This window comes from Ips typographus, linkage group LG1, assembly GCF_016097725.1.
Source record: "Ips typographus isolate SLU linkage group LG1, UJ_Ityp_2.0, whole genome shotgun sequence".
In the NCBI taxonomy this organism is placed as follows: Eukaryota; Metazoa; Arthropoda; class Insecta; order Coleoptera; family Curculionidae; genus Ips; species Ips typographus.
The window spans coordinates 1830911-2343851 of record NC_138422.1 but is presented as its reverse complement, the minus strand read 5'-3'; the positions used below and the strand labels follow the sequence as shown (position 1 = coordinate 2343851).

At 35.1% G+C, this 512941-nt stretch overlaps 33 protein-coding genes, 7 long non-coding RNA genes and 1 other non-coding gene across 84 annotated transcripts; 23 read left to right on the top strand and 18 right to left on the bottom strand.

Annotated features, from left to right (window-relative positions):
- The first annotated feature begins 3806 nt into the window (after positions 1 to 3806).
- LOC145737987 (uncharacterized) lies at positions 3807 to 75016 on the top strand. Its single transcript, XR_014180541.1, has 4 exons — positions 3807 to 4437; positions 25753 to 25834; positions 55061 to 55121; positions 74819 to 75016. It is a non-coding gene; the product is annotated as an uncharacterized LOC145737987 (long non-coding RNA).
- On the top strand, positions 26178 to 26673 carry LOC145734967 (uncharacterized). Its single transcript, XR_014179565.1, has 2 exons — positions 26178 to 26360; positions 26395 to 26673. It is a non-coding gene; the product is annotated as an uncharacterized LOC145734967 (long non-coding RNA).
- A 3622-nt stretch (positions 75017 to 78638) lies between the features above and the next one.
- LOC145726629 (uncharacterized) lies at positions 78639 to 79164 on the bottom strand. Its single transcript, XR_014177634.1, has 2 exons — positions 79002 to 79164; positions 78639 to 78945 (listed from the first exon to the last, which is right to left on the bottom strand). It is a non-coding gene; the product is annotated as an uncharacterized LOC145726629 (long non-coding RNA).
- A 27270-nt stretch (positions 79165 to 106434) lies between these two features.
- Positions 106435 to 110392, bottom strand: LOC145737306 (poly(A)-specific ribonuclease PARN-like). The gene is made up of 12 exons (XM_081991942.1): positions 110221 to 110392; positions 109965 to 110160; positions 109585 to 109911; positions 109240 to 109522; positions 109066 to 109187; positions 108896 to 109014; positions 107345 to 107455; positions 107212 to 107287; positions 107104 to 107159; positions 106956 to 107042; positions 106653 to 106896; positions 106435 to 106593 (listed from the first exon to the last, which is right to left on the bottom strand). Exons 1-12 carry the CDS (start codon positions 110237 to 110239, stop codon positions 106470 to 106472), a joined length of 1764 nt encoding a protein of 587 aa, XP_081848068.1. The 5' UTR covers positions 110240 to 110392; the 3' UTR covers positions 106435 to 106469.
- Positions 110393 to 110493: 101 nt separating this feature from the next.
- Positions 110494 to 111550, top strand: LOC145737731 (uncharacterized). The gene is made up of 3 exons (XM_081992564.1): positions 110494 to 110809; positions 110913 to 111321; positions 111374 to 111550. Exons 1-3 carry the CDS (start codon positions 110616 to 110618, stop codon positions 111446 to 111448), a joined length of 678 nt encoding a protein of 225 aa, XP_081848690.1. The 5' UTR covers positions 110494 to 110615; the 3' UTR covers positions 111449 to 111550.
- On the bottom strand, positions 111483 to 114332 carry tzn (hydroxyacylglutathione hydrolase tenzing norgay). 3 transcript variants are annotated; one of them, XM_081992446.1, is made up of 7 exons: positions 114172 to 114302; positions 113958 to 114084; positions 113737 to 113852; positions 113560 to 113681; positions 112023 to 112246; positions 111738 to 111970; positions 111483 to 111682 (listed from the first exon to the last, which is right to left on the bottom strand). In XM_081992446.1, the coding sequence occupies exons 2-7, from the start codon at positions 114025 to 114027 to the stop codon at positions 111539 to 111541; spliced, it is 909 nt and encodes a 302-aa protein (XP_081848572.1). In that variant the 5' UTR covers positions 114028 to 114084; positions 114172 to 114302; the 3' UTR covers positions 111483 to 111538. The 3 variants fall into 3 exon arrangements, with proteins under 3 accessions (XP_081848572.1, XP_081848580.1, XP_081848563.1); XM_081992454.1 differs by lacking the exon at positions 113958 to 114084 and having other exon boundaries at positions 114172 to 114332; XM_081992437.1 differs by lacking the exon at positions 114172 to 114302 and having other exon boundaries at positions 113958 to 114106.
- A 73-nt stretch (positions 114333 to 114405) lies between these two features.
- Positions 114406 to 116380, top strand: PGS1 (Phosphatidylglycerophosphate synthase 1). The gene is made up of 3 exons (XM_081992087.1): positions 114406 to 115439; positions 115566 to 115935; positions 116073 to 116380. Exons 1-3 carry the CDS (start codon positions 114611 to 114613, stop codon positions 116314 to 116316), a joined length of 1443 nt encoding a protein of 480 aa, XP_081848213.1. The 5' UTR covers positions 114406 to 114610; the 3' UTR covers positions 116317 to 116380.
- Positions 116381 to 116623: 243 nt separating this feature from the next.
- stet (rhomboid serine protease stem cell tumor) lies at positions 116624 to 224623 on the bottom strand. Its single transcript, XM_081992101.1, has 8 exons — positions 224482 to 224623; positions 218777 to 219035; positions 217455 to 217643; positions 131370 to 131482; positions 126372 to 126489; positions 119654 to 119796; positions 118877 to 119145; positions 116624 to 118424 (listed from the first exon to the last, which is right to left on the bottom strand). Exons 2-8 carry the CDS (start codon positions 219020 to 219022, stop codon positions 118123 to 118125), a joined length of 1380 nt encoding a protein of 459 aa, XP_081848227.1. The 5' UTR covers positions 219023 to 219035; positions 224482 to 224623; the 3' UTR covers positions 116624 to 118122.
- Positions 190952 to 191724, top strand: LOC145737949 (uncharacterized). Its single transcript, XR_014180532.1, has 3 exons — positions 190952 to 191239; positions 191318 to 191500; positions 191564 to 191724. It is a non-coding gene; the product is annotated as an uncharacterized LOC145737949 (long non-coding RNA).
- Positions 224624 to 225039: 416 nt separating the features above from the next.
- On the bottom strand, positions 225040 to 232332 carry LOC145737144 (spermatogenesis-associated protein 20). Of its 2 annotated transcripts, XM_081991746.1 has the most exons (9): positions 232010 to 232150; positions 231701 to 231952; positions 231402 to 231626; positions 231035 to 231348; positions 230542 to 230853; positions 228056 to 228797; positions 225999 to 226207; positions 225748 to 225947; positions 225040 to 225697 (listed from the first exon to the last, which is right to left on the bottom strand). In XM_081991746.1, the coding sequence occupies exons 2-9, from the start codon at positions 231733 to 231735 to the stop codon at positions 225413 to 225415; spliced, it is 2322 nt and encodes a 773-aa protein (XP_081847872.1). In that variant the 5' UTR covers positions 231736 to 231952; positions 232010 to 232150; the 3' UTR covers positions 225040 to 225412. The 2 variants fall into 2 exon arrangements, with proteins under 2 accessions (XP_081847872.1, XP_081847868.1); XM_081991742.1 differs by lacking the exon at positions 231701 to 231952 and having other exon boundaries at positions 231994 to 232332.
- A 421-nt stretch (positions 232333 to 232753) lies between these two features.
- RpS9 (ribosomal protein S9) lies at positions 232754 to 235652 on the top strand. Of its 2 annotated transcripts, XM_081992600.1 has the most exons (5): positions 232755 to 232890; positions 234343 to 234582; positions 234835 to 235021; positions 235376 to 235509; positions 235570 to 235652. In XM_081992600.1, exons 2-5 carry the CDS (start codon positions 234360 to 234362, stop codon positions 235608 to 235610), a joined length of 585 nt encoding a protein of 194 aa, XP_081848726.1. In that variant the 5' UTR covers positions 232755 to 232890; positions 234343 to 234359; the 3' UTR covers positions 235611 to 235652. The 2 variants fall into 2 exon arrangements, 1 of the variants encoding a protein (XP_081848726.1); XR_014180483.1 differs by lacking the exon at positions 235570 to 235652 and having other exon boundaries at positions 232754 to 232890; positions 234835 to 235133; positions 235376 to 235439.
- A 1061-nt stretch (positions 235653 to 236713) lies between these two features.
- On the top strand, positions 236714 to 238340 carry sturkopf (lipid droplet associated hydrolase sturkopf). Its single transcript, XM_081992466.1, has 3 exons — positions 236714 to 237288; positions 237347 to 237528; positions 237588 to 238340. The coding sequence occupies exons 1-3, from the start codon at positions 237177 to 237179 to the stop codon at positions 238197 to 238199; spliced, it is 906 nt and encodes a 301-aa protein (XP_081848592.1). The 5' UTR covers positions 236714 to 237176; the 3' UTR covers positions 238200 to 238340.
- A 974-nt stretch (positions 238341 to 239314) lies between these two features.
- LOC145737640 (retinol dehydrogenase 11-like) lies at positions 239315 to 240892 on the bottom strand. The gene is made up of 5 exons (XM_081992400.1): positions 240593 to 240892; positions 240324 to 240528; positions 240001 to 240125; positions 239653 to 239951; positions 239315 to 239595 (listed from the first exon to the last, which is right to left on the bottom strand). The coding sequence occupies exons 1-5, from the start codon at positions 240744 to 240746 to the stop codon at positions 239407 to 239409; spliced, it is 972 nt and encodes a 323-aa protein (XP_081848526.1). The 5' UTR covers positions 240747 to 240892; the 3' UTR covers positions 239315 to 239406.
- Positions 240893 to 240927: 35 nt separating this feature from the next.
- Positions 240928 to 248204, bottom strand: LOC145737474 (glycoprotein-N-acetylgalactosamine 3-beta-galactosyltransferase 1-like). 4 transcript variants are annotated; one of them, XM_081992185.1, is made up of 7 exons: positions 248045 to 248204; positions 245242 to 245369; positions 244967 to 245187; positions 244770 to 244908; positions 242224 to 242383; positions 241604 to 241825; positions 240928 to 241487 (listed from the first exon to the last, which is right to left on the bottom strand). In XM_081992185.1, the coding sequence occupies exons 1-7, from the start codon at positions 248063 to 248065 to the stop codon at positions 241209 to 241211; spliced, it is 1170 nt and encodes a 389-aa protein (XP_081848311.1). In that variant the 5' UTR covers positions 248066 to 248204; the 3' UTR covers positions 240928 to 241208. The 4 variants fall into 4 exon arrangements, with proteins under 4 accessions (XP_081848311.1, XP_081848306.1, XP_081848317.1 ...); XM_081992180.1 differs by lacking the exon at positions 248045 to 248204 and adding an exon at positions 246700 to 246892; XM_081992191.1 differs by lacking the exon at positions 248045 to 248204 and adding an exon at positions 245582 to 245734.
- A 201-nt stretch (positions 248205 to 248405) lies between these two features.
- Positions 248406 to 253744, bottom strand: elg1 (enhanced level of genomic instability 1). Its single transcript, XM_081991587.1, is given in 7 exon segments — positions 248406 to 248711; positions 248765 to 249231; positions 249284 to 249813; positions 249873 to 250009; positions 251344 to 251627; positions 251629 to 251929; positions 251996 to 253744. Coding segments are annotated over 7 exon segments (3516 nt in total). The 5' UTR covers positions 253534 to 253744; the 3' UTR covers positions 248406 to 248452.
- Positions 253745 to 254032: 288 nt separating this feature from the next.
- Positions 254033 to 257068, top strand: LOC145737542 (uncharacterized). Its single transcript, XM_081992253.1, has 7 exons — positions 254033 to 254349; positions 254413 to 254550; positions 254607 to 254811; positions 254861 to 255068; positions 255476 to 255652; positions 255788 to 256105; positions 256161 to 257068. Exons 2-7 carry the CDS (start codon positions 254426 to 254428, stop codon positions 256268 to 256270), a joined length of 1143 nt encoding a protein of 380 aa, XP_081848379.1. The 5' UTR covers positions 254033 to 254349; positions 254413 to 254425; the 3' UTR covers positions 256271 to 257068.
- Positions 257069 to 259065: 1997 nt separating this feature from the next.
- Art4 (arginine methyltransferase 4) lies at positions 259066 to 268955 on the bottom strand. Of its 3 annotated transcripts, none has more exons than XM_081991925.1 (7): positions 268096 to 268955; positions 267754 to 268042; positions 265566 to 265802; positions 265301 to 265512; positions 264996 to 265244; positions 261948 to 262165; positions 259066 to 260686 (listed from the first exon to the last, which is right to left on the bottom strand). In XM_081991925.1, exons 1-6 carry the CDS (start codon positions 268724 to 268726, stop codon positions 261966 to 261968), a joined length of 1818 nt encoding a protein of 605 aa, XP_081848051.1. In that variant the 5' UTR covers positions 268727 to 268955; the 3' UTR covers positions 259066 to 260686; positions 261948 to 261965. The 3 variants fall into 3 exon arrangements, 2 of the variants coding, with proteins under 2 accessions (XP_081848051.1, XP_081848046.1); XR_014180345.1 differs by lacking the exon at positions 259066 to 260686 and adding an exon at positions 262229 to 262315 and having other exon boundaries at positions 262024 to 262165; XM_081991920.1 differs by having other exon boundaries at positions 259066 to 262165; positions 268096 to 268954.
- A 288-nt stretch (positions 268956 to 269243) lies between these two features.
- Positions 269244 to 270359, top strand: LOC145737868 (uncharacterized). The gene is made up of 2 exons (XM_081992712.1): positions 269244 to 269406; positions 269507 to 270359. The coding sequence occupies exons 1-2, from the start codon at positions 269393 to 269395 to the stop codon at positions 269838 to 269840; spliced, it is 348 nt and encodes a 115-aa protein (XP_081848838.1). The 5' UTR covers positions 269244 to 269392; the 3' UTR covers positions 269841 to 270359.
- A 597-nt stretch (positions 270360 to 270956) lies between these two features.
- On the top strand, positions 270957 to 281759 carry LOC145737321 (uncharacterized). 8 transcript variants are annotated; one of them, XM_081991967.1, is made up of 11 exons: positions 270960 to 271484; positions 274816 to 274959; positions 275023 to 275192; positions 275248 to 275382; positions 275437 to 275650; positions 275706 to 275815; positions 276017 to 276151; positions 278365 to 278499; positions 278559 to 278933; positions 278986 to 279117; positions 279661 to 281759. In XM_081991967.1, the coding sequence occupies exons 2-11, from the start codon at positions 274836 to 274838 to the stop codon at positions 279808 to 279810; spliced, it is 1680 nt and encodes a 559-aa protein (XP_081848093.1). In that variant the 5' UTR covers positions 270960 to 271484; positions 274816 to 274835; the 3' UTR covers positions 279811 to 281759. The 8 variants fall into 8 exon arrangements, with proteins under 8 accessions (XP_081848123.1, XP_081848117.1, XP_081848093.1 ...); XM_081991973.1 differs by having other exon boundaries at positions 270964 to 271484; positions 275437 to 275614; positions 278353 to 278499; XM_081991958.1 differs by having other exon boundaries at positions 270967 to 271484; positions 278353 to 278499.
- A 515-nt stretch (positions 281760 to 282274) lies between these two features.
- Positions 282275 to 284671, top strand: LOC145737648 (retinol dehydrogenase 11-like). 2 transcript variants are annotated; one of them, XM_081992413.1, is made up of 6 exons: positions 282275 to 282460; positions 282598 to 282932; positions 283094 to 283298; positions 283509 to 283633; positions 284090 to 284388; positions 284443 to 284671. In XM_081992413.1, the coding sequence occupies exons 2-6, from the start codon at positions 282791 to 282793 to the stop codon at positions 284620 to 284622; spliced, it is 951 nt and encodes a 316-aa protein (XP_081848539.1). In that variant the 5' UTR covers positions 282275 to 282460; positions 282598 to 282790; the 3' UTR covers positions 284623 to 284671. The 2 variants fall into 2 exon arrangements, with proteins under 2 accessions (XP_081848539.1, XP_081848549.1); XM_081992423.1 differs by lacking the exon at positions 282275 to 282460 and having other exon boundaries at positions 282576 to 282932.
- Positions 284672 to 284932: 261 nt separating this feature from the next.
- Positions 284933 to 293373, top strand: LOC145737046 (E3 ubiquitin-protein ligase MARCHF6). Of its 3 annotated transcripts, none has more exons than XM_081991653.1 (7): positions 284933 to 285140; positions 285207 to 285431; positions 285487 to 285713; positions 285770 to 285922; positions 287726 to 287851; positions 287931 to 289058; positions 291208 to 293373. In XM_081991653.1, exons 2-7 carry the CDS (start codon positions 285292 to 285294, stop codon positions 292110 to 292112), a joined length of 2679 nt encoding a protein of 892 aa, XP_081847779.1. In that variant the 5' UTR covers positions 284933 to 285140; positions 285207 to 285291; the 3' UTR covers positions 292113 to 293373. The 3 variants fall into 3 exon arrangements, with proteins under 3 accessions (XP_081847779.1, XP_081847769.1, XP_081847766.1); XM_081991643.1 differs by having other exon boundaries at positions 285188 to 285431; positions 287910 to 289058; XM_081991640.1 differs by having other exon boundaries at positions 284934 to 285140; positions 287910 to 289058.
- A 144-nt stretch (positions 293374 to 293517) lies between these two features.
- Positions 293518 to 295018, top strand: LOC145737462 (uncharacterized). 2 transcript variants are annotated; one of them, XM_081992175.1, is made up of 4 exons: positions 293518 to 293791; positions 293843 to 294039; positions 294097 to 294308; positions 294360 to 295018. In XM_081992175.1, the coding sequence occupies exons 1-4, from the start codon at positions 293528 to 293530 to the stop codon at positions 294902 to 294904; spliced, it is 1218 nt and encodes a 405-aa protein (XP_081848301.1). In that variant the 5' UTR covers positions 293518 to 293527; the 3' UTR covers positions 294905 to 295018. The 2 variants fall into 2 exon arrangements, with proteins under 2 accessions (XP_081848301.1, XP_081848291.1); XM_081992165.1 differs by having other exon boundaries at positions 294094 to 294308.
- Positions 295019 to 295308: 290 nt separating this feature from the next.
- LOC145737849 (uncharacterized) lies at positions 295309 to 300543 on the bottom strand. Its single transcript, XM_081992694.1, has 6 exons — positions 300391 to 300543; positions 296354 to 296448; positions 296185 to 296290; positions 296058 to 296131; positions 295843 to 296005; positions 295309 to 295621 (listed from the first exon to the last, which is right to left on the bottom strand). The coding sequence occupies exons 2-6, from the start codon at positions 296438 to 296440 to the stop codon at positions 295515 to 295517; spliced, it is 537 nt and encodes a 178-aa protein (XP_081848820.1). The 5' UTR covers positions 296441 to 296448; positions 300391 to 300543; the 3' UTR covers positions 295309 to 295514.
- Positions 300544 to 301621: 1078 nt separating this feature from the next.
- LOC145737374 (SET domain-containing protein SmydA-8-like) lies at positions 301622 to 305879 on the top strand. Of its 3 annotated transcripts, XM_081992033.1 has the most exons (8): positions 301622 to 301857; positions 301942 to 302377; positions 302528 to 302614; positions 302668 to 302852; positions 302902 to 303212; positions 304619 to 304828; positions 304885 to 305140; positions 305195 to 305879. In XM_081992033.1, the coding sequence occupies exons 3-8, from the start codon at positions 302568 to 302570 to the stop codon at positions 305833 to 305835; spliced, it is 1650 nt and encodes a 549-aa protein (XP_081848159.1). In that variant the 5' UTR covers positions 301622 to 301857; positions 301942 to 302377; positions 302528 to 302567; the 3' UTR covers positions 305836 to 305879. The 3 variants fall into 3 exon arrangements, with proteins under 3 accessions (XP_081848159.1, XP_081848178.1, XP_081848168.1); XM_081992052.1 differs by lacking the exon at positions 302528 to 302614; XM_081992042.1 differs by lacking the exons at positions 301622 to 301857; positions 301942 to 302377 and having other exon boundaries at positions 302397 to 302614.
- A 54-nt stretch (positions 305880 to 305933) lies between these two features.
- On the bottom strand, positions 305934 to 318411 carry LOC145737387 (dopaminechrome tautomerase-like). Of its 2 annotated transcripts, none has more exons than XM_081992065.1 (9): positions 317968 to 318411; positions 311544 to 311682; positions 311304 to 311442; positions 310988 to 311256; positions 308522 to 308668; positions 307938 to 308217; positions 306471 to 306763; positions 306246 to 306417; positions 305934 to 306193 (listed from the first exon to the last, which is right to left on the bottom strand). In XM_081992065.1, the coding sequence occupies exons 2-9, from the start codon at positions 311638 to 311640 to the stop codon at positions 305989 to 305991; spliced, it is 1602 nt and encodes a 533-aa protein (XP_081848191.1). In that variant the 5' UTR covers positions 311641 to 311682; positions 317968 to 318411; the 3' UTR covers positions 305934 to 305988. The 2 variants fall into 2 exon arrangements, with proteins under 2 accessions (XP_081848191.1, XP_081848199.1); XM_081992073.1 differs by lacking the exon at positions 317968 to 318411 and adding an exon at positions 314215 to 314374.
- LOC145737972 (uncharacterized) lies at positions 314928 to 315856 on the top strand. Its single transcript, XR_014180539.1, has 2 exons — positions 314928 to 315255; positions 315443 to 315856. It is a non-coding gene; the product is annotated as an uncharacterized LOC145737972 (long non-coding RNA).
- A 1085-nt stretch (positions 318412 to 319496) lies between the features above and the next one.
- LOC145735306 (uncharacterized) lies at positions 319497 to 347260 on the bottom strand. Its single transcript, XM_081989154.1, has 15 exons — positions 347103 to 347260; positions 338992 to 339136; positions 338684 to 338939; positions 338405 to 338627; positions 338164 to 338350; positions 337914 to 338108; positions 337531 to 337723; positions 327296 to 327434; positions 324876 to 325085; positions 324407 to 324594; positions 323140 to 323235; positions 322705 to 322942; positions 322466 to 322650; positions 319919 to 320104; positions 319497 to 319861 (listed from the first exon to the last, which is right to left on the bottom strand). Exons 2-15 carry the CDS (start codon positions 339126 to 339128, stop codon positions 319646 to 319648), a joined length of 2649 nt encoding a protein of 882 aa, XP_081845280.1. The 5' UTR covers positions 339129 to 339136; positions 347103 to 347260; the 3' UTR covers positions 319497 to 319645.
- On the top strand, positions 329960 to 331846 carry LOC145737877 (uncharacterized). Its single transcript, XM_081992719.1, has 2 exons — positions 329960 to 331107; positions 331170 to 331846. The coding sequence occupies exons 1-2, from the start codon at positions 330910 to 330912 to the stop codon at positions 331311 to 331313; spliced, it is 342 nt and encodes a 113-aa protein (XP_081848845.1). The 5' UTR covers positions 329960 to 330909; the 3' UTR covers positions 331314 to 331846.
- TRNAG-UCC (transfer RNA glycine (anticodon UCC)) lies at positions 339426 to 339497 on the top strand. Its single transcript has one exon. It is a non-coding gene; the product is annotated as a tRNA-Gly (tRNA).
- A 3007-nt stretch (positions 347261 to 350267) lies between the features above and the next one.
- yellow-g (L-dopachrome tautomerase yellow-g) lies at positions 350268 to 351533 on the bottom strand. The gene has a single exon (XM_081992261.1). The coding sequence runs from the start codon at positions 351531 to 351533 to the stop codon at positions 350403 to 350405; it is 1131 nt and encodes a 376-aa protein (XP_081848387.1). The 3' UTR covers positions 350268 to 350402.
- Positions 351534 to 356579: 5046 nt separating this feature from the next.
- LOC145737568 (dopaminechrome tautomerase-like) lies at positions 356580 to 358001 on the top strand. The gene has a single exon (XM_081992295.1). It carries the CDS (start codon positions 356919 to 356921, stop codon positions 357981 to 357983), a length of 1065 nt encoding a protein of 354 aa, XP_081848421.1. The 5' UTR covers positions 356580 to 356918; the 3' UTR covers positions 357984 to 358001.
- A 2117-nt stretch (positions 358002 to 360118) lies between these two features.
- Positions 360119 to 365421, top strand: yellow-k (L-dopachrome tautomerase yellow-k). Of its 2 annotated transcripts, XM_081992284.1 has the most exons (6): positions 360119 to 360250; positions 360302 to 360374; positions 364118 to 364319; positions 364453 to 364927; positions 364979 to 365103; positions 365160 to 365421. In XM_081992284.1, the coding sequence occupies exons 4-6, from the start codon at positions 364454 to 364456 to the stop codon at positions 365368 to 365370; spliced, it is 810 nt and encodes a 269-aa protein (XP_081848410.1). In that variant the 5' UTR covers positions 360119 to 360250; positions 360302 to 360374; positions 364118 to 364319; position 364453; the 3' UTR covers positions 365371 to 365421. The 2 variants fall into 2 exon arrangements, with proteins under 2 accessions (XP_081848410.1, XP_081848402.1); XM_081992276.1 differs by lacking the exons at positions 360119 to 360250; positions 360302 to 360374 and having other exon boundaries at positions 363811 to 364319.
- Positions 365362 to 369206, bottom strand: LOC145737277 (uncharacterized). The gene is made up of 3 exons (XM_081991914.1): positions 367673 to 369206; positions 367366 to 367612; positions 365362 to 365609 (listed from the first exon to the last, which is right to left on the bottom strand). Exons 1-3 carry the CDS (start codon positions 369059 to 369061, stop codon positions 365416 to 365418), a joined length of 1830 nt encoding a protein of 609 aa, XP_081848040.1. The 5' UTR covers positions 369062 to 369206; the 3' UTR covers positions 365362 to 365415.
- Positions 369207 to 369234: 28 nt separating this feature from the next.
- Positions 369235 to 370453, top strand: LOC145737741 (NADH-quinone oxidoreductase subunit B 2-like). The gene is made up of 4 exons (XM_081992572.1): positions 369235 to 369375; positions 369515 to 369861; positions 369918 to 370106; positions 370166 to 370453. The coding sequence occupies exons 2-4, from the start codon at positions 369515 to 369517 to the stop codon at positions 370302 to 370304; spliced, it is 675 nt and encodes a 224-aa protein (XP_081848698.1). The 5' UTR covers positions 369235 to 369375; the 3' UTR covers positions 370305 to 370453.
- A 766-nt stretch (positions 370454 to 371219) lies between these two features.
- On the bottom strand, positions 371220 to 491395 carry tay (tay bridge kinase). Of its 15 annotated transcripts, none has more exons than XM_081991546.1 (20): positions 490848 to 491395; positions 478230 to 478346; positions 460495 to 460629; positions 460013 to 460048; positions 447178 to 447204; positions 387366 to 387720; positions 385726 to 385979; positions 385333 to 385670; positions 385101 to 385268; positions 384559 to 384755; positions 384290 to 384498; positions 382058 to 382102; positions 381751 to 381918; positions 381459 to 381497; positions 380570 to 380864; positions 380291 to 380512; positions 380056 to 380216; positions 378738 to 379015; positions 378406 to 378690; positions 371220 to 374787 (listed from the first exon to the last, which is right to left on the bottom strand). In XM_081991546.1, the coding sequence occupies exons 1-20, from the start codon at positions 491097 to 491099 to the stop codon at positions 374673 to 374675; spliced, it is 3696 nt and encodes a 1231-aa protein (XP_081847672.1). In that variant the 5' UTR covers positions 491100 to 491395; the 3' UTR covers positions 371220 to 374672. The 15 variants fall into 15 exon arrangements, with proteins under 15 accessions (XP_081847672.1, XP_081847691.1, XP_081847681.1 ...); XM_081991565.1 differs by having other exon boundaries at positions 384290 to 384480; positions 384568 to 384755; XM_081991555.1 differs by having other exon boundaries at positions 378406 to 378678; positions 384568 to 384755; positions 490848 to 491394.
- On the bottom strand, positions 412674 to 447169 carry LOC145738041 (uncharacterized). Its single transcript, XR_014180568.1, has 2 exons — positions 434694 to 447169; positions 412674 to 421936 (listed from the first exon to the last, which is right to left on the bottom strand). It is a non-coding gene; the product is annotated as an uncharacterized LOC145738041 (long non-coding RNA).
- LOC145737991 (uncharacterized) lies at positions 471199 to 473350 on the bottom strand. The gene is made up of 3 exons (XR_014180542.1): positions 473088 to 473350; positions 471614 to 473051; positions 471199 to 471453 (listed from the first exon to the last, which is right to left on the bottom strand). It is a non-coding gene; the product is annotated as an uncharacterized LOC145737991 (long non-coding RNA).
- Positions 491396 to 492283: 888 nt separating the features above from the next.
- Positions 492284 to 493778, top strand: Vkor (Vitamin-K epoxide reductase). 2 transcript variants are annotated; one of them, XM_081992634.1, is made up of 4 exons: positions 492284 to 492655; positions 493098 to 493195; positions 493258 to 493465; positions 493530 to 493778. In XM_081992634.1, the coding sequence occupies exons 1-4, from the start codon at positions 492411 to 492413 to the stop codon at positions 493534 to 493536; spliced, it is 558 nt and encodes a 185-aa protein (XP_081848760.1). In that variant the 5' UTR covers positions 492284 to 492410; the 3' UTR covers positions 493537 to 493778. The 2 variants fall into 2 exon arrangements, with proteins under 2 accessions (XP_081848760.1, XP_081848754.1); XM_081992628.1 differs by having other exon boundaries at positions 492287 to 492655; positions 493258 to 493778.
- Positions 493779 to 493896: 118 nt separating this feature from the next.
- OSCP1 (Organic solute carrier partner 1) lies at positions 493897 to 497608 on the bottom strand. Of its 2 annotated transcripts, none has more exons than XM_081992380.1 (5): positions 497473 to 497608; positions 495656 to 495846; positions 495415 to 495600; positions 495038 to 495320; positions 493897 to 494715 (listed from the first exon to the last, which is right to left on the bottom strand). In XM_081992380.1, exons 1-5 carry the CDS (start codon positions 497582 to 497584, stop codon positions 494507 to 494509), a joined length of 981 nt encoding a protein of 326 aa, XP_081848506.1. In that variant the 5' UTR covers positions 497585 to 497608; the 3' UTR covers positions 493897 to 494506. The 2 variants fall into 2 exon arrangements, with proteins under 2 accessions (XP_081848506.1, XP_081848515.1); XM_081992389.1 differs by lacking the exon at positions 497473 to 497608 and adding an exon at positions 495967 to 496255.
- Positions 497601 to 501563, top strand: LOC145737367 (protein-lysine N-methyltransferase SMYD4-like). The gene is made up of 8 exons (XM_081992019.1): positions 497601 to 497741; positions 497948 to 498158; positions 499735 to 499900; positions 499954 to 500239; positions 500298 to 500571; positions 500622 to 500826; positions 500885 to 501063; positions 501114 to 501563. Exons 1-8 carry the CDS (start codon positions 497732 to 497734, stop codon positions 501445 to 501447), a joined length of 1665 nt encoding a protein of 554 aa, XP_081848145.1. The 5' UTR covers positions 497601 to 497731; the 3' UTR covers positions 501448 to 501563.
- Positions 501564 to 501866: 303 nt separating this feature from the next.
- Pgant5 (polypeptide N-acetylgalactosaminyltransferase 5) lies at positions 501867 to 512177 on the top strand. Of its 4 annotated transcripts, none has more exons than XM_081991906.1 (10): positions 501867 to 502445; positions 503916 to 504170; positions 504468 to 504634; positions 504863 to 504990; positions 505463 to 505653; positions 505717 to 505894; positions 507684 to 507864; positions 508594 to 508733; positions 508788 to 509021; positions 509070 to 512177. In XM_081991906.1, the coding sequence occupies exons 1-10, from the start codon at positions 502228 to 502230 to the stop codon at positions 509235 to 509237; spliced, it is 1860 nt and encodes a 619-aa protein (XP_081848032.1). In that variant the 5' UTR covers positions 501867 to 502227; the 3' UTR covers positions 509238 to 512177. The 4 variants fall into 4 exon arrangements, with proteins under 4 accessions (XP_081848032.1, XP_081848006.1, XP_081848023.1 ...); XM_081991880.1 differs by lacking the exon at positions 507684 to 507864 and adding an exon at positions 507079 to 507259; XM_081991897.1 differs by lacking the exon at positions 507684 to 507864 and adding an exon at positions 506648 to 506828.
- Positions 512178 to 512941: the final 764 nt, after the last annotated feature.

The following is a 512941-nucleotide window of genomic DNA, read 5'->3' as shown; positions in this document are numbered from 1 at the left end:
TAAGTTATATTTTTTTAAATGGAACACCCTATATATTTTAAGTTTTTTAATTAGAAAAAAAACGATTCCTTAACAAAAAAGTGCTAAATAATATGTATAAAAATACCCACAGTCGAAACAAAATTTGGCTATGTTCATATTAACATGTTACATGTCGTTTATAAACAATTTTTTCAACTTCCCCCTTAAAAATAGTAGGAAATAGAAATGGCCATTTTTCTTATTAAAGTGACGGTAGAACTGTTTGTAACTTAGATTTTTAATAAGATTTATTAAAAATATTTAATTTTCTGATGTGTTAGTTTATATGATTTCCGATTTTGTTTGGTATTCTAGATATTGGCTTTTTTTTTAGTTTAGCCAAGGTCTTTTTTTAAAATAACAGGATTAATCTCTACAAACTTATATGTTGTAATACACCGTTGAAAAGGTAAAAATCAACAGAAAAAAGTGACGTAAAATATATAGGATGTTCCATTTAAAAAAATGTAACTTACTGTCATATGTCAGAAACTAATCGGAATAGAAAAAAACTGACTACGCCATTGGATTCTACATGAAAACTACTACCGGGAACCGTTCTTCCATTTTTGATAACTTTAAGAGCAACTGAAATACATTTTGATAGGCTATCGATTGGTGTATTATTGACATTTAAAACTGGACCACCCTGTATATTTATTTACGTCATTTAGTTCTGTTTATTTTTCCCTTTTCAACGGTGTATTACAACATATAAGTTTGTAGAGGTTAATCCTGTTATTTTAAAAAAAGGACCTTTGCTAAGCTAAAAAAAGGCCAATATCTAAAATACCACATAAAATTGGAAATCATATAAACTAACACATCAGAAAATTAAATATTTTTAATAAATCTAAGTTACAAGCAGTTTTACCGTCGCTTTAATAAGAAAAGTGGCCATTTCTATTTTCTACTATTTTTAAGGTAGAAGTTAAAAAAACTGTTTATAAATGACATGTAACATGTTAATATGAACATAGCCAAGTTTTGTTTCGACTGGGTATTTTTATACATATTATTAAGCACTTTTTTGTTAAGGAAACGCTTTTTTTCTAATTACCAAGATTAACGTTTACAAACTTATATGTTTTAATACACCGTTGAAAAAGTAAAAATCAACAGAATTAAATGAATTAAAAATTTAAAGGGTGTTCTATTTAAAAAAATATAACTTACTGTCATATGTCAGAAACTAAACGTAATAGAAAAAAATTGACTACGCCATTGGATTCTACGTCAAAACTTCTACCAGAAATCGTTTTTCCTTTTTTCATAACTTTAATAGCAAATGAAATACAGAGGAGGTTCCAAAATGACCAATTTTCAAAAGCCCCCCGTATCTTTGAAACAAAAGAAGTTTGCGCAGCCCACTCTTCGCCAGTCATCTCAGCTCAGAAAAAGTGATCAGAACACGTATGCTACTTTTTTTCTATCTATTACCGTTTTCTCTGTACTCCGTAAAACCATCGAAAATGCAGCACCCTGTACATTGACATATACCATCGATTTTATGATTTTCCAATCTACAAGATGTTTAAATAATTTCTTTCTTCTTTGCTAGTTCTGGTTATTGTTAAAATCGCTTTATGCGATGGTTTACCTGGGTGTGGTTCCTTTCTGAAAAAAGCTGTCAAAATCACTGTTGACCACCGCATTGAAATATTCGTATCTAAAAGAAAATTGTTTGGAACTGAATATCTCAAAATTTATCCATCATTTGAAACAAGTATACTTCTTGTAATGTATCAAATGTATTACAAAAACTTACGGTAACCCGAGGATTAAACGATTACTAATATTTTGAGATATTTTGGCATTTGGATCAATTTCAAAATTCAAATCAATTCAATCCTGTAAGCGCTGATTGACTTCCTTACAATCAAATATGGGTTATAGTTGGATTTTAGCAAAAAAGGCACGTTGTTACTTATGTCATCCTGTCAAATTAAAAACGTTGACATTTACTGTCACTTTGATATAAACAAATATCAAAGATATAAAAATGCTGCGCTACAATGAGCAAGCCCAAATGCTAATTCGAAATGTGCTGCTTTTTTTTGGAGTACGAAAAGAAACAGTTTCCAGATGTCATCCCAATTGATTATTCCAATGTGTATGATAGAGCATCACAGGCTTTAAAAGTGAGTACTGCTACCCTATGCCGAATGAAAAAGGCTGGAATTCCAGCTGACGACTCCTATTTTACCAACATTTCTAAGAAAATGTCGGTCAGTAAAACCAAAATAACCGCTTTTATGAAACCCAAAGAAGTTGGTTTGCCAAATTAATATTTTCGCTTTATTGTGCACAGCACACTAACACAACACAAAATCAATGAACCTTAATAATATATTATGTTATTAGGAATAGAAGAGATCTTTCAGTGAGTGCAAGCACACCTATTCACTGAATGAATGATGATTAAACTGAAACTCTCATGATCATGTGATTTTCAAGGCACTTGATCATCAGTACACTTCTGAACACACTAATTTTTCAAAGCATTTGTAGGTTAAAACTTGTGATCTAATTCCAGACATGCCTGTTTTTTCACCTGCATGACGTCATTCTCAAAGGGTAAAAATTTGACTATATCAACTATTGCTAGTTTTCACTGCTGGACAACTTCATACTTCAACTGTTATTTTAATGAGGTTATTGTACCATTAACTGACAGTAACAACATTTAGGTGAGCTTTTAACTTGCTAACTGGCATAAGAGCGCGCTAGTCCCGATACAAACAAGACATCCGACTATTACCTAATGAGAAACTGCCTCCGACCGAAAACCTATTACAGTAGGAGGTCGCTACACCCAAAATCGGTATCGGCAGCATCAAGATCGAGTCCTTTATGAAAAACTTACTTTAAATACATCTTGGTCGACGCACTTTCGGCAAGTCACCGCAGCCAATTATAAAAGTACCACCGAAAAGATAGGAAACGGAGCTTTTGTGTGGTTTTTGCACCGTTATTGGTGTTGGCGCTGCCAACACACTCTATGTTCCCCCTAATCTCTCCAAAGTTATTTCCAACACGCCCCTATCCCGAAGCGCAACAGGCAACTTCGAAAGCGATTCAGCCTTGCGATATCTCTTGTCTATGGTCTCGTCGAAATCAAAAAAATTCCCGGTACTATTGTTCGCCTGCCAATGCCTGGAAGCCCGTCTATCTATCTATTGTTGTTGCCGGTTCTTGCACATGCAAAACAGGTGATCTCGAGAGAAGAAGGAAAAAAATAAGCACACGGCCGACTCGCCATCATAAATTATCGACTTAACTCGGCAGCCCAAATAGTTAATGGCTTCGATGACAATAAAATTAATATCCCATAAAAAGACCATTAAAACGGATTCCGAATCTGACTGGATGACGTCTATCGCCTTCGGCTCAATATCATTAATCAATTTCTTTAGAGCTGGTACTATTTGAAGAATTTAGTACTTCTCAGCTCAGAAAATGAGATCGGAACACGTATGCTACTTTTTTTCTATCTATTACCGTTTTCTCTGTACCCCGTAAAACCATCGAAAATGCAGCACCCTGTACAATACCTCGTATTTTCTTGCAGAGCACTTTAACACAAATAAAAGTTGTTGTGTCCCATAAAAGTTTTGCATTTTTTTTTGACAAATACCATTTGTTTATTTGATGGTCTTTTTTAACTTATTTTATCAATGTAGACTATTTATCACATAGTGTGTCCCAAAAATCTAGTTGTCAAGCTCTTTCCATCCAACTTCAGAAACCTTGACTGATGGACAAATTTAAAAGCCAAAATCAAACTATAAAGCTAGAAGCTAATTTGATAACATCAATAATTTGAATGCTAATGAAATTATAGAAATTTAGTGGGAAACTACAGTGCTGTCGGGTTGCCATACTTCTTTCAACCAATAATGAAACTAGTTTGGTTGTCTAACTTGGTTATCGTTTTTTAGCACCAAGAGTGAACAATCAACATCCCTCATCGTGTAACGGACAAGAACTCGGTGTTCGCCACTCCTTTCCTACCCTACCCTATTCTTGACCATCATTAGAATAATAATTATCCATATCTAGAGTGAGACGGACGGTGGCGGGAGAGGCCGCGGACCAGCTGAGAGAGATCCGATACACACAGGGCGTTCGGTTTCTTCACTCGCGACGTTTCTTCACCTAGCGCAAGATCGGGCCGTTCTGCGGCCCGCCGGGATCTTCTCGCGTCCGAGATCAACATTTTCGAAAAAAATCCAAAACAATTTTATCTTCGGATCCGGGCAATTCTCCAGTCTAAATTTGGCGCGTTTTGCGACTCGTGTAGTAGGCGGTGTCGAAGCGTGGCGCGCAGTTACCGTTTCGATTGGTTCGATGTTTGGTTCGAAATTATTGATGGTGTCCAGGGTGTTCAGTGGCCCCCAGGAAGCAACCGATGAGGTAAGACCATCAAACGAATTTACGGAGCGTGCAATTTTAATTAATGACAGGAAAAAATTCAGTGATGTTTCGGCTACCTGCGGCAATTCTAATGCAATCATTATGTTGATGGAACAACGTAGAAACTTCAAGCAACAGCAATTTTAAAAACCGATGCTTGTTGTTAAACTTGGCGATTTGCGTAACTAATTTTGTATTAATTGCCAGCGTCTTAAGATCATTAGTCAAGCCCATACGGTAGCTTGACTACTTGAGTTATTAGTACGGAAATTGAGTGGTTATCCAACTAATTTTCACACGGAGTTATTGACATTATTCATTCAAACTGTAAACCTAAATATTTGCTTAAAATTCAGATGACATTATTACCTTAAGAAAAATTATAAAAAATTTAAGTTTGATGGTAAATTGAGATGTTAAGGTATACTTCCTTAGTACATATTAAATATTTGCCATAATTAAAAACAAATTACGAAGTATTAGTATTAAAACATATTTTCAATTATGATTGTGTGCAAAAAATTGATACGTGTATCTTAAATTCTACAAGTGTAATGATATTGGCTGCTATACAAGAAGAATTAAACTGAGGAGTCCAGGTTAAATAGAGAATATTAAAAAGAATTTTATGACAAACTTAGATCCGGTTTCTAAATTCATTAAAAAATCTTTTCCCGTTTTGAAAAAAATCGAGAGTCTAATCATCAGTTTAACATCACGGATTTAATTGAAAGTTTATGAAAAATTATTTAATTTTCTATTTTAGCTCTATGTGTAATTTGAACTACCATTTTCTCCTTACTTCTTTTGAACATTTTTTTTTGGGGTAATTAAAATTGAAAATGTGCATATGAATGCAATATCTGATTTTTCGTAAGTAAACCAACAGGTGTGCAAAACAAAATGTATGTATTAAGAGTAAAAAGTTTTTGCCCTCAACAGACAGCATTTACACAAATACGACAAAAGTCGTACTTTTCACACTTACTATACATAAATACCTAGTTTTTAGCACAAAACCAGAAAGTCTTAGTTTGTGCGAAAAAGTTGTAAGATTTTTGCCTCCTCAAAGTCGAGAATTTAGGATAGATGATATCACAGAATAGCCTCGAGAATACCTTCAAATAACTTTGTCAAAGTTCAGCCAAAATCCTGATTATCTTCCTGTGTTTGCATCAAGTTGAAAAAAGAAAAAAGTTATGTATTAAAACATATGTAGATTTTTTAACATCAATTTGTGACAAGTCATAAAAATTTAGTTAAATTTGAAAAACGTGACTAAAGTAACAATATTTTAAATCACAATAATTATATTATGTAAAAAAACTACGCGGAAATTGCTCAAATACCACTGAAAATTCTTGTAATTCCGGAGAGTTCAACAGTCGATTAAGCTAGAAACCTTTTGTGTAAATAAAAATTCGCTTTTACTTAGGCAGAGTGTAAAATAAGTACACATAACTTATTAATGCAGTAAATTTGTAATTTTCAAATGTTTTGACATGAAAACAGAGCAGTTCATGACTCTCTGACTGTTTTCAAAAGTTTTCATAGATTTTGTAAGTATATCTGATCGTGGCTACATGTAAAACTAACTTGAGACACATTGTACTCGTATGTACAACTTTGCCTATACGCTATGATGTTTTTTTCCTCATCAATCATTATTGAAATCGAAAAAATTGGTTGAACCATCAATTTTGTTGAAAACTTTTAAAAAATTAACTTTTTCTCGTAAATTGTTACAAGTAGAATTTCGCCCATCAAACAAGACAAAAAAAATATAAATCTCTCCCCAATTTGGCCTTAATTAAATTTGGAGTGGTTTCTTAAGAGAAGTTATGGGCGATTTCCGAAATTTATCGGCCGTAAAAGCCAAGGGACCCAATCAATAAGCACACCCAGCAATGAAAATTTCCTTTTGACACAAACGGTCATTAATAAGTCTGAATTTGCGGCAGTAACTGTGAATTTCGATGTCCGCCCACGTGGATAAGTTTAAAGCGCTTTTTCAGGAACGCGTGTACTGATACTCATAAACGTAAAATCTCGGTCCGCATAAAACTTAATGTCCTCCATGTTTTCAGATGGCGATTCTTGTTCTTACAAATCCATCGATAAATAGCGGAGAGATTCTGGGACGTTGGGAGGGAGAAAAGGGGGAACCAAAATGAGACCGTTGACCAAAAGGCGCCATCCTGTTAGCTAATAATAATCGATCAGGCCCTTTTTAATATCGTCGACCTTTGGCGCGCGGGTTTGATGACTCTGTGTGTATATAAACGGCATCTCGGATGACCGATGCAAGAAACTGGTTCGAGGATGAGATATTTCTGAATAACCGGAGCGGATCGGTTCCTCCTTCGGGACTGAATTACGCAAGACGACGAGACGGATTGATTTCGTCGTCTTCGGGGTTATTTTACGCTTTCGAGGAGCCGTGCGACCGGACCTTTTGGATCGGGTTCCGACATTAACTCGATCGGACATTGCCGGTCACGCTTCGATAACCTCAAACACTCCAAAGTCTACATTCGACTCGTTTGACTAGTTGCTAGGTGAATCTCACCTTGATTCACCACAATATAAATCTATAATGATTTTTGTAAAAATGCCTTGGCAAAACTGCCCAGAATGAAAAACGAGTGTATTTTAAAGAAGAACAGATCATTTTACAGTTTAAAAAATTATTGTAGTTTACTGCACTTGTTTTTTTTAATAAAAACCTACTTTCAATCTTCCAAAATCAGCAAAATCATGCAGAAATGGCTTAATACAAAACATATCGAACGTAGCTTGTCGTTATTCCTGAGATTTCGACAGTCGAGTAAGCTAGAAACCTTTTTCACAAATCGAAGCTTTCTAGTAAAATAGATCGTTCCGTTAGAGCTGAACTATTTCATGTCCAAAATCGGTGACTTATAAGAAAGAAAAATCTGCATTTAATTTAAGGTAATTTGGATAAAAATTTCAACAATAGTTAACAGAAAATGTGTGCAAATCTGATAAACAATGTGTTTCTGTTAAAAAAAATCATCCGGAATAATTGAGAATGTTTTTATTTTATGTCTTTTTACCTTTTCAACATTTAGAATAATGATTTTCAAATGTCGCTTTTATAATTAAACTTTTAATTTAGTCAATTTAAAATGACAATTTTCTAGTTTCTGTTATTTGAATTTAACATTTCAGTGACATGTGATGACAAGCTGTAACTTGAAAATTCAATTTTTAAGCCGATTGCAATGTTGAAATCGTTTTTCTTGTATTACTGACATCAAAATGTCCACCAAATTTTTCTCAAACTATCACTGAGTCTTGACCGTTGCCAATTTGGAAGCTGCAGCCAATACTGAAAGTCAAAACTCAATCATTAACGGAAAAGTTAAAATAAGAAAATATCTGAGGCTTTTTCAAAATTAAATCTGACGAAAAGTGGAGAATCTTAAAAAGCAGAAGAAAGAAATGCCCCTTGAAAAATAAGTTGGCGTGTACCACAATTTGTATACAAACATGACAGTAATCATATTCCGTTTTAACTAGAACACGCTGTATACTACTGACTTTAGAAACTAAAGCTGTTTTCAAGAATCATGACTGACGTTACTATCATTTAAACCGCAATGAAACAATATTTGCAAATAAAGGTATGCAGAAACAGCCAAATAATTATACCAAGTCACTTGTAATCCCAAAGAGTTCAACAGTCGACTAAGCTAGAAACTTTTTAAATTTCACATAACTTATTAGTGTAAATTCAATGATAAAATACAGGATACTGCACATGTGGATTTACTATTTGCTTACTGCAATTTCTTGTAAACTTTGAGGTGAAGAGAAATTTATATTTAGCGTATAAGTGAAGTTGAAACACCTTGTAGAAAATCTAATGGAGATATTTAAATTATGCGAGCTTTGCATGTTGGCAACGCTGATCAGTATGCAAAACCGCGGACACTTAAAAAAATTCTAAACTTCTTATAAATCACTCTCGGAGGGCATAAATAAGCCGCTTGTCCATATATTCGATCTGAATCGGAGCTCCCGGGATTCTCACGAACCGAGCCCGTAAAGGGGGGCTCGAGGGGAAAATAAGCTCTCGGACGCGTCTCATTTAAATTTGTTATTTCACCTCACCATTTCCGAGATGTCGCAAAAAAAAACGGATACGAGGTTGACACTCTCGTTGAATGAACAGCAAACTCATTTGCCCCGGCGCGGATTTATGCGGCGAACTCTGCGGTTATCTGCCGATTTGCATTTTGGTGGGTGGACGAGCGACGCCATTTTTGTTTTTGGAAATTCAGGAAGTGCGCGTTTTGTACTAGTTTGGAGTCGTCTTACGACTTTTACGAGACGATTTTGTGGGATTTAAACTGCATTCGATTCCTCCTTATTTGTTCTAGGTGGCGCCAGCGGCAACAATATTAAGCCTAGAATATTTTATCATTCATTGTGTATGTTCGGTCATTTGCCGCAAATAGACTAAACCCTTGATATATTAAAGGTCAAAGACTCATAACTGAAATATGTTATACAGGGTGGTCCAGTTTTAAATGTCAATAATTCACCAATCCATAGCCAATTAAAAAATAAGTTGACATTCATTATGTCATTTTCCTGAAAAGTGCTTCCTAAGGAAAATACAGTCCTTCAAATTTCTGTTTAAAAAATCATTTTTTTTTTCAGAAGTCATAACTGTCAGACCGTTGGAGCAATATTGATCAAATTTGGAACAAGCACTTTATTACACGTTATTACAGTCAAAGACCCAAAACTAACCCAACCCAACTTAAAAATTGTCTTGAAAACGGAAAATTCACTTAAGAAGTTTAAAAAATATTATTGTAGCCAGTTTTCATAGTTTCCAGACAAACTAAAAGACTTTAGTTTTGAAAATTGAATTAGAAAAGATAAAAATTTCAGAAGCTTAATAATTGTGTATGTAACCAGTTTTCATGCAAATCGAGAGACTTAAAATTGACTTGTAGACATAAAAACTACTTTTTCAAGAATTTGTTACTACAAATTCATATATTTAAACCTTAAAGATTGACTTGAACCCCAGAATGTGACTGAACTAATGAAAAGTGACATCAGAAGCTCAAAATTTGCATTTGAAGTAAGTTTTCATAATTTGAAGACAAATTTCAATATTTTAGTCTTGAAAATAGTCTTAGATTCAGGACATTGACATTAGATTCATGAAAATTGTCTTGAAAACTAACTTTTCGAGCTTTATACTTTGCTTTTCATTTTATTCGAATTCTGGACTATTTTTAGTGCTTCAAAACTGCTTTCAGTTGGGAAAATCGATTTCACCAAGTTATTGAAATAGCAAACTTAATAAACAATTTTAGTCTTGAATGTTCAGTTTTAAACTATAAAACGATTTTTTAAATTGAAATTTGGAGGACTGTATCTTCCTTAGGAAACGTTTTTCAGAAAAATGACATAATGCAACTTATTTTTTGATTAGCTATCAAATGGTGAATTATTGACACTTAAAACTGGACCACCCTGTATAAAATTTTTGACACATGTTTTGATTACTTTAAATGGAATACCCACCCTGTTTTGTATTTGTTCAATCAAGAGATCTTTTTTTCTGATTTTTAGTTTTCTAATTCTATTTTTATTAAGGTTATTTTGGTTACTTTTGGAAAAACTAGAATTTTTAATACAAATCGGTCAGTGTAGTCAGTTTTAATGGCTAAAATATTGAAAATCAGTCAAGAATCATTTAAATTGGCTGAACCAACCGTTTTCAGTCTTCCTAGTCAAATAGTCAAGATATTTTCAAAGTCAAAATTTCAAAACTTGTCATATGTCATAAGAATTGACGTACCAGACTATTTGCAATCATTTTAGTAAATTTTAAGGTCAGAACGTTAAAAAATAACATCCTGAAAATTGATGACTTACCGTTTTCAGCTGTGCGAGTCAATTTGCATGGTCAAAATGCTAGAAAGGAGGAAATACAGGGTGTCCCTAAAATGTGCGGATAAACCTTTTTTAGGTAAGATACGTTAAATACAGAGTGTCAGTTTAAACATATGTGTAAGATACCTCAGGTGGTGCCCTTCTTCGTAATTATAAAAAAAATTATTAATGAATAATTAAAACTAAAATGTATTTTTGACTCTCAAAAACAAACAGTTGAAATCAGAAAAAAGAGATTTTCCGATTGAGCAAATAAAATACAGGGTGTTCTACGTAAAAAAAATCCTAATGTGTGTCAAAAATTTGACAAGTGATCTGGCGCTTTTTGCAAACAACTTTCACACCTTGTTTCTCGAAAACCACACAGCTCCAATGACATTAAAGAACATTTTCTTGTATGGCAAATATAGAGACGTGATGGCGGTCCTTTTACCATTCTTTAAATGGTGTATTAGTCGTGGTACGGCACCAGATATGTCACTTAACGCCAATCGTTTACAAGATACCCCGAGACCTGTAATAACAAAACATGACACGGAGCGGCTATCGTTATCTCGCTCCGGCACCTAGTCAGCGTCACCGTTTATCGGACAAGGAGAAGACGAGCCGTAAATGAAGTCGTGCCGGGACATTACAGTGATTTAGAGAACAATAAGTGTCTTTTCTACACAACGACCAGATTCCTGCGTCTTGTCCGATGTGGGTTAGGCCCCATTTTTTTTTCTCGCTCTTACTCTGTTTACCGAGCATACGGTTTTCCGTTTTAGCTGTCGTCCAGTATCCGATTCAATTATTTGGTTTCCTGGGGCGACCGGCCAACCAAACGCACCTGTAGCAAAAAGGCCCATATTATAACCGATATATCACTTTTATGTTGCCCGAGAAAAAGACAAGTACTCGTTAACCCGCGATATTTTGCCCATGGTACGAGGCGTTCCGATAACGAGATGAAATTGCGCATATTTCCGTGCACTGCCTCGTTTTCTACATCTTTTGTCTATTTGCTCAAACGTCCTTTTCTTTTTCACTTTGTTGCAGTATACAACTACTTACCAACTTACACATCTGCACGTATTGTTAATTAAATTTTTTTTTCATGTTGAAAACAAACACCCGTAACTTTAACTGGATGTCACCATTTTCACAAAACTGCATCATAATGCATAATTTATTATTCTAAAAGCACCCTAACCAACCGTTCTTGGAAAATTGACCTATAAAGGGAGCAGAAGCCAACCTCCCCCCTGTTAGTTGGGTCGTTCACGAAGGAAGGAAGAACGAAGAAACCAACTTAACCTAACCTAACCTAATTGACAGTTGACAGACTAACTGACAGTGACATTTGACACTGTTGCCAAGACATAACAATTATAAATAGTAATAAAATTTTTTTACCGACAAAAATGAACTAACCCGACTAAGCGCCATTTGCACCGTGGAACTTCAAGCCCAGCTTAAGTTTTAAGCGTTGGCCAGACTGTGACTTTTTTTTCAGCTGTATTCTACACAGTCTGGACCACACTTAATTTAAGCTTGACCTATTGCATTTCTTTCATGTTTTTCAGTCAAATATTTTGTATTATTACAAAACCGACATTGCCGAACGACTACGCAATATTTCCTTTAAAATAAGGTGCAAGTCAATATTTTGACAGAAAATTTAAAATGGTGGCCTGCAACGCCATTTTGTCTGTAATTTCTAGAAACTATGTCAAATTTTCTTTAAAATGAGATGCAAGTCAATATTTTGACAGAAAATTCAAAATGGCGGCCTGCGACGCCATTTTGTCTGTCATTTCTTGAAACTACGTAAAATTTCCTTTAAAATGAGGTGCAAGTCAATATTTTGACAGAAAATTCAAAATGGAGACCTGGAACGCCATTTTGTCTCTCATTTCTTAAAACTACGTGAAATTTCCTTTAAAATGAGGTGCAAGTCAATATTTTGACAGAAAATTCAAAATGGCGGCCTGGGACGCCATTTTGTCTGTCATTTCTTGAAACTACGTGAAATTTCCTTTACAATGAGGTGCAAGTCAATATTTTGACAGAAAATTCAAAATGGCGGCCTGCGACGCCATTTTGTCTGTCATTTCTTGAAACTACGTAAAATTTCCTTTAAAATGAGGTGCAAGTCAATATTTTGACAGAAAATTCAAAATGGCGGCTTGGAACGCCATTTTGTCTGTCATTTCTTCAAACCACGTGATATTTCCTTTACAATGAGGTGCAAGTCAATATTTTGACAGGAAATTCATAATGGAGGCCTAGAACGCCATTTTGTCTCTCATTTCTTGAAACTACGTGAAATTTCCTTCAGAATGAGGTGCAAGTCAATATTTTGACAGAAAATTCAAAATGGCGGCCTGGAACTGTCAAAAAATACAACTTTTTTATTTGTCAAGTTACAGTTGACGTCTCGGTGTCATTTTATGTTAAAACTTCTCGGAAAAGACGATGGTGCAGTCGGTTTTTTGATATCTCAAAAACTAACAGAGTTAGACCTAAAATTAAACATTTTAACCATTTCTTTGCCAGGAACTCGGCCGGATTAAGAGATACATGAAATCTGACTAAAAAATATTTACAATATATGTTATATTATGGTAAAGGAAATTTGACGCCCTGTAGCGGCCAAACGGTGTTATCAATCAACTCATGTGGGGATATTTTTGGAAACCTTGAAATCCGATCTATCTTTTGTTTTCTAAGGCATTTTGACGTAACTTGTCAAATAAAGTAGTAATTTAGGGTCAAAGCAACGAGTGTCACAAAATATTTGATTTTATGGTGAAAGAATTGTAACGTCCTCTAGCGTCCAAACGGAGTTATCAATCAACCCATGTGGGGATATTTTTAGAAAGCTTAATATCCGCTCTATCTTTTGTTTTCTATGACATTTTGACGAGCTTGTCAAGTAAGGGAGTAATTTAGGGTCAAAGCAACGAGTGTCAAAAAATAGGCTATTTTTGCAAAAAGTGCAATTTTGGCAATTTTTTATTTTGCACCAGGAGGGTTCCAATGCACAGTAAAGGGTATATTTATACCAAAGGACCTTAAATTAGGTGAAATAAGTACAAAAAAAGCACTTTATAGTTAAATTATTATTTATAATATAAAATTGTAAATTAATTTTGCAATGCGATAAAGTGTACAAAGCCAAAAAGAGTTTTGAAACTAAGACATTATTAGGACGCTTTTTTACGTAGAACACGATGACGTAACTAGAAAAAACGATCGTCATTGGTTTCCGAGATATGGATGATAACTTTGTAAATTTTTATGGCCGCCATCTTAAATTTTTGCATTTTTGGAAGGCGCTTAAAGAATCCTTTTCAATGATGTATGTACTTGATGATGGTATTATTTAGTTTCTAAAGAACAAAAAACGTTTTTTGAAATTTTTGTCGTAGGTGGTGTTGGAAAATGTCGGCGCCATTGACTCTCAGTGTGTTAAACTTTTGGTTATATCTCCAAATTTTTTGATATATACACACAAAACCGGAAAAAAATGTTCTATTTATTAATTTCATCACCTGATTTTTGCGTATAGAATAATCTAAAATTTGGCTGACATTATAAAAAAATTATTAAACACAAATATTATTAAAAAAGAACAAACAAAGTTTACATCAGTCTACAAAAATCAAGTAATGGTCCATATCTAGGAAATCAATGACGATAGATTTTCTCTAATTACGTCATCGTGTTCTATGTTCAAAATTATGGTTCACTATGTTAAGGAGCTACAAGCAATTGTTTAAAATGCAGCCTTTCCCAATTTTCCAAGTATAATTTCATTTGGAAACCGGGAATAAGTTTCTCATAAGATTCTCTAAAACTTTCCCCATTTAACCGACTCTGTAGCTCTTACAGTTACCGAGATCCCTATACATGTAAAACTTATTTGGGACATACTGTATAGCTTTATTTTGACTAGGTATTTAAGTTTGTTGATAAGGTCTATTGGTAATATCTAAAAAATTTTAGTCATGATTCATCAGTTTCGAGACTGGTCGTACATTGTAGATTTGCCACTCTGAACCGGTCGACCAAATTAAATTTCAAATGATGTGAACTAGTTGACTATGCATAGAACGTTCGCGGTCTTTGGAATGAAGAGGAAAAAATTGAAGCAATGTTGCTGCACCGGCTTCGATTATACCCGGTTAATTAATCAACGCGCCTTTTGTAATTAAGGATGGAACGTCGAGATTGCATGCCAGATTCCGTAAAACCTGCAAACAGTTTCTTCTATACGTATAAAATGTGATATTCGTCGTTTTTTTCCACACACCTCGATAGAGCGAGAGGGAACTATTTCAATTAGCTCTTATCGAAATATGGCGAGCTTAATTAATTAAAAATGCTGAGATCCGTCTTCTACGTAGGGTTTTTTCCTTTTGGATCGTCAATGTGTAAATAAGGAACGGTGAAGGTTTTTTTGGTTGGGTGTCGAATAAAACCCCGTATAATCGGCTTTATTAAGTCGCAATTCAGATTGGGAGGGGAGATAAGTCGAATGTGAAGAGATATCCACGTTCGACTGCCCAGTCAAATACGACCCAACCCAACCAGATCTTCGGGCAATTTTCTAAAACCAAAACGAACGCGAGTCGTGACTGACATCATATATTATCTTTTAGAACCGTTCTAACATTTCGAAACAAGATTTATGAACGTGAAAATAATAAAACTTTTGCCACGTGCTTCGACAGAGTCGGAGCGTTGTTGCAGGAACCTGCTGCTATCTTAAGCTAAAGAAGAAAGCGAAAAAAGTTAAAGAAATAGACAGACACTCATATTATTTGTATAGTAGCAATACAAATAAGGAAGGAATCATTGCAGTTCTTTGACAAAACAAATTGAATGTTTTTCTTGACTTGCTTATTTTTTTTATGTAAAGGTACACGATTTTGCCATTTAATGTAAAAATATTTTGGATGGATATTTACTAGTTGAAGAAGTTTCTAAATTTTGATTCTATAAGTATTTGCTCTAAAAGAATTTTAAATTATAAAGAAGGACTTCGTTGAAAATAAACTTGAAAAATGCACTGTTTCAGTTTTTTTTTTTGAGGATTGCACCACAGTAGGGACAATTTTCGATGTTTCTATAGAAGATATCAAAAATTATAAGATTTTTGAGATAAGTTTAGTGTCATATTTAATGATAATAAGTCTAAAAAACCGATATTTGCCTATTTTAAAAACCTTTTTAATTTTGTTACTTTTGATTGTAGCTAAATATAACTTCTACATTGTTAAGACACTTTTTTTTCGTAGATTCCAATGGTGTAGATCCTATTAAAAGCTACGACAAGAATCGTTCCTATCAAAAGCATGACTTTATTATATAATTTTTTGTACACCAAAATGCCTTTTTACATACATAATACATTTGAAATGCCTTTAAAATACCTCAGAATGCTTTTATTATTGCTCCAAATGCCTTAAAACTACCTAAAATGCCTCAAATTCCATTGTTAAGACATTTTTGTGGCATTCTTAAATTTGATTATAAGGTATTGGGATAATGAGAAACCCTGACTTCCTCAGGTTATGTGATTGCTTTTACAAATTTTTAATACCCAAAAGCTTAAATTTATTTTTTTTTAAATCACGTGACAGTTCTTAGGTTAGGACAACGTAGTTTTTATAAACTTTTGACACTTGATTTGACCTTGTGCGGAAAAATTAAAATTGATTTTCTAACGTCAGGCAACTGGTTTTCCAAATTCTGACAAACAAAAAATATTATTTTCACGGTTGTCTGAAATTACGGGTTATATTTTGACGTTTAAACGAATCTTCTAACTGTCATAGTAACCAAGTTAGCACGTGTCAAATAAAGACACCCATCATTTAAAAGAAATAGTTGAAAATTTGGTATTTTAAATTTAGACAGTGGTAAAATTGTAATAACTACTTTACGTGACGTTGATAATTCAATTTTAGAGTACGCAACACTGTAAAGACCAACTGACATTGTCAAAAACAGTCACGTGACCTTCAAAGTGCAGTTTAAACTTGAGAAAATGGATAAACTCAATTTAGACAGTTGTAAAGACTTAAATTGCAAAATGCACGTCACGTGACTTTGATAATTCAGTTTTTGAGCATGCAACACTGTAAAGGCCAATTGACACTGCCAAAAACAATCACGTGATCTTCAGAACGCAGTTTCAACATTGAAAAACTGATAAATTCAATTTAGACAGTTGTAAAAACTTAAATTGCAACATGCAGGTCACAAGACTTTGATAATTCAGTTTTGGAGCATTCAACACTGTAAAGGCCAGTTGACATCTGTCAAAAACAGTCACGTGACCTTCAAAGTGCAATTTAAACTTGAGAAAATGGATAAATTCAATTTAGACAGTTGTAAAGACTGATATTGCAAAATACACGTCACGTGACTTTGATAATTCAGTTTTGGAGCATTCAACACTGTAAAGGCCAATTGACATTGTCAAAAACAGTCACGTGACCTTCAGAACACAGTTTAAACTTAAACGTAAAGGCCAGTTGACATCTGTCAAAATAAATCACATGACGTTTAAAATGTAGTTTAAATGTTGATCATTTGGTATATTAAATTTAGACAGTTGTAAAAGCTGAAATTGTAAGAGACACATCACGTAACTTAAATTATGTAATTTTAGAGCCTGCAACCCTGTAAAGTCCAGCTGACACCTGTCAAAAACAGTCACGTGACCTTCAAAATGTAGTTTAAACTTTGAAAAACTGATAAGTTCAATTTAGACAGTTGTAAAAACTGAAATTGCAAAATACGCGTCACGTGACTTTGATAATTCAGTTTTGGAGCATTCAACACTGTAAAGGACAATTGACATTGTCAAAAACAGTCACGTGACCTTCAGAACAAAGTTTAAACTTTGAAAAATTGGTAAAATATTGTAATAATTTGTAATGAATATTGTTTCAACTCAATATAATGTAACAAAGATTTTACCATAATAATTACATGTGCTTATGCTGTTCTGTTCAATTTTCAGTCAATTTAGTTATTTTGATACACTGTATTGTCTACTGCAAAGCATTTCTTAAAATATCGCAAAATTTACTTTATTTAGGCTTTATTTCGCTCAAAATATCACAAAACATTTTGAAATATGCTAACAATGTCTCAAAATACTAATATTAATAGGTAATTGAGAGTATTACCTTAAAAGTACCTCAAAATGCCTCGTAATAGTGGCAAAGTACCTCATAATACCTCGGGTGTGTACACCAAAATACAGTCAAAAGTCACTCAAACATTTTTATCATATACGTCAAACGTTTGAGGACTTTGAAGTAAAAACTATGAGAAGAACCATTTGGTCTGTAGAACAATTTATTTTATTTTTGTTTCCTACATACTCTAAAATGGTGAAGAACGTACACACCTACAGTTTTTCTAAATATTGTAAAGAAGGTTTTATTCGTTGATTATTAGAGCCATCCTAATAATGACTAATGAATACAAACTCAACCCGTATTAAACACAATTTTGCATAAACCTGTGAGATTTTATTTCCTTTTCGTTCGCTGTTTTTTATTTAAAAATTACAAACATCTTCGTTTCCCACTACGCAATAAGTACGTAAAACTGGCATCGTAATTTTTTGTCTCGGTCTGCGCATAAATCTCACATTTTATTGCATATTAGAGCAAAATTTGCATGCTACTTTTGCGATATAACGAGCCTGTCTGAACATCGTACAGGCTCGGTTGATTGAGCAACTTTGTGGGTAAATAAAAATGTATTCAAATCGGTCTCAGGAAGTCGGGGATTAGCCGAGCCGACCGCAAAAGGGCAATGAGATCGGACAGTTATTCGATTAAACTCTTTCGTTTTAACCACCTTTTTGATTTTTTTTTTCGAAACAGTAATCGGTTCTAACTGTTTCGGAAAAACTTGATAGATTAACTACCCACAAGCGTCAAGATAAATTAGATTGTAAAATTAATAATGATTGTTAGAGTAATAATTTGTAATATAAATTAAAATAACATTTTTTTAGTGCTCAAGATTACTAAAAAGTAAAAATTTAAGCTGAATTAGTTAAAAAGTCGATGCAGCAAATTTGTTGTTTTTCAGACTCTTAAATTTCCATTTACTTTCGTGGCCCAGCCGTTCTCAAACTACCATCAAGAGTCTTTTTTAAAAAAAAATATTTTAACTATAATTTTAATGGTCCCCTTTTTTTTAAACAATAAAATAGAAATATTAAAATTACATTGGAGTCATCTTTAACTAACTTAAATTTTAGTGAAGTTGTTTCGGATATCGTCTATGTTCCTGAAAAGTTTTTAGTTTTCTTTTTTGTAACTAAAAGTTGCTTTAAAAGTTAGCTTTGCTCAGTCTTTAAACTTGATTCAGATTGGTTATTGGCCAGGCAAACTGTTTTTAGTAAGTACACACATAAAAGTGCTTAAAATTCTAAAAATTCTCATTTACAATTACACTCACAATTTGATTATGTAGGTATTTATTATATTGTCTGAGTATTAATAATTTTTTAGTAAAAACTTTTTTTGCCCAAGTTTTCCGAAAAATCTACCACTGTGCTTAGTTTGTAGGGATAGTCAGGGACAAAATCGTCTGTAAAATTCACTTAGATTTATAAAATTACTGTTTTAAGCACATTTTTAGAATCCTCATTAAACTTCCTATTGTATAGCTTGAAAAAACACTTCAAAACATGGTACAGTCAGGGAGAAAAGGGTTATTAAAATTTGAACTGCCAAAAACAAAGTTTGTAGGGACAGTCAGTGACAAAATCGCCTGTAAAACCCACTTGGAGTAAGAAAATGACTGTTTTAAGCACATTTTTGGAATCCTCATTAAATTTCCTAATCAATAACCTGAAAAAACACTACAGAACATGGTACAGTCAGGGAGAAAAGTGTTATTAAAATTTGAACTGCCAAAAACACAGTTTGTAGGGACAAAATCGTCTGTAAAACCCACTTGGAGTAAGAAAATGACTGTTTTAAGCACATTTTTGGAATCCTCATTAAATTTCCTAATCAATAACCTGAAAAAACACTACAAAACTTACTACAGTCAGGGAGAAAAGTGTTATTAAAATTTGAACTGCCAAAAACACAGTTTGTAGGGACAGTCAGTGATAAAATCGCCTGTAAAACCCACTTGGAGTAAGAAAATGACTGTTTAAAGCACATTTTTGGAATCCTCATTAAATTTCCTAATCAATAACCTGAAAAAACACTACAAAACGTACTACAGTCAGGGAGAAAAGTGTTATTAAAATTTGAACTACCAAAAGACAGTTTGTAGGGACAGTCAGTGATAAAATCGCCTGTAAAACCCACTTGAATTTAGAAAATGACTGTTTTAAGCACATTTTTAGAATCCTCATTACATTTTCTATTTGCCAGCTTATAAAACACTACAAAATTTGGTACAGTCAGGGAGAAAACCGGTGTCAAAGTCTGAACTGCCAAAAACACAGTTTGTAGGGACAGTCAGGGATAAAATCGCCTGTAAAATCCACTTGGATTTAGAAAATGACTGTTTTAAGCACATTTTTGGAATCCTCATTAAATTTCCTAATCAATAACCTGAAAAAACACTACAAAACGTACTACAGTCAGGGAGAAAAGTGTTATTAAAATTTGAACTACCAAAAGACAGTTTGTAGGGACAGTCAGTGATAAAATCGCCTGTAAAACCCACTTGGAGTAAGAAAATGACTGTTTTAAGCACATTTTTGGAATCCTCATTAAATTTCCTAATCAATAACCTGAAAAAACACTACAAAACGTACTACAGTCAGGGAGAAAAGTGTTATTAAAATTTGAACTGCCAAAAACACAGTTTGTAGAGACAGTCAGTGATAAAATCGTCTGTAAAACCCACTTGGAGTAAGAAAATGACTGTTTTAAGCACATTTTTGGAATCCTCATTAAATTTCCTAATCAATAACCTGAAAAAAACACTACAGAACATGGTACAGTCAGGGAGAAAAGGGTTATTAAAATTTGAACTGCCAAAAACACAGTTTGTAGGGACAAAATCGTCTGTAAAACCCACTTGGAGTAAGAAAATGACTGTTTTAAGCACATTTTTGGAATCCTCATTAAATTTCCTAATCAATAACCTGAAAAAACACTACAAAACGTACTACAGTCAGGGAGAAAAGTGTTATTAAAATTTGAACTGCCAAAAACACAGTTTGTAGGGACAGTCAGTGATAAAATCGCCTGTAAAATCCACTTGGATTTAGAAAATGACTGTTTTAAGCACATTTTTGGAATCCTCATTAAATTTCCTAATCAATGACCTGAAAAACACTACAAAACGTACTACAGTCAGGGAGAAAAGTGTTATTAAAATTTGAACTGCCAAAAACACAGTTTGTACGGACAGTCAGTGATAAAATCGCCTGTAAAACCCACTTGGAGTAAGAAAATGACTGTTTAAAGCACATTTTTGGAATCCTCATTAAATTTCCTAATCAATAACCTGAAAAAACACTACAGAACATGGTACAGTCAGGGAGAAAAGGGTTATTAAAATTTGAACTGCCAAAAACACAGTTTGTAGGGACAAAATCGTCTGTAAAACCCACTTGGAGTAAGAAAATGACTGTTTTAAGCACATTTTTGGAATCCTCATTAAATTTCCTAATCAATAACCTGAAAAAACACTACAAAACGTACTACAGTCAGGGAGAAAAGTGTTATTAAAATTTGAACTACCAAAAGACAGTTTGTAGGGACAGTCAGTGATAAAATCGCCTGTAAAACCCACTTGAATTTAGAAAATGACTGTTTTAAGCACATTTTTAGAATCCTCATTACATTTTCTATTTGCCAGCTTATAAAACACTACAAAATTTGGTACAGTCAGGGAGAAAACCGGTGTCAAAGTCTGAACTGCCAAAAACACAGTTTGTAGGGACAGTCAGGGATAAAATCGCCTGTAAAATCCACTTGGATTTAGAAAATGACTGTTTTAAGCACATTTTTGGAATCCTCATTAAATTTCCTAATCAATGACCTGAAAAACACTACAAAACATGGTACAGTCAGGGAGAAAAGAGTTCTTAAAATTTGAACTCCCAAAAACACATTTTGTAGGGACAGTCAGGGATAAAATCGCCTGTAAAACCCACTTGGAGTAAGAAAATTACTGTTTTAAGCACGTTTTCGGAATCCTTATTAAATTCCCTAATAAATAACCTGAAAAACACTTTGTGTGCTGTGCTGTTACAGTCACTTAGAAAAAATCTGTTTCTGTCTAGTTATATCCAGTAATACTAAGATGCGATTTAATCAGCTGATGCAACACCAAACAAATGCATTTTTACAGTCAGGCTGGCAGAACATTTTTTTTTTCAAAAATTCCCCTAGAAAAGTTACTGACAGTCGTTTAATCAAAATTTCCATAAATATACCATACGGGAGCATCTATTTATATTAACAATCAAATACAATAATTACCCAACAACTTAAGAGTTGGCAAACTAACAGCTATAATTGAAGTACCTACCGCAATTTTCCCACATCAGTTTAAACACAGCTGTCAATCACTTTAGTCGGATTACAGTTAGTTGTTTACTGCACAAAAGATTCACTGCAGGTAATCGAGTAATGAAGGAAGCATTTAATAAGCCGGGCAATTAAAATTTCGATGTTGAAAAAGGTGTGCCGACCGAAAAAAGGCTGGAGATCTCGTTATAAGGGGAAAAGTGTGTAATTTGAAAGCGCGAAATTAGTCTTGTACACTTCCTCTCGTATCGTACGGATACAATAATAAATACTCGGAACGGTCCCAAGGATTTAATCAGCAAGACTTTTAACTAGCTGCATCAATATCTCCGCAACAAATTGGTTTGGTAAATACGAGGCGGTCTTTGAAAAGATTTTTTTTTAGAAAGATTCAGGTGCGGACTTGAAGCAGCTTTACTGCTGAGGCCATCAAATTGAAAATATCTAGACACGGTCCTGTTTCACTCGAATTACCTAGCATTTTCTCGATGGGATTGACACGTCTGACTTTAAAATCAATCTAATTAGAATGTAGATGGATGCGGTGTGATTACATTGAGCAGTAGTAAAATCAAACTAATTATTAGTTCGCTTTTTAGATCTACCGTTAAAAAAGTTTTGTTTTGCGTGGGAATTAGCTTGTTAGTTTGGATTGATACACCAACTGAAATACTTAAAAAAACTCATAACCACTTTTTCAGGTTCTTTTCAACTAATTCTGATGCACCAAGTCGACAGTTGATACCTAATTAATTATTCCAATTCCAATGTGAACTATATGATTAAATTTTTCAAATTTAAAAATGGTCATTATACGTTTCTTCCATTATAAATTTTTACAGCTTTATGAAGTATACAGTGGTACAAAGAATGTTCATCTCATTTTGAACCTAATTTTGTATTTTTAAACATCATCTGACATTAAATTTAAGACTTTAATTATCGACTATCGTATTTGTATGAAGTGAATTTAATCACAACGACGACATCTTCCTGGTCGATCGATTTAGACTTTTTCCTGTCAGATTAATTGGCATTTTCGCAGTTCGTTAACCAGACAGCAGTAAATATCAATGGCGACCGGCACACGATCATTAAAATCAATTTCCACTTTAGTCCATCCTGCCTTATCAACTGATAATTGATGATTCGAGCTCGTGCTATCCGGTCTCAATCTCAATCTAGGCCTACGGCATCTCAATCATGATAATGATTATTGTACGATTTATTTAATTAGTACGTAGCGACTCTATTTACACGTTTTTGTGATTAAAGAAAGATCAAGAAAATAACAGCACTACTTTAATAATTTTATCTTATTCACTGTCTATTATTTTAAAAAAATGTATGCTTTTTCAAAATAATCACAAAAAGGAATGATTCTGAATATAGGAAAACCCTGTCCACTTATGGTTTTAACGGAAACAGTATACAGGGTGGTCCAGTTTTAAATGTCAATAATTCGTCAATCGATAGCCCGTCAAAAAACAAGTTGACATGCATTATGTCATTTTCCTGAAGAACAAAAGAGAAGGATATTATTCAAAATTGACAAAAATGTCTACTTGGGTTATTGTATTTTTTACTTTAAAATGGTTCAAAAGGATTCAAATCTGGTCATCTGTGAGGTTAACGAGTCAATTTTTGACACTGAAAATAGTCAAAAAACAGGATTTTTGGACTAATGTTTACTGGCGTTCAATTTTTTGGACTACAAGTAGTGTAAAACTGATCATTCAATCAATTTGTTTTTATTCATTTAAACGCTGGTAGCAGTCCGAATTTTGGAACTATTTTAATTCTAAAAATTAGTGTTCAAGACTAATATCGTAGCATTTAATGCCAAAATTGTTTACTTTCATCAATGAAACTTAACTTTTACTATAAAAAATAATTTAAAATTCGATTTTTCAGTCTTAAAGTACAGTGAAGCGTCTAGCAGTCAATTTAATACTGACAAAGCGTGAAATGGCATGTTTAAGCCTATGGAAAATATAAAAACAGTTTTTTAAGTCTGCTATGTCAAAAACTTGGTGAAGATAACCCTAAAACTTGATTTTCTAAGCTGAAAGCAGTTTTTAAGCCCTAAAAATAGTTCGGAGTTATAAAAAATTTAAAAGCAAAGTAAGTCTTCAAGTCAATTTTCATAAATCTAATGTCAATATCCTGTATTTAAGACTATTTTCAAGACTAAAATATTGAAATGTATTTTCAAATTATGAAAACTTACTTCAAATCCAAATTTTAAGCTTTTGATGTCACTTTTCATTGGTTCAGAGTCACTTTTTGGTGTCCAAGAATTTTCAAGGTTGAAATGTGTGAATTTGTAGTAAAAAATTCTCGATAAAGTAGTTTTTCATGGCTACAAGTCAATTTTCACTACTAAAGTTTTTCAACTAATCTGAAAACTATAACAACCGACTGAAAGAGAGTTTTTAAGCCTCTCAAGTCAATTTTCATAGTTTCCAAGTCAATTGTCAAGGCTAAAGTCTTTCAATTTGTCTGAAAACTGGTTACAAATACAATTTTTAAGCCTCTCAAGTCAATTTTCACCGTTTCAAAGTAAATTTACTGGTTTCTAAGTCAATTTTCAAAACTAAAGTCTTTCAATTTGTCTGGAAACTATGAAAACTGGCTACAAAGACATTTTTTAAGCTTCTTAAGTCAATTTTCACCGTTTTCAAGACAATTTTTAAGTTGGGTTGAGTTGGTTTTGGGCCTTTGAACGTAATAACTCAATTATCTCGTAAACGAAGTTTCAAATCAGAATTTTATAAGAGATCCTTCAATTGTCAAATTGAACAAGTAAAGTAAAAAAAAAACTGAAATTTTTGCAAAATATCCAGTGACGTAGAGAATAAGGCAGAAAAATGAAAACCATTATTGCTCCAGCGGTCTGACAGTTATGACAAGAAACCGATTTTCCTTGGGAAGCATTTTTCAGGAAAATGACATAGTGTATGTTAACTTATTTTTTTGATGGGCTATCGAATGGTAAATTATTGACATTTAAAACTGGACCACCCTGTATTATCATTATCATAACTTTCGTTTGTAGGTTAGTTTTTTTACTTATATAGAAATATTTGTTATTTCCTCAACAAATTTAATAATGGAAAGTTGGACAATTGCAGGTAATTAAACTGAAATAGTGGCAATATGACATGAACTGTATGTAAAATCTACTATTTAACTTTTCATAGCTTTTTTTGAACTGTTCTTATTTTTTGACATTTTTGTTAATATAACGATTAAACACAATGTTAATGTAGACATAATGATTAGTGACTTTTTGACAGTTGTGGACAGTGTCCCGTCTTTCAGTATCTCTGAAACGATTGACGGACAAGAAATGGAACACCTGACACGAAGCTAAATATAACCGGTAGATATCTCAAAAAGGTGTTCCCAGGCGTTGACCCGATCGACTTTATCGAATAACTCTACATAAATTTGAATAGTTAATGTCCTTTCCGGCGGCCGGCCATTCGCCGTGCTCCTGTTTTCCGTTCAATATTTTCGTCCTGCTTTAAGCGCTTTTTCTAAGCGGTTTCGGTCGCGCTTGATTTATCCCTCGGTTGCTACCAGCGAAGAGTTAATTTTGCATTCGATGCGCCGGTCACTGCCGTATAACAGTCATTTTTATTTGAATTTATTAGTAACACTCCGCGGATCATCCGATTATTTCTAGTTGCTTCTTTATATTCAATGTTCGATTATTTTTGCATCATCGTATATCAAGGCTAGAAGGTCAACGAAAAATCGCCTTTACAATATCTTTGTCATGGTGTTTATTAATTTTTTTTTTTTTGAGTTTTGGTATTGACAAATTGTTTATTTATTACAGAATCTTGTTTGGAACTGAGAGTTTTCACTTCCTGAGGCAGTCAAGCTGTCTGTCAAGTATTCAGTCTTCTCTGTTCTATAAGGTAAGATGGAGTGACAAAGTTAGCGAAAGCTGCTTTCAAAGTCTTCTTAGCGCATCTGGGGGTATATATCCACTAATATTGCTTCTGTCTTCAAAATAAGGATTTTTTTGTCAAGAAAATAAAGAAAATTTATTTATTTAATTTATAGAAAAGGTACATTTTTGTAGGGATGTCAAGTGTTTACCATTATAGTTAGTTTTAGTAGGATTGTATGTAGTTATTAAGAAAATTAACAGTATTACTTGATGAACTTCAAAGGAGGTGAAAAAGGTGGTACGTGGAGGTAGAAGGTGGGAAAAAAGGTTTTTTTGTTTTTGGTTGTTGATTGTCAAGAGAGACTTTTAATGAGAACTGGAAAGTCAGTTTTCTAAAAAATTCGAGCAAAAATCAGACTATTGAAGATCAGGGGATCTTAGAAAGCTGTTTCCTTCCAGAACGGAAGTTTCTGAGTGTAATACCGAGTGCTACCAGCAATTGTACCGTCTAGTCCACGTTATGACATGGAGCAGATTGTGATAGAGGACCTGTTCCAGAAGTGGTTAAATCGATAAGCGAGGAAGCCTCCCGGCTGTTACCGAGATACAGCCTTTGCAGGTAAAAATCCACCTCAACGGAAGATTGGTCAACTGACGGTTTATTTTGGACAATTTGGACTCTTTGACGAAGAGTTAGTTGTAAGCAGTTTGTAAATTTTTGTATTAAAGACATTTGTAGTTTCAATGATATATTTAGAAGCAGGATTTTTAGGTAGAAAGTAAGTTAGATAGGTTTAATTATTTACGTTAAAAATAACTTGACATCCCTATTATAGAATTTTTATTCAAGCTTATGTATTTAAATTTTCTTTATTTACTAGATTATTAGAATGAATGGTCAGGATGAATCTGATGCCAGTTATGATGATATTATCATGCAACTAGGAGGTGAGGGAGATTTGAGTAAATCTCATCTTCAGGATGGTAATAATCATGACACTACCAACAATTCAATAGCTAAGTTAAGATGTACTACATTGGCATCAATGCAGATTGTCTGCCATAGAAAATAAAGATTAAATCAGGGAGATGTCTTCTCTGTCCAAAAAAAGATATTTCTACAGATCTAATTTTGGAGGAATTACATATAAGAAATGTAATTTTTGGACTTACAAATAGGTAGTTATGACTTGAAATTTACGAACTTACAAGTAGGTGTTATAACTAAGAAAAGCAAGCTTTGGTCACAATAATCATTAAGAACTATATTTTGAAAGGTGATTAAAGATTATATCGTAATTTCCATCATAAACGAAGGCATAGTTGCTTCTTCTGTTAATGACGTACAGTGATTGACAAAAACTAAAGCAAACCAGAACAGGTTAAGTGAATCTCAAGTTTTTCTGGAGGTTTAGAAAATATTAACAAGTATTTCAAAAAAGTTGGATAGGGACATGCCTGTTTTTACTCTACCTTCAACCGTTTGCCTGCTATTAATTCCTGTCAGCCTTCCACAAGCTTCCAAAAGCCTTTCAACAGTCTAAAAGCTTCCGTATACTTACCTACCTTCTAAATGTTCCCGAAGGAGTTTAGGAGCTTTCAAAAGATTTTAGAACAGTCTTAGAGCTTCCGTATGCTTCTATAGCAGTTTAAACGCAATATTGAGAAGCAACTAATGGTTTCCAAATGCCTCTCAAAGTCTACTGTGCTGAAACCATTCAAATTCTCCTGGAATAGTCTAAGAACACTAAGAACAGATTTCAAAACAGTGTAAATGCTTTCTTTTTATACATATTAATGGAACTTCCTGTAATCTTGTTTTTAAGTAATACCTCCTCCTCCTCCTCTTTGCATTATCCTCCAAAGGATGTAATAACACCATTTACTCGTATATTTGATTCAGCATTTGATTCCATGCTTGCCTATCCTGTGCATATACAGTCTCATGTTTATTAAGGGTTTTGTTTTTGGTCTACCCATCTAGTTGGAGATCTGCCGCTTTTGCCTTCTACTTTCCCTTCTATGATTAGTCGTTCCATTGTTCCTGATCCTCTAGCTATCGTCTATAAACCCACATTTTTTCAAAGCCTCTATTTTGTCCATGTTTCCGCTGAGTACGTTGCAATTGGAAAGACAAGAGCATCAACTAGACGGAGTTTCGTTTTTCTGGTGATAGATATGTCTTTCCATACTTTATTTAGCTTGGTAGTCGCTGAATTTGCCATAGTCAGGCGACAACGTATTTCGCTTTCACATTTCCCTGTGTTGGTAATCAAGGAACCAAGATAATTGTTTACCACTTCATAGCCTGCAATTTCTGATATTTGTGGAGAATTGTTATAACTGACAGTCTGCTCATAATTTCCGTTATTTCTGTTATTGTTGACGCTATGATCGGTGTGTCGTCGGCGTAACGGAGGTTGTTAATCCGCCTTCCACCAACTGGTATTCCGCCTTGCCACTCATCTAGAACCTCTTACGTGTTTCTTCGTGTCATTTTAAAGCTCTCCGAGTAAATCCTGTCGATTCTGACTTTCGCGCGGTTTTTCTGGTAGAGGATGCGCACCAGTTGAACCAGGTGTTTTGGCGTTCCCATTTCCTCCATTATGGTCCAAAAGTAGCTCCAGTTTACTTTATCAAATGCTTTTTGATAGTCTACAAAGCAGAGATACATTGGGATATCAAATTTTCTAGCTTTTTCAATAAGTTGCCTGGCATTTAATTTGTTCCCTAGTTTCTTTTAAGTAATACCATCAAGTAATACCTACTCATGTTTTAATGAAACAACCACGTCCATCCGTCTTCCGCAAGTGATTAGTTATAATTTGTGCTCTAATGTTCTAAAGAATGTTCAAATTAAAATCCATTAATAACTAATTTGAAAACCAGAAAGAAAATTCCAACATTATGGCCACTTAGATTACCACATAAGGCCACTGTGCGGCGCTTATGACTTAAGTTCCAAAGTAACTGACATTTTATTCTTATTATGTGGTATTAGAGGCAATCAGGATATCAAACCATGATTTCCGAGCCGATTTGTTTGTTTTAAGAAAAAAAAGTGCTCTCAGGTTGAATTTATCTAGATATTTGAACTTCGTGTCAAAAGAACACCAAAACAGACGTACTTTACAATTTTCGAAAAAAAAAACAAAAACTGCTAAGATAATATTCAATTGAAAGCAAAGAACATTGCTGGGTGAGGATCGTCGATTTTCAAAACGTAAATATGATCGAGGCACACGCTCGTACATGTCCGAACATAAATCCAGCAACGTCTCGGCCCGATTGGTTCGTCTGCAATCATACATGCGCCGGTTTGATGTCGCCGTTTATCTTTCTCCTTTGGCGGTCGACTAACAACTCCCATAAACTGTGACCCGGGGAATTTCCCCCGTCGTTTTCTGCGGAAAAAATCGTACCCGAGAGTCCAAGAAACGTCCCTTTAATCATCGTTTTCCACATTTTTTTTAATAAGACCACGAACACCACTCCTGTTTTTTTTTATTTGCATTTTACATCTCAGAGTATCATTTTACATAGCTTAACCTAATTTTTTCTTTACTTAAGATAATTTAAAAGATTATTCACCAAATTCACCGCCCTAAGATTGTACCTCTTCTCTTGAAATGCTTAATAAAGTTATTCAGTTTTTTTATCCACTCATGTCATAATGGTTGAATAAATTTAATTTAAAATCTAAAACAATTTGTTCTACTGTTAAAATAAACATTATTGAATGATATTCTTGCAGTCAATCAATTTGAATTAATGGTTTATAGTGCAATTACCCAATGAGCGTGTTCCCCAGTTGCCATTTCCCCTGACACTCAGCCGTTGCTTAACATTCTAATGTCTATAATTGAAATGTGAAAATAACTTTATTCATTTAAATAAAATAGAGCGCGAAAAGTATCCGAGGTTGTACCTAAGCGGAATCTGGGCAGAGCTCCTGAAATTAGTTCCTTTCAGTCTGATAACAGCATTAAATCACCTCGATAATTATTTCAGTGGCCCCCGGGGGGCCGGTGTTCATAAATCGTCCGTTTCCTGCTATTTTGCTCGGTACCGGCGAGCCTAGGCGAGATGCTGAGAAAGAATGGTCATGACAAATATGCGCCTGGTAATCTCCGGCTTAAATGGGTTGCGTGCACTTGAAAGTTTCATAAACATTCCTCGGATTTACGGGAAATTGTCTCGCCAATCCGCCCTGATGCTACAAACTAGAATATATGGTTGAAACGTGCACATTCTGTGTACTGAAATTGTTTTAGCAGTCTAATGTGTGTGACCTAACCTAATGTACAAATAATAGATCATTTTGATCTATTCTATTCTGATCTGTTGAATACTTAGACAAGCTTTTCTATTTTTTAAACTTTATTTTCCTCTAAAAAACCACCAAAACTCTAGTCGGCAATATCTCGGCTGATTTTTGAGGTACAGAAATGGTAAACCACTCAAAAAATCACTCTTTTCATCCTTTTTCCAGTGGTGTCCTCAAAAATTACCTACGTGGTTTCTGTTCTACAGGGTGAGCTAAAAAGTGAAAGTTGTTAGGCTTTGGTCACTCTGTATGCAGTTCCAGTGGAAATTGATTGGTTCACAGTCCACATTCAGATTCTTTGACCTTTCTTACGCATTTTTCTCCCTTGGCACTTTTTCCGCATCTCTACTAATTTTGGAGATATTCCATAAAATTCGTTTTGGGGACTACATTCAAAAAAACTTCTATAAGGAAATATTTTATGTAAATTTAGTAATTTACTAACCTAACCTAACCTAATGCATAAATAATAGATCATTTTGATCTATTTGCTTTCTTGATCTATTCTATTCTTCTCTGACAAGCTTTTCTATTTTTTAAACTTTATTTTCTCTAAAAAACCACCAAAACTCTAGCCGGCAATATCTCGGCTGATTTTTGAGGTACAGAAATGGTAAACTACTCAAAAAATCACTCTTTTCTTCCTTTTTCCAGTGGTGTCCTCAAAAATTACCTACGTGGTTTCTGTTCTACAGGGTGAGCTAAAAAGTGAAAGTTGTTAGACTTTGGTCACTCTGTATGCAGTTCCAGTGGAAATTGGTTGGTTTACAGTCCGGATTCAGATTCTTTGACCTTTCTTACGCATTTTTCTCCCTTGGCACTTTTTCCGCATCTCTACTAATTTTGGAGATATTCCATAAAATTCGTTTTGAGGACTCCATTCAAAAAAACTTCTATAAGGAAATATTTTATGTAAATTTAGTAATTTACTAACCTAACCTAATGCATAAATAATAGATCATTTTGATCTATTAGCTTTCTTCATCTATTCTATTCTTCTCTGACAAGCTTTTCTATTTTTTAAACTTTATTTTCCGCTAAAAAAACACCAAAACTCTAGCCGGCAATATCTCGGCTGATTTTTGAGGTACAGAAATGGTAAACTACTCAAAAAGTCACTCTTTTCTTCCTTTTTCCAGTGGTGTTCTCCAAAATTACCTTCGTGGTTTCTGTTATACAGGATGAGCTAAAAAGTGAAAGTTGCTAGGCTTTGGTCACTCTGTATGCAGTTCTAGTGGAAATTGATTGGTTCACAGTCCGGATTCAGATTCTTTGACCTTTCTTACGCATTTTTCTCCCTTGGCACTTTTTCCGCATCTCTACTAATTTTGGAGATATTCCATAAAATTCGTTTTGAGGACTCCATTCAAAAAAACTTCTATAAGGAAATATTTTATGTAAATTTAGTAATTTACTAACCTAACCTAATGCATAAATAATAGATCATTTTGATCTATTAGCTTTCTTCATCTATTCTATTCTTCTCTGACAAGCTTTTCTATTTTTTAAACTTTATTTTCCTCTAAAAAAACACCAAAACTCTAGCCGGCAATATCTCGGCTGATTTTTGAGGTACAGAAATGGTAAACTACTCAAAAAATCACTCTTTTCTTCCTTTTTCCAGTGGTGTTCTCCAAAATTACCTTCGTGGTTTCTGTTATACAGGATGAGCTAAAAAGTGAAAGTTGCTAGGCTTTGGTCACTCTGTATGCAGTTCTAGTGGAAATTGATTGGTTCACAGTCCGGATTCAGATTCTTTGACCTTTCTTACGCATTTTTCTCCCTTGGCACTTTTTCCGCATCTCTACTAATTTTGGAGATATTCCATAAAATTCGTTTTGAGGACTCCATTCAAAAAAACTTCTATAAGGAAATATTTTATGTAAATTTAGTAATTTACTAACCTAACCTAACCTAACCTAATGCATACATAAAAGATCATTTTGATCTATTTGCTTTCTTGATCTATTCTATTCTTCTCTTCTCTGACAAGCTTTTCTATTTTCCAAACTTTATTTTCCTCTAAAAAACCACCAAAACTCTAGTCGGCAATATCTCGGCTGATTTTTGAGGTATAGAAATGGTAAACCACTCAAAAAATCACTCTTTTCTTCCTTTTTCCAGTGGTGTCCTCAAAAATTACCTACGTGGTTTCTGTTCTACAGGGTGAGCTAAAAAGTGAAAGTTGTTAGACTTTGGTCACTCTGTATGCAGTTCCAGTGGAAATTGGTTGGTTTACAGTCCGGATTCAGATTCTTTGACCTTTCTTACCCATTTTTCTCCCTTGGCACTTTTTCCGCATCTCTACTAATTTTTGAGATATGGCATAAAATTCGTTTTGGGGACTCCATTCAAAAAAACTTCTATAAGGAAATATTTTATGTAAATTTAGTAATTTACTAACCTAACCTAACCTAACCTAATGCATAAATAATAGATCATTTTGATCTATTTGCTTTCTTGATCTATTCTATTCTTCTCTGACAAGCTTTTCTATTTTTTAAACTTTATTTTCTCTAAAAAACCACCAAAACTCTAGCCGGCAATATCTCAGCTGATTTTTGAGGTACAGAAATGGTAAACCACTCAAAAAATCACTCTTTTCTTCCTTTTTCCAGTGGTGTTCTCCAAAGTTACCTTCGTGGTTTCTGTTATACAGGGTGAGCTAAAAAGTGAAAGTTGTTAGACTTTGGTCACTCTGTATGCAGTTCCAGTGGAAATTGATTGGTTCAAACTCCGGATTTAGTTTATTTGATCTTTCCTACGCAATTTTCTTTCTTGGTACTTTTTCCGCATTTTTACTAATTTTCGAGATATTGCATAAAATTCGTTTTGGGGACTCTTCTTTAAGGAAATATTTTATGTAAATTTAGTAATTTACTAAAAAGTAAAATTGTCTAAGCAAAAAGCGATAAAATTAAACTGAGCCTGACTGATTGATAATTTTCTAGTCAATTGCGGTCGTAAAACCTCCAAAGCAACTTTGTACGTTAATCGGTAAATTATCAATATTCACAGCGTTAGTTACGCTTAATGAAAAGCGAAAATACAAATTATTAATATCGGGCCGGGTGGGGTCAATTTGCGGACGCAGCAGGACAAAATGGCGTCAATAAAATTCCGGTTTTTACGACCGCAACAACAATTTTATGGTGATTTCATAAAATCCAGGAATTAAGTGCGAACTTGACGCCCTCTAGTGGTTGCAACCAGTTTACGCGAAAAACAATAATTAAGCCAGTGGAACGGTAATTAATAGTAATTACAATTTCCTATCTATTTTTGCACCTGTACCTGCACGGCCATTTATCAATGGGGCATTTTCTAATTGACTGCTACAATCCGAGAAACTGATCCTGGGACCAAGTATACATATAAGAAGGCAGATAATTGTAAAACAAATAAATCTCGCGTATCTGCGGAGACGAGGCTGGGAGGTAAACGTACCGCTTTATAATTAAAATAAGGAAAACGTTTATTTAGATTTAGATTAACTAGATTCGGTTTGCGGTTCGGCAGTAATTAGTTTCGAGCAGTCTGCGGGCGCCATTTTGATAAACATCTGGATACTACAACGTAAAATACCCTTAAAAACACGGTCACAGATACATATCTGGTGCTTGTTAAAAGGTACTTTTCGCAAGATTAGTTTTAGACAAACTCTGAAGGATCACAAATCACCAAAACAAAATGGCAAAATGCCACATTGTTTTAAAATCTTCCTACAAGTCCGTTTTCTCCTCTTTTGTTTAATCAATATGATGGTATTTTTGATACTTTGGAATGTGCCCACAGAGAAAACCCATATCTACTTGAGCCATTAGTAAATGGTCTTTAGAGTGGGTGTCCATATAGGTAGGCTAATGCCTGTTTTGTCCTATTATGCCTCTTCGAACATTGATATCCAGCGTTTTGGAGGTCTTTCTTGTGTTCGTTTGTCTTCCATTCTGTTTTCGTGTTTATTCCAGTATTTTCTTCTCTGTCTTACCCACCTTCCTATGTCCTGTATCTCGCTCTGTTGTCTAAAGTCTTCGCTTCTGATTCTGTCGTGTATTTCCGTGTATACTTCTTATTATTTTCATTTCAACCATTCGCATCAATGCTTTCGATATGTCTGGTCTTGTTTCGGCTGCATACGTTATGACAGGTCTGATTGTCGATTTATATACTTTTATTTTACTGTTTATGTTGAGGAATTTGTTTTTCTACACAATTTCTCTTAGGCATCCTGATATTCAAGATGCCTTCATAGTATTGTTCTCTGACTTCATTCTGTAGATTTCCATAACTTGTTATATCAGCTCCTAAGTATTTGAACTGATTTACTTGTTCTACAATTTTCTGGTCCATCTCCAGTTTGCATCTTGTGGGCTCTTTTTGTTTGTGTTTTGCTGATGGATTAAAGGAGTGAAGTAATCTCTGAAGGTCGTCTTTAGAATCTGCACTTGAGCGTATAGTAAACCATTAGTAAATGGTCTTTAGATTATAGTAACTTCATCGAATGTATTAAATAATGTGAGGAATTAAGTTGTTTTTACATTATTCTAGTTCAAACTCCCCAAAAACTACAGTAAACCTCATAAAAAATTCCAATTTTAAATGTATTCCCTTTATCTCCGTATAGTAATAGCTGATAGATCATCTGCGCAGGCAGTTACATGGACACTAGAAGAAACCACATCCTCTTGGCGTTTTCGAGATATTGCAAAGCAAAAAGTAATTCAAAAACGCTTTACGCCCTTTTCCACTCTCTTTTATTTTTAAAACAACTTGCTATTTATGGTACAGAATTTTCAACCCAATTTTGTAAGACACTAATGTTCAGAATGACCTTCTTTGGCCACGTAGAACCGGGTAAACGCAGTCACAACTGGCAGTGTTAGTTTCAAACTTAAACGTTTTTTGAACATCCTGTATATGTCCAAAACTGTAGCGGTTAGCAGCAAGTGAAAGAGCAGTTCAAGGCGAACATTTTCAGCTTCTTAGAGTGGCTGAAACCCCAAAAATGGCAGAAATACCGAATTTTCAAAATTTTTATGGAATTTCGAAAAAAAGTGAAATAAGTTGAATATCTCGCAAACGGTTAGAATTAGAATGTTCCGTATTTTTATTTTTTCTTATTTTGAGTAAAGTCACAATTTTTACAAGATTCAAGAACATGACAAAAAAATGATTTTAACTTTTTGGCGTTTTTCCGATCGCGCCAGCTTTCACCAAAGGCAAATCAGGACCAATTACTCAATTGGGCCATTTAAAAGCTCGATATTAATTAAAAAACAACAAACTGCGGCCATCGGAATGATAAAATCGAGTGAAAATTACCTTGTATGGCAGTCGCGCATCCGGTCGAGGACTTATTACAGATGCAAAAGACCATGTAAAACGTAATTAGTCGATGGTATCAAAGAGGCCCGTGTTGTAAAATTCACATGAATATTATCTCCGGTTGACTGTATGTCTTATCAATGACCGTCTTGTATCTTGATGAGAATTACGATCATTAATAATTATTATCGTCGATGTTGGTATAAAAAAGCCAAAACTAGCCGTTCTCTAGTTATTAGAGAAATTCTCATTTTTCTTGTAAGTGTGAGTGTCACTGCTTTAATTGATACTAACCAAATGCTACAGTGATTATAAAAGTCCGAAAATCTTAACAGAAAAAACATCTTTTGTGAGGATTTTAAATATGTGTTTTTTTGACAGTTTGACATAAGCGCAATTTGGGTCTGACAAATGTCAATTGAAAGGGCTTTAATTTAGTCCAAACTGGACTAGAGTAACTGTCAAAATAACAGAGTTACATACTGTCAAAATGGGCTTAACAGCACTACAATTTTTACTACTGTAACATTGTTTTAATTGTCAAATTGTGACGTTTTTTGACAGTTTGACATAAGCGCAATTTGGATCTGTCAAATGTCAATTGAAAGGGCTTTAATTTGATCCAAATTGGACCTCAGTAACTGTCAAAATGACAGAGATACAAACTGTCAAAATGGGCTTAACAGCACTACAATTTTTACTACTGTAACATTGTTTTAATTGTCAAATTGTGACGTTTTTTGACAGTTTGACATAAGCGCAATTTGGATCTGTCAAATGTCAATTGAAAGGGATTTAATTTGATCCAAATTGGACCTCAGTAACTGTCAAAATGACAGAGATACAAACTGTCAAAATGGGCTTAACAGCACTACAATTTTTACTACTGTAACATTGTTTTAATTGTAAAATTGTGACGTTTTTTGACAGTTTGACATAAGCGCAATTTGGATCTGTCAAATGTCAATTGAAAGGGCTTTAATTTGGTCCAAATTGGACGTCACTGCCTGTCAAAATGACAGTGTTACAAACTGTCAAATTGGGCTTAACAGCACTACACTACACACAATCAAAGTCATCATCAGTAATGCTTTGCAAAAACTTTTTTGTCATTGATCGTTTTTAATTAAAAATTTGAGTTTCTTGCCTAGTTTCGACACTATTTTGTCGTTTACATTTTTTTCGTATGACTCATCGTTTCCGTGTAAAAATGATTTTAAAATTATACCACGAACCTAAATTTCTGTACTAAAAGTCAAAATTTTTCAATTTCTTTCCACCCGGGTGGAAAGTACTCACTTTCCACCCGGGTGAATGTCAATATGCGTTTTATCATATCTGAACTTACTTTTTATAGTTAAGAGTCGTCGTTTATTATGGTCGAAGTCATAACTACTCGTACACCTATACTACCTTATTGTTAGAGACTATTAGCAATCGATATTTCAACTGAATGATTTATTAAAAGTTCAATGAGATTTTGATAAATGGTTGAAAATAAAATAGTAAACAAACCACGGTAGAAAGTTTAATTTCAAAAACACTTTCCACCTGAGTATGTAATATACTATTTTCCAATTTGCGGAAAACGTCCCAAACAAAAGTTGTACTTACATAATAAGAAAAAGGTCTGTTCGCAAAGGCAATCTCTGACTGGTTTCCAATTCAGAAACAGTGTTGTATGTCAAGTGTGATTGGTTGAATGCTCACGTGATTATGACGTTTTCTGACTTGTGACCTATTTCTCTGATTACTAGTTACTAAAATAAGCACGATTTTTTTGCAATTTAGTCAAACGACTAGTTTTCGAGTTATGTAGGTACATTTTTCCTACAACTAGGAAAAAACCTACAAATAATGATTCAGAAACTTTCTTTCAGTTTTCCGATATTTTAAGAAAAGTAAAAACATATGTTTTAACAAATATTGTTGTAAATTAAGTCGGTTGTTGTTAATTGGTTAAAATCGGTTTTCTCCATTTTGACAGTTAATTTAAAGTTAAGCCACAAAGTGTTAATAACAGTATGTATTAGATTTTTTAATTATTATGAAACAATTTTTGAAATTATAACTATTAGACCCAAATTCGTAACAAGACGGAAGTAAACTTGCTGTTTTTTTAAAAAAATAGGCTTCCAACGTAGTTTTTACCGAACCCATTGGAAAATGGTTCGCATAAAACACAATACCTTAATTGAATTAGTAACAAAGGGTTCATCCGAGTATTACAATACAATAGATTGGGCATTAACTTGAAATTACCATACCTCCGATTGGAGGAGATACCACCTTAACGGCATTAGCTATTAATGGGTGTTGATCTGGTTGTGAAAAAGAAGGAGATAATTTATCGACAGTGCAATTTGTAAAATGGCTACTTGCACTCGAAGAAACACAAAGTGTACACAATAAAATATATCAACTAGTAACAAGGTATCCTACACACGAACCAATAAAGTGCCATTGAAATTGTAAAGTTATGCCGATCGACGCTATCTCAAATCAAAATCACGATCCGTCCAACTCGGTGCTCTTATTCAATTCGCAAGAAAGAAGTACGTATCAAAGAAAGTATGCCGCCGAAATTGTTAAAAAGTGCAAAACGAATGCGAGAGAATCGGACGAAAAAACGATCCGAGACAGGAAATTCATGCATCACGATAAAAACGTACTTCGTACCATATTTTTTGATTGTAGGTACTGTCTGATTGGTAAGTATCCAGTAGAGGATGGTACAATAAACAGTCAACAGTAAACCCAGATGCAAAGATCACATCATCTTCTACTAGTTTTTGTTTAAATTTAGTTAAGTGTTTTTCTCTATTTATTTGTCTTTTTTTACAATTTTCCATTTATTTTTTATGATCTTATTAGCAAGCGCATTTTTCTCTAAATTTGTCTTAAAATGTATCTAAAAACTTAAAGAAGAATTGTTAAGCAGGTTTTACACCGCGCTTTGATGTCAAAGAAATTCATGAATTTATTCATGAAGCTGCTTCAAAGACAAATTTTACCAGTGTAAAACAAAATTTTATGTCAAATTTACCTTCAAATAATTTTACTTCAAATTTTTCACCACATAGGACAGGTTCTATTTTCATCCAACTTATTTGATCAAACTTGCCGTTTTGCGTAATGCCAACTGCCAACAGATAAAAACGAAAAGTAAAGAGAGGTTAAAATCAGAGACTGACTATTAGTATTCAGTTGAAGCTGCAGGATTCAATACATAAATACAGTATTCAAGGCGATTATGAGATTTCAAAATATTCAAAAAACCAGAAAAATAAGAAAACAAAGTAGGAATAATCTTCTTGGTTGGCCAAACTGTTTTCATTGACAGCTTTGACATAAAAGTTTGATAGGTGTAAAACGAAATCACATTATGCTTCAAGAAATTCATGAATTTATTTGAAGCATAAAATTTGATCAAATAAATGTGTCCAATTTCTTTGAAGTAAAACTTTTAGTGTAAAACCTGCTTTATAGAATTCCTCTGATGGGAAATAATCTCTTATGTTAGTACTACACAAAACTGACGGAGAATCGTACTTTGTATGATGCGGTACCAGAGACACTGTTGGGCGCGCTCTTCTTCTTTTTTCTTCTGTAGCTCTTCTTCTTAACGCACGTAGTGGCGATTAGTTCCGGTCGGGCGCGTCCTCTCTATAACATTACCATGACAAACACCGATGCCAACGTATCTTCGCCTTTTTTTCCGGGTGTCTTGCCGAGCTAGATGGGCAGCCTCCATTCTCCATTAATCGGTAATGGAATTCGAGATTTACAAAGATGACTCGACTGTTATACGGTCCAGCTGAGATTTGATCGGCCAGGTCAATAGAATGTCACTTGATCGATTTATCAGATCAGTAAACGGACAATTTTATTACCAAACGAATTTGGCGCAGCTTATTCAACATTTTTCCTTCTTTAGAATTGTTCAAATAACATTTTGTACAGCAAGTAAAAAGTCAAACACTTGTAATAAATTCAAATAGAAAACCGATTAAATCGTATTTCGATTCAAACTCTGTTGTCAATCAGCGGGGTGGATCTCGTGTTTCGTTCAGTTTTTTCGTCACGTCATTGTGCGACAATAACCGTATGAATAACATCCATAAACATGTACTTGTTGTGTCAACGAGGTATGATGCTAATGAGGCGGCTGAACTATGCGAGAACGCCAGAATTTTTTTCAAATATCCCACGAACCTTTCTCTAAGTTCAAAACCGAAAAAAAAACAACATCAAAAGAAACGAGAACCGTTCGAAATTAATCTAGTGATTGCTCGTTAAAATCTAGCTGAGCGTAATTAAACGGAGGCCCGCAGAGTCCAAGATACTACTTCTTATAGGCCGGAACCCTCATAAGGTTCCGTCGAGATGGCGGACGTCGATAACAATGTGATGGTACCATAGAAGAGAGGTGAGGTTTTAAATTATTGGATGTTCGGTCAATCTAAACGCCCCTCAAGTGCATCTAAAAACTGTGAATTTGATCAATACAAATGATGTTTTCATTTGACGCTGAAGTTTGTCAAGTATTGGGATATTTGGATGGAAGTTATTAGCTAACAAATGTATTGAGTTTTATGCAGCCCTTAAAATCCAAAAAATAACCGAAATGCAGCATTTAAAAAGTTTTGGATATAACTGACAGAATGCGTAACCTTTTTTGTGTTTGGAACACCCTGTGTATGTTCAATCGTGTTGCGGTTAGCACGAGGTGATAGAATAATTGAGATTGGTACAGTCGCTGAAACCCCAAAATTGACGAAAATTCGGATTTTTAAAAATGTTGCAAAAAAAAAGTACAGAAATTAAATATCTCGGAAAGAATTAGATTAAAAATGTTCAGAATGATTTGCTGCACCTAGTGGAATAGGTTTACACCCACTTAGTACCGGAGAAACGTGATCCCAACTGGCAACACGTTAGTTTGATTTTCAAATACAGGGTGGTCCAGTTTTAAATGTCAATAATTCACCAATCCATAACCAATTAAAAAATAAGTTGACATTCATTATGTCATTTTCCTGAAAAGTGCTTCCTAAGAAAAATACAGTCCTTCAAATTTCTGTTTAAAAAATCGTTTTTTTTTTTTGTCATAACTGTCAGACCGTTGGAGCAATATTGATCAAATTTGGAACAAGCACTTTATTACACGTTATTACGGTCAAAAACCCAAAACTAACCCAACCCAACTTAAAAATTGTCTTAGAAACGGAAAATTCACTTAAGAATATTATTAAATAATTATTAAAAATATTATTGTAGCCAGTTTTCATAGTTTCCAGGCAAACTAAAAGACTTAGTAGTTTTGAAAATTGAATTAGAAAAGATAAAAATTTCAGAAGCTTAAAAATTGTGTTTGTAACCAGTTTTCATGCAAATCGAGAGACTTTAATACTAAAAATTGACTTGTAGACATAAAAACTACTTTTTCAAGAATTTGTTACTACAAATTCATACATTTAAACCTTAAAAATTGACTTGAACCCCAAAATGTGACTGAACTAATGAAAAGTGACATCAGAAGCTTAAAATTTGCATTTGAAGTAAGTTTTCATAATTTTAAGACAAATTTCAATATTTTAGTCTTGAAAATAGTCTTAGATGCAGGACATTGACATTAGATTCATGAAAATTGTCTTGAAAACTAACTTTTCGTACTTTTTACTTTGCTTTTCATTTTCTTCGAATTCTGGACTATTTTTAGTGCTTCAAAACTGCTTTCAGCTTGGAAAATCGAGTTTCAAGACTATCTTCACCAAGTTATTGACATAGCAAACTTAAAAAAACAATTTTTACATTCTTCATAGACTTAAAATGGCATTCCAAGCTTTGTCACTATTAAATCGACTTCTAGACACCTCAGTGCTAAAAATTCGGGTATTTCTTAATAAACTAGACTGTTTTTAGTGTTTTAAGACTGTTTTCAGTGCCTCAAATCGAGTTTCAAGACTATCTTTACAAAGTTTTTGACTTATCAGGCCTAAAAGCCAGTGTGTCCACTGACCATAGTCTTGAAAATGTTATTTCAAGCTTCTTCACTATTAAATTGACTTCTACACTCATAGGTGCAATAAATTGTAGCACCTCTAAGAAATTCAGACTGTTTTTAGTGCTTTTTAAGACTGAAAAATCGAGTTTAAGACTATTTCCAAAAGTCAAGTTTCTTCAGTAATAAAAGTAAAAAATTTTGGTACCAAATGCTGCAATAATAGTCTTGAGAACTAATTTTTAGAAATAAAATAGTCCGAAAATTTAATTTACTTCTAGACTTGTTGTCCAGTCCAGAAAATTGAGTTGTACACCAATTAAAGTCTTGAAAATATACTTTTGAGCTCTCTTTAGTCCTAGTAAAGTCAGTTCTAGCATTAAAAGTCAACTTTTATATTATTTTTAGTAGTAAAAAATGAGTTTCATGCACAATACAATCTTTGTCTTGATTTCCGGACTTTTTTTAGTTCTTGAATGCCAGTTTCAGACACTCAACCAGGATGGCAGTCTGAGAAAGCGAATCATAAGACCATTCCTAGTAGTAAACAAGTTTTTAGACTATTCAGTACAAATTTGGACTTTTACAAGTCTTGGATGTTCAGTTTCAACTTATTTTTTGATTAACTATCAAATGGTGAATTATTGACACTTAAAACTGGACCACCCTGTATATTGTTTTAGACTAGAATCTAGTATAAAACTAGTGTTTTTGGGACAATTAGAGCCTCATATTAACAAACTTGTTAAAAATCAACAGGTTTTTTACTTTTAAATGCAACTTTTGCTCTAATTTTAGTGTACATTTTTTAAAGTACATTTTGTGGACAGCTGTAACGTTCTTATCCAAAATATAAGTTGAACTTGGACTATTACAATACACCATCAAATGAAGGTATCTAATGATTTCCTAGTTTTTTTTCTATTACTATACTGGTCAATGTAATTTTGTACTTTTATTTCAACTTTTAACAAGAGCACTTAATGAGCCTGTGCTGACTTAAGACTGTACATACATACACATACCAATAACAATGCAGAAAAACTTTGATGCATTATTTATTATATATTAATAAGCTAGATAAGTGGTTGATGGCGGTTCGCTTTACCGAACCATTTGTCATTGTGTATACGTTTCTTCTCTCATTTTGCCCGGTTATTCCATAAATCATTGCAAAACCGTACCGTTCGCAGATTATTTACAGTCACAATAAAATAAATGTATCTTTCCGCGTACAGGCCGTAATATCACATGGAGCTGAGAGCAATCGCCAGTCAACCATGGGTGATACACTACCGCGATTACCAGAATACAACAAGCTTAAGCTATTTGAGGCCACAATTAAGCTTTCCTCAACATAAATTCAAGCGTCGAGGAAAACGCTTTATGTATTGTTGCTATACAGATCGAGATTGTTTCGATTTGTTTTAAGTTGGCGCACATGTGTTTTATTAATAGTTCCTTGTTGAAAGCCTGTCTACTGCTCCCTGAAATCTCAGTAGCACTGATTGTAATAATAATTGCAAAATATGATTGTATAATATCAAAAAATTAGAGACCTTCTTGCTTTGGTAGGTAATTGTGTCAGATTGTACGGCATGTAGGTAATAACCAACTATCTACTTAGACTTCTTTGGGCATAAATCTTCCCCAGTCTGCAGCCTTGCTCATCCATTTAGTTCCAGTATTTTTCCTCACGTCATCCCTCTATCTCATTTGGAGTCTTTATCTATCAGTTTTACATGGAACATTTGTCTTTCCATTGATCTTTGTGCTTTTGTTACTTTATCCATGTTGGTGGTCCATAGGTGAGGACACATTGGTTATACAGGGTGTCTAAAAAGTCTGGAACATTGCAAATATCTCGAAAACCACTAATTTTATTTTGCTCAAAGTTTTCATATTGTTCGTCTCAGATATCTGTATTCATCAACGTTCTATTTTCTCTTGCTCTATTCTGATTGGGATATCTGAATCGGTGTTCGTCATAGTTTTCAGTGAGGAGTCTTGTAGCTAAAACTGGTAGTAATTTGATATCTGCCTTAAATCTAATAATTTTGACACTCAAACTTTCAAACTTATCGTGTTTGTTAGGGTGGTTTAGGAAATTGAAACTTCATCGATGACGTGCAGTAGTTCTGTAGCGAATCCTATAGAAACAACGAATGATCATCCATCATATGATATGATCAATCATGAATTGTTTCCAACTCATCATGTCTTATTCCTTATATTTAACCATTCAAGAGCACGGAGACGAGTTCGGTCCATGTCTTCTGCAGCTTCAGTTCGCACCTTCTGCTAAGTTACGGAATGCATGTAATGGAGGTTCCTGTAACACCGTAAACGTCCTGCCAGTTACATTTCCGGCAAATTCAGTCCGTCGCAGAAGGCGGCGGCAACATTGATTTAGTGACGGACGAGCGCACCAGTTGGGTTCCTGAACTCGTTAAGCCGCTTCTCCAACAGCGGCGGGTCGTGACCCTGCAGCACGCCAATTAATTGGCCCCTAATGTTACCGCACGCGGTCTTCGGCTTTTTGCTTGTGCCGCCACACGTCCCGTTCGCTTCGAGAATGCCCTTTTGGCTACGGATGACGCCAAACGAGGTCTTTGTGCCTCTCCGATCGCTTTTTTCTGACAACTTCCAAATACCAAAAATGTAAACACACCACAAACTAAATTATTTTTACAAAAAATAGTATATTATACCTAGTAGTATTATACCTAGGGACTAAAGTGTCTTTTAATCCCTTAGCGAATTGTAGCCCAACACCAAACCTTTCGCCGCGGGATTAAAAGAACCACTTTAGTGCCTAGGTTTATATACTATTTTATGCACTTTAGAATGCGAGAAACTAAAAATAAAAAAAATTACAAAACTAACAGTGGTTACAACGGTACTCTCGTATTACTGATAGTTGTTATTGATTGTTGTTGGCATGGTGGATTCACTTAAAATTTATTGTGCCCTGGAAGTGTTGCTATGGCACAAAACAAATGTCAATCAGTTGTTATCAAACGGTGAGTCCAGAAAAATCGTATTTTTTGAAAATGAACATTGAAGAGGCCGCCCAAGAGGCCATCGCTAGCCTTCTTCCAGAAAAATCTCGCGAGGCTTACAAAAAACAGTTTCTTGTTTACCAAAAATGGTGCGTTGAACAGAATGCAGAGAATTTTACGGATGAAAAGGTGCTCCTGGCTTACTTCCTGCAGAAGTCTAAGATGCTCAAGGCATCTTCTCTATGGAGCCAATATTCCATGATCAAAGCCACGATAATATCTGAAGCAAACGTCGACATCAGCAAATACAGTAAACTCCAGGCATTTCTAAAGAGACAGAATTACCATTAGAAGCCGAAGAAGTCCAAGACATTGGATTTCGACCATATAAGAGATGCGGGATTAATTTAATCCCTAAAGTGCATAAAATATTATAATAACATTTAGGCAAAAATGGATGGTAAGGAAGGACAACCACCAGGTAGTAGATTTAGGCTTTGTTATCAGATATACAAGAGCAAGCATTATACACATGCAGGTGTGGTAAATCTTAGAACCACCGTGAAAGGAAAGAGAAACATAGATAATTGCATGCGGGAGTGGACAGAAAACCACCAAGAAGTCCAAGTAAGCCTCAATTTTGCAACCTAACATGTAGAGGTCACATCAGAACCACATTGAGAGTTGAAGTTACACTGAATTGAATTGAAAACCAAAAGTAATATCTTGTTAAAGGCAAACAACACCAAAACAAAATCAACCCATAAAGGACTTTGTTGATTATAATAAGGTTGGTATGGTCCATTTATTTTCCCGTGGCGGTTACGTCATCATTTGCCTTTCTTGTCTATTACATACGTTCCGAGCGAAAGTAAACAGAGAGACATTTTTTATTTTTGATGTAAATTTTACAATATTTTAAGGAGTATTTTGATTTAACTTGTTTTTAATTGCGATACTACGTGTGAGACTAGATAATGTGTGTGTGTTTCGGTAGTCAGTTTTGAAAATGCCACCTTCTTAGTACACTTTACAACTATCAAGGGGCCCAGTGAAACATTCTGAAGGAACTAGAGTTTGTGGAACAGAAAAGGATGCCTTTTCTAATAGAAAACACTGTCACAATGGAACAGCCCATATATTTACTTACTCCCAAGAAGAGTTTTTACAAGAACACTACAAAAACCAAGTTTATTCAAGCCAGTGGTTCTCGAAGAAACATGGATATAGAGTATTAGGTGTATTTAGCAGAAGCTGACAAGGTGATTTACCTAATACTATAAAAAGGACTCTGGTAGAGGTATTAATGAGCTGCTAATACTAAATAGCTTATGTTTCAGGTACCTTTATTTGTCTAATCTGGAGTTTGCTTATTATGCTTTGAAAGGGTCCAAATTTAAAAAGTCTCATTATCAATTGCTCTAAAAGACTCTAAACAAAAGGTGTTTGAAGCTATGGTTATAATGGTGTTGTCAAAATCCATATGCAGAGTGTTGAAAAAACAAATTTCTAATAAGTTTCAGTTAATATTAGAAAGATACAAGTTACTTAATACATAAATTTGATCAAATGCCATTATTTTGCAGAATTAGCCCTTATACATTTTGCCATATCTTCTCTGACTATAAGGCTAGAAACAGATGGTGCTACTGTTAATTTTCCATCAGATAGTAGGTTAAATTACTATTTTAATTGTATTATTTACACATTATGAAATATACAAATAAAATCTTTAAAAAGTACACTCAAGTTTCTTTTTTATCTAAGAAGTCTAGTTTTTTTCATAAACAATCATAAAATTATATAATTTCTTTAATTGAGGTACCTACCTGCTCTTACAATAAATTGAACTGAAATTGAAAAAAACATGTTAAATAAATCACAAAACAAAACCAAATTGATATGTATTTAATGCTGGGTAAATTTACAAAAGGATATAAATAAGCAATCTATATCACAAAACCAAGAAGCAAGTTCTTAAAACACCAACAATGCTGTTATAAGTTAAAACACTGCTTTAGGATTTAATAGTCCCCAGGATACACACATTGCCTTTCCTTTCTTGCAAATTTTATGGAATAATTCTTGAAACGTTGGTATTGGGCTGTTAATGACTCGTTTGAATGCACCTATCTGTGATGTTCGTTCCAGATAATTTAAATTGAATGTGGTTGTTGTTCCCAAGCCAAAGTTTGATTGGAACTTTCCGCCTTTGTTTACCACCAAATGTTGCAAGTTTTCCAGTTTGGTGAAGAAAAATCTTAAATTCTACGAAGGTCTCGCAATAACAACACTAATTAATAAACTTAAACAACCCTAAATTAAGTTTTTATTTCTTCTGTTTGTAGTTTTTGGTGTTTTTCAACTTTTTAAAATTCCTAATCTCAAAATGTTTAGCCGACTGTCAGTTGGGACTATGTTGCCACATCTTCCACGAGCAAATGTGAACCTGGTGTATTGTTGGTTGCAGTAATAAACGGACCGATGAATTATACAGATTTCGAAAAAAAAAAGCATTTATTGCATGCAAAACATGTGAGATTCTTAAAATGTTTTTTTTTTTCAAAACAATATAGTTTTCTCATTTTCATTGGTATTGTTGGTAACTGGACTAAATAACAGTTACGATGTTGTCAATCAAACTAAATACAACTCGCTCATCGAATAGAGATTATCCAATTAATGGCCGGTACTTTCACCGAATAAAATTATTCTTAGGATAATTTCTATAGAAATCACGACCAATAGCAGCGTCTGATTTCACGGTTTCCATAGATGTAATATCCTTAGAATAAAGTTATTCCGAACTGAAAGTACTGGGCCTAAATAAAAATAAATTAGGAACAATCCAACAACGAAATTATTTTTGACTGACAACAGCGCACTGAAGTTTTTGCCAAATTGACATTTTTTTTCGATATTATTGGAACGATGCAAATACTTGGGTTTGTCCCTTATCAAACAATTCCAAATGGTTGGAATTCCTTAACAAAACCAAGAGGCAAAAGTGTGATAAATAAATCTATAGTAGTTTATAAATTTTATACAGAATTAGTTGAACTGATGTACGCGTGTGTTTTCCGTTCAATTTAGTCATTTTTTTTCTAATATTGACAATGTAAGAATGTATAATTAGCGAGTAAGTGACATGACAGAAAACAGTAGCTGTAAGTATCTTTTTGTTTATTTTAAAAAATTTAGGATATAAAGAATTACTTTCGTCAAAGTGCAACTCATATAGTAGCACATGTCCCACAAATATTTACACAAAACTACATCAACCGTCTCTGATTTGTACCATTAGAACAATACCATCCAAACCATTCTAAAATAAAAAAAACTGGCACAAAATAGATCAGATAATGCGCATTGAAATAATTGAGAGACTATTACTCCGGATACTAATCATTAAACTGCATCTAGAAGATTGGAATAATAAAATAATATCGTTCAACTTTTTCCTTTCTCTCTTTCCATCTAAATCACTATGAAAAGCCATTCTCTGAAATAGCCTTATTATTGAATAGCCATTTTCCACTGTTTCATGTAGCCGGATCATTTAATGCAATGACTTTGTCAGCATAGTTATATTCAAAAAAATCGATTTCTTGTCTTTAATGCGGCTCCTTTGAAAACGTCATCGATGACTGGCCGATTTCGCATTTTTTCAACAGACTTCATTTTTAATTTAAATTACTTTGTATGGAATTTTTGAGTCAGTCGGCTGTCGGCTAAGTGCCAACTAAGGTAAAATAATTTGTGCTTAGAGAGTAATTATTGTTTTTTTTGCACCGCAAATCTATTAACATAATATAATTATTAAATTAGTGCGGTTACACTATCGAGTTTATTAATACTTAATTGTTTTCGACAAAAAAACCCTACAGAGCAGATTGTTGTTGTTGTGGTGTTTTAAGTAGATCCTAGCAGAATTATGGCCCTTAAAAAACCCAAAGAAGTGGAACCGGTTACGCATTCTAAAGGCGCGTTCTCATGAGTCAGGTTTAGTTGACCGATTATAGTTGATCAACAAAAATTGAATATAAGTTGAATCAGTTTTTGTTCACACATTTCAACAGAACATGTTTCAATTTTATTTTCAACTCAGTTGAAAAGCCGCGGTCGACACGATATCACTGTCGAGCTCGATATCCCTATATCAATACAGTTGAAAACGGCGTCGAAAGCAGTTGTATGTGAAATTGTAAATACAATAAGTATTTTAGTAAAAGAAGAATTAAAAACGATTTTATTAATTAAGTAATAGTAAGACCATCAGTTTCCATTTCTTTGATAATTGAACCCAAAGCACTTTCTCTTGCATCTCTATTTTTATATTTATCTAGTCGATGGTTCCATAGACAATCATGCTTATGATAAAGTTCTAAGAATTTTAACATCACGCTTTCAGACCACTTGAGGCTCATTTTTAAGATTAAAAATATTTAATACGTTCAAAATAAAAAAAAACACAACTGACAAAATAAGCCCAAAATGCACGTGTGACTGCCGGTTGAAAACAAACTGAAGGTTCAACTTGAATCAACTGTAGTGATAGGTTGTTCCTACGTGTCAAGACGGGTTTCAACTTGAAAGGAATTGGAAAACAACTCATTACTTGAACGATAAAGTTTGACTGGGTCAAACTTTTTTTGATCAACTAATTAGTTGTTCAATTTTATTGAAACAAAAGTTCTCACTACATATTTTATTCAATTTTTGTTGATCAACTATAATCGGTCAACTAAACTTGACTCATGAGAACGCGCCTTAAGAAAAATATAACAGAGTATGACAATGCAGTTTTATTAAACGAACTGACACTAACTTTTAGTCTTGTCATCATTTTGTTTTAACAGAAATAACAAATTTATTGTTATTATACAGTTGGGTCACTCACAAGTCACGGAAACTCTCAACAAATTGTCACCGAACCCGTTCTGGTCTTGTATTAATTGTTATTTAATGTTTTTTTTATGAGACTATTTTGTTTTTTTGCTGATTTATTTAAGTTGCATGAGTGCAAGTTTGTCAAAAAATATATTCAATTTTGTGGCACGAATCGTTAAAAGGACAACGCCTGTGGAAGATTTGTGTATCAGTTTGCAGGATTGGGACAACAATATGTTAATGAATGGCTCTCAATACAAAGGGTGGTCAAAACTATATGGAATGTTACTGTTAAACTAGATCAATTCAAAATCTGGTTAAAATGTTACAAGTTAACGATGCAAATCATATTCTAATTTGATGATCTGATCAAAGTGGGAATTTTAAACTCACGAAAGCTTCTACAGTGACTAGCTTGGCTAAGGCTGGAGAAACTGAAAATGCGTATAAATACCATCAAACTCTGATCAGTAAGTTGAAAACATGAAAAAGAAGATTTTCCGGTGGAATCATTATCAACCAGCCTCCACAAGATGATGGAGCTGCTGAACCATTAGTTCACTATAATAACTGTATTTTTCATTGCGCAAACTTTTATAATAATCATTAGTACCTAAGTGCAAGTAGTTTTCTTTAATACAGAATAAGCATACTGTTAATACAGGGTGGTCCAGTTTTAAACATCAATAATTTACCACTTGATAGCCCAGCAAAAGATAAGATGACATGCATTATGTAATTTTCCTGAAAAGCGCCCACTAAAGAAGATACAGCCATCCAAATTTCATTTTGAGTTGTCTGAAACTGCATTTCAAGCACTAAAAACAGTCCGGAAATCAAAACAAAGATATCCAGTTTGGTGAAGAAAAATCTTAAATTCTACGAAGGTCTCGCAATAACAACACTAATTAATAAACTTAAACAACCCTAAATTAAGTTTTTATTTCTTCTGTTTGTAGTTTTTGGTGTTTTTCAACTTTTTAAAATTGCTAATATCAAAATGTTTAGCCGACTGTCAGTTGGGAGTATGCTCTATGTTGCCACATCTTCCACGAGCAGATGTAAACCTGGTGTATTGTTGGTTGCAGTAATAAACGGACCGATGAATTATACAGATTTCGAAAAAAAAAGCATTGATTGCATGCAAAATATGTGAGATTCTTAGAAAGTTTTTTTCCAAAACAATATAGTTTTCTCATTTTCATTTATAATTGCTTAATGAAAGATACATATTGTGAGGTTTAAATGAGAATTTGTCAATACGGCAACGTCCAAACAGGTGATTAAAAAGATGGATAGCCTAGCTTGTAATAAACGACGTGCGTAAATTACAATATGGCGGAGCACTTGATGACGTAACCGCCACAGGAAAAAAAATGAACCATATGTGTATTACTTCGTAGGACTATATATCATGTGACCATCTTCTGACAACATTCTCTTTAAATTTTCACTGTGTCCTGAGGACCGTAACCTTAAATTGAATTAACTTCGTGTAAAACAGCACCAGGAGTTTCCGATTATTCAACTTCCCGTGTACCGTCATCAGTCTCTGCCTCCGCCTGCACGTTCGGTGCTCCATTCGGCTTCCATTTGTTGAATCATAACCCGAGCACTCCGGTGCTAAGGCACCGATTATTCACTGCCGGTTAATTTATGACGGTCATGGCACCGTGGCCACCCATTACCGCCATTGTGGATTAATAGATATTGATTTTTCTTTAGGCCTTTGAAAGGTAATTTCTACTATCCAAGCAACGGGGTGCTACTATGAATTGACATTTTGCCTTGTAGGTAAAGTATTAGGTTAGGTTAGAAATGCAGTGAAAATATCTCGAAATGTTTTGAAGTCACACTGTTGCCAGGCTATGATCATAGGTTAAGTTGACATTTTTCAGTTTAATGAAACAACTTAAATGACACTTTACTTCAGTAGTTCGCCTTCTGTTGTCACTTTTTTTTTCTACAACGTGGCACTATCAATGTTTCGATTTTTTGAAACCATAATCAGCTCTTTTGTGTTTTTCTTCTGGACACCAAATTATTAGATTTCACTTCAGGACACTACACAGTCTTTAAGCTTTTTTTCTAAAAAATGTTATGGTTTAAGCGACCTGTTTTATACTGGATACAATATTTCACAAAATTTAAGCCTATTCCACAATCCACTTCATAAAAACAATATTTTGTATCATCTAAAAAATGTCTTCTATTCGAATATTTTATCCATTTTTACTTAAAAAAATAACAGCAGAACACCTTGTATATTCTATGAGCAAACAAGCGAGCCAGTAAATCGAAAATTCTATCGATACAATTACGAGTGGATGCAAATACCGGACAGTAAATAACGGTGAAAGAATGCGATAAGCTGGGCGATCACTCCTGAGCCAGAACCAGATTAGTGAAGTTGCGGTCGCGTCATAAGGGGACATAAATACAGGGCGTTCGGTAGCTTAAAGTGTTTAAGATTAACACCTTGAGTTACGGCTACCATAGTAGCCACTTAGCTTATCTTTAAAGCGAGCAGAGCAACAGTCTATAGCTAGCAACGGTAAAAGGATCTTAAATTTTCATTAGGCGCTCCGTTAAGCCATTGTTAACTAAAAGGGGCTCCGTTTATTAACAACTACATGGTTTACGCCGGCTGATTTCGCCCCTCACATCTCGACCGCAAAAAAATGCCATAAATTATTAGGTTCGATGCGGGAATTAATCATCCCGGGGGATTAAGACGTTCCTACTTAAGCAGCGGGGGCCAATATAAGCCTCGTATTGAGGACGTCAGCATCGATCTGTCTAATTAAACCGGCCACAAAGTTGCCGATGTGAAACGCCCATCAATCAATCGCGATTTCAAAGATAAGAGAGATGCGGTCACTCCTGAGTATTGAAATCATTACTCTCGTAACAATAGAGTACCATTATAAGTACCCGCAAGAAATGAAATCACACTGGGAAGCACTGACCTTGCACGAGGTCTTGCAAGTGCATTCATCAATGGAACATCATTGAAGTATAAAATTCATTTTTAGTTTTAGAAAAGGCCAAATCTATCAAATTTGATGTTTCAACAATGAAAACTGGGGTTTCATTATTATTTTAGTATTTCAAAATTTTGAAACCATTCGATTGCCATTCTTAGAAAAGCAGCAAGAAACAGCATCTAATAAAGAAGCATACAATATTTTAACACACATGGTATATGGAACAATATTATACAGGGTGGTCCAGTTTTAAATGTCAATAATTTACCACTTGATAGCTCATCAAAAAATAAGCAGACATGCACGATGTAATTTTCAAAAATCTGTTCATTTTTCCGCCTTATTTTCTACGTCACTAGATATTTTTCAAATTTACCGTTTTCTTTTAATTTCCTTGTTCAAGTTGAAAAAGAAAGTATCTCCGAAATTTATATATTAAGTAACTTGTATCTTTCTAATATTACCTGAAACTTATTAGAAATTTGTTTTTTCAACACTCTGCATATGGATTTTGAAACCACCATTATAACCATAGCTTCAAACACCTTTTGTTTAGAGTCTTTTAGAGCAATTGATAATGGGACTTTTTACATTTGGACCCTTTGAAAGCATGATAAGCAAACTCCAGATTAGGCAAATAAAGGTACCTGAAACATAAGCTATTTAGTATTAGCAGCTCATTAATACCTCTACCAGAGTCCTTTTTATAGTATTAGGTAAATCACCTTGTCAGTTTCTGCTAAATACACCTTTACTTTATATCCATGTTTCTTTGAGAACCACTGGCTTGAATAAACTTGGTTTTTGTAGTGTTCTTGTAAAAACTCTTCTTGGGAGTAAGTAAATATATGGGCTGTTTCATTGTGACAGTGTTTCTATTAGAAAAGGCATCCTTTTCTGTTGCACAAACTCTAGTTCCTTCAGAATGTTTCACTGGGCCCCTTGATAGTTGTAAAGTGTATTAAGAAGGTGGCATTTTCAAAACTGACTACCGAATCACACACTCATTATCTAGTCTCACACGTAGTATCGCAGTTAATTGTCGTCCTGATTCATTGCCGACGTGACTAGATGACGTCAAAATTCTATCGCGCTCGGAACGCATGTAATAGACAAGAAAGGCAAATGATGTGCGTAACCGCCACGGGAAAATAAATGGAGCATACGTATTTCTGAGATTGATCGATATTTGACAATATGGCTACTGACGTTTGACGTTAGTTATGAAAAGGGAATCTCTGAGCTCACCACTTTCTTTGGTCACGTGATGATCAACTTCAAGAATCAGATAGTTGTAACGTTTCTATTTAAATAGATTATTAAATATAATTATAAATATATACAGGGTGTCCGGAAAATACGTGTACAACGTTTGACGACAGACTCCTGACGTCAAAATATGTCGATCTAAGCCGACTTAGTTATATCCAAAATTGTCTCGTTTAGCCGGTAGAGGGCGTCAAAAATTTGTAAAAATATTGGTTTTTTACTAAATTACGTGAAAACCTGCTAATGGATTTTAATGAATTTTAGTATGTAGACTAATACTATAAAATGACGTTTTCTAGTAGTATAGTCACCGGCTGTAAATAAGTGGACGTGTTATAAAGGTGATATAATACGTCAACATTTCTCCTAATTTTTTATATGAACGGCGTTATGACAACCCAGATATTTTTGTCGAGTGACCGGAAGTATTTTACATACTAAAATTCATTAAAATCCATTAGCAGGTTTTCACGTAATTTAGTAAAAAACCAATATTTTTACAAATTTTTGACGCCCTCTACCGGCTAAACGAGACAATTTTGGATATAACTAAGTCGGCTTAGATCGACATATTTTGACGTCAGGAGTCTGTCGTCAAACGTTGTACACGTATTTTCCGGACACCCTGTATATAAATGTATTGGCTAGGTGTTATTTTAAAAAACAGATAACACACCACTGAAACTACAATTACTTATCCTATAGTCCTTTACAAGATCACAGCAACTTACGTAATTGTCCACGTACCAACGGGTACTACGTATATAACTTAAAACCTTAGACGTGCACTTAACTTAAATTAGTGGGTTTCTAGGGCTTCTTAATCAACAGCCAATCTATCGATATTACTCCTTCCTTATATCCTCACGACTAATGATGTAGGTCTTCAGAGGGATTAGATAATGGCTGCCTCAGTACGGGTGGTGGATTTGTCAATCCGGCGTACCTCTTAGTAATGGCGATCGATATCAGGTCCTCTTAAGAATTTAGCCTTAACACCGGCTGGCTGAAACAGCGACAATGTCCTTTCGTTCAGCCTTCTAATATTCTGCGTAGAAATCACACTTTAAATTACACCCATTGTCGTTCAAACTTCTAGCTTAAAAGATCGAATTCACACGTTTTCCGACAAGGCATTTCGTGTTTACTTTATTTTTTGCTTAACTCGTACCGCATACCAAAACGTTAGGATTGCAATAAAATAAAATAAAAAAAAGGTTGGTTGGCACCGAGAATCGAACCAGGGCATCATCATCGTTATCAAACGGCAATTATAGCCGTTGCATAGTAGTTGACCAACTACCAAATTCCATTCGACACAAAACTTTTACCTTTTTTTTCTAGAGTATTAATTTCCACTAGTTTTCTCTTCTGATTGTAGTTGCTACTTGATGTATTACTAAACTAATTCATGTTGCTATGATATTAATCATGTTAATTGTTTCAGAATCTCTCCAATCTGGAGTACATGGAGACTTGCTGAACATAAGAATATCGACTACAGACAAGTAAGTTTCTTGTAATCATATTGCTTGTAATTTTTGCAACACTCACTAAGTAATTTATCGAGTTACCCATTATAGCAAAAAAAAGATCCGTTCTAATCGTTTTTTCCAACCTTTTCCAAACAAACACAACAATACGTCATTAAATTAATCGCCAATGGTCAAAGTCACTTATCCAGCCACCATTAAACCTTATTTCCTCGCGGGCTCAAAGGGAAAAAAACTTTAACGATTTGTTTTCTAATTAAACGATGAGGGCAGAAAAAACAAAATTGCGTAACGAGCTAATTGTTCGCAGTTAATCCGACTTTTAATTGTAACCGCTCCATAATCTGTCGTTGTCCTGGCACCGTTACATGACGACGGTGACGAGACGATAATCTCGTTTTTTTCTCACCCGATCGTTTAAAATTCTCGTGGCGCGTACCCGATGCCACCATGTGTCCGATTCTGCCATTTTCAATTACCACTTTTACGACAAGCTGGTGTTCATTGACGAGATTTTATTGTATCGTTCTTTAGTTGGTTAACGCCACGGGACACCTTATTTAATTGACAAGACCGGCTTGGATAAGCCGTTTTATAAATAATGATCGGTCCGGTGCTCTCGTGGCTTCGGGACACTGTCTATCTGGTCGGATGCGGATTGTGTGCAAAAACCAATATTTGCTTCCTGTTTGAATACATTACGGCCTGTTCAGCGTTAAAACGGTCTTACTTAAGTTGTCAGACTGGCCGTTGTGCTGATCGCTTCGATAAATCATCCAGACTTTTTTCCACTTTGAAATATCTACCGTGCGATCAAATAAGATCGATAACCATTGGCTCGGTAATGTGTGTAAGCAGATTGAGGAAGTGGTTGGAAGTTATTTTCAAGATTGTATGTTCAGTGAAATATCAATGTAAAGTAAGATTTCACGTCTTGTTTGCTATCCCAATTTATCGATGAATATTGCCGGAGCTTGGTCAATTCAATGAGGAGCCCAATGTGTTAACTCTTAGATTTAAGCTATTGACAAAGTAGTAATGTTTTTAAATTAAAATAAGACATGAAGGACAACAGCTTTCGGTTCTACCTGCAACATCGAACAGGATCATCTATCCTTGTTCTTTATTTAGCAGAGATAACCTTTGAGTTTTTACTCATAAAACGCACGCAGTCAAAGTTTATGTCATATAAACTTTGATGGTGTCAGACTTGACGTCTCCATCTTGGATACCGTCATTTTGGAACCCTTTCTGTATTTCTATGTTATAAGATCCACGTATCTTGTAGGCGACCTTACTCTCGATCTTTTGCCAGAGACTGTCTTCTTTCTTCTTCTTCTGAGTTGGTCCAAGATGGATTGGTTGGTTTTTTCTCAATTTAGCATTCTGCGACAGCAAAACCTTTCGCCTTTTTCGGCTTGTCAGTCTTTTTTAAAGTCCAGCATTCTGCTTCATATCGAAAGATTGAAAACACCAATTTCCTAACCAATCTCACTTTGGTGTTAAGGGATATGTGATGGCTGTGATGATATACAGTCTGTTCCAAATTCGATGCTCCCCATTAGGATCTCAGTTATTATCGAAGGTACAAAAATGTTTAAATTAAAAAAGTTTTAAAGAATTACAAGGCTAATTCAAATCTCTTTTGAAAAATAACCCAGCATTTTTGTTTTCGCGATATTTGAATAAAACTGAAAAATGATGATTTTTTCTTTGGCCATTATTGTGCAAATCGTTTAGTGGACAGCTATTAGATGATAATAAAATTAGATATGGCTTCCATAAGTAAAACAAAAGTGTCCTAACCTCAAAAATAAATAACGATAGAGCATTTTTGGGACAACCAAATTTTACTTCATAACAAAGTGTCGAAGTTTACGGGCTCTCCAATAAACAGTTTGCAAAATAATGGCCAGGTAAGAAATCATCACTGTTCAGTTTTATTGAAATATCTTGAAAACAAAAAAATATAGAATATAAAAAAAAAAGATTTGAATTAACCATATAATTCTTTAAAATTTTTCTAATTTAAACATTTTTGTTACTTCAATAATAACTGAAATCCCAATGGTGAGCATCGAATTTGGGACAAACTGTATGAAAGCGTCAAATGTATCGAAGTTGTTTATACTGTTTACTTCAGGTCTGTTATTATTTTGGTGTTCTTTCTGCAAACCTATTTTGTTGCTTATTTCGTTTCGTATAAGACTGATCAGTTCTTCTTCCGTGCAGCGATTAGGGTCGTATTTGGTGTAGCGCAATATGTTGCTACTGCTGGATCAATAAGCAAAAACTTGTATATTCGGTAAATACGCTTTTGCCATGTCATTGTAGGAATGCATTAAAATATTCACACATTAAAAACACCACGTGTACAAATTCAATTAGACTAATCATGGTATGGTTCATTTTTTTTTTCCATGGCGGTTACGTCATCAAGTGCTCCGCCATATTGAAATTTACGCACGTCGTTTATTACAAGCTAGGATATCCATCTTTTTAAATCACCTGTTTGGACGTTGCCGTATTGACTAATTCCTTCTTTAAACCTCACAATATGTATCTTTCATTAAGCAATTATAAATTAAAATGAGAAAACTATATTGTTTTGAAAAAAAACATTCTAAGAATCTCACATGTTTTGCATGCAATAAATGCTTTTTTTTCGAAATCTGTATAATTCATCGGTCCGTTTATTACTGCAACCAACAATACACCAGGTTCACATCTGCTCGTGGAAGATGTGGCAACATAGAGCATAGTCCCAACTGCCAGTCGGCTAAACATTTTGAGGTTAGGAATATAGGAATTTTAAAAAGTTGAAAAACACCAAAAACTACAAACAGAAGAAATAAAAACTTAATTTAGGGTTGTTTAAGTTTATTAATTAGTGTTGTTATTGCGAGACCTTCGTAGAATTTAAGATTTCCCTTCACCAAACTGGAAAACTTGCAACATTTGGTGGTAAACAAAGGCGGAAAGTTCCAATCAAACTTTGGCTTGGGAACAACAACCACATTCAATTTAAATTATCTGGAAAGAACATCACAGATAGGTGCATTCAAACGAGTCATTAACAGCCCAATACCAACGTTTCAAGAATTATTCCATAAAATTTGCAAGAAAGGAAAGGCAGTGTTTTAACTTATAACAGAATTGTTGGTGTTTTAACAACTTGCTTCTTGGTTTTGTGATATAGATTGCTTATTTATTTCCTTTTGTAAATTTACCCAGCATTAAATACATATCAATTTGGTTTTGTTGTGTGATTTATTTAACATGTTTTTTCAATTTCAGTTCAATTTATTGTAAGAGCAGGTAGGTACCTCAGTTAAAGAAATTATCTAACTTTATGATTGTTTATGAAGAAAACGAGACTTCTTAGATAAAAATTAAACTTGAGTGTACTTTTTAAAGATTTTATTTGTATATTTCATATTGTGTAAATAATACAATTAAAATAGTAATTTAACCTACTATCTGATGGAAAAGTATTTAACAGTAGCACCATCTGTTTCTAGCCTTTATAGTCAAAGAAGATACGGCAAAATTTATAAGGGCTAATTCTGCAAAATAATGGCATTTTGGCAAGTTAAATCAAAATACTTTTTAAAATATTGTAAAATTTACAGCAAAAATAAAAAATGTCTCTTTGCTTGAACGCATGTAATAGACAAGAAAAGCAAATGATGACGTAACCGCCACGGGGAAATAAATATTCGTTATTTTCCTTGTTTTCTGATTGAGATCAAGGGCTGGAAGATTACTTGATTATAATGAGTTCTCATAAGAAAAGCGAGATTTTTTGTCGGTTTTCCAAATAAAAGAAAAAATATTTGCCACCTCCTTATTCAAACTTCCCAAACATTTAATATTTGATTCACGCGAAAGAAACTGTAAGAGAAAGAAATATTGCAATAAAGTAGGTACTACCAAAGGTGGGGTTATGCACTTCATAAGCTGACTTAAACATGTTAACAAATTGATTTCTAAAATTGTTTTACTTGAGTTGTATGACTTTTACAAGAAAATGAGTTTAATCTAGTATACGCTTTACTGGTTTAAGAATTTAAACGAAATTGTAATTGTGGGACAAAAGATGGTTAAACAAAGAATTTCTGTAATAGGAGATTTACGGTAAAATAACCCAGTTATTTGACAGCTTTGCTAAAAACAACAAAAGCATTTTCAAAAGGACTTTTTGGTTATAATTTTGTGAAAAATCTATGTGACTCCTGTCGAAATAACATGTAACAACAACAGGGCTACCGATAAGTAATTCGGTGAAGCATAAAGTCCTTCTTTCGGCCTGATAAATGAAGAAAATGGTAAAACCTTCGTTTTCGTCATTTGTTCGTAAAAAATCATATTTGTACGTAAGACTGTGTATGTATTTGAGATTCAGGAGTCATTAGGTCGTTGTGGACACACTTAACGACATACCTGAACCAACAAGCATTGCATAATCAATATGGCGGCACCATAAAGTACAAATTATCCATTCCTGGTGCAACAAACGTAACGACGTCATTCCGGCTTATTTATTACGGCTTAAGGCCGGGTTTACGTGAAATTTAATTTTGCTCGCTTAAATCACCACACGCATATATATTCGTATGCAAATCGGCCTCATGTTACTGTACGAAACGCATCTCGGCACAATATCGTAATGCCTTATAAGAGCGCGGCTCCGAGCTGAATTAAAAAGCTGTTCAACATGGCCGTTACACAACTTTGAGCAGTTTTACACGAGCGGCACGTCGTTTATCAGCGGCTCTATGGATTTGGTTCGTGTCAATTCGTTTTAAGGGTTATTGTTACGAGGACGGAATGCGAGCAGTCGAGAAAAAATCACGAAGAAAGAAGGACGAGGACTGCGAGATCGCCCACGACACAATGCGATACGCGGGACGGGCCAATATGGGTTCATATGCGGACCAGTTTACATAGATATAAATTCTAATGGGTCACTTAAAATAGTAATAAGCGTAAATGTCCCCGTAGTTTGAAATATTAGCGGGGGTTTGTTATGGATTGCTACACTTAAAGTCAATCACTGTACGAATTTAAATTGTTAGCGGACGGAGGTCTCTAGGATTGGGGAGAGTCTATGTTTTTAGTTGAATTTACGATACTTTTTTATATTCTGGCCAAACCCTTTAATGTCGGGAAATTTTTTTCTAATTATTATGTTTTTAAAATAAAATTACATATTAAGTTGTCTTAAAAAATCTTGAAAAAACGCTTACCATCGGTAAAAATTGGCCTAAAATGGACTAATTTAAGTCGGTTATGGGTTAAGCAACCCAAGATTTTAGATTTACTATAGTGTTTTGGAAGCTTCTGAAATTTTTTTAGACTACTTTAGGAGCATTTAGGAGGTTTTAGGACAATGTAAAGAGCATATTAAAGGTTCTGGACTACTTTAAAGGCATTCGGAAATTATTCGAAGCTTTTAAACTGTTCTAGAATCGCTTTTAGACAGTTTTGAAATCTGTTGAATACTTCTAGACAAGTTGAGGAGCATTTGGAAGCTTTTGAAGTTTCTATAGTATTTTGGGAGCTTCTGAAATCTTCTTAGAATACTTCAGGAGTTTCGTGAAGGTTTTAGGACAGTTGGAAAGAGCGTACTGAAGCCTATTCTGAAATGCTTTAGATGATTATTTAGAATCGTTTTGAAATCTGTTGAAAGCTTCTAGACTGGTTGAAGAGTATTTGGAAGCTGTTAGACTGTTTCAGAAGCTTTTGGAAGCTTCCAGACACTATTTTGAAAGGAAGTTTCTATAGTATTTGAAAGCTTCTGAAATCTTGAAAATGTGCAAAAAATACAATGCTGCCAGATCATGCAACAAAATCACTCAATAGCTTGATAAGTTTATTACATCTTATCTTGGTGACTTCCTGGAAATCCTGTTTTTTTTTCAAAAATGTAATATTAAGTTGTAAATGCAAACTATAAAGCAAACAAAAAATTTTCTAAATCTTAATAACAAACATGCATGCAAAAATTTCCTCAACAGTGTATAATAAAGCAATATTTAAATAACTATTTACTACAAAAACTACACTACACATAATTATTCTTAATGCACGACTCGTTTCTTTGTAGTACTTAGTTATGGTATTAGGATCATTTCTATCAACACATTTCGTGAAATTCAACGTTTCTCAGATATTAACGACCGAGATTAATGAGAATTGCTTTAATTAACTGTTTCGTTAGAAAACATTTAAATAATGTCAGTTCTAAAATTTTTAGTAGATTGAATGATGTAGATTAAGTAATTATAGGTTAAGTTGATCAAAAACACGGTTCAATTAGAAGACCCTTCCATGATATATTTGAGAAATCTGGCAACTTTGCCATGTAATTGCTTTTGTAAAGACGTTATACTTTAAATATGACATTAGACAACTACTATACTTTGACGTTACAAGAACCTCCTAGCTTTCATAGAAACCAAGATAGGAGCTGTCAAATTGTGACATATCTCCATATCATCATTACCTTCTTTAATAATTTTTTTTATCTTCAATAACTTTAGGTGCTAAAGAAGATTTTTCAGACCCCCAGATTAGTGGTTCTTTTGCATAGTAAAGAGCGTTATTTTTAGTTTTTTCTTGACTAAGAAGATACTTATCAAAGTCGCTTCTTAACTCACAATTACCAACAAATAACCAGTTCTTCCTCAACCAGTAATAAGTAACAATTACATGACGTCCATAAAATGCAATATGAAATAATCTAAATTACACCTTCCTGAGTATTAGATTAACTACACGTGAATTCCCGCCACGTTTCGATTGGTTCTCTGTCATTTAAGTCTTTTACAACTTACTCACATTTTACGACAATGATTTATGTCTTGCGAGCGTCATCCCCAAAATATTAAAACGTTCTGGGTGCGCCCAAACCTTCATTTTATCAAATCTAAGTACGGAAAAGCTCTGACGCAATTTCAATGTTTATAAATATCGACCTAGACATTAATAAGCTGAATTGCGAATCTCATCATAACTCAACCAAACCAGATATCGCCATAAAGTCATTAGGGACGCTTTTGAAAGATTCCGATGTATTATAGGTATCGTAAATGTTTATTATTAGGGTGCTATTAATATTGTTATTATTCAAAACAGAAACTAGTTTAACAGTTGTCTGCGTGCAGGAAAAATGGAATAGAAACACAAGGTTTTCATATTATACAGGGCGTTTCTAAATTAGTGTCACAAATTATAAGAAAAGGATAGTACATGTCAAAATATGAGAAAAAGTGTTTATGGACATACCCTCTTAAATGTCCCTTCTTTGAGATATAAAAGTTGAAAGTTGAAAAAAAGTTTTGTAACTTTAACAGAAATAGTGTCCTCCGTGTTTGTCTACCGCCCACCTAAAAGTGGTTGACCAATATGGCAACTTACTTATTTTAGCTTAATGCAACTTTGACACTCTGTATCTTAAAGGAGGGACATTTAAGAGGTTTTTAGAAACTTTTTTTCATATTTTTGAATTTCACCTTGAAGTTTTTGACACCATTTCTGGAACATTCTGTGTACCTCAAGTATAAGGTTAGTCTGTTATAAACTAATAACGGAATGTATAAACTATAATCCGGCTGACCTTAGTGGAAATCTCAAAACCAAAACACCGAAAATTTCTTCTCCTCGCTAATTTTGGCAACTACTTTACAACAAGCAACACTTTTAGTCGATGGGACCAAACATGACCCAAATTTTGTTGCGTAGTGTAAATCTTTCTTAATTGAAACAATTAAAATATTCCAAAAAATTTCAATTTTTGAAATTTCATTGGCTTTTTATTAAAATTTCCTAAAATTCAGATATTTCCGAAATTTAGAGGGGATCGCGGAAAGATTCAAAAATTTCGTAAAACTTCTGTATGTTTCAATTTGAAATTTCCAAACTAACAACTGAATAACTGATTTTAGTATGATTTTTGTGTAATGCTCTAATTGCAAACATAAAAACAAGAAGCAACATTATCCTGCAGAAAAGTACGAATAGACAGACGAACGTGATCTGCGTGTCACAAACGACAGGCCGGGCACGAAATTTGATTGCCGCAAACTAGTATATCAATTAACTCTAGGAAAAACGTTCGACTGAAAACGACCGAGATAGTGGTGGCGTAAGTGGCCGTTTTCCATGTTAAGAGGCCGTAAAGAGGCCGGGAACGTATTAGAGGCATCTGGTTCTTTTAATTTCCGCACTTTACATTTCTATGGGGCCATTAGGGGGCCGGTATCTGGCGTTCGGGAATCGCGAGTTACGCGTCCGCCAGACTTAAAAAATGATTCCCGCGAGAGAACGGGAGGTCCGCGTGGAGGATTTTTGCCTCACAGTCAGGAATCCGAAACAGGCCAATTAACGCCGGATAGCCCGCGAATTTGTTCGATCCGAGGTCGAGATTAGATCAGCCACCTGCAGTTTACGATCTGACGCCGGACCTTTCGACGAAGGCGGTTGCGACAGCTGGACAACTCACTCAAGAGTCTTTTAACATGATAATGATGTTCCACCTCTTCAAATTTCAAATTGAATCAGACGGTCAAAATTGATTTTAGAAAAAGATTTGAATATTGCCCAGAAAAGAGTGGAATGCTTTTAACCTAACCTAACCTCATATAAGATTGGTAACATGTCATATTACCCATATATTTGCAAAGAAAAAAAAATTGACGAGTTTAATATTAATATGTATATATTTTTCTACAATTTTTTTCAATTATGCATATTTTACTTTGAAATTTCTTGGTTTTGGTGCACTAAACCACAGAAACTAAAGTAAACAATCGATCAAGTTTTGTCTTTCCCCCAGGTTCTGTTACTTCGATTGATTTTCACCAATAGTCATCTTAAAGTCAGTTTGGCCCACACATTACGAAGCAAATCGGTAAAATTTGTCACTTCGGAATCATTTTGAGTCAAAATGGTAAAATCTCTCAGTTTGGCAACATTGTTAACACATATCAACCAAGCTGGTAGAATTTGCCAGTTTGATCAAATTTCGAAAAATGCCTTTTTTAATAAACGAAATTTCTGATTCCGACTATGTGCCACATGTTTTAATTGAAATTTGAGATTTAGTGAAAATATCGAAAATTTTATTTTAATAACGGCCTGTGTCTTGAAAAGTGAAATAAAGTAGTTAGTTACAGCTACAAACTGCATTATTATTCTATTATTCAAGCAGCTGCTTTCTGAAAAAAATAGTTAAGCTACAAAGTAACTGAAGCTATTAGTTGGTTGACTCTAGTTATGATACTTATTACAAATTATAATATAATACAGGGTGACCCAGAGGCCAGAGGTGCGTAATTGGTCCATAACTCTTTTGCTACTCATTCTATCGGATTTCGCCAACCACTGGGTCACCCTGTATGTATAACCAAATTTCTAATCAACTTAATAGTTGTGAGAATTATATCTTTTAAAATCTCTTATTTATCTTATTTTGTTAAAGTATACTAGTTAAATATGAAAAAAACTTAAATAATCTATGTAGCTCAAGCTACTTAAATATTTAAGCTACTTTTCTGTATTCAGGCTACTTCAGTAACTTAACTTATTTCAAATGTAGCTTTATGAATACCAATGCCAAAATGCAGAAAGCTACAGCTACTTATTTGAAAAAGTAACTAGAATACAACTACAAACTACCCAAATTGTCGCTAAGTTAGTAACTTAACTACTTAGTAGCTAGCTAGAACTTGACACTCATTGCCATTTAGTCTCCTGACTCTGCTTTTTGATTGACTTGATGACTTAACTGAAAATGAAAAACATTTTACCCCCTAAAATGTACAGATACATGTTTTGTGTTGGCAACACTACCGACAGATGTCAATGTCCCTTTTCCATATTTATCCATTTCCTCCTGTCTAGTGTTCATAGCAGCTCTCGTCCAGTTTTTTCCAGATTAATCTTCCGGATGTTTTCATGCCATTTCTTTTGAGGTCTGTTAACACTTCTTTTGCACTCTCTTGGCCGCCAAACTGTCTAATTTGTGTCTTGCAATATGGCCAGCACATCTGTTAATTCCGCTCTCGGAATTTTTAAGTTACTCTAAATTGCGCAGTGTTGTCCAAATTTAGGTCACTTGGTTTGAAATGTTGCCAGACTGACCATTCTACCAATTTGGTTCAAAATGTTGGCACGTTCTACCAACATGTTTTGGAACCTCAGAAATTCTACTGCCTGCTAGATCTAGAATTTTCATTTAGACTAATTGTAAGTCTGCAAACTTACATGCTTTAGGTACCACAGTGACACGTCTGTATAAGGACTGGTTTGACACGTGGATATATTGAAGGCAATTATTTACTCGTTATTCAATAAGAAATGAATGGTTTGTTCAGAAATTGCTTAAAAATTAGTTTTTTTTTAAGTTACAGACTAAAAACGACCACAAACATCCAACTACAATAATGTAGTTAGTAACTAGCGGGCAAAGTGTACCGGTATACACCACCTCGAACCCGGGACAGAATAATGACTCTTTAGACTTATCCGGAGCCGCATCTCCTTAGATGAGTATCGCGCCCACAACGGGCGGAACCTTATTCTATTGTCCGGCTGACCACCATTCTTGTAGCGACTACCTGGTCGGTAACGGCCATTTACGGCCCGAGGGCCTTTTGCAATCAAAAGCGCGCAGGAAATGATTTGCATCCGATGCCGGTGCTATATGCAGATACGCAAAGCGAGAAAAAGTGCTATCTTCCTCGAGAGTAGCACCCACCTAGAGCAAGTGATCGGGGGCGTAGTCTCCTTTTCGTATGTGTGTGTGACTTATTGAAATGGAACACGACGGAGACGATTAATGTATCGAATGCTCCGGGCTCGGATTCCGATTGTGCAACCAATTCCTAGGATCCGTATCAATAGCCTATATCTTAGCGCGATTGGGTGTTAACGGATGACGCTGGGTGTCACACACGACTTTGATTAATGTTCGATTTACCGTACTGTATAGAAATTGGGCGTGGTACTACTGTAATCAAATCTCTCCATGTGGAAATCTGTCTACTGGACTGTATCTAATCATAGACAAAAGGTGCCCTAATTTAGATTTATCACCTAAGGTACATACCAACCGTGAATTTAAAAACAAAATTAATGTGTTTTCCTAATTTTTTTCCCATATCAGTTTTTCGGCCTTAATATACCTATTTAATACTTAACCTGGGTTAACCCTTTGGATAGAGACTGAAGGTGGGTGTGTATACCGTACAGCACATCGTACAGCAAAAGGCATATTTATACCAAAGAACCTTAAATTAGGTGAAATAAGTGCAAAAAAAGCACCTTAAAAATTTAAGATTAGTGTCTTTTTTAACTACTTTTTGTGATACAGTATCTCGGTAAAATGAAGAGCTAGAGAGGCGACTTTTAGCTCATTTTGTATCATTTTTCGAATGGCAATTTAGCAAAATTAATTGGAGTTTAAATAAGAAAATTACAACCTTTCAAAAATTTAAAAAATGGCATTTTTGGTCAAAAGTGCAATTTTGGCAAAATTTTGCTCCATAACTGTTCCAATGCACAACAAAAGGTATATTTATACCAAAGAACCTTAAATTAGGTGAAATACGCGCAAAAAAAGGATCTTAAAATTTTTAATTTTTCAAAAAAATTTAAGAATTGGGGGGGTATCAGGGTCTTTTTTAACTACTTTTTGAGATATTGTATCTCGGTCACATGAAGAGATAGAGAGGCGAATTTTGACTCGATTTGTAGTATTTCTTATCCTTTTTCTAATGACAATTTAGCGAAATTGATTGGAGTTCAAATAAGAAAGTTACAACCTTTCAAAAATTTTAAAAATGGCATTTTTGGTCAAAAGTGCAATTTTGGCAAAATTTTGCTCCATGAGGGTTCCAATGCACAACAAAAGGTATATTTATACCAAAGAACCTTAAATTAGGAGAAATAAGCGCAAAAAAAGCTTCTTAAAATTTTTAATTTTTCAAAAAAATTTAAGAATTGGGGGGTATCAGGGGTCATTTTTAACTACTTTTTGAGATACTGTATCTCGGTCACATGAAGAGATAGAGAGGCGAATTTTGACTCGATTTGTAGTATTTTTTATCCCTTTTCTAATGACAATTTAGCGAAATCGATTGGAGTTCAAATAAGAAAGTTACAACCTTTCAAAAATTTTAAAAATGGCATTTTTGGTCAAAAGTGCAATTTTGGCAAAATTTTGCTCCATAAGGGTTCCAATGCACAACAAAAGGTATATTTATACCAAAGAACCTTAAATTAGGTGAAATAAGCGCAAAAAAAGCATCTTAAAATTTTTAATTTTTCAAAAAAATTGAAGAATTGGGGAGGTATCAGGGTCTTTTTTAACTACTTTTTGAGATACTGTATCTCGGTCACATGAAGAGATAGAGAGGCGAATTTTGACTCAATTTGTAGTATTTTTTATCCTTTTTCTAATGACAATTTAGCGAAATTGATTGGTTCAAATAAGAAAGTTACAACCTTTCAAAAATTTTAAAAATGGCATTTTTGGTCAAAAGTGCAATTTTGGCAAAATTTTGCTGCATAAGGGTTCCAATGCACAACAAAAGGTATATTTATACCAAAGAACCTTAAATTAGGAGAAATAAGCGCAAAAAAAGCTTCTTAAAATTTTTAATTTTTCAATAAAATTTAAGAATTGGGGGGTATCAGGGGTCATTTTTAACTACTTTTTGAGATACTGTATCTCGGTCACATGAAGAGATAGAGAGGCGAATTTTGACTCGATTTGTAGTATTTTTTATCCTTTTTCTAATGACAATTTAGCGAAATTGATTGGAGTTCAAATAAGAAAGTTACAACCTTTCAAAAATTTTAAAAATGGCATTTTTGGTCAAAAGTGCAATTTTGGCAAAATTTTGCTCCATAAGGGTTCCAATGCACAACAAAAGGTATATTTATACCAAAGAACCTTAAATTAGGTGAAATAAGCGCAAAAAAAGCATCTTAAAATTTTTAATTTTTTCAAAAAAATTTAAGAATTGGGGGGTATCAGGGTCTTTTTTAACTACTTTTTGAGATACTGTATCTCGGTCACATAAAGAGATAGAGAGGCGAATTTTGACTCGATTTGTAGTATTTTTTATCCTTTTTCTAATGACAATTTAGCGAAATTGATTGGAGTTCAAATAAGAAAGTTACAACCTTTCAAAAATTTTAAAAATGGCATTTTTGGTCAAAAGTGCAATTTTGGCAAAATTTTGCTCCATAAGGGTTCCAATGCACAACAAAAGGTATATTTATACCAAAGAACCTTAAATTAGGTGAAATAAGCGCAAAAAAAGCATCTTAAAATTTTTAATTTTTCAAAAAAATTCAAGAATTGGGGAGGTATCAGGGTCTTTTTTAACTACTTTTTGAGATACTGTATCTCGGTCACATAAAGAGATAGAGAGGCGAATTTTGACTCGATTTGTAGTATTTTTTATCCTTTTTCTAATGACAATTTAGCGAAATTGATTGGAGTTCAAATAAGAAAGTTACAACCTTTCAAAAATTTTAAAAATGGCATTTTTGGTCAAAAGTGCAATTTTGGCAAAATTTTGCTCCATAAGGGTTCCAATGCACAACAAAAGGTATATTTATACCAAATAACCTTAAATTAGGTGAAATAAGCGCAAAAAAAGCATCTTAAAATTTTTCATTTTTCAAAAAAATTCAAGAATTGGGGAGGTATCAGGGTCTTTTTTAACTACTTTTTGAGATACTGTATCTCGGTCACATGAAGAGATAGAGAGGCGAATTTTGACTCGATTTGTAGTATTTTTTATCCTTTTTCTAATGACAATTTAGCGAAATTGATTGGAGTTCAAATAAGAAAGTTACAACCTTTCAAAAATTTTAAAAATGGCATTTTTGGTCAAAAGTGCAATTTTGGCAAAATTTTGCTCCATAAGGGTTCCAATGCACAACAAAAGGTATATTTATACCAAAGAACCTTAAATTAGGTGAAATAAGCGCAAAAAAAGCATCTTAAAATTTTTAATTTTTCAAAAAAATTCAAGAATTGGGGAGGTATCAGGGTCTTTTTTAACTACTTTTTGAGATCCAGTATCTCGGTCACATGAAGAGATAGAGAGGCAAATTTTGACTCAATTTGTAGTATTTTTTATCCTTTTTCTAATGACAATTTAGCGAAATTGATTGGAGTTCAAATAAGAAAGTTACAACCTTTCAAAAATTTTAAAAATGGCATTTTTGGTCAAAAGTGCAATTTTGGCAAAATTTTGCTGCATAAGGGTTCCAATGCACAACAAAAGGTATATTTATACCAAAGAACCTTAAATTAGGAGAAATAAGCGCAAAAAAAGCTTCTTAAAATTTTTCATTTTTCAAAAAAATCCAAGAATTGGGGGGTATCAGGGGTCATTTTTAACTACTTTTTGAGATACTGTATCTCTGTCACATGAAGAGATAGAGAGGCGAATTTTGACTCGATTTGTAGTATTTTTTATCCTTTTTCTAATGACAATTTAGCGAAATTGATTGGAGTTCAAATAAAAAATTTACAACATTTCAAAATGTTAAAAAAAGTGCAATTTTGACAAATTTTTATTTTGCTTCATAAGGTTTCCAATGCACAGCAAAAGGTATATTTATACCAAAGGACCTTAAATTAGGTGAAATAACCACTTTGAATCTTGAAAATTGGGAAAATGCCATTTTTTTACAAAAATTTCAATTATTTTTTGGTCCAAAAACAACCTATCGTGGAGGTGCATATAAAAGGGCCGGAAACAAAATTAGTTTTTAAGAATTTATAAAGTCCATTTTGAATGGCCTTATCTGCGGCAATTCGCAACTGTTTGACTGATAAACGTTTTCCGCACGATGTCGTAAATACCTAAAGGTCAGTTCGGTATTTGCACGAATATTTCCAGCATTCCGGTGCGGTGGCGTAATAATTCTTTGGCTTAAGTACTGGAAGATAAATCGTCGGTTTACTTATACCGAGGGTTTCCGGTGAAAAATGCCCATTTCCAATTAGATGAACGTAAATAATCCTCCCGGTAGCCGTTTAATTAAAACGGCATCGAATTGCGTGTTAGAAAGAAACGGAACGACCATAATGACATTATTATCCAGCTAAAACGTGTCGAGTTAACGCTGAATTCCACTAAATCCCTTGTTGAGCTCGCTCGGAATCCGCGTAATTTTTGAATGGCCAAACAAAAAAAAAAAAGGAAGAAGAATGGAGATTCCTGCTGGATTGTAACTTATTTGGATCACGGAACCAGTGGCGGGTCGTAAAAGCACCACCAAAATGATTAATAGTCTGATAAATGGTCGCCTGACAACAGGTAATAAATTAGCAAAATATGGCGGCAGTATAGTCAAATGATTAATTATGATTTTATAGCTCAATCCTCGCCTCATTAATTAATTTGTTCGATTCGCATTCAGTTTATTTTATCGCCCTTTTACTCTCGAAAGTGCATTTTAAATTAACAGCGAACCGTTTCAGAAAAAATTGGTTTTGATTGATGGTGCACGTCCATATCAACAACGCAACCGCATATTTTTGTCGCGTCATGATTGTTGTCGTAATTACAACAACTGATCCTATCAGTGATACGCATTTTGTTTTATTTTGACCGTAAAGGACCACGCCCTCAGCTTCTCCAGGTACCCGCTGACAGAAGTACCACGGGTACCAGTTTTACGTCACTGGAAGCATTGTATTTCACGGCCAGTAACGGCGGGTTCTGTCGTTGCCGGCCTTTTGTTTGCCGCTCAATTGTTCGCTGGTCTTGTTACGGTGTCAGCTCGTGCCCAAGGAAGAAGAAGAAGATCGACCCGAAACCCGACGAAGAATTATGGTTAGGGTCCCGCGACCAATAAATAAGAAAGAGACCGCTATTGTTTCTTCGCGGTCTTTCGGATCGTTATAATCGGCTAGTTAGTGTCTTGAAAAGGGAACAAACCGACCAACTGGGCTAGGCTCAAGGCGTAGAATAACCTATTGTTAAGCACATTTGTATTGATTTAGGGGCACTTTTATGTACAAGCACACATAAACCAATGAAAAAATTGTTTTGTTTGGTTTTGTCCTGGAGATGAAATAGAAACAACTGTATAGAACCCAAAATTTATGTGTGTGATGTGACATGAATATCCTTACAATTTGACAACAGTGTTTCTCATCAATTTGTGAGTGTAACAAAGACAATAAATTTACAGGTAAACACCGACAGTTTTGTTGACATTCAGAATCTAATATCTTCTTTCTTGAAACGGTATTATAAAGTATCAACGTTGCCAAATGATGAACATCATGTGACGTCATAGCATTTTTAAATCCCTGTTTCTACCGAATGACAACATCATCAGAAACTCTGATTGGTTCGTCATCGTGTGATCAACCGTCACATCCGCTTTGAAACACAAAGATTCCTTCCATCTTTGTCAAGCCCATTGTCTAAAACAGTCATTTTCTCACTCTCAGTGGGTTTTACTAACGGTTTTGTCCTTGACTGTTCTTTCAAACTGAATTTCCTGCTGTTCAAATTTGGACACCGCTTTTTTCCCTAACTGTACCAAATTTTGTAGTGTTTTTTCAGGTTATTGGATAGGACATTGAATGAGGATTCCAAAAATGTGCTAAAACAGTGAATGTCTAAATCCAAGTGGGTTTTACAAGCGATTTTGTTCCTGATTGTCCTTTCAAACTGTGTTTCTAACAGTTCAAACTTTGACACCGCTTTTCTCGCTGGCTGTACTAAATTTTTTTCGGGTTTTTGAAGCTAAAGAATAGGAAATTTTATGAAAATTTCAAAAATATACTTAAAACAGTCATTTTCTTACTCCAAGTGGGTTTTTCAGGTGATTTTGTTCTTGACTGTTCTTTCAAACTGTGTTTTTAGAAGTTCAAATTTTGATACCACTTCTCTCTCTGACTGTACCAAATTTTGTAGTGTTTTTTCAGGTTATTGGATAAGAAATTTAATGAGGATTCTAAAAATGTACTTAAAACAGTCATTTTCTTACTCCAAGTAGGTATTTCAGGCGATTTTGTCCCTGACTGTCCTTTCAAACTGTGTTTCTGGCAGTTCAAACTTTGATACCGCTTTTCTACCTGACTGTACTACATTTTGTTCGGGTTTTTAAAGCTAAAAATAGGAAATTTAATGACAATTTCAAAAATGTACTTAAAACAGTCATTTTCTTACTCCAAGTGGGTTTTTCAGGTGATTTTGTTCTTGACGGTTCTTTCAAGCTGTGTTTTTAGAAGTTCAAACTTTGATACCACTTCTCTCTCTGACTGTACCAAATTTTGTAGTGTTTTTTCAGGTTATTGGATAAGAAATTTAATGAGGATTCTAAAAATGTACTTAAAACAGTCATTTTGTCAGGTGATTTTGTTCTTGACTGTTCTTTCAAGCTGTGTTTTTAGAAGTTCAAACTTTGATACCACTTCTCTCTCTGACTGTACCAAATTTTCTAGTGTTTTTTCAAGTTATTGGATAGGAAATTTAATGAGGATTCTAAAAATGTGGTTAAAACAGTCAATTTCTAACTCAAGTGGGTTTTACCAGCTATTTTCTCCTTGACTGTCCTTTCAAACTGTGTTTCTGGCAGTTCAAACTTTGACACCGCTTTTCTCCCTGACTGTACTAAATTTTGTTCGGGTTTTTGAAGCTAAATAATAGGAAATTTAACGAAGATTTTAAAAATGTGCTTAAAACAGTCTATTTCTATATCCAAGAAGAGATTTCAGACAATTTTGTTCCTGACTGTTCTTTCAAACTGTGTTTCTCTGGCAGTTCAAACTTTGACACCACTTTTCACGCTGATTGTACCAAATTTTCTAGTATTTTTTCAGGTTATTGAATAGGAAATTTAATGAAAATTCCAAAAATGTACTTAAAACAGTCATTTTCTTAATCCAAGTGGGTTTTTCAGGCAATTTTGTTCTTGACTGTTCTTTCAGTGTTTGTGTCAGTTCAAACTTTCTGATTGTACCAAATTTTTTAGTGTTTTTTCAGGTTATTGGGTAGGAAATTTAATGAGGATTCTAAAAATGTACTTAAAACAGTCATTTTCTTATTGTAAGTTGGTTTTACAGAAAATTTCGTCCTTGAAGATGGTTTATATAGCAAACTAGCATTAATTTTTGATCTACTGCTACTACTTTCTTATCTACCGTTTTTTCTGCGATTATTCTAGCGCCACTAAATATGTTTACTTGGCAACACTGCTTCGAATGGTTCTCTTCTTACCACTAGGCCTTTTCACCTAGTGCAGCTTCAAAAATCGCAATTCCTCTCCAGGTCAAAACCCAGAAAAAATTGATTAAACTCAACCTTTTCGTAATCGAAAATAGCCTTGTCGTGTTGTGTACTTTTTTTGTATTATTGCGTAACGGCACCGAGTGGTTACATTTCACCGGGTGGATGCGGCTGACGATGACTGAGTGACGGAGCGTGATCAAGCAGTTCCACTTTGACAGTTCAATTTAGAAGAACACAGTTCCCTGATTACGGCTTTAATTCGAACCCGGTGATTTTTAATCGAAGCGGTAAGGTAGAGGGGGCGTGTTCTGTATTAAGTAAATAATGCGCGAAATTTAATTGACGCATACCGCTAGAGGGAGCCTGTGTGCGCACCTAAATGGAGCGAAATAGTTTTCCCATGATTTTTCAATACAAATATTAATCTTATATAAATAAAAGCTCCGTAACGGTCAAACCAGACAACCTCGACTTAGATTTCGCAATTCTGGAATGACCATATAAAACGATTCGAGACTCGGTGCGACATTTTCAAGTGGTATGATTTATCTGAGATTGATGTAAAAAGCCAATTAGTTACTAATTAAGAGCAAATAGTTTAGTTTCGAATTTGACTTTTTCCAAAACTCTACTCCGCAAAGCGAATATTTGTCCATAATTTGTAAGTATAATGTCGAATTTATTCTAGATTTATGTAATACGGTTTTAATAAATGCGCATAAATTGTTAATCGTGTGCGAGTGTGCTATATTATTACTTATATTTTATTTTCTTACTTAATTAGAATGTTAGTTATGGTGCGGCAACCTTTATTAACAGTATCAAACTTACCAAAGTAATACCGGGAGCTCCATGACAACCGGACAAGTAATTATTACTACCAGTCCATGCAATTATTGGCAGATATGCTAATAATTACTCTTCGGTAGATTGCTTATCTAGCCTAATGCTAACACCCTTTTTATGGCTTCTCTAACTGATTTATACTAGCCATGCAAATTTACGACTCTCCAGGAAATCTTTGACCACTTGGCAAACGCGTGTTAAAGAAACTTTCCTTGATCGAGTTGGAGGTGACGTAAACAAAAACAAATAACAAAACAATGCGTTGTTTTATGAATGATCAACTTATAAAGTGCACTAATTGGCTGAAATATGATTGGCAATATTTTATGATCGTGTTTATTTGCAACGCTCGTAATCTTGCTGCGTACATTATAAACTGCGTAGTTAATCTTAATGCACTGCTGAAAAAGCACTTTAAAATAGCCTTAATGTACACTAAATTGTTTTGTTCAGTGATTTGTATGGTTGACTTGGCAACGTTGAATTTAACACCAACTGAAGTCACAATCAGGATCAGGAATGTCACAAAATACTTGTCAATTGTACTAAAGTTGATTGTATTAATAAAGATCAATTTTGTTGCAGGAAATGTCTGCGACGAACAATCTGACAACGTCGCGATGAAAAATACTAAACGGTAAGGCATTATTTTAAAACATAACCTAATTATACGGTAAAAGATGGATATACGTATTAAAGAACTGAGAATTTTAATTATTTATAATGTCTCATCTAGAATACAGTTCCACTGGAATTTTGAACTAACATAAATAGATTCTAGATTTGACTTTTTTTAATTCACTCAACTTTCCCATTTTTTAAGTTGCTATTTACTTATTATAGGACATTCTAAACACGTGACTTTGACAAATATGTTGTTCATATTTACTGTGGGGCAAATAAATAATTATAATTTGACTCTTAAGCGTAGTCAAAAATAACATTTGTAAAAAGGTCTTTTTTCAAGCTTTATAGCAATACCAAAAAATACTTACATACTTAATTTTTAAAATGGCAAATTCCCTCAGAAGGAACAAAATAATTTCCATAATAGCACGTTTTCCACAATTTCAAAGTCCTTTAGGACGAAGCAAATTTGTAAAGATTTTGTCGATATAAGCTCGATAAACGAAGATAAGCTTCTTCTCTAGCTTTGAGCTTATGAAAAGTAGTAAATGAGATGAGAAAGCCTAATGAATTGTTAGTATGTTATTCCGCATTCAATTATCTACGATTAACAGCAAAAATAGCATTTGTAGCTTTACTAGTAACTGAGATATCTTAGTTTCAGTAAAATTTTGATTTTTCAACTGAATGTTAGACAATAGTTGTTTTTAAGCTTATTTAAACTAGTGAAAGTCTAAAAGCAGTTCATTTGTAGAACATTCAATTCTCTACAAATTACAATGGTTACTGAAATATCCCAATTTGAGTGTTGTCAAATTTGACTAAGAAAACTAATGAAGGACTTTTTAGTATGTTATTCTAAATTCAATTCTTTGCGAACAAAGCAAAAATCACTCATGTAGCGCTACTGAGATATTTTAATTTATATGAAAATGTGATTTTTTTTGAAATCTAGACAATAACTTAGCTTATGAAAATTAGCAAAATTTGCAGCAGTTAAGCACTCAATTCTCTACAATTCACAGCAAAAATACTCTCGGTAGCTCTGGCTGCTGAGATATCGGAAATTGAGTTCATTCCCCATAAACTTTTTTAAAAAGTAAAAAACGGTTTTGAATTTGTCTTCTCAAACTGCAATTCTCTCCCCATTTAACGGACTGTTAGTGTCCGAGATCCCTTTACTAAATATCCAAAAAAATTCACTCTGTATAGGCAACAACAGCTTAACCTGTAAAATCAAGTTTTGGTAATATCATAGTCTGTAATAGTATATTACGTAACTAGTGCTGTAAGAAGCATTTTACGCACGATATGGAAAAAGTTACTCCATGAGTGCGTAAAATGCCTTAAAGCACGTGTGACGTGTACTATACTTTACCTACAACCAAATGGAAAGTCCTGTTTTGGCAATTCATATAATTCAGAGTAACTTTTCATTAAAAAAGTATATTTTCAACGTATCGACATCATATTTGTACAAATCACGGGTATTATGCCACTAAAGAAAAAATAATAAAAAAAATCACAAATCATGATACTTAAATGATTATTAGTGTTGTTCTTAAAATAATTATTTAGGGTGACATTACAGTTATTAAGAAGAAATGGAAAACTTTCAGTAAATATTACTTGATGTGTTTGCTATTGGAGATAATATTCTAGACGAAGTAGTAGTTACTTAAAACTGTATGAATGCATTACGCGATGATCTTCATCTAATATACTCTGGTAAAGGAAGATATGCAAACAAAATCAATTTTTTTCAGCATTAGAGCGATAATTTGTGGCCGATCTTAAAACTGTGCGATTTTTTTACAGCTGTGCGTTTTTTTTACAACTGTGCGTAAAGAGGTTCATTTCGTAACGGAAAACTATGCGTAAATCGCTATTTACACTGAGGTCGTAGGTAAAGATATAAATCTAAAAATATTTATGGAAAAATTGAAAGTAACACAAGATAGAAAATTACACGCTTTTGTCTATACAGGGTGGTTTAAATTGATTGAAGGATAATTCAAAGGTACAGGGTGTCCCAATATTTTTTTTTCTCTAAAACTATAGGTACATAGTATGGCTACAAAAAAAATTTGTTTATTAGTAAAGGTGACCAAGGCAATTGCTGGAAATAATTTTCAGCTTTCTAAATCCACCGCTAGGGGCGTTTTGATACCACTAAAATGAAAAATGTCCAAAAACTCTGAAAATGTAAATGGAAAGGTATAGTAAAAATCTCATAATAGTAATCCACTATTCTCTACGAAGATTTTTCCTGCTTAACTTCTTTTTCTATCTCTTCAAATAAAGTGGTGGGAGTAGTCCAAATTTTGCTTTGAAAGAAATGAAATATCTCGAAAACGGCTAATCGTGGAAACTTCGTTTTTGCAACATTTTAAAGAGCATTTTCTGTCCTGTAGTGTCCATTTAGTTTTCGGTCTTTTCGATAGAGGGCGTTTATAAAAAAATTGCACTTTCATCTTAGATATCTCGAAAAAATCAAATGCAATGGTATAGCTTCCTATTACTTATTCCATAAGCAATCAGATTGCAGATTGCTAAACGGAAAAGTTACTGAAATGAAATTAGGCATGCATGTTCACCATTTTGAAGTGGTCATTTAAGATTTTTTCAAATAATCTGGACAAATACTTTGACAGCTTTAATTTCTTTAAGCTGTAATTTTAGAGCGTTCTGATGGGGTACATGTGATACTTATTCATAAGAAAAGAGTGTCTGGACATTTCTTTTCATATTGCATAATTTTTCAGATACCGTCATTAGTAATTGTCCAGATTATTTTAAAAAAGACGCTAAATTATTACTTCAAAATGATGAATAAACATGAGTATTATTTCAGTTTATCAATTAGCATTAAAAAACTTTTGTACTTAGCTCCAAAAGGAGACACTTATGGCACTTTAGAGTTTTTTTTTTGTACTTTCCACCCTTTAGATATCCTACAATCAATTTGGACCATCCCAAATTTTTTTTTTCCATGATTTTTATGGTGCGCCAATGATTTGGACAATAGGATAGCTCGTGCCGCATTCCGTAGTCGTGTGGGTGATCACGTGCTGCCCGGTGTCATTCGGAACGGCCTCCAGAGCCATTGTTCGAAATTCCTGGCCCTAATTATCCGGGGGAACGCGCTGAGATCCGTATCGTGAAAACGCCGAGCAAAATGCTTCCTTAAACGTGATGATAACGAATGAAAAACTGTTATGTTTGCCTTGGTATCGCCTTGTTCAGATCTAGGGAAACATCTTTACAATACAATTTAGACACTACTTACTTCTTTTGTGATCGAGTACGACCTGTAAACTCTGCACGCCCGCCCACAACATTCTGTGTTTATTGTTGCTGGAACGAGGGCACAACTATTCACCGGCATTCTTGACCACTTTTTTTTTTTTCGAAATTTATTGGTTACGATCGATTTAATCTATGAATGTTCCTACTTGGAGTTATAAGTATTATAACTAGAGGCAGTACAAGGTGTACTGTAATGGGTAAAAATATTTCCATTTTGAACCTGTCGCCAAAAAAACAGTTTAAATGCAGAATACGTCAAGTTATGGTTTGTTTCCACCTGTAAAATCACCTTGATGCACACGAATCACGTTGTAATTAACTTAGAATACTGGTAAGAGAATATTTTCGAAACTTTTTTGTGTGAAACACTTGGTATATAATACATACATACTGCCTGGGAGATAATTATTACGTGGCGTGTATATTTTCTCTTTAAAAGGACGATAGCGAATAAATAACGCAAAACGGGTCTTTTGATTGGCTTTTAACTCAACTTCCAGATAATTGCGAACAAACTGTTAATCAGTTTCCGTGAGCAAACAAAATTTAAATAATTGGCAGTTTTAAGATTCCTCCTTAATCGCGTCCCGTAACTCCAGTTTGTTGGTCAGTTCCGTTTTCTCGCTGGACACTATCAAGGTATCTTTCGCTTGGACAACGGCGCAAGTGGGTACAACTTTCTTCTCGTTCTGGTTCATGTCCACAGCTTTCAGAATGTTCTCCACTTCTTGTTTCAACTGGGCCAAACGTACTAAAATGTCCTCCCTTTGGCGTTTCTTCAAAATATCACCACACCTTGTAAAGTTAGTTGAGAGCGTGATGAAACACTTACCAGTTCACAATCGCTTTCTTCGTCGCTCTGCATGTTCTTAACTAAAATTTGGCGATGGATAGAATTGAGTTGGAAAATCTGTCAACTGCTGCTAAAAATGACAAACTAACCTGCCAAAGGTGCAAGTTTGGAGAAATAAAGCAGTTTTCAGATAATATTATGTAGTAAAGCCTAATTGTCTACAAACGAAGTAGAACATAAATGCTACCGGATGTCCCATGTACTCTTATTTCTCTATCTGGATCTTCTTCTCTCATTGCTTGTTGCGCTTCTAAACAGGTCACCAGATGACAATCCAAACCACTGCATAGGTTGTGCAACCAAGAATGTCGTCTCCTCCCTGGTCCTATCTTGCTGTCCACCTTGCCCTGGACAACCAACTGTAGAAGGGGGAATTTTTCTTAGATGTGGCCAAACTGATGTGGTAACTGACTTAGTATGTGGCCAAAGACGAGTTCCTTCTCTTTCCCTAATCTCTGCATGACTTCCATGTTGGTGATGTGTTCCGTCCAGGATATTTTCAAAATACGCCGATATGTCCACATTTCGAAGGATTCCAGTGTTTTCAAAGTGGTCCAAGCCTCTACACCATACAACAAAACAGAAATATGTATCTATCTGGATATATATGAATATTCAGATACGGGGAGACCCATCACCCCATGAGCTGTGCCTAGACTAAACTAAGCAAAAGTTGATCAGGAATCAATTGGTTCGGGTACTGAAGCAACTCTTCCTTTTCCAAACAAAATTGATGAAAATTTGCCATTTTGATGAGGAATTTGATGTCATAGAGGATTAACTAGGACTTTTTTAAAAAACCGTGATTTATGTTTTAAATAAAGTCTTACTGTAGTTCACGTGACTATTTTGGTTTGTTTCAGACAATGCTAATTTTAGAGACTAGAGTTTTAACATTTAAGAGTTAACAAACATTTACTATTTAAATTGACCCTTAAACAGATATAATATTGACTTATTTTAGTGTAACCTTGCCTCCCATAATCATCTACTTATTGAAGATACCTATACAAGCAAAAACAAACAAACCGTTCCAAAACGTGTTATTGTGGTTTGGAGTAGTTCGAAAAGTGACCACTTGGCATTCAACGCCATCCTAACGTAATTTGCCGTTCCAATTTGTTGTATTTGTTGTTTTTTTTTTTTTGGATAACGGTCACTACGGTCATCGAGAGGGCAGCACAATCGATCAGCGAGGCAGCAAGAAAAAAGTGAAGCGGCAACGCAAAAATCGAAAAATCTCATTACGGCGGCCGTGCACTTCGTGCCGCCGGCCCTCGGCCGTTTATAAAATCGTTTTCGTGCCCGCTTAAAAAAATTAATTGCAACAGATAGAACCGACAATAGCTACGCGAATTATAATTATTATTATTGTGATCGAGCAGGTATCTAGGTCTAGGAGAGTTTTGTTACGAATCTGCACCTCATTTTGAAAGTTCGATTGGTGGGATTTTGTAATTACGCCAGTACAAAAGATGGTCCACAAAAAAATTCTTTTCACCAGTCTATTACTAGTTTTGTATTAATTTTCTAAGGCAACTTTTGTATTTTTCCGGTGATTACAACGGGATCTAGAAATAGAAGAGTTTACCAACAAATACTATTGGTTTCCAGAAGACTTTTCAAAGGCAATTTCTTGAATTCGGTTCGAAGATAACTAAACTGAACGTAGATTCGGGCAGTGTATTTATTTAACACTAAAGTGTCATTCTAGATTAAATTGAACGTGAACTGATTTTGGAATGACAACGCAATGACTCCAGTTAAGAAAGGTGATGGGGAAGGTGACGAGTAAGAAAAGAAATTTAAAGAAAAAATCAAGAAGGAGGAAGAAAGAAAACGAAAAATGGGGGCAGGAGGAATACTGATTATAAAAAGTTCATCTTATCGAATGTAAAAGTAACAATTCGTGTCCTTTTTTAGCCCGGATGATGACGCGTCAAAACGTCGGCTTTTGTTGTAAATTAATTGATTTTTTATACTAAACGTCATTTGACGTCACGATGACGTATTTTAACAACCCAATATATTGACCGAGTGTCAAACTACGTCATCGTGACGTTTGGTCCCTTACTGGCAACTGTGATTTTGAAAAACAACAAAATGACAATCTTTAAACTCCATTAATTCGAAAACGGCTAAACCAAATATCAACTTATACTAATGTATACAGGGTAGCCCAAAAATAAGTTACGATCATCAACTTCAGATTTTCAAATGCACGCACCTATTTTTTATTACATTTTGGAATTCTGTTTCCACTTTAAGGTAGATTTTATGTATCACGTCCTATATCCACAATGGTTATCGAGATATTTACCATTAAACATCATGTAAAATCACTGAAATATATACATATTATTTTATCTCTTTTTAGAATCAGTTACGTTTATTTTTAGGCTACCCTGTATACATGAATTTATTCTTAGGAGGAGCATAGTAAAAAATAACAATTGACAAGTCTATGGGTTTTTAGAACAAGTACTAAACTTAAACTAAACTCCATACATTTGTACCATACTGTATACAGGGTGTCCCACCTGGAACGACCGCGGTCAATATTTCAAAAACTGTAAAAGATAATTTTTTGAAAATTTGAGTACTAAACGTATTTGCGTTGGGGCCTCCACATACAAAATATTTTCACGCTTGCGGTACCAGAAGTTTTGGTACCAACTCTACTATTTTAAATGAAACATCCTGTATACTATTATATTTTTTTCAAGTATGTTCTATGTATGATAACTTGATCTATTTTCAACGGTTTTCGAGATATTGTGGTTTGAAAAATGACGTATTCACACTTTGAACCGTCATAGCTCTTAATCAGATAGAGATAGAGCCAAACGGTTTTTATGTTCGTATCTCAACTTTTTGAGATCTATCACCCTGTAGCATTTTTAAATTTGACAGGTGTCACAATATTATAAAAGTGGAAAAATTGACACCTTGGCACAAGGTCAAAAATTTGGGAAAACCTTTACGTTGTCACCTAACCTAACCTAAAAACTGTCACGTGACTTAAAAAAATTAAATTTTAGGTTTTTGGATCTTTAAAATTTGGAAAAACAGTCACGTAACCTGAGGAAATCATTTTTATTGAATCATTAGTCTTTATGACAATTAAACTGACCTAAAATCCCTCACGTGACCAAAAAAAAATTTCTAAGGGTGTATTTCATCAAGCTTCATCGTTATTTCAATACCAGGAGCCTTATAACTAAATTGTCACAAATGTGTAAACATTTTAAGGCATTATGAGGCAATTTAAATAATTTAAAGGCATTTTGAGGTGTTTCAAGGCAATTTGAGGCATTTTAGGCAGTTTTGGCATTTTGGTGTACAAAAAATTATTGGCGGTCTACCCCTCGGGAACCATGTTTAACGCAGTTTAAGTTTTTAAAAAAATGTAGTAGTTTTAGGTGTAACCGTGCTAATTCCCTACTTGTTCCGGAGAGGATCGAAAAAAGTTGTTGAATTTGAAACAAGAAAAATAAACCACAATTTAATTTAATTCGCAATAAATTTTGTAAACGGTCCTTAATCGCCTTCCAAAATGAGAAAATGTAATTTTTCATATGTCAATATCTCGAAAACCGTTGCAGATAGATATAGATTATCACACATGAAACATACTTGAAATCGTTAGCAGAATCTAAAAACATAATAAAATACAGGGTGTTCCATTTAAAATAAGCAACTGATTACTTATTTTCGGTATAACCGAAACCGCCTCCATTCTGAAAATATTTTAGATGAACTGTCCCCGTTGACTTTGGTAACTATGCTCCATAATGAATCGCGGCGGTTTCTGGTGGACCACCCTGTATACTGTTATCTATTCTTGGAACCAGAAGAATAATATCTAACAACTAATCATAAAATATACAGGATGTTCCTTTAAAAATCTAAATTTTTATTTTGCTTTAGAAAGGTTCCAATGCACAGCAAAAAGTATATTTATACTAAAGGACCCTAAGTAGTTAAAATAACCACTTTGAACCTTTCGAAAATTGGAAAAAAGGCATTTTTTGGCAAAATTTTCAATTTTTTTTGTTCCAAAAGGGTTCTAATGCACAGCAAAGGGCATATTTAACCAAAGAACCATAAATTAGGCGAAATAAACGCACTTTTTCATGTAGAATGGGGCGGTATTAGATTACTAATTTTTGAGATGCAGTATCTCGGTAACGTGAAGATCTATAAAAGCGAGTTTTCGCTCATTTTGTAGTGTTTTTTATCCTTTGTTTAATGGCAATTTAGCGAAATTCATTGGTGTAGAAGTAAAAATTTTACACAACCTTCCAAAAATTGAAAAATTTACACTACTATTTTGCTAACTTTTGCATTAACTGTACATTCATGTTGATCGTAAATGAAGTTCTAAAAAAAAAATGAAAAGAGAAATATAAACTTCCAGTGCTATTGTTAACGGCATATAAACCAAACCGCGGTCACATTTCCGGCTGCAACGAATATAAATAACCGGCGAGATGAAATCCTGCGGTCCATTACGATGGGGTCACACCCAGATCAGCAGGAAGAAAGCGACCAGTTCTGCTGCCAGCATACACCTGCACCTGCCTCGTTCTTTTTTCTTACCGATTATTCCTCATTCTTTTCCTTTGGCCTGGTGTCGAGAGAGGCTCGCATATTCGCCTTGTAAATAATTGGCTCATAATCAGGGAATCTGAAGAAGTACTAGATAGCCACGGCTTAACTACTTTACAGGTGATAATGTTTGTGATTTACCGCACGCGGGAGACGAGGTTAACAATAAATCTAACCGTAATTATTATTATTGTAGTTGTTTGTTGAACGTAAAATAAGTTTGCTCCACTTTATTTTACTCTATTAACCTTTTCGAGTGTGCTTGTATGTGATTGCGTCACGTCCTGCCAACTGGCCTGCAAAAGGAGAAGGGGGAATAATCGATAGGAAAGCGATCGAGTAAAAATTAAACCAATTAACGACAACCTTTAATAAAATGTTCAAACTCATAGTGGCAATTAAATTGTCTAGACCAATAACGAACGCTTAAACGGCCACGATAGCTACTTTATACAAATTGACTGTCGTGTATGTGTCAGACTGAGCCGACAAGACGTGTCGGTCTCTTTTCAACCAATACCGAAAGGCTTTTATCAATAGATGCACCGGAAAATATATAATCGTTTTTTCCTTTCGTAATTTGCATGAAAATAACCAGGCAATCGGTGGATTGTAGCTAATAGTAGGTAATTATCGGTTGTGCGTTTAATTAAGTCTTACATGGTACAGGTAGCTGATTGACTTTTATATTACCACTACGTGACACCATTTTGTATATCTTTTTTTCTTCCCGAGATCCGGTTAATAAACCTCGACTCGATGGAAAAAAATTATCTACAATTTACATCAAATTCCACTGAAGTAAAGAATATTTTTTTGTTATAAACAAGGTTTTACTCTTAATGTTGCTTGAATTATTGTTTGTTATAACATAATGTTATATCCAGGAAATCATACACTAGTTGCGGAAATAGAGTTTGTGCTTTACTGGACTGTTGATATCACAGAGAATACGATAGCGATTAGAAAAAATATAATATTTTGTACAAAGGTGGATAATTGGGATTACTTACCATAACTCATAACCAATCATTAGATGCTTTTATTTATTAATTGAACAGTAATGGAAATTTAAAGTTTCTTTGCCCCAAAAGGTCCCTTCTCTCAACTATTTAGTTTCTCAGGAAATAACCAATAATACCGTAAGAGCAGATTTTTTTTAAATTTCATTTGAGCTTTAAAAGAATATCAAATTGAAAAGAACATAGAGTCATCCATATAATTTTGTTTCGTGTGAAAGACACACCACAATGATAAATTTCAAAATGACATTTAAAATTCACAACAAAATAATATTAATAAACGTGTATTTTGAAAACTGTGAGGGACGTACGACATACATCATTCTAATAAATGACTTACTAATAATTATAATAGTAGGTTTTTTGGAGAAGTCTTTGTTTTCAATTTAGTATTCATACTTCCACTGCAATACAATGGACAGCTAGTTTGCTTTCAAAAAATGTCTTAATTTACATTAATTGCAAAATAAAAATAAACAATTTTTAATAATTCGTCACTGATACTTTGTAGCATTTCTTAATTTAATCATTTCATTTACAACCGTGCGGTAAATTTACTTTATCTACGACTAGCATGGTAATGATCCATTACATAGCTTCTTTTGAGTTTGGTAATGATTGATTTTCAATTTTAAAGTACCGTAAGCGTACAATAACACAATTATTATAGCACTAGTGGCTGTAAAATCTCTCATTATGTAACTCAAAGTTACAGTAAAAAATTACCAAATTCTAAGTTAATCGTAGAAAAAACTCGTGTGCTCACCACCACTCGGTCTTCGACCTCGTCGTTCCAATACTTCCCACTCGTGAGTATAAAAATGCTTATACCGCACTAGTAATGTAAAAAACTATTATCTACGCCTAGCATAGTAATGATTTATTATATTTGTATCGTTTTGAGTTACGTAATTACCACACTAGTCCAAATTGTTGATTTGTCAAAAAACGGATTATTGGCAATATTTTTAACCAGGGATGTAAAATTTCCGGAAAATTAAATTTATGGAAATTTTTCGGTAATTTTCCGAAAAAACTGGAAAATTCTGGATTCTAAAATAATTCTTTTTTGACATTTTTGTACTATTAACTTGAAGGTATTTAGGCAGTTGAGGTTAATTTTGAAAATAAAAATTTTTACTTGAAATTTCTTGACAATTCTAGTTTTTAATTTTTTAAAGTCAAACGGTGCGTGGTACCAAAAAAGTGTATAGAAGGTAAAAGTTGTATCCCATCAAGGTGCATTTGTGGTAAAATTCAAATCTCTAACCTGAAACGTTCCTGAGATATAAAAACTGCAAAAAACGAGAGTCAACTTTTGTTTACACGGTGTGTAACAAAATCTTATCGTACTAAATCCTTCATTGTTACACGGTGTGTAACAAAAAGTAGACGATTTTTCGAAAAAATGAACCAAAATTTCGTTCAAATTGGGAATTTCTGCTTTCGAAGAGGGTGATCAAAGTAAGACTGCTAGAGCAAAAACAATTGAATCATTTTATATCAAGTAGGCCTAGAATTTTACGTAGATTCCAAAAATCGAATAAAAAATTATAAGTTTGGTTAGTTGCTCAAATTTGGGACACCCTGTGTACTGATGGATTATCTATTCATATTTTATATTTTTTATAAACTGAAAATTAAACAACTTACAAGGATGTTATAAATTCATTGAATCACCTTGTAAACTACTCCATTGTATTGTCAATAACTCGGTTATTTTGACAATTATAGGGTGGTTCAATATACCAATCTGTAGCCTTTGAAATTCTCTTTTGACCACCCTGTACAGCGTTTTTACCTAAATCGTCGAATAAGTGAGTTATTTACTGTTAAAACTTTCCAAAAATGGAAATTTTCCTACTCGAAAATGACTGCTTTTACATCTCTGTTTTTAACTGCAGCAACTTAATATATTGCCTGTAAATGTTATATTATTAGAGGTTTTGTTGGGCAATTTTTTTAATTTTTTATTTCTTATTTCTCTTTGTGTTGATGTAAACTAATAGATGAAAAAAATAGGCAACTTGTTATATCAAAATTCTATGTTTTTCGCTAAATTTACGATAGTTTTTGATATTTTAGCCAAGCCTATTAGTGTCGGGCAATTCTTTTCTATTTAATATGGATCTTCCTTCGTCTTTTTATCCAAGCCCAATAAAAAAATATAATTTTAAGATATCTTAAAAAAAATTCGAAAAAATCCTTCAAATGGGTAAAAATTGGCCTAATTTAAGTAAATTATGGGTTAGATAATCCAACCAAAATCGCGGGTTGGCTTCTTTTAAGGTCCCTGGACCATCCTAGAATCTCTTATTAACAAAAATACAGTAAATTTCTGGTCACTGTTAAAATATAGGACAAATTTTGACAAAAACTCAAAAAGTGCGACTTTCCTGAGCTTATGCCAATTTTCCGAAAGCTCTCAATAGCTGTTTCCCACTATTTAAGACCCAAGAAACCCAAAAAAAACACGTTTGAACGAATTTCGGGTCAAACATGACCCAAATTTGGTTACGTAGTGAATAATTGATTTTGTCTCACTAGTATTATAAAGCACCGTGTGGAATTTGTATGGCAAATTAATATGGACTCGTGTGATTAACAATACTTTCCAGTCCCACTCGTCACTTGTGACTAAAACTGTTCATACCTTACTAGTAACGTAAATAGTTATTTCATCATAGTTTACTTTGAGTTATTGAGCGATTTTATTTACAACTAACCTCATTGAAAGTCAGAAAGTGTCACATTACACACCTCTACTTTCCGCCTTCGCTTCCCGTCCTCGCTTTTCACCCTCATTTTATGCCCTCTAAAATTTTATGAACGTTAATATTCGATCGTACAGTTAATTTTCTAACATCTTTACCTGTGCGTTAAATGCTTCAATTTATAAAATCAGATATATTACTAACTGAAGATTTTGGTATGCTGTATATATACAGGGTGTCCGGAAAATACGTGTACAACGTTTGACGACAGACTCCTGACGTCAAAATATGTCGATCTAAGCCGACTTAGTTATATCCAAAATTGTCTCGTTTAGCCGGTAGAGGGCGTCAAAAATTTGTAAAAATATTGGTTTTTTACTAAATTACGTGAAAACCTGCTAATGGATTTTAATGAATTTTAGTATGTAGACTAATACTATAAAATGACGTTTTCTAGTAGTATAGTCACCGGCTGTAAATAAGTGGAAGTGTTATAAAAGTGATATAATACGTCAACATTTCTCCTCATTTTTTATATGAACGGCGTTATGACAACCCAGATATTTTTGTCGAGTGACCGGAAGTATTTTGAAGCTATTTTACCTCTTTAATATTACCCGGTGGATGAGCTGTTTCGCCAGAAAAAAAAAATTTACAATTACCTGCATACATCAAAGTAGGTATAATAAAGTTGAACGTATTTATTGTAAGAAACTAAGTAAACCAAAAACATTACTTAAGCAAATGTGTAAAATGACCGCCATCTTGCTGAATACACTTATCAATACTCTTTAAGAAATGAAATTGTACCCAATATTTTTACAAATTTTTGACGCCCTCTACCGGCTAAACGAGACAATTTTGGATATAACTAAGTCGGCTTAGATCGACATATTTTGACGTCAGGAGGCTGTCGTCAAACGTTGTACACGTATTTTCCGGACACCCTGTATATAAACCATCTTTATTTCCGAGGAAAAAGGCTATCGACCTACCGGTCTTTCTGCCAATGTTACAGAAACAAAACTTATGTACTAAATATTTGTTAAAAAAAAAAAAAAAAAAAAAAAAATATAATGTTTTACAAAGAAAAGGTTAAAAATTAATAGTTCGTTTTTTTAGGTAAAATGTTCCAACAGAGTATATTGAGGAAAGGCGTAGCGAGATTGTCTATTTGGTCTTGTGAGGGAGATGGGGTTTATAATTGTCCAGTTGTGGGGGTTGCCTTTCCATTTTGCCTCTAGTTTCGTTAATCGTTCTGTTATTTTTGTCATTTGTGTCCGTTCGTAGAGTAATTCGTTGGTTGGGTTATGTAGCGGGTTTTGAGGATGTCTAATCTTGGTTACTAGTCTAAGTGCAATTTGTTCTGTAGTTTGTATGTGTTTTTTTGTTTTGCTGGTCGCATTAACTCTTAGTATGTGTTCGTAGTCGAGTAGAGGTCTGCAAATAGATTTGTATATTTTAGTTGCAGTTTTTGTGCTTATACCTCTGTTCTTGTACGTCAGGGCTTTGAAATGTTTAGTTCGTTTAATAATTTCAGTTCTCACATTTTGTGCATGTTTTGTAAATTTGAGTTTTTGGTCAAGTGTTATCCCTAAGTATTTTATTTCTGGGCTTGGTGTAGTTACATTACCGTCTGTTGTTATTGTAGGAGAGTTGTCTTTTATTTTGTGATTTGGTAAGAGTAGTTGGTTTTTCGTGGGGTTTGGTGTTAATCTCCATTTGTAGAACCATGCCGTCGTGTGGTTTGTTAATGTCTGAAGCTCCTCCACAGCTTTTGCCGTAGTTTTGGCATGAACTATGAGTGCTGTATCGTCAGCATATTGTAGAATGTAGTCATGTTTGCTTATGTAGTTTTTGTCAAGTAGATTGTGGTTGTATATGTCATGACAGTAGATATTGTAGAGGAAGGGTGATAAAGGCGATCCTTGTGGTAGTCCTTGTTCAGGAATAAAAGGAAAGGAAAGGGTGTTGTCTATACGTATTTCTAATTGTCTGTTGGTATGCTGTATTAAAATCAAATAATTATATTTACACACTTATTTACTCTAAAAATTTGTTTGTTTTCTAAAAATTGATGCTTAGTATGGTGATATGGAACACACTTATCGTACTAAATCTTCCATACGTGGTAGTAGTTATAAATAAGCAGAAAAATGTGTATTTCTAATTTGTGTTTCTCTGTATTAAATAGTAAATGATATAAACCTATGAGCGTCAATCTTAAACAGAGCCAATTATCGGGAAAATAATGTCGAAATCGATCGCGCCAACATCGGCGGCACAATAAGTTAAAACAAGCTAATCCGCGAAGGCATAAACATAAAGTCGAAGCCACTAAGACAACACACTCGGATATAAACCTATTCAATAAAGATGTCCCTTGAGGCGAACCGTGCGGTCCAACATAATGGGTCTTTTATAGAGGTCTCTATCGTTCAGAGTCAGAGTTGAGATAGGCACTTTGACAATGACCCATTGTGGGTTATAAATCCGCGTGAGCCGGTTAAAACGTATGGGCTCCGGTTGTTAGTAAATTTGATTGTTTCACTCTTTTACAGGCAGTTTGCGTCAGCGGTTGTTTTTTCTTGTGGCAACCCTTGCCAGGCAATATTTCGTAATCAGCTTGCCCTCTAGTCTAGAATCGTCATAAATCGAGGACTGGTCAAGTAACGTAGATTACGTATGGGCGATTCTTTGGCGCCCACACAACGATACATTCCCCCCCTGGTCTAGGCCTAACGAAGCTAAAATATTTCAAGCCTCGACGGGGAATCTATTGTGCGAGAAACCGCCTTTATTAGCGACCGCGACTTATTTATCGGCTAAATTGGGATTTACTGTTTTAGGGTCATTTTCAAAGTGTGCGGTTCAAGACAAGGTTTTGTGCCCTTTCTCGGAAAAATCCCCAACAGAGCTCGACATTCGCCGTAACATCAATTTATGGGCCGGCGCGGTGCATAATCGAGCTCTGAACTCCCATAAATCCACTCGGTCGCCATAAATAAGCCTCAAAAGACACAAATCGGAAAACGAACTAAAGAAAAGCGTCTTTTATGGGACCGATTTCAATATTAAGTCGTTTAAAATAATATAGGGAGCACGCATATAAGGATTAGAATGCGATCGCTGTTTTCAATGTATGCACATCTTAAATTAGAGATCGTTTTCTTTGACGCACCTGACTGTTCCCAATTTACGGTGACTCAACTTCTTTCAATTTTCATATAAAATGAAATGTTGTCTGTTACTTATTTTGATTAACTTTCACAGATCAAGACAACTAGATAGATCATCTTAATCTTAGTGTTCCTTTTGTACTTAATTAATTTTATCACCTTACTTTTCCTACCTTCATTATCTCTTAACTGTTTTTGAATTTTGATTCCGTCTAGTTTATTACCACGAATTTGACTTTGCAGTATGTTGGAAATGTGGAGAACAGTTTCGTTTTTGATTTTGTTTTCAAGTATGTATTAATACATCTGAAAGGATACTTCATACAAGTTTAGTATAATTTGGTTCAGCAAGCTGGTAGAAGACACAAGACCTCAGAAAACAGTACAATAATAAATAACAACACATACATACTAACTAATGGCCATATTTTAGAGTTTCTTTGAGTTTCTTCAAACCTTCCACCTTTAATAATTTTTGTAGATACAGGGTGGTCCAGTTTTAAATGTCAATAATTCACCAATCCATAGCCAATTAAAAAATAAGTTGACATTCATTATGTCATTTTCTTGAAAGGTGCTTCCTAAGGAAAATACAGTCCTTTAAATTTCTGTTTAAAAAATCGTTTTTTTTGTCATAACTGTCAGACCGTTGGAGCAATATTGATCAAATTTGGAACAAGCACTTTATTACACGTTATTACGGTCAAAGACCCAAAACTAACCTAACCCAACCTAAAAATTGTCTTGGAAACGGAAAATTCACTTAAGAAGTTTAAAAAATATTATTGTAGCCAGTTTTCATAGTTTCCAGACAAACTAAAAGACTTTAGTTTTGAAAATTGAATTAGAAAAGATACAAATTTCAGAAGCTTAAAAATTGTGTTTGTAACCAGTTTTCATGCAAATCGAGACATAAAAACTACTTTTTCATGAATTTGTTACTACAAATTCATACATTTAAACCTTAAAAATTGACTTGAACACCAAAATGTGACTTAACTAATGAAAAGTGTCATCAGAAGCTTAAAATTTGCATTTGAAGTAAGTTTTCAAAATTTGAAGACAAATTTCAATATTTTCGTATTGACAATAGTCTTAGATGCAGGACATTAATATTAGATTCATGAAAATTGTCTTGAAAACGAAATTTTCGTGCTTTTTACTTTGCTTTTCATTTTCTTCGAATTCTGGACTATTTTTAGGGCTTCAAAACTGCTTTCAGCTTGGAAATTCCAGTTTCAAGACTATCGTCACCAAGTTATTGACATAGCAAACTTAAAAAACAATTTTTACATTCTTCATAGACTTAAAATAGCATTCCAAGCTTTGTCACTATTAAATCGACTTCTAGACACCTCAGTGCTAAAAATTCGGGTATTTCTTAATAAACTAGACTGTTTTTAGTGTTTTAAGGCTGTTTTCAGTGCCTCAAATCGAGTTTCAAGACTATCTTTACAAAGTTTTTGACTTATCAGGCCTAAAAGCCAGTTTGTCCACTGACCATAGTCTTGAAAATGTTATTTCAAGCTTCTTCACTATTAAATTGACTTCTACACTCATAGGTGCAATAAATTGTAGCACCTCTAAGAAATTCAGACTGTTTTTAGTGCTTTTTAAGACTGAAAAATCGAGTTTAAGATTATTTCCAAAAGTCAAGTTTCTTCAGTAATAAAAGTAAAAAATGTTGGTACCAAATGCTACAATAATAGTCTTGAAAACTAATTTGTAGAAATAAAATTTAATTTACTTCTAGACTTGTTGTCCAGTCCAGAAAATTGAGTTGTACACTTGTTGTTGTGTCTTGATTTCCGGACTTTTTTTAGTTCTTGAATGCCAGTTTCAGACACTCAACCAGGATGGCAGTCTGAGAAAGCGAATCATAAGACCATTCTTAATAGTAAAAAGCAAGTTTTTAGACTATTCAGTACAAATTTGGACTTTCACAAGTTTTGGATGTTCAGTTTTAAACTATAAAACGATTTTTCGACTGTACTTCCTTAGGAAACCTTTTTCAGAAAAATGACATAATGCAAGTCAACTTATTTTTTGATTAGCTATCAAATGGTGAATTATTGACACTTAAAACTGGACCACCTTGTATATATTTCACAAAAATTATCTTACACAGAGATGGGTTCCTCCCACCGATTCGAGGTCAGCATCGGGTACGTCCCACTTGTCATGCAAATAAATGTCTATTAAAGGGACGTCCGTAGAGAAACTAATTATCGCCCGTTTAACATTCAGTAAAAATTTAATCGGGGTTAAACATGCAAGATGCAAACAATAGAACGAGAGATTATAGGTTTTAGAGTCGATCGAAACTCAAGGACGAATCGACAGTTGTCGTGATGTTTTGAATACGAATTAATCGTTTATTTGGGTTGACGCCGATTTAAAGACGATATACTGTTAGTACTAGACGTTTATAGATCGTATTCTGAACACACTTCAGAAACCTAACTGGAATAAGTTTAATTTTAACTAAAAAGTACGTAGGTGAAGAAGAATTTCTTGAACAAAACCTGCTTCAACAAAATTCTTTTAAAATGTCTGTTTTGATGTCTGTGTTGCTTCACGACCCAGAGACTTATAGACTGGAAGAAAGTTGGGAGAATCTTCAAATTCACACAAATGAAAGCCGGGATTGAAAATTGACTTGAACTCTCAATCTGCTTAAGAGAGCAACACTGTCAATTTTGACATTCCATTTGCCTGGGAAACTGTCAATATTTTGGCGTTTTTTTCACGTTTTAGTCAAAGTTATCAATTTTGCTGTTGTCTTTTCTATGGTAAATTTGAGCAAAGTTATTAATTTTACTGTTCTTTTTAGGTGGTGTTTCTATGAAAATACCGCAAAACTTTACATTTTTAAAGCGCTTTCACTCTGTTTTAGTAGGTAATTTTTTTATTTGTATTTTCACGTTTCATGGTAAAATATGAAATTTTTAAAGAGCTTTCGCTCTGTTTACGTAAGTAACATTGTCAAATTTGACATTTTTACTAAGTTTTCCTGAAAAACTGTCATTATTTTGATATATTCTCAAGTTTCTTGTAGAGTGCTTTTCCTGCTTATTTCAGTGGTTGTTCCATTGTAAATTTGTAAAACTTGAAATATTTCATATTTTTGAAATGCTTTCATTTTGTTTAAGAGAGTAACAATATTAAAATTGCTATTTTTACTAAATTTTTCTGTCAAATTGTCATTATTTTCACGATTTTTTTATAGCAAAATTATCAATTTTACTGTTTTTTTAAGTGAGTTTTCTTTCCATGGCAAAACTGCAAAATTTTACTTTTTTAAAGTGCTTTCATTCCGTTTAAGTAAGTAACATTGTCAAATTTGAAATTTTTACTAAATTTTCCTGTAAAACTGTTATTATTTTGATATATTCTCAAGTTTCTTGTAGAGTGCTTTTACTGTTCTTTTCAGTGGTTCCATTGTAAAATTGCAAAACTTGAAATATTCCATATTTTGTTTAAAAGAGTACCAATGCCAAATTTGACATTATTACTAAATTTTCCTGTCAACTTATCATTATTTTGGTATATCTTCATGATTTTTGTACAGCAAAGTTATCAATTTTACTGTTCTTTTAGGTGGATTTTTGACATTTTTTAACGATTTTGACTGTTTAAGAGAATAAAACTATCAAAATTGAAATATTTACTTTCCAAGTTACATCCGTATATGTTTCACCATGTGTAAGTCAGTTGATTTTTGAACCTCCTTTCATACAGATGGAGTTACATGCCTGATGAAGCCAAAAAGCAGAAACACGTATCGCCGGGTTATCATCCTTGTTCCTTTCTGCTTCACTCTTTTTTTGCAATTTACCCAAAAAAACACTTTCCTGTCATTCATTACATCCGCGTTAAACTCTTCCATAGAGAAAAGTTTTTTTTTGGTTTTTCCTTCATTAAATTGCTAAAATTTTGGTCTTGATTAGTCAATTTGCCTGTATGTTAATATTTTGGCGTTTTTTCACGTTTTTTTTTTTAGAGCAAATCTATCAATTTTGCTGGTCTTTAAACCCACATTTCCACCGTTGTTTTTTGAACCGTGTTTAAGCGAAGAGTTTTGAATGTGACAGAACGAGTGGAAAAGGTCACAATCAGACCTACGCTTCAAGCTTGGCTTACATAAATCGGAGCAATAACATCTAAAGAGCTTTTACATGGTAAAATTGCAAAATTTAACATTTTTTAAGACACTGACAAATTTGACAGTTTTACTCGGCCTGTCAAACTATCAATATTTTTGGTCGTTGTTATCGTCGTTATTCTTCCAAATTGACGTATTTCATTTTTCATAAAAGCAGATTTAAGTTTTATTGATTAATTGTTAAGTTGTAAAATTGGAGAGTATAATAATTTATATACAGATTCATTTAATAAGTTTTTAATTTAAAAAAAAATATGTTTACTTTAAACGGTCAAAAAGCCACTTTTATATATTTATTTTAAATTGTCTGACAAAATGTCTTATATACTTACCAACCAACCAATAAGAATGGAGTGACATTACTTTGTGAGATAAAAGATTTTCTCATTTAAAAGCCAGTTTCTGTAAAAATAATCTTTGGATTGAAAAGTTTGATCAACCAGTATAGACCATTAACGACTACTTTATCGCCCGTTGTCAATGACAACTTATGATCGAAAGTTCTAGGGCGTAAAATCATTCTTTCCGCCATGCAAACATAGACATAAACTAACATTACAGATTTGTGCGTAAACAATTATATGGTAATTGAAAAGCATAGAATATATGAATTTAAATTACTATTACAAATGAATTTTGTATCCCTCCTTGTATCGGTTTCTAGTGATTCTGTAATGGTTTAGATGAAAAAAATAGTTTTTTCTAACCAATACCCCACCGCTTGACCGACTCCCTGCTCGCTGGAATTTACGCTGATTTTAATTGGTAAATTTACCATTAAAGTAGAATATTTACGTCGGTATGGGGGACCAGTAGAAACGCAATTGGCGGCAGTGGCGACTTAAACGTATGCAAATTTTCTTGTTGTTTTAGTACCCGGCCACGCACCGGTAAACACCCATTCGAATAGCATAATGATCGTTGGTTGGTACTGATTGATCTTGTTAACGGATTAATTTTCGGAGATGTCATAAATCGGGCTCGTTAAAAAGAACGGTGTCGTAGAGCTCGATTAAGAGGAAAAAAAACTGGACAGAAATTCTATCTATGGGAATCCGTGCGTGGGCCGCCTTTCGATGGACATTTTATCGTGTCCATTCTATTTTATTCGCACATAACAATATCTCGGGAAGAGTTACGTGCGACTCGAGACTGTTATGTGACGTACCGGTACCAGGCCCGCGATGTTTTATGTATGTACGGTGCGGCGTTTTTCTTGAATTATGTAACAGTATCGGGGCAATCTTTTTTTTCCGCGTTTACCTCTATTAAGATTCGTTCATTGATCGCGGATCGCCACGGGCACTTTTTTGAAGCGCAAAGTCGCCTTTCCGTGGATTTATAACGGGAATTAAAAACTAATCGACCGCGGTACACGGTCAGGATGAATGAACCGGCGGTTTGACCGCGGCATTGTAGTTGCTAGTCGAGAATCAAACAAAAACATCGAACAATTAACAACTTAAAGGACGTTCGATTGCTGATCATAACCCATTAATTCACAAATTCTTTTGCTAAATCTACTTTGTGACTCATTACTTCAACCAACTTTCAACAACCAATTCAATTTTGTTAAATTGAATGCTTAAACTGTACAGTACGTGCTAAAATGTCTCAAAGCTAAAAGTTCCTTGCTTAACCTACTGTTGATATCTCTTAGATAGCGTTTAGACTTTACGTTATTCGCACCTAAAAAAATTATTTCATAAACTTTATTTTAACGTGCATTTATTTGGAAACAAATTTTCTTTTATTAACTACCACAATTGCTGAGTTTAACTATACTTTGGAAAAAGTTAGTAGTCCCTAAAACTAATACAGGGTTAGCCACCCAAACCGTTTGTTAATACTTTATTAGGATCAAATATTTATAGAAATTTCAAGTTTTAGAAGTAACATAAATTGCGTTTTTTTTAGGTTATTGGATAGGAAATTTAATAGGGATTCTAAAAATGTGCTTAAATTTGTTATTTTCTCACTCCAAGTGGGTTTCTCAAGCAATGTTGTCCCTGGCTGCCCTTTTAAACTGGGTTTCTGGTAGTTCAAACTTTGACACCGCTTTTCTTTCCGACTGTGCCAAATTTTGTACTATTTTTTTAGGTTATCAGATAGAAAATTTAATGATGATACCAAAAATGTTCTTAAACTGTCATTTTTTCACTCCAAGTGGGTTTGGCAAGCAATTTTGTCCCTGACTGTCTTTACAATTTGTCTTCTGGCAGTTCGAACTTTGATACCGCTTTTCTCCCTAACTGTACTAAATTTTGTAGTGTGGATAAAATTATAGTACAGTTAAGGAGAAAAGCGGTATCAAAGTTCGAACTGCCAGAAGACAAATTGAAAAGACAGTCAGGGACAAAATAAAAAAAAACACAAAACACTCTTCATACATATACCAAATTGCGTATTTAGTAAGCTCTCGAAACTAGTTGGTTAATAACACCTGAACGCCATTTAGAACTTTTTGGCGTAAAATCAAAAGAAACGAGAAAAACTGGGTTGCTTTCCACTTTCTGCAATAGTTATTTGCGCAACAAGGAAGAAAAGTGCAACTTTTGCAAACAATTTGAGGCCCGAAGTTCTGCACACTCAATAAGCTGCAAAAGCTTTTTATACAAACCAGATTTTTACTCTGGTTCCTGTAACTTGTGATAATGTTTTATTTTCTACAGTCCGACTCTGGAAAGTTAACCTTACGCGACAAAGGCAAGTCCTACAAATTAAAACACATACGTATTTCTGAAACTGATCGTTAGTACGAAACAGTACTCGTACTATTTGCCAACATGACAACTGACATTTGACATTTTTGGACAAGGAGTCAGAACAATCATGGAGAGAATGGCACCGGCAGCGCTGTATGGGAGTCAGATCTGGGGAGTTAAAGCGAATGATAGCAAAGAGATAAGGCATTTAGGGGCGGCGGAGAGGAAGTTCCTGTTGGCCTCTGTTGGCCTCCATCCGATGTTACAGGAATTATGATGATTGATTGATTTTGATGAAAGGGGAATTTTGTGGTACACACGGACTGTCTGGCTGTCGTGGAGATACTGGGGAAACCCAGTGTTAACCGGTTGGTAGAAGGGGTGAGGAGTGACGTAGCGAAGCTCACTTGCAAAGGCAGATGATCTGGCCAGAAATGCCAGATGGCGGGGAGAAGTAGGGAGGTGGGAACAGATCCAATTATGGGAGAGAAAGAGAATCAAGCGGGAGATGAACGAATGGGTGATGAATGAGTGGCAAAAGAGTTGGGACACTACCCCGAAAGGGAGGGAGGTATACTAGCTCTGTAAGGAAGTGGTGGTCGACAGATTGCCGTTGTCATTCGGGGGCAGTCAGCTCCTGACGGGCCTTTACAATCTGGCCGCCTACCTCAAGCGAATGGGGCTCAAACAGGACAGGTGGTGCAAATGTAAAAGAGGAGTGTGACAGGGGGGAGAGAAAGGCGGTTAGAGAGAGCATGAGTTGTCATTGAGGGTAAACGGGAAATTGAATAGAAGCAGTGGGGATCGTAAATGAGTGGGGGAAAATGGCAATAGAGGAAGACAACAGACCGTAAGGGCGCTGTCTGGACGTTGAACGTAAATTAGGTAAAATTTGTAAAAATGTATGTATGACATTTGACATTAGAGAGAATGGGTAATCTCAAAAGTTTCTTTGGTCTCGTGATAGTGAACTTTCGAGAATCAGACATATGGAAATGAATTTATGATGGCAACTATCAGTTTTTAAACATGATAGTGGGTGTGAACGAATGGTTGGCTGGCGATTTCCGTAGAGAGGATGGTCGAAAACGATTAAGGCTGACCCCACGGCAGAAAAACGGTCAACGTTTATACGTTTCCACATTGGAAACCGGGCAGATAAGTCTTAATAGGAACAAGGGCTACCGTGGGGCCACTAGCGGCACCGCATTTATCAACCACGATACGGCCGAATGATTTATTCTTCGCCAGTTATCTGCCATCGACTGGCAGTCCTCGCCACTTGACATAATAATAAATTACGTTCGTCAATTTTTCAGTTATGACTTCGTCCTGTTATTCTAGATCGTACCTTGGAACAATGAGTCGCCCGTTTTGGCCTATCTAATAATGGCCGGCTGCTGCGCCATATCTCTAATATGTATCGTAATGACTACAATGTTTCTCGTCTTGTTTCTAGGATTTTATCTCTATTTATTCGACTCAGCAAGCAAAACTTGCGTATTTCTAAATGTTAAGTCAACGAAAAGATATTATAGAAGGAAATGTTTGGAATACAATTTTTGAGATCGTAACTTTGGACTAGTTAGAGGGGAGAAGGTTTAAAAAGTCAAAATTCCTAGAAATTTACTTGACAAACATGAAATTTGATTTTGTAGTAAAATTTTATTAAAAATTGACCTAAAACTGCAAATTTGTAAAAAAAACTACTCAAAAGTTAAATTTTTGTCATGCAAATCAATTTATAATTTTCAAAATTGACTTGACAAACATGAATTTGGCTGTCTAGTCAATATTTTTAAAAAATTGACCTAAAACTGCAAATTTGTGAAAAATCTACCTAAAAGTTAAATTTTCGTTCATGCAAGAAAATTTTTCAATTTGGAAGTCATGAAAATTGACTTGACAAACATGAAATTTGATTTTGTAGTAAAATTTTATTAAAAATAGACACAAAACTGCTAATTTGTAGAAAAATTAGTCAAAAGTCAAATTTTCATCATCCAAATCAATTTTTAAATTTGTAAGTCAATTTACAAATGAAGACAAAAGTCCATGAAAATTGACTTGACAAACATGAACTTGACTGTCTAGTCAATTTTCTTAAAAAATTGACCTAAAACTGTAAATTTGTGAAAAATCTACCTAAAAGTTAAATTTTCGTTCATGCAAGAAAATTTTTCAATATGGAAGTCATGAAAATTGTCTTGACAAACATGAAATTTGATTTTGTAGTAAAATTTTATTAAAAATAGACACAAAACTGCAAATTTGTGGAAAAATTAGTCAAAAGTCAAATTTTCATCATCCAAAGCAATTTTTAAATTTGTAAGTCAATTTGCAAATGAAGACAAAAGTCCATAAAAACATGAACTTGACTGTTTAGTCAGTTTTCTTAAAAAAATTGACCTAAAACTGTAAATTTGTGAAAAATCTACCTAAAAGTTAAATTTTCGTTCATGCATGTAAATTTTTCAATTTGGAAGTCAATTTACAAATAAAACGAGAAGTTAAAATTCACAAAAATTGACTTGTCAAACATGAAATTTGATTTTGTAGTGAAATTTTATTAAAAATTTACCTAAAACTGCAAATTTGTACAAAAATTACTCAAAAGTCAAATTTTCGTCATGTAAATCATTTTTTGAATTCGTAAAAATCTGGTTGCTCTAGAAGCTTTTGCAGTTTATTGAGTGTGCAGAACTTCGGGCCTCAAATTGTTCGCAAAAGTTGCACTTTTCTTTCTTGTTGCGCAAATAACTAATGCAGGAAGTGGAAAGTAACCCAGTTTTTCTCGTTTTTTTTTGATTTTACGCCAAAAAGTTCTAAATGGCGTTCAGGTGTTATTAACCAACTAGTTTCGAGAGCTAAATAAATACGCAATTTGGTATAATGTATAAAGAGTGTTTTTTTCATCAAAGTATCGATCGAACAAAAACGTAGTACGACACGGTTATGCAGGAGCAATCAATAGATGCCAATACGGCACAAAACGTGAAATGCCGCTCGTAAAACCGGCATATATGGCCAAGTTCGCATCTTCAATCATAACCGAATGGCTCTGTTATGTTACCGGCTCCCGTGGGAAACTTACGTTGATAAATCAAAAAGAAGCGCGGCTCCGAGATCAATTTATCGATCCGTTTCCTGCTCCGAACTGGTAAATCATTTTCGAGAGATATTAAAATCGAAGATAAACGGCTAATAAATCGGCATGTCAATCGTCCGTTTATAGAGTGATTTTCGTTGTGGTAAACGCCCGGTCATTTCTGGTTTTCACTGTACGACAACGTCCGCATAAATGGACTAGAGCCGTAAATTGCCGCCAAGTTAGAATCTGTTAAATCTGAAATTCCGTAACTCTATCTCTTCAAGAGATAAGTCGATTATCTCGGACGTCTAATCTCCACAGGGGACTGCGCCTATTAACTGAGTTAAAACGCTTTTAAAGTCCGCGTGAATGCGGTTTTCGAGTGTTGTTAGATCGTTAGGAAGTGCGTGGCGAATTTTCTTCCAACATTCGTCAGTTTTACGTTTATCTCTCAGAAATTAAAACGAGCGGACAAGAAATTGTCTGTCACTAATTTACAGTTAAGTTAGCTTTGTAGCAATGAGTTTTATGGCCACCAAACCAAGAAAAACCTTTTTTTTAGGGTGTCTATCGTCTATTCATTTTTTTTTTAATCTACCCTTTAGCATGCAATTCTACCTTAAGTAGAAATCTAATTAAAAGAAGAATATTTGTAAAATTGACATTTAAGTTAAAAACCCAAACTTGTATAGTAAAAAATCTGTATCCAAATTTAATGAAACATTACTTTAAGCAGCATTGTAGTAAATTAAATCAATTTACTGTCAATTTGTGAGTCATCTAGGCATGAACAACACGAACATAAATGTAGTAGTAATTCAACTTAAGGATAGCTTTACTAGCCTAAAAGAAGAACCATTAACTTTGCTATTTATTAAAATGACTGTAATAGAAATTCCACATTCAGGGCATTCTGATTGTTCAATTAACAGGCATAAATTGAAGAGTTTTTTCTATCACAGTTTGAGTGGCATAAGTTTCGGATCCAAACGCGTTATGATCTAAAAATCACATGACACCATAATTTTAAAATTCCAGGGTGGTCACGTGACTTTTGAATTTTCACGCTTTTGGATTCGATTTTAAATAGACTTCATACAAAAAGAAGAATAATTGAGAGTAACAAGAAAAGAAGGAGAAAATCGTTGGATAAAAGATTTGCCCCAAATATTAGTATTCAACCAGATTAAAGAAGGGTGGTAGAAGAAACAAATTTTACAAAAGCTACTTTACTTATTGGTTGTTCTAATATAAAAATATCCCAAAAAAATACTTTCAATGTATTAAACATAGGTCAGCATTGTCCTGCGGACAAGACAAATGTGCTGAGTAGTAAACGTTAACTTTACAACCGATGAACTCATTACATAGAAATCAACTGATTAACGCAAAACAAACCGGACGAACGTAAACTCAAATGATTTATAGTTAATTAGTGTAGAATACCTTCGGCATTTTTTTCCCTCAAAGGTGCAAAAATCGCAAGTAAATATTTGCTTTCGCTTTATAACAGTTTCGGCAGTAAAAACGTTTATGGTGTGGGTTAATGCCTGTGTGGTGCTGTTCACTGTTTCAACGCATTTATAGTTGTGGTTGCCAACCTCTAGGCGAGATTTAACTCAAAAAAATTAATTAAATCTGTTTAAAACGAGATTGCCATTAATTGAATAAAATTACTGGGTTTCCTTCTTTTAATTGCGTGTCGTTATTATGGTGAGTGAAATAGTTTTTGTCGTGTTTAATGATATTAACTGGTAATTTTTTTTTGGGTTCACTGAGTATACATCAGGGTTAACCAACCAAACTGTTCATTAAAAGTTTATCAGGATCAAATAGAAATTTGAAATTTTAGAAATAAGATAAATTCGATGCGTGCTATATTTAACCGGTCAACTTGCTTATTTTAAATTGAATACCCTGTATATAATTGTGTTTTTGAATAGTCCTATTGGTGTTTCAAGATAAGTGATACTCCCTCTGGTGATCAGTTTTGAATGTCATTTCTCGGTTTGTTTACATTGATTTTGGTTAGGAATTTAGCAATTGTTTCTATCTCTCTCTCTGTCTCAATCAAATTATGAGATATGACACTACAAAAACTAGAACCGTAATTTTTCCAACGTCAATATTTCGAAAACCGTTCATCAAAAATCCAAACACTATAATGTACAGGGTATTCCATTTAAAATAAGCAAGTTGACATCTACTTCCTGGCCGCATTCGTTTTTAGGCTCCATGGAGCGAGCAGAGCATTTTTGACGACACGATGACGTAATTTGGCAAAACCATAACTTGACCAATTGTCAAACTACGTCATTGTGACGTCTAAAAAGCTCTGCCCGCTCCATGGAGCCTGAAAACGAATGCGGCCTTTATCTCATTCTGGATAGGAGTTGTGACACTTAAAAACCTGAAAGTGTCATTTCTCAAACGTCAATATCTCGAAAACTGTTAGATGATACCTACATGAAAAATATTTTAAATCAATAGGACTATTCAAAAATACAATTAAAATAAGCAAGTTGACATCTACTTCCGGTTAAACCGGAAGTGACAAAAACATAGCACTTCTCAAATTTCTTTTAATTCCAAAATTCTAATAACATTGGATCCTAATATACTTTTAATCAACGGTTTAGGTGGCTAACCCTGTATAGCAGACCAATTTTCTTTTTGCTTAAATCCTCTGAATTAGGCTTTGTAATTTTTTGAACTGATAAAAAAATGTAATTAAATGACGTAACCATCAACTACAATGACTTGGTCTATATATAACCTCTACATAGCTGTTAGTTTGGTGTTATTAAGCTGTAACTTCCATGCTGGATAGCTAATTACTTGAAAGGTATTATTTACCTGACGTTAGCCATATAAATTCCATTTATAAAATTTATCATGTAAATTATATACGGCAATTTTTGTTTTTTTGGTCGTTTTATAGTCGTATCATGCTAGGTGATTTCTAGAAGAGCCTATATAAACGAATTAAATCTATAAACCGGATTGACGCGCTTGAATCCGAGTCACTAATCAAAAGAAATTGCATTTCGCATTTAAATAATGAAGAAAGCCAATTATGAAGCGACTTCCTTATTTATGAAAACTGGACAAAAAAACCACGGTGCAGGTCGATTTCCTGTCTACAGAAAAAGACAGGTGGCGAAATCCCGTAAAAGGATCGCAGCACTACGTAAAATGGCATTTTTAACGCGCCCATCCATTATTTATGAAAATACCTAACTGTTTCGTTTCCATCGACCTAATAAATCAAATCTATTTTGAATAATGTCCGGAGCGTGTACGAAAACAAAGTAATGCATTCCTAAAGGCTTTTTTTCACTTCTCTCCAGCTCTCTAGTCGATTGGTTACCACTTAACGATTATATATTAATGACTCGGGCAATTCGATGTGAAACACAGAAACTAGATATGGAGAAGTTGATTTAGTAGTGCGTAAGGAAATTTAATCAGATCCTTGAACTTAAGGCCGCTTATATGTACATACACGAGGCGAATTCTAATTGAGGCGTTCTCGCATTCTGCAAATAATGTAAACCGCTCGGCCAGGAAATTAATCCCTTGTATATTGCCCATTAATAATCTCTCTATTTTATTTTAAAGTTGAGGTATTTATTTAATTAGTTTGTTTGTTTCAGGTTCCTACTACACCAAGCTGAGCAGAGTCGAGGATCAGAAGTGTGTACGTGTAACTCTTGGGCCTTATAGGTTCAGTTGACGGTTTTTTGAAATGCTACTGGCCTGTTAAGTCCCAAGGGTTGCGGCACAGTTTCAACCCCGTGATATTGCTGTATTATGGATAGTTGACGTTTCGAAAAGAGTTGAGACAAATTTGGGGTTTCTTAGCGGCATTTGCCAGTATTGAACGATTGCAATGCCCTTGGAAATCCCAAAAATGCTCAATATGTCTTCCGAATGACTATTATTGAACTTATTTTTGAAAATACAGACATAAATAAAAAACTATATAATTTGTTTCCATTCCTATATGTAGTTATTTTTACGTTTCACTTAGGTTATAGTCATCCTTATAATTTTCTCCCGATCAAACTATCTAGAATACAAGATACAACAACATGATATAAATAACATAATACAACAAGAATTTAAACTTTTTTCTTGAATTAAGCAATGAAAACCAGTTGATGGTCATAAATGTAAATTTTCCATTTGAAAAACCGCGCGTTTCATCTTTTTTTAGAACTTTTTATCTTCACTTGCTTGAAATCACTAATAGGCAGCACAAAAAGCAAAATTTTCAAAATAAGTTCTGAAACGGTAAATGGAAAAACTGTACTGATGGAAGAAAAAGCTTCTTCTTTGCCAAGTTTACCAAACATAATAATTAGGCACTAGAGCGAACGTACAGGGTGGTCCAAATTAAACGGTTCAAATTTCCTTAACAATCATTTTTTATGCGCTCAAACTAGAGACCCTCTAGTGCTAAAGTGTTACAACCTTAGCAGGGTCAGATTTACCTTATAGCAAGAGTTCCTTCAAAGTGAAGGATTGGATTGGTTTGTGAGAAAGGGTAAAATATAGATAGGTTGCAAATAGCAAAAATACCTATCAAAGTGAAGGATTTGGGGTTTGTTTGGTTGACTGTCTTATTGGGACAGCGTTACTTGTTAGGTTTGAGAGAGAGTTTGTTTCAAATCGCAGTTTGATTTTAGTCCAAAATTCGGTTTCCCACACCAGATGGTCCAAATGGGCCATCTGGGATAAGCTTAAACAGAGAAGACTGTGTGAAAAATAACTGTGTTCTTTAAAGAAGTTAGAATTTGCTACGCTTAGAAAAGAAATATGGCTGAACCCTACAAAATGGTTCTTAGTAATCTACGTTTGATGGGTTGTAAATGAAATTGCTCTTGTGACACATCTGGCATTAGGTTAATAAATTGTTGGACTTTGACAACACTAATTCTAAACATACCTTCTTTCATAGAGATTGACAATTAAACTGCAGAAACTGTCTGGCAAATATAAATTGTTTCCCTAAATTTGACTTTTCTACAAAACTAAATTAGTTTGTCTGTGGTATGGCTTAACAAAAACAAAACTTTTTAAATCACCGGGAATCTGTAGGGGTACTATGTAACTTGATAGAGATGGAAACAGAGATTTAAACAAGGCAAACTTGTAGTAGGACATGCAAGTCAAAGTGAGATAAAGAAAGAAATGTCTATTCTATTTCCTTACATAGTTCCACTGCTGGAACGCTCAAGCTGGGAACCGTGAAATATCAATGAAAACCTTTGGAACTAATCTAAGACATGAGTGAATTCTGACGTCACCATTTACTGCGTCACTGCCACTTCGGCTGGGATGGAAAGTAGTCTATTCACGATTTTTTTGGATTCAGATCACAAGTAAACTGAAACCGTCAAGTCAGACATTTTTTAGTTAAATGTTCATCCTGATCATTCTTAACATTAGTTGTGTTCGGTTATTCCTCGCAGGACCAAGCAGACTTAAATTTGACAGTTGTCAAATGACAATCAATTCTGTACGATTAGCGCAGTGACATGATGACTGTCTGATTGGTGAAAAGAGAGACGTAATTTTGCTAACTAGGGACTTTATAGTAGAGTGATAGTTCAATAAAGAATTTCATCATAAGTTGACTGTCCAAATACTCCAAATTATAACGTTAACAATGAACGAATATTGTAATTTTCAGTTATACCACATTGAACTTGTAAAAGAATAGATAATAAATGTCTTTCTTAATTTCTCACTTTGACTTTCATTTTTTCTGCAAGGAAATCTGACCTGTTAGAGCCACTTTATCAAAAAAATGTGTATAAATCGCAGCACTGTTTATAGTTGTTTTTATATAACCAACTCAAAAGTGTACTGAAATAAGTAAACTGCTTAATATTGGAAATAAAATAAAACGCCCTGGAATGAAAATTGAATTTCATAATTAGTAAACAAACAAATCAGTCCCAAGCTTCACATTCAGCAAACGTTTTAGACTTGGACGAAGTTGAATCGGTGCCCTCCTCTTCCTCTTCAACCTGTTCTTCAATTGGATCGATTGATCGTTTCGATCTGGAGAAACTTCTGACAAACCATGTTAACTTCAATATTCGAGTTTAATTTAGTCAAGTAACTTATTTTACCCTTCAAAACTATCAGTTTTGCGACGTTTGGTCTGAGGAGGCCCGTCGCCTGAAGACATACGACGTTTCACCGGACTGGGCAAAATAGCTTTCAGGCCTGCCTGCATCGCTTGGCGTTTCGCAAACGTCATTATACTGTAAGTGTCGCTTTGGGACAAAGTTCTTAAGGCCACTGCCGCCTGATCCCGTTTGGACAAACCTACGTAAGCTGAAGTATCGCTGATCCATGCCACGTACACGTTACCTGATTACACGTAAAGGATCAGTGTTAAATATTGTCTTAAAAGACAACAAGAAACTAACCAAAAGGGCTGAACAGCTGTACGATGTTATTAGTTGACCATTCCTTAGGGAAGGTTAAGTAAAATACGTGTTCTCTGGACGGAGTAACTAGCAAATTACAAGAATTATCAAAAAACATGTAAGCAAATAGCATTTAGGTTTAACTTACGGTCAGGTCCCATCAAGTTTAGGTACTGATTATCGGTCAAAACCATCAAAAACACTCTACAAACAAAACGGAATTTAAAATGAACAATCAATTTGATGCTACTCTTACCGGTTTAAGTAAGGATTAAGTAACTTTTGTCCTGTTTGGTCAAAAATATCACTGTTCGGTAAGTCCATTTGTGAACCTTAAAGGTTAAATAAATGCTTCAAAACTGAATAAACCCAGTTATTGACACCCTTACCCAAGTACTTCCACATGGCAATCAAACAATAACCGGTAATAAATGAGTCGTAACCAGCTTCGTGTTCTTTACTGTCTTTGATATCATAACCCAAACCGCCTTCCTCTACTTCTGTAATGAGTAGTAGAGTAGTGAGTGAAGATACAAAAGTTGTGTTTAAATATTTTCTGTGTAATTTTCTAGAAAAACATTAACTGGGACAAGACAAGAAAAATAGAAAAAAGACTGTTAATTGCATAAAAGACGTTGATTTCAGGGTCGATGGTTTGGCAGTAATGAGCGCTGTTGCCAGGTTTATATACTTGAAATTTTATTTTGTTGCTTTTCAAGTTTTTGGAAACCTCTCTCTCTTGGAAGTGACTCTAGACGCATCTGGTAGATTTACATTTTAAAATAACAGATAGTGCCTTCTCAGTTTGCAAGTCAGTTTTAATTTAATTTAACTTAAGTTAAGTTTGAATGTAAGAGATTAAGTGCAAAATATTACAGTCTAAACTAAACTTCAATCAGTCTCAATCGTCTTTAAACCCATGTAATGAGTAAGTAAAGAAACTGAAGTAATTCTCAACATATTGTGTATATATGTTGAGAATTACTTCAGGGTAAAATCGGGAAAAAAAAGTGCTTAAAAAGCAAAATCATTTTTCTCAAAAAAAAAACAGAAAAATCTGTAAAAAAGCTTTAAAAAACTCTAACTCTTACAAGGTTCTAGGAATTTTTGGAAGCTTCTAGACTGTTTTGATATCTTCTGAGAGCTTCTAGACTAGTTGAGGAGTTTCTGTAGTGTTTTGAAATCGTTTTAGACTACTTTAGGAGCATTGAAGTTTTTGGACTGCTTTTAAGACATTTTACTTTAAACTTTTGGAAGCTTTTAAACTGCTCTAGAAGCATACGGAAGATTTTAGGCAGCCTTAAAATTTTTTGAGAGCTTCTAGACTAGTTGAAGATTATTTGGAAAACCCTATACTGCTTGAGAAGCATTTTGCAGTTTCTCCAGTGTTTTAAAACAGTTTTAGATTAATTTAGGAGCATTTAGAAGGTGTTTGAACAGAGTTTAAAGCGCCTTGAAGGTTCTGGACTGCTTTTAACTCATTTGAAACCTTGTAGATGGTTTTAGAAACTTTTGGAAGCTGTTAAACTGCTCTAGAAGCATACGGAAGCTTTTAGATAAATTGAAAAGCATTTGGAGGCTTTTAGAGTGTTCTAAAAGTAAATTGCAATAGGGCAAATGACGTAATGACATCTGCCAACTACAGTGGCTTGATCTACACTATAGATTCTGTACATTATTTTAAAAAATCAACCCAAAGTATAAAATACAACATTCTAAGTAAGTTAACAAAACAAACAACAAAAAATTAAGAAATTAGAAATTCCAAACACAGTTGAGTTCTTTAAAAAATATGAAAGAGGATTTTAGACATTCAGTCTAACAATATCTTCAAAACAAGGTTCAAAAAATATACTTTGAAAATTTAAAAATCCAGCAAGTAGGATAATATACCTTAATATATTGTGAAATTATAAAAATCTAAAATTAAATAAACTTACCAAACTGAGGAATATCAATAGATTTTTTCAACAAACTCTCCAATAACTGACTCAAAACAGTAGAGTTTACAAACTCCTTAAAAGGCTCCCAACTTGACATATATTTAGTATCTAAAATTCTGACAAAATTGCTATTAACTGAATGTCTTGCCAACAAAAACTATATTTACTTAGGTAATAAGGAAGCTGCACAATCCTTAAAGTCCAAATAGTCATTAGGTAGTGGAGTTAAAAACTTATCAATAGTGTGCAATAAGTCCAACAATAAATTGTGCCCCACAACTAATTTACCCTAAAAACATTCTAATTTCAAATTCAGGATGCTAAACTTAAGCAAAACTTACAGAATCAACAATCATTCGAATGACTTTACTGAAACCAATGTAATCTTCCATTTGAGCAATCAGATTTGCATACTTCTTCTCCTCTGTATCACGCCTTTCTTGAGGAGTTTTCAACCTACTAGCAATTAGAATTCTGTCTTTATCCACGTTTCGAGTTTCCAGCTCTATTTTATCCCAAAATTTTTCAGTATTAGTCTGGTAAATTAATCGCCTGAGGAATGCATTACATTTAGGGAGTTTCAGCTCCTGTTCCTCAGAAGCTATAAAATCCTCCAAAGATTTTCTGTACACAAACAGCACAACATAATTATAAAGTAAAGCAGAAATACAACTTGCAACACCCACATGATATTGTCAATAAATTCCTGATTCTCCTTAGGTATTGGTATTATATTATCATGATTATTGGAATTTGACCTGAAATTGGCAAACTCCAACTGTTTTTTATGTTCTTCTGTCAATTTAGTTCTACACTTTTCCTCTTCTACATTGTTCATGTAGGAAATTCCCTCCTTGAATAATTTATTAAAGTCAAACTCCTGTCCAATTAGGAAATCTATACTGGAAGTTTGACAAAGGAACCTCTGATCTGCTATAAACTTGTTCACTGGCCGTCGAAATATGTAGAAATTGTAGCTTTTGTGTTTGAACTTGTCACTTGTGGGGTCAAATCTGAAATGATTTAATTGAAGGAATTTTTTCTATTGGTGGGAGTCTAATCTTACCTGAACAGCGTAATTCCATACTGAATTACAAGAAACTCCCTACAGTCTTTAATAACCTTTTCATAATACTGCTTAGGGGTGTCAAAGGCATTAATGTAGTTTAGTGCAGTTTTTAGTCCTGTAAATTCACAGTCTATACTCACAAAGGTACAGTTGCTAATTGCTTGCTGGATCTCAGGCAAAGTGGAGTTTAGATCTATAAAGTTAGTTATTTTAGCAGCTATAATAATGAATGTATTAAAGAAAACTGTCTTACTTGATTGAGTGACCTCCATTTTATTGTCACAAGGTTTTAGAACAACACTAATTAATAGGACAGTAAGAAATACATACTTTCTATAACCCGAATAGTAAAATATCAACTATTTCTTTGAATCACAGAATAAATTCACAATTTACAAACAAAACAAAACTTTTTTCTAGTTTCTAACCTCAAAACAAAACAAATGAATGACAAATGTCATGGTAGCAAACGCCTGAAACTTAGGTTAAGACGACTTGTTTACTATATTTTTTAACTAACCTCAAAAAAAATATAATTATAAAATAATAAGTAAACAAACAATGGCCAGGAAATATTATCACAGTTTGGTGTTATTTTATCATTTATAAACGAAATTTTATCACTAACTGAAATTTAGTACAACAAAAATGATGTCAGATGAGTCTGAAAATGATGTAGCATTTGAGGAACCTCCCCAAGAAAATGATCTCTACTACAACAAATACAAAATGTTGTTGGAAGAGTGCGCCCGGTTCCAAAGAGCCAATGAAATACTGGTGTTTCGGATACAGGAGATCAACAAAATCACCAAACGTAGACATAAAGAAGTGCAATTTTTTAGGTAAGTCTGTATGAACCGTATAGAAGTAAGTTCACCATAAACCCCTTCAAACTTAACTTGAATACTTACATAATGCAAGAACCATTGTTTATTATAAAATTAGACAGAGACTTTCAAACATCCATGGAGAGGACTGGTCAGTAATCCCTCCTGATGAGTTGTCTGAGGAGGAAGAGGACATTAAACCCAATGTCGCCCTCCTGATTCCCAAGAAGGAAATTAAACAAGAAAAAGTTGAGGAGCCAGTCAAAGAAAAACCTGAAAAAGTTAAGCCTGAGAAACCTAAAGGGGCCAAACGACCCCCAAGAAAGAAAGTACCCAAGAGTGAAAAAGACCCCAATGCTCCCAAAAGACCATCAAACCCTTTCTTTCAATTTTGTCAGGAACAAAGACAGATCCTTATGGAAAGGATTAACTCAGATTTAAAACCTGGAGAAGTGGAACCTTCCAAACAGGAACTAACCAGACAGCTGGCGTTGAAATGGAATTCATTGTCCACACATGACAAAAAGGTAATTTTTAACTTTTTCTAAAATCAGTATAAGTGTGTAATCCAAATTTAAGGTGTACGTTGATCGATACGAACGATCAAAAGAAAAGTATAATGCAGAAATGGAGGATTACAAAAGAACTAAATGATGATGAGGTTGGTTAGTTTGCTAAGTTAAGTTAATAGTTTTTAAGTTTTATTTCAACACCACAGCTTTATAATAAAAACAACAAAAACAATCAAGCTTTAAATGAGTCCTTCTCTTTACGGATAGCTTGCATTGTAGATACGGCTGTATCGCAACTTGCATGTCTTTGTACTGAGCCCATCATCACTCTCATAAATGGATTGATTTTCTTTTCTTGAGAAATTGTAGAAGGCACCTAGAAATTATACATACAGAATGCCTAAGCAGGAAATAATCATCAGTGGAAATACCGTTGGAATTCCTTTACTCCTTTTCTCCTCCGCTTCTGATATCGCTTTCAAAATATCCCGGTTTTCGCCTTCCACGTGTCGCGCAAATTTCAAATTCTGTTGCGTGTATTCATGTCCGCAAAATACCAAAGTGTCATCAGGCAAATTGGACAATTTCTCCACAAGCGCCGAGTACATTTGTTGAGCTGTTCCCTCAAAAAATCGTCCGCAACCGGCCACAAAAAGTGTGTCACCTGTTTGATAAACAATAGGGTTACTGGACAGTTTAAATTCTACTGAACTAACCGGTAAACACTGCCGATTGTCCTTTCTGATCTGTCAAATAATAACAGATGTGACCAGTAGTGTGGCATGGAGTAAAAAGACACTCCACATTAATGTCTCCAATTCGAAACTTGTCCCCGTCTTTTACTTGATTGGTTAGGGCACCGATTCGTTTGTCTCCGCCGTATACTTGGAGTGGTGCTGGCGCTTTTTTCACCAGCTCCTCATTGCCACCAGCATGGTCCCTTCAAGAATGATTAAATAACTAAATTGTTTTGAGAAAACAGTTTTACAAACTAGTGGCAGATTTAAGAAAGAAAATATGCAAAAAGTTATACATATTTTCTTTTTTTTCACTAAAAATTGTATAATTAAGTAACCAGTTCCATAAATTCAAATATAAACTTAAGTTATCTTTTAAACAGGCTTGAGGGTGCCAGGAAAGTATTTACAATTTACATTATTTACAAACATAGAAAACAATTATAAATCTCTAGATCTCCATCTTCAATAGGAGGCCATGAAGAAACAAAATTTGACATTTGGTCAAAAGCTACTTCGTTAGAATCCGCCGCCGGAAGGAACCACTTAATTTTTTTCTAAAAATCAGGTGACCTCATGATTACAAAATTATACGCACGTCACGTGACCTTTGGATCATATCGCGTTTAGATCCGAAAGAAAACGACTAATTTCCTAGTTGTCATTGTTGTTGTCACTATGACATCTATTTTGAATTTAAAATTTGAATTACTTTCACTAAAGTGCTAAAAGGTATTAAAAGTAAAGTTAAAGTTGCATATTTGTGTTGTTTGTGAGTTTTGTGAGTGATATGAGAGTGTCAGATTATCAATATGAATTACTTTTTTGATGATAAATAACATTACCTATACAGTATGAGCACCACAAATAGTATGTTGTGGTGTTATCTATAGTATTATTGAATTTGCGATGGTAAAAGTTACTACTTATTTACTATAGTACACACTTTTTTTTTATCAAAACCTAATATTAACAAATAGAAAAACAATAAAACATTTCACATTTTATAGTGAAAGAACTTTGACGCCCTCTAGTGGCCAAACGGTGTAATCAATCAATTCATGTGGGGATATTTTTGGAAAGCTTGAAATCTGCCCTATCCTTTGTTTCCTATGACATTTTAACGTAAATTATCAAATAAGGGAGTACACTATTCTAGAGTTTTTACTGTTTTATGTAAACCAAATTTAATTGGCTTAGCAAAACATATCTAGTGGCCATGCAAAATGCCCTCTCGCGGAGAAATTATCATAATAGCTATGTCCAATCTGTCAAAATGTGACTTCAAACAGTTCCATTGACATGTAAATCTAGATTGAAGAGATTTATAATGTTTTCTATGTTTACAAATTGACAGTTGTCAAAATAAAATCACAATTTTCACTTTTATAATAATCAATTTTAAAATAAATGAAAATACTTGCTATTTTCATTACTACCTTTAGATAGATCAAATAAGATATTTTTTTTGTCTTAAACTAACTTAAAAAGACTGTAAACCGAGCTGTAAACCTACCAGTGGTGATGTGTTGTTAACACTTTAGTTAAATTAACTCCAGCATTTTGTACAGCTTCCAGTACAGTGTCAGGTGCAACTGGATCTACAATTGCAGCTTCCTTAGTTGCTTCATCAGTGATCTAAATTAACAATTTCAATACACTTTTCCACAATTTCTTAACTACCAAATCATACCAAGTACATGTAATTGTCAGACAATGCAGGAAGAACAGTGACTTTCATTTTTGGCAGTTCAATTTGTATGTGAGAACTGTGGGAACCTCTATAGCCAACGTTTTTCAAGGCTGAAACTAAAAAAATCACCACTTTTACTTCACTTATCTTACTAGATTTGTTTAGTGAGGACTTTGGACTAAACATTGAGGAGCTGATCTGTATGTAAATATTTCACTTACTTTTACAATAAGCGGCAGTAAGACCTTGCACTACCCGATTAGGCAGCAAATAGGACAGCAAACTAAACATTGTACAGACCTCAACATTTACGCCAATTTTGTAAGTTCAAATTTTTAGGAACAATCACTGCCAATGTCAGAATTTTGAAAAAAAAATTGATAAAAATAATTGGTACCATAACCTTGAAAAGTGTTTACAAACTGGTGTTTTTACCTGAGATATAAGCACTGAAAAATTGTTTCAATCCAATTTTTGATTGCAAATAGAAATGTTTAGAAAAACACTGAAAAAGCTTTTTATTTGAGTTTTGATTGTTTATAGGTAAGTTAAATAATAATAGAAGAAAACATGTCTGTCATCTGTCAACGCATTTATTGCAGTGACAAATTAGTATCACGTGATCATCTCATGCTCTGCTTCGATGTTGTAAAAGCCAGAAAGGTCACCGATAAGAAGAAAAAATTTATTTAAATGTCAATTGAGGTTATATCTGTTTATTTTTTTTTGCAGAAAATTAAACTTATTTAAATGTTGCCAATATACTTAAAACGTTGGGAAAGTGGTATGCGTAAATAATTACTATATTTAGTCACTGGCACGATGAAGTGATTATTCTAAACATTTCAAAAATTTACACAACAACAAACTGATTATGTTCAGAAGACTATTTAATGGTGTCTTGGAAAGCGCTTTAACAAACCCAGGTGAAGTGCTCCAGTGCCCTCATCCGTTTAATACGAGCGAAACAGCCCATTTTGGTTGGCTCACCAATGTCTCACCATGTTTTCCTGTGTCATCCAGCAACATCAAAATCATTACTGAACCAAGTCAGTTTTATAGTACAATATTGCAGTATTGCCAAGAAGCTTCTTACAGAGTCACTCTAGTCAGTTTATACCTGGGAACAGGTGATTTAGAAACTAAGATAGTCAATGCTTTACTCACCAACAAACAGTTCCAGAATAGAAAGTTGCTTATAAACATTTTGTTTGACTATACTAGAGGCAGTCGAAACCAGCAAAATTCTAGAACTATACTACAACCACTACTGCAACAAAATGATGCTAACTGCACCCTATCATTGTATCATACACCTTTATTAAGGGGTTTACTAAAGCACTACATGCCAAACAGGTATAATGAGCTAATTGGGTTGCAACATATGAAATTGTATGTGTTTGATGACACTTTGATTATTAGTGGGGCTAACCTGTCCAATGATTACTTTACTAACCGACAGGATCGGTATTTTGTGATCAAGAACAAAAAACTTAGTGATTTTTATTGTGGATTAGTAGACAGAGTACAAAAGTTTAGTCTGAAAGTTAGTAAAAATGATGAGGTCAGTTTTGATAGCAGTTGGAACTGTTCACCATATGAAGGCAGTAAAGAGGAGTTTATTCAAAAAGCTGGTGATTTAGTGGAGAATTATTTAAATGAATCAGTTGCTGAACAGAACAATCATATGGTACAGGGATTTGGTGAGTTTTGTTACTTTTACTCTCTCTCACTGCAAAACTTATTGGAATACATATTTATATAATTTTTATAGATACTTGAAAGCATCCATCATATTATGTAAATTAACATTTTTATTTTTGGGGTAGATACATTCATATTTCCCACATTCCAAATGGGACAGCTGGGAATCCAGCAAGACTCCATGGTGACAGAAAAAATTTTGGCAGAATCGCCACCAAATAGCAAACTAAGAATAGCCACTGGATATTTCAATTTGACCAGCCAATACATGGATACATTGATTCATGACTGTGAGGCCAATTGTGAAATTTTAATGGCGCATCCTCAAGCTAACGGATTTTTGGGAGCTAAAGGATTAGCTGGAGGAATTCCTTTTGCTTACTCTCTGATAGCAGAAAAGTTTCGACAGCAGTGTGAAGCGCATAATCAGTTGAACAGGATAAAACTACTGGAATATTTACGGGACGGGTGGACTTATCATGGGAAAGGATTATGGTAAGAAAATAATTACTTTTAATTTGAAAGGTCTCTAGTAAAAACTAGTCAAATGTTAGTTTAATCTACAAGTTTTTTAACACTTTAGTCTGAATCTATTAAGAGTGGACATTATCAGTGTTATTTTTGTTTTACAGGTATTATCCGCCTGGTAGTGAGCTTCCTTGTATGACTATGGTTGGTTCGCCAAACTTTGGTGACCGGTCGGTGTCTAAAGATTTAGAAACGCAGCTTGTGATAGTGACCGAAAATCCGGAATTCCGCAAACAGTTGCACGAAGAGTGCCAACAGTTGTACAATTGGGGACTAGTAGCTGACACGAAAAGACAAGTACCTTTATGGGTCAGCTCCTTTGTGTGGCTTTTTAGAGCTTATTTTTAACCTTGTCTTGTTGATTTTTGAAATAATTATTAAAAAATAAGCGTTGACTATGTTTTGTTGAAAATTTCTTTAAATCTGTTCATGGGTAGTTTGAGGTTTTCCTTAAACTTTAACTTTCATTTGTGTTTTTGTACATTTTTAACTGCTACATGAAAGAAAAAGGATATGTTGTTATCATTGTTAAGAAGAAAGTGTCACAGACATCGCATTGAGTTCAATTTCACTGGTGTCACTTTTCCTCACTAGGGAGTAGATGTAACATTTTCATTCCTCAGACGAGAAAAGTTTCATTTACAGAAAAAACACATTTTATTAATCGGCATAGAAAATTATTTATTGATTTTTCGCCAAATGCGTAAACACAACTTTACATTATAAAAACTTGACAAGAAGCGAATACAAAAATCTCAAATACTCTAATTTAATGGGCAAAATTATCCTGTGGAAATTCTAAATGAAGTGTGCCTAAAAGCAGTTTCTTTATGAAATTAAAAATTCAGTTCGTTTTTCCATGTTTGTGGATTTTTGATTATCCTGTTAGAATTTCAATTTAGTACACGCTGTCATTCATTTTACTTGATAGAAAAAATCTAGATTCTTCCTATCAAATAAAATACATGAGTTCAAGGGTTCTGAATGGACAATTGCAGTTACTGACACCTTGTCAAAAGACAAATTGTCAGAAACTGCTTTGTGTTTTGCTTCAAAAGTCTAATGACACTAGGAGACTAAAGGCTAAAAAACGTTTTCCTAGAATTTCTAGACATCAAAAGTCCAGAGTGGTAAATCCACTGAAATCGAACTGAAGAATGAATTCCAAATGACGTGAATAGACAACCCAAAGACATTTTTAGGACTTCAATTGTCCACAGGTGTTGTGTACCACAGGTTACATTATAATTTACTAGAAAAATCTAACGCACGAAGCCATTTTCTTCTACCTGAGCGTAAGTAAAAAAATACATTTTCTTTGTGATATAAATATTACATTATCGCGTGAACACTGAGCCTTGTACGAGCCTGGAGGCGGCAAGACGGGCGACCGATCAGCCTCATAACGAAAATCTTATGAAAATGCCAGTTTTATAAATTTGATGAGGTTTTTGGGGTGTCCCGGTCTTGCCGCGCCGATCGGTCCCTATTGTCTACCGGTTTAAAGGCAGCATATACTTTGTATCGGTGTGTTTTTTGTTTAGTATAATAATAATAATTTAACTAGTTCAATCTTTGGTAGGCTTTACATTTACTTAAAAATCTAAAGTGGCATGACTAGTCCGTTAATATCACTCAGGACGTTCCTTCGCATATCATTCTGTTATATGTATATAAATAAAAACAGTTTTGGAAACTTAAAGGTAAGTTAACAGCAACCGCAAAGACTTCTGGAAGGTTCGACGAGTTCGAAAGGAAAATCCTCTAATAGTCCGAAAAGGACAAGATAAGCCTTAACCAGTTAAAATTAAACAACATTCTCTTTCATCAGTCTTTGGTACAATACTAAACTAGAAAATAAATTAAAAACCACATACATGATTTCTATGTACACAGAGAACGATTTACAAGCTGAGTTAACTAATGTAAACATTTGGATGTAAGAGAATTTCAACACTCAGCTTGTACACGTAGAAAATTTATACAAAACGGTGACAAAACAACTGGACACTGAGACCAGTTACTCCGAACACAAAACAACTAGTTGTGGCGACTTAAGTTTAAGTCTCGTGGAAAATCAGTACAAAAACTTATGTACAGTAAAAAAACATTGATAACCTATCAAAACGGAACAAAAAAAAAACAAGAGCGATCTCAAACTCCGAAACGACTGTAGACGTACTGGCTGTTGACGCCGTCTCCCAGGTTCTCGATCTGTTCCACGGTAGGGTTCATCACGTTGAACAAAATGGCGAAGATGGTACAAGCCGCGTATACTCCGAGCGCGATCCACCACAACAATTGCTCGTGCAGCTTTTGCTCGAAGTTTTTGAGCACCAAGAGGCCGATTGTGAGGCCGGCTAGGGCGCCAGTCAGATGGGCCACGTAGGACACTGGAGGTCCCATCGCTTCTTCAGCGTAACGGGAGTAGATTGCGTAACCTACGTCGCAAGAAGCTGAAATAAATATTTTTACATTAAGGGCTGATTATAAGTTTTGAGTGATGTGAATAAACAACTGTGTTACCATACACGTATAGTACCTAATGTTATGCTATGTTTTGAATGCTTATAATGAGCAGAGGGATGACAGTAGGTGAAATTAGAGCCCTTAGGGCTATATGTACCGTTTGTTTGATTAAGCGAGATCAGTTAAACGAGATTAGTTGGCCTGCATGTATTTGCTATGCATCGTGTGCGAGGATTAGTTGATCTTCAAGAAAGACTTGGCAAACGTTGTAAAATCTGTAAGTGTACGTCACTTTTATCAATATATGCAACTTTACAATTTGGTGAATAATTAAAAGATTATATTTTCTTCTTAATGAAGTTTTTTTCGCATATAAAGCGGTATCTAGCAAACTAAAGGCTTATTTTTGGACATAGAACATCATCAAAATGCAACTTACCGATGGCAAATATTCCAAACAGTCTCAAAATGCCGCATTGCATATTGTTGTAATTGAGCAGAACGTTGGCTAAATGCGCTGCCAATAGAGCGTAAACGCCGCCACTGGCTCCCACCAGGTAAACGTCAGTGTCAAAGACAGACGTGCCCAGCGACCCAGCTACCACCCCCGCCACATAAATGAGTGCCACCCTGCCGGAACCGTGCACCATCTCCAACGGTAGACCAACCAAAAGTTGAACCACCAGATTGAAACCCAAGTGCAACCATCTGTACAAAAAAAACAAAATTAATAATGTTTCTTCTTAGTGTGTGTGTGTCTTTTGGCTATTTTTTTTTTCAGTTAATTTTTTTCCATAAGTAACCAAACAAGACCCTGATACTAGACCTTACCGCCGAGTAAACAACGGCGTTTAGTATTATTAAAACGCTCTAAATAACTAGCCAGTTTAAACAAACAAGAGCAGAGGAAAGTTCCTATATAAGTTAGCGACCGGTTAGCTTCAAAAACCATCCCGAATTTATTATACGGTTAAAACTAGCCGACTTTACAATTTAGAACAACAATTGCTTTTTTATGGAGAGCGTGTTCTCTTGATCAATATTTAAGTTCAAAATATTTGCATTTTACGGCTGGGCAACACATAAATGTTTACATTTTTGGATAAAATCATTAAACCATTTACAACGTTCAAGACGATATGGGAGAGACAACGTTTTAACACTGTGCTTTAACTGATAATTTGTTTTTATATTATTTTTCTTTATTTAAACTTACCCTGCATGCAGCAGCATGTAAAACAGAAACCGCCATATTTCCAACCTCTTGTCGGGACGATAAATGAAGATGGATTCGGTCGGAACAGGTCCCGCAGGATTCAGCTCTCCCGTACTAACCGAGTAGTAGATAAAAAATCCTAACTGTAACAGAACAAAAAAAAATTATATTAATCACACATGGCAACTTAATTATTGTGTTTGCTTTATACAGGGTGGTCCAGTTTTAAATGTCAATAATTCACCATTCGATAGCCAATCAAAAAATAAGTTGACTTGCATTATGTCATTTTTCTGAAAAACGTTTCCTAAGGAAGATACAGTCCAAATTTCAATTTAAAAAATCGTTTTATAGTGTAATACTGAACATTCAAGACTTGTGAGAGTCCAAATTTGCACTGAATAGTCTAAAAACTTGCTATTTACTACTAGGAATAGTCTTATAATTTGTTTTCTCAGTCTGCCATCCTGGTGAGCCATCTGAGTGTCTGAAACTGGATTTCAAGAACTAAAACTGGAAAAGTCTATTTTCAGGACTTTAATTGGTGTACAATTCAATTTTCTGGACTGGAACAAGTCTAGAAGTAAATTACATTTTCGGACTATTTCATTTCTAAAAATTAGTTCTCAAGACTAATATCGTAGCATTTGGTACCAAATTTTTTTATTTTTATTACTGAAGAAACTTGACTTTTGGAAATAGTCTTAAAGTCGATTTTTCAGTCTTAAAAAGCACTAAAAACAGTCTGAATTTCTTAGAGATGCTACAATTTATTGCACCTATGAGTGTAAAAGTCAATTTACTGGTGAAGAAGCTTGAAATAACATTTTCAAGACTATGGACAATGTACAAACTGGCTTTTAGGCCTGATAAGTCAAAAACTTTGTAAAGATAGTCTTGAAACTCGATTTGAGACACTGAAAACAGCCTTAAAGCACTAAAACCAGTCTAGATTTTTAAGAAATATTCGAATTTTTAGCACTGAGGTGTCTAGAAGTCGATTTAATAGTGACAAAGTTTGAAATGCCATTTTAAGTCTATGAAGAATGTAAAAATTGTTTTTTAAGTTTGCTATTTCAATAACTTGCTGAAGATGTCTTGAAACTCCAAGCTGAAAGCAGTTTTGAAGCACTAAAAATAGTCCAGAATTCTAAGAAAATGAAAAGCAAAGTAAAAAGCACAAATAGTTAGTTTTTAAGACAATTTTCATGAATCTAATGTCAAAATATAGAAATTTGTCTTCAAATTTCAAAAACTTACTTCGAATGCAAATTTTAAGCTTATGATGTCACATTTCATTAGTTCAGAGTCACCTTTTGGTGTTCAAGTAAATTTTTAAGGTTTAAAGGTATAGATTTGTAGTAAAAAATTCTAGAAAAAGTAGTTTTTTATGTCTAAAAGTCAATTTTTTAATATTAAAGTCTCCCGATTTGCATGAAAACTGGTTACAAACGCAATTTTTAAGCTTCTAAAATCGATTTTTATCTTTTCTAAGTCAATTTTCAAAACTAAAGTCTTTCAGTTTGTCTGGAAACTATGAAAACTGGCTACAACGAAATTTTTTAAGCTTCTTAAGTCTATTTCCCATTTCCAAGACAATTTTTAAGTTGGGTTGGGTTAGTTTTGGGTCTTTGAACGTAATAATTGAATTATCTCATAAACGAAGTTTCAAATCAGAATTTTACTATAAGAGATAATTTCTTTTTCATCGTGAACAATGAAATTAAAATAAACTGTAATTTTTGAAAAATCTTCCAAAACCAGAAATTTGAAGGACTGTATTTTCCTTTTTTCAGGGACGCATTTTTCAGGAAAATGACATAATGCATGTCAACTTATTTTTTAATTGGCTATGAAATGGTGAATTATTGACATTTGAAACTGGATCACCCTGTAGAGTAAAAAACCGCAATTTCATTACTCCTTCTTATTAACCGAGCCCACTCGCGCGCTGAGAAAGTCGCCAACTAGGAATTGTGCATGCATTTCCCACAGAATTGTAATTACTTTTCTTCTGTTCGAGATAATACGAGTTGAATGAGAACGATGAAGAGAGTTCACATCATTTAAAACCAGACTGCTGCGTGCATAATAATGTGGGTGTGTCTCGTATACATATTGTCCGCATTATTTATACTCGGTAATTAATAATTATTAGTTATTATAGAATGGGTCATATTTGCTGGGTTTTTACGTTTTGATACCGTTTGAGTGTTTCAGACTTAAGCATTTATCAGTCAACAACACAATTCTTGTGTCTAACCAAAGTGGTTTAGGACATTCTGTTGTTCATTTTGATTGGTTAGACCTAAAACGAATTTCGTGCTTAAACAACAAATGACATTCCCAGATAAATAAACCATTTACAATTTCATAAAAAAGCTCATAACGTCATTTGACAGTTGGTGCTTCTTCCTGATGAAGTGATCATCATCATCAAAAACAACTTTACCCTTTCCCTGTGAATAAGTAAAGAGCAACGTTTGCTCGAAATGGGTAATCTACTAAACGTTTCCTGTTTTCCGGGAAAATGTAATTTTCGTGTCAGTGCACTGTCTGCCAACCCCCCCAGGTCGAATTTTCCTTTGTTGCCGCTACACGACAAGATCGACAAGAGGAGGGAGTCAAGGTGTAACGATACCCGTGCAAATGGCACGAAACAAATTAGACTTAATCGAGGCAGCTTCCAGAAGGCCCAAAAACAAAACGATCCCCATGACGGAGCGATATCGGGGCGAAACAAAGGCCGGACCGGCGTGCAAACAGCAGCTGGGGCCCCCTTGTGCGCCCTGTTGCCGTTTTACGCACATTCCAGAGTGGCTCTAGGAAAAATCCTCGTTACTGCTCAGGTTAATCTTTCTTATGTCTGATAAGCGGATCCGTAGAGGTCGGAACGAGAGAGAGTTTCTTGGCAAAAATTGTAGACGGCAACGCCGCCCCAAATTTGACGGTGTTATCCACGATCCTCCCCTATTTCGCCACCGAATTAGGGTCCTAACGTGTCCGAAAAGATGCACTTTCATGTATTTTGTCCGTCTGGTGTTAACGACCTTTCTCTTTATAAAGGGGCTTCCGCCAAAACGATTGATTTTACTCTGGCACCAGTCTAAAAAACATAAAATGAAAACCACCATTTTAGTTGTTTCTTGTTTAGGGGTGTTTTGGGGTCGCTTCCAATTATCGACGCTCGTTCTCCGTTGATTGCCAATTACAACGGTGATAATTGCCGTTTGCTCGAGTTATTAAACTGGGATTTTATAATATATTTTTAGAACAGCCAAGTAAGTATAGTAGTCGCCTGACGACTTAATGGGCGATTTTGTCTTGGCGGTTCTTACATATTCTTGTTAATTTGTTTACCATTTTTTCTTTCGTAATACGTCGGCCACTTTTCACCTTCAAAAACCGCATTATTAGGATACGTTTGTAGTACACCTGCTGAATGTCCAATTTCCCACGTTTAACGTCAATATGAACGACCATTTTAGAAACAATTCCGGTAAGTTCATGAGAAAATAAACTGGTTCCTCTCGCGCTTATTAAATGTGTTAATTATGTTATGTTTTGTTAGGTCAATGGGCTTGGTGCGGAAGTAACCAACTCGATGGAAATTATTGATAAGGAACTTAAAAAGATTAGAATTTAAAAATTTCAAAAATAGTACAACTCTATTTAAAGCGAGAAGTAGACAAGTCACGTGACAGTTTTTAGGTTAGGTTAGGTGACAACGTAAAGGTTTTTCCAAATTTTGACACTTAATTGGATCTTGTGCCGAAAGCTTAAAATTGATTTTCTAAGGTCACGTGACTGTTTTTTCAAATTTTAAGAAACTAAAATATTTTTTGTACGATTGTCTGAAATTACGGGTTATATTTTGACGTTTAAGCGAACCTTCTAACTGTCATAGTAACCAAGTTAGCACGTGTCAAATAAAGACACCTAGCATTTAAAAGAAACATTTGAAAGTAGTATTTTAAATTTAGACAGTGGTAAAATTGTAATAACTACGTCACGTGACTTTGATTGACAGTAAATGTCAAGTTTCATTGGTTGAATTCTCACGTGACTATGACGTTTTCTGACTTGTGGCCAATGGATGTAACTATTTCTCTGATTACTAGTTGGAGATTTTCTCTGCAAACAGGCCTATAGTATTTTAAATTTATACAGTGGTAAAATTGTAAGAACTACGTCACGTGACTTTGATAATTCAATTTTTGAGCTTGCAACACTGTAAAGACCAGTTGAAATTGTCAAAAACAGTCACGTGACCTTCAAAACGCAGTTTAAACTTTGGAAAATTGATAAATTCAATTTAGACAGTTGTAAAAACTGAAATTGCAAAATACACGTCACGTGACTTGGATAGTTCAATTTTTAAGCTCGCAACACTGTAAAGACCAGTTGAAATTGTCAAAAACAGTCACGTGACCTTCAAAACGCAGTTTAAACTTTGGAAAATTGATAAATGAAATCTAGACAGTTGTAAAAACTTAAATTGCAAAATACACGTCACGTGACTTGGATAATTCAATTTTTAAGCTTGCAACACTGTAAAGACCAGTTGACATTGTCAAAAACAGTCACGTGACATTCAAAACGCAGTATAAACTTTGGAAAATTGATAAATGAAATCTAGACAGTTGTAAAAACTTAAATTGCAAAATACACGTCACGTGACTTGGATAATTCAATTTTTAAGCTTGCAACACTGTAAAGACCAGTTGACATTGTCAAAAACAGTCACGTGACATTCAAAACGCAGTTTAAACTTTGGAAAACTGATAAATAAAATTTGGACAGTTGTAAAGACTTAAATTGCAAAGTACACATCACTTGACGTTGATAATGCAATTCTGAGCTTGCACCACCGTAAAGGCCAGTTGATATCTGTCAAAATTAATCACGTGACCGTTAAAATGTGGTTTAAATTTTAAAAACTTGATAAATTAAATTTAGACTATTTTAGACAGTTGTAAAAGCTGAAATTGTAACAGACCCATCACGTGACTTTAATTATGCAATTTTAGAGCTTGTAACACTGGTCCAGACAAAGTCCAGTTGACACCTGTCAAAAACAGTCACGTGACCTTAAAAATGTAGTTTAAATGTTGCAAAAATTGGTAAATTATTATAATAATTTGAAATATACAGTCAATGTCTCAAAATTCTATGAAATGCCTTATAAATGCCTCGTAATACCTCAAAATGCTGGTAATACTAACAAAGTGCTTTGATAGTTGCACTGCATGTGACAGCTGCCAAATAACAGCGTAAATATGTAGCAATCTCACAACTGTTATGGCGGATTGCACCGACGTAATTAAGGACACCCTAAGATTCACCTAGATTAAGTTGTCATTTGACTGTGACAGATCATGTGCAAAATCTCATAATAGTAGTCTCATAAAGTCAAATTAAAACCTAGTCCTAGGTGTAAACGGTCCTTAAACCTTCAACCATGAAACTATAAAATACAATTTTTGCGGTTGTTTTACCTAAATTGTAGTCAAACAACTAACTCAGCCATTGCAGGCAATCTTGACAGTTGCACTGCCCGTGACAGCTGTGACAGACTGACATGACACTTGAAAACAGACTTTGTACACCCCGATCAAATTGTAAATACCTATACAACATTTTGAGAATCTCAGTTTGTTTACATTTGGACCGGTTCTTCATTAGTTGTTGTAAGGACGTGCTTAACTAGTTTATTTTGCAATTAATCGCTTTATAAATGCTACTATATGTTTGGTATGCAGCATTCTTGAATGCATTGTTACTCCAGCAATTTTATATGTACAGCTGTTTGAAGACACAAGTTCTTAAAGCTTTTCTGCACATAGTAATTTTGCCCTGTTAAAATGACAATATAGAATACACGCAGAGTAACTTTTTTTTCAACAAGACCACCTAGTATACGAGTAATTACACCATTAATGTGAATGGTCGTTTTTTTTTTTCAACTGTTTATTACCGACTAGGGATTCATGGGACTTTCTTCAAATTAAATTTCACAGGTGTCGTAACCAATTTGAAGAGGCACTGAACCCAAGTTTGCTAACGCAAATTGTGGTATAATAGCGGCGATTTTTTTACTAATTAATGGAATTTTAAACCGCAGACAACTCCGAGACTATTATTAAATTGGCGTTTCCAATATAAAAGTTGAATGTTCCTTTGCATGTTTCGAACCCGGAGGGAATAATTCATGGCTCTCGAGTATCGATTTATGTTTTGGGTAGAGCCTCCGAGCATTTTTCCTTTTAGATGTTGTTTCAGTGGAAACTTTCCCCGACTTAATGCAACACCCTACACCAACTGGTTTTTGGTTAATTAAGTTTCGACCATATGCTACCAAGTCGATTAAGAGCAAAAAGAATCCAAATTTGGGGTAAATGTTTACCGACAGACGTCGTCAAGGTGGAAACATTGAGCACGTGCTCAGGTTTAAAAGAGTTTCCGCATAACTCCGAATAAGTTTCGACTATACGAACACCCAACAAACGAATGGTATTCCTAAAACTTTAAGCACAGCATCTGGATTTCCGTAAATCTAAAAATTCCAAATGCGGCACGGGAGCTACGATTGATTACTTCCTATACTTTAGTTACCTTAAGAACCCCCAACTAACACCCAGCTGTTCTCTAAATACACACATTTCAGGTTATTTTTACGTTTTTCCTGGTTGATTTCATCAACTGTTTATGCACTTACTTCGACTAGGGTGATGATGATGATAAATAACGGCGGGGGGCAGCATGTATACCGGTCTGCGTAATACTTTCTGTCTCTATCGTCCGTGAGGAACTCGTCCGCAACTATGGTGACCATCCTGAAAAAGAGAAACACTGAACGTTAAAACGGGAAAATCATCGGCCCTTGTCGCCATCAGCATTAGTGTATAAAGCGCCTCATTTAAGTTCCTGCAGCTCCTCAAAGGAAGCTACTAAATTAACCGAAACAACAACAAACAAAAAGCCATCGGACACGGTCGAATCCAAAACAACGAGCTCAACGTGCTCAGATCGTCTCATTCACACCACTTTTTTTTCGTTTCAATCCCGAAAATAAACTCGCCCGTTTTATGTAGACGATTCTGTTTAAGCTTGATTTAAGTATGTTTCTCTTTATCAAAAACTGAATATCCAGAACTAAAAAAGAATGTATCAGATACTAAAAATTTATGAATTATTTGTGATTTTCGAATTTCTTGCGTTGTTTCCAACAAATTAGTGTCTTAACTAGTTTTTCTGGTTTACTGATCTCGATTCTATCAGAAAACTATCCATTTGGTTAGTTGACAAAATTGATGTCCATCGGTTTTGTCACCCTTTTAGTATTGTCTAGCGTTAGACGGTTTTCTTACCAATTTAGTATTGATTTTATTGCTTTTTTTCCATCATTGAGCAAAGTGGTGCAATATTATTTGAACTAAAAGCCATTCACCAAGTGTCAAGAACACTTGTCCGAAAGACTGAGCACCACTGATTGATACTATAGTAGTATTAATTAATGAGGGGTAAAACACCCTGTAACTCAGTTATTTTTGGGAGTTTAGGAAAGTTGAACCACACAAATTAACCGTCTTGAGCTCCTCTTTCCAGTGGTGTAAAGTAAAAAATTCTATCTGAAAAATTGCGTACAGAGTGACCGAAAACTGTCAATCCATATAATCTTCATGCACATCCTGGATACTGGAGGCAAGATCGGTCCTGCAAACTTACGTTGCTGAGTTAAGGAGTTGATTAGGAACATTTTTGGTCCCTAGCAAATTTTTCGTATCGTTTACTGTTTTCACGTTATTTAGGAAAAACTGGTTTGGTGCAACAAATTTTCAAATCAGTTGAAATTGTGATTTTAAATTTAAACACCCTGTAACTCAGTTATTTTGGGGAGTTCACGGAGGTTGAACACCTTAAATTAACCGTCTTGAGCTCCTCGTTCCAGTGGAGTAGAGTAAAAAATTATATCTTAAAAATTGCATACAGTGTGACCGAAAACAGTCAATCCCTATAATCTTCATGCACATCCTGGATACTGGAGGCAAGATCGGTCCTGCAAACTTACGTTGCTGAGTTAAAGAGTTGATTAGGAACATTTTTGGTCTCTTGCAAATTTTTTGTAACTCGGCTATTTTTGGGAGTTTAGGGAAGTTGAACCACTCAAATTAACCGTCTTGAGATCCTCTTTCCAGTGGTGTAGAGTAAAAAATTCTATCTAAAAAATTGCGTACAGGGTGACCGATAACAGTCAATCCATATAATCTTCATGCACATCCTGGATACTGTAAGCACGATCGGTCCTGCAAACTTACGGTGCTGAGTTAAGGAGTTGAATAGGAACATTTTCGGTTTCTTGCAAATTTTTTTTAACTTTCACCGTTTTCGAGTTATTTAGGAAAAACTGGTTTGGTGCAACAAATTTTCAAATCAGTTGAAATTGTAGTTTCAAATTTAAACACCCTGTAACTCAGTTATTTTGGGGAGTTCAGGGAAGTTGAACCACTCAAATTAACCGTCTTGAGCTCCTCTTTCCAGTAAGGTAGAGTAAAAAATTCTATCTTAAAAATGTTGTACAGGGTGACAAAAATAGTGAACCACCATAATTTTCTAGCACACCCTGTATACTGGAGGCAAGATCGGTCCTGCAAACTTACGGTGCTGAGTTAAGGAGTTGATTAGAAACATTTTTGGTCTCTTGCAAATTTTTTGTAACTTTCACCGTTTTCGAGTTATTTAGGAAAAACTGGTTTGTTTCAACAAATTTTCAAATCAGTTGAAATTGTAGTTTCAAATTCGAACACCCTGTAACTCAGTTATTTTTGGGAGTTTAGGGAAGTTGAACCACTCAAATTAACCGTCTTGAGCTCCTCTTTCCAGTAAGGTAGAGTAAAAAATTCTATCTTAAAAATGTTGTACAGGGTGACAAAAATAGTGAACCACCATAATTTTCTAGCACACCCTGTATACTGGAGGCAACATCGGTCCTGCAAACTTACGGTGCTGAGTTAAGGAGTTGATTAGAAACATTTTTGGTCTCTTGCAAATTTTTTGTAACTTTCACCATTTTCGAGTTATTTAGGAAAAACTGGTTTGGTGCAACAAATTTTCAAATCAGTTGAAATTGTAGTTTCAAATTTAAACACCCTGTAACTCAGTTATTTTGGGGAGTTCAGGGAAGTTGAACCACTCAAATTAACCGTCTTGAGCTCCTCTTTCCAGTAAGGTAGAGTAAAAAATTCTATCTTAAAAATGTTGTACAGGGTGACAAAAATAGTGAACCACCATAATTTTCTAGCACACCCTGTATACTGGAGGCAAGATCGGTCCTGCAAACTTACGGTGCTGAGTTAAGGAGTTGATTAGAAACATTTTTGGTCTCTTGCAAATTTTTTGTAACTTTCACCATTTTCGAGTTATTTAGGAAAAACTGGTTTGTTTCAACAAATTTTCAAATCAGTTGAAATTGTAGTTTCAAATTTAAACACCCTGTAACTCAGTTATTTTTGGGAGTTTAGGGAAGTTGAACCACTCAAATTAACCGTCTTGAGCGCCTCTTTCCAGTAAGGTAGAGTAAAAAATTCTATCTTAAAAATGTTGTACAGGGTGACAAAAATAGTGAACCACCATAATTTTCTAGCACACCCTGTATACTGGAGGCAACATCGGTCCTGCAAACTTACGGTGTTGAGTTAAGGAGTTGATTAGGAACATTTTTTGTCTCTTGCAAATTTTTTGTAACTTTCACCGTTTTCGAGTTATTTAGGAAAAACTGGTTTGGTTCAACAAATTTTCAAATCAGTTGAAATTGTAGTTTCAAATTCGAACACCCTGTAACTCAGTTATTTTTGGGAGTTTAGGGAAGTTGAACCACTCAAATTAACCGTCTGGAGCTCCTCTTTCCAGTAAGGTAGAGTAAAAAATCTTAAAAATTTCGTACAGGGTGACAAAAATAGTGAACCACCATAATTTTCTTGCACATCCTGTATACTGGAAGCAAAAACGGTCCTGCAAACTTACGGTGCTGAGTTAAAGAGTTGATTAGAAACATTTTTGGTCTCTTGCACATTTTTTGTAACTTTTACCAGTTATTTGGGAAAAACTGGATCAACGAATATTTAAATCAGTTGAAGTTGTGGTCTGAAATTTACGGTTTAAAGGACAATCAGGGACAAAATCACTTGTAAAACCCTTTTGTAATAAGAAGTGTATTGTTTTAATCAAATTTTTTGGATCCTCGTTAAAATCTTATCCCATAACCTGGAAAAACAATACAAAATTTGATACAGTTAGAGAGAAAAAGGGTATCAAGTTTTGAACTGCCAAAAACACAGTATTTGTAATTTACCGGTCAAATTTTCCTGGTAAAGTAAAATAATTACTTTACCGGTAATTTACCCATCACTAGTATTAATATTAAGTAGAACTCACTCGATTTTTCGCTGGTTTCTGATTGGTCGATCAGTTTGTTAAGAACAGCAATAAGATAAAAATAAAATCACAAAATAAATGAACAAAAGAATTCACAAAATGTTTTAAGTGGACAAGATACATTTTCCTGCTCACTAATGATAAGTCCACCATGTTCAGCATTTGCGTAAAATGTCAACACAGTGACTTCGTGATTTACGCAAATACTGCACAGAGAGCAGATGAGTATGAATGCAGACGACCCTGCGTTCTTGGGGCAAATAGTCATAATTAAGTACTTACGTGGAAGGTTCAGAAAATTGATGATAGAAAATCCACTCGAATAACGTGTGCCTTTGTCGGCCAAAATTTTCGAATGATATAACTATCGTAACAGGGATAGAGGGTAAAATAGAGGTTGAAGGATAATAATTTGACATTGTGGACCGGTTGCTCTACCGCACTGAAAAACTTCAAGAATGACACTGAAGGACAAACATAACCCTCATCAATTGGTTATGTTACGTCTGTTCGCAGAACGACTAATAATCAGAGGAATTTGTCCAGCTATTGGCCATTAAAATGTCAATGTCACGTGAGCATTCAATCAAGAAAAACCAACAATTTCCGATTTTCAGTTGGAAACCAGTTTGAAATTGCCTGTACGAACAGACCTGTCAATAACCGTGGCCGATTTTCAAGCTAAAAATGATTTTTCTCTGGAATGGTATATTTCCACATCTGGCTCCATTCAAAAGTAGTATATTTTCTTTCACAAAAATTGGTGTAAAGGAATTTGGATCGACCTTGTGCAGCCCCCCGCACCTATTTTTAGCCAATAAATTAGGCCGTTTTTCATTAAAAACGTGTAAATTGTATACGTTGCGGTGATGTTTTTATCGACTCATTAATCACGTTTTCGCACCGTTTGTCGAAAGACACGCGTTTGGTTTTGGCGTCTCAATTCCGTGAGTTTATTGCCGGCGTATTGAACTTAGAAAAAATTTAAAAAGATTTGCAAGCGAAAAAATTTGTCGAATTCTTCAACTGTAACACACAAATTTAGAATGCATCACGAACGCGTCGTCTGCTCTATTTTCAGACCGTCGATCTTTTCCCTTGTCGCCGCGGTCGTTTTTTGATTGTTTCCGTTCGTCGAATTTCCTGTCCGATGTTGTTCTGCTTTTTTTTCCAGATATTTTTGTATAAATTTGTCGTATGTTAAGTGGTGTACCAGTGGCGCCATCGCAAACAATTTAATTTCAAAGAAGGAGTTTTAATTCTGTTCCCAGGAACAACTTACCTACGAAACAATGGAGGTTCTACCAACAACAAATGAAAGTCGTTCTCGGACGAAACCTCGCGGTCTCTGTGGTGGACGGCACATTTAAAGCTCCTCGATCGTTTTCCAGTCATCTGAAACAATGTTATGAATCGTAATATAATATAAATAATAATAAATATAATCATCTACAGGTGTGGTAAAAGATAAACCGTGTAAATGATATTGATAATTGTATGCGCGAAACAAAGACAGAAAACCTAATACTAATGTTGCCAGAAGCTTATCTGAACTCATCCATTTAGTTGAGTATCAAATGAACTTGGCAACATTATGTCATACATAAATAAATACATTATATTTTCTGTGTTAAAGGTGTTTTGTGTCTGGTTTGATATGGGGGGAGAACCTAGAAATTCATTATTAAAAAACTAAAAGAAAAATCAATCGAATTTAATACACCAGCATATGTCTGCTTCATCGATTTGACCAAGGCATTTGATAGGGTTCTCCTCTCCAACATCCTAAATATATTGATAGCGAAAGAAACGCCACACACTAGGAATACCTAGTAGTAGTAAACGCCTTACTACTAGGAATGGTCTTAGGATTCGCTTTCTCAGACTGCCATCCTGGTTGAGTGTCTGAAACTGGCATTCAAGAACTAAAAAAAGTCCGGAAATCAAGACAAAGATTGTATTGTGCATGAAACTCATTTTTTACTACTAAAAATTATCTAAAAGTTGACTTTTAATGCTAAAACTGACTTTACTAGGACTAAAGAGAGTCCAAAAGTATATTTTCAAGACTTTAATTGGTGTACAACTCAATTTTCTGCACTGGACAATAAGTCTAGAAGTAAATTAAATTTTCGGACTATTTTATTTCTAAAAATTAGTTCTCAAGACTATTATTGTAGTATTTGGTACCAAAATTTTTTACTTTTATTACTGAAGAAACTTGACTTTTGGAAATAGTCTTAAACTCGATTTTTCAGTCTTAAAAAGCAATAAAAACAGTCTGAATTTCTTAGAGATGCTACAATTTATTGCACCTATGAGTGTAGAAGTCAATTTAATAGTGAAGAAGCTTGAAATAACATTTTCAAGATTATGGTCAGTGGACAAACTGGCTTTTAGGCCTGATAAGTCAAAAACTTTGTAAAGATAGTCTTGAAACTCGATTTGAGGCACTGAAAACAGCCTAGTTTATTAAGAAATACCCGAATTTTTAGTACTGAGGTGTCTAGAAGTCGATTTAATAGTGACAAAGCTTGGAATGCTATTTTAAGTCTATGAAGAATGTAAAAATTGTTTTTTAAGTTTGCTATTTCAATAACTTGGTGAAGATAGTCTTGAAACTCGATTTTCCAAGCTGAAAGCAGTTTTGAAGCACTAAAAATAGTCCAGAATTCGAAGAAAATGAAAAGCAAAGTAAAAAGCCCGAAAAGTTCGTTTTCAAGACAATTTTCATGAATCTAATGTCAATGTCCTGCATCTAAGACTATTTTCAAGACTAAATAAAATATTGAAATTTGTCTTCAAATTATGAAAACTTACTTCAAATGCAAATTTTAAGCTTCTGATGTCACTTTTCATTTTCATTTCAGTTACATTTTGGGGTTCAAGTCAATTTTTAAGGTTTAAATGTATGAATTTGTAGTAACAAATTCTTGAAAAAGTAGTTTTTATGTCTACAAGTCAATTTTTAGTATTAAAGTCTCTCGATTTGCATGAAAACTGGTTACAAACACAACTTTTAAGCTTCTGAAATTTTTATCTTTTCTAAGTCAATTTTCAAAACTAAAGTCTTTCAGTTTGTCTGGAAACTATGAAAATTGGCTACAATAATATTTTTTAAACTTCTTAAGTGAATTTTCCGTTTCCAAGACGATTTTTAAGTTGGGTTGGGTTAGTTTTGGGTCTTTGACTGTAATAACGTGTAATAAAGTGCTTGTTCCAAATTTGATCAATATTGCTCCAACGGTCTGACAGTTATGACAAAAAAAACGATTTTTTTTAAACAGAAATTTGAAGGACTGTATTTTCTTTAGGAAGCACTTTTCAGGAAAATGACATAATGAATGTCAACTTATTTCTTAATTGGCTATGGATTGGTGAATTATTGACATTTAAAACTGGAAGCAACGAAAAGCATAACCTTCGCTAAAGATCCCGTAAGATGTAAGCTGGTAGTTCAGGACAAAATCATCGAGCAAGTCTCACAATTAAAAAATCTGGGTATGGATCTGTCGAGTTATCACGACCCAGTGAAGGACCTAAGAAGCCAGATCAACAAAGCGACTGCCATGTTAGGCTGCTTAAGGCAGATAATATTGTCAAACGAATACATGCGAAAGGATAGCAAGATCAGGATCTATAAGACTTGTATCAGGCCAATCATGACATACGGAATAGAAAATAGAGAAGAAACCAACAAAACGAAAAGAATGCTTCGAGTGGCCGAAATGATAACGCTCAGTACTATAATGGGAAAAACAAGAATAGACCGAATTAGGAACACTGACATTAGGGAACAATGTGGGGTGCAGGACATCCTAAGATGAGGGAAAAAAGACAAGTGAGAAGAATGAAAGAGGGAAGACTAAGAGATGGCAGCTGGCAGTCCACCTCCCAAGAATTGATCCAGAGGAACCTGCAAAACTCAACAGATCGTGAGATCTTAAATATGAATAAGAAGAAGAAGAAGTTCAGGAAGCGCTAAGTGACGGTTACTGTGCGGTGGAACCAAAATTAGCTTGTTAAGGGATACTTAAGCCAAAACCTTACTTAAACCCAACTCAGCGTAGGGGAAACGGGCATTAATGAGTTACATAATTTTGCAAGCAATCTAGTCGACGAAATCAGAGAGAGACGTTTGCAAAATTTTCAGACTATTTTTAGGTTAGGTTAGTCTACCAGTCACGTGGTTTCCCTATTTACCACACTTAAATAAAAAAATAATATTTGCATTGCTTTTCTCCTATTTTGAAGAATTACTGAATAAGTTGAATATCTCAAAAACGAGACGAGGTCTTCGCCGAGCAAAAATTGGAGAAACTGACGCAGCTCGCGGATTGTCGGACCAGTTAATTAATTTGGAGCGTTCATTTACATGGTTTAATTTAGTTAAGCGGTAGGGCGTGTATGTGGTACGATCTGTTTCGCATTCCGATCTAATCGAGATGAGTTATACGTAGACCGGCCCTTAAATGAATTGCCCGGCCGGCGAGAGTCTATACCGGGCGCAATTAAAAAGTCTCTCATCTTTTAAATAAATCGAGTGAGAACCGGGATATCGATGGCGAAGATAAGCGCGCGGATCGTAATTGTTAATTAACCAGGAGGGCAAATTTAAAGTGAGCATTTTTGTGCCTTCTGCTAATTGTCCGCGGTGCTTCGTCGAAGCCAGATAAGACCGGCGATCGAGGGGCGCGTCCCAATTTTCCCTCCACAATCACCTCCAAGAACCTCGTTTCACTCTTTCTCTTGCGGGCAATTTAACCCGGTAAGTAATGACACGGAGGCAACTCGGCGGTCCGCATGCTCACCATTATTATTCATGGTTTTTAGTGATAGACCGCCTCGGAACCGCCGCCAAGGTGATTTATTTTCATAAATCGGGCCCCGTTCATTTTTCCTTTTTCGAAACGCAAATAACCTACCGGACCCCCGACAAAACCATTAACAAATGCGCGCATTCTTTTGCCACCCCCTGTTGCCAAATTACTCACTTTTTCCGCAACCTCCAATATACTTTGACGAGAAAATGTTCCTAAAATTGTCTACTGAACTCGTATAGTCTACAGAACAACTCAAGTGAGTAGTGAAAGTGAACCTAAAAGGAACATAAAAATGCTTAAAAATAACACAAAAACTTAAATTTTTTTGTTAGATCCGGCAACAAGGCCGCATAATCTTCGCCGGAGTTCTGAGCCGAGCGGGAGTTAAAAAATGAAGATGGTCGATTAATAACGAAGTAACAAATGAATGTTTAAACGAAGGTTGATTGAGATGCCTCACGGGACGATCCGGCGAGATAAAGAGCTCACGGACAAATTGATTTTGACTACGATTCATTGTCGCGTTAAACGGCTTAATTAGAGGTTAGGCCCTTTCGGTTATTTGTCTTTCTCGTTTCGTCCTACCACGGACAGCGTGCAATCCAGCAAAACTTAGCTATTAACAGGAAACAACAGAAAAATGGAACAAACCTGTTAAATTCCAATAGTTTCAATGGAAGAGTCAGTAGGGTTTTATTACTATTGATTGACCTGGAACTTCCTTATTGTTAACGAAAGAGATCTTTTATAATCAAGAGTGGTTATTAGGACACTTTGCTCTATTAGAGGTTAAAATAAGCTCTATGAGCTCTGCTGAGCAGTATTCAATCAGAGAAAGCGGAAAACCACAATTTCAGAAACATTCAATCAAAATTTAAGATATTTTTGTTAAGGATGTGATCCACCTAAATTTAAAAAGAAGAAGAGGTCAGAAGAATATGATCACCCTAAGTTTGTGCAGTTGAGGAAAGTTACCGAGAATCTAAACAAAAGTGGGTCTAAACTCAAAAGATGTATTTTGTCTTCAGTGAATTTTGGCCTTATTTTGTTTAGTAGAACCTAGCAGGTTCCAACTTGCTGGAGGAGGTACTTGTAGCGCAGGACGAAACGCCGGTGTTGCCTGGATCACCAGGTGCCGGCCACGACTTGGTGGAGACGTGGTAGAACGTAGTGATTTGAATATTGTCGCAGGCCGGCAGCAAAACCTCGGATAATTTGAAGAAACAGACCTCGCAGGCGGAAGAAATTTAAGAGTTCCCCAGCGAATTTGAGTGCAGTTTTTATAACACAGAGATCTTCAATATTGTCCGAAAATTGCTGTGAATGGTCTGATTATTAAAATTTCAGGACTATAAAGAATTTGTGGATGCTGAAAACCTAATGTCACTCGCTACGAGTGACTTTAGGCAATCAGTATGTATGGAAATGAGAGGAAATTGAGGCGATGAAGGAAAAGGCAGCCAATTTGTTCTTCGAGTCCTACGTGGAGAAAAAAGCCGTGGTTCCAGCCAGAAAGGAGGTGATCTGGACAGCTCGGACACTTTTGCCACTTGTACCACATTTCCGTCAAACTCCTAGGTTCCCAGCCCGATCCATCTAACAGTCCCAATTATAAAACTCCTTGTACAGGCTGACCTAACCGCCGAAATCCTGGACCTCGGGACGGCCACCCCACAGCTAATCAGTTCTCAATCTTGAACGAATTCTCAAGTTGAAAAGGGGCCAAAGCAAATCTTGCTTTGAAAACTGAACCGACCTTTATTCAACTTTAGTAACGCTGGGTGGTGTCAAACATTCCAGATTTGGTGGGTTCTCAGCTAGAACAGCTCTCTTCTGAGCATTTGAGTTCGTATAGAGCAAAGTGTGAATTCTGTGTGATGTTAGGATGTAAGTGAACTAGTGGAACTCGGATTAGCGATTAACTTAAAGAAACGCGAAATCAAACTTGCTCTTTTCCAGAAGAAAAGTTAATAGAGCTTGAATTGGACAATGACCATAAAACTAAAAATTTTTATCGTTATAACTTTCAACAAATTGACAGAGTTTCTTCCCTCTAGTCGTCATCATCCTGTATTTTCAATTTTACAAAGCTTTAACGAGCTCGAAGTGTGTGCGACGTCATGCTGTTTCTTTCACTCTAAAACTAGATGCCACTTAGTTGCGAAACGTTATCGATTCCATAATTCAACCCAGTCTTCATCGAGGTTTCCTGTTATTAAATTTCATATTTTGCGATTTCTCAGTCCGTCGTTAACCTTATTTACTGGCCAATTAGATTTTTACCCATTGGTTCTAATTGACGTGTTTGCACAGCTAACATTTTACCCAGCTTTGTTGCCACATTTATTCGATTAATTTTTTTTTCTACAAACATTCAATAATGATGCATTTTTCGCTTCCAAATCTCAACGAAAAGTTACCCTTTACTTAGGAGTTTACATTATCGCGCGTTGCCTAGGGTAGCGATAATAGTATATTTCATTACCAGTACAGAAATGAGGATTTTTCCGTGCGCGCGTGACAAATTCTCGTGTGAGGCGCAGCCGAACACGGGAAGTCATGCAAGAACGGAAAATCCATTTCTGGACGAGTAATGAACGATATTTTTTATTATACTTAGGTACCTGAAATCAACATAAACAAAAAATATCGCAAAAAATTATTAAGAAAATCGGGAATATTTATTTTTATTTTTAAAACAGTAAAAATGTAAGTACATACAACTCAAATTAACAAAAAAAATACAAGTAGGTAATTCTAAGAAAATTAATTTTGGACAGAACCGTTATTATTAATAGTAATATTTATTGTACAATTCGTATTATTGTTGAAGCTTAATCCCTTTTGCATTATTTTTTGTTGAACTAAAGACTCTGCTAAAGATGTTGAAGCGGAGTGTTCGTGTGTGCTTTGGTTCTCTTGATTGACTGTTACAGATGTTGTAGTTTCCAAGTTACAAGGGCTAAACAACTTCCGTGATAGTTCAATTTTTCTTTGTATGGACTCTTCTATATATCCTTCTGCTACATTGGAAGAAAGCCATCCTCCGTGTCTTTTCAAAGTGAGCAAATCACCGCCGTTTTCCACCTACATGGTTGCCGAAGAGCGCCTTAGCCCATGTCCGGTATATTCTTCGGGATTTTTTAGTTTTAGGTATTTTGCAACAAGTTTTGGAATACCACTGATAGTATGGCACCCAACATGTTGAGCGTAACATCTTTGGTTTCGGTATGCAACAAATAATCTTCTACTCTCCATATGTTTAGGGCGGAGATCTGCGTATTTACGGTAAATTGTACAGGGATCGAATTTGCAATTTTCATTGGTAATGGTAAAACTTCTTGACCTGTGAGTTTTTCCATCTCGTAAGAACACGACAAGGAAACGCCCATTATCTTCCACATCATCTAAACTCAAACGTATTAAATCATCTCTGCGGCATGCACCGAAGATGCCAAACACTAAAATTACTTTTGCTAGTAGATATTCTCCATCTGAAGCTTCACATAAAAATTTGGTTACTTGTTCTGCTGTAAGAATCTTGGATTTCTTTGGTATATATCCTACAGCTTGTCGTTTCAAAAAAGCAATCGTTTTTGGATATTGATGGTGAGTATTTTCTTTTATTGCCAAACAACTCTTTAACATAGAGAATCGACTCCATAAAGTGGAGGATTTCATAGTGTTGGCTTTTTCAGAAAAATATACTAAAAGAATATCGTCACTCACAATTTTGATTCGTTTCTGAGTCCGCCATTCGGTAAAACTGTTATATTCTTGTTCATATCTCAACCTGGATTTCACTGGTAATAAATCTGCACTCACTTCTGCCGCTCGTTGTAAGATATTTTTGGGAATATCCCGATTTTCTTCACAATCTGAATTCATTTTTGCAAAATGTAATAAATACATAAAAACTTAATTTTCACTGACAGAAAATAAAATTTGTCATTAATAAATAAATCGTTGCTATAGACACATTACTCGTTTCTTTTTTTTCTTCGGGTTGCCATAGGATATCTAGTATCATGGATATCTATGTTTATTATTAAGCGCACGGAAAGAGGGATCGTGAAAAAATTTCCGTGCGCTGTTCCGAAAATGTCATATTTACTGTATTTTATAAACAGTTGAAAATTTAGTATTTTCTGTTAAGTATAATAAAACATTTTTTTCGCTTGCTGTGCAGAGCAACGGCCACAATGCATGCGATTATTGGAAATGTCAGTGTCACCAATTTCATGTCAGTATTCAATTGTGTATAGTTTTGATCCCGTTTTTGAGTACCTACGCAGTAAGTTTAGTTGTATTAGATATTTAGCGATGTTTGTAGAAAAAATATTGTATGTATTACGCGCACAATGTGACTTTTATGCTCTCGAATGATTGCTTGCAGCAAACGTCATTCTCAGAGCATAAAAGTCATACTTTTTGCGCTTAATACGTAAATAACTATTTTAGAAATTGATACAGTATAATAATTAGTTTGTATGGGCGAAAAATGTTCCGTTGCTGGTGACTATTGTACGTGTGTGTGTGTGTGTGTTGGCGGTTGGGTCAATGTTTGGCGCCTGGTCAGTGGCGTGACTTGCAATCGATAATTTGATTATTGCGCTATGGACGACATTCCTGATTAATAAATGCAGTTTTATTACCCCAGGCAGGTGAATAATATAAGAGAAATGCGATATTTGCTCGATGAGTGTATGGTTTCCTATGTTTAAGCGCAAATAGGCTACGCCACTGACAATCCACACCTTAAATCTACTCGAAGCTATGTAGTCACTCCACGGGAGTCGAATCACGCCAAATATTTATAACCGCAAAAATTTGAGTTATGTCTTTGATATCGGCGACCGGAGGAAAGATTAGAGAGTTATCGGCTCCCATTAACAACTCGCCAGATATATAGTCCGTTTACGATCTATTTGCTGTTTCCAGCAGGGTCTACTGTCTTGTAAATTTTCAGAGCACGAAACGCAATTACGATAAATGGGCAGACGTGCAATTTCACAAACTGAGACCGTTCGTGTTTATTTTCGCGTCTAAATTAGTCTATGTTACCGTATTTTTTTTGTACACAGAGCGCGTGCTATGCTGCTCCCGCCTTTGGTTTTTTTTGGGTCATCCGCAACTCCTTCAGACGAAACGGTTAAGTTTAATCACGAAGAAAAGTGGCAGGTGCCTACTATATATGCCCTAAAACTCGCTCCGAATACTTAACGCGGCATTATAAAATTGTTAACTGCTACAGGAAGGATTCAGGGCCGTATTCAGCAGTTAACAAAGTGGTTAAATCACATCAGGGTCAGTACTTTCACTTCAGAACAATTTTTGTTCCAAAGATAATTTTGAACAAAAAATTTCCAAAGAAATTATCCAAACATGTGAAAGTACCGGCTTTAAGTGATGTCATTATAAATTCAAGGTGATTCACGCTGATATTAGAAGTATCTAGAGAACGACTCTATTTTCGTTGAAATTTGGATGGTAGCCTAGGATGGGTCCAAACTCTCTATCTAAAATATTTTGAACTTTGCGGTGTTTCCAGATCAGCCGAAAGGAACACCAAGTTTTGATTTTCAAATGGAACACCCTGTTTCTAATCTCATTTTTTGTTCCTATTTAGACAATACCACATGGTTGAAAAGTTCAAAGAGTGAAAAATGAAAAAACCTACAGGGTGGTCAATATTTTCGGAGAGATAGAAACACAGTTTGTTTTTTACATGACTTTCTTATATATTGTATTATATATTTTAAGGAATACATTTTAGAAGACCAAGCAGTAGATAATAATACAGTGCATCAATATAACAAAATTCACCGTACATGTAATTATTATGGTAAAATCTTTGTTACATGATATTAAGTTGAAACAATATTCATTACAAATTATTATAATAATTTACCAATTTTTTAACATTTAAACTAAATTTTTAAGGTCACGTGACTGTTTTTGACAGGTGTCAACTGGACTTTACAGTGTTGCAAGCTCTAAAATTGCATAATCAAAGTCACGTAATGTGTCTCTTACAATTTCAGCTTTTACAACTGTCTAAAATAGTCTAAATTTAATTTACCAAGTTTTTAAATTACTTTTTAACGGTCACGTGATTAATTTTGACAGATATCAACTGGCCTTTACAATGGTGCAAGATCTAAATTGCATTATCAACGTCACGTGACGTGTACTTTGCAATTTAAGTTTTTACAACTGTCCAAATTTTATTTATCAATTTTCCAAAGTTTAAACTGCGTTTTCACGGTCACGTGACTGTTTTTGACAATGTCAACTAGTCTTTACAGTGTTGCAAACTTAAAAATTGAATCATCCAAGTCACGTGACGTGTATTTTGCAATTTAAGTTTTTACAACTGTCCAAATTTTATTTATCAATTTTCCAAAGTTTAAACTGCGTTTTGACGGTCACGTGACTGTTTTTGACAATGTCAACTAGTCTTTACAGTGTTGCAAGCTCAAAAATTTAATTATCAAAGTCACGTGACGTAGTTATTACAATTTTACCACTGTCTAAATTTAAAATACTACTTTCAACTGTTTCTTTTAAATGATAGGTGTCTTTATTTGACACGTGCTAACTTGATTACTACGACAGTTAGAAGATTCGTTTAAACGTCAAAATATAGCCCGTAATTTCAGACAACCGTACATAAAACATTTTTGTTTGTTAGAATTTGAAAAAACAGTCACCTGACCTTAGAAAATCAATTTTAAGCTTTCGGCACAAGGTCAAATCAAGTGTCAAAAATTTAGAAAAACCTTTACGTTGTCACCTAACCTAACAACTGTCACGTGACTTCTAAAAAAAATAAATTTTAAGCTTTTGGGTCTTCAAAATTTGGAAAAGCAATCAGGTAACCTGGGGAAGTCATTTTATTTGAATCATTAATCCTTATGACATTTTGACAAGAGTCAAAATTGTCAGTCTCATTCTGAGGCAGTTTAAATAATTTAAAGGCATTTCGAGGTATTTCAGGGTAATATGAGGCATTTTAGGCAGTTTTAAGGCATTATTACTATGAGGCATTTTGTGCCATAATGCATTGTGAGGTATTTTAGGCATTTCAAAGTATTTTGTATGCAAAAAGGCATTTTGGTGTTCAAAAAATTATCGGTGGTCTACCCCTCGTCTGACAATGACAACCTCCATTTTAATACCAATTCATCACCAAATAACAATTCGACAAGCAAATTTACAATTAAATAGGGATGCTACTTATTTGACATGTAATTTTTGGAAAACACTTTAGTGGCCAAATAGCTATTAGCTACTATACGTATCTAAATTTGTTGACATTTGTCATAAACTATTTGAAATGTATAATAGTATTATTTGTTAAAGACAATTAACTCTGTTGTCATTAAGTATTAATTTTGAACCACTTGGTATAGATAAAATGTTGTTAAAGACAATTAATTCTTAACTTGCAACTGAGCTATGCCATGTTATCACTTGCAAATCAAATAATTGATCTCAATGCTATTCCAAGTGAATCATAAATATCCACATTGACAATTTAGCCCAAAATTTTGTAAGAATTTATAACCCTTTGTTACAAACTAATTTGTACCTTTAAATTTAACACAGAAATGCTTTAATTTCATTCATATGTTGACCGTAAAGTAAGTCTGTTAACAATTGAACGTCTGTCTAGCATAAAGCAAAAGAAATCGCGACACAAGACAAACACGTCTGACTCAGAGGTCTCGTTATATTTAGCTAGACAAGACCTGGCAACAGCCAAATCAGCTGATTTTCTCCCGATCTCAATGTCTTTCGGAATTCCGTATTAAAAGCAGCCAATTAATCAGTGCACAAAAGGTATCCAGGCATAAACTTCCTCCGTAAACTAATTACATATGCGAGTTGCATGTAAAAATACGCCAACGTACTACGTGTGTGTAGTAAGTTGGGTTTTTAGTGAGCGACATTCATTATTGCACCGTGTGTGTGTGTTTTATGGGCGCTCAAACAAAAGAACCAACAATGAATGGAATCGTTTAAACTAGTTGTTGAGTAACTGCCATATCCTGTTGTTGAAAATACACCTACATGGAAAAGCGAGCACACAGGGAGGGATGCTGACACTTACGTTATTTATTTTTTTTTAAACAACACCAGACCAAACCTATAATTTCTGGGTACGTTATTCCCGTCGTCCGATTATTTTGTTCAAACATTACGTGGATTCCCATGGTTGTAACTGTTGTTAAGGCCGCACACACCTTTGTATCGACAAGTTCATTTGTTAACCAAATACAGAGAGCAAACATATCAATTTATAAAACAATCCACTTTTTAGAACCCATAAATATCCGAAGAATTCGCTTTATCGGTGTATGTATGTGTACCTTTCAGATTATACTGAAGAATTTCACTTTCCCACACAATTTTTTTTTTTTGCTTTCTTTATTAGAACGAACGACAACACCGCCTTTAGGCTTTAATTACATGGTTAGTAATTGCATTTAAAATGGCATATAAACGTCATTAGTATAAAATTACATCTACGAGTGAATTTTTCGATGTTAAGGTGAGATCAAGTTGCTTATCGGACAGGATCAGGTGAAACGGATGAGGGAAAGTGTCGGGCTGGATTGCGGCTTTGAATCAAATTTGCATATTTCCAGCTAGTCCCGAAACCGAAAAACGGGGGGGCTTAAAAAATAATCCCATTAACTTTTGGACGGTTCGTTCCGTGCTTTATTTTTGCTGGCGCGGCGACTTAGCGCCCTATAATAAAACAGATCAGCCGTGAGATGAGTTCTGCAGGACCGGATTCTGTAAATTTAATATCACTTACAAAAATAGGGTCCAAATAAGAGTTCTGTTTTTTTAAAAAAAAGTACTATAGTCTATCCGGCGAACCTACGGAGTAATAAAAGCGAAAATTAGAAGGGGTTGACCCGCCCCCGTCCATTAGTATTGGTCTATATCCGGTCCGTTTTACAATATAATGTCTTCTTCTCTCTCTAATATAAGGACTTCTCGGGTCTCATGTCTCGATTCACTTTTACGTACCTGTTTTACAGTGTAATGCGGGTCGACCAAAGTTGCCGCCCATCGAATTTTATTACTCCGTAGGTTCGCCGGATAGACTATAGTACCTCGTACAACGCAGAATTTTGAAACTTATAAACCTACGTATAAACCTTTAGCAAAAATAGTGCAATTAAGCGAGTTTTTGAGAAAGCACTAAAAAAACTAGTCAAATTTGACGCCCTCTAGCGGCCAAACTGTCTACCCTACCAACCCAAATAGGGATATTTTTAGAAAGCTCAATTCATTGGCTGTCTATTGACGAATAAAAATCTACCAAAGATAGTGCAATTACGATACTCCAAAAAAATTTGTGGGCGATATGCCTTGCAACTACTGTCTCTCACAAATATGCAACCAGCAATACACTCCTAATTCTCCAATATCACGCCATCATTCCAAGACAGTTCTTATCTATTGTCTACTGTGTGTATAAGGCAAGGGCTGTTACTGACGAGTCCAAAGGCAGCTCCTCGGACGAAACACACATTACTACGTCATTTCCCTCTTCTCGGTTGATAACCTCTAAAAATTGGTCTACGTTGACGACCTCTAGCGGGCAAACGGCTAACCAATCGATTTTTATACGTCAATGGGAAGCTTATTTCATTGGCTGTCCATCGACATATAAAAATATACTCAAAGTGCTACAAATCCACGTGTGTTATTTACGGTTTAGTGACATTACATTTTTTGACTGGTTAAAGGCTAATTTGACCATAGAAAATTAGAAAAAAAACACGGTCACGTGACTTCCAAGATCTAACACAACGTAATGCTTGGAAATTTTTTGAAAAACACTTTGACAATTTTTCGTAAGGGTCAAATTTGCCTGAAACACCGCCACTATCCTAATAGATTTTGCGTTATGTTGGCCAGTTAGTGCAAGCGAAAATCGATCTTAATGATTGTATTTTTACAGTTTTGTTACTACCTTAGATTTGGCAATCATTGTGCTAGGTTTGTGCCCAATCAGGGCCGTACATGCCCGATTAAAAAAAAAAAATACTTTAAAAATATTAGAGCCGTAACAGTCAAGGAAAACATTAGCTTTAGAGCCCTCTGGCGGCCAAACGAGGCAACCTATCAATACAGGCAACCATATTTTTTTGAAAGCCCATTTTATTTTCTATCCATTGACATATAAAAGTTTATACAAAGTGTTGTGTGTGACAATAAAGACAGTTTTGACTAAATTTGACAACTACTACTTTAACCTTCATTAATTCCGTTATTTTGACAGTTACAGGGTGGTTGAATGCATCAATTTAAAAAAAGATTTTTGTTAAATAAGTGGCCTAATACAAACTTCTTCAATTTTGAACGGAGAATCAGACAGAATTATAAGAATGTTTGAAAAACTAGACTTTCTGTCCTTTTTTAGAACTGATTTTGTGACCACGCTGTATTATATATTTTGACGTCTTTCTGCACCCATTCCTAGAACAAACCTTGTCTAACTGACAAAAAAAAAAAGATTCCTGATAAGTATAAATTAAAAACGTCTTGGATACCGAAAATATCAAATTTTACATAAAATGGTAAATATCTCAGAAACGGACACAGAAAAGTGTATGACATTAATACACGAAATATGTCTAGAATTTGACGTAGAATACAAAAATGAAAAAATATACAGGGTATTCTATTCCGGTTATAATTCGTTGCACGCATATTTTCTTATTTTTACTTTTTTTAATTAAAAAAGGTTTTTTTAGATTTTTCAGTTGTGATAATTCAGGAAGTTAGTGGGTATTGTTAGGCTAGGTTAGGTTAGGTTAATTATTAGGAATTACTGGGCATTACAAGAAATATTAGGAATTAGTGTACAAAATTTTACTCAGCGGTTTACTCCTCATACTCAACAGATATGTTAAAGACAATGTTCAGATTTTAGTTTAGTTAAGATACAGATGGACAATAATAGAAAATTATAAATAAATCGTATTTCAGAAAGGATCAGTTGGATTTTTGATACGGTCGTTTGTAATTTGGAAAATTAAAGTTGTATATCAGAAATCTTCATATTAAGATTTGTAGTGAAAGGTGCTTGGTTACAAAGTTATTAAAAGTTTTAGCAAATGAAGATATGCCAGCTGGGATGTACATTTTTTTATTCCTTAACGGCTTGCTCACAAAGTTGTTCTTGTTGAGGCTTTGGGACTCGTAATTGTTATTACAGAACAATTCGCTCTGTATAGTTTATATAAATTAATACTCCGGTCTGGCGGGTTTTTTTTGCTGTATGTAATGATATTCAAAAAATGGACTAATAACCACACAGAAACAAAAAAATTCTGAAATTGAAATAACTATTCAACAGACCTTTTCTGAAATATAAGTGGCTAATCTGAAATACAACTAACGCTTTCTAAAATCAAATTTACGATACTGAAATACAAGTTTTAAATTCTGAGATCCAACTTATACTTTCTAAAATACAAGTGTAAATTGTGTAATTTCCAGTATTTAACCAGATAAAAAGTGATGGTCTAAGAAAAAAAAAATTATCAAAAGAAAAGGTAAAACAGAAAGGAGCATCGTTGCTCTGTTGATTGTTTGAAATTGTGGTTTTCGACATGTGACCTGTTAGTGGGTCTAAAATTTCGATTTTCCTCTTTCTCGATTTGTGGTTATAGCGACAAGATTCTCCTGGAGATATTTAGTTTCACTTTCGCGGTGTATGTATTTCTAAGATACTGATTGTAATATGTATATTCCAACTCTGGTAAACGAAACCTCAACAAAGTTATACCGTTTAGTTAGATGGAAACATTGAGATGAAACGAAATTAAGCAATTCTAACAGTACTAAATTTCACACACGTAACAAAATAAACGTTGATAATTTATCGTGTAAACAATCGATCGGCCGTTACCTACGCAAGATCCGACTGCGTGTTTTGAAAATAAACTGTTGTATACGGACTGGATTTAATAATTGGCCGTCGGCTAATTGGTTTATTAGACTCGTTTAATCGTCAGACGGGTTTGTCCCGGTTAAATTTAACTTTCCCGATTACGCGACGGTGCGATGATTCAGGAGCGCGGATTCCTGCGAAGCAAGATGGGGCACCGTTCCATCGATTATGCATTTCGATTCGGGACGCTCAACTGTGCAGTACCGTGGACTGGAACGCCGTTTTAACAATAGACGGCGTGGTGTTTTCTTTTTTGTCTTCGGTTGTGTACCGAAGTGTTTGCGTTTCGTCAATTGGCGACCGTGACCGTTTTTGCATTGGTTGTCAACGGAGCCGCCGCCATCGGCTGTTAAACGGTGTTTGGTCGGTGCGATTCTCACAGATACGGTCGGATTGAAACACTCTCGTAATTTCCCATTCTTCATGGTGCTAGTGCGCCCGCGAAATACGATATCTCTGTTATTAAAACCGTGTAATATTTCGGTGTATTAAAAAGGGCCGTTAATTGCCTAGGTGATAGCTTTTTCCCATGGTTTTGTTCCGAGACGCCCTTGAATGCCTGATTACAGAAAACCTGAGCCCGGGTTCTATAGAACTGCCTGTGCAGATTGTTTATTAACATCGCGGCGGTTGGCCCTCTTTTAAAAGTCGGAGAAACAAAAAAAAAGCACCCAGACATTGGAAACCCAGAACAAAAAGCCCACAATGGGTGCCGCCGACCCGCCTAACAAACTATTCCTCCGCGGTTCCTATATACATATATTTTTTCCAATTAGCGACCCATTTTTCACTCGGGTCGCGTTTTTACGATTTGACAGGCGTAACGCCGCCGCTGAGCCCCATATATAGCCGCCCAAAAATGCCGGCGCCTCTCGATAAAACGGTGCGCCGCGCCGCCCGTAATGACATTAACCTCTACCGGGGCGCAAATAAAGCGGAGACAACGATTTGACGCTCTGTTGCCAGTTCTGCGTCTCCAACAATTTTCATACAGCACCCGAGCGACTGGAGAACCACTTTACTCGCAGAGGAAAAAAGAGTGAGTGTGGCAACGCCGACGACGAAATCGTGGGAACCTGGCCGACGTCGTCACCGCGCGTGGGTTTGGAGTGCGAGTCCCACGCGCGGCACCCACCTCGGCAATGGTACCACAAAAATCCAGAAGTACGCGACGAAGAACGGTTCGCGAGGAATGCCTTTTGTTGGTCTGAAAACTCGGTGACTCATGCACGATAACACCGCCAAATAAATGTCAATCGCTTCCGACACCTTGTTAATAACGAGCCTTTTTAATGTCTAAACAAAGTTTTTTAGGAAGCCTAAATATCGTTTTCTCAAACTCAATAACTTAAATAGGTACTGATATGACTGGTACCTGATCTGTCTGTCTACTCTTGAAAGCAGAGAACGGAATTCTCAAGAAAAGTGTTGATAGAATGTGACAGAAGAAGCCTGACACTGGCTGGTTTTTGTCACATTCTACAGACCTTTCTCTTGATGACTCCCTTCCCTCGTTTCAATAATATGCACCCTGGAGCTTAATTCTTGAAAGCAGGTAACGGAATTCTGAAGAGAAGTGTTGATAGAATGTGACAGAAGAAGTTGACAATGGCGAGTTCCTGTCACATTCTACAGACCTTTCTCTTGATTACTCTCCCTTCCCTCGTTTCAATAATTCTTGAAAGCAGGTAACGGAATTCTCAAGAAAAGTGTTGATAGAATGTGACAGAAGAAGCCTGACACTGGCTGGTTCCTGTCACATTCTACAGACCTTTCTCTTGAAAACTCCCTCGTTTCAAGAATACGCATCCAGATCAATGACCTTATCGATAAATTTCTAACAAATCAAAAGGCGGTAGCACTATTGGTAGTTTGTGATTGGTCAAGTTGCTTTTTTTAACCAATCACTATCCACACTGTTCAGATTTACGTAATTGCTGCAAGTTACTGGAAACCAAATCTCAGAAATCTGCCATAAAAACGGAAATTGAGTGAACCAACTTACAGTGGGTTTTATTTGAATTAAAAAAAAAAAAATTATATATATCAGTCCTTATGACGTCATTTCTGACAAATTCTTGATGAAAACCGTATCTGTGACGTTGTTTGACTACTTAAAGACCCCAGAAATGCCTAAAAAGTCAATTTTGACAACTCAAACACAGAAAAACAGTAATTGACTGTATTTGACACTTTTCGGACAATTTTCAGTCCTCATGACGTCATTTCAGACAAATTCTTGATGATAACAGTCTCTGTGACGTTGTTTGACTATTTAAAGACCCCAGAAATGCCTAAAAAGTCAATTTTGACAACTCAAACACAGAAAAACAGTAATTGACTGTATTTGACACTTTTCGGACAATTTTCAGTCCTCATGACGTCATTTCTGACAAATTCTTGATAAAAACAGTCTCTGTGACGTTGTTTGACTACTTAAAGACCCCAGAAATGCCTAAAAAGTCAATTTTGACAACTCAAACACAGAAAAACAGTAATTGACTGTATTTGACACTTTTCGGACAATTTTCAGTCCTCATGACGTCATTTCAGACAAATTCTTGATGATAACAGTCTCTGTGACGTTGTTTGACTACTTAAAGACCCCAGAAATGCCTAAAAAGTCAATTTTGACAACTCAAACACAGAAAAACAGTAATTGACTGTATTTGACACTTTTCGGACAATTTTCAGTCCTCATGACGTCATTTCTGACAAATTCTTGATTAAAACAGTCTCTGTGACGTCGTTTGACTACTTAAAGACCCCAGAAATGCCTAAAAAGTCAATTTTGACAACTCAAACACAGAAAAACAGTAATTGACTGTATTTGACACTTTTCGGACAATTTTCAGTCCTCATGACGTCATTTCTGACAAATTCTTGATTAAAACAGTCTCTGTGACGTCGTTTGACTACTTAAAGACCCCAGAAATGCCTAAAAAGTCAATTTTGACAACTCAAACACAGAAAAACAGTAATTGACTGTATTTGACACTTTTCGGACAATTTTCAGTCCTCATGACGTCATTTCTGACAAATTCTTGATAAAAACAGTCTCTGTGACGTTGTTTGACTACTTAAAGACCCCAGAAATGCCTAAAAAGTCAATTTTGACAACTCAAACACAGAAAAACAGTAATTGACTGTATTTGACACTTTTCGGACAATTTTCAGTCCTCATGACGTCATTTCTGACAAATTCTTGATAAAAACAGTCTCTGTGACGTTGTTTGACTACTTAAAGACCCCAGAAATGCCTAAAAAGTCAATTTTGACAACTCAAACACAGAAAAACAGTAATTGACTGTATTTGACGATTTTCGGACAATTTCCAGTCCTCATGACGTCATTTCTGACAAATTCTTGATAAAAACAGTCTCTGTGACGTTGTTTGACTACTTAAAGACCCCAGAAATGCCTAAAAAGTCAATTTTGACAACTCAAACACAGAAAAACAGTAATTGACTGTATTTGACGATTTTCGGACATTTTTCAGTCCTCATGACGTCATTTCTGACAAATTCTTAATAAAAACAGTCTCTGTGACGTCGTTTGACTACTTAAAGACCCCAGAAATGCTTAAAAAGTCAATTTTGACAACTCAAACACAGAAAAACAGTAATTGACTGTATTTGACACTTTTCAGACAATTTTCAGTCCTCATGACGTCATTTCTGACAAATTCTTGATAAAAACAGTCTCTGTGACGTTGTTTGACTACTTAAAGACCCCAGAAATGCCTAAAAAGTCAATTTTGACAACTCAAACACAGAAAAACAGTAATTGACTGTATTTGACACTTTTCGGACAATTTTCAGTCCTCATGACGTCATTTCTGACAAATTCTTGATGATAACAGTCTCTGTGACGTCGTTTGACTATTTAAAGACCCCAGAAATGCCTAAAAAGTCAATTTTGACAACTCAAACACAGAAAAACAGTAATTGACTGTATTTGACGATTTTCGGACAATTTTCAGTCCTTATGACGTCATTTCTGACAAAGTCTTGATGAAAACAGTCTCTGTGACGTCGTTTGACTACTTAAAGACAGCAGAAATATAATATTTAAAAAATTAATATTATTAAAAAATTTAAAAAATTTAAGAGAATGATAAAGAACAGGCTAATAAGTGCAAAAGTATAGTATACTTTTTATTTTATTTTTTAGATCCACATGAACCTCGACATGACCAACATATAATATTCAAGGTTTATAATTAATTCTAATTATAAAATCATTTATTTTTTCTAGTTATGGCAAGGCTGCTAATTATGACCTATAACCTGTCCTGCAAGGTCTACTGACCTAAATCTATTTGCATTTTAAAATATAAATAAATATTTAATATTGCTATTATCAAAGGGATTATCAATGTCTCATAGAAAGCAAGATTTCCTTCGTTTTCAATAGTTTTTTGAATATTTCCTTAATAAGAATGTAGGTATTCCACAAATATGCAATTTTAAGTATACTTTGTAACAGTTTCAAACATTTTCTCTGACTTGAAATGTTATGGTACCAGTGTAGTAAAAGCAAATTCAAAACCAACAAACAAAAGAAGCTTAATTTATTGTTGGTAAATTACTGAAGACTTTTTTAGAGAATATTTTAAAATTTTCAATACTAATTAATCGTTTCGAGAGTTTTATCTTTTGAATAAAATTATCTTAAAAACCACCTCTAGTAGCTAATCTGTTTAATTTCAAGTTTTTGCTATATTTAGAAGATAAAGGAATCGAAAGTGTGTGTGCGAAAGTGAATGTTTTGTGATTATTTTAATTTTTTTTATAAATTTTTTATTAATACCTACAAAATTTCAAAAAAAAAGGGTTTTTCTTGAATAGACCTTATGCTTGACATTCAAAAATAATTTTTTGAAATCCTTTCTGGAAAAATAATATTTCTACCCTGTATTTTCACTGAAATTTTAGCATAAATTTAGCATTTTTCTTCCACAAAAAAAAAACATGAAACAAGACTACAGTAAAGCAACAGTTGAACTTGCGGTTACAGTAAAGGGTAATACCGCAAAAAATGTTGACCTTATTGTCATAGAATGAATAGCATTACGATGCAATTTCTTCGACATTAGCCAGAAGGTTTGGTGACCTCGTTGGTAAACTGAAGATACGTAATCTGAAAGAAATGTTTGTACAGATTTGTTCACATTACCTTAATAATTCACACAAAGTCTCTGCTGAAATTAGAAAAATTGACAACATGACATAACGAAAAAGAAGAAAAAAATGGACGTTTATATTACCCCATAAAAAGTTAATCTTCAGATCTTCAGAAAGTATTGCTTGAAAGTTGACGTCACGGTGTTTAAAGTGCCAAAAGTCAAATATTTCTCTTGAGACACGCTGTATATTTTTAGATCAGTAACTCAAAAACTACCAGTTTCCGAGATACTTAGGACAAAATTGACATTGGCTCTGTGAAGACAGTTTTGCTTTTAGTTTTAGTTACTTTCTATGGTCAGTATTTGTGACCATTCGAGTTTGCCACATAATTTAAAAAAAAGTAAATGCACAAAAATGTTGACTTTTAAATAACTTACTAAGTTTTTGTGTTGTACAGTGTGGCCACTTTTCGTTGGTTCCACGGGGTACAGAGCAAACGATATTAGTCGGATTTTTTAACTTAACACCCTGTATCCCAAAGAAGAGTAGTTAAGAGCGTACTATGTTTATAGGAAGTTTTTCTCATATTTCTGGATGTAGAAGAGAAACATAGTACCTACATCCAGTGTGCGTATTCTTGAAACGAGGGAAGGAAATTATCGGGGGTAATTGCACAAGTGCATAAAAATTACCGATAATTTTGCATGAAAACTTGTTATCTCTTAACTGCATGAGTTTATTTTCATATTTTTTTGGCGAAAGAGATTTTTTAGAAAAAAATATGAAAATGACCGAATGCAGTTTGCAAAGATAACAAGTTTGAACGCAGAATTATCAGGTCATTTTTAAGGCACGAATGTAATTTTGGGGAATATTTCCCGAAAAAAGAAAATGTTTTGGTTTTGCTGCAACTATAGATTGCTCAATGGAGCTCAGGGAGCAAGTTCCAAACCGTTCATTCATTTTTGTTGACATCGCGTTTGACATTGTTTGGTTATAAAAAGTCAAAAAACTGCGCAAGGACAACAATTAGTGTACTAGCAATAGGCTCTACAACAATGCAGTCGTTATAGATACGTACAGTGCAATTATCGAAATGCAATTATCACTTTAGAATGCAATTATCGCTGTCATTCTGGTGAAAATGCACTGCTCATATGGGACATTTAACACATGAGGGAAATATTCAAGAGAAAGACGTGTAGAATGTGACAGGAACCCATTATTGGCAGCTTTTTCTGTCACATTCTATCAACACTTTTTCTGAAAATTCCGTTTCCTGCTTTCAAGAATTAGGTCCTTGAAGTAAGACGAATTGAAACTTGAATATTCTTTACATTATCGAAATTAATTAGAATACCTGGTGAGCGTTGTGCATCACTAAATCGAAAGAACTGTTAAAAATCCATAAATATCCGAAAAATTGGTTTTGGTTTGGTGTGTGCTTAGATCGGAGGAATCTCATATTTTCCCACACTTTTTCTTTTTTGCCGGTGCGGTACAAGTGTAACTATTCGCTTATTGATCTAAACAAGAGAAAAAGAAAAGAACCGCATTGATGGCAAACCGAAAGAGGAGAAATAGGTTAGTGAACAATCAATTTTTTCGGCTCGTTGCGGTTTGAAAATTTCATTCCGTAATAGAGCCTTTTACAAACTTTTATTCAGCGGATTCGTCCCGCTTAATTGGTCTTTGAAGAACGTTTGGGAGGAAAAACTGTCCCGAACCGGAAACGTCCGGCCATTTCAATTATCCCGGCAATTTTCATGTAAATTTAACAGCCTAGTAAAATCACAGTTAACCTTACCCATTACCAGCTTCTCGAGTTAATCGAATCGCAGAAATTGGCCGATCAATTATGGGCAAAGTTACGGCCTTTATGCCGAACCGAAATGCCTCAAATGCGACCGTTTACGCTGGATCTAGCCATAGAAAGTACGCGTATTATGTTAATAAATATCTCATAAAGCGGACTCGAGACCCGCGGCGTGATTTCTTTATGTTTGCTTCACCGCTTGCTAAAATAGTAACTAGTTGCAACTATTCAATTATTATGGATCTAGGAGGCCCTCATAACATTGAACTACATACATGTGGGAATTTTTCCAGCAAGATGGGTCTAATTTTCAGTAAAATTGACTACGGTCTTTCTCTACGAATTTTATTACGATTCAATTGTTCGCTATGGTCGCCTTGACCCGGTAAATATGTACATATTATTGCTTGCACCATTCTTTATTGCGGTGGAATAGCCGTAGTGCTGTTTCTTTGCAACATTCGATATAAAATCGTTACGTGGGAACTGGGTTCGAGAACTCAGCACACAACGGAGACAAATGCGGTGCTAAAGTGATTTGCCGTTTATTTAAATTCTATAACATAATACCGTAATTCTCCTTTTTTGTTTGTTTCGACGACGACGACGTGGCGTTTTGTGTTTTGCGGCCTTTACGTCCGATCTGCGTGAATGTGTTCATTGGCGGTTGTTAATGCTGTCCATTTAGCTGTTTGATTTCCTCAAAGGGGATGAATCTTATTTTCGGTTTTTTAGTAAGCAAATTATTTGCACGGAAGTATCATTAATTTATAAAACTCAAAAAAGTAAATGTAAGAAAAAGATATGCTAGTTGTTACTATACAGGTAGTCAAATCAAAATGTCGTTTGTACAGGGTGGTCCAGTTTTAAATGTCAATAATTCACCAATCCATAGCCAATTAAAAAATAAGTTGACATTCATTTATGTCATTTTCCTGAAAAGTGCTTCTTAAGGAAAATACAGTCCTTCAAATTTCTGTTTAAAAAATCGTTTTTTTTGTCATAACTGTCAGACCGTTGGAGCAATATTGATCAAATTTGGAACAAGCACTTTATTACACGTTATTACGGTCAAAGACCCAAAACTAACCTAACCCAACTTAAAAATTGTCTTGGAAACGGAAAATTCACTTAAGAAGTTTAAAAAATATTATTGTAGCCACTTTTCATAGTTTCCAGACAAACTAAAGGACTTTAATTTTGAAAATTGACTTAGAAAAGATAAAAATTTTAGAAGCTTAAAAATTGTGTTTGTAACCAGTTTTCATGCAAATCGAGAGGCTTTAATATTGAAAATTGACTTGTAGATATAAAAACTACTTTTTCAAGAATTTGTTACAACAAATTCATACATTTAAACCTTAAAAATTGACTTGAACCCCAAAATGTGACTGAACTAATGAAAAGTGACATCAGAAGCTTAAAATTTGCATTTGAAGTAAGTTTTCATAATTTGAAGACAAATTTCAATATTTTAGTCTTGAAAATAGTCTTAGATGCAGGACATTAACATTAGATTCATGAAAATTGTCTTGAAAACGAACTTTTCGTGCTTTTTACTTTGCTTTTAATTTTTTTCGAATTCTGGACTATTTTTAGTGCTTCAAAACTGCTTTCAGCTTGGAAAATCGAGTTTCAAGACTATCTTCACCAAGTTATTGACATAGCAAACTTAAAAACAACTTTTACATTCTTCATAGACTTAAAATAGCATTCCAAGCTTTGGCACTATTAAATCGACTTCTAGACACCTGAGTGCTAAAAATTCTGGTATTTCTTAATAAACTCGACTGTTTTTAGTGTTTTAAGGCTGTTTTCAGTGCCTCAAATCGAGTTTCAAAACTATCTTTACAAAGTTTTTGACTTATCAGGCCTAAAAGCCAGTGTGTCCACTGACCATAGTCTTGAAAATGTTATTTCAAGCTTCTTCACTATTAAATTGACTTCTACACTCATAGGTGCAATAAATTGTAGCACCTCTAAGAAATTCAGACTGTTTTTAGTGCTTTTTAAGACTGAAAAATCGAGTTTAAGACTATTTCAAAAAGTCAAGTTTCTTCAGTAATAAAAGTAAAAAATTTTGGTACCAAATGCTACAATAATAGTCTTGAGAACTAATTTTTAGAAATAAAATAGTCCGAAAATTTAATTTACTTCTAGACTTGTTGTCCAGTCCAGAAAATTGAGTTGTACACCAATTAAAGTCTTGAAAATATACTTTTGGACTCTCTTTAGTACTAGTAAAGTCAGTTCTAGCATTAAAAGTCAACTTTTATATTATTTTTAGTAGTAAAAAATGAGTTTCATGCACAATACAATCTTTGTCTTGATTTGCGGACTTTTTTTAGTTCTTGAATGCCAGTTTCAGACACTCAACCAGGATGGCAGTCTGAGAAAGCGAATCATAAGACCATTCCTAATAGTAAAAAGCAAGTTTTTAGACTATTCAGTAGAAATTTGGACTTTATATCTTGTATCTTCCTTAGGAAACATTTTTCAGAAAAATGACATAATGCAAGTCAACTTATTTTTTTATTGACTATCAAATGGTGAATTATATTATGAACAATTTTTTTCTTATGAATTACGCCTTTTTGCACGCCAATATAATTTCGTAAAGGTGATTTAAATTTTTGCGTAACTATTTACATAGTTGAAATCGAGAATTTTAAGTGAATTATGCTCATCCTCGTATAACAATCTGCCATCAGGAAACAAACGTAAAATAGCGGCCTTAATTACGACACAACGACGTGAAAAAACCCACGTTCTGGAACAATGCTTGGATTTAATTAAATACGTTGTGAAAGTAGTGTAAATTATGTAAAATTGCTCGAAGAACCGCGGAGGGCGAAGAAGAAGAACAACACATTTTTTGTAACGCTCCGCTGATCGGAACCAATGTGCGTGTGTAAACGCGGCCAGTTGCAGCGGATTGACTTTTTTGAACTAAACTGTCAAAAAATGTCTGTCTGTTAACTAAATTTACAGCGTCATGTCTAAATCCGCGTTCTGGCGTTAAATTACACAACGTCGTCCCGGAAATTAAAAATGAACAGGACCGAATTGTTTTCAAGGAAGTCAATTGACCCGATGACGAATCTCTGAATGATTTGAATTTTGTGAACGAGCTGGTGTCATTTACCACTTGTTAACCGGATGCGTTTCGTTAAACGCTAGCGCCACCTAGACTGTTAACTTAATTGACATTCGACGTTGCCATTATTATTATCATTACGCTATTAGCGTTATTAATATATAATGCGATTCCTGGCGAATTTTTGCGTCACTCGTCCCTTTTGATTTATCGGGGCCTTAATGCCGGACTTCTGTTACCCAGTTGTAAGCTGGTGGTAATTTATCATCGCGGACGCAATTCTATTTCTTTTTTCCAAGTGGAGATAAATCAATAGTACGGGCATTAGTTGGAGGTCGACAATGTAGGTTTTATACAGAGTGGCTCAGAATACAGGACCCGTGTTGACCGAGGGGTTTTTGTACACCAAAATGCATACAAAATACTTTGAAATGCCTTTAAAATACCTCTAACTGCTTCTATTATTGCTCAAAATGCCTCATAGTTATAATGCCTTAAAACGGCCTAAAATGCCTCAAACTGCCTTGAAATACATCAAAATGCCTTTAAATTATTTAAACTGCCTCAGGATACCTTCAAATGTTTAAAATTGATTTTTTAAAGGTCCCGTGAGAGTTGAATTGATTTTCTAAAGTCAGGTGACTGTTTTTCCAACGGTTGCCTAAAATTACGGGTTATATTTTGACGTTTGCACGAACTGTCGTAAGTTAAGTTAACACGTGTCAAATAAAGACACTTTAAGATCATTTAAAAGAAACAGTTGAATTATTGGTAATTTAAATTTAGACAGTAAAATTGTAAGAACTAGGTCACGTGACTTGATAATTCAATTTTTGAGCTTGCAACACTGTAAAGACCAGTTGACATTGTCAAAAACAGTCACGTGAACTTCAATTCGCAGTTTAAGTTTTAAAAAATAGTAAATTAAATTTAGACAGTTATTAAAACTTAAATTGCAAAATACACGTCACGTAACTTGGATAATTACATTTTTGAGCTTGCATCACTGTAAAAGTCAGTTGACACCTGTCAAAAAACAGTCACGTGATCTTAAAAACTCAGTTTAAACTTTGAAAAATGGTAAATTAAATTTAGACAGTCGTAAAAACTTAAATTGCAAAATACACGTTACGTGACGTTGAAAATGCAATTCTGCAAGTTCTTGCAACACTGTAAAGGCCAGCTGACATCTGTCAAAATTAGTCACGTGACCTATAAAATGTGGTTTAAAATTTGAAAATTTGGTAAATTACATTTAGACAGTTGTAAAAGCTGAAATTACAGGAGATACATCACGTGACTTTGATTATGTCATTTTAGAGCTTGCAACCCTGTCAAAAACAGTCACGTGACTTTAAAATGTAATTTAAATGTTGATCAGTTAGTAAATTAAATTTAGACAGTTGTAAAAACTTAAATTGTAAAATACACGTCACGTAACTTGGATAATTCAATTTTTGAGCTTGCATCACTGTAAAGGCCAGTTGACATCTGTCAAAATTAGTCACGTGACCTTTAAAATGTGGTTCAAAATAAAACAAATTGGTAAATTACATTTAGACAGTTGTAAAAGCTGAAATTTCAGGAGACACATCACGTGACTTTGATTATGCTATTTTGGAGCTTGCAACGCTGTCAAATCCAACTGACACCTGTCAAAAACAGTCACGTGGTTTTAAAATATAATTTAAATGTTGTTCAGTTCGTAAATTAAATTTAGACAGTTATAAAAACTTAAATTGCAAAATACACGTCACGTAACTTGGATAATTCAATTTTTGAGCTTGCATCACTGTAAAGGCCAGTTGACATCTGTCAAAATTAGTCACGTGGCGTTTAAAATGTGGTTCAAAATAAAAAAAATTGGTAAATTACATTTAGACTATTTTAGACAGTTGTAAAAGCTGAAATTGCAGGAGACACATCACGTGACTTTGATTATGCTATTTTGGAGCTTGCAACACTGTCAAAAACGTGACTTTAAAAGTTAAAGTATCAGTTCGTAAATTAAATTAAGACAGTTGTAAGAACTTACCATCAATAATGCCTTTTCTATAAATATTTAATTTATTATTTTTTGATAACAAAGAGTTGAAACTTACCTACATCATGTAGGTAATATCTCTCTTTACAGTTTGTTACACTAATTCATAAACACCCTGTAAAGGTAGCTGCTCGGGTATCTGGTGTCAAAGTAAATTGAATTTTTTTGTATAAAAATTTAGGAAAACTGTTACAGTGAATTGAAAATTCACTTTCAACATTATGCTAAAATTAATTTATCATTAAAATACAAATCTAATCATTTATTGATGTAAGTAAATGATGGGTTAAATCCCACTTTTTTCGAACTTGCGGTAACATTCCATAATTTTTGAAGACACTCTGTATATTGCTTTTTGCCATCCTTCCAAAAAACAAATAATTGTTTTTACAGTTGGTTAAGGAAATTACTGCTTATTCTGATGGAAGTGATAAATCGTATACAGGGTGAGTGTCGCGATACAATATCACTGAACATATTCATTAATCCGGACAAAGCCAACAGCACACACTCTAAATAATATAGCATCTGTCATGTAAAGTTCACAATTCACAAATTTAAAATTTACAGGCTTCTGGACGATAAACTAATGCCCAACACCTTGTATAGTGTAGGTCTACCTTCAACAGCAGAAATGTATAATACCTAATGTTACCCAGCTTTCGAGCAGACATTTTTTTAAAAAAATTGCGAAAAATCTGCTACAAGGACTTCGACTCATATGATGACTAAAGACCTGTCGAGGTCGTCTGAGTCGCTTACAGGTTCCAGCAAGTCTGACACCGATTCTAAGAAAGCCACCGACCGCCGGGATTTCCCGATTCGTATCCTATTGATTTCCTATTCTACTACATCCAATTGTGTGCCGTCACCGACAAGTTAGGACCTTTGCACATTCGGCCTGATTGTATTTGTGTCACAACTCCGCCAGATCGATAAGGCCGTCTCGACACAAACAAACCCAATTTTATGCTTTTTACTAGCAAAAAACAAACCAAATAAAAAAATCTAAGGCAGTTTCAGGGTGAAACAATAACAACAACAACAAGCAAAGAAGGAGTTGTAACTCCGGTACTCACCCATTGTTAAAATCCACAATTTTCACACAAGGTCTTTGCAAACAGAACCTCACTAAAAAAATTGAAAAATGTCCTCAACAATTTTTGTTGCGGAAAACAACACACCAGCCTCACTTAAATTATAATCGCGCGAATCAACCTCTCACACAAACGTTCAGCCGCAGACTAGTAAAAATTTTACTCGGCTTAATTCCTGAGTACTCCTCGAAGTCCTCGGGCACATCCCCCCCCTCCAAAATGTGGCGGTTCGTGAGTTTTACGAAGCGGCTAGCTCGACAACAGTGATATCGAAGCGAGTCAGTGTGGAAAAGTGGCACTGTGCCGCTCTGTAGTAAAACTGCGGTGCGAAACGGGCCAATCAGAGTTGCGGGTAGGGATACACGAGGCGTGGTCACGTCGTGATTTGTTCGTTGAAGCATGAGGTAATTTTCAGGGTTACAATGCACGTGAGTTCCAACTTAAGTTATTTTATATTGCACCTGTTATGGATTTTCTAGTTAAAGTCGAGTTTAGGTTTATTTTTTAATGAGATTTTATAAAAGTATTGCAACGATAGTGAATCAATCTTAGTCTACTATACAGTGTGTCCCATATTGCTTCTACTTGTATTGGGATCTCGAAAACTGTAAGGGTAACGAGTCGGTTAAATGGGGAAAGTTTTAGAGAGTTTTATGTGAAACTTATTTCCGGTTTCCAAATTAAATTATCTTTCTCCGTTTTCCGAAAAATTGGGAAAAAGTCAGTAGTTGTAGTTTTTTTTATCCTCTTTCTAACGCCATTTTAGTGAAATCTATGAGAGTTCAAATAAAAAAGTTACAATAATTCAAAAATTTAAAAAATGCTATTTTTGCAAAAGGTGCAATTTTGGCAATTTTTTATTTTGCTCCAGGAGGGTTCCAATGTATAGCAAAGGACATTTTTATACCAAAGAACCTAAAATTCGGTGAAATAAGTACAAAAAAACCATTTTCAATTTTTTTTTTCAAAACAATTGAAAGAATGGGGGGGTATTAGGAGTCATTTTTTACTACTTTTTGAATGTAAGTATCTCGGTAATATGAAGAGCTGGAGGGGCCAGTTTCAGCTCATTTTGTAGTATTTTTTATCCTCTTTCTAATGCCATTTTAGTGAAATCTATTAGAGTTCAAATAAAAAAGTTACAATAATTCAAAAATTGAAAAAATGCTATTTTTGCAAAAAGTCCAATTTTGGCAATTTTTTATTTTGCTCCAGGAAGGTTCCAATGCACAGCAAAGGACATATTTATACCAAAGAACCTAAAATTAGGTGAAATAAGTACAAAAAAAACACTTTCGACTTTTTTTTTTTCAAAAAAATTGAAAGAACGGGGGGGTATTAGGAGTCATTTTGTACTACTTTTTGAATGTAAGTATCTCGGTGACATGAAGAGCTAGAAGGGCCAGTTTTGGCTCATTTTGTAGTATTTTTTATCCTCTTTCTAATGGCATTTTAGTGAAATCTATAAGAATGCAAATAAAAATGTTACAATCATTCAAAAATTGAAAAAATGCTATTTTTGCAAAAAGTGCAATTTTGGCAATTTTTTATTTTGCTCCAGGAGGGTTCCAATGCACAGCAAAGGACATATTTATACCAAAGAACCTTAAATTAGGTAAAGTTAATAAAAAAAAGCACTTTAAAATTTTTGATTTTTCAAAAAATTTGAAAGAATGGTGAGGTATTAGTGGTCTTTTTTAGTACTTTTTGAAATTGAATATCTCGGTAACATGACGAGCTAGAGAGACCAGTTTTGGCTCATTTTGTAGTTTTTCTTATCCAGTTTTTAATGACGTTTTAGTGAAATCTATAAGAGTTCAAATAAAAAAGTTACAATCATTCAAACATTTTTGTAAAAAATGCAATTTTGGCAAATTTTTATTTTACTCCAGTAGGCTTCCAATGCACAGCAAAAGGGCATATTTATCCCCAAGGACCTTAAATTAGGTAAAATAAGTACAAAAAAAGAACTTGAAAATTTGAAAGAATGGTTAGGTATTAGTGGTCTTTTTTACTACTTTTTAAAACTGAATATTTCCTTAACATGAAGAACTAGAGAGACCAGTTTTGGCTCATTTTGTAGTTTTTTTATCCTTTTTCTAATATATACTTACTACTAAACTTTCTACAATTCCGCACTGTCAAATGTATACCGCAAAACGTGTAAAATGCAAAATCCATGGTTAAAACACACAGGCAAAACCTACAGGTACCATTAATGTAGTAGATCGAAATTTAGAAACTGATAGTACCTAAACAAATTAAGAAGGTATAAGGGAGATATAAACTATCAAAAGCTTGACCAGAACTCTGTTGTTAAAAAAAGTATACACCACAGCGCGGTTTGGGTATTTTATTAAAATCACATTGATGATTTTACAACATATCAATAAGCTTTATGAAAGTACGAAGAAAAATTACATAACATCAGAATTCTGGCAACTTGTTCTGGACAGAAGCCAATGAAACACAAACAAACAACATCAGAATTATAAACAAAAGTGATAATATAAATTGATAAATTAACAAATGATATACGTGGGTGGTCAAAAAGTTTCCAACATTTATGTGCATACTTGGGATATGTTGCAGGTTTTTTGATGAGTATCACTGTATCATCAACTTACTCAGTCAATGCAAATTTAAATGAAAACGTTCAGAGTTCTTGTGTCAGCTTTGCGATTGAAAAATTCGCAAATCCAGAAATTCCTAAAGTTCGGACAGTCCGCGTCCGTTAACCATTACGCTAATGAAATCGCCACTTAGCGGAACAGATATCCACTCCGAAGCCCATCAAAACTAATTGGACACCTCAGCAAAATAAATACATTCATTAGGTAGGAAAATGGACGTCTAAAATTTAATCGGGGCCGATTACTCTCTCTCTCGTTCTTTCTCTCGGGACGAAATAGCGGACTTGTTGATGAACGTACCGACAGCCCCGGGAACGAGTTAAGACATTAATTTCAAATTTCGTGAGAGATACTTAATTTAGATTTAGTTTTCAGTAACGGCAGTGTAGGTGGTCCGCCTTTTAGGCATGTGTCCGTCACCAACAACATCGATAATGCCAAGAACCAATCTAGCTGAATTCAAAATGTCAACTCTTAATGATGTCCATATCATATCATTCCTTCACAATATAGCTAACGAATAATTGTCTACACTACTTTTGCTTAGAAAGAAATAAAGTATCGATACTTAAATCATTCCTACAGCAGCGTCCCGAAATCGATATCGGCGGTGGAATCGGTAGTCGTCCGTAACTCGTTTGCGTTTGTACGAAATAAAGACGTATTATTTGTCCGACTTGATGGGACTTTCATGATTTGTAGAATACGTCTTTGTGATGATCACAATGGGCCGGCGAGGCATTTTGATTTCTAATAAATCTCTACGATTCCTTTAATCCGGCAAAAGAATTTCTTTGCCGACACCGTCGCTCTCTCTATACTGCCGCGAATAATACCATCATCGAGCATAATCGGAATCAGTTAGGTTAGAACTATTAACAGTAAGATTACGGATGATACGGAGAGCTACAAAAGACGAAAACAGCTGTAAAGACCTCGTAAAAACCGATACAAAGTGTTTGCGTCTATAAAACTTTCCGATGATTTACTGTTTCGTCTGGGAATTCCCAGTCATTTAGAGAGGGTGGTTTAAAGGGATCTTTTGATGGGCAATGTTTTCGTAATTATCACTTTTACAGGTATACGCAGTTATTAACAGGTGATTTGCTCATGACGCCATAATAAGACAACAAAAGAGCTGCTTTCTTATAGTCGACTGGAAATCTTGGAGATATCAACAGGCGGTTAAGGTAGAAACATTTTAATAATGTTTTACTTTTTTATGTGTACTGGGAAACAATGTGAAAGACCAAAAAGAACTACATATTTTAGTGCAAAATGGTACTTTAATCAGTATAGTAACTACCTCAAAATAATGAAGAACTGTTGAAGAACATGTGATTGAAGTCAGTTGAGGTTGTTTTTATGACAAATCAGTTAATCCAATAATATAGGTATGGTATATCCAATTCGTAAAAACGTATTAGCATAATAATGAAAATGGTTTATTTCTAATTTTTTTGTGTTTAACAGAGTTATGTTTTTATTTACGTTTCAAACTGTGAATGAGAGCATTACAATTCCATGTTCTCTGTCTCTCTGTATGTTTTACAGATCGCTTTATACACTAGAAGCAGTAGGTTTGTTATTTTGTCAAAAAAAATGTCAGAGACCACATCAACCATTATCGTCAAAGTGTCATCACAAACTGGTGACACTTTGACTCCTTGGGAAGAATAGTATATTATTCAACGAGCTTTTTATGATAGCCATTAATCTCCCGTGGGATTAATGGCCATAAAAAACGAGGATAATACTATACTTTGTCCACGACCACTGTCCATTACCACTAATGCCAAGTGCAGGCAAATTAGAAGTTGATACTCTTTTATGTAGATACTGTTTCTTTCTCATGCTAGTTGATTTAACATAACAAAATAAATTTTTTTGTTGATACAAATATTTTTTATTAACAACAGTGGAACAGCAAAGTCACTAAATCATATTCATTATGTAATTTTGACCCAATAAATATGATTTAGTGTACTAATCTAAATTAAGTCATACTAATATACAGGGTGTCTAAAAAGTCTGGAATATTGCAAATATCTCGAAAACTGCTGATTTTATTTTTCTCAAAATTTGCGTCTTGTTAAAGTAAATAACAGCGCATGACGTGAGGATGAAATGAGGTTCGCAAGTATACAGGGTCAGTCACAAAGTATACCAACTTTCTTAATTCAAACCTAACACACTGTATATTACTTCAGATTTTAAGAGTACTCATAAAGGCCAATTCAACGATATACGATTTTTTTTTTTTATTTTTTTTTTTTGTACCTACCTATAACAATGATAGGTGTAACAATGACAGCTAACGTCAATATAATGTTAAATTAATTGGCAAATTTTCCTATTACTTAAAATGGTGTTTTTGAGTGAGAAGGATACTTAAGATGTCAGTCTTTTCCTTCTCAATATTCCAGACTTTTTAGACACCCTGTATAATTAACAATTTCTAACTAGTACCTACATTAAGGACATACTAAAAAAGGTTTGTCGGGATACATTTTAATTTATAAATAGAAAATTACTTAGAATTATTGATTGTTACATTAACATTGGAGCAATTATTGAAGTTTATAGTAGGTATCGGGTTAATATCGAAATTATGTGTAGAAACAGTAGAAATATTTTGAATATTTTCAACTAACTTTTGGGTGCCTTGTATAGAGTTACTGAGTTTTTCAGCAGTGGTAACCTTATTAGTCATTGATTCGTCTATGTAGGATTCGGTCACAGTGGAGCTTTTCCATCCGCCATGTCTCTTCAGGGCAGTTATATCCCCCCCTGCGTCAACAAGCATTGTAGCAGAGGAACGGCGAAACGAAGGTAATTGTAAAAAGGATGCGATATTCCTACCCATGGCCGTAAATTTGTTTTTTCCAATTTTCTGTGCAGCACACTTTCCGTTTCGATACGACAGAAATAAACTATCTAACTTGGTAACTCTTCCGCGTAAATCAATATATTTTTTGCAAATTTCATAAAATTTGCCGGTTATTATAAATTTTCTCGATACGCCTGTTTTCGTTTGTGGTATGGTAACCAGCAAAGATGAACCAAGATCGTTTACATCTGCAAGTTTCATAGAATAAAGTTCATGTCTTCTGCAAGCACCCATTATGCCCACTTTAAGGGCAACCTAAATCAAGACACTTCAGGATAAACAATAATGAGATGTTTTTTATACTTTTTTTTACCTTTATTGCAAGATACTTTGTGTCTTCAGCATTATGTAAAAATCTATTGACTTCTTCTTGAGTAAAAATAGCAGTTTTTTTCGCTTGAAATCCGTGATTTTTCCTTTTCAGTAAGGCTCGTAGTTTAGCATAAGTTTCAATATTTATGGAGTGGTTGATGTCTAGCGTACTCCTTAGCATAGAATAGGTGGTCCACAATGTAGATGGTTTGTATTTCGTGGACAGTTCATTGAAATAAACCAATAAAACTCTCTCAGCAAACGAATTAATCTGCTTAGTACTTCTCCAATCCATGAAACTTTTGTAAGTTGACAAGTACAATGATTTCGATTTTTCTGGTAGCAAATTTGTACTTGTCGTTTTGGCAGCCTGTATAATTTCTGGTTGAGTGCAACCTGGTTCCGTATCACTATCCGAACTCATTTTTAACAAGAATTACTGCGAAAAAAGCAAATATTTCTTATAAAATTACCAAATTAAAATTGAAATCCGCCATAACAACTGAAATGTCAAACTCGATACGATTAGGATCGCGTTTGGAATGGCCGTCGGTGTACAAGTCGTGACAGAATTTGAGAAAAAATGGATCACGTGAACAATTTATTTACATAACTATATGGTGACATGTGACAAAGGCCACGGTGCGCACACCAGCCCTATTTCTGAACGCACCCCCAGCGTTGCCGCCTACGACCATAAAAAACCACAGAACTAAGGACGGTCATACACCAAAAATATTTCAAATATAAATTATGGAATTTACCTAATGATTTGGCAAACTCCTGTACTGTGTTATTGCGGTGTATTTGTTAAGAAAATGGTATTCTGAATTAGCAGTAATTGCAAAGACATAAGTGGATGTCTACATGCAAGAAATACCGCATATCCCATGTTTTATGCTTGGTGTGCAACCACCTTTAGGTCGAGAGGGAATAATGATCATTATTCCTCTTCATTAATCACTCTGACGCTATATGACCTTCATTTAGATTCTGTCAACACGCTGAATATTAGTACATTATTGGTTGGTCGTGGACAAACATACTTACACACCAGTAATATCTTAAGGAGAGCAAATTTTTCAAAATATCTCGAAAAAATCAGGTTCTTATTTTAACCATTCTACAAACAATTTAGTGTTATTATTGTGCTGTAAAATTGCGAATACTTATCCCTGTAGTAACTTGAAATCTCCTGACAAACTGTAAATTTTAATCTTTCGACCAAATAAGTCTAATGACAGTTTACCCAATTCTTAGCATATTCTGTAAAACAAAATTTACGTTATACGTTACGTAACTCCCTGTCTATCGATTTTGTAGTACTTTTCGTTCACTTGGGTGTTTCTATCCTATATGGAGAATTGCGGTAGGTATAGAACCCTAAGGGGTGGCTTTGTAATATACATATTTAAATAAACAAAAAAAAAATAAATATGTTAAAACTCCGAACCGACGTTGAAAAATGGGGCTCGGGATTAATTTCAGATAAACTTTGGATGTATGCCGGACTCTGGTGGCGTTGCGATCGAGATTTTGAGATTAGACCCCCAATAATAATAAGTCAAGTGGGATGGGTCCAGTGGGAATTTTTTCTTCGCGTGCGGTGGTAAATAATGCGTGTTTCGAGACGATATTTATAGGGTCAGGACCTATAAAGTGCGTTTTCATCCCCTATACCACTAATGGAGAGAACAGAAGAAAAATGAGAACATTGTTGATACACTCCAAAATTTCGTTTGAAATTCTGTTTGTTATAGTTTGTATAGTTGCAATTTTCAAGTCAATCGCTGAAAAATAAAAAAGACGCTGCCAAAAAGATCGAAGTTAACCAAAAACCCACCCAACTTCTATCAGATATGGTCGGTGGGCCCGGGCTGGTCCGTAATTAGATTAAAGATGTCACAGTTTAAGAAATAATTGACTGTCCGGGTCCAGTTTTAGTGGTCGCGAGAGGTCCGATATCCCCGATAAGGTCTGATGTTGTTTTATATGCAGTGTCGCTGAATTAAGACGTTTAGGAGAAACTTTGATATGCCTCGGAATGCTCGGAACTCCGACGACGTGAATTGAACGATCCTACAGTGGCGCACTCAATCGACAATGTAAAACACCTTTAAATAACAAAAAACAAAGCTATACAGGGTAAACCAAGATGAACTTTGGGAAGGACAAAATTTGGCATCGATATGGACAGCTCATCTAAAATATTTTCAAAGAGTTCTTGTAGAAGTAGATACCAACTTGCTTATTCGAAATGGAACATCCTGTATAATAGTGTGTCTAGGATCAGGAAAACCACTACAGGAATGTTAAAAATGGTTAGAAATACAGATTTGGTTAAATGAGAGAAAAGTTGCGTAATCGCGGAATTAATAAAATAACATCTAGAAAACGTCGACATTTTTTGGTTTTTGGGATATTTTGAAAAAAGTGAGAATTTTATTAGTTGCGACGTTAATATTGGACCTAGACCACAACTAATGACACTTCCGATGTTTTGTCTTGGCGGAACCAGGGTGCGTATTCTTGAAACAAGGGAAGGGAATAATCAAGAGAAAGACCTGTAGAATGTGACAGGAACCCGCCTTTGTCAGCTTGTTCTGTCACATTCTATCGACAATTCTCTTGAGAATTCCGTTCCCTGCTTTCAAGAATTAGGCCCCCGGTTGATTGGACACCAAAGTTGATTTAGGTGTAATTTGTGCTTAAAGGAATGGCAAAGACAAATATTTAAGTTTTTTTTTTTTTGGAATAATCAATAAACTGCTTTAATATTGTTTATTATTAAGCTCGGAAAACACAGATAATCGCTTAAAAAAATCTAATCAGTGATTACTTTTGTGACATGCCACTGATAAAGCCAAAATTTTAAACCGTTGTTATTTAGGCAGCTACACATTTTTAACTCCTTCTCATCAGCTTTCCCATATGAACATCAAAACTCAAGTTCTTACTTACTTAAACACCATTATTAGAAGATAATTTGTTTTCCGCAGGTAACTGGTAAATGATGACCTTTTGATCAAGCTGCCGTAAAATGACAAATGTTTGCCGACAATCACTTTATAATAAAATAACCAACAGGGCCGTAATCTCATCAGATTCACTGTGTTGATTGTAAAGGTTAAGGAGGAGTTATTTGAGATTTTCAAGCATAGAAAGTAGTAGTGGTATAGGTTTGCAATTAAATCTTCTTATTGAAAAAGTAATTAGCTGAGGAAAAAGTTTGCGGATAACAGGGGGCGCCTCTGGTCACAAGTGTCCGACACAACAAGCTGCGTATCTTATCGGGGTACGACCGATTCCGTACCTGCAGCTTCGCAGGAGCGTAATTATTTTAGTCTCGGTAATCACTTATCCGTGAAGTTTACGAGTTGACCGGTACGCATCGTTGACACTTATTTGTTTTCCGACCATTTATTCCGGTTGACGTTGACTAATTTTCGATAAAGGCCGCACACGCACGCTGCGCATTGTTTCCTGTCACTTTGGCCGCAGTTGACATAGGTTTGCGATAAAGACGAAATCCTCCCGTACTCATTTCTGTAATGATAACGAGGAGCGGTGACAACATCTTGTTTCGATCATTAATTATCGATAATTGCTCCATTGGGCTACCCTTGGTGATTTTTGCACTGATGGTAAACTTCAAACCATTAAGGGTATATGAACGGCAACCATGCATTTTAGAGATGATTATGGATCGGTTTGGGTACCTCGAAAATTGGCTTAAAACACTACAACAATGCAAAACGTAAACAAAAACTGTCATGCCATTAGTAGTAATTTTCTAATTCGACAGGTTGTTAACTAACCAGAATTTTCAATTCAGATTTATTATTTATAACGTTGACCTTTTTAAAAAATATTTTTTTAAATAGAATACAAAGATTATTGTGAACTAACTAAGAGTGAATTTTAAAACATATGGAATTAGTTCTGTTAAAAGTTTGGTTGAAGAAATGTCCAAAAGAGATGAAATGAGCAAAATTGGGTTTTCCATAGTGATGCATTTATTGCTCTTAATATTAACTAAAAAAACTTAAAAAATTATCTTTTTTTTAATCTGGCAAATGATTTGCAACATCGAACCGTATACATACAGCAACATGTGCAACATTACTCTCACTTTCCAAAGTAGCAAAACTAAATAAACTTTATCTTTTGGTAGGGCATACAAAAGTTCACTCTCTGGATTCGCCACATTGAATTGGTGGGTGGTGAATTTTTGTTTTACTGATTTTTCCTCCTCCACCAAACAAAGGCGGAACCTGACTGATACACAAAAGATTAAAAGCAGATAGTCACATTAATATGTGTGCGAACGTTCTGTTTGCACAAAGAACTCAATTTATCCTCAGTTTGTTGTCGGCTTTATAATTGCCGGGTACCCCAGCCGCCCCTCTTATTGGTTTTTGGGTGGTCACCACCAGAAGAATGGGCTCATCTTTTTCTTCGTTTTTTGCCGCGTGAAATCGAACATTAATTACATTAACGGAATCCAATTCGTATGTTCGATTTCATATTGAAAGAAAATAATTAAGACATTTGGTCTCTGGGTATACTAAAAGGGTTGAAGGAGTTATTGATACTCTTTTGGGGTCCATTAACGCCCCTACACCTAACAATTGTCCATATCAATTTCGTCAACGATAAGGATCTCGTCGCCATTTAAAATCTAATTAATCTCACGGACACCGGAGTTCTATCTTCGGATGGAGATAACCAAGACAAATCACCGAAACCGTTTTAGTCACACAGCCCCGAGTCTCTGACCATCGGTACGGGTGTTTGATCAGGCCCGATGATAGATCGTTAGGATCGGATCATGGGCGCTTGGACACGATTAAAGGCGCCGATGGGCTTGCTTGATGATGCCCAAAGATAGTGAGAAAATGTGTGGCACTATATGCACCAAAATTTAACGAGAACTTATTAGCACCAAAATAGTCTGACACTTTTCCATCATACAACGAAGGTCAAATTCGACCCAATATATTTTTGCCTTGCAGATCGATTCAAGTTCAAGGCAGGTGGTAGTTTAACGAACGCCACTGTTAATAACCCAGAGCACGAGTTCGGCTTAGGGGCAATTTGGTCGAAGAACAAAACAGGCCGGAAAAAAGACCAAAAGTGAAACAATCTGCTTTTTAAGTTATCGTGTCTTGCGCTCGATTTACATAAGGGGCAGCAGCTGCCGATATACGTTTTTACGCAGGGTACTGTTTGGCCGGGGCATAAATTTCGCATTCTGATGAATTCCCAACAAGTTCGATAACCTTTCCCAGAACATGTTTTAATAAGTGTTAGTTTGTTAATTTTGTTCAATTCTATGTCTTGGTAATAGTGTTTTAATATTGATAGTGATTGGTACAACACCACAAACTGATGCAGCTCCTCAATAGGCTTGATATAGACCATATAGACATTAGATGCATTGAAAACCTATATTGGAACCAAACAGCGCAAATCAAACTAGGCGCCATATGTCCAACGCCATACAGATTAGAAGGGGGGTACGACAGGGATGTGTGCTCCACTCCTATTTAACTTATATTCGGAAGCAATATTCCAAGAGGCCCTGGAAGACGTGGAAATGGGAATCAAAGTCAATGGAGTGTGGATCAACAACATCCGCTATGCCGACGACACGGCCTTAATTGCTGATAACATACACGACCTACAACTACTGGTCAACAAGGTAGGAGAACAGAGCAAATCAATGGGCTTAAATATCAACACCAAAAAAACAAAGTTTATGATTATTTCTAGAAACCTAAATATGTTTGGAAACTCATAACATTTAACGCAAGGCCCATAGAAAGAGTAGATAAATTTAAATACTTGGGCATCTGGCTTTTCGCAGACTGGATATCAGACAAGGAAATAAAATGTCGCATTGAACAAGCTCGACAGGCATTCCTAAGTCTTCGAAGATTGCTTACCTGTTCCGATTTTGACCTTAACCTAAGGCTCAGATTCACTAAATGCTACGTTTGGTCGGTGCTTCTCTACGGTATGGAAGGTTGGACATTGAAGGCGGCTGCAATCAACAAATTGGAGGCTTTCGAGATGTGGCTGTATCGCAGAATCCTGAAGATACCCTGGACGGCTAGACTAACAAACGAAGAAGTTCTAAGACGAGTCAACAGACAACGTGAACTGTTTGAATCGATTAAGAAAAGAAAAACGGCATACCTGGGGCATATAATGCGAAACATGAATATCAATTCTTACATCTATTGATGCACAAAATCGCGAAATATCAGACAGTGGGCAGGGCTGAACGATGTACAGTCGCTGATACACACCGCAAGAAATAAGGAAGAAATGGAAAGTGTTATCGCAAACATCCATTAGTGGATACGCATTGGAAGAAGAAGATTGATAATTCATTATACTCGTAGGTCTGCCGCAGAGATAATCTCCAACTACTAATCAGAGAAACAGCTACATCCATTGGCCGCAAGCCTGAAAATGTCATAATCACATGAGCATGCAACCAATAAAACCTAACAATCAGTGTTTGTTAGTTGGAAAGCCAATCTCCACAAAATCTTTATTATTATTTTACTAAAGATTTTGTGGAGATCGACTTCTTTCACTGTGTGAACATGGACTACTTCTTTTCATTTTCTTGGGTGTTTGAAAAATTATCCTAACCAGTTGTTCCAGTTGTTGACTAGCTGGCAAAATCCATAAGTGGATAACATTCATTTTTTTAGTAAAAAAACTGTTTTTGGAGCTTTACCTAAAATTGGTCAAATATTGATTGCCAGTTGGGACTCTACTCCTAAAACCCTTCTGTATGAAATTTTTTCAAACATTTACACTCCAACAACATTTTTAACACTTGCACCGTTTCATATTAGCATCAAACAACACATTTACAATTTTTTCCTCTTTATGGTCCCATTCTTCCAGCATATCAAAGACGAAGCGTTTTCTTCTGTTGTACTCCTCCATAGCTTCATGGTCCAGGTCCTTGCAATGTTCCAATTTGTGTTCCAGATCATCCAAGTATCTATCGGAATGTTTTAGACCGTTAGCACTCCTTTGAGAATCTTCTCTATCATTTTGGGAACCGCTTCGCTGGTTGTCGTCGCCTCCATCCTGAAAGTTTACGTACACCTCCAGCGTGGCTTTATTTTGTAGGGTGGCATAGAGGGTAAGGTCGCTATTGCTGGTAAAACACAGAATTTTGTTGTAATTGTCTAGACTTTTTAATCGCCCCGGAAGGGTAACATCGAGGGTGAAATCTGACTGAAGTTTAGAGAAAGGTGAAATTCCCATGAACGTGACGTTTCGCGTGACTTGACAAAGTGAAAAAAGTCACGATTATGTCGTATACGAGATTTTTTTTATTTTTTGACAAAGTACCGAGAAATTTCAGCCAGTAATCTTCTGTTGGTATTCAAGACGCACACCTCGTTCGTTCCGTATCCTAGACCAGAATAGTCTGGGCGGTAAATCAAACGGCGAATGAGGATGTTTTCTTTAAATTTGGCACGTTTCGGGTGCGTTAAAGGATGCCGACGCGGTCGCAAGGCGACTTTTGTCAAGTTCCTGAATCGAATTTCAGTCGGTACTTAATACGAGTTTGGAATGTGAATTACCGGCGAAATGCACTTACTTGGGCAGTGGCTCATATAATAACTGGAAACAAAACCTTATGTCATTTATTAATCGAGGCTCTTTTACCGAGTCAATTAGCGCCCTCGAGTTGGACAAACTCTGGTGAGAACCGTCGGTTAGCGCGGTGCTACTAATGAAAAGCTAAATAAGCTGCACAATGTTGTAATGCAATGTACACAGATCGTGGGCCGCGGGCATGAGAACGAGCTGTCTGTTTGCGGTTACACACGGGTGCTTGGAAAAGGGTAGCGACAATACGATCATCTTCCATCGAGTGCCACTTTGCTGGGCTTTTGGACGACGATGAACTTGTGGGAATCAATCGACGGCAACATGGTGCTCCTTCACTTCCCATCCAAATTGAGTTGATCGCTGAATTGTTCGAGAAGCATTACGTATCCCAAATGGCATCTGATTCACTCAAATCGTATGTCTTGATAAGTAAACATGTTTTTCTAACTCATAGAGTTGAGTACAGATGTCACCAGATGTTGCACAACAACTATCATTTCTGGCATTTAATCCAAATCATATTCTGATAAGTTTTGATGTTGTTTATTCACGAACGTCCCAGTTGATAAAACTCTTTCAATTGTTAGATCTAAATTGCAAAATGATTCGAGTCTTGGGGAACGTACAAGCTTAAGCGTAAACACTATTTTAGAACTTTTAACAATTTGTGTTAAAACAACATTCTTTCAATACGGAGATGATTATTACCAACAAAATTCTGGAATGGCAATGGGTTCTCCATTGTCTCCAATATTAAGTAATATTTTTATGGAACATTTCGAAGAAAATAACATTAATAATTTTAATTACAAACCAACAATCTGGTGGAGATATATTGATGATGTTTTCTCAATATATCAAAACAATTTCTAACTCACATAAACTCAATAGAACCCACAATCAAATTTACAATAAAAGTATACAGAAAACCAACCCACACAAATAGATATTTAAACTACAAATCCAATCATCCAATAATGGTAAAAAAATTGTAAAAAGTTTATTTGATAGAGCCAAAATTATTTGCAATAATGAACAATTTAATAAAGAAAAATTATTCATTAAAAATGTTCTAAAAGAAAATGATTATCCTGAAACATTTATTAATAAATGTTTTAGGGATTTAGAACATCCAAAACAATCTGGAAATCAAAATCAAATTTTACCTTTTACTAACCTTTTTATTCCTTACATTCCAGGTATTTCTGACAAAATCAAACGAATAGCTAAAAAATATAACATCAGAACAATATTTAGAACTCAAAACACATTAAGATCACACTTAACTAAAACAAAACCTCACAATAAAAATGAATCTACAAGAAACGTGATATACAGGGTAATTCAAATTCGACCCTCACCATTGGGATCTCAGAAACCATAAGAGATACGAGAAAGTTTAAATTGGGGCAAAGTTGCGCAATTTAAAGCTCAACCAAATGCTGTTTTAAAAATTTCGATTTTCCTAGTTCTTCCGAAGATATCCGAAAAAAACTGAAAATTTGACTTTTTGTTTTTATTTATTTCTAACCTTATTTGAAGAGATATCCCAAAACTAAAAGCATCTTTTCATTGCCACTTTTTCCTAGCTATTCCATGATGGATTCAAATTTGCCACACGACGTTTCGTTTTTGGTCAGTCATCATCAACTTTCTTTTTTCTTATGGGTGCCATATTGGATTTTTAGCCCACCAAATAGTCCGTTTTATTCTGATTTTAGTGATGTATAATAACTTATGATTTGATTGATAAATGACAAAATAATTCAATAAAAACTATTTTTACTTTAGTTATTGGCTTTGGGTTAATGGGCCGTTTTCTAAAATGTCATTAATTGACAGTACTTGTCAAACACGATAATTCGGACGAACATTAGAGCAAGTCAATCATAGTTAAAGATGTATCTAGATAAGAAACCCCCACACAAAATTTTATTATTATTCAAGTATTGCTGAACTATTTAGGTTAATCGGAAGAAGAGATTTGTTCGCATTATCTCTAACTTAAACAGTTTATTTATGTTTCCAAGAGAAAGATCATCATTTTAGAAACTTTATTTTTTGCCAAATTTCAATGTTTTATAATGTTAAATGCAAGTTTATTTATTTATACAGTAAGTGACTTAAACCATTTTTTATTCATTCATATTTATTCGAGTGAATAAACCAGTTTAAGTCACGTGTTTTATACAGTGTTTTATTAAATTTCGACTTCTTATATTACAAAAAAACTAAAATGACAGTTCTATTAAATTTGCACTGCGCCCCGTAGATGTGACATTGATGTTTGTTTGTTTACATCTGTAAATAGGCGAATGTCATTCAGAGTGATTTAATAGTCATTTATACAGCAAGTGACTTAAACCATTTTTTATTCACGAAAAGAACAACTAGGTCCAGAGCCTAGCGAGTGGCCTAAGCTCTTCGAGTGAATAAACCGGTTTAAGTCACGTGTACACCTTTGTGACTAAGTATGTTCAGGCCAATTGCATGTGACAAGTACTACCAAGTAATCTTCATAAAACGTCTCATTAACTCAACTCTAAAATTAGTTTTTATTGAATTATTTTGTCATTTATGAAGCAAATCATAAGTTGTTATACATCACTAAAATCAGAATAAAACGTACTATTTGATGGGCTAAAAATCCAATATGGCGCCCATAAGAAAAAAGAAAGTTGACGATGGCTGCCAAAAAACGAAACGTCGTGTGGCAAATTTGAATCTATCATCAAATAGCTGGGAAAAAGTGGCAATGAAAATATGCTTTTAGTTTTGGGATATCTTTTCAAATAAGGTTAGAAATAAATAAAAACAAAAAATCAATTTTTCAGTTTTTTCCGGATGTCTTCGGAAGTACTCGGAAAATCGAAATTTTTAAAACGGCATTTGGTTGACCTTTACCTTGCGCAACTTTGCCCCAATTTAAACTTTCTCGTATCTCTTATAGTTTCCGAGATCCCAATGGTGAGGGTCGAATTTGAATTACCCTGTATAAAATTCCTTGCGAATGCAATCAATTTTATATTGGTTAAACCTCCAGACCTTTAAAAAAACGTGTTAAAGAACACCAAAATTATTTAAGAACTGGAGACTTTCACAAATCTAATATATGCCAACACGCGTTTGATAATGATCATAGAGTCAAATGGAATGAATGTAGTATCATAGACAATGAAACTTTTTCAAAAAGACGTAAAATAAAAGAAAGTGCATATATTAGATTAAACCATGACTCCTGTGTTGCTACATCCTCTACATTGACCAAACTTGGTTAAATATTCTAGAGGAGGAGATAACACTTGGTCATATCAAACAAAACTGAAATTTCTTGTAATTTTGGTTTTCATTATAAAACCCACCTTTCAATACAACAATAGATAACCTTTCCTATTGGAATGACAAAAATCAAAATTTATGTCAATTTTTATTGACAAAACCCTTCTTAGAGTTCCAAATTGAACATTATCAGGTTTAATATTCATTAAGTTGTTGTTTTCTGCCGTTGTGTTCTTTCTTTTTTAGATTCTCTGAAGACGGTGGTAGATTTTCCACCGAAACGTCAGCGTTTTTAGGTAACAAGACCGAGCCTAAGTCAGTGGACTTGAGTTGGGACGACGTTAGGTTAATGTTATTTTCAACTTAGTTGAAAATAGTGCGAAATTCCATTTTCCCAACAAACCTTTTTTGTGTGAGACAGAAGACCCAATAAACAAAGAAAAAATGTTTTACGTAAAACGAAATACAGGGGCTAGGAAGAAAATCTCCAACAAGAATTTTTAGACAACAAAACAGCTTTTCAGGGAGTTTTTAAGCCAGTTTCCAAATAAAAATTAAATAACACTTAATCTTTTTGGTGAAGTGTATGAGTTTTCCTTCTGACTTTATAATTTGCATTTGTGCAGAAGAATCTCAGATGTTTATCGGTTTGACAAGTTAAACAAGCACCAAGAGAGTCAGGAAAGAAACAATAAACAAATTTTTCCAGCAAATATTTACCCATTAAAAGGTAACCCACCCAAAAGACAAATTATCGAAAAGCAAGGAGCCATTTAAAATATACTTTACAATCTCACGCTGACAATTGTCAATAAATAAGCCGGGACCGACCTTTTTGTAATTTTTGTTTGCTTTGGCCGATGATGCGTCCTTAACCGAGCGGCTCCATTTTGTGACGCGGTCCTTTTTTATCGGATTTGTGTCAGGTAGGCATATTGGTTTGTCAATTAATTTTCTTAATCCTCTGAAACGACTGCGGAGCACGAGCTTGGGAATTTACCGTGAGAAACAACCACCTTTTTTCGCCCACCGTCCGATGGTGTTCCCTTCCCTCTCACCCTCGTTTTTATATAATGGGATACCATCGATTTTTGTACACTTTTTTCGACAATGACGATCACTTTGTTACGTCAATAACTAGATTGTAATTTGTCATCTCGCATTACTGTTCGTAGTTTGTGCATCAACACTTATAGCAGTGACGTTATTAGTGAAAAAAGATCATTTCATCACTCTCTGAGTCGTGGTGCCCATATCCAGCTATCGTGTGTACAAGAGTTACTTTGCCTACTTAATAGGAAATATACTATTTTTAACAGTATAAAACTGCCTAGAATCGTATAGCATTCACCCAAATCTCCTTAACAATTGATTCTTTCTGTGAAAACTCTCAAACCAAATCGGCAAATCCCCCTTGATCCCTGTGTGACGGTCATTGTATATTGGCAAACTGAAAATCCAACCTAAATATTTATTTTCAATTAGTTCTATACAGAGGGATAAGATTCAATGCGGTTTTGAATTTGGTTTGTTGCTGTGTAGTCGGGTACTTGAACAGCTGACATTGTCAGAAAAGAAAAATGGATGAATACATGTTCCGGAATCTTAATGAAAAAATGTTATTATATAATTATTGAATCTTCTGGTTTCAAAACTCGACACATCCACTTTAGGAAAAAAAATATTGTATTAATATTGTTTTGCTAATGGATTCACTCTCTACTCCTCTACAATATCATACAAAAATAAGGAATCAAAACCTCTTAAATCTAACTTAAATTTGCCTTTAAAAAGTTGGTTTCAAAAGTAGACAAATCCGGACGGCAAATCCTGTCAAGGATTTTGACGTTTGTCCTGTCAATAATGGAGTGTATAATTATTGTTTTTAAGTGAAAGCAAAAATCTCCACAAATATATATTAATAAGTTGTTATCTGCCTGAACATGTTTCGGGTGTATTCAGACACCCATCTTCAGAGGCTTATCTATTTCACTAGTCTGCTGGCTGTCATTCTACAAGGGGGGACAGCTGAACCCAAATGTACTAAGGTGTTTTTTTTAAATTCTACACAGGGGAAAAAAATCTTGATCTAAAAACCCTTTTTGATTTGAAGTTTTTTCCCCTTCAAGAATAAAAAACCAAGCAACTGACTTCTTCTCTTTGACATCAACACTGGGTTTTGAATAAGTTTTTTTCCCCTTTGAGAATAAGAAACCAAGCAACCTGTCACCTCAGAACCAGAACTGGGTTTTTTTATCAAGGTTTTTGTGTAGAATTAAAAAAACCACCTTAGTACATCTGGGTTCAGCTGTCCCCCCTTGTAGAATGACAGCCAGCAGACTAGTGATCTAGTTAAGCCTCTGAAGATGGGTGTCTGAATACACCCGAAACATGTTAGGCAGATAACAACTTATTAATATATATTTGTGGAGATCGACTCTAAGTTTTGCTTTCACTTACACTCACTACTCCACTGTGTGCATATGGACTACTACTTTTCGAATTATTGTTTTGTTATAATTAGGCGGGGAAAAAATAAGGCAGTATCGATTCGAGGAGGGCAATCTTAAAAATCTGATTTAGGGAAATACAAGTGTTTAAAAAAGGGAAATCAGTGAATAATATAATAAAACCTGTTCTCTTGTGTAGTGTTTCATCAAAAAGCTGAAAAATTGAAAATGTGAACGCGTTAATGGTAAAACATTGGAGTGAAAACTGCTCAAAAATTTCAAACTTGAAGTATTACGAAGAAGTATTAAAGAAATACGATGCTAGTTCAGAAAACATTTTTTTAATGTAATATTTTTTTCAAAACTTTTAATTGTATTATGATTTTCTTAAAATGTGATTTTATTTAAATATATTCAAAAATCTAGAGATTTCCTATTCAATACAAATCAAAGCCCAATAAAAAGAAATAAATTATAATAACATCAACTTTCAAAACAAATATCAAAGCGCGACCATTCCAACTTATTTAATAAAATGTTTACTATATTACAGTACTTTTAGAGGAATCAAGTTGTATTTTGCTAAGTGGAATTGTCGAGATTTGAAACCAGAGGATTGAATTAAGTCTTAGATAGAAATTAGGATGAGACATCTGGTGAGAGTTTCGTTGAAGTCTATAATCGATATTGCGATACCTGGACCATGCACACATACCTTAGGGACGCGGTGTACGATTATGCACAGTTCCAATTAGCTGTAATTATCCCCAAATAATAACGAGCATCTCGCTGACGTCGGTCGGGAACCGTCAAAGTATACTGTTTAGTGCCAATAACTGGGCACCAGCGGCCGAATCTGATTTTAAGATCGGTACGATAATAACGGGTATGGAGTACGCACGCATATAATATGTACGTGGTGCTGTGCCCCCGGGGCCTCATCCCCGCAGCGGATGCAAATTTCGATCTGTTGATTTTAAGGCGAAGAATCCGCTCTGATAGGCGTCGGCCGACCGCAGTAGTCGGCGAAACCACCGACGCCCGTGGTTGTTTGAACGATCGAAGTGATAAGTCCGTGTGCATAATCGCCAAAACTTATCAAAAGTGGTTGCATGAGAAAATCCACAAGAATGTGGATTTGTATAATTACCGTCTATATTAGGGCATCATTTCGAAGATCGCATCTTTGCGAAAAGAAGATCTTGTGTGTGTGTGACCCCCGATGTTTATCAGTTCGAGCAGGTATTCCCGACATGTTTTCGGAGTCGTAAAAATATCTTGAAGCGCGTTTACATTTTAGGTACTTACATGATCTAAATATGCATTAAGGCGACGGCCTTGTCATCGAGTTTTCTGTTGTTGAGTGTGTCATTTCGTGCAGCAACAACGACACAGATTCAGAATAAAAAAAATAAACGTTTCTGTCGGGGAGAGGCAAAAACTATAGAAATATATTATACACCTTGAAAAACAATCATTACCATAAAAGTAAATGGAATTTAAGGATACTTTTTATATAAAAATATCTTGAGTTTTTTATTTCTCTAGAAACTTAACAAGTTACACATAATACTCAAATGAGTACAAGAAATAGCCCCAAATGCAGAAAATAATGTAGAACTGAATTTAATCTCAAGAACACAGTTTTTATCACTCCACGGAAGATTTGCGTCCCTCCCCTGCGGCTCGTGACGTAAACATCCCCCTTAGGGATAAATGGCTATCATAAAAAGCTCGTTGAATAATATACTATTATCATACAAGTGGGATATGATTCAGTCGTTTTGATTTTTTCTACTAAACTTTGGTTTGACTGCATTTCAAAAAGACGTCATACTACTCCTCAAACTGTATTTAAAATTTGACAAATATGAGAGATATTTACGTTACTTTTACTCTTATTTAAATGTACCCTTTTAAACTCATTTTGACCTGTCACTGTAAAATTTAAAAAAAATACATTACAGGTATAGGAAAAACGGGCTTTTAGGGCAGGCACAAGGAAAAGCAATTTGGCTTCAACAACTAAAGAAAGTATACCTATATGGGTATTAACTCAAAATTATTACTTAATAAACTTGTTTTGAATGTTTTGATTACAGAATGACTGACAACAGCGATTTGTCATGATTTTGAAAGGTTGGTAGCACGGCCGGATATAAACTTTACGATTACTTAACGACCGCTTGGCGCGAGATTTAAAATTTCCGAATTTTAGATCCGTTTTTCGTCTTAATGGTCAAATCTACGGTATTGAAAAAATTACAAGTTGATAGCCGAAAATGTGCTCTACAACTTTTATCTAAAGCATTTTTCCATTAAATGAACCGTACAGGCGCAAAAAAATCAATACCATTTTCCCATGTTAATCTCCTATGTCCAGGTTGCTCTTGGACACCTGGTATAAAAATATGTAGAGACTGCTGTACATACATAATATGATCTTATGAGTCCGACATTTTGACCAATCTATGTATACCTAATATTGTATTAACTTTTTAGCAAAGTTAAACTAAAATTTATGATAAACTTCATAAATTTAACCATTTCACCAGTTTGACATATTTTTAGTTAAGTACTTTTGGCTTCAACGCAAGTTTCTAGTAACTTTCTTATTTCTCTAGAAACTTAACAAGTTACCCCCTACCTCACATAATACTCAAACGAGTACAAGAAATATCCCCAAATGCAGAATCTCAAGAACACAGCTTTGGAAATACAAATTTAAGTTGTTTTTTTAAATGGGTGAAAATTCGCTGAATGGTTCCACTCCTCTATATCGCATAAAAAAGAAAAAACTGTTAGGAAGCATATTCTGGTTAAAGGATAAAAAATAGTTTTTTTTTCTACGACTCCTATAGAAAATAAAACTTTTCTCCCTCATTTGAGGGTTGAAAATATCAATTTTACTCCTCAGGTCAAGAAGTAAAAATATTTTTCTTCCCAAGGAGTCAAAGTGTCAATTTTCATTATTATGCTAATACGTTTTTACGAATCTTTTTTTACGAATCAATATTTTGACAAAAAATTTTAAATGGCGGCCTGGAACGCCATTTTGTCTGTCATTTCTTGAAACTACGTGAAATTTCCTTTAAAATGAGGTGCAAGTCAATATTTTGACAGAAAATTCAAAATGGCGGCTTGGAATTGTCAAAAAATACAACTTTTTTATTTGTCAAGTTACAGTTGACGTCTCGGTGTCATTTTATGTTAAAATTTCCCGGAAAAGACGCTGGTGCAGTCGGTTTTTTGATATGTCAAAAACTAACAGAGTAGAATCCTAAAATTTAGTAGACCTAAAATTTTACATTTTAACCATTTCTTTGCCAGGAACTCGGCCGGAATAAGAGATACATCTGACTAAAAAATATTTACAATATAATAAGCGATATTATGGTAAAGGAAGTTTGAAGCCCTCTAGCGGCCAAACGGGGTCATCAATCAACACATGTTGGAATATTTTTGGAAAGCTTGAAATCTTCTCTTTCTTTTGTTTTCAATGATATTTTGACGTATCTTGTCAAGTAAGGGAGTAATTTAGGGTCAAAGCAAGGTGTGTCTCAAAATATGTGATTTTATGGTCAAAGAACTTTGACGGATTCTAGCGGCCAAACGGTGTACTCAATCAACCCATGGGGGTTCCAATGAACAGCAAAGGGCATATTAATACCAAAGAACCTTAAATTAGGTAAAATAAACACATAAAAGCACACACACACAAAAAAATTGAAAGAATAGGGGGGTATTAGAGGTGTGGTATTAGAGTTAACTTTAAGTTAACCTCTTCCCGTCGATAATGCTGCAATTAATTCTTTGAGAGGTTACTCGCGTTGCCTTCAAGAATACACAGAGAGAGTCGAATGGATATGAACAGTCAATTAGGCTAGCAACCAAATAAAAACAATCAAGAAGTTGGCAGACTGGCAACGCCAAACAAGAATAAGCATGATCTCAAAACATCCATATACCCCACCTGGGCTAATAACCTCAACTCAGACACCACCTCGTGAACCCGGATCGAAGACAAAATAATGCCACACAAAACGTTGAGAAAACTGTCGTAGGTACTGCCGAGGTACGCCTTAAAAAACATGTCTTTTTAGTTAATGGTTTTATTTATCCCAATAAAACTGTCCCACTGATCTCAGGTATTTGTTTGATCAGCACAAAATATCATCGGCGGGGGCCCCCGGGGCCGCGGCGGCGTCTTTCTCGCCACTCCGCGGTGTCTCCGTTCTCACGGCTCACTCCGCATGACTCAGATGGGAGTTTTCGCGCCCTTTCAGTCAATAAAGTGTCAATACCTTGATGGTTTTTGTACTTGTTCCAAAATCAGTGTATTAACTGAAACTTAAGTGTTTCACATGTAACTTTGATATTGACATTGATGCTTGGGTGAGTACACTTTAGTACATTTTTTGTTATTTTATTCCTTCAACCTCAAACTAAAACCACCGCCGTGGGGGTGTTTTTAAGGGTGCCGCATTAAAAAACTAAATAGGCGCTGCCCAAGCATGGTGCCAGTGACAGGCAAACACATGCTGCTAAAACTATTTATTTAATATACATATAACGATTGGGTGTCGTGGGCGGCCAGTGTGTGTGTTCTAGAGGTCCGGGCCCCGAGGACCAAGCCCAAAAGCAAAAAACCATAACAGCGACCCGCCGAAGACAACCAACGACGACAAAAACGATCTTATGCGGTTGGGGAGACGCATTCCTCGAGACTGGCGCATTTTCTATGCCCGGACCGTTACTTGAAATTCAATTTTTTCTAACCCCAAAGGGGGGATTAAGATCTCTGAATCGGAGATATTATGACGGGAACCCTCTTTTTTTTCTGATCGGCTGAAGCGAGGCGCAAAGCGCCGAGCACATTTGAAATTCCGATTGAAAAGAAAAACAGTAGAGGTTATGGCGGTTTAGATTGACAGACATAAAATGGATAAAAAAGTATAATATGGTAGAAAAAAGGAATAAGTTAATCTTGAATGTAAATAGAAAAGTGAAAACTTGACTTCCAGATTACTCCCAGCAGTTTTTTTACAATTTCATAAAAGTAATGATTCTGCTAATGAAGCTATTCTCAACTTTCTTTATATTCAGTAGGACAGTAACTTTACTTGCACGTCAACGTGCAAAAATTAGACAGGTGGACTCACTCAGTCCCTTCATATTTAATGTGATAATGGATGAAATAATAGAAAATTATGTTATTGGCAGATTCCGAAGATAATCTCCAAAGACTACTCCATTCTTTTAACACCAAAGCAAAATAACTAAACATGCTCATCAACACGGAAAAGACTAAATCTCTAGTAATATCAAAAGATCCGATATGCTGAAAACTAAAGATCGTCGAACAGGTAATTGTTTGAAAGAACAAATACTTAAATACAGAAAGCAAAGTAGTATGGCAGTAAGACCTATAATAACATCCGCAGCAGAAAGAAGAGCAGATACACACAGAACTCTACAAATAATGAGAACGGTTGAAATGAAGACCTTAAGAAGCATGCAATGATACAGAACAGGGGAAGATGGGTGAGACAAAGAAGAAGATTCTGGAACAAAGATAGAGCAAATAGGAAAGAGACCAGAGGGAAGACCACCAAAGCGCTGAAGAGAATGCTGGACTTCATCCTCCGAGGAAGGAATGTTCACAATGAACAGGCAGTAACCTACTAATATGTATTCATCATCAAGAAATCAAGTGATTCTATTGCCAACCAAACTTATCAGACCAATGATATCGTTATAGAGCTTGTTAAAAACCTTCTTAAAGATGTTATTTTCGACTGTGCTTTCCATTAAAAAAAAGTATGTTTAAGCCATATGTCAAAAATGACAAGTGAGAGAAATAATCTGATTAGATCGTCTTGTTCAGCCCACAAATAATATCTACAGGGTGGTCCAGTTTTAAGTGTCGATAATTCACCATTCGATAGTCCAGAAAAAAATAAGTTGACATGCATTATGTCATTTTCCTGAAAACCGTTTCCTAAGGAAGACAGAACTCCAGTTTAAAAAAAAATTTTTTTTTTCGCTATAACTGTCAGAACTGAAATTTTTTTAGACTATAAGTAGTGTAAAACTTATTGTCGAGTGTCTGAAACTGGATTTCAAACACGAAAAACAGTCATTTTTTACTACTAAAAGTAGTCTAAAAGTTAATTTTAAAGGTAGAAATGACTTTACTATGATTAAAGATAGTCCAAAAGTCTATTTTCAGGACTTTATTTGGTGTACAACTCCATTTTCTGGATTAAAATAAGTCTAGAATTCACTGGTAACAGTTCAAATTAAATTTTCGGACTATTTCAATTCTAAAAAATAGTGTTGAAGACTAATATCGTAGCATTTAGCGTACTGAAGTGTCTGAAACTTAAATTTCACTATATTCACTAATATAAATAGTTTTAAACTCGATTTTTCAGTGTTACAACACTAAAAACAGTCCGAATTACTTAGAAATGCTCCAATTTGTTGCACCGATGAGTGTAGAAGTTAATTTAATAGTGAAGGGGTTTGAAATGACGTTTTCAAGACTAATGGACACTGTACAAACTGGCCTGATAAGTCAAAACCTTGTGAAGATCGAGAAGAGCTTTAAAACTCTATTTTTCAGGCTAAAATCAGCCTTAAAGCACTAAAAAAGTCTAGATTTGTAAGAAATGGCCTAATTTTTAACACTGAAGTGTCTAAAAGTCTATTTAATAGTGACAAAGCTTGAAATGGCTTTGAAAAAGCATTTAAAATTGTTTTTTAAGTCTGCTATGTCAAAAACTGGTCTTAGATAAGATATTCTTGATTTTCCAAGCTGAAAGCTGTTTAAAAAACCCTAAAAATAGTCCAAAGTTCTCTAAGTAAAGAAGCTTAAGTTAGTCTTCAAGTTAATTTTCATGAATCTAATGTCTTTGAATATGATGTGATATTCTAATGAATATTCTGTATTTAAAACCATTTTCAATACTAACGTATTGAAATGTGTTTTAAAATTATGAAAACTTACTTCAAATGCAAATTTTCTGATGTCACTTTTCGTTGGTTCAGAGTCACAAGTTTTTTGTGTCTAATAAGTCAAATTTCAAAGTTTAAATGTGTGAGTTTGTAGTCAAAAATTCTAGAGAAAGTAATTTTTCATGTCTACAAGTCAATTTTGAATACTAAAGTTCTTCAACTTACCTGAAAACTATGGCCACTGGCTACAAAGACAGTTTTTAAGCCTCTCAAGTCGATTTTCACAGTTTTCAAGTCAGTTTTCAAGACTAAAGTCTTTCAATTTGTCTGAAAACTATGAAAACTGATTACAAAGACAATTTTTAAACCTCTCAAGTCAATTTTGACTGTTTCCAAGACGGAGTTGGGTTGGGTTGGTTTTGGGTCTTTGAACGTAATAACTTAATTATCTCATAAACGAAGTTTCAAATTAGAATTTTATAAGAAGTAGACTAACCTACTTATTTTTTCAAACTGAACAAGAAAAGTAAAAAAAGTGTAATTTTTGAAAAATATCTAGTGATGTAGGAAATAAGGCCGAAAATGAAAACAATCTTTCTGTATCTATGCCACTGGACAGTTTTGATAAACGTCATTAGCAGTATTAATTTCATAAGTACTTGTTCCAAATTTGATCAAAATTGCTCCAACTGACAGTTATGACAAGAACTGACTTTTTTAACTGAATTTTAAACGACAGTATTTTCCTTAGGAAGCATTTTTCAGGAAAATGACATAATGCATGTCAACTTATTTTTTGATGGGCTATCAAATGGTAAATTATTGGCATTTACAACTGAACCACCCTGTATAACTTTTGTTAGAACATCTACAACATCTTCGATCGAACAAAATCTGGTTTTTGCTAAATATCTAGTACCTAATCCATGAACTTTTTCAAAAAAACAAAAAACGCTTTTGACACCCTGTATATTGTCTGTAGGAAAATATGATATTAGTGGTTCTGTGAACACACTCCAAAAACATTCTTTGGTTTGATTAATCAAGAAAATTGAATCCGCTTGTCTGGTCAATTAAACTAGCACAAAATCACCGATATAAATACGGAATGATAATTTGAACTGACTAGTCTGATGAGACACAACAAATATCGCCTTCAGCAGCTTATCCTTCAAGGCAAAGTAGACAGTAGAAGAAGAAACTCTTGGAGCAAAATCTAAGAAAGTGATCTATTCAATTGTCTAGACAAGCTGCTTCAAGTTCGAATCGCCATATTAATAGTCAACGTCCAAAAGGGATAAGAGAGTTGAAGAAGAAGAAAAGTCGATCCTAAAAAATAACATCTTTTCAGAAAAACTAGAGAAGACTTTGCTTATAATTATACTTGCTATTCCATGCATGTTTTATCCCTTACTTATCAACCAATCCGAAAACATAACCTTTCTTTTCATACGCAAATCATCAACAAACTTAACATTCGTCTCCAAGTAGTGTAAACGTCACAATCGCAAACTTATTGACTCGTTAAAGCGGGTCCCCAAGACGATGCTATCGGTCCAATCCGTCAACCGTCGGCCGTGTAAATTTGTCCAGGGGGTTCAAAAATAGCAAAATATTTTCAGTTTGCACCCTCATAGAGTTAACAAACCGCCCATCGTAATGACATTTTTCAAATTCCTGATGCCCGAAATTCGGTGACAGCCAATAAATATCCGTACCAGTTCGGTAGTGCTTTGGGCCCTTTGTGTGCCAGTTAGAGACCTCCAGCGTCCACAGTGTGACACTTTTTACAGTCTAGTCCAAACAGGTAATTCGGACGGTAGCTGTCTAAAATGCTACAATCACCGACAAGGTACGGTAAAGACATCAAAAAACCACTCCGTGTGTGGCTGGGGTGCCGAGGGTATAAGTGCACCTTTTGGGGTTGTACCCGATGACGATGTCGGCATCGCAGAAACGATCCGAATAAAAGTCTTTGTGTTTTGGATTCGACCTAGCAAAACACAAATGACAATACCAGCCAGGTGACTATAAAATACGACCATGTGTGTGTATTATGCCCTTTTGATATTGCCGTTTATTTGGTTTGAAGTAATTTCGAATTATAAGAGGATGAATAATCTATAGTAGTATAGAACAAAAGCATCTTATACAATAGTTTCACCCAATATTTGTAATGTTTCTTCTAAATTATTATACTTATCTCACTCTCAGAGTTTTCTTTAAAACTAACTCAATTTAGGATTCTTAAAAAACTCGAGAAAAATAGTTTATGACTCGTTGGGAAGTAGTTATTTTTTCTACTCTTACAATATTAGTTAATTCCTAACAGTTTACTGAACGGATAAATAGGCAAGACTATTCGCAACTGTGAGATATGAAATAGACAATTACAGCTAATCTTGAACGTAAACAAAACTTTGCATTTTGGCTTATGTTTTGGAGCAATAAGTGTTCTTCTATGAAATTTGGTAAGTAATTCTAATGAGTCTTGGAAAAATAAACTGTAAAACCTGGGTAAATTGTTCATATCACTTTCCTCCCTTAGACGGTGTGCTCAAACTTTGGTGCGATAAGGACATCTTATTCACCCTTGTTATAAACAGATTTTTAGATTTTAGCTTAGCCTAGTATGATGAAGTGTTGTTCTACCGTAATTTGTGTGTCTGAGTGACATTTTATGTTACCTTTTTACAAGTAAGGCAAAGAAAACAATGACGCAAAGCCGTAAAAATGCAATTTAAGCAAAAAAATCACGTATATCGACCGAACGATCTGTTTATCAAATTTAATGCTCCCGGTCCCTGTCTCAAAGGATCGAATCAGATAAAAAATCCTCTCTCCTCTTCGACGGTAATTCCAGGTATCTCCGCGGAATGGTAATTGATGGTAAATTAAGTAGTAGAACTGATAATATAAGAGAAATGTCATTTTCGAACCGCATTCTGTACGTTCTCGGGAGATTGGCCCGTGATAAACGCGAACAAATTAATTAATGCCCCGGTTTCGGGGCTTTATTTACTGGTAGTTTTTTCGAGGCCCATAAAATCGATAATTGGAGGTGCCATCGATGGATCTGAGGCACCAGATAATGGAGACTTCTGTGTTGTTGATTCGAATTCCTGCAACAGTTCTGGATCCGTGAGGACAACAGTTTTTTCAACTCGAACTGGGTCGACTGAGATCTCAATCTTTTTCAAGGTGTCTTACTTCGAAATGAACGCGAGACGTTCTCGTGCCAGCAGGTTGTTTGGCTAAAAACTGGGGGCAATATTATTAGGTCCAAGGTCGTACAAAGAAAAAGGTTTATTATAGTAGACAGTGGTCTATTACTCACGATGTTGGTATTTTAAATCGCACCGAGTCCAATTAGTCCCGGAGTGTAACAACCGGTCGAATTTTTTGGTAATTTTTCAGGAATTTGCCATGAATAATCGTTGTCATGCAATCCTCTACTACATCCGCAACCACTTACTGTAAATTGTAATATAGTTTTCTGAACAATTATTTAATATTTTGGGGTTCTAATAGTTCTAATAATAGTCTAATAATTTGTTTTACAAAAACGAGCACTTTGCAGCAGCAACAGATACAGGGAGAGCTGCAGGGGGGTTTTCAAAGCTAATGGCATTCTGACGGTGTGGGGACTATATATTTATGAATGTATAGTTTTCTTTTTCAAAAACAAAAGTATGTTTGATCTGGAGGTACATCATAGTTATAACACTCGAAGCGTAAATGTAAATTATCCGATACACAGATTAACTGTAACCGAAAAAAATCCATATTATGCCTGTTTGAAGCTTTTTAATACATTACAAAATGATTTAAAATTAGAAAGAAATGAGAAACTTTTTAAAAGAAAGGTAAAACAGATGTTAATTAATTTAGAGCCATATTGTATCAGGGATTATGTGAGAGACTATTAGGTGTACGCTCATCTTAAAATGACGCTGTTTCTTTTTGTGTTTTCATGTATGTTTTTTGTAGTTACAGGAAATGTATTGTGACCATAATTAGAAATAAAGAAGACTAACTAACTAACTATCACTATTAAGTTGGGTAGCTTAGATAGCTTGTTCAACATCATCATCATCTAAATACTTATAAATTGGTAACAATAATAGATCCCAGGAAAGTCCCACATGTGACATTGAATATGCCTTCGGGTGCTTCCCACAGATGATTAAAATCAAGTAGCGATTTTCATTCATAACTCATCAGCAAATCGCGGTTATAAGTGGCAGCGCCGCCCTGAAATTGTAATGAGCGTGCATTGTTTCGAATCCGAAAAAAATCCATTTTCACACCGCATAAAATCACATTCTGTGACTTATTAGGTCGTATAAATATCATGGTACACGTGAATAGCATAAAAATTAGATCGGTTTCATAAAACAATTTTGATGTCAAATTTTAGTTGGGGTTTTAAAAGTTTGCCCTCACGGATTTTCAGTTTTTTTTGTAGTAAATCGTTGGATAAATTTAAATTTTTGTTACTCGAATATCTGTTAGGTGCCTGTAGTATACAAGGTGTCCAAGATAAGGAAGGCTACTATAGGGATCTTGAAAACAGTTCAGATTTGGTTTGGACAAGAAGTAAACAAAGAGACATTTTTTATTTTTGATATGAATTTTACAATATTTTAAGGAGTATTTTGATTTAACTTGTTTTTAACTGCGATACTACGTGTGAGACTAGATAATGTGTGTGTGTTTCGGTAGTCACTTTTGAAAATGCCACCTTCTTAATACACTTTACAACTATCAAGGAGCCCAGTGAAACATTCTGAAGGAACTAGAGATTGTGGAACAGAAAAGGATGCCTTTTCTAATAGAAAACACTGTCACAATGAAACAGCCCATATATTTACTTACTCCCAAGAAGAGTTTTTACAAGAACACTACAAAAACCAAGTTTATTCAAGCCAGTGGTTCTCGAAGAAACATGGATATAGAGTAAAGGTGTATTTAGCAGAAGCTGACAAGGTGATTTACCTAATACTATAAAAAGGACTCTGGTAAAGGTATTAATGAGCTGCTAATACTAAATAGCTTATGTTTCAGGTACCTTTATTTGCCTAATCTGGAGTTTGCTTATCATGCTTTGAAAGGGTCCAAATTTAAAAAGTCCCATTATCAATTGCTCTAAAAGACTCTAAACAAAAGGTGTTTGAAGCTATGGTTATAATGGTGTTGTCAAAATCCATATGCAGAGTGTTGAAAAAACAAATTTCTAATAAGTTTCAGGTAATATTAGAAAGATACAAGTTACTTAATACATAAATTTGATCAAATGCCATTATTTTGCAGAATTAGCCCTTATAAATTTTGCCGTATCTTCTCTGAGTATAAGGCTAGAAACAGATGGTGCTACTGTTAAATACTTTTACATCAGATAGTAGGTTAAATTACTATTTTAATTGTATTATTTACACATTATGAAATATACAAATAAAATCTTTAAAAAGTACACTCAAGTTTCTTTTTTATCTAAGAAGTCTTCATAAACAATCATAAAATTAGATAATTTCTTTAACTGAGGTACCTACCTGCTCTTACAATAAATTGAACTGAAATTGAAAAAAACATGTTAAATAAATCACACAACAAAACCAAATTGATATGTATTTAATGCTGGGTAAATTTACAAAAGGAAATAAATAAGCAATCTATATCACAAAACCAAGAAGCAAGTTCTTAAAACACCAACAATTCTGTTATAAGTTAAAACACAGCTTTAGGATTTAATAGTCCCCAGGATACACACATTGCCTTTCCTTTCTTGCAAATTTTATGAAATAATTCTTGAAACGTTGGTATTGGGCTGTTAATGACTCGTTTGAATGCACCTATCTGGGATGTTCTTTCCAGATAATTTAAATTAAATGTGGTTGTTGTTCCCAAGCCAAAGTTTGATTGGAACTTTCCGCCTTTGTTTACCACCAAATGTTGCAAGTTTTGCAGTTTGGTGAAGAAAAATCTTAAATTCTACGAAGGTCTCGCAATAACAACACTAATTAATAAACTTAAACAACCCTAAATTAAGTTTTTATTTCTTCTGTTTGTAGTTTTTGGTATTTTTCAACTTTTTAAAATTCCTAACCTCAAAATGTTGTTTAGAATGTTGTCAGTTGGGACTGTGCCCTATGTTGTCACATCTTCCACGAGCAGATGGGAACCTGGTGTATTGTTTGTTGCAGTAATAAACGGACTGATGAATTATACAGATTTCGATTTATTGCATGCAAAACATGTGAGATTCTTAGAATGTTTTTTTCAAAACAATATAATTTTCTCATTTTCATTTATAATTAATTGCTTAATGAAAGATACATATTGTGAGGTTTAAAGGAGGAATTTGTCAATACCGCAACGTCCAAACGGGTGATTAAAAAGATGGATAGCCTAGCTTGTAATAAACGACGTGCGTAAATTTCAATATGGCGGAGCACTTGATGACGTAACCGCCACGGGAAAAAAAATGAACCATAAGTATGCGGTAAGAGCATTTTTCATGCTCTACAATATAATTTTTTCAAAAATATGCAATATATTTTATTTATCTTAAACGGTTATTGATTTATGAAGCGTAGAATGACAGTTATTGTAATACGGAATTGTTACATTTCTAAAATAAGACAGACGTTTTGAATGTGACGTTTGCCTACTTTATTTGCCTCATTCATAGTAATTTACGTTACCAGTCCGGGAATTGGGTTATTAAAGTACAAGTCTAGATGTTTACTAAGAATTTCTAGATGAGTACTTTAAATGCATTTCACGTAATAAAAAAAAATAAATAAATAAAAACAGAAATTAAGTAAATTTTAGATTACTAGCTGTTGCCACTTGTTGCTTCTTTAGAAGGGGTAAAAAACAAGTATCGTCGGGTTATCATTATTTTTATCTTTCTGCTACCCACTTTATATCCTTTAATTATTAATTCTTCTTCTTGAAGTGCCTTCTCCATTCAATGAAGATCGGCAACAATTCTGGCAAAAAAAGCTTATTAGGGAGTTTCAATCTAAGCCTGTCCAATCCTTTATGATTTTCAGCTAAGAGCACTGTTTAGTCAGGAACCATGTTTTCCTTCAATTAATTAGAAATTCATTTAGTTAATAGTACGTGAAACAACTAGCTATAACATTACATTTTAATGTATGTTTATTCAATTTTCTTTTTGTTTTATTGCATAATTCACGATTCTTAATAAGAATTTTCCATTTCCTATTTATTTAATAACTGGTGGTTGTTTCCCAGGTCAATTTATTTTGCACTTTCCAGCCACTTACTTAGCAATTTCCTGTTTCGATATTCTTTGTTGACTTTAACAAGATCCGTCACAGAAATGTATCGACAAGAAAACTCCACTTTCGATCCAATAAACGAGCATTATTCAACGAAAAATTACTTAATCTACCTGAGCCGGTAGGCGTAAATCCAACATAGGCGGACGAACATCAATAGAATTTTCACGGTGGCGTTCTCACTCTTTAAACAAATCGGTCACGGTTCTATAGTGAGAGAAAGAGAGAGAGAGACCGGGGTGATATAACCGACACCTAATGTTTTTTCTGCTTCAACCTATATGATTGAGGTCCGACAAACATTTTGGGGGAGGATTAATGAGGGGACCACCGGGATGCGAGGACAGCGGCCCCCGGTGCCCCAATAACAGGGCGTCGATGTCGTTTAGCGCCGGCAAAAGTACTAATTTCAGGCCGGATTTTGTAGACTTTGTGTTTTTTAAGTCAACATCGTCCAGGTAGAGACGCTCTCTAGGTTATAATTATTTCTGGGTTATTAAGTCCCGACTATGTGTAGAACAATACTGCGGAGCTGAAGCGAGTTAGTCAAGCTTAGTTAGGCACGCCAAGTGGAGATTTAATGGACTTTTTGGCTTTTCTACTGGTTTTTTCTCTATGGAGTAATTGGGCCTGTTAGTTGGATATCCGGAAAGGGTGCTAAATATTCATAAAGGAAGGGCCGATTAAGAATTTGAAGAACGACGGCCACTTGGCTCGACAGGCCGGTTTCTTTCAACGGATAAAAAGCGAAATCATAGAACGTGCTCGTTACGTGTTCAATGTCTCGGACCTTTTTGCCATCATCATCAACCCGATCGGTGTTTGCACAATTCAGAATTATAAGGTCGATATAATATGTTGTTATGTATGTTGGCTTCAACGTGGTCGAATATACGTGGAGGAGTATTTAGTATCGAAGGCCACACCCAAAGACTTATAAGTCACCGTACGGAGCGCCGACTAAAAAATGGGAGAAGTAATAATGTAATAAATATGCACAGACAACAAACGAGAATTTGTCTTCTTTTTTTACGGGTAAACAAGGACTCGGCGAGGCTTTTGTCTTTATACGTGGACGCGCTCGTATAGAAGACAACTTAACTGAGCCCCACAACACCATCAAGTGACAAATCTCAAAAAGTTCTCACACTTTTTTTTGCTTTAATAGTCAAAATTTTTACTGCACCAGTTTTTTTTATATTACGAACTATGACACATCAAAATCTAAAAATGTCATTTTTCAAACAAAATCAATATCTCAAAAAACCGTTGCAGATCGATAGGAGTATTCATATTTTACATTTTTACAATTTGTATGGACGGTTTAGGTGGCTAACTCTGTATACATACAACTTTGCAGTGTTGCCAAGTCAAAATATTTAATGGCGGTAGAATAATCATTCAAAAAACGGTTCATATTCATTTTACATTATTATACAGTGTCTTTTAATAGTTGTCAAAAATTTTAATGATTGATTCTTGCTATAAAAACCGTACTTCAAAAATACAGATTTTTTCATTAATAATTGTTTTTTTTAAGTTTTGACATTAGTGGCAGATATCACGTGGTTTCAAATAATTTAATAATTAGCTAGACAGTCACGTGACCAATGTCAAAAATCATAAATCTCAAAAACACCTTATATATCGAATACTCTAAGAAAACGTTTCTAAATCCTGTTTTTTGCAACTTTAGAGCATGGTTTGACAATTTTGAGGTTAGTGACAGTTGTCACGTGATTGTAGAACACTATTTAGTTAGACGGTCACGTGATAATTGTCAAAATAACTATCATAGTTCTCAGAAACACGTGTTATATCAAATACTGCAAGAAACGTTTCTAAACCCTGATTTTTGCCACTTTAAAGCATAGTTTGACAGTTTTGACGTTAGTGACAGTTGTCACGTGATTTTCGAACACTATTTAGTAAGATTAGTTAGACGGTCACGTGACAATTGGCAAAATAACTGTCAAAAATCTCAGAAACACGTTTTATACCAAATACAGAAAGAAAACGTTTTTAAATCCTGCTTTTTGCAACTTTTGAGCATGGTTTGACAGTCTTGACGTTAGTGGCAATTATCGCGTGATTGTAGAACACTATTTACTTAGACGGTCACGTGACAATTGGCAAAATAACTGTCAAAAATTTTAGAAACACGGTTTATATTCAATACTACAAGAAAACGTTTCTAAATCCTGATTTTTGCAACTTTAGAGCCTAGTTTAACAGTTTTGACGTTAGTGAAAGTTGTCACGTGATTGTAGAACACTATTTAGTTAGACGGTCACGTGACAATTGGCAAAATAACTGTCAAAAATCTTAGAAATACGTTTTATATCAAATATTGCAAGAAAGTTCTAAATTTTGATGTTTGCACCTTTTGAGCATGGTTTCAGTTTTGACGTAGTGACAGTTGTCACGTGATTGTCGAACACTATTTACTTAGACGGTCACGTGACAACTGGCAAAATAACTGTCAAAAATCTCAGTAACACGTTTTATACCAAATACTGAAAGAAAACGTTTTTAAATCCTGATTTTTGCAACTTTAGAGCCTAGTTTAACAGTTTTGACGTTAGTGAAAGTTGTCACGTGATTGTAGAACACTATTTAGTTAGACAGTCACGTGACAATTGGCAAAATAACTGTCAAAAATCTTAGAAATACGTTTTATATCAAATATTGCAAGAAAGTTCTAAATTTTGATGTTTGCACCTTTTGAGCATGGTTTCAGTTTTGACGTAGTGACAGTTGTCACGTGATTGTCGAACACTATTTACTTAGACGGTCACGTGACAACTGGCAAAATAACTGTCAAAAATCTCAGTAACACGTTTTATACCAAATACTGAAAGAAAACGTTTTTAAATCCTGATTTTTGCAACTTTAGAGCTTAGTTTAACAGTTTTGACGTTAGTGACAATTGTCACGTGATTGTAGAATACTATTTAGTTAGACGGTCACGTGACAACTGGCAAAATAACTGTCATAAATCTCAGAAACACGTTTTATAACCAATACTACAAGAAAACGTTTCTAAACCCTGATTGAAACTTTTAAGCATGGTTTGACAGTTTTGATAGTTGTCACGTGATCTCAGAAGACTATTTAGCTAGACTATGAAGTGACAATTGTCAAAATAACTGTTAAATCTCAGAAAATCGTATTGTTTCGAAAACTGTGTTAAAATGTAATTCTTGCAAATTCTAGTCCAATTTTGACATTAGTGACAGATCACGTGGTTTTAGAGAATAATTTGGAGTAAGAAAATGACTGTTTTAAGCGCATTATAGAATTTTCACTAAATTTCCAATTCAATAAAATGAAAAAAAATATATAAAAAGTTTAAAAACCAACATAATGGCAATAACGTACTCGTAATTAAAAACAGTAGATTATATACAAAAAACAGGAGAACGGTAGAAGACCGTTCTAACAGTAGACCTGGCAACATTGCAACTTTGATATAATGGCTTATTATGGAGCACCCTGTATAATTTCAATGAAATTAAGACAAAAATTTGGATTTGAAAAACTTTTTTATTGAAAGCGTATAGTTTTCGAAATATTGGGACCTTTTGCACTGTATAGACTTAACATTCGGAAATATTCATGAAAGTAGCATTCTCTCTCATCTTTCAAACCATGACATAAGTCCCTCTCTCTCACAAAATAACTAATCACCACTAACTAATAAATAAAATAATTTGATAAAATATTGTTGCAGAGAAATTATTTGGGTCTGAACCCCGAAACAAGCGCACCGATCGTTATCTGGCATTCGCGGAATGTTAAACGGGATCGTATACAGGGTGGACTTTATTCACAATTCTGTTTTGCTGTCTATTATTTTAGTCATAAACCGTACAATCCTTCTGAAAAAACTCACTAAAACTGACTTTAAATTTAGACTGTTGTACAACTGGTAATTACTGATTAACTAAAGTTGTAATGTTATTGGATCGAAGGCTAATAATCTCGACTCACCAAGTAACAGCCCCCATCAATCTTGGGCAAAATGAATTTTGGCAAAAAATTCGTAGAGTCGATTAAAATAATTACGATTTTCGCGGGCCCCCGGGTTTATTAAAAACCATTACGGAACTCACTTTATATGCGTTATTAACTTATTAAATGTTTATTATTGAAGGTCCGATAGGCGGATCAGAATTTAAATTGCGCCCGGTCAAAAATGTAGCGTGAACAATACCCGAAATTTGGAATTTTGGTACCCGTGAGGAATAGGTCATTCGATCTCACAAGAAATCACCCGGGGGGCAAATTTTCGTTGTCCAATTAGCGACTTACTGTTTGGATTCGGAACGAAATTGCGCACCTCGTGCCCCTCTTCGAGAGTGAGAGAAGTACCACCAGTAACGAGCCGGCGCTATTATTTAATGACGGGTACCCGGGGATATTTCCGAAGGAGCCCCGGACCCTCTGTAATCAACTGGTGTGCCGATTCGTGATTATTTATCTTTTCGAATCGTTAAACGAGACCCTCACGTCCACTTCTCTACCAACTATGTTTGTCGTGGATCGGTAAACATCAACAAGTCTCGATGCTTTAGCGGCGTTCTCCTTCTTTGTTGCCCTCCATATTTTGATAATTAGGAGTTGTATCCACTTGACCATTTTAACAGACAGTTTCAAGTGGACGGCACCAATCACGCACACATTCTGGGATAATTTGCTTCATTTGATTGCTTGAATTGTCAAAAGTTGAAATTTCTGACCACAAGTGCTGTTTTATCAATTTACTTTGGAATGCAACAACGTTATTTCTCATATTACAGTAATTATCTATACAGGGTGGTCCAGTTTTAAATGTCAATAATTCACCATTCGATAGCCCATCAAAAAATAAGTTAACATACATTATGTAATTTTTCTGAAAAAGGGTTCCTAAGGAAAATACAGTTCTTCAAAATTCAGTTTAAAAAATAGTTTTTTTTTGTCATAACTGTCAGACCGTTGAATCAAATTTGGAACAAGCACTCTAGAAATTAATACTCATTATGAATGACGTTTGCCAAAATTCTCCAGAAGCGTAGATACAGGAAGATGGTTTTCATGTTTTTGCCTTATTTTCTACGTCTTTTGATATTTTTCAAAAATTACAGTTTCTTTTAAATTTATTGTTAACGATGAAAAATTAATTATCTCTTATACAATTCTAATTTAATACTTCTTTTACGAGATAATTCACTTATTACGTTCAAAGACCCAAAACTAACCCAACCCAACTTACAAATTTTCTTGGAAACGAAAAATTGACTTAAGAAGCTTAAAAAATTTTATTGTAGCCAGTTTTCATAGTTTCCAAATAAACTGAAATTCTTTAGTTGTGAAAATTGATTTAGAAAAGATAAAAATTTATTTCAGAAGCTTAAAAATAGTTTGTAACCAGTTTTAATACAAATCGAGAGACTTTAGTATTAAAAATTGATTTTTCTAGTATTTTTCAACAAATTCATACATTTAAGCCTTAAAAATTGACTTGAACACCAAAAAGTGACTCTGAACTAATGAAAAGTGACATCAGAAGCTTAAAATTTGCATTTGAACTAAGTTTTCATAATTTTAACACAAATTTCAATATTTTAGTCTTGAAAATAGTCTTAGAAACAGTACATTGACATTAGATTCATAAAAATTGTCTTGGAAACTAACTTTTCGTACTTTTTACTTTGCTTTTCATTTTCTTAGAATTCTGGACTATTTTTAGTGTTTCAAAACTGCTTTCAGCTTGGAAAAGCGAAGTTATTGACATAGCAAACTTAAAAAAACAATTTTTACATTCTCCATAGACTTAAAATATCATTCTAAGCTTTTTTACTATTAAATCGACTTCTAGACACCTCAGTGCTAAAAATTCAAGTATTTCTTAAAAATCTAGACTGTTTTTAGTGTTTCAATACTATCTTTTGACTTATCAGGCCTAAAAGCCAGTTTGGACACTGTCCATAGTCTTGAAAATGTAACTTCAAACTTAGCTTCTTTACTATTAAATTTCTACAGTCATAGGTGCAATAAATTGTAGTATCTCTAAGAAATTCAGACTTGCTTTTTAAGACTGAAAAATCGAGTTTAAGACTATTTCCAAAAGTCAAGTTTCTTCAGTAGGTTAGCTTTGGTTAGGTTAGGTTAGGTTAGGTTAGGTTAGTCTTAGGATTTAAATTAGTCTTGAGAAATAAAATAGTCCGAAAATCTTGTTTCAGAAAATTGAGTTGTAAACCAATTAAAGTCTTGAAAATAGACTTTTGGATTCGCTTTAGTCCTAGTAAAGTCAGTTCTAGCCTTTTGATCAACTTTTAGATTATTTTTAGTAGCAAAAAATGAGTTTCATGTACAATACAATCTTTGTCTTGATTTCCGGACTGTTTTTAGTTTTTACCAGGAAGGCAGTCTGAGAAAACGAATTATAAGACTATTCCTAGTAGTTAATAGCAAGTTTTTAGACTATTCAGTACAAATTTGGACTCTCACAAGTCTTGAATGTTCAGTTTTACACTATAAAACGATTTTTTAAATTGAAATTTGGAGAACAGTATCTTCCTTAGAAAACGTTTTACAGAAAAAATGACATAATGCAAGTCAACTTATTGTTTGATTGGCTATCGAATGGTGAATTATTGACACTTAAAACTGGACCACCCTGTATACTCTCTTTCCCAGGGAAAGTGGCAGTAATGACACCAATTGTGACGTCATATTGAATTTTACTCATATCTTCTTTGATATTCCGTGGTGTGGAAATTGCATCACAACTTTGAAAAGAATTCCTTATCTCCACCATTTTTTGAGGTTTCAGCGAGTGTAAAAAGCTCAAAATGTTCCGTCTTAAACTGCTTTTTTATCTCCTGCTAACCGCAACACGATTAAATACATAAAAAACACTGCAAGTTTAAACAAAATGATCACATTCAGGCAATCCATTGAATAGAGGAAGACTTCTAACGTTATGCCCCCTTGTTCCTCACTTTTGTATTCGTGCCAACTTGACAATCTGTGACCTTCATGCTTGAGATTCTAAGCAGGTGATAACTTGTGGGTTTATATCGGCGAGCGTTTCCTGTTGATTTTTACAATGAAAATCGGCTTTATTCATTGAATCACACACAATACAGCAGGGCCCTCGTACGGGTGCATCCGGACTTTTATGAATTCCAACAGGCTCGCGCTGCAGTACATCCTTAATAGTGGCGTGTGCTGAAACCCAATCGCCAGCTTCCTGCCCGAAGGGCTGCCATCCGGCCCTTTTAGGAAATGTTGCCACTTTTCCTCATTTCCACTATATCGAGAAAGTCGCTCAAGTTTTATTTTTTTCCATTATCGTTTGCAGTAATGATGTAGTTATCATAATTATCTAGATAAAAACTGGCAACATTGTAAGAGAGGTTTAAATCAAATCGTTTTATTTGTCTTCAACCACCTGCCTGTTAACAGGATGGTTCTTGTTTCTTAACCGGGAAGGGCACGCGCCCTTAATTTAAGAATCCCCTGTTTGTTTTTACGGCTTTGGTAAACAGCTTCAGGGTTGTTTTCCTTATCGTACAATAACAGCGGCACCAAAACGAGTAGGCAGTTTATGCTGTATTAACGTAACAATGCCTATAGGGAAATGAACCATTAAATCATTAGTTGAGTTATTGCATTAAATTGCATAATCGGGGCATATGTACGTCTTATATTTCTTGCAAGTGTTGTTGACCAAGGCGAAGCTCCACCAGGTGTTTACACAGGCAGAAGTTACTCGACCCGGTGATCATCCCGTCTGACATCTGCTCGGGAACGCGTGCTCCATTTTTACACCCCCTACACATATGCCGCCCTCTTTAATACGATATCGAATTGCTTTGAGAGGGATGTTTTTCGACGAGGCACAAGGTGGTGTTATTGTTTTCCTTCCTAAGGTAACAGACTGTGTTGGGGTGAGTTTGCACCGGCTTTTTACTTATCGTTCCGTGACTTGAACAACTTCTGATTACCGAAAGAAAAAAGTCAATTTAACAACAACGACAGGTGCTGGACGGCAAATTTGGAGGCACGAGCCGCGACCGAACACCTGCTACGTTCTTTTACCATGAAAAACACAAACTTAGACGAAGATACAGGGTGTCCAAATTAGAGTTTATTTCAAATCATGAAAACTGAAGCTAGTTCCAAGTTGAATTACAGCACGGTCTGATTGGTCAAGAAAAAGCATCAACAAGCTGGACAGCAAGCAACGCAAATGCTGAAATGATATTCTCCTATCAAGGCTTGGACAATTTAAGCACTTTGTTCTATCTACTTTTTTTATAAACAGGAGACTATTCTACTTTCTATTCTCTTCCATTTCTTTATTACCTTCTCTTGTTTCCATATAAGTAGGATGAAGGTTATTCCCAATAAACAAAGGATTAAAACAGGACGACGGACTCGCACCGACACTGTTTAAGCTGGCTCTGGAATATGTCATACGACAAACAAATCGGTACCTGGCCGCCTACGCAGATGATATGAATATTATGATGATATCAATATTATGACCCGCAGAGCGGAAGAGGCGGCAGAAATATACACACAACTGAAGAAAGAGGCCAGAAACATCGGACTCGAAATAAATTCACAAAAGACAAAAACACTAACCCAGACAAGAACAAGAGGAAACAAAAACTACCCCAGAGAAGAGGATAACGTGGATGCTGTCCAGAGCTTTACATATCTAGGTGTTGAACTCAACACGAGAGGATCAGAGAAATCGGAGAAACAAAGCCTACTTCGCTCTGTCCCATATATTCCGCTCCAAAATCATACACAGAAAATCAAAAATCAGCATATATAAAACCATCATCAAGTCGATACTATGCTATAGATGCGAGACATGGGTCATGACAAAGAACTCACAGAATAAACTGGAGGTGTTTGAAAGAAGAATACTAAGACGGATCTTTGGGCGACTAAATGAAAATGAGATATGGAGAAGAAGATATAATCATGAAATCTACCAACTTTTCAAGGAGGCACCTATCTCAGAATTCGTCAGACTACAGAGGCTACGATGAGCAGGCCACGTAGTAAAAATGCCGGATAACACACTACCAAAAAGGGCCCTCAATAGTAGGATGCAGGGCAGAAGACCAAAAGGGAGACCATGGAAAAGATGGGAGGATGGAGTGACAGAAGACGCGCAGAACTTGATAGGTGTCAGAACCTGGAGGAGAGCGGCGTTGGATCGACAGTGTTGGAGGCGGAGGATAGAGGAGGTCAAGGCTCAATTTGGGCTGTAGCGCCATTGGAGAGAAAGGATGAAGGTTGTTCTACTGTCAACTCTTGCGGTTTGATAAGTATTCTCTGCAGGACTTCCTTCATGATCTATTTTTTCCATGCTTTAGGCACAGTTCAATCTTGTTAATTAGGTTAGGTTAGGTTAGGTTTAGTTCATTTTCTTTCTTCAATATGCTTCAGCATGGGTCTGAAGGTCTTTCTGATCAGTTGCCATTGTCTCTGAAAACATTTCAGTGTTTGATTGAAGCGGATTCCTCTCTAACATATCATAGTTTTAATGCTCTGCATCTCATTTTTGATAATCGACGAAGCTTGCTGAAGGGTATTTGGAAAAAAGTGGGAACAAGAAAGTTTTCATTGATGTCATAGTGGATTCTTCTTTGGAACTTCTTCTTCGTCTGACCAGGATTGCTCCTGTTTGTTTGCATCTCATTCTGTGTCTGATGTTGTTGATCTTCTTCCATTTTTCTCTTTTCTTTCTTCTTCTTATTATTTTTGCAGATGGAAGCTAATCTCTCAGATGCCATTCTATCATCCCAGTCTCTTCTCCTTGCTTTTACCCATTTGTTGATGCTTTCGATGTTACATTTCCCCCATATGCTCTTATTGGTTTATCTGTCTCTAAGTGTTACCACAGGTGTTACACACTTTATTGTTCTCTGTCGCTATTATCTAGAAACTGAAATATACACTTTACTATTTAAATCACTATTTGAACAAATTTGCAACGACAACAAACTTCCAACGAAAAACCAAGTAGAAATCTAATTTAATCTTAATTGGTCGTCATTTTCGAGCTGGAGCATTTGAGATAAAACGCTCTTTACAGGATAACGGAAAAGAGACCACCTTGCTAGTTGAACCGAAGCCCGAATTTACGAGACAGCATTTGATATCGAGGGAAGTTAGAGTAATTTATAGGCCCATTGAAAATATAAATTAAAACCTTTGGGACGTGGAATTGTACAATTCCGCTTACGTAATGAATGCACCATTCAAGTGTCATCGTTAATGTCGTTTTATTATTAAATATTTCCACCACGTATAGTTAATGAGATCGAAACTATATTATTATATCGAAAAGGAGTTGTACGAACCGGTGCCAGGATAAACGAGAGTTTTCTGTTATGTGAGTGAATGTGCATTCCGTCGGGGTGTCGTGACACGAATCGTTGATGATATTTGGTAAAGATTTCCGATGAAATTGATACGGCCAATTCTCGATAAGCCGGAAAAGTCCACGGGTACGTTAAAATATTTGAAGCCCGTCCCCAGTCTCGCAGGAATACGAATTACACCAGAACACAAATAAAAGAAAAATTATTGGTTACACAACAAAGGGTAATTTAATGTAATGTTTCCCTTTAATGATCAATGAATATACATACGTCTTCATTTATCCGGCTTGTTCAATTAGAATTTCAATTACCCGAGAGGGGGGTTATTGATTTAATTATTGCCCCGGTATACGTGTGCATATTATTAAAATGTGAACGCCGGATAGATAGCTCATTTAAAATGAACATGACGGACCACATTTTATTACGAGACATTCCAAGCCATCGGGATAATTAGTACAAGATCCCTGCGTAGCACAGTTGGTACCTGCGTAAACGTAAAACAAAACAATTATTGTTAAAATTATCTACGGGGTGATCACATGTGAACTTCTGATGCTTTGCACATGTCCACGTCCGATTTTTCAATAATTTAATACAAATTGTAAAATGCTGGAGAAGAAAATTATATTGCATATTTTTACATTTTGATTCAGAAGAGGGAATGGAGAGCAGCAGTGGACAGTATAGGCTGATAATGATGATGATGATAAGTAATGCAATCAATGATCAACATCTTGATGAAAAGGTTTCCTTTGTCAGTAGTACCTTTGAACCTATTACACTATTTTTTTTAAGGTTAGAATTGCTTCTGTCATTTGTCACAAAAATTTAATAGAACCCCTTCCTCCCTATAAAATACTACCAGTAAAACGATTCTAGGGACCACGTTCTACTGACCTTTCAAGACAAGAGTACTGTCTAATCTCCGTATTAGCAACAGGAAGTGTGTCTTATTTGCCGATGACAGAGCAGTTTTGTAGCAACACCACAATAGCTCACTTGGAGAGTAAAGTTGGAGAGAGAGTTTAGAGATGATGTGATGCTAAGTTTCTTTGTTTGGACTTCAATGCACATTTAAATGTATGTAGCATATAAATGTGGGTTCATTGGTGTCGGTATATTTTTTCATTCTCTACTAAGTTTAATATCTTGGTTGTATGTTGAAGAAGACTAGAAACATCCACCGAACTAGTAAGATCGAATACAGCTTTTTCCACCATTTGCAAAATATAGGGAAACAGCTGTTTGTTCTTTCAACCTGTATTGATGAAACATTCAAGTTATGAAATGTTAATTTGGCTTCGTACTATTTTCTCACATATCTTTGAATGCTTTAACCAACTGCATGTATTGGTATGTTAGACGTTTCTTAGTCTTGTAATGCTCTAATTGCCATCGGAAGATAAGATTTCGCCGGGTATCGCAAACAAAGTTTACATTACTATTTACAGCAACTAACGGTGTTCGAGAGGCAACAGCGCGTGTAGTGATTTTCTATTGTTTTTTTTTTAAACCTCACACACGTACAACAGCTGGACAGGCTATATTATTGTAAGCGAAAGGAAAAATGCTATATAAAAACCCTTTCGCTTTATCTATTCCTATATATTGAGCCAGAATACGAATTCAGTACGACACGGCAATAGTGAACTAGCCAATTCGTGAATGGAGGCGCGTAGGCGCGGCAAACAATGAATAACAATAAACGAAAAAACAAAAGAGGTGCAGGGACCGGATGCTGGTTAGTATGCGCTCAATGGACGACTTCCGTTTCGCTTTTGCGTTAATGAAAAAATATCGCGAATGACTTATTTCATTCAGTCCCGCTGAAGGTTTGGTGTAATTTACACTTGCACCTACACATTTTCTGTGACCAGTTGGAGTACAATAGTCATTAGAGTTACAAGGGAGGAAAGTTCAACTTTTGCGCCCGCGAACAGTTTGAGGAATAGGGGGGTTTCAAAATTTCAGGGTGCAAAATGCAGTTTACCCCAGAGTTGCGCATCTAACTTTTTTTACGAACGAAATGTTGGATACCTGTATAAAAAAGTGTTGTTAGGAAGGATATGTTTAACAATATGTCAAGAAAGTGTCAGGGACACTTCATAGATTTTACTTTTACTGGTTTTCATCCCTCAAATGAGGAAGAAAAGTTTTATTTTTATAGGGGTCGTTCTTTGGGGTGTCGGAGATCGGATTTTGAGACTCTTCAGGAGTTTTTTTAAGTAATCTTTTCGGCTACTAAACAGCCTGTGTTAAAAACTTAATTTTACAGTCCTGGTTTGAATGCTCCAAACAGCGTTACTTTAACTGTCTTTCACCGGGCGTCAAAAAATAAGTTATGTATACTTTAAATAAGTTTTGATGTTTTTGGAACACATGTGTATAAAAAATTATATCAAATTAGGAATTTGGCTTAATTTCTATATGTTAGCCAAAAAACATTGGCTCAATTCATTGTGCGACGGTGCAATAGGACTAACAAAAAAAAACATTACAAAAGTGTTCTTTAGAGAAACAGAAACTAAACACATAACCACGTGCAATGTTGCCAGGTCTACCGTTAAAACGGTATATCTACCGTTTTTGAGGTTCTTCTATCGTTCTTCTGTTTATATTTTTGTATAATATAATCTACCGTTCTTAATAACATTGTCATTATGTGGGTTGTGAAACATTTTATATGCTTCGAATTGCCAAATACACATGTTTTATTTGGGTAATGTTTTTTCAGGTTATTGAATCGGAAATTTAATGAGGATTTCAAAAATATGATTAAAACAGTTATTTTCTTATTTTAAGTGTGTTTTCCAGACGATTTTACCCTTGACTGTCTTTTCAAAGTTTTTGGCAGTTAAAAGTTTGACACCGCTTTTCTACCGGACTGTACGAAATTTTGTGATACTTTTTAATGCTATTGGAGAGGAAATTTAATGAGGATTCTAAAAATGTGCTTAAAACAATAATTTTCTTACCCCCAGTGGATTATAGGCGATTTTGTCCCTGACTTTATTTTCAAACTGTTTTTCTGGCAGTTCAAACTTTAACACGTCTCCTTTTTCCGTGACTGTACCAAATTTTGTATTTTTTTTAGGTTATTGGATAGAAAATTTAATGGGAATTCCAAAAATGTGCTTAAAATAGTCATTTTCTTATTTCGAGTGGGTTTTACAGGCGATTTTACCCTTGACTGTATTTTCAAATAGTGTTTCTGGCAGTTAAAACTTTGACACCGCTTTTCTACATGACTGTAGCAAACTTTGTAGTGTTTTTTCAGATTCTTAGATAGGAAGTTTAATGAGGATTCCAAAAATGTGCTTAAAACAGTCATTTTCTTACCCCAAGTGGGTTTTACAGGCGATTTTGTCCTTGATTGTCTTTTCAAACTGTGTTTCTGACAGTTCAAACTTTGACACCGCTTTTCTATCTGACTGTACCAAATTTTGTAGTGTTTTTTCAGGTTCTTAGATAGGAAGTTTAATGAGGATTCCAAAAATGTGCTTAAAACAGTCATTTTCTTACCCCAAGTGGGTTTTACAGGCGATTTTGTCCCTGACTGTACTTTCAAACTGTGTTTCTGGCAGTTCAAACTTTGACACGTCTCTTTTTTCCGTGACTGTACCAAATTTTGTATTTTTTTTAGGTTATTGGATAGAAAATTTAATGGGAATTCCAAAAATGTGCTTAAAATAGTCATTTTCTTATTTCGAGTGGGTTTTACAGGCGATTTTACCCTTGACTGTATTTTCAAATAGTGTTTCTGGCAGTTAAAACTTTGACACCGCTTTTCTACATGACTGTAGCAAACTTTGTAGTGTTTTTTCAGGTTCTTAGATAGGAAGTTTAATGAGGATTCCAAAAATGTGCTTAAAACAGCCATTTTCTTACCCCAAGTGGGTTTTACAGGCGATTTTGTCCTTGATTGTCCTTTCAAACTGGGTTTCTGGCAGTTCAAACTTTGACACCGCTTTTCTACATGACTGTAGCAAACTTTGTAGTGTTTTTTTCAGATTCTTAGATAGGAAGTTTAATGAGGATTCCAAAAATGTGCTTAAAACAGTCATTTTCTTACCCCAAGTGGGTTTTACAGGCGATTTTGTCCCTGACTGTACTTTCAAACTGTGTTTCTGGCAGTTCAAACTTTGACACGTCTCCTTTTTCCGTGACTGTACCAAATTTTGTATTTTTTTTAGGTTATTGGATAGAAAATTTAATGGGAATTCCAAAAATGTGCTTAAAATAGTCATTTTCTTATTTCGAGTGGGTTTTACAGGCGATTTTACCCTTGACTGTATTTTCAAATAGTGTTTCTGGCAGTTAAAACTTTGACACCGCTTTTCTACATGACTGTAGCAAACTTTGTAGTGTTTTTTCAGGTTCTTAGATAGGAAGTTTAATGAGGATTCCAAAAATGTGCTTAAAACAGTCATTTTCTTACCCCAAGTGGGTTTTACAGGCGATTTTGTCCTTGATTGTCTTTTCAAACTGTGTTTCTGACAGTTCAAACTTTGACACCGCTTTTCTATCTGACTGTACCAAATTTTGTAGTGTTTTTTCAGGTTCTTAGATAGGAAGTTTAATGAGGATTCCAAAACTGTGCTTAAAACTGTCATTTTCTTACCCCCAGTGGATTATAGGCGACTTTGTCCCTGACTGTATTTTCAAACTGTGTTTCTGGCAGTTCAAACTTTGACACGTCTCTTTTTTCCGTGACTGTACCAAATTTTGTGTTTTTTACGTTATTGGCTAGAAAATTTAATGAGAATTCCAAAAATGTGCTTAAAATAGTCATTTACTTATTTCGAGTGGGTTTTACAGACGATTTTACCCTTGACTGTATTTTTAAATAGTGTTTCTGGCAGTTCAAACCTTGACACCTGACTGTAGCAAACTTTAGTGTTTTTTCAGGTTCTTAGATAGGAAGTTTAATGAGGATTCCAAAAATGTTCATCAAATGTTCAAATTCCAAAAAACTGTCATTTTCTTACCCTAAGTGGGTTTAACAGGCGATTTTGTCCCTAATTGTCTATTCAAACTGTGTTTCTGACAGTTCAAACTTTGACACCGCTTTTCTATCTGACTGTAACAAGTTTTGTAGTGTTTTTTCGGGTTATTGAATCGGAAATTTAATGAGGATTTCAAAAATATGCTTAAAACAGTTATTTTCTTATTTCAAGTGGGTTTTACAGGTGATTTTATCCTTGACTGTCTTTTCAAATAGTGTTTCTGGTAGTTAATATTTTGACACCGCTTTTCTACTTGACTGTACTAAACTTTGTAGTTAATGAGGATTCCAAAAAAGTGCTTAACTAAGTGACTCTCAAAAACCAAATTTGTCTAGAATACGCAAGAATTTAAGTTTTCGAAACGAGACGTGTTTCTGAGATTTATTACAGTTATTTTAACAATTATCACGTGACCGTTTAGCTAAATATTGTTTTGAAATCACGTGACAACTGTCACTAACGTCAAAAATGTCAAACTGTGCTCAAAAGTTGCAAAAATCAGTGTTCAGAAAAGTTGTCTTGTATAGTATTTGATATAAAACGTGTTTCTGATAATTATGACAGTTGTCACGTGACTGTCTAGCTAAATTATCTTATATAACCACGTGATGTCTGTCACAAATATTAACACTTATCATAAAGAAATGAAAATCCGTATTTTTGAAGTATAGTTTATATAGCACATTGGCATTATTTTTCAATGTAGAATTGATGATTAAAATTTGAAAATGTCAAATAAATTTGTTTCTTTATGTAAATTGTTTATTATTTGGTATACCGTTATCTACCATTTTTTGGCCGATTATTCTACCATTAAGAATTCTGACTTGCCAACACTGACCACGTGTTGAGTGAACATCCTGATTAATGACTGTCAAATGAATCGAACACGTCCGGTCATCTATATAACTACATACTATACACGCGGGTCGCATATTTATTTATAATGTTTTTTTTTTTCGTCGCGTCTGTACAGGTGTTGGCACCTCTCAGCCCGTCAAATATCTCACAAAAAAGGGGTTGAACCGTGAAGGAGCACAAAAAAGTAGACGCGTCGCATAATTAATCACCACGTCGGCATTGCATAACAAAACGCGACCATCTAATTGTTATTCCGTTTTACTCACGTCGTCGTCGTCTGCGAGACCTGCTGGTGGACGTGGTGACATCCCCGAGAGGGTCGAGACCTTTGACGGGTAGACTTGTCGAGTCACCGTGGTTTCATTGTTTCTCGTGTAAATCGGCTCTTTCTGAGGCTAAATAGCCGCACCTACCATGTAATCCGCCGTTCGAACAGGTTGTAGTTTCACTCGAGACTTTCATTAATATTGAATTTTTAAACCGTCAGGTTTGTATTAAATTTATAATTATTGGTAGTCTGACACGGTAGGTACTGAAATTAGCTATGAAAAACGTGTATTTGTATTCATAACATAAAAGCGTTGGGCGCGGCGCATTTGTCACCTGTTATCTGGACATCGGCGCCCCCGAAGGGGTACACCGTCCCATCATGATGATCCGATCACAGGAGTGTACTTTTCAGCATTACAAATTTAGATTTTGTTAATACTACCTTCTAAAGTTTTTATTTTTTGATGTGGCAACTAATCAAGTTGGTTTTCATAAATAGCTTGATAAGTCTCATTTTACTTACTACATCGTAATTCAATACTTTGTGTAGTGCATCTAGTCCGAACCTGTAGCAGGGTTGACACAACTCCCGTCGTAAAATTCATCAGCAAACCCCCCCAAAGATCGTTTAGATCTCAAAACGGCGATAAAAACCTCCCAAAAGCAGTTTCTTAATCCATTTGCAATAAACTCCCTGAAACTGATAAGAGCGTTTTAACAAATTGCTATCGGGTTGATATTTACGGCCTTAACTCGGAGATTTATGTCCAGGTGCCGTCCAGTGACAAACACATCCGATTTTATATAGTTGTATTATTCAAATTGAAGCGAAGAACGTAATGAAGTGAGTATAGTCAAGGTTCGTGGCGAAAATGCTCAGAAGAAGCCATCGTCGTCTGACTGAACGGCAGCTGGTGTTCGCTTAGGCCCTTTGTGCGCGAATTAATTAAAAATCGACTTGCAAAGAATTATTCCTTTTTGTTTACGCCGTATTAAGACTCAATAATTCATTATTAGACACCATTGTTCAAGCGGGTACGGGTGGGCAAAATTTTTTTTCTGGCTGGTTTTTGTTTGGAGTAAACCAACCGGTAATATCCTGAACAAAGATCAATTCCGACACCTAGACAATACGTTGTTTTGGCCGATACAAATTACTTAAGTTTATACCGCAACACTTTTTAATGGACATTCCGAAAGTTGTAATAATGTTTAAATAAAAGTTGCAGGAATTCTGGATACCAAAATTTGATAATTTTGGAACATTTTAAATATCATTAGAAAACAAACTATCGTTGGAGGTGGAGCTCTTCCAACAATATTAAGAACTAAAAATGATAATGTTGATGTGTTCAATATTAAAAAAGAAAGCATATTGCTGCCTTTTGCAATTTGAGGATTGTCTAAGAAACCTCAATTTGCCAGTCGAGTGATGTTATTATCCTTTCAATTTTAAGTCATTATTTAAACGATTTAAAAGCATTTTTTGCATTAGTCTAAATTCCTTACCTTAACTGAATACTAAACCCTTTCAGAATACATTAACACCCAATTAAGGCACATGAAAAAAATTTTACCCATTTCAGTTACTGAGCTTAACTTATTGTCATCCTTCCTGTAACAAAAATGTATTGACTGATTGTACTGAACGAAATGTGAAGTATGGACAACATCAAACGCTATTCTGATTTGAAACAGAATAGCTATTTATGCACCAAGAGCTTTAGAGAGAACATAATGTCCTGAAGTCCCAGAATGTCCTGACGTCCTGATGGACATTATACTTCTGATTTGAAACAAAATAGCTATTTATGCACCAAGAGCGTTAGAGAGAACATAATGTCCTGAAGTCCCAGAATGTCCTGACGTCCTGATGGACATTATACTCTCCCTAACGCCTGTGGTGCATACAATGTTTTATGTTTCACCTAATTCAGCAATTATTTACTGTTTCTGGCATTGAAAAGTAAGGTATACCTTTACCGGTATGTTGTTTAGTGTTTATTTTACCTGAGTGATGCGACTTTGATATTCCTGTCAATCAACAATCGCAAAAAATGGACGAAATTCCAGAAAACATAAGAAAATGCAGCGAATGAAAGCTTATTACCAATAAAGTCAAGAGCTTCCTATGATGGGGAATACCTAATTGTTATTGCCTGGAAGGAATGAAACTGTTTAAATGGCTTATATCCAGGAGGTGGTAAGTTGAAAATATTATCATAATTTCAATACAGAAATTTAATTATTCTTTCTTTTTATTTCAGTCAGAAAAATATACTCCAAACTTACTATGGACCAAGTACTCAATTCTTAGACCTTCTTTAGAGATTTCAACGTCTGATATCATTTTTGAAGGTAAAGTCAAAAGAATATGTTCTGAAAAAATCCAAAGTTTTAGAAACAGAACAAGTTTCAAAATTTCTAAAAAGTGCTCCTGATAAGGTAATACTGGTAATGGATTTATTTGGTGGATTAAGACGAAATGAGTTAGGTAAAACAACTATTGACTATTAAAAGACACCCTGTATAATAATGTAAATTAATGAATTTGTTTTGATCTAGCGGTTTTTGATCTATAGGTAATATAATAATTACATATACTATCAATTTTTGAATCTACCCCGAAAATTAAAATACGTTTGGCAACACTGACCGGAATCAATTTGCCACGATAGTACTAGATGGAGAGGAGACCACTGAACCTATAAAAAGAGGAGTAAGACAGAGAAATATATTTAAAAATGGCAAAACAATCTGGCGAAGGAATAAATATTGAAAGCGAAATCATTAGTAACATTCGATACGCAGATGACACCGTGCTCCTAGCCCAATCATGACAAAAAATACAATGTATGTTAGATAAGAGAAACAGAGGAAGTCATCAATGCCAAAAAACTAAATTTATGGTTGTTAGCAAAATGGATATTGGTCCGAAATAAATAACACTTGATGGCGAAAGTATAGAAAGAGTAGAACACTTTAAATATCTTAAAGCTGGGTAAGTCGATGGATGTAGACGAAGAAATCAAGGCTAGAAAATAAATAGCTAAAAGATCGTTTCTGAAACTCAAGTCGCTGCTCTGTTCCAAGCAAATTAACATTCATCTGCAGGCAGGATTTACCAGGTATGAAGAAAAAAATGGATAGACTGCAAAAAGCTATCCTGGCTTCAAAATCTCCGACATGGCAAACTGCTGAGGAACTTGTCCACGTAGCTCAAGATAGAGACAAAGAAGTTGTCACAACTGAAGTTGAAGCAAAACACTCTAAGAAGAAGAAGACAAAAGGTTTTCATAAGTACTTCTGTCGTAGAACGACTTCATTTCGTCACTAGTACAAAAATGAACTTCAGTATAGATAATGGAAGATTGCATAGAGTACAGTAGGGTCACTATATTTTGGTTGGTAGAAGCACAAGTGAGAAAGTTTACGGAAAATGTCGGATGTGTTGTGAAAAGGGGTGGTTGTATTTGTAAAAGTGCCAGAAACTAAAACATTTACTTCAAAAAGTTTTACTACTGTCGACGAGGAAAACATAGGTGTTCTAAGTATGATAAGAAGATATGCAGCACCAAGACCTAAAGAAATACAAGAGCGATTCTTTCTTACATATCCCAAAGGTCGCTGTACAGTACAGCCAGTGGGTAAGCAAAGGTAAGCAAAAGGTATAGCAAAGTACTTGAAATTGAATCATCCACTAGCCACTATCTGCGGCGCATATCGTCTACTCTTCTTGTTGGAGCAGGGGCTACATTTGAGACTCTAAAACGACATTGAAAGTGGACAAGTTTGACGATTGCAGAGGGATATAAGTATTTCTTAAAAAAATAAGGTTGCTCAAATGATAGCTAGTCGGTGTGCACCAAAATCCAAAAGGAAATTCTTCGATAAAATTATATCAATATGAGAAAACATTGGAAGAATCGATTTCATACATCTCGGACCATTCTGTTGTTAGTTCTGCGTTATTTCTTTTGAAAGTGTATTTTTTTGTGTTTAATGTAAACATAAAATTGGTGCTGGACAAACTGGACCACAAAAAGGACTTTTTAACTGCCTACGAATATCAGTACAGCTAAGTAGGCCCGAACAAAACCTCTAGCAAACCCGATTATCCGAAAGTCTGACAACAAAAAAAAAACCTCCGAAATCTTGCAATGTGCGTGCTTAACAAAGCGTTCAAACTTGAGACATAATCCCCCGCATATAAGAGACATACAAACAAGGGGGATGGGAAGGGGGTCGTTACACTTGTTGGCAAATTGTTTTGTGACCGTCACGTCCGTTTAACGAATCCGGATAAACGTCCGATTGTTACGCACGAAGAAACTAGAAAAACGCCCGTTTTTCAAACCGCATCATCCATGAATGCAGATTTCGGGTCCTCGATGCTGCTTCTGCTCTTGTTTGGTCATGCATAAAATTTTAATGGCATTAGCTCTGATGGGACCTTTTTGGAATTGTTGTAAAAGTGAGTAAACCAGTCCAATTTTTGATGTCGACAAACCCTGAAATTGTGTATGAAACAGAGAAAGATAAATCCGAGGGGTAAACAGCTGAGTTAAAGTTTGTACACTAATTCCTAATATGCCAGTAATGCCCAATAATTTCTTGTAATGCCCAGTAATTCCTAATAATTAACCTAACCTAACCTAGCCTAACAATACCCACTAACTTCCTGAATTATCACAACTGGAAAGTTGTGGAAAAAAACTTTTTTAATTAAAAAAAGTAAAAATAACAAAATATGCGTGCAACGAATTAATCAGAATGGGATACCCTGTATATTTTTTCATTTTTGACACATATCAGGAAAGGTTTTTATGTTTTGTAATGTTAGACAAGGTTTGTTGTAGGAATGGGTGCAGAACGACATCAAAATATATAATACAGTGTGGTCACAAAATCAGTTCTAAAAAAGGACAGAAAGTTAGTTTTTCAAACGGAACACATTCTTATAATTCTGTCTGATTCTCTGTTCAAAATTAAAGAAGTTTGTATTAGGCCACTTATTTAAAAAAATCACTTTTTATATTAATACATTGAACCATCCTGTAACTGTCAAAATAACTGACTTAATGAAGGTTAAAGTAGTAGTGGTCAAATTTAGTCAATACTGTCTTTATTGTCACACACAACACTTTGTATAGACTTTTATATGTCAATGGATAGAAAATAAAATGGGCTTACAAAAAATATGACCGCTTGTGTTGATAGGTTGCTTCGTTTGGCCGCCAGAGGGCTCCAAAGCTAATGTTTTCCTTGACTGTTACCGCTCTAATATTTTTAGAGGATTTTTTATTAAATCGGGCAGATACGGCCCTGATATTTGGCACAATGATTGCCAAATCTAGGGCAGTAACAAAACTGTAGAAATACATTAAGGTCGATTTTCGCTTGCACTAACTGGCCAACATAACGCAAAACCCATTAGGATAGTGGCGGTGTTTCAAGCAAATTTGACCCTTACAAAAATTGTCATTTCAACAGTTTTTCAAAAAATTTCCGAGCATTATGTCGTGTTAAATCTAGTAAGTCACGTGACCGTGTTTTCCTAATTTTTTATAGTCAAATTAGCCTTTAACCAGACAATGAAATGAGCTTCCCATTGACGTATAAAAATCGATTGGTTAGCTGTTTGCCCGCTAGAGGGCTTTGACCAATTTTTTTCGGGTAGATATCTTTTTGTTTAATTCTCAAAAACTAAATTGCACTATCTTTGGTAGATTTTTATACGTCAATGGATAGCCAATGAAATGAGCGTTCTAAAAATATCTCTATTTGGCTTGACAGGTTTTTTATCACTTTTTTGGTGCATCCTCTTGTTTAATCCTCAAAAACTCGCTTAATTACACTGTTTTTGGTAAAGTTTTATACATCAATGGATAGCCAATGAAAAGAGCTTTCTAAAAATACTCCTAAATACTAGGGTTAATAGGTTGGACGGTTTGGCCACTAGAGGGCGTCAAAGTTGACTCATTTTTTCATGCAATTTTTTGGTGCATCCTTTTGTTTAATCGTCAATAACTAGCTTATTTGCTACACTTTGTATAAGCTTTTATATGTCAATGGATAGATAATGAAATGAGCTTTTTATTGACGTATAAAAGTTGATTGATTAGTTGTACGGTTTCGCCGCTAAAGACCGTCAAAATTTTTGAAAGTAAAATTACAAAATTCATAATTTTTCCTTGTTTTCCAACGGATTTCATTAAAGTTACCACAATTTATTTATGTTTATTATTCAATGGTAGACGTATAGAAAAAAATATTGTATTTTTATGAAGTATTTACCTACAAATCTTTGGTATTTTACATTACGCAATTTGATTACATAACATTATTATAATTACATTTATATGGAGTGGTTGTGGTAAATCTGCATTTTTGTTTGGATTGTTTCTGGTTATTGTTTGCTCCCTTCCGACCCATATTCGGAACCATAACAGGTGTCAATACACTCGGTTTGTGCGAGTGTAGAATACTCATTAAACTCGAGTTCCTCAATGATTTGATTAAGTCACGCATTTATTCATAATAATAAAAATTAGAGAGTTACAGTGCGATATTTAGGCGCAAGACACCCAATTGACATAACATAAATGGATTAGAAATTTAAATTTTAAATTAGTATTAAATACATGCATACAAACATACAAAATTCAAAAATCAAGTAATTGAGGCACCTCATTTAAAATTTCAAAAATTAAAAAACATGGCAATAAACCTTAAAAAAGATCAAGGAAAGACCGAAATGAAGACAGATCATGTCAGATGTCAGAATTTGACACACAATTGACAGTGAAATATTGTTCGCATTCATAAGAACAAATCGATTAGCAATCAAAAGGAATCTCATGAATGTGTCCATTGAAAAATATTTCCAACACTAATGTTTGTGATTTACTCGCTCTACTGAGCGACTAGCATAGTGTAGAAACGAACAGGGTCGTTATGTCACTTGTCAATGTCAACATTGCAATCAATGACAGTTGTAATACGTGCAGGTTAAACTGGGTAAACACCCGTTAAAATTACTGTAGTTGGATAAGTAAAAGCTGTCGTACAACGTGTCCCTAATAAAATAACGCGTCTGTCTTGTAATTATATAATAATTTAATCGTCGGCGAGTATGCCGGCGAGTTTCCGACGGAAGTCAGGTGTAGCACGCGGAGCACACGGACTCATTATTTCGCTTTCATGAAGAAAAACCGCTAATCTCCGGACTGCATTCCTCGAAACGCAACCCGTAGATCAATTTCCGGACGATTAGTGCATTAAGCGTTTTCTTATTCACTCAGTATCAAGAAATACCCCGCAAAAATTACATAGTTGATTAATTAAAAACACTTACCACATTGACGAAGTCCTGGAAAGTTATTGCTGGCGTGGCGGCTGTCCGGGCCTTGTCCAGGAAAATTTGCTGTTTACCTGTGTTAACCCGCTCCCGAAATTCCGGATAATCCATTACGTTCAGAAAATCCGGCCACGGAATTTCCCCGAATCCTTCCGGATCAAACTTGTCAAAAAACTGTCTCCATTGCTGCAAAAAAATCTAATCTAATAGCGTTTTTGATTGGCATGTTTAGTGCAAAACCAGTGATTTGCCATACTGTTTCAATGACATCTAATAAAGCAGGATAGAGCTACATTAGTATTGCACTGAACTTGCCAATCGAAAACGCCATAAAGCTCATTTAGGCACCCGAAAATAAATTATAGGTGGCGCCCTCTACTAAACGAGTCATAAAGCGACAGAAAGGCTTTAAAGAGAGTGATGGAACTCGAACTGGTGTAGCCATCTATCGGATGCCAGGTTAACACTAGATTTGCAAATGCGGATTCTGTTTTCTTGAAATCTGGCATATGTGAGCTTTTAACTGCATATACAGGGTGATACAGCACAAACCGCCGCGATCAAACACGAAAAAAAAAGTTTTCTGATATCCGCAAATTTTAATTCAGTCTTCTCAGAAAATTACATTATAAGGTCGGTTCGCAGAAGCAATCCCTGACTGGTTTCCAACTCAGAAACCGTAAATGTCAAGTTTCATTGGTTGCATGCTCACGTGACTATGACGTTTTCTGACTTGTGGCCAATGGATGTATCTATTTCTCTGATTACTAGTTGGAGATTCTCTCTGCGAACAGACCTATTAATGAAACAGGTCTAGATTTTGCCGTAGAATCTAACAAACATATACAAGCAGGTGTTTCATTTAAAGTAAGCGAGTTGATATCCACTTCCTGCATAACCGAAAGCGCCACCATTTTGAAAAAGTTTTAGGTAAACTGACTTCGGTATACTACGAAGTTTTCAGAATTTTGGTTGTTACTGTTTTTCCATAATCGATCAATGTAGTTCCCGGAGGACCACTTTGTATATGCCACCTTAAGTCGGTCGTACGGTTTCGGAGAACAACCCATGCATTCTTATCTTGAACATCCTGTATAAGAGCATATTTTCTTCTGGATTATTATTGTTTTTTTGTTCTATACAGGGTTTTTTTTTTGCAATTTTTTTTCAAATAGCAACATTCCTACAATAAATACGATTTTTCAATTTTCAAATGGTCTAGCATACTCAAAAGTGATGTAAATCAGCCGTTTTATTTTCCCACGTTTTCGAGATATTGCTATGGAAGAAGCACTCTTGTACCCAAAACTAACACTTACGTCTCTTAAAAGACCTCGTCTCACTTCGTTCTCATCGGCATCGCTGCCCAAATCGGTGTGATCGGTGTCGTACTGTTCGAGAACTTCCTGTCCAAAGGACACGTACGACCCGGTGATGGTGGCTATCTGTCCAGGCTCAATTCCGGATTCTTCCGATTGCGCATGTGCTAGGGTGGTCGTCGTTCGTGTCAGGATGGCTGTAGTAGAGGGCGAGAGGCGATGCGGCCAGGCTCGATGCGAGAGCATGGCATGCGGACGGCTAAACTCAAAAACGTTAAAATGTTATGGATTTCAGTAGAATCAATACAATATAAAAGTCGTAGGAGGTTAATGAAAGCCCCATTAACAGTATATCTGGTATGCAGACGACACCATACTTAGGGAAAACTGTCAATAAAGGTAATGAGTACACTGAAAAAAGTAGATTTGGGCAAGTCAGAAGCATATTTCATAAAATGAGAAATGTGTATGCTGCAAAAATGAGTATGTGTAATAAGGATGCTGCAATATCTCTGGGCCACATGATGAGGGGAGAGAGTAAATTTGTTTTGTTGCAGAATATAATGCAGGGCAAGATAATATAAAGAAAAAACAGAGGAAGAAGACGAGACAGATTCAAATAACCTGAGAAAAAGTACAACTGAAGTTCAATCAATCAAAAGTGCCAACAGCCATGTGAGAGCAGATGACACTTGAAGAAGATATGGAGTATCCAGCCACGATGACAGAAAACACACAGACGGTGAAGTGTGTGACTTTTGGCAGTTGGCGGACAGTAACACGTTTTTCAATGATGAGCAGTTATGAACATTCTGCATTTTTCTGAGTGCAAATCAATATGTGTAGCCTGTACAAATCATAATTTTTATTTTCCAAGTGGAATTTGTTGTGTTATCAATAAACTGTTGTGAAGGAATTAATATCCCTGTGTATCCTTAATCAGAAACAACTCAGCTGGCGATCAAGTTCGTTGAACCCTAGGTACACAACACGTGACAATTAGCACAGAAATCGAACCCTAGTTCAGCAAGACGCCACAATTGGTGCCGAAACCTAAGCTCTCCCAAGTCCTAAATATCATAAGAGACCAGAGACACACAAAATGATGATTAACGAGGATAATTCCGACAACACAAGCATGGTTGAGCCGCCAAATCGTATAATGCAACAACCACTGGACGTCAACAGAGTTTCCCTAAAACTCACCGCCTTTTGGACCTCCAAGCCAGCAGCATGGTTTGGTAGGGCTGAAGCGCAATTCCGTGCAGCCAACATCACCCGATCTATTACAAAATTTGACGCGGTTGTCAGCGTATTAGCAGAGGACCAATGCGACATTGTTTTAGACTTACTTACCAACACCCCTCAGGAAAACGACGATCCTTATCAACAGTTAAAGGAGAGGTTGCTCAAAGAAAACAGCCTAAGCGATACCAAACGTTTTAAGACACTGCTGAATGAAATGTCATTGGGTGACAGGAAACCCTCCACCTTACTTCGGGAAATGAGACTCCTAGCACCTGAAATGGATGAAACCTTCCTAAAAAATGTATGGATGGAGAGACTGCCTAGCCACATGAGGGGCATACTAAGTGCCACCAAAGGCAACTTAATGGAACTTGGGGTAACTGCCGACGCTATTGCTGAACACACCAGTTCGTCCTACCTTAATGAGGCCACTTTACGTCCGCCAGTCAAAGAACAAGGCCCCCAGGTAATTACAATGGAGGATTTCGATAAGCTGGTAAAAAGAATTGAGAAACTGGAGTCCACATCTAGGCGTAGACAGCATTCTCAAACTAGAGAGGAAAAGAAGTATCCCATGTGCAGATTCCATTACAAGTATGGTGAAAAAGCCCGTAAGTGCGAAGAACCTTGTAACTTTACCCCTGGGGTGAGTACCAATCAAAAAAACTAAATACGTTGTCAGATGTCACCTCGGATGCCAGAAACAAATCGGCATCTGACAACCAAACTATTAATAGGCTGTATATACATGATAAACGCAACAACTTGTCATTTCTTATTGATACAGGCGCAGACGTTTCTGTTATTCCAAAAACTTTTGTGTTTAACTACCAAAACTTAAAGCCTACTAATTTCACACTGTACACAGCAACCGGCACACCCATCCACACCTATGGAAAAAAGCCATTGTTTTTAAATTTAGGATTAAGGCGAGAATTTAAGTGGGATTTTTACATTTGCGACGTGACAAAGCCACTCCTGGGTGCAGATTTCCTCAGACATTATCAGTTGTTAGTTGATGTGGCCAACAATGAGCTAATTGACAACACAACTCACATCAGGTCCAGGATTAATCAGATCACAATAAATAAAGATGACCACTCTATTTCTTTATCATGTTTTGTAACTTCACAGGTCAGCACTACTTGGCAAGCAATTCTGCAGCGTTATCAAGAGAAAACCAACACCCCAGAAGCTAACATGCCAACTGTGACCGCAGAACATTTAATCGAGACGTTTCCTGCCATTGTACCAATCACAAGTCGCCCTAGACGATTACCTCCTGAAAAATACTTGTCAGCCAAAAAGGAATTTGAACAGATGGTCGCTGAAGGCATCTGTCAACCGTCCAAATCACCTTGGGCATCACCTTTACATCTTGCCCCTAAAAAGAATGGACAATGGAGGCCATGTGGTGACTACCGGAAACTTAATGCTGTAACTGTGCCAGACAGGTATCCTGTTCCAAACATGTTAGATTGTGTGTACATTCTTAATAAAGCTAATTTTTTTACTACATTGGACATCGTGCGAGCTTATAATCAGATTCCAGTTGCCAGTGAATCCATTCCAAAAACAGCAGTAACAACTCCATTTGGGCTATACGAATTTTTAAAGATGCCATTTGGGTTACGAAATGCCGGACAGACGTTCCAGAGATTCATCGACCAAGTGTTAAGGGGACTGGACTTCATTTTTGTGTACATCGATGACATTCTGATTGCTTCAGAGACCTTCGAACAACATCAGGAACATGTTTCACTCGTATTAGACAAACTAGCTGTTCATCACATAAACATTAACATTCAAAAGTGCCACTTTGGTAAAAAGGAAGTTGATTTTTTGGGTTTCAGAATCACAAATACCGGAATTTCACCACTTCCAGAGAAAACCATTGCCTTACGAGAATACAAGAAACCTACTAACATTCAAGAACTTCGACGTTTCTTAGGACTCATAAACTTTTATAGGCGACACATTCCTAATGCAGCTGAGCTACAAGCTCCTCTTCATGACGTTCTCCACAACAAGACAAAAAAGAACGATAAAACTCCGATAGATTGGACTAATAGTATGGAAAATGCTTTTCAAAGTTGCAAAGAAAGTCTGACTTCAACCGCAAGTTTAGCTTACCCAGACAATTCAGAATTAGCGTTAATTTGCGACGCATCAGAAACCAGTATTGGAGCTGTCTTACAGCAGAGTGATAAGCGACCCTTAGGATTTTTCTCAAAGAAACTCAGCGTTTCAGAAGTCAAATACAGCACATACGACCGCGAACTTCTCGCTATATATGCTGCTGTGATACACTTTAGAATCTACTTAGAGGGCAGAGAAGTAACTATCTATACTGATCATAAACCATTGATTTATGCTTTTCAGACAAAACATAGCAGTAACTCCAGAGAAACAACACGGCGTGCTAGACAGTTAGAGTTCATCAGTCAATTTACTACAACCATTAAGTACTTAAAAGGGGAAGAGAACGAAGCAGCAGACGCACTGTCTCGAGTCCAAGAAATTTCATATACAGCTTCTTTAAACTATGAAGAGATCGCAAAGGCACAGCTTGACGACGTAGAACTTAAACAATACCAACAGCAGCTTGACATGAAATTTGAAAACCTAAAATTTCCAGCGCTAAAACTTAGCCTAACTTGCGAAACATCCACTGGAAAATTTCGACCTTACGTACCGAAAGGATTTCGGAAACAAGTATTCGACTCAATCCATGGGTTGGCACATGCAGGCATCCGGGAAACACGCAGGTTAGTGACAGAAAAGTTTTTTTGGCCATCAATGAACAAGGACGTACATTTGTGGGCTAAAACATGTATATCTTGCCAAAGGTCAAAAGTACATAAACACACAAAAACTGAATTGTTAACAATACCCACACCTAAAGCTAGATTTTCATGTGTACACCTTGACATTGTTGGACCCTTACCAGTATGTGAAAGCTTTAGATACTGCATAACCTTAATTGACCGTTATTCACATTGGCCAGAAGTTATTCCTGTAGCAGACATTCGAACTGAGACAGTTGTTCGATCAATTTTTATGCATTGGATTTCCAGATTTGGTTCACCAGAGATTATCATAACTGACCGTGGAACTCAGTTCGAGAGTGCTTTATTTACCAGTTTTTATACTTTGTTGGGCATCAGAAGAGTTAGGACTACAGCTTACCACCCACAAAGCAATGGAAAAATAGAACGTTTCCATAGAACGTTAAAAACTGCCATCACAGCTCACAACAAACCGGATTGGTTATCAGCACTCCCTGCAGTACTCCTTGGATTAAGGACAGCTTTAAGGGATGACGCCAAATATTCCTCAGCCGAAATTTTGTATGGAGAAGGACTACGATTACCATCTGAGATGTTTTCACCGAATCAAAATTCACCACCTTTAAGCCTATTCATGCAAAACTTGAAGGAGAATTTGAGTTTTATGCAACCAGCTCCTACAAAATGGAACTCAAAACAAAAACCGTTTGTTAGCCCTGACCTAAAGACTGCGACCCACATTTTTCTGCGTGAAGATATGGTGCGTAGACCTCTATCAGCACCTTATACCGGACCACACGAAGTTATTGCACGGAATGACAAAACCATAGACATTCGCGTGAATGGACATGTGACCAAGGTTAGCCTAGACCGAGTCAAGCCAGCATACATCTTGCAAGAAGACCAAGCAGCGGCAGTTCGTCATGACCATGACTATACCTTCCACAATCAGAACATCTTGTCTAGCAAGAAAACCGTCCGTTTCCAGGACAACAGTGACGACGTCACTGGAGGGGGGGTATATGGAGTATCCAGCCACGATGACAGAAAACACACAGACGGTGAAGTGTGTGACTTTTGGCAGTTGGCGGACAGTAACACGTTTTTCAATGATGAGCAGTTATGAACATTCTGCATTTTTCTGAGTGCAAATCAATATGTGTAGCCTGTACAAATCATAATTTTTATTTTCCAAGTGGAATTTGTTGTGTTATCAATAAACTGTTGTGAAGGAATTAATATCCCTGTGTATCCTTAATCAGAAACAACTCAGCTGGCGATCAAGTTCGTTGAACCCTAGGTACACAACACGTGACAATTAGCACAGAAATCGAACCCTAGTTCAGCAAGACGCCACAAAGAAGTCCCCGTACTCCCCGTCTGCCCTGCCATAGCAAATATGACGTAACTGACGTTTTTGTGGCCATGTGACCAACTTTGTTTTTTTTTCGCCTCCTTAGAGTCATTTAAAATTTTACTGTTCCTCTCCAAATTTTAAAACAAATTAGTGTAATAAATAGATTGTATAGCATAATCAGTAGGGCAAATCCAAGTTTTAGGTTTTTCAAATAAAATAAAAAATTAGTTCAAATATGTATACGTTTGGGTTGGCATTTATACAATTCGAATAAATTGCAAAAAAACAACCATAAAAACCAATAAACTCACCGATTTTGTTTGTACTGCTCGGTCTTAACAACGTAAACAATGTATCCCTTACAAATCCAGGAAAGTAATGCGCGTTATACGTTTCTTAATGCAAAAGTTAGTTCACCACGCGAAAAACAATAATCAAACAGCAAAAAACCTTTTAGAAACTGAAAATGTAATGGAAAAACACAACAAAAACACGTTTCCAGTCAATCACACGGCGCAGACTGATTTTTCCCGTTTTCGCTTACTACACGCTTTCCTAACCCCAAAGCGGAACACAGATGATATTGCACGAAAATGCCCGAAAAGCTCGCGAACCGGTTTTCTCGTAATGGAATTTTCGACCGAGGGAAATTTTATTGCAGTCGATGAGAGGGCTTTTATCGATTTTCCCGTACAGTGGAGCAAATCGAATAATCGAGTCAACGTCCGTTTAGATGGTGAATTGTACGGGAATACTTTTGAATAATCCAAGCTCCAGTTACCTACAAGTATATCCAGACTAATATTTTTTTGAATATTATTTTTAACTAGGTATTTTTTGGATTGGTTGGACAGAATAAAACAGCAATATTTTATTTTGTAGTTTATTTGTAAAATCAAAAAAACATTTAAAACAATGCCTCCATTTACATAAACACGAACCCGAACGAGATGTGCCAATTTTGAAAATAACCACAAAATTCAGATTCAATACAGTAGTTCAATATATTAGTAAAGATTTTTAGGAAAAACTTTTGAGAATTGCTGGCAAAACCGTTCTCCTTATCACTTGAGTATGGCAGTCACCCTACATTTCATTAAATGACCGTTATAATATTTAATAAGAGTGGACAACTTGGTCTATCACATTCTTCACTGCTTTAAGTATTCAATGAAAGCATAATATCGAAAGCGCATTCGATTCAAACTTAAGACTATATCATTGTAAAACAATTCCACGGGCTTACTTTTCATCAGCAGTACTGGTCGAATTGGCATCGAGCGACGTTGCCAATTCGTCCGGCTCAGTGACAGGTAAGCTGCAGGCAAAATTTCGGCATACGTAAGCGGCCGCTCTGCCATCTACCGGTTTTAGACGATGTAAGGTTTCTATGCGCCGGTACAGCAAACCGGCACGGCCCCCTGGTCCGTCAGCCACTGCCAATATCCTACCAGGCATGAAACGCGATCTGACTACGTCGAGCAAGGCTTGCGTCGAATTGTCTTCGGTAGGACCCGCTATAAATACCTAAAAGTTATACAGTAAAATTTGTTTCACAATAATTTAGTAATGTTTACCTGAGTGGGAAAGTTGTGGTAAAGCATGAGAGCTGACGTCATTTCAGGTAAAGCAATCGGTATGGACTTTAAACGTTCCGAAAATGCTGCCAAAGTTCGGCCGGCTTTTTCACGCAAATCGCCTCGGTGCAAATAATTGGCCAGACGAATCAAATTGTTAACCGAAACTGAGTTGCCGCACGGTTCGGCTCCGTCTTGATCTGAAATTCAAGTGTAAATCGCACTATAAGTACAAATATCAAACGTATTACCTTCTTTGCCTCGGAGCAATATGGTTTTGTCAACAGCAGAACTGCTAAAATATCCACCGTCTTTTTCGTCCCAAAACAGCTTGTCCTGCGTTTCTTGCAACGTCTCCGCCCACTGCAACCAATCAGCGTCCAAAGATGCTTCGTACAAGTCCAGAAGACCTCGTATTAGAAAGACGTAGTCATCCAGAAAACCTTGAATCGGTATCGATCTATAAAGAAGATCATAATAATTTAGCTTAAGGCAAACACATCTTATATGAATCCAAAATTTTCAATTTTTGATGCAAAAAATGTTTAAATAGACAGTCAACCACAACAACCATTTTAAACTAACACATTAAAAGTGAAATTTTCAACAAAAATTGTACCAGTACCGAAGATAAACCTCTAATTGTCACTATAATAATAATAATAATAATAATAATCTTTATTTTCAAGTAGTTTTACAAACATGAAATGAAAATGACGTCATAAATAAACTGTACACGACACAAATTTACAACTGGTTACATAGTTCTTCTAAGCTATATGGCTCCAATTCTACCAGGTACTGTTTTAACCGTTTTTTAAACACTTTAAAAACCTTAATTTTTTTTAACTATGATGGTAGTACATTAAATAATTTTAAGCACATATACTGTGGACACTTTTCTGTAAGCTTGAGTCTGTGAGCCGGATAGAGGACTTCTAATCGTCTGGTTTCATACTTATTTTGGAATTGTATGTCAAAACGATCCTTATGCTTAATGTAAAATAGGAGACATTCATAAACATAAATTGCATGTACTGTCATTATACCCAGACTCCTAAACTCACCCCTACAGCTTTCCAGGAACTTTTTTTTCTTAATTATTCTTACAGCACGTTTTTGTGCTACAAAATGTACGTATACCTTATTCTATTTTTTTTGTGGCCTAAAAAAAGTCACCGATAAGTAAGGCTTACTTACTGTTCTTAATACTTAATATACCATAGTAATTAGAGTCTGGATTTCTAGAAATTTTGCTTTTTGTACATAATAAAAGCAACCAACCTTTGACATCTAATGCAAAAACGCGTCATTAGACAGACTTTGTTGATGCTTTTTTTGCTTTTTTCTTCGTTTTGTGCTTATTTACTGCTGTTTTTGTATGGTTTAACTAGTTTTTCACAAAACAAGCTTTTAGAACAATCTGAAAGCTTCCAAATGCTTTTCAATTTATCTAGAAACTCTCAAAAGCTTCCGTATGCTTCTAAACCAGTTTAACAGCTTCCAAAAGTTTCTAAAACCGTCTACAAGGTTTCAAATGTTCTTAAAAGCAGTCCAGAACCTTCAAGGCTCTTTAAACTGCCCAAACACCTTCCAAATGCTCCTAAAGTAGTCTAAAAAGATTTCAAAACACTACAGAAACTCCAAAATGCTTGTCAAGCAGTCTAAAGCCTTTCAAACTAGTCTAGAAGCTTCCAAAAGCTTTTAGAACACTCCAAAGGCTTCCAAAGAATCTTTAGCTAATCTAGAAACTCATAAAAAATTTCAAGGCACTCTAAAAGCTTCCGTATGCTTCTAGAGCAGTTTAAAAGCTTCCAAAAGTTTAAATTCACATGTCTTAAAAGTCCAGAACCTTCAATGCTCCTAAAGTAGTCCAAAAAGATTTCAAAACACTACAGAAACTCCAAAATGCTTCTAAAGCAGTCGGAAGTCTTTCAAAACTGTCTAGAAGCTTTCAAAATTATTTAGAACCGTCTAAAAGATTCTAAACGCTTTTTAACTAGTCTAGAAGCTCCCAGAAGTTATTAAAGCAGTTTAGAAGCTTCCAAAAAATTTTGTGAACCGTGTAAGAGATTCCAAATGCCTTTAAAGCATTCCAGAACCTTCAATATGCTGTTTACACAGTCCAAAAACCTTCCAAATGCTCTCAAGTAGTTCAAAAAACTTTTGAAAGTCTTCAAATTTCTAGAAGTTGAACTAAAAAAAAATTGCATCTCTGAAACAGTTTTGTGCTTTTTTGCTCTTTTTCACGATTTTAGTGCTTTTTAATCCGGACTATAATAATTATTCTACGATTTTAGTAACTTACGTTTGCACAATTTGGCCTTCGTCTCCTCGATAGCAGCATCTCAACAGCGTCTTAGCCTCTTCGGTATAGAGAAACTTCTTGATAAAATTAGCCGCTAAAATAGCCCGGTTAATGTAAGACTGATCCTTGAGAACAAACCCGGCCTTAGCAAAACCGGAAATCATCAGTCCATTCCAGGACGTTACAATTTTCGTGTCCGTATCCGGTTTGGGCCTCTTTTGACGCTCTTCGTACAGCACCTGATGCGCCTTCTCCAAGATTTCTTTAACCCGATCCACTGTAATGCTAAACTTGTCCGCGGTCAACTCGTACGATCCGAAACACACTAAGACGTTTTTGTTTTTCAATTCCTTGTGTGGATCTTGGGCGGGACTCACGTTCCCTTTCTCCTTCACATTGTAATGGTAGATTATGACGTCGCTGTGCTTGACGCCCTCCGTTTCCTGATCCAACAGATTCACGACTTCGTCGTACTCCCACACGCAAAAAGCGCCCTCCATTTTGTGGGGAGCGCCGTGGTAGGGGTAAGAATCCGCATCTTGGGCACCGTAAAAACCGCCCAACTCGTGACTCAGATCACGCGTCACGTAGGCGAGAATATCGCGAGCTACGTCCGCGTAAAAAGTGTCTTTGGTCACCACGTAGGCGTCGCAGTAGGAGACTGCTAATTGGGCTTGGTCGTATAACATTTTTTCGAAATGGGGCACGTGCCATTTTTCGTCTACAGAATATCGAGCAAATCCTGGAAAAAATAATGGGAGTTGTCACTCTATTCTTTTCAAAGAATGAGTAGTTCAAATGCACAGTTCTTAACGTTGAAGTGTCTACTGTTCTCGCGGACTGAGTTTACCCCTGCGTTATCCCCTTGTGATTTAGAAGTAGACATGCATTATTGACTTCATCCTTGTCTATTGTTCACTTTCAGAAAGGGTAAATATCTAAGTGAATGTCTTCCAAAAAAAACATTTAATGATTAGCGCTTCTATTTCAGTCATTGTCAGTTTGACAACCATCGAAATTTATTTGATTTGTTTACTATTAATTCTTTTCCGTTTCTTTGTGTTGTTAATCATTTATAAAGTTTTCTATTTACCACACCACCTCAGTTCTTTTAAGAGCTATTGTTTCTACGCTTTTAATATTCTGTAAGTACTTTCATAATATTATTATTAATATTTTTATTTTTTTTATGTCGGCTGTCACGATCTAACCAAAATTGGCGCAATTACTAACCTGTTTTGAAAAAAAAGTGGTAGTGTCTATTATGGTTTTTATTTAGCCATTTGGTTTTTCGTAAATTCGGAATTACTTACTATTACAGTATTTTTTTAGAAAATGCCTGGAAGAATTCTCCACAGACAAGCCCAGCAGTTAATTCTTAACCTTTGTGAATATTTTAAATTGGAAAAAACCAATGGAGGACCTTTAGAAGCTTTATCAACTGTTCAGGAAGAAAATAAGAAATTTTAAGACCTTACATATTCTTACTGATGTATTTTTTTTTGATACTAGAAGGTTGTAGCTGCTTTGAAAATTTCCCGCAAAACTGTTTATTCGATTCGGAAAAAACAATCAAGTAATCTTATGATTTTCTCACCTAGAAAACGTAAATCGAGATGATATCGACGGGCCAAGACTATCTGAAAGCATTAAAATTGATGTTCGAAATACATTATATGATATATGTATCTGATCTGATAAATATATCTACTTTTGTAAGAAACATCTATTAACATTTCATTGTTTCCAAAGACTGAGATTTTTGGGTTGCATTATAGATTTTTCATAAAAATGTCTTGAAACATATTAATAATAAAGTCATAGAAAAATAAAATAAGCGTCTAAAATGTTTTCCAGCGAGTTTAAAATAAAATAAGTGGATTGCAACCTGAAAATGAGATATGAGATACTACAGCATCACTCAGCTTGTCTTATTGAATTTTTAATTTGTTGTATTTATTTTAGAGAAACATGTAACCATCCAGAACCTAAATCAAGAGCTTAAAGTTAAGGAAATACTACATATTGGTGATACATCTCTGCAAATTTTGGTAAATAAATTAGACTTCAAATTTAGACTGAATTCTATATGATCCAAACAGAGACTTCTCATAAATAAAAAATGTTATTTCGGTCAAGATATTTTTGATTTGCTTTGGTATAAGGTTGTTTTAGTGCAAATTTGCAGCCAAAGATCTCTACTTTTAGACTGACAATACACGCAACATTTTAAACGTGACGAAGCTTTAGACACGCCCTTTTCTATAATATGAACACAACAGGTTTGTTGACAAAAACTTATTTGATTCATATGATTATAAATGACGTAGCCTTCGTGACGCACGGGTAAACTCACTCCGCAAAAACAGTATATTATTCCTTTAGATTAGAAATGTGTTCACCCAAAACTAAGACCTTTTAGGATGCAGTTCTGCTCAAATGGCACCTCCTTTCAAATTGTAGTTAGAACCTAATTAATATCATACCTTTATTGACATGATCATGTATGCCTCCATAAGCCATTTTTTTCAATGTGTGCAAAGACATTTCAAGGCACTGAAGCCCCCTTTCTGTGTTTTTCTCCTTAGCGTACATATGAAAAAGAAAGTTAAAATTCGAGGGTTGTGGAAATTTAGGCGCCATGGAAAAACCACCATAATCAGCTTCATAAGATCGGGACAGCTGCAAGGCGCATTTTTGCCATGAGTCCTCCCCTGCCACTTGGTTTTGGTCGCTTGCGGAAGCACCGCCCAACTTTTTTTCTTTGAGATCTTGCAGGGCTTTAAGGCTGAATTTGCCTGTAAAAATTGCAAACCTCATTTTACATATCTATTACTGCAGTTAAGTTTAAAAAATCATTGACTGATAATAAGGTTTTGCATCAAGGCTGTGGTTGACATTTTTTGCACTTTATTTGACCCACTTTAATCACAAGGTGAATAAACTAATAAAATCTGAATAAACAACAACAAAACCTACCAGATGAAGTGAGGGTTTTGCTGTTTTTTTTCCATTCTTCAGCTATATTGAGTAGCAGTTGTGGAAAACTGGGCATTCCCAAACCACGGCTTTGCAATGGAAAATAAGTCCCACCAGCTAAAGGTTCCAATGTGGGAGTTAAAAAAACTGACATGGGCCAACCCCCTCCACCTGTAGTAGCTTGTATAAAAGACATATACATGCGATCCACGTCGGGCCGTTCTTCTCTGTCCACTTTAATATTCACAAAATGCTCATTCATGATTTTAGCCACATCATCATTTTCAAAAGATTCTTTTTCCATTACATGACACCTATTTACAACAATTCATTTTAAAGGAGGACTACATACTAAATGTTTATTTACCAATGACAGGTGGAGTAACCCACTGACAAAAAAATTGGCTTATTTTCAGCACGCGCTTTGGAGAAGGCCTCCTCACCCCAAGGATACCAATCCACTGGATTGGTGGCATGCTGCAAGAGGTATGGACTCTTCTCCAGAGCTAGTCGATTCAGGTTTTTACTTGAAGTACTTGACATACTTCTGGTAGCATTTGTGGAGTTGATAGAGCGCAAGAAAGATAACTGCCTGCAATCAAAAATTGTATGAATCAATTTGCGATATTTTACCATGATTTAGACAAAATTGTGGTTGGAACTTACTGCAGTAAATTTTTAGGTTGATGATTTAAAGACATTTTTGTTGGAATGTGGTGTTGACTTGAAATTGTAATTTCTCCAATATATTATTCAGGCATACAATAAGTTATAGCAAATAACTTGTTTGTAAACATGTTGTTAAGCAAAAAATTGGAGAGTTTTGTCCTTGTTTTTTAAAAAAATTAATTCAAGGTTAGGTAAGACGTGACGTTTGGAATGTAAACATGAGGCTGGCAGCTGCTCCTAGACTATCAACTAAAATCGTTTGATAATCGTAAATTTTATTTAGGAAATACCTGTTTATTGGTTTACCCGGAACAGTTCCTGGTTCCAGAATACTGGAACGCACGGAAACTCTGGGCTGACACTTGCCAAAGCTTCCAAAACGACGGAAAATACAGAAGCACTGATTAAACTGTTGGGAGATTCTTGGTAGAATCATTTCGGTTTATTAATGTGAAAATCATCAACATATCAATTTAATTATATAACAGTAGCAGACTGGTATCGCATCCAACTAAAAAACTGCACTAAAAAACACTCCAAGCTGAAAATTAACACCTCTTTTCTTCTAATTCTAGAATACACCCTACTCATTTGTTTTTGTTTTGCAATTTTTTAATCTTTCAACCAATGAGAGAGAAAGGAGCGCAACGTGATGTAACCGAGAAGCGTTTAGTTTTTAGTTGAGCAGGTTGTGCTCTTTTATTTGAATAGACTAAAGCGTACTGAACAAAGATAGAATACGTTCTGCATACACAACAAAAACGTTCACGTGATTGCACCACTTAGGGGGAATTTATTGTCACGTGAGCTAATGAATCTACCAGTAGGAAAGAGGCCGTGTTGCCGATGATTTGAATATAATAAAACAACAAAGACAGTTGTACTTTTTTAACGCTTCTATTGACATTGACTACTTGTAAGATTGTTGCAATTCAATATAAAGAGCGTTTTAGTAATTTAATGATTCTTAATAAAACCAATTTGGTTTGGAGCATTATCTTCTATTGTCTCAACCTCAACATGGGGATGGGACAGAAGATTGAAAAATGGTTCATTTTGACAAACGCGCAATTCCGGAGAATGACAGATGTCACTGTGATGTCGGATATCAATTTTGAAGTTTACTTCGTCGAGCATTTATTTTTGTAGGTCTCTTTCAATTCGTCTTTCAAAGCGGTGAGGTGTGGGTGAGTACAATTTTTAAATGTATACTAAGTTCAAAGGGTTTTTTTGTAAAACTATTTTCTGTGAAATATCTACTATAGCTTCCTGTTATTACCTAATCATCCAATTTACTTACATTTCTCAAGATTTCCGTAATATTTATTGATTAAGTGCATGCTTTTTCCTAACCAAAACAAAATGGTATTGTGCACATTATAGGTGTCCACGAATTTTGAGTTCTTTTTTTAACATGCTCTATGCAGGTTCTTACAATATTAAGCCTCTAACAAAACTTTGTTGTTTTGTTTAGAGAGGCTTCTGCTTCTGGCAGTTTTAAAATGACTTTCAGAGGCCTCTGGCAGATAAAAATTACTAGAGTTTCTTTTCTTCAGAATATCAAAAAAAACCTAACCTAACCTTGAATTGAAAACTGTGGCTTCTAAAAGCCCGAATAATGTATTCAAAATGTAATTTATAATAATGGAGAATGCTACTATAATCAAACTTTATTAAAAGTTTAGTTTTATCTTAAAGCTAATGAAGAAACCTCTCTAAACAGATAAAAACTTGGTGTTTAATTAATAAACGTCACGTGCAGTTTTTTACTTTTGGCAACGTCGCTTTTAATCAGTTTGTGAGTGCAAGAGAGGCAATACATTAAACAGACAAAGATCGACATGGATTTATTGATATTGACGTACAGCAAAAAAGCAAATTATTTAATATAACATAAAACAACCACAGTTTAACCTCAATAATATTGATTATTGTTTTTATTTTGTCAACTTTTTCTTTCAATCTTTCCAAGTGTTTAAATGTACATTCTACTTCTCTTCACAACAGTACAAAGCAGTTTTTGCAAGTTTACGTCTTGCCCAAAGTGTACCATGTTTTCCGAATTTGCAGATTTCTGGGCACAGGTAGAAATATTAATTTGGATGGCGAAACTAGAGAAGTATTATTGCAACACCATACAAAGCATTTTTTTAAATTCATACTTACAACTATAAGCATTTGATGTCTGCAGCAATAAAAAATAAACAAATTCAAAGCTAAAACCATAAACAATAAAATAGGGTTAGGGTGACGTGATCTTCTTTCTTGACGCGGTATTAAATAAGTATCAACGTTGCCAAATAGTGAAAAACTGCATGTGACGTCATAGTTTTTTTAATGCTCAATTTCTTAGTTATTATAGATTTAAATGAAAATCGTAAAATACACGTGTGTAATAATTCACCTAAAGCTGTTGAAAATGTTTTTCCCCATTTTGCCTTGTACTCTGGGCAAGGCGCTTTGTTAATTCATAACATAGGCTCCTAATCGTTCAAGGCAACATAAAAACCATGTTTAATCCCAGAAAACCACTTTCTATGGTTTTACTGATTCATGGCAAGGTAACATTTTGTTTCCCATCTCTGCCAAAATACATCCCTAATTTTGATAGGTATCTTGAACTGAATATTTTTTTGCAGTTACCTAACTCGCCGCGATGGTGAACGGTAGGATCCCCAATGTATGTTCCAAAACGTACGTTACCCCCAGGCGTCCCTATGAAAAGGCTCGTCTCGATCAAGAATTGAAAATTATCGGTGCTTTCGGTCTCCGTAACAAGCGTGAAGTATGGAGAGTGAAATACACTTTGGCCAAGATCCGTAAGGCTGCTCGTGAGCTGCTTACCTTGGAGGAGAAAGACCCAAAGAGGTTGTTTGAAGGTGAGTTTTTTTGAGAGTGTTTGTATGTTTTACTCGTTCAACGCCCCGACGCCACGCTCCAATAGTGTCATAATACCTATTAGGAGTGCCAGAAAATTCGAAGGGGCATATAAAGCCCCGCTAGGAAACAGACAACAGCCTTTGCTATGGTTTTGTCTGTGCCGAAAGTTGAGGACACATTTTTATATTACACTTTCTTAATCATTTATTTCCAGTTGAGTTTTCTCTGTTAAAGTTAAAGTTTCTTTCCAGGTAATGCTCTCTTGCGTCGTTTGGTTCGTATTGGAGTACTGGATGAGAACAGAATGAAGCTCGATTACGTGTTGGGTTTGAAAATTGAAGATTTCTTGGAAAGGAGACTGCAAACTCAGGTGTTCAAGCTTGGTTTGGCTAAATCAATCCATCACGCTCGCGTACTGATCAGACAGAGACACATTCGGTAATAACTTGTGTAATTCTTGGCTAGACACTAATTTCATAAAGGCCACTTAGTTGAACTAACTAACGCCTCGAAAAAATACGCTCTGACTTTGTCCAGAGCTTGATGACAGGTAACACTTAGTGATTTTGTAGTTTTTTGTTAAGTCCGAGTCTTAGAGTCACTAGTTAAGAGTTTACCGTGCTTAGGCTAGTGCTAAAGAAACTCGAAGAGGAATGATACCAGCTTATGCCCCAAACTTGTCTCTCGTGACTTGTTTGGGTACCTTGCGAGGCGACAAGTTTTTGTTTTTCTTAAATCTTATTTGAAATGTGATTTGTGTACTTGTAATAACATTGATTGTTTTTTACACAGAGTTCGTAAACAAGTGGTAAATATTCCATCCTTTGTGGTCCGTTTGGACTCCCAAAAGCACATTGACTTCTCATTGAAGTCGCCCTTCGGTGGCGGCCGTCCTGGACGTGTCAAGAGGAAGAACTTGCGTAAAGGTTTGTGTTTTTCAGCTTATTCAAAGTGGATTTGGTTTTTTATTTTACTTGTTTTTGCAGGAGCCGGAGGTGGTGCTGCTGCCGAAGAAGAAGAAGATTAGGTTTAATTTATGTATTTTTGTAAATACATATTCTATGACTAATATATTGTTTTTTTTATATTTTAAATTTGATAATTCTTGGTTTTGTGGCAATGGAACTGAAAATTAGGTAGCAAATACCCCGCTTGTACATTAAGCGACCGAGACGGAAGTCGCCATCTTTGTCCCCCACCTTCGCCTACTGCGCAATTGAATAAAACTTCCGAAGTTAGTCGTAAAACAGTTTTGTTTATGTTTGGTGGTGTGAAGTTAGCTAAAAACCGGAAAAATTTGAGGTTTTGGTTTGTTTTGCTTTTCGGTCCGTTAAAGATTTTCGAAGAATTTTTGCAAACTTAAATTAATTGAATTATTATTACGAGTGGATTTGTGAATAGTGGGCAACAGCAGATTGATTAACGTCACTGATTTTCTGACAGTTTACGGCCGCCATACTGAACGATTTTTGTCCCCCTCTATGATTGCTTTTTTATTCATTGGTTGGAAAATATCAGTTTTAATGCGGCGTTGTCTAGTTGACATCGCACTTTTTGTTTTGTTTCTGGGCAAAAAATAACAGATTTTGTGTGTTTTCTTTAATTATTGTGTTTCACTTCGTTGTATGTTTAGTTTAGTTATTTGTTATTAGTTTATTTTTAATATTTATCAAGGGTTATTTTATACTTAATTCATGTGACGTTAAAAATTACATTTTAATCTTACAAATATATACGATATCAGTTTAAAACTAAAAAAACGGTCACGTGACCTTCAAGATTCTGTTTTGACGTTAAAATAGAGTCCTGTGACTTTTAAAATTAATAAAATCTTTATTATCGATACCTCAAACCAGAAATTCTTATCTTGTTTAGTTTTCAAAATACCAGTAATTTAACTCAAATTTATTTGAAAAAATCAGTTCAGATGGGATAGCAAAAGAAAGCGGATTATAGGAAATACAGCCTATGCCTGCAATGACGAGCTGTATTAGTGCCATCTCTTAGAGTTTACCTACAACTGAAGCGGCCGTAATACATTAGGACATTAGGAAGCCCTTGAATTATGAAGCGTAAACGGCTTCCTTTTTGGGTGCCACTTTAATTACATTGCGCTGGTTGTCTCTACTTAACAGCTAGAAGGTTCGTTCAAACGTCAAAATGTAGCCCCCAAACTTCTGCTTGTCCTTCCAACAAACGTGGATTACCGATCAGCTGATTTTGACATTTCGATGAAGTGACGAATCACGACGACACCTTAGACAGCTGAGTTTAAACGAATCTTATTGGTTGTTAATCTGCTGCAACACCTGACACAAAACAAATGAAAGGTCAAGGTTGCTTAAGTATATCTCTCTAGGCAAACCATAAAACTTAAAAAAACACATCAAAAGTTTGTGTAATTGTAATTGCTTTTTTGTTAAGTTGCGATAGACACATTTGTTCAAAGTTCAGCAAACTATAGTTCAAATGGTATGATAATTGAAAAAATAAATACTACCCAAACCAGACCAGAAACCAGGGTACTTACAAGTAGGTATTCCTACTTAGCTTGTATCTGATATTATTTAACAGTTGAAATTTTACTGCTAATATGAACGAAGCATTTGTCGAACTCAACAAAGTGAGAAGTAAAATAGTGACTTATGGTAGGTGGATCGAGGAGTCTTCAGGTACTACCAATAAAGTCATCATACTAATACCAGGTACCTAAAACACTTCCAAACACAAAAAAAGTACCAGCTAATAAGGTAAACTTTCCAGGTAATCCTGGTATGGTTGGTTTCTATAAGGACTTTGCCAAATTGCTGTATGAAAAGACTGAAATTCCTGTATGGTGTCTGAGTCATGCAGGTCACAATTTTGCTGATAAGTCCACTGTTACAATGCCAAGTTTTCAGGAGAACCAACATCTTTATGGCCTTGAAGGCCAAGTTAAGCATAAAGTAAAAAAAGCACTTTTTATCGACTTTTACTATTTAAAAAGGAAATACTACAATTTTAGATAGACTTTTTCAAGAAATATGTGCCTGCAGATGCCAAAGTCTATTTGATAGGACACTCAATAGGTGCCTACATGGCCCTGGAAGCTTTGGAGGATGAAAGTATCAAAAATAAAATTGAAGAAACTTTCCTGCTGTTCCCTACCATCGAGTACATGGCTAAAACTCGAAACGGGTGGTTTCTCAACACCCTAGTTCGTCCTATAGTGCCTTTAGTTCTGTTTTTATGCTGGATTTTTACCATTTTACCGTCTTTTTTCGCTTCCCTGCTTCTGTACTCCTACATGTATATTGCTAATATGCCTCGGCAAACTCAGGCAAATAACATCAAAGATTTGTTAAAACCAGGCTTGTTGAGGCGTGTATTTTTCTTGGCTTTTGAGGAGATGGATCAGGTGAAAGAGCGTAATACACGGATTATACAACAAAATGTGGATAAAATTCGTTTTCTGTATGGTCGCACTGATGGGTGGACACCTGAAAAGTATTATGATGGCCTGAAACGCGATGTGCCTTTAGTTAAAGCGGAATTGACTGATTGTAATCATGCTTTTATTTTTCATCACACCAATCAAGTGGCTGATCGAGTGATTGATTGGATAAAATCAAGTTAATTGATGAATAATGCATTTTTAGTTAAGATAGAATATTTTTTTAGAGCTTTATATGTTTGGCAAAGGTATTCTAGAATTTTTTTACTTTTTTATAGTTTAAGTGTTATTATGGTATATTCGAAATAAATATTTACATCACTTTGTCTAGAGGTTTATTTGTTTAATATCACAGACAATGAACTAAAAATAGTTGCATTGGTAAAAGTTTTAAAAGTATAATTTCAGTAAACAAGTTTTCTACTAAAAATTTGACTCAAAAACACGAATTTCAGTGATCTACTGATATTACAAATGCCATTTTATTACCATATTCACCAATATGGTATCAAGTTGATAACTCCAGTTCGTTTGTTGCTCTGAAATCACATGTAAAATATCATTGAGCTTAACAGATTGTTAAACTTATCAGTTTGATAACAATTTGGTGAATATGGCCATTAGTAGCCTAAATTTACTAGAATAACCTTCCTGAGAAGTAAGAATATTCCAAATTAAATGTTTGTAGAACATTTTAAAATATCCGTTGAAGGTTAACCTCTTAATTTACCAAAAATTGAGCTTTTTAATTGACATTTGCAAAATCGGTAAATTATTGAAATCGTCTTTAAAAGCCAAATTTCAAGTGAAAAGCTTCTGGACTGGCAAGGACGGTTATATTTTAATAAACTTAGGCAACTAAATTGACATTTTGGTGAAATCCGTAAATTACTACTATTAAAATTAGCCTTTTTAGGCCAAATTTCTATTAGAGTTTAAGTTCAAACACTGATGGGTACCTAATGATATTGTAATTACCCAGTGGGAGAATGGAGGTAGCTACCAGCAACCGGGACGTGACGGGCCCATACAGGAGGCCTGTACGTTTCTGGGGCGCTGCCCCCCCGGTTTGCCAAACAAACAATGATATTTACCATTTATTCTTTATATTATATACTATTATTTCTATCTTTTACCGTTTTTGAGATCCCCATACTTACACACGAATTTGTGGCACCACATCATCACTAAATTGTAAGAAAAGACGAAGATTTAGAGAAAACTTCTTCTTTGGGAACGGAGGTGTAATATTACCATTGAGGTATAAAAAGTAGAAAGTTGACATGAAACAAACACTCTTTCTTTTAAAAAGTGAACATTCTACTGTATAATTAAGAGTATTAAACATAAAATACAAAATTCCGCAACTATATAAAGCTCTAAATAACCTTCACTCCTTTTTAGATTTCAACTGAACTAACTCCTCCGACGCATCCCACAATTGTTTGGCCAGCTCCCACTTATCCAGGTTCGAGTATCTCAAAATTACACGGCAATCCTGGAAATGTTTTCCAGACTGGTTTTCAATTCCCTTGGCAACGCTGCAGTATATGGTGGTTTGAGCTCCGGCTCTGCAATCCTACATCATTTTCGCGATTTACTTATTTCTATTTTACGTCTCCTTGGTCGCACTAACCTTGAAGAACCACTGGAGAAATACTTGCTGCAGTAAGCGATTTCTCCATGACAGCTTCCGGGCCAACTCGGTAGTCACCATTCCTGGATGTAGTGAATAAGCTGTAACGCCGCTTTCCCGGAACCTTCTCGACAGTTCCATGGTGAAGAGGACGTTGCATGCTTTACTCCGGATGTACTGACATATCGGACTACTTCCATTTGCTTCGTTAATGGTGGCAGGATGCAAGTTCCAAGCGAAGTAAGCCATTATGGAGGACACATTGACGATTCGAGTTTTGCCAGTTTTTTTCAACAAATCTGCTTTAACCATATTAATAAAGCGTAAAAGATAGCGGAATAAACAAACCTAACAAAAGGTTGGTGAGTAGGAAAGGGCCCAAGTAATTCGCTGCCATCAAAGGTAAAAGTCCATCTTCAGTTTTGATACTGTCAGCGTTAATGATTCCAGCATTATTAACTAAAATATCTAGGCTGCAAGAAATCAATAATTTAATTATTAATTTAGTAGAACAGGAATAGATTGTTAGTTATTTCTTTCACATTCTATCAACACTTTCTCTTTAGAGAGAACTCTGTTTACAAGAATTAAATACTCTGATAGGAATTAAAGCTGTCATTTAGTAATCTGAAATTCTAAATATTTGAACGCTAACTAAATCAAATAAGTACCGAGGTTCTGTAGAGTTTATTTCGTTCGCAAATTCACGGACCGACCTCAAAGAGGCCAAGTTGAGTTTCTTGAAGATGACTTCTTGGTTGTCTGTGGCCTCCCGGATTTTGCGTTGGGCCTCCAAGCCTTTCTCCTCGTTCCTACATGCCAAAATCACTCGAGCCCCGCGTTTGGCAAAGTCTACAGCAGTCTCGTAACCGATTCCTTTTAAATTGTCATACATTTTTTTTTGTTAATTGGTCATTTTAGGTAAACCACAAAAACTTACCGGAATTCGCACCAGTTACTATAGCAGTCTTGCCAACTAGACAAACGTTACTGGTACACCATCCGCAGATGAGTTTTAAGTAAATTTTGAAGCTTAAAAGGAAAATGAATACTGAAACCACAATACAGAAAAAACACGATAAACAAATAAACATTTTGATGTAAACGATTGGTGTTTTAAATATCTAAAAAAGTGAGAGTAGTCAATATTTTGTTACACACTTGACTGTTCGAATATTTGCAACATCAAAAACCGACACTTTACAGGTAAACTTGAAGGGGACAAAATAATTGTGTGCGTTGTTATCTGTAAAATATGAAGACAGGGTCAAGGAATTCCATTTAAAAATCGTTCACTTTATTATCAACAAGATACAAGAAATTCCACATTTTTTCTTATAATAACATATTTAAAAATATGGTTGAAGCTATATGCGTCAAATACATTTTTGAGCAGTAAAAAAAAAAACAAAAAAAAAGTCAAAAAACACAGTCATTGCTTCAATCTACAGTTTATATCACAGCTTATATTACAATGACATAATTACTGCTTTGGTGACGTATTTGTATAATTATAATAGATTTGGTAACTTCCAGCTGATATTATACTTTGACTATCATTCATAATCGTCCCAACTTGGTTCCTTATTGTTTTTACGCCGATTCTCAGCTTTACTTTTTCCGGTTGCTGTTATTTTAATTGTTTTGACTGTAGTGGCTGTATGCAAATCAGATGGCTCGGTTTTATTTTGAATTCCAAACATTACAGCGTTAAAATCCGGGTTGTAGGACAGACCAAACGGTTTGACATGGTACACCAGGTACTCGAGCAGGTACATGTTTTGTGGATCCACGTAGTGGATCGAGATCAAGTTATCGGAACAGCATTCTAAACCCTAAAAAAATGTCTACTATACTTATATCTAAGTCATGAATCCTGTTCGTTTTAAAGCTTCAACGCGACCAGTTATTCTGGCAGAAATTATAAATACAAACTTTTAAGTACTGGTACCTCATTAAAAGGGTAATAAATGTAACTCCAGAACCAAAAATCCTTGGTCAGAGTACCCGGAATCAGAAAACTGTTGATGTACAAAGGGAGAAAAGTGCTGCGGCCCTGTTTGTCTCTGGAATCGCCTGGTTCTACACCAACGGATAGCAGGCACTTGCCTAGTTCAGCGTCTTCAGCACCGGTGTTGTCTTGTTTACACTTTTCAGGATCCGGTAGAGATTCCTGGTAATATTTTTAATCTTCATCAGCAAACAAATTTAAAAATTTGAATTATATCCATAAAAAATCAACGGCAAGAACACACAATCGCAAAACAGTATCCAGAGTCGGTCAAAGAGGATTTGATAGTCGAAGAAATGATCATGTGACAAATTGTTATATGACGTCACATTTGCTCAAGCAAACTGATATGTTATATGTATCTTTGTTCAGATAATTGATTCGTATGGATAATTTTGAATTTTCATATTTGTTTGATATATCTATATGGTACCATTGCTCTCGACAAAGATTCATGAGTGACATATGTGTCATTCTGCCATAGCCAATGTTACTAAATTTGACAGTTGGTCACGAGTTTTATTTACTACCTCACGTGTAGTGTATCAAACTATACTTACAGTGACTAATCGTCTAACGGCTTCTTTACTCAACACGTAACCAGCACCACCGCTCATGTAGCCTTTCTTGGCAAGGGGTTTAAAACGGAACCCTAAGTACACAGGATCGGACTTATTGCGATAGTGTAACATGTAGCGCATGTTTTCCACTATTGTGTACCTGAAATTGTAGTACTGTGCCAGTTATGACGTAATTGATTCCGTTCGATGGTTTTTAAGTCTGAATGTTAGCTTTTCTTTTTTCATTATCTTGTGTTAGAAGGAGATGCTTACTGTCCTGGGGCATTCAAGTTGACGCTCCATCAGTGTTGCCAAGTCAAAATATTTAGAATAATCATTCAAAAAACGGTAGCTCAAAACAAATTCATTCATTTTACATTATTATACAGGGCAGGGCGTCTTTGATTTATTGTTTCTTTGTATAAAAACCGTACTTCAAAAATACAGATTTTTCATTTTTTCATTAATAATAGTTTTGACATTAGTGACAGAAATCACGTGGTTTTAAAGGATAATTTAGCTAGGCAGTCACGTGACTATTCAGTCAAAAATCATAAATCTCAAAAACACTCTTTATATCGAATACTGTAGGAAAGCGTTTCTATAAACCCTGATTTTTGCAACTTTAGAGCATGGTTTGACAGTTTTGACGTTAGTGACAGTTGTCACGTGATTTCAGAATACTACTTAGCTAGACTATGTAGTGACAATTGTCGAAATAACTGTCATAAATCTCAGAAATACGTTTTATATCAAATACTGTAAGAAAACGTGTTTAAATCCTGATTTTTGCAACTTTTGAGCAGAGTTTGGCAGTTTTGACGTTAGTGACAGTTATCACGTGATTTCAGAATACTATTTAGCTAGACTATGAATTGACAATTGTCAAAATAACTGTCATAAATCTCAGAAATACGTTTTATATCAAATACTGCAAGAAAACGTTTTTAAATCCTGATTGTTCCAACTTTTGAACACAGTTGGGCAGTTTTGACGTTAGTGACAGTTATCACGTGATTTCAGAATACTACTTAGCTAGACTAAGAAGTGACAATTGTCAAAATAACTGTCATAAACCTCAGAAATACGTTTTATATCAAATACTGTAAGAAAACGTGTTTAAATCCTTATTTTTACAACTTTAGAGCACGGTTTGACAGTTTTGACGTTATTGACAGTTGTGATGGGATTTCAGAAGACTATTTAGCTAGACTATGAAGTGACAATTGTCAAAATAACTGTCATAAATCTCAGAAATACGTTTTATATCAAATACGGCAAGAAAACGTTTTTAATTCCTGATTTTTGCAACTTTTGAACACAGTTTGACGTTAATGAAAGTTGTCACGTGATTTCAGAATACTACTTAGCTAGACTATGAAGTGACAGCTGTCAAAATAACTGTCATTAATCTCAAAAATACGTTTAATATCAAAGACTGCAACAAAACGTGTTTAAATCCTGATTTTTGCAACTTTTGAACACACTTTGACAGTTTTGACGTTATTGACAGTTGTCACGTGATTTAATAATACTAATTAGCTAGACTATGAAGTGACAATTGTCAAAATAACTGTCATAAATCTCAGAAATACGTTTTATATCAAATACTGCAAGAAAACGTTTTTAAATCCTGATTTTTGTAACTTTTGAACACAGTTTGACAGTTTTGACGTTAGTGACAGTTGTCACGTGATTTCAGAATACTACTTAGCTAGACTATGAAGTGACAATTGTCAAAATAACTGTCATAAATCTCAGAAATACGTTTTTTATCAAATACTACAAGAAAACGTTTTTAAATCCTGATTGTTCCAACTTTTGAACACAGTTTGGCAGTTGTGACGTGATTTCAGAAGACTCTTTAGCTAGACTATGATGTGACAATTGTCAAAATAACTGTTAAATCTCAGAAAATCGTCTTGTTTCGAAAACTGTGTTAAAATGTATTTCTTGCAAATTCTAGTTCTAGTCAAATTTTGAGAATTCTGACAATAGTGACAGAAAACACGTGGTTTTAGAGAATAATTTGGAGTAAGAAAATGACTGTTTTAAGCGCATTTTTAGAATCCTTATTAAATTTTCTATTCGATAAACTGAAAAAGTATATGAAAAGTTTCACAACCAACATAATGGCAATGACGTAATTAAAAACGGTAGATTATTCAAAAAAACAGGAGAACGGTAGAAGAACTACAAAAACGGTAGATAGAAACCGTTTTGACGGTAGACCTGGCAACATTGGGCTCCATTAAACAAGCGGAGCAAACGTGACATAATCTGAGATTTGTCCAAAAAAAACAAAATTGGACAATATGGTGAAAATTATATTTTCAAGGGTTTGACATGTTTTCCGCGGCGTTGTCACATTGTCAGTAACGTCCCAGAATATATTCTGGGCCAGTGTTTCTAAACTCGTCGAAAGTTTTGCCTACTAGACTTTTTATTGAGGTTTCTATCATATTTTAGTAAAACGTTTTGAAAATCGTTCTTCCTCCAAAAAACCACCGAACGACTAACAAATTCAAAAATCAACGTGTACTTACGTATCATCGTCCGCTTTATAAAACCAATCAGCTTTATCGTAATAATGCCTGTAAACATATTTAAAGGCCTCTTTTGTTTTCCCCCATAAATTATCACGGTTCTCAATTACTGGAAGAGCCACAGAGGGTAATGTAGGATCTGGAAAGCGTCATATAAATAAACTGACAGTAGAGGGTAAAAGTGCAGAAAAAACAACCTTCTTCAGTACTCATAAAAATCAAATAGTTGCATCGTTTGCCCCACGTGGCTTTGACGTGTCTGGCCTTCGATTGGTGGTTTTTGGGTCCTGTCATGATCCAGCAAAGCAGTTTGACCTCATCGTGCAGCTGTTGGGCTATGGTGCCATTTATAGCGACGTCATGGTCGGCTTCGTTATGCACGCCCAAATCTACCACAAAATTTGTGTTTTTCTGGGAACTTGTTTCCAGTTGTGATTAAAATTGCCGAATATGTTTTTCTTTAATATAGTACCTGGTCCAAAACCAGTTTCCCGAAATTTGTTTAAATTGTAGCACCAAAACTCCTCCGAGTAGTCCACCTAGTAATAATCCTGCCAGAAAATATTCTGCTTTAGGTATAGTCCTGAACAAACGATTTCTCTGAAAGTAAAGTATTTTTTTAAGAGAATACAGAGAATGTCAAAATTTTTTTAGATCTTTAGAGGTCACTGTTAATCTGAAAGCTCAAAACAATCAATCTTCTTTGATTTTCCAAAGTTTTTAAACATAAAATTAAAATTGTTCAATTAAAAAGTTTGAATATTCGACTGAATGTGAGAAAGTTTAGTTAAACTTTTAAAGCTTCAGCTTACCCACATTATTTCACACCAGAGACTCGAATGAATGAAAACCGAGTATATTTATCAAAAAAAAATTAACACTAAGTAAAAATCGTTAACTGATATAATAAAGGGAATTGTCAACATTACTGCACTTTAGTTAAGTTGTTATTTTAGATGCAATTGAGATATTAGTTTTTAAAAAAGTTGTACTATCTATAACGATCTTCGTATAAAACTAAAATGATTCCTTATCAAAAAGGAAAACACATCAAAATCGTTTTAAGGTATGATATTAGGTGCTGCTAATTTATTATTAGGAAACACGGTTTAGCTTATCATTTATGTTCTTTAAGATTGTTTTTTCTATATGATAATTGTATCACTTTCATTGAACCTGATGTAGGCCAAAAGTTGAGCTCTTGTACCACAAATTTACCAAAAAAAGGGACTTTCAGCTTGCTGCTTTTTCTTGACCAATCAGAAACTACGAATGCTGTAATTGTCGCTGTAATTTACTCAAATACTGCACATGAGGACTTAGCATAAAATCAAAAATGGTAACTAGGCCATCTTGTTTTATTAGAATGAGTTAAAATGAGATAGACATTGACCACATTCGTTTTCAAGCTCTGTGGAGCGTGCAGAGCGTTTTTGACGTCACGATGACGTAATTTAGCAAAACCATAGTTTGACCAACTGTCAAATTACGTCATTCTGACGTCAAAAAATCTCTGCTCGCTCCATGGAGCGTGAAAACGAATGCGGCCATTGTCTACGTACCCAATGTAAACACTACAAATCAATTAGTTTAGACATGGACTGTATGGAACATTGTCAAGTATGAAAATGTATTGTTTTAATGTATCACCCTGTGTATTGTTATATCTCTGAAAATATAATTTTTTCTAATTTCAAAAATATACGATATGTCATATAGGTATTTACCTTGAATCCTAATTATAAAATAACACAATTACTGTCAAGGTGACTGTAATAATTATGAAATGGTTAACACTGCCAAAATAAGCCATAAAATGTTACAATGCTTTTGTCTTTGATAATTGATTGTGATGTTTTATAAATTAGTTATTATTATTACAGTTACAAGTTACAGTTACAAGTAAATACTAAAAGCTGTACTTACTTACAAGTTTGCGGCGAAAAAGTCGTTTCATTTTACCATAAGACGTTGGGGGAAAGAAAACGACCATACAAGCGCTTTTTACACGGTTTTTTCATGTAATTAAAATCAGTTGAACGGGGACGATAGAATGAATAAACGCCTAAAACTACCCGCGATGCCAAAATTGTTAATAAGCTAAAACCCGCGCACACATGAATTAAAAAGTAAAAAAAACCTTGATTTTTGAATAATCCACATGTCAGTAAGTGTCAATTAATACAAATGCATATACAGCTCTGTTTACTCTTCTCACTCTACATTGAATAGAAAAGGTAAAAAGATATTGTGGTGACGTTCGTGCTGATCACGAGTGTCTTCCATTCGAGAAACATAGCAGTTGCCACGTGACGGCATAGAGCGCGTCCAGAGTTAGCGTAAATGTATTCATTTCATTCGCTGTCAAACGATCTGACGTTTTTTTCTCAAACAGACAGATTTCTATTTTGAAATAGTTTCCGCGTTTTTCAACTTTTAGTAAGTATCCCAAAAACAAACGGGTTTCGAGTTTTTTACAATTAAAATATTGACCTCAATGCATATTGCAGTAATTTCTCACTTGTAATGAGAAAGGATCTAAAAGGTTCCATCCTCCAAGAAAATTACAAATTGCAATCATGTTTGGCACCGAATACTTTAATGGCAAATATCTCGTAAACTGTTGATCTTAAGGATGCCAACTAAGTATACCTTTTTTGTTAAAAAAATATTGAAAAATGGATACTCAGATTTCAGTTGTCACTCTGCCTTACCAGAAAAAAGTTAAAGTGATTTTAAAGCAAATCACTGGTTTTAAATGGGGACCTCTATAAGCTAGCTTGAAAACTGAGTAGATAATAAAATTTGGCACCCTGGAATACCTAATTTTAGCAAGAAACTTCAAGGAGAGGGCTGTTAAGTGAAAAATGCATTTTAAAAAAATAACTTTGACCCCTTGTATTTCTGTTTTCGTCTGCGGTAAGTTGTGCTAAATCGAATTATTTTGACCCCATAAATACGTCATTAAATTATTTACCATTACTTATGGGACACTCTGTATAATATTATTAAATTATTTGGTAAATACATTTATCATAGATTTATTTTACTGATGCGCAACTTTATTATTATTAATGTCTAAACTTTTATTAGCTGCAATCTGATAAAAATCGATTTTTATTCCCTAATTCATAATAATAATAAATAATACCCGTTTCATAATATTTATCATGTTATAGGATTAAAGTTTCTACAATCTTGTAAAATTACTTTTTAACTCAAAATAATGTGATTGATCGGTCCGTCACTTTTAATTAAAGCGCTATCTGACTTACCTTGAATTGCTTAAGTGTCATGATGCCGCTCAAATAATTGAAAATTGCACGGGTTTATTATATTTCCAAACAAAAGTGTTTTATCAAATGAACAATGGGAAATACACGTTTTAAGGCAAGCAATAAAACGTTTTTAACTTGCTTTAAAATAAAACCATTTCTTTTTGTGTAATGCTAATAATACAAAACTGTTTATTACAGATTGTTTAACTTTTTGCCTTATCAGTGCAAATTTTGAGTAGTTTATGTAAATAAGATGCATTTCTAAGTATACAGGGTGTCCCATGACGTGTTTCTATTTAGTATTCATAATCTTGTGACCTTCACCCAAAATTATATTTTAAAACAAAAACAAAATCTATTTATTTCCACATTTTTAGTTTAAAATCAAACCCATATACATAACTACTAGATGCGGTTGTCAATATTTAAAATATCACACGCCTTTTTGCATATGGTTGGCTTGAAATCCAAGTTGAATTCCCTAAAGTAGTGCCGAAACCGATTTCCTCGTTTCGTATTGGAAGCCGCGCGTCTTTCTTCCGATCGCAGAAAATCCCGCAAAGCGGGGAAATAGTCCATCGCCACTGAACTTCTCTCCAAAGCACTTGACGTTGACACCACTCGTCTGAGGTAGTTGTCGCACAGATGCTGATTGGCCCGCCATCTACATTAAATATTAAAACTAGTAAAAGTTTAAAAGTGTGACATTTAACGTACTTTCTTTGCGTAGAGTCGGGCAACGCTAAGTTCACTCGGCAGTTGTCAGTGTAGTGTTCTATATGTCCATTGAGGAGCGCGTGTGCCATCTCAGCTGTCAAATCAACATCGGACCAATGACGGTCCACTTTTCTTTCTGTGAGTTCAATAGAGTCGAGCAAATTAGTAGTCCAGCTTTTCACCACTGGCTCCGAGGTTGCGCTAGTTGTGTTGTGCACCAAATAATCACCCACGCTCAACGAGTCGTACAATTTAGACAGGGCGAGCAGTTTAGTGGAGTTTTTTTGATCCGGAGTAGTGACAACACTGTTCACTACACTAGGCATGTTCCACCATAATAAACCCAAGTCAGTTCGTTCAGGAATGGAATAATTTCGATTGACGCGGAATACTTCAAAACTGCCCACAAGGTTCTTGTGGACTGTTTGAGGTAGGGCGCTCGTTTCGTCTTCACTTAATCCGCCCAACTGCAAAAAAACTCTTCCAAAAACTATCCCAAGTAATTTAAACACTTTCTACCTGTAAATCTTCATCAGTACATTGCAAAACATCGGACTCATCTACAAGCACCGGAAGTTCTCTCTTAGGTTCGATTTGCCCACCACTTTGGCACCAAAACTGCACTTGAAGCAATGTTCTCCTAATGTCTCCTTTGTTGTACTCTAGAAGATTGCCCAAATGGTCCTTGTCCACCAATAAACCCTCAACTAAACACACAATTTGCAACCAAACGGCCAAACAGTGCATTGAAAGCGGTTGGAAAATGGTGCACTCGTATTGGCTGATAAACTTTTGAACGTGTGAGGGCGTTTTATCGGTCGTCGTCAAAATGATGGGTCTTTTACTGGTCACAATCAACTGGGACAAAGACGATAAAAACCCTTCGTCCTGATCGAAAATCAAATCGATATCTTCCAGCAGTAGAATACACATTTTTTTATTTTTATTCTTGGGTTCGGACGAAGTTTGTGTGAACTTGGACATGGTGTCGCTTTTGCGCACCTGGTGTGACTGCGTTGCTTCCTGTAGTTCTTGAAGAAGCTTCTTCCCTAAGAAAAAAAAACCTAAAATTCTGTTCTGAAAAAAGATTGAAAATCAATCAAAGCACCTGTTCGTTTAGTTGATGCATTCAATTCCAAAACGTTGAACTTTAACTCTTTAGCTATGGCGTAGACAGCGCTAGTTTTTCCAGTTCCGGTAGGACCGTACAGTACCATTGTATTACCCGGCAACCATGTGCTGTCCCTTTTTGACAAGAGACCAAAAATTACTTGATTTTCTGCACCCATTAGATCAGGTCTACACCCACTTAGAACCGGGTAAACGCGGTCACAACGTCCGCGTTATGTAGAGAATTATTTAAGTAAACAATATTTTGAGTTAGCCAACTGAAGGATGGTTAAAACCTTTAAAGGGTCAAACTTTGACATTTATAAAATTTTGCCGAAAATCTAGTAGTTTTATGACAAAACCGAAAAAGGTGGTTGGAAAGTTGAAAAATCCAGAACTAAATTAGGACCAAAACTACAATATTTTAATCAAGTTTTCCCTTATTTTCTAGAAAGATAGACAGTTTGACAGCACCGCACTAAATAGTGACGCCCTTATTTTGGCTCTTTCAGAATTAAGTAATCCAAATTGCACAAATTTACTGTTCAAAGTTAACGTTTTTTGTATTGGAAAGTTTTATTAACAATTTTGTGACACTTTCTACTTTAAACTCGATTATTTGAAAACTTTCGTTTGTTCAATAGTAACTGAAATTGATAGATAGTCCAGACTCTGCGCTATCCAAAAATGTCTCTATTGAGGTTGTAGCCTACATCGCAGGACTCTAAATTCGCGAATGATTCTTGACAGTTTGTCCTGAAATTTCAACTGAAAGTGCTGATATCTTGTTAAATTTAGGTTTATTGTATGAATAAATTAAGGAATAAAGAAACTTTGGTTGGTGGATTAAAATCATTGTCTAAAGTGCTTCACAAAATTGGGTTTAAGTGGTTAAGAGATTGCCCCCAAAGAGGATTAATGGAACCTCCTGATATAGCTTTTAAAAGAATTCAATCCTATGTAGAAATAAGAAATAATTCCTGGCAGGATGAAAGCAAACTTGTTACTGGAACATTTACATTTATTATTCTTCATGCGGGTAATGAAAATGGATTTATTCCGGATGCTCAGCTCATATTTGCTTCGAAAGAGCCAGTGGGGATTATCATGGTGAGATGAACCAGGAAAATGTTCTAAAATGGTTTCAAGAACAATTGATGCCAAGTTTAACCCAGCCTTCCGCTATTGTTTTGGATAATGCACCACACCACAATTAATTAATCACAAAAATTCCAAACAGCAGTTGGAATAAAGCAAGTATTCTGGAATGGTTAAGAAGTGACAAGGTCAACTTTAACTCAGATGCCTTTAAAAATGAATTATTAGGACTGGTGAAGCGGTGAGATGTTGATAACCATTCATTCACCTGTTCAGTTGCTTAAATTGAGTATTTATACAAACAAACCTCAGAAGCTATACCTTATTGACCAGATAGCAGATTCTTCGTCCTAAATGTCCATAAAACTCACCTGCTGTCGCAATCTGTACACTCAAACTCCGATTCACTGTTCCATCCTTTTCGGGATTTCGCTTTAGCGTTAATCTCCTGACTGTACTTTTTCCAAGTTTCCAACCACGTCCTCAACTCTTGAACTCCCTGGTGGTTCCCGAAAATTTCTTGCGAAGAACGCGGTTTATATTTTTCGCACCAAGTTTCCTGGTCTTTTGACGCCATTTCCTCGGCGTTTTTTACGCTCTCCCTGTCGTTTTTAGACCCGCGTTTTTTTTCCTTTGCCAGGGCTTTTCGAGCAACTTTTGCCACTTTTTTCGTATACATGTCGAAACACTTTATAAACCGGATAGTCGGGATTTTGATTTTTTATAGTGTGCAATAGGGTTTTGAGATGTTTTATTTTTTCCACTTTTGTGGTTAAATTCACTTCATACGGGGTGGTTTTGACGATTAAATTTTCACAATTGGGAGTTGAGAATTGATAAGACTGGGAAAGAGATGCAAATGGTAAAACTGGTTTGGAAAGGTCCCAGAACGTACTAGCGCATTTTTGTTGAATATGACTGATTGTTGGGAAAATTTCCACATCTTTTTCTTCAATTCTGAAATATTAAAACAAAATGATAAATAGTAGTACAGCAAACAAAAAACATCATTTACACACTTACTTTTTTTGTTTCTCCACTGTTTTCTTTAAAGAATCCGGAATGCCGCTCATCAAAAACTTCTGCCTTGCTTCCACAACTTCCGCAGACTCTTTAGGTTTTGGAGTGGCCTTCAAAAACACTGGTGCCACCTTTTTAGTCACTTTACTGCTGGATTTGGATTCCTCACTGTCATCAGAGGATAATAAATCAATCTTTTCTATTGGTTCATCTTTTTTTTTCTTGGTGGTAGGTTTTTTCATCTTTCCTTTCTCTTGCTTCGATTTTGTTTTGGGACTTTTTGGGGTTTCAGTGTATTTAAAAATCTGCCTATAATCAACAGCATTGCGTTTTCTTAAACTTCTACCTTCTGTGATTATACAAGTTTCTTCATTCTGTACTTTGTTTTTTTCAGTTTCATTAAGTTTCTTATTTGATTTGTTCTCAGTTGCAGATTTTTTGGTGCTACTCAAAGGACAGAAATCTTCAAAGGAATTATTAAGGGAGTTTTCAGTTTCATTTTCCAATTTCTTCCTTTTAGTGTGTTTGTGCTTTGGTTTACTGTCATTTTTCTCTAGACTAGGTAATCTTTCACTAATTCTTGACACTCTCTTGGACTGGCCTTTAGGAGTAAACATTTTGATTTTAATAATTTCTTTAGTTTGTGTGTCTGGTTCATCATATACCTCAATGACTTGTTCTTTTTCAATTTGGTTGACCACCCCTAGAAAGTTTAACAAATTATTTTCTTTCAGTTTCTTCTTTGGGGTTAAGCTTCCAGTTATTACTACATCTTGGGTGTTTTCTTCAATAACTACTAAAGGTTCTAAACTTTCCTCCTTACTGCTTGTTAAATCAATGAAATCATTACTGGCTTCAGATTCTGATGAACTAATTTTCCTAGGTTTCTTAGTTTTTGTGTGCAAATTGCTATCTTGACTGTCCTCAACATGAAGCAGTTTTTTCAGTCTTTTGGCTCGCTTTTTCAGTTTTACACTTATTACTTTATCAATTTCTTCCTCTTCCTCCCTTTTACGCTTAGTGCTACCTTTGTCCTGTGCCCAATTTTCAAGTAATTTCTTTCTTGCCTTTAATTTGGATTTGTCTTCTGTTGGGGTGCAGTCTGCCTCCTCTAGTTGTTTACCTTCAGAATTTGACCCAATTACATTATTCCTACTATTCATAAGGAAATCAAATGCATTAACCTTTGGGGTTTGTTTAACTGCCTCAGCATTGCTATTGCCTTCAGACTTTTGGCTATTTGGTTCACTTCCACACTCACTAGTGTTGGGAGAGACAATATTCAAGCTAGTAGAAAACAGCTCAGCTACATTTCGTACTTCTGGGTCAGTGGGTTTGCGCTTTTTTTTAGTTTTCTTATTCTTTTTATTTGGCTTGGACTTGTCTGTGGTTGGTGGGGCCTCATGCTTCTCACTAGCATTTTCCGTGCTCCTAGGTTCAACGACTTTAGGGCTGGTTTGGGTATTTAAAGGACTTTTTGTGGGGCTTTGGAAATAAGTTGTTATATCCTTCATAATGCTTGCCCCCACTGGGGTGGTCATGCAACCGAAAATTTCACATTGTCCTCCAGTTAAATAAAAACAAGACGTATGAAAATGAGTTTTACTCTTAATTGGAATCGAAAATTAGCCCACAGGATATAAAAAGTTTGTGTATTTTCTATGCAAGTTAAATAAAGTTAATAAGCGCCAAAATTGTTGACAAAATTTTTAAAAGTGAGGTTAATGCCTATGACTTCTACTCTAAATAAATATCGTAATTTGTTTCCCTAGAGCTGTCAAAATTAGCTATGGTTGTCAGTTGCTTTATAGGATAACATAAATTAAATATGCCGTTTATTTGCTTATTTTGAGGAGTTTTTGTCTATTTTATTAAAATATTAGTTATTCCGTGTAATTTAACTGGGACATTAATTAGCAAAGCTTTTTTCTGTCATAGTTGAGTGTTTTAGTCACAAAAAACAATACAATGGCGGTTTGTCCTACGTAAACATCAAGTTTTTTGACATTAAACAAAAATATTTTGAGGTTATGTTCCATAAATGTATTTGTTTACAAATTATAAAAATACAAATAATAGTGTTTTTAAACGACTTTAAACTGATCCGAAAGTATGTATTATCACACTCAAAAATGTTATAACGTGCCCCTGATGGCACTGGATTCATTCCTATTCGATCAAATGCCATCAAGCCGCCAAAGTCAAAAGATTATGGATTTTTTCCAACCCCTTTTCAACCCCTTCCTGCGTCTGACTGCGCAGTAAAAAGGGTTCGTAATGCGCGTCGGATGCCTGCTCCGCGATGAACGTGATTTCCTGAGAGAGAAGCCGCACGCTAAAATGTAGTAGAAAATCTGGTAAATAGCCCCTTAAAGCCCCCTAATTTTATGTAATTAAACTGGTGCTTAATTCTTTCCCAGGCAGCGTGTCATCATGAACTTCTCTCCATTTGGAAGTCACTTTACCCCATCACTCCCCAACATTCATCAGTTTGCTGCTAAACTCTCCCAGGATTTTTCAACAACAGCCACAACATTGGATGACATCACTTTAAACAGGTAAAACGCTTTTGCTCCTACCTAAGAACAAGTTTAAACAGTATTTATATGCACAGATATACAGCCAATGGAATTCCTTCATTTACCCAACACCATCATGCCACTGCCCAACAGCAACTTTTGGCAAACAAAACCAATGGTAACTACCTCAATTCACAGACTGTATATGGTCAAGGTTGTTCCAGTAAGCATCAAAACTTAGAGCCCTACTGTTTGAGGAGTGATAGAGGTCTGCTTGGGGGAGAGAGTTCCAATCATAAGGTAAGTGTGTTTGATTTTCTACCAGATTCTTAAGTGTCAAAAATAATAGAGGAGAGACCAGGAGGTGTCCAAACCAGCCGGACAGTCTCAACACTTGTCAAGTTCCTGGCAAAATTTAACTGCATCTGTTGATTACTTGTCTCAACTGTCTGCCAGTAGTCTTCCTATAAGTTTGCACGATTTTCTCAAGTATTCAGCAGAGAATTTGAAAAAGGACAACAACACAGAAGTTGGAGAGCACAATTTGACAAGTTCAAGTAATTATCCCTTAATTTATATTTTAGTGATACTGTTTTCTTTTTTTCTACAACTATAAATTGACTACTACTACTACCTAAATTTATTAGGTCCAAATTTATGCAAAAGTGTGGAAATTGAATTAAAAACTAACAGTTTGATAATAGTGCAGATCTGATATCAATTTTGAAACAACTTCATAATTTGTAAATGAGAATTGAACATATCAGAAGCAAAACAATTTAAAAACCTAATTGAAATAAATAGCAAATATGGTCCTGTCAAAAAAGCTGCCTTTTTGACCAATCAGAAACTACCTACCATGTATTTGTAATGTTACTGTTCCTTTTTCGTTTTTAGCAAAATAAGAAACTCAGTATCAGTCAATCACAAATTGGTTGACAAAAGTTTAGCATGTAATTTTTAGGTACAATCAATGTTCACCCAGAAAGCAATACTAACGGAAATTTAAGTACAAATTGCAATAACACGCTAACTAGCTTAAACCCAGTGAATCCAGCTCAATTACAGGCGAGCGCGTCGAATGCGAAGAAAAAGAAGAAAAAACGTTCGGACAAGGAGAAAAAGCCCAAACCAAGGCCAGGTACTGTTACATTTAACTTTCTAGTGTTCTGAAGATGATAATTAGAAAGAAGGTTCAAAGTAATATTCTCCATGAAGACCTTTCTTAAAAGAATGTTTTATACAGTATTTCAGTTAAAAAAAGTGTTTTTTCCAGGTGAAATCCGAGTATCTACAGCGTTGGACGGCTCCACGCTCTATTGTTGTCCGGAATGTCACACCGCGCTACCAGAACGTGACCTGCTCGAGCAACACCTGCTCGGTCACAACATGGAACGTCGTTTCGTGTGCGATATTTGCGGCGCGGCGCTGAAACGCAAAGACCACTTGACCAGACACAAACAAAGCCACAATCCGGAACGTCCCTTTATTTGTTCCGTGTGCTTGAAAGCGTTCAAGCGCAAAGAACAGCTCACTCTACATTTCGTCATTCATTCGGGAGAGAAGCGGCACGTGTGCAACGAGTGCGGTAAAGGTAAGTTTACCCAGTTCACTGAGACGGTAGAGTCGAAAATTTAGAGGGGTTGCAGGTTTTTATCGTAAAGACCATTTGAGGAAGCACACCAGGTCGCATATCGCCCGGAGGGTGAAAGCCGAACTATCCCAGCAGGGGATCAGTTCACATGGTATCACTTCTTAAAATGGGTTTATTTTTTGTTTTTATAATTCTCAAATAACCAGAAGATTTTAAGTAGGTGTAGCTGAAATTCTACTGTTTAATAGCTCCAAAATTCCTATATTATTGGAGACGACTGCAGAGGTTGATTGTGGGAAAAAAAGCAACATTTTCGGGCTGTGATATTCAAAAAAAAAAAGACAAATAGTTATCGGACGTGTTTGTATATAATCCAAAAAAAACTTTTAGGCTTAACTAAATTTTGACTATAAGCGCAAATTTTCGGTGATATTAGTGTATTAGACAGTGGAATTTATTTGAAACTTTTCCCAAAAAACTCGGTACTTTACCCATATATTACAGTCAAGTGACAGCTTGATCATAGTATACAACAATATAGTATGTAATAATTGTATTTTCGTAAAGGCTGTAGAGCGGGCGGCATGCAACAGAGTACAAGGTTTTTTAAACAACTATACGACTACCTCAACTTTTATATTGTAAAGTTAGATATATTGTGATAAAAAAATATTAGGCGGCAAGTACTCTGTGAATTGCTTCGTATTTTCAGTTCAAAACCAAAAACGAACCGTATTTTTTTTAAATATGTTCCAAGTACAAGACAGACGGATAATAGTGTATAAGCCCTCCGTCTATAAAAAAAAACTGTTTTTTGTTTGCGTTGTTGCCGTTGTGATCGTATTATAGTGTGCGTTTTGTAATGATCTATATTGATTTTTCCTCTCGTTGTTTGTTTACGTTTTATTTTAGCTGCTTACTGTAATTAAAACCTAAAATAAAGATGAAAAATACTCCAGAATATATGTGCATTATTTTTTGTGCCGACCCAGTTAACAAGCAATGACGTCAAAATCCGACTAAGAAGAAGTTACTTAAGTCTCAATCGATATTCTTGTCACTTTATAAAGTCACCTATGACTATATAAGAACTTTAGTACAAATTACATTAAGAAGGAATGTCTGTTTTGAAAGCTTCTAGAGTCATCATGATCATCATCATACAGCCAATCTTGTCCACTGCAGGACGTAGGCCTCCCTTAACATTTTCCACCTAGTGCGGTCTTGTGCTGCGCTTAACCATCAGTTACTCTCTACTAAGAGATCATCTGTCCAACGAGTTGGAAGTCTTCCTGGACTTCTTAACGCGTCATGTCGGGAACGCCACTCAATCACTCGTCCACTTGTCCATCTCTCGTCTCTTGTTCTTGCTAAATAACTTGCCCAAGCCCACTTCATAGTAGCTATTCTTTCGACTACGTCTACGACTTTGGTTCTTTGTCGTATTATTTCATTTGGTATTCTGTCTCTTAGGCTTACTCCCAGCATGGAACGCTCCATAGCTCTTTGGGCAACTCGGAGTTTTTCTATAGTAGTTGAAGAATATTTGGATGCTCTTAGACTGTTCTAAAGGCTCGTGGAAGCTTCTAAGCTGTTCAGCAGCATGTAGAGGCTTCTAAAATTTTCAGGAGCATCTCAGAAGTTTTTGGATAGTTTAAAAAGCATATTTAAGGTTCTGGACTGCTTTATAGAGCCAAATGGATATTTTAGGTATTGTATTACTCTATTGGTCGCCAAGAACAGGAAGAGCCCAGGGGAAGATGGAATCACCTGTGAAATGCTGGAAATAGGTGGAAGCACTGTGGAGGAAACACCACGGGTACTTCCCAACAAATACCTCAATGAGGGAAGAATAACAGACGCGTGGCATAACGCAGAAGTAGTTCTACCTGACAACAGTAAAATAGAGATTATCTCCGAAACTGTTCACCTTGGCGTTAGAGAACATATTCAAAACACTGTCTTGGGAGGCTAAAGGTATCAACGTGAACGGAACACCTCTAAACCACCTACGATTTGCCGATGATATCGTCCTCATAAGTATAGCGACATCCACAAGTCAAAGATATGTTAAGCCAACTGAATGAAGCGTCGAGAAAAGTAGGCCTAAGAATGAACCTTTCTAAAACCAAGATAATAAACGATACGAAAGGTACTGTAACAATCGACGGCACGACTTTAGAAAACGTCTACTTGGGGCATACTATCAAAATTGGCAAAGAGAACCAAACTGCCGAAATAAAACGTAGGAAAAAACTAGCATGGGCAGTTTTTGGCAAAAAACAGAGAGATCCCAATAAACTTAAAGTGGAAAGTCTTCGATACATGTATACTACCGGTAGCAACTTACAGTTTAGAAACAACAGTGACAATAACGAAAAGAAGTGCTGAACAGTTGAGAGCAATACAAAGAGCAATCATGCTTGGAATCAGTCTAAGAGACAAAATCAGGAATGAGGAAATCCGACGAAGAACTAAAGTCGTGGACATCATGAAGCGTATCTCGGAAAGCAAATGGCAATGTGGCTAGAAGATATCACACCGATTGCGGGGAAAAGATGGTCTCAAACAGCACAAGACAGAAAATGCATGGAAGCGGATGAAAGAGGTTCAGGAGTGGACAAAGGAGGACTGAAGAAGAAGAATGGTCGCCAACCTCAAACGAGACAGCACTTAGGAGGAGGAGGATATCTTCAGAGCTTTTTAAACTGCTCTAGAAGAATACGGAAGCTTTTAGACTATTTTGAAATCCTTTGAAAGCTTCCAGACCAGTTGAAGAGCAATTGGAAGCTTTTAAATTGCTCTAAAAGCTTTTGGAAGCTTCTAAACGCTGACAATTTTTTTTTAGCCAAATTCCAATCTTGCATCACTAGTTGACAAACTTTGTGGTCCACATTTACAGATTTTTTGACAATAACTACTATCGTGTACTGCAAAATTGGGTTAATAAACAAACAGAGAAGTTCTATCAACTTTATTAGCGGATAATCACAAAATTACACACAATTGGACACTCAGCGAACCTATAAATAAAATAAAAAATATACACAACGTTCATTCACACCGTACCAAAAAATATTGAACCTTCGGCAAAGCGACACCAGTGGTGTTGGAGTAAAACCGAAATTAAATACATTTACAATCTCAAGACCGTATTTGGAAACTAGGATGGCGATCCGCTCTGGCTAGGAAAAACAGTTGATTCCAAACCAGACAAGAAAAAATCGCTGAAAGACTGGAATAAATAAAAGCAAAAATCACAATATTTTCTGACCCTTCCGACTTATAATGCCGCTGAAGCAGTTGATTGCCATTTGGATTTTACAACGAGAAAGAGTATATCATTCGCGGAATAATCGCTTCGAGGTACAACTTAAAAACCTACATAACCGCTGTAAAAAATCAGTCTTAGGGCCAAACAATCATTCCTCTCTGTATTTAGGCGTTCTCTAAACGGTTTAAACCTTATCGACGATTGCCTACAGTTACACACATCCACGTCCTTATTACTTATAACATAAAGTACGAGGGACGCCTCGTGAATTTTCTGAATAAAACCAGCGGCGTCCACAAACAAGCGCGCACCTATACGCCTAAACTTATTTTGTAAAATCACACGATAAAACGGAACAAGTATCCGGACCGCGATACATGCGTTCCAGAAAAGATGCACCTTAAATAAACCTAAACCGTTATACAGGGTGTCCATTAAACGGTGACTGAAAAGTGATGTGGTGTATACTGGAATTAAAGTGTGACGTCAGGGCTTGATACAGGGTGTCCACCAATGTAAAGAAGTATACCAATAAGTGTGCAGCATTTGCTTAAGTCTCAGCACAAGGGGTAGATTGTGATTGGTCAACAAAAAGGTGCCAGCTAAAAGAAATGTTTTGGTATTATTTGTCTGAACAAAAATAGCAAAGGAAGTTTGGTTATACAGGTGTGGTAAATCCAAAAGCGACCATAGGAAAACCGTGTAACGGACAGAGAAACGTAGGTAATTGCATGCGCGGGAGAAAGATAGAAAACGAAAAAAATATCAAGTAGGCCATATGTTTGGCGCGCTGTTGCCAAACGCCGTAAGTATTCAATACCCTCGACAAACTTACTTACGGCGTTTGGCAACAGCGCGCTAAAAATATGGCCTACTTGATATTTTTTTCGTTTTCTGTCTTTCTCCCGCGCAAGCAATTACCTACGTTTCTCTGTCCGTTACACGGTTTTCCTATGGTCGCTTTTGGATTTACCACACCTGTATGTTTTGTGTGTGTGTATAGCGAGGCACGAGAAGATTGGTATAAAAAGAAGTGTTTATGTGAAGAAAACATATTTTTTAGTAGAACGTCGGTAATTAAAACATAAATAAGCCACTAGGCCAGTATGTAAAACATAAGCTAGTCTGCAAAATCTCTGACCGAAACGTCTCTATTTGAAGGAATGTAAGTAAAATAGTCAATTTACTATTATACAAGTTTAAATATGATTTGTCTTCAGCTGCCTTATTAATTACTCGTCAAGTGTGGTTTAGACTGCGAGTTTTTCACCTGCATTGTCACAGTCACAGTAAACTTAGTTTGATGGCTAAAAGAAGAAAAAATGGTCATGGATGAAGGTTAAGAACGCCAGCGTTCTAAGAATTTAGACTAATAATAAATTACAGTTTTCTTTAGAACAATAGTTCAAGGAGACACCCATCGAGGAGCTTTTGCCTCACTCAAATGCTCTCAAAGAACATGCTCAAGGTTTGTGAAGCACTGGCTTAATTTAATATAAAGTTCGACTTTTCGAAAAAATATTGGGTTTCAACGTTGTTTTATAATTTTTTCTGTCTATATTCCTGACTTAATTTTTATTGTTTTTTATATGAAAGAAGATCTATATAAGTTTTTGCCTCAAAATATATAAGTAAATTTTGAATAAAAATAAATGCAAATTTAGTTAATTAAGTACTTTCTTATGATTTTAAAGTAGTTTTCAAAGTTCTGCTATAAAACTGTGACTTTCCAAGTCAATTTCAACCTTAAAACAGTTTGAAAAACATCAGAATACTTTAAAATAAACTTATTAGTCACACTTCTAGGATTTTAAGACTATTTCTAAAAGTTCTACAGTAAAACTGTGACTTTTTAAGACTAAAAGTGTTTGAGCCCAATTTTAAGGCAATTTTCAACATTTTGCTGTTAAACTCTGCTTTTCCTAGTCAATTTTAGGAATAAGTTTTTAAACCTAAGGAAAAAACCAGGAAACTAACTTAATAATTGAATTTCTGAACTTTTAAGACAATTTTCAAAGTTTCTAATTCAGTTTTGTGTCTTTCAAGGTGTATAGTATTAAAATTGGCTTTATAGTCAAGATTATGGTCTTTCTTGACGGTTTTTAAAGATTACAAGTAAATTAGTCAGTTTCCAAGTCCATTTTGTGCTATTACAGTTTGGAAACTTGTTGAAATTGTTTGTAGACAGCATTGAAATTGCCTTAATAGTCATATTTATGGACTTTAAAGTACTTGCTGACTTTACAAGTAAATTTTAAGTCTTTTGGGGTTTGGAAAAGTGAAAATAACATTAAAAGTGACTTAATAGTAAAATTTCTAGACTTTCAAGACAGTTTGCAAGGTTTTGAAGTTAATCAGTACATTTCCAAGTGACAAATAAAGATAAATATTAGGTTATTTATAGTAGCAGTTTGCGCACTTTGGACACCCGGTATACTAAGCCCTGGCACACCCGTCAGATCTATAACGATCGAGATTTTGTTGTAAAAACTCGAGCCGCCGATTGAGCATTGAGGCTGCCTTATTGAATAAAATAAAATATACTACCCTGACGTGCTACTATCCTACCTTAAAAAATAACGAAAACTACTGGCGAAAGACGGCTGAGACGATAGCGTTGCCCGGTTTCACGTAGTCGCCGATCATTAAATTTTGCGCCACCGGGTAGTTGGCCATAACCAGGGGCTGTTGAGGCGTACCCGCCTGCGACGTAAATAACGACGGCGAGATGGCGCCACCGATCAGCTGGGCGGTGTGCGTCGACGTGGGACTGGCCGCTACACGACCTGCAAAAAAACCAACGCCCTCTGGCTCGTCAAGTAACCGACCAAATGTCTTGAAGTCATTACATAGCACAATCAAATCGGCAACGTTTCGACGTTCCCGGTATCGTCATCAGGGCTACAGGCCAATTGACATCATTGACGGGTCGATTGCTTATAAAACAAAGTACAAAATAAATAACGTCAATGGCGAGAAACAGTTGGCTGAATAATGAAGTGTGCAGTGTGACAGTACTGAAAAAACGTGGTTATGCCCTGATGGTAATTGGGAGAACAAGTCGAAACATCAGCTCTAATGATTTACTTAAATACAGGGTGTTTTTGAGAAATGATGACTTAAAACGTCAAAAATTACAGTGCAACATGTTCACTGCTTAATTGTCATATTATACTCCAGCATTATTATTGATTAAGACATTATTCTAAAATGATTGATGTCTTTTTTCTGGCCCTAGATTCTTGAATCGAGGGAAGGGAGTTATCAAGAGAAAGGAACACATAATTTGATAAAAACCTGTTTTTGTCAACCAGTCATGTCACATCGGTAATTCTACTTCCTGCGTTCAAGAATTAGGGCCCTGGTGTGTTAAAATTAGGTAATATAACAAAAACAGGGAAGAAACACTATCAACGTTTTGCTAAGTGTAAAACTTCTTCAGGACTGTTTATATAGAAAGGATTGATACTTTATGCTCTTTTCAACATCCATTTTGCTGATACTTTGTATCATACAGTGAACTGGCATACTTAAATAATGATGATGTTAAAGACTAAAACAAGCTATATTAAAGAGTTTTTAAGCCCCTTATTTGACGGCTTCGTTATGGTTAGAGTCCGGATTTCTAGAAATTTTGCTTTTTTTAAATAATAAAAGCAACCAACCTTTGACATCTAATGTGAACGACTTACAAAAGTTTGCTTTAGTTTTTTGTTTATATTTACTGCTATTTTTGTATGGTTTAACTAGTTTTTTACAAAACAAGCCTTTCGTTTTTAAAAATAAACTAAACTAATAACTGCTTTGACAAAAAATTGCTATATTGAGATATTGAAGGCTTCTGAATGACAAAAACAAGTTGCAAAATGTATAAGTATCAATTTACAAATTTAAACTGACCAAAAAATTTCCAAATACTCTTGAAGTAGTCTAAAAAAATGTAAAAACATTCCAAAGCACTATAAAACATCTAAAATGCTTTGCAAAGCTTACAAAGCAGCCTAGAAAAGTGTAAAAGCTTCCAAATGATTTTCAATTTATCTATAAACTCTCAAAAGCTTCTAAAGCACTTTAACAGCTTCCAAAAGTTTTTCTAAAACCGTCAACAAGGTTTCAAATGTCTTAAAGTCGGTCCAGAACCTTCACGGCTCTTTAAACTGCCCAAACACCTTCCAAATGCTTCTAAAGTAGTCTAAAAAGGTTTAAAAACACTACAGAAACTCCAAAATATGTCTAAAAGCTTCCAAAAGCTTTTAAAACACGCTAAAGGCTTTCAAATAATCTTCAACTAGTCTAGAAGCTCTCAAAACATTTCAAGGCAGTCTAAAAGCTTCCGTATGCTTCGAGAGCAGTTTAAAAAGTTCAAATTCACATGTCTTAAAAGCAGTACAGAACCTTAAATGCTCCTAAAAAGATTTCAAAACCCTACAGAAACTCCAAAATGCTTCTAAAGCAGTCGTAAGTCTTTCAAAACAGTCTAGAAGCTTTCAAAATAATTTAAAACAGTCTAAAAGATTCCCAACGCTTTTCAACTAGTCTAGAAGCTCCTAGAAGATATTAAAGCAGTTTAGAAGCTTCCAAAAAATTTTGTGAACCGTGTAAGAGATTCCAAATGCCTCTAAAGCATTCCAGAACCTTCAATATGCTGTTTAAACAGTCCAAAAACCTTCCAAATGCTCTCAAGTAGGTCTAAACAGTCTAAAATCCTCCGTATGCTTCTAAAGCAATTTGAAATCTTCAAAAAATGTCTAGAAGTTGAACTCAAAAAAAATTTGCATTTCTGAAAGAGTTTTGTGCTTTTTTACAGATTTTTTGGAGAAAATAATTTTGCTTTTTAAGCGTTTTTTTTCACGATTTTAATGCCTTTTAATCCGGACTCTAGTTATGTTTATTATGAGCAAGCGCAAATGGTTATCTCTTAACTTTATTAAGAATAACGGTTTCCGTTATTTACGGAGGAATAAGGACCGCTTCCCTTATAGTTATCCTTATTTGCCTCGTCGCGGCGTTGCCATCAGTTTTTCCTGTCAGTTTGGGATTCAATTTTCTTTTTGACGACTACTTTTCCACGTAAAAAATATACTAAGCAGTACATTGCACAGAAATCTTTTAACGTAAAGTATTATTTGTGTGTTGGGTTTTGCTACCGGAGAGATAACGTGCTAAAACAGCACGTTATTTCTCCGGTAGGTTGGGAACGTTTGCAGCATTGGCAACGTTAAAACAGCAGGCAGATATATAACCTAAAACCTTCCTTCCTTCCTGAATCCCCTATCTAACTAGGGGAATATGGCTTCTGCTCTTCAGCTTCATCAAGAATGTAAATAAACATTTAGATTATGTCATTGTTTATGTTGTGTGTACACTGTGTACCCTATAAGGAATAACGAGCTGTCAACTGTCACTCTATATTTGGTGTTATAATAACTGTTATTAGAATTAACCATAACTTCATTTAAAATTGCCGTTATTGTTGCTGGCTTAAAATCTCTCTATTGCTAGTTAAAAGTTATTATCAAAAAATGGAACAAATTATCAGCAGGTTACTAAGAACCAAAATTATGACAGTTACATGAGTCCCTTAATGAATTTTTGGAATTAAAACAGAAAACTCACCTCTGCCTGTACTTGGAATGCATCCGGGATGAATATTAGGAGCGGCCGGTTCGGCCATATGAGACGGATCGACTAGAGCTATCAGATTATTTGCCATCAAATTGTTGTTGATCAAAGTTTGAGTGGTGTCCATGGCCACCTCCCCCAAACCGTTAACGGACATTCCATTGACCATGTTGACGGCGTTGCGTACTCCTTGCGCGTCCAGCTGACTCCAATAAGTCTCGCTAGGCGACATGTTGGAAACACCTTTTCAAAGGGAAAACGTTAAAACTGCCATCGAACGCACAATCATAACTACAAACCTGGTGGAGGCTGTACAGGGGCCCCCGTATACCTAAAGTAAGGATTCTTCAGGTCCAGAGTGTTTCTTGAGGTTTGCGTAGTTCCTTCCACGGTCAACTCAATAGTGACGTCGTAGCTTTGCCTTTTATTCGCCACGAGCATAACAGAACCCGTTAACACTTGGCCTTGTTTTAGTAGAAGAGGCTGCTCCAGCAGGCATCTCACTTGATACCTAATAGCAAAAATGTTCGAAAACTTGCATAACTAATCCCACAAAACGCATACCAATGAGTTAAGGGTTCCGTAGGAGCGGTACTAAGCCAAATCGTTTGTTGGGAACCGATAAAAGCCACGTCAAACCAAAAGGCCAGTCCGTGGCACGTGCCCGACTCTAATATGTGAAATTCTAAGGGGATGTTTATTGTGTGTAGATCGGTCTCGTCGACTTCCAGAAAGTTTACCACGTGCCTGACGCTTTTACTCATACAAATCCGTATGTCAAACGTGTCAACTATAGGCTGTCTAAAAAACCAAAAAAAAAAAGTTTCAGAGTTAAGCTAAAAACTAGTTATTTAAGCAAGCAGTAAGGAAAAGTTCCATAAGTAATGGTGCCAAGAAGATGATAAAATAGAAGTTTCCAAACGAATTTTGATTTTGACAAAATGTGTAAGATTAGTAAAATGGTAAGATAAGATTTTATTGATCCGGTATCGGCCTTTTAGGCCAGGTGGACCGGCCTTGATCTGACGAATTTGTGTGCTGATAATGACCTACACAAAGGGTCAATAAAATTTACTGAACCACCCTGAGATAAAATAAGTACAGAATTAGACATTACAACTTGTTTCTAAATGAATCATTCATGGTAACAAAACGTTAATGGATTGTTGATCTCTGGTTGGATTTGGCCACTGTAAAACTGTTATCTGTCAAAACTAGATACAATTACTTCATAACTACTTGAGGGGTAGATCGCCGAGGTGATTTGTTGTACACACTGCAGGTAATTCGGGGTATTATGAGGCACTTTCCCATTATTATGAAGCATGAGGTATTAGGAGGCATTTTGAGATAGTTATAAGGCATTTAAGAGTATTTTGAGGCATTGTCTGTACTAATAAAACAAAATTTACTGAAAATTGAACAGAAGAAATTTTTAAGGTAACATGACTGTTTTTGACAGGTGTCAACTGGATTTTAAAGTGTTGCAAGTTCAAAATTGTTTTATTAACGTCACATAATGTGTATTTTACCATTTCAACTTTTACAACTGTTTAAATTTAATTTACCAAATGATCAACATTTAAATTACATTTTAAAGTCACGTGACTGTTTTGACCGATGTCAGTGGGCTTTGACAGTGTTGCAAGCTCTGGTGGTCAAATCAGAGTCACGTGATGTGTCTCTTGCAATTTCAGCTTCTACAACAACTGTCTAAAATAGTCTTAATTTACCAAATTTGACACGTGCTAACTTGGTTAAAATGACAGTTAGAAAATTCGTGCAAACGTCAAAAAATATTTTTTGTTTGTCAGAATTTGGAAAAACAGTCACCTGGCCTTAGAAAATCAATTTGAAGCTTTGGACACAAGGTCAAATCAAGGGTCAAAAATTTGGTAAAACCTTTACGTTGTCACCTAACCTAACCTAAAAACTGTGACGGGACCTTTAAAAAAATTAATTTTAAGCTTTAGGGTCTTTAAAATATGTAACCTGAGGAAGTCATTTTTATTGAATCATTAATCCTTATCGACATTTTGACAATAGTCAAAAGTCATGTTCAAATTGTAAAAGCAGACATGCTACTTAATCCAACCTAAAAACTGTCAGGTGACCCTAAAAAAATGAATTTCAAGGGTGTATTTCATCAAGATTTTTCATTATCTCAATACCAGGGGCCTTATAACTAAATTTAAGAATGCCACAAATGTGTAAACATTTGAATCCTGAGCACTGCCTAGTTTAAATAATTTAAAGAAATTTTGATGTATTTCAAGGCAGTTTGAGGCATTTTAGGCAGAACTACTACATCAACAACCTTTGATATATAAGAAAAAACAAAACCTAATTTCTACAAGGTGGTTTAGGCAAAACCAGTACAGAAATTAATATACAGTGAGGTTCTTCCATCTCTGAACATAATTATAATCAAATGTAATATTAATTTCCTTATGTTCATATTTCAAAATGCACTCCTCAATACACTGTTCAAGTAAGTAAGCAACTGTAACTGTAAGCAACTTTGATATAAAACTACAGATAGGAAAAGTATCAGTCTCAGATTTGACCCATAAACCATAATAATTATACTAAGCCTACATATGCAGCATTTGCCAAAATCACAGCACTATCTGTAGTTTATGACCAATCGCAAACTAGAAACTGTGTTCTGACTGAAATGTAAACTTGTCATTAATCTGAATAGTTAACCACACACTGGATAATAAAATGAATATAAAAAAATACATCTAACCTGAAATACTCTTTGACTGCATGGTTTTGAATAGCTGATAAATTCACTCCATGAAAACATGTTTGGAACCAGAAATTAGCTTTACTATACTGCTCCATATAGAGTGCATCATCTGTAAATGGAACTACATGCAAATCACCCCTTGTTGGGTACATTTTGCCACCAGGAACCAGCCACCGTTTAGCATTGAGGTAGGATTCGAGCATTCGCTCATTGTACAACATGTATCCCATAGGTTCAGAGATTATAATATCCACTTTTTCTGGCAGTTCCACTTCCTCAATTTTTCCTAAAGTGTTTCTTTATAATGTTAAACCATAAAAATAGTCAAAGTGAACTTACCAGGTAAAACCCTAATAACATTAGAGTAGTTGTTGGTGTCTACAAGTTTCTGAGCATAATGGGCCATGGTGGAAGCTTCAACAGCATAAATACGCTTGGCGCCAGCTTGTGCAGCAAAAAAAGATAAAATACCAGAACCGGCACCTACATCTAATACTACTTTGTCTTTAAAATCATCTAAATTACTAAGTATTGCTCTCTGATACGTGTAAGTCCTCACAAAGTCTTGCAACATGTTTTGTTGTTGTGACAAGTAACCATAGAATTGAAAATACTGAGTGGCCGAAGAGTCTTCTGTTCTCACTGAAAAAACTGAAGCGTCCCGACCGGACTTAACTTTCGTTATTGTTAATGCAAAATCTCTGGCTTCCTCCTTGTGATTGAACTTAACTAATAATGTTTCATTGTCAACTGTAAACAAATAAGATTTCAGTCCAACTTTGCAGCATTCAGTGCTCGCGTCCACAGGGAATTCGATTAGTTCCGTGGCCTCGTCCATCTCCAGGATTGCCACGCTGATACCCTGGGGATCATAGTCCGCCCTCAGTTTCACTTTTCTATTGTATTTCGGGCACGAAAAATTCTCCTCATTCACTGAATACACTAAAACTTCCCAGATTTTCGGTGCCATGGTGGTTCAATTGTTGTCGGTTGTTTTTTGCGCCTAAACGCCGGGGAACGTGTCTCGCCGCTGGAATTTCGTAATTTGTATTGTTATTTCATGCTAAAACGCACGTTTTTTTTTGCAAAAATCACTGTCAAAAAATTGCACGCATCGCTTGACAAAAGGGCTTTTTCGTTGTCTTTCAAGAAAACCGGTATGGAAAAAATGTTCGTTTGTCGTTTGTTTCCGTCACTTATGTCATTTGGTAATTACTGTCTTACGTCAATTGCCATTTCCCATAAAGTAGAGCTTGACAGTAGCGTATCAAGTCAATATTTTTTCTTTCATATTAAGAATTTTTTACATACATAAATAACTGAAGAATGAGGAAAATGTATTTGATATGTATAACTTGTCAAGCTTTAGAGGATGTATACTAAAAAAAGATTACACTAAATGAATAGTAGTAGATCAATTGACGTATTCGTAGTGTACTGTCTATGGTCTGTCAAAACAAATTCAAGGCCAAACACAATGACATACAAATACAAACTGTCAATTTCGTACTTTTTGACATTTCTTTATTTGTAGATTATCATGTTTTCTTCAGAAAAATCAATTTAACAGTTTCTCTACAAAAAAAAAGAGGCAATACCCGACCTAGCAGTTAACTGAAACTCAGGCTACGTAACAATGACACAAAATCGGTAAGTGCCATTTAAAGTAAACTGAAAATCATCCCTTATTTTATTGACATCAACCTATAGTATTCTCATTTCACACCCCCCTTTTGGGATTTTTATCTAGCAAACGCACCCGCAGTGTCCATGACGAGACCGACTTTATGCCTCTGTCGAAACGAATCAACAATCTGCACATCAACAACATGTTGGCCGAACAACACTCTGCCCAATTGGCCAATCCTGCCTGGTGCCAGAACAACTCTCAATTGACCGCCCAGAATGCAAGACTACCCGAATCGCCCAGTGAATCTGAACAAAGTGTAGATTGGAACAACGCTTCCTCACCCCAATACTGTCCTGATTTGAATGAATCACAAAATCCTCACTATTTCAACATTAACAAGTTGCTGTACGAAATGTATGTGCAACGTATGAGTCGGGGTTGTCATCAGATATGAATTTGCACTACTGTATATTATTTGTGTGTCAGGTGGAAAATATTCTTACATTCTTCTTATTACTGCCATTTATATCTATTTCATTGTGTTTTAAGTATTTTTATTATGTTAGTGATAGGCTAACTTTAGATTTATTGAAAATGGTACTACACTTTATATTCCTGTGTTTTTGATTGGTGTGATAGTGTGAATGATGTGGCTGAGTGTATAGTAGAGTTCATGTAGTTATTTATGCATTTGTGGTATGCCTGAATTTATTATGCTCAGTAGAATATAAATTATTGTAGACATTAAAAGATACATTTTTTGCCATCTCAATAGTTATCACCTAACAAGAGCTATGTAGTTGTGTAGTTCAACAACAATTTGAATATTTATTAAATTATTTTTGGTGACAACAAACTCGAATTTGAGAGCATCAAATAATAATGTTAAGCTTTGCTAGTCTGTTTAAATATATTCCATTTTCTTGTAAAAATAATTGGGATAAATCCAATAAAAAACAAAATAGTAACTGTATGTTGCCTGTTTTTACAAAGCTGTGAAAATACACAAGATTCACAAAAAAGGTGCTAAATGGAATCCTACTTCAAATGAACGTTTATGTACAATTACTCTTTTTAATAAAACAAGAAATTTTAATTTGAGGAAAAAATGAGGACAGAAAAAAAGCACCCTGTAAATCATAATTACGTCAGTTAACTTGGCAAACTCTAATAGTTTCAGTTCAATATCTCAAAAACTGCAGGAGGATAGGATAGGAAAAAATAAATGAAATTTTTAACACCGTTTATGGTTTGTACCGCGGTATGCATCATCAGTCACTTAGTTTAAGTTTAGACTGTGACTGTCCAATAGAATGCACTACAGCCTATACTTGAAATTTAAAATAACCACCCCTAGTGCTGTTAAAAACCTGTATAGGGGAGGATAAAATCTTCGAAAACGCCTATCGTCATCTGTCATGCGTCAAACGATACGGACTGCGTGTCATTTTTCCTAACTGACAGCCTGCTTACTTGAGTCAGTTGAGTACTTTTGTATTGAAAATTAGGGAGCAGTTTCCAGATTTGATAATATTTAGGAGTTTATACTATTCAATTTAGATATCCAGTTTCACTAAACGTGAAACAGAATCGGTCTATAAGATTTAAAAAAAGTTTGGCGGGGAAAATTTAAACCAATTCCGCTAGTGGGCATGCCCTCTATGATGACATTTCTAAACAACGTTAAAATTCTTGGCGAAGCCAACTAGACGGGAAACGAAACGGTGAATCCGACATGATGGTTTCAGTTTGCTGGTCCCGTTTATTATAGTCGTTGCGGTGTTGGGTGGCCGATTTTTTCGGTTAAGTGTGGACGATATCAGTAGCCCCCCCGATCCACCTGATAAACGGAGATGATAACAAACACGTAAGATTTCGCGGCTCGCGTGTGTCCAAGGGTAGGGAGCTTCGTCGCTGTGATACGTAGAAATTTGTGGAAGGGGTGCCCTGTGTGTATTCATCCCCACAATCTTTACGGAAAGTGGTGGTGGATTTCCTCCACCACGTGCCGGGAGTCGGCAGGGCGGGGGCATCGTCACAGGCCCGTCTGCGTTTTAGGGGACACTGGATTTTCCTCCTGCCTCTCCAGCGAACAACGGTAAATTATCAGAATTTTCGGGACAGCCATTTTAATTTTTCTGAACGTTGGTTAGTAATGATGATTTCATGTACAAAAAACGCGTAAATATTGTTGTGTAACTATTTTCCTCAGTTCAATTCTATGAAAAACAAGGAGAAAAAGTGTTTATACAATCATTTTTGAAACCTTGCAACCTGAATCAATGGGTGCTCTTTGTTGTAGTCTAGTGATAGTGGTTCTCTTGGGCCTAATAGGAAAAACCCTGAGGTGAATGACCTTAACGCGGAAGTACTACAGGCCATTACCTCTACTGCTGGAATCCAGCAGGTTTTTGTTCAGTTAATCACTTTTTGCTATTCCACCTGTTTGGCTTTAGGATTCACTATGAATATCCACTCCAATGATTTGCAAAGGCTTATGGCCCAATCTTTCTGGCTTACATTCAATAAGCAAACTGGAGGCTGTCCAATAATTTATTAGGTTATAATGGAGAGTTATTCAATCCCATTAACAGAGTATTTCCCTAAACTTAAGACACCAACTTTCATGTTCAATTCAAAAGTTTGAAATGGCTTTCTGCTAGGTATATCAAACAACATACATTTTTATAGTAATAATGAACAGGCAATCTTCATTTCTTTTAGGAATTATGCTCTGTTTAGATTAGATACTAACTAAAATTTAGAGGTCAAATGACAAATTTGGACATTCTCCCAATACTCCCAATTATCTTTTGAAGCATTTAACCACAGAGTCATCAGCACTATAAGCAGTGGTTGAAACCTAGATATTTGGTTTGGTCACAAGAAACATGAAACATCTGCCTTTTATTGTCTAACTCCAACAGGGTTGCCACATCTGTCAACTCAATTTCCCCAGTCAAAATAAAAAAATCCCCAAGCTGTCACTTGTCTTTCTCTCTGTTTTTTTTTTGTAAAATGGTAGATATTCTTAATTGACATGTGCTAACTTGGTTACTATACTATCACAGTATCACAGCTAGAAGGTTCCTTCAAACGTGGAAATGTAGCTCATAATTTTGGAATTTTTTTACCTGAATATTTTTTTGTTTAAAAATTACAAATAACCGATATTTGACCTGAAATTCAACAGTGTCAACATTTTGTCAGGACAGAGTTTTTTGGGAGAAAATCCTAATAATTGAGAAAACAGGGCTAGGAGTAGGACCCTGTTGGGCAAGCTAAAATTACGATTATAAGACTTTAGTATACTCTCTTCTACAGATTTTGAAGGTATACTGCATTTCCCTTAAACTCAAACTATCCCAAAAGGGGTGGTTTCCCCTGTTAATCCCTTGGTAAATATTTTTCTCTCCGGAAAAATACCCCAAAGAAGAAAATACCCCAAGAAATATCTTCCCATGGATAATTTTGAAGTTTTTATTCCTGTATAGTATATCTCAGGCTGCAGATGAAGTATTAAAGATTAACAAAACTGTTTCTGCAGTCACTCTGTAGATTTAACCTTTTGTAGTTTTTTTTTCTTTGGGTCACCTTGTATAGTATGTGCTGCGCAATTTGATAGTTGCGATTTTTCCATTCCCTTGCGTCGCTTCCCACCGTCAATGCCATTAAGAAGAAGTAAAAGTGTGTTCTAGTAGCGAAACCTTGTTGCTATTGCAGCAAAATAGCAAACCAACCTTGAATGAACGCACAATGATGGGAAAAAATCTGATCATACATTGAAAACCCTCACTTTAACCATTCTTCCTGTTTCGGATTATTCCCTAATTGCTTTGCAATTGCAGGGATAGTCAAGACTAAAATGGGAAAGTGATGCCACTTGGTGGGAATTTCGTAGAGCACGTCAATTCTGAACCTATTAGCATAAAGTCTTAAAAAGGTGAAAGTACCATTGTATGTAGGTAACTAGGCCTCGGCGCGATTTCTCTTGCATCGAACCTAACCAGCTAGTGGTTCTCTCTTTGTCTAAACGGCCGCGATAAACAAAGACGGCCGAAAACGGTGCCGAGGCCACGTGACCCGTTAGAAACCGCGGTACCGTACAGTGGCCCCTTCTTCGTCAAAGTCGACGACTTGGGCAGTACGTGCATGTTTTGCGTGGTGGTGTCGTTCTTGTAGTGTGTCGCTTCATCCCCTCTGTTATCCGGTGGTGGGTGCGAGAGTGGACACGATAAGGGCAGGGGGTTCCTCCAAGGACGCCAACAGTTTCGGTACTACCTGGGGGGCCTGCCCGGTACTACGTACGGGGGATTCCGACGGTCGCTCTGTTACAGTTCCGCATCGATTCGATGACAGTAGGACTTTAGTTTTTGGGAGTTTTTAACTTTTAGGTACTCATTTTTTACCTTTGATTTATTTTTGATTGGAATAATAATAATAATAATAATAATCTATGATAAACCAGATATACCTGAAATACGCAAGAAAAATTCTCTGTTTAAAAGAAAATAACAAAACATTTTAAAGGTTAATCGACAAAAAACTTTGTATCACCCTGTATAAAATGGCTGACAACTCTATAAGTGACATGTGTTTGTGACGTCATTTAACAATTGGTCACGAGAAGTCAATCAGGCTTTCTACACTGTCACATGACATGACGTCACGCATACTGTCACTTTGATGAAGTTTGGTCCCGATTTTGTCTAGAGAAATGGTTTGTAATTGTTGCAAACCAATTCTCTAGACATTGTTGACTATTTTGCTTGTAAATGGCACAACAAGTGTCACGAGACCCGCTGTCAAATGACATCACAAAATGCGCTTTAAGAGTCTCTTCGAACGCCTTTATAGTTAATTGGTGAATAAAGGAACTTAGTTCATAATTTTAGTATTTTCGTCCTACAGTCAAAAGCTGGAATTTTGCGCATTACATTAATGACATTTAGGAGAGAAAATAGGAGAAATGTCAAATCAGGTGACTGAGATTGCCTAACTTCTGCCCAATGGCATTACATTTTTCTCTCACTATAGAGAGGCAGTGCATATTCCTGGGTCACGTGTTTTCATAACGTAATAACTCGTATTAAGGGCTTCAAAAATTTGGAATTGCCTGTCAAAAATCAAATCCAACGTTCTGCTGTAAAAACCTCTTGAGGTGTAAAGACAAAATTCATCCTGCTGATTATTATATTTGCTCGACTAATTCTGTTGTATGTAATTTAGTTGCGCTTTATTTGAAATCTAAGCAGTAGCACATTTAAACCGCGTGTAGAACCGCGAAAGTTGGTGAAAGTACCATTTAACTTAACCGATTAGACCATTTTGCAACAACTTAGATTTTTTGCCGTTAATAGCAAAAAGTATCACTTTCCGTAAAATAGAAGAAAAACAAATTGACACTAAATAGTAAACATTTGTTCTAGTTTGAAGTTCGGACGGAACCATGAATTTTGCGCCGTTTGGGGTACCATTAACGGCTGCTTTGCCGGTGGCCACACAATTTTCCGCCGGAAAAATCACTCAGAGCGTCACGACGCCCAATGGTCAAGTGGTTGGCGTCCTTCAAGGTTTGTACATTATAGTTATATCAATAATAGTTATGAAAATGTGGAGTTTTTAATCGACTTTAGGTGGTGAAAATGGTATTCATTACATTCGGCCTTTGGATGCTAGCGCATTTGCGCAGGCTCAAGCCCCGAGCAGCCCTACAGGGGGTCAACAAGGTCAAACAGTGATCACGCTGCCCATTACCATGCCCGGCTCGAAACCAGGCGATCCACAACAAACAGTTCAAATCCAGGTAATATACTCATTTCAATGTCTTTTCAACCATACGAGAAATGTTCTCTTAATAGGTGGTGAACCCAGCTCAAGCAAGTGGAGGTAATAGCCCCAAGTACCAACTGTCACAAATTCCCATTCAAACTTTTGGTCAAGGCGCCACTGTCTTGACAGTGGCGTACAACGGCAATCAAGAAGGTTTACAAATTGTAAGTCGATTTGCTTTAATTTTGGTTTTGCCTTGTTAATTGGTTTGAGTATAGCTTGACGGTCAAAGTGGCCTTGAAGGTATGACAGTGGTGGCAGCTCTACAGCCTCAAGACATTCAAATGCTACAAGCGCAACTAGAGCAGCAACATCAGCAGCAGCAACAACAACAACAACAGCAGCAGCAGCAGCAGCAACAAGCCCAGGAAGAGAAGGAGGAGGGCGAAAAGGGAGGTGAGAATCCCATTCCAGTGGCCTTAATTAAAACAGGTCAGTTCAATTAAATGTTAACCCTAGAGTTATTAGAGTTGGTGTTTTTATTTAGAAATGGGAAAAGATGGGGAAATCACCAGTCAACAAACCGAACCCGAAGCTATCCACGTACCTGCGCAATACCTACAAAACGTCAGCAGTTTGCAAGAATACCTCCAAAAGGTATGTTTTTTACGTTTGTTTTGAGTAGTTTCCCACGTAGATTGCTTAGTACACTGCTTTGCTTTAGAGAAGTTTCAATTTCGACTATTATGATCATTGTTGTTTTGTGTATTTGGATTGGCGCGTCCGCGTTACATTATGGGGGGTGTGGTGGAGGTTGTTATTCAACTTTATGCCTATAAAATTGAGTAACGATTGCAGGTGCAGGCCGCCCAGGCGTTGCCCCTCACGTCTTTGCACCAATTTCTCAAATTTAACGGAACGCCCGAAATTAAACGGGAGTTTAACGAGGAGGGCATGATCGAAACAGTGAGCATCGCCAATCCAGATGATCATGTAGGTAGAGTATTTTTGAGTTTTCACCTCGCCCATTTTTGTGTTTCATTAGTATTGTGCTGCTTTAGTTTTTATTTTATTGTGCGTGTCCCAAAATTAGTGTGCAAAAATTCAATGAGTCTTTCTGGTTTCCATACACGTATTTCATGGGTTGTGTGTGACGTTTACTGTCACATTTAAACTTAAAAATGCCTTATACATAAAGAAATTGACTTTAATAGTATATTATTCAACGAGCTTTTTATGATAGCCATTAATCCCTAAGGGGGATGTTTACGTCACGAGCCGTAGGCGAGGGACGCAAATCTCCCGTGGGATTAATGGCCATAAAAAACGAGGATAATACTATACTTTGTCCACGACCACTGTCCATTACCACTAATGCCAAGTGCAGGCAAATTAGAAGTTGATACTCTTTTATGTAGATAATAAATAATATAGGTAATCTCTCAAATCCGCCATAACAACTGAAATGTCAAACTCGATACGATTAGGATCGCGTTTAGAATGGCCGTCGGTGTACAAGTCGTGACAGAATTTGGGAAAAAATGGATCACGTGAACAATTTATTTACATAGCTATATGGTGGCATGTGACAAAGGCCACGGTGCGCACACCAGCCCTATTTCTGAACGCACCCCCAGCGTTGCCGCCTACCAAGGATATTAAACAGTCAAGGATTGCTCGATCGGCCGATTTTGTTTCCCGGCGGCGAATGAATTCTGACGTCACAGTGGGCCTTCGGGTGCACAATACGCTAAATATTCGCCCGAGATGCTATGTACGAGATCATATTCGTGAATGATCGACTGCAATCGCGCATCGCGCAAAACAATCGCGCGAACGCGAGAGACCCATGGTGACGTAAAAATCGTCACCGGCCCGAGCCGATACCGGCAAGATTGCGCTTATGGGATTAAGCACTCCTTTACTGTTTACCGTCCTTGGCCGCCTACGACCACAAGGGCACTGACGTTGTCAATGTCAACTTAAAAAACCACAGAACTAAGGACGGTCATACACCAAAAATTTTTCAAATATAAATTATGGAACTTACCTAATGATTTGGCAAACTCCTGTACTGTGTTATTGCGGTGTATTTGTTAAGAAAATGGTATTCTGAATTAGCAGTAATTGCAAAGACATAAGTGGATGTCTACATGCAAGAAATACCGCATATCCCATGTTTTATGCTTGGTGTGCAACCACCTTTAGGTCGAGAGGGAATAATGATCATTATTCCTCTTCATTAATCCCTCTGACGCTATATGACCTTCATTTAGCTTCTGTCAACACGCTGAATATTGGTACATTATTGGTTGGTCGTGGACAAAAAGTTTTAAAATCTACTTTTCAAGTAGCTTTCCTAATTTTCTGCAGCAAAAAATGGTTTTCCAACTTAATTTTGACTGTCCAACAACAGAAATTTGATTTTAAGCTCAAATTTCAGTTTGAAAATGCTAAATTGGTTTTAGAAAACAAGTTTTTCGAGCTTGAAACTGTAAAAGTCAACCATCAATTTTTATTGCCACATCTTCAAAAATGGACTTTTCATTTCAAATTTTAGTTAAACATATGAAAGTCTTACAGTTTTCTTCCTTAAGTCCTTTTTCTTCATTCTGAACAGCAAGGAAGCTTCAATTTGACTGTCCAACCTATACTTCCATAACGTATTTCAAAAATATACATGCTAAAGGACATCCAAACAAACGTTTTTCGCCAACTATACGACTCTAAGGACATTTTACTCAAAATTCAAAAAACAGGTGGCCTTACCATAAAAGTTTTTGTTATTATTATACAAAATCAGAATTTAAATTCAATTTTACTGATTTTAGCGCCATTTTGAATAGTTCGGCAAAGTGCTCTTGTCTGCAAGAGATAAAACTGTTTATGTTTTACCAGTTTAGTATTTTTAAAAGTAAACTCTCTTTAACATAATTTGGTTCGAAGGAATTCCGTCATCAGACCCAAAAACTTATTCTTCAAATGTAATTTTTTCTCGATAACAATTAAAAAATGACTAAATCCTAACCTTACTACCTTTCACGGGACACCTTGTATTAAATAAGTACGCTTAAACTCAGTCAGTGTAATAGCATGGATAATTGTTCTCATTGCATACGTTTAGTTGTATTCTATCTAGTTATTGTTTATGTGACCGTTAATTTTGTGCTTTTTTGGAACCCTCCAAAAAACAGTTTAACTTACAGGAGCATCTAATAATGAACAATATCTCCGACATGCCTCAAGAGGAAGTCGTCGTGGACGATCCAAATGACAAGGGTAAAAAAAAGAAGAAATACAAGAAGAAACCACCTAAACCGAAAAAACCCAAGCCCGGACAGGTATGGGACTAATTCAACACTTAATGAACTAGTTAGTTAAATCAACTCGTGGATTGTAGGTGCATATCGCGACCGCCCTTGATGGTACCACCTTATTTTGTTGCCCCGAATGTCACATGGCCTATCCAGAAAAGGAGCTACTGGAGCAACATCTGGTCGGTCACAAAATCGAACGGAGATTCATTTGCGACATTTGCGGAGCAGGCTTAAAACGTAAAGAGCACTTAGAACGACATAAACTGGGCCACAATCCGGAACGACCTTTTGTCTGTTCTGTGTGTATGAAGGGCTTCAAACGCAAGGAACATCTAAACTTGCATTTTGTCATACACTCGGGTGAAAAAACGGAAATCTGCCTCGAATGCGGGAAAGGTTTCTATCGGAAAGATCATTTGCGGAAGCATACTCGAAGTCATGTTACCCGAAGAGCAAAAGTGAGTTTTTAAAAGTCTAGTTAGAGGTTGTGCTAAGTTTGATTTATTGTAGGAGCAAGCCGAACGGGCTCAAGCCATTCTGAAGGCGGGTGGTACTCCTGAGGACGTCCAGGCTGAGTTGGGTGCTGCATTACCCAATGGGACGACACACGCCCAGGTTACCATCCAAGTCGGTACTGGAACTGTAAGTTGGTTTTTGTTTAATTTTCTAGTTAAATTAATGACAACTTGATAACATCTCATTCTGTTAAAAATTAGATAAACTCCATCTCTGTTGAGAGCATTGAGTTACAGTGCTTCTCTCTTCTTTTTACTGTGACTTATCAATAATACGTTTTATTGAAATTGCGTCCCTATTAGTTACAATTGGAAAGGTGATTGGCGCAGAGGGACAATAAGTTAAGTTGTTGTTTAAATTGTTAAGTAAAAAACAAATTAAAAATTAAAATAAAAAAACAAATTACCTCAAATTTTACACAAAAAAGCAAAAACCATTGCAGAACAATGCTGTCAAGGTACACCTGGTAAAACCATTCAACTTCCAAGTTATTATTTGTGATTCATTGTCGGTTTTTGACCACAACTTTCTTCCCTGGTCCTGAAGAAGTTTATGCAGAATTTAGATTAGCAACTTATTGTTTCTCTCCGCCAATCACCTTTCCAATCTTATCAATAATTTTGAGTTTTTTATGCCTGCATATGATAATCATTATTTTGAATTTTTTAGGGTCCAAACAGTCAAATCCAAATCCCCGTTCAGATCCAAGTGCCGCAACACACAATACAGCTAAGCAGCGGTGACAACGACAATAATCAACAGGCCAGCACAGTCGTGTTGCCGGCCGCTTCCGAAAGCATTAACCTTATGCCTAATTGAGTTTCGGAAAAGCCTTTTTTTAGTAAGTTAGCATCCACAATTCTTGTCCGGAGTTTTAAAGTTAATTTTTTTAAACGAAACTTACGTTTTTTCTTTTTGGTGTAGCCAGATCTGAGTACGAAGTTGTAGGTTCAGGGATTTCCAAAAAAGCTCCAAAAACTTTGTTATTTTCTGAATGACTTAAGCAAAATAGTGAGTAGTTTGGTCAAATTGGTCAAAAAAAAAACAGCTTACAGCTTGGTGCTTTTTATTGACCAATCACAAGACAAAACAGTTGCGATTTACACAAACATATGTGACAAGCAGATGAGTTTGTCGACCAGTTAATTCAAAGACAAATAAAACTTTGATTTATACATCTAGAGCAGAGGTTCCCAAAGTGGTCTAGGTGGACTCCCAACGGTCCACAGGAGATTTAAGGGGGTCTACGTTGACGTAACAAAAAAATGGGGGTTTGCAATACTGCATATAATATAATATAATAACCATAATAATTCACAGTATACTAATTACATATTTGAATAAATACAACAAAAGAAAATATACATACTATTTTCCTTTTTATTTTTACCACTTCGAATGGGGAGTTTTCTAATGTTATTTATAAGTGAGATTCTATTGGTTTCTTGTGCTGTGAGTAGAAGCCAAAAAAGTAAAGTTGGATGGAATCACTTTTTTGATTGGCCTACTTCACTTTTTTGACATCCATTCACAGCACATCAATTAGTGAATTAACCATTAACCAATCAATTCTCACTTTTTTTCTGAAAAATGTTAATTTCTGGTTGGAACTCAGCCGCAACACAAAATTCCATAATTAGATCTAATCTTCACATTTTTTGTTGAGTTTTGGAAATATAGTAGGTAGCTTCAGGGGGTCCACCAGCAAAATTTATAAAGTGGTCTATGAAAAAAAAAAGTTTGGGAATCTCTGATCTAGAGTATATTATTTGACAGCTTTTTTCGAAATATCACCGCAACGTTTGAATGGTTTTTTTATGTATATATTTGCACACAATTTATTTTTATTTATTGTTTTTTTTACACACAGTTTTATAAATATTAAATTAGTTACAATATTTAGTTATTATTATAATTATTACTGTAGGGAAAACAGTTTTGTAGAGGTCCTTTAAGGTTTAACAAGCAAAAACAATCGATCGGTACATTGTATACGTTTTTCTTTTACATATTATACAATTTTTTGTAAAGCTCCGCCACGGACGCAGTATTAGCGCAAAGTTCGATCTGTACATAGACGTATTTATAAAGATAATTCAAAGGGAACAAGGGATTTTGCTATGTAAATGTGTACATAGATAAAATAGACCACACATCATTGACTAATAGGTATATAATAAAGAATCCTCATTTTTTGAAATTCAACAGTACTTTTCAACCTAAATACTTGCCATAGTAATTTGTGCATATTTCTAATTTTTTAACTAATGTGAATTACCGTTATATAAGAGATTCTTTATGTATATGTTACGTATATGAAGAATTATTGTGATATTGTATTATCCCGTTAAAAAAAAGAGTAAACTAAAATAATGTTGATGCAGGCAGTTGTTTATTTTCTATTTTAAAATTATATCGATTTTTGACGATTATGGTTATACTACATGTTATTTACCTACTATATCATTATACAAGTAAGGGAATGGAAAGAGAAAAAATGGCGATTACATAATCATTTCATTGAAAAGTCTGAAAGAATGACACGACATAGAGGTCACTAACGAGGTTTTTATCGTACATTTCGCGTGGATAATCTGGCCATTTTCATACTTGTGGATTAATAATTTTATTGTAACACGCGCAATTGCGGTCAAGATCGAATTACTTAAAAAACTACCTGTAGCTTTATTTATTTGTAATTACTTTAAGTCTAATAATTTTTAATACAGATTGGTTGAATTTCATTCAATAAAAACTACTATTTTTTAGGCGAGTATTTTTTCCTCGGTAGTTTTTACTTTAAATAATAAAGAAACTTACAAATTGCCTTTCTCACTGCTGACAGAGGAACACCAAATTCTTGACACGCAATGTCTAATATTACTTGTGATCTCGCATAACTGCGTAAGTTATATTTTTTACTTATTCAGCAAAAGAAGAAACAAATCTGAACATGACCTAATTCAGTTTGCAGTTGTAATTATAATTTTTTAAGCTCAAATGTAGTTTTGTGGAATGTTTTTCGATTTAATATAGTAAATAAACTCTTCATTTTTATTTCGGTTTGGTGATAATGGCAGATGCCAAGTTGAGCTTCGAACAAAAATGTTTCTTATTAGATAAGGAAAAACGCGCAAGGTTAGCAATAATTAAAGTGTATCTCCAAAATATGTACTCTAATGTATTATAGGTCGCTCATCACCGTAATTATCAAAGTACATTATTTGTTTTAAAACGCAATTACCACAAATAATTATACCACTAGTGGTGATTAAATGTATAGTTTTGATAGGTGATAGATCATTTTGTTTTGGTGCAAATTTGTATGGAAATTTACAAGTCAAAAATGGATGGATCAAAACTGTCAAATAAGCAACCATATTTGCTATTTCTTTGGTCTATTGGTAATATGTATGCGGAAAATTTGATCTCCTCAAAATGGTTGATAAATTATTTTCTACCCCTTCTTGTAAGTATACTTATAGAGGTTTTAAATAATGCACTTACATTTTTTTTGTGATGTAACACATTAATTCTCTCTACTATTTACAGTAATTATACGTATCTGTAAAATTACTAATTTATCAGGTAAACATGATTTTCTAGTTTTGCTAAACATTTTAAAAGTTGTCGAGGTCAGATCAATCACACAAAGGTGACGAGTGAGTATTACACGCGGAGGCATACAATTACTACGATCAACAATCGTGAGAAACAGTTGTTGTAGAGACAGATACAAGTTCGGATCTGAACTGTGAGTGAGGGGTTTTGACTTATTAATATTGGATACACACTGGACATGGTTTGCGTAACCTGCATTTTAGTATGGATTGCGGTAATTTTGATTGTTCTCAAACTGTATCTGAAATTAACAACGGGCTGGTGTCGCAGCAATGTTTGTCTTGTTGGTAAAACTGTCATAGTGACCGGACCCAACTCAGGTAAGTACTCAACTTGCAACTTAAGCCCCGGACTATACCTGTGCTACTGCAATTTTTGCCAACTCTTTTTAATGTGGTTCCAATGTAAGAGATGAAACATTGGTTTTTGTAGTCCGGGAGCTTGTACAATCTGAATGAATAATTGTTTAGTTTCAACGTAGGTATCGGTTATGAGGCTGCTGAAGACTTTGCTAAAAGAGGAGCCAAAGTGATTCTGGCTTGTCGGAACGAAACTCGCGGTAAAGAGGCCGAAGACCGAATACGCAAAGCAACAGACAACAATAATGTTCATTTCAAATGGTTGGATTTATCTTCGTTGAAGTCTGTTAGACAGTTTGCCAAGGAGATAAACCAAAGTGAAGAGAGGTATTTAAAGGGTGTGTGATTGGTCAACAAAGCAGCTTTCAGCTTGCTGCTATTTTTGACCAATCACAAACTACCAACAATGTTCTGATTTACTGCACGTGTATACTTATAGAGCAGGATACAAATACCCTACTTTTGCACTAAACTTGCCATCTACAAACTTAGACAAATGCTTCAAAAAAATAGTTACAAGGAATTTTTTTTTTACAGATTGGACGTTTTATTGAACAATGGCGGAGCCATTCATGAAGGTCCAGAAAAGACCGAGGATGGATTTCTTATCGCAGTAGCCACCAACTACTTAGGGCCATTTCTGCTTACTAACTTACTTTTAGGTAAGCAAATTTTCCATAAAATTCACAAATTCAGATAATTGAATGAGTCCTATTACACATCACTATAATGTGACTGTCAGTTATATGACAGATTAGGAATGTGGTAGACTGGTGGTACTAGACTTACTAGAGCCTTACCATCATATCCACCAATATGTTATCAAGTTTATCAGTTCCGTTCTTGCTAAAATAACTGTAACAGATTATCAAACATCAGTTTATAGCCTTTATATAGTGGGTCTTTAATTTCTATGTTTATTGATGGGAATTTCTTGAATAATATGAGCGTGTCTCTGATAATATTACTATGCATGGCTTCAATCACCTTTTCATCACCTGAACTGAATGAACTGTTTTTCTGAGTTTTCTTCTTTTTTCTTTTTAACTTGCGCTGCTCAATTTCTGCAATTTTTTCTTTATCTGGACTACTCTGTAAATTCCTTTTTATATTTATAGATCTTCTTAAGAAGACTCCAAACTCTCGCGTGGTTAACGTATCTTCCATAGCTGGTAGACGCAATATCAGGATCAATCAACTGAACGACTATCCGGAAGGCAGTTTAGGACACTGGAAAATCTACAGTCAAACTAAAACCTGCAACATTCTGTTTACTATAGAATTAGCGGTTAGATTGAAGAACACTAGTGTCACCACATACTCTTTGCATCCTGGGGTGATAAAGACCCAGTTTTTCTACAACTTGTCACCCATTATGGAAGCGATTTGGAACCGCGTTATCGGTTTGTTCATGAAGGTTGGTTGCATAATATCTCTGATAATATATCAAGTGTTAATACTATTATTATAGAATTGCATTGAAGGGGCGCAGACCAGTATTTATTGTAGTGTTCAAAAGGGGATTGAGTCGTTTTCTGGTGGGCATTTTCAGGACTGTCACTTTGTGCCCCCTTACAAATCCGTTCAAGATCCTGATTTGCCTAGAAAACTGTGGGAAGTAACGGAAAAATTACTCGGATTAGATAAATAATCATAAAATGTGAAATATTTAGTCTTAAGTAAATAAATTATTAAAACAATTTTTTTTGCGCTGAGAGTATACTGATATCATTAGTAAGTAATAAGCTTGCGTTTACTAGATACCAGTTTTAAACTTTTGAGAACTTAATTTTAATAAACAATATAATCTACTAGAGTAATTTAAATGTAACTATTAACTAAATAAATTAATAAAAATATAGAAAAACAGTAAAATAAAAATATATAGTGTGATGTGTGTTGCCTAAAACTACCAAACGTTCGAGCATCTTTTGTCATCTGTTAAAACTTTTTGACGTTGTGACTTATTCACTGACAGGAAAATGGGGTTATCGTTTTCAGTGTTTTCTGGCAAATTGAAAACGTTTATTTAAGGCCGATTTTTCCATTTGTGGCTCGTTTTATCGGTAAACGTTCTAGCAGATACTGATCTTAAACGTATTCAGCTTTATCCTGCTCTATCCAACAGCGTCGTACTCGTATAAATCGGTGGAAAAAGTCCTGTAACAGGTGAGCCTCAACCTGTCAATCAAATCAATTTAAAAGACACGCAATAGGTTTTAAATTTCCTTTTAGTTGCTGTTTACTGCTGAACCAGTCCTAATTTCAGTAGAAATCGCTCTTTTTATTTAATAATGGTTACAGTCTAAACCACTTCACCATGTCTGAGGAACTGTCCAATGGTGATATATGCAGGGTATGTCGATCGGAAGGGGGCGCCGACCGGCCCCTATTTCATCCCTGTATATGCACCGGCAGTATTAAATGGATTCACCAGGAATGTCTTGTACAATGGATGAGGTTTTTACCACCCTACCCTACTTTTACAAGGTATGACAAAGGCAAATTGTTTCAGATATTCACGCAAGGAATATTGTGAATTATGTGGTCACAAATTCTCATTCACCCCAATTTATTCACCGGATATGCCCAGGCGACTGCCGGTTAAAGATTTAGTGTCAGGTTTGCTGTCTTCAGTAGGAACCGCAGTGAAATATTGGTTACACTACACTTTGGTTGCATTGGCTTGGTTGGGGGTGGTTCCCTTGACTGCTTGTCGAATATACAGAGCACTTTTTGCAGGTTTGTGCTAGTAGTTGCATTTAAAAAACTTAAATTTCTAGTGTAACTTTTCTTAGGCACTGTAGATGCAATACTGACTCTACCATTTGAAATGTTATCCAGGGAGAATATTACCAGTGATATTTTTCAAGGATGTTTGGTTGTGTGTTGTACCTTGTTGGCTTTTGCTGGGCTAGTTTGGCTTCGAGAACAAATATTACATGGAGGGGGTGAGTTTTTCATAAAATAAAGTTTATTATTTATTATAAGTATTTGGGGTGTTTTTCTTTTGGAACTGTGTCAATACAGAGAAATATATCTATATCTAAATTCTATAGGTGAGACTCATTGCCAAGTGTAATTAATGACACAAAATGTATATAAATAGAAATGTATTGAAGTGAGATTAGGTTTATGGCCAGGTTTATGGTAAACAAGTTGCCATTATACACAAGTCATAAAGACTAAAAATTCTAAAATTTTATTTTAGCTTTGTCAATGAAATTAAATTATCAATTAAGATATAATACATTAATTGCTGATCTGGGAGAAATACTGATTTCTGGTAACCTGGAGGTGTCATTTACTAAAAAAATATTTTAGTTTGATTTTGATTTGTTCAAGATTCACATATTTTTGAAAATTGGTTTGGTTTTGGTTTACCAGTTATCACTAATTATTGGTAGATTGCAGAACTCTTATTTTCAAGCAACTGGGAAACTTTCACATGTGATGATAAGATGTGACAAAATGGAAAAATAACACATTAAAGTATTTTATTTTAATGTAACTAGAGTAAATACATCTGGCTATATTAAAATTTTGCTATATATCTGATTTATTTCTTGTAAATTTGTGAATTTTTTAGAAGACACACTTTTAGTTTACTGTTTTGAAATACATAGAAGGTAAAGGCCGAAATTTTGTAGTTATTCATTGTTCTTGAACAGAAAATACTGAAACACTTACAGTCTTAAACATTTGTGTCTCATTAACCTCATTAATCAATTTAGGGTTGACCACCAAAAAGACAAAAATGACTCTAAAAACCTCTGGCACTCCAAAATGGTTCTAGAGGCATATGACAATTTAAACCAAATCTTGGAAGGTTTAAGACACTTGTATAAGCCTCTAGCACTTTTTAGAAGATTGTCAGTAGCACTTAGAAGTCTCTGGCAGATTCAAATTGGTCCTACAGGCCTCTGACAATTTAAAACAACTCGGGGAAAGTTTAAGACAATTGTAGAGGGTTCTGGAGCTTTTGAGAAAGTTCTCAGTAACATTTAGGAACTTTAGCACATTCAAAACGGTCTTAGAGGCCTCTGACAATTTAAAACAACTCTGTGAAGGTTTAAGACACTTGTAGAGCCCTTTGTCACTTTTTAGAAGATTCTCAGTGGCACTTAGAGGTCTCTGGCACCTTCAAACCGCCTCTGACAATTTGAAAGAAATCTGGGAAGGTTTAAGACATTTGTAAAAGCTTCTGGCACATTTTATAAGCTTGTCAGTGGCATTTAGAGGTCACTGGCACTTTCAAAATGGCCCTAGAGGTTTCCGGTAATTCAAATCAATTCTTGGAAGGTGTAAGTTTAAACTCTGCAGAAGCTATAGTATATGACCAACCAATAACTGCATTTAATTCTGGAACGTCATCAATATCACTCTGAGTTGCTTTTTCAAACCACTGAGTTGGCTTTTCTTTAAAATTAGATCCTCACAAACTGACAGAACCGCAAAATTAACATTTTTTACTAGGGTCAAGATTTGCTACGCTTGTCTTGGTTTGGTATGCTAGTTAAGGGTTTAAAGGGGTTAAGGGTTAAATAGAGTTTAAAAAAAACCATGAAATTACTAAAAAAATTATGTTAATTCATTCAAATTAATAAGTATATTGAACTGGTTGACATACAATTTAATTTGTCTAATTCGATTTGCTAGTAATATTGAAATGACATTTAAAGTGCATTTGAAGCCAATCAACCTCTCTCAATCTTAAACCCACAAAATTGGGAAACTTTAATAACTCTTTCCAGGGCCTGATTGGTTACAAAGAGACGACATAATCCCCGAAGCGGACAATCCACCTCCCATGCTCCAAAACATACCGGAAGACCTGCAAGAGAACGAGGAAGCAAACGACGTTCCCGCCATTGAAGAAGGTGCGTATCAGTTCAAAGCGCTTTTACCGGTTATTCCACGTTTTTGTGCAACCTTCAGGACTAGACTACAATTTTCCAGGCGAACAAGTTCAAGAAAACCAAGATCAGCAGGAACAAGACGGCAACGTTGGCGAAGACAACAACTGGATCCCGATGGAGTGGGACCGGGCCGTGGAGGAGATTACATGGGAACGACTCTTGGGATTGGATGGCTCTTTGATGTTTCTCGAGCACGTTTTTTGGGTCATCAGCCTCAATACGCTTTTTATCATCATTTTTGCTTACGCGCCTTATCACATGGGCGTGATCACGTTGAACGTGTTCAAACTGCAAGAATACGCGGCTGAAAGTCATTTTGAGGGGTTGCTCACCACTTTGGTGGGTTACAATACTGTCGGGTTGCTGTTTTTGATATTACACCGAGTGTCCGGCTGGTTGTCGTTGTTTACCGCAAAGCGAATTCTAGGATTGTGCTACGTGGTGGTGAAAGTGTCGATGTTGTCGGTGATTGAAATCGGTGTAATACCATTAGTTTGCGGTTGGTGGTTGGACATTTGTACTTTGAACATGTTTGAAGCGACTATTAAAGACAGAGAAGCCAGTTTTAGAGCAGCTCCGGGCACTTCGATTTTCTTGCATTGGCTCGTCGGAATGGTGTATGTGTACTATTTCGCCTCCTTCATTCTACTTTTGAGGGAAATTGTGCGACCGGGAGTGTTGTGGTTCTTAAGAAATTTCAACGACCCCGACTTCAGTCCGATACAGGAGATGATCCATTTGCCGATACTCGAGCATATTAGGAAGCTAATTATTTCAGCGGTGATCTTCGGGAGTGCCGTGCTGGTGATGTTGTGGCTACCAATCAGGATAATTAAGTTGCTTATGCCCTCGTTTTTGCCGTACACCGTGTCCTTAAATAACGAATCTCAAGTGAACGAGCTCAGTTTGGAATTGTTGCTGCTCCAAGTGATTTTGCCCGCATTACTCGAACAGTCGCACACTAGAGTGTGGTTAAAAGCTTTCGTGAGATGGTGGTGCAAGATTATCGCCTGGATTTTGAATTTGCACTCGTATTTATTGGGAGATCAGCCAGACGGGGACGACTGGAGGGAGAATAATGGAGAACGGCAGGATAATGTAGCGGGACAAGATGGGGGCAATTTAGGGGCTGTTCACCAAGCTTTATTTATGATGGAACCACCTACAGGTATGTTTATTTCATGGGAATGAAAAATTGTCATTTAGTAGAATTAGTTTTTAAAATGTGACAAGCTGTGGTAGCTTCATTTTTGGGTTTAGAACAAATTTACTTATACAGGGTGGTCCAGTTTTAAGTGTCAATAATTCACCATTTGATAGCTAATCAAAAAATAAGTTGACTTGCATTATTTCATTTTTCTGAAAAACGTTTCCTAAGGAAGATACAGTCCTCCAAATTTCAATTTAAAAAATCGTTTTATATTTTAAGACTGAACATAGAGAGGTTTTTTAGGTACTTTTTGAAATTCAATATCTCGGGAACATGAGGAGCTAGAGAGGCCATTTTTAACTCATTTTGTAGTATTTTTTATGCTTTTTCGAATGGCGTAGGAACGAATTTCCTGCGAATCTAAATAAAAGAGCTACGATTTTTCAAAAAGTCAAAAAATTAAAATTTTGGCAAATTTTTATTTTGCTCCATAAGGGTTCTAATGCACAGCAACGGATATATTTATACCAAAGGACCTCAAATTAAGGGAAATAACCACTTTGAACCTTTAAAAAATTCGAAAAATGCCATTTTTTGTCAAAATTTTCAATTTTTTTTTTTGCTCCATAAGGGTTCCAATGCACAGCAAAGGGCATATTTATACAAAAAACCCTTAAATTAACTAAAATAAACACAAAAAATAGATTTTAAAATTTTTCACTTTTCAAAAAAATTGAAAGAACGGGGGGGTACTTGGAGGTTTTTTAGGTACTTTTTGAAATTCAATATCTCGGGAACATGAGGAGCTAGAGAGGCCATTTTTAACTCATTTTGTAGTATTTTTTATGCTTTTTTGAATGGCGTAGGAACGAATTTCCTGCGAATCTAAATAAAAGAGCTACGATTTTTCAAAAAGTCAAAAAATTCAATTTTTGTCAAAAGTGCAATTTTGGCAAATTTTTATTTTGCTCCATAAGGGTTCTAATGCACAGCAACGGATATATTTATACCAAAGGACCTCAAATTAAGGGAAATAACCATTTTGAACCTTTCAAAAATTCGAAAAATGCCATTTTTTGTCAAAATTTTCAATTTTTTTTTTGCTCCATAAGGGTTCCAATGCACAGCAAAGGGCATATTTATACAAAAAACCCTTAAATTAAGTGAAATAAGCACAAAAAAAGCACTTTAAAATTTTTCACTTTTCAAAAAAATTGAAAGAATGGGGGGGTACTAGAGAGGTTTTTTAGGTACTTTTTGAAATTTAATATCTCGGGAACATGAGGAGCTAGAGAGGCCATTTTTAACTCATTTTGTAGTATTTTTTATGCTTTTTCGAATGGCGTAGGAACGAATTTCCTGCGAATCTAAATAAAAGCTACGATTTTTCAAAAAGTCAAAAAATTCAATTTTTGTCAAAAGTGCAATTTTGGCAAATTTTTATTTTGCTCCATAAGGGTTCTAATGCACAGCAACGGATATATTTATACCAAAGGACCTCAAATTAAGGGAAATAACCACTTTGAACCTTTTAAAAATTCGAAAAATTCCAATTTTTGTCAAAATTTTCAATTGTTTTTTTGCTTCATAAGGGTTCCAATGCACAGTAAAGGGCATATTTATATAAAAAAACCTTAAATTAAGTGAAATAAGCACAAAAAAAACACTTTAAAATTTTTCACTTAACCACTGTTGCTTTCTGATTCAACACCGTAGGAATTTTAAAGAAACTAAGCTTGTCCCTATTTCCCCGGCTTCCACAATTCATAACACAACAAAATGCCGGCATTTTATGAAATTTCAACTGAAAGTCTTTGAAAAAACTAAATTTAAGCTAAAACTCTATCAGTATTCATAAGAAAGTGTGTGTTTTAAATTCAACTAGGGATGGAGTAAATGGGCAGTACTTCACACATATTTGAAGCGATAACAATCTTTTGAGACACTCTATTCAACGTGATGATATTTTCAGAATCTCTTTGATTTTCCGGAATCTCTTTAAATTTCTCTGAATCTCTTCAGATCACAAAAGATCAGTTAACTATCGAGTTATATATTTGGATTTAAAAATTGTATTTTTTACCTCCGGATAAATTTATTTTTAAGATAACTTTTACAAATAAATGACGAATGTTAACTAATTAAGTTTTATCTTTTTTTTTTCTAGGATATCAGCCTTACCAAAGACCAAAATTCTTCCACGCTCGTCTATTCCTGCTGCTAGTTCTGGTGTGCTGGTCGCTCGTCCTGTTCTCGGTGGTAGCTTTAACCGTTCCGGTGTGGCTCGGTCGGCGCGTTATGGCCTTGTGGTTGGTGGGAGCGCCGCCTCCGGGTCCTCAAATCTCCGCTTCAGCCGCCAAGACCGAAGTCAAAGTGCACGAGCTGTACACCGCCGCCTGCGGTCTGTATTTGTGTTGGCTCGCGGCTAGAGCCGTCACTCTGGTGCTCAGTTGGCTGCCACAAGGCAGAGCCGCCATGATCGGACGTCTCAAACACTGGTGCTATCTAGCAGTAAAAACGATTGCCGCCAGCGCCCTCTTGCTTGGAATCATACCGCTACTGTTCGGGTTATTGTTGGAACTTGTCGTGATTATACCGTTAAGGGTCCCAATCCATCAAACACCGATATTGTTTATATGGCAGGATTGGGCTTTGGGGGTTTTGTACACAAAAATTGCGTGCGCCGTCACCATGATGGGTCCCGATTGGTTCTTGCGCGCTGCCATTGAACGCGTCTACCGCGACGGTATCCGCGACATGAACCTTCAGTACGTTTTTAAGGAGTTGGCAATGCCAGTCATAGTTTGTTTAGGATTTGCGTTGGCGGTACCTTACGTAGTGGCCTACTCGATCGTACCATTATTCGTCACCAATCTACAGCTAAGAAACCTCATAGCGCGACGATTGTATCCGTTCTTGTTGCTACTGGGTTCCGCCAATATTGCCATTGTGCTTCAAATCAGGCATTTCAAGAACTTGTACGAGCACATCAAGAATGACAAATATCTAGTCGGGCAACGATTGGTTAATTACGATCACAGGAAACCGAAAACCCAAACTGCAGCCTCTTAAACTTTTTTTGAATTGTCCTAGTGGTGGCGCTGGTTTCTGTGGCGTCATCACTTTAATAAAAAAATGCAATTAATTGGGTAAGAAAGCTTGTATCAAGTTATTTATTTAGTTTTTTTTTGTTGGAAGATTGAATCACCACACTTGCTATATTTTTGTTATTATTGGTTTTTTATAGTATTTTAAAAGTGTTTCAAATTTGATGTTGACCACAGAAATTTTGTAAACTGGTGTATTTGCTTAGGTAGTATGAAAATATGTTTGATTTTTCATGGGAGATTTTTTTTTCATCTCGCCACACTCCAAAAAGATGGGGGTTTTTAGAAACATTTGCGTAACTGAGCTAAAGAGTGTAATTTTTTTCTAAAATTAGCAGTTTTTGAAATTCCAATGGTCCGACACCATGTATAGCCGTTTTATGAGTGAAAACATGAGACCTATTTGTCGAAACAATAAAGTTGAAGCATTAAGGTAAAAGACAAAAACATAAATTTCTTTAGTAGATATAATCTGACTTAAAAAGTGTTTTCACTAATAAAACGCCCCGACAATACATACAATATGTCCTAGATTTATTTAGTCTATATTGGAATGTTAAGAAAAAATTGCAATGAAGGCTTAAAGCTATAATGCTAAGTTTACATGTGCTGCATTTGCACTATTGATACATTATGTTGGGGATTGACCAATCAGTGTAAAATCAAGGATATGTTGTATAAGTGGGTGGCCTAGTTGTAACGAACCAAAATTTATCGCGTATTTTTCTACAATTTCAACTAAAACACCCTCTGTAAATATTTGCAATTAACCACACATTCACGTCTAAATTCAGGGCTGGTTCTAAAGAAGCGTCGCAAAGACTGATCGAAGACAATGCAAATACAGTTAGATTTTGCACCCCAAAACTTGTTTAACTCAAATAATTATTCCTGTGATAAAACGCTCCGCTTTTCAGTTGCTTCTAACTTTTAAGGGATCCGTTAAAGAAAAAAAAATTGACAAAACTTTCCAGCTAAACCAGAAACCATTTCTGGTATATTGTTACGAAATTGATTATACAATATTAATAGTTATTTAAAAATTGCTTGCCTGGCAAAAAGATGTAAGTTTAGTCTACACTATAAACTATACACATTTCCATTACTGTTACATAGTAGAACATAATCGTGTACGAAGTTTTGTAAATAGATCTTGAATGTATTATATATTTTGGTCTTGCAACGTATTGCGTAAAAGGTAGGTTTATTAAAAGTTTGAAAAATTACTGCGTTTTTGTATTGTAACTTTTTTTTGCTCGCATATATGGCATTTACTTTGACATTTGATTGCTGATTTAATTGACTCAACCTCTAAAAAACCTCATCAAGGTCAGTGACATTCAACATAAAATCACTCAGTAATATAATACTATCCGCTCTATGTGGGCATCCCGGGTTTTAGGTCTACCGAATCAGTGCGAAATCCTAATCATAAACATAATAGGAATCATTTCCCAAACAGATGAGTTATTAACACTACAACTGCAGTCAGACCTGGATAAAGTATGGAACATCAAATTGAATTACTTGGGAAACTTGGAAAGCACCGTACAGTACTTGGTAGCTGGAGTGGTACTGGCCAGAACCTTTACTTTGCACGCTTTTCTAGGCTTCTACCTTATCATGCTATGGCCTAGTATATTTGTAAGAGCAACTTTTGCTTTTCATTACTCTTGTAAAAAGTTCATTTTCTAGAAAGAAAAATTTATTCTGATGGTTCCTTGGTTGGTTCTGGGATTGGTTCGGTGTTTACTACTAAACCTATTCACTCTCCTACTTGGAGAGTATATTTGTTTTAACGAAGTTGGAGTTAGTCTGTTATGCCTGGACTATGTTATAGCGCAGACATTGGATCATGGCCTTTCTGTGTACGCCTGGGTTTCAGTTCTGTGGTAATAAAGTATAAATTTACCAACCGTATAGAGGTAAAACTGTTTTAAAATAAGTAGTTACTATAAAACTATGGTAGAGCCGATTACCAAAAGCATGAAAGCAGACAGTCAATCTGATGATTCCTTAAGCAAAACCAAATCGTATTCACTGACAGACCTGAACATGGACTATCTCTACAGCAACCGGATGAAAAACCTTCCAGGCGATACTCCAATTGAATTGTTCATTAAAGAATTGAGTATTCTGCATAAGAAGAGAATTCTGCAAGGTAAACCAAACAAATCAACAAAAATCACGTTTTTTGACTATAATGTTATAGACAGCTCCAAGTCCTTTGATTCCTTACTAAATCAAGTAAAACCTAAAATTCCTGATGACGCTAAAAACTCCTTAGCAGAACGCACTATGAAAACTTTAGGAATCACCCCAGATGACCTATCCAAAGCCAAAGAGCACAAAAACAGCTATCTGGAAGTGCTAAAAGATTTGTCCATTTCCGACGTCATGGAGTTTCCACCGCCGACTAAATTCCGCCAGTGCCAATCGCAACTCGAAGACAGTAAAATCTACGCAGCATGTTTGTGCTACGTCAAAAGTCAGCTACAAAGAGAGCAAAGCAATCAGACTCTATGCGAGAGCGAGATAGCCAATGTGACTCTTAACGAGATAGAGGGCGACAGAATGGCCGGAGGGCAGTGCGTGGTGTTTAATCCGAATTTGTTTCTTCAAAAGTTTGCCCTGAAGAAGAATACTTCCAAGAATTTCGGTTGTCAAGTCACGATGCTAAAGAGGGGATTTTTGCAACAGTCGCGCGATCAATTGACTAAGAAACTAATGTTTTTTCGAACATTAGGACTGGCTTGATGACACTCAATTGGAATTTGGGGAAAATGGCAGAATTTAGGCCATTTTGGTGGAAACCTAAAATTGTATTTTCTTAAAGAATTGATAAAAATTGGCCCTTTTTTTGGTCTAAAATTTTGACTTTTTGACAGGAAACTTATGTTTGAAATCTTCCTATCTAAATTAAGCGACTTATGCCTGTTTCACCTACACTTCCAAGTCGATTTTAAATACAACTTGAGTTTAAGGTTTGAATGTGACAGATCGCAGATGTAAAATAAGAGTCTAAACTAGACTTATCTAAGCTGTCCTTACAGCACAGACTGTTATACCACGAGACAAATGTTTTGTCAGTACATTTCCTAATAAGGAATCTCAGCTGAAGTTTTGGTAAATAGTGGTAATTTAAATTAGAATGAAACAGATTATTTAGTAAAATATAATTTTAATAGTTAATAATTTAATAAAATACTACTCACAACATAAAACACATCAACTTTGCGTTCACACAAAATGAACCATTGTAACATCTAAAAAGAGAGTTTGAATAGGCGAAGATGAAAATATCAAAGATATATGTTAAAAATATGGCAAATACATGGCAAATGGAGGTTCTTTGCATAGAATATGATCAGTACCGTCTTCTGAAAGGATCTTTGGTGTAGGCTCCTCGTTTCGCTTCTTTCCACACCTGATAGAAGAAACTGAACGACACCAGCCACATGTAGGTGTAAATAGCTGTAATATACCAAAATGTGTCAGTAATAACCAATAACCGATACAATCAAATCAATCAGTTTTGTGTATAACCAAACCACAAATCCAAAAATCAGTTCTTATCATTTGAAATAGAAAGTATTTTTTTGGTTGTCAGCTATAATAGGGTATTTGTGAACCTGACTGAGTGATATTGTACCGATTACTCCTTACACCTACTACCACAACTTTGTATTTATTACCGAAAGCAATCAGTCCTAAAACTAGCCACAAAGTGCCATTAAAAGTGCCATTCTCTGACCCGTCTGTATAAAAGTTAACAGCTGTAACAATGACGGAAACTAGAAGACCAATGATCAACATCCCTCCTAGAACCACCCAGGGCATCATCAGGTAGAAGTTTCTCTGAAATTTCATCCCTTACTATATAATTTTAGAATGGACGTGTCACACTTACCTTTATCGTACCCACTATAAGAAGGATGGATAGTATTATGGTAACGCAGAGATTCACTATCAGGATGATCTGGACTGAAAATACCACCAAACTAGGTTATCACCATTAAAAAAAATGTGCAACTTACTGGCTAATTCGGGCAGAAAAGAGTCCAAAACGATCATTCTGATTTGCACATTGATCAGGCCGCACATCGTCAAGGCAATGATGATGATTGTGAGTATTGCCAGAATCTTGCATATGCAAAAAAAAAACACTTTAGTATTAAAAAAACATTTACGATATTTGACACCTACTATAGCTCCTGCACCCGCTATCAGGGTACCAGTCCTTAAGGAGCCGCAACAGCAGCACCTCTTCAGGAGGCATGATTCGCAACTCATTTTCCACTCTAAAACAAAAAAAAATGTCTCAATTGCACTACATTCCCCTATTAAAACGCATAAAATCCCAATCACTTAAGAAGTAGCAGTTTGCTAATTCAATTACAATCGTTTCGCCCTTGAATTGACCAGATATATGAAATATAGCGGTTCTCTTTGATCCGCTTTGTGGTACCTACTCGAGCTTATCTGGTTAGTAGCAGAATGTTTACTAATATTCAAAACAGATGTTGTTTTAGCAGTTTTTTTTTATAAAGGCCATGTTATTGTTTGTTCATAAATGGAATGCAAAAACATATTATTGAGAAAGAACACAAATGAGGGTATTATGGTGGCTGAGATGAGTAGTTCAGGAAGTACATTTCAACCAAAAATTACGACAAAACCCATATTGTTTTTTTTCCACTGTAAAATAGACTAAACTAACTTTGATTTATTTTAAGATGTCGGTCAAAAACGGCATTTTGTTTTTGAAACCCAAATACATTTAAATGGTTTTTTTTCAAAAGATGGATTTTTGGAATATGTATGTAATCGTTTGGGACACACTGTACACAAGGGCAATGAAAAGACAACTTTACAGTCTAACGGCATTGAAACTCGCCGTATCCACAAACAAACGGACGAAAAAGGTGAAATGCAACTTGCAACGAACCCATCTGGGTATGAGTCAAACGTGGTAACAGCCCATATTTAGTCTAGGACGACATTGCACGTTTCACTTTTTTTTTTTGTAAAGGAAAAAGTTAGCTTCATAAAACGCAAGAAAATTTCCGCGGAAAGTCGCAGATTGCCCTTTTAACAAAATATCAGAGTCAGGATCCACGAACTTGACCCAAATCGCGATCGAAGCTTAAAATAGCAGCGATTTGATGGGATCGCAGGAAATTGCCTTAAGGTGCCCCACCTTGTTTTTCGTCACGCTTAAGGCCACACTAATTCAGAGTGATTTAAATTGGGATCAGTATGGAAAAAAATGCCAGCCAAATTAATACCAAAAAAAAAAAAACAAGCTAGAAGAATTCAAATGTTTAAAATGTAAAAGGATGATTGATCAGTTGATCACTCAGGAATGTATCATATACTTACAAGGTGCTAAAGCTAGATTGATTAATTTGTTAGTCCGAGTTGCTGTTGGTTTTAAAGGAAATTCAATAATTGGAGATTTCGAAAAAATTAACTACTTTTTGAAATTAGTTTAAGCTATTCTGTAGTAGATATGCACTTATTCTCTTTCCACTTATACAGAACTCTTCAAAGATTTCCAAAAAAAAGCAAAATGGTGTTTTCGGCCACCATTTTGGTATTATTCAATTTTTGAAGCAATCTAGTCAAGAAAGCTGTAATTTTCAATGTTCAAGATTTGAAGAATAAGTTTTTTTCCAATTTGTAAGGTGATCTAGGATCAATTTACAATTATGAAGCGATTATCTTCAGTTTATTTATGACTTTTAAAATTTTTTTATCAATTTACAAATATTTGTTTTTTAGATAAAAAAAAATTTTTTGATTCTTATTTAATTTAAAAGCTGTCATTTTCATCTTACTTTTGAGTTTTTATATTGCTTGGGTTTTTTGTAGAAATAACTTTTATGACTTTTGAAGTCATTTAAGATCAATTTGCAAGTTTAATGTTGTTGTTTATCTTCAACATTTGACCAGAAGTAATACAAAAACAAAACATTTTTTTACTTCTGTGCGAGAAACTATCAATTTATTACTTTTTGTACTGCTGTCCTTTATAGTGAACAAAAATGAATCTTTTCCTCGAATAAATTCCATCAAAACCCATTTGTTTCAATTAGGTCTAATTCCTAAATTACCGTTAATAGCGGTATTAACAACTTGAGTCAGCTCGATTCGCTTTGAAATTGTGTGGTTTTTCGACGAAAACGACCTAAAAATACTGAATCGTTTATTGGTATTGAAGAAGTTAACTACACATCTCTAGTGTATATTTTTTCTAGAAAACTAACAAGGAATCTGCTGTTTCTTTACCGCCAACAAAGGAGCGTCACCGCTAACATGAATGGATTGCCCCAGGCTAAACACGTAAACTTTCTCGGAATTAATAATAAAGATGTTTGGTTTAGATCTATTCTTACGTGGAATACAAAAACACCCACAATTCACGTTACTGGTAAGGTCTAAATCGCAATAGAAAGCAAGCAAGAGAAGCTAGCCGCAACAGAGGTAGTTGGCGCCAAAATTGAAAAAAATTACAATATTAATTTATTTTTAACACAACGATGATCTAATATGTTTTGTTAACCTTTCGTAAATTTGAGAGAGCCAAGTAATGTGTATATTCAAAACTACACCAGAGTTTAGAGTTTGTTTAGACAGCTAATACACATAATTAATCACGTATTAAGGAAAATTTACTACAGTTTTCGTGTGTTAAACTTTAATACCTTGTGGGTGTCAAGGTTGTCAACAAAAACAAGACAAAGAATTGGTCTGCGATACGTCACGCCTATATGTAGCGTTACGTCATGTCAGAACCAGCTTAGAGTTTAGCAAAAACAAAAAGTGCAAATTAAATTTTATGCATATACCCACCCTGTATGGTGATTGTTTATGTTATGTCGTCATCAGGTTTCATTCTATTTAAAGGAACGTTTTATTAAAAAAAAACACCCTGACTTTTAATGAAAACTGGTTTCTTAAGTAGTCATTAAAAACGATTTACAATTTAAATTCTCACTGTTTTTCAATTTTCACAACAAATTTTTAAAATTCAATTCCAATTAAACTTTCTGCAGTTTGAAAACGAAAATCACATTTCCAACAGCTGGGAAAGCTAACATTGTAAAAGCACGTCACGTGTATGATTATGACAATATAAATTCGCAGCTGGCAACACTGTAAAGATAAATTGACATCTGTCAGCATTTGACAATTGACAACAGTCATGTGACTAGGAAAATGTCATGTTTAACTTTGATCAGTGTGTAAATTATACATTTAAACGGTTTATCAACTTTGTCTTTTTTTATTTTTGTCATTTTTTTCAATACAATTTTTTTGTAATTTAGGAGAAACCTTAGAGTTTTTCCTTATCTGCAAAAAATAAAGTCCATAAGCTGTCTAAGCCAAAATACGTCACACATATTTGATTGAAATGGCGGCCAATGTTCAAAACAGTTGATAGAGTTGTTAAACTGAAACTTGATTAAGATAAAGTATCAAAATGACAGCTTTAAAATTGTAAACTAATCTGATGGCTTTCAAAATGTTTCAAAAATCAGTTTCTGCCAAAAAGCAAATTTTTGAATTTCGGAAACTCAAAAACAGACTAAAAATAATAACTTTGATATTGTAGATTATTCTTATACGACTTTAATTCTAAAAAATTTGTTTTTATCAAAAAAACAAACATTCTGCAATTTGAAAAAAATTTCATTCAACAAAAAAACATGGTGAAAACTGAAAATTACAATTTTCTTGATACAAATTGAGTAAATTTGCCAATAAAGTAGGACTCTTTGTTACTTTTTCGGAAATAGTCATTTTTTTTTAGTAAAAACCAGTGTTGCACTTTCTGGTTTTTCCACTAATAAATCTAAATCAGACTAAAAATTTATCATTATCATTAAATAGCCATTAATTTGGAGCTTACAATGCTGTTAATTAAGACAGACAAATAATGCGTAATCGTGGTCTAATTACACTTATCTGCTTTCATGAAAAATTAACTAAATGCAAAAGTTTTGCAAACCAGCAATTGGTGATTGGTAAACAACTTCTAATTTACTGTGTTACTCATATTTTTCATTTTGTTATTCTCTCCCTCTCGTTGACTTTATAATAACCCAAACGCACTCTTTTAATGTTACTAGTTTGACAACTTTTCTTAAAACACCTTCAAATCTCTTTAATAATTAATGCGCAGTTACATCATCAAAGTGCGCTAAAAATACACCAATTTTTGCGAAAAAAACACAAACCTCGCTCCTTGTATCAGCGCTCCAACTGGATGCCGTTGATTCGCGAGAAAATCGGGGAAAAAATCTAAAACGCACTTTTCCACTGACCGATCACTTTTCACCTCGCTTCGTCCAGTTTCCACCGCACAAATAAATGAAATTTCCGCGCAAATCCGAGCGTCCACGTCGCGAAAATCGCAAATAAAATGAAATCGTGGCGCAACGACGTTTCGAATTCCGGCGCCATCGTCATTCGCCCACGGTCGGCTGTTTGCGCGCGGTTGACCATCGACGCTGACCGTGACGTCAGACGTACATGGTAAAGTGACCATGGTCGGTACCACACCGATGGTCGACCAGATTGTACCGCCACCGCATAAATCACCAGGGGAAAATTGACTAATATGGATTCTGTTTGTAATTTATAAATTTTTACAGTTAATATAGAACTTGCGAGAATTTATTTATTTATGATTAGCAAACAAAAACCATATTACTCAACTTTCCCCTACGAAAGAAGAGATATCATTATCATTCCCTTGCGAAAGAAGTATTAAGCTTAGTTGTGATTTGACTGTGACAAGTCAGATGTAAAATGTCACAGTCACACCAATACATAGGCTTCATTCGTTATTAAGCTCCATGGAGCGAGCAGCGCGTTTTTGACGTCACGATGACGTAATTTAGCAAAAGCATTATTTAACCAACTGTCAAATTACGTCATTGTGACGTCAAAAACGCTCTGCTTTCTCCATGGAGCTGGAAAACGAATGCGGCCTTAGATACTCAGTGCTTATTTGGACACTGGACAATAATTGTTGTTTTTGCTTTAAAACGACAAAAGTTTGAGCAATTTTCAAAGGGATTCAGTTCAGGGAACTTCAGTCTAAGAAATAACACAATTGTGCGTTTTAATGATAAAGAAGTACATCTGGCAACGCGGCGCGCTTTACGTCAATAACGTGCAACGCGAGATTCATATAAAGTACACATTCAATAATCTTTCTCTAATCCACTTTAGTGTGTTTAGTTCCTTTTTTGGTGTAGATTGTATTTAACTGCAAAAACAACGTTAAACCACACTTATTTGGTACACCATATAGAAAAGTTTCTTGTGACGTACAAAAGACCAGTTCTCTTTTCTGTTTATAGCCCCGTCTCTCTTCTGCTTATAGCCAATTGAGCGAAACAAAATGTGTATGGCGTATGTCATTTATGAATTTTTACCCAAATGTCAAACCAAGGTCTGTCATTACGTATTAGGTTATGTATATTGTTTATTTGTGTTGATTGTGATTATAGTGAATATTTGGTGTTAAAAGCAATTTTTTGATTGAAAAAATGCCATTTAAGCGTTGCGTTGTTCATTCCTGTTCAAACAACAATAAAAACTGTCCTGACAAAATATTTGTATGTTTGCCAAAGAAGGAGAAACGCCGTCTCCGGTGGTACGAAGCTTTAAAGACTGTGTGTGAAGATCATTTCAATGTAAGTACACGTTTCATAATATTATTTTATTCAAACTATATTAATACCGTCTTTCTCTGAAATGTTATGTTTGTCTGGTTGCAGCTACCTGAAGACAGTCTAAATTGGATGTACTTTAAAACTATGGGGAAAAAAATACGGCTTAAGGATGATGTAGTACCACACAAGAACATGTGTCCAGTAGATGAAGTGCCAGACAAAGAACCTAATGAACTTACTGAATCTAGCAGAAAACAAAATCTACACAGAGCAGAAGTGTCTAGCATCAAAAAAGCAAAGATAATGTTATTTGAAGATGTGGAACAGACAGCTATAGCCAGTACAAGCTACAAGTCATCACCATCTGGTTTATTTAATGTTGAATTACTACCAAATCATGTAGGAATCCAAGTCAGAAGTCAATCTACCTCCACTCAAGATCTAGTTCAGCTCAAATCAGTCGGTACCCTAACAAAAGAAACTGCTATCCAAGATTAATAAACATCTTCAGTTGGTTCCAAATGAGTTCAGAATGATCAATGTAAGTAGATATACATAATAATGGATGTGAAAAACAGATGGCGTTATCGTAACATTCCACTACTTACAGTTCTTATTTCAAATCTAATTATAAACTGAAAACTTCATTAAAAATAGTACACTCTTCCTGATCTAAATTTAACATTATTAGAGCCAGTATAGCGTTTCTAGCGAAACTAGGCTACAGTAAAATGGCCGGCAAAACATATAAAGTTTTAACCAATGAAACTCTAGGGCGGTAAGACTAGCGATATTTTCAAATAAAATCATGCAAAGCCCGTTTTATTACAGTTACATGGTGGCCAATAAACTTTTGAAGGCGGGTGAGTTGATAATGAAAGAAAGTCCGGCCCTGGTAGGACCCCAACTCAACGGACCAGCTCGGTGCTTCAAGTGCTTCAAGCCCATCAATTTGTTGATGTGTTCGTTTTGCGACCAGTGTAACACCGCTTTGATGTGTATTGATAATTGCAAAGGTAGTTATTTTATTTAAAACACATGTACTTCTAACACTTTAAAACGTAGGGAAATACCACAGTGAGGAGGAATGTCTCACTCTAAAAACTCAAAAATTGAAGGGTCAAATTTTGGCTGAAAATCCCTCCGTTATTTTCCCGCTCAGGTGTTTGTTGTTGAGTATCTACAACCCTGAAGCTTTCGAAGAGATTGTCAAGTTGGAGGCACATTTGGAACAGAGGAGGGACACGGCGATTTGGAGACGGCACAGGATTTCGGTGGAGGATGTGTTGAAGGAGACCAATCTTATCACGCAAAAGGATGTAGAGGAGGAGTTGGTGCAGAAAATTTGCGGCATTTTAGATGTTAATTCGTTTGAGGTGAGTTTTGTTTTTGTTTTACAATGGTTTCTGAAACCGGGGGATTTCTCATGTGGAAAACATTTTTAACTGGAAAAATGTTTGTGAAAAATACACTAAACTTTCAAAATCTGTGGAAGAGAGTATACTAAAGTTTTGTTTTTAACTTTGGCGTCCATAACAGTGTTTTAGGCCAGTGGTTTTTCCATAAAAACTTTGTCTTGTAATTAGTCAAGAATAGCTGCTTTACTTGACCAATCACACTGTGCTGAGATTTACGCAAATGCTGCATACGAGAACTCACCCATACAGTTTGTATGTACAAATTTTTAATTTTTACAATTTAAAAGTTTTTTTTATTTCTTGTTTATCAATTACTGGTATACATCATCCTAACATACTAAATTCAGTATTTTTCATTTTTATCGTAGTCAACCGTTAATGAGTTTCCTGTTAAGTCTAAATGAAAAATAAACATCTAAACAGACTTATGTATAGAGTGTGTCCAGTATAAAATGATGTTACCCACAGGGTGTCTCATTATAGATTATAATTAGAGTCCGGATTAAAAAGCACTAAAATCGTGATGACTATTTTCCTCAAAATAGCATAAAAATCTGTAAAAAAGCTTTAAAAAATCACAAAACTCTTTAAAAGATGCAAATATTTTAACTTTTTTTGAGTTCTAGACGTTTTTTAAAGCTTTTAAACTGCTTTAGAAGCATACGAAAGATTTCAGACATATTTAAGGAGCATATTGAAGGTTCCGGAATGCTTTAGAGGCATTTGGAAATTCTTAGACGGTTCTAGAATTTTTTTGAAGCTTTTAGACTGTTTTGATATCTTTTGGGAGCATCTGGACTAGTTGAAGAGCATTTGGAATCTTTTAGACTATTCTAAAAGCTTTTGGAAGCTTTTAGATTGTTTTGAAAGGCTTCCCACTGTTTTAGAAGCATTTTGATGTTTCTGCAGTGTTTTGAAATCTTTTTAGACTACTTTAGGAATATTGAAGGTCCTGGACTGCTTTTAATGCATTTGAAACCTTGTAGACGGTTCTAGAATTTGTTTAAAAGCCTCTAGACTAGTTGAAGATCATTTGGAAGCCTTTAAAGCATTCTAAAAGCTTTTGGAAACTTCTAGACTATTTTGTAAGCTTTTGCAAGGCATTTTGAAGCTTCTATAGTGTTTTGGAATGTTTTTACACTTTTTAGACTACTTCAGAGCATTTGGAAATTATTTGGTCTGTTTAAATTTGTAAATTGACACTTACCCATTTTGAAACAGATAATTGGTATGTTTTTGTCTCTCAGAAGCCTTTACTATCTCAATATAGCTATTGCAATTGTAAATTAGCCTATTCAACTATAAAAAAGTTCTACAGTATTAAATCTCATTCTCTAATACCTTTTACATAAATCTTTTAACAGGTTAGGCCTCCCAATTCTGAAGCTTTGGCCATCACCAACCCAGAAAAACAGTGTCTCAGAGCCTTATACCCAAAAGTGGCCATGATGGCTCACAGCTGCGTGTCCAACACCCACATCTCTGTAGACGACAATTTTGTTATGAGCGTCCACGCCAGAATAGACATCCAAGAAGACGAACCTGTATTAACTAACTATACCGACGTTTTGCTGGTTTGTAATCCGTTTTGCGACTCCTTGAAACGGATAATCAAGTTTACAATCCCCAGGGCAACAAGGCGCGTCAAGAGCATCTCCTGGAAGGTAAATACTTTAGGTGCAAGTGCACCAGGTGCACTGATCCTACGGAACTTGGAACGGAAATCAGTTCTTTGGTGTGTCACAAGTGTCGTAAAGGATTTTTGAGGCACGTGGAGATTGAGAAAGGGTTCAAAATGTGGCAGTGTGGGGAATGTAAGTTATGTTTTAAAGATTTCCTCATTGATTTGGCAGTGGAGGAGGCTAGAAGAAGAATCGATGAGTTAGGTAGATAACTTATGGTTGAAATTACTCTTCAGAGGATACATTTTAGCGTTCTAGATCCCACAGATATTCAGGCTATGGAACTTTTGTACAAAAAACTACTACTAACCTTCCATCCAAACCACTATCTTTTGCTGGAACTCAAACAGAACATGGTGTCCCTATATTCAAAACTACCACCAACTAAAAGCAATTTAAACAGAAAAATCGATTTGTGCGGACGCTTAATGTCAGTAATTTCCAAACTGGAACCAGGAATATCCCGAGTTGGAGCTCTAACCATGTACGAACTCCAATCGGCCATTGTGGACATTTCGCACAAACAATACAGAGATCAGGAGCTGGACGAAGAAGGTTTGGTCGTCGAGCTTCAAACTGCGGAAAAAATCCTGAAAGATTCGGTAAAATATTTGCTATACGAACCGCCAAAAAGTCCCGAAGGCCGCATGGCCCAGATGGCGCTGCACGAACTGAAAATGCTACGCGGCTCCATTAAAAATATCGAAAAAGATTTTTTGGGGGGTAAGGAAGAGAAGTCGGACAAAAAGACGGAAATGGCAAAAAGGTTAAAGGACAAGCTGGAGAAGAGCAAAGCGAAGAAGATGGAGGAGGAAGAGAAAGAGAATATGAAGGATGATGTGAGTGCGGATGAAAAGACGATTAGCAGGAAAAAGAATAAGAAAAAAGTGAAAAAGTAATTAATTAAGTAGTTTTTTTGTTAATAAAGCATTGTTGATTTAAACCAACACTCTTTACTATTAAATCATGTAAGACCGTCAAGAAAAATACCCAAAAACAACGTAAAAAATTTGTATTTATTTTTTATTATTGCAAAGAATTAATTAAAACAGCTACAGGCAGTCCACTCCATCTTTATACTCAGTAAAAGCGCTTCTAGGTCTGATATTTGGATCGCAAATCGAGCCCTTAATCGCGTCATCGGTGTAGGCGGACATAACTCTAAAATTGTACCTGCTGGTGTCCAGTCCTTCGATCAAATAATAGGGTAACCTATTGGTGATGATCCACATACTTTGTTTCTTTTCATGATCCAATCTAATTAGGTAGGTTTTGTTGTACTGATCAAGCTGATGCTAAGTAAACTTACCTGATATCATTAGGAAACACCAAAGTGTACCTGTTTTGGGCGACGATTCCCAAGTTATCCCTTTTGTACGGTTTTCTGGAATCCCAGCAACCGATGGCGTCCAGAGTGACTAGATTATGGAACATAATTCCGTTATCGTCCATCACGGACGACGACACGTGTCCCTGATCCCCTGTATGTTGCTCATTTTCAAGATTTTATCTAGACATTTCAATAGTAACGTACCGCGGCTTTGCCCTAAGACTTCAAAAGCGGACTCGCCCTCCTCAATTCCCTCCTTTCGGAGAAATGAGGTTTTAACATAAAACTCTCGGTAACCGGACATGGAATGGAAGTAGAGTAAACGGTCTCCATACGGTTGTCCTTCGGGACTTAACGCCATCCCGAAAATACCGTCCATCCAGTAAAAACTAAGGTGGTGGAGGCGATAGTGGGAGGCCAAAGGGTCAGGATAAAATAAATGGTTGCTGATACGCCACGCTTGGTTGTCGAAAAGTCGGAATACCACAATTCCGAATCTAATAAAGAAACTTTTCAGTTCTTAATTTAAAAAATAGCTATTTATGTAACCAGTTACGAAAAATCGATTTTGTGTAACGAATGAATGTTTGTAGGGCGAGCGCAGCGAGGTCCTACAATTTGAATGAGTTACACAATAAGACATTTTCGAAACGTGTTGCATACATAATTTTTTCTAATTCTGACCAAAAAGCGGTAAAAACCATCTTTTAAAGTGATTTAACACAAATATTCACTTTCATAGCACCTTGTATAAACAGTGACAACGACATGTTATGTGGATGTCGCCCATATGTTTCTACGGAAATGCATAAAAACAGGGAGTGATGGAATGAACTTTTTATAACTAGTTACATAAAGTGATACTTTATGTAACTAGTTACATAAAGTAAAACGTTTTGTCACTCTAATCAGTTTTGAAAAGTGTCACTTTATATGCCAAAATTAGAAAAAAATAGATTGCTTGTTAAGTCAAAATAAAATTTAATAATAATTTTTAATGAAATTTTGCATGTATGCATGTCAACTGTGACAAAATGTATCTAAAACTGGTTCAAATGGTTTGAGAAAAGGTTTTACTGTTGTACTTTTACACTATGGAAGTATTTTAACTGTTTTTAAGTTTAAACTGTTTCCATAGACCTGTAAAACACAATGAGCGTGTATTTGAAACACGTCCATGGAAGTATATAAACAGTGGTGCATTTCAACTGTCAAATCCCTACCCATAAAGGTAAACAACAAAAATATCTAAAACTGGGTCAAATGGTTTTAAAGATCGTTTTATAGTTTTACACCTCTATAGAGCAATCAGTTTTGACAGTTTTTACTTTAATGACAGACCAAACTACGTCCAAAATAGAGAATTGTGCACATGAACTGTCAAAACCTTTACTATAGAGGTGTAAAACACAATGAATGTTATTTGGTTATAGTACCATTTTATACTAAACAGTCTGAGAAACGTTGGTATGTGGCTTCTAAAATCGTAGTCTTTCGTATATCAATTTACATGTAAGAGACATATGATGAGATGACGTAACTGCCATTTACGTTGGTTTGGACTTTATTAAAAGCCACTTTTGACAAACTTTAAAGTCAATTTCTATGTATATTACATAATATGAGAATACTTATAGACCGAATTAGACCTTCTTCCAGTGTGTTTCATACCTCCAAACATCCGACATGTAAGCATAAGCATCATCGCATTGATTATCCCGAATATCCACGATAATATTCGAATACAATCCATCCTGCAGGATAAACTTCTTCTCGAAGACGTATTTGGTAATCAATTGGTCGGTTTCCAAGTCGAATATCAGCAATTTGGGGGGACAATGCTGCTTAGCCTCCTCGGTCGTAATGGAGATTTTCCCAGAGTCCAAAACCCACAAACGACCGCAACTGTCCACTTGCATCCGAAAAACCGAAGTCATCAAATCGCAATTTTCTGCAGAAAATATTTCAATTTTTATATAAATAGAAGCGGAAAATATGCGGTTAAAAAGGTGCAACCTAAATTAATTTGCATCCGTAATATAACTCTTTTCATCTATTTTATTATTATAAAGCGCCCGTAAATCAAACTAGTTTTGCTTGCAATTGACCAAATCAAAGTCATTTTCCTGGTCGCTTTTGTGCATTTAATAGAGAAAGTTTGATAATGATCCTAATTAGATCGGTGGAATGTAAGTAACCAGCTATAATTAATAATTAATCATATTATAGGAACAAATGTATGGTTTTGCACTTACTTTCAGAATGCCACGCCCAATTTGGATAGGGTATTAGTTCGGGGGAATCTTCTTTGGGTACCCGGGGTAATTGGGCTAAAGTCACGGGGACGCCTTTCTTCCATTTTGGCATCGACAAGAAAATTCGATTTTTGTAGACTTCGATTCCTTAAAAATATAACGTATTGTTTAACAAAAAGCACTATTTGATAAATAATAGAATTTACAATTAGAAGTGTTGAAGTGAATTTTTCCGCTTTGTTGTCAAATTTTGATCAAAAACATTAAATTACAGCAACAAAATTTTGCCATCCGCACTGTAACATCAATAATTAATGACCCGAATTAGTATTGCGTTCTAAATTATTTCAGTAGATCGTTTTGTAAGTTTGCACGTGCCATTAATATTTGATTTCCTCATATTTTTTTATATTGATTAATTAAATTTAAAAAAAGTCTGAGGAATCGTAATAACTGAGGCTTTAGTCAGTGATGTAATTGAATTTTGATGTAAATTTTGTTTTTCTGAGTAAAAAAATTAATAGTAAATCTGTTTGTATCTTCTGTCTTCGATAGTAATTTTCAACTTTTAATTAAATACTTAATAAGTTATACTTTTTTGTGTAGAGAATTCCAAAATGGCTCGTTATGAATGTCAAATAAATAACACACTTGATTTCTTTTTTCAATAAAAAAAAACATGTTTTCAACAGTTTTATAGTTGCATGTAAGGAAATAAAATAATTTACATTTTTATTGAATTATTATACATTCTGTGCAATCATAACCTTCTTTTTAAGCATTGTGAATGAATATGCATACTCGAATATACTCAATAGAAATTAATACAAATTAATCAGACGTAATTCGTTTGGAAAGTGAATTATTGATTAACCTGTACACGCGAACCTACACCTCGTTAAACAGGCTTATTCATGCGTTTTCTTAAAAAAAAAACAGAGAAATTTTACAGAAATTAATTAGGGTTATATTGTGCTTTTTGGCCAGTCACCAAATATTTAAGTTCAATCAACATTTTTGGTGTCTTATTAGCGAATAGTTGTACTCAAATGTATTTTTCAGTAGAATTAATTTGGGTCAATTAACTGATTATGAAAGTGAAAAACTTGGAAAATATGCGGTTTGATTATACATACTTGTGATGTTGGTTAGGTTAGGTACAACTTATCAGTTTATGTACAAGTTTTTTCTATTTTTTCTATTTCTATTACAAAATGCCTTGGAAAAGCTTACAAAATACTCAAAATAGTCTGGAAGCTTCCAAAAGCTTTTAGAACGGTCGAAAAGCTTCCAAATCTTATCCATAGAAGCTCTTAAAAGATTTCTGATACAGTCTAAAAGCTTTCGTATGCTTCTAGAGCAGTTTAAAAGCTTCCTAAAGTTTCTAAACCGGTTTACAAGGTTTTAAATGCCTTAAGAACAGTCACACACACTGTCTAAATGCTCCTAAAGTAGTCTAAAAAGGCACAACACGAATCTGGTACCCGTTTTGCTGTAACTGCCGCCATTTAGTAACTGACTTTGAAATTGGGACATTTTTAACAGTTTTCAAGACATGGCCCCCTTAAAAATTATATTTTGACAAATGACACTTTACGTCACATTTCTACCATTATCCTAAACTAACTAAGGCAGTTAAAGACAATTTTCAAAATTCAAAAATTTTACAAAAAGTTTATAGGTAACCCCCTTTAAAGATGTCAAAAATCTAGTTAAAGGTCGACCGGTGCGTTGTATGGTAAAATGTTATATTTAATGAAAGATATTGTTATATAGGGGCTTTGAGGAAAATACGTGGTCAAAATTTCACACTGCTAACTAAAAACCGTTTTCGAGATATTTAGAAAAATGTCCGAAGAAAAAATAATCAAGTCTGACGCCCTCTAGCGGCCAAACGGGGCAAGTCAGCGGTGCCCGCTCAACGTCACGTGATAGCTCTAATCATTAGCCACTTGCGATCATTTAATGTGTCTACACGATACGTTTCAAATAATCAAGTTATTCGCCATTTTTTGGAAAAATGCCCCAAAATTTTGTCAAAATAAAGGTTTTTCCTGGTTTTTACTATACTGACCGCCGCCTGAATTAAAGTGGTTTTTAGTAAATATTTCGAAAACGGTTAGATTTACATAAAAACTACAAGAGTGCAAAATTGTTCCTAATGAACCACTAAACCAAACTACGTAACGTTTGAACTTCAATACAGTTGCCTGTATACAGGGTGTGCACAAAATTGATAGTGGATCATTACTTTTGCTCACTCTGTACACAATTTTTTTAGATACAATTTCTTGCTCTACACCACTGAAAAGAGCAGTTTAAGACAATTTGTTTGAGTGGTTGAACCACCCTGAACTCCCAAAAATAACCAAGCTACAGGGTGTTAAAGTATTGAACTAATTTTCGGTAAAAAGTGCATCAAAGTAGTTTTTGGAAAATATCTCGAAAACGGTTTTTTAAACTTACCTAGTGGTAAATTATTTTCTGGTATCAAGTCATCATTGGTCATCGCCTGCGCTTTTGCGTGTGGATCTGGATAAGCAAAATCCAGAGTCTTCCAACGGTACCACGTTTTAAACGGTCCGGTGATCTCTACCGGTTTCATGTTGTGCTCTTCCTCGTAGGTTTGGTTGGAACCTGGTGCTTCCTCAAACGGATCAGGAAACCCCAAAGAGTGAGTGTAGGGGTACTTGTAGTACTCTGCATCCCTAGTTGACTGGAACTCTCCTGGAATCCTGTACCAGAAGTAGTAAAATTGTCCTGAAGTACCAAGGAAGCTTACTTGAAATCTTTTTCTTCCTTTGAGGTGTCATAGCTTTTTGAAGGAGGGAAGTCTGGAAGTGGGTTTTCCGGTTTTGTTTTTAGTACGTTGAAAGCGACAAAAATGGGTAGAAGACCTGTGGCGTTTGTCGGTTGTTTTCCTGTATATTTATTGTTTATTTCAAAAAAAGAGACTAAGTGAACACATAAACTTTAACTCGGATAGTGGACTAGATGGATCAAATAACGGACAAATACTTACGGACATTTTCTTCGTGTATGACGTTTTTGGTTGGCTGGAAATATGTGTCGTGTAAAAATGGCGGATGCCAGTTCTGGAACCAGTTATCCATAGCCATGATTCTTCGGCATTTTTCTCAGCTTTTCCGATGTGGGATTTTCTAAGGTTTGAAACAGTGAATCGTATCAAGAAGCTTTCGCACTTTAACGCAGTTTTCCGTTAGGAAATGCTACTGAACATAAACAATGCCAATTCTAATTAAACCGATAAAACCTATTGAATTACCACCTAGACCTATATAAAAGTGGGGTTTAATTAGTATTTTCTATGTTGGCTTAATAAGGTCTATTGTAATAAGCGGATATATTGAATCTAATATTTTTTCTTGAATGAACAGCTTGAAACCGTAATTAACAGAAAAAAACTTAATTTATTAAGGTAACATTTTAGCGACTTTCACATTGCCAAATCTGGTTTGAAATTATTTTTTTGCATCCAAATCAAATAGTCTACAAAGAAGCCTGGAACTGTGATTTGAATTTAAAAATGCATTTACTCAACTAAACCACATCATTACCTTACTTACAGCTTAAAAAATTGTTGAATTGAAAAATTTGTAAAATCGAACGGATTAATTTACAATTTTGCATTCTGCTATCTAAGAATGGATTACCTCAACCGATTGACGAAGAGGAAAGTTTGCAATTTCAGATCGTTGTGGTGATGGCTAATTCAAGGGCAACCTCAACGTAAACCTCACAAAAAAGCCGTTTTTCTGTTTAATAACTTTTTTTTTAATAATCTACGGTCTCAATCGAGGTTTCGCTTGCCCAACTTGATTAGGAATTTCATAGTTAAAAATTTAAAGATCTGTGTCGATAGTTGTTATGCTAACCTTATTCAATCAGCCTCGAGGAAAGGACCAGAGTCCGTTTAAGGTTTGTATGGTACATTCACATTTGACACGAAATTCTCCATGTGTGCAACTTGAATGATCCCATATCGTAAGTTTTTCTGCATAACTACTCATTAATTACAAAAGCTTGACATTGATTTGTACTTGTAATGTATTTTTTGAAGATTTAATTTTGATCTGGTTACACTTAAGTAAGAAGCTTTTGAAGTGCATTCTTCACAACTTCCATAGTATAATGATAATTATTGTTTGCTTCTGATGCGATTTAACGATCATCTTCCCGATTTGGTAAAAGATAAAATATGATTGTTAATGGAATACTCTCACATGAAGCAAAAATCGTTTCAGAATATTTGAATATTAAGTTTGGCAATAAGTGAATTAATTGGCGACTAAGGGTGCCGCCAGGTGGCTTGTACGATCACCTGATTTAACGCCTCTCGATTACTTTCTCTAAAATTGCTTACAAAACAAAAGGTGTGTGTAGACTTACTTTTAGTTTTATTTAAACATTTACTGCCCAAGGCACCCTGGACAATAACTTCTTTAATAAATTGTTGTGTGCATCTTTGGCTTTGCAATAAATAATTAACAATCTTTTATCTTCTTGTCTTTATGAAACATTTTCTTACATAATTTTTTCTTTAGCAAACTTTACACTATTTTAAGAAAATAAAATGCAATTTGACACATAATACTTTTTGAACTGTTTTCATAAACAACTTATACTGACCAGCATCAATTACTTGCGGTGGTATCGTATTGGAAGAATTGAACAAAAAAAAACGTTGTGATTGTTAGTTTTGCAATTCAACGAGCGCTTTTTGTTCCGCCATTGTTATTTGTTAGAATGTAATTATTTGAATCTCGTTAAAGTGGAAATTTTACGCAGATTAACCAAAAATTCGTAAAATGGTCGTAATTACCGATTAGCCGCCAAAAGAGTTTTTTTTTTTAAGTTTTTGACTGTTGTTTACTCAGTCATTGCAACGGTAGTAGTTTTTCGCAAAAAGTCTGTGATTACGTATTTATCATGTTAATTTGTAAACAAAATTTAATGTAGGAGTATTGTATTAATGTAACCCGGGTAAATATTGTTTTCCTTTCAACCAATTATCGTTTGGTCTTCCGTAATAATCAATTTATTAGAATAACATTTTCTCTAATTCAAAAGCTTAGGTAATTTGCGTTCTAATGGCCAGTTGTAACATTTAATTCCTGATCGTTTTTTGTTTGCCGAACATTTTGCTGGTTATTTGATCCAACAAACAGAGAAATTCAATCAATTTTTTATACTTTCCTCATTTATTTCCATGTAATTACGACGTTAGTCGTGTTCTGATTACTCATTTTAACTTGTAAACTGGACTACGTTCGAGTTTTAACGCTTTCGTAAAGTGTTTATTATCACCAGCTTGTTTTCTGACAATTTAAGAAGATTTTTCAACTTTTGCTCAGCTTTCAGTCCATCAATACTTTTTTTACGAGAGTATTCGGCAACATGGCATCAGTGTGTTTTTAAGGTTAGCAAAGGACAGCAACATATTGATTGACACTTGACATTGACAGTGCTTCAGTAGTTTAGCGTTTTGACAAGACTCACAAGAGTGAGGTTAAGCTGGTTAAAAAGCAAAATATAAAAACCTTCGGAAAAATTAAATCTGTGTCGTTATTGTTTTACTTGAATTGTGCGGGCTGGTGTTGGTAGTGATTCTGGACTGTGTGTGTTATTTTTCTTGATGGTAAACCTGCAAAGTAAGGTAAGCAACAACCAACCTTCTGTATGTCACATGAAACATTTATCAGCCGCTGTTCGCCCTCACTGTATTGTTTAGACATTTTCGGTTACCGAAAATATCAAAATATGAAAAACACAAATACAACTCACACAAAATAATAACCTAATCGACAAATTTAAGTTGCAACGGGATAAGTTTGAAGAAACTGTCATTTTAAATGGCGTTGCCGGCAGCGCCAACGCCGAATTTTCCCGAATTTTAACGATTAGTTAAAGAACCACCGCCTACTATACTAAAAATCCTAGAAGGTGCTTGTCAAAAATTCCAACATGGCGAAAATAGTGATGACAGTTTGCGTTTGTTTGTATTGTGGAAATTGAGTTTTTTTGAGGATTAGATGATTTTTTACGGTTTAAAATCAAGACTTGAGGTTAATTGCGTAAGTTATTTTTGTTTGCTGCCGTTCAGAAGTTTTTCAAGCCACATTGTAACAGAAATTCAGGAAAAAGCTCAACCGTGTCAGTTTTTTACTTTACAAAAAACCGGATTTAACTCAACAGTGGTTGAACACTTTGAAGTGGGATGATTTTACTCCAACACTATACTCAATGGTAAGTACAAGTGCTTTCTAGTACAGTAAACTTATTAGGTACTTGTTAGATGCACAGGTATGTGAGTTTCATTTTAAAGCATCCTTCATTGTGAGAGCAACAAAAATAGTTTTGAATGAATGTTCTTGGTAATAACATAAGGACCATTTACTGTTCTCGCGGTCTGAGTTTACCCGTGCGTCATCCCCCTGTGATTTAGAAGTAGACATGCATTATTGACTTCATCCTTGTCTATTGTTCACTTTCAGAAAGGGTAAATATCTAAGTGAATGTCTTCCAAAAAAACATTTACTGATTAGCGCTTCTATTTCAGTCATTGTCAGTTTGACAACCATCGAAATTTATTTGATTTGTTTACTATTAATTCTTTTCCGTTTCTTTGTGTTGTTAATCATTTATAAAGTTTTCTATTTACCACACCACCACAGTTCTTTTAAGAGCTATTGTTTCTACGCTTTTAACATACTGTAAGTACTTTCATAATATTATTATTAATATTTTTATTTTTTTTATGTCGGCTGTCACGATCTAACCAAAATTGGCACAATTACTAACCTGTTTTGAAAAAAAAGTGGGAGTGTCTATTATGATTTTTATTTAGCCATTTGGTTTTTCGTAAATTCGGAATTACTTACTATTACAGTATTTTTTTAGAAAAGCCTGGAAAAATTCTCTACAGACAAGCCCAGCAGTTCTTAATTCTTAACCTTTGTGAATATTTTGAATTGGAAAAAACTAATGGAGGACCTTTAGAAGCTTTATCATCTGTTCAGGAAGAAAATAAGAAATTTTAAGACCTTACATATTCTTACTGATGTATTTTTTGATACTAGAAGGTTGCAGCTGCTTTGAAAATTTTCCGCAAAACTGTTTATTCGATTCGAGAAAAGCAAGCAAGTAATCTTGTGATTTCCTCACCTAGAAAACCTAAATCGAGGCGTTATCGATGGGTCAAGACCACTGATTTATCTGAAAGCATTAAAATGGATGTTCGAAATACATTATATGATATGTACAACGATAGTATGTTAATAATAGTAAAATATATCTACTTTTGTAAGAAACATCTATTAACCTTTCATTGTTTCCAGATACTGAGATTTTTGGGTTGCATTATAGATTTTTCATAAAAATTTCTTCAAACATATTAATAATAAACTCATAGAAAAAATAAAATAATCGTCTAAAATGTTTTCCAGCGGGTTTAAAATAAAATTAGTGGATTGCAACCTGAAAATGAGATATGAGATACTACAGCATCACTCAGAATGTCTTATTAAATTTTTAATTTGTTGTATTTATTTTAGAGAAACATGTAACCATCCAGAACCTAAATCAAGAGCTTAAAGTTAAAGAAATACTACATATTGGTGATACATCTCTGCGAATTTTGGTAAATAAATTAGGTTTCAAATTTAGACGGAATTCTATGATCCAAACGGTGACTTCTCATAAATAAAAAATGTTATTTCGGTCAAGATATTTTTGATTTGCTTTGGTATAAGGTTGTTTTAGTGCAAATTTGCAGCCAAAGATCTCTACTTTCTGACTGACAATACACGCAAAATTTTAAACGTGACGAAGCTTTAGACACGCCCTTTTCTATAATATGAACACAACAGGTTTGTTGACGAAAACTTGATTTGATTCATATGATTATAAATGACGTAGCCTTTGTGACGCACGGGTAAACTCACTCCGCGAGAACAGTACCAGTTTTGTTTCTGACATTTAGGCTTTCTAGTATAGACTATAGAGGGCGGTTGTCGGCAGCGAAAACGCCGAATTTTCCCGAATTTTAACGATTAGTTAAAGAACATACGTTAATGACGGCAAAATTCCGTCTTGCTCAGTTCACAACTAATAGACAAAGAACGACCATTATTACGTCCTTTGCTAATTACTTGAATTTTGAGAACTGTCACAAATATGTCATTGTCAATCTGACACGAGTGGTAGACGGTTGATAATTTTTTGTACATCAAATTTTTGCATACAAAATACCTTGAAATGACTTTAAAATACCTCACAATGATTGTCTGATTGCTTTTGCAAATTTCAAATTCAAGACTCAAAACCTTAAAATTCATTTTTTAAAAACTCACGTGACAGTTTTTAGGTTAGGTTAGGTGTCAAAAACACTCACGTGACCTTCAAAACGCAGTTTAAACTTTGGAAAATTGATAAATAAAATTTGGACAGTTGTAAAAACTTAAATTGCAAAATACACGTCACGTGACTTGGATAATTCAATTTTTAAGCTTGCAACACTGTAAAGACCAGTTGAAATTGTCAAAAACAGTCACGTGACCTTCAAAACGCAGTTTAAACTTTGGAAAATTGATAAATAAAATTTGGACAGTTGTAAAAAGTTAAATTGCAAAGTACACGTGACTTGACGTTGATAATGCAATTCTGAGCTTGCATCACTATAAAGGCCAGTTGATATTTGTCAAAATTAATCACGTCACCGTTAAAATGTGGTTTAAACTTTCAAAACTTGGTAAATTAAATTTAGACTATTTTAGACAGTTGTAAAAGCTGAAATTGTAAGAGACACATCACGTGACTTTGATTATGCAATTTTAGAGCTTGCAACATTGTCAAAAACAGTCACGTGACCTTAAAAATGTAGTTTAATTGTTGAAAAATTGGTAAGTTATTATAATAATTTGTAATGAATATTGTTTCAACTTAAATATTAGTATTCCTTAAAATATCGCAAAATATCCTTTATTTAGGCTTTATTTCGCTCAAAAATTCCAATGAAAATATCGCAAAACATTTTGAAATATATAGTCAATGCCTCAAAATTCTATGAAATGCCTTATAATTACCTTAAAAATACCAAAAAAATAAGTAATCAATTTCCAAAAAAAAAAAAAAAAAGTAAAGAAAGTTCAATATTTCAACAACGGTTAGAGTTATGGAGAACATAAAAATGTTCAGAATGCAGCTGCTAAATTTGAGAATTTAAAGAAACTGTCTAAATTTTGTTTTACTAATTTACAAAAAAAAGCATGTTTTTTCGTACAAAAATGTTAGTAAAGTTTTTGGACCTAAGTTGGTTGAACCATCCTGATAATCTTTGTAAACTTTTTGGCTTTTTGTTCAGAACAAATTTTGTTGTTTTTTTTTCTGGTAATTACAAAAAACTAAACCAACTAATGCTAACTTACCTTCATTTATAAAAAATCCACCCAAAAAACTGTCAAAAAAAAAAATCAACCACCAACCCCGTCACTGTTCCAAACTAAACTGAACCGTAAACCAGCGGCGTAACCGAACGGACAACCAAACCTAAACTAACGCACAATAACCATTTTGCGTGACCAGGTTACGATGCGAAAAAACGCCTCAAACGCAACCAAAAATTCGTACCAAATCGCGGGTGCGGTTTCGCGGTTAACGCGAAAAAACCCGTTCAATTGTTGATTTTTCAAGCGACAGTGTAATCAGTGCGCGCGTTTTTGCGACGGTCCGGACCTGGTGGAGGCGCGAATACTGGGGCCCCCTTGGTGAAATGGCCCCAAAAGTGAACGGACACAATGTATAATAATTATTTGATACGAAATTTGGAACGGGGTTGTCGAAGGGGGGCGAATTTATCAAACATTCCAATTTTCCGGTTAATTAATTTGATTTGAACTTTCACGCCGGTGTATATGCCTGATATGCTGATTGATTGCTTATGCTGCTATTACACTTGTGGCCCATTCTTTTCCTTGAAGGTTACTAATTATAAAATTATTTCTTTGTTTAATGGAAAAAAGGCACTTTTTAAATATCATAATTGAAGTGTGTGTCACAATTTAGAAGAAGTGGAAGAATAATTAAATAGGGAAAGTTGTAATACATTTTTTACGACTGTCTAATAATACGCTTTTTATTCATTAGTTTTGAATAAATAATAACACCCATTACCTACTCGTGAGTAATAATCTGACTAGGATCGCTCCTGTTTATCTGCCTCTCATTCTGTTTCTGTTGTTGTTATTGTTGTCGGTGGTTTATTATTACTTTGTTACCAAAAAGAAAATTAAAATATTCAGACTAAGCTTCTGCACTTTACATAACTTGAAACAGTTTTTTTGGACACTTTGTATATGTTCAGCCCTAAAAATAGCCGATATACAAAGTTCTCAAAATTTTGAGCCAATTTTCAAAATTAGAGTTACGGTTAGAGTTACAGAAATTTTGTTAAAGACCAAAAAAGTTTATAATACAGCTGCTTCAAAAATTAAAAAAAAACTGTCTACATTTTGTAGTCAGAAGATCCAACTGTATTACTTCAGTCTACCACATGAATAGTTGTTGTTTTATGCAATATTTCAAACTGTAGCACTGGACATTCATCATTGTTTTACAATAAATTTGGAGGCAAAATGGAAAACTTTAATTTTCTCTTATTTTTGATTTAAGTTAGCAGCACTGGGACTCAGTGCAATGTAAATAGAGTAGAATTCTATTAGTTTACTATACTCTTGGTTCAAAGCGATAGGAAGCCACAACATCACGTGAATTTGGCACCTCTTAAAGGTCTCTCTCCATGTTTTGGCTTTCTAGTTCTTTGTGTTGGGAGATCCAGTACAGAATCCCGTTTTACAGTTCAATTTGGTGTTTTCTTGACAAGCACCTTTTTTGGACATTAATTGTTATTCCCCTTGGCTCTGACGAACTAACAGGGCATAGTATAAACTATGAAAACTTTATTAATAATTATTGTATTCTACAATTAATTTACAACAAATGTATTAAATACTCATCGTACAACTAAATGCATAAAAACAAAAACAACAAAGAACACATCCGTACAAAAAAATGGCACACAGCTAAATTACCCTAAATGAAAAACATTCACCCGCTATGACCAAAAAGACCATACCCCCCACCTTCCACTTGGTTGAAATAGGACGACTTGGACCGGCATCTGGTTCCGTAGAGGAGATCGTCCAATTTTCCGGCCTGGATACGAAAATTTGGTTCTTTGGGATTCAGCGAACCGTTGGCTAACTTTTGAAACCTGGACGTCAAAATCCAGAGCTCTTCTTCTCCTTTGACGTTTCGAACGATCTGAATTAGAGGTTCGGTTAGTATAGAGATCAAGTTCAAAGAGAGAGATAAACAAACCTTGACACCACTGGCAAATTGTAAGGTTACGTTATCGCTGGCCACCACATCGAAATGTTTGTTCTGGTAGTCGGTCCTGGTGTTCCAACATACTATTTGATTGTCTTTCAAAAGTCCGAACAACATAACTCCGTCTTTATTGATGGCTTCTGCTGCTGTTTGCGAAGTCCTTTGCTTTGGGTAGGTCTGTAGAAAATTCGGTGTTTTTAGTTTAGTTCAGTTGAAAAGAAGCTGAAATTGTAATATTTTTTTTAAGTACCTGAAAATATTTTAGTTAGTGTGGTCAAGTTGTGTTGTGGGACCATTTTTTAAAATTAAAAAGCACACCTCTTTACTTAAGAAGAGAAAATGGTAAACTTGTACTTGGAATTTGAAAACTCGTCTTGTCGTAGAGAAAAATAGCAACTTTAATTTAAAAATCCTGTGCGTGACCAAAATAATAAAAAATAATCTGAAATGACAGTGTAATTGTGGTAATTTGAAAAATTGTCACGTGACTTGAAAAGTACGAAATTTCAAATTACCAATTGCAATTTCAGAAACTGCCACGTCACTTAAAAATGCCTGTCACGTCATTTGAAAGTGACGAGAATGGCAGTTGTAAATTGACAATTTCCAAAACGGTATTGGTATTTTAGCAACTGTCACGTGACGTAAAAATGCCCAAAATAACAGTCAAAACTTCAAAAAATGTCATATTCGGTATAACTAATATTATTTATAGGTTCTAATTAATGAATTGGATATTCCTAGAGCTGTAATTTTTTCGGATAGTTTGTCAGCACTTTAGAGAATTTTGTCGTTGGATGCTAGGAGGGATGATCAATTGATCATATTACCCTTCTAGTGAAACGCAATCTGGTGACAATGAATGCAGTCCATCCAAGAGTTATCTTAGCTTGGACATCGAGTCATACAAATATTTATATTTATATATTTATATTTTAAGGATAGATCATCTACCAGAGTCATGAAGGTTAAGCTGGGGTACAGGGAATTTTTCCTGTAATCAGATACATGACATGGACGATATGGAAGACACAAATTTGAAGAGATAAGGGAAGATTGTATGGAGATACTCAGGAGATTCCGTTTCAATCGCCCTAGTTCAGAGAGCTGAGGGACCTTTCCAGAAATCACAACCATGATCAGAATCCGAACCGGACATTGCTCATCACCACAACACTTACACAGGATAGGAGTGAAATCAGATGATCTCTGCGACTGTGGAGAGGCAGGATTCCTCATTCTTTGAATGCCCACACGTTGCCCAACATTCACATGCCCTGTATCGGGACATCCAAAAGCATCTTAACCATAAACGCTCCAAGTGTCAGTTCAAACTTTGACACCGCTTTTCTCCCTAACTGTACCAAATTTTGTACTGTTTTTTATGTTATTGGACAGAAAATTTAAGGAGAATTCCTCAAATGTGTCTAAAACAGTCATTTTCTCATTCCAAGTCGGTTTTACAGGCGATTTTGTCCCTGGTTGTTCTTTCAAACTGCGTTTCTGTCAGTTCAAACTTTGACACCGCTTTTCTCCCTAATTGTACCAAATTTTGTAGAGTTTTTTATGTTATTGGACAGAAAATTTAATGAGAATTCCTAAAATGTGCTTAAAACAGTCATTTTCTCACTCCAAGTGGGTTTGACAAGCCATTTTGTCTTTGACTACCAAACTGTGCATAAAAGTTGCAAAAATCAGGGTTTAGAAAAGTTTTCTTGCAGTATTCGATACAAAACGTGTTTCTGATATTTATGACATTTATTTTGACAGTGGTCACGTGACTGTCTAGCTAAATTACCCTCCAAAAACTACCTGATAATTGTCACTAATGTGTTAACTATCAAAATTTGTTTTCAATTTTCAAGTTTAACACAGTTTTCGAAACAAGACGTATTTTTGAGATTTATGACAGTTGTTTGTGACCAAAATAATAAAAAATAATCTGAAATGACAGTTTGTTGTAATTTGAAAAATTGTCACGTGACTTGAAAAGTACGAAATTTCAAATTACCAATTGCAATTTCAGAAACTGCCACGTCACTTAAAAATGCCTGTCACGTCATTTGAAAGTGACGAGAATGGCAGTTGTAAGTTGACAATTTCCAAAACGGTATTGATATTTTAGCAACTGTCACGTGACGTAAAATGCCCAAAATAACAGTCAAAACTTAAAAAGAGACATATTCAAAAAATGTCATATTCGGTATAGGTGTTTAGGTGTCATTTTTCCAATCATTAAGTTATTAAATAAATAAGAAAAATGGCGGATCAACACTGTTTTTTTGGCGTAACTTTTTCTTCTTCTTAGGTTAAGTTAGTGTTTTTTGGCGTCATTTTGACAAACCGTTAAACTGACAATAGCTGGTAGTACCTATGAGTATGATGAAACTCACTGGAGTTGGTTGGTGATCATAAATAAGTAATTTGGTCAAAAAAAGGTTTTAAATCCTGAGAAAATGCCACAAATATAAGATGAAAGTCACTACTTTTCCAACTAAATCAGTATTAGTAGCACTTATCACAAAATAAGACACTTACTGTAAAAATATAGGGAGCAGCAGCTGGATCTTGCTCAAATATAGTGCGGTTTCTCAAATAAGCTGTAGACACATAGTTTTCAGTGGGACTGGACATGGCGTGATAGTACAACGTCCTATCCTGTCCAGGAACGTAAGGAGACAAAGCCAGCCCCAAAATCCCGTCCATAAGCTCAAAACTCTCCCCTGTAAATTAAGCCTTGAAATCACCCTAATTTTAAAAATTAGTTCCTGCCAAACCTGCTATGGTGTAGGTACCATAAGTGGGATAAGGATAAAAAGTCTTGTCCTGGATTCTCCAAGAGCGCTTGTTGGCAACATCGTAGACCAGAAGAGCAAACCCCAAAACGTCAGCCACATAAACAAAAGTGTTCCTGCAACCTGATTTGGGATCACGCACGTCCACGGCAGGGGTCACCAGGAGATGCTGCAACGTCACCACGTCCTGAGGAAACTCGTATCTATGCGCCAGCTCATTCTAGAAGATATACTACTTAATGCGGTACTCGATGTAATAACAATAATAATTATGCATTGTCATTGTTTGGTGTGATGAGAATGGGCGTCCCAAAGACATTCACCGTGACTGTTAACAAACGGAAAACCGTGAAATCAAAGGCCACTGTCAAGGCCGGGATTGTCTTTTTGTTTTTACGCCTGGTGTAATCCACTTACGGTGTTCAGGTTGAATGCTAACAGTTGCGGTTGACAGATGATGTCCGAACCGATTTTTCCTGTGTCCAGCACCCATAATCGTCCACATTCGTCAATCTGTGGAAATTGATTAATGTTAGTAGGGTGTTCAGTAAGCACAATCATCATCAAAACGGTACCGAGACATTCTTTAGTCTGATTCCACAGCTATTGATGGTCAAAGTTGTTGAAAAAAAAATTATTTTCGGAAATTGTTTTGAAATCTAGAAGTTTCATTCAAGTTCATAGACACGTTTCCACTTATCCATTTTCAAGAACTTTGACCATCAATAGTAGTGGAACCATGCAATTTTTCAAAAATACAAAAAATATGTAGAAGATTAAGTCAGAATTTGTTAATGATTACTCACTAAATTTCCAATCACATTATTTACACTAAATTATCTTGTGCATTCATTCATTATTTATTTGAAACTGAAATTATTTACTAATTGATAGATTAGCTTCTCCTATCATTTACAAATAACTGATAATTGTTGGCTAATGTTTTCATTTTTTTTGTCAAAACAAATTGGTGGCGCCTAAGTTTTTACTTTAGATTTGATTTTTAATTTAATTAATTTTTTTTTTGAAAATTGCATACCTAAAATTTTTGGAGTTTGAGCTACTGTAAAATGCTCAAAATATTGGTCTTGAACTGCTCTTTCACCTCGTGCTAACAGCTTTAACATACAGGTGTGGTAAATCCAAAACCGACCATAGGAAAACCGTGTAACGGACGGAGAAACGTACATTATTGCATGCGCGCGACTAAGACAGAAAACGAAAAAAATATCAAGTAGGCCATATTTTCAGCGCGCTGTTGCCAAACGCCAAGTATTCAATACCGTCGATAAAATTAATTTTGTCGACGGTATTGGAGTGATACTTTGGCAACAGCGCGCTGAAAATATAGCCTACTTGATATTTTTTTCGTTTTCTGTCTTAGTCCCGCGCATGCAATAATGTACGTTTCTCTGTCCGTTACACGGTTTTCCTATGGTCGGTTTTGGATTTACCACACCTGTATACAGGGTGTTCAAACAAGAAAAACAGTTAAATTTGAAACTAACGCTCTGCCAGTTGTGACCGCGTTTTAATGACTTGCGGGTCGATAATGGATGTTTTATCCATTCAAAACTAGTGAGTAATAAGCATATTATTAAACAGTCATAAAAAAATAGTATTTTATGATCTTGCTTATATTAAAACCTTTTAAATCAAAAATTAAATCCCACTGTATACCTACTTGTGTCCTGAAAACTGATACTATCCTGTCAGGACGACACTGAGCTGATGATCGATGCCAACGCCAACTAGGAAAAGGCTTAATTTTTGGTTTGCCATCGCTCGTCTTTATTACTGTACCCAAGGTAGCCGGTACACCCTGGGTAAACCTGGGGATCGTCACAAAGACTCGGTTTTCGTTGTGAGTACCTAAAATTAGCAACCTGCTTTATTGGTGTTCAGTTTTGCTTTTGACATGTCAAGTTAAGCAATTTAGTATGGTTGTTTATTGAAAAATTGAAGATTACCAAAACAAAATTACCAAAAGTGGAAAACAGAGAAACATCTTTGACAGAGGATGTTTTTTCGGTTTTTGTTGTTGTTTGTACTCATTAAAACGTGGATTTTTGTTTATTTTTTTTCGAATGGCTTTAATAAAATTTTTATTTATTATAGATTTTAATCACTCATTTAATCAATTTTATTCTTACGCGAGTAAAAGACGTCCATGTCAATCGGTCCTATCGCGTGTTCATTGAAAACTCCATCATTAATATCGCGTTGTCGTTCTCCGGCAGTTGCATAGTCAAAATCTAATACATTCCATTGGTAGATCAGTTTGAGGTTAGGAACATCCCCGGCGACTGGTTCCACATTTGCAGGAACGCATATGCCCAAGACCATACACAACCAATGAGTACCTGTTTAAAACAATAATTTTTTGTTAATTAAATTAAAAAATTGTTCAAATAAGTATTAAAAAAGTGAGCAAATTAATCTAGGATCACGCCCATTTTTATTCAGGGATATTAAAAACTAGATTAATTAGAAAAAAATCTCTAAATGCTTTGAGATGACAATCAATTCATTTGAATTGATATAAAAAAATGGAATCCAAAGCAAACTCATAATTGTTATCCCAATTACAATCAAAGTTTTATTCTTTTTATTGAACCAGGAAGCTGTCATAAGTTCAACGTTTTCAAACTGGTGTGACATCGAGAGTATTGAACTTGGAACAAAATGACTTGCAGATACTTATCATAATTTATTATAAGCTTTTTTTGTAGACAACTTTGTTTTTGTACATTATAAAAACTTTAATACAACAATCATACATAATTTCAACAATTATTTAGATTGGGCAACATTTTTGTATGAAATGAGAGAATTATGTGGTGGTAGGTAAATTACCGGTAGTAAATATTTTACTTTACCAGGAAAATTTGACTGGTAAATTATCAGTAAATTACAAATACTCTGTTTACTGAGTGGTACTGACTGTACCAAAATCTTCTAGTGGTTTTTTAGGTTATCTGTTAGGAAAATTAATGAGGATTCCGAAAATGTGCTTCAAACAGTAATTTTCTCACTCCAAGTCGGTTTTACAGGCGATTTTGTCCCTGGTTGTTCTTTCAAACTGCGTTTCTGTCAGTTCAAACTTTGACACCGCTTTTCTCCCTGACTGTACCAACTTTTGTAGTGTTTTTTATGTTATTGGACAGAAAATTTAATGAGAATTCCGAAAATGTGCTTAAAACAGTCATTTTCTCACTCCTAGTGGGTTTGACAGGCGATTTTGTCCCTGGCTGGTCTTTCAAACTGTGTTTTTGTCAGTTCAAACTTTGACACTGCTTTTGTCCCTAACTGTACTAAATTTGTAATGTTCTTTTATGTTATTGGACAGAAAATTTAATGAGAATTCCGAAAATGTGCTTAAAACAGTCATTTTCCCACTCCAAGTCGGTTTTACAGGCGATTTTGTCCCTGGCTGTTCTTTCAAACTGCGTTTATGTCAGTTCAAATTTTGACACTGCTTTTCTACCTGACTGTACCAAATTTTATAGTGTTTTTTTATGTTATTGGACAGAAAATTTAATGAGAATTCCTAAAATGTGCCTAAAACAGCCATTTTCTCACTCCAAGTAGGTTTTACAGTCGATTTTATCTCTGGCTGGTCTTTCAAGCTGTGTTTTTGTCAGTTCAAACTTTGACACCGCTTTTCTCCCTAACTGTACCAAATTTTGAACTGTTTTTTATGTTATTGGACAGAAAATTTAATGAGAATTCCGAAAATGTGTCTAAAACAGTCATTTTCTCACTCCAAGTGGGTTTGACAAGCCATTTTGTCTTTGACTACCAAACTGTGCTTAAAAGTTGCAAAAATCAGGGTTTAGAAAAGTTTTCTTTCAGTATTCAGTAGACAGTTATTTTGACAGTGGTCACGTGACTGTCTAGCTAAATTACCCTCCAAAAACTACCTGATAATTGTCACTAATGTGTTAACTGTCATAATTTGCTTTCAATTTTCAAGTTTAACACAGTTTTCGAAACAAGACGTATTCTTGAGATTTATGACAGTTATTTTGACAGTTGTCAGTTTGTAAATGTAAATTACAAATTGTTTAGATAATAATAACTCTGTTCGCAGAGAGAATCTCTAACTAGTAATCAGAGTCAGAAAACGTCATAGTCACGTGAGCATTCAACCAATAAAACTTGACATTTACTGTTTGTAAGTTGGAAACTAATATCTTCAGATTTGCATCATTTTTCTCATCTTAAAAACACATTATTTGTCATAATTTAAAAATGAAATAATAAAGAAAAGTGACAAAAAGCTGAAAATACTACTTGTTTATCAAAATTGAAACAGCTTTTAATTTAGTCTTTATTTTTTAGGATTTTATTTTAACAGTATTGACCAAAGGTGACTTTAATGAAATTAATGACAGTCTTGACAGGAAAATGATATCTTTAAAGCAAATTTTAATTAGACCCGTACATTTTCTGGTAAAATTGGTAAATTTTCTTGTCATACACTGAATTTTACTTTACCTCACCGATAAATAATTCTATTTTTTCCACTTAAATTAATTTCTGCGATTATCTACATGCAGTTTTAACTTACGGGTTGGACCACCACGTTGGTACCTTGGAGGGTCGAACGTACTCTCCTTCTGATAGAAATAATAGTCGACATCGGCACTTTGGCACACGGCAAAAACACAACATAAACCGAAAAGTACTAAAACTAGATTCATGGTGTTCTAGATATGCACTTCCTAGAGAAGATACTAAACAATGATCGATTCTTCTCTATAGGAATATTAATTATTGTAACTGTAATGCGTAAAAGAGCGTAAACGGACCGTTCAGATTTATTACCATGAGCCTATTGTTGGGTTTGTTTTTTTTCTAGTTGAACAGTTCAGATTCACACGAGAAAACCATTCTATTGGTGATGCTATTAATATTCTGAAGTCTCTTCTAGATTACCACTTAATTTGTTTTTAATATTTTGTTAAACTAGGGTTATTATCAATTTTACTGGTCATTGTTCTCTCTAACATACCATACGTGAATTTTCCAATCAATCAAGTCTTGGAATTACTCAGCTCTGGTCGGTTTAATTACTAATCAGGCAGCAAATGGGCTTTTTTGGGTATTTTTTCCGCATTTCACAAACATTAGCAGTTTACCATGTATTGACACGTCGGGTCTTTACGTTGACAAACACGTTTTGGTCCCTGACTTGACGAGGTATAAATTAAGTTTTGCGGTAGACCAAAACCGTATAATTCGCAAATTTTATTGTAGAAACAGGAAATCCGAACAATATTCGTCTTTGTGGGAGGAGATTTATGGTTCGAGGAGCAATTTAGGGTTTTGCGTAATCCCACAAGTTTTTGTTCGCGATTATCGAGGCCAATATGTTTTGATCGTTTGTGGGGCTTTCCCATTATCTGGCCTAGTTTTCCTGAATTGCACAAAGGATGCGGGTTTTTGAGATAATTTCCTGTGTCACTTTCTCACGTATGTTTCTAGGTAAAATCCGCTTTGTGATTGAATATGTATTTGTGTGACGTCAGATGATTGAACGTGTGCGTCATTGTTTATTGGGTGACAAATGTTGATTGCAACAGCATTTATAATAACAATCGGACTGAGAAATAGAGATTTTGAATCTTGTTGGTTAATAACTTATTAACTGGTTAATTTTTTTAAATTTTTTGGTGAGACTGAAAGAGTCAATTTACTGCTAACCTATCTGCAAAATTGTTGAAATTAATGAAAAACTAGAAAAGCAGTTAAATAAGTTTTAAAAAAAAAATGGAATTTAGAGTAATTCTAAAATGCTTTTTTAAAATGTTACAAAAATATCCGATGTTAGTGTCTTCAAGGAGTCAGAAGAAATGCCAATGACACTACCAAGTTTCATAAAAAACATTGTTTTTCTACAAACGGACAAAGAACTACTGAACTATTAAAAATAGCATTTTAAGGCACTAGTGCTTTAAAAAAGCGTTTTAAAGCACTGTTAAAAGTAAACAAATAATTATATGCTATTTCGTACTATTTTCGGGACTTCTTTGGTAGTAGGCCCTACGTGGCTTTCTTCGAGCCTCATCAATCTGTTTCATGGCACTTTCTTCATTCATTTATGCGACGAAGTTAATAATAACACAAAATGTTTTTAAAATGGATGACAAACTTTCACATGCGTGCCTTAAAAACGCACTTTTAACACTCATACCATAAATAGCTATTTAATCATTTAAAAGTTACTTTTTAAAGAGTTTTTTTTTCAAGCGGTCTAAAATAAGCCTATTGTGTATCTGTACTGCCGGCGTAGAAAGGCTATTTCATATCCAAGGAGGTAAAAAAATAATGTCCAGAACTTGATCCCGACTAAAAGCCTTGCATTTAGAAAAAAGCAGATGAAATTAATGCAACACTTACTTTGCTTTGATTGGCTAGTCAGGCTTGGCTCTGCAATACAATCCTTTCATGTTCTAATTCTGAAATACAGTTTTCCTGAAGGTGTCAGGGCTAAATTTGTGATCAAATTCAAAATCAACAAACGGACTGACACAAAAAGACAAAAACTGATTGACACAACACGGCTAATACGATAACAACCACCGCCTTCTTTACAAGAAAGCCTAGAATCTCACTTTTAATGGCGGCGTTATCGGATTTTTTTTTGTACACAAACCTATGGAGATGCATTAGAAAATATGTTTTTTTTTTATTTTTTCGTGTAGTTGATTAGAAGTTGTGAGTGAAAAATCAAAGAACGCTTCATTCCTGATCCAGATATGTATAGATATGGCTTTTTATATCCAATAAAGTCCAGCCAAAGCAAGTTTGGTTAGAACCCTTTGTCTTGGAAAGTACAACAAACTAATGTAAAAACTGCTCAATCAAAGAAAATTTGGAAATCCTTGAATTTAGGTAAGCAAAACTGGTAAATGGGTTTTATATTATTACCAAGACCTTTCCTTTAAAATGTAAATGTGCCAATAGAACTTCTAAAAGCTGTCCTGTTTCTTCAGAGTAAACCTTTGTTGTTCTCAAAATGCAGGCGGCCTCAAAATGTAACTCACATAAGTCACATACCAATGTATGTAAGAGGCAATAAGTTTACTGAATGAGAAAGCATATTGTACTTACCACTGAGTATTGTGTTGGAGTAAAATCATTCCACTTCAAAGCTTTCAACCACTGTTGGGTTCGAGCAGGGTCTTTTAGAAAGTAAAAGACTGACACTTTTGGGCCTTTCACCAAATTGCTTTTAGAAATTTGGCAAACAACCAGTGGACGGCATATTGTAGAGGCAATAGAATTTAAGTTAAAAAACCAACCACAAATTATAGAACAATGAAGGAACAATAACAATAGTGATAACACAATAAAATGAACACAAACTAGGTACACTTTCACTAGAACAATAAACATATAAACAACAATATATAATAGCAAACAAAAATTACTTTGGCAAGTAATCCCAAGTCTTGACTTTAAACCTTAAAAATTAATTTAATCATCCAAAAACTCAATTTCCACAATACAAACAAATGCAAACTGTCAATCCCATATTTCGGCCATATTGGAATTTTTGGCATGCACCTTCTTGGCTTTCTTGTACAGAGGGCGGTGTAACAACACGAAGCTATTTCCAAAGTTGTCTAACAGAGGGCGTATCATGGCTGTCTAGCGTCATCTGTCGATTATGGTTACGAGTTCCGAATTTACACGGAACGCGCTTGAAAATAGGCTTTCAAAAATGTTATGGGCCATTTGCTCTTGATATTTTTTCAGTAACCGTTATATATGTATATTTACCAGTCTGAATTAATCTGTTCACCTGGCTAGGAAACGATACACATCCTATGTTTACCTTATTACGCTTTTACTGTGTCATCTGTCAAAAATCGTGATGTTCATGGCACACTAATTCAAAATTCAAACACCTTGTACTAATTGCGTTGTTGTATTGTCAAATAAAGTTTCAGTGAAGCCGTAAAGCGACCTAAATCGCCGAAATGAGTGATAGTGATAAAATAAGTTGTACACCACCTGCTTTAGCAGCAATAGCGTCAAATACGCTAAATAATTTGATTCCTGGCAGGTACAATAAATTCACCACTTGGGCCAGAGAACACCAAGCGGTCAATTTTACCGAAAATGTTGTATTGGCCTATTTTGCCCATTTAAGTAAGGTAAGTGAAGAGTTCCACAATGTGGGCGCAATATTCCATGCTTAAAGCTGAGCTGCATATTAAAGACAGTATAAATATTCTATCGTATAAAAGGGTGCAAGCATTTTTAAAGCGAAAAAGTGAAAACTATGCAGCTAAAAAGTCTAAAACTTTCACCAAGAACCAAGTAGACACTTTTTTAACAGAAGCACCTGACAAAAAGTATTTAGCCATGAAGGTAAGATTCGAAACAAAAATGAATTTATGATTTTTTTTAATACCCATATTCAACATTTTTAGGTTGTTTTAATATACGGCATATCAGGGGCATGTCGATGTAATGAACTGGTAAACTTGAGAATTCAAGATATTGAATACATGGAAAAATTAATTCTGGCCCAGAACATTTACAATTGTTGGAGAATTTTACATAAATATTTGTAAAAAACACTTGTCTCTTCGTCCAGATGTTATTGATACAGATCGTTTTTTCATTAAATATCAAAATGGAGTTTGCCACAGAGTTGTAATGGGTATTCACAAAATCTCAAGTATTCCCAAGGAAATAGCGTTGTTTTTGAAATTGGCTGATGTCAAAGAATATACTGGTCACTGCCTTCGCCGAACCTCTGCAACTCTTCTTGTAGATAATGGTGAAGACATTTGCTCATTGAAAATACACGGTGGTTGGAAGTCTACAACTGTAGCAGAAGGCTACATTGACGATTCTTTAAGAAATAAAAATGACACAGCAATGAAAATTCTGGATGTAAATGATTGTAGTTTAATACCAATGGAGAACAATACAACAGATGATATCAGAGAACCAGTAATTTCAACAAACCCACAACAACAACCTACTTTAAATGTAGACCATGAAGTACAGAGGCAGGAATTTCATTTATGGCAGAAGTCTTTTGATAAATTCGATTGATAACAGCATATTTATAATAGATATACAGTGTGGAACAGCCAAATGGAATAAATTCGATAACGAATAAATGAGAGTGTGTTGGGAAAAACGCTTGGACACGTCGATTTGTATTTTTAGATGCGCATTTAAAAAAAATAAATAAAATTATATAGGGTGTGTCATGTGACAGTGGCCGATACCAACTTTCTTATTTTAAACAACCCCCTGTATATTATTAGTTTTTTGGATTCTTCAGAAAATTCTAGACATAATTCATGTACAATGTCCCATACCTATCTTCAACTGTTTCGGAAATATTAAATGTTTTCAGATGTATTACAAAAATTAACATTAAAAAAGAAAATTATTTTATTTCACAAATAATGTAAAAAAAACAAAAAAACATTAATTTCAATGTAAGAGATGTTCAAAATGTTTGCGAAAATAAGTATTGAGTGTAATGTAGCAAATTTGTGAAATAAAATAATTTTCTTTTTTTATTGTTAATTTTTGTAATACATCTGAAAACATTTAATATTTCCGAAACAGTTGAAGATAGGTATGGGACATTGTACATGAATTATGTCTAGAATTTTCTGAAGAATCCAAAAAACTAATAATATACAGGGGGTTGTATTTAAAATAAGAAAGTTGGTATCGGCCACTGTCACATGACACACCCTATATAATTTTATTTTTTTTTTAAATGCGCATCTAAAAATACAAATCGACGTGTCCAAGCGTTTTTCCCAACACGCTCTCATTTATTCGTTATCGAATTTATTCCACTTGGCTGTTCCACACTGTATAATGTATATTATGGCGTGACCAGATTATGTACTTAAAGTCAAACATAAGGTTTCAGTGACGTCAATTTTTAATTTGTTTTCTTTTAATGAGAATTTATAAAAATTAAAATGAAATATTTTTTAGTTTTCCCGGCACTTTTAAAGCACTTACTCATCAAAGAACATTCATCAGCTAAATAGAATAAAATTATTATCAATTACCCTAGTATACACTAGCTTAAGAAATATTTTGGAAAGTGGCAAACCGAAATAGCTTCTCGATGAATGACTCTAAATTTTTTCTTGTTTTGTTTTCAATATATTTTAACTATAAAATTTAATGCAGTCAAACTAAAAATTTTCATTTCATCACACACTTTGCAACCAGAAAACACAAACCCAACAAAAAACTAATTTACGATTTGAAAAAGAGCACCAAACTGATAAACTTGTAAGTGTTCACTACCACAGCCACGATCGTACGTTATATTTAAACTGGACTACATTTTTTGGAACACCTCACCGGTTCTTAATAAAAGAAAAGGAAACGATATTATTCTGTCATTAAAAATTTTTTGAAAGCTCAAATTAACCCAGAAGAACCAGATCTCCTACCACCCAAAAACCAGTAGGTTGCGGTTTCAACTTACGCATAGTCAGGTCACCGGATCGCTTTTGTATTGTAGCCGCGGGTACTTTACCCGAATCTTTTGTAAGCACCACAACCACAATAAAATGAATTAGTTATACATGTAATCAACTTACGCATTTGCAAGAAAAGCCCGGCAAAACACTGCGCGCTTTAACAACAAAATGACTACCGCCAGCCACTTAAACCTTTTTGCACAATCAAAAGATAACACTAATCGATGGTAGTTACCTTTGGTAGTGGAGGCAACTGTCGGCCAAGACCAGCTTGATAAAACTGGCCGGACTAGCCAATGTTATACAGAGTGAATCTTCCTTGTTTACATGTAAATTCAACTTCGGTCGTCGAGGGTCAGATTTGTTATTTTTATCTTACATCAATATGTATCCCACAAACAAGAGTAATTGGAATTCTCGTAGTGTATGATTATGGGGTTTTTCTTGACCTAACCCACAAAGTCATGGTAAACTATAATCTTATTAATTAAACAGAAAATTCTCAATATGTTAGTTACACTAATAATTCTTCCATATAAATAGTCAAATTAACGATGATGGTTACCAGATTAACCAGTTTTTGGGTTTATAAAATATCCGTAGAACGCAAATTAAAGTTTTGAACTAAACATGTTTAGAAACACTGATAAGGTTGATTGAAAGGATGTTGGTATTCCCATTACTACTAGTCGACAAAAAAATACAAATTTTTGCTACACAAAACTGAATAGTAAAATGGACCCATATGAATTGGAAAGTACCAACAAAAACTTGTAGCACGTAAGTTTTCCTGTTACATTAAACAAACCAGAAGCGAAAAATGGTATTATAATACATACAGGGTGGTCCAGTTTTATGTGTCAATAATTCACCATTCGATAGCCCATCCAAAAATAAGTTGACATGCATTATGTCATTATCCTGAAAAACGCTTCCTAAGGAAGATACAGTGGTCCAAATTTCAGTTTAAAAAATCGACATTATGTACAAATTTAGTTTTTTAATGTTTTAAGTTTCTTTTAAAAATTTTGACAGTTTCACGGTTAGGACAAAGAGTAAATTGCAGCAATTTCAATTGAATTTTTATACAACATAAAAGTGAAACTTCAACTTGCAGGATAATAATTACACCCTGTATATCTATTTAATTAGTTTATTACCAGTCTGGGGCTGCCTGGGTTAAAGTATCTTTGACTTTAAAATGGTTCAAAAGGATTCAAATCTGGTCAACTGGGAGGTTTACAAGTTAATTTTTGACACTGAAAATAGTTAAAAAAATAGGATTTTTAGACTAATTTTTACTGACATTCAAGTTTTTAGACTAGAGGTCGTGTAAAACTGAACGTATTACTTGTGACAGTTCAAATTTGCACTGAATAGTCTAAACTTTTATTACTTATAGGTATAGTCGTAAAAATTCATTTTTGAGTGTCTGAAATTGGATTTCAATCACTAAAAACAGTCCGGAAATCAAGACAAAGATTCTTTTTGTTGTAACTCATTTTTTGCTACTAAAAATAGTCTAAAAGTTGACTTAGAGAATCCAAAAGTGTATTTTCACTTTAATTGGTGTACAGCTCAATTTCTTGGACTAAAACAAGTGTAGAATTTAATTAAACACTCAGTCCAAATTTTGGAATTCTTTATTATTAAGAATTAGTTTTCAAGACTTATATTGTAGCATTTAATGCCAAAATTTTGACTTTCATTACTGAAGAGTCTGAAACTTGACTTTTACTATTATAGAAGATCTTAAACTCGATGTTTCTGTCTTAAAGCACTAAAACCAGTCCGATGTGTGTAGAAGTCAATTTAATAGTGAAAAAGCTTGAAATTACATTTTCAAGACTATGATAAGTCAAAAACTTAGTCTTGAAACTGGATTTTTCAGGCTGAAAACAGCCTTAAAACACTAAAAGCAGTCTAGATTTTTAAGAAATTCTGGAATTTTTAACATTGAAGTGTCTAAAAGTCAATTTAATAGTGACAAAGATTGAAGGGACATTTTTGAGTCTATGAAGAATGTGAAAGTTGTAAGTCTGTTATGTCACAAACTTGGTGACGTAAACCTTGAAACTCTATTTTCCCAGCTGAAAGTAGTTTAAAGCACTAAAAATAGTCCAGAGTTCCATGATAATAAAATCAGTCTTCAAGTGAATATTCATTAACCTAATGAATATCTAACCTAACCTAAAACTTTCCGGAACATCTAGAAACGTCTAAAAGCTTCCAGATACTGTCCAGCACATTTCAAAAGAATCTAAAAGCTTCCAAAACTTCTATGAGCTCTCAAAACCTTCTAGCTGTTTCTAAAACTTTCCAAAATATCTAGAAGCTTTTAAAATCTTCCAAACCCTTCTAGAAACTCCTCAGCATGTTCTGAAAGGTCCTAAAAGCTTCCAGAACTTCTATGAGCTCTGAAAAGCATTCAGAACTTTCCAAATAGCTTACAGATGTTTCAAAAACTTTCCGGAACATCTAGAAACGTCAAAAAGCTTCCAGATACTGTCCAACACCTTTTAAAAGTTTCTAAAAGCTTCCAAAACTTCTATGAGCTCTCAAAACCTTCTAGCTGTTTCTAAAACTTTCCAAAATATCTAGAAGCTTTTAAAATCTTCCAAACCCTTCTAGAAACTCCTCAGCATGTTCTGAAAGGTCCTAAAAGCTTCCAGATACTGTCCAACACATTTTAAAAGAATCTAAAAGCTTCCAAAACTTCTATGAGCTCTCAAAACCTTCTAGCTGTTTCTAAAACTTTCCAAAATATCTAGAAGCTTTTAAAATCTTCCAAACCCTTCTAGAAACTCCTCAGCATGTTCTGAAAGGTCCTAAAAGCTTCCAGAACTTCTATGAGCTCTGAAAAGCATTCAGAACTTTCCAAATAGCTTACAGATGTTTCAAAAACTTTCCGGAACATCTAGAAACGTCTAAAAGCTTCCAGATACTCTCCAACACATTTCAAAAGATTCTAAAAGCTTCCAAACCTTCTATGAGCTCTCAAAACCTTCTAGCTGTTTGTAAAATTTTCCAAAATATCTAGAAGCTTTTAAAATCTTCCAAACCCTTCTAGAAAGTCCTCAGCATGTTCTGAAAGGTCCTAAAAGCTTCCAGAACTTCTATGAGCTCTGAAAAGCATTCAGAACTTTCCAAATACCTTGCAGATGTTTCTAAAACTTTCCAGAATATCTAGAAACGCCTAAAAGCTTCCAGATACTGTCCAGCACATTTCAAAAGAATCTAAAAGCTTCCAAAACTTCTATGAGCTCTCAAAGCATTCTAGCTGTTTCTAAAATTTTCCAAAATATCTAGAAGCTTTTCAAATCTTCCAAACCCTTCTAGAAACTCCTCAGCATGTTCTGAAAGGTCCTAAAAGCTTCCAGAACTTCCATGAGCTCTGAAAAGCATTCAAAACTTTCCAAATACCTTACAGATGTTTCTAAAACTTTCCAGAATATCTAGAAACGTCTAAAAGCTTCCAGAAACTCATCAATACCGCTCAACTAATTTTAAAAAAATACCGTCAAACCTTTTAAATGTAAAACTTGCCAAGGGCTTCAAAGTGGATATGAAATTAGCAGGATATTTTGTGAACGGTATACAAGAAAGTGGAATATCTATGAAAATTTTTCTCTCAAAATTATTACAAATTACAACAAAGTTTTCAGGTTTTCAGGTAAACTTAAGGTGACGTTTCCTGGTTCAGCAAGATAGCCAGATGTGACACCATTCGACTTCTTCCTTTGGGGTATACATTAAAAATCAGTTTACATTCACCATTTAGACCAACTTTTGAGGGCAGTTACCAAAATATCTAATTTCCAAACTCCAGATCTAGTATCCAGGATTGCAAATTCAATTAGGTTTATTTTATTTAAATTACAATTTTTATATAACTTTTCCTTAAGTTGAAAATTAAGTTGTTTACTGCGAGAAACTTTTTTCGTGATTAAATAATGTTGTATAAATAACTGTTATCAACTCGTACGTTTACCATAAAGCAATTAAAAATGCTTATTTTCATGTATTTGGACGTGTTTTATTTATATAAAAAAATAAATAGGTACAAAAAATAGAGTGGTTTATACTTATATGCATTAATATTTTCTAAGTTATAATTTTCCGATGAAATTACAGATAACATGTAATATTTAAAGTAGATTACACGTTAACGGTTCTAAGCTTATACTTTCGCCTGAAGGTTAAGTAATATTATATTAGACCAGAGGTAGATATTTTTTTAATAGCATACAATTATTTACTAAGCGTTTACTGTTTAATCTTTTCGCATTGACCTATTTTCGGGTAATTTTTAAAAATACAAATTATTGCTCAAACTGCCAAATTGACCGATTCTCGGCGTCACTCTGATGATTCTCAAGTTGATTTCGTTGGGGGTGACGGTTCGCTTGAAATACTTTTGGAACCTGGTGGACAGGAACCATAACTCGTTTTCGATCCATCGGAGTTCTGACGCAAATTGGATTAACGTGGCATCATACGCTACCAAACTAAAACAATTTAATAATAATTATAAGATTATCATCATTTCTTCTGCCGTGAATTGTAGTGCTCATTTTACCAACACAGCCAAAACAAAATACGACGCTTATTATATAATTGGTGAAGAAACTTATACAGAAAACTAGCATTATTTTAAAATAATTAGTTATACTCAAAACATAAATCAAATAAACAAACCTCTGTTCATTGGTCACTGGGTTCCACGAAGCTATGGACGTTTCAGTGAGTGGACTGAAATACAACGTGTCATCATTAGGATTCAAAGCCAGCCCTAACCCTTGCGAAGACTTTCTTCCTGCCAAAACGACGGGGATATCTTCGAATTCAGCTGGGGGACCTTTTGTCAAGGTTGTTGTCGGTATACTGAAGATTCTGGAATTTTCTCCATTTACCGATGCTGTTTTACAAAGTTTTTTGATTAATGTACCTGTCAGTGGCCAAAGGTTGGTAAAAGAGAGTGGCCAGCTTGGGGGAGTGCGCCAGCCCTACTACACCATCGGGCAGGGTGAAAGATTCATCGGTAACGGTGTAAGTGGAAAAGTTCGGATCGGGAAACATACTGGGGTGAGCTACCCTCCAGGTGCGGTCTCTTAGGGCATCGTACACCACCAGACCTACAATTCCACAAAAATGTTTGTTTTCTCTCATTTTTGCTTACCTTGACCTACCTGGTGCGGCGGTATCGGCTAAATATAAAAAGGCAGAGTCGCACGTGCCTTGAATACTCTCATCGATGATCAAATTAGCCAATAAAGTTTGAGGCCTCAAAACCTCTCTAGGAAACTCCACCCTTCTGATTGGTTGGTCAGTCTTCAGATCAAACACCACCAGCTTTGGATTGCAAATCCTCTGGAAGTCGTCGATCGAGGTCATTATTCCTGAATCCAAGACCTGCAGTTCATAATTTCTTATCTGGCTGTTGAAAACTCAACCAAGGAAAACCATACCCATAGTCGGCCGCATGAATCCAACCTGGTTCGGTAAACTGACACTAGACCTGCGCAGACTGTGGCGTTATCCAAGCCCAATCCAGCACCGTGATAAGACCAATCAGGGTAGGGCTGCGGTTTGGGGCTGGAACCCGAAGGGGTGTGCCTAGGGATGGTGGCCAGCGTAGCTGGTATACCAGCCCTGAGTCGTGGCATCGAAATAAATATTCGGTCGGCTGTCATTTCCAAACCGGTGAAAACGGTGTTTCCTGGTCTAGAAATTTCACAAATTTTGGTAATATTCCAATGTTTGGTGTAAGTAATACCTGAAATCCACTCTACCAATACCTGGTGGAGGATCGAATTGCAGCAAGTTCCACTGGTTTACCACTTCGAGCTGTAGGGCGTTGGTGGAGGCCAGAAACAGCCCCAAAGTCAGCCACAGAAGAGATGTTTGTGACATTGTTAATTCTGAAAATAGGATGTTTTTTTATTATTATTATTTTAAAGAAAACGTCGTTTTTGCTTTGTTTAGTAGAAGAAATTAGTATTTAGGAAATCATATTTGTTAAGAATTTTTTTAATTGTTCAGTCCTTGAAAGTGTACGAATTCTAGTTATTCTGTTTCATTCACATTTTGGGATTCACTCTTATATTGCTTCAATTGCATTCTAACTGATATGCAACCCAACATACACTGTGTTAATAGTAAATAGTGTCATGGAGAAAGCGATCGACGTTAAGTGCACAGTCATCATGTGCGATGGTGGTGTAATGGTCAGCATAGTTGCCTTCCAAGCAGTTGATCCGGGTTCGATTCCCGGCCATCGCATCTACTTTTTTATTTTTTTTTTAATATCGTTTAAATTCATTTTACACTCAGATTCTTATAAAAAGTAGTAACAATTTTATTGTCAATATTACCCAGGCATTTTTGAGGTTATTAAAATTAAATTTTAAAAAGTCTTGTTCATTCTTTATGAAATTAGTTAGTTAAAGCCATCATATCTCCTGGCAACACATGGTCGTTTTACATAATTTTTGAATTTTCATAGTTGTACTTGTTGAAAACTGTCAAATTTTGGGATTTGCCTTTCATTTCTCTGACTCAGTAAATTACTCAAATTAAGAAACTAGATCACTTTTCAAGTATCTTAAGTAATTAAGAGGCTTAAAAATTCACGCAATCAAAACGTGACAATATTACCGTGTTTGTGCTATTAAACATGAAATCGCAAGTGTAATTAATTAAAACGATAGGAAAAGTTAATCTCCCGAAACAAGACTATCTGAAAGACAATTGCGGTTAATTGCATATTTGCCAAGATACCCTCATTAAAACAATAATTCATAACGGGCTCTTTGGAGGACTTTTAATAAATGTGTGATTGTTGCGTCACTCGTCGAGTGAAAAACGTAATAAGAATTTCCATCAAACCGATTTTCGCTTAAGTTCACTATTTTTATGCAAGAAAAATGTGGGTTAAGGCGGAATTAAAACGATTCCAATTAAATTAACGGTCTTTGCTTGTTGATTGACTAATTAATAGGGCAATAAAAATAAGTACACATTACTCAAATTTCACTTCAATTTTATACCATAATCAATTCGTTTGCTTGGTGCTTGATTATCCGGAAATTTAAAAATTAAACGGATAATAAACTTGATATTTCAATGTCGTCAGAAAAGAACGCGAGAGGGGGCCCAATCATGCATGTCACGTAACTTACGGAAAAAATTGTGTGGTAACCGCATTTTTTTTGGTTGGGTCGCGGAACCAGTTTAAATCTAATACGGCGACCAGTAGGAAATTATTTTAGCTTACGATTAATAAGCAATCACACATATTTTCAAAATTACATTACAAATGACTTACTTTAAGCTGGGAATGGGATTCGAAGTAATTTCCTAGTCAAATCATAGTGACAGAAAGATGATAGTGGTCACTATGATTGATAGTAGATGAAAGTGGCTATTCTCTATCTTAACTAGAATAAAGTGGAAACTTTTCAAGATTGGACATTTTCTAGGGAAGAACTTTGGAATTCTGATTTCTGTCATTTGTTAAGTGTCAATTGAAACTATTGTTTGTCATTTCAGTCAGCAATGGCGTTTTCCTCTGACAAGTTTGTTCATTAGGTCAAGTTTTGCAAGAATATTAAATTCACCAAATCCAGTTTCCGAGATAATTATTTCTACTTCACATTCAAACATTATTACAAATATTATAAAGCAAAATGCCTAGTAAATAAATTATTATTGTATTTGACAAGTATAAATAAAGAAATAAAGTTACTAAACTTCCAGATTAGTTTTATACTCATTCAACTAAATATTCAATTTTATGAAAATTTTCGGAAAGTTTACATGAAGGTTTCCAATTTTAAATCACCTGAATGGGTTAAGTTAGGTTGGATTTTGTTAGTATGTTGTTAATTTGACAGGACTGCAGAATTAAATTGTCAGTTTGGTAACTTTGCAGACTTAAAAACAAAAACTATATGACAATTTGGTTGGTTTGGTTATTTTTATTTTTAACGTTACTCTTTAAAGTCTGTTACTGTCCGTAAAAAGGTAATCAAATTTGACGCCCTCTAGTGGTCAACCGGGGTAGCTTAACAACGTCACGTGATAGCTCCATTCATTAGCTACCTACGATCATATGATACGTCTACGAAATGTTTCAAAAAATCAATTCATTTTTAAAAAATTGCACCGACATTTTCTTCAAATGAAGGGTTTCTTGGCCTACTATACTGACCGCCGCCATATTGGATTTAGACGTTCAAGGGGCTATTTTAACTAATTTTGGCATGGAGAACATGAATCTGGTGTCCGTTTTGCTTTAACTGCAGCCATTTTGTCATTGATTTTAAAATTAGGGCATTTTTGACGATATTCAAAGACAGCTGAGGCAAAATTAATTTTTGTTAAATTAATTTGTTATTTATAAAACAAATCATAAGTTGTTGTCATACACCACTGAATTCAAAATAAAATGCTGTATTTGGTTGTGTAAAAATCCAATATGGCGTCCATAACAAAAAAGAAAATTGATGATGACTACTAATTGATGATGAATACGAAACCGTCATCGTATAGCTGAAAAAAGTGGCAATAAAAATGTTTTTCCGGTTTTGGGATATCTCTGCAAATAAGGTTAGAAATAAATAAAAACAAAAAATCAAAAATTCCAGTTTTTTGGGATATTTTTGGAAGTACTTGAAAAATCGTAATTTTTAAAACTGCATTTGGTTCAGTTTTAAAATGTGCAACGTTGCCCCAATTTAAACTTTTTCGTATCTCTTATAGTTTCCGAGATCCCAATGGTGAGAATCGAATTTGAATTACCCTGTATAACGTGATTTTTGTAATTTGTAGTTGGTCACGTGACTGGTTTTCACATTCTTCTTTTACGGTTTGGATTTTTTTCTTGCTCTTTTCAAACATTTCGGTCACGTGACCGTTCATTAATACACATACCTATACTCTACTTTAAATGACTTTTTTCTCGCCAAGTTAAAAAATTAGGAGCGTTTGACAACGTTGCAATATGATAATTCACCACCATTTTTTTTGTCAGTTTTGCAAAATAAATGTACTTATTAAATTGGCGTCAATTTGGCAACTTTGCCTGCCTAACTGAAGGAGTATTAGGAAAATGGACAATTTGTCAAATTTTATTATTAATATGACTGTTTTGGTAATTTTGTCACGTGACTGAATAAACTTAAGTCCCACGTTCCTGGTTTAGGTTAGGTTAAGTCAAAACATGTAAAAACTGTCAGTCCTGTTGTCAGTCCAGTTTGAATATGTCACAGCTGTGATATGTGACAACCTGGTGACAATAACAAATCACAACTCATGCCTAATTTTAGCTATCACTGAGCTTGATAGGAACTTGCCGCCAATTAACAATTCAATTAAAAACATACCGGAATGATGTAATTGTGCGTAAAGTCGACCTTATCCACGCATTTAAAAACTCGCTGAACCGCAAAATTCTCTCAATCAGTTAATTAATGAAAACAACCGTAAAAACACTTTTGTCGAATATCGAAAAATGACGTCACCAATCAGTTATAGAAGTGCGCATTTAATCTAATTAGTAAACAAATCTTTTAAAATGAAATTGCAACTCAATAATTAACACATTTTTTAACTTTATTATAATAGTTGGCAATGTTGCCAACACTTAGATAAATCCGGCAAAAATCAAGACACGCCTAACATTTTCGTGAGTAAAGCTACAATAGACTGTCAATGTCAACGTGACGTGTGTAAACTACAATTAAAATAGGTGTGGTAACCCCACGAAGTCGCAGACTAGACGTCTCTGATACCCTGAGGGTTTTGGCAGTTTTTTTGGTTCACGATCTAGATTGATCTTATCCGTATACAACAACCTAAAATTATTTAACAACCTTCAAAAGAAAAAGTGGTCGTGAATATATTAGGTCTAGGGAAAATTGTGCAAGTTGTCATGGTACAAAAACAATGGTTAGCTGTGATTAATACAATACATGCAAAGGAAATGATAATTTATAGGAACGAATAAATTACTGATTTGATTAAAAAAAAAGTGTTTTTTGTCTTAGGTGTTGGAAAAATTACTCAAGGTCGCGTTTTCTGGCTTTATCTTTGTACCACTACGTTCCCATAATTATTATACACGTCCAGTCAATAATCACTGCGGTTTGCAGATTATAGGTAATTTGACGTTGTAACTTGAAAGTTCAAACACTACGATTCGTAAAATTAATTAACTAGTCGGTAAAAAAAAAAACTATACGATTTGCTACGGTGTTCGGCTTCGATCCGACCAACCGGAACCATCTACTTTGTATACAAATCCAGTTAAGATCAGGTACCGGGAACCACCCGTATTTACCACAACTGCAGTATAGCATTTGTTTATAAGTGACGTATTTAAAGGTGCATACTTTGACTTTATGGGCAAAGGAGGGGCAAACAAATTTATAGGTCAAAATGCATTTGCTACTGTCAATGCATTACTGACAGTTCAAAGACACGCACCCACATATTTTAATTAATGGACATTAATCTATATGTTACTTAAAAATTTGCGTAAATAAAAAAGCTAATATTAAAATAGAAACAGTCACGTGACCGTAAGTGTGTTAATTGAAAACAATCACGTGACATTTTTAAGTGCTCATTTTTATCGTAAAAAAATGGTAACATGACTTTCAGGATGTCATTTTGACATTGAGAAAAGTTGCGTAACCTTCAGAAATTCCTTTCAATCGTTTAACCTTCAGAACAACATTTTTAACCTTAGGTAAGGTCACGTGACATTTTTAAGTGCTCATTTTTTTCGTAAAAAAATACGACCTTCAGGATGCCATTTTGACATTGAGAAAAACCACGTGACCGTCAGAAATTCCTTTCAATCCTGTAAATGATCACTACCTAAAGTATGGTCACGTGATTCCATGGATACTATTTTAACTTTGGCCACATTCGTTTTCACGCTCCATGGAGCGAGCAGAGCTTTTTCGACGTCACAATGACGTAATTTGACAGTTGCTCAAATTATAGTTTTGCTAAATTACGTCATCGTGACGTCAAAAACGCTCCATGAAGCTTGAAAACGAATTCGGCCCTTAGGTAGAGTCACGTGACTTGCAAGATTCCATTTGACGCTTAAAAATAATCACGTGAGCTTTGTAGGCGAATTTGATAGTTAAAAACAGTCACTTGACTTTAAGGATGTCATTTCTGATGCCATGCCACTCAGTCAAGATTTGAAAACAGTCACGTGACTGCAAGGTTGCTATTTTATACTTAAGAAGAGTTACGCGATATTTAGCAAACAAAATTAGTCGTAAAAGTGGACACGTGACCTTCCCAAACCACATTATGATTTTTCAGTTTTAAAAAATGTACTTTTCCGTACTAGTGCGAGAAAATAATATTTTCTAATGTGTTATTTGAAAGAGACAATTTATCAGATCTTTTGTATGTTTGGTTTCTTTCATTTTTGGATATTAATTTTTTAAATATAGATTTTTGTTTCATTTTGGTGAACTGTAGTTAGCGTTAAAATTATTTCGTGCCAACTGTCTATTTAAAAATCAAAATACCAATTTTTCCCCAGATTATTTTTCTTTTATTGAGATTTTTCCTCTGTATCTTGTTGCTTTTCAACTACTTCAGAAATGTCATCTGGAGCATTCATTAATGAATGGGTGCAACAAATTAATATCAATTTTATAGGCTATACATAACACTAGATAATAACAACAAAACTGCCATCATGATACATAGTTTTAATTTATTTAGTCGCATTAACCCAAAACAAGACAAGATCGATTAATTTACTATAAATTTATGGTAAGTCATTCAAACCAGTTTCATTCGATTTTAAATGCTAAATAGCGATTGATATCGCTCATTCTGCAGCAATTTAAATTCCACGACATTATTCAGTTTAGCTGACATGGGGTCAAAGAAAGTATTTTTTTTTCTGCAACATTTGGTTGATAAAAAATAGAAATCGCCGTAAAACAATGTCCAGTTTTGTGTACGCGACTATTACACATATGAATTCATTGCCAAAGCACGAGAAAGTGCCTTTTCCTCATTTTATCACTGGGTGGCTGCTACAGTTACGACACAGAAGGAGAGTTAAAAAAATGTTGGTTTCAAGACGTGATAATAATAAATTTAAACAAATTGGTACGTTTACTACGGGTTTTAATTTAGGTTACCTGCCCCAAGCTTTATGTCTGGTTTTAGATCCAAGATTGGCAATATTACCATGTTGAGTATCAAGTTTTCTTCCTAAATAGAAAAATTTCTGAAAGAAAATCTCTAAAATTATTTTCAAATTGATGCACTGTGTCCCAAAAGTTGCACCCACAAGAACTAAATTTCTTGAATAACATTTGTAGAGGATTATCAAATCAATTTATTGGAATGATTGATACTTACTTTGTTGTAGATGTTGAAGAATGAAATTGAAAAGGTTTTGAAATCAAAAGCATTCAAATTAGCTTGATAGTCGAATTTATGGGCTTTCAAGGCAATTTTCAAAGTTTTCAGGTAAATCAAGTCCTGAAAATTCAATCAATGTGTACAAAGCATTCAAATTGACTTCCTAGTCAAATGTATGTACTTTCCACACAATTTTTAAAGTTTCCAAGTAAATCAGTTAATTTCTAAGTCAATTTTGAGTTTTTCAGGGTGTGGAAACGTGTTCAAAGCATTCAAATTGACTTCGTAGTTAAATGTATGTACTTTCCACACAATTTTCCAAGTTTCCAAGTAAATCAGTTAATTCCTAAATCAATTTTGCGTCTTTCAGGGTGTCGAAACATGTACAAAGCGTTCAAACTGACTTCATAATCAAATTTATGTACTTTCCACACAATTTTCAAAGTTTCCAAGTAAATCAGTTAATTTCTAAGTCAATTTTGAGTGTTCCATGGTGTGGAAACGTGTACAAAGCAATCAAATTGACTTCATAGTCAAATGTATGTACTTTCCACACAATTTTCGAAGTTTACAGGTAAATCAGTTAATTTTTAAGTCAATTTTGAGTCTTTCAGGGTGTGGAAACGTGTACAAAGCATTCAAATTGTCTTCTCAAGGTTTTCCGTTTCAAGAGCACCTTAAGAAGCTTTTTTGATGTTAATAATAGTTTCTTAAACAATAACTCATGTAATAGTTATAATTAAGTACAGTTTATACAGGGTGTCCCACCAGGATATACTGCGGTCAATATTTTGTAAACTAAAAATCATCAACTTTCAGAGTATTTGCGTTGGGGCCTCCCATTTTTTATATCTTCGCATTTGAGGTATCATCTTAACTACCCGAAGTTAGTACCAATTTTGAAAGGACCATCCTGTATATTGTTATATTTTTCGGTTCTCCTAACGATTTCAAGTATGTTTCATGTATTCAACTGTTTTCGACATATTGACGTTTGAAAGATGACATTTGAACAAATTGAACTAGGTTTTAATTAGACTATGACATTTTACCGGGTACCTTTAATTACGTCGCAATCCGCCATTAGTCAATTAGATGAAGATAGAGCATGTTACTACTTTAACTTTTTGAGATCTGTCACTCGGCAACATTTTTAATTTTGACACATGTCAAAAATTGATCAAGGGTGAAAAAATTGCATCTGTCAAACTTAGAAACTATGACACTCCAAAATTCCATCCTCAATATCTCAAAAAGACAGTTGAATATACATAAATCGTTTAGAGAGTCTAAGAAGTTCCATTTAAAATAGTAAAGTTGGTAGCAACCAGGTATTTATGGTGGTACGAAAGTATTTTAGTTGTGGAGGCCTTAACGCATTAATTACTAAATCATGAAATTTTTAAAATATTCAAAAGTTCCTAGTGGGACACCCTGTATAGTAGTAAAAAAATATACATAGATAGGTTGTCTTACCAAAAAAGCTTTTTGTATAAACCCTCTACCAAATGCACCAAAAAAATCACCAAACACAGATACACGACACTTTTGTACAATTGACGGGAGCACCCGGGGTACTTCGACGACACCAACTTAAGAACCACCCGTATGGTTCCTGCAGAGGTGCCGGCACACTTTCGCTCCTCAGCCCTTCCATCGCGACCTCGGCGAGCCTCCGGTACTGCCACGCCCCCGCCCCATTGGGTACCACCGACAACCTTGGGCGAAATTTACGTGTGCGTACTACCGTCATTCATCACAATCATCATCAAGACCGAATAATTATGGTAATTCGCTCCGGTTCACTATACGGGACAATTAGTCGAAAATGTGCTGCTCGTGACAAAGAAGAGTCGATTACACGCCTGGAGCTTTTCAAAATTAGATTAATCACAGTTTTGTTGAACAGAAGGTGAAATTGACGTGGGAATAAATTTAAAGGTTTTCCGGATAATCTGCGAGAATTTTCGCTAATTCGATTAAAACATTCTCGCTATGCGTAAACCTTGGTATGTTTGCTGGACGGAAACAGATTACTTTCAAATCGATTCGTGTAATAATTACGATATGGTAAACAAATCAATTTTTGTCGGTCATGCTGACCACCCTTCTCACCAATTTTTTTCTCTTCCTCCGAACTGTTGCCGCAACTCTTGAAAGATAATCAAGTACGAATTTTAATATCAGTCTGTCTGCGGCTTTGACATTTACGTCCACCATTTTGCAATTTGTTGCGGTATAGTGGTTCAAACTTTGAACCTGGTTCAATGTCATTTTGACAGCAATGCATATCTTATGGGAAAGTTCAACTACCAGTTGCAGTTCAACTGAACCAGTATTTGAACTGCGATTGTACAATCGGGCCTAAATAAACTAAGTCACACATACAGGGTGGTCCAGTTTTAAATGTCAATAATTCACCAATCCATAGCCAATTAAAAAATAAGTTGACATTCATGCATTATGTCATTTTCCTAAAAAATGCTTTCTAAGTAAAATACATTCCTTCAAATTTCTGTTTAAAAAAACGTTTTTTTGTCATAACTGTCAAACCGTTGGAGCAATTTTGATCAAATTTGGAACAAGCACTTATGAAATTAGTACTCATTATGAATGACGTTTGCCAAAATTCTCCAGTACCGTAGATACAGGAAGATGGTTTTAATGTTTTTGCCTTATCTTCTACGTCTCCCATTTTTCAAAAATTACAGTTTTTAAAAATTTCACTGTTCACGATGAAAAAGAAATTACCTCTTTTAAAATTCTGATTTAAAACTTCGTTTACGAGATAATTCAGTTATTACGTTCAAAGACCGAAAACGGAAAATTCACTTAAGTAGCTTAAAAAAATTCATTTTAGCCAGTTTTCATAGTTTCCAGACAAACTGAAAGACTTGAAGAAGAAAATTGACTTGATTTCAGAAACATTGATTTCAGAAGCTTAAAAATTGTGTTTGTAACCAGTTTTCATGCAAATCGAGACACTTTAATATTGAAAATTAATTTGTAGACATAAAAAAACTACTTTTTCTAGAATCTTTGACTACAAATTCATACATTTAAACCTTAAAAATTGACTTAAACAACAAAAACTGACTATGAACTAATGAAAAGTAACATCAGAATCTTAAAATTTGCATTTGAAGTAAATTTTCATAATTTTGAGACAAATTTCAATATTTTAGTCTTGAAAATAGTCTTAGATAGAGGACATTGATATTAGATTCATGAAAATTATCTTGAAAACTAACTTTTCTTGCTTTTTACTTTGCTTTTCATTTTCTCAGAATTCTGGACTATTATTAGTGCTTCAAAATTGCTTTCAGCTTGGAAAATCGACTTTCAAGACTATCTTTACCAAGTTATTAACACAGCAAACTTAAAAAACAATTTTCACACTCTTTATAGACTTAAAATGGCATTCCAAGCTTTGTCACTATAAAATCGACTTCTAGACACCTCAGTGCTCAGATAAAAATTATTTCTTAAAAATCTAGATTGTTTTACGACCTATCTTTACAAAGTTTTTGACTTATCAGGCCTAAAAGCCAGTGTGTCCACTGACCATAGTCTTGAAAATGTTATTTCAAGCTTCTTCACTATTAAATTGACTTCTAAACTCATAGGTGCAATAAATTGTAGCATCTTTAAGAAATTCACACTGTTTTTAATGCTTTTTAAGACTGAAAAATCGAGTTTAAGACTATTTCCAAAAGTCAAGTTTCTTCAAGTCAAAAAGTAAATAAAAGTAAAAAATTTTGGTACCAAATGCTACGATATTAGTCTTAAAAACTAATTTTTAGAAATGAAATAGTCCAAAATTGTATTTACTTCTAGACTTGTTCCGGTCCAGAACATTGAGTTGTACACCAATTAAAGTCCTGAAAATAGACTTTTGGACCCTTTTTAGTCCTAGTAAAGTCACTTCTAGCTTAAATCAACTTTTAGATTATCTTTAGAAGTAAAAAGTGGGTTTCATGCACAATACAATCTTTGTCTTGATTTCCGGACTGTTTTTACTTCTTGAAATCCAGTTTCAGACACTCGACCAGGATGGCAGTCTGAGAAAACGAATTATATGACCATTCCTAGTAGTAAATAGCAAGTTTTTAGACTATTCAGTACAAATTTGGACTCTCACAAGTCTTGAATGTTCAGTTTTACACTATAAAACGATTTTTGAAATTTAAATTTGGAGGACTGTATGTTCCTTAGGAAACGTTTTTAAAATGACAAGTCAACTTATTTTTTGATTGGCTACCCAATGATGAATTATTGACACTTAAAACTGGACCACCCTGTATATCAAAGATAACAAATTGTAGAAATCATCTTATTAAACAAATATCTACAATAATGAATGTTCGATTATCAAAAAGTATTTTCATTCATTTGAAATAATGTCATACCAACACCTAGGCTCGCTCTACCTATTTATTAAAATAATTAAAAATCTAGAAAGGAGTAAATGGACAGGATTAAAAGAATGCACGACTTGAAAAGGTTAAGGTTATCATAGCAAAGTTCAACATCCTGCAAGTCCCAATTAAACAGTCACTGAAAAGGTCTTAAAAATATGATTTCCTGTCTGTCCTGTCCAATTTTGAGATTTTACAGTGCGTGTAAAATGTTATTACATAAACTTTTGAAATTGTCAAATTTTGCGAGACACTAATTATTTCCGTCTTTTGTAATAATTTTCTTATATTTAACGCTCAATTTAACCCAATTTTCCCTAATATACAACAAAATTTATTTACACTTTACAGAGAAAAATCACTTTCTGGTTTTGACTAAAGGATAAACAGCCATGCTAGCTCCCAAACATCCTGTTGAATTAGTAATAAAGTCGTGAAAATTGCTTTCGATCGCCCACATTACATTCCGCCATCCGGGTACTACTTGAGTAGCCAATCTGCAATCACCGCCTTCCTGCACTAAAACAAAATTCTCCCCATTGAAAATGTCCTCCGAGTTCCACATGTAAATATCCGATTCTCCTTTGTACCTAAAAAATATCACTCCTCCATTGTCGGTGCCCAACAGTACCATCTGAGTACCACCCGGTTTTCCTCCCACATCCACTACAGCTTCAGCCCCTTGTCCACTTTGCAAGTATCCGGATTTAATCGAAAATAGTCTCGGTGAAGACAAATAGCTGAAGTACAACACGTTCCCTGAGGCTTTCCTAGCCAACTGAAGGTATAGTATGTCTTTGGAACCACAATGGACAGCGACTATACCAGGAAAGACCACTCGATATCCAGTGCCCACCAAAAGGTTCAGTACCACAATAGCGCCAGTACCAGCGTCTGAAATGTAGGCAAACGGAATCCCTTCAGGGGAGTAATCTACCACAAGATACTGCAAACGGCTTTCCTGGGACACCAAGTTCTCCAAGTTGATAGTCTTTAAAATCTCTCCACTCTCTGCATCCAAACCCCAAATTTTGGCAGCACATCTCTTCACCGGTTGCTCTAAGGTATTGCAAATTCCAATATCCAACACCCACAACCGATCCAAAGGATCCAGAAACAAGTCAATGGCGTTTTGGATAGCCTGACAGTTGCCTTCTTCTTGGTGTATCCAGCTTGGAAATGGTTCAAGCAACGCATTTCTATTAGCACTGGTTAGATGGAACTTGGCTACTGTAAATGGTACTCCTGGCCGGTATCTGGGCAAAGCTACAAAGGCAACAGCTTGATAGATCTGCAGCCTGGTGGCGATAATATTTTTTGGAGTGTAACGTCCAGAGGAGGCATAAATGCTTCCGGTGGCCGGACACGGAAAATTCAAGTTGTTTCCGGATAGTCGGAAGTGGAAATCTGGCACCAAGTTTTTGTCACTGCAAGCTGCCTGTGTGGTCACTAAGAGGGCGCCACTTAGTATGATGGCAATAAAGCTCATCTTTCGAAGTTGCACTCTGCGATGGTGAGCATAATGTTTTTGGTTTTATAGACCCAGAGAATGACCGAAATATTTTTGTTTTGATATTTTTGGACGACCGTGAATGCAATAATTTATAATTACGAGGTTTGATGACACTAATTTAGATCCATCCTATAAAATATTTGTTTTAATGTGAGCCAGTAATTTACTCAGTTAACAATCTTAGTTTTTACACACAAGCAAATAACGGATATCAAAAATTATTAAAAAACTGTCTAATTATTAATTTCTGTTTTAAGATTGAAGCAGTAAAGAAAAAGTTATAATAAACAAATGCTAATACGTGTGTATTTTATATTGAATATGTTTTGTTTCATTATACAAGGTCAACCTGTTTCATCGACTGAAATATTAGGTGTTTTAAATGACAACATACTAATACAGGACCAGTACTTTCACTTTAAACTAATTTTATTCCATAAGTAATTTCTATATAGAAACCGTGAACTTAGATTTGCTATTGGTCAATTTTGTTATTTGTATAAAAATTATTCTAATAAATTTAAATCCGAATAAATCTAAATAGATGCATTTGACAAATTCTTAAAATTGAATCCATAATCTTCTAATATTAAGAAGACAGGATGTGATAGTTATATATTAACTATATGTGAAACTGACTTTTAAAAACACTTTTAAATTACATTATAAATCCGTTTATTAACTTTCAATGTATTTAAAATGTTAGTACAGCTTAGTTTAGCTTATTACCACTGTTGGTTATAGTGGTAAATCTCATTAGCTTTACTTTATACATTTTTCCTTATCAACAATATTTATAAATATATTTTTAGACATAGAAAGCTGTTTAACCGAGTTAGGGTCGCTTGTACAGGCTATAGTTAAACATCAAAATATACAGGTGTGGTAAAACCAAAACCGACCATAGGACAACCGTGTAACGGACAGAGACACATATAAATGATGGCATGTGCGTGACAAAGACAAACCACTTCCAAAAATTTTAAGTAGGCCATAATTTTCCCTTAGTGTTGTCAAACTGACTAAATTATAATTATTTAGATAACTTTGTTATTAGAACATTCCTAAACAATTCTATTTACTTTTATAACATAATTAGTTCGGTTTCTGTGTAATTTGTTTTAAAACTTAAGAATAATAATAATTGTTTTTCGTTTCCTGATCGAACTCACGAACTGCTATTGCATTGCACATATTGTGGCATACTTCAACTGTCAAATAAGATTACAATCATATTTGTTTAGTCCTACTAAACGTTAAAAAAAACAATAACAGAGCAGTAACAGTGATAATCATAATAATAAGCAAGTATTATACCTTAATATTGTAAGATTTTAGCAAAACAACAAAAAGAATTGACCCTTTTTACGCCATAATAATGCCAAACCTAACGTGTAGAGAGCTCACATCACATCCACATTGAGAGATGCTGAGATGTAGTTAAACTCATAGAAAACATTATACATCTAGATTTACATGTCAATAGAACTGTTTGAAATCTCGTTTTGACAGATTGGACATAGCTATTACGATCATTTCTCCGCGAGAGGGCGTTTTGCATGGCACACTACATATGTTTTTTTTCTATTTGCTAATATCAGGTTTCGATAAAAAGGTGTTTACTATAGTAAATAATAATTAGTAAGTCGGACTATAATGGTAAACCTGCTTTTACAAAAGTCATGCCATGCTATTTGTGATGCTATTTTATACTGTATACCCAGCTAATAAGTTATTTATCAACAAAAAAGTAATTCAACAATACTCACTTGATAAATATTTCCATGGAGAGAGTTTAAAAACTAGATAATTTCTAACAAGGTTTTCATAAGTTTTAAACTGACACTCTTATATCACTCACAAAACTCACCAACAACACAAATATGCAACTTTACTATACTTCTTAGTACTTTAGTGAACGATATTCAAATTTTAAATTCAAAATAGATGTCATAGTGACAACAACAATGACAACTAGTAATAATTAGTCGTTTTCTTTCGGATCTAAACGCGATATGATCTAAAAATCACGTGGCCTGCGTATAACTTTGTAATCATGAGGTCATGTGATTTTTAGAAAAAAATAAAGTGGCTCCCTCCGGCGGGGGATTCTACGAAATAGCTTTTAATCAAATGTCAAATTTTGTGTCTTCATGGCCTCCTATTTAAAATGGAGATCTAGATTTATAATGTTTTCTATCGGATAATCCAAGAACAAAATTAATTTTGTCGACGGTATTGGATTTTGGCAACAGCGTACTGAAAATATGGCCTACTTGATATTTTTTTCGTTTTCTGTCTTTGTCCCACGCATGCAATTATCTACGTTTCTCTGTCAGTTACACGGTTTTCCTATGGTCGGTTTTGGATTTACCACACCTGTATAAGATGCCAACGTTTGGACTCCACAGTGAACTGATCCTTAGTTATAAGAGTTAACTAGAAGTTTGACTGTGTAAATTGCCACTTTGACAGAGTAATGGTCTTTAAGACACCTACAATTTAAAGGCATTTCAATAAGGTGTAGTTTAGCTTCTCATCACTGTTGCTTTCAATGGTAAATATCGTTAAGACCCGTTGATGCCTTTTAACGGAAATTCATCCTTATTGACATGATCTTACGTTAACTAACTTTTAGAACTCCTCAGTTAAGTGCCACTTTTTTAACTTTCAATTAAACTGCAGTTTTAGAGTTTAAGGTTTAAGTGAACAATGAGCAAACACTTAATTAAGCCTTAACAGAAATTTCGAACAATTAATTATAAATTAGGGTTTGACTGTGTAAATTGGCCTTTAGAAAGAATATTAACTCTTTTTAGTTTTAACAAATAAATGTTAATAAAGTTTATTTTACTTTCTCACTATTATTTGTTACTACAACAGTAAACCTGGTTCAAAAGTGTTAAGTAACCATCCTTATTGACATAATTTTTGTAAAATTGAACAGTCAACTTTTTAATACTTTTTTAAGACTAGAACTCTCAGTTTTTAATTTTAAATTAATTTCATGTTAATCAGACTCAATTTGTTGAGACTCCTCAAGTTTGTATGATAAAAACAAAAGAAAAATCGAACAATGAGGGTGTAATACACATTGTATTACAACAACCATGTTCGGGATGTTTACGTCACCAAGAAAGTCATCAACAACAATCGCCGGCCATGAAAGAGATTTATTTCCCGTAGTAAATTATATTGCGCCAACCTGTATAATATCGTACTATAGAGCAATCCGGGCTATTGTTCTACATAATTATAATAATTATTGCAAATCGCTAATAATCTCTGTTTTTACGCCTGGTATCGAGATAGGTAATTAAATTACAACGGGCAAAAAAGTACTTCTTGTGCCAATATGGAATTTTTATTATCTCGTTTCTGGGTGCTGTTATAGCCTGGGTGTGGTTTTCGTTTTCTTACAAACGAATTTTTTCTTAGGTTAGTACTTTGGTTAGTACACTACCAGTGTTGCCAATCCTTAAATGATAAAATTTTCCCAAAAGAATTTTTAAAAAGGTGCCAGATTTCACTAAAATTCTTCAGATTCTTTTTAGGTTTTTGGCATTAATTCTATTTTCTTAAACGCTGCAGATCTTTTATGATATTTTTCCTGCTGATCTCAAAATGAACAGAATTTTGTCCTTGGTTATTAAAACATTTTTAGAGTCACAAACATTCGACTGCTCATGGAGCTCTAAAGAATATTTAACGCGAATTTTAATAAGAATGTTTTATCCTTCTATAGCTTCATGGAGAAAATTGTGACAGTCTCCAAGTTTATGACACGTTGAAATATAATATAAATTAATAAAATATAAACTATAATAACAAGCGTATAATTTGATTTACAACTATATTAGTTATAACAGTGCTTTTAAGCACGTTTTACAATTTGCTAGTTTTATGGAGTTGAATTTGACAGTTACCACCACAGTGAAGCTGCATAGAAGCTTCCAAAAACCTTTGGAACAGCCTAACAGTTTGCAAATGCTCTTCTACTAGTCTAGAAACTTTAAAAATATTTAAAAACTGTTTATAAGCTTCCCTATGCTTGATTCTATTGAATTCCCAAATGTCTCTTATGCAGTCCAGAACCTTCAATATGCTCTTTAAATCTGTCCAAAACCCTTCCAAATGCTCCTGAACTACAGACTAAAGAGATTTCAAAAGTTTTCAAAACATTACAGAAGCTCCAAAAGCTTTAAAAATAGTGTCCAGAAGCTTCCAAATGCTCCTGAAGTTGCATGGAAGCTTCCAAAAGCCTTTGGAACAGTCTAACAGCTTCCAAATGCTCTTCAACTAGTATAGATCCTTGAAAAGATTTAAAAACAGTTTATAAGCTTCCCTATGCTTCTAGAATACTTTAAAAAGCTTCTAAATTTCTAAAGCTTTCTAAGAGTTCCCAGATGTTTCTAAAGCAGTCCAGAACCTTCAATATACTATTTAAACTGTCCAAAACCCTTCCAAATGCTCCTGAACTAGACTAAAGAGATTTCAAAACATTACAGAAGCTCCAAAAGTTTTAAAAACAGTGTCCAGAAGTTTCCAAATGCTCCTGAAGTTGCACAGAAGCTTCCAAAAGCCTTTGGAACAGTCTAACAGCTTCCAAATGCTCTTCTACTAGTCTAGAAACTTTCAAAAGATTTAAAAACAGTTTATAAGTTTTCCTATGCTTCTAGAATAGATTAAAATCTTCCAAAAATTTATAGAGCGTTCTAAGAGTACCCAAATGTCTCTAAAGCAGTCCAAAACCTTCAATGTACTCTTTAAACGGTCCAAAACCCTTCCAAATGCTTCTGAAGTTGCACAGAAGCTTCTAAAAGCCTTTGGAACAGTCTAACAGCTTCCAAATGCTCTTCAAATAGTCTACAAACTTCAAAAGATTTAACAACAGTTTATAAGCTTCAATATGCTCCTGAACTAGACTAAAGAGATTTCAAAAGCTTCCAAAACAGTGTCTAGAAGCTTCCAAATGCTTCTAAAGCCGCATAGACAAAAATAATAAGTCATGAAGCAGTAAATTTATAATTACAAATATTAATATGATTTATAATACTACTTTTTGCAAGTTTTTCCAATTTCCAAGTGCATTCCAATTTATTTTTCTAACCTGGCAAATTTTCCCCAGATCTGACAACACTGGTACTGACCCACTTGGATTGGTTAGAGTAAAAAAAAAAACATAAAAATCAATGACTTCAATTAACATCACCTTTTAGGTAAATAACCTAATTAGTGCAAATCAAATGTGATTTAAATCGAAACAACACAGTGTAGTGTATACACAAACATGTCTACTCGATTTACGATATATTCCAATCACAGGCACTAAACTTTAATTAATGTTTCTCAAGCAGCCAAATGTGTATCAAAATCGTATTAATAGTGGTTATTTTGTTTGGATATGTACGAGGTTTGAGTGATTTCCTGGAATGGGTTGGAGGTCCCTTTGATTTTCCTTGTAGAGTCATTGAAAAGCACTACAAAAGTCAAGGCCGCTACGTGTCTAAAAATGCCATTGCTACAAGAATTCAAGTGTTTGATGACGATGTTTACGTGTGCTTCCCCAGGTTCAAACCAGGAATTCCAGTCACTTTGGCCAAGCTGAACCAAAACTTCTCCAAAGTACTCTGGACACCTTATCCCGACTGGGTCAGTCAAGATGAAGAACTTTACTCTGTCATTGATATTGTTGTGGATCCTTACGGAGTGTTGTGGGTTCTGGACTCTGGAGTGGTCGACACTTTGGACAACCCCACGAGGAAATCACCACCCAAAGTTTTGGCTTTCCACTTACAGACCGGCAGGAAAGTGGCCAACCTGGATTTGAGCGAATTGGTGGTGCAGACCTCCAGGTTGCAGTACCTGCAGGTAGATTACAGCATTGACGTGAAACCTTTCGTCTACATCACGGACGCTGCCACCAGATCTATTCTAGTTTTAGACGTTATCAGTAATAACGGTTACCGCCTAGTGCTTCCCAAAGAAGTAGCAGGATGTCGACGAGACGTTTTGTATGCAATTTTGCTGCGGAATCAATGTTCAGGTGATAGTTTGCTTTTCACTTACTTATCAGGAAACCGGGTGTTTTCAATTAAGACTGATTGCGTACGTGCTGGGGCTGAACAGGCTCAAATCCAGGACTTGGGGGAGAAAGACGGAAAAATCGTCATACTCGGTAGTGACGGTGATTCTGTAGTTTTCTACAGATACGAAGGAAGAGCAGAAATTTACCGGTGGGACTGCAGTAATGCCACAAGTTTCAGTCCAGGCAATCCAGTGTATACTTCCCCCAGCTGTTACTTGGCCACAGAGGTTGTTCCCGATTTCAAGAAACAAAGAATGAGGGTTCTGGAGAGTAACTTTCCCGATTACATTCAAGGATGCGTTGGATGTGGAGCTTCGCAGGTTGTTACGTTATTGTAATAAATTAACAATAAATTTTGTTTATGCTGTAACTTTCTTGAAGCAGGGTTATCTTCGGTTACATCTAATATTACATGTTGTAGGGGTTAGATCACACAAAAGTTGCATTATTTCCGATAAATGCCGATCTGGTTTCATGTTTAACGGCCGATACCCATATGCACGCGATTTATCAATTTCCTTCAAACGTATTGAAACTGAATTAAAATTCAATAAATTTTTCTTTGACGTTTTTCTTTTTTTCCGATTCCATGAAATGCGATTTCACTTTGTTCTCAATTGGATGGTCCGTCAAGTATATCGATCGCCAAACTTGATCAATATAACAAAAGTTTTAAAATTGTTATTTTGATTTAATGAATTTTTGAGAAAATCTTCTTGAATAATGTGGCCAAACTTAAGATTTTCCAGGCAAAAAACAATATTAGCTTATTTTGGCGATTTTTAGGAAAAGTATGAATCAATTTTTTACAATAAAAGAAGGGCCAAAATCAGTCAAGGCAAAACAGTGCGACGTTGTCAAACTTTGGAAAACAGAGAAGCAAAATAAAATTGACTTATCTGAAAACTTAATCATTGTAAATATACAGGTGTGGTAAATCCAAAACCGACCATAGGAAAACCGTGTAACTGACAGAGAAACGTAGATAATTGCATGCGTGGGACAAAGACAGAAAACGAAAAAAATACCAAGTAGGCCATATTTTCAGTACGCTGTTGCCAAAATCCAATACCGCACCGCCCTCTGTACAAGAAAGCCAAGAAGGTGCATGCCAAAAATTCCAATATGGCCGAAATACTCGTTTGACAGTTTGCATTTATTTGTATTGTGGAAATTGAGTTTTTCGATGATTAAATTAATTTTTAAGGTTTAAAGTCAAGACTTGGGATTACTTGCCAAAGTAAATTTTGTTTGCTATTATATATTGTTGTTTATATGTATATTGTTCTAGTGAAAGTGTAGTTTGTGTTCATTTTATTGTGTTATCACTATTGTTATTGTTCCTTCATTGTTCTATAATTTGTGGTTGGTTTTTTAACTTAAATTCTATTGCCTCTACAATAAGCCGTCCACTGGTTGTTTGCCAAATTTCTAAAAGCAATTTGGTGAAAGGCCCAAAAGTGTCAGTCTTTTACTTTCCAAAAGACCCTGCTCGAACCCAACAGTGGTTGAAAGCTTTGAACTGGAATGATTTTACTCCAACACAATACTCAGTGGTAAGTACAATATGCTTTCTCATTCAGTAAACTTATTGCCTCTTACATACATTGGTATGTGACTTATGTGAGTTACATTTTGAGGCCGCCTGCATTTTGAGAACAACTCTGAAGAAACAGGACAGCTTTTAGAAGTTCCATTGGCACATTTACATTTTAAAAGAAAGGTCTGCTTGGTAATAATATAAAACCCATTTACCAGTTTTGCTTACCTAGATTCAAGGATTTCCAAATTTTCTTTGGTTTAGCAGTTTTTACATTAGTTTGTTGTACTTTCCAAGACAAAGGGTTCTAACCAAACTTGCTTTGGCTGGACTTTATTGGATATAAAAAGCCATATCTATACATATCTGGATCAGGAATGAAGCGTTCTTTGATTTTTCACTCACAACTTCTAATCAACTACACGAAAAAATAAAAAAAAAACATATTTTCTACTGCATCTCCATAGGTTTGTGTACAAAAAAAAATCCGATAACGCCGCCATTAAAAGTGACATTCTAGGCTTTCTTGTACAGAGGGCGGTGGTACAAGGTGTTTGAATTAGTGTGCCATGGACATCACGATTTTTGACAGATGACACAATGAAAGCGTAATAGGTAAACATAGGATGTGTATCGTTTCCTAGCCATGTTAACCGATTAATTCGGACTGGTAAATATACATATATAACGGTTACTGAAAAAATATCATTCTCATAGAACAACGGAGATTTGAAGCCAGAAAACCAGAGCAAATAGCCGATAACATTTTTGTAAGCCTATTTTCAAGAACCGCGTTCCGTGTAAATTCGGAGCGCGTAACCGTAATCGACAGATGACGCTAGACAGCCATGATACGCCCTCTGTTAGACAATTTTGGAAATAGCTTCGTGTTGTTATCGTATTAGCCGTGTTGTGTCAATCACTTTTTGTCTTTTTGTGTCAGTCCGTTTGTTGATTTTGAATTTGATCACAAATTTAGCCCTGACACAGGAAAACTGTATTTCAGAATAAGAACATGAAAGGATTGTATTGCAGAGCCAAGCCCGACAAGCCAATCAAAGCAAAGTAAGTGTTGCATTAATTTCATCTGCTTTTTTCTAAATGCAACGCTTTTAGTCTGGATCAAGTTCTGGACATTATTTTTTTACATCCTAGGATATGAAATAGCCTTTCTACGCCGGCAGTACAGGTACACAATAGGCTTATTTTAGACCGCTTGAAAAAAAAAATTGTTTTGCAATCAAAATGTCGGGATGTAAATGGATTTTTAAATAATTTGCGATTAAGTAGCCAAACGGTATGTTATGTATGATGATAATTATGACGTTGCCAAACTTTCAGTTTTTCCCAGCAAACAACAATATTAGCTTGTTTTGGCGATTTCTAGGAAAAGTATGAATCAATTTTTTACAATAAAAGTAGGGCCAAAATCAGTTAAGGCACAACAGTGCGACGTTGTCAAACTTTGGAAAACAGAGAAGCAAAGTAAAATTGCCTTATCTGAAAACTTGAAAACTGATTAGATTGTTTACATTTAAGCATTCAGTCTAGCATTTAATTCAATGATTTGCAGACTATTTTCTTAAAAAAATATTATTTTGAAGTTTAAATATTGAAATGACTGACTTGTGGCTTTATTACTTGTGCATGAGATAAAATCTCTGAATACCCAAAGAAATATTAGAACATGTTAGCAATAAAGTATGGTTAGACTGTAATTTCCTTCTCAGCAATGTAAACCATACGTTATCTTCTCTTACATCTGATATTACATTTAATATTGTTCTGCTTTGTTTGCCAACTAGTAATAAAATTTCTTTTTATACAAAACTCTCTATTTTAATTTATCGTTCCGTGGGTTTCAAATTTTGACCAGTTGCTTAAGTGATACAGATATCAAATTAAAGATCTAGTGTCACTGAAAGTGACTGTAGAATTCGACCCACCTTGGTTACACATACACTCAAAGGTTGTATTCTGTTCCTGGTAGGTTTTGTTTCATGTTTTACGGCCAATACCCTGACGCACGCGATTTATCAATTTCCTCTTCAAATTGTTGAAACTCAAATCAAATAAATCACCCTTTGAAGTTTTTGCAAAAATTTCCGTTTTACGTGCGCGGGTAGATGATTTCACTTCCTAACTAGTGCAACCACTAATCAGCTTATTTGATTGGCATAGAAAGCGACAAAAAAATTACGTAAAAACAAACCAGTGTCAACAAATCAAGACGTTTTAGATTGTTGTGTGTGTCTGATTTTCATTGCTTTTTTGTCTAAATCCACGTTTGGTAAACGCAAAATTGTACGCAGATAAGCCTGACGAAATGTATCGGATTAATGTAGGTCACTAAAGTCATTTTACTGTTGTTTGTACGCAAAAATAATTGCTCCACTTTAAAGTGTTTGTGTGCATTCAATCCAACATACTTTGTGGCATTTGTACAGTTAAAATGCGGACGCATTACAATTTTGTCACAAAAAGATTGTTTAAAAAAAATCTTAAGAAACTTTTCAGTTACACTGTTCCATACATGTAAATCTTAAAAGTGAAATTTAACTCGATTATACAGGGTGGTCCAGTTTTAAATGTCAATAATTTACCACTAGCCCATCAAAAGATAAGCAGACATGTACGATGTCATTTTCAAAAATCTGTTCATTTTTCCGCCTTATTTTCTACGTCACTAGATATTTTTCAAAGTACAAAAAAGTGTCTCGTATAAAATTCTGATTTGAAATTCTGAGTGACGTTCAAAGACCCAAACCCAATCCAACTCAACTTAAAAATTGTCTTGAAAACTGTGAAAATTGACTTAAGAAGCTTAAAAAATCTTGTTGTAGCTAGTTTTCATAGTTTCCGCACAAACTGGAAAACTTTAGTGCTGAAAATGAACAGAAACCAATAAATTGTCTTTGAAACAATGAAAATTGACTTGAGAGGCTTAAAAATTGTCTTTGTAACCAGTTTCATAGTTTCCGGACAAATTGAAAGACTTTAGTATTGACAGTTGACTTGTAGACATGAAAAACTACTTTTTCTAGATTTTTTTTACTACAAATTTACACATTAAAACTTTGAAAATTGACTTGGACACTAAAAAGTGACATCAGAAGCTTAAAATTTACATTTGAAATAAGTTCTCATAGTTTGAAGACTAACTTCAATATTTTAGTCTTGAAGTTCATACAAGTTGACTTCAAGACTATCTTTTCAAGTATTTTTCTTACTTTGTTTTTCATTTCCTTAAAACTCTGGACTATTTTTTAGTGCTTCAAAACTTCTTCAGCTTGGAAAATCGAGTTTCAAGACCATCTTCACCAAATTAATAACATTGCAGACTAAAAAAACAATTTTCTACAAACTTCAGTGCTAAAAATTCGAGCATTTCTAGTTTTTAGTGTGCCTAGGCGGTTTTCAGTCTAAAAAATCGAGTTTCAACACTATTTTCACAAAGTTTTTTACTTATCAGGACTGAAAGCAAGTTTGTACCCTGTCCATAGTCTTGAAAATGTCATTTCAAACCTCTTCACTGTTGAATTGACTTTTACACTCATCAGTGCAATAAATTGGAACGTTTCTAAGAAATTCGGACCGTTTTTAGTGCTTTTAAGACTGAAAAATTGCGTTTAAACTCTTAAAAGGTAATTTTTAGAAATGAATTAGTCCCAAAAATTGAATTTGGACTGTTTCGAGTGTTTCATTGATTTCTACACTTAATTCAGTCAGGAAAACTGAGTTGTACACCAACTAAAGTCCTGAAAATACAGTTCTAGGCTTTCTTTACTCTTAGTAAAGTAATATCTAGTCTTAAAAATACTTTTAGTAGTAAAAAATGAGTGATAATCTTTGTTTTGATTTCCGGACTGTTTTTAGTGCTTGAAATGCAGTTTCAGACAACTCAAAATGAAATTTGGATGGCTGTATCTTCTTTAGTGGGCACTTTTCAGGAAAATTACATAATGCATGTCATCTTATCTTTTGATGGGCTATCAAGTGGTAAATTATTCATTTAAAACTGGACCACCCTATATACATAACATCGAAAGCCTCTCATTTTAATAACGTGTGTTAGATACATTTTTGAAGGTTGATAATTTTGTCGAACGTTTTACTAATTGTCCGTTACTGATCCGGTCCATGTTTTTTTTAGCGATAAATGAACGTCTAGTTTGTAACAAAAAAACAACAAAAACATGTGGCCTTGGCGAAATTCTAGATTTATAGAGGTATAAATCAAAATTAAGCATACTCATGGTCATAAGAATGGAGGAGAGAAAGTCATGCTCCAGATAAAGAGGGAGAATATTATAGAGTTATGTTACATAAAAAATTATTAGAATTTTGTAGAAAACCAAATAAAATAAAAAAAAGAAGTATTTACAAAAGTTGGCTTTGATTTGATATCATAACTTTTTTTTGGGTCACCGTGTATAAATAAAAATTGTTTTCCAAAATGCGCAACTAAAAAGAAAAATTGACCAAGCAATTTTTTTAGAAAAATGACTCTTTAAAAATTATATGCAATACATTTGCCGCTCACTCTGTATGTACGGTTTTGCATTCTCCTTTTAATACAGTGTCTGTCACAAAAAAAACATAATTTAAACGGCCTCCATTTAATTTCTCTGAGATATTAGCAAAATTATTAAATTAACACTGCTAACTGCTAGGAATCATTTTATCTTCTCGCTTCTTAGTGTAAATTATAACAGCACAACAAAATTGTTACTTTAGCAATGTCCAGGCAGAATGTAATGTAAGAATTGCGCAACAAAATCGATTTAACCGGAAAACGCTTTGTATGCACAACAAATAAGTCGTTTATGCAATTATTGCCACTTTACGTGCTCGCACTGTCACTTGAAGATTTAATTAACTCGCAGCGTGTAAACATGACCTGCAATTTTCTTAATTTCTTGTCAATCACAGCATTTTTGCAAGGAATTGCGGCTTTGGATTTGGAGAATTTGCGCTCGTTGGGCGTCGGTGATGATTTCTACGTCAACGACATTGCTGTGTATTTTAACAGGGCTTTTTTGGCCCTACCAAGGACCGTTTGCCTTAATAACGTGACGCATCCCACTTTAGTCGAAGTGCCTTGGAAGGAAGTGAATGTGATTTTAAAGAGTAGGTATGTTACACAAGTTTGCCTAAAAATTTAAAAAGAAAAGTAAGATTGTTTGTCCTAATTTCAACCGTTCAACAAAATACTACAACTACTCTGAAAGCAACTGAATTAAAGATCCTTTCCAATAAAATTGTAGAATGAACAAACCTATAGAAGACCAAGTTTGGGCCAATTGTGATCACCTACAAAACGCCGTTGCTCTAGCTAAAGAAAGCTCCAAATCTAAGTTGTGGGTGCTGGATAAGGGGAACGAGTTTTGTTCCCCTAAATTAATCCCCTACAGTTTGTTGCACAACACTTTTTTGACCGAAGACACTATCCAATTGGGGGAACAAGTGCCTCAGGTGGGTTTAAACACTTTCGTCATAGAGGACGGCATCAAGTTGGGGGATCATCGAGGATTTGCAGCTAGTATAGGAGACAACAAACTTTTAGTCTGTTATTTGACAAATCAAACATGCAGTCAAGTGAAAATTTCTCAACCAAACAACCATTTGGGAGTTATTAACGTGGATTTTTTGAGCATATCAAAAGTATCGTCCAAGTTGTATATGACAGGCTCTAGAAATCTTGGAGTGTTTTATTTAGATCTAGAACAGCCCCACAAAGCTGTAAGTTTATTAGTATTATTAGTTTAAAATATAAAAAGTGCAAAATTACAGTCAGAAATTGCGGTGGAATTTTGCGGAGAGAAACTTGGACTATCCAGTGGTTTGGAAAGTGACCCTAAAGAGGGTTTAATTTACTATTTGGTGCGGGATTATGCTGTGGTGAGGTGGATCACTGGGTATGCTTAAGAAACTTACTGCAAGCAGTTAGCTGTAATTTTTTTTGGGTAAACAGGACCAACATGACTGCAGAAAACCACGAAGTGCTCGCCCAATCTTATACGGAAATGCCTTTTGTTTCAAGGATATTCAGCGGGCCTCAAGGTAATATTTACGTATTAGTAAATCCTTCCAACCCAACCACTTGCGTTTCTGAAGTAAAAATTGAGGAAAGAGCGGTAAAGGTTGCAAAGTACAATAACTGGTTACTGGAAAAGTTGTTGTAAATGGATATATTTTTATTAAATATTCTCTAGAAAATAAATATGTAACTAAAACTTAACTACTTTATTTAACCGTCTGGGAGCTCCACTTTTAGCTTGACGATTTACACCAACAAAGTCATCGGGGTTGCCGTTATCCAAAACTCCAATACTTAAACTGTTTTGAAGTTGCGCTTGTTGAGCTTGGTACTTAGGACAATCTTTTTTCAGATGGGTTACATCCCCGCATACCTTACAAGCACCTAAAAATGATACAAAATACATCTCAATTTATTTGTTTATGAAAGTGTTCATGTTAAGTTATTTTACGCACAAATAGAACTGTAATGTTTGGTTACGTCTAGGTTTCCATATAAGATAAAGACTTCATTTTGTTAGTACAAAAATAACAGTTATTTTATACAGGGTTATTTAAATGTCAATAATTCACAAGTCGATAGCTCATCAAAAAATAAGTTCTGTTTCAGTTTTAAAAATCGCTTTTTTGCTACAACTGTCAGACTGTTGGACCAATTTTGATCAAATTTGGAACAAGTACACCGAAAATAGTCAAAAAACAGGATTTTTTGACTTATGTTTACTGGCGTTCAATTTTTTAAATTATAGGTAGTGTAAAACTGATAATTCAATTCAAACTTTATTTGTTTTTATTCAGTTAAACACTGGTAACCGTCCGAATTTTCGGACTAATTTAATAACCCTAAAAATTAGTGTTGAAAACTAATATCCTAGCATTTAATGCTAAAATTGTTTACTTTCATCAATGGAGAGTCTGAAACATAACTTTTACTATAAAAAGTAGTTTAAAATTCGATTTTTCAGTCTTAAAGCACAGGGGAGCGTCTAGAAGTCCATTTAATACTGACAAGGTGTGAAATGGCATGTTCTACTATGTCAAAAAGTTGGTGTGTAAGTCTATTATGTCAAAAAATTGGTGAATATAACCCTAAAACTCGATTTTCCAAATTGAAAGCAGTTTTAAAGACCTAAAAATAGTGCAGAGTTCTAAAAAAGTAAAAAAACCTGAAAAGTTACTCTTTTTCATGAAAATAATGTCAATATCCTGTATTTAAGACTATTTTCAAGACTAAAATATTGAAATGTATTTTCAAATACTGATAACTTACTTCAAATGCAAAATTTAAACTTTTGATGTCACTTTTTATTGGTTCAGAGTCACTTTTTGGTGTCCAAGTAAATTTTCAAAGTTGAAATGTGTGAATTTGTGGTCAAAAATTCTAGATAAAATAGTTATTCATGGCTTCAAGTCAATTTTTACTACTAAAGTTTTTCAACTTATCTGAAAACTATAACGACTGACTACAAAAACAGTTTTTAAGCCTCTCAAGTCAATTTTCACCGTTTCAAAGTAAATTTAATGGTTTCTAAGTCAATTTTCAAAACTAAAGTCTTTAAATTTGTCTGGAAATTATGAAAACTGGCTACAACGAAATTTTTATAAACTTCTTAAGTCAATTTTCACCGTTTTCAAGACAATTTTTGGTTTCATGTTGGGTTGGGTTGGTTTTGGGTCTTTGAACGTAATAACTCAATTATTTCGTAAACGAAGTTTCAAATCAGAATTTTATAAGATACTTATTTTGTCAAATTGAACAAGTAAAGTAAAAAAAACTGAAATTTTTGAAAAATATCCAGTGACGTAGAAAATAAGGCAGAAAAATGAAAACCATCTTTCTGTAATCATACCACTGGACAGTTTCAACAAACGTCATTAACATCACATAATGAGTATTAATTTCATATGTATGCTCCAGTGGTCTGACAGTTATTACAAGAAACCTATTTTTTAAACTAAACAATTATGGACTGTATTTTACTTGGGAAGCATTTTTCAGGAAAATGACATAATGTATGTTAACTTATTTTTTGATGGGCTTTCGAATGGTGAATTATTGACATTTAAAACTGGACCACCCTGTATAATAAGTGACTTAAAGCATTTTTTATGTCCATTATAAAAAATTAAAAACTGCTTACCTCCTTTTGGATATAATCCTCTTTGATTATCAGGACACTGTTTGGCAATGTGTCCCTGCTCCTTGCATATAAAACAAGTGGCAAAGTTATAGTCCATTCCTCTGACCACTTTGCATTCAAAGTGAGTGTGTTCAGTGGATCCACATTTGAAACATATTCCAGTTCCTGAAGTGTCCATCACCTGGTCCTTGTCTAATTCTGGGCACTCTGAGAGATTGTGTCCAGACTTTCTGCATTTAAAACATACCTAGAACAAGTCACAAAGTGTTGAAAATTATGTATTACAGTATACAGTGTGCAAACATACTTTCTTCTTTTCTCTAGCAAAAGCTTTTTCAGCCCTACGTCTTTCTAACTTCAAGGATACATCAATTTCACTTCTTGGCAGTCCTTTACTGATCATCTCTTTTCTCAATTTCTTCAATCTGTCTGCATCTTCTTTTTTAATTGGGAAGCCATCAATATAGTCCACATCAACTGTTTTGCCATTGATAATCATCCTTTCAGGTTTGTTTTTTCGCCTTGAATGCTCATTATTGTCTCTCAGCTTTGCTTTCTTTTGTGGTTTTACTTCTCCATTCTCTATTTTGTTGTTTACTGGTTTTTTAGCATTTTGTGGTGGTTTAGTAACAGGTTTAGGGATGGGCAGGACCTCTTTACTGGGTTGGTCTTTGTTGGAATGTTCTGCTTTTAGTTGCTTCCTTTTTTCAACTTGTCTGGCTAGTTTAGCTTTCTTTTTTTCTATTCTCTTCAGGTCTTGCTCACTCAGACTTTCTGGATCTTTTTGGGCAGCATTTTGTCGTTTCAACTGACGCTTTTCTTTCTGTCTTTTGCGCCTTTCCAACTTTTTTTCTAGTTTCTGTTTGTCTATGTCTGAGACAATAGGGGCATCAGTATTTTCCTTTGTTTCAACAACTGTTTCAGTTGGGTTTTCAGGTTTTTGTGGTTTCATTTCCATATCAGTGTTGCTGTTACTAGATTTTTGTTCTTTTAGACTTTTATTCAGTCTTTTAAGTTTCTTTTTCTCTGCTTGTTTCCGATTTCTCTCATATTTCTTTTCAATTAGTCTCTTTTCTTTGTCACTCAATTCTTTTACTGGTTTCAGTGGTTTCATTGCAGTCACTTTCTTCTTGACACTCTTACCATTGCTTTGTGTGTCTGGTTTAGTTTTATCTGCAAGGATTTTTAACATTTGCTTAGGTTTTTTCACTTTTTTTACCACAATTTCAGGAGGTTTTGTTTTTACACTAACTTCTTCAGGGGGTGCATCACTGTCACTAGCATCCTCTATTGTTGCAGATTCATTTTGTTGGTTGGCATTTTTAATCAGTGCCTGATCGATTTGTGCTTTTAAAGCGGAAAAAGTTTCATCATCAGACTCCTCATTCCAGTCATTTGCCTGTTTGATACTACTAAATCCATTTTTAAAACCATTCAAGGGCTTAGTACCATTCTGTTTGTTTGTTTGTGGAAAGTCAGCCCACTGTACCTTTTTCTCCTCCTCCTCTTCTTTCTCTTGAAGAAAAGCCCTGTACGATGCATCCCTTTTCCTCATGGCAGCTTCACGTTCCTTCTTTTCAGCCAACTCTTGGTTTTTGTTCAGCAATTCTTGCTTCATTTCATTCCAGGAGGTGGCTGTCTCAGGCAGTTTTTCATTTGACGCTTTTGAGCCCTTTGCTCTAGCAAACCGTGTCATTTTGTTCTATTTTAATTTAATTAATCACAGTTAAAAGATTAGTTGAAATTTGAAATAAAACAACCATACCACACCATACCACCATTCATAAAAGTAAGGTTAGGTTAGGTTATTTTTTTTAATTTAAAAGTCCACGTGAGTGTATTGTGGGTTGCATAAGAGGTGAAGAAAATTTGTTTGCTTCATTTCCATCATTGTAGTGACAACTGACATTTAATTTTTGTCAGTCGACGGGCGCCGCCATCTTTAAATTTTTATGTTTATTACGTAAATTTTAACTAAAGAAAAATATTGTATAAACAAACACTAACAAGGTAAGTACCTTTGCTTGCCAAAAAATATCGTTTCCAAATTAAGTCGCAATAATTTCTACACGATTCTTGCCAACTGTTACCCCCGATAGTTTTCATAACCTAAAAAACTAATTTTCACTTTTTGTGCTTCATTTTTAAGATGTTGCGGAGCGCCCTCGTCCCAGCTAAGGAGGCTTTAAGCAGCCCCAATGTGCTCAGAGTGTTTGCGGGTAGTTTCAGCAATGTACAGCATCAGAAACGAGAACAATCCACCACACCTGCTTTGGAGCAGTCGAGCCAGCCTGCCACAGCTAGTACAGATGTAGCCAAACCGAAACCCTACTCTCCGTTTCAGAAAACTAGTAATATGGCCGAGTTTGCTTTGGCCAGGCTCGACGACTTGTTGAATTGGGGTAGAAAAGGTTCAGTGTGGCCATTAACTTTTGGTCTTGCTTGCTGTGCTGTGGAGATGATGCACATAGCTGCTCCCCGATACGATATGGATAGGTAACTGTGTTTGAGGTTCTTGCTAGGTTAAGTGTAGTTCAGTGGAGTATTTGTAGATTTGGGGTGGTCTTTCGAGCATCACCACGTCAGGCTGACTGTATTATTGTAGCTGGGACTTTGACAAATAAAATGGCCCCCGCTTTTCGGAAAGTTTACGATCAAATGCCAGAGCCTCGATGGGTAATTTCAATGGGCAGCTGTGCAAATGGTGGTGGCTATTACCATTACTCCTATTCTGTTGTAAGGTGGGTTTCTCCTGGTCAAAATCAAACTGTTTTGAGGAATTGAAAGTTTGTGATTGTAGAGGCTGTGATCGGATTGTTCCAGTGGATATTTATGTTCCTGGTTGTCCACCAACTGCAGAGGCGCTTTTGTATGGTATTCTACAGCTCCAGAAGAAAATTAAGAGATACAACACACTGCAAATGTGGTATAGGAAGTAATTTAATTGTGGCAGTAGCAAATTAAGAAGAAATTATGTAAATACACTGAAACATCTTTCATCTAAGAAGTATTGGTGACTGAACACCTTTTTTCATTTTGAATTTTTTTTTTGATGTAAATAAAAAAGTTGGGACTGCTTTTATTGAAATTATGTGATTTTTTCTCTGGGTTATTTATATTCCTGTTATTCACTAAAATGTCAAAAAAGTAAAAAACAGATCTGTATGGCGCACTAATGGAGCGATACACGTCATCAGTGAGTTTGACGTTTTGAAAATGCATTCCTGTTGCTTAGCGGATTAGTTGCGACCTGTAGCGCTCTCTTTCTCACACGCGCTTATTAACTGAACGCAACTGTGATACAAACATGACATTGTTGCCAGATTGAGCAGCATTTTTGTTATATTTTTAAATAACGGAGTTATTCTCTCATTTTTTCATTTTTTGAAAAAGTTTTGAGGAAATATCTCCCTTAAATGACCTTTTAGGGCAAAAGTACCCTAAGCAGCAGAGACTTGACTAAAAACTGCTTACTTAGAGACAAAAAAAACCTTATTATTGACTAATATTGGTATTGGCAAAATTCTCTGTTAAAAAACTGTCAACTTCTATATAAGAAGTAAATAAAAACAAAATTTATGTAAAATTCGGGTTTTAATGAAAAAACTAAACATCTGGCAACGTGGCGCGTTAAACGTCAATGACGTGCATGGGCCGATTTATTGCCGTCTACTGTTTTTTGCCATAGAATCCTGTGGTGTAGTTAGTTTTTAATGGGACACACTTATTTTATTACTATATACCGGATGATTCAAGAGACATCAATCTCCTTGAAGCAAATGTATTATAAAACAATTTCCTTTATTATAATAACAACTAAATTCAGTGGTTTTGAATGGAATAAAACACACACAATGACTAAATGTTTCTATTATTTATAGAAACAATATTATTTATATTACATCACCACGATTCATACACGAATCGTACACATAAAAAATTGTATTTTTCTAACAAACACTTAAGGAGCACAGTATAATTTAATCTATATAATTTTTTTTATTTAAAAGGCGGGAGTATTTACACGCGTTTACATCTTCTGTATAACGGAAAAATGGTTGTCCCTGACAAAAGAAACTTGAAACAGTTTGGTCTATTCTACAACATTGTAAATGGTTTCAAGTTTCTTCGTTAGGACGCCCAATTTCAAAGACCAAGACCGAGATTGTTAGTGGCTCGCGCTGTACAAAATTCACTGCTGCTCTGGTGATTTGACTAGATGAATGTTTTTTTTTTTTTCGTATAAAAAAATGCGAGCCACTGACACAATAACTTTGAGAAAAATGACGAATTAAAATCATGTATTTACGAATGGCACCGTTAATTTGTTACAACAAAGTAAAATTGGGGGAAAGGCCTTGGAGTGTCGCGGTGAAAAAAAAATATAACAAAACGTTTGCAAGTAGAAAAATACGTCACAAGTTTTTTTGAGTATTTTTTAACGGTCCACGTGTGCTTTTTATACGCCGTCCGAGGCCTTGTGTTTAGTTCATTGGTCCACGAATTTGATGATAAAACGGTTTTTGGATTTTTGATTTTCTTTGAAAAATTACGAGTTTCTGACGTTTGGTCCTATACAAAATTAATAGTTAAATATACACAATATACACTACATTAACAACCACTTTTTTCATTCGAACGGCGCATGAAAAGACTACACTGCTTGTTGGCGCAAGTAGAACGCCAATTTGATGATGACGCAGCTTTCTATTGACAATAGTAAAAATCTACGATATACAGGTGCTACAAATTTGGGAGTTAAAAATGGAAATATTTAAGATCTTAAGAAATAACCTATTCTAAAAAAAAAAAAACAATAAAATTTCCATATTTAACCTCAAATTTCTAGTACTCTGTATACACACAAAGCGTCTCACAAGAAATAAAACACCTTAAGTTGAAAGTTCAAAAAGTTTTTTTTTTTTTAATCCCTAACTTTAAGGTTGGATTCTATTACTTACAGGACACCCTGCACATAAAAACGATGATCAATCATCAGTCTTAATAAATAAATTACCTATGTAAAACGAATATATACAAATAAATAAAAAAAACTCGGATCAAGCGCCTACAGGCTCTAATTTACACATCTTACGTCGATTTTTTTCACAAAAGCTGCTCGCGCTCACGTTTTATTATTTTTTGAAAATTACACTATTTACAATGTAAATTTATAATAATTTTTTATAGGCAATAGGTTGTAGTAGACGCTACGTGAAAGACAACGTGTTTTATTTTTAGGGCGATTTCTGTTCTGTATTAAGACTCAGGTAGAGGGTGTTTCTTGTAAAAGAGAGTAAAAGCGTTAATTTTTAAACCGGAAATTTAGTTTAAATGAAAATTTTTGTTGATAGGGAGAATAACTGTCAAACTTGTCATTATCATTGTAAAATTTCTTATTGCTATTATCAGACTTACATATTGTCAAAAACAACATAATTTTTATTTTGTGAAATAGTTCAAAGAAACTATTGCTTGTATTATACAGAGTGTCCCATAACTCTATGACAATCTCTCGGGAGCATACAGGGAAGGTCAAAATAATACGATTTCTTCATATAAAATTGTTTCCTAAAGTCACTCCTTAATGGAGATATCGAGCTCCAAAAAACTGTCTTCCAATTAACGTTTTTGGCCGTAACTTTTGAACCACTTTGTATATTGTAATGATTTTTGGGTTTAATGTTTTATAAAGACCAGAACTAACTGGTACCTAAATTTGCTTAAACTTTGACAGCTGTCATTATTTTCAGCTGTAAACGCCATTAGTGGACATTTTTATCGAAAAATTGGACTCTTCTTTTATTTCGATAAAATGAACGGTTTTTGAGGTAAATCACACAATGTTATTAAAAATATTCGTTAAATTAGTTTTTTTATGTAAATTAGTATTCAAAGTTTGTTATGATTTTGATGTCAAATAGAAGGTCTCTTTCGATAAAACATTAAGCCCAAAAATCATTACAATATACAAAGTGGTTCAAAAGTTACGGCCAAAAACGTTAATTGGAAGGCAGTTCTTTGGGGCTCGATATCTCCCTTAGGAGTGACTTTAGGAAAAAATTTTATACGAACAAATCAGATTATTTTGACCTCCCCTGTATGCTCTCGAGAGATTGTCGTATAGTTATGGGACACCCTGTATTTCGGAATCCAATAAAAACAGTCCTTGTGTAAAAGATGTAGAGAAATATGAAATCTGTTTTAAAATGTATTAGATTGCATTTTTTTAGAGTTGTGTTGATTCTTATTTAATTTCTTGAAATACTGTAATGTGACACCACTTTTCAATTACATGTTTTCTGACTAAACTAAGCAGTTTAAACAGAAGTGTTGTATTGTGTTCTATTTTTCAGTGAATTTAAGATTTCGTTCATTAAATTAAAAAAGTTTTATTTTGCAAATTAATTATCAATATAAGTTCAAATTTAAGACCATACATTTTTTACTTAACAAAAAATTAATCAAATCAACTGAATGTAGTGAGTGTTGTTTCACTTTTAACTTTTAAATCAAGGGCAGGTTTTAACTAGGTCACTAATTGAAACTCTTGAGAAAATCTAACGTTGTCAAAACTTCCTAAAATAAGAAACACCCTGTTGTCCAAATCGCCCTAGTGCCAGGCGCACTACACAGAATTACGAGACGTTTTTATCACTATCTCAACTGTTAATCAAACGCCTCCAATGTTACAATATTTACATGAGAAAAGGCAGCTAAAAACGACACGATCACTACTTACAAATATCGTTTATCTATAATGTAATGAACACAAAGGATGCTGTCGCGTATGCACCGTCTGTTTCGAATGAATATGAGCGGTTCCGGTATTCAGCGACTACCAAAAACCGATATTCGGACCGAACCAGAGACCAGTTAACTGTTTTAATTTGCTTTTTCTTAATTAAACTGGGGGCGTCCTAAAATTTGTACTCTCTTTGTTTTCGCGTTCTACCTTTCGGTAAATATAGTTCCCGGTCCGGTCCGGTTGAGGATGATGATGATGACGCTCCATGATCTATCTAATATATTGCGTTGCTTTTAAAGATATTAAATGTAAAAATATTCTTTGAGGAACTCGTTCTGTGTAAAAACCGAAACGTTCCTTTTGATTTCCATTGAGATCATTCACGTCGGACCGTATGGTCCGCGTCAAAAATGACAGTAACGGGTTTTCCGCGCTCTCTCCACTAATAAAGCTATCTAGCGCGTGGCTCATTGTCCACTAAGTTCTTTCCAAAACTAAGATTCTATACACACTCTAATATTTACGCAGCAGCATTAGTAGTCGACTAGGTGTCCATTCGCTATCGCGGCTCTTCCTTTTTGTGCAGTTCCGTGGGCGGAGTCGCGCTTATTTTATGAACGGGCGGCGGCGGTCCTGGACCACCTCTCAAATGTAACAACGACGGATCTTTCGGTCTGAAATTCAATAAAAAATTTTAAAATGCAATTTAGAAAGTTTAAAGTCAGTAACGTAGTTTAGAGGTATCCTTTGCAATGTCGTCTTTTTGATGACACGGGACGTTAATTAGAACATTTTCAGAAACGTCCCGAGATACTGTTCTCGCCGAATGAGTTTACCCGTGCGTCATCCCCCTGTGATTTAGAAGTAGACATGCATTATTGACTTCATCCTTGTCTATTGTTCACTTTCAGAAAGGGTAAATATCTAAGTGAATGTCTTCCAAAAAAAAAAACATTTACTGATTAGTGCTTCTATTTCTGTCAATTGTCAGTTTGAAAACCATCGAAATTTATTTGATTTGTTTACTATTAATTCTTTTCCGTTTCTTTGTGTTGTTAATCATAAGTTATATCCCGAGACGTTCAAGTTTTATCGGGTAAACTGTGCATAGGTTATTTTTTGCAAAATTTTGCTTGGAAAATGATTGAGACTAAATAATTCGACGATAAAATCCTGAGACCGCAGGTCGAAGGATTTTTTCCAAAAAATTATTTAGTCGAAACCATTTGCCTAAAAGAAAAATTTTGCAAAAAACCTACCAATGCACATTTTACGTGATAAAACGTGAACGCCGAGGGGTATATGTCAAGATTATTTCCTGAAAACTCACAATTTAGTTTATTAACAAGAAAACACCTTAGTTAGAACACAAATACTAAACTAAACGTGATGAAATTAATGATAATATTGAACTCACCCCAGCAGACGACAGATTTTCGTTCAGTCATGTATATTTTTGTTTACATTTCAAATTGACAATCATACGTCAAAATATTTTAATTTTTGTAATTTTTTAATGGAAACTACGTTATAGTGATTTATTAATTGTTAATATTGAAGAAAATAGCTTAAATTTTATATGTGTCTAAATCCCGTTTCGTTTAATATCAAATGTTCTTCAAAAAAACATATTCGAAAAAGGTAGGAGGTGTTTATTCGGGGGCAATACCACAAGAGCTCAGATTTAGCCGGATAATTTTTGTGCTTGTCTTAGAACACTTTCTTTTTGGTGTAACTGCACGAGACCTGTTGTAACTAAATCACGAGAGCGTAGCTCGAGTGATTTTGCCAAACAGGTCGAGTTTTGTACCATAAAGAAAGTATGAGAAGACAAGCGGAAAAATTATCCTGTTCAAAATCTGAGCTCGAATGGTATTTGATAAGACAATTCCATGAATATAATTAATAATATAATAAGACTGCGACTGCCTTGTGCAGAAATAAATTTTTCTGGTTCATTTGATTTTATGCAGTAGAATTCTATCTGAAGCGAGCCATAACCAAAACAAAACGAACAAACATCAAAATTGACAGTGCCAGCAAAAATCTCAAGGTGAGACATTGCAACAATAGAAGTGTAGTGAAAATCCGTGGAAACGACGAAATCAACAGCAAAATTTATCCGATTTTTTTATCCGCTAGCAAACTCTCTTCCTTCCTTATTAGCCGATAGCAAACCGTGTTTTGATGACGTATATGGCATTTTTTGTACATGAGTGGAATTGTCGGGGGTAATTGCACAAGTGCATAAAAATTACCGATAATTTTGCGTGAAAACTTGTTATCTCTTAACTGCATGAGTTTATTTTCATATTTTTTTGGCGAAAGAGCCCGACACCGAAGGTGGAGGGCTTTTTTAGAAAAAAATATGAAAATGACCGAATGCAGTTTGCAAAGATAACAAGTTTGAACGCAGAATTATCAGGTCATTTTTAAGGCACGAATGTAATTTTGGGGAATATTTCCCGAATAAAGAAAATGTTTTGGTTTTGCTGCAACTATAGATTGCTCAATGGAGCTCAATGAACAAGTTCCAAACCGTTCATTAATTTATTGTTGACATCGCGTTTGACATTGTTTGGTTATAAAAAGTCAAAAAAATGCGCATGGACAACAATTAGTGTACTAGCAATAGGCTCTACAACAATGCAGTCGTTATAGATACGTACAGTGCAATTATCGAAATGCAATTATCACTTTAGAATGCAATTATCGCTGTCATTCTGGTGAAAATGCACTGCTCATATGGGACATTTAACACATGAGGGAAATATTCAGTGTAAAATTTTAGCAACTAGGGTTTTATTCAGTATATAACGGCTCTGATTGGTCGAACTAGAAAGGTTCATTGAATTTTATTGGCTGCTAGTACAATGAGGGAAATAATCATTTATAAGGTTTTTTATTTACTACACCACCACAGTTCTTTTAAGAGCTATTGTTTCTACGCTTTTAACATTCTGTAAGTACTTTCATAATATTATTATTAATATTTTTATTTTTTTTATGTCGGCTGTCACGATCTAACCAAAATTGGCACAATTACTAACCTGTTTTGAAAAAAAACTGGGAGTGTCTATTATGGTTTTTATTTAGCCATTTGGTTTTTCGTAAATTCGGAATTACTTACTATTACAGTATTTTTTTAGAAAATGCCTGGAAAAATTCTCCACAGACAAGCCTAGCAGTTAATTCTTAACCTTTGTGAATATTTTGAATTGGAAAAATCCAATGGAGAACCTTTATCATCTGTTCAGGAAGAAAATTCACATTCTTACTGATGTATTTTTTTGGATACTAGAAGGTTGTAGCTGCTTTGAAAATTTCCCGCAAAACTGTTTATTCGATTCGGGAAAAGCAAGCAAGTAATCTTATGATATCCTCACCTAGAAAACGTAAATCGAGACGTTATCGACGGGCCAAGACCACTGATTTATCTGAAAGCATTAAAATGGATGTTCGAAATACATTATATGATATGTACAACGATAGTATGTTAATAATAGTAACATATATCTACTTTTGTAAGAAACATCTATTAACATTTCATTGTTTCCAGAGACTGAGATTTTTAGGTTGCATTATAGATTTTTCATAAAAATTTCTTCAAACATATTATTAATAAAGTCATAGAAAAAATAAAATAAGCGTCTAAAATGTTTTCCAGCGGGTTTAAAATAAAATAAGTGGATTGCAACCTGAAAATGAGTTATGAGATACTACAGCATCACTCAGAATGTCTTATTGAATTTTTAATTTGTTGTATTTATTTTAGAGAAACATGTAACCATCCAGAACCTAAATCAAGAGCTTAAAGTTAAAAAAATACTACATATTGGTGATACATCTCTGCGAATTTTGGTAAATAAATTAAATTTCAAATTTAGAAGGAATTCTATGATCTAAACGGAGACTTCTCATAAATAAAAAATGTTATTTCGGTCAAGATATTTTTGATTGGCTTTGGTATAAGGTTGTTTTAGTGCAAATTTGCAGCCAAAGATCTCTACTTTCTGACTGACAATACACGCAAAATTTTAAACGAGACGAAGCTTTAGACATGCCCTATTCTATAATATGAACACAACAGGTTTGTTGACGAAAACTTGATTTGATTCATATGATTATAAATGACGTAGCCTTCGTGACGCACGGGTAAACTCACGCGGTTTGAAATGACATTCCAAACCGCATCAACATTCGTTGATTTGTTTCGAAATGTCGGGGTATTAAAAATGATAAAGATTTTACTTAAATCTACTAACAAAATACAGCAAAAGAAACTTACTTACCTAAGTTGTGACGGATGGGCGGTCGGAGGTCCGTATCCGTAATAAGCGGCAGCGGCGGCCGCTCGCTCGTCCAACTGTCTCATTGGTTCCATCAACGGATTATAAGCATAACCGTAGCGGTACGGGTCCGATGCTATCGTAGTCGGAACGGGCCAATGAGAACCCGGCGGTGGGTAATGCGGCGGTAAAGAATGCGCCAGCATTCGCGACCTGTCCAAAGCCGAAGGTGGTGGTGGTTGTAACGAACCTGGATGCCTTAAGTACGGATGGTACCTGAAATATCTACTTTATAAAACGTGTTTAGTCTACTTTACTGTAAATAAAATACTAACCTTGAATCCGTCCTACTCAAAAGGTCTTCTTCTTTCACTACCGACCTCGGTTCCTCCTTGACACGAATGTCCGACAATTCGGGTTGTCCGTTTCGAAGAGGCGATCGCTCCCGGATTACGGGGGCAGAAACCGTTTTGGCAGATTCGGCCGCGGCCGCCGCCATTCTTTGCTGGTGTAGTAACATTTCTCTTTCTCGTTCTCGGCGCTCGTTTTCTCGCCTCTCCATTTCTCGACGTTCTTTTTCCCGTCGATCGCGTTCCCGTTGTTCTTGCTGTTGCTGCAAAAACACGATTATATAGTACACACGTTATACATTATGTCACAAGGTAAATATGTCCAGATCTGACCAATTAAATAGGTAGGAATTATAAGTTTTGTGTATCGATTTGTAACAAATTATCTTTCAATTAATTTAGTTCGATTTCGTGTGTTATTGCTCGAATTGAAAATTAAATTAAACACGTCGAAGTCCTGGCAGAGATTAACACAAATATATAAACATATCTAACCCGTTAAATAAACCGTTGGCAGATTGTTTTGGACTCATTGTGCTTTTTCTTGGTGGGCTTGAAATTTAGCAATCAACAACAATAATTGAATAATTCGTACAATTATACCAAATTTCTGACAGTCACAATAACAAGTAGAGTAAAAACCTTAAATGTTGTAAAAAAGTTCAATGCTCTGATATTATATGCAGAAACCAGTATCTTTTTAACCTGATCGGAGTGATCCGAGTTTACTGTCTTTTTCTGTGACACACACAATATCGTATCCTGATTATATCATGTTTTCCTTTGTTATCACGAGGGAAGGTGTCACTGAGATGGCACCACTTGCAACGTCAACCTGGTCAGCGGTATTGCCAAATGGCGTTTATTTGCGCTATCTATTACTGAAAGCTATATTTCTGTCTCACTCACATACATTGTAAAAGTGTAAAGAAATTACATTCTTTTTTCGACTTGGCAATATGGAGGAATAACTTAACCTGAATTTTGTGTTTTTGCAAAAGTTGTGTTTCCAGTTTTGTTTCTGTATTAGTTTTAAATTTAGTTATTAAACATAATTTTTCTTCACAATGCCGCCACGACGTGCATTATTTGTGGATTAGCCGAAAGTGAGGTCAACAAATTACATGCCATTCCCTCCAATTTGGAAAAGTAAGTAAATTACAAAAATACACTCTAAATCAAATATGTTACAAATTTATTTAAAGGGTTTTTAACATTCCTGCGAGATAAAAAGCAGTTGTTGACTGTTCAAACAGGAAGTAGTAAACAATTTTTGAAATTAAATCAATTTCTGCAATCTCACCTGCTCTAATCGTCGCTGTTTCTCCTCCCTTTCCCGTCGTTCACGTTCTTCCCGTTCCCTTCGCAATCTTTCACGTTCCTCTCGTTCGCGTGCCTCTCTCTCCCGTTGTTCTAACACCGGATCCGGTTTTAAAGCCCACGGATTCGGACCTGGTGGCAGACCTACGTAATGAAACAATAACGATTAAATTTGTAAATCAAACGAAATTATTCGAACTGTATAAAACAAAACTTACCGGGTAAAGTGGGCGGTAGAGGATTTACCGAAGGAGGAAACCCCGGAATAGTACGTTGCATAGCGCGCCAAGGGTCGTGGTGCAATGACCCCAGTCCCAATGCTTCCCGTGAGGGCCCGAAGGGCCCCATTGAAAACGGAGATCCCGCCCCGGCACCCAAAGGAGCGCCCGCGTATCGCGTAAACGGTGACATTGACGAGGCAGTAGTGAAGGGCGATTTTCCTGCGTAATCAAACTCGGTTAGCCTGCTGAAGCTTCTTGGGAAGGTTTTCCTGGTACCTAGGTGGCCGGGAGGAGCGGCAAACAAGCTGCCCGGGTGATGAGGCGGTTGGTCGAATCCGACAGGACGATGACCGCCCAACGCTGACGGGGGGTAAGGGGAAAGTTCCGACGGTCTTGGGTGAAGCCCGGGAGAGAATAAATGCGAAGGCGCCCGCAGCAGGTCGGCGGTGTTTGGTACTCCCGGTTTGGGAGTGATACCGGCTAAGCTTCCTTTCGCGTCTCCCGATTTTTGCTGGTGATGGTAGATTTCCCAAGCGACTCGCACGTGCATTGCATTCCATTTGCCGGTTTTCTGTAAAAGCGTATCATTCAGTTACCGCTAGTACAGAATAAAAAAGTGCATGGTGGTTTTGTTCTCTTTTTGTAAATCGTCCTTTCAATAACAGAAAGGTAACTGACCCCGTAATAGACTCTTTTAAGAATATCAAAGGTTAGCAAAGTTTCAAAGATAAAAGTTAAGATTTTAATTAATTTGGAGAAAAATGCAATTGAATCTTCTTTCTTTAAAAATCTTATGAACTTTCTGTGTTTGATTACAAGCTGGAAATGCTTTGCTAGATGGCATCTGAGTTTCTTTTCCAACTAACACATTTTGACATTATTTTTAAATTTTTTTTACAATATTTGACTCTCTCTATCGCCCTTATTATCAACTTATTGACTAAGGTAAATTTGGCTATATCTACTTGTGCTAGATTATTATCCAGACCTTTTATAGACACCCTGTATACAAAAAAGTATAATTTGATAAACTGGAAGTTTTTAGGAAATTACTTTCCTTAAAAAAAGTAAAAGTTAACAGACGCTTTATTGTATTGTCTGTGTAGTAATTATTTATTAATTAATACGTGAAAAAAACCCAAAAACATAGAAAAAAGTTACATACCATTAGTTTGGGCTTTGTGGGATCTTGGGATGTCAGCGACTGCAAAAACACAAAAAAAGCATTAAAGAGGACAGTCGGTCGGCGACAACGAACATTTACATGGTAAACGTGCAATAAATAATATTAGCTTTTTTCAGTGCATGGTTATAATGTTCTGATAAGAACATTACCGCAAATCAAAACAAAATCATCTGTTAATAATCGAACTTATTAAGACATTCGGTCAAATGTTTACAGCTGTTGGCAATTTCACAATCAGCAAAAGTCAAAGTAAAACAGCAGAAACACTCACCTTTGGTTGGAAAGTAGGCAGATGGTTGGGCGGCACAAAAGGCGTGGGACCTGTCGTGAGACCCGGGTGACCCATCAGTCCCGGACTGTAACCCGGATAGCCGGGTACTCCTAAACCTTGCCGATAGAACGGTGAATCCACTCCGCCCAACTTGGGGATGTCTTTGAACTGAAATTGCACCATACATATTATATTAGCACCAAAAACGAGAGCAAATAGCAGAGGAAGAGTTTCAAGATCGAACACTGGCAAAATTGGTAGCAACAATGCAGTGCGTCTCTCTCTCAAACCCGGAAAGTATACTCACACTGCTCTGTGCCCTTCCGGCCAGCCTGCCCATCGGTGATAGAGGCTGAATTTAAAAGAAAATCGTGTTAAGTACAACCGCGAATTTGCCCAGCAATTTTACAACAAAATTGCTGAAGCAGCGTTGCCAGATTAAATTACCACCGCTTCAAACTTAAATGAATAGTCCATAACTTTCAGAAAGACTTAAGTTTTTCACTTTTTATGACGTGACATGATTAGATTTTCATATATTTTTATTCAGTGTACCGCGTATCTTTGAATGTTTGTGTTTAACAATTTCAAACTTTTTTTATAACTTCTTAAGGGTCTTAAGAAGTGAAAAATACGTGCAATACAAGGAACGTGATAAAAAGCACAGTAAAAAGTTGCATAAGAGAGATGATATTCATTTTGTTTATTAATAATGCTGCTTTAGCTATTTATGTACATACACAAAAAGATTAATGAACTCGCCGGCACCAATAAACAAAAGCAACTCAATATATTATACAACAACAACGGAAAAATAGTCACAGATACAGTACAAAAACTAGAAATATGGAAAGACTACATTACACAACTATTCGAAGATGAAAGACGACAAACCAATCTTGATAATATAGAAGGGGATTTAGGCCCGGACATAATTAAGGATGAAGTGACATATGCACTGGAGATGCTGAAGAACGGAAAAGCTGCAGGTCCGGACCAACTGCCAGTGGAGATTCTTAAGCTGATAGAGGAAGACCGGATTCATATTTTGGTAGACTTAATCAATACCATATATAGAACAGGATATCAGATCAACTTTTATAACTCTTCCAAAAAAGAAAAATGCCAAGCAGTGCTCTGACTACCGTACCATTAGCTTGATGGCTCACATATTGAAAGTCCTGCTGATGGTAGTCCATGGTAGAGTATTCAGGAAAATAGACATAGACATCGGCGATACACAATTTGGATTCCGTAAAGGCCTAGGAACAAGGGAAGCGCTAGTTTCACTCAATGTCCTGTCACAAAGATGCCTAGATATAAATCAAGACATATATACATGCTTTATAGACTACAATAAAGCTTTCGATAAAGTGAGGCATGACTTGCTCATAGAAACATTAATAAAGAGAAGAATAGACCTCAGAGACATAAGAATAATATCAAACTTATACTATGGTCAAAAAACAGTAGTACGAATAGAAGACATGACATCAGAAGAAATAGAAATACAGAGAGGTGTTCGTCAAGGGTGTATACTATCACCAATCCTTTTTAATCTGTACTCGGAGGACATAAATAGGGCACTTGATGATCAGAACATAGGCATTAAGATCAACGGCATGACAATAAATAATCTGAGGTATGCTGACGATACAGTTATTCTGGCTGGAACATGCGAAGATCTGCAGACGCTAATTAATATAATGGTCACGGTAAGCGAAGAATATGGACTATCACTGAACATAAACAAAACAAAATATATGTTGATGACAAAAACAACTCAGGACATTCGTAGGATATACGTAAACAATCAACCTATTGAGAGAATAAGAGAATACAAATACCTAAACACGACCATGAATAAAAACAACGACAGCTCACAAGAAATACGAATCAGAATCGAACAGGCCAGAAGCACATTTATAAAAATGAAAAGGCTTTTCTGCTGTCGGGATCTAAACCTGGAACTGAAAATACGACTAATGAGATGCTATGTGCTGTCCGTACTGTATAATGGGATGGAAGCCTGGACGCTGAAGGTAACCGAAATGAGGAGAGTAGAAGCGTTTGAGATGTGGGTATACCGAAGAATACTGAGGATTTCATGGGTAGACAGAATAACCAACGTGGAAGTTATGGGACGTATGAATAAGGAGAGAGAAGTTATTACGACAATTAAGGCCAGAAAATTGCAATATATGGGACATGTCATGAGGGGGGAAAAGTATCGAATATTGCAACTTATTATGCAAGGAAAAATCGAAGGAAAGAGATCTGTGGGGAGAAGACGTAGACGTTTGGTTGCAATAACAACGAACTATTTAGAGCTGCGGTCTCAAAAATAAGAATCGCCCTGATGATTGCCAACGGAGACGGCACCTGAAGAAGAAGCTATTTATGTACGCACCAATACCTCCTCAACGGTGATGAGCAAGCATATCATAACATTTGCGGAAATTACCTGTTATGAACAAATATTTCGAAAAACTAGTAATAGATTGGCAACACCGCATGTGTAATAAAAAAAAACCCTTACCATCTGACTGGAATACAATGCCGACGCACTCGGTGGTGGTAAAAGCGACGTCGTATGCTGATGCACGTGCGTGTGATGGTGTTGGTGCTGGTGCATCTCGGTGCGCAGGTACGGTGGTGGTGCCACGCCCATGCCGCGGTCTTGCGAAGCCAGGAAACGGTTGTCCAGCTCTCTGCGTAACACGTCGGGATCTGGATACGAGTGTTTCTCTTTAAAAATATTTCGACCGAAGTTAGACAGGCCTGGCAGGGCAGCGCCGCAAAACTCACTCGACTTACTAGTTTGGAACAAGCTCTCGGCCGAGAACGGGTTCGGATTGGCGGTAGTGGGTGCCGCCGACGATAAAGGACTGGCCGTCGAGACTGGCGGCGGTGCGAGAGGGGGCGGCGCGAACAGCGGCTGAGACCCTGGCGTTGGGTATGTGGTACTGCTGTGGTGATTGGTAGCGGGTCGAGGTGGAGCAGGGCTGTTAAAAAAGAAAGATTTTTATGAATGCTGTTTTTGTTTGCATAAATGTTTTATCTTTTGATTGTCAGGTTAGATCACCAAACCAATACAGCGGTCATAATGATTCTTCAGTTACTATAAGATATGTCACACAGCTCTGACTGCACGTCATCGATGACACGTAATGTAATGAGACTGGCTTGATTACGTTTCTAACGCGTTTTTTAGCAGAATGTTGAGAGGTCATACGTGAAGGCGGAGTTAAAATGGAGGATACTGCATAACTCTATCCTCACTACGATACTTCGTTCAGTTTCTGAACAATTAGACTTTTTATCGTAGAAATGAAACATTTTTGACTTACCTTAACCTAGAACCTAAGGCGGCAGTAGGCACAGGCGCCACCGTGGTCGGCCAAGGCTTAGCCAAAGTGGGCTGCGCCACCGTGACGGCCAGACTAGATGAGACAGCAGTGCTGGTCTGTATGGGTGTGGTAGTACGAACGCTGCTTCTACTCAGCGACGTGACGCTGCTGTTAAGTGTTAAATAAGTAATCTGTCGCAAGAGGAGTCACACTACAGTGACTTCGTTCGTACCTATAGCTTTCCCTTGTCACCGCCGGCGCCTCGGCGCTCCTAGGACTAGGCGCGACCCTTGGAGTAGGGGGTCGTTTAGAAGAAGGCGATTGGTCCATGGGTTGATGATGTGCTGGAGGAGGAGCCACAGAAAGCGGTTGCCCCACGGGTGTCACTGGAGGTAGCACCGTCGCCGAGTGGTTTGTTGGGATGATAGGCTGAGGTTGAGTTAAGATGGGAGGAGTCGACTGGGTGGACAGAGAACTGGCTACTGTTGTTGATGATGGTGGCGGAGTGGGGTAAGGGACGGAAGCGGGATAGCTGGGCGTTGTAGTGTACGCATATGGTGTGTACAGAGGCTGCAATAAAATACGTGTAAGAAAGGTTTTCTAAAAATAAAGTCAGTTTAATTACCTGGTAAGAATGGTGGTACTGTCCAGGACTAGGAGCAACGGCCGCATTAGCAGAAGTGGCAACGGCCGGACTGTCCATACGTCCATGAGCGTGCGCTACTGGATCCAATGCTGCTGCCGGGTGGTGATGGGTAGCTGGAGCAGCTACAGGCGGTGGCACCGGTGCCGTTGTGGGCGGCATTGAACTCAGCTGCGATGGATGGGAAGCCACTGGAGTAGGCGGGGCGCACGTCATCGGTGCAGGAGGAGATACATCTTAAAAGCACAATTAATGATTGTTTAAAAGTTTTAACTAGCTATAATATGTGGAAAATTTACTGCACGAGTCTTAGAGACAGTAGAAATTCCTAATTACTATCGACAGCAAATTACAGTTACTACCATCAGAATTACAATATTTAATTACTCGTTTTTGTCCTATGTTTGAATACTATTAAAGTGGCAACTATTTATTTAACAATCATAAACCGAGAATCTTGATGGTTACATTACGACAATGATATTGCCTGTGTAAATGGAGAAGGAAGATCAGAAGATATAAAGACAACGAGGCCGATTAATGATATGCCTGTTTAACAAACAAAAAGTTACAGCGTTACGGCTATACCGCACGAACACACAATAACGTTTTATTGACCCGATAAATCAATGTAAACGGCCACTGCGCCCATATTCAAAAACTTATTACTAATCCGAGTGTGGGCAACGTCGATATAAACAAGCGAAATGAGATGCCTTCGTGCCACGCTGCTTTATATTCCCATTGTTACGCGGTCGACCCAATTTACAAGTTTAGCGAACGCCACGACTTGTTAACTCAAGTCTTGAGACAAATTGAAATGCCAACCAACAAAACTTTTTCCATCAACCAGACTTTTAGAGAAAGGAAATTGATATTCATCACTTTTAGAAATGCTTTGGGGTTTTTCTGGATAATAAATTGGAATTTGCCACAAGTACTTGATTAAATGCTTCGAAATACGTGTGACACACTGATCAAGTTGCAACTAGATGGATTAGTACTGCAAGGGTCTGATTCTATAGTGCGTGAGACCATGTCAAATGGTCCAATGTTGAAAGGAGTGACAACAAAACAAATGATGTTAAAAGACCAAGAAATAAGAAGTATAATTATAAGAAGCTGACAATTTCTGCCAAGTTCTGCATACTGTTCTCTTGGTAACTGCCTTCTCATGGTTTAAGAAGAATATATACCCTCTAAGAGCAATAGAGGGTGGAGTGAAGGTGGCGTTTGAGATGCAAACTACACACAATGGTTGAGAGAGCGAGAGGTAAATAGAGTTGGTGAAGGTATTAATTGTATGGAAAGAAAAAACGAAGAAATCAGGAAAGTGAAGGTGTCCAAATAATCAGAATGTTGGTAAAGAACAGGGTCGCCTCCTCCAGCTGGGTTGAAAAAAGCTGGGTGATTGTTCCGGCAAGAACGGGGAGAGAGCGGTAAAGAAGAATTGCACTCATTCTCACTGCTCAAGTAAATAAAATAAGTTGTTCAGGTACTCTCGTTAATAGTTCTGTAATAATATGTTACAACGTCACAACTGCTATTACTTGGCTGGTCAAATTAAATATCAAATTTTACTTTTTTGTTGTTACGAGTTTAACTGTTCAAATGTAACTCACCTTGGCCAGAAACAGGTGGAACTTTGGCACCCATCTGAGCAACTTCTGGCTTCACGGAGGGCGCTTGCGGCTGGGCGGCTCCGACCATCGGCTGAGCCGCTCCGCCCAGAGAGGCGCTTTCGCCGACAACCGGAGCAACAGCCGCGCATGGTATCGCCTGCGGTAAGTGGTGCGGCGGCTGTTGGGCGGGCGCGGGCGACGGCGCCGGCAAGTTGGGCGGCGTCGGCGCCGGCACCGGACTACTGCCCGGCCCGTGCGGCAATCCTTGCGGCAGGCTGGGCGGCAGCGTACCGGGGAATTCGTGTTTGCGCGCCGATGGCGCCGAAGGGAAGATTATGGAGCTGGCATCGGAGCCCTGAAACATATCAGTAAAATAGGTGATTTGGCATTAAAACTTTCAATAAACTACATTAGTTGGGTTCATTATTATTCCTCCCCTGATCAGACATTCCAGTATGTACGATACAGTCACGTGATAACTGTCTATAACTAATTGGTGAACAGAGGAATAACCAAACTTAGTTTTTATATGGCAGGTATAATTTTCTAATTTGCAATGTCATTTGTTAAAGTATTGTTGGAGAGTTTGGAATGAGCAAACAAAACTAACAAATCGAACCCAGCCGGCTTAAATAGACTGACTTTTCCAGACAAGCAGTAGGTCAGTTGTGGAAATTAACTACCGAACTTTTAATTGGTTTTCCTGGGGAGAAAATTAGTTTTCCTCCGTCCCAACAAAAGCGCAGTTTATCTATTGCGCACTTAATCGAGCGTCGGCTTCGTCGGAAAGCCGCGTGTACGTACCATAAATAATATTTTTTGCTCCGATTCATCAATAAAACATAAGACAGTCGAACAATCCATTCTCGGCCGTGTATCGGCGTTCGCAGCATCCCAACAATTCGAAACTGGAATGGAAAAAAAGCGAATCAATCGCCCATTATCCCAGTACGAGCATGGGACACTCTTCCGACAACTTATTCGCGGCAATCATTATCGGAGTGCCTGGCGTTCCTTGGTCAGCGATTCTAAGGCGACGCTCTTTTAGACGCAAGCCCTAGGTGGCCCCATTAAGGAGCCACCCGGTGCATTTACGCTTTTTGCTCGCCACAATTAACAATTAACCATAACTGGCGTTCTCGCAGAAGCATTCCGCCATCCCATCGTATGCCCGTTTATTATGCAATTATCATACTGAAACCCGGCAAAAACATAAACGGAGCATAATTAAATATGTAATTCGGAATCCGGCAAATTTATTTTCGCGGAAATATTGCAAAACAAATTTTAAAACGCGCGAAGCTTTGCGAGCCCGCATTCATATTAATTAGTTTCGATCCGGAAAGTTTTCGACCCGCCCGGGAACACAACGAGACTGGGGAGAAAACAGAAAACCCGGAGATTAAACTTGTCTTAATAAAAGAGGGCTTAAATAATTCAAAGTTCTATCTCCGGATGTCGGGACGCTTTTGATTCTCGGGGTCTCCCCCAAAACTTTCCGCAAAACTTACTAGAATCAAATTAAAACCGCCGCTCTTCTATTTAATTTTCCGTCGGCGGTAAAGTTTACGTCAATCGAAACAAACTAGACATCTTCTTATTATCTTAAGAAAATGTGTTGCTGCCATTTAAATATTTCAAGTCAAAGATTTAAATTTTTTATGGTTTATTAAGCTGGATGGGCAGAAATTAAAAATTGATGGTATTCGTTTACAATTGGAGTTGTGCCCAATCATCAACAACTTAAGCTCGGTTTCCATGTATCCGGAATTATAACGGAGCGCGGGATGCGGAACGTATATTTTTTTAGGCTATTGGATAGGAAATTTAATAAGGATTCCAAAAATGTGCTTAAAACTGTCATTTTCTCTCTCCAAGTGGATTTTACAGGCGATTTTGTCCTTGACTGTCCTTTCAAACTGTGTTTCTATTCAAATTTTGACACTGTTTTTCTAACTGACTATACTAGATTTTTTTGTGTTTTTTTAGACTATTGGATAGGAAATTTAATAAGGATTCCAAAAATGTGCTTAAAACTGTCATTTTCTCTCTCCAAGTGGGTTTTACAGGCGATTTTATCCTTGACTGTCCTTTCAAACTGTGTTTCTGTTAGTTCAAACTTTGACACTGTTTTTCTCTCTGACTGTACTCAATTTGGTAGTGTTTTTTTAGGTTAGTGGATTGGAAATTTAATAAGGATTCCAAAAATGAGCTTAAAACTGTCATTTTCACACCACAAATGGGTTTTACAGGCGATTTGTCCTTGACTGTCCTTTCAAACTGTGTTTCTGTTAGTTCAAACTTTGACACTGTTTTTCTCTCTGAGTGTACTCAATTTGGTAGTGTTTCTTTAGGTTAGTGGATAGGAAATTTAATGAGGATTCCAAAAATGTGCTTAAAACTGTCATTTTATCACTCCAAGTGAGTTTAACAGACGATTTTGTCGCTGACTGTGTTTTCAAACTTTGGCAGCACTTTTCTCCCTGACTGTACCGAATTTAGTGATAATTTTTTAGGCTATTGGATAGGAAATTTAATAAGGATTCCAAAAATGTGCTTAAAACTGTCATTTTCACACTACAAGTGGGTTTTACAGGCGATTTTCTCCTTGACTGTCCTTTCAAACTGTGTTTCTGTTAGTTCAAACTTTGACACTGTTTTTCTCTCTGACTGTACTCAATTTGGTAGTGTTTTTTTAGGTTAGTGGATAGGAAATTTAATGAGGATTCCAAAAATGTGCTTAAAACTGTCATTTTCTCATTCCAAGTGGGTTTTACAGGCGATTTTGTTCTTGACTGTCCTTTCAAATTGTGTTTCTAACAATTCAAACTTTGACACCATTTTTCATCATGACTGTACCGATATGTTTTTTGTTTTTTTCGGCTATTGAATAGGAAATTTAATGAGGATTCCAAAAATGTGCTTAAAACTGTCATTTTCTCATTCCAAGTGGGTTTTACAGGCGATTTTGTTCTTGACTGTCCTTTCAAATTGTGTTTCTAACAATTCAAACTTTGACACCATTTTTCATCATGACTGTACCGATATGTTTTTTGTTTTTTTTCGGCTATTGAATAGGAAATTTAATGAGGATTCCAAAAATGTACTTAAATCAAACATTTTCTCACTAGAAGTGGGTTTTACCAGCAATTTTGTCCCTGACTGTCCTTCCAAACTGTGTTTCTTTTAGTTCAAAATTTGATACTTTTTTTGTCCCAGACTGTACCACATTTTATACGGTTTTTCCAAGTATCTGAATAGGAAATTTAACGAGGATTCCAAAAATGTGCTTAAAACTGTCATTTTCTCATTCCAAGTGGGTTTTACAGGCGATTTTGTCTCTGACTGTCCTTTCAAACTGAGTTTTTGGCAGTTCAAACTTTGACACTGTTTTTCTAACTGACTATACTCGATTTTTTAGTGTTTTTTTAGGTTAGTAGATAGGAAACTTAATGAGGATTCCAAAAATGTGCTTAAAACTGTTATTTTCTCACTCCAAGTGAGTTTAACAGACGATTTTGTCGCTGACTGTCTTTTCAAACTGTGTTTCTGGCAGTTCAAACTTTGACAGCGCTTTTCTCTCTGACTGTACCGAATACCTATAATTGTTTTCATTCGATTGGCAATCTCAAGCCAAGCCTTCCTCAAGGCATTATTATCCTTGTGTTGAGGGTGCTTAGAATCTCATAAAATGGGGTAACTTTGGACAAAATCAATTAGCGTAGTGTTAAAATCGTTTTCATTCATCTTCACGGACATATTTGCTTTGCTGTTTCTGTTTTGTTTTCTGTCCCTGTCATGAATGTCATGATTACGACGTTTCGTTTACGCGCGGAAAATATCAAAATATGCAATCCGGTCCGGATAGACGGACAGAACGCTGATTGGCTGAACGATTTTCCGCTGTCCGCATTCCGCGAATGTTCCGGATTCATGTGAACCAAGCTTTATGGTGGTTAATGGTACGTGAGACGTTTCTGAAAATTTGGTAACCAAAATTATTTCTGATGTGTCGACACATACGAAGATTTTGAAACACCCTGTACCTTTAATAAAAAAAAAATGATGTGTTCATTTGTGTTAATGGTGAAACATGAAAATTAGGATAAAATGTTCATCCCGTATTCTTAAAATAATTTCGCTCGTTCGTAAAATCGAAATGAGTTTTGGTCTCCTTTCCATGTAATTCGCTGTGGCCCCCAGAGGCTCGACGCAGAAAGCGGAGGATTCCTAATGGCTTTTTTATTAAATCCTTAAAAAGAGGGAGAGGAAACGGGAACGGGGGCCCCTTATTAAATTGCTTCTAATTGGGGAAAAAAAGTGGAAAACTTTTCAGCCGGTAATGAAGTTTACTTTATGGAGTCGCCGCGGCGCGAGCAGCGCGTCACTTCCATTCGGAAAAAGTTGTCACCCCCGCGGGCGTAAACAAAGCGCGCGCCCCCCGAACCGGTTTTTTCTTTGCTTTTGACGGAATCATCGACGTTTATCAAAATGAAAAAGAAATAATTACTTGGTGAACTTTCTCCCGAAATGGCAGTTAGGATAATCGCATTACCTCCCTATTCGAACGGAAAGAAGTTGTCGGGAGTTGTTGCCCCGAACTTGGCAGAAGTTAAATTGGATTTTCTCCGAGTTTCCGTCAAAATTCTACCATTTTTAATCGGATTACGCTTTAAAATCTCGGAAAAGACAAGCAGATTGGTCGTCGGAATATGAAGTTTATTTCGCTAGGGAGACAATTTATTAGGTTTCTTAATGATACTTTTACAACTTAACTGGGACACTTTGTTAATTAAAATGACAAAGAAAAGAAAAAACTGGTATTTGTAATCCCACAGAAAATATACAACTAGAAGGCGGGTTAATTTGTAAAAAAAAACGTCTCCGGGTCCCAAAAGTAATCGTGTCCACTTAATCACCTCTAATGAATCATTAAGGTGCGGACGGCTCAGTATTAATACTCCTACTCGACGGCGGTGCAGGTTTAGGAACTCACAAACTGAGGGGGTAATTAGTCCCTTGGGGAATGCGGCACTTTCCCTACCTCCAGACATATTAAAACGTCTGCCCTAGGAGGATAAATGAATTATCCTCTTTACTTAGAAAGACTACTGTTTACCAGTAAATCGATTCTAACTCAACTAATTTAAACCGATCCTACCAATACAGCAGCACATCTCTATTTAACTTATAGAGCTGTCACAAAAGGTAATATTAGTGACTGGTAAACACGCAAACTTAAATATCAATGTTCAGTGCGCTTTCAAGATTTACAACACTACTTGTGATGGTTGATTAATTTATTAGTCTGTTAGTGTGTTATTTCAGTGAGAATAAACGATTTTAGAAAACTCAGTCATCGTCAGATGGTTGCTGGTTTATAGAGAGACGTAGAACCAAATTAGTTCATAGATGTTAGGTAAGGCTAACATCAATGATAAATGAGCTGAATCACTGTTCTATGTTTTCTATTTAACAACCTTATCATCACTAAGATAGGGACAGGACAAAAACAGTACACTTAAACCATTTGAAAACATATCTTATCTAGTTAAGAGTTAGATGTTGAGTTTAATGGCCAATGATGAGAATATACAGGGTAATTCAAATTCGACCCTCACCATTGGGATCTCAGAAACCATAAGAGATGATGAGAAAGTTTAAATTGGGGAAGAGGTGCGAAATTTAAAGCTCAACCAAATGATGTTTTAAAAATTTCGATTTTCCGAGTACTTCCCAAATTATCCGAAAAAAACTGAAAATTTCATTTTTTGTTTTTATTTATTTCTAACCTTATTTGAAGAGATATCCCAAAACTAAAATCATCTTTTCATTGCCACTTTTTCCTAGCTATTCGATGATGGATTGAAATTTGCCACCCAACGTTCCGTTTTTTGGCAGCCTTCATTAACTTTCTTTTTTCTTATGGGCGCCATATTGGATTTTTAGCCCACCAAATAGTACGTTTTAATCTGATTTTAGTGATGTATAATATATTATGATTTGCTTCAAAAATAACAAAATAATTCAATAAAAATTAATTTTACCTTAGTTAGCTTTGAGTTAATGAGAGTTTTATGAAGATTACTTGGTAGTACTTGTCACACGCAATTGACCTGAACATACTTAGTCACAAAGGTGTACACGTGACTTAAATCGGTTTATTCACTCGAATAAATAAGAATGAATAAAAAATGGTTTAAGTCACTTGCTGTATAAATAACTATTAAATCACTCTGAATGACATTCGCCTATTTACAGATGTAAACAAACAAACATCAATGTTACATCTACGGGGCGCGGTGCAAATTTAATAGAACTGTAATTTTAGTTTTTTTTTAATATAAGAAGTCAAAATTTAATAAAATACTGTATAAAACACGTGACTTAAACCGGTTTATTCACTCGAATAAATAAGAATGAATAAAAAATGGTTTAAGTCACTTGCTGTATAAATAACTATAAACTTGCACTTAACATTATAAAAAATTGAAATTTGGCAAAAAATGAAGTTCCTAAAATGATGGTCTTTCTCTTGAAAACATAAATGAGCCTTTTAAGTTAGAGATAATGCTAACAAATCTCTTTTTCTGATTAACCTAAATACTTCAGCAATGCTTGTATAATAATAACATTTTCTGCGGGGGTTTCTTTTCTAGATACATTTTTAACTATGATTGACGCTCTAATGATCGTCTGAATTATCGTGTTTGACAAGTACTGTCAAATAATGACATTTTATAAAACGGCCCATTAATTCAAAGCCAATAACTAAAGTAAAAATAGTTTTTATGGAATTATTTTGTTATTTATGAAGCAAATCATAAGTTATTATACATTACTAAAATCAGAATAAAACGTACTATTTGGTGGGCTAAAAATCCAATATGGCGCCCATAAGAAAAATGAAAGTTGATGATGACTGACAAAAAACGAAACGTCGTGTGGCAAATTTGAATCCATCATCGAATAACTAGGAAAAAGTGGCAATGAAAAGATGCTTTTAGTTTTGGGATATCTCTTCAAATAAGGTTAGAAATAAATAAAAACAAAAAATGAAATTTTCAGTTTTTTTCGGATATCTTCGGAAGTACTCGGAAAATCGAAATTTTTAAAACAGCATTTGGTTGAGCTTTAAATTGCGCAACTTTGCCCCGATTTAAACTTTCTCGTATCTCTTATGGTTTCTGAGATCCCAATGGTGAGGGTCGAATTTGAATTACCCTGTATACTAGTGATTTGGAGACTAAGATTTGAGCAAGAAAAACGAGCTTTTTAATCAAAACTTTTAAGAACTCTAAGAGAAAAATTCATGAGACAGAAGTCCGTAAGTGTTTCGAAGATATTTGCAAAAAAAAAATTTTTTTGTCAATTTCAACACCCGGTTGTCTAAAATGCACCACTTCAGGGGGTATTAATGATAACTTTTTTTCATACCTTTGGATAAGATACCATATCTAGAAGTATATATTATGAAACACCCTGTAAAATAAGTGAGCAAAATAAGTCAAACAGAAAAAGAATTAAAATTACCAATGTGTGAGATGTCATACTAGATTTCGTGTCAAATCATCCTGAAATGGTATCTGTAAAACTCATTGGTGCAGAGGGAAAGCAAAAATAGAACTTACTATGGGCAAAATTGTCAAAAAAACTAACACACACAAGTAAATAACAGAAGATATTAAACGATCCAAAGTATATAAGAATATACACACACAAAGCAAAATGTTTCAAATTCAAAAAAATCTAGTGCAAAATTGTGCAAACCAAATTACCTTTGTAACCTAATTTTGACAGTGAAATGAAAATAGATAAAGTTAGTACGCTAAGGGGAAATTGTCAAATGGGAATTAACTTACAATTTTTATCAATATAGTATTTTGCATTTCGACCGTTTTGCGTGCAGATCCAAATTTATTTCGATATCAAAAAAATGCTATCCGCATTTCAAGAATTCAACCCAACTGGGAAACAATGAAAACAGTACAGTTTATATACCTACAATAATTGTTAAAAATTAAGAAAACATTTCAAATTTCCATTCACACTGTACAAGTGTGAAATGACAACAAAAAAAAAACCTAAATGCCTTAACATTTTAACACCTTTTATAGTACACGATCCTCGACGACCGTTTTCCCGTATACTAAGCCAAATTGAGTAAACAAAAGATATTGTTGGTGTTGCAATTTAACCCTTGCAAAACACGGGACACGGGGCCCTATTGTTTGGGGCGCACGTGAGGTGCCTTTTCATAAGGCCGGCACATCGTCAACACGAGTATAATTAGTGGAAGGTCCTGTGTTGACAAGGCGGTCCGAAACTGTGAAACCGCCCGCACCAACAATGTTTTTTCCAAACCCTTACGGGGGGGGGTTTTCAATTTCAATTTGCCTGTGCCCTTATATTGACTAAGCTGGGGTTGATTTGGCTCTGTTGAATGCGAGCCGGGAAATTATAAATTATTTCGCGCTGGAGAAGCAGCGATTTGCCCCTCGGGTGGAATCGAAACTTCAAAGAGATGTATGTGTGTAAACGGGGGAGCGTTCGCTCTGAAATTAATAGGCCATTTCTGGAATAACGTTAGCTGAGATATTAATTAATCACTTACGCAGCTACAAAAACACAAACAGGTGTTGCAGATTACCTACAGTGTACGGTAATAAATTTGCTTCCTGTCAAATCTTCTCGAGCCTTGACGTGGAGACGAGCCAAAGATCAAAGGAACGCAAACAGACAACATTCCGACGCCCCCAAAGTGAAAATTAATGCGTTTCCCGCAATTAATACAAGCTTCTTTAGACGTTTAAATAAATCCCTGCTACTGTTTAGCGACTTAGTACAGCTGTCGAGGCGGATTTAAACACGAATTTCTGTTTGTTAAGTGTCTTGAACCTGAATTTTAAAAAACTTACGTTATTAAAGCAGACCACCACTTTGGCTTTGTACACTTCTTTCTTCATGTCACAAGAACTACACTGATTCTGTCGACTAATTCCACTTTACTAATTACCTTAGGTGACTTTTGGGGAATTTTCTAATCATTTAAAACCCATTAAAACCCAATTCTAACCGGTAAAGACGTTTGTTGACACAACGAGTTTCTAGTGGACGTGTTAATTATTACGCATTCGCCATCGCTAATACTAATTTACCTTCGAGTTTAGCAAGTCAATTAACGCGGTCCTTCACAACCATTCCGGAGACTACCGTCATGTTTAAAAAGAAATAACAAAGTTAGGCGCCCTAGAGTAACGGCAAGCACCCTTAAAACCAGATAACAAGCATCCATAATAAAACTGCACACGCATCTCCAAGGGACAATAGACGATCAAACAGTCCGCTTTCATAAGGGTTAATATCGCCCTTGACGGCGCTCGAGAACCACTCGAAAAATGCGCGATTTTTCCCTTCCCCCAGGAAAACGCACGGGAATACCGTTATTGCCTTCGTAATATTGTTGTCGACGATTTCGAGAGACTACATTATAACTAAAAATGGAAAGAATAAATCCAGAACAAATTGGTGGAATATTTTGTAATCAAAGTATTCGTCAGAGGAAAACATTTTTAAAAATTGCCATGCAACGAACCGTTTGTAGCCGTTTTGACAACCCTGTTTACAAGTGGTAGTAAAAATTACAAATAATTAAATTGTTTAATAATGAAGATATTTAGATTGAACTATAATAAACTCGACAGATTCCATTTTAACAGTCCGTAGCCAAAGTAATTTTAAAGTTACAGTGTGAGCCAATATATCACTTTCTACAATTCAAGTTTGCATTTTCTTATTTACTATTGTTTTTAAGTTATGTTTGATTATGAGTTCCATTTAAAATAAGAAAGTTGAAGGCAGAATTGAATATTAACCGAGGGGTAAACCACTGGGGCATTATAGTGTACAAACTGGAGGAATTAGTGGGTATTACTTACGAAGAATAAGTAGGCATTACTGGGCATTAAATTAGTATTATTAATAAAATTAAAAAGATCTAAATTATATAATAAAAAAAATTATCATACAATATTATTTTTTTACATCTACCATTGAAATATAAACATAAATAAAACAAATAAAATTTGGTAATTTCAATGAAATCCGTTGGAAAACAAGGAAAAATTATGAATTTTGTAATTTTACTTTCAAAAATTTTGACTGTCTCTAGCGGCGAAACCGTACATCTAATCAGTCAACTTTATACGTCAATAAAAAGCTCATTTCATTAGCTATCCATTGACATATAAAAGCTTATACAAAGTGTAGCAAATAAGCTAGTTATTAACGATTGAACAAAAAAGTCATGAAAAAAATGTGTCAACTTTGACGCCCTCTAGTGGCCAAACCGTCTAACCTGTCAACCCAAATAGGGATATTTTTAGAAAGCTCATTTCATTGGCTATCTACTGACGTATAAAACTCTACTAAAAGTAGTGCAATTAAGCGAGTTTTTAAGGATTAAACAAAAAGATACCCCAAAAAAATTGGTCAACGTTGACGCCTTCTAGCGGGCAAACGGCTAACCAATCGATTTTTATACGTCAATGGAAAGTTCATTTCATTGGCTGTCCATCGACATATAAAAGTATATACAAAGTGCTACAAATACACATGTGTTATTTACGGTTTAGTGACAGGATGCACCACAAACATTTTTTGACTGGTTAAAGGCTAATTTTACTATAGAGAGGCAATTTTCGTAAAGGTCAAATTTGCCTGAAACACCGCCACTATCCTAATGGGTTTTGCGCGTTAGGATGGATAGTTAGTGCAGCGAAAATCGAGCTTAATGATTGTATTTCTACAGTTTTGCTACTACTCTAGATTTGGTAATCATTGTGATAGGTTTGTGCCAAATATCAAGGCCGTATCTGCCCGATTTAAAAAAAATCCTTTAAAGATATTAGAGCGGTAACAGTCAAGGAAAACATTCAGTTAGCTTTGGAGCCCTCTGGCGGCCAAACGAAGCAACCTATCAACACAAGCGGCCATATTTTTTTGAAAGCCCATTTTATTTTCTATCCATTGACATATAAAAGTCTAGATAAAGTGTTGTGTGTGACAATAAAGACAGTTTTGACTAAATTTGACAACTACTACTTTAACCTTCATTAATTCGGTTATTTTGACAGTTACAGGGTGGTTCAATGTATCAATTTAAAAAGTGATTTTTTTAAATAAGTGGCGTAATACAAACTTTTTTAATTTTGAACAAAGAATCAGACAGAATTATAAGAATGTGTTCCGTTTGAAAAACTAGACTTGCTATCTTTTTTTAGAACTGATTTTTGACCACACTGTATTATATATTTTGACGTCTTTCTGCACCCATTCTTAGAACAAACCTTGTCTAACATGACAAAACACAAAAACCAAGAAAAAAACCTTTCCTGATATGTACACCAAATATGTCTAGAATTTGACGTAGATTACAAAAATGAAAAAATATACAGTGTAGGTATCCCATTCCGGTTAATTCGTTAGAAGCATATTTTCTTATTTCTTCTTTTTTTAATTAAAATGGTTTTTTTAGACTTTCCAGTTGTGGTAATACTGGTAATTCAGGAAGTTAGTGGGTATTGTTAGGCTAGGTTAGGTTAAATATTAGGAATTACTGGGCATTACAAGAAATTTACTGGGCATTACTGGCATATTAGGAATTAGTGTACAAAATTTTACTCAGCGGTTTACCCCCCGATATTAACTAACAGAAATGATCATCATAAAGGAGTAGAAAGAGGACTCATATCAAACGTGCAATTTAGAGTCCGGAAAGCACTTTCAACTGAACAACAAAACCCTGATCACAACAACCAAACTTCATAAAACATAATTTTTCCGCACGTGATTGGACAGTTAACGGTAAAGTTGTCCTGACTTCTGAATACATTATCGCGACAGGACACCCGGCAATTCTCTATAATCTGTTTCGAGTGTTTCTGTCCGGTTCGCAAACGGCTTTGAATTCTATAACCATTTCTCATGTAAGTTTTGCGGTCGCAATTTCCCTGACAACATTTATATTCCTCGTGTCGTGTCCGCGTAACATAAATAAAACATCACCCTGTACGGCGATAAATCCACATTAGTTTCGTCGAAACAGAAAAACCCGATAGCAGACGTGAGAATTGTCGCTGATATCTATAAATCCCGTTTCAGATTTAGATGTTTTACGACTTCCTTATACAGAAAACTGGTTTTCCAGATGCCCTACTTGATTTATTTTCCCTTCTAGTAGTCAAGGGAATTGTGCAGTGGCTAAAGCACCTCTGCGGTTTGAGAATCTATTATGCAACCACTTCATTAAGCGACTTTATGCGAGACACAACCTTGGGGATTGCCATTTATCGGGAGAGTAACTTCGCTCTCCCTTAATAGTTCCCATTGAAGTCGATTTCTTTGACATCGACGTTAGCTAATGGAGACATTCTCGTTTGTGCCAGGCATAATGACGTCCCTCGAGGGCCATACGGGATCCGGGAATAAGCTACAAATATTGAAAAGAACTCTTTAAGAAAGTTTCACGGGGGAAGTCGAAAACTCCAAAAACGACCCTCTTTGAACGAGGGCTTAACGGCCTTAGTCGGGATTTATTGAGGGCTTTATTGCCTGTTTTTCTGTCTCGGAGTTGGACTTGTTCCGCTTTTCTGTTTGTCTTTACGTTTAAAAATCAACGGTCCAAATATATATTCTCCTTTTGCGCGGTCGGATTTCCGCACGTCGACGAAATGGGCGGTTTTGCCAGCCCTCACTTCCTTACGGGGGCCCGTAAAAGTCCGCTCGAATGGAATATTTTAGCAGTCGAGCAGGTAATCTTCCGGAAAATATCTGCCAGCTAAAAAGGAGATTTCATTTTCATACATATTCGACGTCAAAAAGAAAACTCTCATCGCCAGCAATCCAAAAGGAAAATCTCAGGCGAACACGGAAAACCGTGCCAGTTTTTCTTCGACTTTAACTTTGATAAGCTTGTTTGGCTTGTGCCAGGTTGATGGGCCTGTAAAAAGGTTCCTTTTTCGTGCAAAGCAACAAAAATTGATGGCATCGGAAAAACTCGTTCCGTCTTCGAATAGACCGTTCAAGCCCAGTGGGGCGTAAAGGAAAATGTCTTTAAACCAATAACAACCGAATAAGCATTTCTAGACCGGAAGCTTTTACCAGTGGCGTTCCTCACTCAGAACGGTATTTCAGAATAGACATAAAAAGATTTATGTGGAATTGACCTTATCCAAAGATAGGTTCGACCAAAAGGTGTTTTTCACCAGAATTATGGCAAATATTTCCCGACAAATTTGTTAAAAATTATAAATCTACTACCAGAAAATCCATTGTTAGAACGATGAGATGATTGAGTCCAGTGGTGTCCAGTGGTTCAAAATTTAATTCAAAATGTTACCTCTAGTAAATTAATGAAATTACTACGAAAGTGTGAAAGACAATTAAAACTTATAACAAACCACATAATCTTGAATGTTTGACACATCTGGTTAAGTTCACTAGAAATATGGAACAATTTTTTTATTCTAATTTGAAGCAATGTTTATAAAGATATCATTGACATTATCTTCTACGTAAACTCCCGGTTAAACATTTGACACTAGACAAGACAAAAACGTATTTGGAAAGTAGGAAAAACTGACTTTTTCGAATTTTTTCGACAATGGAGTGTTACGTCAGTGGCGAGAAGCGGACCGAACATAATAATGGAAGACAAAATAACCCCGGACAGAAAAGTCTTTTCTATTCCCGGGGCCCAAAAAGGTGGAAAGGGCGGGAAAAAAAAAGTCCTCTTTTTATCGTTTATGTTATGGCCGATAGGATTCCGGTTCCTTGTGTCGTTCGAGGGTATTTTCCGCCCGATTAAAGCCGGAAACTGGCGACGAAACGGTCGGCTTTCCACTTTTATGGCTTTCTGGAATGGGATTCCAGTGTGTGTGTATGATGGATTTTTCCAGCAGGAAATATGTTCAGATTTTTTCCGCGTATTAATTTCAAAATGGGATTGATGCGACCCTTGAAACCTGGATGGAATTGAAAGTATTGAAGAGATGAAAGAATACGAAAACAATTCTGTAAAAGCTTTTAATATCGACCACTTGAAATGTTGCTTCAAGAAAAAGTTAGTATTTCCAAGGTGGAACTCCATTAATTTTCTTTTGACAGCGTTGTTTAAATTAGCAAAGCTGAATCAAAGAATCTGATCTCAAAAATGACATAAGTCAATTGACACATGTATGGATTAGTTGAAATGGAACAACTTATACAGTAGAGTAGTACTGATTTGTGAATCACCCTGTATAAAACAATCCAATAATAAGCAAACATATTTTTGTAGAAATTTTGAGTGACAAAGTGATAGTAAGGTTCATTCCTACATGATTTCAGAAAATATGATTTTCACAGTAATTGAAATGAAAAATTAGCAGGTTTGGGACAGTAATGACAAGGTTGCTTTTTAATTAATGATTCTCGTCAATACTGTTTCAAACTTGCTACCTTATTTATTGTAATTTGATTTTCATAAGAAAATTAAATTCTAAAGATTATTAATATTCTATTAGAAGAAAATCCGAAAATGTCGTATCTGGTAAACGTGGGGGTTATCTTTTCTCAGATTGGGTTAAAAATAGAACAACGAATGCATTGAATATTTTTAAAAGCTCCTACGATTCCTATCATAACAACGCAGACGTTACCATTTGTCAAAGTGTAACTGGAACCACGTGATGCGCAATAAAAATGCGCCGTAATAAATTTGGTACTTCATTAAACAATTGAAATGTCCGCCTTGTTGCTTGATTAAATCACGTTGAATTGATACATCTTAAGTTTGTTCACCAATATGACCGATCAAGCGTGTATCGATGCCCAATACGAGGTGTACATTACACTAATTTGACAACTGCCTAGTTTCCGGTTCAATGATGCGTTCGAGCGCCCCAAAGATCCCCGACTGATTTCCACTCGGATTCAGGGAGTGAAAACGGATTATCGAGTCTGTCGACTGACATCAGATAACTCGTAACTGGCAAAGGGGATTAAGGAAGGATCCTCTCGTATCTGTTCTCTGGGTAACCCGGCAAATAGATTGTTACCTACACCGGGTCCGCCAAATAAAAGCAACCCCTTGATTGGAGATTGCTCTAGGTGACGGAGCTCGTGCGGGGCAGGTGCGCGTGCCCCTTTCACCTGACGCCTCGGGGGTGTCGGAAAAGGGGTTATTAATATGCCGTCTGGGATCGGTATAATTAATGACTTCACCAAGGGAATTCGAATTGAATTAGACACCTAGACGTCTGCATCGCATTGCGGTGTGTGACTGTCAAGGCCCATTGTTGTTGGTAATTCCGTCACGAGGTAGCAACACTTCCGAACAGAGATTAACCACGTCACATGACCACCCCCGACTATTCCGCTTTTCCGCATATTAACCGGCAGGAGGTGGTTTCGAGGGTGGTAACAGTTTAATTCATTAAACAACAGAGAAGTGACACGTCGCAGGCCCTTTTTAATCAACTCCCAACCCTCGTCAGAGCTTGCCTCCCCTTACCATCGCCAGTTTCTTTGTATTCCCCAGGGGTGACGTTTAATTCGTGGATTACTGATTGTATGCAATTTAATCTTTTGTGGGTATTAGCTGTAAATTTGATTAAGTTTTCAGAAAATGACAGTTTTAAGCATATTTTTGGAATCCTCACAAAATTTCCTATTCAATAACCAGGAAAAACACTAAAAAATTTGGTACAGTCAGGGAGAAAGGCGGTGTCAAAGCTTGAACTCCCAGAAACACAGTTTGAAAGGACAGTCAGAGACAAAATCACTGGTAAAACCCACTTGGAGTAACAAAATGACAGTTTTAAGCATATTTTTGGAATCCTCACTAAATTTCCTATCCAATAACCTCAAAAAACACTACAAAATTAAGTACAGTCAGGTAGAAAAGTGGGGTCAAACTTTAAACTCCCAGAAACACAGTTTGAAAGGACAGTCAGAGACAAAATCACTGGTAAAACCCACTTGGAGTAACAAAATGACAATTTTAAGCATATTTTTGGAATCCTCACTAAATTTCCTATCCAATAACCTCAAAAAACACTACAAAATTAAGTACAGTCAGGTAGAAAAGTGGGGTCAAAGTTTAAACTCCCAGAAACACAGTTTGAAAGGACAGTCAACGCCAAAATCACTTGTAAAACCCACGTGGAGTAACAAAATGACAGTTTTAAGCACATTTTTGGAATCGTCACTAAATTTCCTATCCAATAACCTCAAAAAACACTACAAAATTTGGTACAGTCAGGTAGAAAAGTGGTGTCAAAGTTTAAACTCCCAGAAACACTGTTTGAAAGACAGTCAGGGACAAAATCACTGGTAAAACCCACTTGGAGTAACAAAATGACAGTTTTAAGCATATTTTTGGAATCTCCATTAAATTTCCTATCCAATAACCTCAAAAAACACTACAAAATTGGGTACAGTCAGGGAGAAAAGCGGTGTCAAAGTTTGAACTCCCAGAAACACAGTTTGAAAGGACAGTCAGAGACAAAATCACGGGTAAAACCCACTTGGAGGAACAAAATGACAGTTTTAAGCATATTTTGGAATCCTCACTACATTTCCTATCCAATAACCTCAAAAAACACTACAAAATTGGGTATAGTCAGGGAGAAAAGCGGTGTCAAAGTTTGAACTCCCAGAAACACAGTTTGAAAGGACAGTCAATGCCAAAATCAGTTGTAAAACCCACTTGGAGTGAGAAATTAGGGTTGGCAAGTTTTGGACAGCCTGGTTTAAACCATTGGTTTTAACCCGGTTAAAACTGCCCTGGTCAAATTTGTTTGGGACACTTTAGTGGTCAAAATGGGTCAAAACCAAAAGGTTCAAAATTTAAAAAGTATATATCAAATTGTTTTAATCATTTTTTAAGAAATGTTTTACCTCAAAATACGAGTATACAAACATTTGTATTCAAAATAAAAAAAATATAATTTTAAACAAAAAGAAACATTTAAACAACAAAAAGCCAACAAATTATAAACCTGTCTACTATACCTATACTTTTTAATTTTTTATTCTACGAATACATTTTTTATTTTGGTTTTAACCAGTTTCAACCATTTTTCTGCAAAACCTTGTATAGTCCTGATTTTACAATGTGTTTACATTAGCCTTACACATGCTTTCAATATTTCATTTCAATCAAATAACAAATAAACCTGCAAGCTTCTGAAGAAGTTCAAATACAGAACCCTGTAGAATTTTTTACTTTATCTTGAATCATGTTTTTTTTACCCATATCCTCTTCTTCAATAAGGGGATATTAAAATAAATAGTTATCATTCAAAATCAATCAAAAATCATCCAGAAAAATTCGTGGCTTACCGCTTTCGATATAAATTAAAAAGGTTTTTATAATTTAGCTGGATTTGAACCAGCGATCTTTTTAGGCAACACTCAATCAACTGGTTCATTTTCAAAATGTTCTCACTAAATTGCTGATTTTCTGATATTAGCATATCAAGGTGGATAGAGAAGGAAGGAAAATTTCATTCACCACTAGTAAGTCTCGAGAGTAATGTTTTCTAAAAGAAACAGAAGCTGGTTCAAATCCAGCTAAATGCAGAAAAATTTTATACCAAATTTTTAATTTATGTCCGCTTCGTCACAAGCATCTCCTTGTAAAGGAAGAAAATTGTCCTCAAAACCACTTTTCACCTCCCAAAACTTGAATTTGTAATTTACAATATTGGTCGAACTAGTAAAACTTCTTTGTAACTCCCACTCGTAAAACTGATACATTGTTGTGATTGATATCGAAATGACATTAAAATCCCCCCCGAATAGAGAAGAACATTATCGGTGACCGCTAAAGTCGTTTGACTGTTGCGAACGTAAAAATGTTATTTTTACCAGCGACTCGCGCCATTCGTCCGTTTTATGTGTCAGTTGTAAAGTCGCGGGTTTACGATCGTTGCCCTCGTAAAATTAACGTCCCAAGTGTCGGACCGATTTTACGAGCCCCTAAAACTATAACCGAGTATGTTTTAATAACCGTCCTAAACGTAACCCCCGTTAAACTCGATAACGTTATTTACTAGTTAACTATCGGCCGTAATTCTGCTTTAGTATTATACTTCTGCTCATTCATGTTTAATAGATTTTTTTTTAACCTGTCCTTTGGTTTTATTGTCACACCACGAGATGAGAAAAAATGGCTACCTTTCCTACAGCAAAGATAAACACGGTAGCACTAAATCGCGCACATAAAAAGAACGTCCGACGGCTGCAAAGGTCGGCCGTTCCCTGAGGGAGTTTTTTCCATCGCCGAAACAAAGAGACATGAATATCCGATGAAGCTCCGGATCCAATTTTGGTAAAACGTCAACTGGGAAATGCGAACGTAGACCGACCACACCAATCCGATCACGGCAGCGTAAACTGCTGCATGGGGGAGCAAAATTGGTGCGGATTGCCTACGTCCGGCACCAACACAAACATCTCTTTCCTCTTCCTTTTTTTCTCTTTGCGAATCGTGACCATATTTCCTCAGGACAATGGGATCGGTTTATTTAGTACTTTGCGCTCGTGTTCCCGACGAATATACGGCACTATCCATTTTGTCGATATATAAATTCTCATGAATAAAAGAGCAGACGTGTGTATAAAATCACCTTTTCTCTCTCTCTCTTTCTCCTTTCCATCTCCTCCTCGTTTCGAGCCGGGAGTTATGTAATTTAAGACGTCTTTAAATTACTCGCTCCTTGTTTTCTCCCAGTTTGTCAATCTTGAAGGATTTTTGCCGCATGCACGCTATATAGATTGGATTAGGCGATACGTCATGAAAACCCCTCGTTAAACTATTAACTGACGCGGTGTCGGGTAATCGTTACCCTTAAATCCACCGAAATAAGCGATTACTCGAGCGAAACTGTTATTAGGGGCGTTCGTGTGCCGTAATCCCCGAGTAAATAACCATTATTGTAGTTTGAGCCATTTTATTAGAGTTGTTTAACAGGCAGGAAAATGTTTCTTGGGAATGACCTCAGCAGGTGGCAAAACAACTGCGTATACGGTGGTCAAAGATGGTTCTGTTGACAAAATTGCCAACATATACACAGTGTATGTAAATTGAACAGTTTTAAAGTGTATTTTTGTGCTTATTTTATCTATACAGGGTGGTCCAGTTTTAAGTGTCAATAATTCACCATTTGATAGCTAATCAAAAAATAAGTTGACTTGCATTATGTCATTTTTCTGAAAAAGGTTTCCTAAGGAAGATACAGTCCTCCAAATTTCAATTTAAAAAATCCATCCATATTTATAGTTTAAAACTGAACATTCAAGACTTGTGAAAGTCCAAATTTGTACTGAATAGTCTAAAAACTTGCTTTTTACTATTAAGAATGGTCTCATGATTCGCTTTCTCAGACTGCCATTCTGGTTGAGTGTCTAAAACTGGCATTCAAGAACTAAAAAAAGTCCGGAAATCAAGACAAAGATTGTATTGTGCATGAAACGCATTTTTTACTACTAAAAATAATATAAAAGTTGACTTTTAATGCTAGAACTGACTTTACTAGGACTAAAGAGAGTCCAAAAGTATATTTTCAAGACTTTAATTGGTGTACAACTGAATTTTCTGGACTGGACAACAAGTCTAGAAGTAAATTAAATTTTCGGACTATTTTTTTTCTAAAAATTAGTTCTCAAGACTATTATTGTAGCATTTGGTACCAAAATTTTTTACTTTTATTACTGAAGAAACTTGACTTTTGGAAATAGTCTTAAACTCGATTTTTCAGTCTTAAAAAGCACTAAAAACAGTCTGAATTTCTTAGAGATGCTACAATTTATTGCACTATGAGTGTAGAAGTCAATTTAATAGTGAAGAAGCTTGAAATAACATTTTCAAGATTATGGTCAGTGGACAAAGTGGCTTTTAGGCCTAATAAGTCAAAAACTTTGTAAAGATAGTCTTGAAACTCGATTTTAACAGCCTTAAAACACTAAAAACAGTCTAGTTTATTAAGAAATACCCGAATTTTTAGCACTGAGGTGTCTAGAAGTCGATTTAATAGTGACAAAGCTTGGAATGCCATTTTAAGTCTATGAAGAATGTAAAAATTGTTTTTTAAGTTTGCTATGTCACTAACTTGGTGAAGATAGTCTTGAAACTCGATTTTCCAAGCTGAGAGCAGTTTTGAAGCACTAAAAATAGTCCAGAATTCGAAAAAAATGAAAAGCAAAGTAAAAAGCACGAAAAGTTAGTTTTCAAGACAATTTTCATGAATCTAATGTCAATGTCCTGCATCTAAGACTATTTTCAAGACTAAAATATTGAAATTTGTCTTCAAATTATGAAAACTTACTTCAAATGCAAATTTTAAGCTTCTGTCACTTTTCATTAGTTCAGTTACATTTTGGGGTTCAAGTCAATTTTTAAGGTTTAAATGTATGAATTTGTAGTAACAAATTCTTGAAAAAGTAGTTTTTATGTCTACAAGTCAATTTTTAGTATTAAAGTCTCTCGATTTGCATGAAAACTGGTTACAAACACAATTTTTAAGCTTCTGAAATGTTTATCTTTTCTAATTCAATTTTCAAAACTAAAGTCTTTTAGTTTGTCTGGAAACTATGAAAACTGGCTACAATAATATTTTTTCTTAAGTGAATTTTCCGTTTCCAAGACAATTTTTAAGTTGGGTTGGGTTAGTTTTGGATATTTGACCGTAATAACGTGTAATAAAGTGCTTGTTCCAAATTTGATCAATATTGCTCCAACGGTCTGACAGTTATGACAAAAAAAAAACGATTTTTTAAACAGAAATTTGAAGGACTGTATTTTCCTTAGGAAGCACTTTTCAGGAAAATGACATAATGAATGTCAACTTATTTTTTAATTGGCTATGGATTGGTGAATTATTGACATTTAAAACTGGGAACCCTGTATAGTTTAAGTTTCTTCTATTTTGTCTGAGGATAACTCCGTTATATGAGAAACTACAGAAAAGTGTTAATAATGAAAGTTGTATTGAATTTCTATTGAATGTATGATAATGTACTTTTGTCCTCAGAGGCCTCCTTAAAGAGTTACAAGGCAAAAAATGACAGAAAGCAACAAACTACTTTTCTACTTTTTTTGAACTCGACTAACCGTAGTTCCGTTATTTGAGGAGGTACGGAAAAAGGTAAATAATGAAAGTTGTAGGAATTTTCATGTTATTGCTCTCAGGGGAGACCTCCTTAATGAGTTCAGGATGGCCCCTCTTAATCATTACATTAACTCCACTTGCCTCAACCGTACCTCTTTGACCAAAACGTCAAAAATCATTACCTGAACATTGTTATTAACAGAGTCGACCAGTGGTAGATCGTCAGTGGGGGAGGTCAAGGGGGTGTTTACCGTTTCCTGGTGTCCCTCTTTTTCCTTGTTTTCCTTCTCCTGACCGACATTCTGCCCCCTGTTCTCACTATCTTGCACTCGCACTATGATCGCTATTTTGACGCCGGTTTACTAACAACTGTCACTAACACTGTTTAAGACCTTTTTGTTCCAACTGACGACATTTACTTCACACACACATACATGACCTGTAGATGTTTTTTTTCAGATTACCGTTTGAAGTTGACAACTTGTGCAAGATTTTCCTTTAAAAGACAGAATAGGTATTTAGGTGTAGAGGGTCGAAAGAAGAAGTTTGAGGCATTTTTACTTTACCAAAGGCGTAAATTAATTTTTTCTACCTTAATAGCTGAAAGGTACACTTTCAGTTCGTTTGTGCGTAAAAAAATGTTGCAGAAACACACACATTCGTCTGCCAGTTAAACCGAATGGCAATAAAGTCGAGTTTTATGAACTGGCAGGACAAATTTATTAACGCGATTATGTCAAAATAAAATCGAAGGAGCTCGGTTTTATGGGGAACCGGAGCATTATTTTTACGATCCCGTCGGAATAATGAGGCGTTTTTTCGCGTCCGTAATCGCATTACGACGCCGAACGACATAAAGATGAAGACGCTAATAATAAAAGCGGTCGCGTGATCGAAAACCGTTCGCCGTCTTCCATGAAAACGGCTGCTTTTCTTCGGTTTTACTCGCTTTTTAACCGTACCCGGAGCTTTAATAGACTCAGTTTACCCGCAGTTTACGACCGTGTCGTAATAATCAATCGGCATTGTCAGTTTAGAGTGGGTGAATTGATCAGGAACAGTCTGACAACGTAACAAACTTCCCCATTAAAAAAAATCAAAGAATTTTTCAAAAGACAGACAAATTAAGGGTCTAGTCAACATTAGAGCTCCACGAATTTTGGGTTGCTTTTTTTCACATTTGCAAAAAAGTTACAAAAAATCGTTCAAATTTGCTATAATTTGGTGGAAGAAACATTAAATAAACCAATAATAACATTTTTTCTATAGTAGATATTTAAAGCAAAGATATCAGTGCAAGGCTAATGCCAACATTGCCCACAGCGAATGATGATGATTGCCCGCATTAAGTGGAAAATTGGTAGCTGGAAATTGGCATCTGTAATCACCGTAATTAGCAACAATGTTAGGCATTACAACAACATCTCGTCGGTATGCGTCGAGCGCCAATTAAAACCCTCGATTAGGGTAACCGTCACGACAAATTAATCGCAACGAATCAAATCGGGACTTAAAACCCGTTTTTAGCAGTCATTTGCGGACGTTTGCAATTTTCCAAAAAAGCAAAAAAACTCCTCCTACCTGCAATATTACCGAAGGGGGGAACGTTAATTATCGATAATTACATTATTCAATAACGTAGCAGTCCGAGACCGAAGCAAGGCTGCCAATTTGTAAAGCGAAACGCAAAAATTGCTTATATTATTATAGGAAGGAACGTTTTCCATAATTCTGGTGTGTTATTACCCTTGCATGTTTATGGCACCGTGTAATTTTCTAGTTCTGCGGGTACCCAACCCGAAAGGTCGCCGATATAAAACTTACAATCGCTCCGGTTTGTGTGTTTTAATTCCGGGAGGCCGGCCATCAACGTCACGCGACTTTTTAGCTTTTATTGAATTTACATTCACTAAAATTTAACATAAAATTTGCGGAATAGGTCAAAATTTGATCATTTTACCAGTTAAATACATGTTTTAAACTCCACATCATCCATTACCAACTTTTGTTAAGTTTCCTCCTTAGCTGCTTTAGTAGATTTTTGGTTTTTGTTTCTGACCGTTCCTTTTACAAAAGTGACCACAAACCCAAATTCCTTTAAAAAAAGAACTACGTAAAACTACTCAGTTTGTTCTACTCTTATTTACATGTTTCGATAAACAAATGCAACACAAGTTTTGCGAATTACAAAATCATGGCAGAAATTTACTAAAATGTTAGACTGAGAAAAATAACAATGAGTTCCTTAAAATTGAATTTTCCAAATGAAGGAAGTCGAAATTCCCATAGTCCAACTGATATTTCTTGTGGTAATGGAACACCCTGTAGAAGTTGTAAAAAATGTTCCATGCTAATAATGAATAGAAAATGGACAAGAACTTGCAAAATATGGCGAGACAAAATTGACCAGTTTTTTCTATTTTCTAGTGGTTCAGTCTGGAAGATCCAAAAAGCTTCGATAATTATACAGGATGTCACAAATTCATAGAGATTTCTAATGAGTGTTGGTGAAACTGAAGATAAGTATGTCCTCTTAAATTTTAAAAAATCATACAGAAAAATACTAATTAAACTATCAAACACAAAGAAAAAAAAAACAGCAGTCACAGCACCGTAAAGACAATATAAAAAATTGAAGAGTGACTTGTTTCCTATCAAAATAATAGAATTTTTTTTATAATTATATTTTTCCATTGTTATTTTGCAGTAATTCAGTTATTATATTCCTTAATTTTGACTTCTTTCCTTTTTTTCTTTAAACCTGATGGAATACATTTTTTGGCGCAAACATTAAAATGTCTAATCTTTAGAGTATTTTCTTCTTCTTTTATTTGCTTGGTAATTTCAATGAAATCCGTTGGAAAACAAGGAAAAATTATGAATTTTGTAATTTTACTTTCAAAAATTTTGACTGTCTCTAGCGGCGAAACCGTACATCTAATCAATCAACTTTAAACGTCAATAAAAAGCTCATTTCATTAGCTATCCATTGACATATAAAAGCTTATACAAAGTGTAACAAATAAGCTAGTTATTAACGATTGAACAAAAAATGCATCAAAAAAGTCATGAAAAAAATGTGTCAACTTTGACGCCCTCTAGTGGCCAAACCGTCTAACCTGTCAACCCAAATAGGGATATTTTTAGAAAGCTCATTTCATTGGCTATCTACTGACGTATAAAACTCTACTCAAAGTAGTGGAATTAAGCGAGTTTTTAAGGATTAAACAAAAAGATACCCCAAAAAAATTGGTCAACGTTGACGCCTTCTAGCGGGCAAACGGCTAACCAATCGATTTTTATACGTCAATGGAAAGTTTATTTCATTGGCTGTCCATCGACATATAAAAGTATATACAAAGTGCTACAAATACACATGTGTTATTTACGGTTTAGTGACAGGATGCACCACAAACATTTTTTGACTGGTTAAAGGCTAATTTGACTATAGTAAATTAGGAAAACACGGTCACGTGACTTACTAGATATACCACGACGTAATGCTTGGAAGTTTGTTGAAAAACTGTTTTTTTGCAAATGGCAATTTTCGTAAAGGTCAAATTTGCCTGAAACACCGCCACTATCCTAATGGGTTTTGCGCGTTAGGATGGTTAGTTAGTGCAAGCGAAAATCGACCTTAATGATTGTATTTCTACAGTTTTGCTACTACTCTAGATTTGGTAATCATTGTGCTAGGTTTGTGCCAAATAAGGCCGTATCTGCCCGATTTAAAAAAAATCCTTTAAAGATATTAGAGCGGTAACAGTCAAGGAAAACATTTAGTTAGCTTTGGAACCCTCTGGCGGCCAAACGAAGCAACCTATCAACACAAGCAGCCATATTTTTTTGAAAGCACATTTTATTTTCTATCCATTGACATATAAAAGTCTATATAAAGTCTTGTGTGTGACAATAAAGACAGTTTTGACTAAATTTGACAACTACTACTTTAACCTTCATTAATTCGGTTATTTTGACAGTTACAGGGTGGTTCAAGGTATCAATTTAAAAAGTGATTTTTTTTAAATAAGTGGCGTAATACAAACGTTTTTAATTTTGAACCAAGAATTAGACAGAATTATAAGAATGTGTTCCGTTTGAAAAACTAGACTTGCTGTCTTTTTTTAGAACTGATTTTTGACCACACTGGATTATACAGTGTGACCCATTTAGAATGGAAACACCCCTATAAAATTTTAGGTTATTAACCGATTTCAATGATTTTTTTTTTGAAATAATTAGGAATGAAATGTCTATTATGGGAGAAAATTTTAAATATTTATTTCAGTTTTCAGGTCATATTACGAGACTTTTTCTTGATAGAAAATGGAGAATTTTTATTAGCGATTTTTTTATTGAAAAAATTACTACGCCACTGGATCTATAGTGCTTTCAAATAGCTGTGACCAAATTTTTTTTTTATTTTTTTTTTTGATTTTTTTTTTTTGATTTTTTTTTAATTTTTTTTTTTTGATTTTTTTTTGTTTTGATTTTTTTTTTTAGAAATTAATTTATTAATAAGTAATAATAAACAAGTAAATAGTAACACCATTTCTATGGCAACAGTTGATGCAGGGTGTTCTTTTGTGACCGTTAGCTTAGAGGATTTTTGAATTTTAATTTGTCATAACTTTGTTATTAATGAATGGATTTTCATGAAATTTTGGTCACAGCTATTTGAAAGCACTATAGATCCAGTGGCGTAGTAATTTTTTCAATAAAAAAATCGCTAATAAAAATTCTCCATTTTCTATCAAGAAAAAGTATCGTAATATGACCTGAAAACTGAAATAAATATTTAAAATTTTCTCCCGTAATAGACATTTCATTCCTAATTATTTCAAAAAAAAATCATTGAAATCGGTTAATAACCTAAAATTTTATAGGGGTGTTTCCATTCTAAATGGGTCACACTGTATATTTTGACGTCTTTCTGCACCCATTCTTAGAACAAACCTTATCTAACATGACAAAACACAAAAACCAAGAAAAAAACCTTTTCTGATATGTACACCAAATATGTCTAGAATTCGACGTAAATTACAAAAATGAAAAAATATACAGGGTAGGTATCCCATTCTGGTTAATTCGTTGGAAGCATATTTTCTTATTTCTTCTTTTTTTAATTAAAATGGTTTTTTTAGACTTTCTAGTTGTGGTAATTCAGTAAGTTAGTGGGTAGCGTAAGATAAAAATATAAAATAAGCAACGCAGTTGCCAATATTTGCATGTAAATCATTTTTAAACTGGACACCTTGCGCTTATTATTTGATCATCAATATGATTGCTTCATACTATTAAGATGCTTAATTTAATATCGTCACACCCTTTTAATACTCGGACAAAAAGTATGCGCATTCATTTTTTTTCGAATCAGGTGATATTGCATCAGTGTATTTCAGCATGAGAAAAAAAAAACAATGAATTTCCATTAAGAGCTATTAAATTCTAATTGAGGCGTAATTTAAACGACAAGTTGTCTTTGAAGGTAAATAACATAAAAAAAAAATAAAAAAACCGGATAAGGGTATTGTAAATGTCGAGGTTTGTTATTAGGCAATCAATCTGCTACATTAAGTAGTAAATTTGTTTGCAGGAACAACCAACGTGTAAATTTACCTTTTAGGGTCCGAGATATAATCAATCGGTGCGTGGCTGTAGCAAATTAAGATAAAAACACGCCTTTGCGGCACGACTAATGTGCGAAGCCCTTTAGCCACGACCGATTAACTCTGAAACAGTAGTTCAGATTAATCAATATTGCGTAAATTCTTCAGTCATTAAATAAAAAGATTAACTACAGACTTGTCAAGTTAATAAAGAACGACACGTAAAAAAATGGTTATTACATGCTCAGTCACCGTAACTCTCTAAACACCTAAATCACGTTTCGAGTAGTTGTTTAATTACTAATTTGCCTGTGTCAAGCCTTAATACTAACGACTTAGGCCGGTTAATTAAACGACGTAAAGCCGATATCTCGAGATTCAATCTCTTTTAGAGATTGTAATCGCTCATTCTATCCTTATTAACACGAGAAGATTGAAATAGCGCTTCGTTTTTTTGTCTCTCCCTCGAATTAAGAGTTAATAAAGAAGAACAATCATTTTACTATACGTAAAACGTGTCTCCAATTCCAAATAAAACCGACAGGAAACCATTGAAAATGGAAATCGACATTCGCGACACGGACCCGTTTTATTAGCTCTGCCAAAGCCGACAATGGTGGCGATTGAAATTTTTGTTCGCGGACATCGCAACGGGATAGGACAATTTCAGTCATGAATAATGCATAAAATAGCCATCCGTAACGTGCAAAAAAGCGAGAATTGGCTAAGAACCGATTCAGTCTAGTTAACGAAGCGATACGATCCCATAATACAACTTAGAAGTTTCATATAGACACCCGAAACAATTATTTGGGTTAAAAATAAGAAATATTTGACCTGATGTCTGTTTAGCAAAAATAGCCAATTTTGACCTGTCTAACTACCTCATAAGTCTGTTGTAATTAAGGGAAAAATGAGGTAATATTCAACTAGGTCCATAACTTGTAAGTTTTACTTGTTTTGAATTTTCAAAGGTTACTAAGTTTTAACTCCCTTCAACATTTTTTTACTGACTGGTAGATTTTCACCAACAAATTTTTCTTTCTGCTTGGTTATTATAACCTAAAACGTTTGTGGGGTAGTGTGTGCTAAAGGTTGTAATGAGGTATTTCCAACTTTGCTACCAAAAAAATTGTCAAATTTTAGAGTTTGATATACTTTAAGGGGATTTCAGTCAAAAACAAACTGGGTAGAAATCAGAAGCTTGAAGCACCGATTTGATACTCAAATTCACTGAAGACAATTTTGACACTGAAATATACTACAAAAACCTTAATTTCAAGTAGAATTGTAAAAGAAAACTTTCAATGAGAAATAGATTTAGGACACATACATATTTAGTTTTCATGCTTTTTTCACAAGCAAAATAATTATTCTAGTACACTACTACTTAAGTACTTATAAATTGCGATATACTGAAAAGGTTGTGATACTTTTTCGTGACAAACTTAATCCATGGTTTATTAACAATTAAATAAAAAATTAAAGCAAACATTTTCTTATTAAAATGTTTTGAAGCTATTTCAGTTTTTAGTATTTACCGAGGGGGTAGATCGCCGAAGTATTTTGGTGTACACACTCGAGGTAATTCGAGGTATTATGAGGCTCTTTGCCAGTATTACCAGCATTTTGAGGTATTACAAGGTATTACGAGGCGTTTTGAGGTATTTTTAAGGTTCTTATATAGAATTTTGAGGCATTGACTTTATATTTCAAAATGTTTTGGGATATTTTCATTTGAATGAGCGATATTTTAAGGAATACATTGTAGTAGACAATACAGTGCATCAATATAACAAAATTGACCATACATGTAATTATTATAGTAAAATCTTTGTTACATGATATTAAGTTGAAACAATATTCATTACAAATTATAATAATAATTTACCAATTTTTCAACAACTAAACTACATTTTTAAGGTCACGTGACTGTTTTTGACAGTGTTGCAAGCTCTAAAATTGCATGATCAAAATCACGAAATCTGTCTCTTACAATTTCAGCTTTTACAACGGTCTAAAGTAGTTTAAATTTAATTTTACAAGTTTTTCAAGTTTAAACCACATTTTAACGGTCACGTGATTAATTTTGACAGATATTAACTGGCCTTTACAGTGGTGCAAGCGCAGAATTACATTATCAACGTCACGTGACGTGTACTTTGCAATTAAATTTTTTTTTAACTGTGCAAATTTTATTTATCAATTTTCCAAAGTTTAAGCTACGTGTTGAAAGTCACGTGACTTTACAGTGTTGCAAGCTCAAAAGCTGAATTATCCAAATTACGTGTATTTTGTAATTTAAGTTTTTATAACTGTCTAAATTTTATTTATCAATTTTCCAAAATTTAAACCGCTTTTTGACGGTCACGTCACTGTTTTTGACAATGTCAACTAGTCTTTACAGTGTTGCAAGCTCAAAAATGGTTACAATTTTACCACTGTCTAAATTTAAAATACACCTTTCAACTATTTCTATTAAATGATAGGTGTCTTTATTTGACAGTGCTAACTTGGTTACTATAACAGTTAGAAGATTCGTTTAAACGTCAAAATATAACCCGTAATTTCAGACAATCGTACAAAAAATACTTTTGTTTGTTAGAATTTGAAAAAACAGTCACCTGACCTTAGAAAATCAATTTTAAGCTTTCGACATAAGGTCAAATCAAGTGTCAAAAATTCGGGAAAACCTTCACGTTGTCACCTAACCTAACCTAAAAACTGTCACGTGACTTTAAAAAAATGAATTTTAAGCTTTTGGGTCTACAAAATTTGGAAAAGCAATCAGGTAACCTGAGGAAGTCATTTTTTTTTAATCATTAATTCTTATGACATTTTGACAACTACAAATTGTAAAAGCAGACATGCTATACACAATATACTTAATTAATCTGACCTAAAAACTGCCACGTGACCAAAAAGAAATTTCAAGGGTGTCATCAAGGTTTAAGAATGCCACAAATGTCTAGGTAAACATTTGAAGGCATTCTGAGGCAGTTTAAATAATTTAAAGGCATTTCGAGGTATTTCAAGGTAATATGGGACATTTTAGGCAGTTTTAAGGCATTATTACTATGAAGCATTGTGAGGTATTTTACAGGCATTTCAAGGTGTTTTGTATGCAAAAAGGCATTTTGGTATACAAAAAATTATAGGTGGTCTACCTCTCAGTATAAACAGTGGTAAACATAATTTTTTTCAAAAAACCAAAATAACTGAGCTGAAAAAGTAACGTTCTTAACCATAATTTCGAAGGAATAAAAAATGAATTATTACTGGATATTAATATTATGCAAAATTAGAAAAATGTAACTGTTTTGAGAGAGAATCCAAATTCAAATATACAGGGTGCGTTTTATCTAAAATAAGAAAGTTGATAACCTACTTCCGGTATATAGAACATCTTTCAAATCGACTTTGGTAAACTGCCAAATTTCCATTATCGTAGTAGTTCACAAGTCCTTTTCCCCACATAAGGTAATTTGTTCCGATCTAAGATTTTGATATTGACTTTTACTTTACGTATATTTATTTTTTGGACATACTGTATAAAAACAAAAACGCACAATAATTCCGAGAAATCAAAAGTTTGGTTCAGACGTTTAACTGAATAGTGCTGTCATACTTGAACTTTCCATTTTTTTAATACTTACTAGTGTTTATTAGTAGATATAACATGTGACTACATTTTCAATTTTGTAACAATTTAGTATGAAAATTTCGTTGAACCGAACAGTTGCCTTCATAAACAACAAAGCTTGTTTCCGACTCCCTCCGGTGTTTTCATTGTGAAACTGAATACAGATTAATGCGACCGATAAAATATTCAGAGAGTGAGAGAGAGCCAAACGAAATTACGCTATTACGGTTAATTAAACGCCACATTATATTATTTAATTATCCATTTAATACTTTTACAACCGGTGCTGTAATTAAAACCTCGTGAATACGACCACGCACTGCATAATAATTATGATTTCGAACACAATTTCGATTCGACTAATTGGGTCGAATCAAAGCCGTGTGTAATTACTTATTTACGGGGGCCCACAGGTTGGGTTGGGCCCGGATTAATTCCGTACGTTTGATTATAAATTACTGATTTGTAATCCAGATTTATCCACGCTGATTGGCATCGATTTAACTCACCTGTTTTTTTTTTGAAGTCACCCTGTATATTAGCCCTGACTTTTTCTTCGTCAATCTTCACCTGGGCACAACAAAACAAACGTTATAAACGTTGTGTTTATCCTTTTCTACGTGTCTATACGGGCTTATAATAAAATATTTAACGACGCCACATTCATGAATATGTAAATATTGAAATAACAATTTCGCGAGAGCACTCTAACCGTTTACTTAACCTCCATAAATATGAAGTTTTTATATAAACAAGCAATAAAACGGTTTTCGAGACTGTATTTATTTTCTTTACACAAACGTAAACTCGCATTAATAATTATATTGTAATTCGTACTTGACTGCTTTTTCCGCCCGGCCAAATTCGCGTAAATATGCAATATACACACACACACACCAACGAATGGAAAATTAGTTTCCAATCAATTGAAGATTTACTGGAATGTTTTAATACTCCAGTGCAATCATTATTTGTAATTTGTTTTATGTCGAAAACAGTTTCGTTATTTTAATTTAACGTCTCTCTGATTTTACGAGGTAGTTGTAGAATTTTATCACCGTGTTGAAATGTGGAAATTTTATCGCTTTTATCTTTAGCTCTCTCTAAATAATGCTCAAAGCATCCTAAATAAATAACTAAACACAATATCTAGTAATTTTAGTGCGTAACCTCTAAAAAGTGTAAAGTAAATGCAGAACAAAGCATACAAAAATCAACTTGAGACTAATTAGTAAATTGAGCATGTTATCAAACAGAAAGTTGATCAAGAATATTACATACAGTGTGGTTATTTTTGTGTTCTTTCATCAATTTACCAGATTATTTCCTTCCTATCAATTTTGACCAATCGCTATGAAGAATTAGTATAACAAATGTAAATTTTAAGTGGAAAAATCACTTGTCAACAACTGTCAACTTAGCTGTCAGCAGTTTTTCCGGAAAAAAAATCGAAAAAATTGCACACTCCTCACAACAACATAAAGAATAGTGTTACCCTTTCTAGCTTGAAAGTTATTGTTCTTATTAATTATTGTTCTTATTGTTTTTGCATCTAATTTTTCGTGTGGAAAAATTGTAATACTCGTTTCTAAGTAATTTGTTTTAACAAATAGCATATTTGCATATTTGTTAAAACAAATTACTCGTCTTCGACTCAGATGATTTTTAAAACCACTCTCGCTCATGCTATTTGTTAAAACAAATTACTTAGAAACTCGTTTTTCCGAATTTTTCCGGAAAAATTAAATGCACTAGGGATATTACCCCCGAAAAATTAGAGAAGACTAGTTTAAATACGTTTTTCCAAGCAGATTACAATTTGAGCATTTATTGGATTATGTGCTAGACCTGAGCTTGTAAAAAAATTAAATGAACCAAAAGTAGTTATTTACAGTACTAGTGTGGTATGAGCATTTTTTTAGTTACGAGCGAAAAAATCTTAGTTTTACTGTAGTCTTGCCCTGTTTTACTTTTACCACACTAGTGCAGTAAAACCAGAAGTGTGATAAAGTTGCTCATTACGCAATTCAAAGTTTATAAACTCTTATGAATAATAAACTGAATAAAAAAAAAATCATTTTTTTTTTAGCAAAACTTCCCAACGTTTATTCCTTTTATGCTGTCATCATTTTCAGTATCATTTAAGTGTTCTCGAGCTATTTATAAGTGGAAACTTGTCCATTAACCACGCTAAGTGGCAACAATTCAGCAAGGCCGCCGCGAATTCCGGCGATTATCTTTAATAGTGGCCGAGAATAGTTTTCCTTTTATGCAAAATTAAATTATGCGCGCAAAAAAAACCAAAAAAACGAGGAGGCAAAAACACTCAATTATACATCGACCGAGCCGTAAAAATCGCGCCTGGAAAAAAACCGCGAATCATGACGAGGGAACATTTAAATGGTTTTATAATTACGGCAGTTACTCAGAAAGAGCCCATTAAGGCGATCCTTCTCTCTCCTGCGACTCTGTAATTTTTCCTAATTGACTTGTTTATTACCGCCATGTTTAATTCAATTTTTTTTGCGCTCATCATCTCCAGTAAACCTGCACTTTTTGCGAGATTCCTTCCTCAAAAAATAAAGCTTGCTTTCGCCTGTGGGACAATGGAAAACGGCTTAAGGCAAACCAACTGTTACTCCTTAATCCTGTAATTCTTTGATCCGCTTTTCTCGAGCCGGCGCGTTTTGTTCGTTGATCCTATTAAATGTCGGTTACTCTCGAACCGCTTAAAACACTGCCGCAGCAGAGGAAAAAGGAGTGTTTGAGCAAGGAAACGCTAACATTAAGATTTATCATCCATCTCCCTTTTTGGGTGTTTTTATAATAAAAAAAAACCTGATGTGTGTTTATCTTGGTCAAGAATAAAATAGCTATTTATGTAACCAGTTACAAAAAGTTCGATTTTCGGTCCTACAATTTGAATGAGTTACACAATAAGACATTTTCGAAACGTGTTGCATACATAATTTTTTCTAATTTTGACCAAAAAGCTGTGAAAACCATCTTTTAAAGTGATTTAACACAAATATTACTTTCATAGCACCTTGTATAAACTGTGACAACGACATGTTAAGATGGATGTCGCCCATAAGTTTCTACGGAAATGCATAAAAACAGGGAGTGATGAAATGAACTTTTCATAACTAGTTACATAAAGTAAAACGTTTTGTCACTCTAATCAGTTTTGAAAAGTGTCACTTTATATGCCAAAATTAGAAAAAATGTTTTTTTGCAATTGAAGCAATGTAAGCGGACGACACGTCTATATTTAACCGGTTGGACAACTGCACAGTTTCAAGTGGGATCCAATCACAAATCACTTTCGCGGCTCCGTTGTTATGAATAGCATCATGTGACAGATCGGTGATTAAACGTCATCAAGTTGGAAGTTATTAACACGACAATCGCACTAAAAAGCCCTGACAAATCGCGCTGACATTTCGGAAAAATTCCAATTGTGCCCGTTATTTTTGGGCCGCCGCTGGCTCTCGGCCAGATTGCCGACAACAACAATCGATTATGTTTACGATTTCCTAATTGCCGTTAATTGTCATTAATTTTTCTTAACGATGTGTGTCCGGAGTCGGTGTCGAAACAAAATTGTTTATTGCTTCAAGCGCAAAACAAACCAAATCACAGTTCCAAAGTCAATTATTGTTGAAATTAGACATGCAGTTATTAAATGATGTAATGGGAAAGAACACAACAACAATGATGTGGTTAACAGTCAGGTAGGTAAAATTAACGAAGTGTCTAAACATTATTTTCGTGTGTATCATGGAAAATATGTCAATTTATCCGAAGATAGCGATTTTAAAGTAAAAACTTGTCACATGACTATTATACAGGATTGCTCAAGATTTCAAGATTTTTGTAGTAAACTGAGATGTTAAAAACATAGCTAGCTAAAAAGGAGAGAATTTATAATTATTGCTTTAGTAGAAAATGAAAAGTATTATTAGTAGAATAAACCTCTTCCTCTTTTGTGTTAATAATGTTAATTTACTATTCTCGATTTATCATTTCTCTCTTAACTACAGGGTGGTCCAGTTTTAAGTGTCAATAATTCACCAATCCATAGCCAATTAAAAAATAAGTTGACATTCATTATGTCATTTTCCTGAAAAGTGCTTCCTAAGGAAAATACAGTCCTTCAAATTTCTGTTTAAAAAAATCGTTTTTTTTTGTCATTACTGTCAGACCGTTGGAGCAATATTGATCAAATTTGGAACAAGCACTTTATTACACGTTATTACGGTCAAAGACCCAAAACTAACCCAACCCAACTTAAAAATTGTCTTGGAAACGGAAAATTCACTTAAGAAGTTTAAAAAATATTATTTTAGCCAGTTTTCATAGTTTCCAGACAAACTAAAAGACTTTTAAAACTACTTTAGAGTTACTACTTAATTGAATTAGAAAAGATAAAAATTTCAGAAGCTTAAAAGTTGTGTTTGTAACCAGTTTTCATGCAAATCGAGAGACTTTAATACTAAAAATTGACTTGCAGACATAAAAACTACTTTTTCAAGAATTTGTTACTACAAATTCATACATTTAAACCTTAAACATTGACTTGAACCCCAAAATGTGACTGAACTAATGAAAAGTGACATCAGAAGCTTAAAATTTGCATTTGAAGTAAGTTTTCATAATTTGAAGACAAATTTCAATATTTTAGTCTTGAAAATAGTCTTAGATGCAGGACATTGACATTAGATTCATGAAAATTGTCTTGAAAACGAACTTTTCGTGCTTTTTACTTTGCTTTTCATTTTCTTCGAATTCTGGACTATTTTTAGTGCTTCAAAACTGCTTTCAGCTTGGAAAATCGAGTTTCAAGACTATCTTCACCAAGTTATTGACATAGCAAACTTAAAAAACAATTTTTACATTCTTCATAGACTTAAAATAGCATTCCTTTGTCACTATTAAATCGACTTCTAGACACCTCAGTGCTAAAAATTCGGGTATTTCTTAATAAACTAGACTGTTTTTAGTGTTTTAAGGCTGTTTTCAGTGCCTCAAATCGAGTTTCAAGACTATCTTTACAAAGTTTTTGACTTATCAGGCCTAAAAGCCAGTGTGTCCACTGACCAGAGTCTTGAAAATGTTATTTCAAGCTTCTTCACTCTTAAATTGACTTCTACACTCATAGGTGCAATAAATTGTAGCATCTCTAAGAAATTCAGACTGTTTTTAGTGCTTTTTAAGACTGAAAAATCGAGTTTAAGACTATTTCTAAAAGTCAAGTTTCTTCAGTAATAAAAGTAAAAAATTTTGGTACCAAATGCTACAATAATAGTCTTGAGAACTAATTTTTAGAAATAAAATAGTCCGAAAATTTAATATTTACTTCTAGACTTGTTGTCCAGTCCAGAAAATTCAGTTGTACACCAATTAAAGTCTTGAAAATATACTTTTGAACTCTCTTTAGTCCTAGTAAAGTCAGTTCTAGCATTAAAAGTCAACTTTTATATTATTTTTAGTAGTAAAAAATGAGTTTCATGCACAATACAATCTTTGTCTTGATTTCCGGACTTTTTTTAGTTCTTGAATGCCTGTTTCAGACACTCAACCAGGATGGCAGTCTGAGAAAGCGAATCATAAGACCATTCCTAGTAGTAAAAAAGTTTTTAGACTATTCAGTACAAATTTGGACTTTCACAAGTCTTGGATGTTCAGTTTTAAACTATAAAACGATTTTTTAAATTGAAATTTGGAGGACTGTATCTTCCTTAGGAAACCTTTTTCAGAAAAATTACATAATGCAAGTCAACTTATTTTTTGATTAGCTATCAAATGGTGAATTATTGACGCTTAAAACTGGACCACCCTGTATAGTGAAAATCAAACAAAAATTGACAAGGTTGACAAAGTAGAGTAAAAAGTGTTACATTGACAGAAGCTTCAACAAGTGTCCTGAACTTCCCAATTTGGTTTAAAATGTCTAAACTTTCCAAAAAGTTTTTGGAGTCTACAGTCATTTTAAAAATTCCAAAGACCTCTAAATACCACTGAAAACCTGCCTAGAATTGTGAGACTTCTAAAAATGTCCTAAATCTATCAAGAACGTTTAGAAATATGCCAGAGATGTTTGACAATATTTTAAAAACACCAGAAGCTTCTGAATACTATTAAAAACCTTTCAGAAACTGAAAAAAAAAGTTAATAATTATTCCAGCTACCATATGCAATAGATTGAATTGCAACAAATATTGTATGTTGATCAAATTTCTGGAGATACAGAGCGTTTACCTACTTAAATCTCAATTACTTCCCTAAACAGTTTATTATTTAAGTTAGGTTTAAGGTAAAAGCTGAAATTACTTAACATATTATGCGTTGATGTCGAAAAAACCTTATTCGACTGGGGCAAATTGGAACTTGATTACGTCTAATTAACGCAAAAATTTGCATCCCATGAGTTAATTACAATTAGCACAAGCGCATAATCAATTAATAACTCATTTAGTCTGGCAAGTTTCAGTCAAGTTCCGGGTATTTTCTCGCCCGACCGCAAACTGTGTTCATTAATTAAGTCGGACCGTTGCCGATTATCATTAAAACAACATATTTCATAGCGGATCGGTTATCTAACGAGAAACTGACACCGAAACCCGAAAAATATTGGCGTGAATTTGTTTTTACAATAACGCGAACGGGATTTTTACGCGGACCGAGTTATAAATATTATCGCGGGACGTCAAACAAATCGCTCCCTCGAATTTATTTTTTCTTTCCACTGGGGAATTTATATCCACATCGGCTGAGTTAGTTTTGAATCGTAAAAATGATGTTAATCGTATGGTTACGGTTTGTTCACTTTAAAAAGAAAATCTTGCACCTCACACAAACCAATATAAGAAAAAGCACCTTAATTCACCACTGACAACCAGAAGAGAAAAACCGGCTCAATCCAGGCACTACAGCAGGAAAACAAAACTACGCGGCGAAAATTCCGCAAAACGGGGCCGCGCGTTGCACAAAATCGATGAAAAATTATCCCCGCTTTTTAAAAAGCCGCCCCCGGGGGCAGTTTTAAGAAGCCGTCGCACGACCGATTTCCTCACTATTTTCTACTGGCAACAACCACCACAATACGTCACGGTAGTAGCAACGAGGTGGCAGACCGCACGGTTTTTTTTTTTGTTTTGGGGCCACAAGGGTAAAATGCATAAAAAATGGGGGTGGCAAAACAAAATCGCGGCGATATCGCGGCCAATCAAAAGAGACCGCCAAATCGACTACGTTCCACTAGCTCGGTCTCGAACCGACTGAATCGCGGCTGCTTGCCTGGCCTGGGACGATTGCTGCAGGGACGGGCCAGGGGATCGAAATTGCCCGTGTGGTGGAGTGGATGAAACTCGTTTGTTTTGCCAGTGCAATTTCCCCCCATAAATAAATCACCATATAATGTTTGTCAAACTAAACTGGAAATCCTCCTCATTACGGTCCTGCATAAACACACTGAATCTGACAAATAATCCGGAAATTCGGGATATGCATGTATGGGTACATCAAAACTAAATTGCCAATTCGTAAATAGCTTTATCAAAACAATCAAAATGTAATATCCTATACAATCAGGGTGTTTTGTAATTGCAACCTCGATAACTTGCAGTATTGAATTTTATCGAATCGTTTCATTTAAAAATTTGATTTGTAATTCGATAACTTAACAAGCTGATTTTGAAACTATAATGAATCTAAACCAATTTAATTAGACTAATAAAGTCTGTCCAACATTTCAATTACGGAAATTATTTTGACTGATGGTATGTGGAGTAACCTAACCTAATCTAAACCAACCACTCGTAAATTGTACGAGCAACTGAAAATAGAGTTGTAAATATGGGACATATTGCTCTAGTTATACTTAACTGTGAGAAATACGTTAGGGAAAACCACACTTTAGGTACACCATATACAGTGTGGTCCAAATTGGTGATGCATGTATGGGGATATCCGTTATCGTAAGAGATACAGGATACAGGATCGGTTAAATGGGAAAAGTTTTAGGAAATTCAATGCCAAATTCATACCCGGTTTTGAAATTAGATTATCGTTTGCCGTTTTCCGGGAAATAAATTAGAAAATGCATTTTTAACTTTGCCTTATAGGTCCTTAACGAAGATAAAAATGTTACCTTATTAGGGCACTTTTTGACGTAGAATACGATGGTGTAATTAGAAATTTTTTATCGGCACTTATTTCGAAGTTATGCATGACTACTTTGGAAAAGATGGCGCCCATAAGATTTTCCAAATAGTCATGCAAAACTTCGAAACACGTGCCGATAAAAAATGTCTAATTACACCATCATATTCTACGTCAAAAAGTGCCCTAATAAGGTAACATTTTCAAAAACATTTTTATCTTCGTTAAGAACCTATAAGGCAAAGTTAAAAATGCAGTGTTTCACGTTTTCCCAATTTCCCGGAAAACGGCAAATGATAACCTAATTTCAAAACCGGGTATGAATTTGGCATTGAATTAACTAAAACTTTTCCCATTTAACCGATCCTGTTTCTCTTACAATAACGAATATTCCCACACATGCATCACCAATTTGGACCACACTGTATACGAAAAAGTCCCATGTGACGTAGAAAAGGCGAGTTGCCACGTCTCCCTTCTGCTTATTGACTGAGCGAAACAAAACATGTATGGACGTATGTCTTATAATTTTTTACCATAATATGTCAATGTTGCAACTTTCAAAGTGTTAACTCTCATTCACTGAATCACATTCTAATTTGCAGGTGGCAGGTCACCATATTCACTTTAAAATACAGAATGTTTGTTTACAGAAGAAAATGACAGACATATTTGTGTTCTACAGGATGTCCCTGAATTGGTGTCACAATAGAGATAGTATATTTCACGGTTTTCCTATGGTCCCTTTTGGATTTACCACACCTGTATACAAAAATATGAGAAAAAGTTCCTATAAACCCCACTTACTTGCCCCTTTCCTCGAAATACAGGGCGTCAAAGTTGAATAATATTGTTTTTTGTAAATATCTCCGAAACCGTTTGTCGCACTGAGAGCAAATTTGCAAGAAAAGTTTCCTAAAAAAACGCGTTTTTTTAGTGTAAATCGATTGATTTTGCATATACAGCACAATGTTTTTTTGCCCTGAACTTCGACGTCACTGGAAAAATAAGTGCTTCAAAAAAGTATACAGGGTGTCTAAAAAGTCTGGAATATTGCAAATATCTCGAAAACTGCTGATTTTATTTTTCTCAAAATTTGCGTCTTGTTATAGTAAATAACAGCGCATGACGTGAGGGTGAAATGAGGTTCGCAAGTATACAGGGTCAGTCACAAAGTATACCAACTTTCTTAATTCAAACCTAACACACTGTATATTACTTCAGATTTTAACAGTACTTATAAAGGCCAATTCAACGATATACGATTTTTATTTTTTTTTTGATTTTTTTTTTGTACCTGCCTATAACAATGATAGGTGTAACAATGACAGCTAACGTCAATATAATGTTAAATTAATTGGCAAATTTTCCTATTACTTAAAATGGTGTTTTTGAGTGAGAAGGAAAAGACTGACATCTTAAGTATCCTTCTCACTCAAAATCACCATTTTAAGTAATAGGAAAATTTGCCAATTAATTTAACATTATATTGACGTTAGCTGTCATTGTTACACCTATCATTGTTATAGGCAGGTACAAAAAAAAAATCAAAAAAAAAAAAATCAAAAAAAAAAAAATCAAAAAAAAAAAAAATCAAAAAAAAATAAAAATCGTATATCGTTGAATTGGCCTTTATAAGTACTCTTAAAATCTGAAGTAATATACAGTGTGTTAGGTTTGAATTAAGAAAGTTGGTATACTTTGTGACTGACCCTGTATACTTGCGAACCTCATTTCACCCTCACGTCATGCGCTGTTATTTACTATAACAAGACGCAAATTTTGAGAAAAATAAAATCAGCAGTTTTCGAGATATTTGCAATATTCCAGACTTTTTAGACACCCTGTATATTGTACAACAAGGGTGAAAAAGATGTCCCTATCGCACGAGGACGAAAACGTTTACGTTCAAGATTAGCTGTAATTGGTCTATTTCTTTACGCACGCTGAAGATTGTCTAGGATTCTGTATTCATCCGTTTTCATTATCAACCGTTGGCAGTTGCCTACTTATCCGTTCTCTAAACTGTTAAGGAATGAACCAATATTCATGTAGGAGTAGAAAATCTAAACCCTTTGAGCCAAGAAAGCCAAGGAAAATTTGGGAAGTTAAATTTAGACAGTTGCAAAAGTTGAAATTGCTTACTACAATAAACAGTTTTTAACAGTTTAAAAGTAATTTAAACATAAACAATGTTGAAAATTATAAAATCTAACTTTTCTTATGGTGTAAATGTTTCCGATACATTATATTGTTTCCCCTTCCAGGTATTTTGGTCATAAAATTTCTATTTCTTTTTGAAAAACGGTTGGTTTTTTTAAAAAACACCAAGAATAATTTTTTGCTCTAAGTTTTTACTTCACTTTTAAGGACAAAAAACAATGCCACCCTTTCTTTCCTAAGAGACTTTTAAATCTATATTTATAGAAATTCTCGTATTAATACAAAAACTGAAAATTAAATTTTACGGTTTTTTTCATTTCTAACAATATTTGAAGAAATATTATAAAACTAAAAGCACATTATCACTGGATAGTTTGTGATTGGTCAAAAAAAAGCATCAACCTAGAAGCTACTTTTTTTGGCCAATCACAAACAATCAAATCAAGTCTGTGACAGAAGTCTGGCTTCCTGATTTTGATGAATTAAAAATTAGGTTAAGCTGAGCTATGTTCACATTTCCATCAGCATTGTTCATTTGATTTTTGTTTGTTAATTGTTAATAAACAGCGCATGTAAATAAAGTGTCTGATAAGCCAGATTGACAAGTATAGCTTGCTTGACATTTTTCCTTCATTGTGCAATGTAACTCAGTGTATTTTTTAACTTTATAAACGCATTATATCTTAAACTTGTCGCCTCTCCAGGAATTTCGCACAGCCAAACTGGAATTTGGCAAGTAAACTCAGCCAAAGACACCAACAATCGAAGGGCCAATCCCAAAGCGACGGCAATAATCGGAGATTGCAGAAAATCAAACAACGAAAAAAACAGGCTCCGACTTCCTTAAGCGAGCCACAGATGGCGCGACCGGTCCGCAGCTTTTATGGATTTCGTTTTTTTTTCTCTCTTTTTTTGTAAGAATCCGAAAATACAGTCAACATTGCTGTAAGGCCCCGGTGAATAATTGCCGACGGAAAACTATTTGCATTAACATTTTTATCGCCGCTAAAGCAACGTCGTAAAAGTTGAAACGGACAATTAAGAAACCCGCTGGATCGTACTGAAATTGCAGATAGGCAAACACTAGATTTTTTTTCATACTGGGTGAGTTTTACGAGCTTGTCGACGTTATATGCTTGAAACCATATCCACCATCAAAAACTCACAAATTTAAGGCAGTTTATAGCAGAGCAATCATAGGGTCAATTAATTTCGAGGGTGGTCGTAACAAAAAATCCACTAGACCGCAAAAAAGGTTTCGTTTTTGTATAGGGTTGACTGAATATTGTTTTCCGATATTTCGGGATCGTGGAGATTGCGGATGATAAATCTTTATGATCGAATAAGCCCTAAATCGCGCCATAAATAAGCGGAATTATGACTTTTCATTGAGGCCATAAAAGTGACGACAACCCCGGATTACCGCGTTGATTTATTTATACCTTTACAGGAAAATGGAAAACGCAAACAATCGCCCTACTCCAAAAGGTTTCGACGTTCATTTAAAACAAACAAAAAAACCAAACAAATAACGCTAACAAACTCGTAAATGACTGACAAACAGCGCCGCCTAATTGTTTACTCTACTCATTAAGGTCTTCTCTCTCTCTGTCAGTGCTAATCAACTGAGATTTTCTTTGTTTGTCTGTCACAGCTCGGTGGAATAGACTATAATTATTCAGGCTTAAGTGTCGTAAAATGCCGATTTACAGCCACTTTACAGTCACGATCTCAACAAATTCCCTATACATATCTTCAATATTAAATGTCAAGCTTACCACAACGTGTCATCATCAATTTAAGCGAATTTAAATATTTACTTAATTTTACACCGAATCAGTGGAAGCGCCATTAAATTAAATATATTGACATTTACCTTATCCATCTGCTAATTTATGGCAGTTTTATGTAACAGCTTGAAAATCACTGTTTTGCAACCGAAATCTGTATAAACAAAAATTAAGTAGTGATTATGTTAATTTTTGCACGGAGTGACATCTTACGGTACTATAGCGAAAAAAAATATATACGTCAAAGAGGCACGTGACTTAATTTAGTTACAGCATTTATAATAATTATACATAATTATAACTAAATTAATGTAATTATTAAAATGTTGTAGATAAAAATTTAAATATGTGTTATTTACAAGGTTGTATTTTTTTATTAATTGAGTAAAAAAGTAGTTAATACATCCATAAAATTTTCCAACTACTGTCATTTATTATGTCATCAAAGTCATTTCAGTACTTGTGATTGATCAACTTTGGTTGAAAAAAGGCAGATTTTGGAGTTGTTACAGTGACTAACCTGTACCAAATTTTGAGTTGTTTGAAGTAGAAGTCCATTGTCTCGCAGTGGAGGTGTAAGAATACAGGGTGCGGAATAACACACAGTTTTCTCCACTATAAATTTATTAACCCACCAGTTAATGGGGCGCTCGACTAGTTTCGGGCATAGACATGCCCATCATCAGGAGCTAAAAGAATTAAAACGCTCTAACAAAGGTGAACTCAAAAATGTGGACAATGGCGAAGGACATACCTTAAAAGCTGCTTAACACGTTGGACGCTGTCTTTCTAAACAGGGATAGACAGCGAGACCCATTAGTAACAAAGAATTATCTTAAGCATTAATGGAAGGCAACTAAACTGTAAAATGGTTGAAAAAGAATTTGGAATATAAAGATAAAGTATAAAAGAGTTTCGTTACCTTATCATGGAGAAACATGATAATTTTTTCCATGATAAGGTATTTCAAAATGAGGATTCCAAAATAATGCTTAAAACTTATTTCCTCACTCCAAGTGGGTTTGACAAGCAATTTTGTCTCTGACTGTCAAACTGTGCTCAAAAGTTGTAAAAATCAGCTTTATGGCATATACAATCCAAAACGTGTTTCTGAAATTTACGACAGTTATTTTGACAATTGTCAGGAAATTACTAGTAAACTACAAATTGTTTAAACAATAATATTTTCAAATTCATTTTTCTCATCTCAAAAACATATTATTTTCATTCCACTACTTTGCTTGACTGGTTGTATTAATATTAATATTTTCTGTTCAAGTTTCATGCAATGTTTTGATTGAACCTTAATAACTTTCTTATTTCACTGACATGGTAAGGACTTTAATATGTCGATGGATAGCGAATAAAATGGGCTTAGTAAAAATATGACAACATTGGTTTGGCCTACAGGGCGTTAAAGTTGAAACTTTTTTGGTGCAGTATTTCACTGAATCGTAAATATCTATACTAGCTTATTTTTTGGTCCACACTATAGATAGAGATTAGGTTATTATTTCCTGCTACTTATATTAATAATTTAGACGTAAAACATTAATAAACACAGACTACACAACAAATACAAACTTTTCGGAAAGAATGTTAAAGAATTTCTCCTTTACTATCTAAATTAATTAATACCTACGGATGTGATTATAATTACCTAAGATGGTTAATTAAACAAACTGACTGTCTCTCCCTCTTATTTGACACACGCACCCTCAAAGATTTAAGGGTGCGTTCACAATAGCCTTTGTGTGAGGAAAAGGGTTGATTGCGGTCCCCCTAGAATCCTAATGATCTTTCGGGGGGGTTTGTGTTTAATTTTAAATCGACTAATTTCGTGGTGGCTTGTTCCAAAATTAATCAGGTGAAGCCTCAAGGCGGGCAAAATTGAATTCCGCAATATTAGGGTGGAAAATTGTTACAATTTAGTTTGATGGTACAATCGATGCAAATTAGTAGGTCGAATAAAAGGAAATCGTTAAATCACGGTGTAAACGGAAATTTAGATGCCGGTAACGTTCTCAAATCAAAGCCAAGTCCCCAAGGGGACGGCCATTTCAATGGAACGCTGCAGTAGCTGGAAAACGTCTCCTTTGCGCCCTTTTAAATTTTATTAAAAGCAGAAACCTCTCGCGCTTATCGACTCGTAATTCCCTGGAGAAATCGTCCGCTTTCCACACACGTCCAATTGGTGCTACTCGTAACAACTCTTCAGGGTATTTCGACATTCGTCGAGCTTTTGTTGAAGCAAAAAAGGAACACGATTGCGATAAACGTACGATAAAGTGACCGTTTATCCACTGGTACCTTTGGGGTACCTAAAAACTAAATTTCAAAAGATACTCCTAAAGGAGAGAAAATCGAGATGGGTAAACGTTTTCCAGGCCCTATACCCACGTAATTCCCATAAATTTTATTGCCGGGATACGTGCCATTCGAAATTCGGTCGAAATACGCGACCGCACTGTCGATAAGGCCCTCGGTGGGGAGGCGGTAGCAAAATGCTGAAAGCCACGAAAAAATAAATGAAAAAATAGGCACGCCACTGGAATATTGTTGTTCGGCCCTCTTGGGGCCCGTTAAAAATCTTTATTGAGGGACCGATCGGGGCGAGTGGCAAGAATAAGGAAATACGAGAGTTTGTCAAGTTTTTGCCGGTTGACAGTTTTTTTTTTCTAATGGCGGCCATTGTGATGTGTGAAGTCACGGGCGCGAGAAAAAAGGTGGCATTCCGGGCACATTTAAAACGTAACACGAAAACAGCATCGGCGGCAAATTGGACGAGATAAGTCCTCGTGTTTTTAAAGGGTCATTGTGTCCGACTTTAGAGAGTGTACGTGTTCGAAACTGTAATCAAAGTTTGGGGGAGTAGATAGACAAAGTTGCCGCAACTCTGAGACTAATTATTTAAGATCAAATTTCCTTGTTCAAGGACGTCTTTGTGGTATACATTCAGTTTGATTTTGCATTAGTAGCAATCAGAAAGTGGAGTAGATTAACTGCAAATCTACAGTTTCATTCCAGAAATTGATTGATTTAAAAATTGCGTTTTCACCTAAACGTACAAGGTAGTCTAGCAATCTACTGTGTCATTTTGTCAATTTAAGTTTTTATTTAAAACCACGGTGGAAACAATTAACGTGTACCATAATGTCCACTGATTTTAGGAAGATGTAAGTAACAAGTAAAAACTATAAAAGCAAGAAAAACGAATATAAACACCAAACTTTGGCAACGTCAATTTGGTACCATAGAATACTGTCTTTCCATTTTCCAGCATTTGCAAAGCCTATCTGTAAATAAATAATAATTTAAACCACTAGCTAGCTACCAAATACCACTAGAATAGACTGCTGATTTGTTAACTCCATTGTTCTATCCTTAAATATGGTAAAATTGTTGAAAAAATGTAAAAAATCTAAAACAATGAAAGCACAACATGAAAATAGAAACATCACCAATTCGTACCACAGGTCTAAAGAAAGTGACACGTCAAAGAAACTTTGATGGGATTTGCATGCAAATACATTTTATAATATAAAATTGTCAACCTTGACACGATTATTCTAAATGCTGACTTATGCTGCGAGTTTTTTCGCCAAATTGAAAAATAACGCGTTCCTAAGCAGAATGGAACGAGTTCGAGAGGGGTCGTAATTTCCCCGCTGACGTTTGAATGGACTCGTAAACTGGCGCGGAAAATCGACGAAACGATAAAAATGCGGGTAATAATTTCGTCCCCGACTCTAAAGACGTACAGCGGATCGTATTACACGCCCTAATGGACGCGAGAGATCGATATTTATGCGGACGACAGTTGTTTGTGCGCTCGGCCACAACTCGCGATCCGTTCAACGTTTATAAACTGGCAAACAGACCGAAAAAAAAAAAAAGACTGGACGGCTTATCTAGACAGATCAGGCGTTAATTAAATAAATCAATCCTGTTGCAAAATTCATAATCCTGCTAACGACATTCGAAATAAACATATGTTTGCCGGGTCGGGATTGTGCATTCGAACAATAACTTGTATACGCGGCACGAAAACATTACATTAAGCGTTTAATTACCGGGTCTTTTGTATACGTAATGCGTTCCCATTCCGACTCCCCCTTTGAACGGAACAATTTGCACAATATTCCTGCATTAAATACTAAACACACTACGGGAGCGGCACCGTGCAGTTAAATTCACTTTATATGTAAGCTATGAAGTATATCACCAGTTTGATTTGTAAAGACCTGCAGGTAATGCAAGTTCAGATTTAATGTACTGCAAGAGTGGTACCACGTGAGCTAACTCACTTTTCTATAATTTTTGATACAAAAATGTGCTAGTTCAACTACTTGTGTGCCCCTGACATCAACAATACAGATTGCTCGTTACGATACGTGTCGTAAGACGCATTTTACGCACGAATGGGACAGTTACTACTATGTAGTGGTAATGTAACTGCTTTGCAGCACAAAGTATATACATGCCCATCAAAAAATAAGTTAACATACATATTATGTCATTTTCCTGAAAAATGCTTTCCAAGAAAAATACAGTCCATAAATGTTCAGTTTAAAAAATCAATTTCTTGTCATAACTGTCAGACCGCTGTAGCAATTTTAATCAAATTTAGAACAAATACATATAAAATTAATACTTATTATGTGATTTTAATGACGTTTGTCGAAACTGTCCAGTGGTGTAAATACAGAAAGATGGTTTTCATTTTTCTGCCTTATTCTCTACGTCACTGGATATTTTTCAAAAATTTCAGTTTTTTTTTACTTACTAAAATAAGTATCTCTTACAAAATTCTGATTTGAAACTTTGTTTACGAAATAATTGAGTTATTACATTTAAAGACCCAAAATCAACCCAACCCAACTTAAAAATTGTCTTGAAAATGGTGAAAATTGACTTAAGAAACTTAAAAAATGTCTTTGTAGCCAGTTTTCATAGTTTCCAGACAAATTGAAAAACTTTAGTTTTGAAAATTGACTTAGAAACCAGTAAATTTACTTTGAAACTGTGAAAATTTACTTGAGAGGCTTAGGAAACTGTCTTTGTAGTCTGTCGTTATAGTTTTCAGATAAGTTGAAAAACTTTAGTAGTGAAAATTGTTTTGTAGCCATGAAAAACTGCTTTATCTATAATTTTTAACAACAAATTCACACATTTCAACCCTGAAAATTGACTTGGACACCAAAAAGTGACTCTGAACTAATGAAAAGTGACATCAAAAGCTTAAATTTTGCATTTGAAGTAAGTTTTCATAATTTGAGAAAATACATTTCAATATTTTAGTGTTGAAAATAGGATATTGATATTAGATTCATGAAAATTGACTTGAAGACTAACTTTTCAGGTTTTTTTACTTTGCTTTTCATTTTCTTAGAACTCTGAACTATTTTTAGGGCTTTAAAACTGCTTTCAGCTTGGCAAATCGAGTTTTACGGTTATCTTCACCAAGTTTTTGACACAGCAGACTTAAAAAACTATTTTTACATTTTTCGTAGGCTTAAATATGCCATTTCATGCTTTGTCAGTATTAAATTAACTTCTAGACGCTTCACTGTGTTTTAAGACTGAAAAATTGAATTTGAAACTATTTTTTATAGTAAAAGTTAAGTTTCAGACTCTTCATTGATGAAAGCAAATAATTTTGGCATTAAATGCTACGATATTAGTTTAAAACTTTAATTTTTAGAATAAAATTAGTCTGACAGTTGTAGCAAAAAAACGATTTTCAAAACTGAATTTAAAAAAAATAAATAAATTTTAAAGGTCTGTCTCCTTAGGAAGCGTTCTCAGAAAAATGGCATAATGCGTGTCAACTTATTTTTTGATGGGCTATCGATTGGTGAATTATTGACATTTAAAACTGGACCACCCTGTAGGTACCGGGTGGCCATCTAAGAATGCAAAGTACTGTATTTGGAAAACTACCCATCGGCAAAACAAATTATAACCAAAAGGGCCAAGAGAACCAAATCTAAAATAGTCTAGTAATTCCAGTGTCAACAACGGAAATTGTCTTACCGGACTATTTGCAGTCATTCTAGTTAACTTTCAAGGCTAAAACGTTGAAAAAGAATTAAATAAAAAATTTACAAAATCTGTCATTTCGTCTGCAAACACTAAAACTGTCAAACGTTGTCAGAATTACAGTAAAAGAAAATGGTTGTGAGGAAAATATTTACAATGAGAGTATATGGATTATTGAAGCAGAAATAGATGTGTTATGATGAGTGGAATAAGAAAAATACTAAATAACGTCAGAACGTGTCAAACTTTGGACTAGAAGCTAAACTGGCGATTTTAACATTGAAACTGTCAGTTTCAACATTTTGTTAAACACATTTAGTTAAATTTACTACTTTTGAATAGAAGAGTTTTGTAATAAATGCAATTTATAACTTTTGAGGATTGTCTGTAATATTCTGAATGTTTGTTTGTTGTTTGACTTATTTATTTTTGACAGTTTTGATCAGTGACATATTAGAATACCCTTAACACTTACATAAGTGTACTTGTCCCAACGTTAAAATAAAACTACAATTGACCACGTTTTTCAACATAAAAGTTGACTTTTCTCGAAAACGATTGACTTTACAGCTTCGGACCAGGAGTATTCTTTTTGTGTAGAAAACATTGGCGAACAAAATGAGCGACTCAAAACAACAAAGTTGGGGAGAAAAAACACTCCCTACCCCTTGTAATACCAATTCAAAACTTTTACTTAAAAAAAAAACACACAAAAGATTTATGAGAAGAAAAGTCTTTTTTCAAAAAAAAACGTTTCGGAAATATTTAAAAAAACGGTAAAAGATTTTCTTCCTTATACCTTATAGACCGTGCAATCTTTTCAGTGTTTTTATTATTATTAGCACCTCAAGCTACCGTTCGAATGACTAGAAGGGTGCAACCCTATTTTGCTGCCCTGGCATTTTATTCCATTACCTTCCGGTAGGTTGAACAACAGATTCAATCCCTTTTGAAAGACAAAGGGGCTTTCTAAACTGCAATTAAATTACCGGAACGAATACGTCGTGCTTGGGGAAAATAAAAGGAAAGATGGAAAAAGAAAACGCATAATAACCGGCGCTCTCTCCTCAAACAACCGACGGGTGTTACGAGTTGTGTATATTCGCGATCTGAATAATTTCGTTTTATTCGTTTGCCCCTTTTGTTTGTGCACACAGCTTCATGATATTATATTGTGTTTCAAACTGTTTTCGCCGCTTGTTTGCTTCGCGTTATTTTCGAGTTTCGGCGTTTTATTAATGTCGAAAATTGCCGGGGCGCAAAATTCGCTTTTCACTCGTTTTGCGTCTACACACACACACACACAAGTTAAATATTTAATAATTCCCCGAGTTTATCGTTCCTAGAAAAAATAAACTTTATATCCCGCATACACACACGGAATTACGACTAGAAGGACGGCTGGAGCTTTATTTTCCGACACACAGTTTACCGAAGGGTTTTCCGGATAACGAACAATGATAACCCTAAGCCGGGTCAATAAAACGTATCAAGTTTCGTTTTCGTTAGGATTCACTGACAAACATTTTACAGGTGTGAATGTGTGCGTAATATTAAAATTTTTGGATATTAAAGGATGACGGGGATCATGTTTGTTTAATCACACGTTTAAAAAATAATATTGCGCTGTAGCTTTACGTCATTAGTCTGCAGTTTTCGGACGGTTGAAATTTTAGAAAAAAACGCGAAAATTTTGAAAAAATTCTGTTTACACAAGATTATTCACTTGTAACCACACCGTAACAAAGAAAAAAACAGCTGGAAACTCACTAGAGATTAAAAGTTCCTTACCATAGACTTATTAATGTTTGAATTATCCATTATTGACATGAGAACATATTATTTACGATTTAATTCGATTATGCTTTGATGATTATATATTATTTTCTCGATTCAAAAAATAATGGCAACACTGGCAATTTTTGAATAATTCATTTTCCGCAGTTATTGTGCTAAAGAGAAAACTATCTTAGATAAAAATAATGTTTCTTTATTACTTAGTTATTTCAAGTTTCCTTTGTTTAGGTACTTTCTGAGTGTGTCATCCGCTTATTGACAGTTTTATATTAGCCGTTTAAAAAACGTGTTATCCACACTAACTCAAGTTAACCTAAACTATCCTAATTTAAGTTATCATTTTTTTCGGTTTCATCCAGTTTTTTTTAGTTTAAGTTTAGTCAGAAACGTCACTTAAGCAATGCTTTTTAGATGAAAGAGTCTAACCGCCAGTCAAAGCAAAATAAATGTAGTTTCAAACGTTTCAGTAAAGTTTTTTGATTAAATTTTCATTTTAGTGACTTACTCAAAAATAATTTGAAAAGATTTCGCTTATTACGTTATTTTACTCGGTTTTCAAGTGATCTGGGCACTGGCCATGTTATAAAATTGTTTTAAAAATACTAAAAATCAAGTTTCAATTTTAGAAATCTGTCAAAGTTCAAGTGTGGAACTCTTAAATCTTCTTTTAGTTTGAAGTCGTTTTGATCGAGTCACGTGACCAACCAAACTTTTAGAACAAAGCAATAATTGAACTTAATCAAGTCAATGTGAAAAAATAAAACGTGAATTTAAATTTTAGAGACTTGGTAGACCAGGTCACGTGACCTGATTTACCTTGAATTTCCACTTTAAAACAAATCAATTTATGTCAGTTTGAATTCTTAAGATCCGGTGACTTCTTCAACAACATTTTTGAACATTTTGATTTTCAAATTTTGTGCTGCTTCTGAAGGTCATGTGACCGTAGAATTCGTAAATTTGAAATTTCGTATTCAGAAACTGGTAGACATTGTTTGGTATCAGATGACCACTATTAATATTTTTGAAAGTCTCGAATTTCAAAAATTCAAAAATCTAAATTTTAACAAAGTCACGTGATCAATTACCAAGTTACGTGTAAAATTATGACACCTTCAATATTTCTAGTACAGTTACACTGGTGTATGTGAAATATTTCGGTTATTTGTGATTTTTGAAAGAACATTTGTATTCAGATAATAAAAAACCAAAATCACGTGTTACATTTTGACGTTTGAACGAACCTCCTAACTGTCACAAATGTCAAATTATTTTCAAAAAACGCACTATACTTTAAAAATCTGTGGAAGAGAGTATACAACAGTTTTGTATTTAAATTTGGCGTGCACAACAGTGTTCTAGTCCAATTTTCTCAGTTATTAAATTTTTTTTTATAAAAGCTGTGTCTTGACAAAAGAAAGCATACGATTTGGGTTACATTTTGATGTTTGAACGAACCTCCTCGCTGTCATAAGGACCCAGTTAGGAACTATCAAATTATGACATCTTCAATAAAGCTTGTTTACTTGCACTTATAAGTATAAGCTAAAATTACGAACTGACGTCTGAACAAACCTGCTAGCTGTCATAGGGACCCAGTTAGGAGATGTCAAACTGTGCCACTTTCACTGTTTCTAGTACAGTTACACTGTTGTATTTCATGGGAAATATATCGATTATTTGTAATATTTGAAAGAATGTGAATGAATATTTGATACATTTTAACGTTTGGACCATTTGATCCGTTTGTCCAACAACGACGTTGTGGATGTAAAACATCTCTGTTTGACTTGTAGTTTCTAGCTGAATTCTTATGGTCAGGTTAGGTTAGGTTAATTAAGAAAATAGAGGGAAATAAACATTAATTTTAAATTGTGTGTTTCAACCAACTTCACAGTGCAAGAACTGTATTCATTTACCATTTCAAAGAAACCAATAAAATGTCTGGTTTATTTTAAATTTCGGACGTTAAATAACCAATCTTTGGATTAAATTGATGTTTACTTTTTCACTTATCCAATTTAAACGTTTAAAATGTTATCTAACACCATCGCTGTGAACATTTAATTAGCGCTAATGTCCTAACATCCTGTTTAATTCGATGTAAACCATCAGATGACATAGTGGATAGTGCTATCAGCTACTCCCACTTAATTAAGAACGATGACTACTCATTTATCGAATTTTCACGTGGAATGGATGCTTATAATGATGGTTTATCCTATTTGCGTTGCCTTGGTGAGGTCAGTTAACGTTGTTTCGCTACTGATCGATCACAATGAAGATTTAGTTTTAATCTTGCACGCTCAATAACTAACGACGACCGCATCAAAGAGGCAAAAATGGAAGAGTTATATTTCAATAATCCAGCATTCGTGATGGTTTTTGAATTATTCATAGTCCATTAAAATTCCTTAATAGTGCAGTTTTGAATACCACACTATTGTCCGTTAGAAGATGTAGTCCTTTCCCCACTCACTCGCCTCCCTGCCGCATATGTTCCTTAAAGAATATTTCCCTTCGGGATGGATCTGTTGCTGTAATAAAAACCAGTTACAAAGCCGCCCATTTGCGACTACATATTTCCCGTAGGAATAAACATGGAGACGTTGAACGCGGTTTGACAAAGCGGAAAACCGGGCGGCATTTGCATCCTTTTTACGACTCGTCGGGGGGTTTTTGAAAAATGACTCCGGGTTAAAATAGATGACAACGACCGTAAGGCAACAGTCACATTACTCGGTAAATTTTCCTTTCCAGATCTGGCTGACGGTTTTCCCGGCTCTATATCTCGTTTCCGGTGCGGCAGTAAAGAAATCCGGGTAAGCGTTTATCTTCTGCTCTTTTGTGTTCTGCAGCTTTGTTTCCTTTTCCGAAAGGTGGGTTGTTTATCGTCTCGACACGAGTTGAGGTTTACTCAAGAAACTACATTTGTTTTTCAATGTTGCCAGTTCAGTTTATTTTCTTCTGTGATTCATTTTTCTATTTTGATGAAGACTGAGACATTTTCTGGGCAATGCCAGAGAAAAGTTCTCCTGACGCATGTCTGGAATTAGATCACAAGTTTTAACCTACAAATGCTGTGAAAAATTAGTGCGTTCGGAAGTGCGTTTCAGTTTAATCATCATTCATTCAGTGAATAGGTGTGCTTGCACTCACTTAAAGATCTCTTCTACTCCTAATAACATAATATATTATTAATGTTCATTGATTTTGTGGTGTGTTGTTGTGCTGTGCACAATACAGCGAAAATAGTAATTTGGCATACCAACATTACCAACTTCTTTGTTTTTCATAAAAGCGGTTATTTTGGTTTTACTGACCGACATTTTCTTAGAAATGTTAGTAAAATAGGAGTCGTCAGCTGGAATTCCAGCCTTTTTCATTTGGCATAGGGTAGCAGTACTCACTTTTAAAGCATGTGATGCTCTATCATACACATTGGAATAATCAATTGGGATGACATCTGGAAACTGTTTCCTTTCGTACTCCAAAAAAAGCAGCACATTCAGAATTAGCATTTGGGCTTGCTCATTGTAGCGCAGCTTTTTTATACCTTTGATATTTGTTTATACAGTGTGACCCATTTAGAATGGAAACACCCCTATACAATTTTAGGTTATTAACCGATTTCAATGATTTTTTTTTTGAAATAATTAGGAATGAAATGTCTATTACGGGAGAAAATTTTAAATATTTATTTCAGTTTTCAGGTCATATTACGATACTTTTTCTTGATAGAAAATGGAGAATTTTTATTAGCGATTTTTTTATTGAAAAAATTACTACGCCACTGGATCTATACTGCTTTCAAATAGCTGTGACCAAATTTTTTTTTTATTTATTTATTTTTTTTTTTTTTGATTTTTTTTTTTTTTAGAAATTAATCAATTAATAATTAATAATAAACAAGTAAATAGTAACACCATTTCTATGGCAACAGTTGATGCAGGGTGTTCTTTTGTGACCGTTAGCTTAGAGGATTTTTGAATTTTAATTTGTCATAACTTTGATATTAATGAATGGATTTTCGTGAAATTTTGGTGTATAAAATTTTTTATTTCACATGTTTGATATGCGAGAAACAAAGATGTAAAAAGATGACGTCATTCTCAAAAGGTAAAAATCCGACTATACTTTAAAATTATGCTGCCCTTCAATAGAAAAAGTGATAAAAAAATACACGCTAGGCAATGACATTGATAAGACAATTCAATAACAAACTAATTTTTTTGCGTTGGTATTGTTACAAAATGCTTCAAACCGTCTGTCTGAAAGTTATTAACTTTTGACACAACAAAGTCGACAAAAACCGCACCTTAATAAAGCGGGGATAGCCGGTCACACTTATCAGTCAGAAAAAAAACTGGAATTGCGTGGGTTCTTCGAAGAACATTACAATACAATTTGTATGTAAACCGAAAGTGACAAGCTAAATATGTCCATTAGCATACAATGGTGGTTTTTTGTAGGTGCACGTGACTCGGAGGCCCCCATCGACCGACATATGTCGACCGGTAGTAATGCAGCTCCTTATCGGGGTCCGATCCAGCACGGTTTAAATCAGTTTCTTTTTTAGTCGGAATCAGTTTTTTTTCGTGATCCAGCGGCACCAAATCGGGTTGCGGTGCCGGTCGCGACGCCTTTTTTAATAGTGACGGAAAAAAATCTACTGCAGTGGATACGATTTTTCCGGGAGCCATTAGGGCACTCGAGCTACGCATTTACTCTCTGCACTCGTCAAGTGTCGAGTGCCACCAACTCGAAGGCAACGAAACTACTTAGTGCCTCGGATATTAACCACTCGTCTTTCTTTCTGTTTTTCGCACTCGGTAACCTCATTTGTTTGACAGCGCTTGTCGAGGGGGGCCCTTTCGAGCACCCTCCAACAGATTTTTCCTATACGAGGCAAAACGGGATTTTTCGTCGATGGGAAAGCTTCTCGAGTTTTCTTGTCGACGATGTCCTTGTTCTTAATTACGTTTTTAAGTTTTGTTTTTGGAAAAAGTATAACATTTTTTCTTATTTGTACAGCAATCGTTGCAGTTTTTGTGACGAAGCTATTGAAATTTCAAAAGTGTCCGAGGTAGTACAAAGATGTGGATAGTGAATTCTATTAACTTACAGCTTTAGACAAAGACTAGAACTTATTTTGTTGAGTAACCTACAACTGACGCACATAAGAGCTAAAAAGGTTTTATGGAGATTCAAACCTCTGAGTTGATTAGAGAATTCATTCATTCATTCATTATTTACTACCATAATGGAAAAATCAAACATCACACAGAATTGATCGCAAAATGTTTAGTTATTTGGGTGTCCCATTAATTTGGTCAAAGGTTTAGGCGGAAAATAGAAATATGTATTAACATTTGGTCTATATGAAACTGTTAATAATTTAGACTGAAAATGAGCTTGACACAACAGAATTGTCATGGAAATACGATCAGGGTCACTTGATCCTTTAAGATTTTCCAAAAAACAAACTTTTCACTGTAACTTGGATAATGCCAAGTTTTCATGTGCGACCTTTGCGTAAATCTCAGCACAGTGGGTAGTTTGTGATTGGTAAAAAAAACCAAGACAAATACAGGGTGGTCCAGTTTTCAATGTCAATAATTCACCAATCCATAGCCAATTAAAAAATAAGTTGACATGCATTATGTCATTTTGCTGAAAAATGCTTTCTAAGTAAAATACATTCCTTCAAATTTCTGTTTAAAAAATCGTTTTTTTGTCATAACTGTCAAACCATTTTCAAACCAAATTTGGAACAAGCATGAAATTAATACTCATTATGAATGACGTTTTGCCAAAATTCTCCAGTACCGTAGATACAGGAAGATGGTTTTAATGTTTTTGCCTTTTCTTCTCTCATTTTTCAAAAATTACAGTTTTTTTAAACTTCACTGTTCACGATGAAAAAGAAATTACCTCTTATAAAATTCTGATTTAAAACTTCGTTTACGAGATAATTCAATTATTACGTTCAAAGGCCGAAAACGGAAAATTCACTTAAGTAGCTTAAAAAATTTCATTGTAGCCAGTTTTCATAGTTTCCAGACAAACTGAAAGACTTTAGTTTTGAAAATTGACAGAAAAAATAAAAATTGATTTCAGAAGCTTAAAAATTGTGATTGTAACCAGTTTTCATGCAAATCGAGAGACTTTAATATTGAAAACTGATTTGTAGACATAAAAAACTACTTTTTCTAGAATTTTTGACTACAAATTCATACATTTAAACCTTCAAAATTGACTTAAACACCAAAAAGTGGCTATGATCTAATGAAAAGTAACATCAGAAGCTTAAAATTTGCATTTGAAGTGAATTTTCATAATTTTGAGACAAATTTCAAATATATTTTCAGTCTTTAAAATAGTCTTAGATAGAGGAAATTGATATTAGATTCATGAAAATTATCTTGAAAACTAACTTTTCTTGCTTTTTACTTTGCTTTTCATTTTCTCAGAATTCTGGACTATTATTAATTAGTGCTTCAAATTGCTTTCAGCTTGGAAAATCGAGTTTCAAGACTATCTTTACCAAGTTATTAACACAGCAAACTTAAAAAACAATTTTCACATTTTTCATAGACTTAAAATGGCATTCCAAGCTTTATCACTATTAAATCGACTTCTAGACACCTCAGTGCTAAAAATTCGGGTATTTCTTAATAAACTAGACTGTTTTTAGTGTTTTAAGGCTGTTTTCAGTGCCTCAAATCGAGTTTCAAGACTATCTTTACAAAGTTTTTGACTTATCAGGCCTAAAAGCCAGTTTGTCCACTGTCCATAATCTTGAAAATGTTATTTCAAGCTTCTTCACTATTAAATTGACTTTCTAAACTTATAGGTGCAATAAATTGTAGCATCTTTAAGAAACTCAGACTTAGTTTTTAGTGCTTTTTAAGACTGAAAAATCGAGTTTAACACTATTTCTAAAAGTCAAGTTTCTTCAAGCCAAAAAGTAAAGTAATAAAAGAAAAAAATTTTGGTACCAAATGCTACGATATTAGTCTTGAGAACTAATTTTTAGAAATGAAATAGTCCGAAAATTTAATTTACTTCTAGACTTGTTCCGGTCCAGAAAATTGAGTTGTACACCAATTAAAGTCCTGAAAATAGACTTTTGGACTCTCTTTAGTCTTAGTAAAGTCAGTTCTAGCTTAAGTCAACTTTTAGATTATCTTTAGAAGTAAAAAATGGGTTTCATGCACAATACAATCTTTGTCTGGATTTCCGGACTGTTTTTAGTTCTTGAAATCCAGTTTCAGACACTCGACCAGGATGGCAATCTGAGAAAACGAATTATAAGACCATTCCTAGTAGTAAATAGCAAGTTTTTAGACTATTCAGTACAAATTTGGACTCTCAGTCAAGTCTTGAATGTTCAGTTTTACACTATAAAACGATTTTTTAAATTGAAATTTGGAGGACTCTGTATCTTCTTTAGGAAACGTTTTTTTAGAAAAATGACATAATGCAAGTCAACTTATTTTTTGATAGGCTATCGAATGATGAATTATTGACACTTAAAACTGGACCACCCTGTATATCTACAATACTTTTGTCCAATTCCAGCGTTGTCACATCTACATGAAATCAGTGGCAACAACAGATTTTTGTTCGACACCCTTAATAACTGATACCATTTTTCGATTTTGCGACAATTTTGGTTTTGAAAAGTTTGTATCTAAATTTTGTTGTTTTCGACACAATTACTAGTACACTGAATACCATAACATTGAAATTTTCTATATTTGGAAAGTTGTAACAGACAAACGGTTCGTGTTAGGGTGTTTCTATCCTGCTTTTCTCTAGTACAATACAGTACTAATAATTGAAGTTAATTTTATGTTCATCAATAGATCATGCAGGCTTATTACAATACCGCTTCTATGAATTGTCCTTTTATATGATGGCTTAACTGTAGTAATGTTAAATGATCCAATGAATGGGTCACGTGACCAAATTTTGTACATATTCTTGTGGGCTTTTAAATAAAACTGCCGCGTCATCTGTCACACGACCGGTTGCATAAATAATGCAATTTAAAAAGGGGGTGGCACACAAGATTAAAGCTCGACGATTCCATACTATGTTCCGACAAACGGGAGCACGCGAGATCCCTTTTAGGGTTGCATAAATTAGTCCGCGTCTAAATGCAAATCGTCGTCGTCCGGATTTGCATGTCGATGGTCGTACAAGTTGGCCTGGGGAGCGTAAAAACGTGTGACAGGCAGCAGCTTTTTTTCCAAACGAGAGAACGTCGTCGTGAGTAATTCTTAGCGAGTTTTTCATTGCTGACGATGGCTCTTTTTATGCTGGCAGCGATTTCGTTCTTTTATATTGTCTGTCGAGGGAATTGGACAAGCTCGAACGAGCCAACCAAATACCTCGATGATCCGGATTAATTGGCGTGGACGTGTATGTGTGAGAAAACACGGTTTTCTAATCTGTTCGTTTCTGATTTTACAGTTAAATCTTTCACAAAATTGACAGTTACTTAGGTGTTGTTTGTTTGATTTACGAGTGTTTTAATTGATAATTAGACAGTTTAGTTGGGAAATGCAATTAGTGACACTATTGCATAAGGTGGCCTAAATTCGAAGACCATCCAAAGAATCACATTACTTCCTTTTTTATATAACCTTTTAAGTATGATATCTCTCTTTCAACTTTGAACCCCAAATTCACCTATCTAGTTAAGGAATATCTTGGAAAATTATACAGGATAATTCAAATTTTACCCTCATCTTTGGGAAACTTATATTTAAATGGTATTTAATTAGGAAGTACTTTTGCCCGGTAATCAAAACAATATACAAGACATTAAACCAGTTATCCTCTTCAGATATATCAAATTTCAACGCTAGTATGCAACATAAAAAACCACGTCCCACGTGATTGCAAATGGCCTGCTCTTAAGCGAATGGTTATGTATTGCTGTATTACATACATTAGACGGCCTCCACGATCTCCAGACTTGGCGCTGTGGGAGCTTGCGCGTCAACCTTTAATTTACGTCACACCGACGGTTCGCTTATAAAATATGGAAAGGAACGGAGGACCGTATAAAACATGGTGTCTCGCCTGTCGCGAATTTATAACCTCAAAAGCCGAACGGGGGCGCACTAAATGTCGACGCGACACGTACGTGCCCGGCCAGTTGTCTACGTCGCTAAATTATTTAGTGGAGAGCCCCCCCGGGCGACCGGTATGCGTATAACGGTGTATATCTTTGTCGCCCGGTAGCCTCTCGACATATTAAATCGATTAACACCCGTAGAAACGTAATGGGCTTAAGGAGGCATTAAAATCCACTTGTAAATACTCGGCAACGACACCCGATCTCGAGTGCGCCACTTGTCAGCAATTTGAACAACGCAAAACAATCCACTTGAACCAGTAGTAGTGGTAGACTAGTAAAGTCCCGGTGTTGCTTACCTTATCGTCTTCTCCTTCGCTATCACACTGCAACAAAAAAGAGAAAAACAACGGTTATTGTGTGCCCAAGCTCGGAATAACAACAAGCGCGGAAATGATAAATCACGATAATTAGAAACACCAAGGAAAGCCTTTAGTCCGCTTGTAGGAGTTTGATGGTACACATCCAGTTATATGTGTATATGATGCGTGTCTTCTGTCTGAATCTTTGACAAGACATTTGTGACAATTGACATTTGAAAGTGCGAACGCGTAACCTCAAAATAATGACTCTGATATATATATATAATAATAACCACATGGCACGTTTTGTGTAGCCGAATTATTCTAATTAATTTAAACAAAGTTCTTATTAAAAAATACAAAAACTAAGTGGGGAGTGTTTTAACAGTATCCCAAAAAACGCAGGATAACTCATTTATCCAAAAATAAAGCAAACTCAAACATATGGTCCTTCGACAAGCGGATATAAGAATTACCAGCCATCCAGCATCAAGAAAGCAATTGGAAATACCCAGGATATCAAGCTGTTTATGTGTGCAGTAAGGGCATTGGGCAACTGAAGAAAACAAATCCTTCTTTCTGTATCCTTTCGTACCTGCTTGGGTCTCAAATCATAATAGCTTCATTAGGACAAACAGTACCAAATAATAAATCAAGCCGAGTGTTTTACTGTTTATATGTCATTTGGGGCATTTTCACTCATTTACTCACAAATCAATTACAGGGAATAGTTGAAAATGACTTCTCCAGAACAACTGAAAGCTTTAACAACTAAGCGTGGACAGATTAGACGTAAAATTACTCAATTTATCACCTACTTAAACAAATTTGAGCTGTCTGGAAATGCTGATTATTTTGAGTTGGATGAGAGATTAAATAAAGCTGAGCAAACTTGGGAATTGTTCGATGAGGTTCAGTCACAGATTGAGCTTATTGATGATACTCAGGTAAGTGAAAGGGACACATTTGAAGATCAATATTATTCTGTAATAAGTAGAGCAAAAGCACTGTGCTCTCAAGATCCTAGAAGAAATGTATCAAATGTAAATATTCAAGCAAAATCAAGTTCCCAGTCTGGTGATAGTCAGAACACAGTGGCAAATAGCTCTACAAAGTCACAAGTGCATTTACCCTCGTTAGATCTCCCTACATTTAGTGGTGCCTATGAGCAATGGTTTGGTTTTGTGGACACTTTTAGTGCCTTAGTAGACAGTAACCAAGACTTAGCGAAAGTACAAAAATTCTATTATTTACAGTGTTCTTTGAAAGGTGAAGCTGCTCAAGCTATTAAAGCAATTGATGTCACTGAAATAAATTATGATTTAGCTTGGGACATACTTAGGGAACGATTTGAGAACAAGAGGCTAATTGTTGATAAACATATACAATCCATAATTAATTTAACTCCTATAAAACACGAATCAGCATCATTAATGCGCATATTTTTTGACACTCTTCAAAAAAGTGTAAGAAGCTTAAATTCTTTGGGTCAATTAGTGGACACTTGGGACACTTTATTAATTTTTATTTGTGTGCAAAAGCTGGATTTGCATTCCAGAAAGGAATGGGAAATTATGAATCCTGATAGAAATCAATTTCCCACATTTGACAGGTTTTTAGGGTTTTTATCTAAAAGATGCCAATTATTGGAGAAAATTGATTCTGATTTTACTAAGCAACACAAGGTTAAAGATGAAAAATATACTACAAAAAATTATTTAGGGCTGCAAGGTTCTGTTATTTGCAGTTTTTGCCGTAACAATCACTTTAACAATCAATGTGAAACTTTTTTAAGTTGGCCTGTAGATAGGCGCTTTAAAGAAGTTAAGAGGCTTGGGTTATGCACTAATTGCATTAGGCCAGGTCATACAAACAAACAATGCAAATCGACTTACTCATGTAAAACTTGCAAGAAGCGACATAGTTCATTTTTGCACTTAAATGAAAACAAATCTACAGAACACACAGAGCATATTAATAATAATGTAGACAATTCAAATATAAACACACAAACACCACCACATACATATTTAATAACGGAAAACAATGCCAATTCTAACACAAATTTACATTTACATGAATTTTCAAATGGTAAACAGAATCTTGAAACAAAAATATTTAACAATCATGCTAATATTAACACAAATAACTCAAAGATCATACAAACTGTATTACCTACTGCAATAATAAATATACTAGATAATTTTGGCAAAATTCATGAATGTAGAGCCCTTTTGGACTCTGGTTCACAATCATCCTTTATTACTGAGGAACTAGTTTCAAAACTAAAGCTAAAAAATTACAAATTATCATTGCCAATAACAGGCATTAATCAAACTTGTAAACTTATTAAAAATCAATGTAAAGCTACCATACAGTCACAATTTAATGCTTATTCAAAATTTATGTCACTCCTTGTTATTGATAAGATTGCTGGTGAAATTCCTCAAACTTCATTTAACCTAAGTTGTATTGACATTCCAAATGTCAAACTTGCTGATCCTGAATTTTATAAACCAGGAAGAATTGATGTCTTACTAGGTGTTGAAGTATTTTATGAACTTCTTTGTATAGGTCAAGTAAAAGCTCACCCTAATGGTCCCATATTTCAAAAAACTAAATTTGGCTGGATTGCAGCAGGCCAAATGCCATCTCATTCTTTGATGTCCAACTCAGTTTGCAAATTATCAATAATAAAGCAAGATTCTAATCAAATGCTTAGGGATCAAATTGAGTTGTTCTGGAAAACAGAAGAACTTGCATTTCCTAGAAAACTGTCCAGTGAACAACAATCATGTGAGCAGCACTTTATAAATAATTATACAAGAAATTTAGATGGTAGATTTTCTGTGGGTTTACCTGTACGCAATAATATTAATCAAATAGGAAACACCAAAGACATAGCCATAAGGCGCTTTCAAAATTTAGAGCGAAAATTAAGTCATAATTCTGTACTGAAGTCACATTATGTTAAATTCATGCAAGAATATTTAGATATGGGTCACATGACAGAAATTAAGGATACGGATATTGACGATGAGCAAGCACTTAGGGTTTATCTTCCACATCACGCAGTAATAAGAGAAAGTAGTGAAACCACCAAGCTACGTTGTGTTTTTGACGCAAGTTGCAAAAGTGACAATGGTATATCCCTAAATGACTGCTTGATGACAGGTCCTGTGGTCCAAGATGAATTGTTTGATATCATTTTAAGATTTCGTACATTCAATTACGTTTTTGTTGCTGATTTGTGCAAAATGTACAGGCAAATTGAAGTGCACAAAGACCAGAGAAACTTACAAACTATTGTGTGGCGTGATGACTCCTCAGAATCTATTAAACATTTTGAATTAAATACATTGACCTATGGTACTGCTTCGGCTAGTTTTTTGGCAACAAGAACTCTGGTTGAAATTGCAAACTTAAATCAATCTAAATATCCTGAGGCTTGTGAAATGATCAAATCTAGCTTTTATGTTGACGATTTAATGGGAGGTGCTCAAACATTACAGGATGCAAAACGAATAAAAGGCGAATTAACTAGTATCATGGCTTCAGCTCAGTTTGAATTACGAAAATGGAATTCAAATGACAAACGTATTTTGTTGGATTCTAACTTAGTTGATATGCCTGAGCATTACATTGCTGAAAATGAAGATAGCAAAGTATTAGGACTATTATGGAACTCAAATTTAGATACTCTTCAATACAAATATCAACCAAGTGAGTCAAGGAATTCAAGAAAAATATCTAAAAGATACATTTTGTCAAGTATTTCAAAAATCTTTGACCCACTGGGTTTGATTGGACCTTCCACAATCCGAGCTAAAATAATAATGCAAAAATTATGGGAATCAGGTAGTGGATGGGATGAGTCTGTGTCGCAAGATGTTTTTAATGCTTGGAACGACTTCGAAGCAAAATTACATTGTTTAAGCCATATTAGAGTTTCTAGACAGGTAACTATATCTACTTATATTGACATCCAACTACATGGATTTTGCGACGCGTCTACTAAGGCGTATGGCGCTGTAGTTTACATTCGTGCTGTTGATTCAAATGGCAGTTGCTTTATCAAAATATTATGTGCTAAGTCGCGCGTTGCTCCATTAAAGACTATATCATTACCTAGGTTGGAGTTATCCAGTGCTGTTCTTTTGGCTAGATTAGCTAAAAGAATTAACGATACGCTAAATATTACCTTTTCAAGCATAATCTTGTGGTCTGATTCCACAATAGCTTTAGCCTGGATAGCCTCGGAGCCTAATTTGTACAAGACTTTTGTCGCTAATCGAATCACTGAAATTCAAGAACTTACTCCAAATTGCTCATGGAGGCATGTAGATTCTAATTCGAATCCTGCAGATGTGATTAGTAGAGGCATAAGTCCTGATTTGTTAGAAGAGTGTAACTTATGGTGGCATGGGCCTGATTGGTTGAGTAGCAACCTTGATCTTTGGCCTCGTAAATTTAATGAAAGTGAAGTGACTAATATAAACATACTTGAGAAAAGACCCCTAAAACAATTTACATTTGTGTCTGTTATGAAATTTGATATATTCAAAAACTATTCTTCAATAACTAAACTTAATCGTGTGTTTGCATATTGTATGCGTTTTATAAACAATGTAAGATGTCGTAAAGAAGCAAGAATGCATGGTAATTTGAATGTAACAGAATTGGAAACTTCTTTGAAGATTCTAATAAAAATTGTACAGCTCGAGGAGTTCGAAAAGGAAATTCATTGTTTGGAAAATAAGGTTTCAATTTCTCGAAAAAGCAAGTTGTTACCTTTAAGTCCCTTTCTGGATAATGAGAAAATTTTGCGTGTTGGTGGACGCATTAATAATTCTTCTTTCGACTTCGAACAAAGGCATCCAATATTGTTGCCTGCTAAGCACATCTTTTCTGAATTGTTAGTTAAATATCAACATTCAAAAGTACTGCATGCTGGTGTTCAAACAGTTCTTTTTACATTGCGTAATAAGTACTGGATTATTCACGGTAAGAACTTAGTTAAAAAGGTTGTGAGACAATGCGTAACGTGCTTCAAGGTAAATCCTAAAAGTGTACTTCAGCCAATGGGTAATTTACCTGAGGTAAGATTGAAACCAATTCGTCCATTTTTAAATTGTGGAACGGACTTTGCGGGTCCCTTTATGATAAAGGATGGCACTTTAAGGTCCAGAAAATCAGTCAAGGTGTACGTTTGCGTATTTATTTGTTTTGCAAGCAAGGCTGTCCACTTAGAACTGGCGGGAGATCTAACCAGTGAAACATTTCTTAATGTCCTAAAAAGATTTATTGCGAGAAGGGGAATTTGTAAAAATATTTATTCAGACAACGGCTTAAATTTTGTTGGTGCTGATAAAATTCTTAAAAAACAATTTACTACTGTATTTGACTTTAGTTCGGATGATAATTGCATTCGCGATTACTTGAGTGAGAATGCCATAACATGGCATAGAATTCCTGCTAAATCACCGTCAATGGGGGGACTTTGGGAAGCTGCAGTAAAACAGTTTAAACATATTTTTAAGCGTATTATTGGCAAATCATTGTTGCATTTTGAGCAAATGTATACACTTTTAACCCAAATTGAAGCTGTTATAAACTCAAGGCCCATTACTCCCATATCCAACGATCCTAATGACTTTCAAGCGTTATCCCCAAGCCATTTTCTAATTGGAGACATCCTCACAAGCCCGCCTGAAGAAGACCTGTCCAATTTAGCTCTAAATAGACTGACAAGTTACCGATTGCTAACACAAATGAGACAGCATTTTTGGAGGCGGTGGTCCGTGGACTATATCAATTGCTTACAAGCCCGAACCAAATGGTTGTTTCAAGAGGCCTGTAACATACCAGTAAATACTCTCGTAATTCTGAAGGAAGACAATCTTCCTCCGCTATTATGGAAGATGGGACGTATTACCGAGGTGCATCCTGGTGCTGATGGGATTGTGCGCGTGGTGTCCGTAACAACTACTAGTGGCGTTCTGAAGCGGTCGGTGAGAAGCATTTGTATCCTACCGATTTACCAGGAGGAGCAGGTACCTGATGTTGACATTTCAGTTGAGTCTGTCAAGGCCGGCGGTATGTAGGAGTTTGATGGTACACATCCAGTTATATGTGTATATGATGCGTGTCTTCTGTCTGAATCTTTGACAAGACATTTGTGACAATTGACATTTGAAAGTGCGAACGCGTAACCTCAAAATAATGACTCTGATATATATATATAATAATAACCACATGGCACGTTTTGTGTAGCCGAATTATTCTAATTAATTTAAACAAAGTTCTTATTAAAAAATACAAAAACTAAGTGGGGAGTGTTTTAACAGTATCCCAAAAAACGCAGGATAACTCATTTATCCAAAAATAAAGCAAACTCAAACACCGCTCTATTTCACTGATTAACTGAAAGCCCTTATTCGGAGGGGCTTTTAATAAAGCGCAACATTAAAAGTGAGAAAAACGGCTGAAGGAAATTTATCAGGTTGATTTACCTAAAAACTCCTATTTTTTCCTCTTTTTCTCGTCGGGGGGGAAAAATTAAATTTTCCGGCTCTTCCGCTAACTTTGCATTAAACCGTATTAACCATAATTCACAAAAAAAAAGCGCCAAGTTTTTTCGCCCGGGACTTGGAGGAGTGGGCAGGGGACCTGAAAGGTTTTGCCCCCGGTGGAAGAGCGACGGACTCGGGGATGCTCTCCGGCTTAATGAGGTTCGCCTTTTATCCGCTTTACATCGTGTGCGTAAATGCATTAAGTCTTGGATGGTTTACCGCCCAAAGTTTTTTTTAGAAAATCTCTCTCTTTAGTACTTACTAAAGATGATTTGATTTTACAACTGTAACAGTGATTTTCAAGAAATTGTTGGCAATCATTGGTTGGAGGCTCACGTGACTTGTGACCAATGGTTGTTATCTATTTCTCTGATTACCAGTGAAGCCCGCAGGAAGGAAAGAATGGATAACTGGCGAAATCCTTGATCTCATGGATAAGAGGAGAAGCTATAAAGGAAAAAATGAACGATATAAAGAAACACAACGAATACTCCGCTCAAAAATCAGGAAAGCAAAAGAAGACTACTATAAACAAAAATGCGAAGAAATTGAGAAATTACAAGCCAAACATGATAGTTTCAACATACACAAAAAGATCAAGGAACTCGCCGGCACCAATAAACAAAAGCAACTCAATATATTATACAACAACAACGGAAAAATAGTCACAGAAACAGTACAAAAACTAGAAATATGGAAAGACTACATTACACAACTATTCGAAGATGAAAGACGACAAACCAATCTTGATAATATAGAAGGGGATTTAGGCCCGGACATAATTAAGGATGAAGTGACATATGCACTGGAGATGCTGAAGAACGGAAAAGCTGCAGGTCCGGACCAACTGCCAGTGGAGATTCTTAAGCTGATAGAGGAAGACCGGATTCATATTTTGGTAGAATTAATCAATACCATATATAGAACAGGATATCAGATCAACTTTTATAACTCTTCCAAAAAAGAAAAATGCCAAGCAGTGCTCTGACTACCGTACCATTAGCTTGATGGCTCACATATTGAAAGTCCTGCTGAAGGTAGTCCATGGTAGAGTATTCAGGAAAATAGACATCGGCGATACACAATTTGGATTCCGTAAAGGTCTAGGAACAAGGGAAGCGCTAGTTTCACTCAATGTCCTGTCACAAAGATGCCTAGATATAAATCAAGACATATATACATGCTTTATGGACTACAATAAAGCTTTCGATAAAGTGAGGCATGACTTGCTCATAGAAACATTAATAAAGAGATGAATAGACCTCAGAGACATAAGAATAATATCAAACTTATACTATGGTCAAAAAGCAGTAGTACGAATAGAAGACATGACATCAGAAGAAATAGAAATACAGGGAGGTGTTCGTCAAGGGTGTATACTATCACCAATCCTTTTTAATCTGTACTCGGAGAACATAATAAATAGGACACTTGATGATCAGAACATAGGCATTAAGATCAACGGCATGACAATAAATAATCTGAGGTATGCTGACGATACAGTTATTCTGGCTGGAACATACGAAGATCTGCAGACGCTAATTAATAGAATGGTCACGGTAAGCGAAGAATATGGACTATCACTGAACATAAACAAAACAAAATATATGTTGATGACAAAAACAACTCAGGACATTCGTAGGATATACGTAAACAATCAACCTATTGAGAGAGTAAGAGAATACAAATACCTAGGCACGACCATTAATGAGAAAACAACGACAGCTCACAAGAAATACGAATCAGAATCGAACAGACCAGAAGCACATTTATAAAAATGAAAAGGCTTTTCTGCTGTAGGGATCTAAACCTGGAACTGAAAATACGACTAATGAGATGCTATGTGCTGTCCGTACTGTATTATGGGATGGAAGCCTGGACGCTGAAGGTAACCGAAATGAGGAGACTGGAAGCGTTTGAGATGTGGGTATACCGAAGAATACTGAGGATTTGATGGGTAGACAGAATAACCAACGTGGAAGTGATGAGACGTATGAATAAGGAGAGAGAAGTTATTACGACAATTAAGGCCAGAAAATTGCAATATATGTGACATGTCATGAGGGGGGAAAAATATCGAATATTGCAACTTATTATGCAAGGAAAAATCGAAGGAAAGACATCTGTGGGGAGAAGACGTAATTCATGGCTGAAGAACCTTAGAGAATGGTTTGGTTACAATAACAACGAACTATTTAGAGCTGCGGTCTCAAAAATAAGAATCGCCCTGATGATTGCCAACCTTCGAAACGGAGACGGCACCTGAAGAAGAAGACCAGTTAAGCTCTATACCAATAAAAGGCTAATATGTGATTTGCTTACTAAATGGAAAGGGAACAAAATGGAATACATTTGAATATATTAAAGCAAAGTTATCGGTACTTACTTTACCTAATTGTTTATTGTCTGAGACTACTTAGTAGAGTCCTTTCAACCTTTTCTCATATTTAAATGCGTACATTTCTTATCCTATCCGTAAATTTAAGACGTTATCTTATTTTATGTTATTTTTCTGTATAGTCGATAATATCTTTTACGCTCGGTTTCTGAACGAATTCACATAAGAATATCGATTCGATATATTGTTTCTGAACAAACCTTTCGCTTTCATAAGTTATTTAAACCGATATGACAGGCGGTCATGGACCTTCACTTAACTTTTAAGGTTCTAGTAATTTGTTGTTTTCTGTGTTGTTAATTCGTTATCAAATGGATGTTTCAGAGTTTCCTCTTCTTCTGGTGAAGAAGTCATGGAAATTGTCCATGCTATTGAGCGACCAAATCGTTTTTGGTATACTAACAACAAAAATATCTGTCCGATTCTTATCAGTTCCACAATTGTATAGGTCAGGGGCAAAGAACCTATTGAAGTAAGGCACAATAATTAGGAAACGCTGTTGTTTTCAGAAAACTCATGTCTAGACTACAAATAATACAGAATCCGAAATGCACGATGTAAGATCAAAAAAACCACTTGACAGCTACTAGAAATGAACACATCGTGACATGAAACTAAGTTTTAAAAAAAAACGTCCAAAATACACCAAAAAATAAATAAAACTTTATTCAAGGGTCAGCCTCTTATCCCGGTTTAGGTTTTCAAACGTCGCACAAAGACAACTACCTGAACAATTTATTGGACCGTTTGACTCCTTCAATTTTTCAGGAAGCGCGTCGAAGCAACATGATCCATAAAGCCGTGTTTCCATTATAGGAAACGTTTTCCCCGTCAATATTTACGTAACAAGGCCGAACAGAATGAAATCATCCCCGTCGCCTGTGTAGAGCCCTAAATCCAATAAAAAAGAAATTCCCTCCCCCGGAGAGGATTCAGGAGTGTTATGCTTTTCTCGGAAGCCTTTTATAAATTGAGATATAACGTCCATAAATTGTCAAAGCGGTAACGCGACGCAAAAAAAATTAGAATTTCTTTCTGTTTTGGATGGCGCCGCACTGATTAACCCTCCATACATTCCTGCGAGGGTGGTGGTTTTTTTTTTTTTGTTCTAATGCGGACGAAAATACACTTCCGGTCGTTTGCGGGTTCTCGTCCTCCGGCAAAAACTGAAAATAATCAAGAGAAAGCGCTGCCGAGAGGTTTTTGTCGTCTCCGGAAAAACCGACGGAAAACACGAGAAAATTGCCGAGAAAAGGCGAGCGGATAAATCATTGTTTCCGGTCCTGGTGTCGAAAGTAATTGTTTTTATCTTAGGAAAAGGGTTGAAACTGTCTTACGGTCGAGTAGAGGGTTTCACTTTGATTGCTGTATAATATACGAGGATACTGCCAACAATTTAAGACAAATTTTCTGCAAACCTTTCAGTATAAAAGTGAGATTTTAGGTATTGAGCACATGGATGGAAGTTATTTAAATTGGCTATTGAAAGTGGTGAAGGCACTAAACTGATGACACGTGCACTTTGGCGAGATATATCTGTAACTTTTAGAAGCGCTGATTTGACCCCCATGTAACCTAAAAAATTTCCGAAATAGAGCATTTATAGATCAGCCACAAAGTGGCAAAAAAATTGTCGTTGTTCACTAACTTTTCAACATTAAAACACACCTGAATGTACCAGATACAACAATATTTTATCGTAAAACCTACAACAATTTATTTGATCTCTCTAAATTGAGAATAAAAGTGCAATTTTGGCAATTTTTTATTTTGCTCCAGGAGGGTTCCAATGCACAGCAAAGGGCATATTTATACCAAACGACCTTAAATTAGGTGAAATAAGTACAAAAAAAGCACTTTAAAATTTTTCATTTTTCAAAAAAATTTAATGAATGGGGGGGTATTAGGGGTCTTTTTTTACTACTTTTTGAAATTCAATATCTCGGTAACCTAAAAAGCTAGAGAGTCCAGTTTTGGCTCAATTTGTAGTATTTTTTATCCTCTTTCTAATGGCGTTCTAGCGAAATCTATAAGAGTTCAAATAAAAAAGTTACAATCATTCAAAAATTGAAAAAAATTAATTTTTGCAAAAAGTGCAATTTTGGCAATTTTTTATTTTGCTCCAGGAGGGTTCCAATGCACAGCAAAGGGCATATTTATGCCAAACGACCTTAAATTAGGTGAAATAAGTACAAAAAAAGCACTTTAAAATTTTGAATTTTTCAAAAAAATTGAAAGAATGGGGGGTATTAGAGGTGTTTTTTAAGTACTTTTTGAAATTCAATATCTCGGTAACATGATGAGCTATAGAGGCCATTCTTAACTCATTTTGTAGTATTTTTTATGCTTTTTCGAATGCCGTTGGAACGAATTTTCTGCGAATATAAATAAAAGAGCTACGATTTTTCGAAAAGTGTAAAAATTGAATTTTTGTCAAAAGTGCAATTTTAGCAAATTTTTATTTTGCTCCATAAGGTTTCCAATGCACAGCAATGGGCATATTTAGACCAAAGAACCTTAAATTAGGTGAAATAAGTACAAAAAAAGCACTTTAATTTTTCACTTTTCAAAAAATTCGAAAGAATGGGGGGGTACCAGAGGTGTTTTTTAAGTACTTTTTGAAATTCAATATCTCGGTAACATGATGAGCTATAGAGGCCATTTTTAACTCATTGTGTAGTCTTTTTTATGAAAAGGCGAGCGGATAAATCATTGTTACCGGTCCTGGTGTCGAGAGTAATTGTTTTTATCTTAGGAAAAGGGTTGAAACTGTCTTACGGTCGAGTAGAGGGTTTCACTTTGATTGCTGTATAATATACGAGGATACTGCCAACAATTTAAGACAAATTTTCTGCAAACCTTTCAGTATAAAAGTGAGATTTTATCTATTGAGCACATGGATGGAAGTTATTTAAATTGACTATTGAAATTGGTGAAGGCACTAAACTGATGACACATGCACTTTGGCGAGATATATCTGTAACTTTTAGAAGCGCTGATTTGACCCTCATGTAACCTAAAAACTTTCCGAAATAGAGCATTTATGGATCGGCCACAAAGTGGCAAAAAAATTGTCGTTGTTCACTAACTTTTCAACATTAAAACACACCTGAATGTACCAGATACAACAATATTTTATCGTAAAACCTACAACAATTTATTTGATCTTTCTAAATTGAGCGCACTACTTTAATAAAGTTTCCCTCTTTCATTTTTTTTTTTTGGCTAAAATGTAAATCACGACTTTCCCTAAAAAGCGACGATTACAATGGCAAAAACAGGGAAAATGTTAATTTTTAACGAGCCCTGATTACCTCCACCTCGGCGAGTTTTTAATTTTGAGCGCATTATACGGTGTAATTTTTAAGAGCTTTCCGAGAGCTTTGAGGGCGCTGTTTTTGCATCAATTAAATTTACCGAATGCAAGAGAGAGGACGAGTGACGTCGAGTTTTCCTCGTTTTATTATTATTATCCAACGTCGAGTGGATAAAACGTAAAGCAAATGGATAAAAGCGCGCGTAATTAAGTTTTGCGTTTTCGGAGGCGTCAGTTACCGGCCCTAGGGATGTACCGGAGGGAAAGTTACAAACAGTTTAGGTTTAGAGAGACGTTAATTTTCAGTTTTGCTTTTAGAGTTCTACAGTATGAGGGGTATGGAAACTTCAATATCATTCATAGAAAAACCAATGATAAAAAGTGGAAATCATTATAAATCAATCGTTTTGGCAGACTGACACATGTGTGGGTTTGCTTCATCATTGTCTAGCCTGTTACCTTGGTGAAGTGTAAGTATTATTACACTTTGTTTTGTAAAAAAAATCTTACTAAAGTTTATAAAATACGTAATTTGCGAATACTTACGATATATCCTTTGCCAGAGCTGCATCTGCTGCTGGCCTGAAAATTAAAATTAACGATTTAATAAAGCGAAATCTGAGTGTTTTAATTTAGTTTGCCTGGCAAGCTCAACCGAATCAAAAGCATAACCGAGCAATAAAAATCACGAAAGCGAGAAAAAAAGTGATAAATCCTCGGAAAAATACGTCCATCCTCGAGTTTCCAGACAAACTCCGACACAAAGTCGCTATCAATATTTTAAAAGTTCCGAGACTCCGGCTTCCGTCCGGATAGTTTAGTTATGAAAAATAAATTTCAGACTCGCTTTAATGGCGGATTTTAATTCGAGTTTTCCCCCCCCCCCGGGGGAATTGAGTAAAACAGACCGGGAAAGAAGTTTCTTTGATAAATCGGTAATTTATGACTATTTAAAGTTTTTTTTTTTCGGTAGTAATGGGAGGGTTGACTTTACCGAAGGCATTTAAAGTGCTTGGGGGATTACTTACGTCACTCAGGCGATCCCTGGAACTGTCAGCGTCCCGTTCACGAGGCGCCACCGACACCACCGAAGAACCGGTGAGTCTTTCGGAAGCTCGACCGCTGTCATCACTTGTTGCTGGATCATGAGTGGATGTCAAACCCTAGAAAAACGTGTTAATTCAAGAATTGTTTTAGGTTTCCTAACAAATAACGGTTCATTTTGACAGTCCAAGTGTTAAGCCAAAATAGTTATTTCAGTTCGATTTATTGTATGCCAACAGTGGAAAATTATGTATTGTGTTCAGGTCATATAAAAGTGAGATTTAGATTCAGAGTGAATTATGGACAACAAATTGTCAACGCACCAATATCACATCATCTCATAAACGAATATTAGGACGAAAAGAATGAAAATTTGGTAAAAGTGACGAAAGTCTATCTAACCACAAAAAACGATAATTGGCACCACTTGAAAGTATGAGGGTCTGACAGAATATTATTGTTCTTTGTTTTTGTTTTAATTTTATTTTATTTATACAGGGTGTCCCACGACGAAAAACATCGATTGATATTGGAAAAAGTATAAATAGGAGAGTTTTGAAAATTTGGCAGGATACTAATGTGGGCATGCCCAATCTAACTAAAATATTTTCAAGATGGTTGCACTTCCGTTTATACCGGAAGTCGATCACAACTTTCTTATTTTAAATAGAACACCCTATATATTATTACATATTTGGATTCCTCACAAAATTCTGACCAACTTTTATGTACAATACCCTATGCCTATCTCTAGCCGTTTTCGGAATATTTGATGTTTTTCCAAAAAATGACAGTTGCAATTCTCAACATATTTTTGTACTCTGTCAAAACCGTATTTCATTTTGCAATGAAACTTTGGGTTATTGTATATAAAGGATCGTTTTATTAAACTGAGGGTGCGTAATGACTCATTTGTATACAGGGTCGCCAAAAAAAAATCAGAAACCTGCCACTAAAAAAAATGAAAAATGTCAAGTTTTTTAAATAGAAACCCACATTTTTTATGACGAAATCATTTTGAGCATTAAAAATTACTATACATTTCAATTTACTTGCCTATACCTAAATCCAACCCATTTCGTTTTATTTGAGAATAAACATTTTTTATTATTAAAACTCCAGATTTCTTCAAAATTTCTCTCTCAAATTAAGTGGGAATTATGTCTATTGAACATTTGGCATCGTCGCTCTAAATAATATTATTCAAAAACAATTCTTCTCCATAGTGACTAGTCAGCAAAAACTCACTAAAAACCACTCTCTTCGGAAAGTCAACCTCTTTTAAGTGTTGCACTAATTTAAATGAAAAAGGGTGAAATTTATGTTTCCTCAGGATCCTTTGAATTGAGCTTTTGGATATACGTGATTCTACGGAAACTTCTCTTATTGACGAAGTTGGATTTGCAACAAAATAGCCCAAAATTGCAATTTCTACATTTGTATTATTAAGGATTGGTTTTGTTTTAATAGCTTTTCTCTTCACAGATCCGGTATTCTTAAAATTTTCAATTATTTGCTTGACAGCTTTTGGTGATGGCTTTCGTTTTTCTGGATAACGAGCGGCAAATACTTCACACGTTCTACTCACAACTTTATCACATTCTCCGTAAATAATAAACAGATTTAAGTAATCTTGGTTTGAATAACGTAATCGCAGCATATTTTCAGTTGTCAAAACACTCAATACTAGTGTTATTAACATGCTCTGCAGGTCTCCAATATCACCGTGTGTCAAAAGCATAACCAACTAGAATACCAGATAATCCCAACCGTGCAGCATAATAAAAAAATGTTTATTCTCAAATAAAACGAAATGGGTTGGATTTAGGTATAGGCAAGTAAATTGAAACTTATAGTAATTTTTAATGCTCAAAATGATTTCGTCATAAAAAATGTGGGTTTCTATTTAAAAAACTTGAGATTTTTCATTTTTTTTAGTGGCAAGTTTATGATTTTTTTTGACGACCCTGTATACAAATGAGTCATTACGCACCCTCAGTTTAATAAAACGATCCTTTATTTACAATAACCCAAAGTTTCATTGCAAAATGAAATACGGTTTTGACAGAGTACAAAAATATGTTGAGCGTTGCAACTGTCATTTTTTTGGAAAAACATCAAGTATTTCGAAAACGGCTAGAGATAGGCATAGGGCATTTTGTACACAAAAGTTGGTCCGAATTTTGTCAGGAATCCAAATATGTAATAATATATAGGGTGTTCTATTGAAAACAAGAAAGTTGTAATCGACTTCCGGTATAAACGGAAGTGCAACCATCTTGAAAATATTTTAGTTAGATTGGGCATGCCGACATCAGTATCCTGCCAAATTTTCAAAACTCTCCTATTTATACTTTTTCCAATATCAATCGATGTCTTTCGTCGTGGGACACCCTGTATTGCAAATAGTAATAATTATAATTTTGGTCACTTCGTAGAAAGTTGAAATAAATCCAACGATTTCCGGTGAAATTTCACGAATATTCCCACCTACTCAAATAATACCTTTTTACTTTAAGAAACTTAAACTCATCACTCCATAATTTACACAAAAGCAATAGTGGTCTAAATACCATTTAGAGTTTCTTTTTTAAGTTAATAAATCCCTTAACAAGATTTTAACGGTAGTAAATTAGGAAAAAAAAACAAATCAAAGCATCAATCTCAGACTAAAAAAAAAAGAATAAAACAAAGCGTTCCCAGGCCCCATTTTGGGATTCCCGTCGTTCGTGTGGCAACATATCTCGAAACGATGATCCCGTTCGTGTGTCGAGGCCCTTTGTTATTACCCCTAATCCCACGGGATGAGTGTCGGGACACGCAATGTGTGTTTGGGGTTTTGAATCATTAAATCTTGGGGGGATTACGGGACCGGTTTGATGCCGGCAGGCGCGTCAATAGCGATAATCCAATAAAACATTTATTATTCGACGGCTTTAAAATGCCCCGAAATGGAGCGCGAAACTTTACCGCCATTACCGCGATTCTAATTAATGCCGCCCCCGGATTTTCCATTGTCCAACACCGGCGTTCTTTCTCGAAATTTACTGATTAGGGCGGTTTGAGGAGAGGTCCGCAGATAAAACCTCAAGATTGCCTCGACAATCCTCGTCGGATCCTTCTCGAGATAATTTGGGAAAGTTTTAGTGTCCAGGCTCTGATAAGGACTAACAGATACGTTGGGTTAAAGAGAATTTATCTCTCTGTAAGTCAAATACAAACTTAATAATCATAAAATAGTTAAATTACGGTTTATAGCAAACTAAGGTTATTTTTTTGGGAAGTTTTTCTTAGTTACTTATAACCAGTATCACTAGAACTAGTATCATTTGTAAGTGTATTAAATGGTAAGTTTATCCACCTAAATAAGTATTGAAGACAAAGCTGAAAACCGAAATAATCAAATAATTGATATTTTGACAAATCAAGATTTTTGAAGACTAAATAATCATATAATCCGTATTATACAATTATAGAAATTTTAAATTTAACCATAAAAAATCAACGAAAAGACGAAAAGTGACAAGAGTCAAATTCTACGGTTGGTCACATGACCACTTTATAAGAAAGTTTTATCAATACCTTGTGACCAATCATCAAATTACGTCACATCCATTCAGGCAGACTGGCATGTGTCTTAAAGTTTTTTTCCATGTTTGTCTAGCTCATTGATTTGTAATGATACACTCTGCTCTCTTACGCATTTCCTAGTTTGAGCTCGCACTTAGTCGAGAAGTTTTTTGAATAAATAATGAACAAATTTATTAAATGTAATGATTTTGCACGCAAATGCCTTTGTAATGTTTGGTTATGACCGATTAGACGTCAGTTTCCAGTAAATTTTCATACACTCATAGTTCTATTACAGCCCACTTTAAATGACACCGGGTTTTTTTGTATTTTTACCCCACTTTAGGACTATCAATGAAAAGTTGATTGTTGTTTCAGCGCGATTTAAGATAGTTCATAACAGTTTATGAATCTGTTGGATGTCTGGTCTTTTTATACGATTACTATAGTATAAAAATGATGTAAAGTTTCCCTGATTGGATTCAAAATTGGATTTGTCTGTTTCTCAGATAAACGATAAAACAAACCAAAAAAACAAATTTAAGAAAAAACCTCTGGCGGCTACCCCATTAATAAGTGTTTCATCAAATATTTAACAGGAGGCAACGATAAAATTATAGCGAGGCAATTCGGGACCCCTTTCCCCCAGGATTTATCGTGCGCCGGAATTTCGTTTTAAATTGATTCGAATTCCCCGAATTGATAACTGGAAAAGCAAATTAAATTAACTGGTTCTTGTTATTCCAAATATCTGGCAGCTATGTGTATTTTGTATTATTATTATTGCAAAGGCCGGAAAGCGAAAAACGATTCGTGTTTGTTTTGGCATTTTTGCTGGTGGAAAACAGTGGAAAGCAATTGACTGGGAGGCGGTTTTTCGCATGCCGTCCATTAAACGCAAATGAATAGTTAAATACGATGACGATTATTATTACATTCGAAGCGAGACGGGCACACTTGAATCGATCCGTTCCCCGGCTAATCGCATCGTAATGGCAACATTACACACCATCCATTATGGATTATGACCTGTGTTTACCGAAGGCGATGCCGTATTTATATTATTCGTTCGCATCGATACCGTCATTACCTATTAAATGTAATAAGCGTTTTAAACAAAGGAAAATTATATCGTAATTTAGTTATTTATTATTTATAAACGGTCGTATTTAAACCGTCCGAAATAATGGAGTATTATTACCCCGGCGCTTGCCATTTAGTTTATTGAAACGCCGTGCCGGGCAGGCTGTCATTAAGCCCCCGAGGGCCGGAACGCTATAAAATTGTAATTAGAGACTTTACGCTTTGTGTACTGTGTATTTACTATGCTTTCGCCTTTTTACTAATTCACGCCCTTTTTACTTAATTAAGTGTTCAAACCCTTGCGCCGCAAATAGAGTATGCAGCAAACTACGGCAAACGCTAGAAAACCATAAATTATCCCAACTTGAAACACAAAACCCGATAATTATACAATTCTAAACTTTATCAAGTTGTTCATCTGTCAAGTTGATGAAAAGATGCAAGACCAGAAGATTTAAAAATACTTACACGTGACCACACGTCATACTAGTTTACTTTGATTTTTCATCTGGAAATGTATCGCAGACCATTTCACCCAATTCGAATCTATCAAGATTCTTCAACTAGCAATTACGCAATTCGGCTTAGACAAACCGGCAAATTTTCGGAATGCGAACAATTCGGCCGATTGCCGCGTGTGCATGTGCTCTTCGAAATTATTATGACCTAACCGGGCATTGTATCACGCAAATTCCGCCGTATTAATTGCGTTTACAAGAAACTATAACAGTCGAGCCGTTTATCGGGCCGATAATTAAGTAACCGCCGCTCTGCAACAAAGCAATTAGGCCCAATTATCCGTCGATCGTAATCGAAGTCTTTTTTTCTAAAAGCGAGAGGCGCCATATTTGGTTAGATTGATATGGGAGCCTGCCGGGACATTTTTTTTCTTGTAATTGCATTTATCTGTAGGTATAGGTGATTTACTTTATACAGAAAGATGAGTTAGTTGCCATAGTATCAACTAGGGGACGCTATAGTCTGAACGTATACAGTGGCAATCAAAAAATGATTACAAACATGATCATTTATACTATACAGTGCGATCAGTTTTTTCTTTATAGTTCCCAATTTCGAAATCTATTTAACTCAAATCTGCGTTTTCTTGAACCCCATTTTACCCTCTCAATTTTTTTTTTTAGCACGCAACTATTCCTTTTTTCAGCGGATATTACAATAAAAACAAAATTAGTTTACATAAAAGTCAAGTTGAAGTTTATACAATCCAGATCAATCAAATTACTCAAATTAACGAAAAAAGCAAGCTGAACACTGTATATCTAAAAAAAACATCATTTTTTGTGAAAGCTAATACTATTTAATGTAACCTATGAGATTGGACTTAATAAAAAAAAGAATTCAAATTTTAAGTAAAATGACCACCTGATGTATTGTATACAGTGTGTCTCGCTTTTCATGGGTATACATTTATATCTCAGTTAATAATAATGCGATTTCCTTTAAATTGTGGTGGTGATTGTATGTCAGAAAAATGAAGTATTTTTTCTGAAGTAAGTTGAATTTTGTTCCTAATAAAAAAAACCAGCTTATTACTGAATTAAAAAAAAATATTAATAAAATCATTAAAATACAAGACATAAGTAGTCAGAAAATAAGTAGTTTCTAATAAAAAAAAAACAAAAAATAGTAGTTGTTTTTGTGATTACTTCTTTCACTTGGGTTTGTTAACGTCAGTTATCAAATGCCAGATTATTCAATCCTGTCTATCTCGTTTAAAAAGTGGCAACGTGCCAGAAGCCTCTAGCAGCCATTTTGTATTGCCAGAGGCCTCTGAAACCTTCTTAAGCTTACTATGAATTGTTTTTAACGTGCCAGAGGCCTCTGGCAGCCATTTTGAATTGCCAGAGGCCTCTGAAACCTTCTCAAGCTTATTAAACCTGTTTTTAAGGTGCCAGAGGCTTCTGACAGCCATTTTGTATTGCCAGAGGCCTCTGAAATCTTCTTAAGCTTACTATGAATTGTTTTTAACGTGCCAGAGGCCTCTGACAGCCATTTTGAATTGCCAGAGGCCTCTGAAACCTTCTTAAGCTTGCTATGAATTGTTTTTAACGTGCCAGAGGCCTCTGACAGCCATTTTGAATTGCCAGAGGCCTCTGAAACCTTCTTAAGCTTACTAAAACTGTTTTTAACGTGCCAGAGGCCTCTGGCAGCCATTTTGTATTGCCAGAGGCCGCTGAAACCTTCTTAAGCATACTATGAATTGTTTTTAACGTACCAGAGGCCTCTGACAGCCATTTTGAATTGCCAGAGGCCTCTGAAACCTTCTTAAGCTTACTATGAATTGTTTTTAACGTACCAGAGGCCTCTGACAGCCATTTTGAATTGCCAGAGGCCTCTGAAACCTTCTTAAGCTTACTATGAATTGTTTTTAACGTGCCAGAGGCCTCTGGCAGCCATTTTGAATTGCCAGAGGCCTCTGAAACCTTCTCAAGCTTATTAAACCTGTTTTTAAGGTGCCAGAGGCCTCTGACAGCCATTTTGTATTGCCAGAGGCCTCTGAAATCTTCTTAAGCTTACTATGAATTGTTTTTAACGTGCCAGAGGCCTCTGACAGCCATTTTGAATTGCCAGAGGCCTCTGAAACCTTCTTAAGCTTGCTATGAATTGTTTTTAACGTGCCAGAGGCCTCTGACAGCCATTTTGAATTGCCAGAGGCCTCTGAAACCTTCTTAAGCTTACTAAAACTGTTTTTAACGTGCCAGAGGCCTCTGGCAGCCATTTTGTATTGCCAGAGGCCGCTGAAACCTTCTTAAGCATACTATGAATTGTTTTTAACGTGCCAGAGGGCTCTGGCAGCCATTTTGAATTGCCAGAGGCCTCTGAAACCTTCTTAAGCTTACTATGAATTGTTTTTAACGTACCAGAGGCCTCTGACAGCCATTTTGAATTGCCAGAGGCCTCTGAAACCTTCTTAAGCTTACTAAAACTGTTTTTAACGTGCCAGAGGCCTCTGGCAGCCATTTTGTATTGCCAGCGGCCTCTGAAACCTTCCTAAGCTTACTATGAATTGTTTTTAACGTGTCAGAGGCCTCTGGCAGCCATTTTGTATTGCCAGCATTCAAATTATCCTCTCAAACCACGTGATGTCTGTCACTAATGTCAAAATTTGACTAGAATTTGCAAGAATTACATTTTAACACAGTTTTTTGAAACAAGATTTTTTGAGTATTTGACAGTATTTGATATAAAACGTGTTTTTGTGATGTAAGAGAGTTATTTTGACAATTGTCACGTGAATAAGTGTTCTACAATCACTGTGACTACTGCCACTAACGTCAAAACTGTCAAACTGTGCTCAAAAGTTACAAAAATCAGGGCTTGAGAAGAGTTTTCTTGCAGTATTCGATATAAAGAGTGTTTTTGAGATTTATGATTTTGACAATGGTCACGTGACTGCCTAGATAAAATTATCCTTTAAGACCACGTGATATCTGGCACTAATGTCAAAACTTATTAATAAAAAAAATGAAAAACCTATATTTTTGAAGTAAGGTTTTCATATTGATTATTGTTATAAATTTTATAGCAAGAATCAATGAATAAAATTTTTTACAACTATTATAATAATGTAAAATGAATGAATTCGTTTTGATCTACCGTTATCTACCGTTTTTTGACTGATTGAACATTGATTATTAATCTGCGTTGTTTATATCGAGGATTACTTGAAATTGAATGAGTGGATTCAATTTGCTCTCGGACATACTGTACTTTACGTACGATCAAGGGTAAAGTCCTGTTTTCGCAACTCACACAATGCAGAGTAATTTTTTCATGAAAAAAGCATATTTTCAACCTATTAACATTAAATTTTTACTAACCATAGGTAATAATGCTACTAAAGATAAAATGCAATGCTTTTTTCATAGAAACATGTTATCTAATTATTAGTGTTGTTCTTATAATAATTATTAATAATTACTAAAAACAAATGGTGTATATGTTTTCTTGCTTGCTGCGGTTTAAGCATGTGTTATCATTATTAGTACCTATTACAAGTTTCAGTAAGATTACCGTGTTTGCTATTGCAGATGATATTCTAAATAAGAATTGGTATTTACTTAAAACCGTACGAGCAATGCATTACCCAATGATCTCCATCTATATTAAATAGAGATATGCTCTGATAAAACAAGAAAAGCAAAGGATAACAATTTTCTCCAGAATAAGGTCAGTCGGTTTATGGCCCGCGTTTTTTTTACAAAACTGTACGTAAAGAGAATAATTACGTAACTGAAAACTATGCGTAATTGGCTATTTACACTGAAGGTCGTAGATGGATATCCGACAATGTCACGTGTTCTGCAATTTCTTAAATACTCTTCCAGGATTTGAATAGCTGTCACAGTCACGTGTTCTGGTCATGATCAATTAATGGTAGTAAAACATATACATCTGTAAAATAAAAACTTTTGCAAACCAGAGAGCAGTATTCTTTGACTTTTTAAGTTGATTTGAAATATTTTGATTTTTTATTTTTTGAAGAACAAACAACGCAATAACTTTGTAAAAAATATCGCCTGTGAAGTAAAATTTTTCAGTTGGTAACGAAAATACAATATGCCTGCATAAATCTTGGTTTATATTGTCATGAGACGATAACAGAACGTTTGTCAATCGCTAATTACCAATTACCGTCAAAAACTATACAAAAAGTCGGAAAATAATTAGGTTATTCGGCTACTCGTATCTCTCTAATGATGCCAATAAAGTGTCCACTTGTGCACTTATCATGTCAAAACATATCCTAACAGGAGCGTAGAAAAAGCACCTGTTTCGCCACATGTTACCGATTATGTTGTTCGTATCACGGAAATAGCTACCGAACACTCGTGAAACTCACATGTTATTCTAGTCAAACAAAGGGGAATCTGCCCGCAAAATTATCGGTACCGGCTGTTTCCATTCCGTCCATATTGCCTTTACACGGATTGCTTATAGAACACTGAGAGAGTGAAGGGTTTAGTTTATACAAGGCGTTTCAGAATACGTATTACAAACTTGTACTCATGTAAAAAATGCAGAAAATAGCAAAAAGATGTTCTGTAGACTAGTTTTCGTGATACAAGATGTGAAAGTTCTACAAATAAATTCACAAACATTGAACTACAAAGTTGACGCAGATTGAAGGCAAACTCCAGATTAATGGACATTACTTCGGAATTGGCAGTATTACTGGGGGACATTATTAGTATTTTGAAAACTATTAATAAAATTAGGAACGTTTAAATTATATTATAAAAAAATATTACAAAATATACACCATTCAAATTTAAATAACATAAGGTTTGATAAGTTCAATGAAATCCGTTGGAAACCAAAGAAAAACGATGAGTTTTGTAATTTTACTTTAAAAAAAATGGACGCTCTCTAGCGGCGAAACCGTAACTAACCAATCAACTTTTATACGTCAATAGAAAGCTCATTATATTGGCTATCCATTGACATATAAAAGTCTATACAAAGTGTTGCTAATAAACGAGTTATTCACAAGATAATAAAGACAGTTTTGACTGAATTTTACAGCCTTAACCTGTAATAACTCAGTTATTTCGACAATTACAAAGCGGTTCAATGTATCAATTTAAACAATGAATGTTTTAAATAAGTGACCGTCACCTCCACACCTTGATTTTGAACAATCAAAAAAAAATGAGCATAAGGAGTGTGTGAAAACTAGACTTTCTCTCTTTGTGAGAACTGATTTTTTGACCACCCTGTATCACATATTGTGACGTTTTTCTGCACCCACTCTTAGAACACACATTGTTTAACACAAAAACGTTTCCTGATATGTGTAAAAATTGTTTTGGAGACAAAAAACATCAAATTTCACATAGAATATCTCAGAAACGGATACAATTAGGTGTACGAGATTGATACACGAAATATGTCTAGAATTTGGCGCAGAATGCAAAAACATACAAGGTGTCCCATTTAAAATAAGCAGCAGTTGATATCTATTTTTACTTTTTTTCATTAAAAAAGATTTTTTAGACTCTCCAGTCGTGGTAATTCCGAGGGGTAAACCGCTGGGGCATTATGGTGTACAAATTTTAGGAATTAATGGGCATTACTGGAGGAACATTGGTATTTTGAAAACATCTAAATTCAAATTTGAACATAAATAAAGTTTGGTAATTTCAATGAATTCCGTTGGAATACAATGAAAAATTATGAATTTTGTAATTTTACTTTTAAAAATTTTCACGTTCTCTAGCGTCAAAACCGTACCCCTATCCCATCATCTTTTATACGTCAATAGAAAGCTTATTTCATTGGCTATACATTGACATATAAAAGTTTATACAAAATGTGGCAAATAAGCTAGTTATTGACGATTGAACGAATAAATGCACGGAAAAATTGGTCAATTTTGACACCCTCTAGCGGCCGAACTGTCTAACCTATCCATTCAAATTGGGAGACTGTTAGAAAGCTCATTTCATTGGCTATCCATTGACGTATAAAACACTACTAAAAATGGTGCAAATAAACGAGTTATTGAAGATTGATCAAAAGGATGCACGGAAAAAGTCATAAAAAAATAGTTCACTTTGACGTTCTCTAGCGGCGAAACCGTCTAACCTATCAATCCATGTTAAAAACTTTTTAGAAAGGTCGTTCCATTGGCTCTCCATTGACGTATAAAACTCTAGCAAAAATAGTGTAATTAAATGGGTTTTTGAATATTAAACAAAAGGATACACCAAAAAAATTGGTCAAAGTTGACGCCCTCTAGTGGCCAAACGGTATCACTAACCAACCGACTTTTGTACGTCAGTGGAAAGCTCATTTCGTTGCATATCCATCGACATTTAAAAGTAAATAGGTGTTTCAAATACGAGTGGTATTTACGGTTTACAGACAGGGTGCCCAAGAAACACTTTTTGACTGGTTAGGGCTTATTTGACACTGGAAAATTAAGAAAACACGGTTACATGAACTACTAGGTCTACTACGATGTAATGCATAGAAATTTCTTGAAAAACCGATTTTGCAAATGACAATTTTCGTAAGGGTCAAATTTGCCTGAAAAGCCACCACTATTCCAATGGGTTTTGCGTTATGTTGGCCATTTAGTGCAAGCGAAAATCGATTTTAATGATTTTTTTTCTACAGTTTTGCTGCGGATCTAAATTTGACACTCACTGTGCTAGGTTTGTGCCAAATATCAGAGCCGTACATGACGGATTAAAAAAAATCCCTCAAAGAAGTTAGAGTGGTTACAGTCAAGAAAAACGTATAGTTAGCTTTGGAGCCCTCTGGCGGCCAAACGAAGCACCCTATTAATACAAACGGCCATATTTTTGGACAGCCCGTTATATTTTCTATCCATCGACATAAAAAGTCTATGCAAAGTGTTGCAAATAAACGAGTTGTTTGATAATAAAGACAGTTTTGATTGAATTTGACAACTACTACTTTAACCTTCAATAACTCGATTATTTTGACAGTTACAGGGTGGTTCAATGGATCAATTTAAAGCATACATTTTTCAAATAAGTGACCTAATACAAACTTACTTTAATTTTGAACAGAGAATCAGAGAACATGCTTTTTTAGGACTGTTGTCTTGAGCTCTTTTTTTGACCATCCTGTATGATATATTTTATCGATTTCTTCACCCACTCTTAGAACAAACCTTGTATAAGACTACAAAACACAAAAACCAAGAAAAACACGTTTCCTGATATGCATAAATTAAAATTATTGTTTTGGAGACTGAAAATATTAAATTTCTCATAAAACGGTAAATATCTCAGAAACGGATACAGAAAAGTGTATGACATTAATACACGAAATATGTCTAGAATTTGAGGTAGAATCCAAAAATGCAATAAGTATACAAGGTGTCCCATTTAAACTAAGCAACAGTTGATATCTACTTACTACTACTTACTCGTTGCACGCATATTTTCTTATTAAAAAAGGTTTTTTAGACTTCAGTCGTGGTAATTTAGAAAATTAGTGAGTAGGTTAGGTTAGTTATTGGAAGTTATTAGGAATTACTGGGCATTACAAGGAATTAGTGGACATTATTGGCATATTAGTGTACAAAATTGTACTCAGCGGTTTACCCCTCGGGTAATTCAGAAAATGAGTGGGTGTTGTTAGGTTAGATTAGTAATTGAGATTTATTAGGAATTACTGGGAATTACCAGAGATTAGTGGGTATTATTGGCATATTAGGAATTAGTGTATAAAATTTTACTCAGCGGTTTACCACTCGACATTATTCATCATGTTTGAGTGACTTTGTTACATAAGTTCCCCGCCACTGAACTGCCCAACCTGTAACCGAATAACATTGGTTTATTGAACATTTCCTGCATCAATTTGTAATACATATTCTGGAACACACTGTATATCCCTGCAATTTAGCAGTCGCGACCATTTCGGCTTTCGTGTCGTTAAGCAGGCTATTCAGATCGTTATCTCTACGTTTTTGACGATTATCCTAACAACGCTTTTATGTTAATTGAGTCCCGTTAAAAAAAATGAAGAGGTAATAAATGGCGAAACGTCCAAATAATAAAGTCCGGGAATTTATAGTCCGCTTGCTCGACACGCACCCGTATACCGATACATTAGGGAGATATCGCATTCGGACCGTATTAATGCCACCCATTTATAACCGGGTCTAATGATTTAATTAGTCGGCGATTTTTATTTTTCAACAAGTTTTTAGACTTAACAGGGGCGTGTAATTAATAAAGGGACCTGCAGCGACTTGTCGTAATGGAAATTAACGGCGTGACGCCATTACTCCCTATCAGTCCAAACTGCCGAATAGCCTGAGCGTTTCGGATTAATAACAGGCAGGTAATAAAATGTTGAGAGATATCTGTTACAAGTTGATATCGGATTGCTTGACATCTGGTAGCTTGTTTAACCATAATAATCGGTTCGTATTTGTGTATTCTTGTGATTTATGCGACAGCCGGAACATGTTGGAAAATGCGTAACGCCCTAATTTGGTGTGAAATAAATTCGATTTTTTAAGTGAAAAATCCATATTGAAATAGTATTTTCTTTGAGATACAGAATAACAGCACTTGGATACTATCCGGTTTCTATTTCCACAGAGAAAAACATCTGACGGCACCAAATCGGGCGATCTAGAAGGCCACTCCATAGCAGGTCCTCAGCTTATCAAAGTATTCAAGCAACCGGTAATGGTGCACTGTTTTATAGTGGCTTTTTCTAAGGTTGGACAATGATATACCCCTATTTAAAGGTCCCTAACTTTGGGTAAACCCGTTATTTTCTCTATGTTCCGTAAAATCCGTCTTTTCATGAAAAACTTAAGAAACTGTTTTTGACAAGCTTTTGTCATCATATAGTAAACACATTTTTTCCTGGAAACTGCCAGTGTATTCTAGATTAGCAGCCTGCCAATGTTTGATTTGATTTTAACTCATATTATCAAAGCCTATTGTTGTCTAGTAATGAGATGTTTAACCACTTCAATGATATGATCACCTTTTCCTATTCAAACATTAAGTAGTTTGCTTTTAAATTTCAATTTCCACCAATTTCTATTCTTTTCATCGTTTTGGCATTGACAGATACAGCAAATAGTCCGGTGTGTGTCTAACCTAACCTAACTAGCTTTCGACTGTGTTCTTTGAAACCCTGATGACTAAAACGAATATTGCTCGATCGTATTCCATTAAGAACTGGTTGCCACTACACCTTTTCGTCCTTTTCCTTAATCGATCAACTAATTGATTTTTTTAAATTAATTTTATCCCACACCTCATTATAGCAGTTAGTGATTTCATTTGAATTACACAGCTTATAACTTACTAGTGACTCACTAGTGGATTATAAGTAAAAAATCACTAACAAAATGTTCCTGTTCCTACTGCAATCAAAATTGTTGTCTACCCATAAGCTGAGTTATTTACTCTTAAAGACAGTTTAGTTGAGTGAAGTCTGATTTTGACAGTTTCCATTCCATTTACAGGGTGGTTTGATATATCACTCTAAAGCCGTTGTAAGCACAAAACACACAAGGTTAAGAAATGCGGGTTACATGTTAAAAAAGTGAAAAACAAAAACTATCTCAGTGCCATCTGGTGTCGAACGGGCACACTATTTTTGACTTATATTATTTTACGGTTAGGGTTTTCGCACCATAACCCACCTATTTCATATTTGTAAATAATTTGTAAGCGTTTTAACTTTTTAGAGTTTATTTAAAGTTGGCTGTAACATGTTCTTTTAGAAACTCACAGTCAAAACACTAATAATTCACTGCTAGAGAGCATTCTGCCTTCAAGATTGGATCTTTCATCATCTCAATAGACATAGTCGCACCACACAATAAATTCTGAATGGTTTATCCTTAAAATAGATCTAGTTAGAACATAATTCAACAAGTTTGAACTAAAAAAATGGTCCACTAAAAAACAGTTGTATCTTTCAAAAAAACTGACCCTACTTGCTCCTAATTTGGTTAAAAAACAATCCTAAATCCTAGTTGTTCTTTCTTGCCTTAAATTTATGGCCTGGCTATACGGACTAGTTGCAGATTACAGTGTACAAGGACAAAGGCTTTCCTTTATTTTGAATATTTGAAGCAAAACCTTCAAACCCAATGTAAATTGCCAAAATTATTGACATTTTTGGCAACTTTCAACTTCAATTGCGACGTTGCTAGCCAATGAGTAAATCTGACAACGCAGAGTTTGAGCGGCCCGTCAAGTTTTTTATGTTCACCCCCTTGCTTGTAAGATTCTTTTGACCAACATATACAATGTCTGTAGTAAATATGTTAAAGAACACAGATATTTGCTTTTAGTCAGAATTTGATAGTTTTCATTTAAAACCTGGTGCTTTTGATAGTTACAGGGTGAAAAAACTAAAAAGCTGCAGCTTAGAGATGGTATATTATACAGGGTGGTCCAGTTATAAATGTCAATAATTCACCATTCCATAGCCAATTAAAAAATAAGTTGACATTCATTATGTCATTTTCCTGAAAAGTGCTTCCTAAGGAAAATACAGTCTTTCAAATTTCTGTCTAAAAAATCTTTTTTTTTTGTCATAACTGTCCGACCGTTGGAGCAATATTGATCAAATTTGGAACAAGCACTTTATTACACGTTATTACGGTCAAAGACCCAAAACTAACCCAACCCAAACTTAAAAATTGTCTTGGAAACGGAAAATTCACTTAAGAAGTTTAAAAAATATTATTGTAGCCAGTTTTCATAGTTTCCAGACAAACTAAAAGACTTTAGTTTTGAAAATTGAATTAGAAAAGATAAAAATTTCAGAAGCTTAAAAGTTGTGTTAGTAACCAGTTTTCATGCAAATCGAAAGACTTTCATACTAAAAATTGACTTGTAGACATAAAACCTACTTTTTCAAGAATTTGTTACAACAAATTCATACATTTAAACCTTAAAAATTGACTTGAACCCCAAAATGTGACTGAACTAACGAAAAGTGACATCAGAAGCTTAAAATTTGCATTTGAAGTAAGTTTCCATAATTTGAAGACAAATTTCAATATTTTAGTCTTGAAACTAGTCTTAGATGCAGGACATTAACATTAGATTCATGAAAATTGTCTTGAAAACGAACTTTTCGTGCTTTTTATTTTGCTTTTAATTTTCTTCAAATTCTGAACTATTTTTAGTGCTTCAAAACTGCTTTCAGCTTGAAAAATCGAGTTTCAAGACTATCTTCACCAAGTTATTGACATAGCAAACTTAAAAAACAATTTTTACATTCTTCATAGACTCAAAATAGCATTCCAAGCTTTGTCACTATTAAATCGACTTCTAGACACCTCAGTGCTAAAAATTCGAGAATTTCTTAATAAACTAGACTGTTTTTAGTGTTTTAAGGCTGTTTTCAGTGCCTCAAATCGAGTTTCAAGACTATCTTTACAAAGTTTTTGACTTATCAGGCCTAAAAGCCAGTGTGTCCACTGACCATAGTCTTGAAAATGTTATTTTAAGCTTCTTCATTATTAAATTGACTTCTACACTCATAGGTGCAATAAATTGTAGCATCTCTAAGAAATTCAGACTGTTTTTAATGCTTTTTAAGACTGAAAAATCGAGTTTAAGACTATTTCCAAAAGTCAAGTTTCTTCAGTAATAAAAGTAAAAAATTTTGGTACCAAATGCTACAATAATAGTCTTGAGAACTAATTTTTAGAAATAAAATAGTCCGAAAATTTAATTTACTTCTAGACTTGTTGTCCAGTCCAGAAAATTGAGTTGCACATCAATTAAAGTCTTGAAAATATACTTTTGGACTCTCTTTAGTCCTAGTAAAGTCAGTTCTAGCATTAAAAGTCAACTTTTATATTATTTTTAGTAGTAAAAAATGAGTTTCATGCACAATAAACTCTTTGTCTTGATTTCCGGACTTTTTTTAGTTCTTGAATGCCATTTTCAGACACTCAACCAGGATGACAGTCTGAGAAAGCGAATCATAAGACCATCCCTAGTAGTAAAAAAGTTTTTAGACTATTCAGTACAAATTTGGACTTTCACAAGTCTTGGATGTTCAGTTTTAAACTATAAAACGATTTTTTAAATTGAAATTTGGAGGACTGTATCCTCCTTAGGAAACGTTTTTCAGAAAAATGAACTTATTTTTTGATTAGCTATCAAATGGTGAATTATTGACACTTAAAACTGGACCACCCTGTATAAACGACGTGCATGTAACTTCAATACATTTTATATAACCTAGATTCTAAGAATAGTCTTTGTTTGTGTTTCTCCTAATGACTCGCCAAGTTACCTCTAGAGCAGTGTTTAGTTACAATGTTATCAATACGGTTAATTACCTAAATTAACTTGTAAAAAAAACTTATATTCTGCCGTAAATAATCATTATCGAGGTAGCAGGCTTGAAAAACTAAACTAGCCTATAATGATATTAATTTAATGTCATTTGGGTGATTAAAACCGGAAAAACCATATTAATTATAGTGAACCAGGTAGAAAATTACTACTGCTCGCAGCGAAATTATATCATCAATTACCAGTAGATATGTAATTTGAATACTTACATTGTGAGTGTTATGTACTAGAATGTGGTTGGTAATATGCGCCTTAGGCTCTAACTTGGGTCTCTCGACTTCGGTCAGGCGTTTGATACCCTCGCTTGCGGCTATCTTCACCACCAACTGTAACAAAACCAAACAATTAGTTAGCCCAGACCCATAAAAAATAAGAGGGAAAGTAAATTGCTCTGGACCACCCAACAATTTTTAAGAATCTCGTGCCGACCATAAAGTCTGTTCCTTTCAACTTCAAATTAGCGAAACCGTCAGCACCAATAAAGGGACGTCCTCAAGTGATTGGTGCGGTTAGGTCATTGTTTAGTACCGGAATCCGGCCGTACAACCTTGGATCGATCCTCTATCGGTACAAGAAAGGAGCACTGACCCTTTGGGTTCTCTGTGGCACTCAGCTGATGTTACAAAGCACCGTAATCGCAGCAGGCCAATTGCGAAATCTCAAAGGGTTTTTCATGTTCAAACCGCGAAATTTTTCAAACCGTCAACCATCATTTTTCAATTTTTGGGGCGACGATGCGATATTGTTTGCTGTCGTCGCGGCGCGCCCGATTCATTTTTCTTTACGTCGCCCTGCGTCGTTCTGATTGCCAATAACGATGTAAATAAAGCTTTAAATTAGGGCCTTTTATTTTGACGTTTAAGCGGGAACGATCCGTCATCGGTCACGAACGGCAGGGAATAAATATTGAGATTATCATGGCGCGCACACAAACCCAATTTATGATGTTTACCACTCTCCTCGTTCTGTCTGAATAAATAAATCAGTAGTTTAGTGACAAAGTCGCAGTTTATAGATATTTAAATTAATCATCACAAGTCTTGATCCCAAAAAAGCAAACTAACAGAAAATAGTCCTTTAAAGGACGATTTGTTATGGTGGACAGTGATGGAATAATAAAATGGGGTAGTCTCCCCTGACCTGCCAATCCTTAAAGCCAAGAATGTTTACTATGTGTATTTCACTTGCCAGATGCCGATAGGATTAACCTTAACAAGAGGATTGTAAGCTGTGAAATAAACATCTGTGATTAACGTTTAACCTGGATTTTTAGTACTTAAGCCAGTAAAACCACACCAAATTAGGATTAAACGATGATCCAATCTATGAAATAAACACCGAAATCTTGGATTAAATTAAAATGTACCCAACTCAGTTATTAACTGTGGGGATTCGAGACAAAACAATCAAAAACTTCATTCCACTAACTAACATGTACTTGACTTAAACTGTGATCTGTCAAATAATAAGTCCTCTAGTTTGTGATTGGTCAAGAAAAAGCAGCAAGCTGTGACAGCTGTTTTTCTTGACCAATCACACAGTTTCTCCTGCACATGTTAACTTAGGAATAATTCCAATCCTACTTAATCCTTATCATAAGAGCCAAATAAACATTATCAACACACCCTTGGTGGAAGTTTCACTATTGATCCGTAAATACTTGGGTAAATATACCCTTTTCAAATTCATTACCTCGTACAGTGGATGTTTGTTTATATGACACCACATTTGGAAGCTGTTAACAGATACTAAACAACACATTGAGAAACCGACTGTATAATTTTTTGGTGTAATATTGTGACAGACAAATAAACGTTTCACTATCGCAGGCCTGAAAAGTACTCAAAATTTAATATTCCTAAAACATCAGACCTGTCGTAAAAAAGAACAAGATTTTACTGGAAATACAGTAAAAATGTTCTACAACATTAGCAAAAACGCGTAAAATCTTTTATACTTTTTTAATGTACGTTTTTATTACACCATTCTTGATAATCAAGGAATTTAACATAACCAGCTTTGTGGAAGATTTTAAAGAAGTTGAGTGAAGTAGCAACTAGCGTGTATATCAATCAATCAATCAAAAAAGTAGCTTCAATTTAGAATATTCAGTGAAAATTTCAGGTCCGCATCCGCCCAAATACCCAAATTATGGCCCAAATTGTGTTTCAAGTTAGTTGAGTGGGTTTTCTGTCATTTTCAGTTTGGTTTTCCAAGTTTAACAAAAAACAGGATTTTTTCTGAAAATATTCCACTACGGCGCTGGTTTTTTGGTTCAATTTAGTATATTCAGTAAAAATTTCAGGTCCGCAACTGCCCAATTACACAAATTATGGTCCAAATTGTGTTTCAAGTTAGTTGAGTGGGTTTTCTGTCATTTTCAGTTTGGTTTTCCAAGTTTAACAAAAAACAGGATTTTTTCTGAAAATTTTCCAGTACGGCGCTGGTTTTTTGGTTCAATTTTGTATATTCAGTGAAAATTTCAGATCCGTAACTGCCCAATTACCCAAGTTATGACCCAAATTGTGTTTCAAGTTAGTTGAGTAGGTTTTCTGTCATTTTCAGTTTGATTTTCCAAGTTTAAAAAAAACCATGATTTTTTCTGAAATTTTTCCAGTACGGCGCTGGTTTTTTGGTTCAATTTAGTATATTCAGTGAAAATTTCAGGTCCGCAACCGCCCAAATACCCAAATTATGGCGCAAATTGTGTTTCAAGTTAGTTGAGTGGGTTTTCTGTCATTTTCAGTTTGGTTTTCCAAGTTTAACAAAAAACAGGATTTTTTCTGAAAATATTCCACTACGGCGCTGGTTTTTTGGTTCAATTTAGTATATTCAGTAAAAATTTCAGGTCCGCAACTGCCCAATTACACAAATTATGGTCCAAATTGTGTTTCAAGTTAGTTGAGTGGGTTTTCTGTCATTTTCAGTTTGGTTTTCCAAGTTTAACAAAAAACAGGATTTTTTCTGAAAATTTTCCAGTACGGCGCTGGTTTTTTGGTTCAATTTTGTATATTCAGTGAAAATTTCAGATCCGTAACTGCCCAATTACCCAAGTTATGACCCAAATTGTGTTTCAAGTTAGTTGAGTAGGTTTTCTGTCATTTTCAGTTTGATTTTCCAAGTTTAAAAAAAACCATGATTTTTTCTGAAATTTTTCCAGTACGGCGCTGGTTTTTTGGTTCAATTTAGTATATTCAGTGAAAATTTCAGGTCCGCAACCGCCCAAATACCCAAATTATGGCGCAAATTGTGTTTCAAGTTAGTTGAGTGGGTTTTCTGTCATTTTCAGTTTGGTTTTCCAAGTTTAACAAAAAACAGGATTTTTTCTGAAAATATTCCACTACGGCGCTGGTTTTTTGGTTCAATTTAGTATATTCAGTAAAAATTTCAGGTCCGCAACTGCCCAATTACACAAATTATGGTCCAAATTGTGTTTCAAGTTAGTTGAGTGGGTTTTCTGTCATTTTCAGTTTGGTTTTCCAAGTTTAACAAAAAACAGGATTTTTTCTGAAAATTTTCCAGTACGGCGCAGGTTTTTAGGTTCAATTTAGTACATTCAGTGAAAATTTCAGGTCCGTAACTGCCCAATTACCCAAATTATGGCCCAAATTGTGTTTCAAGTTAGTTGAGTGAGTTTTCTGTCATTTTCAGTTTGGTTTTCCAAGTTTAAAAAAAAACAGGATTTTTTCTGAAAATTTTCCAGTACGGCGCAGGTTTTTAGGTTCAATTTAGTACATTCAGTGAAAATTTCAGGTCCGCAACTGCCCAATTACCCAAATTATGAACCAAATTGTGTTTCAACTTAGTTGAGTGAGTTTTCTGTCATTTTCAGTTTGGTTTTCCAAGTTTAACAAAAACCAGGATTTTTTCTGAAAATGTTCCACTACGGCGCTGATTTTTGGGTTAAATTTAGTATATTCAGTGAAAACTTCAGGTCCGCAACTGCCCAATTACCCAAATTATGAACCAAATTGTGTTTCAAGTTAGTTGAGTCGGTTTTCGGTCATTTTCAGTTTGGTTTTCCAAGTTTAACAAAAAACAGGATTTTTTCTGAAAATGTTCCAGTACGGCGCTGGTTTTTAGGTACAATTTAGTAAATTCTTTGAAAATTTCAGGTCCGTAACCGCCCAATTACTCAAATTATGGTCCAGATTGTGTTAGTTAGTTAAGTAGGTTTTCTGTCATTTTCAGTTTGGTTTTCGAAGTTTAACAAAAAACAGGATTTTTTCTGAAAATGTTCCAGTACGGCGCTGGTTTTTAGGTACAATTTAGTTAATTTAGTGAAAATTTCAGGTCCGCAATTGCCCAATTACCCAAGTTATCACCCAAATTGTGTTTCAAGTTAGTTGAGTAGGTTTTCTGTCATTTTCAGTTTGATTTTCCAAGTTTAAAAAAAACCATGATTTTTTCTGAAATTTTTCCAGTACGGCGCTGGTTTTTTGGTTCAATTTAGTATATTCAGTGAAAATTTCAGGTCCGCAACCGCCCAAATACCCAAATTATGGCGCAAATTGTGTTTCAAGTTAGTTGAGTGGGTTTTCTGTCATTTTCAGTTTGGTTTTCCAAGTTTAACAAAAAACAGGATTTTTTCTGAAAATATTCCACTACGGCGCTGGTTTTTTGGTTCAATTTAGTATATTCAGTAAAAATTTCAGGTCCGCAACTGCCCAATTACACAAATTATGGTCCAAATTGTGTTTCAAGTTAGTTGAGTGGGTTTTCTGTCATTTTCAGTTTGGTTTTCCAAGTTTAACAAAAAACAGGATTTTTTCTGAAAATTTTCCAGTACGGCGCAGGTTTTTAGGTTCAATTTAGTACATTCAGTGAAAATTTCAGGTCCGTAACTGCCCAATTACCCAAATTATGGCCCAAATTGTGTTTCAAGTTAGTTGAGTGAGTTTTCTGTCATTTTCAGTTTGGTTTTCCAAGTTTAAAAAAAAACAGGATTTTTTCTGAAAATTTTCCAGTACGGCGCAGGTTTTTAGGTTCAATTTAGTACATTCAGTGAAAATTTCAGGTCCGCAACTGCCCAATTACCCAAATTATGAACCAAATTGTGTTTCAACTTAGTTGAGTGAGTTTTCTGTCATTTTCAGTTTGGTTTTCCAAGTTTAACAAAAACCAGGATTTTTTCTGAAAATGTTCCACTACGGCGCTGATTTTTGGGTTAAATTTAGTATATTCAGTGAAAACTTCAGGTCCGCAACTGCCCAATTACCCAAATTATGAACCAAATTGTGTTTCAAGTTAGTTGAGTCGGTTTTCGGTCATTTTCAGTTTGGTTTTCCAAGTTTAACAAAAAACAGGATTTTTTCTGAAAATGTTCCAGTACGGCGCTGGTTTTTAGGTACAATTTAGTAAATTCTTTGAAAATTTCAGGTCCGTAACCGCCCAATTACTCAAATTATGGTCCAGATTGTGTTAGTTAGTTAAGTAGGTTTTCTGTCATTTTCAGTTTGGTTTTCGAAGTTTAACAAAAAACAGGATTTTTTCTGAAAATGTTCCAGTACGGCGCTGGTTTTTAGGTACAATTTAGTTAATTTAGTGAAAATTTCAGGTCCGCAATTGCCCAATTACCCAAGTTATCACCCAAATTGTGTTTCAAGTTAGTTGAGTAGGTTTTCTGTCATTTTCAGTTTGGTTTTCCGAGTTTAAAAAAAACATGATTTTTTCTGAAATTTTTCCAGTACGGCGCTGGTTTTTTGGTTCAATTTAGTATATTCAGTGAAAATTTCAGGTCCGCAACCGCCCAAATACCCAAATTATGGCCCAAATTGTGTTTCAAGTTAGTTGAGTGAGTTTTCTGTCATTTTCAGTTTGGTTTTCGAAGTTTAAAAAAAAACATGATTTTTTCTGAAATTTTTCCAGTACGGCGCTGGTTTTTGGTTCAATTTAGTATATTCAGTGAAAATTTTAGGTCCGCAACATAATAATAATCATAATTTCACACAAACATCACTACAAAACAAACACAATAAGTTTAGAAAAAAAAATTGCAGTAAATTAATTGAAAAGCTCCATTGAAATGTTTGAAACTTGTTACATTCTCTATTGGTAAGAAGGGTTTTTAGTTTCAATGAAAACAAAGTATACAGCCACGACTTGGAGCCAAATTTATATTGAAACCATTTCAATAGCATTTTGTCTTAAAGAAAACAATCTCCCCCACGTAAAATTGATCGTTCTTACACTATATTTCCTTAAGCAACTTGGTGTTCCAGATTAACCATACCGAGGAGTTCCCACCGAAACAAAAATCAGGTCATTAAATTAAAACAAATCTGGATGTGAAAAGTGTTGGCAACTGTTAGTTTTCTTTCAAGACACCGCTGACTTAAATTTATCATCAAAGTCCGCTTTGTGAATTAGGAAACGCACCAGTAGGCTTGGCACTAGCTTATCCACACTCTTATCTCAGCTTTAGCTCTTTTTGTGAGAATGGTATGAGTGTGAACTGGAACAAATTTCAATCATGCCGCCTTAACATATTTGTAAACATTTTTGGCTGGCAGCAATTCTTCTCTCCTACGTTTCGGGAGTTTTAATTAAGCATTTGCATTAAAAGTTCCGTAGTTGGCTTTTCCACCCTACATTTCCATTACCCGCGTCCGCGTTCCCGATTTTTTAATAATCTCACCGCCACAAACCCGAATGAATATTGATCAGCATCAATTTGCATCGGAAAGCCCCGGCAACGTTTTCCACCGGGGCGATGAGAAAATTAAAGTTTTTCCCTAGCGAGAGGAGAACCGAGATTAAACCGGAGATAATGCCCTTCGGTGGGTGGAAAAGTCAAAGTAAGGAAAAATAAGTCCGTTTCTGTTTACTAGTCGCACCGTGCAACTTTACCTGACGCTCTTAAGCGGCACTAAATTCAAATGACTTTCCGGAGATTATTTGATTACTTGCTAAATCCGTTCACTTTATTAAGATCCGGTTAAGCCTTGGAGGAAATCGATCGGCGCTACGAAAATGGTTTGCCTCCCCGTCTTAATGAAAGCCAATTCTCCCGGATTAGCCTTTTATTGGCCCGTAAACATTCGGTCTTACTACCTCAGTCTGATGGCTAAAAGCTAGCGTTCTGTTTACCTGGATCACGTTAATGCTCTCCAGTTTAATTAGTCCCAATTTAATCACACCGCCTGGATAAACAGCGAGTCTGTTGCGCAGCATCTTATTACAGGCATAATAGTCTCTTGAACCTGCTCGACGCCCCGATTTATGACCGTTTGAACGCAAAGGACAGTAATTTCAATTCTGGTCGGTCGATAGTTGACTTAATATCAATGTGCAGCTGTAATCTGACAAGCGGCACTCGGATTCGTTTTATTCAAAAAAGTTTAAATGGGGCGCACGAACTGCGAACGTTGCACAATCGAAACTTTGTTTGATTGTCGAGGACTTTGCCGAGTTCGCTTGATTTCATTATTAAAATTGGTCCATTTCGATGCAACTGAACTTGATTTCAAATTATACTCGAACAAGTTAAAGAGAAGAGTAGAGTTAAGTAAATAATTTGTAAGCTAAATTAAATATGAAAATTTGCAACTGTATTGCGGCAGCATAACTATTTGAAAACAATTATTGTTAAATTATTATGCTCAAACCGACTATTTAAAAATTATAACTTTTGTGATTATACCGGATTGACTTTGTTAACTTAAATGGAACACCCTATATATTTGGATTTTACGGAGTTCTGCACAACTTTTATGTACGATATCCTATACCCATCTCTAGTAGTTTAACCCGAAGTAGATATCAACTGTTGCTTAGTTTAAATGGGACACCTTGTATACTTATTGCATTTTTGGATTCTACCTCAAATTCTAGACATATTTCGGGTATTAATGTCATACACTTTTCTGTATCCGTTTCTGAGATATTTACCGTTTTATGTGAAATTTAATATTTTCAGTCTCCAAAACAATAATTTTAATTTATGCATATCAGGAAACGTGTTTTTCTTGGTTTTTGTGTTTTGTCGTCTTATACAAGGTTTGTTCTAAGAGTGGGTGAAGAAATCGATAAAATATATCATACAGGATGGTCAAAAAAAGAGCTCAAGACAACAGTCCTAAAAAAGCACGTTCTCTGAATCTCTGTTCAAAATTAAGGTAAGTTTGTATTAGGTCACTTATTTGAAAAATGTATGCTTTAAATTGATCCATTGAACCACCCTGTAACTGTCAAAATAATCGAGCTATTGAAGGTTAAAGTAGTAGCTGTCAAATTCAATCAAAACTGTCTTCATTATCAAACAACTCGTTTATTTGCAACACTTTGTATAGACTTTTTTATGTCGATGGATAGAAAATATAACAGACTCCAAAAATATGGCCGTTTGTATTAATAGGGTGCTTCGTTTGGCCGCCAGGGGGCTCCAAAGCTAACTAAACTTCTTTGAGGGATTTTTTTTTAATGGGTCAGTTACGGCTCTGATATTTGGCACAAACCTAGCACAGTGAGTGTCAAATTTAGATCTGCAGCAAAACTGTAGAAAAAAAATCATTAAAGTCGATTTTCGCTTGCACTAAGTGGCCAACCTAACGCAAAACCCATTGGAATAGTGGTGGCTTTTCAGGCAATTTAGACCCTTACGAAAATTGTCATTTGCAAAATCGGTTTTTCAAGAAATTTCTATGCATTACATCGTAGTAGACCTAGTAGCTCATGTAACCGTGTTTTCTTAATTTTCCAGGGTCAAATAAGCCCTAACCAGTCAAAAAGTGTTTCTTGGGCACCCTGTCTGTAAACCGTAAATAACACTCGTATTTGAAACACCTTGTATTTACTTTTAAATGTCGATGGATATCCAATGAAATGAGCTTTCCATTGACGTACAAAAGTCGGTTGGTTAGTGATACCGTTTGGCCACTAGAGGGCGTCCCCCTTAATTGCACTATTTTTGCTAGAGTTTTATACGTCAATGGAGAGCCAATGAAATGACCTTTCTAAAAAGTTCTTAACATGGATTGATAGGTTAGACGGTTTCGCCACTAGAGAACGTCAAAGTGAACTATTTTTTTATGACTTTTTTCGTGCATCCTTTTGATCAATCTTCAATAACTCGTTTATTTGCACCATTTTTAGTAGTTTTTTATACGTCAATGGATAGCCAATGAAATGAGCTTTCTAACAGTCTCCCAATTTGAATGGATAGATTAGACAGTTCGGCCGCTAGAGGGTATCAAAATTGACCAATTTTTTCGTGCATTCTTTCGTTCAATCGTCAATAACTAGCTTATTTGCCACATTTTGTATAAACTTTTATATGTCAATGTATAGCCAATGAAATAAGCTTTCTATTGACGTATAAAAGATGATGGGTTAGGGGTACGGTCGAGGGTACGGTTTTGACGCTAGAGAACGTGAAAATTTTTAAAAGTAAAATTACAAAATTCATAATTTTTTATTGTATTCCAACGAAATTCATTGAAATTACCAAACTTTATGTTTAAATGTGAATTTAGATGTTTTCAAAATACCAATGTTCTTCCAGTAATGCCCATTAATTCCTAAAATTTGTACACCATAATGCACCAGCGGTTTACCCCTCGTTTTTGCACGACTAAAGATTTTCAAAAAAAAAGGCAATGCCAATGAAACTTTAAGGTATTGTAAATGAAGAATTGTTTTATGTAACTGACAACGCGAAAAGACCTATTTGCACCGTGTATGCACGTACAATCTTGTGAAATTTCCTACCACCCTCGAATTTACACTTTTACTGTAACTCCTCAAATAACGGAGCTACGCTCTGTTGAAACTTTGGAGTTACTGAAGCACTTGAGTGCATTCCAGACAGCTTTTGACCTGTAACTCCGGTAAATGGCCTTTTAGAGCAAAATTACTTGAAAGCAATCTTATAGCAGTGTGAAATTTCCTACAATACTCTAATTTACACTATTTACAGTTTTGCTGTAACTCCTCTACTAACGCCAACATAGATTTCAAATTTAGAGAAGACTTCTAGCAAACAACTCTTGTGACATTTAGGGACTTGTTGAAGGAGCTAATTTGATTAGTTTGAGATGTTCCTAGTTTATTTGACCAGAAGTGGCAACTGTCAATTTTTTACTGTGGCTAGAAAAGATGAATCTGAACAAACATTCTATAATAATGACAGTCTCATAAATTAATAATATTAAAACAGAAACTACTTTAAGCTCATGATTTGCCTGTCAATCCAAAACACGTGCGCCTGAATACTTGATTTTCATTCAGGGGGGATTAAATACAAACAATGTCAGTGGTTCTTTAGGAGTTCACCATGTATCCATCCCTTGCATAGCTGGAAGGGGTTGCAAAACCCTCTTAATGGCGTCGACGAAATTGTAAAGGGATCAGTAGGCCATCGCTGTAAACGTAAGCGGGGCTAATTTTGCGCCTAACTGTGCCAGACTAATAAACAGAAACTGGAGCCACTTCCTACTGAAATATCCTAGGATAGGTTTCCAGAGTGGAATTTTGGTATGTGTAATATCTCCTAAACGGTTCGACGTGTGTGGTGTTTACTAACGTGTCAAGGGGAGGAGGATTTGATCCATTCAAGCTGACAAACCAATAATGATTGTAGATGATTGACGTGCACACAAAGCCCTGTTTTGTCGGCGGATCTATTAAAATTGCAACCATCCCTTTTGTTTGAACACTGATAAAAATTTAATTGGGGCTATTTTTTTCCTGTTGTTTACTATACGGAGGGCAAATAACATAGAACAATTTGTGTGAAAGGATTAATAATGGAAGTTATATTTAGCATTAGCTTTGATTTTAATAGATATAATTTGGATTACCTATAAGATAATGATTCGATGATAAGATGTTGTAATACCTTCTGGGAAGTTGTACCTACACAATTTGATAATAAACAAAATACAAAATACTTGAAGTAAAATAATCTCTTTAATTAGTTCAAGTTTGTGAACTTTGTGGAAGCATTATGTATCCTACTAAATTCAATTAATGCGAGAATGGTAATGTGCTCTCAAAAATTCACTTAACAAAGTTTCAGTAGGTAAAAACAGTAATTTATCACACAAAATTCAAAGCAAAATTGTATATCTTGTGTGATAATTGTTATTAACCTCACTTGTTAGGATAAAAACAAAACATTATTATAGGATTAAGTGTAATTAATAAGATTCAAAATTCAAAGTAAATTGGCTGTGTTGTTGAACCTTTTACATTTCTGAGATTGCAATTTTAGACATTTTTAATGCTAAGATAATTACTTTAAGGGTGATTGTCAAAATGTCTAATTTCTCAGTAATTCAAAGTTTGCTAACCTATGGTAAGGACAGATTTTCTTGCTGAGTGACTTTGATTTCAATTCTTTTGTCTTTATAACTAACTAATAATACATAACTAGTATAGACAAAATTTGCTTTGATTAGTTAGGTATTAAGCCTTATTGAATAGTAGGTATTCGATTTTCAGCACTTTAAAAGCAGGGTTCAGCAGCAACGAAATTACATCACAAATTTTCAGTTGTATGGTAAATATAAGATAAGACAGCTTTTAAATCAAAATTTAAGTCAAAAATTTCAAAGTAATTCCTGATTCTTGATACTAGTGATTTTAAAAACGTTCTATAATTTATAAAACTCCTTATAAAATATCCACAAACATTGTACATTGTACCTAAATATTATGCTTCCACAAGGTAAAGGCTTGCTTTGACCCCCATCAGTTTTAGCCACTTTTATCAGTTTACACTTAAAAAATACTTAAAGGGCATGAGAGTCATGGATCTGGCTATAAGCTAAGTAATTCAAGAAACTGCAAGTGCTTTAAGCTTTTCTTATGACTATGTCCATTTGTCAGTACTTGAGTCAGTATTTAAGTTTTGAACATGACATCAACCTCGACATCAATAAACCTAGACTTCAGCATTTCGTACTTATACTGGAGACATATGAGTTTTGCAAAGCAAAAAGCATTTGTTTGACAAGAGTTAAATTTTCTGATGCAATGTTAGCAAAAGATATATCAAAAAAGCCAAAAAACTGACTTAACCTTAAAGATAGACCTAGAACAAGGGAAACTATAATGGTTCATTGACAGCAGTTCTCATAATCAAAAAGCTTCACAACTAATTGTGATTGAATTGAACAATGCCTTAAACTGTGATTGATTGTTAAACCAGGTCTAGTGACTAACTTTAAACCATTCATATGATTGAACACTTTGTAATTTGAGTAAGTGAAACCCACAGTATACATTTGCAAACACCTGGATCTTGACTTTTGTTAACAGAAAATCATTATTTAACAAGAAATGTGCTTTGTTAGGTATAATGAACAAATTGTGTCAGATAATGACCTAAATCTAGGTGGGTATTAGAAAAAAATCTAGCAAACTGTGTGCAAAAACCATTAAGAACAACAAGGCAAAGCATTACTACAGTGGGCCCCCATAACGTAATAAATTATCACTTTCACTTGGCCTGAATCAATGCAAATAAAAACATTAATAAACAGCTGATACTTTTGATGGTGAAGGATTATTTATTATTTTGAAGATGAGGTTGTGAATGAAGCCAAAATGTGCTGTAAATCCGGAAAAAAGATTGAGTAACCTGAGCAGGAGTGCACGCGTCCGCAGTAAACGTGACGGTCCCCCATTTACAACAAAGAACTGCAACTATAAGCACATCTGCTTTTTGCTGGCAAAAGTTGCCCTGCATGGGGGACGTATGGGGGTCGGTGGGTTTTTTTAGTTTGGTCGAACAATAAAACATTGCTGAACAACCGTCGGAAGTACGGTTTCTTAGGGGCCTCTGTATTATGCAAATCTGGGCAATAACCTTTTGCAAAACTTACCTCCAAGTCCTCGTACGTTCGAAACTGCAGTATGGAGAAACCCTCGATAACGTCCTCCTCGCAAAGCGGCTCCTTGAAGAGGTCCTTTTGCTTTTTTCTGCGATTGGGGGGCCGTGGAGGTTTCTTGGGGATGACATCCTCTGTCTCGCTCTCGTCGGCCGTTGCCTTATTAGCGTGCGTTTCTTTTAATTGTTGCTGCATACGCTGAGCGCGTTTTCGCCTTCGATTGCGTTGCTTCACCTCTATTTCCATGGCTATTCTATTAAAAAGGCACTCGCTCGACGGCGGCGAACCATCCTTGTTGCCATGTCAAGAGGAGGCTTTCGTTTCGGCTATGGCGGAACTTTAACCGGGATTGTAGCCGTCTCCATTAGCCCTTCGACACCCAGAACATCGCACCGGACGCTTCACAACACGCGGAACACCCAACATACACAAAAAACGACGAAAAAAAACGCGGAAAACCCGAAAATAAACAATATTTACAACAACGACAGGGCCACAGTCAATACCGTAAAATGTCGCGTTACCGACGCGCCCCCTAGTGTCAGATATGTCAGACGCGCGCTGTTGGCAACGTTGCCAATCCTACCCGTTTTGTCCTAATAGCTAAACGTGTGAATAAAACAAACTCAAAATTTTTTAGTTACTAAACTAGTTGGGATTTATTTATTAGAACACGTCGGTATGGCTAGAAAGAATGTTATTGTATGCATATCAATCATAAACACAGCTATTTAATTAATACTGTAGCATTTATTTTTACCATTAACGCTTTACACCAACTGTCATTTATTTTTCTTTTCTTATATGCCTAGAATTTTTTTTTCTTTATTAATTATTATTAAAGAAAATTTCTTCTACTTTGAGCCGTACAGGCTTACCCTAAAATCTGGCCGGATCCCCGAACAAAAAACGTATCAAATAGGGGGTTGCAAAATACAATGCAAGTGCGCCCGACTCCCCGTCGTTTTCGGCCCTTTTTTCCTCCTCACACGGAATTACCGACCATTGTTGCTTCGGGTCCTGTTTTTTGATTTTATTATACAAACGTTTCATTCAGTAACGACCAATTTCGAGTACTTTACCGAGAAAATTACGACAATCTATTTTAATTGACAAAAACGCGCGCATTATTTATTGAACCTAAAGAAACGCACTGCTGGTAAGTAAAGGAATACAATGTAAAAGTATAACCGCAGATCTACGTGAGCAAATAAAAAAAGAAGTGTCGTAAATAGCGCTGCAATGACTAAACATTTTGTTTTAAAACTAAACTGTTGAAACTTTACATAGTAAGTTTGAGAAGTTCCTGACCAACTTGGCAACGTCGCTAATCAATCCTTGCCATGCGTTGTGTTTTGCAATTTTTATTGGTTGGCAGGCGCACCAAATGACTGTTGACATGTCAACTGTCAGATACATCAATCAGTGTCAAGATAATGTCAAGCCATCCCCACTCTAGCAAAAAAGTCATAAATAATAACAATATATTGTTTATTTACCAATCTGTGGTTTCTTAAAAATTTCTCTAAATTTATTGTAATATGTGTATAGTTTAAAATGCCTCCAAAGAAAGCAGTCAAAAGGGAAAAAGTACCCAACAATCCAGACCAAGACGCAGCCATACAGAATCAGGAATACTGGCTGTTTATATGCAACCATTTGTTGCTGTTTACGGCTCTTGTAGGGTGTTCTTTGTCCCTGTATGCCTACGGTGTTGAGAAATCCATCGAGAAGGACCAGAGTCACAAAGCCCTTTGTGATATTAGTGATAGAATCAGTTGTACCAAGGTTTTTCGCTCTCCGTAAGTATACAGCTCTGTTTTTATGGAAGCTTGCATCTGAAATGTAGTTTGAAGGTTGTAATATTATTTAAGTGCTTAACACACAAATTTTCTACTTTTAGGAAGTATTAGAAATCAAAATTTCTTGGTCCAAATCTGTGTGACCAAAACTATTTGTCATCTATTTAATTTTTTATCTGGTGCTTTTCACTCAAATCACTTAACAGAATTTATAAATTTGTTTTTAATAATTACACTTTGTCATAACAAGAACTGCAGAGCTTGACTCTGGAAAGGTTCAATAAAACTACTTGTGTTGTTATTTCTTGGAAAGTGAACTGTGTTGCTATATTGTCTATTTAATAAGCATGTCCTTTATGATCTCTCCTGATGATTAATAATAAAAAAGAACTTGCTGAGTATTTGTTTTAATAGAAGTCACAAAACTTTTGCAATTTTTAAGGTATGGTAAAGGTCTGGGCATATTCCAGGAAGATTCCATACTCTATGAACCTAACAGCTTCTTTGGAATAGTATATTACACTATAATATGTGTGTTTGGTTAGTACATGCAAATAAAACAATCACAGCCTACACTAATTAATTACCAAATAATTTTTCAGCATTCATCAATTCTCCAGTAGCTCTCTACGGTTCTCTCCTGCTAATCATTGTGGCCAATATTATGTCATGTTACTTTGCCTACATCCTCTACTTTATCCTCCAGGACCTGTGTGTTGTATGTATTGGGACTTATCTAGTAAATGCAATTAGTCTGATTGTAATCACCAAGAAGTACAAAAGAATGATGGTGCTCAAGCAACTTGAAAGGCAAAAAAAACCATAAAATTCCCAAGCTCAAAAAACAAAATTGAACTTTTCTTTGATTTTGTAGCAATTAATTTAAATAGAATCGCCAAGTTATATAGTGATATGACATTCCAAAGAGTTAGGGTATAATTGGAGAAGTAAGGGGACAGGTAACAAAAATAAGGAAATAACTTTTTTATAAATAATGAAATGTGTAGCATTAAATGATTACTAATTACAACAAAATAGGTTGAATAGTGGTGTGTGGATGTTATTTAAAAGTTGTGTTTTTCTGAGTTATTAATAATTATTAAATAAATTTGGTAATATGTAACACCAAGCATAAATTTATTACATATCCAGAAAATTTAAAATTAGAATACCTTCTATGGTCTGTGAGCAATAATAAACTTCAGTGATTTAGTTGCATGTAGATAAAATAATACAACAAGTCTCTTTAAGGCACTTTATTGTTATTTAAAGAGTTCCGTCTGATTGATATACACAGCCTAGCCAATTGCAAAATCACCCTAATGGTGGTATAGTACAGCGTAAATTGTACACCGTAAAAATTCCTTGTATAACATATTAAAATGTAATAGGCACGATTACTCGAAATATACTGGTATAAATGGCGGTAAAAAGGAATATAATGTGATTGATAATTATTGTGTATAAGTACTTAGTATAATTGCATGACAGAATGCTAAATGATATTCGATGTGCATTAAATCTATATTGGGTGAAAGTAATTAAATCAAGTTTTACTGGTACCCTTTGTTGGGCCAAATCAGTTTCAAATCACAATAATTTAATTGTTTTGACCAAATCGGTAGTCAGTTTTGACAGGTCACAGATTTTCGGACCCATACAGAGTGTACCGAAATGCGCAAAAAAGACTGATTTCACATTAAAAAATTCGGTGTAGTTTCAGCAGTTGAACTCATTTCACGACCGTTGTGATTTGGATAAAACATAACATTCAAAAGCCAACTTTTTTTGCAGTTAATTCTTTACACCCTGTATGATTTGAATAATAAAAAAACTTAAATGGAAATCAAATCAGACCACTTCGTTTTGTCCCCCTTCGATCATATTCAGCAAATCGTCTTTAAAACTGTTTGGCTCCGAATCGTCTCGGACACTCAAATCCATCATCAGCGATTGGAGTTTGTCGTTGTCGTTGACATTTACATCGATACTGAATCCGTTTTCGTTGTTGTTGATTTTTGACTCGGTCATTGAAGACAGCCGCAACATGGTTGGATTACCTGTTAAAACATTTTAAATTGTAAAAGTGACCCAACTATGATGATTCTAAAATAAGTTCTTATATTGCATGCTTAGGTGCTCCATCATATGAATAATCTATAGGATGATACGAAAAATGTTCAGAATGACTTTCTACACCCAAATGGACTATTATAGGTTTACATTCTCTTAAAACCGGATAAACGCGCTCAGGCAGAGCCTTGGTTTCAAATTTGACTGTTTTTATTTTTGTTTTCTTGACACTTTGATTTGTGGAAACTTAACTAATATAGCTCTGGTAGACCTGACTTAATACATTTTAAAACAGCCCCATTTTCTTACCATCAATACTTCCAGTACTCAGCTTTCTTTCACCAAGAATCTCATCCACAAAACATTTCAGTTCGTTGACATTTTCCGGCTCCAACGAAGACTTTTTACTCGCAGTCTCGCTGCTACTACTCAGATTCTCCAGTATCCTGCCATTCTGTGTGGATTCGTAGATGTTACTGCCCACATTTTTTAATAGATTCTGCGCGATTGGGTGCAAATCGTTGGTGTTGAACAGGCCGTCGTTGCCCTGCAGTCCCATACGCATTAACAGGGACACCCGCACTTTGAAATCCTAGTTAGTAATGACGTGTAAGCGTTTACTTGACGCTTCGTGGAGCGAGTATAGCGTCACTTTTGCTCTGCTCGCTCCATTGCAAACAACCAACCTGACACCAATCCATCAGATCCTGGTATAGTTCCATTTTCTCCTCGTCGCTGAGTACTTTAGTGAAATTCTGCAAAACGTTCTGGACACGGTGCAGCTGAAGCTGCGTTCCTTCGCTAGCTACGTAGGATTCCAGTTCGGCCACGTGTCTTTGCGTTGTTTCGATTATTGCAGGTGACATTGCTAACTTAAAAAATTAACAAATAATTTTCTCCACTAGACTAAACTGAGACGTTACCTACTTGCCATTTAAACACCATAGTGATGAGATCCCAAAGTTTGTTCATACTGACCGAGTCCAGTTTCATTGAGGAGCAATTCGCTATGGTTTCGATTACCTCCCTAACAGCTTCGTGGGTATAAGTGTTTTGGGGCTTCATCAGGTCTTTTATAAGTCTACTCGATGTCAATGCTGCTATTAGGTCTTCTAATACTGCAATAATTTGAAATGTGAAGTTTAATAAGAATAAAATTCAGGAGAATTTTCTATGTAGTATTAGTATACATGGTGTTTCATGTTTTAAAGAGTGTTGAAGTTATCTCTATCTCTAACCGTTTTCAATCACCAATAAGTGGCCCTTATTTTCGTGGACACCAGTGTATAATTAGATTTTATAGATATTGCCTAAATGACTAATAAAAAACAATTTAATGTTCGAATTTTTCATTTTATGTTCCAGTAATAAACAACCGCAGTAGGCAGCAAAACTACTCCAAACCGACATAAATTTAAAACCGTGTACATTTATTTACGTTCTGTTGTTATTGTCCTGTTGCATACTTAGTTTATTACATGACGTACAGTTTTCATGGCGGAACGACTACACCATACAATAAAAATAGCAGAACCTAATAATAGAATGGAGGGTTTATTAATGGGGAATCAATAAAATGAAGGTTTTACGTGGTAAAATAGCCTGATATTGTAAAATAGATAATGCGTTTATTCAATTCAGGCTACATTATCGATTTTGCTTAAATTTGTTAATTGGATTATTATACACAATCATCATAAAAATTTAAAAATATTTTTTAATGAAAATTGGCTCATGTCCAAGAAATTTAAAAAAGTAGTGTTAGAAAACTCCAAAATGTCATATAAATTTACTTATTTTTTATGTTTTATCATCTAATTCATTTTCCTTAATAAAATTTCTGTGTCATTCTGCAACAGTGAAGACATTTTATTAAAATTAAGATTCTTTAAAAAACTTTCAAATGTTTTAGAAAAACACACCATATTCAGAGAAGTCAAATGCAAATCTCTGATTTCAAACACATGAACCGCATTCGTTTTCAAGCTCCATGGAGGGAGCAGAGCGCTTTTGACGTCACAATGACGTAATTTGGCAAAACCATAATTTGACCAATTGTCAAATTACGTCACTGTGACGTCATAAACGCTCCGCTCGCTCCATGGAAAGTGAAAACGAATGCGGCCATGAGTGTTCAAGCCCAGCTTAAGTTAAGCATGGTCCTGTCACTCTTTTATAATGTGTTCTACACAGTCTGAACCACACTTGACTTAAGCTTGGCTTGAAAGTACGATGGTGCAAATGGGGGTATTAGAGACAAATCTCCTCAAGCCTACTGGTTGAAATTAACAGAGTGTCAAGTTTGTTTTGTCCTATCAATGCGATTTAACCAGAAAATCTCAGAAATTGTTTTGGTAACCTCGTCAACGTCAAAACGTCAAATATTTGTCGTTTAGTACGTGGTTCCCCTAATTTAAGATATTTTTTTTTGTACTTGACATTTTGGCAACGTTGCCAAAATGTCAAATTTCACAAACATGGTTGGCCTTGGCAACACTGAAATTTTCCTTACAATACTAAGTTTTTATGCAATCACACATACAGAATGAACCATAAATGTACAAAAAAATGTTGGTGCAAACCACAGCATACTACGCAGCATATATCAAATAGCTGATTACTCTCTCTAATCTGATTGTTGCCTACCAAGCAAAAAACCACAGTGCACTGAGAATGTGTGTGTATGCGTTTATTATTTAAGAAAAAAAAAACAGAAAACGTGCTGACCAGTTTAAAAATATCACCTAGTATAGCGCGTTCCTCTGCTATGTTTTGTGCCTGCAGTCTCTGAGCTATAACGAAGATCATTTCCGAACCTAGGTTAAGTACTAGGAAAGGCGTCGAATACGTCGACATCGTGGTGCGGACAGCCCTACCGGCTTCAACACTACCAGAGACTAGACTAGACACATTCTGGACTGTTTATTATAATAAAGTGCCCTGTTGTGTTGTGAGTGTACAGACAGAAAAATCGATTTTTCCTGCTTATAAAACGCCGACAGCATGGCCCAAGGTACGTTGTTGTCAATTTTAGTTTACGTTGCAATATGGTTAAAACTTGAAAAAAATCATCAATAATAACAATCAGTGCTTCTCAAAGTATTCCTTGTTTAATGTATACTGATTAATGCGCTTACGCTGTTAAACCGTTAAATTAAAACAACTAAGTTGCTGGAGAACGAAATTATAAACAATCAATCGGGCAACGTCGCTTTGCAGGTGCAGGACAAGTAATCATTCCTGAAATAAACCAACAATTGCAGCGCCACCTGGAGGAGACGAACGCAGTGCTCGCGGTGTCCATAACGTTTTCTAAGCTGCAGAGTAACGAAAGACGCCTGAGTTTTGCCTACGACTTGTTGCAGGAAGCCAATTTGTTGCCAAATTTGACGATAGATGGCAAAAGCAACAAAAAAAGTGAAGAGTTCAGGTACAAATTCAGTTAATAATAATTTATTGTCAATTATTATTGTATATGCAACACCGGAAGATAATAAAACAGGGATGTAAAATTTATGGAATTTTTCGGGAAAATCTGAAAATTCAAAAATAATTAGTTTTTTACATTTTTGTACTATTAACTTAAAGGTATTTAGGCAGTTGAAAAAAATCAGAAGGTAAAAATTCTTGACAATTCTAGTTTTTAACTTTTCAAGGTAAAACGGTGCATAGTACCAAAAAAGTGTATAGAAGGTAAAAGTTGCATCCCATCGAGGTGCATTTGTGGTAAAGATTCAGACCTCTAACCTGAAACGTTCCTGAGATATTGAGCAAAAACTGGAAAAAAAGAGAGTCAACTTTGACGCCCTCTAGCGGCTAAACGGGACAACTTAGCTGTGCCCGCTCAACATCACGTGATATTCACTAACGTTCATTAACTTTCTTTTGTTATACGGTGTGTTTATACAGGGTGTTTCAAATAAGCGAGTTATGGACGATTTTCTGAAAAAGTGCACCAAAATTTTGTTCAAATTGGGAATTTCTGCTTTCGAGGAGGGTGGTCAAAGTAAGGTTGCTAGAGCAAAAATAATTGAATATTGATACAAACATTTGACATCAAGTAGGTCTAGAATTTGATGTAGATTCCAAAAATCGAATGAAAAATTATAAGTTTGGTTTTTTGCTCAAATTTGAGACACCCTGTATACTGACGGATTATCTAGGAATGAAGTATATGCAAATATGTACAAGATTCATATTTGGTATTTTTTTATAAAATGAAAATTAAACAAGTTACAAGGATGTTAAAAATTCATTGAATCACCCTGTAAACTACTCAGTGGTATTGTCAATAACTCGCTTATTTTGACAATTATAGGGTGGTTCAATATACCAATTTGTAGCCATTGAAATTCTCTTTTGACCATCCTGTATAACGTTTTTACCTAAAACGTCGAATAAGTGAGTTATTTACTGTTAAAACTGAGTTGTTTGACTTTGACAGTTTTGACTGTGACAGCCCATAACTCTGTTATTTTGACAGTTACAGGGTGGTTCAATATACCAATTTGTAGCCCTTGAAATTGTCTTTTGATCACCCTGTATACCATATATAGTAGAATGGCACGCTACCGAAAGATGAAAGCTTTTTTACCGGGAATGTGTTGTCCAGAAGGGATAAATTTATAAATAATAATTTTTTTAAAATCATAATATTTTAAAAAGTGTTGAGGTTAGGTATACAAAATTTTGTAAAAAGTTTCCAGTAATTTTCCGGAAAAAATTGGAAAATCTGAAAATTCAAAAATAATTTGTTTTCTAATTAATTGTACAACAATCCAATGTTCAATATCTCTCTATACTCTGTGATATCTCTTCTATACTCTGTGATCTTTAATTATCTAGCAGAATCTTTCAAACAAAAATTTTTGGGAATTAGAATACTCGCCACTGTTCCTTAATAATGATACTTATTGAACAAGATGCTAAGTAATAAGTATCATTATCACCAATATGAATGATTCCAACTAACATTCTTTAATTGATCAAAGGGTTTATTCTTGTAGGCAAAAAGGAAACGAAAAATTCAAACAAAGAAAAGCCCAAGAATGCCACGAATTCTACACCAAAAGCGTAGCACAGGCCGAATCTGGAAGCGAAAACCTAGCCCTAGCTTACGCTAATCGTTCTGCAATCCTCTTTGATGTCGGTCTATACAAACAATGCCTACAAGTGTTTAGTAACTTTAAAATTTGCAAGTTTAAGTATTACTGGAGTTTTTCTAGGACCTTGAGAAAGCGCTGCAGCACAACTACCCGGAGAACTTAAAACCCAAACTTTTGGCCAGACAAAGCAAAGCCAAACAACTGCAAAATACTCAACGAGAACTTGAGTTCAACACTCCTTGTCCTGCTATACCTCAAGAGGACCGAAATCCTTTGATTCAGTCGGCTTCAAAGAGCGTTATGATAGAATATTCGGACAGTCTAGGAAGACAAGTGGTGGCCGCCAGGGATATCGAACCTGGGGAAATAATTGCAATTGAAAAACCTTTTGCTAAAACGCTCATAGGTAATTTATTACTGCAACTCTTCAATTTGAATGTGTTGAAACTTATTGTTTTATCCAGGGCAGTTTTATACGCACTGCCATCATTGCCTAAAGTTGTGCTACACTCTGATTCCGTGCACCAAATGCACCCAGGCAATGTTTTGTAGCGAAACTTGTTTGACAGAAGCTTACGATCAGTACCATCAGTTTGAATGTTCACTGTTGCTGACAATACTGAAATTGGACCTAGATCATCGACATTTACATTTGAGGGTGACGCTCCTGGCTAGAGATCGTTTTAAAGACTTGGACAAGTGTAAAGTGACTAAAGACGACGTCTACAGAAGCGATAGGTTGATGGTAATTTGTTGTGTGGCCCTGTGTATAACTTATTAACTTCTAGATACGATGAAATTTACAATCTTGTTGCAAACACGTCCAGCCGTTCTGTGACCGATTTGTTCAACAGAGCAGTTCACGCGGCTGCCCTTTTTCACCTGGTTAAAACCCGAACCAGCTTTTTTACCTGCTTTGATGAAGGTGCAGAGCACACTTTTAAGGAGTTGCTGTTGCACCATATGCAGGTGGGACCGTGTAATTTCCACGCGGTAATTTGCCTTTTGGTTTAAACGCAAAAATGTCGCTGATTTTCTAAATAATTTACAGGTAAATGAATCAAATGCGACACTAGTTGATCAAGAAACTGGAGATGGAGCATACTCGTTTTTGAGCATGTTCAACCACTCTTGTTGCCCAAACGTTGTTAGGGAATCGTACGGGGATACCATTATTTTAATTGCCTTGGAACCGATCAAAACTGGACAACAATGCTTCGATAACTACGGGTAATTGTTCCTAAACTTTTAAAGCCAATTTTAACTAAACTTTGTAACAGTTGTCATCATGCAGTAATGCCCAGGAAAGATCGACAGCCCAAATTGAAGAAGCAATACTTGTTCCACTGCACCTGTACAGCTTGCACGGAAAATTATCCTTTGTATGAGTTTTTGCAAGATCACCAAGGTTCGAGAGATTACAAATTATCGGACGAAGAGCTGTTTATTTTACAATCTGGTTCTGATTTGGTGGAAGCAAAAAAGATTTTTGAAAAGTTACTATACAGAATTAAAGCCGTTGCCAGTATGAAGCCGGACAAGACATTGAGCGAACTACAGGAAGCTGTCAAACAATGCTATTCTATTTTTACCATGATTAAAACTCCTTTTTAGTGTTTTTGTTTGTTATTTTCGTATACTTAAAATGTTTTTAGTTTTTATACTTACTTTACTTGATTAAAATAATAAAAATGTTTTTAATTTCTTCCTGGGATGAAAATTCCTACAAACCGATTTTTTTCTTTGCGTCCATGGATTAACCCATAAAAATTGAAAAAACCCATTTAAAAAAAAATTTAAATTTCCATATTTCTGTTTCTATATTGTAGAATGCATTTTATCCGTGTTATTTAATTATATTTTGATGATTTCTTTGACTTAGCATCTTTTTTTTCAAATTTGTTATTTTTTAAAACGAGCGCTCGCTTTCAACTACGGAACGCACTTCTTGTAATTTGTGTCACCATACTGACATTTCACTGTCAACGTCAACGTGTTAATAAAAAAAGAGGGAGCGAAAGAGCAAAAAAGAAAGAGATAAAACTTTGACAGGTTGGTCGTAAAGGTGGTGGAATGTTGTAAACGTCGACGTGTAAATCGGCCACAAAAGTGAAAAATAATGAATTTATTAGTGAAATCGTGTAAAATAAGCGTTTGCGACCGCATGGGGAACGTGTAGAACCGTTATCCAAGTTTGGTGCACGAAAATATCGCCGCCTTAAGTTACGAACCAGCCAGCATATTTGTTTACAATTTTTGTTTTACCACTTTTTTGACGTTTACTTTCGAAAAAGAACTAAATTTTTCGCGAATTTAAATAAAGTTGCGAGACAACCTTGAGGTCTAATGTGCGCTTCTTAAACAAAACCACAAATTAACTAAACAGACTGAAAAATGCTGTATGGAAAACTAAAAATACACACCTGCAGGGTTATTTTGCTCACCTCCTTGGTGTGGTTCCTGGTGGACGTTGTGATACTCAGTTTTTACTCAGAGTGTTTGGGTGGTTCCTGCAACCAGAAATCACCCCAAGCCCAGGCTCTGATTGATCCTAGTCAGGATTATGATCTTGGTTTTGGGGACAACAAAATTGATGAGATTCAACCACAAAAGTAAGTATTCTGGGACACAGTTTTGTTCTTTGTCATGTGGCAATACTGTTTGTATTAGTTTTATATCCTAAAAGTTGTTTGTTGTGATGATATGTCTACATTTCCAATTTGTGATTTGTCAAGAAAAATGCTGCTGAGATGCTACACATGTAGACTTATTATTAAAATAGGGAAATATTTTAGTTTCTATTTTACTCTATTTTTGAATTAATCTGGATGACTTCATGGTTGTAGAGTAGAATTATGTGGTAGGTTATTGAAGGTTTGTATCAATTATTAATGAATAATTATAGTGGCTGTCACTGAAATTCAAATTTCCTAGCTAAGGGTTAATTTTAATATAGTACATTTAATAGGTTTGTTGGCAGAGGCCCTGACTGGTTTCCAACTCAGAAACAGTAAATGTCAAGTTTCATTGGTTGTATGCTCACATGACTATGACATTTCCTGACTTGTGGCCAATTTATGTATAACTATTTCTCTGATTACTAGTTGGAGATTCTTTCTGCGAACAGACCTAATAGCTTACAATTGTTATGGTTATACATTTTTTATTGCTTATTATTATGCAAAATAGGCATACACTTTAGTTTTGTAAAAACCCAAGTAAATTCCACATTAGATACATTTCAAGTAGGTACTCTATACACTGCTTATTCAGTATGTTTTAAAAATTAGGTAAAGATTTAAACAGATTGAGAGTGATTGCATTCAGCTAAAGTCTGCAAATTGCTTTGTCAAGAACCCTTGGTAAGATAAGAATCACCATTCAATCATAATTAGATGCCAAGATAATTACATTCAAAAAAATATAAAGATTTGATTGAGTTGTCTGCCTTCTTAATTATTTCCAGAGATTTGGACATTCTATTCCATTAATTTCAAAAATGTATCACTACAATTCAACATTTTGTACATTCCTAACCAAATATTTTTAAATAATAGTTTAGGGAGGCCTGTATCTTGGCCTTTATGGTTAATTTAATTAAAATTTTTTGAGCCTTCAGTTTGTATTATTCTTATTACAACAGGCTTGGTATTTTTAAGGCAGCAAATGATCAGAAAAAACCAAATCTTTGATTTAAGGGTAAGTATAGATTTACAAAAATTATAAATGTCCTATAAACAAGAATTTACAGACTTAAAGTTGCTTTTTCTTTAATTTCCATATTTTTGCGTACACAACTAGATTTACTCATAGAACACCAGCACACAATTTTGTTTGGTAAATCAATTTCAACCAACAACTTCTACTGTTACATGCCTTACCTAATTTCATTGCAAAAACTACAAAAGTCCTCAAGATTGTTCTGATAGTTTTCAATTCATAACTACTACTTGTGCGGAGTATCAGATAGCAAGTAATTACTATAATTTAACACTAGCCAACTAGGTCATAGAAAAAGAAACTTAATTGCAGCGAAAATTTGTCAGTAATCTGCAATAATTAATTCAGGCACTAAATTTCAGTAACCTTCCACACCAGTCACAGGACAATGGCGTTGGAGTGTCGGTGACCTATCACCCATCCGTCCTAAAACGATGGAGACCCGCCCCCGTTGTTTTACCGGTATCGGGTCGACCTGGAGAAAAGGGCAAAGCGGTGCGAATACCTTCAGACCAGGAGGCTCTGATGAAAGAGAAATTCAAGCTAAACCAATTCAATTTGCTGGCAAGCGACATGATTTCCTTGAACAGATCGCTGCAGGACGTGCGATTAGATGGGTAGGTTGTTCAATGAACCTGTAACAATGCATCAAACGAATTATTATAGGGGAAATTGTGCAAAAAGATTATTCAGGGGGATTACTACATTGTTGGTAACATAGTGGTAGAAATTGCGACAGCGATAGGTCACGGTACTGAATTCGTTTGTTATTGTGTTGCGGTTCAAGTTCCGAAAGTAAAACGATGACATTCGAGCGTTTAATCAGGCCAAACTATTTATTAGTTCCAAAAAAAAGCATTGACTGCATAATCAGTTACTTCATTCAGGCTGAAACCTTTTTTTTCTGACTTCAGATGCAAAAGCAAAGTGTACCCAAGGTTATTGCCCACTACTTCCATTGTTATCGTGTTCCACAACGAGGCTTGGAGCACTTTGTTGAGGACAGTATGGAGCGTGATCAACAGGTCACCTCGGGCTCTCCTAAAAGAAATCATCCTGGTCGACGATGCCAGCGAACGAGGTACGTTTCAAGCAAACGTACCGTTTAATAAAACACTCAATCTTAACAATATTCCTTAGATGATTAACGTAACATTCAGTTATTCTCCCGTAATTACCGTTCCTAATTGGCTTGGCATTGTGAATCGTTGCATTATGATTTCTTATCTGGTTACATACAAATTTTTTTTGCCGCCTTTCATTGAACAGGTGTTTAAGTCCCGTTACTAATGGACCCCGCGTTTTGCAGATTATTTAGGCAGGAAACTGGAGGAGTACGTTAAAACGTTGCCGGTTCCGGTCTACGTTCTGAGAGCCGAAAAACGTTCAGGACTTATTAGGGCTCGATTACAGGGTGCCGAAAAAGTAACAGGACAGGTAATTATATAAAATGGAAAAGGTGCACTTAAGTTATCAGGCAGTACAGTTAAATAATAATTGTTATAGGGGTCATTAAATTATCTTAGAAAAAAAGGGAAAGGTTTTGAGGTTTCTCTTCTAATAAACTAAGTCTAAAAAATATTGATAAATTTAACTAAAACTGAAATTTATTTTGCCAAAATAAGAAAAAATTGAAGTGTTTTAAATCATACAACATAAAAAAATCGTTTATGTCTGACAACGTTCAGGGTGACTTTTAATGCCTATGTAAGCATTATTGGGCTTAAATCTCAGCACATGTATACTTACTACCATTAACAAAAAACTGTTTTATAATACAGAGAAAATTTTATAATAAAGAGAACATTTTATGAATATGTAGATGGTAAAAAATCATGAACAAACTATGATTTTTCAAAACACAAAAAATAATTGTCTATTTTGAAATTCTAAAAGGATTTATTTGCAGGTGATCACTTTCTTAGACGCGCATTGCGAATGTACTGAAGGTTGGCTGGAGCCCCTCTTGGCCCGAATTGTGGAGAATCGCAAAACTGTCGTCTGTCCCATTATTGACGTGATATCGGACGAAACCTTTGAGTACATCACCGCCTCGGACATGACCTGGGGCGGTTTCAACTGGAAGCTGAATTTCAGATGGTATTATTATTAGCTGGTTCAGTCTTTGAATCGATTTTCGTTGATTGGGACGTTGCGGTTTAGGTACAGAGTGTCCCAGCGTGAAATGGATAGGCGAAAAGGTGACAGAACGGCACCGTTACGCACTCCCACCATGGCCGGCGGTTTGTTCTCCATCGACAAAGACTATTTCTACGAAATAGGCTCCTACGATGAGGGTATGGATATTTGGGGCGGCGAGAACTTGGAGATGAGTTTCCGGGTGAGTGTCCACTTTTTTGTTATTTTTCCTGGTTATCATTACAAACGAGAACTTTGAGACCGTGTCCGCGACGTGTGTGTAGGTTTGGCAATGCGGCGGCATCTTAGAAATCAACACGTGCTCACACGTGGGGCACGTGTTCAGGGGCCAGTCTCCTTACACGTTTCCGGGCGGGGTCAGCAAAATCATTCACAAAAACTTAGCTCGCGTCGCCGAGGTGTGGCTCGATGATTGGGCGGACTTTTACTTTGCGATGAGTCCAGGTTTGCTGCTCAATAATTTTTTTGTGACGTCCTGGGATTTGGTTTTGTGATTATTGAGCGACCAGGAAGGCTTTTTGCTGTTTTTTTGTGTATGTGCGAGCTTCCGTTGTGTGGCTTATTTTGAAGGAATTTAATGATTGAAATTGATATTAAAATAAAAATAATAAGTACACAAGGTTGGTTAAAATTAAAAAACTACGCAATTTTAAATATCTTTTCTGAGACAATTCACTTTGAGAACAGTGAAGGTGTAGAATAAAATGTAATTAAGAAACACTTGCTTGATTTCTTAAGAAGATATATGAAAATTAATGTAAAAATACTGAATTGCCTAGAGTGATGATGATGTAAGTTGATTTCTGTCACAGTTTCGACGTCTAGGCTGATACAATTATGCTCTGAAAAGTATCTTAAAAACTATTACTACTGTGTACTATTTTTGGGGTATCTTCAATGTATACGTTATTATCAAAAACTAAAAACGGTTTAGGTATGGCAGTGCGGCGGTATCCTAGAGATAATACCGTGCTCGCACGTAGGGCACGTTTTCAGAGACAAATCACCCTACACCTTTCCGGGGGGCGTGTCCAAAATTGTTCTGCACAACGCGGCCAGGGTGGCCGAGGTCTGGATGGATCACTGGAAAGACTTTTACTACTCGATGGTGCCAGGTTAGACGCGTCCGTTGTTGCCAGAGTTCGGGCTTCGATTCGGCGCTTTATTTTTTTTGCGTTTTCGGGCGCTTTGGTTTTTTTTATGACTAACCGGGTTTTTTACCTGTACAGTGTGTCAAATTTTAACAAAATGTACTCTTTTAAATCAAAATTAAGACACTCTGTACAGTCACTAAAAAATATTATTAGGTTTTTCTAAAAATTAAGTCATTTTTGGGGTTTATTGACACTGCTAATTGGGGCTTAGGTGTGGCAGTGCGGCGGTATCCTAGAGATAATTCCTTGTTCGCACGTCGGTCACGTGTTTCGGGACAAGTCTCCGTACACCTTCCCAGGGGGCGTGTCCAAAATAGTGTTACATAACGCCGCTAGGGTCGCTGAGGTGTGGATGGATAATTGGAAAGAGTTCTATTATATGATGAGTCCAGGTTCGGAGAGATTGTGCTTATAATAACTAATAATAACCGGGTACTAAGAGAACTGGTTGCTTTTTTTAGTATACCAGAGCATCCAGTTCTTTGCATGGGGTTTATTAATGTATTGCTGAAGTTAACTGCCCAAAAACTAACTTATTATTGTATTGGCTAACAACCGACAAAGGCAGCATTTAAACAATTGTGTAATACACAACATGTTCCCATACATACGTATGTGATACTTAATACACGAGTCAAAAAGTTCTTAGTGCTCTAGACATTACATTTTCTCATTTTTTGCAACCTGATAGATGTCTAGAGGCCTCTAACAGCACATATCCAAAAGTAACTGATAATTCTAATGGTCCACATCTCTCTGCATAAATATATACAAAACGAAAATTAAACCGAATAGAAACGAATCAAATGTATCCAGGTCTGGATGTGCGGCGGAACGTTGGAAATAGCGACGTGTTCTCACGTGGGTCACGTGTTCCGCAAATCCACCCCCTATTCGTTTCCGGGCGGTACGTCCCGCATCGTGAACCACAATAATGCGCGTTTAGCCGAGGTGTGGCTGGACCAATGGAAGGACTTCTATTATAACATCAATCCAGGTTCTTTCATTCAGTCCGTACGATCAAAGTTCCGTGTAGTTTGTCACCGGTTTGGTTCATTTTCTGTTGCTCTACTTGGCACTTTGATTGGTTCAGGGCGTGATTTAGTCCAAAGCACCCCTTAGTTGAACAGAGTTTTTTGTTTTTTATTTTTGTAAAGTAACACCTTATTTTTTTAGCCACAATTTTTTATTTTATTAAAACAGTGCACGCTCTGTTTTTTGTTAGGTTTTTAATAGGACTTACTAGCACTGAGATTAGTAGGACCCTTCTAGCTCAAATCATAATATTTTATGTACAGGACGGCCTTTCTGGTTGGTATTATAGGGTACAGAATCGGTAACATTCAATAAGAATGGTTGTTTTTATTTGTTTCGGATATCCGGGAGATTTTTGGAAATTGAATTGATTCTTCTCCATAGGTGGTCACTTAATGTTTCTGTACCCTATAAAACCACCGAAAAGCTTTTACCCTGTACTGTTTGGCCGTTTTTGTTACGTTATTGCACAATTGTTTACTGTTTTGTTTTGCATGAGCTTTTCCTGTATTGCTAGCTTGGGTTGGAATGGTGTAAAACCCAAAATGGGACTGTTGAACTGTGTAGGACAGTTAATCCAATCACTTTCACCGATTTAAATTACTACACCGGTTTGTTAAAACTGTCTACACCCAGTTAAATAGTCCTGCACTGTCACTTACACTTTTTAAACTATTTTGTCGATGTTTAGGTGCCAGAAATGTGGCTGTAGGTGACGTATCCAAACGCAGAGAACTGCGTGAAAAACTGAAATGCAAAAGCTTCAGGTGGTACCTGGAAAACATTTACCCAGAGTCCCAAATGCCTTTGGATTATTACTACCTGGGTGATGTAAATTTGATTCACTTTTATATAATCTTTGGAATCTTAATTTGAGGATTTCAGATTCGCAATTTGGAGTCCAGGAATTGTCTGGACACTATGGGAAGGAAATCGGGAGAGAACTTGGGAATGACTTATTGCCATAACATGGGTGGTAATCAGGTGTTTGCCTACACCAAGAGGCAACAGATAATGAATGACGATAATTGTTTGGATGCCAGCAGCAAAAATGGCCCAGTTAAACTGGTGCGGTGTCATGGAATGGGCGGAAACCAAGCTTGGGTCTATGACGAAGTGGTAAGTGGTACACTTTCAATATAACTTGAGTTTTAACTGGATCAATAGGACAAGACAATCAAGCACGTGAACACTGGGAGCTGCTTACAAAAGTCTGACCCTAGTGACATTAATTTACCGTTACTGAGGCCGTGTAATTACGCTGAAAGTCAGCAGTGGGTGATGGAGAGTAATTTCAAGTGGCAGGCGAACAATCAACGCGACGAGGACAGATAGGACTAATGTCGTCTCCGTCGTGTAATTTTGTGATAGGTGTGCTCGCTATGTGAGTTTTAAAATGGGTGAATGACTGACTGTCAGAGTCAGGTAAGCGTGATCAAGTGGTTGTAAGAAAACAAATGGAGAATCAAAACTGTTTATTCTGTTCAATTCTTAGCCATATACTTATACATATCTTGTTTTCGATGAGACTTTTTTAAGTAGGCACGGCAACCGCGCATTTAGTTTATTCTACTACTACTACCTACTAACGTATAAGACCTAACAAATTGTTGATAATATACGAAAAAGAAAATATTAACATTCCTCTACTGTTAGTGGTTAAATAAAAGCAACGAGGCCTCGGCGCTTTTACGGTAATCATTCCTTCGCCTGTACTAAGACCGCATTTGCGGGGACGTTCAACCATGACCTCTTAGTCATTAAGAAGGTTTGGCAACGTTGGTTTATCGATTGTAGTGAACGTGGAACACAGTCTGTCAATTTGTTGCCTCCTGTATCAAATCAGGATTTTAATGCTTTTGACAGCTTAAAAGTGTCATGTAACATGTTAACTGACTAAGTAAACTGATTTATTCCAAAAAATTTTAATGACGGAAACCGTTTGTCCAACTGTAAATACTTTTTTCTATTAGAGATTATCTAACTGAAGCACCCTGTATATTTTTTTTAGTGACATGACACTTATTTGGCCATGACTGTTTAAAAAAAGTTGTAGTAGCCTGCGACAAATATTAAGAAACGTATTTTTTAAAAGAAAAACTGTAAAAAACTGTTTAAAAATTTTAACGGTAAATAACTAACTTACTAAAGTGTTTTTGCTAGGAATTTATTGAAATGCGCATTATTTTTTTCCTTAAGTCAGCTTAAATTGACAATTATGGCCCACTTTAGCTCGCTACTCAATCTCGATTTAACGGTAAATTTCATTTAAATTACCATCAGTAATTTCAACTTAATAATTTTTTTTAAATAAAATATTACTTCCTGCACTTGCTAAAGTATTTTCGTTTCATTAATATATGCATTATTAGATAGAACAATCAAGATTTATGTAATCAAAGCTTATTTTAGCTTGGCACGGTCTAGTTTTAAACGTTAATTCCATTTAAACTACAACTTACTTCAGAACAAGTTAGAGCTCGAATCAGATGAGAAAAGGCCACCGCATCATCAATGACGCAGTTTTTAAAACTATTTCTTTCTCCTTCTACAGTTGCCGTCGCATTAGATATAATCAGAGGCGTCCTATTAAAATATTCCCGAAAATATATTGTTAAGCGGTCAAAAAGCCACTTGGCAACGTAGTACGGTTTTTACTTGGACACAATTAAAACAGATGCGGCAGCGGCCAGGTACATTTGGACCTTTTTATATGCTTTTACTAGCCGGCACTCTAAACGGTGTTGCCAAGTTTAAAAAAATGTAGTGGCGGACAGGGAGACTTAGGGGGTTAGGTTAGGTTCCGTTTTAGTCTGGTGTTTTGGTTGTATTGTTGATGGTCGCAGTTGAAGTTCACATAGTGTTATGAATAAAAAACGTTATTTTGTCAAAATGTCTTTCAAAAAGGTTGGAAAGAAAGGTGTTATCATATACAGCCAAGGCCGTGAAATCGTCAGTAACGTCTTACAATTTATGAAGAAAGAAGCAGAAGGAGTTTCCATTCCTTTGAAAAACTTGTTGTCTTTTATTTTCTTTATTAAAAACGACGAAAATGTTTCATTTTACTGATAAAATAATAGCACGCCACTGACTGGCTGCAACAACTTGGAAAGTAACGAGAGCAGCAATATTTAAAGCGAGACGTACAGAGATCGTGACATCATCGTTTGATGACGCCTGTGGCCTTTTCTTAGCTGATTCGAGCTCTACTATACGGTAAATTGTCATCAAGCCAGTTTCATTATAATCAATATTTATTTGATTTAAAAAAAATAGGTAAAGTAAAAAATGTTTTACAGTGTACTTAGACTTGAAATCAAACATTGCCAAACCTCGCTCAAATCATGGTTGTACTTTCATGCATTAGTTGCGAGTATAAATGACGTAGACTGCCATTTTGTACATATGATAAAAAGAGAATTTATTTAAAGCATTTTGCGCAGACGGGACTTTGTAAATGTGTTACATTTTTAATCAGACTCTATAGTGTCTTCCTCAAACGCGTACGAATCGGCAACACCGCTTTTATCCTATAATAGCTGATTAGACAATAGATACGTTAGTAAATCAAGAGGTAGCGGATTTGTTACTGGACCAAGGAGGCTGCCAAAATCGTGTTGTCGGATTTATCATATTTTAGAGATCTGAGCGATATTTTAATTCTTCTTATCATAGCATATCATTAATCGTTTTAGCAATATTGTTTGCGTATTAGTTGCGAAGCGCCGACAGTGTCAAATCAACTATCTGGCTATCAAATGAAACCAATTTTTTTTTCTGAAATTTAACATAAAAACAGTCAAAGTAGATACTAAATTTGAACAATTCAGGACCTCGTTGTCTGATGGAAGAGAAAAATTGACTAATTGAGTTATGTAAAGTTTTAATTATCCATATTGATATTGCTCACACACGACGATAGTTTTATTAGAGCATTTACGATATTAGGTTATTTAATAATCTCATCCGTTTTTTCAGGATATTACGTCATATCAACTGTGTATATACCTATATTTGGTTTTGTCGTTGATTACAGTCCACTTTTAAATAGAAAAATTGCAAGGCAGCTCTTTGTAATGATTTGGACTGTAACTTGACGCGATCCAATATCGACATATCTTAAAATGTGGCAAACACGATTTTTTTCGTATTGTTTCTATATTTTTGTTGTAAAATATTTAAATTCTGTTACATACATTTTAGGCTAGGTGGTGGTGCAATCCAGCTTATTCTAAATAAATTTTGAATTAAATTAAGGACTTTAATATTGATAAACTATTTTTTTTTTTAATCCTAAAGTACCTCAAGACTTTCTCTATGCGAAATACCAGTAATCAAAACCAAGAAAAACGTGAATGATGGCAGACCTTAGCTGCAAGGACCAGAGACAGCTGAGGTCTTTTCTCTGAAACGTAGGATTTAGTTTGGATTGGAGTTGCATGTATCAAACAAGAATTGAGAATGACTTTTTGGACTAGGTTTACACCCACTTAGAAAAGGTAAACGTGTTCACAACTGGCAGAGCCTTAGTTTCAAATTTGAATGATTTTCTTCTTGTTTCTTGAACACCCTGTATTGTTACGACAATCACTCTCGGGACTGCAAAATTGTCTCGAGAGTGATTATCTTGATTAATATCCATTTTTTCAAATAAAAACTACAAAAGATAGATGGCAGGAATGCCAAAATTGGAGAAATAACTAAACCTAAAACAAAACTAACCTAACTACTTTACTACAGTAACTCTTCCATTCAGAAACATGACACTACTAAAGGAATTGATCGGATACCAGAAACGTTTTTGTAGATATATGAACTACTCTCTATATTAGCATAATTACTTACTGTCTCTGGTACGTTTACGGAATTAGTCCAAGAAACAAAACGTCTAAAGTTCACGTGGTGTGTCGCACTATGACTCCTACGTCAGGTTTTCTGGAATTCGCTCACAACATCATCATGGTATCAGTATCGTTTTGAACAGCAGCAATTAGCTTAGTCTCTAGCTCTTCAAAGATGAAATCTGTTGGACAGCTTTG

What these genes read in the sequence shown, in the direction of transcription:
- LOC145737741 (XM_081992572.1), top strand. Translation starts at nt 369,515, where the DNA reads ATGTTGCGGAGCGCCCTCGTCCCAGCTAAGGAGGCTTTAAGCAGCCCC. An exon ending in CCCCGATACGATATGGATAG is followed by an intron (nt 369,862 to 369,917) that starts GTAACTGTGTTT and finishes GAGTATTTGTAG; the next exon opens with ATTTGGGGTGGTCTTTCGAG. An exon ending in TACTCCTATTCTGTTGTAAG is followed by an intron (nt 370,107 to 370,165) that starts GTGGGTTTCTCC and finishes TTGTGATTGTAG; the next exon opens with AGGCTGTGATCGGATTGTTC.
- OSCP1 (XM_081992380.1), bottom strand. Translation starts at nt 497,584, where the DNA reads ATGTCGACGTATTCGACGCCTTTCCTAGTACTTAACCTAGGTTCGGAA. An exon ending in AGAGGAACGCGCTATACTAG is followed by an intron (nt 495,847 to 497,472) that starts GTGATATTTTTA and finishes AAATTATTGCAG; the next exon opens with TATTAGAAGACCTAATAGCA. An exon ending in CTATGGTGTTTAAATGGCAA is followed by an intron (nt 495,601 to 495,655) that starts GTAGGTAACGTC and finishes TAATTTTTTAAG; the next exon opens with TTAGCAATGTCACCTGCAAT.
- LOC145737648 (XM_081992413.1), top strand. Translation starts at nt 282,791, where the DNA reads ATGGTTTGCGTAACCTGCATTTTAGTATGGATTGCGGTAATTTTGATT. An exon ending in AGTGACCGGACCCAACTCAG is followed by an intron (nt 282,933 to 283,093) that starts GTAAGTACTCAA and finishes GTTTCAACGTAG; the next exon opens with GTATCGGTTATGAGGCTGCT. An exon ending in GCTTACTAACTTACTTTTAG is followed by an intron (nt 283,634 to 284,089) that starts GTAAGCAAATTT and finishes TTATATTTATAG; the next exon opens with ATCTTCTTAAGAAGACTCCA.
- LOC145737144 (XM_081991742.1), bottom strand. Translation starts at nt 232,139, where the DNA reads ATGATTCTACCAAGAATCTCCCAACAGTTTAATCAGTGCTTCTGTATT. An exon ending in CAAAACCCTCACTTCATCTG is followed by an intron (nt 230,854 to 231,034) that starts GTAGGTTTTGTT and finishes CAATTTTTACAG; the next exon opens with GCAAATTCAGCCTTAAAGCC. An exon ending in ATTGCTCCGAGGCAAAGAAG is followed by an intron (nt 225,948 to 225,998) that starts GTAATACGTTTG and finishes CTTGAATTTCAG; the next exon opens with ATCAAGACGGAGCCGAACCG.
- yellow-k (XM_081992276.1), top strand. Translation starts at nt 364,012, where the DNA reads ATGCAATTATTGCCACTTTACGTGCTCGCACTGTCACTTGAAGATTTA. An exon ending in AATGTGATTTTAAAGAGTAG is followed by an intron (nt 364,320 to 364,452) that starts GTATGTTACACA and finishes ATAAAATTGTAG; the next exon opens with AATGAACAAACCTATAGAAG. An exon ending in GTGGTGAGGTGGATCACTGG is followed by an intron (nt 365,104 to 365,159) that starts GTATGCTTAAGA and finishes TTGGGTAAACAG; the next exon opens with GACCAACATGACTGCAGAAA.
- LOC145737568 (XM_081992295.1), top strand. Translation starts at nt 356,919, where the DNA reads ATGTGTATCAAAATCGTATTAATAGTGGTTATTTTGTTTGGATATGTA.
- LOC145737849 (XM_081992694.1), bottom strand. Translation starts at nt 296,440, where the DNA reads ATGAGTTGCGAATCATGCCTCCTGAAGAGGTGCTGCTGTTGCGGCTCC. An exon ending in TAGCGGGTGCAGGAGCTATA is followed by an intron (nt 296,291 to 296,353) that starts GTAGGTGTCAAA and finishes TGCATATGCAAG; the next exon opens with ATTCTGGCAATACTCACAAT. An exon ending in TTTTCTGCCCGAATTAGCCA is followed by an intron (nt 296,132 to 296,184) that starts GTAAGTTGCACA and finishes TGGTATTTTCAG; the next exon opens with TCCAGATCATCCTGATAGTG.
- LOC145737367 (XM_081992019.1), top strand. An exon ending in AAAAAAAGTGAAGAGTTCAG is followed by an intron (nt 498,159 to 499,734) that starts GTACAAATTCAG and finishes TTATTCTTGTAG; the next exon opens with GCAAAAAGGAAACGAAAAAT. An exon ending in GACGTCTACAGAAGCGATAG is followed by an intron (nt 500,572 to 500,621) that starts GTTGATGGTAAT and finishes ATTAACTTCTAG; the next exon opens with ATACGATGAAATTTACAATC.
- Art4 (XM_081991925.1), bottom strand. Translation starts at nt 268,726, where the DNA reads ATGGCACCGAAAATCTGGGAAGTTTTAGTGTATTCAGTGAATGAGGAG. An exon ending in GCAGTCAAAGAGTATTTCAG is followed by an intron (nt 265,803 to 267,753) that starts GTTAGATGTATT and finishes TTGGTTTTTTAG; the next exon opens with ACAGCCTATAGTTGACACGT. An exon ending in CCCTGTACAGCCTCCACCAG is followed by an intron (nt 265,245 to 265,300) that starts GTTTGTAGTTAT and finishes CCCTTTGAAAAG; the next exon opens with GTGTTTCCAACATGTCGCCT.
- LOC145737462 (XM_081992165.1), top strand. Translation starts at nt 293,528, where the DNA reads ATGTGGGCATCCCGGGTTTTAGGTCTACCGAATCAGTGCGAAATCCTA. An exon ending in TGCTATGGCCTAGTATATTT is followed by an intron (nt 293,792 to 293,842) that starts GTAAGAGCAACT and finishes TTCATTTTCTAG; the next exon opens with AAAGAAAAATTTATTCTGAT. An exon ending in GCCTGGGTTTCAGTTCTGTG is followed by an intron (nt 294,040 to 294,093) that starts GTAATAAAGTAT and finishes TTTTAAAATAAG; the next exon opens with TAGTTACTATAAAACTATGG.
- LOC145737046 (XM_081991643.1), top strand. Translation starts at nt 285,292, where the DNA reads ATGTCTGAGGAACTGTCCAATGGTGATATATGCAGGGTATGTCGATCG. An exon ending in TGTCTTGTACAATGGATGAG is followed by an intron (nt 285,432 to 285,486) that starts GTTTTTACCACC and finishes AAATTGTTTCAG; the next exon opens with ATATTCACGCAAGGAATATT. An exon ending in ATACAGAGCACTTTTTGCAG is followed by an intron (nt 285,714 to 285,769) that starts GTTTGTGCTAGT and finishes AACTTTTCTTAG; the next exon opens with GCACTGTAGATGCAATACTG.
- LOC145737474 (XM_081992180.1), bottom strand. Translation starts at nt 246,762, where the DNA reads ATGGTCGTTTTCTTTCCCCCAACGTCTTATGGTAAAATGAAACGACTT. An exon ending in GACTTTTTCGCCGCAAACTT is followed by an intron (nt 245,370 to 246,699) that starts GTAAGTAAGTAC and finishes CTTTACTTTCAG; the next exon opens with AGAAATCGTTTGTTCAGGAC. An exon ending in CCGTTAGACGATTAGTCACT is followed by an intron (nt 241,826 to 242,223) that starts GTAAGTATAGTT and finishes AAATATTACCAG; the next exon opens with GAATCTCTACCGGATCCTGA.
- tzn (XM_081992446.1), bottom strand. Translation starts at nt 114,027, where the DNA reads ATGTTTAGTTTGCTGTCCTATTTGCTGCCTAATCGGGTAGTGCAAGGT. An exon ending in TTAACAACACATCACCACTG is followed by an intron (nt 112,247 to 113,559) that starts GTAGGTTTACAG and finishes TCATTCTTGAAG; the next exon opens with GGACCATGCTGGTGGCAATG. An exon ending in ACAATCGGCAGTGTTTACCG is followed by an intron (nt 111,971 to 112,022) that starts GTTAGTTCAGTA and finishes TTTATCAAACAG; the next exon opens with GTGACACACTTTTTGTGGCC.
- LOC145737306 (XM_081991942.1), bottom strand. An exon ending in TATGGAATTACGCTGTTCAG is followed by an intron (nt 109,912 to 109,964) that starts GTAAGATTAGAC and finishes AAATCATTTCAG; the next exon opens with ATTTGACCCCACAAGTGACA. An exon ending in GCAGCTTCCTTATTACCTAA is followed by an intron (nt 109,015 to 109,065) that starts GTAAATATAGTT and finishes CAATTTTGTCAG; the next exon opens with AATTTTAGATACTAAATATA.
- LOC145737321 (XM_081991958.1), top strand. Translation starts at nt 274,836, where the DNA reads ATGAATTTTGCGCCGTTTGGGGTACCATTAACGGCTGCTTTGCCGGTG. An exon ending in AGTGGCCTTAATTAAAACAG is followed by an intron (nt 275,651 to 275,705) that starts GTCAGTTCAATT and finishes GTTTTTATTTAG; the next exon opens with AAATGGGAAAAGATGGGGAA. An exon ending in AAAAACCCAAGCCCGGACAG is followed by an intron (nt 278,500 to 278,558) that starts GTATGGGACTAA and finishes CGTGGATTGTAG; the next exon opens with GTGCATATCGCGACCGCCCT.
- Pgant5 (XM_081991906.1), top strand. Translation starts at nt 502,228, where the DNA reads ATGCTGTATGGAAAACTAAAAATACACACCTGCAGGGTTATTTTGCTC. An exon ending in CGACGATGCCAGCGAACGAG is followed by an intron (nt 504,635 to 504,862) that starts GTACGTTTCAAG and finishes CGCGTTTTGCAG; the next exon opens with ATTATTTAGGCAGGAAACTG. An exon ending in TGGAAGCTGAATTTCAGATG is followed by an intron (nt 505,654 to 505,716) that starts GTATTATTATTA and finishes GTTGCGGTTTAG; the next exon opens with GTACAGAGTGTCCCAGCGTG.
- sturkopf (XM_081992466.1), top strand. Translation starts at nt 237,177, where the DNA reads ATGAACGAAGCATTTGTCGAACTCAACAAAGTGAGAAGTAAAATAGTG. An exon ending in AGTCATCATACTAATACCAG is followed by an intron (nt 237,289 to 237,346) that starts GTACCTAAAACA and finishes TAAACTTTCCAG; the next exon opens with GTAATCCTGGTATGGTTGGT. An exon ending in AAGGCCAAGTTAAGCATAAA is followed by an intron (nt 237,529 to 237,587) that starts GTAAAAAAAGCA and finishes CTACAATTTTAG; the next exon opens with ATAGACTTTTTCAAGAAATA.
- LOC145737387 (XM_081992065.1), bottom strand. Translation starts at nt 311,640, where the DNA reads ATGGCTATGGATAACTGGTTCCAGAACTGGCATCCGCCATTTTTACAC. An exon ending in AGTCTTAGGGCAAAGCCGCG is followed by an intron (nt 306,418 to 306,470) that starts GTACGTTACTAT and finishes AGCAACATACAG; the next exon opens with GGGATCAGGGACACGTGTCG. An exon ending in GTGTTTCCTAATGATATCAG is followed by an intron (nt 306,194 to 306,245) that starts GTAAGTTTACTT and finishes CTACCTAATTAG; the next exon opens with ATTGGATCATGAAAAGAAAC.
- stet (XM_081992101.1), bottom strand. Translation starts at nt 219,022, where the DNA reads ATGCTCTCGCATCGAGCCTGGCCGCATCGCCTCTCGCCCTCTACTACA. An exon ending in TCCAGGACTTCGTCAATGTG is followed by an intron (nt 131,483 to 217,454) that starts GTAAGTGTTTTT and finishes ACATTGTTTCAG; the next exon opens with ATGACTGGAAAACGATCGAG. An exon ending in GAACCTCCATTGTTTCGTAG is followed by an intron (nt 126,490 to 131,369) that starts GTAAGTTGTTCC and finishes TCTCTTTTTCAG; the next exon opens with GATGGTCACCATAGTTGCGG.
- LOC145737640 (XM_081992400.1), bottom strand. Translation starts at nt 240,746, where the DNA reads ATGTTTATTTGTTTATCGTGTTTTTTCTGTATTGTGGTTTCAGTATTC. An exon ending in AGTAACTGGTGCGAATTCCG is followed by an intron (nt 240,529 to 240,592) that starts GTAAGTTTTTGT and finishes ACAATTTAAAAG; the next exon opens with GAATCGGTTACGAGACTGCT. An exon ending in ACTCACCAACCTTTTGTTAG is followed by an intron (nt 239,952 to 240,000) that starts GTTTGTTTATTC and finishes TGGTTAAAGCAG; the next exon opens with ATTTGTTGAAAAAAACTGGC.
- LOC145735306 (XM_081989154.1), bottom strand. Translation starts at nt 339,128, where the DNA reads ATGTCACAAACATCTCTTCTGTGGCTGACTTTGGGGCTGTTTCTGGCC. An exon ending in CTGCTCCCTATATTTTTACA is followed by an intron (nt 320,105 to 322,465) that starts GTAAGTGTCTTA and finishes AATTTTCTACAG; the next exon opens with ACCTACCCAAAGCAAAGGAC. An exon ending in AATTTGCCAGTGGTGTCAAG is followed by an intron (nt 319,862 to 319,918) that starts GTTTGTTTATCT and finishes CCTCTAATTCAG; the next exon opens with ATCGTTCGAAACGTCAAAGG.
- LOC145737277 (XM_081991914.1), bottom strand. Translation starts at nt 369,061, where the DNA reads ATGACACGGTTTGCTAGAGCAAAGGGCTCAAAAGCGTCAAATGAAAAA. An exon ending in TTGCTAGAGAAAAGAAGAAA is followed by an intron (nt 367,613 to 367,672) that starts GTATGTTTGCAC and finishes GACTTGTTCTAG; the next exon opens with GTATGTTTTAAATGCAGAAA. An exon ending in AGGATTATATCCAAAAGGAG is followed by an intron (nt 365,610 to 367,365) that starts GTAAGCAGTTTT and finishes TATCATTTTTAG; the next exon opens with GTGCTTGTAAGGTATGCGGG.
- LOC145737877 (XM_081992719.1), top strand. Translation starts at nt 330,910, where the DNA reads ATGTGGGCGCAATATTCCATGCTTAAAGCTGAGCTGCATATTAAAGAC. An exon ending in AAAAGTATTTAGCCATGAAG is followed by an intron (nt 331,108 to 331,169) that starts GTAAGATTCGAA and finishes CAACATTTTTAG; the next exon opens with GTTGTTTTAATATACGGCAT.
- RpS9 (XM_081992600.1), top strand. Translation starts at nt 234,360, where the DNA reads ATGGTGAACGGTAGGATCCCCAATGTATGTTCCAAAACGTACGTTACC. An exon ending in ATCAGACAGAGACACATTCG is followed by an intron (nt 235,022 to 235,375) that starts GTAATAACTTGT and finishes TTTTTTACACAG; the next exon opens with AGTTCGTAAACAAGTGGTAA. An exon ending in GAGGAAGAACTTGCGTAAAG is followed by an intron (nt 235,510 to 235,569) that starts GTTTGTGTTTTT and finishes TTGTTTTTGCAG; the next exon opens with GAGCCGGAGGTGGTGCTGCT.
- PGS1 (XM_081992087.1), top strand. Translation starts at nt 114,611, where the DNA reads ATGTTCAGAAGACTATTTAATGGTGTCTTGGAAAGCGCTTTAACAAAC. An exon ending in TCATATGGTACAGGGATTTG is followed by an intron (nt 115,440 to 115,565) that starts GTGAGTTTTGTT and finishes TTTTTGGGGTAG; the next exon opens with ATACATTCATATTTCCCACA. An exon ending in TATCATGGGAAAGGATTATG is followed by an intron (nt 115,936 to 116,072) that starts GTAAGAAAATAA and finishes TTTGTTTTACAG; the next exon opens with GTATTATCCGCCTGGTAGTG.
- yellow-g (XM_081992261.1), bottom strand. Translation starts at nt 351,533, where the DNA reads ATGAGCTTTATTGCCATCATACTAAGTGGCGCCCTCTTAGTGACCACA.
- LOC145737731 (XM_081992564.1), top strand. Translation starts at nt 110,616, where the DNA reads ATGATGTCAGATGAGTCTGAAAATGATGTAGCATTTGAGGAACCTCCC. An exon ending in AAAGAAGTGCAATTTTTTAG is followed by an intron (nt 110,810 to 110,912) that starts GTAAGTCTGTAT and finishes TTATAAAATTAG; the next exon opens with ACAGAGACTTTCAAACATCC. An exon ending in TGTCCACACATGACAAAAAG is followed by an intron (nt 111,322 to 111,373) that starts GTAATTTTTAAC and finishes TCCAAATTTAAG; the next exon opens with GTGTACGTTGATCGATACGA.
- LOC145737374 (XM_081992033.1), top strand. Translation starts at nt 302,568, where the DNA reads ATGGCCGGCAAAACATATAAAGTTTTAACCAATGAAACTCTAGGGCG. An exon ending in GTGTATTGATAATTGCAAAG is followed by an intron (nt 302,853 to 302,901) that starts GTAGTTATTTTA and finishes TTTAAAACGTAG; the next exon opens with GGAAATACCACAGTGAGGAG. An exon ending in AAGAAGAATCGATGAGTTAG is followed by an intron (nt 305,141 to 305,194) that starts GTAGATAACTTA and finishes TTAGCGTTCTAG; the next exon opens with ATCCCACAGATATTCAGGCT.
- tay (XM_081991477.1), bottom strand. Translation starts at nt 491,099, where the DNA reads ATGGAAATAGAGGTGAAGCAACGCAATCGAAGGCGAAAACGCGCTCAG. An exon ending in TAGTACATAACACTCACAAT is followed by an intron (nt 460,630 to 478,229) that starts GTAAGTATTCAA and finishes ACGTTTTTCTAG; the next exon opens with GGTTTGACATCCACTCATGA. An exon ending in TCTACCGCCCACTTTACCCG is followed by an intron (nt 380,217 to 380,290) that starts GTAAGTTTTGTT and finishes TTCATTACGTAG; the next exon opens with GTCTGCCACCAGGTCCGAAT.
- LOC145737542 (XM_081992253.1), top strand. Translation starts at nt 254,426, where the DNA reads ATGAACTTCTCTCCATTTGGAAGTCACTTTACCCCATCACTCCCCAAC. An exon ending in GAGAGAGTTCCAATCATAAG is followed by an intron (nt 254,812 to 254,860) that starts GTAAGTGTGTTT and finishes CAAAAATAATAG; the next exon opens with AGGAGAGACCAGGAGGTGTC. An exon ending in AAAGCCCAAACCAAGGCCAG is followed by an intron (nt 255,653 to 255,787) that starts GTACTGTTACAT and finishes TGTTTTTTCCAG; the next exon opens with GTGAAATCCGAGTATCTACA.
- Vkor (XM_081992628.1), top strand. Translation starts at nt 492,411, where the DNA reads ATGCCTCCAAAGAAAGCAGTCAAAAGGGAAAAAGTACCCAACAATCCA. An exon ending in ACCAAGGTTTTTCGCTCTCC is followed by an intron (nt 492,656 to 493,097) that starts GTAAGTATACAG and finishes GCAATTTTTAAG; the next exon opens with GTATGGTAAAGGTCTGGGCA. An exon ending in CACTATAATATGTGTGTTTG is followed by an intron (nt 493,196 to 493,257) that starts GTTAGTACATGC and finishes ATAATTTTTCAG; the next exon opens with CATTCATCAATTCTCCAGTA.